At 38.8% G+C, this 509519-nt stretch overlaps 12 protein-coding genes, 1 long non-coding RNA gene and 1 other non-coding gene across 40 annotated transcripts in view; 8 read left to right on the top strand and 6 right to left on the bottom strand.

Moving 5' to 3' along the window:
• Positions 1-16310, top strand: part of clvs2 (clavesin 2) — a 19388-nt gene extending 3078 nt beyond the window's left edge. Inside the window, exons 2-5 of the mRNA XM_066707502.1 lie at positions 475-649; positions 7916-8026; positions 9651-9871; positions 13558-16310. Of these exons, the coding sequence (XP_066563599.1) occupies positions 475-649; positions 7916-8026; positions 9651-9871; positions 13558-13651 (601 nt within the window). The 3' untranslated portion in view covers positions 13652-16310. The remainder of the gene's footprint in view (positions 1-474; positions 650-7915; positions 8027-9650; positions 9872-13557) is intronic.
• A 7726-nt stretch (positions 16311-24036) lies between these two features.
• On the bottom strand, positions 24037-84291 carry LOC136751619 (triadin). Of its 18 annotated transcripts, none has more exons than XM_066707374.1 (32): positions 84187-84274; positions 83120-83281; positions 81975-82034; positions 67022-67057; positions 66193-66288; positions 64884-64919; positions 63465-63503; positions 63164-63205; positions 61932-61970; positions 61516-61551; positions 60186-60215; positions 59953-59982; positions 56269-56298; positions 55331-55363; positions 54257-54283; positions 53665-53691; positions 52671-52748; positions 50714-50740; positions 50146-50193; positions 49674-49721; positions 49036-49083; positions 43228-43254; positions 41788-41826; positions 40790-40816; positions 39681-39746; positions 37312-37374; positions 37090-37137; positions 36091-36117; positions 34646-34696; positions 34497-34526; positions 29979-30011; positions 24037-29433 (listed from the first exon to the last, which is right to left on the bottom strand). In XM_066707374.1, the coding sequence occupies exons 3-32, from the start codon at positions 82000-82002 to the stop codon at positions 29309-29311; spliced, it is 1314 nt and encodes a 437-aa protein (XP_066563471.1). In that variant the 5' UTR covers positions 82003-82034; positions 83120-83281; positions 84187-84274; the 3' UTR covers positions 24037-29308. The 18 variants fall into 18 exon arrangements, 17 of the variants coding, with proteins under 17 accessions (XP_066563471.1, XP_066563462.1, XP_066563588.1 ...); XR_010817052.1 differs by adding an exon at positions 33815-33898 and having other exon boundaries at positions 29378-29433; positions 81975-83281; positions 84187-84291; XM_066707476.1 differs by adding an exon at positions 33837-33898 and having other exon boundaries at positions 29378-29433; positions 81975-83281; positions 84187-84290.
• Positions 84292-90194: 5903 nt separating this feature from the next.
• On the bottom strand, positions 90195-105367 carry trdn (triadin). Of its 3 annotated transcripts, XM_066707342.1 has the most exons (7): positions 104889-105367; positions 100805-101017; positions 99049-99090; positions 97273-97326; positions 93023-93052; positions 90896-91075; positions 90195-90250 (listed from the first exon to the last, which is right to left on the bottom strand). In XM_066707342.1, the coding sequence occupies exons 1-7, from the start codon at positions 104908-104910 to the stop codon at positions 90219-90221; spliced, it is 573 nt and encodes a 190-aa protein (XP_066563439.1). In that variant the 5' UTR covers positions 104911-105367; the 3' UTR covers positions 90195-90218. The 3 variants fall into 3 exon arrangements, with proteins under 3 accessions (XP_066563439.1, XP_066563449.1, XP_066563430.1); XM_066707352.1 differs by lacking the exon at positions 99049-99090 and having other exon boundaries at positions 104889-105366; XM_066707333.1 differs by lacking the exons at positions 97273-97326; positions 99049-99090 and adding an exon at positions 95627-95767 and having other exon boundaries at positions 104889-105364.
• Positions 105368-120786: 15419 nt separating this feature from the next.
• Positions 120787-273575, top strand: nkain2 (sodium/potassium transporting ATPase interacting 2). Of its 2 annotated transcripts, XM_066707317.1 has the most exons (7): positions 120787-121982; positions 185386-185523; positions 189558-189638; positions 247067-247267; positions 266037-266097; positions 268864-268945; positions 270177-273575. In XM_066707317.1, the coding sequence occupies exons 1-7, from the start codon at positions 121929-121931 to the stop codon at positions 270184-270186; spliced, it is 627 nt and encodes a 208-aa protein (XP_066563414.1). In that variant the 5' UTR covers positions 120787-121928; the 3' UTR covers positions 270187-273575. The 2 variants fall into 2 exon arrangements, with proteins under 2 accessions (XP_066563414.1, XP_066563421.1); XM_066707324.1 differs by lacking the exon at positions 270177-273575 and having other exon boundaries at positions 268864-268949.
• A 9964-nt stretch (positions 273576-283539) lies between these two features.
• znhit3 (zinc finger, HIT-type containing 3) lies at positions 283540-285595 on the top strand. The gene is made up of 5 exons (XM_066707305.1): positions 283540-283721; positions 284138-284169; positions 284287-284376; positions 284703-284783; positions 285168-285595. The coding sequence occupies exons 1-5, from the start codon at positions 283654-283656 to the stop codon at positions 285374-285376; spliced, it is 480 nt and encodes a 159-aa protein (XP_066563402.1). The 5' UTR covers positions 283540-283653; the 3' UTR covers positions 285377-285595.
• A 1803-nt stretch (positions 285596-287398) lies between these two features.
• On the top strand, positions 287399-294070 carry LOC136751558 (T-complex protein 1 subunit alpha). The gene is made up of 12 exons (XM_066707271.1): positions 287399-287557; positions 288921-289006; positions 289407-289535; positions 289903-290000; positions 290218-290328; positions 290581-290762; positions 291116-291242; positions 291891-292066; positions 292484-292607; positions 292880-293072; positions 293308-293471; positions 293707-294070. The coding sequence occupies exons 1-12, from the start codon at positions 287485-287487 to the stop codon at positions 293918-293920; spliced, it is 1677 nt and encodes a 558-aa protein (XP_066563368.1). The 5' UTR covers positions 287399-287484; the 3' UTR covers positions 293921-294070.
• On the top strand, positions 289645-289781 carry LOC136760200 (small nucleolar RNA SNORA29). Its single transcript, XR_010820174.1, has one exon. It is a non-coding gene; the product is annotated as a small nucleolar RNA SNORA29 (small nucleolar RNA).
• acat2 (acetyl-CoA acetyltransferase 2) lies at positions 294071-299209 on the bottom strand. Of its 3 annotated transcripts, none has more exons than XM_066707281.1 (9): positions 299054-299209; positions 297598-297732; positions 296941-297122; positions 296428-296545; positions 296016-296159; positions 295720-295836; positions 295337-295491; positions 295005-295115; positions 294071-294625 (listed from the first exon to the last, which is right to left on the bottom strand). In XM_066707281.1, exons 1-9 carry the CDS (start codon positions 299103-299105, stop codon positions 294455-294457), a joined length of 1185 nt encoding a protein of 394 aa, XP_066563378.1. In that variant the 5' UTR covers positions 299106-299209; the 3' UTR covers positions 294071-294454. The 3 variants fall into 3 exon arrangements, with proteins under 3 accessions (XP_066563378.1, XP_066563386.1, XP_066563395.1); XM_066707289.1 differs by having other exon boundaries at positions 295720-295833; XM_066707298.1 differs by lacking the exon at positions 295720-295836.
• A 2545-nt stretch (positions 299210-301754) lies between these two features.
• Positions 301755-311052, bottom strand: wtap (WT1 associated protein). Of its 2 annotated transcripts, none has more exons than XM_066707258.1 (8): positions 310888-311052; positions 309808-309845; positions 309667-309722; positions 309515-309573; positions 309160-309287; positions 307261-307439; positions 303280-303434; positions 301755-303023 (listed from the first exon to the last, which is right to left on the bottom strand). In XM_066707258.1, exons 2-8 carry the CDS (start codon positions 309835-309837, stop codon positions 302449-302451), a joined length of 1182 nt encoding a protein of 393 aa, XP_066563355.1. In that variant the 5' UTR covers positions 309838-309845; positions 310888-311052; the 3' UTR covers positions 301755-302448. The 2 variants fall into 2 exon arrangements, with proteins under 2 accessions (XP_066563355.1, XP_066563347.1); XM_066707250.1 differs by lacking the exon at positions 310888-311052 and adding an exon at positions 310750-310881.
• Positions 311053-312787: 1735 nt separating this feature from the next.
• On the top strand, positions 312788-316008 carry sod2 (superoxide dismutase 2, mitochondrial). The gene is made up of 5 exons (XM_066707237.1): positions 312788-312928; positions 313814-314016; positions 314410-314526; positions 314960-315139; positions 315569-316008. Exons 1-5 carry the CDS (start codon positions 312900-312902, stop codon positions 315712-315714), a joined length of 675 nt encoding a protein of 224 aa, XP_066563334.1. The 5' UTR covers positions 312788-312899; the 3' UTR covers positions 315715-316008.
• A 40708-nt stretch (positions 316009-356716) lies between these two features.
• Positions 356717-415744, top strand: LOC136751535 (uncharacterized). The gene is made up of 4 exons (XR_010817023.1): positions 356717-356817; positions 357364-357418; positions 358830-358870; positions 415660-415744. It is a non-coding gene; the product is annotated as an uncharacterized LOC136751535 (long non-coding RNA).
• Positions 390974-429623, bottom strand: fndc1 (fibronectin type III domain containing 1). 2 transcript variants are annotated; one of them, XM_066707207.1, is made up of 21 exons: positions 429420-429623; positions 420816-421010; positions 419724-419810; positions 417463-417645; positions 416481-416579; positions 415617-415740; positions 415013-415200; positions 413134-413241; positions 411391-411579; positions 408621-410987; positions 408086-408201; positions 407575-407686; positions 406292-406693; positions 403037-403174; positions 398772-399002; positions 397288-397396; positions 394402-394481; positions 393912-393941; positions 393379-393540; positions 392800-392922; positions 390974-392562 (listed from the first exon to the last, which is right to left on the bottom strand). In XM_066707207.1, the coding sequence occupies exons 1-21, from the start codon at positions 429490-429492 to the stop codon at positions 392447-392449; spliced, it is 5232 nt and encodes a 1743-aa protein (XP_066563304.1). In that variant the 5' UTR covers positions 429493-429623; the 3' UTR covers positions 390974-392446. The 2 variants fall into 2 exon arrangements, with proteins under 2 accessions (XP_066563304.1, XP_066563313.1); XM_066707216.1 differs by lacking the exons at positions 390974-392562; positions 392800-392922; positions 393379-393540; ... (3 more) ...; positions 398772-399002; positions 403037-403174 and adding an exon at positions 403748-405400.
• A 4839-nt stretch (positions 429624-434462) lies between these two features.
• cimip2c (ciliary microtubule inner protein 2C) lies at positions 434463-440543 on the bottom strand. Its single transcript, XM_066707194.1, has 4 exons — positions 440235-440543; positions 438037-438310; positions 437123-437232; positions 434463-434606 (listed from the first exon to the last, which is right to left on the bottom strand). Exons 1-4 carry the CDS (start codon positions 440306-440308, stop codon positions 434465-434467), a joined length of 600 nt encoding a protein of 199 aa, XP_066563291.1. The 5' UTR covers positions 440309-440543; the 3' UTR covers positions 434463-434464.
• A 47352-nt stretch (positions 440544-487895) lies between these two features.
• otofa (otoferlin a) overlaps positions 487896-509519 on the top strand; it is a 70766-nt gene continuing 49142 nt past the window's right edge. For all 3 annotated transcript variants that reach the window (XM_066707168.1, XM_066707183.1, XM_066707174.1), the window contains exons 1-15: positions 487896-488086; positions 501359-501432; positions 501757-501883; positions 502251-502305; positions 503283-503414; positions 504087-504149; positions 504259-504343; positions 504451-504610; positions 505220-505406; positions 505931-506117; positions 506449-506672; positions 508120-508228; positions 508513-508696; positions 508995-509115; positions 509373-509473. In XM_066707168.1, the coding sequence (XP_066563265.1) occupies positions 487923-488086; positions 501359-501432; positions 501757-501883; positions 502251-502305; positions 503283-503414; positions 504087-504149; positions 504259-504343; positions 504451-504610; positions 505220-505406; positions 505931-506117; positions 506449-506672; positions 508120-508228; positions 508513-508696; positions 508995-509115; positions 509373-509473 (1973 nt within the window). In that variant the 5' untranslated portion in view covers positions 487896-487922. The remainder of the gene's footprint in view (positions 488087-501358; positions 501433-501756; positions 501884-502250; positions 502306-503282; positions 503415-504086; positions 504150-504258; positions 504344-504450; positions 504611-505219; positions 505407-505930; positions 506118-506448; positions 506673-508119; positions 508229-508512; positions 508697-508994; positions 509116-509372; positions 509474-509519) is intronic.

The raw sequence follows: 509519 nt of genomic DNA, 5'->3' as shown, positions 1-509519 counted from the left end.
AGCCGCAGAGATCCGATGGTATAACACTGTTTATTTGACCGCAGACTCCTTTAGTTTCTTGGATTCATCATCATACATGAGATATAAGACTAAGATTTTATTTTTATTTTTCCCCCCTTTGGATTCCATGCACTGTGTGGTATGCTAGTTGGATATGTGCCATTTGAATGAAATACGATATTATAAATCTCTGAGCTAAAATGAACTTATTGGGAGAAAACTGATATTTTTATGCTGTTACCAACAGGAAAGTGAATTGAGATGTTTGATTATTATTGCTTATTCTTGCTTTATACTGTTGGATTTTATGAATTGTAGTTTCTGGTCCCTAAATATTGGTACAATATGTTTAGCGGACTGACACTTGTCTTCATCTATGTTCTTTTTATGCTTGTCCTTTTTCTTTTCTGGATGTTAAGAGACAGCAGGTACAGATGCCTAAACTGTCATTGTTACTGTTTGATTTGTTTCCAGGTATACGTTTGTGGATATTTTGCGAGCTATTCTGTTGTCACTGGAAGCCATGATTGAAGATCCAGAGCTACAAGTGAATGGATTTGTGCTGATTATTGACTGGAGCAACTTCACCTTCAAGCAAGCCTCAAAACTAACGCCAAGCATGCTGAGACTTGCCATAGAAGGCCTCCAGGTAAAACATTTGGCTTATTTAAGGGTTTACATAGTAAAACTATGAGTATCCCAGTTCAGACCGAGACACCATATACAGGTTCTAGAATTTGGGTAGACAGATTTAAGTACACCACACTATGTTGACCATAATATCCTTGACCTCCTCCTTGAAATAAGCATATTGAGGCCAGACAACTTTTTTTATTTCATTTTATAATCTGGGATCATAAAGACTAAATGCTGTGATAATATCCTTTGGTACAGGGAAGGCAAGTGTTTCCTAGAATCGTGTTCAATGAAAATACAGCCTTTATGTTGAATTTGCTTATGATATTATCCTACGCCAAGCAGCAAAAACATGCATCTGAGGAATTCACTGAAGTATGTGTCTCCTATGTTTAGAGCTATCTAAGTATTAGTAACTGAACGATAGCATAGACATTACCTTAGATTAATATAGAATACATATTCTCCTGCCTTAATTTCTGAATGGCAATATTTACTATTCTCCAAAGAACATGTTAAGAGACATATCTGCTGCCCCAGTACATGTATGACTCAGGGAAATGTCTGTGGCACTCGAATATCCTGACCTGACCTGACCTCTTTTGGCCTGAATAATGGGAAACTCCTCAGAACCCATGTGGATGGGGCACAGCTGGGTTAATATCTGTTGAGATCAGTAACTGGAGGAGCTGCAGACGGTTTTGTTATCCAGCTTGTTGAAATTTCAAAGCTGAGGTGTTTTGGAGCTGATATGCAGCCAGGATCAGCAGCCTAAGGCACCTGAAATTCAGCTCAGTATCCTCCATGGTTGCTTGGGTCTAAGTGAATGTCGCTGCTGGTTTGCATGCTGGTAAATGTATACAAACAATTGTTGTGCAGCTGCGTGTCTAGGAGACTCTCTGGGAGAGTCGGGTCTATGGCCAAAAAACAGCCACCGAATTAGGCAGGGCAAAGATGCTGTGACATGTCATGCTGTGGCATCTTGGTCAGTATGCACAATCAGAAAACTTTCCATGAACTGTGTTGTGCAAGTGTCTTATGGACCTTGCACTGGATAAAGTGGTTATTGAAAATGAATGGACGGATGGATTTTTACATGTTTGTGTTAAACATTTAAACAGTTGAATAAAACAACACATGGAAACCCTCTTAAATTGCATGTCTACAGTGGGGTTTCCTTAAGATAAACACACTGCATACCATATTCTCTACCTGAACTGCCTGTTGGACACTAGAATATGATTCCAGTTTCCTCAATAGAAATCTTTAAAAAAATGAACAGATTTCAAAAGCAGTTTCCCCTTTTGAATGTGTTCGTTAAATATTACAGTTCAGAGCCAGCAGTCACATTTTTAAAATTATTCTGCTGGATATTGTGTGCTTTATTAACAATGTGTATTGAAGGGTGTAATGTTGCATTTGGCTTCATTTTGTAATGCTTGTCATGTGAAATTCATCTTGATAACTCCTGTCTGGTAATTGCAGTAATCGCATTGTTTCTCCCACATAGTGTTCTGCTATTAGCTGGTCTTTTATACAGAATATTTTTACATTAAGTGTGGGCAGCTATCAGAGAACAGTTAGTTTTAAGGCTTCGTTTGAATATAGATCATCGATAATAGAGCCCTTTCATCATGCTGTTGGTCTCTGGAAAAATATAATGCAAAAATCTTTCAATTTCTGATGTGGTAGGGCTCCAAGTTCTCAAATTTACCTAATGTTGTCTTTTGTGATGTGAAACATTCATATTACTAGATACATTTAAATTGGTGAGATGAGTTCTTTATCATTGCCTAAACCAGTAGCACATAGTGCTGCTGATAAAACTATAGAAGTAAAACAAGAACAAAAATAAAAAAGGGGTTTCTAAGCAATAATAAAAACAAAAAGTGGTGATGGTTGCTTCATTCAAAGGAGGTCTCCAGGTGAGCTGAAGGAAATTGAAAAACAGATTTAGAATCATTGCTTTTGGGGATTCAGAAGTCTTGCACCTCACTTACAATCAGGATTCCAGTAGTAGTCCACCGAGAGTGTCCTGTTGGACTGTTTGTAAAAGAAACTGAACACATCCTGGACCTTTCTCACCTCCACAACCTTCCCACTGCCACCCAGCCATCATCACAAGACATCCATTGTGATGAACCGAGCACAGGAAAGCTGTGGTCATTAGGAGTGAAGCTGTGCGCCCGGCCTCTGACTCCTCTTTAATCCCAAGATAACTGTGAACACATTAGTGTATCTCCAAGTTCTGCCCTCAATCAGTCTACCATCACTTAATATCACTTGCATTGGAAAAGCTATAGATATAAGATTGCAATTTGCAATCAGTCATTTGTCAATCTCACTGCTATGCCTATGTTGTACATTTGTTGTTGTTTTTCTACTGTAAACCTTTTCAGTAATTGCTAAGGACAGTTATATTCCTGTGCTAATTTTACTCCATTCTTCTGTTGATTATTTATCTATATGTAATTAAAAATAAACATGTGCGATGACATATAGATTTCATACGTAGGTCTTGGTAACAATTAACTATACACTTACAAGAGTGTTAGAGTTGCTGCAAATGGGAAAACACAACATAAATCCTTTATTACAATTCATAAAGGAGATTGCATAATTACCATCCTTTTATCACAAACCTTTTTTGTGTTATCTGCTTTTTGTACAAACCTTTGATGTATATTGTAGCCCTCAGTAATAGCTGACACACTGTACAACTGCAAAGACTGTCTTACCCCACCCAGCACTGAGTTCCCATGGCAACTTGTCAAGCCTACATTTCAGACAGGCTCCAAGAAGCATCACTCACATTCCCGATCCAGGTCACAGAAATCTCCCTGCCTCCTGTAACTAGTTGTGTTACAAAGATTTTATGTATTTATTTTATGTATTTATTTGCATAACCTCTGCTTGTTTAATAGTAGCAATCTAAAATAGTGATTGGATTAAAATTTCCCTACAGTGTGTGTGTGTGTGTGTGTGTGTGTGTGTGTGTGTGTGTGTGTGTGTGCCAGGTTGTTAGGCTCCAGTTCACTGTGACTCTGTACTCGATGCTGTGGGTTATTGAAAATGAATGTATAAGTTAGTGATCTCGGGCAGAGACTCACAGCAAGGTCTACAACAAGTCATTGGTTAGGATGAGAACACCAGCTGGAAACAATTAGCCTTGTTGCACCTTTTGACCTTTGTGTCCTCAGTGAAACCCGACAAGAGTGCTAGGTTTATTCATTTTTCTCCTGAGCTGCAGCTGACTGCTATGAGCCCGCGTGGAGAAAGATGCTTGTAGTCTTGGAGGGGATTTACTATTGAGCATTTTATATCACTGATAAAAAACAAACAAACAAACAAAAAATCACATAATCTAACAAATATTACAGTATGTGGGAAATATATTGAAGCTACTCCCTTTAAAATGGCACAACAAGTAGTTAAGAGAATGTGTCCAAAACAATTGTGTGCTGGGGGGCTGGGTGCATGTGAGCTGTAGTAATGTGTCCCCTTTCTCTCAATCCCCACTCATGCACCTAACCTCTGTGCCAAAAGGTGCAGAGCCCTCCAGTGCTGCACTGCAGTTAGAGTGGGAAGGAGCCCGGGGTGGCTGGGCTGCCTGTGTGCTGCAGTGTAGGGCTGTGCTGCGGCTGAGAGGGGGCGGTGGGCTTCGCACGGCCCTGGAGGGGGTCCAAAGAACATGTAGCCCCCAAATACCTAGGCCTTGCCAGGGACTTTGGACCTTGTCGAGTAGCGGCAGCATGTGTGCCTGGAGGCATAGGAGACCAGAGTCCGTGGTTCCGTATCCACGGCAGCCCCCTCCAGTGCTGGGGTGCATTTGTCGGCTTCAGCGTTGAGAAATCAGTCCTTCCTCGTCAGAATGCTGTGGAGGTTAGACAAAGAAGGATTGTATTTATTCACTGAAAACGCTGAATACCAATTGTGTACTTTTGTTGGAGGTCTTTCAAGCAATTTTTCTCTCATCCTGCGCATTGAGTTGTTAACGAGGGTAATTTAATCATCAAACAACTTCCTCTTATCTAATTTGACAACAAACAATGAGTTTTGTCATGGTTTCCATCTCCTAGTTAATCTGAAGGTATGGCTGCGAATTGTCTTGCCCTTTCTTGCCCAGATAACAGATACGTACCCCAGAGTGGCAACTGCAGATGTGTCATATCACAAAATTAATCCCTAAATCAAGGGTTATGTGTGTCTTAAATTTTTAAATCAATGTATCGATAAGAGAAATAAAGTTTGGGGCTTAAGCTTACTCAAACTGTCCACCTTATTAAACAACCACAAAATCCATTTAAAAAGATACAAGTTTTGAAACTGATTTGTTAAAAATATTCTGCTATTACAACTGTCTGTTCTCATTAAACCTCTAAATAGAGGTCTTTAAATAGAGACCTTTAGCTACATTACTTTTAGACAAAAATGTTTAAAACAAATACCAGACAAATAAATAAATAATAAGCATTATACTTTTATTTCCAGTGGTTTGAAACCAGCCTTTTTGTGGTGTAAAGCACAGGGTTAAAATATTTTCTCTCACATTGTTCCAAATCTAAATAGGCAGGTTAGTAAAACACAGAGGAACAACACATAATTGCCCTTGTGGTAATTAACCTGGCAGGAGCCGTCAGATGGATGTGGAGAGCACACAAAATGTCAGCTGAACTGAAGACTGTGGTTAGTGTTTGCAGCATTCTGCACATACACATACCTGACATGGCATGAATGAAGATACCTATTGTGTGTGTGTGTATGGATGGATTTGGAACTGAGTTTATTTAAGGCAAAATACAAGACGCGTCTCAGCTGTTAAATTCTGATGCCCAAGAACATCACCTTTGAACTTGCGCTGTCTTTGTCTCAGCTCTGCTCTGAAGATCTTATGAATGGATTATATTGCTGTTTTATAATGGGAAATGGAAACCTGCATGGGGCGATATAAAGTTAAAGCACAGCAACGATTCTCCAGGCTGTATCTTAACTAAAGGCCATAGGCTAATGGGTCCCTTTTTAATTAGCAGTTATATTCAGCACCGTTCAGTGTCTATTGATGGAAGGTGAAGGCAGTTCAGAAACCTCTTGCCATGCTTTTATAATCTCTGCTTCTTTTTCTTGGCTCAGCCACCCCCTCCCATCCTCTATGTGTAAAAAAATAGCCTTCTGAAGTTTTTGTGTTTCCATCACTGTGTTTGCTTTTACATTCACTGAAAGATTTTCTGACTGCAACTGCCTTCACAGATCCTGATTGGCAGCACTCACTAATTCACCAGCTGTGCGCCTTCTGAATCATGAATATATGAAATCTTCCAAGGACACCAACATGTGACGAGAATAATTAGAGAACGGAAAGTATGAGCATACAAATCTAAATCAGAGCTGTTAATGACGGCACAAGACCGTGTTCAGTGCATTTGGTTAGAAAATCATAACAATACGAATAGCAGGAGCAATAATCTGTTGTGATCCAAACTCCTAAATGTGCACAGATAACATAACATACTATTTGGCCTGATACCATGAACCCAAAGCAAACTGAATTACATTCAAATTTTCTCTGTCATATGCTTTGCTGTTCTCCTTTCTTTCAAGGCGGGCATACTAAACACAAAACTGTCTAAACGTCTCTCTGAGCACTCTGCTCCTGGAAGTGTCACGATTTGACCTGGCGGAGATTTTCTGACCTCTCAGTCACTAACACAGACTGTGACTGCAGTAACCCAATCCTCTGCCTTGCTCCTTGGTCTGAGTCAGGTGCTCTTTCCAATCTTTAATTTAGCACGAGGTTCAGCTGAATGAAATCTATTGGTCTTGCGTATCACTATGCATTCATTCTTAAGTATCGTACATTTGTACCGGCTGTATAAATGGGTAAAATGTAAAAATAATGTGATATATTGTGCCAATTGTAAGTCACCCTGGATAAGGGTGTCTGCTAAGAAATCGAGTAATAATAATAATAATAATTTGAATTTACGTAATTGCAATTTAATAAGGAGGAAGTGAGGAAGATCTTTTTTTTTATTTTTTAGCAGAAAGAAAGCACAACGTGGAGGGCTTCAGCTGTTGTTTACTACCAGTGGTATGATCACAAGCTTACAGAGGCCTCTGTCCAGCACATTTTATAGAAACTTAATTATCCTTAAATTAAGTTAAGAGTTCAATTAAGTTATTGAGAGCTTGGTTGGAACATAAGCCAGCAGGGTATGGTGTCCTCCAGGACCAATGTTGGGAACCCTGGCTTATTTCCTTCTGGAAAAAATAAATACATAAAATGAGTAAAATACCATTTAAGATATAATGAACAGTGCTGTATCACCAATAAAACCTCCATATGTATAAACCTCAGTCCTTTTTGTGTTCAGTCTTATACTGCACATTAGCCACCTGACAAGATGACGAACAATCACAGCTGGGGTTCATTGATATTTGAAAAGACAGCCTACCTCTTGGGATGTGAAAACAAGATTTTTTTGCAGACAGTGGATGTCAACTATTGGCAAATCCGTTGCATAATCTGTAAAATGGTTTTTATTATTTATAAGAAAACATCAGTTCGGGAAAGATCAAGAGTGGTCGTCGAGGCTTCAGGATCGAGGTTCAGGAACTTTACAAGTTTTCCAGATAATAGTCAGGATGTTGGGATCTCAAGGTTCTGGGAAGTAGCCAGCAAACTTGATACCACTTCATAAAAGGGTCAGACCTGCTTGTAAGATGAGTATTCATACTCTTCATCACTGATAAGAAAGTGCACCCTGTAACTTTCCAGCAGAGGGCACTCCAACCACACACTCTTTCCTGCCTGACATTACATCATGTCTGAGGAAGTCCCTCAAGAAATACAAATACATTGATTACTCTTCAGAAGCATATGTCTGGGCTGGCAGAAATGAAATATTATGTAGCGTTGAGGTTTTTATGGCTAAAGGGTGTAGCCCCTCCTTGAATGCCGCTTGGCATGCATGGAAGATGTGCTGAATATTGCAAAATGTATTTGGAGTTTCACAGCGAGGTGATGGGCTCTCATGTGCAACAAAATAAGTGAATTAGTCAATATGTCAAGTACTTCTGTTAGACTGTAAGTGTAACAGGTAAGCCTGAGGGTGGCAGTCAGCAACACAGCACACTGCAGCTGTTACTGAAGACAGCTGCCGTCAAATCAGAGCAAGCCTAGCAAAAACCGTAACCTGAGCCACTTGCTCAGACGGGGGGCAATTTTTTGGTGGGGCTACGCAGCTCTCAGGACCTTCCTCTCTCCTTCCCTTCATCACAGGACAGCTTCCCGGCTCGGTTTGGAGGAATCCACTTTGTCAATCAGCCCTGGTACATCCACGCTCTATACACCGTCATTCGGCCCTTTCTGAAGGACAAGACGAGAAAGCGGGTAAGAGGATACACAATCTTCAGGGAAAGTAAGGGAAAATAGTAGGTTCTGCAAAACCATACATGTTCATGCAAAAACACTTAATTTTCCCACTGCTAAAACTTTGCACATCCAGATTACATAAAAAGGATGTAGTTTGACTGTGTGACATTTATTTATCAGAGCAATTGCCCAATCGTTTTTTATACATAAGGACACTAATGAATTGTAGCATATCCAGCTGGACACTAGATTTGAGTAAACATCACTTCAGAGTGCCAGAGTTGCTGGGCCCAGGAGAGTGACAAACCTGCTTTGTACACCATAAGGAACCGTGATGGTGACATCAGCCAAACGGACTAATGCACACAAACCCAGTTACACCCCCCCGCTTTCAATTCTGCAGTAACCTTAGAGACTTAGTGGCATTAATCTACATGATCCAGGATGCTGCTTCACCAGTGAATTCAAACACATTAAGAATGTAGAGTCATGGAAATATATAAATGGAAATCAAGATCATGTAGAAGGATTTTTTTATGTTCCTGTTTCTGTGGTAATAGTGTACTATTTCCATCCAAATCCGCCCTCAAAAATGAACTAATGGATTAAGATTTCTGTGTCTGAGATCTGGAACATCAAGGGTTTTGCTTGCCTGGCCTAAGCAGACCCAGAGGAAAAATAATTCACATATTAAGCAGGCCTTCTTCTTTAAATGTCTGTACAGGAAACAAATAGCAGAAAGACTCTTAAAAGCAAATCGCTCAATGTTATGAGTAGGAACATGCTCAACAGCTTGTCAGCTTCTAATGTTTACCCCCCCGTCCCGTCCCGTCCCGTCCCCCCTAGAGCTACTGTACTGACTTTAGCACCAGCCTGGTATGATGACAACATATTCTGTAAGAATTACAGGCTCATCTGAATTGACAACAAAGATCAATGTTGTTCACAAGACCCATACGGGTTAGTGAGTAGGCCTGTACTTCTTCCTAACGAGCAATCCTCTTGTACCACTTAGGGTGTGTTCACACTTGGCAGGTTTGGTTAGATTACGTTTGTAATCTTGTTTGTTCTCAGCTCGTTTGTTCTCAGCTGGTGTGAATACCACCATATAAACACAAAGCCAACAAGTGCATTTAGCCCAGGAGACAGCATGTTGTTGTTTTTTTTTTAAATGTACGGCAAGTTCCGTCACATAATATACGTCATAAAAGCTGTCCAATCAGGTTGTGACCTTATCCTTATGACTTTTGTTTAGGTTCGGTGTAAAAATGCCAGTGTGAACGCTAAGCGAACCAGGACTAAATGTATCAGTTTTTGGTCCGGACCAAGAGAACCAAGAGAACTGAACTACAAGTGTGAACACACCCTAGAGACCATTTCTGCTGATAGCGTCACCAGGCTGTCAGGTTACTAGGAGAGGATCTGAGCTGCAATCCCTTCCTGTAAAAACAAGAGTCATTTGAATTATCAGCCCTGCATGTGTCAATGGCTTACTGTGGATGTGATGTGATATTATAAGTGTGAACAATGACGTGTGCTTTTAAAATGACCAAATAATGTATTTGACTGATTGCTTGATCATTTCACAACACAATTGTATTTTTCACATTTGTTAATGTATTTGTGCTGTTTTTTATTACAGATATTCATGCATGGCAACAATTTAAACAGCTTACACCAGCTTATTCATCCTGAGATCCTGCCCTCAGAGTTTGGGGGAATGCTTCCCCCATATGACATGGGCACCTGGGCCAGAACATTGCTGGACCACGAGTATGATGAAGAGACTGAATTCAGCCCAGAGTCCTACAACCTGTCAGTCACAGACCTAGAAAAAGACTTGTCTCCAAAAGCCATGAAGAGGTCAGTGTTCAAATGTTGTTTTTTATATGGATTTTATAGAGATTGGAGCTATACTAAATCAAGGTCTTCATATATTGTACCAGTGTTGTTCTCCTGCTGCTGTTTCAGCTGGAGAGTGGCTACAGGTTGCTTTTCATCCTTGAGCCCTGGGACCAAATCAGCCCTTGAATTTATTTTTGTCTTAGCTCTTGGATCCTTAAGGGGTATATAGATGTAGTCTAAAAATAATACCAACAACATGTACAACTTTTTAGTGTTACACAAATCTGGTGTTTTTCTTTTGTGGATGAAGGTACAGTTGCTATTCGTTGCCAGTATTCCAGTCACACCTGCGAGCATCTAATGATAGTCTTCAGTTGTGCTAAGATGGAAAGATAACCTTGGTGTAATCAAGATTTAAAGTATAGAAAATGAACAGGAAACTCATCCCAGCAGTGACCCTTGATTCCTGTGTCTGTTTCTTGAAAACTAAGCAGAATAAGTCCTTGATTCCTCACATTATGGTCGATTAAGGCCATAATAGGAGATCATTTGAAACAGACACAATAAACAGCTGCTCAAATATGAGCCAGTTTCCAGGATGCACCTAAACTGTAATTGGTAGTGGCACTGGAGATTTTATATCATGGATGGGCATAACTGTTTTCTTGCATGCTTGAATGCACCCATCTCACCCACCCCCTGGGGCTTACTGATGCTTTTCAAGATGAGAATAATACAAATGTATAATTCCTTACTATAACTGCATTGTAAAATGTGCACTTCATTGTCCACAACATGATAACATTCAATACATGGCAAGTTACATGTTTTTATTTTGTTAGACGCTACAAAGAACATGCTTTTTGAGGGATTTTCACAGGTCAGACTTTACTGTTGTTTTACATTTAAACACAGCAGCCACAGTTTCCATTCAAAGGGTTTTGAATTACTTTGTGGATTCTAATCACATGCAACACAGTGTGCTGGGATTGAGAAGGGCTCCTTTATTATTTTAATAATCCATAGCAACAGTTTAAAACCTCTAGGTCTAATTGGCAAATAAACTCAATTTGTTATAAAGCAAGGCTCTTCTGTTCGGTGTGTTTCCAACAGACGCATTATAGCGTGTCATTGTGGGATCTACACTTTCACTTCACTGGCACAGAGATGACAGAAGGAAGGCCCCCAGTGTGCAGTACCGTCACACCATTCTCACTGAAATGCTCTGAGCATCTCCCTTTTTCATCCTTATCAGAGCACTTAAATCAAATGCCAAACCTTATACGTGGAAAGTCTGTACCGGAAAAAAATCTCTGCCACAGATAACAGATGGTGTTGCAGAATTGTTCCATCACTGGACATCGTTATCTCAAGCAAATGAATACATTGCTACAGTTAAATAATTTCAATTTAAAAGAAATGCAGAGTAACCTGTATTATGTACATTTTAAACAGAAGATAAATATGTTCTTTTCATCTGTATTAATCAACTTTACTTGTACTAAACCTACATTTTAGTAAATCTAAAACTTAGCTTGAATTTACATAGACAGCTGATGTGCTGTTCTTCCTTTAAGGCTTGGACAAGTTCAGTACTTTTTGTTTGTTTGTTGTTGTTTTGGTTTTTTTTTGTGGAGGGGGGTCTTTCGGCAGTCAGGGAATACCCCACAGGGATTATATTAATGTGAATGTTTTGGTTTGAGTTTAGTGTTCACGGGTTATGTAATTAGAATGAGATTTGCTTCAAGGCTGAAAAAGATGTTATGAACTCAATATTTAAAATGTTAACTTTAATCAAGCTGAAATAATTTAATTCTTAAGTCTTAATGTTTTCCCCTGCTGTTATTTATCTGGTACCTTGTACGTTTTTGTTTTTGTTTATTTTATTTTCTGTTTAAAAATAACCTTGTTTTGGAATAAATTAGTGAATGCTATGATGCCTGGGGTGACCTGGTCATGCGACTTTTTGAAGTATGTTAATCAAACCAGTTTTTACCCTAGGCTGTGAACCTCCTGGGCAATTCCGTTGCCCATTCATTCACTGAAGTCCCCGATGGTTTCTACTGCAGACATCAAATAATCAGAATTTCAGTCAAGTGCTAAAGTAATTGCAGGGCTGAACTGTTTATTGCATCGCTCTGAATAAAGTCAGATATCTTTTGGAAAATTAACTTGGTCATGTCCACCAATCAGCTGGTTCCTGTATATGAGATTTTATCGGGAAATAAGAATATAGCTTTTAGCATTTTATTGAAGGTCTGATACTAATATACAACCATAGACTGCGATTTGGAGACAAAAATGTCCCAGTTTTATACATAGTGGATTCTCCTCCATTCCCAAGGCTGCTAATGTGTCTGATAAGGAAAGGAACAGAAAGTAGGTTAGCTGCCCAGTGAGAGTTCAGAACTCCATGAAATATGAAATCCATATTTGCATTGGTAATCAGGAAGCATTAAGGTTCCGTGTTTATCCTTCAGATAGCTGTGAGGGGGACTTGGCATTAAATGAAGGAATATCTGATTAATTTGTACCTTTGTTGTTCAACTGTCTCTTTCTTTTTTGTCTTCGACTACAACCAGGGCTGTTGAATAATATCATAAGAGTTGCTGAATACAGGCTGAGCAGTAAATGATTACTAATTTCAGTAGATCTTTTAAACACTTATCTTTCTTTGGTTTTTAATCAGATATATATATATATATATATATATATATATATATATATATATATATATATATATATATATATATATACCGATCAGCCATAACATTATGACCACCTGCCTAATATTGTGTAGGTTCCCCTTTTTGCTGCCAAAACAGCCCTGACCCGTCGAGGCATGGACTTCACTAGACCCCTGAAGGTGTGCTGTGGTATCTGGCACCAGAACGTTAGCAGCAGATAAATAAGTCCTGTAAGTTGTGAGGTGGGGTCTCCTTGGATCGGACTTGTTTGTCCAGAACATCCCACAGATGCTCGATTGGATTGAGATCTGCGGAACTTGGAGGCCAAGTCAACACCTTGAACTCGTGATTCATCAGACCAGGCCACCTTCTTCCATTGCTCCGTGTTCCAGTTCTGATGCTCACGTGCCCATTGTAGGTGTTTTCGGCAGTGGACAGGGGTCAGCATGGGTACCCTGACTGGTCTGCGGCTACGCAGCCCCATACGCAACAAACTGCGATGCACTGTGTGTTCTGAGACCTTTCTATCAGAACCAGCATTAACTTTTTCAGCAATTTGAGCTACAGAAGCTCGTCTGTTGGATCGGACCACACGGGCCAGCCTTCGCTCCCCACGTAAATCAATGAGCCTTGGCCGCCCATGACCCTGTCGCCGGTTCACCGCTTTTCCTTCCTTGGACCACTTTTGATAGGTACTGACCACTGCAGACAGGGAACACCCCACAAGAGCTGCAGTTTTGGAGATGCTCTGACCCAGTCGTCTAGCCATCACAATTTGGCCCTTGTCAAAGTTGCTCAGATCCTTACACTTGCCTATTTTTCCTTTGAGGACAAAATATTCACTTGCTGCCTAATATATCCCACCCACTGACAGGTGCCATGATAATGAGATTATCAGTGTTATTCACTTCACCTGTCAGTGGTCATAATGTTATGGTTGTTCGGTGTATTTAGTTTTTATCTGTTTTAGTTTTAATAATGTCTTTCTTAATCATGATAATTTATTTTTAATTTTAGATCCCAGTCAGTAGTGGAGCCTGGAGTCCTAAAACGGCCCGAGAAAGAGAAAAGTGACGAAGAAAACATGCAACCATTGCTTTCACTAGACTAAAGGATTGCAACCCCTGCTGCTGAGAGAATACTGTCCCGCAATAGGGCTGGTACCTGTGACCTTCCCAGAAATAAAATAATAATAAGGAGAAGCAAGAATGGAAGAAAATAAATGGACAATAATGAGACAGCTTTCTCACTCAAACAGCAGTTACAAAATATATATTGAACAAAAGCAGTATTAAATCTAAAACCGTGGACTTGTGGGTTGAAGATGAATGAATAAATCAATATTTTATTGTTAAGTGCCAATTTAAAATTGTAAATACACTTGGGTTCTACACTTTGAATTTCCAGTTCATTGTAGAAAGAACACCTGTACAGACCGAATTGAGTATTCTTGTATGTATTTGTTGTGAAATATTTTGTGACAAACTGTTGGCTGAAGGAAAGCATTCACAATAGAGTAAGATATTTGCTCACACAGGACTTAAACTGATCTAAAACAAAGACACCTGCAGCTCAGGATTTCACAAATCATGAAACGTATAGTACGCAATTTGCACTTAATGTGGCTGCATTGCGAGAATGATGTGGATCTTATAAATTTCTCACACTGGAATCCAATGAATCGCTAATTTTTCAATTTACTACCAATCGGCAGTCAACACAGGATGTGTTTTCCACTGGAACCTCTGTGATACAAAATACATAAATTCAGGTATCCACATCTTGAAGCAAACATCCCTTTAAGCTTAAAGCCATAACATATTTCAGACAGAGAGTGGTTCACTCTTCTTTCGACAAGATAAGAAACTAAAACATCTCTTAGAAACTCTCAAACTGAGAGAGGAAAAACATACGCTCCTGTTCTGCTATTGAAAGTGTCAAAGGAGACGTTTAAGTATCACTCTTTCTTTAATTTGGGCTATTTGAAAGTTCATATTTGACATCCCAACTGATCCTGTTTAGATTAAAGCAATATTTAATATCTATTTCAAAATTACAGAGTACATTTTAAAATAGATTTCTTTTTAGGAAAAAATTATGTGCCAACAGAAGCAGTGTGAATTATTTTGTGTATTTAGATTGGCAGATTACTGTCAGCCTCCTTAATCAAAAACTTTTTCACTATTTAAACACAGGCTGTACTGGCCTTATTGTATTGCATTTCATAATCTAACTATGTGACATTTTGCAGGGTTCTGTGCCTAAGCTGTGTGAGTCAAATAGCAGAAGTAAGCAGAAAAGAAAGTGAGCTTAAAGGATAATGAAACTGGGTGACAAAAAAAAACTGTCTTCTGCTTCCAGAAATATGATCCAGGAAACAGTGTTGGATAGTACATTAAGAAGTAGGTGAAGTGTTACTTGAAAACTGATCTAAATATAATTATTTTTCTCATGTCTTATAATACGGTATTCAAATTATACATTAATCTCTTGTATAAAAGGTAAACTCAAATGAGGGGCAGGGAGGTTGGCTTAGAGAAACGAACATCACCCTTTATCCCCTGACCAGTGAACAACCGCTCTGCTTACCTGTTGTTTTTGTGCTGCTTCAGACACAGATCACTCTGTCTGGCCTTTTAGTATTCACTCTTCAGTGCTGGTTATGTCACTTATAACTGTCCTGAACTATGGCAGATAGTACTTCTTCTGAAGGAAACACAAATCCGAGATGGAAATGTCATCTCTAACTTGGTGACAGTTCAAGTTCAAGATCACAAGGCTTTGGGTGGAAAGGGTGCTATACTATACTATCAGTGTTACATTGTATTTTTGGAAAAGTCTTTCTGTATTATTTAAAGGTAGATGGTGACAGATCAGAAACACGTGGGTGTTTGCAAACAGTGAATTGATGATTCTGTATCAAGAACAGCAACTGTCATGTGTGATAAGGATCGTGGCAGGTCTTTCTGTGGACGTCCTGCGAGAGATGTGTGTTATCAGTGACACATGTTCAAAGCATTTCTCGTCCTGGTTTAATATTTATTTGAGGAGTCTGTGCACTGTTTCCCATCACAATGACAGTTTTTTGCTGTATCATGTTTTTTGTAAATGTAATCATGTAAATTATTATATTTCTTAAAACAAGCTGATTTGTAGAGAATACAAAAAACAACTGTCTTGTTTAAAAAAAATGCCTTTCTGTTTGTCATTCTGTTGAACATGGTCTATAAGTTGAAGGTTTAAGCAGTGTATGTGTGTATTAAATACCTGCAGCATTTACTTAACAGGGATTTGTGCCATATACATCATATGAGAGGGTTTCTAACCTAAGAAAAATCTCAATTGTTACCAAAGCCATCTGATTTTTTTTTCCAAACAAGCATTCTCCAACACATTTTAATTAAGACAGTGCTCTGACCGATTGTAATCGCATTTGCAAGTCATCACTACTTATTTTGGGATAATTCTGTGTACTGGAACTTTAATTGAAATCTGTAATTAAGACATTTTTTGTGTTTGAATTTCAAGGTTCGTATGCAGAGAAAAAAAGGGTAAAGACTGCTTGTAATGTGCATACAGGAAAGAGCATTATCTAGGCATGGCATCTGTATAGAAGTCCACTGAGTAAAGAATAATGTATCTTACAATGAATGTGTGCAAAGAGGATATTCTATGTATTAAGGTCAATGTAGAGGGCTTACTGCTTTAAATGACTGCGTTAAACAAACAAGCAAACAAGAACAACAATAAACATTGACACGCTCTTTTGACATCGCTCCATTTCCTGTTCTGTTCCTCTTCAAATGTTACCTTATGCTGCAGGAAACAAATAATCAGTATTTACTTTCATTTGTATTTTTAATTAAATGCGATAAAATGGATATTGAAAACGTCAGCGAAGGAGGCTACCTGAACAAGGTCTGTACCTGAGCAAGGTTTCCACCTGGGACTGGGATTTATCTGCAATTTAACTGTTCATTTATGTAATATACTATAAACAAAGGATACTTCTGTGTGATAGATGCTGGAAAACACAAATTAGTCACCATGTTTTTTGTTTGGAATTTGAAAGCTTATTTGTGGAAACTTCAAACAGTAGTAGGTTACATCCTGAAATCTGATTCGTGTTTAAAATGGCAATACTGCTTTCCTTAAACTAATTGAAATGTTTTATGGACATACGCTATATAGACTGTATAAAGCTAGGTTAAAAGAGTGGTAATTTGTTTATTGTTCTAACATTAACCTCAAACAATGTACATATTGTTAGAATATTTTAGCACTACTACATTTGCTTTTATTGTGGGAGTGGATATGTACTCCCACACACTTGGACTTTGCACTCCCAGAGAGATTACATATTTGCAATGAGACTGCTAAGTATATTGGATATATATAGACATTGGAAACAATTGGAAAATGAGGGTCTTCTGAATTCAGTTGCCATCATTTTGCAGATCAGACTGCACTGAGTGTGGCCTTCAGATACGCAGAAGAGCCACCCTCCATGTGAACAGCTTGTTTATGGCAACATCCATTATTCATTTCTACCTCATCCCCTCTCTGCAGTTTGACATTGTGACATGCTTCATTTAACAAATTCAACATTTATGATTTATGCTGCCTCTGATCAAGTCCTTTTGCGCTGGTTTAAGGATTCATCACATACAATTAAATACACATTTCTACAATGCTTTCTTCACCAAATGATTTGTATTCCATAAGATGCAAAATAAACTGGGCTGCTGCCATTATAAAAATGAGAAAAATATATAATTTGCATATAAACTTTTATTGGTTCAATTTTCCATTATAAAATGCATGGAAATGGAGTAGGATTATCACTTCAATTATACTGATGTTGTTATACTGATTTCTGTAATGGTCTGGCATTGCAGAAAAACTCTATTTTTGTGCATTACACTCTTCTCTTAAAGGTGTTTGGATTGATGCAGAAGTTTAGATACTAGAGAAACAAATGAAGATTGTATCACCTAATGTATAGTTAACCATATGTGGTATTTTTGTCTATATACCTTAAGCCTGGGGTATATTAGTCCCAAGTGTCCCTTATTTATTTACATGTAGGGAGAGACTGACATTCAGTTTACATGTTATGAGGCATTGATTCTCAGCCAAATGGGACTCTTTGCAGTTTGAGGATGATAGCCAACCCCACAAGACTTTCTCCACCAAAGCCACAGAGATCCAAAGCATTTGCAATGTCTTTTCAATCATACTTTCTATTTTGCTCAGATCCTTACGCTTTGCCCATTTTTCCTGCTTCTAACACATCAACTTTGAGGACAAAATATTCACTTGCTGCCTAATATATCCCACCCACTGACAGGTGCCATGATAACGAGATTATCAGTGTTATTCACTTCACCTGTCAGTGGTCATAATGTTATGGCTGATTGGTAAAAACGCATTTCAAAAACGTTATAAATTGATTTGCATGTTAATGAGGGAAATAAGTATTTGATCCCCTATCAATCAGCAAGATTTCTGGCTCCCAGGTGTCTTTTATACAGGTAACGAGGTGAGATTAGGAGCACTCTCTTAAAGGGAGTGCTCCTAATCTCAGCTCGTTACCTGTACAAAAGACACCTGTCCACAGAAGAAATAAATCAATCAGATTCCAAACTCTCCACCATGGCCAAGACCAAAGAGCTGTCCAAGGATGTCAGGGACAAGATTGTAGACCTACACAAGGCTGGAATGGGCTACAAGACCATCGCCAAGCAGCTTGGTGAGAAGGTGACAACAGCTGTTGCGATTATTCACAAATGGAAGAAACACAAAATAACTGTCAGTCTCCCTCAGTCTGGGGCTCCATGCAAGATCTCACCTCGTGGAGTTTCAATGATCATGAGAACGGTGAGGAATCAGCCCAGAACTACACGGGAGGATCTTGTTAATGATCTCAAGGCAGCTGGGACCATAGTCACCAAGAAAACAATTGGTAACGCACTATGCCGTGAAGGACTGAAATCCTGCAGCGCCCGCAAGGTCCCCCTGCTCAAGAAAGCACATGTACAGGCCCGTCTGAAGTTTGCCAATGAACATCTGAATGATTCAGAGGAGAACTGGGTGAAAGTGTTGTGGTCAGATTAGACCAAAATCAAGCTCTTTGGCATCAACTCAACTCGCCGTGTTTGGAGGAGGAGAAATGACCCCAAGAACACCATCCCCACCATCAAACATGGAGGTGGAAACATTATGCTTTGGGGGTGTTTTTCTGCTAAGGGGACAGGACAACTGCACCGCATCAAAGGGACGATGTACCGTCAAATCTTGGGTGAGAACCTCCTTCCCTCAGCCAGGGCATTGAAAATGGGTTGTGGATGGATATTCCAGCATGACAATGACCCAAAACACACAGCCAAGGCAACAAAGAAGTGGCTCAAGAAGAAGCACATTAAGGTCCTGGAGTGGCCTAGCCAGTCTCCAGACCTTAATCCCATAGAAAATCTGTGGAGGGAGCTGAAGATTCGAGTTGCCAAACGTCAGCCTTGAAACCTTAATGACTTGGAGAGGATCTGCAAAGAGGAGTGGGACAAAATCCCTCCTGAGATGTGTGCAAACCTGATGGCCAACTACAAGAAACGTCTGACCTCTGTGATTGCCAACAAGGGTTTTGCCACCAAGTACTAAGTCAAAGGGGTCAAATACGTATTTCCCTCATTAACATGCAAATGAATTTATAACTTTTTTGAAATGCGTTTTTCTGGATTTATTTGTTGTTATTCTGTCTCTCACTGTTAAAATACACCTACCATTAAAATTATAGACTGATCATTTCTTTGTCAGTGGGCAAACATACAAAATCAGCAGGGGATCAAATACTTTTTTCCCTCACTGTATGTATATATATATGTATATATATGTATATGTATATGTATATGTATATATATATATATATATATATATATATATATATATATATATATATATATATGTATATGTACATGTGTATATATATATATGTATATATATATGTATATATATATGTATATATATATATATGTATATATATATGTATATATATACACTCACCTAAAGGATTATTAGGAACACCATACTCATACTGTGTTTGACCCCCTTTCGCCTTCAGAACTGCCTTAATTCTACGTGGCATTGATTCAACAAGGTGCTGAAAGCATTCTTTAGAAATGTTGGCCCATATTGATAGGATAGCATCTTGCAGTTGATGGAGATTTGTGGGATGCACATCCAGGGCACGAAGCTCCCGTTCCACCACATCCCAAAGATTCTCTATTGGGTTGAGATCTGGTGACTGTGGGGGCCAGTTTAGTACAGTGAACTCATTGTCATGTTCAAGAAACCAATTTGAAATGATTGGACCTTTGTGACATGGTGCATTATCCTGCTGGAAGTCACCATCAGAGGATGGGTACATGGTGGTCATAAAGGGATGGACATGGTCAGAAACAATGCTCAGGTAGGCCGTGGCATTTAAACGATGCCCAATTGGCACTAAGGGGCCTAAAGTGTGCCAAGAAAACATCCCCCACACCATAACACCACCACCACCAGCCTGCACAGTGGTAACAAGGCATGATGGATCCATGTTCTCATTCTGTTTACGCCAAATTCTGACTCTACCATCTGAATGTCTCAACAGAAATCGAGACTCATCAGACCAGACAACATTTTTCCAGTCTTCAACTGTCCAATTTTGGTGAGCTTGTGCAAATTGTAGCCTCTTTTTCCTATTTGTAGTGGAGATGAGTGGTACCCGGTGGGCTCTTCTGCTGTTGTAGCCCATCCGCCTCAAGGTTGTACGTGTTGTGGCTTCACAAATGCTTTGCTGCATACCTCGGTTGTAACGAGTGGTTATTTCAGTCAAAGTTGCTCTTCTATCAGCTTGAATCAGTCGGCCCATTCTCCTCTGACCTCTAGCATCAACAAGGCATTTTCGCCCACAGGACTGCCGCATACTGGATGTTTTTCCCTTTTCACACCATTCTTTGTAAACCCTAGAAATGGTTGTGCGTGAAAATCCCAGTAACTGAGCAGATTGTGAAATACTCAGACAGGCCCGTCTGGCACCAACAACCATGCCACGCTCAAAATTGCTTAAATCACCTTTCTTTCCCATTCAGACGTTCAGTTTGGAGTTCAGGAGATTGTCTTGACCAGGACCACACCCCTAAATGCATTGAAGCAACTGCCATGTGATTGATTGGTTAGATCATTGCATTAATGAGAAATTGAACAGGTGTTCCTAATAATCCTTTAGGTGAGTGTATATATATATATATGTATATATATATATATGTATATATATATATATATATATATATATATACACCTGTACACATTTGGAAAAAATGATTAGACAGAAAATCAACGAGCATCTTAATGAAAACCATATTCTTGGTGATAGTCAACATGGGTTTAGACCAGTCTTACTAATTTATTAGAGTTTTTTGAGCATGCAACTGCAGCTGTAGATCATATGAAAGCTTATGATATGATATAGTTTTGACAAGGATCCACACCAAAGACTGATCCTCAGCTTGGAAGCTGTAGGCATTCAGGGTAACATAAGTAGATGATTATGAACTGGTTGATGTATAGGAAACAGAGGGTGTCGATAAGAGGAGTTGCTTCTAACTGGAGTGAGGTTGTTAGTGGAGATCCACAGGGATCAGTACTAGGGCTATCACTTTTTCTAATCTATATTAATGATCTGGACTCTGGGATAGTTAACAAACTTGTCAAATTTGCAGATTATACTAAATTAGGTGGCTCATTAGATACAATCTCAGCAGCACAGGCTATTCAAAAGGACTTAGATAATGTTGAGTTGTGGGCCGACACCTGGCAGATGAAATTCAATATGGACAAGTGCAAGGTAATACATGCAGGTAACAAAAATGTCCACTATAATTACACTATGGGAGGAATAGAACTAGATGAAGTAACGCATGAGAAAGACCTAGGAGTCTACGTGGACTCCTCACTTTCTCCATCCAAACAATGTGACGAAGCAATACAAAAGATGTTAGGGTATATTGTCAAAAGTGTAGAATTGAGAACAAGGGCAGTAATGTTCAGACTGTACAATGCGCTAGTTAGAGCTCATCTGGATACTGTGTGCAGTTCTGGGCTCCACACTTCAAGAAAGATATCGCTGCTCTAGAGGCAGTTCAGAGGAGAGCAACCAGACTTATTCCAGGTCTGAAGGGAATGTCCTACTGAGAGACTGAGGGAACTGAACCTTTTCACCCTGGAACAGAGGAGACTACGTGGGGACTTGATCCAAGTCTTCAAAATCATGAAAGGCATCGACCACATCAAACCAGAGGATCTTTTCCTGATCAGCAGTGACACACACACCCGGGGACACAAATGGAAACAGGAGACACTTCTTCACACAGAGAGTCGTCACAATCTGGAACAAACTCCCCAGTGATGTGTTTGAAACGACAATTTGGGAACATTTAAAAATAGACTAGATAGAATCCTTGGATCACTTAGGTAATAATGGACACCAAACGAGCACGATGGGTCAAATGGCCTCTCATTTGTAAACTTTCTTATGTTTTTATGTTCTTATATATAGCTTAATAGTATTCATAGATATCTCAAGTAGAACAACAAAAAGTAAATAACTCAAATGACATTCTCAAGGTTTTTAGTCAATCCAAACAGGACTGTATGAAATAAGAGCACCTGGAATTCTTTGCTCTGTCCTTGCACATGGTACCAATGTGAATTGGTATGCTGGGAGTTTGGGAGTCTGGTTGCTCTCCTCTGAACTGCCTCTAGAGCAACGATATCTTTCTTGAAGTATGCTGGGAGTTTGGGAGTTCATATGTGTCAGAGACAGATCATTTAGGGTGAGGGCTGAATTAATACAACCTAGTACAAGAGCAAGTGTCTGTCTGGCCACATGTGCCTGCTGGATCACATTCAAAACACACAGTTCTCAGTAGATGATAAAACATTTCCATCTCAGAAGACTGTGAAAGCACAGCTCCTGTAAAATGTGTATGTGTTAAAAATAGCAATGGAGAAATCTGTTTAGATGAGACAATCCCCGATGGCAATCCACAAAGTAATCTTTCAGTGTGTCCTTGTTACTGAAGTTACTGAAACTTAAAAAACAATAAAAAAAAACCTGGTGTGTTATTACACGAAATGCATTAAACCCAAACCAAAAACTACATTCAATTGAATACATATAAATAAATTAAATTGTCTTTAAATTACTCATAACAACAAAGAAAAAACAACCCTTGCATAAAATTATATTTATATATATATTTTTAATTGCAAAAATATGAGAACTCTGAAATGTGATGCTGAGCTGAAGAAGAAATCACCTCTGCTGGAAATATTTTGATTCTGTTCATGTAATGCTTCCTTTGTGTTGTGCTGAATAAGATATGAAGAATTGTGTGGGATTTATAGCCTATGCAAATGTTACAACGACGGCTCCTCTATCAAATAACACAATACAGTAATTAAGGTGCAAGCTATTGCCTTGGCCTTTTAAATTGTTGGATTTTATTTTGAAATGTGCAATGAATGTTTAATCTTGATTTATAAATCAGATTGATGTCATCCAACTAAATAACACAGTGTTCATTGGCAGTTCCAACAGCGCACAAGGTTGTGAGTCTCAAATGTGGGGGAACAACAGCAATAAAAATGTCAAGTGTGATTATCCTTTGGAACCCGTGGCATTCATTTTATTGGTATTTAAACTCTACAACAGATTTGTTTTTTGCAATGTGGCCTTTATTGCTGCAGCTATAGACAAGTTTTACTGTTGCCATCTTCCACTGGGCTTAACATGTCAGTGTATCCAGCACACTTCAAACATTTCACTCTTTTAAAAGACACCTGGGGACAATTTTAAATATACTGCCAATAGCAATCTGTCCCATTAACAGATATCCAGTCTCATAGTCAAAGATTACTGGGATCCCAATGTTATTGTTGTCTAAGCAACAATTGATTTTATATGGATTCAGTGAGAAGTCAAAAGCAATCTCAAAATATATCATTTGAAAGACTTTGCTATGAGTGCCTCTGCTGCTGTCTGACGTGACATCCAAAGTAAAGCAATGAATGTTTTCAAATTAATTGTCATCTCCGTTTTCTGCCAATATCACAAAGCAGCTCAGTGCTAAGGTCTAAATATCATCATATATATATATATATATATATATATATATATATATATATATATATATACTGTGGTTGACATGATGAAATTGAAATACAAATTTAAAAAGAAATCACATCAAATACAAATTTAAAAAAAATCACATCAAATGTTGCCAAATTTCTGAGATAATTACACAACAGCTGGGAAACTGTAGATACTATAAATATACTGTCTTTGTTAAATCAATGCTTCTTTTAATCCACCAAATCTGAGGGGGAGGAAGAGGAGAAATGCCGATTTGACGACAGATTCAAATCATTATGGAAAGAAGGCAGATGTATGCAGAGTGAGAGATCAAACTGTTTATTTTAAGGGCTCCCTTCTTGCAATATCAACAACAAAAATAATCACATTTTTGAACAACAGAAAGATATGGTACTGCATCAGCTTTTTATTTATTTTTAAAATATTGATTTCTATTAAAATATCAATGACATTAAATACTTGCTTTTTATACTATTAAAGGATTAACCAGAAGTTGATATTTCAATGCATTAATTACTTTTTTAATGTGTTTCTTTGGAGACTATCATTTCAGAATAAAGTGTGATAGATCTATAATCCCTACTTGTAACAGGCAAATACAACACATTACAATCAAATCTCTTTCAACACATTTCCTTCCAGTGTTCACAGTCATTTTGTAAAAGTGTTAACTGGAAAACTAAACCATGCCACAAGGCATTACAGCATCTACACTTTGGTATGTGACGCAGAGCAAGACATCTACAGATCTTTAACATTCAGCCTACAAGTGAGCACTATGGAAGCACCATTGAATCTGGTTACTGCACAAAATATAATATGTAAATTTCCTCTAAAAGCACAGGAAAAATGCAGTCTAACAATAGTCCTTATTTATTTGTTTTACACAAGGATGCCTGTGCTTTCTGATGACAATGACACATTCCTACCTAGTTCTCTAACAGTAAAACCTCCATGCATGTCTAAAGCAAAGTACTATAAACCAAACAAACAGATCAATAAGTCTTTTAGGAATAACTCTCCATCGTTTCTCATATTAGACAAGTTTTCAGCATTATCCCATTTCCATTTAATACAACTCACTTACCAAACACCATTTTTACACATTCACTGTTTTATAGCTCTGTCAGCTGGTCACTTAATTTAATGAATACATTGTTAAAGGAGCCAAGGATTGAGCTATAGATGAACATGATAAAGTGTTTGCCTGTTTCCCCTCTCCGCCCCACCACTTTCCTTACAGAAGCACCTTAGGAATCTCCCATTCGTCAACCCAAGTGCCATTTTGTTCAGTAGCTGGGAAGAGTGTTTAAAACTGGTCTCAACAGGCAGATCTCATTAATCACGCCAATGCAACCAGACAATACTATTCTGAAGAACCAGCCCCTCAGTTGTAGGCATGGTGTTCTGTTCTTTTAAAGTCCAAAATCATTACCCTGTCAAGGCATGCGTATATGTATTCATTTCCAAATTCTTCAGTTATGTCAGAATTCAGTCCGAATTTTTCCTGAGATAAATGACACAGCCATTTTCTCTTGTGTGCAGAATAATGAACTTGAGCAGTGAAGAGAAACAAGGTTCAGAGCACTCTCCCCATTCCCAGCATGCATTGTTTTCTATAATTTAGCTGAACACTAGCACTTTGGGCCAGATTAAATCAAAACTTTGACACACCCACTTATAGAAAACTACAGAACTATACTCAGTTGTGGCTTCATTTTTAGTAACATGCCACTTTCTTCTAATCATAAATGTAACCGCTATGATGTACAGGTTTATAGTTTTCTATTAGCGGGTGGGTCAAAGTTTTGATTTAATCTGGCCCTAAATCAAGACATGCAGATCATATAAATTAGCTATGCTTGTATGTTGGCATTAGAAGACATCTGAAGGTAAGATACACTGCCCTGCTTTCTTCTGTGTCTTCAGTTTGTCCCTCAGTGTATCTGAACTGCTGTCCACCCTTCAAATAGTACCTATTAATGATATACTGATGTTTATTTGATTTAAATTTGACATGATTTAACTTGTTATATTTCCTTTGATAGATAAATTAATTAATTAATTAATTAAAATTCTCCATCAGCCTGTATCGATCCACTGCTGGATAAAGGCCTCTGCAAGATTTTCCTACTTGTTTAGATCTACAGGCTGTTTTCCATGTCAAGGCTGCAGAGTTTATCATTCCATCTTTCCATCTTTTATGTGGTCATCTTTTAGGTCTGTTTTCATCTCTTGGGATCCATTCAATATCTTCCTTTGCTATTTTAACATTCTTACTTTCAGTGATTTCACATATTGTTGTTTGTTCTTCGATCCATTAATTTATTTCTCTATCTCTTCTTGTTATTCCAAGCATACTGGATCATTGACCAGTTTTCACAGCCATAAGTGAGCACTGGTAGTATGCATTGATCAAAATAATTTTTCTCTTCATGCAAATGGATAGATTTCCTTTCTTCCAAATGCACGCCATCCCATTTTTACTCTTCTTTTGATTTCTTCCACAATATATGTATATATGTAGTTTTTACACTGATCTCATTTCCAAATAGCTGCTACAGTCTGTCCCATCAGTTGTATCATAACGGTATAAAGGTTCCCACAGTCTGATTTTACAGTTGAAATCAACAATAAATTACATGCCTGTTGAACATATTCAAAACACAAACCATATATTTATAGAATATATAATATATACTGGTAACAAATTAAATTATGTAATTAATTCTGATATATAATTAAATGTAATTTAACATACCACGTCCTTTTGGGATTTTATTGAATGCCTATGAAGTTAGAATGTATTTATGGACATTTTCCAGATTATATTTTGTCCTTGTTCAGTATTATCGTTAATCATGATCAGACACTTAAAACAGTGATGCCAATGTAATGATTCCTCCCTTGGACATTTTTTTTTTTTTTGGTACTTATTCTGGATTTAAATTAATTGTATAAATAATAGATCCTGTAAAGCACGCAGAAAACAGCAGTGATGACAATCGAGAAGCTTATGTCTACTTGCATTTACATTCACACCTATGTCTACCTTATGTTTACAAGAGTTATTAAATGTTTTCACTTGCTAGCTGTACATCTCTTTTCTGACTTCTTGTTGTTGTCGTGCACAGACATGCTAAAAGAGGATGTGTACTTACTATCTACAGTACTCTGTGGATGAACAGCATTGCACACAACTCTTACCTCATTCCTTTACAGACAAATGCAAAGCAGCAAAAAGACTCACTTACTTTAGAGAGTAAACAGTGGGGTTCTAGACAATATGCTTCATCTGTTACAATAACATGCTCATACTTTCTCATGTCATTTTGCAATTATGCAGGGAGAAGTGTCCTGAAAGATAATGTCTATAACCTGATGTCTCTCACAGCTGCCTGAGATATGACAACTTCAGGTGCGTGCTTTTGTAGATGATTTTGCTGCAGGCGTGAGTGACGTCAGACACTGCAGCCTTGGAGACAGGCTGAGCTCGGGTATTGAATTCAAATGATTTATTAAGACTTATAACCTAAACGTTTGAGAACTGCTCACGATGGGAACAGAAAAGCCAAAGGCACGCTATCTGAATCAGCCGCGCACCACCTGCTCATCCTAGAGGACAATATGCAGATCGTCTGTTCATCCAAAAAACGTCCTTTGTCTTCTGCTCTACAAACGATGAAAACATGAACTCAACTGGGCTAAAAATGAAACAGGTATGCATCTGTGTGTGTCACATTATACACAAGTGCAGGTCACTCATTATGTTACATTGTGCCATAACCTGACATAGCCATTTGACATGAACACACGGTGAAGTATAACAATGTATTTTGAGGAACCCCCGGTTTTGCTCTCAAAAGTAAATGAAGAAGCAAAACTACACAGAACACTTGTTTCCCTCCAAAGCCATGCAGATAGTTTGGGATACATTTCTTCAGAATTGCCAATCAGCACCTTTAACCAGATTAAATTAGAATTATCACTGAAACATATTACATATTTTGAGACTAAAATTATATAACTGGATATTTTACAGAATGACAAACCAAATGAAAGGCAAATTCTGAGACAGTTATATGTTAGTTTTCCCTGTAATTCACTGGTGTCAGCTTTGAACAGTTAAATATGACTGCTGTGTATCTCATTCCCATCAAACAATCCTTGATGTTTAGTTAGATAACTCCTTAACATCAGTGAAATAATTAAGGTGTGTTGAATAAAAATAAGTACATTAATAAATAATATTTTTTTTTTTACTGCCAAACATGGTGTGCAAATTATATGTGAAACTCTGGAAACCTGGAAACCAATACTATTTTAAGGAGCAATAATGGCAAATTGTGTGTGTGTGTGTGTGTGTGTGTGTGTGTGTATATATATATAATTCCAGAAATGTATTTTTCAGTAAAGACAAAGCAGACAAAGCAACAAGGCAGTGCACTGAAACATATTCACAAAGGCATACAAAACACAGGAAAGACGGACTTCTCAGAGTGAAGTCACAACAGAGAAACAGCTTTGACAACATTAGGCAACAGAGTCACAATGACATCTCAGTTTCTTCACTGGCCTGTTTAAGCTAGCTAAAACTACAAGGCTCTTCTTGTTTCTTAGTTTAAAAATTATATAGCGTATGATTCTGTAATATTATGTAGCTCTACTTTTTATGATTAATACATAAACTGTCATTTGACTGCCTGAACTCTATCCCTGTGCATAGTATGGGAATGTGAAGGTGTGTGATGTAGTTAATGAAAACAAATTATTGATTGATAGAAATTGTATCATGCACTTCTGCATAACCATACTGTGCACAGTGACAGAGAAATAGAATTTGAATGCCAATGTAAATGGCCAATTATCACAGTGAGAACATGAAATGCATGAAAAATAAATAGGTATTTAAAAAAACTATAAGGATAATGACAAATACTGATGCTATCATGTTACAATTAATCATATTTTCAGTATATACATCTTTATACAGAAAATTAGACCTCTTCAATACAAATGTTACTTTTAGTTTTTCTTGTTTAGTTTTTTTGTATTTTATAATACTCTTTGCATATACTGATTTAACTTTAGAGAAATTATGAACGAGAACTTTGTGGTCAAAATAATGAGCCTGTAACAAAGAAAAGTTAAGAATTATGGTCAAGATGACATCACAGATATTACATCATTATTTAGTTTTTGAATGTTGGTTAAAAAAACAAACATACTTTTTCATATTACATGTTCTTAATCAGAGTAGATTCTTACATGCAAAAATAACTGACACTTTCTTTTTAATTCAACGCAATCATTGACTTGAAAACATGGATTGACATCAAACATACGCCTAGCTGTTAACAAAGGAATGGGGTATAGACATGCTCCATCACCAAAAAAGCTCTACCCTTTTCTAGAAAAAAACCCCACTGCTCATCCTGCCAGTCCGATTTCAGTCTCTGCTAACAGTGAAAACCCCTTAAGATGCTGACGATCCACGTGGATCACTGCACTGGTTATGCAAACCTTGGGGCAAGGTCTGTAGTGCAAAATTAACTCCATAGTGCTGTCCATGTCCTAATGTCCCGGGGCCCTGGACTTCCTCTCTGCGGGCTGGGGGCTCTGCACAGGTGTGAAGGGATAGGCAGGGTAGTGGTTGTTGTTTCCGTCGACAAAAACGCACTGAAAGTAACGCATGCTACCTGTAAAGCATAGAAAAAAGAAAGTGGTTTATTTTCAAGTTCCAAAACACCTTCGCTTATAATATTACACGTCGACCTGACAGTAATCTTCTGATTTATTATGATCGCTTATCTAGGATTGACAAACTGTTCATAAAAAACATAAATATTAGCAAAGAAACAGTGAGGTTTTATGGTCTCTCATCTTATTGTCTAATGATGGTTAACTAAAGGAACCCATATGGGCATTTGTGCTGCACACTGAATGCTGTATAGCAGCATCCCAATATCTCTAATTTCCAAATCTGTGCTTGAACTGTTTTATCACTGGGTTTTCATTCACACAGAACAGGTTGGTAGCAAATGTACTTTTGTGATTTTTGCGTTGTCACATTTATCCCCTAATATGTTAAAAATAACCCCAAAAAACAGAATCTATATTAAACACAACACATTTTTAAACTAAAGCACATGTGTGTCCTGATTGATGTTAGTTGGAAGGTAAACTATTAGGTTGTGAAACAATCTCCTAGCATTAGAAGTAAATACAATATACTATGGCTTACTTTTGCCTTGCTTCGAATCTTTGGCTGCAGCCTCTTGTTTTGTAGAGAGGAAAATGAACAGAAATCAGTTTGGCATACTTCTGACAAATTTTGCAACAGTTGTATTGAAATGATTCTGGTAAATGTTTAAGAAAACTGAGTTATCTGTTTGAAAAGTTTAATAACATCAGCATCAGCAAACCCTCTTTTTCTCATTACACTACGGATACACTTCGATCACTAATACACTGTAGTTTCAAGCCTACTGAACTGCTTGACGACAGCGGAACCCAGGAATTTCAATGTCTTTCTCAAGAAATACACTGAAGCACTGTTCCTCCTCACTGAGGAGAAACTAACAAGAGACACAAAATAATATTTACAGTGCATAGGAAATGGCAGGTTGTGCATTTTTTTATGATGGGAAGAAGGCTGAGAGATAGGGAAGGGAGAAGGAGAGATAGTGAATCATTATTTTCTATTTTTAAGTTCTATACATAAAACAATCTTTCTGTGTCAGTTTTTCCCATAGTTCAAGAAGTTAAAGGCACATGCAGGCACCTTATTAATGGACGAACAATTTAAATGTGAGCATTGCAGTCTGGCTGCTTTGTAAAAAGGCTTAACAGCTCTCTTTCAAATGTTATGCATTTTAGCTTCTACATCTTTTTATACCTTCTGTTCCTTCACAAAATGACTAGTTTAATGCTACAGTAGTCCAAAGAAAGCCACACAAGGTTCTCAAACATGAATGGATTAAATTAATAGAGATTTAACTCATGTAAAATAAATAAAATGTATTTGTGTATTAATTGATTTATTTTACTTACATTATTTTATTTTTAACAAAAAGGCATTACATACCAGTTCCTCCAGGGAAGCCTCATTTTAAGAAAAATGTACTGTATCTATTTATGTATGTCTTTTACTAATAAAATGTGCTTTCCTCCAAGCAGACCAGAATCTATAGGCTGTATTATGTAGAGTACTGTGCAAAAGTTTTAGGCAGGTGGGAAAAAATGCTGTAAAGTAAGAATGCTTTCAAAAATAGACATGTTAAGATATTATATTAATTAACTAAATGCAAAGTGAGTGAAAAGAAGAAAAATCTAAATCAAATCCATATTTGTTGTGACCACCCATTGCCTTCAAAACAGCATCAATTCTTCTAGGTACACTTGCACACAGTCAGGGATTTTGTAGGCATATAGTCAGGTGTATGATTAAACAATTATACCAAACAGGTGCTAATGATCATCAATTCAATATGTAGGTTGAAGCACAATCATTAACTGAAACAGAAACAGCTGTGTAGGAGGAATAAAACTGGGGGAGGAACAGCCAAACTCAGCTAACAAGGTGAGGTTGCGGAAGACAGTTTACTGTCAAAAGTCATACACCGTGGCAAGACTAAGCACAGCAACAAGACACAAGGTAGTTATACTGCATCAGCAAGGTCTCCCCCAGGCAGACATTTCAAGGCAGATAGGGGTTCCAAATGTGCTGTCCAAGCTCTTTTGAAAAATCGCTAAGAAATGGGCAACGTTGAGGACCGTAGACGCAGTGGTCGACCAAGGAAACTTACTGCAGCAGATGAAAGACACATCATGCTTACTTCCCTTCACAATCAGAAGATGTCCAGCATCATCTCAGAATTGGCAGAAAACAGTGGGACCCTGATACACCCATATACTTTCCGTAGAAGTCTGGTCAGAAGTGGCATTCATGGAAGCCACACCTCCGACGTGGCAACAAGGCCAAGCGACTCAACTATGCATGAAAACACAGGAACTGGGGTGCAGAAAAATGGCAGCAGGTATTTCAAAATTTGAAATAGTTGGCTGTAGCGGAAGGCAGTTTGTTTGATGAATGAGTGCAGGCAACAGTGAAGCATGGTGGAGGTTCCTTGCAAGTCTGGGGCTGCATTTCTGCAAATGGAGTTGGGGATTTGGTCAGAAGGAATGGTCTCCTCAATGCTGAGAAGTACAGGCAGATACTTATCCATCATGCAATACCATCAGGGAGGCATCTGATTGGCCCCACATTTATTCTGCAGCATGACAATGACCCCAAACATACAGCGAAAGTCATTAAGAACAAACTTCAGCGTAAAGAAGAGCAAGGTGTCCTGGAAGTGATGGTATGGCCCCCACAGAGCCCTGATCTCAACACCGAGTCTGTCTGGGATTACATGAAGAGAGAGAAGCAACTGAGGCTGCCTAAATCCACAGAAGAACTGTGCTTAGTTCTCCAAGATGTTTGGGCCAACCTACCTGCCGAGTTCCTTCAAAAACTATGTGCAAGTGAACCTAGAAGAATTGATGCTGTTTTGAAGGCAAAGGGTGGTCACACCAAATATGGACTTGATGTGATTTTTCTTCTGTTCACTCACTCGCATTTAGTTAATTGATAAATATAATCTATTAACATGTCTATTTTTGAAAGCATTCTTCCTTTACAGCATTTTTTCACACTGGCCTAAAACTTTTGCACAGTACTGTATGTCATCTGTGCTATTAAGGCATTTATTGCAGATTCATAAATAATTGGGAAGAATCTCATTTAACATTCTCCGAGCCCCTTATTCTTAACTAATGAGACCAATGCATTCCAATGCCAATTATCACAGCACGGAACAGAAGTCCTCTGAAAGACAAATGACAGTAAAATTATTATTCTCTGGATTGCAAGAGAAATAAGATGAAGCCCAGGACAGAACATCAAAATAAGCAATACACAGAACCAGGAACACACTGTGAACAGAATCACATCATTAGAGGCTTCTTAAGATCATAAGTGTTATCAGAAAACATTATTAATTAGGTAAGATGAGAAGGGAAGAAAAGAGCTGCTAACTTAAAAATGTGCTTTACATTTCTGTGCTTTTTTGAAGGTCAAAGTAATTATAATTACTAAGAAGACTTGAAGCCAAGAACATACTCCAAAATCATAATCGCTTGTTAGGAGGAAATATGATTAAAACTCTAGGGAAAGTTACAAAAATGAACAAGTAGCAAACAACATCGAATGGTATATAATTATTTGAGTCTCTCATTATCATTGCTGTGGTACCACCCACTTACTTCACCTACAACACACAAGCTTTACACCATTATGGAGCTATCACCATACAGCTGTACCCAACACAGTGATAAGACTGGATCTCCTGATGTTGGAGGTTTATCACTGTAAAATGGGATTTTCATGCACATGACTCCTTAAGGTCAAAAGTGAAAAAGTGTCTACAAGTGGACGTGGTTTTAATACAGTGGTAATGTGCAAAATGTGCTAGTAGAGAAACAAGAGGAAGAGAAACCAAACTCCTAATCAGTATAGCCCATAATTAGGATGGACAATGGACAACTATATCATCATTGATGTATTTCGTTTTTGGTGAAAACATTCAAAACTGATTTGTACTTCATTCATTTTGTTTATATTTGGGCATCACCACATATATTTATATTTGGCTGTCGACTGCAAATTGCCATCCCAATAGTTGTTTCATTCATCATGTTTCTGCAGTGATAAGAGAGCTTTGAAGGCTGTGAGGAGAGTGGGGGTGAAAGGCAGAGCTGGAGAACTGGACTGAACTGAACTGGACTGAACTGGACTGAACTGAACTGAACTGGACTGAACTGGACTGACCGGCACGTGGAAGGGTTGTACATTAATTAATCTTTTCCAGTTATTGTTTCACTCTATTCAGACTGGAATTTTTGTAATATCATTAGCAAGTTTTGTAATGATTATTTTATTTTAATATGAATTCATTGTATTTTTTATTTTTTTTACAACATAGTCTCAGCTTTTTTTAATCCGTTCAGTGGAGTTTACCAGTGGACGTGACTGAATACCTGCGAAAGGCTTGATTCATACTTAGGCTGCTTGGGTCTCATTTCGAGTGACAACCTTTTCAATTTCATTAATAGCAGGAGAGTCTACACATGAAACACATGAAAACAAATCATATAACTCTGAGGAAACAGACATATTTATATTGGCTGTTTAACATAGATGGAAATTACACAAATCAGACAAGAGAACACACTGATCACCGATTGTTTTACATAGAAATGTGTTTCCTATCATAGTAAATTATATAACGCCGAGCAGCTACTACAGCTTACTTAAGAGTCTGATGGCCAGGTTAGTGCCACTGATGAGGCTGGAATTTTTAATTAGTAAATTGATCACATTTTCAATTTGATCTAGGAAATATTTTATGAAACAATGTGACATGTAAAAGAGTATTTCATTTGTTAAACCTTTTAAATCGAGAATATTTTAACTTGCGTATAGGTTAATCCTGAGAATAGGGATGTATGTATCTATTCACCATTATGAAGTATATCAACTATATTTAGAGAAAGGATCAGATGGGAGTGTGATGAGATCAGTCATGAGTCATAATATGTCTGAAAGTGTCTTAGAAAAAGAAAGAAGAATCACATTCAAAAAAGCATCGAAGCTGTGTTTTTAAAGCAGTGATGTAATCAACACATTTGGCACAGCGGAGACTTCACTATCAATACTCACTTGGTGGTTTTGAAATTTTCAAGTCCTTTTCTGGAAAGAAAAATAATGATTTCACACTTTTGATCAGACAAGTATATATTAAAAAAAAGTCCATATTTCAGATTACAAACAGGCATATCTGACACACAGAGCACAGATTAGCTCTTTACCTTTCCCTCTCTCCTCTTTAGCTGCCTTCTTCTCAGGCTCAGCCGGTTTGCCTATACGTCAGGAAGAGGTTGTGTAATACAGAAAGGCCTAATTACCATAATGCAACAGTTGACATCACATTTCCTCCAAGAAGTAGAAGCAACAGGGGAGTGAAATCAAGTGTCATGAGATGAATCACCCGAGGCAGGTGTTTTTTTAAGTTTATTTTTAATATGTAAAAAGTATATATGCTTCAATATACAGAAGACAATCTGATCTGAATGCGGGTTGAAAGAAATCGTGTACAGTTAGCTATTACTTAGATTGGGGCTTTGTTAACAGCTATGCAGGATGACAGCTCTAATGTATTATAAGTCTCTTGGTATTTTGTATTGCAAGAGATGAAAAATAAAATCCTGGGAGGGTCCTAATATAACATGTTAATGACAGAAATAATTACATGTACCTCAGCTTGGAGTATTTCAACAGGCTCACTGAAACTGAGTGCAAATGATAAGAGTGCTGCCAAAACTGTCACATTCCACATTACAAATCATAAAGGACACGTTTTTTGTTCTGGTGTTTTACTGCAAAGATTTATCATCCGAATCTAGGAATTAATGCTCTGGTCTTGTGAGGTCTTATTACATCATCACCATCCCAGTCTTCTTCATCACCATAATAGTAATGTATTTGTCATACTGAACATAAAGAGCAAGTAACTGAAACAGATGGCTAAATGTTTAAATGCATGTTAAATATTGTAAATGTAATGTAAAACACACTTCTTAAACTACTTGTTAACATCATAATGTCATACACCATTTGTACAGATTTAAACCTATTTCAGGAACGACCGCTTCGTGTACCATATTAGATCCTCATGTATAATGAGCTCAGTGAAATGTGCAGTTTGTCATATTCACTGATCTATAGGACCTGCAGTTGCTCAGGAACCTCTTATGCAACATCAACCATAATAATTGAATACATTTTAAAAAGCTTGCTTTAAGCAACATCATTTACAAAATAAGCACGAAATAAGCTGCATGCAGAGCATCAAATAATGTATTGTATTTTCTCATTCTAATTAAACCAACAGTCTTTTTAATACATGGACTATTCAAAATCAGAGTTTACAGTTTGCTTTCTTTCTGAATATCTTTATTTCTTTCGCCATATTGTTTATCCAGCAAACACTCTGAGTGTCTCTCTTTCACTACCTTTTGAAAGATCCGTAAGGTTATGAGACGGGCTTGTTTCAAAGAATACTGTAATATTATGATTCATATGCAACTCGTGAAATATATTGATGATGCAGCTTTTTTATGTTTTACCAGATTGGATTTGTTGGTTGGTATTTAGGTTTTTAAATGTCAGTTACAAAGAACTATACAAAGGTCGATATTTAGACAGTTTCATTTTACTCCAATGACAGCACTGATAAATATCAGTTAAACAATACCTGTTTCTGGTGCTTCAGTTATAGGCTCTTGAAGTAAGCAGGGAATGAGGAGAAGTTATTAATTACACATTTAGCATACTTTATAATAGCATATCCTGACCAATTACTATTTCTATAACAATATAAATGTCTAGGATGTGATCAGTAAGGATTTGTTGTAAAATACTATTATTTAAAATGTAATATCTGAAGATTATTGCTATATAACATTAAAGGCTAATCATGCTCTTCGAGTTTATCTTTTTATCCTGTGGAATTCCATTTATAACTATATCTTAGCTGATGGATTCTCCCTACCTCAGATCAATACAAATAGAAGGTAAACTTTATGGAAGTTCAGTTTTTCCTTGGGTTACATCACTACAACCATCATTTGAAGTTAGTTGCATAACAGCGAACATAGATTGCAGAGCAAACTTAAGTACATTTAGCATCATGCAACACGGATTTGTCAAAGAAACTCACAAATGCAACAGATGAGCTACTGCACGTGCCATGCTTTCAGGAATCAGTATACACAGGCTAGGCTTTTTCTATTGTTGCTATTTTCTTTCCCAATTACCCCACATATTGTTATTGTAGATTTATTTACGCAACTGTATTGTAAGAAAGTACTGTTTAAGAGTTTATTTAATTGTTATAGTTTGTGTGGGTATTGTGGAAGAAGGAACATTACAGCCAGACAGATGGTATTTCAACCATGGCTGACAAATGGGTAAGAGACTAATTGGGCCAGCAAACATGGAAGTATATGTAATTTAAAATAAAATATTACAAACATAAAATTAATAACAATAATAGACAGGACTGATTTTGACCATGCTGCTACACTGTGCAACATGCATACATATATAAGGGGTAATTTTCATGAAGATGGTATGATGTATTTGCATTCAAGGTTGGTGCCCCACTAGTATGTGCATCACTGTTGTTCAGGACAGTTAATAATAATGAAATGGGAGTGGTCAGTAAATCAAGAATGTAAGCAACCACAAATACCTGACTTAGCCAGGGGTTCTGCTGTCTCCTGCTTTACCGCTTCATGTGCTATACAACATTAAGTATAATTTATCGTCAAGACATTGAAAATATTTTTTTCAGTTGCACTGTATCTCCATTGAACATTTATGATTTTCTTAAATCTTCGTGTACTTTCTGTTTTTCACTGAATGATGTGAGCAATATGAAACATTAGCTCGGGATGTAATGGGCGATACTCACGAGGTGGGTGTGCTTTTGTCACTGGTAGCAGATGTAGAGGATGATGGCTTTTCCCAGCCTTGGCTATAAAAACAGAAGTCGGTTAATGCTGTGCAGCCCCTTCAGACCGTATCCTACACTGCTCATCTATGTGAGATATAAATATCCCATTTACATTGAAAGCCACGTCAGGCAATAGGTTTGTTGGAATGCAACAACTGGGCAGAGCACTCAGATCCAAATGGTGCTCAAAATATATACAGTAAGAGTTTACCTTTTGCTCATATTATGTTGCAACTTAAATACATTCCTTTAACATAGAGGTTTAGCTACAGCATTCCTTCGTGTGTATATGTTATTCTTTTAAGTTATTCACTTTAAGGAGCATAAAATGAGACATCGAAGGAGCCTCGTTTTCTGAGACACATCATATTTATTTACCTGTACTACAGTCTTTGTTAGTTTTTTCCAATATAATGTTCAACAGACATGCAATGAAACAGTAGGCATTTAAGCGACAAGCGAAATTAAGTCAGTGCCGCAACCTGTGAAGTCAATTAGTTTGGTACAATTCATTCAGAGAATTTATTTTCTCCCTGCAGCTGCAGTGAAGGTGGTGACAATAAGTCAAATTGTCAGAGTTTTTTTTCCGCCTGCACATTTTAAAAGGGGTTTTGTATTCGGAGAAAGCTCTCTTCCAAGATAAATTCACATATTTATGGGATTCCCACTGGGGCCCTGACTGCTATCTCAGTAAAAAGGACAGAGTCATTGAAGTTTATTTCATAATGTATGACTGTGACATTAAATGAGCTGGGGACACCCAAGACACAGGCAATCTTTTAAAGATTCATTGTAATACTATTCCTGCCACTTAGGTTTTATTTACCCTGTCCTAAAGGGTGTGAGCTATGATTCATACTATAGTATGGGATTATACTTTCGAGTCACTTTAACCCTCCATTAACCTTCTCAAGTAAAAATAAAAACCATGTAAAACATAGCAAAACATAACTGGAATCAGTGAGAAGCAAACTCATAAGTCAGCTTTGTAAACGGCAGGCATTGTTTGAATCTTTCCCTTCTCAGTTGCCACCAAAAAATGTAAAAATATGTGTGCTTGAGGTACAGTGAGGGAAAAAAGTATTTGATCCCCTGCTGATTTTGTACGTTTGCCCACTGACAAAGAAATGATCAGTCTATCATTTTAATGGTAGGTGTATTTTAGCAGTGAGAGACAGAATAACAACATCAAAATCCAGAAAAACGCATTAATTTGCATGTTAATGAGGGAAATAAGTATTTGACCCCTTCGACTTAGTACTTGGTGGCAAAACCCTTGTTGGCAATCACAAACTGAGATTAGGAGCACTCCCTTTAAGAGAGTGCTCCTAATCTCAGCTCGTTACCTGTATAAAAGACACCTAGGAGCCAGAAATCTTGCTGATTGATAGGGGATCAAATACTTATTTCCCTCATTAACTTGCAAATCAATGTATAACTTTTTTGAAATGCGTTTTTCTGGATTTTGTTGTTGTTATTCTGTCTCTCACTGTTAAAATACACCTACCATTAAAATTATAGACTGATCATGTCTTTGTCAGTGGGCTAATGTACAAAATCAGCAGGGGATCAAATACTTTTTTCCCTCACTGTAAAAATGAGGTAACAGGTGTAACCAGCCCAATTTCAGGTATTAGATTTGATCATTAATTTGATCAACTGCAGTGACTGCTGGCAGTCATCATCACATATAGGTTTAGTGTGCTAGGAATCATGGGAGTTTGTCTATCTACACTTGCTTTACTCTAGTACATTGGCAGCATCATGACTGGGAAACTGCAAGAAACAGAAATGCAAAAGCAATAACAATGTCCGTAACCTATTTAGTTTCTTCTTCAATAACAATATACATTAAAACACAATGTCACCCGAGATTTTGGTGAGATTCTCTTGTTGAAATGTTTTTTTTTTTTGTCTGTTGTGTTTTGTTGTTACACATGAAAAACACATCTTTGAGGTCTCTTCATGACGCATGATAAATCAGTGTATGAATCAGTGTATGGGTGTACCTGCCTTTTCCCTTGTGCTGTAAGAAAACCGTCCAAAAGTACAGGGGGAAGGCCGGTGTCCACAGCACTTATGTCTGTCAGCTTTAGCCTTATGCACAACTATGGTTTAAGCTGAAAAGTTCCCAACCTTTCTGTGACAATTTTATTTGATAGTTTATTCATCTTACCCCCTCCAAAAAGTATAGTGTCCAGCCAGCTCTGATCTCCATATCTTTAAAAGATGTTACACAAGAACATATAACTCATGGGAACTTAGCCTTTGATATGCTTTTCCTACCTTGCACTCCTGGTACAGTAACATGCAGTTTCATCACATACCTTCAGCAGCATGAGAAAGTTTTCCTTTCCTTCCTTCCTCCTGTTTGTTTTCCTTCCCTTTGTCTTCTGCACATGTAATACAAGTGAAGAGCTTAATTAACATTGTTTAAAGTACATTCTATAAAGTAACTAATGAAGAAGCAATTAATAATAATTATCCAATATAAATATTATCTCTGACTCAATATGCTACTTTACAAAAATCTTTAAATCGTAATGAAGGTGCAGATACTGTTTGTTCAATAAATGAGTCATTCAATTACTTCCTATGAGATGCAATGGTTTTGGAAAGCACTATGTATTATGCAACCGTAACAAATGCAAAGCAGACCAGAATGTGGTTCATTGACTCATGAATACAGCTGAATGTAATGACAAACCTATGTCTTCAAGATTAATTATGAGGGCCAAAATCTGAGGGAAAATGGCTAGGTAGCTGTAAATCAAGTAAGATGCACAGGCCTGTCTTGAAAGGCATATTGACTGAAATAACTAAAAAGGAAGATGGGATTCTCAGTAGATTTGAGTGTAAGTGAGCCTTTGAGCTAGTCTTCTGAGCAGGGCCGTGTCATCTGCAGGAAACTCAGAAATGCTCAGAGGCATAGCTTGTTCTCCTGTATATAATGATGTGCATATCTGCTTTCATTTATTTAGACACTGCTTGTCACAGCCGTGCATTTGTCAATAGACTGATGCTTCGGTTTTACAGCCAGCGGTGACATCTAGAAACGGAGGGCCAGAAGAGCGCACTATGAGCCATTTCGCAGGAAAGCAACTCCCAGTGTGGACGTCACAGAGGTGAAAGCTCAAACAAGCTTTTTCAAAATATTTATTTATCCTGACCCACCATGTTTATTTCTCTACCCATTATGGTTGTTGTTGTTACACATTTTCAAAAGCTGAAGGTATGGAAAGCTATTGCTACAGCACCAAAATGTTTTCAGTTTCAGTATAACCTACAAAGCGAGCAGTGAAGAATGTATTTAAACCACACAAATATTTAATTTATTATTTTCTGAACAAAAATAAATAATATAAGCCATTATGTATTTAATTGCTCTAAATCTGCACACAGCCAAAAGCAGCACATTCCCAGTCAGCGTACATACTTGTTGTTTTGCCTTTGGCTTTCTTCACTGGAAACACAAGAGATGAATAGGAAAAATCCAACCTTAATGAATCACATTTCTATACATTGACCCAAACGAGTGAATTTGTTTATTGCAAACTGAACATATTAGCAAAAGACAAAATGATATGGGAGTCACATTAGTGGATCACTCCATATCCATAGCAACCACAATAGTATTGCAAATGTAACTGTACTATCTGTTAGTATGTAACAGTCTGTAGACTGATGGGGGGTTGTCAATCTGAGTATACTTATATTTTCATTAATTTAATACAGAAATGTTGTGAATGTACACCTGCACTTTTTACTTTGGTGTTTTAACTGCATAAATTGTAAGTAACTGCATTCAAGTACATTTATTTATGACAGAAAATAAAAGCATGAAAAAATGGTTATAGTCCATATTATCTCTACCACAAACACATTACCAAACATGGAACTTAGCTTCGCAATTTGGACTACATTCAGTATAAAATTCAGTATTTCACCACAAATATCACAACTGTGTCTTTGCCTGCAAATGTATAAATGCAGCAGTCTGTGGAGAAATTCTAAATGACATTTGACCCTGATATGAATAATGTTTTTATTTAATTTTTGGAATAACTAAACATTGGATTGAATTAGACATCTCCCCATCATTACTGCTTCAGAACAATGGGCAATGGACATTTCTTTGTGACCCAGAGGCTCATAACTGTTGTGTTGATTAGAAAACAAGTTAGATTTGAAAGAAAAGAAAAGAAAATAAACAAATCATAATTAGGTCATATGACCCAATTATATCTAGGCAAATGTAAAAAGTCTGACAATTAAATAATCAAGAGAACATACATGTACAACCTGCATGTAATTGAAATAAAGTGCTTTGAAAAATAACATGTGGTAGTGGTCATGTTTCAGTGAAGTAACGTTTTAACTTACAAAACACAATTTGAAGAAAATGACAAAAAGTTAATTGGTAATTTGTCTTACCTGTTTTAGCTGGCTTTTCACCTGGTGGAGCCTCTGTCTCTGTTAGGGAGGACAGTAATATTATTTTTAAACTGATCACACGACTAAGTACTGCAAACTACAAACATAACCTTGTTAGGGAATATATGCACAGCGACATACTAAAGTTATGAATTATTTATTTGACACAGATCAAATAAATATGAATTTTAAAAAGCAGTAATTAATACAAAGCAATTAACAAATTGTGAACGAGGATAAAGTTTAGTTTGTTTCCTCGACTACGTTTTTTTAGAAAACCATTTTAAATAAGATATTTATGTTAATCGCAACTTGTTCATTGTAACAAATTAATAAGCTTGAAATAACACGATAATTGATTTCCTTATGTAAATAGTGTCTGTATAAAAAGTGTATTATTTTGTGTGTTGCAATAATCCCGTTTTGAACAAACTTTTAAACTACGAATGACATGTATTATTTAAATTATATATATAGACATATATCCTGTAATACAATAGGCCTTGATCTTCACTGTTCAATTCAAAATAGAAACGTAAATAACGATTATAAGAAACCACAAATGTGTCTGTATTTCAACTGTAACCTTCTAACTATTCATTGACACTAACCTGCATAATACTATAAAGATATAACATAATATTCACATTATGCAAAAAGTACAGTTACATGCAAGCTTTACAAACAGTACAAAATCAAAAATGAGTCTTAAATTCTATAGGCTACATCCGGGTCGTTTACTAGTTTACATATCATCGACCAATCTTGTTGTAACAGGGGCTGCAATTTCATGGAAACGGGGTATCATTCCACCGAATCTGTGATCGATTAATTAGACTGAACTATGTCCAATTAAGTCCCAATCTGCGACCTCTAGTGGCCATTGTGCGTATCGTCAATTATATCTTGTTAATCTATCGACAGCGCAGAGCGGTGACGCAGTAATGGCAATTTAGGAGCAAATATGTGTTCCTCCAGCAACACTTTTAATTTATTTTAGATAAACACATGTGCAAAAATACATGTATAAACACGAAATGAGTAAAACTGACAGCGAGGGTATAAAGGAGGGCTGGAAGGACAGAATAAGTTGTACATGTATTTACACATTTTGGATGGCTGTTGTCGGGGCGTGGATGGATGTGTACTAACAGTAAATATATTGTTGTTTTGAAGATTGAAAGGTCTCACACGCCTGGAATAATTCTTAAGGAGCAGAAGTAGTAGGCGAAACACTGCAAATTATGTGTCCTAACTCGAAAGACACTCGCTTGTTTAAACGGTTGTTTAAACTAAAGCCACCACATAGGCCTATAGGCATTTAAAGCAAAATATACCATTTAGCCATGCAACATGCCAGATAACAATATAAAAAAACCTTTCAACAGCAAAGCAGAAAATAAATGTATATATTGCAACTCCGTGCCACAATATACATACTTTTTGCTTTAACTTTTTGTGGTTTCTCTATAAACAAACAAACAAACAAACACGTAAATATACTTGGTGAAAATAATATATATACACAATGTATGGTGTATATTCGCTAACTTCTTCAGACAGAAGCTGCAGAAAGAAGACATTGGGAAACGACATAAAGAGCGCGGCATTCATTGAGTACATTGCAAAGCCTTTAAACTCAATAACAAAAACTGGGATCATAAAGAACTGTCAGTCTGTGATAGGGACACTTTGGATAGCTGGAAATTTTGCCATTGCCTTTGCCAGTGTTTTTCGTATCTCCCATACAAAATGCCACTCAACACATTGAACACCAGTCTTCCTATAGAATAGTGCAAACATAATGAAGACATCGAGTATATTTGGAATATCTGTGACTAGGCGTTTTAGGCGATATTTTTTCTTCTTTGTTTGAAATATTTGTTACTTAAAACAAGAATGTTGTATAACTTGCTGATCTGCCTATGGTCCAATCAGTTTATTGGTGGATCAGATTAATAAATTGTTCCTGGTATGGCAGAATAATTAGAACAAGATGTGTAATTTGACCATTGAAATACTTGAATTACCATTGAAAACAAAGTGATTCCAAAAATACCATTTGAGGATTTTGCTTTATTTACTTTTTTTGTACTGTTCCTTACAGGTGACAGTAAGCAAATGCCATGGAAAACCGACAGAAAACATTGGACCATCAGAGAGAATGGGACAGGACTTCAGCCAGCTGGCCAGCCCAGGGAGTCTGTCCGGCACTGAATCAACATCCCCCATGGGCAGCAGGGTTGGAGTAGCTTCCAGATTTTCCATTCCAGTTCTGTTTGTAATTCCTTTTTCTATTCAATTCTAATTCCAGTAGAGCCTATGATGTCAATGGCAAAAATAACTGGAATTGTAATTGGAAGGGGTCTGAAAAAGGGAACTGGAATTTAAAAAGTGGAATTGACCCCAACCCCAGTATGTGCAACGCAGGGCCCGGATTCTGAGGTAAGCTGCTATGATGCCACATACCAGCATGTACAAGAGTGTTTACGTAAAGTTAGTTTGTCCAACATGTGACCTGATTCTGCCTGCTCTCCCTGCCCCCGACCCCCGCTGCGGTGGTCAGATTTGTCTCCTCACCAGCCGTCAAAGACGTCAAAAATCTGTGTGTTTCCATAAAGCACAAGAAGCGTGAGCTATCCAGTGTGTGGTTCCCATATCTAGTCACATAAACCCTTTTTTTTGGAGAGGGTGGGGGGAGTGTATAGGTTATGGGAATATTGTTTAAAAGTCAATTTGATGAAAACCATACCTAGAATTTGTCCTCCATTTCTGCTCTGAAGAGTAGCTCATTTTGACATTTTAATTTCCTGCTGGTTATTTACTTTTCCTTTGATGTACTGGTGTGGATCAATCTGGATTTCACACATGCCTTACAAGAGAGTATCATAAGCCTTTATATTAGATTTGAACAAGGAGTGCTAAAACCCTTAAACCATGCATTACCATGCTGAAAACCAGAAACTAAACAAAAATATCAATGTATGTGGTATATTCAGAAGGTCATGCTTGTGGGGTCATTCCATAAGAAAGGCAATTTCAGTTCTCTTATCCACTGAGAATCATCTGAAGCCGAGCCAAAGATAATGTGTCTAGTAGAGCAGAGAACACACGCTGAATTTAAAAGGCAAATGAGTCTGTATTTGCCATCTGAACTCTATGCCTCACTGGTTGTTTGAGTACTGTGTTGATGCAAATTGTACGCAAGGACACAGACGAAAAGCTTGCATTTTTCCACACTTCTGTACGACTAAACATCTTAGCAACCTAACTGCAATGCCAAACTCAGTCTGACAGGCTTGCAGTCTCTGCCATATAATCTAATAAAGAAGTGTTGTATATAAAGGCTGAATGTTATTTGGTTGCAATTTATTTATATATGTATATTATAGACACACAAATAATTGGATATTGAACTTGTATATTACATTATGTATAGAATATTACATGGTAGTTGAGAATAATCAAGTACAGACAGTCTTATTGTGTAATCCTCTGATCACGCTGAGCACTGTGGGTTGCTAGTGAGTTGCCATAGTAACACTTTTTTCTATTTTATAAGACCATGCATGTCCGCTAAGATCTCAAACGGATTTACATCTTAAAAAAAAAAGAATGTGACATTTTATATAATGATCATAATTTTAATTGTTTCATTATCCTGTAGGTTGATAAATTACTCCATCGGGTATTCCAGTTAAAATCTCTGACCCACCCCCCAGTTGCCCAAAAACTTGAGGCTTTATTCTGTACTCCATCGTTCATTGTGTTTGTAATTTGCCTTTGATTTGGTTAGCACCCTATAAAAGGAGAATAAGCAGAATCATCTATGGATCTGTATTGTATACATTCTCAAAAGAAAGCGCCACTGATCAATGAATGTACTCCAGCCATTCTGTCGCATAGGTTTGGCACTGTATTATAATAATTGTTTGCTCAGTATATCCGACCCACATACCAGAGCATATTTATATCACTTTTTTTTATCCTCTTGTGAAGTGCCTTGTAAAGCTTCAGGTGATTTCCGTAGCTTTGATTTAATCCAGCTGTGTGCAAAGGTCCTAATCGTGTCGAAACATAATCCATCACTTACAACAGTCCTTCCTGAGTGAACTGCATGATGCTGAAGAGTGGACTGAAATTAAACATCCCAGCCTATATGATAAACCCTCAATATTTGACACACTATATTGGCAACCTCACACCTTGGAAAGGAAGCGGAGTGTGATCAGTCTGTAATCCTTCACTGCATCATCTCTTGTGAAAGCACATTGTTTATGCTATGCTTGTGTGCTTGTGTATGCACGGTTGCAGATTAAAGGTCTTCCTCGTTTATACATAGAAGATGTTTCTCATGAACGGAACATTCATGTGTGATGTGTCTATTTCTGGGCATCCATTTTTTTTTAACAAATCTTGACATCTCCATTATGATTTCGGGATGAGGCTGAGCAGTGCTGTAACATGCTACAGGCTGTAATCTGTAAGGTACACTCTTAAGAGACGCTCAGTGCTTGATTGCTAGAGCTGTCGGCTTGCTTTCATGCCATTGCACTGTAGTTATAATGATGTGTCAAATGTCTGAAACATTTGTAGTGCTACTGAGAACAGGTTTTCACACTTTGTTAACACTTGTTTGAAAAAATGTCAACATGCTCCTAAAATATATATTTTATAAGGAGTTTCTATTTCTGTGTGAGCGAGGCAATTATTCAGTATAAACAGATTTCTAGGTCAGTTATGTGTTTGAAATCTTTCTTATGCTATGTTCATTCCACACACAGCAAGTCATACAAGTGAGAATGTGTTTTTAAGGTGCATGTCAATTATAAAAGTGCTCTTTGTGTCACCTGTGCTTTCCTGTTCTGAATGTGTTAATTGCTGTTTATCCTCTCAGATATATTCTGTCAGATTATTGGTATCGAATTACTGAATTAAAAATATTCTGAAATAACTGCTTTAGATTATTGCCAAAAGGTGAGAAGTGGATGCATTTAATTAGCATTGCACAACCCTCAATACATCTACCTTTTAAAACAAAGGACTTTTAATGAGAGTAAGGACATTGATGTAGTGTGTGTGTGTCTGTATATATACAGTACTGTGCAAAAGTTTTAGGCAGGTGTGAAAAAATGCTGGAAAGTAAGAATGCTTTCAAAAATAGACATGTTAAGAGACTATATTGATTAATTAACTAAATGCAAAGTGAGTGAACAGAAGAAAAATCTACATCAAATCCATATTTGGTGTGACCACCCTTTGCCTGCAAAACATCATCAATTCTTCTAGGTACACTAGAAGTTTACAGTTTTACATTTTGCAAGTTTACACTTGGAGTTTACAGTTTTTGAAGGAACTCGGCAGGTAGGTTGGCCCAAACATCTTGGAGAACTAACCACAGTTCTTCTGTGGATTTAGGCAGCCTCAGTTGCTTCTCTCTCTTCATGTAATCCCAGACAGACTTGATGATGTTGAGATCAGGGCTCTTTGGGGGCCATACCATCACTTCCAGGACTCCTTGTTCTTCACGCTGAAGATAGTTCTTAATGACTGTCGCTGTATGTTTAGGGTCGTTGTCATGCTGCAGAATAAAATTGAGGCCAATCAGATGCCTCCCTGATGGTATTGCATGATGGACAAGTATCTGCCTGTACTTCTCGGCATTGAGGAGACCATTCATTCTGACCAAATCCCCAACTCCATTTGCAGAAATGCAGCCCCAAACATGCAAGGAACCTCCACCATGCTTCACTGTTGCCTGCAGACACTCATTCGTGTACCGCTCTCCAGCCCTTCAGCGAACAAACTGCCTTCTGCTATAGCCAGATATTTCAAATCTTGACTCATCAGTCCAGCGCACCTGCTGTCATTTTTCTGCACCCCAGTTCCTGTGTTTTTGTGCATAGTTGAGTCGCTTGGCCTTGTTGCCACATCGGAGGTATGGCTTTTTGGCTGCAAGTCTTCCATGAAGGCCACTCCTGAGCAGACTTCTCCTGACAGTAGATGGGTGTACCAGGGTCCCACTGTTTTCTGCCAATTCTGAGCTGATGGCACTGCTGGACATCTTCTGATTGTGAAGGGAAGTAAGCATGATGCGTCTTTCATCTGCTGCAGTAAGTTTCCTTGGCCGACCACTGCGTCTTCATTCCTCAATGTTGCCCGTTTCTTTGTGCTTCTTAAAAAGAGCTTGGACAGCACATCTGGAAACCCCGGTCTGCCTTGAAATGTCTGCCTGGGAGAGACCTTGCTGATGCAGTATAACTACCTTGTGTCTTGTTGCTGTGCTCAGTCTTGCCATGGTGTTTGACTTTTGACAGTAAACTGTCTTCAGCAACCTCACCTTGTTAGCTGAGTTTGGCTGTTCCTCACCCAGTTTTATTCCTCCTACACAGCTGTTTCTGTTTCAGTTAATGATTGTGCTTCAACCTACATATTGAATTGATGATCATTAGCACCTGTTTGGTATAATTGTTTAATCATACACCTGACTATATGCCTACAAAATCCCTGACTTTGTGCAAGTGTACCTAGAAGAACTGATGCTGTTTTGAAGGTCAAAGGGTGGTCACACCAAATATGGATTTGATTTGGATTTTTCTTCTGTTCACTCATTTTGCATTTAGTTAATTAATCAATATAGTCTCTTAACATGTCTATTGTTGAAAGCATTCTTACTTTCCATCATTTGTTCACACCTGCCTAAAACTTTTGCACAGTACTGTATATATATATATATATATATATATATATATATATATATAGTATATGGCATATATCAGATATTGATATTGATATTACACTAATTAGATTCCACTGTAAACTTCCTGGCAATCGAGTCCATATTTTCTCACTGATGTAGCTGTTGCAACTGCAGCCATTTGTTTCCTTCACAAGAGGGATTTTAAGCCAAAGCAACCAAACAGAATCATATAATCAGGCCCTCTTCCTCCGAAAGCATCAGCACTTGAGATCTTCTGTATCCTCTTATAAAATGGATCTGCTGCTGATTACTCATGTATTTTTAGCACGTATTTAGATCATTTTACTTTAACGTCTGCTGTCCCTATGCCTACCCCACCGCTTAGCACATAGCAGGGGAAGAACTCTACTGTGATTGTATTTGTATTTATATTTGTACCAGAATGTGCTGCTAATAAATACATTATACATGTTATTATTTGTATTATTAGCTATTCTTTTAAAGTTCAGTTTCCTGGTAAGTGATAACACTCAATACATTTTTCTCACCCTTTCTCACGGGGGCAGCTGTGGCTTTGCCTTTCTCTCTTTCATGTTCTGTTAAAACAAAACCATTGCACTGCTCAGCGTTTTATCCACATAGCATTGAAAGCCACATGATATTACGGTTACGTGTCGAGAGAAGCTATACTGATGAGGGTAAATGTCCAAGGTAAGACCAATTTTATGCAGCTGTTAAGTGTAATGGGTTTCAGCTAAGTACAAGACAGCACTTTGTTTACATCATCAATTTAGTAAGGATAAGAAAATAATGATTAATTCCAGTCAGGGACTTTGTAATATAGGTGCATCTATACCACTCAAAAGTGGTTTTCATAAAACAGACTATATTATGAAATAGTGTTAGTAAGTCAGTGTAACTCTTATGTGAGTATTTGTGCTCTTTTGCTTTGTGTGCTGTTTTCATGGAGATTTCCCCTCTGAATATTGTCAGTACTTTTCCATGGTGTAAATGCGTAGAGGTGGTTTGATTAAGACATGCAGGCTTCAACAAATAGGTTTCCTTGCAGTTTCTAACTTTTAAATTAGTTAAAAATTGATACTGTTATTTTGTATGCTTTGTTTGCACTGTGTGCTTTGAAGCATCAGAAAGCATTAGCAAATAATGTCCATGCCCCTGCCTGTACCTGGCTCTGCTGCTTTTGAAGGCTTGTCTTCCTTCTTCACCTGAGGCTCTGAAAGATGGAAAAGGTTTATTTTTAAGGTTGGGAAGTACAGCTGCAATATAATAAACATATCATCACCTATTGCAGAATTAGATGGAACAGGCAGAATCCAGTTTCCCTGGCAGCATTCAAACTACCAGTTAAACCATTTATTATTCTGACTTAATTTTCTCCCGCCTTGCCAATGTAGTTTACGACCAAAGAACATTAAGCTAATTAAATAAATGCATTAAATATCACCACTTTTTAATTATTTTCACTTAGATTTAAGACTCTTACTCAAGGTTCATGATCACATCTAGTTGATCTGAATGAATTGTGTTTTCCCCCTGTGCCCATAATGCAGTAAAAATGCACTTGGCTCTACTGGACTTACTAGGCTCAGCTGGCTACATGCAGGAGAGCAGTTTCTCAACAATCACACAATCCGTACCTTTCTTCAGAGGGGGTGGCCTAGTCTCTTTCTTGGTAACATCTGGCTCTGTGAGACACATTCAATACGTGTATTAATATTTGTTGTACTCTTTGATTTTCATTCAGTTACATTTCTGTTACAATAATATTAACACATCAGTACGGTAGGAATTAATCAATCCCAGCACTGCAAAAATAGTCATTTGTAAATACAAGCATAATGAGGAAATGCTAGGCTGCTCAAATATGTAGATATTGACTGAAGCATTTGCCTGACACTGGAAGCACTGTTTAAAAATGCCCAACACACAGTTCAATCTAAACCTTGTTAATCCATTACGACCTGTATTATTTGAAGTTTGAAATGCTTTGCCAGCCTCATTATAACTTTGCAGGTCATTAATCCAGCTGTAATATAATTTAAATGCTTTATTTAAACTTCATACACTTGTTTAGTACAGTACATCTAACGACATGCCTTACAATTAGAAGGAAATTAATATGTGGACAAGTGGGATTATTTTGCACACTGTCAAGGCTCATGCAGCAAAAAATATATATATATTTAAAAATTTCACACAGCGTACTTGCTGATTTAGTTTTTTCTTTTAGAGCTGCAGAAGAAAAGAGTTTTAAAATATACACAATTTTGCTAAAACCATATTTAACAGCTGAAGAACACTTACGTAAAGACATGCATGCTTATAATACTTAAATTGAACTGGTAAAGTACATTCATTACAAATTGTCATTTCTCTAAAGCATTTCAGTCCTTTAAAGAATTGACAAAACATACTTGGGGTTTTATTAATGTTATTTGGGATTTTGTTTTAAATAAATGAGGCATGCTTATTGCACACGTACAGTTAAGTCCATAAATATTTGACCAGTGACACAATTGTCATCTGTTTGGCTCTGTATGCCACCACAATGGATTTGAAAGGAAACAATCAAGATGTTCTTTAAGTTTAGACTTTCATCTTTAATTTGAGGGTAGTTACATCCAAATTGGGTGAACGGTGTAGGAATTACACACATTTTTAAATGTGGTCCGCCCAATATTAGGGTCTCACAAGTATTTGGACAAACTAACATAATCATGAATTAAATTGGGAGTTTCAGTACTTGGTTGCAAATCCTTTGCAGTCAATGACTGCCTGAAGAACCCCCCAAGAACAAGCAGGAACTAAAGACAGCTGCAGTGCAGGCCTGGCAGAGCATCACCAGGGAAGAAACCCAGCATCTGGTGATGTCTATGGGTTCCAGACTTCAGGCAGTCATTGACTGCAAAGGATTTGCAACCAAGTATTGAAACTCACAATTTAATTCATAATTATGTTAGTTTGTCCAATTACTTTTGAGCCCCTAAAATTGGGGGGACCACATATAAAAATGGGTGTAATTCCTACACCGTTCACCCAATTTGGATGTAACTACCCTCAAATTAAAGATGGCAGTCTACATTTAAAGAACATCTTGATTGTTTCCTTTCAAATCCATTGTGGTGGCGTACAGAGCCAAAATTATGACAATTGTGTCACTGTCCAAATATTTATGGACCTAACTGTATTTTAGATTGTTTCTTAGATTGTATATTGTGCTTTGTTTATGCCCTGCTCTTAATTAGGTACAGAGCTGCAGTGCAGTCTCCCAGGGGATTGTCAATGATTGGTTTGATTGACTGGCGTAAGAATGCTGTTGCTTGGTCAGGCAGCCAATCACAATCCTGAGGGACACATTCAGATTCATGAGAGGACTAGGGAAGGCCTGCTTTTTGCTTGAGTTTAATTTGTGTTCAAGTTTTGTGGTAGCTAGTTTGTGTCAAGTGATGTTATTTTATTTTACTTATTTTAAAGCAATTTAAAAGCAATCATTTTGTTTTGAATGTTGATTCCTTTTGGAGAATATTTTTCTCCCTTAGTAGGGAACCCTTAACTTTTCTGACCTTCTCATGGTCAAGCCCAACACAGTTTATCAATTTTTTCATGTTTTTATATTTCCATCTGTAAACCAGGCTTGTATCAGTATAAGGGCCTTCTTTCTGAGAGGTAAGAGCAGAAGAAACACATTTTGTTCAAAGCACTTCAGAATCACTTTTGCATTGAAACAGATCCACACTGAACTGGTAATGTGATAACATTTCTGATTGTGGATGTGTTAATGGGATTTATAAAAAAAATGAAAGCCTGTGTTTGGAGCAGATTGTACCTGTCTGCCAATCCCAGACTGTAGAAAGAAAACATTTATCTGAATTCTATAGTATAATATATAGTTTGCATATTGTTCGGCGTTAAGATTTGTTTTAGTAATGTGGAACATACACTTTTAGCCTGGTTGGGGTTGTTATGATGAAGAATAAAATTTATCTGAACATAATATAAGTTTTATCATTTCTGTTCAGTCCTTGTAAAAGCAAATAAAAAAGTGACATATTTGAACAAATGCTTTCACTAAAATAATTAATCATCCATCTTCTTGCCCAATCTGCTGTGTGACAAAATTTGATTCTGTTCAATATAAACTCTGAGCTACAAATATATTTACCTCTTTTAGTGGGGATCAACTCAGGTGTTTTCTTTTTTGCAGGTGTTGATACAGGTGTGTGCTTGGGATGTTCAGGTTCTTTTAAAAAAAAGAGATTTCCCAGGAAGAGAGAAGAATGAATAAAGAGTCTAGTTAATGGTTATATCATTATTCAAATGGTCAGTGATTACAGATTAAATTAAATTTCTTAAGTAGCAAGATTAAAATGAAGTGGTATGATTTCCATGAGTCCTCATTTGTTTTAGAATGATAGGGTTCTGTTCTGGAGCACCCATTTGTTCAAAACGTTTAAATATGTGTAGTGTATTCTAAATATATTACAATGATTATAAAACATAATCTACCGATATTTTAAATATGAGGGTCTTCCATATGGGTTTATATTGATTACCCAAGATTTTCATGTTTCTGCCAAAGCTGCCCATAATCATATCCAAGAGAGTCCGATCCTGCAGCTAATAATAGGTCTCTATATGAGGACAGTTGGTTATTGTGACTAGTTAAGTAAAAACCTAGTTAACCCAAATCACAGCATTTCAGCTCACAATGACAGATCCTTGGGCACCTCTGTTGCTATGCCACTGATTACTAGCAATGTCAGCCAAGGCACTGCGATGTGTTTAATCACATTTAGGTCCTGCCCAAATCAAAGTGTTGTCCTACATGCTCTTCGCTAATTGCAATCTCATATTCAGTTGCATTTGGCTATCAGTGGAAAGTGGGCTCTGATAATCAAACGAACCTCAATTGGGTACAAGTTTGTAATTTGCAATTCATGGGTAGGTGTAACAAGTTCTGATTTGGTCAAGGCCTAAGATCTATATTAATAAAGAGCGTTTTTTTAAATTGGAGAAATAATGTATTGTTGATTTTAATGCATTATATTTTTATGCAAGAACGTAGCTTCTAGCAAAACAGTTGAGCTCATAAAGCAGGAAGCATGTCTACTCCAACATAGAAGGTCAACCCATCATCTGGTTTGAAAAAAACATACTTTGTCTTTTAGCTTTCTCCTTCTTAGCTGCAGAATAAGGCAACAAGAGTGATTAGTATTGTCCCACTTCAGTTCCGTTCAGTATACCTAAGGTTTGCTTATGCAGGAAATAAATGTGATCACATTCAGAAATCTAGGCCTATTTATCTGTAAACATACGTATGCTAAACCGTAAAACATCTGTGACCATTGTTCCTGGACTGTTGCAGACTGTTATGTTTAAGATTAACTAGTCGTTGAAATGAAAACAAATTAGTTTCTGAACACTGTGCTGACCTGAGTGGGGAAGAAGTTGAGGCATTTATTTTAATACAGGAAGTGTATCGTGTCCACCCATTTGTCAGACTCAGACTCCATGTAACTCGGTGTAACAGAAACAAAACCAACAGATGGGCATCTTTTGTGACACGGTGAAATGTGTTACTTCATGTAAAACCAAGGAAACAAAATGAAACTGCTTTCCTAAAATTTGCTCACTGGTTTGTTTAAAATGTTAATCCTAATCACGGGATGAGCAAGATATATTTAATTTGCTTGTAACAAACAATTGAAATTTAAATGTTTTTTGGAGTGGATGAATAAATAGATGTACCTTTTGCTTTTTCCTTTTCAACATGTCCTGCAACAAGATAATTGGACAGATTATTAGGAAGCATTAATGAAGGCTAGGGGAAAAATAGCTAAACTGTTCAGTAGTCCTTAATGAAACTGTAAGAAGTGGGTTTAGATTAATCTCAGAATTGCAAAGTAAATGCAACTAATTTCACGCCATAGTTGATGCTTCTACTAACATCTCTTGCGAACAGGCAACAGAGTGTGTACATTGTAATTATATGGAAATGGATCGTGGGACATATTGCTGAGCAGACGTCTGGTTTCACGGACCTGTGGTCTTTCTGTAATGCTGTTGACTAAAGGCAACTTTGTATGTGTACATCTAATACATACAGTGCACATTAGGGCTGATTAACAGCCATCCACTTTGCCTCATCACATGCACTTTCAGCAGACTCAGTTTCATTTGAAAGGTAATGTTTGCATCACACCATTGTCTTATCTGTCAACAGTATTGCATTGAAAACCACATCATGGTCAAGGCTCGTCACCCTAATTAGTGAAGACTTGCTGACTCACCCATATATCAGAGATACGTCAGCCTAGCACACTTTAGAGTTCGGCTCTCCTCGTATCTTAAATCTGTCAACGAGTACTATGCTGAAGATCTGTGAGTGGCAGGTGTGTTGCCGTTTTAATGAATTCTGGGCCCTTATCGGCTCAGCTAGTTCAAGACCTCCAGGCCACACTTGAACAAGACTGGATCTGACACTAATTTCACTGTAGATGCACAGAACCATGGGCACCGTTTTTCATAAAACACTGTCCTCATTGGACATCCTAATCTGGCATGGGGTTGTAACATTTTGAAAATGTAGGAACCTCTTTGGAAGTTTCAGGCTGAAATCAGCTAGTAGTACCTGTCTAGTTACCATCGCAGCTGGTAGTCTTTTTTGTCAAGAGAGAGATATTTCAGAATAAATGAGGCCTACAATGTAATTTCACATGATTAGTTTTACGACACATTCATGTGTATATAAGCTTTCCGTGATATATTATTAAATTAGACTTGTAAAATAAAGTGTAAAATAGGTAAACCATGTGTATTTACCTTTTTGTACAGGGACAGCTTTTTCTTTCTTTTCTGGTGGTAGAAATAATTGTTTATGTTTTTACATTTTCATTTTTTAATGCAAAACTTTGCAGGACAGAATGTATGGGGATCAGTTATTATATATTTCCAGTATACAAGGTTAATAAATATTTAGTTCAATATAAAGGTAGAGGTCGATGTCTTAGTCTAAGAACAAAGTAGCCTATACAATTTGATTTAACATATCACCAGTTTTTCACACGTTCATGCACAAATTGTATTGATGAAATGAATGGCCCTGATTCAGTCAGTTGTATTGCTTATTAGATAACTGCTGATACTATCTGATTCAATTACCATTTTTAAGTAAATATTGATTATTATGTTATGCAAGTGATTGGTTGAGACTGAGATTTTAATTAATTCCTGTAAATGGCAGTTGGAAATGAAGTACATTAGCAGTATGTGACAGTGTTAACAAACAAGATGATGCTCAGATCTTCATGTTACTGAAAGGGTTAACACTGCTGTAAATGAGAAGAGCTCAAAGGAAATGAAAAAGAGGAGTTTAATACATAAATAAAATAAAATAATACACTTTCCTCTTCCTTAAGATCATGATTCTGACACTCAGGTATGTACTGCTATCATAGCATCCACATGAAGGAAAACACAAACGTGGTCAGCATAAGACACACTTCAGTTTAATTAATGCAAGCTCCTTTGCAAATAGTACCTAGACTTTATGGGTTTTATCTAAGATCATACTTTATTAATTGTATAATTGGTTTGCCTGTGTGTAGTGCTTAACTTTAAGAAGCTGCAATGTAAAATAGATCCTCTATCACTGCTTTTACCAAGAGTTGCTAAAATTGAGACCAGCTTGCAACATTCTGGATGGGGGAAATAAATGGGAGAAATCGTGGTCAGAACACCAGTAAGGAATAATTTCATACCTTGAGTTGCTCTGACAGCAGGTGGTTTGGCTGCAAAATCAGAAAAAAGCACTTTGAGTATGGACCAGCACCCTAATGCACCGGAAGATTTAAGATGGGAACAGCAATCAATACACAACACCGTGTTTGCCAGTTTATCACGGAGAGGCCCTGCACCCGAGATGGTGTCATTAAGAAGCTATTTTTCATTTACTCGGCGTAAGCCTTTCTCATTCCTGCAGCTTCAGGGAGCTATCAACAGAGCCCACTTATCTTGTGTGCTACATTACCTGCCTAGGATGTTGCAATATATTCAATGTTTGTTGATTACAAGAATTATAATACACAGAAAAATATACACAAACCCTCACACATACTACATCCATATGAGTTAGCAACAGTGCGGTGCAATGCTCCCCATTTTTATAGAAGTCAAGCAGACAGTTTTGTTACCAGTTTTCCCCAAAAACATCGTATTTTTTCCCAGTGATTTTCAGTAATTTGTAATCTTCATTGCTTTCTTATAAGTAAAACAATAAATACAAATACAAAGCCTCTGACGGCTTAAAAGTTTGTAGATGGCAATTAAATTTACACTTTTGTCATAAAATCTCATAAAACACTTGTCAGCCTTTTCAGCCTTTGGTGCAATTTAGAGATCCTAGACTTGAATACCTGATTGTGACACATTACCAGACCGATTCCATGTTTTGAAAACAGATGAAGCCTCATGCTTTCTAAAAATATAGTTTTAACCACCAGATGGTAGTGTTGTGCATGTATTGTACACACAGTCTGCTATCCATGTGAAAGCGAAGGACAAAGAGGCTGAACGACTAGTAGTAATTCAGTTGGTTTCTCCTCAGGGTGATTTTTTAGTGCAGACTAAAGTGTGTTACAGCCTTTCACACAGCTGGCACACACAAACTCCAGACCAAAGGGTAATACACAGGTACAGTGAGGGAAAAAAGTATTTGATCCACTGCTGATTTTGTATGTTTGCCCACTGACAAAGAAATGATCAGTCTATAATTTTAATGGTAGGTGTATTTTAACAGTGAGAGACAGAATAACAACAACAAAATCCAGAAAAACGCATTTCAAAAAAGTTATAAATTGATTTGCATGTTAATGAAGGAAATAAGTATTTGACCCCTTCGACTTAGTACTTGGTGGCAAAACCCTTGTTGGCAATCACAGAGGTCAGACGTTTCTTGTAGTTGGCCACCAGGTTTGCACACATCTTAGGAGGAATTTTGTCCCAGTCCTCTTTGCAGATCTTCTCCAAGTCATTTACGTTTCGAGGTTGACGTTTGGCAACTCGAACCTTCAGCTCCCTCCACAGATTTTCTATGGGATTAAGGTCTGGAGACTGGCTAGGCCACTCCAGGACCTTAATGTGCTTCTTCTTGAGCCACTCCTTTGTTGCATTGGCTGTGTGTTTTGGGTCATTGTCATGCTGGAATACCCATCCACGACCCATTTTCAATGCCCTGGCTGAGGGAAGGAGGTTCTCACCCAAGATTTGACGGTACATGGCTCCGTCCATCATCCCTTTGATGCGGTGCAGTTGTCCTGTCCCCTTAGCAGAAAAACACCCCTAAAGCATAATGTTTCCACCTCCATGTTTGACGGTGGGGATGGTGTTCTTGGGGTCATTCCTCCTCCTCCAAACACGGCGAGTTGAGTTGATGCCAAAGAGCTCAATTTTGGTCTCATCTGACCACAACACTTTCACCCAGTTCTCCTCTGAATCATTCAGATGTTCATTGGCAAACTTCAGACGGGCCTGTACATGTGCTTTCTTGAGCAGGGGGACCTTGCGGGCGCTGCAGGATTTCAGTCCTTCATGGCGTAGTGTGTTACCAATTGTTTTCTTTGTGACTGTGGTCCCTGCTGCCTTGAGATCATTAACAAGATCCTCCCGTGTAGTTCTGGTCTGATTCCTCACTGTTCTCATGATCATTGAAACTCCACGAGGTGAGATTTTGCATGGAGCCCCAGACTGAGGGAGACTGACAGTTATTTTGTGTTTCTTCCATTTGCGAATAATCTCACCAACTGTTGTCACCTTCTCACCAAGCTGCTTGGCGATGGTCTTGTAGCCCATTCCAGCCTTGTGTAGGTCTACAATCTTGTCCCTGACATCCTTGGACAGCTCTTTGGTCTTGGCCATGGTGGAGAGTTTGGAATCTGATTGATTGATTGCTTCTGTGGACAGGTGTCTTTTATACAGGTAACGAGCTGAGATTAGGAGCACTCCCTTTAAGAGAGTGCTCCTAATCTCAGCTCGTTACCTGTATAAAAGACACCTGGGAGCCAGAAATCTTGCTGATTGATAGGGGATCAATTACTTATTTCCCTCATTTACATGCAAATCAATTTATAACTTTTTTTAAATGTGTTTTTCTGGATTTTTTTGTTGTTATTCTGTCTCTCACTGTTAAAATACACCTACCATTAAAATTATAGACTGATCATTTCTTTGTCAGTGGGCAAACGTACAAAATCAGCAGGGGATCAAATACTTTTTTCCCTCACTGTATCTCCAAATACCCAATATACAGTGTACAGATGATCAAAAATAAGCATGGGATATTAAACAGTGCTTTTAAAAGCAAGCATTGGTATCTTTGACATGAACGATCTCGGTTTTGATCCAAAATGTAATTCATACAGTTTTCTGCAATCTGTGTACTGATCCAGTATTTACCCCCTGCTGCAAGCTGAAGATGTATTCTTTGGTGGCGCTCATCACTTGGTTGTTGCTTTTCACATTGCTTTTTTTTCCACTTAGTGAGATAAACAGAGAAACACTTTACGGGGAATTTGGCTGCCTCTCATTTATGCAACCAAGTGCATGTCTTGTAAACATGTTAATGGAAATCCATTAGTCTTGGTTTTAATTGACATTTGCTGGTATTATTCTACCTGTTAACTGACAATGAATACAAAAGACAAAAAGCCATCGTCGTTCTTTTTCCGCCTTTTTAAATCCGGATAGTAAATGCAGAGGCATGATCTACATGGTTAAGACTATCAAAGATATTGGTGGTTTATCTTAGCTATTCACAAGCCAGAGGTGGGTCTGCTTTTGGAAGATGTTGAGTTCATGTACTCTCCATTACTGCTCTCACTGATAACACATTGTTGTGAGTGTTGTGGCCACTTCCCCTCCCCATACAGAACTACCATGCGGAGACCTGAGGGATTTGCTTTGATTGATTTGAACAATCTGATTTCTATATCAGACCCATCAAAATCCCATAAAAAAAACCAACTCAGATTGGGCATTGAAATGATTCTGCAGATACTTTCACTGAAGAGTCAGCTGTACTGCACAAGCAAAGCACATGTCTGCATATGTATTTTAATAAACATCCCCTGTTAACACAGCATTCCCAGAATCAAACATCTGTTAATTGAGAATTTATGTTGCTTACATTTTTAATGTATCAATGTTTTTCTGCTGTAATCATGTCAAAGACATTTTTGCATGGATATGATAATGAAACATATCAAGCTGTACAAATCCTGTTCTAATTCTTCAGTGTATCTTTTATTATTCTGAATTTATTCTTTGTTTTCATTGTGAATCATTTGGGATGTGTTAAGCATGTGTTTAATTTGGACTTGAATATTATACCACAGGGAACAACATTAACATGAAAATTTAAACATATAGGAACACGAAGGATCACTTACCTTCTTTCTGCACAACTTTTTCTGGTTTAGCTGAAATGAACAGACACACCATCACAATAATGTCATTAATAATTTAGACATTTGTTTTTTAGAAAGTATTGTTTTAACTAGAGGCATGTTAAGAAATGAGAAGTTGATGTTTCATGCAGTTGTGTTTTTTCATCTCAGTTTTATTTATTTATAATCTTATCTACCAGTAATGTTTAGCTGTTAGTAAAGATAATGACAAATACCTTCTTTCTTTATAACTTTCTCCATTTTACCTGCAATGAAAACAAGTCTTAACACAATCTGCAGAATAATTGATATTTTAAATATTTATTATAACTGCATTTCATACAGTTGAGTCACCAAATAAATATGATAACTTTAATAGAAATGACCATCTAGATTAAGGCTTATTCCAGTTTGTCATGATGTTAACACCCATTCCAAAAACCAGGCTCTTCAATGCAAATCCATCTGTATAAGTTCCTAGCACTAATTTTTTGGAAATGTTTTTTAGATAATATTTCTGTACTGTTGGGAGTAGCATTTGGATATGGTTTACAATAAGGACAGTACTTGCCTTCCTGAGTTTTTAGTTAACGTAAAACATGGTATCAAGTATGAACAAAACATGCAATTATATAGATTCATAATTCACTTTTAGAATAAAGAATAAACAATTGTGTGATATGGGCCATGGATATTCTTCTGCTGTTAGTAACTCTTGCAACAGCTTGACAAACTACAATGACCCTCTTCAGTAATGTGCCACATGTTTTTTGGCTAGTAAATCTATGCTAATTGGTGTTAAATGACTGCAATTGCTTTTAAGTTTGGCCCATCTGGGATATTAATGACACAACAAATGTCTGTTATGATGTCGCCGTCTGCACTGGGAATCCTTGCAAAAGTCCAAGTCAAGCAGTAGTTCCTCGGGGCAGGACGCCGCACTGTGTGACGCACCTGCTACTGTGATATGGGCCTCATTAGTCAGTGTGTCTAAGTGTTTGTGGCTACACTCCTGGCTAGGAAAACTTTCGAGGTGCCCAACAGATTCCTGTCTGTAGCCGCCGCAGTTCAAGCCTGTACCCCTTCTGTTCAGTTGCTGCCAGTGAGCTCACTTTGATCACACGGGCACTTGCATTATTAAAGAAAAATTCCACTTTGCTCTGGTAACTGTCCGGTGTTGTCAATGTGATCTCCTTATGTCCCACAGGCAATTCGCTAGGTCATTATTAGTCTTTTTTTTGTATTCATTCTCAATCTGTGACGTGCTCTGTGACAGCCATGCAAAGGGATTCTTCAGAGCTTGGCATGCATGTAAAAATATCTGCTTGCGTACTCGTCAAAATGGATGTGCCAGTGTTAGCAAACCCACATGCATGTATGTGTCTATGTATATGTATGTAAACAACATCATGGTGAAGATTATATGAATATAACTTGTGTGTAAAGTTGTCCAATACAGTGTACAGTGTGAGGCAGGGTTTCTCCAGCAGATGGTGTTATTGGGGATGAAAATGAATTATATATGTTGACAAAATTGAGATGGGAGAAACTCTCTATGGAGACTACCTGGAAGTAATTTTGGTGCAGCAGCCTCCTCTGTGTCTAAAAAAAATACAGTTTTGTTGAAAGTCACACTAAGCATCTGTCATTCAAAAATAGTAAAATAAATACATATATCATTAATTTAATTCAAGGTGTTATAATATCAAACGATTTTTATCCTAACTTCTCTACTGCATCCTTTCATTCTGGTTTTGAAACTCATTTTGAACGAAAATCGCTATGCTATACTTCATTCCAGCATTATAGTGAATGTATTTAGCCAGCAGAGTGGTCCTGTGAGAAGAGCCATGGTCTCAGCACTGTCTCTGGTTCATTGTGTGGTGGAAATCTCATTCCCCCGAGTCATCGCAGGTTTGCCAGGCACAGCACAGTCCTCGCTTGCCAAAAATCCATTAATGCAGAATAAAATAAACACTTACGTTTTGTTTCTTTTGGCTTTGCCTCCGGTTTCTTCTCAGCTAAAAATAAAAAAATAAGAACAGAACATCCTCACAGGAAGAAACTAAATCCATGGAACGAATGAATACAAAAATGTATTTGCAAGTTACTGTGACCTGACACTACATCACTATTATCTGTGTAATATCTTTACCATGGCCTTCATATATACCGTACATTAACATATTTTTTGAACATCTTGATCAACTAAAAAACAAAGTTGCATGGATCGCTTGTATCTTTGATGATATTGTACAACATGGACACTAAGGTATAGACTTTGGACTTTAGGATCTGGGTAAACCACCCACCTGATGATTTGTCCATTGTATGAGCCAAATTGTAGTTTCTATAACAGTGTATTTGATAACTGAAATCACATCCTCCCGCAGTGGGAATGCCAACGGTCATGTTTATGTCATTTGTCTCCACTTTCTAAACATTAGTCACCACCACGCAATCACTGATCTTATGTTGTCTGCTTTGCCCATTTTTACATTATAAAATGTTCCTCGCCTTGCTGTAGATACTAAATTACTTTAAGGGTAAATGTAATAATACAATAATCACCATACTGTTGATATCATTGATTTACAAATGGCAACTTATTAATCCAGCATTAACCACAGGGTATTGCCCTGCTTTTGGACAGTGTTTTCTTGTGAATTGAACACCTATTTTTCATTGAGACATCAGATGTGTTTCTCAATAATTCAGTTCGCTGTATGCATGTAGGTGAGGCATACACAAATGCTGTATGGGGAAGCAAAGAAAAAAATAAGCAAACAAAAATAATATTTTTTGTTTTCTACATAATAGACCAATAGTTCCAAAGCTCTGGATGAAGCATAATTGGAATAGTAACCCTACATGAGCAAAAAGGAAAAACAGACACTTGTTTCCATGTTACGCCACACCTTGCTGCCACGCTTATTCTTTTCTTATGCAAATAAAAAAGGTACAAATTCATATTATAGCCAGCACTCATCATGCAGCGCTCCCTCATGACTAGTTCCTTTTTGCCTTGGGTCAGGAAATAAGTAACACTAAAGTAATTATGCAAAGCCATTACTTTCAGCCTTAAGATACATATACAGACATCATGGTCTTACACCATGTACTTAGCTAGATACTGTCAATATGGGCATTCAAAGCAGTTAGTCTATTGTAGTGATCATCAGTACACACAGCAAACAGCCTTTCTTTCAAATACCTTTTCTTTCTCTCGGTTTAGTAGGGGGTACTTTTTTTTTGGCTGAATGTAAAAACAAACATATGTATAAAATATAGAACCAAGATGTGATAAATGATCCATACAAATAACACAATTATTTGTATTGTTAACAAAACACATTTATTTTTGTGAACTGCTATTTACATTAAAAATGACTGCAGATAAATGCCTTTGTGTCACACACATGATGACATCACACTTCAATAGGCAAGGAAAGGGAACCTTGAAATGGGTCAATATTAAATCATTTTAAAACCAAAAGAAAATGGTATAGGCCTACCTTTTTCTTTTGGTGGAACAGCCTTCTCAGGTCTGGGTTCTGAAAATGAGCAGTATTCTGTTAGTTTTAGAAATACAGCAAAGGTATTCCTTTACACACACCTTTATCCTTTTACATTAGAGGTAAATAAGTACTTGAATTGTTTACTGTTGTTTACACCTCATGGTCTAACAACTAACAGCTCTGACCCGTCGAGGCATGGACTCCACTAGACCTCTGAAGGTGTGCTGTGGTATCTGGCACCAAGACGTTAGCACGAAGCTCCCGTTCCACCACATCCCAAAGATGCTCTATTGGGTTGAGATCTGGTGACTGTGGGGGCCAGTTTAGTACAGTGAACTCATTGTCATGTTCAAGAAACCAATTTGAAATGATTCGACCTTTGTGACATGGTGCATTATCCTGCTGGAAGTAGCCATCAGAGGATGGGTACATGGTGGTCATAAAGGGATGGACATGGTTAGAAACAATGCTCAGGTAGGCCGTGGCATTTAAACGATGCCCAATTGGCACTAAGGGGCCTAAAGTGTGCCAAGAAAACATCCCCCACACCATTACACCACCACCACCAGCCTGCACAGTGGTAACAAGGCATGATGGATCCATGTTCTCATTCTGTTTACGCCAAATTCTGACTCTACCATCTGAATGTCTCAACAGAAATCGAGACTCATCAGACCAGGCAACATTTTTCCAGTCTTCAACTGTCCAATTTTGGTGAGCTTGTGCAAATTGTAGCCTCTTTTTCCTATTTGTAGTGGAGATGAGTGGTACCCGGTGGGGTCTTCTGCTGCTGTAGCCCATCCGCCTCAAGGTTGTAGGTGTTGTGGCTTCACAAATGCTTTGCTGCATACCTCGGTTGTAACGAGTGGTTATTTCAGTCAAAGTTGCTCTTCTATCAGCTTGAATCAGTCGGCCCATTCTCCTCTGACCTCTAGCATCAACAAGGCATTTTCGCCCACAGGACTGCCGCATACTGGATGTTTTTCCCTTTTCACACCATTCTTTGTAAACCCTAGAAATGGTTGTGTGTGAAAATCCCAGTAACTGAGCAGATTGTGAAATACTCAGACCGGCCCGTCTGGCACCAACAACCATGCCACGCTCAAAATTGCTTAAATCACCTTTCTTTCCCATTCAGACATTCAGTTTGGAGTTCAGGAGATTGTCTTGACCAGGACCACACCCATAAATGCATTGATTGGTTGGTTAGATAATTGCATTAATGAGAAATTGAACAGGTGTTCCTAATAATCCTTTAGGTGAGTGTATATATATATATATATATATATATATATATATATATATATATATATATATTTAATTGTTACATTATTGACAGCTTAGTACATTAATGTTTGTTACAAACATTCTATATAAGCAGCAAGAGCAAAGAAAAGTATTGAGCTGGTAATTTACTTGTTAGAATAATGGATGCCTTCGGTTCCCGTTTCTCTGTAGAAGGAAAACATGAAACATGAAAAATATCAAGAGTATAAACTGCAATATTTTGAATTTATGTACATTTTTTCATTTTCTTTGATGAATAATATATTTAACTGCTGAAAGGCTTGTGGGATAACTTTGAGCATTTTCATTCTTCCCCAGTGTGCAAAAAATATAAATCAGTTTATTGTTTAACCCTCTAGCCTACCACCTGCCAAAATCATAATCTGTTATTTAAGTAGCAACAAGCCACACTCTTAATCTGTTTTACTATCAAAGCTAACTACACTCGCTGCAATGTACCAAAAAAAAGGATTGAAAAGCAGCTTCAGCACATCATAATGCATTCACATGTATCCTGTATAAAGAAAACAGGGACCCATGTTTCCATTTGGGTGTCTGTGCTGCATCTCCTCTGTGATGTGACAAATCTGCTGAGAATTCAGTCCGATTAAAATGCATTTTACTCTTTACATCTTGTGTAGAAACTGAAGTAATACAATAAAGAAATACAACTCTGAAACTACTGAACTACTAAATCTGAGCTGAAACTACTTTTCATTTCACTACCGGCCCATAGGTGCCACTAAAGATTCCTTCACCCTTCTTTGCATGAAACACAGAATTGTTTGACTGACACCTCCAATGCTTTCCATCCAATCTGATCAGTTAGGTAAAAAGGAATCTCATGAATTACAAAGATGAGTTATACAGGGACACTTTTTAAATTAAATGATTGACATTGCATGGAATAATAATATTGCTACAATGTGTGTTCTTTTCAGATCCACAATACAATATCCTGTATGATTATTAAAGAATACTTGTGTGTGTCTATACATATATATATAATTTTAACTGTAAACATACAGGCGACTTGACATTTCTGTGCAGACTGCTACATCTTGATCATAGTAGTTCCAGGCAAATTATTTTATGTTAATAATATCTGGAGACCTAAATCTGTATTAAGCAAGAAGCGAATTGTACAAATGAGAAAAGGCCCTCATAATACTGAATTACCCCTGAATACGCATCTAATTTTTAATGCCAATGCCAATGATCCCAGCAAATGGTAAAATCACAAACAAGGGATTAAAGTATCTGTTTAATCGTGCAGGTTGGGGCGATCTGTTTCAGGTTTTTAAAGGTCTGTTATTGGGAAAGGCACGTGACCCTGCTCTCCAGCAGGATAATCTAATTTGCTGTGACTATGATTGAGTGTTATTGTTGACCTAAAGCGAGTTCACTGCCTGAACTATCACTTTGTTACATTGCATACCTGCTTTTTTCATATCTTGTGTTGACTTCTTTCTTGTTACTTCAGCTGGCTTTTTCAGTTCCTTACCCTTGCTAGACTTTTTGAGGGGTTCTTCTCCTGTTGAGAAGGATGATTCAAGTTTAGATAGCATATGTTTAATCACAGACTACACTTAAATTCAGCCATGCCTAATAATAAATACATGCAAATATTATTTGCTATGAATTAGCCTTTATGGAGGCTTGCAGTTTGCATTCTACATTTGCAAAACAAGTACACTATAAGACACTTTGCTGAACATGCTTGTGCAGTTTTTGCAAACATGAGAGTTTACAATTATAGAGGTTTCTCCCTCTAATAGTTACAGTGTCACAGTGTCTGTTAACTAAAAAGGTAGTTCAATAACATTTTCTCATACGTTTTTAAAATGTAGATATCTTAAATCAGATGTAGCCAAGCAACAAGACAGAAGTGATTCTAAATATTAATAAAAGAGAACATTTTCTAGGTTGTTTGAGCAAAGGGGCGCATGGGGATTTTTGAAGTCTTCAAACCACAAATTTAATTTAAATATTCTTAATGTGATCAACTTTTATAAACAGTGATGTTTTTATTAACATCCTTAGGAATATTACATGTAAATACATCCTGTTCATTTCAGTGCATGTTGAAAACTAATAAACCATGCTATTACATGGAATGCCCTCGCTATTGTCAACCATGAGAGAATATTAAAGTGTAATAAATTGCAGTTGTTGACTTCATTTTAATTAAAACTTGAGAGTGTCACTGCAGACTATACAAAACTAATTACAATCATATTCCCATATGGTCTGCATAAATCACATACTTTTGACTTCCTTGGGCTTGGCAACAGGCTTTTTCTCTGAAAGGAAAGAAAAAGGAAATAAATGGGAAATCATCAATGGCAGAACAGCCAGAGAATGCAGGATGCTAATGCATTTCAAGTGTCTTGTGTCGTTACTTTCTGATTGTCACGCTAATGGCATCAGCTTCTGACACAAGAGGCACTTCTGACAGTATAGACAACACTCCATACCAAGTCTGACAAACATCATCGAAGCACTGAGGACAGGTGCTTCATTAAAACCCTTGAACCTGGCATTCTTGAAAAGTTTCAACAACTAGATACTCTGCAACACAGAAAGTAATGTATGATATGATATATATATACAGTACGTGTGTAGAGATATTTCATGTTATTAAGAAAGGGATGAGATGCTCTAACGGAGTGATCAATAAGTCTGTGTGTAAGAAAACTTACACTGTAGGATGGATAGTAGTTTACTAACTTTTGTTTGATTTTAACTTTATTGACACTTGAATTACTTTGGCAACTTTCAGTCTACTCTTTGGCTCCTGAGTGAAATTTAACACCTGTATAGTCATTGCATAGAAGATAATTTTTTACCATTAATAAATAATAATAGTCTGTATAGCATTCACTTTATTAAAGAAAAAAGCCTTCAAGTTATACATAAAAGCACATACATTTAGATTTACAAAAATATTTTGTTTTTATAGTGTTTTCCATGCGAAAGAAGGAAATGTTTGGAGTCTCCTATCAAGTCTTTTAGCTGCTCCGAGTGAATTATTCCCCTTAGTGGGAAATCGGTGCCATGCTACATTAATGGTGTTCTGTTTTATCTGTCCATGACATTGCAAATAGCTTGAACTTTCTGTGCTGGAGTCAGTGAGAAAAAGCTGGTGAATTTCATCAGACAGCCTCTTATCTAAAAATAGAGGCAATCACTTATTTGATAGAGGAATAAAAGTGAATCCATTGACCCCTCTTACAGGATAGAGCCTTTTCACACCAATCCGTAATGTCTCACACTCTCCATACAGCTGCATCTCAGACGGCGGGGAAACAAAGTGGCTAAAGCTACAAGGTAAAATCTCTGAATTGTATAAATACAAGTTTTCCGCTTAACTGAAGTAAAAGGATCCCCAGTGCCAAAACACTGTGCTAAATAAGGACATCTTTTATTCTGCCATTGAAAACAGAAATTAGTGTGTGAGACAAAATAATACAGTCTAGACTTTATTTCCATGGTTCGGCTAAAATCTAGGATACTAGATAATTAATAAGTAATACTAATAATAACACAATAATATCAATCATCATCATTTACATAAGAAAATACAGGACATCCATAAAGCTATCATATTATAAAGGAGTTAAATTGTTATCAGTACCTTTTAAATAATGCTTGCATCTTATGTTGCCACTGTTTAAGAAACAGTTTAATTCTAGGACTCTAGACTCAATGGATCAACCATTAGAATGATGTGAATTTCACGATGGTCATACTGATTATCCCACAGTGACTACTATTCCCTTTCAGTCTCTATGACCTACAGCATTTATCACTTGCTCAGAAGCTAGAAAAGCACACCTGACGTAGTTATAAAAGTGAGAACAAATGTGGAAATGTCAATTTTAGATGTTGGCCAAAGTAGAAATGTATATATTTAAAAGACAGATACAATTTCTGCTGAACTTTCTGACACATTTTTAATAATTGGAAAATAATAAAAAACGTAAAAAAATATATTTAAAAATTAGGAGGGGTTCTTTTAAAAAATGAATGTCTGAACAAGATCCCAACTGTGACTTGCCTGGCAATTACAAACAAGTAAAAGTAGTATTTTGACGGAGGATTCTTCCTTCTTCCTAATGGAAACTTACTATGAAGTACTGTGTGTTGATGTGCTGAAAAAATCAATAGATTTGCTTTCTAGTTCCACTAAAATATATTCAAGTGGCCATTTGTGGAGAGGAAGTACAGAGGAATACAGGCAGGTGCCGTCATTGACTATAGTAAAGAATTTTGGATGCACTATATATAGAACATATTAAGAGAATTGGCTAGGCAGAGGCAGTGAAACTACATTGAAGGGAGTTCAGGGAATCTTGTGTTTCTTTCTTATGCCTTGGAGGACAGTGATACACAGGCCAGTCTGGATGAGCTCATGTGCAGACAGATTTTACAAGACAGTTTGGTTCTTTTTAAAATATACTGTTAGCCTTAAGAACCTCTGGACACCCTCTTTTGTTTAGTAAATGATGTCAGTGCACCATGTAACACAGGCATTCATTACATTATTTGTCATTTAGCAGACACTCTTATCCAGGCCAACTTACATTTGTACCCATTTATACAGCTGGGCATTTTACTGGAGCAATCTAAGTTAAGTACCTTGCTCAAGGGTACAACAGCACTGCCCCAACCAGGATTTGAACCCACAACCTTCCAGTTATGAGTCCAGACTACTCTACAGTGCTGCATTCAGTGAGGATAGGCATGCAGCAACAATTTACACTCCTGCTCCTTGAAGCTCTCTCAAAGACTCAGTAGCAGTAAATGCTAAGCTTCGTATGTACATCTGAAAAGAAAATGAATTTGGAATAAAGTTGTGTAGCCTAACAAGGGCCAAGTGTGAGACAGAAGAAATGAAAATACAGTAACTGTGGCATTCTGTGGAACTGAGTCACATATTTTTAGTGGAGAGCTTGTGTAGCGTGCTGTCAAATCGGCTAACGCAGCCAACTCCCCCGTGGAGCTGCTTCATATGCTGCTTGTCACACTCGGTTATCTAACTACCAGTGATTTCTTTGTTAAAGCAAAATATGATGCATAGGGTTACAATCCCTGAGCATTTACAGCAATGAATGTGGCTTCACTTTGGAAAGTGCACAAATGACTGCTCTGTCACCTAGTGCTGTGTCACATACCAGGCATGGGAATGAAAGAGGACTGGAAAGTAATAATTTCCTACTAGCTCAATATTACTAATCTGAAAATATACATCAGAAACTGCAGTTAATCCCAGTTGTTTCCTGCTCACTAAAGGAGTATTTAAATGCACATGCATGTTCCCAGCTCTTAGTTTGTGGTCTGTTGGTTTCTGATTCATTGTTAACAATCCTAACTAAAACCTGGTAAAGAAAAATAGTTGTTAAAAAAAAAAAAGTGCAAATTCGAATCACATTCTTATATTACAAATTATTATTTTCTAGTACCAGTATTGAAAAGCAATCATAAAATGAATGATGTATTTTATTTTATTTTATTTAAACTACTTTTCAAACATGCATGAATCGAAGTATTCAAACAACTAAACTGTACTAAATTACAGCAAGGTCCTTGCCCGGTGTGCCAAAAACATGATGCAGAATAACATCTAATACGGTATGTATCTACCTAATATCAAAATCCACCAGCTGTCTGTGTTGAAGGCTTTTAATGTGCTTGTTTTTGCTGATGTTTATGTAAGATGATATTGTGCATTATTGGCTTTTATACTTAAACACCAGAAGCTGGGGTTCACTAAATACATTGTAAACACACAGGAATTTGTAATCGTCTATCATTATCTTAATTGCTCTTTTTAATTTTAAAGATCTGTTCTATCTTAAAATGATATTTTTTAGTTTAGTAATTTATGTATTTATTTATTTGTTATTTTTATCATTTGTTTGCTTTTACTCTCCACAGCAAAGTCTCAACAGAATGCATTAATTACTTTTAAAGTAGATATAGCATACAAATTCACCTACTTATAAAAATTAGATTCAGATTTTAGACCTTAAACTGAGTATTAATTGTTAACAAACTACTACTAATTACTAACAAGTTGGGGTGTATAAGATCTCAAGATAATTCCGCTCTGTATGTTTGTATTTCAGACCAGTCTTCTCCAGATCACAAGATAACTCGTCTAAGAGGTTTGGCTGTTTAGAAACTCCCATCTCAAGATAACATCATGACGGTTTGTGGCATCAAGGCCCGGAGTTATTGGATGGCAATATCAAGACCCTGACACAAATTATCTTGTGATCATGAGATCTCAAACACATTTTATTCACTTTTTAAATTTTTTTTTTATTTGGTCATGTCTTCAATGAATCACCATCCCTAGTATTTTACAAGAGAACAACAGTAATTAACAAAAAACTGAAATGTAGTTTTTTGTCTGAACTCTATCAACAGTTTGTAGACCCTTAAAGAACAGTATGATCCCACTGGCAAAAGAAGAAATACAATATTAGATTAACTGATAGCTCAAAGAGTACTTTTGTCTCCCACCTGCCAATTGTGAAGCAATTGAAAGGGATCTTCAACAGTGAACTATAGGACTCAGTGAACTATATTTAGATGCGTGTTAAGAAAACTGAACAGAATCTCGCCTTTGTAAACCGTTTCAGAATTACTTTTCAGTCAGGTCATAATAATACAAAAAGATTTACAGGGTGCTTATAATCTGGTACTTTCTGAAAACTACATATATAATCAATCAGTTTTAGAAGTTTTGAGTTACCACGTATTTGTAAAAGAAAAATTTAAAAAGGTAGAAAACACATGTCCATAAATACAGTTGCACAGCTCTTTCCTTCTCCTAAATCCTGCCTCTTATCAAACATCCCTATATCCCTCTATCGTAAAGTATTGCAGCACTCACAGTGAAAACATACCTTCCTCTTAAAAAATAAAATAATAATACAGGCTTGTGCAACAAAACAATAATTAATTAAGGATTGATCAAACATATACACAAACCATTCTTCAACTCTCTTAATGGACATAATTGGGAGAAAAAACTAACAAAATCCTTGAGGTTAATTACATTTTTGCACACCCTTCATCTTCATCACAATTTGGCCATGACTAGGAATCACTACAATTCAAAATGAATGCTCATAGTTTACTGAACCCTGGTCACAGACTGAGGTAGGTGGCCTAATTATAACACCCCCACATTAGTAACCCATGGGCATGAATACACCTCAGGATTTATTTCAACTACATCACCTCCAAAGCTCTACTCTGTCGTGTATGACCCCAGAATGACCTTGCCTTTGACAAGAGGTGTGAAAGTTTTCTTTGTCGTTGAGTTCCCGTTATTTGGAGCTGGGTTTACTGTAGTCTTTGATTCTGCATACAGAAAAATAAAAATTGATGAGATCATGTTGTTACTTGAATTTGGATTTGATAGCATATCTCAGTATATACACTCACCTAAAGGATTATTAGGAACACCATACTAATACTGTGTTTGACCCCCTTTCGCCTTCAGAACTGCCTTAATTCTACGTGGCATTGATTCAACAAGGTGCTGAAAGCATTCTTTAGAAATGTTGGCCCATATTGATAGGATAGTATCTTGCAGTTGATGGAGATTTGTGGGATGCACATCCAGGGCACGAAGCTCCCGTTCCACCACATCCCAAAGATGCTCTATTGGGTTGAGATCTGGTGACTGTGGGGGCCAGTTTAGTACAGTGAACTCATTGTCATGTTCAAGAAACCAATTTGAAATGATTCGACCTTTGTGACATGGTGCATTATCCTGCTGGAAGTAGCCATCAGAGGATGGGTACATGGTGGTCATAAAGGGATGGACATGGTCAGAAACAATGCTCAGGTAGGCCGTGGCATTTAAACGATGCCCAATTGGCACTAAGGGGCCTAAAGTGTGCCAAGAAAACATCCCCCACACCATTACACCACCACCACCAGCCTGCACAGTGGTAACAAGGCATGATGGATCCATGTTCTCATTCTGTTTACGCCAAATTCTGACTCTACCACCTGAATGTCTCAACAGAAATCGAGACTCATCAGACCAGGCAACATTTTTCCAGTCTTCAACTGTCCAATTTTGGTGAGCTTGTGCAAATTGTAGCCTCTTTTTCCTGTTTGTAGTGGAGATGAGTGCGCCTCAAGGTTGTACGTTGTACACGTACAACCTTGAGGCGGATGGGCTACAACAGCAGAAGACCCCACCGGGTACCACTCTCCATCAACTGCAAGATGCTATCCTATCAATATGGGCCAACATTTCTAAAGAATGCTTTCAGCACCTTGTTGAATCAATGCCACGTAGAATTAAGGCAGTTCTGAAGGCGAAAGTGGGTCCAACACAGTATTAGTATGGTGTTCCTAATAATCCTTTAGGTGAGTGTATATATATATATAATTGTATTAAAATAATTAAAAACAATAGTAATTAAAACTGGGCGTTCATAAGTTCATAAGCATGTTTATTGATATTACTGGTATGTCTGATGGTATTATCGATGTGTATGACATCAGTGAAAGAGGACCTTGCCTTTAACAGAAGGTGTTAAAGTTTTCTTTGTCGTTGAGTTCCCTTTATTTGGAGCTGGGTTTACTGTAGCCTTTGATTCTGCATACAGAAAAATAAAAATAGATGAGATAATGTATAAATTACTTGAATTTGGATTTGATGGCATATCTTGGTATATATATACATACAGATGGGTGACAAATTAAAGGAAAAACCAACATGAAGTGTCTCAGTAAGGTGTTGGGCCACCACGAGCTGCCAGAACAGCTTCAATGCTCTTGGCACAGATTCTACGAGTCTCTGGACTCTACTGGAGGGATGAACGCCATTCTTCCAAAAGATATTCCCTCATTTGGGGTTTTGATGATGGTGGTGGAGAGCGCTGTCTAACACGTCGGTCCAAAATCTCCCATAGGTGTTCAACTGGGTTGAGATCTGGTGACTGTGAAGGCCATAGCATATGATTCAGATCATTTTCATACTCATCAGACCGTACAGTGAGCCCTTGTGCCCTGTGGATGGGGGCATTGTCATCCTGGAAGAGACCACTCCCATCAGGATAGAAATGTTTCACCATAGGATAAAGGTGATCACTCAGAATAACTTTGTAATGGATTGCAGTGACCCTTCCCTCTAAGGGGACAAGTGGACCCAACCCATGCCAGGAAAATGCCCCCCACAGCATAACAGAGACTCCGGACCCCCTTTCTGTAGGGGTCAAGCAGTCAGGCCTGTACCGTTCTCTTGGTGTCGCCACACATGCACTTGCCCATGATATTTTTGGGGATATGGAAGGATGACTCATCTGACCATATCACTTTTTCCCACATCTCTGTAGGCCAGTACCCATGGTTTTAGCACCACTGAACTCTCAAATGTGCATTTGTCTTTGTAATGAGGGGTTTATGCACTGCCATGTTGATTCAAAATCGAGGTGAACTGGACCTGCTCAGCATTTTCATACATGCCACATAGCATGATATGATCTTAATTGCTTAATTGCATCATGCAGTACACCTGTTTGTAGGCATCTGCATTCATTATGTTCCTCCACTCTTTAATTCAGGTTTTTCCTTTAGTTTGTCACCCATCTGTATACATTTTATCATTGTATTCAAATAATTCAAAAATAATACTTAAAACTGGGCGTTGTGAGTACAGTTCATGAGCATGTTTATTGATATTACTGGTGTGTCTTATGGTATTATCTATGTGTATGACATCAGTGAAAGAGGACCTTGCCTTTGACAAAAGGTGTGAAAGTTTTCTTTGTCGTTGGGTTCCCTTTATTTGGAGCTGGGTTTACTGTAGCCTTTGATTCTGCATACAGAAAAATAAAAATGTATACATTTTAATTTAATCTGTTACTTGAATTTGGATTAATAGCAAATATCGGTATATATATATATATATATATAAATATATACATTTTATCATTGTATTCAAACAATTAAAAAATAATACTAATTCAAATTGGGCATTGTGAGTACTGTTTATTAGCATTTGACATTACTGGTGTGTATGATGTGTATGACCGCAGTGGAAGAGGACCTTGCCTTTGACAAGAGTTGTTAAGGTTTTCTTTGTTGTTGGGTTCCCTTTTTTTGGATCTGGATTTACTGTAGGCTTTGACTCTGCATACAGAAATATTTATGACATAACAAAGTGTAAGTTACTTGAATTTGGAATTAATAACAAACATACAGTCAGGTCCACAAATATTTGGACAGTGACACAATTGACATCATTTTGGCTCTGCACCACCACAATGGATTTCAAAGGAAACAATCAAGATGTGCTTTAAGTGTAGACTGTCATCTTTAATTTGAGGGTAGTTACATCCAAATTGGCTGAACAGTGTAGGAATTAGACCCATTTTTATATGTGGTCCCTCCAATTTTAGGGGTTCAAAAGTTTTTGGACAAACTAACATAATCATGAATTAAATTGTGAGTTTCAATACTTGGTTGCAAATCCTAAAGATGACAGTCTACACTTAAAGCACATCTTGATTGTTTCCTTTCAAATCCATTGTGGTGGCGTACAGAGCCAGAATGATGACAATTGAGTCACTGTCCAAATATTTATGGGCCTAACTGTATCTGTTTTTTTTAAAATTCATTATTAACTTTTCTTAGCAGACACCCTTATCCAAGGAGACTTACATTGGTTGAAATTTATCGCATTCTTTTTAAAAACAATTAGGCTACATATTTATACAGCTGGGTTTGCACTGGAGCCATCTAGGTACAGTGCCTTGCTCAAGGGTACAGCAGCAGTGTCCCCCACCTGGGATTAAACCCATGACCCTCGACACTGCCAGATTATATTTAAACAATTACAAAATCATACAAATTCAAACTGCGTGTTGTGAGTCCTGTTGATAGGCATGTTTATTGATATTAATGGTATTATCTATGTGTATGACATCAGTGACATCTTTTTCATTGGATTTCCTTTATTTGGAGCTGGGTTTACTGTAGGCTGTGACTCTGCATACAGCAAAATAAAAATAGATAATGTATGTGTTATTTTAATTTGGAATTAATAGCATGTCTCTAAATTTGTATTATTGTTCAATTACAAAAGCATATAGATGGAAACTGGGTGTTGGGAGTTCTGTTCCTTAGCATAACCCCCATGTTTTTCATTACACTTCTCAAGTTAGTATTCAAATGCAAAGGCAACAAGCTATTGAGCGTGTAGGGTTTCCTCAAATTTATTTGCAGAAAATCTAGATAATTTATTCTTATTCTAGGAGTAATTTAACAATTTTTTCAGAGTGGTGAAAATTATATTAAGTTTGTGTGTACTTTGTCAGTTACGTGTTATATTTGTTCTGGTTCATACTGCTCTATGAAAGTACTGAAGCATGTCAGTTTACTGTCAGTATCAAAATGAATGGGAAAACACTGATATCAATTCCGAGCAGACAAAGATTTGTTATTACGGCCAGGAGCGGAGACGGCTTGCCTTTCACAGCAGAGGCTGCGGGCTTCTTGGGCAGCAGGTTCCCCTTAGTTGAATTGTGAGTTATTGCTGCTTTTACAGTCTCTCCTACAGTCAAAGAACGTAAATTAAGAAAACAAATGATGGAATTCAATGAAGGATTAATACTGTTTGCATTGTCACACTGTGTGGTGCAAAAACACTCCAAACAAGATGTGTTTCTCACATGAAAACCATAATTTCTGTTTCTGTTGTTTTTTGTCAGATTGTGCACAGACCGTCCATGTCCTTTCTTTGCTAAAGGAGTGTTTTACAATACATTCTCAGCAAATAATGATAATATAAATAGTAGTCTTAAAATGTTTGTTATATAATGAGTTAATAATCACCTTTACCTTAAGATAACTAACAGACATAAAAGTAATTTGATTCACAGGTTTCGGTGAATTTAAATGGGTTACTTCAAACAAGAGATATGACATGAAATATGACATGTGAAATGTGAAATGTGAAATATGAAACAAATCATTCAGCTTTGTTTTGAAAACTGCAATCCGATGGATAAATTTGGGGGCTCGACAATGCATTCCTTAATCTCATCCATGACTCTGGGTTGCCATTTTTCATTCGTTTTTAGTACAGCTATACCACAATGGGTGAGGGGAGACATGGGTTGTATGAGATGCACTGTGCATGAGTTATGTCATATTATGGAGGTGACGGACTGTTAGCCAGTTTCTCTTTGTATGCAGTTTGTGATATTATGTTCAGTAACACCAAGCGGATGCAATGACAGCTTGCCTTGGCCAGGAGGGCCTGCAGGAGTCTTTGTTGTTGAGTTTCCTTTTGGCGGATCTGGGAATATTGTTGACTTCAGCCCTGCGTTTGGGAATACAGTTACAGTTACAGTTCACGAGAATCTTCACAATGTCTAAACCGCTGACCACTTCACTGGGAGTTACAATGCACAACTTTTTTACAACCTTACCGGAGTTAGATTTGGTCTTTTTCATTAGCATATATACACAGATATGGGCTAAATATAGTGAGGACATGAGTGGACATATTTATCACTACACTATAAACGTTTTATTTCAATATCAATATTAGTCTTCAATAATCTTAATATAGCTATCCCCAGTACAGAACACACAGTAATTCTTAATGCTTTGTTGGATATTCTTCAAGTTATCATTACCTATCATTGTCAATCTTTATTCTTGTAGTAGCATACATAGATACAATAAAATATTTGGTATGGTTTTACTTGGTGTGCCTAATTACACTGAATATACAAAGTGATTATTTAGTAAATACATGTGTACTTAATCCAAATTGTAATGTAATTATAAATAGTCACAAGGACATGTAGGCTAATTATAGTGAGAGTGCTTTTAATGTTAAACATATCTACCCTCCACATAGGCCTAGATCACATGTGACTTGCCTTTCAAATCACAAAATTACAGACTAGTTCCCAGGGACTTTTTCTACTACTGATGCATAACAACAGGACTGGGGACAAGTCTGTAATTTTGTGATTTGAAAGACGTCCTTTTTTTTTTAATCCCATTTAAACTGATGTGTCTTGGGTGTTCCTTTCCTGAACAGCGGCTCACCTGGCACAGCTATTCTAATAGAGCACACCTCTCTTTGCAACAGTACCTCACTATTTGAGATTTATGTTATTTTTTAAAATTATTATTATTATTTTTACAGTTTGATGAAGTGTCAATAAACACAGAACAGGAAAAAATGTGTTCTGTATGTCACCACATTATTCATTGACCTTTTAAGCTTAGTGCTCAGTTTTAAGCTTATATCACATGCTTCTGCTCAAAAACAGCTTTTCTGTGTTGTGTCATGCTCTGGGCTCTTGCTATCAGGAAGAGGTGTCTCCTGCTCTGATTTCCCCTTTGACCATCTTCAGAACAATGATAATAACAAATAAATTAAGTTTTTTGGTTGATTATTATTATCTACATCCCTGGTGGTAAGCCTGAAATAACAGTAGGACACAGAAAAGCCAAAACATCTCTGTTTTTTTATTTTTCTTTCGTGAATGATGAAAGAGCACTGCAGAGATGCCACAATCCTGGTACTGAGCCACAGCACAGGAGACTGTGAAGACCAGGAGTGACACTGTACTGCAAAGTTATCAGTATCTTAAAAAACTAAAAGTGTGGCACAGGTATTTTAATTTCCCCCGACAATGGGCTAAATATAACTACTACGTACACTTATGCAATTCCATTACAGAGTTAGTCTGAGGTTAGGAAATAATCCTAGACTCCAGAGATCCTTTCTCCTACCTAAGGTTTAAATTAGTATCAACCATGTACTAATTTCTGCCTAATATGTTGGTTTATATCCCATTTAAGTTAAACAGGTGCTACAATTCCATATACTAAAGATTATTATTTCCCACATTTTTGTGTTATAATAAGATCGTTTGACTCTAGTGAGATTGTTTGGTTGAATAATACAGTATGTGTTTGTGTTTATTGTTTACATCCAAATACTGAAAATGGGGCAGTATGTGTTTTGCAGCATGCAGCATGAACATGATTTGAACAGTGTTAGAAAGTGTTAACAAAGTAATCAATTTTAAAGGGAAGGGAGGGAATAAAAACCCAAACAGCGTCAAATCATGTTCATGTCAAAGTTTTATTGATTGATTACAGGCAAACAAATGTAGTTTCTTACGACAATACAACATTACAAACCAAATTAAGATACATACATACACTAAGAACTCAGTGCAGGAGGTATTCACAAATCAACACAGTTAACAAAGTATCAGATAACATGTGCATCTCCAGTCCTGTCATTAGATAGACATGTTTGTTTTAGTACCGTGTCTTAATTTCCGAGGAACTTATGACTGGATTAATAACCTTTCTCAGCGAATTTACTTGAAAGACGTACATTTTTTCTTCAGGTTTTGCATTATCTGAAAGTTTATCTTAAAGTAAAGATCCTCGAGCTGTACAGACAAATCCTCTGTTATTACAGAGCCAGTTCACCCTCAACATCACAGTTTAATTGGACAATTGTCCTGCTGGAAATCAAGAGCAATCACAGCAGGTATTCAACAATGAAAAGACTAAACATGTAAATAAAAGTAAATCGAATGATGATAAGATCTGAAACTAAAATTGGCGCATGTGTTTCAGATCAACCCTGTACAGTCCTCTAGGTTTTCATTTGTTGTACTTCTACAGCTGCAACATGAACTATCGTAAACACGTTTGAATTATGCTACCCATGGAAAATAGTGACAGATTGCCTGGTTCAATGTGCCAGCACATGCAGAGGAACTCATCTTAATAAGGAGCTGAGACTTGCCAGAGGTTTGCAGCACCCCAGAATAACACTGCATATTAATGTGAACAACATAGCAAAGTAATTTCAAGTGGTAGTTTTAACTAGTAAGCATTCTTCTTTCTCAAAGTATCTAAGCATGACTGATCATGTTTAGTCATTTGTTAACCTTTCTGTGGGGGTTGATGTATGATGGGGTAAACACACATTAATACGACACCATGCCTTGGCAGCTGAGGCGATCTTACTTTTGCATGAAAACATCCCTAGTCAAATTTATTTGAATTTCAACCCCAAATCAATTACGACTAACTGGTCTACACCTTAGGATATATTCACACAGGTCTGTGTGAAACAGGCAGAGTTAGCGGCAGTTAGTTAGGAGAAAGGCAAACCTTCAAAGTCCTTTCATCCAAACTGATGGCCTGATTAAATCGATACTTTAACTGAAATACCAATCCCAAATCACAAGTCTGTTTTTCCAGATGTTTTTTCCCTCTGCTCAGTTGAAATGTATCTAGTACACAGGCTGTACTCTGGGATTGGCAGGGGGTTGAAGTTTTGTTTTGCTCTGGTGGGAACCCAACCATAAAGATTAGCTAGCCTCCTGTCATTAGATGATTCAATACATTATAATTTAGGTGTATAAGCATTGCCAGTTTGAGGAATTATACATTACATTGAATTCGTTGATATTTGCTGTGAAGTGTTTCATGCTCTGCATTCACAGTCCTGTATTTGGCTGGATAAGCCAAGGTCACTTTATGGATAATACTGATCTGTTTTTTTTACTTCATGAACACCTCAAAAATAATTTAGGAAGTTTGTGTGCTTTAGCTGTCCCTAACCCTTTTGATGTATTCACGTGAATACATTTTTCTACACACAAAGATCTGATTATGTGCTTCAGCAGTTACTATGAACCGGGGTGCTATCTCTGCCTGAACTGGCATTTGAAACCGATAAAAGCATAATTAATGGATTTTGTAAATGTAATTTGACACACATTCATATAGAAGAGAGATGAAGTGTATGCACTTTGTATTTTCATTATCTGATGCAGCGTTGTGACTGGAATATATTATCCTAACTAGGATATAAAGTCATTAATTATTATATCATGAGCTGCTTTTTTCCCCATGTCCTGTTTCACCACAGCATTTATCTGATGATAACAGTGTTCTTCATAAAAGCTGTGGAAATTTCATATGCTTAACAAAAGAACCATGGATTTATAAAGGTTGATTTCCCAAGCAAGATTTCCTCAAAACATAACTAGACCACGGAGAACGAAACCCTGAGAGAGATCCCAGTGTGAACGGTCTCATTCACAAGACACTGCACAATCCTATAAATAGTGACTTGCAGAAAGGTGTCACGTACACAGGAGGCTACTCGTTGAAAAGTGTAGTTCAATAGTGTGTGTCAGCACTGACTGTCTAAAGTGGAAGAACTGGTTAAACATATCCTCAGATCCTCCGGGAAGCAAACTGAGGAGGAGGCATGAAGGATGAAAAAACATGCAAGTAAGATCTTATTAATAAACGTGGGGGATTCAACAGGAAGATGTTATGATTTACATACGCAAGAAAAGTCAAACTGTCAGTTAAGGCCACACATTATAATAATTACTGTAATTTATGTACTTTTAGTTACTGACTTTACAGCCAAAGCTCAAATGATTAATTTGAAGTATTAAAGTGTATTATTCAAATTAAATAATTAAACATCCCTCATTCTATATACATTACTACAGATGCGTTTTCCGTTTATTCCCTCATACACTCGCCTCAGCTTTGTCAAATAACATTGCAAAACAGGCATTACAAACTAAGAGCATTTAACCGCTGTCTTTGGGTTTTTTATTATTTGGATTTCTATATCCCCTCAAATATAACTTTTCCAGCATAAATAAAATACTGTCTTATTTGGTGTAAATTTCCTTCTGTGTGTCTAAATAATTATGACACAAATTACAAGAAAGCCTTTTCTACAGTGATATCTGAAAACAACAGCTCAGGAACACGGTGCATTACATAAGATTGTACCTTTACATCAAGAGTAATCCATTTTGATGTCACTGCAGAGATTTTCTGCTGGTCCTGGGAGCTGTCTACTTTACGTCAATCGAGAGCTTTAAAGAAAACTGTTTCACTTGTGCTTTTTTGTTGCAAGGGCATTTGATCAAAGATATAATTAATCTTGAAATTCTTTCTTTTCTGTAAAATGATACTGCATTTTAAAGCATCCTGGCACTCATGCAACAGTAATAAAAATGTCATTACTTTCTCTTGGCTCTGATTCCTATGCTAGTTTATTCAGACTTGACATCAGCTTGAAGCATTGTTAAGCATATGAGGGAAGAAACTTCAAACAAGTACTATTAGACAGCAACACAAGGCTTTTCAAAGTACCTGCAGAAACATCCTCATGTGTATACATGTCAACCACATAGCGACAGAACTCAAACTGATCTAGTGGAGCAGAAAGGGAAAAGAGCAATGAAAAAAATGAACGGGAGATCAAATCCTTTGCCTCAGGCACTCAGGACTAGTGCACAGTGAGAGCATCCCAGCTCTCCCAACCATAGGCCGAGGAACCACATTTCCTGGTGTCTTCTCAAACCAAATGCCAAAAGTTTCAAACAAAATGTCAACCCCCAGTAGCTGTTTGTTGTCGTAAAAAAAAAAAAAATAATAATTCTCAAACCATTTTTTTTTTTTCATATGAACAAAAATGTATATTATAAGCAAGCTGTAACACTTTTAACACTTTGGCCTTACTCACACCCTATGAAATACAGCATACAGTTATGAATATGACCCATTGCCAGCCAGTTGTTTGGGTTGTGTAATAGCTGTAGATGAATGTCAGCAGTAGGAACAGGTCTGTTATAAGAACAGATATCCATGTGGTGCCCATTGTATGCACCTACATCAGGGAAACAAGTTAAACTACTTGCATCTCTTGACATACTTAATTTCATTAATTTAATTCAACCATGGTTGATGATCATTTTTTGATACTCAACTAAAGTGATCCCAGTGAAAGGCTTAGCGTTGGTCCATGGTTGCAGCGTTCCCCTATATTGTGTGCAGTTTCAAGAGTTCATATAAAGGGCTGAGAGATTGCAATTAAATATGTACATATTATAAGATTTTGTCACAGTGCCTTTGTATAGGATATACTGTAATCTTTGCAGCATACATACGCCCTGGATAAGGGCATCTGCCAATAAATAAATAATAATAATACATACATGTATTTTAAATAGGCTATATATGTCTATGTATGAATGTATGTATATGCTCTGTGTTAATCAAAAGACCATATTGCATATTGTATTAATCTCAGCACTCATATCAACATTTAAAAGGTAAAATTATGTCCCCCCACTTCCTTCCTCTTGGGTTATCCCAGTTATCTTTTTTCAGAAATATTTTTTCCCCATCTTTACAGGAAATGTATCATTGTCTTTGTGTTTTGCTTCATTGTCTCTGTTTCATTCTCACTACACTGACGGTTCTGGCATCTTCCCCATCTCTCTTGCTTTTTTTACCTTTCGACTCTGTCTTCGCAGGCTTCTCTTCCTTTGGCTTGGCCTTAGGCTGTGCTTTTTCCACTGCTTTCACTTCTTTCTTGGGTTTCTCTGCTTTCTTGAGCAGTTTCTCAGGCTTTTTTATCTTTTCTTCTACTTTGGCAACTTTAGCTTTCCGTGTCTCTGGAAATAGAAGGAAGCTCTTTTTAACTGATGTTAGAATCACACTTTATTGGATATTGGATTTTTTACAAGGCTCTATAGTAGTCAAACATTTCCACAAGCTTTATATGAAGTGGTTATTCAATGATTTATGTAGTTTAGAACTTATTGTTCATTACAATACAGCTGTTTATCAGTCATATCTTTTCAGATGTTTTTGAGCACTGACCCAGCCTAGAGAAAACTCTCAAGTTTCCAGTTGATTGAACTGACTAAAGACAAGTGCTGTGTAAACCTTTGACTGCCACTCCATATCAATCAGTTTAATTAATTATGGTAACATTTGTGTTAGTTTTAAAGTACTGTAAAGCAACAGAGTGAATATGATGTAATTTAATAAAACACACAGTAATCCACAGTTATATTAATTGGCTCATCAATAATTGCCCTGAACATACACACGGTGAAGTCCTGTATAGTCACGTTATCAAGTGTAAAACCAAAACCAACTGAAAAGAAGTGAGTTGACACACATTCGAGTACAAGTAACACTGCTACTCACAGAAGGAGGTCATTAGATTTTCCAAACACAATTTTAAAGAGACCCCCAATAGAGCAGGTGTGTGCTTATGACTAGAGAGTGTACTGTGACCTCCTTTCTCTTTTCTCTTTCATTACATATGACATTATTGCAGTAATTAATACCAATTGATTACTGGCAGTTGAAGAGAAGGCCATCTTCCATATTTCCATGATGGCAACATATTTCACCCCCTTTTTGTCTAATAGATTCACTGTCTTAACTGTCTCTAGTCCTTTAGAGAACCAGGACAATGTTCTGCCAGAAAGACATCAAGTTTTCAATAGGGGTTTTCTTGTCGTGGCAGAAAGCAGAAATAACTCGTCTCAAAGTTTATACTGTTTACCTTTGGGTGCTGCTTTCTTCTCTTCTCTTACTTTCCTTTCTTTAGTTTCTTTGACCTTTTTAATCACTGAAACACAAACAGCTCAGTCATGATTTTTTTTTACAAAGAACACATCATGTAACATTTCAGAAAATATGTAGGCTATATAAATAATGAATAAACAGCCTTGATTTTAAGTCTGAGAATGAAGGCAGAATACTTTGACTTGTTCAGGTCTCTGTTGTATTTGTATTATTACTGTATTTAAATTGATATGCTACACCAGAGACGGAGAGCTAAACAGCAAACTTATGCAGGTATTCTCCAGTCTTAAACATGCAAAATGCTGGATTAATATTAATAAAAATGAAAAGGGTATTGTTTCTTACCTGTATGTACTGTTAAAGGATACAAAAGAAAAATAAATTGTTAGATAAACTCTGTCATTGTGAACCGTTGAACAGCTTTAAAGAGTGACTCAGCAGTGAATAAAATTTTATTCAATATAAAATTGAAAACCGTTAAACCTGTAATACTATGTGTTGCTTGAAATTCCAAATGTAAATCAAATACATATCACTGCCTATGTTGCAGTACAGGATTGCAATAGGCGTATATAATAATGCAGTAGGACTATGATTGCTCACACTTCTGATAATGCATGGTGATATCTACAGTGTCAAAAGTACTAACGAAACTAAACTTATACAGAGGTACGTGTAAAGTAAAAATCTTTACAGACACGCTCCTCCAGTAGGTCTGTGAGCACTTATTTCAGACAGTGTAGATGACCTCCTCTCTGACACAAAGTGTCTGGACGCCACATACCTCAGCAGGCACCACAGCTGTTCTCTAATGACACCCCACAACGCTAATTAAGCATTTCTAAACATAGCCGTAAAGCCCTTTAGTAATGGGGGGTGGGGGGGGGGGGGGGTGCCTATCTACAGTATGTATGGGGATGCTAATTACTTGGCCTTTATTAGGAAGGCAAGTGCACAATGCTTTTTGTGTGTCCAAGCTGGTCTACTCCTGAAAACTAGTTCACATAAGTATCAATGACATGGAACTAGGAGGTTTGGACTGCTCTAAAAAGTGGAGAAGATTGCCAAGGGCAGACTTCTGGTAAATTATGACAGTGCATAATTGCTTAGCAATTGCATTTCCACTCATGCTCAACAACCTACTAGGTACATGTTACTTCTGCTTAGTTTAAATAAATTAAACAATTAAATAACATTTAAGAAATTACAGGCATATTATGAACCACATTCTACAACACAAGCCGTCAAGTGGAACTGGGATAAATGTATTAAGACGTCATGCATGCAGTTTTACATCAACTAAATTTAATGCCTATTGTGCAGATTAATACAGACTTTTCTCTGGTGATAAATAGCTTTAATTTTCCACTAATCACATCATATCGTATTGCCCAACTGAGATAGCAGGTGTAATTTAATTGAAAAACTAAAGTGACAAAATCACTTCAAAGATTATGATTTATCTTTAGCATTGTGACAGATTGTTAATACATTTTTTATATTAAGAAATATATGCTCAATAAACAAACCTTGGCAACAGAATGAAAGTCGATCCTGTCTCCTTAGCAACCATCATTTTCTTTTGTTTATATATAGCCAAACATTATTAGATCTCACTGAGGCACTTTACAGAAAGGTTTTCATTCATCCGTCTATATACCAATAACTTTAATTTACCTCACACCTACAGGTTTAAAATAATAGATTTTGAAATAATTTAATTTTTTGCAATTACTTCCTTATTCCAGCATGGCATGTTGCAGTGTGCAATGTGAGATTAAATTAATTATTCAAATATGGAGTATTTTTTCTATTAGGCAGCTCTCACCTGCTTTTCTAATTACTCTCAGGACACCTACGTTACATCTCTAGTGGATTAAAAACTGTGAATATTTTTGCTTGTGCAGAGGTCTCTGCAAATAAATCAGATTTGGATAACCTTCAGGGGACCATCATTCTAATTAAGAAGCTCAAACCAAACTTAAATACATTTGCTTTCTAACACAAAATGCATAACATCTAGGCTCTTATTACTGTGAGATTGAAGTGGAATGGTTAGTGCTCTCATCAAACAGTCATGTCCTGAAGATCGACTTTAATTGATTTTGGATTGATTTTACATGAACGATTTAGTACAAAGCTGGTATTTTTTTATATATAAATTTAGTTTTTATAATTTCTTACTAAATAGTGTATTTCTAGATGTTTTAGTTCAGTGAAGTTTTTGTTTTGTATTGTGACTGTAGTTGTTTGGATGGAATTTGGTCATCTAGTTGTTTAGGTAGTTAAAATAATTAAATGCTTTAATGCCACTGACATTACACCTCTTCCTGTCTATTTCCAGACTGCTTTGAAATGTCAATAGAGTTATGGCCTGGACCACATTAAAACTAATCATCAATTAGAAACAACTGATGGTGGGACGAAAGTTCTTTCAAACACAATTCAGATATTAAGAATTTGTGTTGTAATCTGTGGTGAACATAAAAATGGGCTCTTTACGATGCTGCCCCATTGAATCCACCTACGGACAGCTTAGACTACATGACTCACATTATATTTCTTAAAAGCTGAGCATTTTAGGTCACTTAAGCTGTGGTCCAATATCACTGCGTGCAATCTTGCCAAGCTCTTAATACTATTAAAAAATAACTTCATTCCACCATAAAGCGCTGCCATATGTAGATAATGACTCAATTGAATGGCCAAGACCTATTACTCTAAATAAAGTTAAATAAGTAAAAACACTGAAGCCTCTTCTCAATACCTTTCGTATGCCTGCAATGCTGTTTATCATATTCGCGTTGGTGTCTGTCAGCTTTGCCATCACCACCATCCTCTCCTTCTTTAGCTGCCTGTCTCGCTGTTTTCCTGACTGCAATCACAGTCCTTTTCTTTCCTTTAACACCCTCAGATTCTGTATCCCCTTCACCACTAATGCCCTTCTCCGTGCCATCTTTGTCCTCCTCCTCCTCCTCCTCCTCATTATTTCCATCTGCAGAGTCACTGGTAGCTTTGTCATTACCAACTCCTCCACTGTCAAGATCAACCTGGGTTTCATAATTTCCTTTTTAAGTGCAGTGAAGCTTTTCTTCAGTGCTGTCACCCTCCTCCTCCTCCATGTCACCATCCACACCACTGTCCTCTTCATCTATGTCCTGCAGATCTTGGCCTTGGTTCCATATTTGATCTTCATTGTCACTGCCCTCACTCTCGTGCTGTCCTCCATCGCCTCTTTCTTCTTTGACACTCTTGGCTTTCCCTATAGATTTTGTCCCCATGCCAGGGTGGTCCGCCTGGCCTCCCTCCTGTTCAGGCTTGCCATTGCCAGCTCTCCCTGGCCTCACTGAATCTGCAGTATTAAACTGATTTTCTTTATGTTGTCTACACACTCAGTGCAGTCCAACAGAGACGCAGGCTCAAGTTTGAGCATGAACCACCCATCCTCCCCCAGTAATGATGCAGTGTGGGTTCTCAGACTGTTTAAACCGTTTAATGGTTTGTGTAGTTCCTGGTGTTATGTCTGGTGTTGGTGTTGTTCCTGTTGTTGTGGATTGTGGTGTTGGTTTTGGTGTGGTTGGTGTAGTTCCGGGTGTTATGTCTGGTGGTGTGGCTGGTGGTGTTGGTTTTGGTGTATTGGTGTTTTTGGTGTAGTTCCTGGTGTTGTGCCTGGTGGTGTTGTTGGATTCTATGTTTCGGTGTTGTTGGTGTTGTTCCTTCAGTCTGGTTTTCACTGTTCCACAGGAAGAAAATGTTAGACACCGTTTAAATCACCTGCTGAATCCTGAAACACAGATGCCAGTAATTATTTTTTTAATACAAGTTTTCAAATTACCAACTGGAATTCATAAGACGTCTGATTTGTTCAGGCTTGCCAAAAGTAATGATACCTTAAATGACTTAAAATGCTTTATATATCTCTATATATACAAAGATCTATATTTTTATTTATTTCAGTTTATTGAGTAAAACCAACACCACCAGCCACAATACCAGAAACAACACCAACACCAGCAACAACAAAACAAACCTTCTGCTGCAGAATGTGCAGAAGTCAGTGAAGTTATCACTCTAACAGCATTGACAGTGAACCTACAGCTCACTTGCTTGCCAAATATAAAGTTACATTATCCACCACTGCATAACTGAGTGGGCTAGAACCACAAACACAGGAGGAAGATGGGCCAATTCTTCTGAAATGCTGCTACTGTCTTTTTCATGCTTCACACACATTTGGATAATAAATGCTAAATGCATGAGACAGCAACACATGGATGCCCGCAGCACTTTTGAATGACACAAGTACAGATCAAGTCAAATGATATTAAAAATAATAAAACATTCCTCACCACAAGGAAAGTATGTGTATAATCAACTATACAGTGTGTACAGCAAATACAGTAATAATCCTGCTTAAGAACTATCTTCATGACAGAGCAGGGGGGATGGGGGACACATGTCCATGAAGAAGCTTTTTTCATGTGCAAGTGTGAAGATGTTCAGGGATGTGCTAGTCACTGGATAAGGAAGTAGTGAAAATCATGTTACCTGCACATAATGTTGTTGGAAAATATCCAAAGGTATGGGATGCTAACCATTAGCGTTTAAAAAAGTGACTGAGCTCAGGCAGATATATCAGATTATACATTTTTATGACGCCATGTAGTGCATTTTAAGTGTGTTTAAGACACAGAGTGAGTCTTAATTTAATACACAGATTTAATCTTCATGAATCTTAATGTTTGGAAGTGTAGGGAATGTATGAGGAAAGTGCCGGCCTGATTCAGCTGCTTTAAATGATTGATGAGTTTCCTAACAGACATCCGTGTGGGGCTGCAATCTGTTCAGACAGTTTCATTCAGTTTTTAGCAGTTGCTCTCTGCTAGGTACTGTATTCCCTTCAGTTCAAAATTAGAGAAGCCCAAATTGTTAACTTACCACACACAGGCAAAGCCGACTACAATGCTTCTGTGCATTGAAAAATCACATCTGAACTAATAACCAACATTTATTGCAAGAAACCAGAGCTAATTTTTGTTTCAATTTCTTAATCTTTGTTGTACTTTTTACCTTTTATACATTGTGCTGTAATATATTTTAATAAGAAATATAATTAATATCCTTCTTTTTGAGATTCAAATCTCTTTGTATACTTTGAAATTCATTGCCAAAATCGTTTTAATCTATTTAATGATTTATATTGAACCTAATGAATATCATAATGAAAATGGAGAACAAAATCAACACAGAAATCACTCTCTACTAGATTCAAATATGGCCATAGTACTTATAGCTATTGTATTCTACTTAAGCTGTGTTGTAATGGTTATTGTATAATTTCTGTATAATTTGAGCCCATTAACATTAACACAATGTGTGGCCTTAGTTTAATAAATTTGTTTACATGTCATGCAATCACCATCAAGAATGTCTTATAATCGGGTTCTTTTCATGCAAGAATAGTGATGCTAGAATATGCAAGCAAATTAACAAATAGAAAATGATAGCATTTCAAGCCGACGTTAAAGCAATATGGCATGTAATTAAAGGAATTCATTATTCCTTCATTCTTAATGAACAGGACTCTGAGCATGACATAATGTCCTGACACAGACTGAACTGAATGTTTACAAGCCAAAAATGCCACATTAACAGGCAATGAAATAAAAGGAAATGATCATTCTTCATACGCCACTGCAACCTGCAGTAATTGTAATTGCATCATTATGCAGCGCAGTTATTACCCAATATCGTAATGTGAAATGTACAATCAAATTGCTCTGTAGTTGTTATTTTTTTGGTTGAGTAATCCTACTATGTAAGAAAAGTTGTTTAAAAAAAAAAAAGGTGATAAAAAAGAAAACCTGTGAGGTCATAACAACACAAACTGTGAGGGCACAACAACATACACTGTGAGGTCATAACAACACAAACTGTGAGGTCATAACAAACAATGTGTGGTCATAACAACAAAAAGGACTATGAGATCATAACAAAGTGAAAACTTAACTAACCTTTCCGCTTGGCTGGATGAGCTTCACCTATGATTGAAAAACAAGGAAATGAAGAAAAACTAAGTGTCACCTTCATCAATTGGAGGGAATATCCTTCAAAGCTTATAGTGTAAGCAAAGCATATAGCAAGTACCCATGGGCAGTTTCTGGGTTTCTGTATATTTATACAAATGTATCAAGGGTTGCTTAAACAATCCTTGGTTTAAGGGATACCCCTGTACTGTTTGTTAAGCTGCTTCCAGATGACTTGTGATTCAAATATAACATAAGCACTCACTATTATGATTCACTAGATAAGAAAAACGCCATAGCCCACGGAACCCTGGGAAACCCAGAAAATGTCTGTGAGCACAGCAACCATGTTCACTGGCATCAGATTAGCTATTCACTAATATTCCTATTGTTAATAAGAATCAGTGTTGTCATCATCATCATCAAACAACTATCACCCATTTCATTCTGTTATTTTAGAAACTGATAGCTATGCAGTTTGACGTAAAAGTAAAAGGAGGATACTTAACCTTATTGTGGTTAAAATATTAAGTGTTAAGCCAGAACCACTTTAAGACAGAGCAACATCCATGTGTCTACAAAAAACTTACCGTATTATGTCTATTTTGGGCATATAAATATCTATGAAGTTGAAAATGCATCAGTGAAAAAAGTGAATACCTTCCTCCATCTCCAGCTGAGCATCATCGCTGTCATCGTCACCATCTTCGACTTCTTCATCTTGTTCTTCTACATCTACGAAATCTTCAGACCTCCTCTGGGTTTCTTTGAGAACTGTTTTTCCTTCCTTGGCTTTAAATTTGCCATCATGTTCTGCTCTGATATGTTTGTTTTCTTCACCTTCATTAACAACAATTGTGGTTTTACAGCACTGTACTTTCAATGTGGTTTCATGTTAGTAAGCCTCACAAGTCATACCTAACAGTGCATGGCTTCCTGGGCTAGAACATATAAATAACCCTGTGGCTTCAGTTTAGAAAGATTCAGGAAAAAATACAGGAGAATGATTAATAATCCACAATAATATGGTGGTGAGAAGAGACAGGATGGAGGGCAAAACTAATAGAGACAGATGAGTTCAGCTAAGGATGCGCTACTCTGAAAGTGTGCAGGAGGATGATCCCAGCACTATTGCCCAATTTTAACTAACTGGCATAATTTTCCTCTCGGCCCTACAGCCCTCTTCTGCTGCAACAGATTGGGTACTAAAGAAAACACTGCAATTGGAATAAAAGGGAAGTAGATTACAGTAAACCACTGATGCATTTCTGACACATGGTTGGCTTTGTGTCCAAGCTTTGATGAAAAGGGCCTTCCAGTGCTACAGCAGCCGCAGAGTGGCAGACTTCTCTGTACAGCTGTGTTTGTTTAGTACAAGGATGGCTTCATGCAGAGAAAGTGAACTGTGTTCAGCTTTTGAGTAAGAAACTGCAATTACAGTGCTTTTAAATAAAAGAAAGCCTTGATTACACACAGCTTGATTAGTAATGCACATTGAACACACAGATACAGTGTGTCTATATATACATATATTCATATTCTAAGAAAAATAAATTAAGCATTACCATAAATGAAAAATGATTAAAACACGACTAAGTAAGATACCGGTCAAAGGTTTTAGAACACGCCCATTTTTCCAGTTTTTATTGAAATTTAAGCAGTTCAAGTCCAGTCCAAGTCCAGTGAATAACCTGAAATGTTACTAAGGTAAGCGGTAAATTGACAGAGGTTAAACAAAAGTTTAGGTTACAAAAAACTGATAAATAATGTGCATTTCAGAGTTATATACTGTGTTACTACACCCTCTTAAGCATTATTTGGCAGTGTGGCGTGCAACTCCTGTGCATAGAAGTTACACTGTGTTATTATTATTATTATTATTATTATTATTATTATTATTATTATTATTATTATTATTATTATTATTATTATTATTATGTTCTATCAAACACAGAGAAGTTCAGATCCAATAATGTAAAATCTGTAAACAGAGTTTTCCATCTTGACATTTTGAGCTCTCTACGGGTGTGTGTTGCTTCTACCAAAATGTGGATGGTCTTGTTTTGATCAGTAGACTGTCTGTCCAGAATATGTCATGATTGTCAATATTTTCTGAGAGTTTGTATTCCTACTCAGGCCAAGTATCCCCCCACCCCCACCCCCCCATTTCAGTATGCGGAGGAGGTGGGGGTATAATAACCAATTTTTTCACATCAGAGAATGCTTTACATCATTAGAAAGCTGAGCATATAAGCTTTCATGTGATACCAAACACTTGGCAAACAACACAACAGTGAAGAGTACACATGGGATTAAAGAGAAGCACATGGGTACCAGAGGGGTTTGTCAATTTAAGGGGTTACATTTTGTTAAACAAAATGATTAATTGATTTATGTTTTATCTCCAATTCTGTATTTGTACTACGCTTTAATTTTCCAGTACATTGAGACATTAAACTGCATAAATTTCAATAAAAACTTGAAAAATCGAGGTGTTCTAAAACTTTTGACTGGTAGTGTTTGTATGTCTATATTATTTATTTATTTTTCACCTGGATTATATGTTAATGTTTTGAATAAGTGGGAATCTATGAATGTCCTTACATTACAAACCTTCCATTTTCATAATATATTTTTTAATGATTTTCAGCAGTACATTTGCTGTGGACATTCTTTGTCCACGTGTCAAAGAAATGCCACTTTACATGACTGTTTTAATCTGAAACTACAGTGCAGTTCAAATTATTCTTAGTAATATGAATGAATTAATAAATGACAATGACAAACCTTTCCTCTTCAGTGGATGATTCATGTCACCTACATTGCAGAAAAAAACACATCAGTGCAAGTAAAGAAACGGAAAAATGCATGTGCTGAACTATTCATACAGAAGGAATAAATTATACATATGGATCAGAAAATAACAGGCTTGTCCTAGATATACTTTATTTTTACCTCTGAAGTAATTTAGCCCTGCTTTAAAGGGTTTATGCATGTCGAATCTGGATCTGTTGTCATAAGCATATGGCCAACTTTCACATGTGGAAACCTTGTTGCTGTCTTACTCTTACATAGACATTTGTTTTAGACATGATTGCATATCATTGCTGGTATGGTGTGAACACCACGTGATCTTTTTATTTTGGAAATGCAGATGAGTGTTGAACACCTGACAGACCGGATATTGGCTCTTCTCACCTTGATTGATATTCCCTGTTGTCAGTGTTACCAGGAGAAGGGATTGAAGACCTCTATATTATAAATGTTTATTCTCTACTGTTATTGGGTTCTACTAGCTCTGAGTACAGCAGATTTTAGAAAAAAAACTGCATACATTTTAGTAATCTTGGATGGTCTTATTTAAGGTAAATAAGTCAGATGCAAAGTTTAATTGTTGTAATAACTGAGCCAAATAGGGGTTATTGATTGAAATGCATTGCATGAAAGTAATGTTCATATAACAGGGAATTCTCTATGAAAAGCTGCAAACACACAAGCTCTTCACTGTGCAATGTTTTTCTAAATCATTTTCCAATATTTATACCAAAATAAACAATTTAATTTCCAATATATTCATTATTTTTTCTAACACTAACATATCATGCAAACATGGTTTCACACAAGCACCCTAATGTCTTTGAAAGCACAAGCATGTTAGTCTTCTGTTTGCACTACACATGCAAAGCCATTTGGTTCCATAACTCTGAGTAGCCTTCATTTCTGAACAGACGGCCAAAACAAGCTGAGAGAATGCCATCAGTTGATGGATGCATATCAACCTGCTACCCTTGCATATTTCAGGGAGCTTTTTTTTTTACACTCAGAAATGAAGGAATGCTAAAAGATGTTAAGTCTTTCCAATATTTAGTCTTATAGCTTTGGGGTTGTTGTATGCTTGGTGTAAGCCTTTGGGTTGATGTGTGGAGAAGGATTTTCAAAGGGGATCAGTCATATGAATATACGTATATGGATATAAAAATAACTGTGAGGGATTGAACAAATAATTAAAAAATCAAGGAGTATAAACATATCCTCTGGTAGATCTTTTTGTCCTGTCCGTGTGGTGTTTCTTGTTGTTTGTGCTCTTAGCTAGGTGTATTTGCCCTGATGGTGTGGAACCAAATTTCAGTGTTGCGCTGAGGTCACGTTCTGGGTGTCTGTTCCACATGCAGATCCTTGCTCTGCAAGGCTCGAACTCCAGCACCCTTGTTGTGGGGAAATTATCAGTGGACACAACACTAGTGGAGATTTAACTCCTGCCAGGTCCTACACACACATGTTGTTTTAAATGGTCCTCATTATTGAAATATTTATTCAAATGAATGGACAACAGTTCTGCATGTGGCCTTCTGTATTAATATCCGATTAAACTGAATTTAGTCCTTAAAAGACTTATGTAAAAGATCCTACATTCTTTGCAAATCCTAACACACGTCTGGACTAACCATACTAATGCTTTTATTAATGACTTGCATTGAAGTGTTTGATCTTAATTATTATAACTCAGAAGGCACAGCTTGCCTGGTTTGCGAAGCGATATAGCCATTTCCCTGTATGTGCTTTAGTGGGGTTCAGTGGGCTTCTCCCTTCACTGACTCAAATGCCTCTCTCTTTGTGGCACTAGGGATTGAGAAGATCACCCTGTTGTGAAGGCCTTCAGTTTGAAAACCGCAGACTGAATGATGAATCTCTTGAAAAGTGGCAGAAAGTTAGAGAGGTTAGTTTCCATTACTTAATGGGAAACATGTTTCAAGTCGCTGAAAATGGACAAGCAGGTGACAGGAGTAGTAAATATTTTGGGAAACATTACTTGGATAAAGAGTTTCCTCCATTTGTGTGGAGTAAATGTTGTTCATGTTCACACTGTATGTTTAGCACATGTAAAGACTACAGTTGGGCTTGCCTGCTGCTACCCTGTGTTTGTAGGTTGGGTACAGTGTTGTGGGAATTATGTAGCCTGTTTTCATCAAAAGAAAGCAGGAAAAACAAAATGGTATTTGTAGCAAAATGGGAAGCATTTGTAGCAGGTCTTTTCCATTCTGATAACTGGACTTACTGAATATACAGCATCTGATATCTGGACCTAATGAATACAGTATTCCCTACAGACTGTGTAACAAACAAAAAATGCAGACCTGTATATGGACTGCGATGGATTAGGTGTCTGAATTTGGCAAGCCATTTAAAGTTACTAAAAGCTGCACTCTCAGTGAAGCATCACTCCAGTTAATGTATGTCCTTTTGGGTTAAAGAGGCTGTGTGTGAGTGGCACTATTGATTTTACAGATGTGGGGGTCTTTTGAAAGCACTACTTATGAAGTGTGTTATTAAAAAACATGAAAGGATGATTTAAAGTAGCAATTAGGGGGAAACGATGCAGGTTTTTAATACCTTCGTCGTCATCATCATCGTCGTCGTCTGGCGATATCATGTCAGACAGTAAGGACATGACTCCATAAACCCAGTCAGTGGATTCCTCCACTGCCTCATCTATGAGTTTCATGGGATCAGAGCTGAGCATGTGCACACGGCCTGAGCGCATGGTTGGAAGAGAGCAGTGCAATGAGTAGGAGCATTTCATTGACATAAAGCGTCCTCAAAAAATAATTCAAATTTCAATGTAGTTTTCAATTACTGGTCAAACATTATAACCCAGTCTAAGATGAACTAGTGTTGTCTTTTTTGTCCAGGACCAGCCTTATTATCTTGTGTCTCGTGTTCAAAAAAGTCTCTCCCATAAAACGGCAAACCTTTGAAGCATCAGGTATAAATGTTAAAAGGTATTTATTTATCTTTTTTTGGTTTTTTTAAAGCTTTACAAATGCTGTGGCTGAAACTACAATCTTGACAAGTAAGCATACTCTGTTTTATTCAGTCAAGAGTAAATATGTATTTTATAAGCACACGAGACTGCACATGGTACATTCTTGTGTGCTTTTACCTGCTTCACACTAGCTGGGCCAACATAGGGGCAAAACCAGGGCAAGACTGATGTGGTTTTAATCAAAATGGTCTGAAAACATCTCTTACTATGACACAGGAGATTAGACCACATTCTGCAGATGGTCTGAAAATGTTGTCAGTTACTGAATCTGAATTTACCACCTTTCTGGCTGCAGTGCTTTGCAGGCAAATGCCATCAGCAAAACATACAAATAGTTTACATCACAAACAAGGCATTGTATACTTGCAAGTAACATGCAGGAAACTGTGCAACATCTATCTAGTATGTATAATTGACCACAGCATTCAGCATTCTCAAAAACCTAATTCATACACATTCTCAATCCACAAGAATCAAGCCAGTCTAAATGTATATTAACAATTTTGTAATTCATCATAGAAAACACAATACAAATTTTAAAAGGAATAGCTTTATCTTTATAAACATTTAAAGTATGTATTGAGTTGTATTTCTTAATTGAATTATGTATTTACTATTATAAAATGTCTTTATTTCTGTTCACAATGTTTTCTCACAATACCAAAATGTGAACTCCTAATCCTAAGCACTCAATAACCATCTTTATTAGTTTAGATAAAAAAACTGAAGCTGAAATAAACCATTCAAATAAATTACTAAATAACTAAAAACATATCAATATGTGTTTCCCATTTTTTGATCTCATTCCCGTACCATTTAGGGAGACAGGAGTTCCCCATTCTGATAACTGGAACTACTGAATATTCAGTATTTCCTCCAGACTGTGTAGCAAGCAAGCCAGCATGTGACTACAGCAGGGCTGGCATCTCTAGTCTACACGTGTGCTTACTATTGCTCCAAGGGGGGTTTATGTTGTTGTTTTCAATAAGGTATTTTTCCAAAGTTGTGACTTAAAATAGAGTATACAGTATGATCTAACTTGGTATCTATTCATTAAAGTCTATCTAGTCCTAAATGAGGTTCAATTTGAAATAAATAAATAAGCCAGAGAGCGATTGTTAGTTGATTACGCATCCCCAAACTCTAATTATGTTGTAAACTGTTAAGGGAGTCACCATCACTGCAAAATGAAATGCACCGTGGGATGTCTTGCCTCTAGGGCTGTCTGTTCCCTTTAATGCCTTGCTGAGGCCAGGCTGATGTGCTCCTGTTAGGATGAAAAATATACAAGGAATGGCATGGGAGAGGGGCCATCTTCAGGGCACCTCCTGCTCTATAATACACACAGCTGCAAAAAGAAGCTGTAAAGACATTAGTTTGCTTTATGATGAGTATTAGCATTAAACCAAACTTAAAAAAAGACAAACATCAGCAAAAGCACATAAAGTTCACAAAGTTTCCTTTGACTTTAAATGCACGACGGATGTAAATGATTTCGTCCATACGGCTTATTTACAGAGAGGACTCTGGTGCAAGAATCAGGCAGTGTTTCTGTTAAGAGCACAGACATGTCCGTGCCCGTGTTTGTGGTGGCTCCAATCATGAATGGTTGATCAAAAAAAAAAAAAAAACTTCTTGGTAAAAGTGCTAATTAGAAAGAAATTTGGAAAAGCATCATGTATGACCGAGAAAGCAACTCAATAAGTCTAAATGAGGCAATATTGAACCCAAGCTATAAAGCTTCTTCATGAAAGGAAAGAATAATAAAGCAACTGGAAACACGGATACACTGAGGTGCAAATTGACTTTTAACATGTCTGAAAGTTTTTTCATATATATATATTTTATATTTTATTTTTATTTTTTTCATTTGTGTTATTATTAGGTTACATACTTGAAAGAATTCAAAAAGGAATAAGATGGTACCCCGATACATTTCCATTCAGAAAGTCACCTCTTCTCACAGAAATATATTTTTGGTGAAAAGAGGGCAGGAGTAAAGAAAAAATCTTACTGTGTCAGCTACACTGCCTTCATAAAGAGGACATTTAGCTGAAAGCAATCATGTTACTCCAACTTTTTTAATTTATATGGAGTATAAATGGGAAAACCAATCATCTATGGTGTTGAATGTATTGCCATAGAACACTTCTACGTATATCTTGAATGAAACGTGTTTTTCTTAGATTTTTAAATTCAGGCATTTTTGTCATTGCTAAAGTTGATTGGGATTTTTTTAAGCATTCACAAGGTTAGTGTGAGAATAACGATTAATGTAAGAGCTAACAAACTTATATAAACATGCAGTTCTATAACAGAATTGGTCATTGTTTAGCACAAATCAATATTGGAGAGTTGCAGTTGCAGTGTTCTCTTCATTTGAACCAAGATTTTTTAGTTTAGTCAGCTATATGTTTTTAACAATGTGTGTTGAATGCTTTCATCGTGGAGAGAAGGCATACTAGTAAAAGGGTCCAGTTGACATTCATTAAGACAGCAGGGGGTGTCAATATTTACACCTGCAACTCTATAAAAACAGTTGAGTTGTTTGTCTTGATCACATTAGCAGTCAATACAAATAATACCTGCACTAAGAGCTTGCAAGTTTTATGACAACCCAGGAAGAAATCAGTTTGATTGCAACCAATTTAATATGAAGTATGAAGCGTCTTCAATGCTTAGTTTCCAGCAGTCTCTGATAAGAGCAAGCCATGCTCTAATGTGCCTGTGAATAATAGTCTAAAATTAAATGAATGCATATGTATGTCCCTGATTAAAGTATACACAAATTCGTGGATTATATATATGACTGATTAAAACATTTATTTACATGTAATCTTCAGCATCCAGCGGTCGCATTGCAGCCTTCCATAATAAACATCACCACAACCACAGCGGGACAGAAGCTCCCAGTGGCCGGCATGCACGTCGGCCTGGTTAGTGCAGGCACACAGACAGAAGCACTGCACTGCAGGCAGAGGGTCTTTACCAGGTGGCAAACAGGGGTCATCACAGAATTGTGTATAGGTGGCTTTTTATTGGATGGCAACAGGATGACACATGGTATGGATGGTGGAGAAAGGAGGGAAGAGGATTAGCAATGAAAGAGTGAGTTACCAGCGTAATGGAGATTAACAAGTGGACTGCTGATGCCAAGTCGCTCTCCAGCACACGACACACGCGGTGGCTCACACCCTTTGAACAAAGCTCAAGGTGGCAGGAAGGACGCTTTGTTGTTTGACATTCAACATTGGGATCAGGAATCATGTTACCATCAGATTCAGTCGGCACCTTTCAGGGAAGCTATGACTCGGGGTGTTGCCCCTGACGGAGGCACAAACCACAGAGTGCTTGAGCAGTTTCTGCTTAACTCGCTTGGAAGGGTTTGTCCTACATCAACTGGCTTGAAAGGGTTTGAATACCACCCACATGAAGGAAACCCAAATTAGGACTAACTGATACAAGCTAAATGTACAGATCCAATATTAAATTAGTGTTCTGCATTTTATTTATACCTGATGCTTTTTAGGATTTTGCTGTTGCAGTATTCAGACTATACATTTTAAATATAACAAACTATATATATATATATATATATATATATAGATACATATAAACATCTGTTTTATAATCAGATAAATAAAATAGTCCAGTTAAATGGTTTAGCAAGATCCATAAATACTACATTTTAATTACATGTATTTTTTCGTTAAGTTATACCACTATCTAGGTGTCTGCTAATACAAAAAAAATCTTCATGGAGGCATACAACTCTGTATCTAATTTATAATTAACATTAGCATAGTTTGCAATAATAGTACATATTAATAATAATAATAATAATAATAATAATAATAATAATAATAATAATAATAATATCATCATCATCATTGACATAATAAAACATATTTATTTTCAGTCTAACATCCCCAATTAAATAGGATGACAATGACATAGGACTGTGTGGTAGTTTAGTGGTATCTTGTCCCCAGCTATGTTATACTTTGCCTTGAATCTGGACAGAAGTGTTAATGGTTTATAGGGAGCACACCATCATGACAATTAACCGTATGTATCACGGTCGAAAAATGCTATACTATACATTCAAAATATTGTTATACTTTCAACACATACACCTAGAACGTACAGACGTTACAGAAGTAATTAATGTTCCCGCTTCTCGGTCCACACAGAGGACACAGTATACCTGGACTGCAGGGTCCACTGCTCTCTGCAAGTCTCATTTGGAAGGCAGATGTGGATTTGGCTCTATAGGTCTATAGCATGAAACAGTTTTACTGAGGAACATACTAAAGCTGGGACTTTGACCCACTGAATCACAAATCTAAAAAACATCAAACCACAATAATAGTAATTATAATATTAATAATTATAATAAATACCCAGAAGTACATCCAATTGAACAACTAGTTTTAATTTAAAAGGGATCAAACTGGATATTTTCACTAAGCTTATACTGCAGATACCTGAGTATTTTAAATAAAAATATAAACAATAAACAAATACATCTTGAAAACTGAGCAAATTTGAACTGGGCTCTTTATATCAGGCATATATAACTAACTATATAATCTCTCCTAGTGTTACAAATACCCAGCACACAAAACAAACAGGTCCTGTGTTTATATTTCTAGCATTCATAGGTGAAGTTTAACATTGGGTAATAAAAAACAAAAATAAATCAATAAACAACAGCAATAGCAAACAATGGCAAATCAACTTACCAACATATCCCCTGCAATCAATCAAGTCAAACATGATGACAGCCACGGCGGACCAGGTGACTATCAGAGCAATGACCAGAAGCCATGCAGTAGGGGAGCTGAACGTTGATGCTAAGTCTTCGGTCACTGATTTCTTTGGCGACTTGATAGATGATTGGAGGATGCTGCCATTCTTGCTGTCTATCACAGCGGTGGTGGTGGCCGATGGTCGCCCTGAATCCAAATGAAAAATGAGATTCAGTCAGGCATCATAAGGGTAGGATAGTGCTGAAAGACATCCGGGCACCCAGTACAAAACATGACCTGTCTGTTCAAAAGACACTACAAATGTATTCTAAGGAAGTAATTATATATAATACGTGTGTGAGTTTGTATGTGTAAATGACTGTTGTACACTTTATATCTGGAAATGTTTGAAGCAAGAGGATAATTTGAGCCACAAAGGGGGGCGAGGAGGTTTCACATGCACACTGCTGCTCAGTTCAGTGAACATTTGGTTGTTTAAGGATGTTTCCCTGCAAGGTTTTACACCTGGTTATGTTATTTGCTTAATTTTCACAGGAAGAGACAATAGTTTTTAAGTGATCATCAACAAGCAAAATAATTGATATTAAAATGACCTTAAAAGAGACAACCAAAAATAAGAGTGCATAGAGAAATACAGATTCCAGAAGTATACAGTGTACATAAGATTTCCTGTATGTATCCAGGCAAGTTCACTATGTTAGAGATTGACATTCTCTGTGCTTTCCCTGGCTGAAAAGCGAATAACGCTGATGGGATAACTAAATATTAATTGCCGGGGTGCTTGCAAAATGAAGCTGTTAGGATTGTTTTCTGATTGAAATGGGTTTGTGAAGCATAGCTGCACACACTCATGTACCTGCAAATAATTCAGTACCTGTCATATTTTGGGGGGGTGATATTGACTGACGTGACAGTCATATTGCTGGGAAAACACTATTTTAATATGAATAAGAAGGAGAAAAGTACAGACACTGTCAAGAGTGGAGAGAAATTCATACATTGCTTTCAGACAGTCAGCTGTCAGGAAACTGAGACTTATTTTGGAAAAAATATTGTATTTACTGACAAAGGCTTGGACCATGAAACCCCAGTGTTTCTTGCAAAAGCAGAAATTTGAGAAATTATTGCTTGTTCCCATAATAATTCACCCTACCAAATCATGAAAAAGGAGCAAAGCAACCTATCATGGACTTAGGCAGGAAAAGGGTATACTAACTCATAAGAAATGTACGTTATATTTGGAAGTAATGGACAGATTTTTTTTGTTTTGTTTAAATGTCGTCTTTATTTCAACTGAAATGTCTCGAGTATGATTTGAGCATGCATGTAAACTCCTTCACTGAGGTTCACGTGAAGTACAGAATGCTAGCATACCCTCCTTACAAAAACATAAGGAAATATGACTCGGAGGAAATATTTTTTCACTTACATAATAAAACAACTTGATACATCCGCGGCAAGAATGGAAGCGAATGTCACCTGATCTGACTTCATCAGACCAAAATTGTCCAGCTTTTCCAAACTCCCCCACAAGAGCTACTATATGAAGATCTGTTATGACATGTAGTCAATCACGGAGGTTAACCGAAACGGGCCTACAATTTATTCCTCATATAAGCTGATGAAAATGATACTATAATACAATATCGCCATAGAAAGATAAAATACCTATTATGAATGTTTGAGTGCCCCGATTACCAAAATTGTTACATCAAATCACTTGAAAAATACTTGCCCAAAGCTTATACCAGATGTGGAGAGTCTTATTGAATTCATACTTCAATGTCACAGACCTGCCATTTTTATCCATTTGAAGTGTTTGTATTTTTGAATGTATCCATCCACATAAGCCTGAACTTGAGCTTTGTATAAGGAAAATTACCACATTACACAATGCATGCAAAAAGCCCTTTTTAGGACTGATAAGAGATATATGAATAATGAATGTATGAATAAACAGAACAATGACTGAGGAAAAAAACAGCAAGGTTACGCATAGTATTCCAAGCTAAAATGTTTTATGCAAGTCTTTATATTGCATTGGTTTCTTGGCTATAATATGCTTCGCAGTGACGAAATCCATGTAGCAGATGAGAAAGATATCAGTTTTTCTTTGGTGGGAACAGACAGGAGGAAATGGATATCAGGTCACAAGAAAGATTATCCTGCACAGTTAGTAACCTGTCAGTCTTACGTTATTGATCCAATTAAGTAAACATGGTTGATACTGTAGGTCAGTTTTAACAGGAACATTTTTCTCTGTGTGTAACGATTCCTAGTTTATTAAACACTTTTTTGAAATACCAAAACATCATCTTATTTGAATCTGACAGTGTGCTAAACAAGTGTGATTCTAGATTACAAGCTAGAACTAGAAATGTATCTTTCGTTCTCATATGATCGCATGTATGAACACCACAAGACCAAAACCGACAGATGTGTTGGTTTTTTAACCTGTTTTTGTTGAAGGCAACTCAGCCCCTCAAAGAACAATACAGTTTTATGTTGCAGGCAAGAAAAGCAAAGCGTGGCTCATACAGCCCCAGTTGTATATAAAGTTCAAAACATGCAACACAAATCAATGTAAACAACAATCATAATAATATTGCCAAGCATAAAATAAGTGCTCAGGGTTAACTGTGACAATCAGTACTAGTCTAAATACCAATTTGAAACTAATGTCTGGCAGCACACCACCAACCCAGTGTGTCCACTGCTGTACCTTAGAAACTGTCAGCTCTGGCCACCTGTTACTGCTCTTTACTCTGCTCCCTGCTGTCAGACATCAGATTATAGATTGCATCCAACTGCTGACTAAAGGAACTCTGTGCACACACCATATGCTGCTTCCACTCAATTTATTTTGTCCCAAACGATATACATTTAACACTTAACCAACGTGTTTCTTGCTGAAGGAAAAATGAATTACATCCAGCCGCAGAACGTTTAAATTCTGTGGTGAAACAGAGTAGGAAATCCTATTGTGAAAGCAATGTGGAACAAATTAGGTGACTGACAGCTGACAGAAACCCAACACAGCTCACTCTTGGAGCTCTTTTCATACAGTAACTTAAGCATTCACTACACGTCCACAATTAACTGAAACACAAAATCTAGAATACATTTTCAGTTTAACCCCTGATAAATTACAAAAGGCCCACTTACATCCATTGAAAGACCGATATTTAAAATATGATTTGTGTATACTTCTCATTTTGGCTTATTATAGCACACCACAGTATTTGGTTCCTCATACAAATGAAACATCCACAAATGTACATCAAAATGTAACACATGACAGCAGATACACCACCTGTTCAAATCTATATGGTCAAATATTTACGTTATTAGGCTAAGAAGGTAATATACTGCTGATTGCATCACTCTCATTCTACATACAAGGACCCATTAGGTGCACACATCTTTACATTTACATGTTTCTAACAAGTATAAAATATGTGTTTGATTATTCCCAGCTGAAGTTTGTTAATTGTTCAATTATTTTGATATTTATCCTGAAGAAATTAAATCAAACTGGTGATTGGAAAGACTTAGTGGGTCCTATTAATTCCAACTGACCTGTGCTACATTAGACCCTAGAATATAGTGGGGGGGTATCTTTTTTCTTTCCTGATTTTATAAAGGGTCCTCATTTAGGATGTTTCCCTTGAAGTTTTAATAAAGGTTAGTTCATCCTCCCAAATGATAATGATGTCATATCATTAATTCGCAGTCTCAGTTCCTCCATGCATGTTTAAGTGGAAAAGGAAAGTACACTCATTTGGGCTAATTGAGTTTGTGTTCTATCTTGGCTTGCTTTAAAAGTTACCCTCCATGTGACCACATTACAAAGCAGGCTACCACACAGTTTCTCAAGATATATGATCTGCAGTATTTTTAGATTCTTGTGGTCATGAAATTCTCCCACAATGTTGCTGAAATGTAGCTCCCTCAATACACAAAGCATTTCAGAACCTGTTAAATGTACATTATTTATTTAATAGAGTTTAAGGTTAATGTTTGAAACATTCAGAAATATTTTTATTTGATACAGTACCTTCAGCAGTGAGCTCAGTCATGGTGTTTTTGATGCGTTTATTTCAAAGGTAATTCCTTTGGTTGTGAAATATCTCTAGGGTGGAATAATGTGGGCTCCTCTTATCTTTGCTAATCCTTTTTGGGACAACGCATAAGCAGTGTTGTGGCCCTGCAGGAATCCTTCGTCTGTGGAACAGCAGCCCTTTTCTTTTTTCTGTTTTGTTTGACACTTGTTGCCAATACTTGAGGTTGAGTTTCTCTGAAGTAAAAAAAAAGACTCACAGAGCACTTCTCTGCAGCTCTTTGTCTCTTTGCATCACATAGGGGGGTCTGAAGGCAGCAACTTAAATCCAAATGGGACGGTGAAAGCAGGACAGGAAGGCAGAGAGCCCAGGCAGTGGAAAAGACAGCTACAGCATGAAAGTTAGTCCAGTGTAATTGCGGCCTCTGAGGAGTAGAGGTCAGAACGCATGAAACTGGGGCTTCAAGGTAACCTTATCCATTCCTGCTCCAGTTTATTCTTAGAGCACTCAATACCAGTTGCATTCTGCCTTGCCTTTTTCGGCGGGGGGTGTGACCTGATGCTGGGCCGCTGCTGTCGGCCTCAGGGGAGGCTTCTGAACTTATTTCAATTCTACAGCACCATGCTTCTCGACCCTGGTCCTGCAGACCCACCGACCTGCTGCTTTTCGCTCCAGCTCCATTCTTGATTTAGTTGAATCCTTAACTGAGGTAATCATTTGGCCAATCAAACCTTTTGTACTTAATTTAAAACTGCTTTATAAATATGGAAATTATATATTCTGTAAGCTATATTATTTTGAAAGTCCAATTAATCAAAATAGTAGTTCAATTACGTACCGAGAGCCAGGCTGGAACTGAAACCAGCAGGGCAGTGGGGCCCCGGGACCAGGGTTGAGAACCAGGGCCCTAGCAACATGTGCCTCTCACAGAGCTCCAGCTCCTCTGGCTTGGGCCTGAGCCAACACCACGCAGCAGCCCTGAATGATTCCAGCTGACCCCTTTAATATCCACAGACACCGCTTCTCCTGGAGTACCTTCTTCTCTGCTGTTACGTATGCCTGGCCGTAATGAAGCATCGGCAGCACAGCCAAGTCATTACAGCTCCAGTCTTTTGTCACTTCAGGTCTCCAAGGGAAACGGGCTGAAATCACCCCATCATTCCGTTGTGCTGGTGGTGGAAGGTCACGTGTGAAATTCAATTAGGTCTTGTTAACCTCATTTCAAACCTTAGTTTACTGAAGTGTCACGAGAATGGAGTAATCACTTCAGCAACCAATTTTAGCTTCCTGATGAAATACAAAAAGGCAGAGATGTGGCTTTCATGGCAGGATATTGGCTTTGACCTCAGCTATGGGTACTAGCAGGTTTTTGCTTTTAATTTAATTAATCCAAATGAATGGATTTTCTTTAACTTGTTCTGCAATAAGTTTTTTTCCATTGACAGGCAGGGTTTTCTTAATAAATTAAATGAATGGACAATTTTCAGTGCTATTTTAATTATTATTAAGGAAATTAATAATCAGATATCACACATTGAAAAATTAATTGGACAGAAGATGATGGACATTGCTTTTTATTATTAAGCTTGTGAGCTTGGTATGAAAGACAGAATAACTGTATTTCGATAACACTGACAATGCGTTGATTTAATGGCTGTATTCCCAAGGGGCAATTTACTGATTGTTTGAGATACATTTAAACATATCAGTTAATGACAGTGTGACTGTTTGTATTAAAATGCATGTTTATATAATGTGTATTTCATTGTCTTTGTGAAATGCAGCTTCGGTAACATCAGCCATGAGAACAGGAAGGTTATACATTACAGGTGTAATTGCTCTGCTATGCAGACTGGCACTGAGCCTCTTAATAAGTGTTTGGAGCTGACAAAACAGGTGGGATGTTTCTAGATTTTTCGTATCACTGCTTTAAATGCTTCTTAAATTAATAAAGAGTAGACTTTGCTACCCATTTGAACTAGACCAATGTACGGTTCTGAAATCTGTGATATCTTTGCAGCCTTTGAACAAAATCATGCAAACATAAACCAGTGTGCATTTTTTATTTTAAGCACCCACCCTAGTCTCAAGCTACATACTTTAAATCTTCTATATTTGTTCCCAGTCAAATCCTTTAAAATAAGCATTTTATCTAAAACTTATTTTTTCTTCAAGCCATCATATGAGAAATAGTGTCAGATCCACTGCAGAATGTTGCCTGGCCTATTAATAGTGGTGAAGATACAATTTATTTATGTATCTACCTGATTCCTATTAACTCGCTAATTGAGCTTATTTATCTTTAGACCCACAAACAACACAGCTTTAAATTGTAATTCATAATTTTTGTGTTAAAAACAATAAAAAAAACACTTACGATGATGCCAAAGATGAATGAAGAGCTGTGTAAAATGTAAATACTTGAAATGTATACCAAATACCAAATCTGAAGTCCTGAAAGTTTATTTTTAAGTTTATCCCTTAAAGTGATGTTGTGGTGTAGTGATATGAAAACCGCTATCAATATCATTGTATTGTTAGCCTCAGATTTACAATCTTGGATATTTTAAAATAGATTCACCGACTTTGGCTCTGGCAGACTGAGAGATTTTTCCATTTCACGTCATATTTGGCATGATTATTTTTCTGCACCCTGGGCTGTATGCAAGAAAAAAGATACACCCCACCCCATTCCACATGCCCTACTTCCCCCACCATCAGGAAAAATATTCTCATTGCCAAGCAGAAAAATGGATGCCAAGTCTTTGGCTTGCCTTGTCAGATACTCATAAGCAAATGCCTATTCAAATGAGCAGCTGTTGTCTCATATAGGATAACACTGGTAAGTGTTTGACTGGAGCAAGCAAAGGTTTTGTGTGCTTTCTTTACCATGGATAAGTTAAAGATAGGAAATGAATGCATGTATTTATTATTATCTCTTAACACGTAAAGAAGGAAACAAAGGTACAAGTTTTTTTGGCAGTTGACTTTGTGTCATGTTTATAAGACAATATAAGACAGACAGAGTGTTTTCGAAAAATAATATAAAAAGGAGATTACTTACATTTCTCAAAAAGACACAAGAAGGTTAAATCATAAGAGTTAATGCAATTTTGTTTACAAAAAAGAGAACTATGCTGAGGTATCTCAAACGAAGATTCCCTATCATTAAGAGAATATAACAAATGAGACAACTTGATGTCATGTAACTGCAGGCTATTGTGCTTAAAAGTATTTTAAAAGGCCAGACAGTATCTGAATCCAAAATAGCATGCTAAATTATACATTTAGGACCATTTAAATGTGTACTGACATAAGATGAATATAATATATTTTAAGACTTGGTATATGCACTTAATTTGAGTTTAATTAGAAAATTGTTTGTATAGCACCTTGAACAATCCAGCATTTTAATATATTTTAATTGGGTTTGGGGATGGCTGGAGTGGCCCTCCTTAATTACAAACTAAGCTGGACTGCAGCTGTTCTCCCCAGAGCCTCGCAGGCTATCTCGGGCTCTTCTCTCTCGGTTGCCTCTCTTAGAAGTCAACTTCAGACAGCTCCTGTATTCCACTCAACCCAACCTGTACGCAGGATTCAACACACCGCATCATATACACAATAAGGTCTTTCATAATGGAAAAATTCTATGGCATAAAATATTCCCAACATATATGGATTTAAAATGAGAAGTAAATAGAGCAAAGCCATTTTCATCCTAGGGATAAAACCGTAAACGTCTACAAATTGTATCCTTCGTACTGTAGTCAACCTATGCTTTAGATGCTCACAGTATCAGCATTTTCCTGAATCAAACTCTCCTCAGTCTCAGCTGAATGTGCGAAAAGCCATATTAACCAACTCCAGTCAATTTGGAGTAGGGAAGATAAATGTGAAGCAGATCCGCTATTGAATTTTTACAAAGAAATGTGATGATTCAGTACAGTTAGTGCACAATACAGTAATTACTGGATATGAACACCCAAGGAATACTTTAAACATTTTGGAACTTCGCTAAACAAACTTTTAACTCCACTCTCAACAAAACCTCCACAAGACTCATATTTCTAATCTTTCAATTCATACTTTTATACACTGATAACACAGAAACCTTTTGAAGACTATGAACACTAGAATACTGACCTGGTATTTGATGAGGGTTCAGTGTGTATTTCAGTAAGTATTTCTTTCTTCGCTGTAATCTCATGACTTCCAATAACTTCCTCAGGAACATGTCTCCATGTCCTCAGCATGGCTGTCGGTGTTTGCTTTACTAGACCCATATGATATGGACCTTACAGAACTGGAGACACCTTTAACAGATACGATTGCGTTTGCAGTTTCCATTTCGAAGAACTGCCAATGAATTAATTAATATTTAAAGACACAAGGCACGTGGGACATTAACACCTTCAACTAAATCAGAAGAAAAAGTATCTGTAAGTCACATATATACTGTATATACATATGTATACACACAGTCATTATAGGCCACATTAACAATTATTAAAATGGCTTATTGTAATACCTTGTATAAGCTAATCATAATTTAGTCTTGTCATCATTAACTGCACATCTGGATATGGATCATACCAAGCACCAACAGAATGAGAGAGATTGTTTCATGATCTTACAGTTAATGGAGTGAGTGTGTGTGTGCGTGTGTGTGTGTGTGTGTGTGAGAGAGAGAGAGACAGAGACAGAGATGCTGTATGAATACATAAGAAGAAAAAGGTTAATAGTGCTTGGTCTCTTGAGCCACCTGTACATTATAATACCTTAGAGATGAATGGAGTGCAGTGGCAGCTGTTGGTTATCAACACTAGAGACTGCAGTCATGACTTTGCTTTAACTGAAACATCTATGTTACTGTTCCCGCAGGGCTGGTTTGTCTTTAATTATATTCCCTTCCCCCCTGAAATCAACTTCATATCATCACCCTACTATCTTGTGGGTTTTATTTTAATTTGTGGGAGCAGGTAGGTGCACAAGTCCCTCAAATGACATAAAAAGTAACAACATGGATCGTGTGCACATATGCCCTTAGCTGGATAGAAGGGGAGAGGAATTGTTGGAGTGCCAGGATTTACCCAGAAGCCTGTGTAGTTTAAGGAGCCCGTACTGTGTGCTGTCTCACACTATATTGCATCTAAAGACTAGAATTATAAATCACACTAACCCAATTCATCCAATTTTATTTGTCTTTCAGTAGGATACTGTTTTCTCTCTTAAGCAAGACACAGCAAAGTCTAATGCTGCAGGGCTTTGGTAGTGTGATAGCGGTTTTCTACAATGCTGTCAATGCTTTCATGGTTTTGAATGTGGATTTAGGCACTTTGAAGGTTTCTGTCCACTATGGGCAGGCATATACCTTACTGAATGAACAGATCCATCCACTCTTCAGATCAGATGTTGGACATCCAATCTTAAGACTGGTCTAAGGCTTGCTTGAGTTATGCTAAATTTGCTAAATCTGTATAGATTACACAGAATATAGAGAATATAGATTGTCTCAGAAGAAAGCTTTATAATAACTGATATGACAAAGGAAATCCATTCTTTTTACTGGCATGGAAATGAAGCTTTTTATTATTTTGTATGCTTTTTTTCCAGTACTTTTATCTATGTTCCCCATTCTATAAAAACTGAGTTTCAGCATCTTTACCACACTGCAAAAAATCAACCCCTCTACTGACTGCTTTGCAATTCAAGATCACCATTGTTGGCAGAACAGTTCTGAAGGTGGCCCTGCTTTTATGCATTTTATGGAGGAAATACCAGAACGCATGTCTGTATGATAGTTACTGTAGACTGTTACAAAACATTAACATATTGGGCAGCTGAAAAGCTGTGGTGCAGCTGTTCGCCTGAGCAAATCCCAGCTCTCTGTTGTGGTGAAAGGCTCTTTGGGGCGCCCTGTTCCTGGTCTGTCCTGAGAGTTCCCTGTGCTGTCATCACGTGACCACAGTCCTGCTTTCTGCAGTTGGGCATCCCAGTCCTGCTCCCAGGGGCTGCTTCTGACTGTTGTTCCAACTGAACTCTTGATCTTGAGGATCTCAGACCTTGTCCTTTATCTCTTTGCTTGCTGCTCCTGGCTTCATTAGTGGCACAAGATCTATGCTACATTTAGTTATTTTTATTTACATTTGGACCTGAAAAATGTGAAGCAAGAGCATTAGGGGGTTGGCCTATACGAGGGAGGGGGAATCAGTTTTCGAGAATAACATGCAATTTGGGTCCAATAGGTCTAAATGAAATGCAGTAGTTCTTCACATTCTTCTTAATTTGTATTGTAATTTTTAACATCTTAAAAAAACACCCGGTAATTTAACCCTAAAATCTGCACATATTGTTTTACTAATATTGTTTTATCACTATAAATGCCAATGAGTCTTGTATCAGCATGCAATCTTTCTCACTAAGGTAGCTGAACTATCCATAATGTATATAATATTACATTTTGGTGCATTTGACCCCAAAAGCATTGTAGCACTAGCAATGGGATACACAAAGGTTCAGAGCCACGGAAAACCAAAATTAGATATAATTATTCCCTAGAGTAACCTACATTAAGCTGCATAATACATTGCCCTCTGCTGTGCATCATGCAAGCATCTTGGTTGTGCTTTCATGCCATTAATTATATTTTTGCACCTTTGTAATAACAACCTGTTTTATAACATGTCCCCTTTCATTTATTTTCAAAGAAGATGGTTCAAAAGTCTCAATAGGGTACAGAAATGTACATGAAGCTGAATATGCTAATATCTCTCTGGCAGCTTTCAATGTGAAATATTAAGTCCCCCCAAAGGCAACAGATTCTAGAATCAAGGATGACGATTCCAGTTCCGAGATGTAAGGATGTTTGGTGGATTTGTGTAAAACACAGGTGCACAGGTCTGGTCTAGTCTAGCAATCACAATCTAATAGGTTTTATGGGTTTCTAAATCAATGATGGCTTAATATTGGGAGGTGGGATGGTGGGGGGATGTGTAATTATGTCATGATAGTAGAGCAGTAATTCCACAAGATAATGAAGAACAGATGGAGTGAAAGGCAAGGAATTTGTCTCTCAGGAACTGGAGGTGCACAACCTTAAGCTAAGTTTAGAACAGAAGAAGTAAATGCTGAGCAGTAGGGCCACTTGAAATTGTGAAATGGAGTGCAAGAAAATGTGTTTATTAATCTAAAAGCTTTCATGTTCACTTGTTTAGGGCTGGACCTGTAGTTAGAGCCCTCTGCTGTGTAGGGAGCGAGACCGGCAGCTGAGTCATGAGTGGGAAATCCAGCAGAAAGGGTTCAGTTCAGTTCAGGGAAACAAAGATAGGCTTTTTAGCAGACATTGCACTGGGATGCAGGATGGCCTTTGTGATCTTTGAATGCTCACCACTTGACAAATATTTTCATTCCACACACATTTATTGCCATACTCACAATTCTAACTTCACACGGGATGACATGTGTGTGTGTGTGTGTGTGTGTGTGTGTGTGTGTATATATATATATAGCCAATCAGTAAATCAATACATTTTTATTGGTATAGTGCCCTTTGCAGGGTAGCCACTGAGCACTTTACAGAATCATAAACATAAAACAATAAAATAAATAAAATAATCAAATAAACCTTAATTTATAATATAAAATAAACCAACACCAACATATATAAGAGAAACAGCAACTATTTGCTGCCTGCACCAGGGGGCAGATCCTGGAGTGCCCTCTGCACTGGGCACAGACCTTTTGGTAACTGGCCTGGATGTGGATGTGAGGTTTACTCTGTTTGTTTGATGGTTGTATTAGTATCTTTGTGTTTAAAGAGGGACCTTAAGAAGTGAATGCAGCCTCCAGATTTGGATTTATTTTCCTGTACCTTGCCCAGCCCTGTAGATAACAAATTGGCTTTATTACCATATCCCTGCTTGTGTGTGTTTGTTCCCCTAAGACCAGGCCTAATCAAAGATTGCCGAGCACTGTGGCAACCACCCATAGTGCCAATGACATGGGTGGAGGGATATATATATATATATATATATATATTATATAAAAAATGTATTATTTAATTGCAGTGTGGTAGTCAAGGTTTTGAAATGGACACAAAACAAAACACCTTATCAATGTGATGGTGTTGCATACTGAAAACTATTTAAATTAGACATCAGTTTATTCCATGTCCATGTAAAATATTGTGTATAGCTATGGCGTGCATACTATGCCCTGTGCTAGCACGTACATTGTGACCTCAGCATTCAGTCATCTAATGGGCATAAAGCCAGCCTCCAAACTTTGTCAAATGTGTGCTTTTATTTCAATGAGATGCTTTGACAGCTCCATGAAATGCTTACAAATGAAATCTGGTATATTTTTTCTCCCCTGCTATTTCTATTACAGTAATATCTTGACCCTTTCATTGCTAAAGTGTGAATTATTTAAAAGCAGCATTAGTAGTAACACAGATTTAAAGATGTACTTTTAATCCACTGAATTTCAAACCTGACCTGTATTTAAACTGGAGAGAAAAAATACAAGTAATGCTGCACAAATGTTTTAAAATTTTCAAATAATTTCTAGACCAATTGAACCACAGTTCAATGTTTATCTGCTTAGCTTGAGGATACATTCTAAACACAGAACTGAGAAGTGTTGATTGGACCTCGATCACATTATAATTTCACACTCTCAGCGATGTCACTTTTACATCTAAAGTTACAATTCTGTGCTCTGTTGGGGTGGGGTTATCTTGATATCTCACACTCAGGGCATAAGTGACCAGAACTATAGCCATTATTAATTTGAAAGTCAGTGCAGATGCTGCTCTGGCTATCCAGTATCCTCCTCATCATCTCAATAGTGGCCTTTATTGCTGGCAGTTGCCAATACGCATAGTAGCTAGGGTAACTACTGTTGTTTACATGTTACGATTGATGGCTATTCTGCAACCAGTATGTAATAATTGTGGGAGTAAAATGAAACCACATGATCGTTATTCACTTGATTTAGAGTCAGTTTAGCATTTTGTTTTAAATGGGATGGTTGCCCACTGTGGAAATTGACTGTCTGAATTGATCGTCCTTTGATGTGAAATGAAATTCCTCCCTAAAATGAAACATGATAAGTTCAACTGCACAGCTAAAAAAGGTTTCAAATATCATCATAGACAAGTGATCATTTCCCACTGCATAGTGCACATTTCACAATGCACAAGCATATTTTTAAACAATGGACTCCAGATAAGGTAAACAACAAAGAGGTTAAGAAATTATTCTAATCAAGTATATGGAAACTAATGTTCTGATTTCTAATCGTCAAATTTCTAATTGTCAAATTATTAACGATTTAGTGTTCCTATGATTTTAAATTACCATCTGAAACTAAATGGAAATAAATATTAAATTATAGGCTTACTGAGAGCAGCAGTCCCCCAGGTTTTCAAGGCTGCAGTTGTAGTGTATTGATGTGGGGTATATCAGAGCTTTGGGAAGAACTGAAGGGTGAGAAATACTGGGATCAATGGAAATGTGCCCATGTTTAAAATACAATCTAGAGAAATCGTGGTTGAAGTGTTATTAAAGTTATTAAAATGTGTCAATGCTGCCACAAGAGGGTGCTGAGACTCTCAGCTGCCTTACTCTTAATTAAATATTTATTATTATTCCTGGGCTTCTTAGATTGGATTGTTTCATTAGAGCGGCATGTTTTAGCAGCTTATGTTCAGGTGACTTTTTGCTGATGAATAGCCATCAGGAAATGCACATCAATCAAATATGTATGTATGCAATAGTCAGTTTTGCAAACAATATATTTCATATGAAATTGCCAACTGTATACAATTACAGTGTGTGCTAAATATTCAGCATCTAATTTAAATTGATAAAACTGCAAATGTGCGAGCATTGTACCTGCAATGATGGGAATGTATTGTCACCTGATGCTGTTATATACAGTATTTATGACCTTTGCAGATGGAGCATCCGTAGTGCATTTTGACTTGCTCTCTTAAAGCTCCTCTCCTGGAGATGGCTGTCAGACTGTTAGTGGTGCTTGCACACTGCCACATGCACACTGTCTGTCTTGACTTCATCAGGGCTTGGCTTGCACTGGGAACACCATATCCATGTGGCTGTGATTGACATCTAATTAAGACATCACTAATGAGATTGTTAAGACTTGGATCCCCAGAGGTATTTGATTACACTGACATTTACTGCTACACATAGATACAGGGGCATTATTTAATTTGAAATGAGAGGGAAAACAACTCAATAAACAAAATTGTTTGGGTCCAGTTCTTACTCTGTTTAAAGAATGATAATCACTCTTATGTTCCTGAACATTAAATACGAAAGCAAATTACACATTTAGTTAATATGGGAGCTGATATTGTCAGGTAAGTGTCCGTATTTTATTTTAAGTTTTAATATACGTTTAAATGAAAATAAAGGGAATTGTGAGCTGACTTGATTTATTATGTAAACATCAGTAAATAGCCTAGAAAGTATTTCTCAATGAACAACTCAATTTACAGATTTAATCATGTAAATCTCACAGCCTAAATGAGGTGGATTAATAAAAATTATTCTCCTCTTCATCACATTAAAACTGTATTTACTATACATGTTTTATAAATGTACATTAAATAAATTGGAATAGTTAAACTGAATTCTCTGTAATAACTTCAGCATATCAGATATGATAAAAGGCATCCATGATAAGCATTTATATGTTCTGTTATTAAAACAAGAACACATATAGGAGTCAAGTAACACTAGAAGCTGTGTAGAAATCACCAAGGTTTGAATCCAGATCAGTGTTGGTAATAGCTTTAACAATCTCAAATGGATATAATAGCTGCATACATTACACAAATGTAATCCCAGTCCAAATCTTTTTTCTTTTATTTTTTGGTTTCCTAAAAATAAAGTGATTTCCATGCAGAATACAAAGTCACTTTCCCATGGTCAGATAATCCAAATTATAATATTTTAGAAAGGCACAGACTACCCCTTTTCTAAACCATCAAAGAAGAGAGAGACATGCATTTGCCTTGTGTCCAATTTAAAGTGATAGAAGTCAAGAGCTGCACAGCAGTTCATGAATTTTTAAAGGATCGATATCTCCCTGAGCAGCAGCTACACATGCCTGTTCCTTTCTCATTTCTTATGCTTAAATGGTTTGCCCTAATTTACCAACCTAGAATTAAATTAAAGACAACCTCTCAGATATGTGTACCACTGTAGTCTTTTCAGGTAATTAAGTAAGCACTATATGCAATTGATGAGGAAATAAGCTTTTCACCCAGTCCCTTTGTGTTCAATTATGTATTTATTTTTTATTTTATTTTTCCCCCCTGAACAAGATTGTTTTAACACTAAACCTTTCCTTAACATTCTTTCAAATTGCCAGTTACGGTCATTCAAAAGTTATCTCTGGAGTCTCTGAAAGTTGCTTGGTTAACCATACTTGAGTAGTGTCATTTTCTGTGTCTGTGTTGTGTAGTATTATAAATTAATTGCTTCTCCAGCCTGCAATAAACATGTATAATATTCACATATTGCAGCAGTGTAAGAACACCTGGTAATATTGAAGATCTCTACCCATGTTGATAAATAGAAGGCTTCATCCGTGATTATTGAGTTGATGTAAACTGCAGTGACAGATTTGTAGTTTCTCATGGCTTTCTTTCAAGCAGTGGAAGTATCTTTGGTTTGGTTTTGCTTTCTTTGATTTATACTTTTCATGTCCTGTTAGATGGATGATGAGGTTAGCAGTTGTGTTGGGCTTTTGACTAGTTTTAAAACACCCATGTCTGCTGGTGTTAATGCCCTCTGACACACAAGCTGTCTATACTGTGACAATCTAATATTAGGAAGAAGCCTCATTGACTCCCATGCATGTTAAACTGAACAGTTCTTCCTCTGGTTTCTGTTTAGGATTTACATAGGACAAAGACCATGCTCATATCTAGTGGGATAGCAGAATAATTGAGATTCTTTGTTTGTACTGAGAATCGCACGGCAGACTGATGTGTGATAACTGCATGCGTGTCGTTGTCTGCATCTCTGTACATATTAGTTTCAAAGGTTATTAAAGATACAGACATCAGTCACATGAGTAAATCATGTTTAAGAATAACAACACAAGGAAAGAAATGCAGAGGAGGAGCTCTGATGGCAGACAAGGCAAAAATCCTGGAAACTGACGTCAATCCATCATGGACTGGATCCCACATGATTTCACTGGACAGTCAGACACTAAATACAGGGGAACAGTGACCCAAAGTGGCCAGTGCTATTACACACAATATGCACCAGGATAGTCTGATTAAATGCTATAATACCACAATCACTTAACTTTACTCACATCTCAAGATTGCATGGTGACATAATTTAAATAAAACTGTCAAAGCACATCATGGATGCATTGAATGCTGATGGAGAATAATCTGCTCCTTTCCCAGCTATGGAGACCAAAAGTTTGAGATTAAAAGCAGATTAAAAAGATGCATAATAACAGATAACAAATTAGGCAATGTTTTGGGGACAGCTACAAAAAAATTTATAGGCTATATATTTTCCCTCTTTTCCCTCAGTGTTCTAAGATAATAGTTTTCAGCTGGGGATATTGGCATGTTAAACATTGTTATGTTATAATTATGCAGTAGTTATTGTAATTTTAATAAAACACACACAATTAAAATCTGAAAATAGTTCTTAATGTGAATTTTTCATAAATGTATAATGAACCAGGGACCCAAACATAGTGACAGTTCTGTGTGTTTTTATCAGATCTGTATGAAGAGTTTTTTTATTGTCCTCTAGAAAAAATAAAATGTACATTGACAGATTATTTAATTTGTGAAGAACATCTAAACTTGGACCCTTAAGAGAATGTTTAATTTATATCAATTAAGGAGCAAAAGAAAACCCAAAAGTTGCAAATCCTACTAATAACCACAGATGGAGGCTTAAGTGTTAAGCAAAATGCCACATTGGATTTCAAAAGTTTCTACACTCAAAGTTGTATAACGGTGCATCAGCATTATGTATTTTTATCCAAAGGACTAATTAAGATGAATGTGAAGTCTTAAGAATATGTTATTCTTTCAGATGCCATGTCTTTCCTTTTTGTGCATAAGACAGCATGAAGTTCTTGTTACTTTCCAAGAAAACATGTTTCTCCTTACTTCTGTCTTACACAGGTTTGTATAAGCCCTCTGCATAATCACCTCCCTGGACAGAGGCAGCTATTTCCTGAAGACGTTTTTTAATTATTTATTCAGGCATTCTACGCTACATAAATAAAAGCTTCAAGTCATATTGACCTTAGGCTGTGTACTGCTATCCAATATTAAAAACTATTTGCAGTCCATAGCAGAGTACCATTAAATCTCAATGGAAACAAGTGATGGGACAAATAAACCTGAAACAAAGTTGGGGGGTTAAGATATTCCATCAGGAATGATGATTAGACAGAAAATAGAGGAGTATCTTAATGAAAAACATATTCTTTGAGATAGTCAACATGGGTTTAGACAAGGCAGATCATGTTTTACTCATTTATTAGACTGCATCTGTAGATCATGTGAAAGCATATTATATGATATACTTAGATTAAAAAAAAGCTTTTGATAAGGTTCCACACCAAAGACTGATCCTCAAATTGGAAGCTGTAGGCATTCAGGATAATGTAAGTAGATGGATTATGAACTGGTTGATGTATAGGAAACAGAGGGTGTCGATTAGAGGAGTCGCTTCTAACTGGAGTGAGGTTGTTAGTGGAGATCCACAGGGATCAGTACTAGTACTAGTACTGTCAAATTTGCAGATGATACTAAAATAGGTGGCTCAGCAGATATAATCTCGGCAGCACAGGCTATTCAAAAGGACTTAGATAATATTCAGTTGTGGGCCGACATTGCACTAGTTAGAGCTCATCTGGATACTGTGGACAGTTCTAGGCTCCACACTTCAAGAAAGATATCGCTGCTCTAGAGGCAGTTCAGAGGAGAGCAACCAGACTTATTCCAGGTCTGAAGGGAATGTCCTACTGAGAGACTGAGGAACCTGAACCTTCTCACCCTGGAACAGAGGAGACTACGTGGGGACTTGATTCAAGTCTTCAAAATCATGAAAGGCATCGACCACATCAAACCAGAGGAGCTTTTCCAGATCAGCAGGGACACACGCACCTGGGGACACAAATGGAAATTGGGCTTCAAAGCATTCAAGATGGAAAACAGGAGACACTTCTTCACACAGAGAGTTGTCACAATCTGGAAGAAACTCCCCAGTGATGTGGTTGAAGCTGAAAATTTGGGAACATTTAAAAATAGACTGGATAGGATCCTTGGATCACTTATTTATTAATGGACACCAAACAAGCACGGTGGGTCGAATGGCCTCCTCTCGTTTGTAAACTTTCTTATGTTCTTATGAAATTGTCATGGCAACACATACCAGGCCCCTTGTTCTAAAAAACCATCCTATTTTGTTTATTAAAAAAATGTGTCTGGACAGAACCTTGTTTGTTCGCTGCACATTTGCACTTTGAAGTAGTCTTGGGAAACTGCATTACATCCTATTTCATACTGAAATGAGGGAGCATACTTCTTCCTATCTTCGAATAAGGGTCTGAACTGATACAAAGTCTTATAGCTTGTCAAGCTTATGGCAGATTCTACTGGCTCTGGTAGCTTAGTCCAGTGCTCTAAAACCATGGTCTTGGAAAGCCACTACATTTCATTCAGTGTATTAAACAATGTTTGTATTGACTAAATAAACCAATAATTGATCATTTTAAAAACTGAGACCTTGACTGGAATAAGAACCAGAAGACCTTGCTGCTTCCTTTCTGGTGGTTAGAGTTTCACGGCTGTTGATTGTGACCTGTTTTGGAAATATAATGAAGAGATTTGTTTGTATCCTGAATTAATCTTTTATGAATGCTGACCTGTTTTTCTTTATAATTTGTACTACATCTATGTTAAAATAAGAACATAGAAATGAGAACTGGTTCACTTATACACTTCTATGGAAATGGAAAAGGTACCACAGTAAAAGATTTTTACTGTGGGAGAATTCAAAACTGGAATTCAAGCAACAGACATAAAAAAATAACTGATTCCTCCAAATGTGCTAGAGATGAAACACTGTGGGATTTGTGCCCGGCCTCTCAAACACACAGCACCACTGACATTGTCTCCATTTCCAGACATGAGGATTCAAGTGGTATACCAAAAATAAGGTTTGAGAAGACCATTATTTACACAGCCACCCAACATAGAGGAATATACTCTGTTGTAATGATACACATGTAGAGTTTTGGGGCTTTTCAGCAGGGTTGAGGAAAACAAAATACAAAAAAGCTGTATTTATTATTTTATTATCCAGTTTATATATATATATATATATATATATATATATATATCTTAATTTACAACCTGCACATAACTGCTCTTTTGCTTTGATATTGTTTTCTTTACATATTGATTTAATGTTCTGATGCATCACTCTTCTCATAACGCTATGAATGACACGTTTATAATACTTTAACATACCAAACAATGATTTGCATCTTAAGCATAATGCCACTATTTTGTGATCTTCTTTATCTTGGGAATGTGCTGCATCTTGCATTGTGTTCAAATCACTATGGTCTAAACTCAAATGTTATGCATTTCAAACACACGTGGATATAATATATATTATTTTGTTTAGCTGTTATACATTATTTTGAAGTGCAGCATTGCAAAACAATTATTAGATGCAAAGAGCCGCCTGTTGGCATACGACAAATGCCACCGGTACGGAGAAAAGTAACCAACCACTAACAATAAGAGAAAAAGAGAAGTGGAGCAAAATCCTATTCTCCTATTCACTCCCCCCGCCCACTGGGCACCAGAGCAAGGAGCTGATCCAGTGGATTTGGCTGGCCGGAGCCTCAGCTGTGCCCCGTCTCGCATCAGCCTGCAGCTCAGCCTCCCCACCGAGGGCGACTCTGCGTGCGGCTCAGCCCGTCTGTGGCATCAGATGGCCGGTCTGGTGCTGCGCGTCTCTCCGTGCTGCCGTGAATGTGCCGCTCAGCTGAGCCGGACTGCAGCTCCCCATGACCCGCAGACCCGCAGCGAGAGCGCAGCGCACACGGGCGACACACTGAGGCGATGACTCGGGCAGCCTCTCTCTTCGCACACACGCACGGTTGCGCTCTGCGGACCCCGGGCAGGACCGGGCATCCTCTCCCGCTCGCCTCTCCCTGCGCCCCGCTGCTGATCGCGCTGCCGGGCGGCTCGGCGCTGCTCCGCTATCCCCCCCCCTTTAAAACATAACAGCTGGCTTTCCCCCCAGTTATCCTCCTGTCAGGGGGGACATCTATTGTATCTGGCGACCCACAACCTATTGAGGGAGGGAGGAGCGATGAAAGCCACCACACAGTCGTGAACAGTAACGCAAACACAGCTTCGTCTCGTCAACAGACTGGGATGGAAAGATTGACAGCGTTCGTGCCTGAAGTGGATAAGGAGGAGGACATTTCGATGGAGTTTCCCCTTCACCGACTCCCTTGATAAACGAGCAGCAATTGTTGTATCTTTATAGAGATATGGAAACATAATGATGCTTTTGGATCAATCTGGCTCAGTAACAGAAGGGTGACGGAACAAACAGCCCGGTGTTTGGACTGACTTTCTTCTTCTTCTACTTCTTCTCCTCCTGAGCACTGGAGCGGGACAACGCTGGGCACGGTGGGCCGCTGGACCCCAAACCTTGTCGAGGAAGCCCCCAGCAGTGCCGGTGCCCCATCGCGGCGTGTGGCCGCCACACGTTTCCAGCCGGGCGCGTCGGCTAGTCCAGCCGGATGAAGTGCAGGTGCGCCGAGCAGGACAGAGCGGCTCGCATGTGTGAATAGCGGGACAGTCCGTCGGTCCTAGTGCCCGTCGTGTGCACTGCGTGGTCCAGGTGTGCTCTGTGATCCCAGAGGGAGTGGACCTGTGGAGGTACAGTGGTCCACCTGGGACAGGGAGCCTTATAGTGGAGCCTTTAACCATGGGCTGTTGCAGTGGGCGATGCACACTTGTCTTCATATGTGGTATGCAACTGGTAAGTACAATTGATTATTATGGATTCATTTATATTATTATTACCAACATTACATCTTTTGTTTGTTGTTACAGCCAAGTTTTTATAGTTTACCCCCACTTCCCCCTCACACACAGTCCACAGCACCTATGATCTTGGTAAAGCCTTCAAATGGGCAGACAGTTTACTGATTGAATATGAATGATGTGAGAGGCTGTGTGGACTACGTGTTTATCCCGAGTGAAAAGCCAAGCTTTTGCTTTCCTAGAAACTGCACCAGACAGCAAGGTTTGGTACCACACAAAGACCCCACACCCCCAGCTGTGCTGCAACTCCCCCAGGATCAGGTATAGCTTTACACCCAGCTATATTGTCAATGTTGCCAGCAGAGACTGCAATGGAGCCAAACATATATTTAGTAAAACAAAAAGAAAAGTCCCCATGTATTATTTTGCTATTATGATTAAGGTTATTGCCCTGTAAACATCTCTTCAGTCCCACCTTTAGGGTGTGCCTGCAATCACTGAAATGTGCAGGTGCCCTACCATAGGTTGTGTGCCATGTGCATTGCGTCTCAGGGCGATTTGATATATTTAGGATTAGCTTCCTTGCACAGTCAAAGCTCATTCAAGATTGACAGGGTTGACAGCAGGCTCAAATCCTGTCTATGGCATCTGTGTACAAAGAACTGTAACAGTGTGCATCTCACACTTCTTTGTGTTTTAGTTGTACAAAGGACATGGCTGACCGTTGTTTTTTTTTAAAGGATCACAGTTTTTTTTGGCTAACTATGAAGCTAGTATTAAAGTTGTCTGTTACAATATTAATAGCTGTTCCCTTGAGGGTACTCAAATTAAATTAGTCTTCTCTGGCAAATGCTTTGCCATAAAATATATTGTATCTCATTGTGGGTGAACACTATATAGTATCATTTCAAGGTTAAGACTATGTGGTTTATGCTCTTACTTTTTATATTGTTCCTGTTATTTGTTATATTTTGTCTTCTTCATGGTGGAATTGTATTGAGAAGCTTTGATGTGTTTTGCTTTGCCATGCTTAGAATTGCTGATGCTATTATCTTTCTGTCTGTTTCACCGTGACAGCATGAAGCTTAAACCTTATTTCACAGGGTTTACTTTAAGTATGACACACACGTTCATTAAATACTGGAAATATATGTAAACTTCCCTCTAACAAATATTGTGGAATTTATCAGGCAAGAGCCACCAGAACAACTGCCCTTGACTTGCATTGTTTTCTGAGAATGACATCTTTCCGATTATTCCTGAATGGAAAACAATTTAAGTGATGGTGACCTAGCCATAGTGTCATACTAGTAATCGGTCAGGATGTATCGTAACTGTATTTGAAGACCAAACAAAGAGGCTGTTCTTAAGGGGTGACCTATTATTGTATTGTTCGTTTCATTGCACTTTTTGTTCTCTCCTTGCTTGGCAAAACAAAAAACAAGTAGCACTACTCACCTGTTTGAATCCAACACAAAACCCTTTGGTAATGACAAGGTGCTTTCAGCTTTATCCCTCTGGAAATTGCGAACAACCAGGCCTTTTGACTCGTACTGCAGCGGAAAACATGATGAAGTCAGTCCAACGGGGCCCTTTTCTATTAGTGCTTAAACGTGCCATTCTGGAAGTGAAAAGACGACGTCCAAATTAAATCGATAAGGTCTCCGCCAACCACAAGTAGCATATGTTTTTTCTTTTGGCATAGATCCGGCTTTTGTGCTGAATATACTGACCGTGATGGTAGATATTTCAGGACATCAGCCTTTTCTCATCCATATGTGCACTCTAATAAATGAAAGATTTAGTACTGCACTGATTACTGGGGTTGTCCACCTTTCTTGTCAGGGAGGAGGTATAACTCCTGACTCAGATTGAAGGGGCTTAGCTTTTTTGTTATTGGTTAAAATTGTATTGTAGAAATGCTAGTGGCTCAGTCTGTCCACACACACTTGCTAGATCTGTAGCATTACTGTCTATAAGCAACTACCCTGTCTTATCACTAGCGCTCGTGTAACCAGTGTTGGCTTGCATATAAAACTGTTGTGACATTTTGAAAGCATCCCTGCCTGAATTCACCACATCTCAATACCTCTGTTTTAATCTTCAATACCCCCCATACTAAAAGTGATTTTGAAAAATGTCTTCCCACGTTCATATTACTGAGAGTTTTGTTGTTTTATGTGTTCAGTATTAGTATGCCTTTTAGTTAAGAAAGATAACGAATCGTGCTACTCTAAGAAACTGGAGAATGTGAAGGCTAGACATGATAGAGATCTATAGATAAATCAGTTAAATTGGTTGTGCCTGAGGTTCCCACAACTGAATTCCGAGATCCATGTCAGTCTGATGTTTTTTATCCTGGTCCTAATACACGTCAACTAAAGGTACTGTCAGGAATAAAACCACGGTGCTGTGTGATGGTAATACTGTGGTTGATCAAAGTAAAACAGACTTTGAAGACTTTTCCGACGCTCAGATTACACTTACTCATCAATACTCACAAAGGAATTTTTAAGGAGTAAGGAATTCCTTTTCCCACTAGATTAGGTAAGTCATATATGAATATATTTTGTTTTGTGCTGTGTTACAGGAATAAGACCAATGTATTTCACTTGAAAGTGGATCAGACTGGCAGAAGAGGTGCCATTTTTATAGTATGGGAATACTTTTTTCCAGTATTTTTTACCTGATGTAAGTTTTATCATTTTGAAAAGTCAGACTGGTAAAAAATACTACCACAGTTTATGGTGCCTAATATAATACTTACTAAATAAATAAATCTTCTTGGATACAGGTTTATTATTTTATATAATTGAAAAGACTGTGCAGAAGGACCACATAAACAAACCTCACATCCACATGAATCTGGTAAACCTCCTGAGAGATAAGTGAAAAGAAAGATGTTTTTTTTTTTCTGTATAAGATTATACAGTCTGGCTTGTATAAAAGTGTTTACTTTCTCCTGGCTAAGAGCTGGATCTCTGAGTTGTACACAGCAGGGAGTTTGTAAATCACAAGCAACAACCACAGAATATTTGTTATAAAACAAATGCAGAATCAAGCTCTGGGGCTGGCAAATGCCCATACCATAATAAATATCAGCATAGAGAAGGTAATTTTGCCTTAACAGTTTAATTTAAGCGTAAAACAAATTAAATGCATACATACAAACATACATAAAACATAAAAACTATTTGACAGTTTTTAAATGCATCTCCTAAATAAAATATTTTCACTCCTTATTGTGGAAAATAAATTCAGAGTAAAAATCACAACCCTTCTGTGTTTATCATTGTTAGAATCCAAGGTAAGTTTTATTACATATTAAAGACCTCCTTCAGTGCCCATAGTGAATGCCTTCCCTGAGTTCAGGGTATTTCACTGCGTTTGGTTTAGCCTGCGAAACACTCGGATTTCTTGTTGTGTTTTATTGTAAGTATGATCCAGTGTGCTTTGCTCCATCTGCTCGGTGGATAAACAGGGACATTTACTTTCCAGTTGTATTAATCTGGCATGGTTCAGCTTCTTAAAGGTTAATTGGTCCCTGCAGTGCCACTAAAAGTGGTGACAACGGGCATGTTGAATGATTCGGCTTCTGCAGTGCTCCAGTGGGGTGCTCCACGGGATAGAGCCAGAATTACAATGAAAGTGGTGTTTTGTTGAGCCCTTCTTTAATGTAGTGCTAGTTCTGTACTTTCAGGCCTGACAGACACTGCTTAACTTTGACATCAGGAGGAAGGTTCAAATGGTTGCCTTGTTAAGAGTTAGCATGTCCTACTCGAGTGTGCTATATCAATTTGATGATGCTTGATTAGACTACGATTTATGTTGGGTTTCTTTTGTGCGTATTTTCATTTTACGATGAGGTATTCATTTTGACTTGTTAGTGCTGAAACACTGAAGCTGTGGCATTTAGTTGCTTGTGCTGAGGTGCGCCATCCTGTATGGTGCATCGGCACAAAAGGGGGCTTTTCTTCACTGCCATACAGCCTGCACAGAAACATGATATATAATAATGATGAAGATTCGCTACTGCAGAGTAATACAAATAAAGTGTCCATCGTACTGAGGCAACATCCTTTAAGGGCTCACCGGGGGGTAGTGCAGGGTCTGCCTTTTTTACATGTACAGGTGCACCAGTCATTAAGAAAAATCTGTGGTCTGGTTTCATTCATCTGTGCAGCAATGATATCAATGCACACTAAAATCTTCGAGTGCAGAATCAGCAACACGCAGCACCACAGCTCCACACAATTCTATTGGGTAGTTTTTGTGCTGTGTACTTTGCAGTGATTTGGGCCAAACTGGGTTGACAAAACTGGGCCAAACTACTGAATTTATATAGGCTTGTGTATATGTTGTATACTACCTAGTCTGCTTCCCCTTCACAAAATAAGAGGTCAGGTGTAACCGCAGTAATCATACAATCATATTATAGTACAACCCGAAGCAACCAAATAAGCTAAATAAATAGTCTACAGTTCTCAAATTCTATAGTTAATGTAAGATATTGAGCCCAAAGAATGGGGAAAAAACACGAATCAAAGGCTGAATATGTTACATTCCCTGAACTTGACAACAAAATTAAAAACATTAAAATACACTTCCATTTGTTTATGTGCTAGGCTCATATGAGCTGCAGTAGGGAGAGCCTTTTGCTCCATTGTGTTTGTGATTAGTTTTTTCAAGGTCAAACACTTTCCTTTTAGTTGTACTGGGAGAATAAAAATTGCTTTCAATGGCATGGCTACTTCAGTATGTGAAAAAGGTATTGCATGACTTTTAGTTCAACAGGAAAATCTATCATGTGGCATGCCACTAGTTTATTGCAGAACTGGTTGCCTGTGGTACTATATGTGCCACACTTAACAGTCTATTCCCGAAGTACCGATTTTGTATTGTTAGATTTTTCTGTCCACGCATTAATAATATTCTGAATGGGAGAAAGTAAAATGCTAATTATGTTGGCATATCCATCTATTTATTACAATTAGAGGAATTATTCAACCCTTTGGAGAGAGAAAAATGTGACTTGCATCGAAAGCACATTGGTCTGTCTGCAGAGGCTGGAGTATTCTCAAAGGTGCATTTGGTCAGGAAGCTAAAGTTAAATTGTGTTTTCAGCCTCGAAGATGGCAGGTAATGCCACAAAGGTCTGTCAGTCAAATGGTCCAAGCCTTTGATCTTGAGAAGAGGTGTGTAGAATGCAAGGAACAGCAAAGAGTTTGCCTTCTGCAGCTTGTGTGCCCACTGATTTTAAGAGCTTGGAGGTTTTTATGACTCTTTCAACATTGTAATGCTGACAGAACTTTACAAGATTGGAAAATGCAAATTGATGTAGGCAGAATACCACTGGTAACCACAGTTTATTTTCATTCTGTTTAACATGCAGGATTAGCTTGTTCATTTTAATATCGATGATCGGATTTAAATGTAATGTTTTTATATTCAAAAAGGCGATAGGTGTGAAGTTTCAGGGAGGAGTGATTAGAAAACACAATAAAGTCAATCATTACAATTTTGAATTGTCTGTATTTTAACTTCCTTCATTCTGCTCCTGGTGTGGCTTTTTACTGTCAGCTGAGGTGGGAGAATAAATAGGCACACATTGGGGATGAATCTTTTTCAACCGTGTTTTCCTGACAGCAGATCTGATCAGGAAATGTCAGCAGACCTGGGTTCAGGTGAGAACATAACAGTGGGAATTCATCACCACGTCAGCCCCGACATGAAAGGTATTCAAGATACATTTTACAATGGCAGTGATGTATGAACACAAATATTGTCCAATAAACTATTTTTCCCAGGCACTTACAACCTGGATAGAATGCAATACACACTATCCATCTTGGTGTCAGGCTGTTATAGATTACCCATGGTTGATGTAAGATTATTTTTCAGTAAAAAATATGTTGGTATAATTAAAATATATCATAGTTATTTTATTTATTTATATATTAATTTGAAAATAAATATGAGGAACACATTACCTTCAAAGTAAGAAATATAAATAAATTATCATCATTATCTGCCATTGCTTTTATCAAATCATTCCTTAAAACAAACAAAAAAATGCAGGAAATAATAGTTACTAGGTTGACAATATTGAGGTAAACTGTGAAGGTGGCTGCTTCTCCCACATTTAAAAGCAAGTATTGAAACCAGATTAAATCGATAAGCCATTTAGTCACAAAACTGCATAAACAAAGGTTTAAAACTACTCTGCACATCAGACTAGTTGGCAAATGGGACATTCAAAACCAGCCCCACTGGGTATTGTGTTCATAACAAAACAGACATGGAAGCTTGAATGTAAAAAGTGTCAAATCCCATGCAGCCCAGTGTTTTTATTGTAAAAACAATTACCTGAAACTGTTCTTCCTGGGAGCTATTGACACACTTTAATTTTAAACCTAGTGCAAAGTGCACACACTTCCATCTCCCCCTTCCACCCCACAGTCAGCAGGTTTACAGATAATTAAAAAACATTGTGAAAACAATGACAAAGAAAAAAATATATGTAACTATTTGTATTAACAGAATCCTCAATTATCCAGCAGGTGACTTTGTGATGCGATATCTGGAAAGGCTGTTGATACTTGCATTGACTAGGTCAGTACAGGACAATATCTGTCACTTTTCAGAAAGGGACCGAGAGGCACAGATTCAGTTGGATGTGAGGGGCAGTGACAAGGCTAAAAATGTAATGGAAATGTCACAGGAAATTATCCTGCAGTCTTTGTGGAAATTAGGAATAATGTGTTGTTGCTGGGTGGTTGTTTTTTTCCCCCTAATCTGTAATACAAAGCAGTAATTCTGTCATTGTAGATTTAGGCAGCAAAGCAACCTAGCCAGTGGCACTCCTCCCTGTATTTCAGTGCCAGAAGTCGTTATTAATGGACCCAAAGTCGTAGCTGTCCAATGCTTTGCCTTTTTAATTAGTTTGTGGTTGCTGTTGTGTGTTAGCTGACATTTCAGAGTTGATGTTACAAAACCTTGAGAAGCACTCAAAATCTCATTGGTTTGATGAGCAATTGCATTTTGAATTTACAATTACAGCAAGAGAGAACCCAAATTGGTGAGAAATGTCAAATATATGATCCTACATATTGAACATCTTATGTACCTATTTTAATTAAATCTCTCTCTCTGTATGTGTATATATACGGTATATATGTATATATAGTCAAACCACCATTTCACTTTCTGTAGAATATAATTTCTGGCCACACAGACTGTTCTAACAAGTATTTGTCATTCATTACAGGTATTCAGCATTGCAGTGGACAAGCTGAGCGAACACAATCATTTACTGGGTTGTGGGCCCACTGCAGACAATTAGGACCCCAGTCTAAAAGGAATACAGTTTAAAATGGATGACTCATGAAGTTGTATGTGTTATTCACAGCTTTTTATAAAGATGCCAGTCAAATGTGATTGGAGAGAGATTTCACGTCTAGATGGATGACTACAAATATTTAAACATATTTCTGCTGATGTAGCTTTCCTTCAAAGCACCATAACGTTCCAGTGAGAGACATTTGACTCAAATTGAATGTGATTTTCATTGTTCCTAAGGTATATTTCTTCCCCAACTAACCTGAATATAAATTACATGCTAATGAATGGAGGTAATTTATGTATTTGACATTTGGACATTTAGACAGCTCTACGTCTTACCTGTTTAAAGACAGAAGATATTTACGTGTTGCAGTTCAAATCAGTGAAGTGTAGCACACCACTTGACATAATTTTGTGTTTCATGAATTAATGTATGTTTGTGTATCAAGTGAAATATGTTTACCAATACTCAAAGTTCATGACTGAACTTACAGAGCAGGATACATAGTGGTATTTAAAGTCATATAGCCTAGTAAATGAACAATTCTGAAAAGATTTTTGGAGTCACGATACACTGAAATGATAAAGCTGCTGTATGCATAAAGATCCTGTGCCTGCTGAAGGTACATGCAGGTATTTGAAATGTAGGGCAAAGTGCCAGGCTTCTGTGGTCCTAATGCACCCTCCTCAAACAATGTAGAAATCCCAGTTATTGACATTATTAAGATATAACTTTTCAACTTATTGCTCTTTCTTAATATTTTCAAAAACATAGTAAATACATAAGCTTGTTAATGCTCTAGAGCAGCCTGGTCCACAAGGGACATGTTTTTTCTGCTTTTCAGTCCATCAGAGCTCCTCATTATAAACTGCACTAATTTAAATGAGCCAGTTTAACTGCTTACCAGGTTATTAAACAGGTAATTGTTAATAACACATTCATTCAATCAATATTGTTTATTATAGTATGCTTATTTATCAGAGATATATTTTCAAAGTGCATTGAACTCATTCATCCTCAATGATCAGTTTTAAAGTGTTAGTTGCAGAGGAGGTTTGATAGAGTCCCCAATATGGGTTTAAATCTGCATGTGTTTATTAAATTTAGGCCACACAGTGTTATACTGGAGTTCCAGTATCACTGTAACTTCAGCACATGATACATGGAAGGGTAAAATTATGTTCTTGTCATTGCTGGAGTCATAGCAACAACATCTAATTTAAATTGCTTTATTTCATGTTAAATAACAGGTACGTTGTTTGACTTGAAAGTGCTTAGGTTCAGCGGTGCCATGGCCCTGGCAGGTGTCAGCTTTTCTGATTAGTATATGCACAGATGTATAATATGTAATGAGTTTAAACCATCTGTACCACAAAGTGTCAGCTATCTAGTAAAACAAACAAAAGAGTAACAAAATTAAGTTTGGTGTTACATCTGATTTGGTGTGTTACAGACGCACAGGGTTATACGCATTCTACTGTTACTTAGACAGAGTGTGAATCACTGAAAAGCATGTAAGCTTGACTAGCCATGACATTATCCAGGAATGTCTCATAAGCATGATTACTACTCACCCACTTCAGCTCATCCAGGACTCGGCTGCTCATATGGTGTTCTCTCTGCCCTGATTTGCACACTCTACCCCAAGTCGTATATTTTTTGTGCGGTACATTTTGCACTGAAATTGTGTGAAGTTTGAATATCCGGGCCCTTTGACTCTTACCTGCTGTTGTCTCAACCACCTGCAAACAGGAATACTGTTGGTATTTGGTGTGGTTATATGAGCATAAAGTGGCATTTTTTAATATATTTTTATATTTAATCTACAGTTAATATCTATCTACAGTTTAGATATTCATAGAATTTTAGAACACTATTGTATTCTTTATGGCAATCAATGCTGGAATAAATTGTCAGTAGTTTGGCCCACTTCTACATTTGAACAAATTATGAGGACAAACTGCAAGGAATAATTCAGGTCAGAAACACAGGCCATGACAATAACAACACTTTGCTCAGTCATACAATTCCAAAAATTCTTGCTTTGCAACAGCAAACCCCAGGCAACAAGCCGTGCTAAACTGAAGCCCAATGAATAGTGAGAACTGAGAAACCAGCAGATATAGGGCTTTAAGCAGCTGGTATGAAAAAAATATAGTCTGTAGAAAGCATGGCAGCTGTTGTTGTGCAGAAGAGTCACTTCAGGGATAAACAGCAACAGTGGGTCAAAGATGTGCTTATTAATTAACGGGTGATGATGTCTGAAACAATCGCCTTGCCTTGATGTGCTTAAGATCAGTGCCGCCTGAGCCAGTTAATTCAGCTGAACGGATGACAAAATCAGCCATTAACAACAGGCAGGGGTCACTGACTGACACCTGTCTAGTATTTCTGGGCCCTTTCTTGCTCTTGCACAAATTGATGAAAATAAACATCTGGCCTGGGATGCCTGCAGTGGGGGAACACACCGGGCCATAGTTATTCATTCGTAAATGTGTGAATGAACAGGATTTATTTTTCGTTGCTTTTGAGATTTTAGCTCCATTACTTGCATGGATGAAAATAAGTGGACGCATCAAAACACTAATTACGTTATTGTCACTACTAATGAAAGTGTTTATTCCCTGAACAACATGAGTATCATCATTTTACATCCAACACTATGGCTGATATATTTATTTTACTGTACAGTGCTTTAAAATCAATACCTATGTAACTAGTTAAATCTATTACAGTTAGTATGCCAGTTTCTGTGGTTGGAAGAATAATGCATTGGTGGTACTTATTACAGTCCCTGGCCACGTTCTGGCATCTGCTCAAGACAGTTCAGCACTGTTGCTCTTATGCACATTCTTCTTTAACTCTGCTCCCTCATGCTAATGATTCCTGATGTATTTTTAGCACTTCTATCTTTTCACTGTAAACGCCTATGCCTAACCCACCCGTTAGCACATAGGGACAGAACTCTATTACATTTGCACTTGTTTGTACTTGTTAGCTTATTGTACTAGCATCTATGCTGATTGTATTTTGTACTGATTGTATTTACTGCACTAATAATTTGAAAATGTTTCTTGTGGTTAAGGGCGTCTGCTAGAAAATAAAAACAGTCATACATATGTAAATAATTAAAATATGTTTCCCGTAATTATATGATAGTGATATAAGTTGTTCCATGGTCATTTTATTCAGTCAAGGTAAGGAATTGTAGAAGTCTAACCTTTGTGAGATCTTAGTGTGATTCTTTCCTGCATTTAAGCTTCATATAAAACACAGAATTACATCCAAGACTGTATAAGGTGCAAGGTAGAAAACAATCCTCTGAATGAAGAAAAATGTATATGGTATGCTCCAAAACAACATTCTTATTTAAGTCATGATCATCTTTTTTATTGAAACATCAGTCTTAAATTCAATAACTATTTGTTTGTAGCATTTTATACAGTGTAGGGGGTGCTGTATATCCATTCAGATGGTGCTATCAAAATGCGAAACTTACATTGGAGGCCCAATTTTCTTCATATTAACTCTGATAAGGTCACCTTGTAGTATCACAGTGTTGTGTTTTTTCTTAAGAAGAGGCTTGTTGTTTGTCCTACTTGTGTTGCTCTGGTTGTCCTGTTCTCTTGCAGTTTAACTGTGTTCAAATCATGTTCTGCTTCATTAGCCATAGGTCTGGGGTTTATGTTTCAGTTCTTCTTCGAGTTTTAACAAATATGTTGCTTGCTGTACTCTCACGGGTAGGGTCAATTTCCAGTAGAAGCAAACCATGTAATTGTGTGAATGGTTTTGTCCATGCGTGATATCATTCCTTTGGTGTACTCGCCTGATATTGTTTCCTCAGTTTTAAATGAATTACACTGCTTTCCTTTTCTGCATAGATCATGCAAAAGGATGGGATTCATTATTTGGCGTATGAATGTATGTATTTTCACATGACAGAAAGTAGAGTTTAATACATTAGTTAGAAGAATGATATGACGGTTACCAGAGTTCTGGCAATAACGCCAACTCACACCATCACAGAGTTTCCCCCTTGGTATGCCATCTCTCAAAGTATTTTTTTATTCAGTGTTGGTTCCATCTCATGATTGCCTGCTTCTAGTCTTGTGATGATAAATGCTTCTGCCAGTGTCTTGAAGCTAGGCTGCATGGTTTCTCTGCCGGTCACTGACAAAACTCACAATAGTAGATTCTTGTTTTAGATCATGCAGTAAAACATCAGAAACCACTGAAATGGAGGCAGAAATGGGAGCTGTACTTGTGAACATCTGTGAATCTTCTATATGTTCATCAGCAGCAGGCCCGCTGAGATGAGCACATCATTGTGTATATTATATTATTTTCCTACTTGATATGCCAATGTATTTATGCATGCATCTCCTCTTTACATGACTTATGTGTCCATAAAACCCTGCAAGAACTGTCGGAATTACCAGCACAGCACTTTAAACTCCCACACTCTTTCAGTCTTTCCGAGGATTGCACTGTGGGGCCCGGGGTGCGGCCTTTTGAGAACCCGGCCCGAATAAATAAAAATCTAAATTTGATATTGTAATGAGACATTTCATACTGACCTTTACACACAATGGACTTGGACAGCCAGAGGGAATGAGAGCTGCTTTTTCAAACACCTGGGTACTGGCTTGGAATATAAAGAAATTGAAATGAAATGCCTGCCTACGAGCGCTACGTGCCTGATCGAGGCTGCGGAATTCATACGGCTATCTCCAGGTTAAGTGTATTAATGCTCTAGTTCCAGCTTCTTTAAGCAGTGAGGAAGAGATGTGCCCTGGGGCTGCTTTACGTGAGCTCCATTCCAGTGCTTTGTCGTCTCTTGTATTGGGGTTCTATGGTTAATGTTTTTGCACCCTGTAGTGTGACAAGTGAAGTGCCTAACTCATCTCTGCAAAATGTTACTTGAGCTTACCATGCAAAGTATTCTGATGGAGTTTTCTGTGCCCCTGGCAAGTGTTTGGGTTTGCTGTTGCATCTGAACTGCGATTTACCTCTGAAAAGGCGAGCCTGGTGCATTTTGAATGCCTAATCAGAGGACTGTATATCAAAAGCTGAATCTGTACCCAGTATATCTCATCACTTTCATGTCGTTATATATACTTCACTCACTGACAGACACAATTAGCTATGTGAGGCTATGTGATACCAAAGCAAACAAGAAGTTCAGTTGTAGGAGAATGTCTTTTGCAGACCGAACCTTCATTTTTGCATAAAAAAGAAAACAGACACAACTGTAACTTCAAAAGGAAAATATTGATCATTTTACATTTCATAAGTGTTTGTTTGTTTTATGATTTTACGGCAGAGTTCACATTTCCAGCAACAATGTACCTTTTCATCAGTACCAGATAAAACTACAAAGCATGTAGCCAGATAAAACTACAGTATGTAGCTGGTAAAACCTGTTTGACATATTAAAAAGTATTGAAAAGTAAATTAAATTAAGTTATATGTGAAATACCAGAGCTTCTAAGTACTGAACAATTCAAACAGTGTTTTGTACATAAAAATATTCAAACAGTATTACTGTGTACTTATGTGCTTATCACAGTAATTGCAATTGGTTTGTATCCATATTATTAAAATGTCCTGTTTTGCAGTTTTGGAATCAGTAGTGTCTTACCTGAATTACACTAAAATACCCCACGGAGGTTATGAATGAATGAGGAATTCCATTCTGTTTCTAATTCAGGAAAAAATAATACAAAGCCATATCAAAGCCTCGATAGAAAATAACATTCTGTGATAATGAGCTTCATTGTGAGGTACTCTTTAATCAGTAATTTAAACTAAATCAATTGGCTAATGTATGTTAAGTAAAGCTGAAGTGGTCATAAATGGCCACAATGTCTTTAATGCTTCATTTGTTGGATGTAATTTCTTTTTAAGTTTCTGCTTGCTGTTGAGATTAGTAAATTAGATTAGACGCCAAAAAATATGTTCATTATTTATTTATTTATTATTTTAATTATTCATTTACTATAGGGAAAAATGCGTCACTGGTGCAGATTTTAGTTTCACAGTGTGATAGATCTAGGCTCTTTAAGAAATGGCTGAACCTAGGAAAACCTATGTTTACCAGAACCTACACTGCCCAATCAATGAGGGGTCGGGGACTCACAGAATAAAAGGGAGGCAGTCTGATAGCTTGAGGCAGTTGCTGTTTGTCTGTGCTTAGGGATGGTTCCTGGATGGGTGATTTTCTGTAGTTAATCAACATCGGGCAATTTCTGTTGAACTGCCTTGGGTAGGTCTGTAGTTGCTCTCTATCCTGTCTCGCTATCAAAATTGAGCTGTAATATTATCTTCCGTGGTGAGTAAAGTCACTGTCTTAAATGGGGTATTTGTGTTTATTAACACAAGAGACAGTTCACCATGATGGGCAACCAGCCAGTCTGGGGTTTCTATGGTACACAACCTGTCCTTGTTTGTAGTTTGGGGTGAACTAGTGAGTTAGACAAGCGAAAGAGTTTTATTTATTTTGTTGACTGACAAATGAAGTGTCCCCGCTTTGGAAAAGGAGCCTAATTGAAAAATCCTGGTCCACATCTGTCTGTCCAACAGCAAGTAAATATTCCCACCTAGTAAATATTTTAGTAAAGCACTAAGGATATGGTTACATTTCTCAAGGGTAGCAATGGAAGATCAAGAATTCGTTGTTCTTGAGTGGCAGCATGAAGCTGGGAGGTGTAATGGCCATGAATCCATGGGCAGTGTAATGTGAATCATAACCTAATATTGTATTTTCTTGCTTGTGAAAACTGGAAGTAAAATTGACAGCCAGAGCGGCCACAGACCTGCTGACCAAAGAACTACATACACAGCAAGGCAGCGAGAACAACTTGAGCACCATCAGCCGGGAACAGCAGCAGTGAGCTCCAGTCTACACAAGCTAGAGTGGAGCCACCGTCCTCCTGTTTACATGTTATATGTGCAACGCAATAATGAACGAACTATATACAGGGCAGCCTCATAAGGCAACGTACCTGTAGGCCGCATGACAGACCCTGGGAACACTTCGACAGGCTGACAGTAAGTCCAGGAGCAGCTTGCGTGGGTGCTCGAATGGAAGTCATAGTCCGGTGGAAGGGAAAGACGCGGTTTAAATAGCTCTATCAGGATGCGCTTAACAGGGGCAGACTGGGATAGGAAATCAGGAGCCAGAGCCCGTTGGCTAATGGAGCTCGACTGCAGCCAACACCGGATTCCCAATGGAAGGGACTAGTCCTGTCACATCCAACCTGTAGAACCGGGCAAATGTAAGTGGCGACGCCCAAGCTGCAGCCGCACAAATGTCTGCCAAGGGGGTGCCTTGACAAAGGGCCCATGATGTGGCAACGCCTTGATTCAAGTGGGCCACGAGGTGTTCAGGCATGGACTCATAAGCCATGGTAATGGTGTCTACAATCCAATGCAAGAGGTACTGCTTTGAAAGCACCTGGCCCTGTGTCTGTGTTCCATAAGACACAAACAGTTGGTCTGAGTGCCTAATGTCCTTAGTGCGTTCCAAATAGCACCTGAGGGCCCGCACAGGGCAGAGCAGGTGAAGCCGACTCTCTTGCTCAGAAGCGAAGGGAGGAGGATGAAAAGCAATCAACTCTGTAGGCCTGTTGACATGAAATTGGAGAAAGCACTTTTGGGAGGAACGTAGGGTTAGGCCATAGCGGGACCCTGGAACCATCTCCCGCAAAACGGACATGCGATGGGTATATGGACAGGGAATGTAACTCGCTCACGCGTTTTGCAGAGGTGATTGCCAGCAAAAACGCAGTCTTAAGTGACACTAGCTTCAGCTCAGCTGAGTTCAGAGGCTCAAATGGGGCTTGGAAAAGTGCGTCTAGCACTACATGCGGGCAGTGAAGGGGCGCAAGGAGGCCATAGCCTTCAAGCTCCCTTTAGAAACTGTGCAGCCAGGAAATGAGACCCAGGGGGCTCACCATCAATCCGGACATGACATGCGGAGAGGGCCACCAGAAACACTTTGAGCATGGATGGGGACTTACCCTGGTCCAATAGCTCTTGTAAAAATTGTAATATGACCCCAATGGCACAATTAATTGGGTCTTGATCGTCGTCTTGGCAGCAGTTGCTAAATGTTCACCAGCGGTAGGAATACTGTGACCTCGTAGAGTGCGCTCTCACCGACTGAATAGTGGCTACTACCATGTTGACAGACCCCAGGCAATCAAACGCTCCTGCTCAGGGGCCAGGCCCAAAGGAGGAGGAGGCCCGGATTGGGGTGTCAAAGCATGCCCTTCACCTGGGACAACAAGTCCACTCTCACTGGGAGCTGCCAAGGCTCTCCGTTGAGGAGGACAATCAGGTCTGCAAACCAGAATTTTCGAGGCCACCGTGGGGCTATCAGCAGAACTGTCACTCGTTTTATCCTGACCTTCTCCAGGACCACCGGGAGAAGGGGGTACGGTGTGAATGCATAAAGGAGACAGCGTGGCCATGCTTGGGATAGCGTGTCGATCCCTAGGGTTCTTGAGTAGTCTTGGACTGAGAACTATAGTGGGCAGTGGGTGGACTCTGTGGAGCTGGCTCCACAGTTGTTGTATCACAAGCGGGTGGAGGCGCCATTCCGAAACTGGGGGGCCTCCCCAAGAGGGGAGGTCCGCCGCCATGTTGGATAGGCTGGGGAGGTGAACTCCTCTGATGGAGGGGAGCTGTAGCTACCCCACAGAAGCAGACGGCGTGCTACACAGTACCATCTGCATGACCAGAGACCTCCTTGCCTGTTGATAAAAGCAACCACCGCTGTGTTGTCCATCCGAACCAGCACATGTCTGCTTGTAACTCCAGGACATTGATATGGAGGGCCCGTACTGGCTCCATCCACCTGCCTCGGACACCATGTCCTTCACAGGCTGCTCCCCTACCTTGTTTGGAGGCATCTGTCATCATCACCACTCGGTGGCAGACTGGTCCCAGTGGCACACCGAGGGTCAAATTGTAAGGGCTCTGCCATCAATGGAGCACCTTCCAGCACGCTGGAGTGACTGTGACTCTGCATACTTGATTGCAGCAAGGATGCATCTGTAAAGACCCAAACCACCACTGCAGCGTCCTCAATTGGCCGAGGTGGAGGGTCTGTGATGCTGCCGCTAGGAGGCCCAGCATCCCCTGGCAAGGGGACACCCTGACGCGAGCTCTCAGTCAGAAGAGGGAGAGGCATGCATGTATGGAGGTAACTCTCTCTGGCACCAGTTCATAATTGAAGATGTGGACCCCCTGGCAATGCAAGGGGGCAAACACGTCGTCCATGTACTTGGAAAAAGTGCATGGGGCTAGTGACAGGCCGAATGGGAGAACAGCAAACTCGAACGCTCGGCCCTTGTAGGCGAAGCGGAGGAACTTCCTGTGTACCTGTGCAATAGGGATATGAAAATAAGCAACTTTCAGATCCACCGTAATGAACCAGTCACCGGGCTTGATGTTGTGGGACATGATGCGCAGGTTGAGCGTACTGAAGCACAACACCCTAAGGTGGCGTTTCAGGCGTCTCCAATCCAAGATGGGGCGGAAACTGCCATTTCCCTTGGGTACTAGGAAGTGTGGGGATTAGAATCCTCCGTGCTGCCCCAGTGGGGGCACTTTGCAAATTGCTTGCTTCTCCAGGTGAGCGTTGATTTCGACGCAAAGTGCTACACACTGCAACGGGTCCCTCACTTGCGTCCACACCATGCCTCAGATGGGAGGTGGACAGGCCTGAAACTACAGGGTGTAGCCAACTCCAGTAGAGGAGAAGGGGCAGAGGTCCGCCAGCCGTCCTTCTGATGCAAGCCGTGCCGGACTGCCGGTGACCAGAATGTAAGGCCTGTCGCCGGGCTGCCTTTCGGGGCGCCTGCCTGCCGGTTCGAAGATCGGCAGGGGGTCGGGTCTGCTGCCTGGGCTGCTGCCTGGGAGCCGAGGTCGGGAGACGTCGAGCTCCTGAAGGCTGCCTGCGGGGCTGGGCTGAGGATGTAACAGGGTAGACCCTGGCTAGCTGCAGGGACTGTCCTCTCTCCTGTGGAGTGCGTGTCAGCATTTCCTCCATGGAGGGGCCGAAAGTAAAGCCCGGTGATATGGGTGCATCTATGAGGTGGGTCTTGCCTGTGACAGCCAGAGATGGCAGCGTGCCACCACAATGACTGCCAAGGAGCGTCCAGTTACCCTTGCTCCGTGACGCATCACATTGACCAGCAGGTCGGCTGCCTGTGATGCAGTGGCTGGGTCTGGGGCCTCAGCCAGCTGGGCCAGGTAAAGGGCCAGCATGGTTTTGGTGTTATGCAGGCGAGCCGCTTGGACTCCAGCCTCTTAGACCCTTGATCAGGACAGGCCAAGTCACGTGACTCTGGGGACAGCAAGGTTAAGGAGACCAGCACGGTGATGGTGGAGTTCACTTGGGGGAAGGCCACCAGCCCCACTTCAGCCACACCCTGAGTTCTGGCATAGGCCTCCGTTGCTCTCAGGTGGCTCTCAAGTCGTCCAGGAGATCCAGTAGCAGCGGGAGGGCCCTTGTGGGCTGCTGCGGCCGGTGCTCCCTCTCGAACCTAGAGCATTGGGGGGGTGGGGTCAGAGGGCCAGGGGATCTACAAGCAGTCCATGGCCCTCTGGATCACCACCCAAAACTCCCGGACCTGACTTACAGAAGCAGGGGGAGTGTTGTTGCTCAATGGAGTTGGGGGGGTGATGCCGGTGTGGGCGGGTTGAGTAATAGGCGGTCCTCTTCCCAGATTACCTGTCTTTTGCCCTTGTCCATAGACAGGTCAGAGAGGCTCCCCTCAGAGTCCAGCTGCACATGTGCCGGCAGTGCAGACTCGAGATCTAGGGGGGTCAGGGCCTGGGCTGCTGTTTGTGCTGCCTGTGCAGACAGGAGGGCGCAGATGCGGTCCATCCTGCTATTCAGCGTAAGGATGGCTTCATTTTGCTCTCTGTCCGTGGATCTGGACCTCCGTCACCAACGGCGTGGCTTGGAGGGGGCTAGCGATGGCTCAGAAGAGGGGTATGGGGAGGGAGACCGTGGGTGTCGCTCCACCACTCTTCCCTGTTGCTCACGTGATTGGCACGTACAGCCCTAGAGGCGCGCACCGCGGGAACGTCAGGCATGTGGGGCTTGCAGCTGCTGTGGACACAGGCGGAGAAGCAGGCGCGGGAGGCGCAGCTGTCTCCGAGGCTGCATGTCTGGAGGAGAGTGATTCCAGCAAGTGATGGTAGGGGTTCGGTGGATCTGGAGCTCCATCCCCCCCGAGCCCCTATCATCACTTGCTGGAGTGGGAGATCGCCAGGCGCAGCGGCAGTTGCAGCAGTTGTGGTTGCGCCATAGTGGACCCGGAAGTTGCGGTCAAATCGTGTCTGCTGTCGATGCCCAGACAAACGGGGCAGAGGACCTTCCCACTCCAGGAGGGTAAGGTGCATCAACCGCAAGCGGTGACACACAATAGAGACAGAGATGAAGCGAAAAGGTGGTGAACAACACTATTAGTGAAGCCAGCCAGCCGAAAGCTCACGTTATCCGGTCCAGCAAAATTGCAAAAGAGGATGAACCTGTGCTGACGTCACGTTTTATAGAACAGGAAGTGGGAAAGGACCTGTTTTGAGTGATGTGTGCAGGGGCCAATGGCAACTTTGATAGAGACGTTTTCGATCGGGTTCGTATGGAAGTGTGCAGAAACCCCTCCCCCTTGGGCAGTGCTTCCGACTTGAAAGATAAACTAATACACCAGAGCATAGCAAAGTACCACCCAAAGTACCATCAGAAGTTAATTTTATATTGGGCCGATCCTAAAATAAATATTCCCTTTTGAAGCCCAGTGCTTGAATGGTTGCCCACCTGGTCTTGTATTGATCTTGAGACATGGGGTTTACCCCAGGCTGTTCCGTAATTCCAGGGCATGTGGAATGGGCCTTGAAAAATCAGAAACAACTAGCAGAATGTGATCTGCATATAGCCAAATGTGATGTTTAAATCCAATAATGTTACTGGGAGCAAAATGTGTCATGGGTCTCTTTCTGGAAATACATGGTGGATACTTAAAAAAAACACATCCTCAGAGACTGCAGAAGTGTTATATAAAGTGCAAATAATTTAAATAAAGGACATATCGATGCCAATTCAGTTCTAAACTGGCCCTAGAAAATCCCATCCTGGGTAATGAAAAGCCTTTTCAGTGTCCAGGTAGAAGGCTCCATATGAGCCAGGTTGAATGTCGCCAGTGTAGACCATCTCATGTAAGAATTGATTAAGGTCTATTGCTGGAGAATTGAATTGGATCTTTTTCTCTCTGCGTGCTAAAAATAAATTAATTAATTAATCTTTTGAACTCTGTGAAAGGGACTATTTTCCATGGAATAGTTTGAATTGTATATTAGAGGGCAGAGTGGTGGGAAAACCATTTTTTTTTTACAAAGCATGAGTTGCAGATACCAGCAGTTAGTGAAGTATTCATCTGTGTATATCTGCTCTTGAACTTTGGATGAGATAGCAAGATATTTACTCTCATGTTCTGAAAATCTAAACCAGTTTAATATATAGTCCATAGTTAGTATTTTTTAGAAGTAATGATCTAAAATCAAATTACTTAAATGTGGAAGCTCTTTGACTGTTTAGAGTAAATATCAGGGACTAAATATTACAATACAAATATCAGTACATGTATTTTGAATTTTAGACAACTGATGATTAGTTGTTTCTGTCAAGCCAGTCAATTGATTATATATTTAGAATATATGGAAAATAACCTTTACCACTATGTAATTCAAACATCTCGATTTGATTACTTACACGGGTCTTTTTATTATAAATTGTGTGTGTGTGTGTGGGGGGGGGTGTTTGTTTAATTGCTCATGACATAGTACCATAGTATGTTGACTCTGCATGACATCAGAGCATTCATTGTTCTTGGTCAAATTATTTTTTCTGTGCCATCTTGCTTGATGTTTGCTGCTTTGTGATATCCAGCTGTGCAGAAGCCTCAGCCAGTAATTAATCGAGCAATCATGACTTTTTGCCTATATCTGCAATGCAGGTGAAAGTAGATAATTTTTAAGTGCCGTGAACAATGTGTTATTATTGGAATGTATTGGAGTTTCCTGTTATTGCAAAGCAGATGTTCCAAGTTTTTGTCTTCTGCACTCCTTCCTCTGCCTGAGTAGCTCTCTCCCTAAAACAAGCACTGCTCTCTTCCTGGTGACCTTGGGAGTGTTTTTCTCACATGATTGCACATTCAGTGCTGAGTATCCATTCACTCTTTTCAAGAGTCAGCTTAAGCTTCAGCTTTGCTCTTCTTGTACTACTGTGGCCTGTCTACTTCTTAAATCACTTATTTTGTTAGAGCTATTACAAGGTAAAATATAATGCTCATTCCAGGGGAAAAAAAAAAACACATGTTCTCATAGGATGTTTCAGGTGATTTACGGGACCTCTGGAAAATATATTGTCTGTTTTTTACAGTTGCATGTGAGGCATCCAGTTGATTTGATGTACCCTTTATACAGTATATTATTTTACAACTGTAAGTCATGTGGGGTAAGGGCATCAGATAAGAAACAAACAAACAAATAAATAATACAAGGTAAGGAGCTAAAAACACACTCTGCTGTCCGTCTCTGCATTACTTAATTTCTCTGGACCCGTGTTTCATCAAAGCAGGGACTTCCTAGGGGGTTGGTGTTTTGATTTGTTACAATAATTTCTGCAGTCCTACAAAATAAACACAGCAATGTCCAAAAGATAATGTGAAACCAGTGTAACTAGAAACCTTGAAGCAGATGAAAGTCAGTAGGGTGAAAAGCAGTGACCAAATGCAGAGAACTAAATGCACCTGAAGAGAATCTTAACGTGTTCGGGGGCATGACGGGCTCCACTAGCTTCCCCTTCACTATTATATTCTACGGCACCAGTAATCGTTCCACCGCTAGAGTGGCGTCCATACAGTGAATCTGTGCTCAACGCTATCATCACCCTTTATTTACTCTGTCAGGACAAATCCTTGTGGAAGGAATTTGACCAGCAGTGGTTTTACCTTCAGAAAGATCACTGTTTCCAAATTATTAATTTCCTGCCTGACCACCTTATTTACCTTCAGTTAAACAGACCATAGTGGGAACACAACAGTTCCTTCCTGAGCAATGTCAGTGACACAAATGAAGGGCGGCTCAGGGTCTTGTGCCGCTCCAGGGTGCTGGAACTGTGAAAGCAATTCTGAAAATGTGATTTATCGCAAAAGAAAAGCCCAGCATTCTGATTCCATGTCTGTGTGGGACTTGTTAGTGGAAGAGATGAGTGTTATCTTTTGTTCTGTAAGGTTAACTGTATATCTGGAGATCACACCATGCATTGCATTCACACCCTGGAAAGGTTTCGACTTCAGTTCTGCTCTCCTTTCAACACTGTCCGGGTCATTACCGTAGGAGTCTGTTTTGCTTGTTTGGAAGTTGGATTTAAAGTTTGGAACCTTGGATTTAAATACATGATTCTTTAGGCAAGGTTAACTTGGTAAATTTAGCCTAGGGGTTTTGCCCCTTTAACTGTAGTTTCACAGTGCTTAACTAGGGGTTCAACATGCCTTCACTGTGTTTTACCCTGGCCCATGAGCAAACAGTGTTGCACTGTGGTCAAAATTCAGAAACTTGTATCATGTATCCTGGTATTCTCAAGTTCCACTTTGTGCAGGTTAACAGTGTGATTGTATCTTGTGAGAAGTCTCCTTTCCACTATGGTTAGTATAGTGAGCTCCACTCTCTGATTGTTTTCAGTTTATGAAAGTCATCATTTTTGGATAGATTCATTTGACCTTCAGCTTTGGCGAGGCAGATTAGTCTTAGATGTTTCATTTGTTGACACATAGAAAATAATGCTAAATACTCCTCTTTTCCTTGCTCTTTTACAGCTGGCTGGTCTGTTCTGTTTTTCCAGTACCCTTTATGAAGTGTAGGATACCCACGCCTGAGCTCACATCAGCTTGCTTTAGAAGCTTTGCCAGGCTTTTCCAGTATGATACAATAGATGTTGCTGTTACATAGCATCCCAGTGTGCTCTGAAATAAAAACTCAGAGCTGCTGATGAGCCAGTCCCTCTAGAAATAGCCTTGCTCAAACAATTACATTTTCAGAATCACAACATTGTTCCTGAATTTGAATGGAGATTTAAGAACCAGAGTGATTTTGGCATTTTGGCCAGGCCCATCCCAAACAGGGCCAAGCCTGAGCAAGATGAAGTGAGGAAGACTGTGGAAGAAATCACTGCAGTAGTCTAGCAGCAATGTGATAAAGGAATGAGCAAATACCACACTGAGCATTGCCTTTTGCAGTGTCCCTCCGGAGACAAAAGAAAGGAGCTAATGTGGGAGGGCAAATTCCCAAATGCAAAACCGTTGGCTTCAGTGTAGATTCAGATATGGATGATTTGGTTAAACTGTGACTGCAACCTACCAGCAGGGTTTTTGATTTTAAACAATGTTCACCCTTCCATGACTTAATTTCTCTCAGGCACTGAGCGTGTTGCCTCTGCTTTGTTAGGAGAAAAAAAAACAGCAGCAGCAACAACAGGGGAATGTGTGTTTTTATCTATTCTTGATGACGGATTAAAGAATGAGCATACAGCAATATAAATCAATGGGCAAAGGGATGTGCTCTGTTGAACCCCAAACTACATATAATTTGTTTCAGAAATAAATATTATTTACCCTATGAGACAAACATGCCTTGATATAATACACAGCAAAAGGATCATCCTGTGGTGATTCCTGCGATGGAGTTTTTATTCTGTAGTCCTAGCAAAAACAAACCCCATGGTCCTCAGTGTTCACGCTACTTGTCTGTAGATACAAAAGCAGTGCAAGATGTCTTCCTTGTGGTGCGATACAGGTCACATGTGGTACACATGTGGTTCAAGAGCCATTGGGGGCATTTTATTAATTGTTTAAAGCCAAAGTGAAAAGCCACAGTCACAGAAAAGAGTAGAGCTTACCTATGTACAAAATACTGGAAACTAACCAATCAGCGCCATTATCTTGCCACATTGAATGGCTTTGAAATCCAATGCAGAAAAGGACACACACACAAGTTATAGTTGTATATCTATAGCTATAAACAAGGCAGTTACAAATGTGTGCATGGCAAAACAATTCCCAAATAGTTTGCTGGGTGTATTCTAAGGTATAATTGGGTAGTAATGTAATAGTAATAATATATTTTTTGTGTTCATCAAACCCGAGAAACACCTGTCTTTATAGGGTGATAACGTCTAGAGAATCATCATGGGGATTGAATGATTTTGTATACTATACAGAAGTGTGACTGATCATATGCTAAATATGATTTAGGGCATTGCCAGGAGAGCTTTTTATATTGGGGTGAAAATGTGATTATATTTTGGAGTAAATGCAAGAAATGCTTCACTGAATATATTAACTGCATTAGACACACTTATACTCAGTAACTGACATGGATTTCACTTTGACACAGTTTTGGGGTATTAAAAGAGTTGCAAATTACAATGAATTGTTTATATTTGTAATTATGATTAAGAGTTACAGTGGTTTAAAATATATTTGAATGTAAACTGCAGTTGGATGACCAATTGCCTTGAGTCTGGAAAATACAACTCACCCTTACTTAAAAGGTTTGACTCGATATATTGTAATTGTTTATGACTGGATTGAAGAGACTCGACTGGTTAGCAAAACAAAATAAAAACAGCTCTGATATTGCAATTCCGAGTAGAAGCTTCAGAAACCCAAGTGAAAGTATTCTTATGTAATGGCTTAAGGCCAGAACTGATGTGATTGCTGGGGGGTTATTGATCCTGCCTATGCTAATAAAGATCATTTATAAGAAGCATTTTGCCAACTGCCCAGTGACTTTGATTGTGTTAAATAAGTAGCATGGCCCTGCTTTCCTAGTCTACTGGTAAGAGCTTGTGAGTAAAGAAAGAGAACAGCTAATCATGAATGATGGATCCCCTCTGCTTCTCTGCTGTGTCTGCCCTCACTGTGGGGAAAAACACAGACCTCAACTTCTGGTAGCATGTTGAGGCCTAATCTTGGGACTGGCATGTCTTACACACACACACACACACACACACACACACACACACACATACACACACACACACGCACACACGTGTACACATGCACATACACACCCAGACACACACAGACTCTCACTCATGCACACAAACACAAAATTTATTTGACCTAATTTAAGTATACGCTCTAATTCACCATGACTTTCTTAAATTAGTTTTATGCAATTTCTTGTGACATGTTTTTTTTGCTTTGTTTGTTGGTTTGTTTTTCTTTTAAGCTTAAGAACATAAGAAAGTTTACAAACAAGAGGAGGCCATTCGACCCATTGTGCTCGTTTGGTGTTCATCTTCCTCTAGTTCTATTCCTCCCATAGTGTAATTATAGTGGACATTTTTGTTACCTGCATGTAATACCTTGCACTTGTCCACATTGAATTTCATCTTCCAGGTGTCGGCCCACAACTGAATATTATCCAAGTCCTTTGAATAGCCTGTGCTGCTGAGATGGTATCTGTTGAGCCACCTATTTTTGTATCATCTGCAAATTTGACAAGTTTGCTTAGAAAAAGCAAAGGCCCTAGTACTGATCCCTGTGGAACTCCACTAACAACCTCATTCCAGTTAGAAGCAACTCCTCTAATCGACACCCTCTGTTTCCTAGACATCAACCAGTTCATAATCCATCTACTTACATTACCCTGAATGCCTACAGCTTCCAAGTTGAGGATCAGTCTTTGGTGTGGAACCTTATCAAAAGCTTTTTGAAAATCTAAGTATATCATATCATATGCTTTCACATGATCTACAGCTGCAGTTGCATGTTCAAAAAATGACATGATCTGCCTTATCTAAACCCATGTTGACTATCTCCACGAATATGGTTTTCATTAAGATACTCCTCTATTTTCTATTTTTTTTACAACATTTTATAAGTACAAGTAATACAGGTGAGACTGATTGGTTTGTAGTTTCCTGGCTCAGTTTTGACCCCTTTCTTGTGGATTGGTATGACATTTGCTGTCTTCCAGTCAGTTGGCACATCCCCTGTTCTAAGTGTCATTTGGAATATTTGCGGCCTATAAATAATTTCCCTCATTTCTTTATGTACTGTTGGAAATATCCCATCTGACCCAGGTGATTTGATTGTTTTTAATTCTGCTAGTGCCTTTAGTACCTCCTCCTCATTTATCCTGATCTCTCTTAGGGTTTGACTGGACTGATTGTTAACCTGTGGCATGTTATCTGCTTTTTCTTTTGTAAAAACCTCTGTGAAATACTCATTTAGAACATTTGCCACATCTTGTTCATTTTCCAAGATACTTCCATTTTTGCCCTTTATCTGTTTCACTTCCTCTTTTATTGACCTCTTGCTGATGTAGTATTGAAAAAAGCTCTTTGCATTAGTTTTAGCTCCAAGAGCTATGTTTCTTTCTATTTCCCTCTTTGCTTTCCTGATCCTTTTCTTAAGATCTCTTTGCAGATCATATTATTTGTATTTTGTTTTGTCTCTATCCCTTTTGTATGCCATTTTCTTTCTTTTGATATTTTTGGCCAATGTTTTTTGGTCCTCAATTTGCTATTCTGAGGGATGTGGTATCTAAAAAGCACACTTTGTGACTATCAGTATGAAGATTACAGTGGTCATTAAAAAATAAAATGATTGCAATGCAGGACTCTAATAATTATATGACTGGACTATCGGCTAGATGTAAAACGCCACCTTTATTTCACTACTGTCAGAAGCCTTTGATGTGCAACTCAGGCAGAATGTTAAATACTCTAACGAGCGGCATTTCCTCCAGGATGTGTAAGCCGTCTGTAAATAATAGACATCTTTTGTACTACTAACAGGCTTGACTACTTAACAGTCCCCCCCCCCCAATAAGGCCCATAATGAATCCAGACTTAGTGTGCTGTGATTGCTATACTTCAGAATGGTTCTGGCAGTGCGATAAGACTCCTTTATCTGGCCCTAAGTCCAGCATATTGTCAGCATCAACCAAATCTGTGCCAGCAGCTTTCCTCAGTATATAGCCTGCTGCTGTGTTGGATTTACGAGTTTGCAGATGCCTGGTTTCACATTCTTTCACCATCTAAATTGTATATTAAACAGAAGCATAACAGAGTTAAATATCTTGTCCATGGTGAAGACATTCAGGGGGTGGAGGGGGGCCAGAGAACAGTGAACAGTGAAGTTATTGTGACTTGGTGGCTGACTGTTGTAAAAGAGACAAGTGGTTTTCACAGAGAAGGTCAGGTGTGTCAGGTGGCATAATTGTTTTGTGAGTTGGCTCAGCACTGTTGCCAGTCTCACAGAATAGATTTCAATGTGTTAGGAGTGCAGAGGTTTGGATGGATGTGTATAATCACACATTCATAGCCTCTCCATACTTAGCCTCTTTAAAGTTGCCTTATTGCTTATTGTAAAATACGAGTTATGATCGAGTGCGTAATGCAGATCAATATTTTGTACTAACCAAGCCAAGTGTCAGGATACAGTTTACCTCAGTTTGTACAGCTGTTTCCAAAATGTATTCGGTGTAACTTTGTACAAGTTAGTGTTTAGCTTCCCAAACATCTAAACACATATATAGTAATAATAACACACACAAACTCTCAGCAAACCAGTCAGTAAAAAGTCCGTAATCCAAAAGCCGTGATATGTCCATAAATGCAAGTCTAGTTGCCGTATTTTCTGTAATCAAGTTCTTCTCTCTCACACCCACAATTTCAGGCTGTCCTCCTGTCGCTACCTGTTTTATTGAGGGGGGAGCCAGTTGTTGGGCAAGAGCAGGTCAGGTGCTCCTCCTGTTAACGTGCTATATATATATATATATATATATATATATATATATATATACTACTGTTCAAAAGTTTGGGGTCACTTAGAAATGTGCTTGTTTTCCATGAAAACATACATGAAATGAGTTTGAATAGGATATATAGCAAAATGAATAGGAAATATAGTCATTGACAAGGTTAGAAATAATGTTTTTTTAATTGAAATAATAATTGTGTCCTTTGCTTTCATCAAAGAATCCTCCATTTGCAGCAATTACAGCCTTGCAGACCTTTGGCATTCTAGTTGTCAATTTGTTGAGGTAATCTGAAGAGATTTCACCCCATGCTTCCTGAAGCACCTCCCACAAGTTGGATTGGCTTGATGGTCACTTCTTATGTACCATATGGTCAAGCTGCTCCCACAACTGCTCAGTAGGGTTGAGATCTGGTGACTGTGCTTGCCACTACATTGTAGACAGAATACCAGCTGACTGCTTCTTGCCTAAATAGTTCTTGCATAATTTGGAGCTGTGCTTTGGGTTATTGTCCTGTTATAGGAGGAAATTGGCTCCAATCAAGTGCCGTTCACAGGGTATGGCATAGTGTTGCAAAATGGAGTGATAGCCTTCCTTCTTCAAGATCCCTTTTACCCTGTACAAATCTCTCACTTTACCAACACCAAAGCACCCCCAGACCATCACATTGCCTCCAACATGCTTGACAGATGGCATCAAGCTCTCCTCCAGCATCTTTTCATTTGGTCTTTGTCTCACGAGTGTTCTTCTTTGTGACCCGTACACCTCAAACTTAGATTTGCCTGTCCATAACACTTTTTTCCAATCTTCCTCTGTCCAGTGTCTGTGTTCTTTTGCCCATCTTAATCTTTTCTTTTTATTGGCCAGTTCGAGAGATGGCTTTTTCTGTGCAACTCTGCCTAGAAGGCCAGCATCCCGGAGTCGCCTCTTCACTGTTGACGTTGAGACTGGTGTTTTGCAGGTACTATTTAATGAAGCTGCCAGTTGAGGACCTGTGAGGCGTCTGTTTCCTAAACTAGACACTCTAATGTATTTGTCCTCTTGCTCAGTTGTGCACCGGGGCCTCCCACTCCTCTTTCTATTCTGGTTAGAGCCAGTTTGCACTGTTCTGTGAAGGGAGTAGTACACAGCGTTGTACGAGATCTTCAGTTTCTTAGCAATTTCTCACATTGAATAGCCTCCATTTCTCAGAACAAGAATAGACTGATGAGTTTCAGGAGAAAGTTATTTGTTTCTGGCCATTTTGAGCCTGTAATCGAACCCACAATTGCTGATGCTCTAGATACTTAACTAGTCTAAAGAAGGCCAGTTTTATTGCTTCTTTAATGAGCACAACAGTTTTCAGTTGTGCTAACATAATTGCAAAAGGGTTTTCTAATTATCAGTTAGCCTTTTAAAATGATAAACTTGGATTAGCAAACAACGTGCCATTGGAACACAGGACTGATGTGGGCCTCTGTACGCCTATGTAGATATTCCATTACAAATCAGCCGTTTCCAGCTACAATAGTCATTTACTACATTAACAATGTCTACACTGTATTTCTGATCAATTTGATGTTATATTAATGGACAAAAAATATTATTTTCTTTTGAAAACAAGGACATTTCTAAGTGACCCCAAACTTTTGAACGGTAGTGTATATATATGCAAAACAGTGAATAAATGTTGTAGAGCAGTCAGATTATCAAATGCAACCCCTACTGGCTTTGTATATCAGTTGTGGTGTCTCAAATATGCTTCTAACTGTCAGATTCATTTAATTGTATCAAGGAATTTTCTGAATAAAAGTGTGGATTTGCCTGAGTGTAACTGAAGTTATGTCAACACATTGTTTTACACAGCACTTGAAGGGTCTCTTTGTTCATTCCTGCAGATGAAGGATTATGACAATGCATTACATGGATTGGTGATTTTGGCAAACATATGATATTTTCATCTTTATTATTATAATTAATATTATTACAAAACGTGTTCCACCATCTGTGCTACATCCGCCGCCGACACACATACACTCCACTACAGGGCTGTACAAGGCGACTACAGCAATGCCTCATGCTCTTTCCTCATCTCACTTTTTTAAACATCACTAAGAAAATACATTCTGAAATGGATAAGAGAAGAACATGAAAGATTCATTGAAATGGTTACTAGAAGATACCTTTTAAAGGCTTAAGTTAAGGCTTGTGGATTTCCAGGACGGCAATTAAATGACAGCATAAGGAGAAAATGCAGTAATCCCCGAATGTTGAATAAAATATGATTTCCAATGTCTGCAAGGATGAATGGAAATCATTATGTAGATACGGTATATTTTTTATTCAGAAAATGTAAACTTCAGGAAATTATTTTAGTCTCTAAAATACATAGGCATATAGAACAGTACACAGCTATACAGAAGTGTAATAGTAAGCTACAAATACCATAATTGTGTCCTTGACTGATCTCAGTGAATCATAAGGTCCAATCTCCTTAGTAGAATTCTTTCAGAAAATACATAGATACATACATACATACATAAATAAACAATGTATCTTAATAAAGCCGTCTTCTATCCAGATTTTTTTCCCCAAGTGCTAGCCTATCCTCTGGAACTGTCTCTCACCAATTTCCCCTGCCTTGGTTATAGAAGTTCACTTTTATTAGCCTACCCACAGAGCTCGTGTTTCCCAGCCTGAGGATTCATAAGAGGCTGGAGAAGTATCAGTTTGTTTTACCAGTCAGGAGAGTGATTGGGCAATAAACCGTTCTTTATCCTGACCTTTGGGAAATCACCATTGAAATATTCCCCTCATTCAAATGCAATGGTGATAAATGTATTTTAGCTACAGATAATCTGCCGCACCTCACAGCTCCACCCAATAGACCTCTACGCCAAAATGTAGGTGACATTACCGCACCGAGCTCGTGAACTGTGAGCCCTGATGGAGATGGAGGACGTTAGTGGCCTGCCTAATTCAAGCAGGGACTCGTTATGATGTGATTTGTTTGTTTGTGGACTGAGAGGGGGCTTCTGTATCACAAATGGGTTACTGAAAAGTGTAACTCTGTGAAAGTGTAACAGACATTAAATCTAACTCCTTGATTGTTGAGTTTATTTGTTTGTTTACTTGCTGGTACCTTTACCCAGAAAGTTAGGTAAATAGACATTCATGTATGTTAGGAGTGAATGCATGTAATGCTTTGTCTTTTTCCACATTATTAAAGCTTTATTTTTCTGTTATGTAACTGGCTGTTGTTTACAAGCCTGGCTCACCTCTGCCCTTATAGTAAATTGTTGGAGATGAACACAACATATACTCAGACAGCCTATACTGCTATTTACTCTGCAGCCATTTGAGCAGTTTGGGAGAGACTATGGCAGCGCTCCCTGGCCACACTGCATGCCTACAGGCTGCTGGTTAGCCACAGAGGTGGAGGATCCTGGTCAGGGTCAGGAAGCCCAATTTTGAACCAGCAATTTCTGTGCTCTACGACCAGGTGTTTGCATTAAATAAAGGTTTGTACCTGGAGACCTTTTCCATTTTTTAACAAAATACCTAAAGTCGCACTGCTGGAAAAGCATGACCCAAATTGAATGACAAAAATGTTCTGCTTACATTGATCAGTGTGAGCACTTGTGTTTAGATAATAACCCAGGGCTTCACTTGTCAGTGTTCAAACACAAAGCAGATATATATTATTCATTTGTTTTAAAGATTGGCAAACAAAACATGTACAGAACATTGTAGTGATCTATTTTCTTTACCCATTTATGTATTTTGTAGTGTGACAATAAAAAAATAATTAAGGAGAATTGTGTGGGTGATATAACGAAGTATTGAATGAATGCAGGAATCATCGCGGCGGCCGATCCGGCCCCAGGTGACACATTACTTAACTGTAGGTAACAGTTTCCTGAGCAAGGTTTTCATGCCCCGGAGGTGCTTTGAGCGCACCGCAGTAATTCATTTTGTCTCTGCAATACCCCAGATGCCCTTGGGAACTAGAGTTACACATCATTTTAGCAGATACAGCTGTTGCACTTTATCTGAATTATGGACATATATCAACTTCAGGGATTTCCTGTAGGAAGATGGAACGTGTGATTTTGATGTGCAGTATGTCATATGTTTTTTGCTTCTCAGTACATTTGTTTTCACGTGGAAGGTGCGCTGCATACTGCCATGATTGTAACCAGAGGAATAATGAAGACCTGACCTAATGAGGATGTTAATTAGCTCTTGCAAGTGTCATAGACTTTGACGTACCATGTGGTTGTGATTGTTTTGCAGTGTTTGGGTGAACAGGTGGATTTGTATTTGAGGAAAATCAATGTGGTTTCTAATCATGCTCTTCTATTTCCCATCCCCAAGAGAGAGAAGTAAAGTTCTTGAGGCAGCTCCAATATCAGTTCTCCTGTTTTTACATCCTATATCTTCCCATAGCACTCCCACCCATGATTGTAGTTATCTAAAAAAGGTTTTCCTGGGTCCGGATATGTTCTGTCATGTTGTTGTTAATTCCTTATTTTCTGAAGATCTTTTTTAACAAGATGCACCTCAATGTGCACTGTTGCACATGTTCAACTAGAAAAATAGTTTTATGTGCTACAGACTTTGTTTTTTGTTTTCTTTCTGTAATACAAGCACAGTCAGTGCAAATAATTTACAAATTACAGTTCACTATGCACAACAGGGACCAGTTTTTAAAAGCACGAACACACCAGCTGAAAGCCATCATATATTGTCCTTCATTGTACTATTACAGGAACAAGTTGGAACAAGATTTATGTTGCTTTCATTTCTATGGACATAGTGATAACCATTAGCTTTTCATTGGGAACATTTAAATATTGGAATAATCAGATATTTGAGAGGATGGTAGGTAGTCAAGATTAAGGTCACAGTAATTCCCTGATTAATATGCACCCTGTTCAGTTTCTGTTCATTTGTTCTATTCAGTTAGAGGGCTTGAATTTAGTATTGTAGAGTATATGGGAATGATCTGGCAACAGCTGTATTTTATAACTAATAAATGTGTTTTTGAAGAACAAAGCCTTATCAACACTGAATTTCTTAAACTGGTATATGAGTGATGTGATTAGGATGCATCATATTTGATAGGGCATGAGATATTTTAAAATATAAAATAGGTTATACTTTTTTCATTTGTTGTTTCTGTAAGTTGTTTAGCTCTTGAAGAGGTAGAGCTTTGGTTTGGACCTGGACCAAATAAAACAATTTGACCTACCTGTGCATACCAGATAACAAATTCGAACCCAGACATGTTTTCATTTGAAGTGTGACAGTTAAACAAACCACAACTGATTACTCTATGAATGGTGGGTAGGGTACCAATTGGATTTACTTAGGCTTTATTTCTAGTAATGATAACTTGTAGTTCTTACTAAGGGAGAAAATATGATGAAATTAAGATGTAGAAACAGGATTCAATATCAGAGTTGCAGTGCTGTTATTTTTAAACTTAAAATAACAGCCCTCAGCCATCTTATTTCACACGTCCCTCTGTAATATAATGGGTCAAAGGGCAACGCAGACTTGTGGATTATAGTGATTTCAGTTTGTGTAACAGCAACTGGTTGTTTCACTGCGTTCCTGTGCAGGATTTGTCTACAGCCAAGGTGCTTATCGATCCTAATTTAACCAATCAATCAGAAAAAGAACCGGATTAGTTAAGGACCTATCTTGCACTGGTATTGTTTGAAATGCAATGATTCTGCACAGAATTCCTGCTTTACTACGTTCTGTTAGGATGACCCATGGTGTAAAAAGTGAGGATGGTGCTGATAAATTATGCGGCTCTCCCTGCTGCTGCTGCTGAGTGTGGATTTCATCTTCTTGTGAAAGCATCAATTAGGAAGATTCCAGTTTGCAGCATTTTTCTGTCCACTACCAGAGTTCTGTGTTGCCTTTTTTTATAACCACAGCATGTATAATCAAAGCGCAATACAATTCAAGTTTGTAGGCATTCGACAGGTTAGTCCTCTGTAACGTGTGCATAGGTCTGAAAGCAATGATGTATTCCTTATTAAAAGTAGCATTTTACCAGGCTGACACATTTTACAGGTCACAAGCGGAGTTGCACCGTGTGAAAGCTGTAGATGAGAGCATGGATCATTATTCTTCCTTTGCAGTGTGCTGCTGAATAACACACACAGTGACTCAACGGCTATGCATGGTGCTCTACAACATTACCTTGAAATGTCCTGAAATGTTAAAAAAGGTAAAATAACTGAAGGGGAAATAAGCTTCATCCTTTCAAAATTGTGATGATAAAATAAGTAATTACATACAAATGCAAAGCTATATTGTTTTCAATTCTGCTCCTCCAATCATTTGTACTTAGTCTGGAAATAAAAGGCTTCAGAACGGTTTATTTTATGTTCATATCATTGCAGCAACTAATTTATATTTAATGCGATAATATACTTTTCTGTTTAAGTACTGTATTACGTTAGTGCATCCCTTATGATACCAATGTGGACTAATTCAATTCTGCTTTGCAAATCAGAGAGGTGTTCTCAGTCTTTCTGTTTTGACAGGATATTTTCTGAACACACTTTCCTGTGAGCAGTATCTGTGTTCAGTTGTGATCTTTCCCTCCATCTTTAAGTTAATGATATGCCATCAACAGGCAGCATAAACAATGTTCAAAACCAGGACAGTAAGCCCAAGGCTCCTCATTTCATATTAAAGCGTTATTTTAGATTGCATTCATGATGCTTTTGAAGCAGTTGCAATTTGTAGGGGATTTAGATAGCTGGGGAGAACAGACCAGTTGATGGTAGATTTTTCTCAGTGTTAACAAATTCAAAATACTAATTTTCAAAGCAGGAATCTAAACTCACCACCTTCATTTGCTGCAGTGATCAGGAAAGGGGTTCGGGGGTCACAGTGGAAATGTCACTGCAGGTGTCAGCTCAGATTATGATGGGTAACACACACACAGCACCCTGTCAGGGCATGGGTAACCACTACGATAAAGAATCCTAGTAATGGTTAATCCATCATGAGAAGTAGGCTTGCCTCCTTTATTGTCGATCACATTATCATCTTATAGTACTGAGAATGTGGGAGCTCAGCACAGTGACCCCTTAAAAAATTTAAATAAAAATCATCAAATTAAGAAGAAAATATATATAGCGTGACTGGAATAATTGGACACCATGGTGATGTTGGGTAATTTGTGAACCTGGAGAAAACTTTAAATCTGTCATTGTCCTTTGGTTCTCTGGTCTTCCGCAACATAAATATCAAACCACCATGCTTATTTATTTATGTAATTGTGATTGTATTTATTGTAATGTCATGGTCTACCTGCAAAAAGCACAAAGAAGAATCAAAGCAGTCCTAATATTGTGAGGCTGTGTACACTCAACTTGGCCTTAAAGTAGATTTTCCTGGAGTTTTCTTCTATATTTAGCTCCGCATATTCGTTAACCTCCCTCATAAAAGATAATTACATGTCAGGTAATCGCTATGTGACAGAATATTTGTCATCTATTGTGTTCCAATAAGTACTCATCTGTCTTCTTGTGCTTCAAGCTCACTCTGATGAGCAATCATTTCATAGCTAAGAAAAAACATTTTTGTCTTCCAGTTTCTCAGAGTTTCAGTTAGTTAACTGCCTTACACATAACAAACAAACAAGCAAACTAAAGGAAATCAGAAACGCATCCGCCTGGCACCCCTTTATGAACACTTGTCACTCAGACCGGACCAAGAATCCTCGTCACCACCAGCCTCTGAAACTTCTGTTTGAGATGCTATTACAGATCCAATATTCTCTGAACAGTGCACTCAGAAATCAGGTGACAGTGTCAGGCAGTCTGAATATGCCAAACCTCTCCGTTGTTACTGGCATCAGAGGGGGCCGGGTGTTGGAGAGTGGGGAGAGGAGAGGGCCTGTTCCACATAGTCATACACGGCTCTAGTGTGGATGGCACTTGAGTGCTGGAGGGGGGCTGGAAGTAAGACAGACTGTCCTCAGCTGTCACGGCCTCAGCTGGTGATTGATCTGTTATCTCTTTTTGCAATTTATTTCTTGCTGGGTTTATTACACAGTGCAGGGGATGGGGTTTTTGTTTTTTTTATAAAGCTGCTCTGGGGAGATAGTGTATAGAGGATAAAACAGCATTTTATGTCTTCACTGAGTTACTGAGTTCCCTTTTCTTATTCAGGAATTTTATATAAATATAGGTATACATGTACACATACATAGCAATTTAGCCTCCAAATGTATTCATATACTTCACAAAGTTTAGCAAAAATGTCTAGCAAGAAAATGTGTTTTTAACCTTCAATCTGCAAACATATTAACCAAAATGTAACATATACAATTTAAATAAATGTAACATATATAGCATACCTGTGGACAACAGTAACATGCATTTCTAAAAACGTGTTGCTTGGTGTCAGGCCGAGGGATCTGTGACTGCAGTCTGAGCAGCAGCTGGGAGGGGGTGACAGGACCAGAGACTGGGATGCCAGTGGCATCAGGGCAGCCACAGTGTTGGACAGTGTTCAGTACAGATGGCAGCAGCAGACAGGCCCGCCAAGAATTGCAGCAGGCCTGTTTAGACAGAGCTAGGGCCTGGCTTAGGTGCTGAGGAGGAGAACCAGAGAGGAAAGGATTGGATTATGTACATGATGCTAGGAGCAAAGATTGAAAGAGCAAGGGTCTCCCAGTCAAGAGACTAGCAGTGTGTTAGGAGGGGGTGTGGAGTGGGAGTGGGGTGCTGGAAAAGATGTTGAGTAAAGGAGGGTTGTGGCAGCACAGTGGCTGCAGTTCGAGGAGCAGGTGGCAAGCAGAGTGCAGTTCAAGGAAGCTGCAAAGGGCTGACAGACAGGGAGGAGAATGCAAGAGAGACCTGGGGGATGGGGGAGGCAGGAAGAGAGAGATTGGATAGAGAGAAGAGCAGGCAGCTGGAGTGGCAGTGCTGTCTGGGGAGATCCGCATTTCCGCCGAGGGCAAGAAGAAAGTGGAGGTCGACATGGGATTCCTGCTGCTCGGCAGACATGAAGAAAGCCTTGTTGGTAGCAGGCTGGCAGGTCCAGAGGGCACCAGACAGAACACAGTGAGAGGGAGCAGATCTAGGCCGAGGGAGACTGATCAAAATAGAGCGGCTTGGTGTGAGACAACAACTGAGTGAAGAGAAGATAAGATTACAAGCAAAGAGAAGGTAGTCCTAGTAGGGGATAGAGAGGGAGGAGGTGTTCTGGCATAAGTCCAGTTCTTAGTTCTCAGTCACAGTTTGACTTAAAAAAAATCTTTTGAGAAGAGCAGCCTCAGTTGTATTCAAGTTTTGGTTCTTTCAAGAGTTGTTGGATGGACTTCCTTGTGCCTTGATTTTTCCAGGGATTCAAATCAAAGAAAGAAAAAGTCTGCTCATGCTAAATCATGGCCAATTAAATCAAATCAAATAAAACCCTCCTCACATGACATTTCCTCCCTAGAAGTACCTGGCCTGTTAAAGCCAAAGGAGGATCCACAAAATACTGACTGTACACCTTCATTTGCTTTGCCAAATCAAATCAACATAAACTGATTTTGTATGATACAAATATGAACTGAAATAAAAAACTACACTTTAAAGAAACCACAGACCAATGGCTCAGATGTATTACTAGGCCTTGGTTGATTTAAAAGTTATGAACATGTGTAGTTGGAAATACAAAATATTTATTTCCTTTTGCCATTTCCAAACTCGAACTCCATTTGTGGTTCTCTTGTTGCTTTAAGGGGTAATCAAGGGGTACCTTATGAGTTGTCTTACACTGGAATGAACATTACTTTAGTTTTTTTGGTGTGTTTGCGTTCTCTACATTAATACAATCGCATTGATGCTCTTGTGCTTTTACATCAAGCCACTGCATTATTGATACAGGCCAGCCAACCATTAAAATAATGAAACCCCTTAATTGAATTCTAACTTTAACCTCATGTATTTTTCTAAACCTTAAAGTCAGTTTGTTTAATTGGAGTACAGAAAGACAATGCCAAAGTTTTTTTCTTTTGTGTGAGAGTAATGTCTTAAGTACTGTGTGCTGTAGCTTAAAGTGCTGGACCTTTAGAAGATAGATGAAAGTGGCTTGTAAATCGCATTAGTGAAAAAGCTTTGAAGGTACTGTGCCAGGTGTAATCTGATAATAGCTTAAAGGGCTACATAGTCTTGTCCGTCTTTATTTATGCATATGGGGCTGCATAAAAATACTTTGACATGTATAACAGTAAATTAAATAAGGTGGTCAGGGCTGACAGTTTCTCAAAAACGAAACCCAAACACTGTACTCAATCACTCCGGATGACTAGTTTGGAAACCATACAATATGCAGAATGTTTTGGGAAGAAAATAAAAAGAAAGAAAATAGAAATGGCCAGACAGCAGTGCACCAAATATTTGCATCATATTTATTATTTGACAAATTTGCATATTTATAAAATCCTTTCACACTGTATCCTGGAATGCATTGTTTTGTAAAGGTGACAAGATATACAATAAGAAGGCTAAGTCTTTATAACACTGAACACTGTGTTGATGAGCTATAGTATGCAGCATTTGTTCAGTACTGTTATCTCTTTTAATGTGGCATTTTATATGCGGTATTAGGGTGCTTAAACCCATACTGTGCATTAAATATACTTGTATACAGAAAAAGCTGTTTAATTTTGAATCTTATAGTGTAGTTTTTAAGAGAAAGGCTAGATGCTGAAACAAAAAGCAAAATAAAATGTTTCTGATCAAATGAAGAAGGTAGGCTACACATTGTCTATTTTCACTCAGATCTGAGGACATTGTAATGACATGATAGAAAATTAAATTGAACTTAATTGCTTGGGCTGTTTAGTAAATTTGAATCACCATATTGAAATATTGGTTATTGCTGAACACCACAGCAGATATGCATGACATCATCTGGGATTGTTCATTTCTCATAACCCAAATTAGTTAGACATATCTGATATTTACATATCCTCAATCATTGCACACCTTAGAGCTGAACTGTCAGATTAGTAGTTTAATAGTTTTTCACGATAAACACTTAAGCATCTCTAATCCCAAACCTAATCAGTGTCTGTATCTCTCCAAACACATCCTCTTACAACTGTCAGCTCACTTGTCGATCATGATGTTTGTAGTTCCTTCATCATAAGGGGTACAAATTTGCGACGCACATGTTAAAAGTTCAGACATTTTGGCTGCCTTTTCACTGACCATTGATTTTATTAACGCTGTGTGATGTAAATGACTGATAGTTTCAGGTATCTTGGCATTTCACATAAGCCACATATAGATGCATGGAGCACTTAATTCTGCTGCCATAATAAGGTTTCAAAGCTAGGATAATCTGAGAGACGGCGATTCCCAAATCTTCCACGGAAAGAGTTTATTGATGTCCTGGACAAAACTAATGTTTTTAGCCTTCTGGGTGTCCATCTGTAAGAATTTTTCTAGTGCCATCACCTCTCTCCTTAAGTAGCCGCAATGACTTTTTCAGGCTGCAGAGACATAATACTTTCCATTTATCATGCTGGAATGAAATTTCAAACTCGTGGTGCTTCTGGGGGAAGAGTAACTAATCCATATATCAGACATTTAGTTTGTTTCCAAGAATGGGAATTAAACTAATATTTGTGATTGTTTAAAATATTTTCGTTTTTATGAATTACTGCATTAAGTGCTTAAAAAATTCCAGGGCATAACATGCAATGTGACTTTCAACGTTTATTCCTGTTGTTCCTACCTGCCTTTCAAGCTGAAAGCAGCACTGGTAATCCGTTTCGGTAATTAACAAGTGGGCTCTATAATTTTTACTTATTTACCCCCCAACATTTTCCTTTATCATGCTGACTGCTAAAATGTCTAGCTCATTTACAAATGAAAAATCTCAGCTAACAATGATTTGCTTTCAAAAAGACTTTCTACTCACTCAGAGAAACTGAGAATAACAACCTGCCCTAATGAGGCTTGTTGTAGAGGATTTAGCTTGCTATGTATAGAGGTTTTGTTTTAAAGAGCAACGGCATTGATTAAAAAATAAACCTGTGACTGAGCAATAAATAAGAGCAAGTATACCCCTCACTTAATATTGTGAGCCATCTACATGCTGCAGACACACTGGCTACATGTCTTTCTACCTATACATTTCTGCACTGCATTGTGCTCTTTCGATGGGTTAATGAAGTTTGGTAAGGTAATACAGACTCTGTGATACAACAGGGTATTTATCATTGCCTGTTTGTCCGGTTCCTTTGCCTTTTACAGCAGTGGTTCGTGCTTTTAATGAGTAGTTTTGTTGTGGTGGAAAGGTACTGAGATGGCTGACCCTTGGGCACCATTACTTTCAGCTGCATGATTAATAAGCTTATAACCCTGAGATCAGAGGCAGGTCAGCATTGTGATTCAAAACAAATCCCTGGATGAGGGGAAAGGACCAGGGATGCTAATAATCGAAGATCATTTAACACGTTTAAGCACCGAAAAATTCAGCATGTCATCTGAATTAACAATCAATCTTCATAGCTCTGTGTATTTCAGGAATGGGCCCACCAAAGTATGTTTCTCTTCACTGGGTACAGCTGGTAGTCACAGCATGACCCGTGGCCAGAGACATTCTTTAAAATCTGTTTTACACATGTCTGACAGTCATTTATTGTGCTTTGTTAAATTAAGTGTCCAGCTGCTGCTCAATATTGACCGAACTTGCATGACTCTCGTGAGCAAAGCCACATTTCTGAACATGCCAACCAAGTTAATAATGGCAGATCCAGAGCAAAATGAGACAGATCACATTTTTCCCCCTATTTGCTCTATAACAGAATGACAGGGAAGAGGTTATTGTGTTTCTTATTGGCCTATTTGTTTCTTGAACGATAGAGCTGCCGCGATGCTGTTGTAATACCCAACTCTTACAAAGCCTGATGTAAATCATTTTAATATTTGTGTGCTGTATTCACAATATGGTAGTTTTCAACCCACGCCCCCCACCACCACCATCTCAAAAAAAGAAATACTGAAACTAAACTCATTTTTGTTGTAGTGATGTTGGTAAGATTCTACACTGAACAAATAATGAATAACCACTGAGTGTATTTGATTGGCAGTCTTCAATAAGCCCACTGTAAATTATTTTGAGTTTATAGTCTTGATGTCTCTTAAACACCCACCACCCACAGAGTGTATACACACTTATGAGGTATGATAATAAAGAATATGAGACAATATTAGTAGCAAAGATACATAAATAAATAAAGACAAGAAAGAAGTCACTCACTGTGAAATGTCATGCTGTGATGAAGTCCAGGCCCCGAGTAACAATGTTCAAGAATGTTTATGCAATCTGCACAATTGGTAACAGCACGCCTTTATTTTGAATCGTGAGCCTTGTGTTGTTTCATCGGCTTAATAAGCCTTTAAAAAGCTGGTAAATGCAATCTGATTGGTGCATTAGAGCATTATGCATAAATCATTATGATTTCCATGTAAAAGGTGAGTAAATAGGCTAGAAATATCCCTTTTGAAAGCCTTGACATGATTTACCACAGACATGCCACATTTTGCTCTACTTAGTTATGTAATTATTTGACTTTGTCTGACATGGTGGACTGAGTATTGGCAATGGTTTGCAACAGTTCCTTGTGAATATGTGCGTGACTGGGCTTTGTTGACATCTGTAACCACTGTCCTTCCCCCCTCCCCACACACAGAAGTGTGTAGAGTTTCTGCTGTCACCTTGCCTGTCATTAAAGTCTTCCTTTCCTCAGGGTGACACCCATTGCTTCAACCAGCTTGTAAGATGTATTTGTCCATCCATCCATGTTCGAAACCACTTATCCTCGTGAGGGTCGTGGGGAAGCCAGAGCCAATCCCGGCAGCCATAGAGCGCAAGGCAAGAATACACCCAGGACAGGATGCCTGGCCATCACACACATGCACACACATACCTACAGGGCAATTTAGCATGGCCAATTAACCTAACTCACATGTCTTTGGACGGTGGGAGGAAACCGGAGTGCCCGGAGGAAACCCACGCGGACAAGGGGAGAACATGCAAACTCCACACAGACAGGCACCCTGAGCTGAGACTTGAACCTGGGACCGCTGGAGCTGTGAGGCAGCAGCGCTAACCACCGTGCCTCCATGCCAGCCCAAGATGTATTTGTTTTCTCTATAAAACCATGGAGGATATTCTGTTTTTTTATCCTAACAATATATTTGTATTACTCTTGTGCTTTCTTCTGTCTTTGCCTCCTCTATTTGAAAATGCAGATACAAATCTCCTTTTTTCCCCTTCATTGAGAATTATCTAGCTTAGTGTTGCCTTTAAACTCTGAATTCTGGATTCTGTCTTCAAAGTACTCAACAAAACTATCGATAATACGGCTAATACTCCAAATGTTGGCACCAATGAATTTAAATTATTAAGTGCCAAGCAGACATCAGATCCTGCCTTCCTCCGTATCTTGTAAATATTGTTCAAAGCTGTTATAGATATAAAGAAGGTGAGCGTACCAAACTTGCTTTCATCCTGCATTTACTATGCGTTCCTGGTCACAATCAGAGAGGTTTCAATCATGCACATTTTGTATTACCAGTCATTCTCTACCTGCTGTCAACACATACATTAGTAATGAAGAAGAATTTGAGTATTTAATCCCTCATCTGACTTGATTAGAATGAAGACATCTCTTTGAACCTCAGCCAGTTTGAAAACCTGTCCTTTTAATTATTAGACAGATTTGCATACAAAAATATGGCTGTGTTAAACAGCAGAGATCAGGAAAATGCCAGTCCTTTAGATGATTAGATTACATTTGTGACATTTAAATGCCAGGTTTTGAGAAGGCTTTTTTGAATATTAATCAGTGTATTCAAATAAGAGGCAGCATACAAGCAGTTTTAGCAGAAAAATATTGTATATTTTTAATTGTGCAATTAAGTTAATGGCTTCCAAGCACTGCACCTAGAGGCTTAATATTTGATTAGAGATTTAAAAAATCAATTAGTTTATGTAGTCATTTTTCCCCTTTTAAATATATCACTTATTGCATGACAAAAATGTATAATCCCTTTCATATAATTATCTTGCCTTGCACATACTACATCAACCCATGAGAACAAACAACATAGCCCACTTGTCCCTGTCCAAGATCAATATTTGTTTTCTCCATGGCTGAGGACACCATAATTTAAATATTGCTTGGGATGCTGTAACAATACTGCAAGGAAATATACACAATCTTCCATTGTTGCATAATTAAATTACCTGGACATGTATTTTCATATGTTTTTTGGATGCCCAAAACATTTAGTTAAGATTAAAGGATCTAAGAAACATCCTAATGTTGAAGCTGCAGAAAGTATTTTGAAAGGATGATTAATGCTAGGGTATTAAGACAAACAGAATGCAAAATAGATCACACTAGTTTAACTTCAGCTTTAGGATGTACAGTTAGAACAGTTTTCTAATATAATATAATTCAGTGACAGACTTTATATTATCTTACTACTAAGGTAGTTCAGACATAAAATATTTAAGAGCCCTGTTACAAAACTGTGAAAAGTTATCCATGCATATTCAGCAGACTTTAGAACCACAGTTTTCTAGTTGCTTTTGCATGCAGTACATTTCTATGTAATTGCATATCTGTTAGAAAGTGTTAGCCTTTTTGTAGTGTAATTGGTTCAACTACAGTTTGCTATTCCATATCTAGTGAAGGTCTTCCTAAGTGGAGAAGGTTACTGCTTTATGCCTATTAAATGACAAATCTGAGATAATTGCATATCACTATATATATATATATATATATATATATATATATATATATATCATATCAAGTTAGAGCTTTTTAATTTGTGTTTAAATGCAAGGAATGTGTTTGCATCCCAAATTACTTTCTTGAATTACATTATAATTAGCAGCTAATTATGCTTTTGCACATCTCAAATTCTGTTTAGATCTTAATTAAAATCTGATCCTGGTTGGATCTTTATGTTCATTCCATTCTTGGCAATTGAAAACACTTGGCCTCTGGTAACTGGAGCTATTTGCTATGATTCAGTAGTTTCTTGTTTAACCTTAGACTTCTGCATCAGGAGAAAAACACATTCTTATGTAAGAAAGCGATTTTTAAATAATAATAATAATAATAATAATAATAATAATAATAATAATAATGTATTATTAATTGTAGTAATAATTATTAAATTCTTCAGATTTCCTCAATTCTTTCAGATGCGACTTGTGCTATTCATACTTCCACTGGAAAATACCAAAAAACATGCCATTAATTATTCTCTTGAAATATGTGAATGAATTAACCTGGATACTGGATATTTGGCAAGCATTATTTTTGTTAAAAAACATAGAAAAATATGCATGCAAGCCTTACAAGCACCCTGGCTGTGTAATAACAATATAGTAACTGATACATGGCATAGATAAAAGTATGCCTTACAGGCCTCTAGTCAGTGCCATCACTGTCTGTTTCTTCTCAGTGTCCAAAGAGACAGAACTTGTCATCACTAAACCCTCTTTTGTGTCTTACAGAGTATCTACCATGCATGAATCTTGTTAACACAAAAGGCCAAAGTCCTATGATTGTTATAAACAAAATAAGCCCCAGTGTCATGTTATACCACCAGCACTGTGTAGGTTTCTGTGTGTAGGAATCAGGAGTCACAGTATGTGTTCTGCTCACTCAGATTCTCCATTGGTTTTTATTTTCTTACTTTCCAGGCTATTATGCCCTGTATGATCAATGTCCCACTCTGGTAATTGATTGATTGATTTTGATTGATTGATTGATTGATTGATAGACCAGTCAGTGGCCCTGTGCCTCAGATTCAGAAGGCAGATCAATCAGTCAGCTGTGCTCGTGTTCTGACAGATATCATCACAGGTTGGAAAGGTTTCAATAATTGTGCAGGCTGGCTCTTCTGTCATGGGAGACAATATTTGAACCGTGCACAGCCCACTAGGCCTCAACATACAGACACTTTATTTGATCAGAGCTCTAGGCCTGTACATTACATTTCGCTCCCCACTAGATCAGCAACACCACCCCCAGGACTTCTTAGGCACATTTGGTGCCAGCACTCTGCCACTTACTGAAACGACAAAAAATTAAAAAATGAATTATTCACGGCCAGAAATGATCAGTAGATTGTTAAAAAAAGAAATAAATGACACTGGATCTTTTAGGCTGTGTCTGTGATCACCCCTCTTCCTCCTCTGATTAGATATTAGATTCAGCATGGCCATTGTGCAATAATTGAGTTACCGTCAATTGCAGCCTAAGGTCAGGATGAGTTCATGAGCAGGCAGCACAGTGCAGTAATTTCTAGCAGAGAGTTAGGGTTGGGTTCAGGTCATCAGGTCATGCTGTTCCTCACCGCTGTTTGCTTTAGGAGACCTGATTCTGAAATGTCAGCTTGAGTTCAATTGCCTCACTCTTAATTCAGGCCTCTCTTGGAAAACATCTTTACTAAAACTCGGAATATATTTTTTCAAATCCGTATTTCTATATTTCTGTAATCTCTGTCTTAATACTAAGAAACCAAATCTCAATGGAAATCCTTGCAGCTTCCAGATTTCCAGATTGTAAATTAATCCAGTTTTTAAATTCTGTGCTATTTTCATTTAAATTTAATAAGACTGTGGAGCCAAATTCATTAAACTTTTACTGTCATAAGATAACATCTGTTTTTGCCAAATGAGGAATAGATAAAAAACACAAAGAAGTGCGGATGTATTTTCTTAATTTTCTTGTCTTGTTTTTTACTGTTGGATGTTTTTTTTTCATCTTTTATACAAGGATTGATAAACTTAACACAATGTAAAAGAAAAAACGTTCCTTTGTATATTACCATACCCTATTACATTTCTAACCACAATTATAATAACACTGCACAGTTAAGCTTTTTCACACATTCCTTTTTTAAATATAACAATTTGCAAATGTAACACCATTTGCAGACAATTTAACTGCACAGGGGAGAAAGAGGACAAAAAATTAGTACATCTGTTTTGCAGAAGCTGTACTGTTCCCAGTAGGAAAAAAAAAAACCTCTCAGACTTTAATTTATACTTCCCCTGTTTGTGTCTGCCATTCCACACAACCTGCATCAGTACTCTGACCTCAGCGCAGCAGCTTTGACCCAGATGACTCTTTCTATTGTTATGCTTGAGGATTGTAAAATTAAAAAAGGAAGGTGCATCTTCACTTGCTTCATTTGATAAACCAAGTCTTGCTGCAATATATCCTGCTTTACGTTACTGTTGTTGACCGGTCTGTATGTCCTTGAACGACAGCGAGGAGAAATACATTTTAGCTTGAGTGTAGCGTCCTTCCAGTGGGACTCTTTTGCATCAAATCACGCCTCCCAGAAAGGCAGAATTGAAAAGGTACACAGGGGCTCTTCCCTTCCCTTGATGTATAAAAATCACTGTCTCTTATTGCCTTAGTCTACAGCAGTCAGTCAAGGATGTTGACCTACATGCTGTTGGAGTGGTTCAATGCAGGATTGCCCAGTGGCCCATCCTATGGCCTGGTGTTTGAAGAAGGTCATTGCAATTCTTTGTGTATCTGCTGTGCTCTGCGTGTATGATGAGGTAGAGCAAATTTGCAGGCTAGTGTGACACGTGTTTCTCTGCAGTCACTCCAGCCCCTAGGGAACTATGAGTGATCAAGGATGTTTAACCTCACTGAGTCTGTTTAGGTCAACAAGCAAGGATTTGTGGAAGGGCTTTGCTTAGGAGGGAGTAGGATATAATAATTGTATCCTGTAGTTTGTGTCTGTAAAACTCATCAGTAACACAAGTCGGCTATTTTCAATACCTGGGGTGAATGTTGTCTGAACATCATATGGTCACTGCCTTCAAGGACAATTACAGTATCTTGATGTACATGAGATTAAGTTTTCCTCATAAAAAGGCATTAAAATGATGAGTAAAATATGCGGCAAAGAAGTGTGACAGAGGCGAAGTTCCAGCATTACATTCCTCACTGTGAAAAAACATAATGATACAGCATTGACATATAATGCATCAATCAAAACAGATTAGAGAGAGATTAGTAAAAAGTATATATATCTCAGGGTTTTTTTCTAAATTGATCTTGGCTCACTGTGTTTCTAGTGTTTTAAATATCTAAACTGCAAAATGAAGGGACGAAAGAAATGCACAGCAGTTTAACTAGGTTAATGCTTAATGGTGTGAGTTGTAATCCTCTTCAATTAAATTTAACAATGTATAGCTTGTCCTCCAAAACAGGTAAATTGATTAAGTGAAGAAGCATGACCAGGTTTACCCAGGTGAATTTGCCATGGGATTTTTGCAGTTATTCTAGTTTTACTGTGGTTTTACTATAGTTTTATAGTGGTTTCATAGGGGTTCAACATACCTTCACTGTGCTTTACTACACTTGACTGTGCTACACCTTGATAAATATTTATGTATTTATAAGACATGTTTATTATGGTTTTTTTCATGGTAGTGTGTAGTAAAGCTGAATGAAGGTCAAAAGCATAGGAAACCACAGGGAAAACATGGTAAAAGGGCCCCAATTTACCAGGGTTAAGCTGCATAACGGTACATCACAGCAAATTGTGATGGATTGTGGAAGGAAAAGTGATGCATTATTTACTGGGCACTGAAATTGTAATAAAATACAGGAAAAATGCAAGCGAAACCCTAAGCTCTTCTTTGAGCCTAACTTTACTTTCAGGTCGCCTCTCCCTCTCTATATTAAACTAAAAAAATTAATAGCTGTTATCTCTGGGAATTGTGCCAGCTGTTAATCTCATGAGTAAAAACTATGAGAAACAGAGCTGGAGCGGGCCTTGCCAATCTCACTGTGTTTCACTGTGTGCTGCTGATCGCTGACAGGTTGGTGCCAATAAAATGAGCAGCTCTCAAGGCTCTGTGTCTGTCCATGCCCTGTAATATTTCCTACTAACTATCTGACATGGAACAGATGTATATCCCAGAAAAATGAATTTCCTCTGGTTTCAAACTCTTAGTAACAAAATGTATTTGTTTTCAAATGGTAAGCTAAAGCTGCATTTTTCCATGGATTGTATCATAATTAACCGTATTCTTATTGTAATACAGATGCATAAGAAATACCATTAAAAACGTCTGTTGGTATCAATGTTTTTGATGTTGATGTCAAAGATGTCAAAATACTTTTATTTTATTTAGTACATAGTTTTTGGCATGGAAATGTGCTGTGTTGCAGGAGGCATTGTAATTTGAACTGGAGTCCTTTCCGAACACATTTACAGTTGTACAGTTGAGCAAAAACATGGGACAACCTGGTTGAATGACTATGAATTCTGCTAATGAAAATTATTCTGAGAGTGGCTGAAGCAGGAGTGAATGGTTAGGAAGGAAATGTACTGATCATCTATTCAATTTTAGGCTACCTTCATAAGGAACGGAATGATAAAAAAGACAATGGCAAATAACAGTCAGTCTCACAAGTCAGATGATAAAGAAAAACTGGTAGCTTTGCAATTATTATTTTTTAAATAGCTGTAGAACAAAGACAAAAACAGATCAAACAAAGCACAGGCTGAATGCGCCAAGGTCCAGTTCTAATCCTGCTTAGCCAGCACTCTCAGATCTCAGATATCAGATCTCTCCATATAAAACAGCAAAGACACATCTTTGGGAAGTAGGTATGTTTGGGTAAAGTTTTAGCTTTTAAACTTCTAGTCTGGTTTTGGTGTCAACAGTAGGCACCAAACCATAACGACTGGACAAATCAAAAATTCCGAAGAGTATTATGGGCAGACAAAATTATTGTTTTTCACTTTCCAACTCAACAAGATCAGAAGAAAAAGTTGGAAGAAAAACATCCAAGGGATGGTCTGATGATGAGCACATATATACTGTTTATAGATGTATATTTATATATTTACATATCATATTTGATATTTCATAATTTTGAAAAACTATAGAAAACTGAAATGAGTCCAATTGTAACTGGGTTTAGACATCAGTTGTGCAGGAATCAATGTCAAATGTGTACACACCCCACTGTCTTGCAGTTTTCTCTGGGTTAAATCAATGTGCAGAAAACATTGTGTGAATACTACCTTTCAGTTCTATCATTCCAGGAAAATTAGTTGCACTGGAGTGTTAAATGAGCTGAACAAGTTTAGGCCGTCTAACTCAAAGCTGGATCTGGCTATGTGATCACCAGTGAGCGGGCTGATAACCTTCACTTGAACTCTGCCAGTCGCTTGAATGTCAGTGAAGCTAATTCGTTCATTTGGAGTAGAAGGCGAAACATAACATTTGTTTGTCTATCCGGATCAATGTAATCAACCTGTAATCAGCCCTTTATTGCCGGCAGATCCTACAATCCTCTTGTATATTAGTTTGTCTGTTTCAGGCCGTCTTGGAAGTCCAGTAGCGCTCCACACGCAAGTCAAGAGTGGTTGAGACCTTGTTTGCCAGTGCAGCTCTTTTTAAAAGGACGTCACACAGAATGTTAATGTTGTTATTTTGTTGGGTAATTTAGTTCCAGGAACATAAAAGCAAGGCGTTTATCTGGACACAATGAGGTGCACATCCGAGGAAGTAGAACAGGAGCGTCGCTCTACATAAAAGCTGTGAAAACATTATAACTACATTGTATTTAGCCTTGGTAAATCGCAGCAAGCAGAGACTAGATAATTAAACTCTTAAGAGAATAAAAAATAAAAAAAAGAGGCTCTACAAGGTGTTTTTAAAACCCATTCATCTGGTGTGATACAGAGACGTGAATAGAAACCTGTTGTGTGGAATTAATAGTGATACTGAGAGAACATATTTTTACACACAGCGACTCAAAGCACTTCAAACAGTTGGCCAAGTCATATATTAGATGATAAATGGGATCCCTCAAGAACCTCACAGACTCTGTGATAAAGGTGTTAAGATTATAGGAAAAGAACACGCTCAGAGCAGACAAGGACCCTATGCCTTTCAGGGTACTAATAGCCATCTTAGGGCAGAGAAGATAGGTGTTTCTGCTTCTCCCAGGAAATATTTAGCAATGTATTTCTGCTGTTTCTGAGACTGAGAAAAGAACCAGGTGGGATTCCTTGAAATGTGTGACTCTGTAGCTCACTTTCTAGCTAAAGTCCACAAGTTAAGTTCCTTTGGGGGTAAAGAGATATTCTCCCATAAAGCAAGGAAGTTAAACTTTATTGAGAGTTCACAGTCATATTAAAAATACTCTCAAATAAAGAACTCTTAAATCAGTTAACTATTATTTTAGTTTTAAGGTAATTATTTGGTCATCCTGTGTTACCGCATGTGTCTCTATGAAAATGAAATATCTATCATTTCCTGATGCATCATTGTGTTAATTTTGTTGTTATTATGAGTATTGTTATTATCATATTTTGCCTGCTTATGAGTTATACATCAGTCACCATGCCCTGAATTTACCCTACACCACATTTTGATGTATGCAATGGCCTGACATCAGTTGAATTAAAATGCTAAGAAATTAAAAAATGAATTTTGTGCATAAAGACTTTAATAAATCTTCATGACTTTAATTCAGCCACATTCCATTTTCCTTTAGTAGTCCACAGTTCAGTTATTAATGACCTCTATCAGCCTACAGGAATTACAGAGTGGGAGCGAGAGCAGTCCTAGTCATTAGACTGGTCTAGCCAGGGAAGCCTTGGGGAAGCTTCAAGGGCTTTTATTAATGAAGTCCCCTTCTAGCATTAAAATAAAAGAGCAGGTTTTGTGTCAGCATGCATGCACAGAAACCATCACCATCAGTGTAACTCTGACAGTGTTATGTTATAAAGCGACAAGGTGAAAGTTCTTGAAAATTGCTGTTTGAATATAACAGTGTGCCCTGAGAATAATTAATTTAATCAGGGAATGCATAGTTTTTCTTGGTCTGAGAGCTCTTTTGCATGTTATTTTGTTGCTGTTTTCAATGTGAAACACTAGCTGGGCCTGGAGAACAGTGCACATCCTACTATATTCAAAAGCAACACCCTGCACCAATGTAGTTAACTCAGTTGATTAACCCAACCACAATGATATTCAAAGCATATATATATATATATATCTGGGACTGGGGGGTGGTGCATGATCGTGTGTATGTGTGCGTGTGTGTGTGTGTGTTTGGGGATGGGCGGTTCTTAGTGTGAGTGAATGCTTGGTGGGTCACATGTTCATGTGGTGCGCGTGATTGGGTTCGTGTAGCGGGGTAGTTCTGGGGTTAAAGGTAGGCCCTCTGCGGGAACACGGGAGGAGCCGTGATTTGGGGGAGACAGTCACGGGACCAGAGGACATAAATAGGGGTGCCCGGTTCCCGCTCGCTGTAGTCGGAGAGTAGAACTTAGGAGTGTGTGCAGAGCATGAGAGAGAGGGGAGTGAGACAGATGGTCACTCCAGCCTGAAGATCTTGTGCACAATAAAGTTCCTGTTGTGGTTAACCCTGCGTCCTCTCCATCATTCCTGCCTTTAGTGAAGTCCTGCAATGATATGGCAAACAAAAAGCCTGTATCGTTACTATATATATATATATATATATATATATATATATAGTAACGATACAGGCATATATATATATATATATATATATATATATATATATATATATATATATATATGTGATGTGGTGTGGGGTGAGAGATTGCTGCCCTGAGATCCTGAGGGAGGTGAATTAATGGGTGGAGCATCTGAGAACTGGAGAACCGATTGATTTATAGACTTTGATTTTGGCTTGCTGTTTATTGTGTGTGTTGTTTGTTTAATTCTATGTGTAGTTTAGACTCAAAAAATAGTTAAGTGTTTATTTAGAATCTGTAGGTCTATTTTGTGTAACACACTGAGCACTGTAAATAGTAAAACGCTCACATATATATTTATGTGTGTGTGTGTGCGTGTGTATCTGCAACAAGGACACAAAAGCAATCCGACTTCACCAAGATACTAGCAAGATTAAGATCTGCAAATTAGTACGTCAAGGAGACACAATCTCTACAAAACTCTTCACAGCCACCCTTGAAGAAGTGTTCAAGAGTTTAGAAGAAAGGGATGAAAAATACATAAAAATAAATGGAGCTTACTTAAACAACCTACAATTTTCTGATGACATCTTTTCAAAAATACCTGCAGCTTCAAATTCATGTCATGTTCAACAACTTTGTTAAAACTAAGAGAATTGAAATAGATCAAAGGTTACGTGAAGAAGTTGAAAGTTATGTCTACTTTGGACAGCAAATCAATGCAGAAAGAAATCAAAAGAAGAGTGAAAATTGGGATGGAGTATGTTTGGAAGAAATCTACCCATCTGCATGAAGAGAAAACTGTTTGATCATTGCATACTACCAGTGCTCACTTATGACTCTATATACCTATAAAGTTACATTCCTTCATTTTCTGATTTGTATGGATGATGTATCGATGCAATCCCTTTCAGTTTGGTGCAGTTGATAAAGCACACCATATAAATATATACAGATACATACAAATATGTGTGATCTTGGTGAATGGAAGCCAAGTGTTAACCACTCACTTTACCATACCAGGAAATACAGAATCACCATATTGAATCTGTGACAAGCAGTTACTACTGTGTCACCCTATGCTGTGGCATTATTAATGATTCTTTATCTTTTCCCCCTCGTGTCTCTCTAATAATTTGAATGCTGTCTTGTTGCTGAGCTTGCTCTCTCCAGCAGACACCCGGCAGACCCTCTGCGGTGGCAGTCGGAGACATTTAGGCGTAAAATGACATTGAAAAACAGGTTTATGATAATAAGCTGAAAAAAAGGCTGTTTAGCAGTCCCACGGGCTCATGGGTAGTTACTGTTTGTTATAAAATTGCAGGCCTTTGCCAAACCTCTGCCCTGTCTGCCAAGGGATGATAAATTGTACAAAGGGTGCACTGTGGAACTCATACCTGCTTGAGATTGCCCCTCTAAGTGCATGAAATAATAATAATAAAGAGTGAAATCCTCTGGGAGACTGGGACCACTGCCGTGCGATAGCTTTTCATGTGCAGGATTAGAGGCAGAGTCAAGAGACTGTCCTGGTGACGCATGCGGAATTGTAAATCCCACGTGAGAATGCACCGGTCTTCTCTTCATAACATGTGGCTGTTTAACTGGAAGGTAAAATAAAAAGTAGAACTACAAAATAACTAAAAAGCAATTCACAAATCCTATTTTTCTGTGATACAAGCATTAATCTCCTGGACAGCTCAGCACTGTTGCTTTTGTGCACTTTCATATTAAACTGGTACCTCGTGCTTTTGATTATGTATCTATTTTTAGCACTTCTATAATTTTACTCTAACTTGTCCTGTGCCTACCCCACCCCTTAGCACATACATAGGACTTACCTGTATTACGTACAAGTATTCACTTGTCAGATCATTGTTCCAGGATGTGTGCTTATCGTATTTTGTACTGATTTACTGATTGTATTTCCTGTGCTTAATTTGAAAATGTTTCTTGTGTAAACTGTAAGTCACACCCGGGAAGGGCGTCTGCTATAAATAAATAAATAAATAACTACTGATATTGCCATTAAACAGTAACCCTCCTCCAATCTATTTTGCGATCAACTTTCTATTGAAGTTTAGCTAGAGAGATTATCACCCACTGATACCACCACCACCTGTTATCAGATTTAGCTTTCCGAGTGATCGGAGTCCATGTGCCTGTTGATTTCCAATGATTGGTGTGTCATATGCAAACTATGGACAAACAGTGCAACAACAGCATATGTTCAAATCAATATATATTTTGTAATATAAATATATTGAACCATCATCACATTCGTGTACAAAGGAAGCACAACAGAAGTTGTCTGTTCCAATGTGTTTTTATTTTTTAATTTTTTTATTGGTAGGTATTTCAGTGTAAATTTCTAAACAGGTGTGCCAGACATCACCAACCAGATGTATTATTTTGCTAATGGGAAACTCTTTTAACAGGCTGATTCAGTCCAAGACTATGATCGAGTGAGGACTGTCTCTTTCAACTCTTTCAAAGCGGTGTACTATCCAGTTACTTCACTTTTTAATATATATTTTTTTTATTCAGATCTTTTGCTTTTGTAGCTTTTGCTCCAGTGAAGAATTTTTTTTTTGTAGAATGATATATATATATATATATATATATATATATATATACACTCACCTAAAGGATTATTAGGAACACCTGTTCAAGTTCTCATTAATGCAATTATCTAACCAACCAATCACATGGCAGTTGCTTCAATGCATTTAGGGGTGTGGTCCTGGTCAAGACAATCTCCTGAACTCCAAACTGAATGTCTGAATGGGAAAGAAAGGCGATTTAAGCAATTTTGAGCGTGGCATGGTTGTTGGTGCCAGATGGGCCGGTCTGAGTATTTCACAATCTGCTCAGTTACTGGGATTTTCACGCACAACCATTTCTAGGGTTTACAAAGAATGGTGTGAAAAGGGAAAAACATCCAGTATGCGGCAGTCCTGTGGGCGAAAATGCCTTGTTGATGCTAGAGGTCAGAGGAGAATGGGCCGACTGATTCAAGCTGATAGAAGAGCAACTTTGACTGAAATAACCGCTCGTTACAACCGAGGTATGCAGCAAAGCATTTGTGAAGCCACAACACGTACAACCTTGAGGCGGATGGGCTACAACAGCAGAAGACCCCACCGGGTACCACTCATCTCCACTACAAATAGGAAAAAGAGGCTACAATTTGCACAAGCTCACCAAAATTGGACAGTTGAAGACTGGAAAAATGTTGCCTGGTCTGATGAGTCTCGATTTCTGTTGAGACATTCAGATGGTAGAGTCAGAATTTGGCGTAAACAGAATGAGAACATGGATCCATCATGCCTTGTTACCACTGTGCAGGCTGGTGGTGGTGGTGTAATGGTGTGGGGGATGTTTTCTTGGCACACTTTAGGCCCCTTAGTGCCAATTGGGCATCGTTTAAATGCCACGGCCTACCTGAGCATTGTTTCTGACCATGTCCATCCCTTTATGACCACCATGTACCCATCCTCTGATGGCTACTTCCAGCAGGATAATGCACCATGTCACAAAGGTCGAATCATTTCACTGAGTGATTTCGAATCACTGTACTAAACTGGCCCCCACAGTCACCAGATCTCAACCCAATAGAGCATCTTTGGGATGTGGTGGAACGGGAGCTTCGTGCCCTGGATGTGCATCCCACAAATCTCCATCAACTGCAAGATGCTATCCTATCAATATGGACCAACATTTCTAAAGAATGCTTTCAGCACCTTGTTGAATCAATGCCACGTAGAATTAAGGCAGTTCTGAAGGCGAAAGGGGGTCAAACACAGTATTAGTATTACATTTATTTATCTTATCAGTGTCTATTTGTTCTCTGGACAGATTTAATGTTTACATTTAAAACATTTATACTCCTGATTTCTGACAGTCAAGATTTATATTTCCTCTATAACCCACATGAAGTAACTATATTATATTAACTTTGCTAATGTATAACATTGCAATATCAGTAGTATAATAGCCTAAATAAACAACATACATGTGTAGGTACACTTGTCCATTGATGAAAGTCAAGGTAAAATAATGCTATGCACAGTGAGGGTTTGCATATTTTATTTAGCTTGCTATTGGTCCCACTGTGTCAATCTGTCAAAGCCAACAGGGAATAGTTGTAAAAACTGCACTTTACAGTAGTGTAATCTAAATGGCTTTATAGCAAATTCTGTATTCCTTTAGACATATATTATCAATCATTTTTAAAGATGATGCTATAAGTTTAATGGTGTGTAAACATAAAGGAATTCAATATTATGTTTCAGGTTAATCAGCACGAGGAATGTTGTTTCTCATGGAAATCATCCCTCTGATAGGAGTCACTTCATGTTCAGATCTGTATTGTGTTCCTGTCTTTCAATGATTATGTAATCTCAGGCTGCCGAGCTGCTATGACTTTTGCTAAACTGTTATGTTGGAATATCTTTTTTTATAGCTTTGCTTTGACAGAACAAATTGTTTGAATGGTTGAATAAGCAAAGTACTAAAAAAAATATATAACCAGTGACTCACAAGTGCTGGGTCACTTGGTAAATGTTTAGCCTTTCTCCCTTTAAAACACAGAGTAGGCATGGACAAGAGTACCATGTGCAACATGAATTATTAATCTGTGGTGAACAAATCAACAACAAAATGACTCATAAAAGTATTTATACACTTCTGTATTATTACACTGGCCAGGTTATCATAACTTCTGTCCATTTGGTACTTTTTTTATATATTTATAGAATAACAAAGGAAGTGTAATCTTGCATGCTTTTTCAGCCCAGCATTTCAATTCAGCATTGTTCTTCACTAGTAGTTCTACCTTAAGCCCTACATTCATCCCTTGGAACACGTTCTGTTTGGTTTACATCTGGTTACAGGGATAACACTTTACATTTCCTGTCTGAAGAAGCTCCTTTATGGCTTTCAAAGTGAAATATACACAGAAGACCACTGAGCTGCTTATCGCATAGGATAGTTTTCTGCTCTACTGTACTTCACTACATCCATAATGTGAACTATATGAGAACTGATACTCAAAACTAGACTTAGCTACTATATGCAACTTAGCATAGCGAACTGGTGGTGTGTCTACTTCACTGACTGGGGTAGCTCAAGTAGTATAAGATTTTACAATCAAGCAGACGTTGAAGCTTGTGTCTCATTAGCAAACCAAACTTCAGTTTAATAAATAGATCATATTAGCTACAACCATGAGAAACTCTTAACACCTTTTGTTTCCTCAAGTTGTTCCATCTGCTGTTGCTCAACTTGCAGATTCTTAATGCTCACATTTTTGTTGCCTCTGTTCTTCTGTGTTTTCCTGAATTGTTAATAATTTGCAAATTCCTGTGCCTGTAGACTGACTCCTTTTTCTCCTATTATTTGTTATATAAGTCAAAGTTAGAATTTGTAACTGTGTGCGTGTGTGTGCATGTGTTTGTGTGTGTGTGTGTGTGTGTGTGTATGTGTGTATTTCTCAATATAATAAATTGCATCCATTCTGTAAATCCAGATTGAGGATTTACGAATATGATCTCAACACATTCTGCAAAGGTCAGCATCTTTCAAAGGCTAGGCTTAACTTACTGTACAGCTGCAGTGGCATGTTTTACAAATATTTAGATAGTATCACAATAATATAAGTGTAGGCTTGTGTATGTCACAAAAATAAGTGTTCACATTCTTACATTCTACTCTGCTATAAACCATTTCATTTTTTCCCACACCAAAACTTTGATTCCTGTTGTATTGTTCACTGCAGAAAGCTGTGAATGGCAGAACTGTCTGACATTTATAATGGCATTCAAGACTGAGCTTTTATTTTCTGTTCTCTTCTTGAAAGCAGTGTTGAAAACTTAGACTATGTCATGAAACACATCTGGGCTTAATTAATGTTGAATGGCTTCAGCCTTGAGTTGGTACACAGATTGTTGTTCCCAGAAGAGAAATGTTCAAAACAAACCACACTTGTCTCAACACCACTGATGGGAGCTCTCTCATTTACTGTAATTAAATGAATACTTTTAGATTTGTGTTTGGTCTTGTACATGTATAATATACATAGTAACTGACATGTGTAATGTCTCTTATCTTAAGCCTCTTATACTTCAGTCTTGGGACAAGACTGCTTGTGTTCATAAACCTGAAGTTAATATTTTCTGAGAGAAGAAGTATTAAAATGTGCTGATGCTTTAAAAAAGCATTTTTGTCTTTGAAGCACTTGATTATTCTTGGATTCTTGTGTTTTATTATTTATTAAATATTCAGCCGATGATTAGCTCATGAATGCCTTCAGATTGTTTATGCACAAAGTAGAATTACTCACAGAAATCTACATATTCATTCTTGCGATGAATTTTGCATGAGTGCTTTTCTTTTACCCTCTGGAGGCGTTTTAAAAAGAAGACAGTATAACATGCACTGCAATTACAAGCACCTCTTTGGAGCCTTATTTGGATGTATTTGAAATTAGGCTATTCTCTTGTTTTGTGCTGACAAAAACCTTTTTAAAACTTAAACTTTTTAATTTATTTTTGTATTCCTTGTTCCACTAGTGCAGACCTGTTCAGAATGTTTTACCAAGCAAGACAACAATCTGAAACAGACCTGGTTTCATCCATTAGGTTTTTGCATAACATACTGTATTTGAAATTATGCAAGTTCAGTAAAGTGCATACAGTACATTGAACTAAATATTCACATACCAGGTTGATAACAAGGGGAAACTAGTTTGGGGCCCAAACTGTGTTTTGTTTTTTTTCCGCACTGATTGTGGTTTGTCTGTGATTGTTTCTGGGTGGGGAATCTCGTGTAGTTAATTTTGTTGTATGATAAGTGAGTGTCCTTTCATAGATATTTGATGGGGCATGGGAGTATGCTAATCCAGTCTACATGTGTTTTGTGGACTTGGAGAAGGCATACGACCGTGTTCCCTAGGATGTCTTATGGGAGGTGTTGTGGGAGTATGGGTGCCGGGGCCGCTTATGCTTACCATCCAGTCCTTTTATTCTCAGAGGGAGAGCTGTTCTCGGTGTTAAATCAAAAACGTTCAAGGTGGGTGTTGGACTCCGCCAAGGGTGCGTCTTGTCCCCACTCCTGTTTGTGATTTTCATGGACAGGATATCAAGGCGCAGCTGAGGTAGGGAGAGTATCCAGTTTGGGGGCTTGGAGGTGGCATCGCTGCTGTTTGCAGATTATGTTGTGCTTCTTGCTCCATCTGACTGTGATCTCCGACATGCACCCAAGCATTTCGCTGCCAAGTATGAAGCGGTTGGATGAGAATTAGCACCTCCAAGTCTGTGGCTATGGTTCTCTCTCAGAAAAGAGTGGATTGCCTGCTCCAGGTTAGGGGGAGCAGCTGCCCTTTGTGGAGGAGTTTAAGTACCTCTGGGTTTTGTTCACGAGTGATGGAAAGGGGGAGCGTGAGATTGACAGGCGGATTGCTGCAGCGTCTGCAGTATTGTGGGCACTGTATCGGTCCGTGGTGGTGAAGCGGGAACTGAGTGCTCGGACAAGGCTCGCGGTTTACACGTCAGTCAACCTCCCCATCCTCACCTATGGTCATGAACATTGGGTAATGACCGAAAGGACGAGATCATGGGTACAAGCGGCGGAAATTAGGTTTCTCCGCAGGGTTGCTGGACTCAGAGCCTCGGAGTAGAGTCGCTACTTCTCCAGATCGAGAGGAACCAGTTGAGGTGGTTCGGGCATCTGGTAAGGATGCCCCCTGGGAGGCAGACCTGGGCACGCTGGAGGGATTATACAGTATCTACCGGCTGGCCTGGGAACGCCTGGGAATCCCCCAGGAGGAGCTGGAATCTATCGCTGGTGAAAAGGGGGTCTGGTCTGCCCTGCTTAGTATGCTGCCACCGCGACCCTCACCAGGATAAGTGGTGTAGAAAATGGATGGATGGATGGATGGAATAAATGAGTGGGTTTTGTTTTGGGGTCGTGAGGGAAGGCTCAGTCGGAGGTATGGTGGGGAAAGTCAGTGGTGTTTGTCTACAGGTGCTGCTATAGTATGTACAATAAGGCAGTAATGGTGACCAAAATATTTGGCAAATCAACTCATAAAACCACTATGACTCACCTAGCATCTTGATGATCTGTAATATTTAATACACTTTCTAGAAGTTCTGGGTTTCTCCAAGAACACTATTGCTGAGAGTGTGAAAATGATTTTGTTTTCATTTGTGGAATGTGGCAAAGCGTTATGCAAATGATTAATCTTAGTACTAACATACGATTTAAACTGGAGTGGTTAATAAAAATAAATAAAAAACATGAAGTCAGTAAGTGTATCTCATTCATGCACTCCTCTATGAAAGAACATTCCATCTTTGTGTTACAGTAAGATGTCTGCTTAATGCATGTATTTGTATGCTGCAGAATATGTGCTTTCTATTGACTGAGGCCTGGCTGATTGATTGCCTTTTGTCTCTTTGATTAAAACCCGTTCAGGACAACAATAGAAAATATTCCAGTTGAAACTGTTCCCCATTGTTGTGCTTCACTGAATTAACCTTGGACTTAATTACAGACATTATAAACTGCTATTTCAATCAGCTTTTAGAACTGGAGCATATAATTCCTCATGCTAATCAGCTAATATTTCATATTTTTGACTTTAATAAGGAGATGCGTCATTCATTTTCATACCGCAGCCTTGGTCTTGAGGTGACTCGTATGCATTCTTATGAAGTATGTTGATAAGAAAGTTTGTTGACTTGTGTGATCTGTGTTAGGGTGTAGGCCAAGGGAAATCTAAAAATACCCACGATTATGTTTCATTGTATTCAGACTCACACTTTTTCGGTAAGTAAATGGATACTCAAAAGGAGGTATATGGAATGGATCTATATTAATGGGCAAAAAGATTGCAAATGAAAGATAACCCTCTGTATATTAACACATTAATGAGGACCCTGAGAATTGTGAAAATTGATATTTGTCACACCCATACATACACAACAGAGGCTGAAGAAATTAAACTGAACAGAAATATCTGGCATATTCTTCTCACATTCCCGATCAGGCAGAAGACCCCCCTACAGCTCTGATATCTGTTAGCACTGACAGACTATTTTTCCATAACACTGTGTAGATTAGAAAGGTTACTGAATGGGAGGTAGACAACATTCATATTTCCATACAATTGTATTGACTTGAATCCACCCAACATTTGTAATTGAGCCTGCTGCAGAAAATTTAGTTATTTCAGGTGGCACCCAACTATGCAGCTATCTGCACAGGAAGATGGATTCTGTTGGTTGAAGTGGGCTGTGTTCCTTCAGTGTGAAGGTTAAAGTCTGTCCCCTTGACACTACAGAATTGTACTTTTGTTGTTGTTGATTGTTGTTCATTAAGTTGGTTTATTTGTATACTTGCACTTGCTCTGATGTAAAGTGCAGCTTGACATCTCTGTATATCTGTGCTGATGAAAGAGGCCCAGGGGCCACGTGATTAGCTCAGGAAACCCTGCCGACCCTATTAATGGCAACAGGTCTCCACCAATAGCACACGGACCCTGCAGACCTTGACAATAACACTCAGGATCTTTCAATACAAAGGAAAAGAACTCAAGGTTTTGGCCCCTGGGGATTTTGGCCAATAAAAAGGGAGCCAAAGGAAAGCAAGTGATAATTTAGATTTAACTACTTGCTATCTCATTGCCATGAACTGCTTTCCAAATAAAAAAATGGTCAGCATTTCGTTATGCTGTGTTTGGTCAAAGTGCAGTAAACTATTGAACATTAACGACGGGTTACGTTCTCATGAGTTGCACATAAAGGATGAACATGTTTTTGCCAGAAAAATAAAAAACAATACTGCTTTGACGTTAAGTAACCCAGGTGTGTGTGAGAATGTGGAAGAGGATCCTGAAATGTGTAGAAATATATCTTTTGTCTTAATCCACCGGGGCTATGTAGCTATCTTTAATTGCTTGAAATATTTTGTTTGCTTTGCTTTCCTTAATCCAGAAGCTACGCCGTTGGTTCGTGCTGCCATATGGCCCCCTTTAGGAATTTGTTTAGTTCTTTATTAACAAATATCGGAGCAAAAACATGTTTAACAGAGGTCACAATGAAGCATGCAGAAAATCCTGAGCTTTGCAAATTGCATACAGTTTATTTCTTTTTTATCTTTCTGAAACACAGAAACAAAAATATTAAGGATACCTTTGAGACACAGTGATTTTTGTCACAGTATCCAGGAAATCCTTATCACAATAAACCCTTGGCACATTTACAGTATGTGGTGTTTATATTGATAACTGACTCCCACTTTCCTGCATGTTCACTGTTTCTTTGTAATGGAAAGATTCTATTAAGGAAACAGATGGTAAAACATCAGTTATCTTTTACACCTTCTGTTACTTGTAAAGACCATAAAAACATGGGACGTATCCAAAATAAATTCGAGGGAGCAGAATTACTCAGGTGTGTCAAGAGAAATCAGATTTGCTTGGAAAGATTTGCAATTACTCTCGTAAACATGTGAGTTGGCTTCCTTTTTATAGACATTTGCAGTGTATTCAACAAATATCAAGTCTGGATGGCCAACCATGTAGTACTAAATTACACAATACACACATTTATAGACCTTTTCCAGTGTACGTTACTGTAAACACATTGACGAAACAAGCATGTTTTGTGTCTTTCTTCTTGAACCAACATGAGAGAACATGTGTAGTAATTGTTCTCTTAATAAAATTAGTTTTCTGTTAATATAGTTAATATAATATCAGTTAATATATCAAACACATAGCTGCCACCGTAAGGAGTGAGATGGTGTGACGACATCTCAAGAAAAACTAAAAACTGCTTCAACAACCTATTGCTGAAAGATGTTTATTTTTATGCCAGATGTTCAGTTTAATACCAGAAAATCAGTGATGTCATCACAGCAGTGCATAGTCATAGTCAATAGGGGAAACTCTTATCTATTAACCTAAAGATTTTTAAAGATGCAACAAGGTGCAGATAACTTAATACTTTTTTCTGAAAAAAATTGTATGGGGTTATTGAAGCAGAAACAGGGAGCAGGATAACCAGTATTGCTTACATATTTTATGGGGTATCCTGTATGATTGGTTTCCCAGTATTTGTAACTGATATGAATCACATTTTTCCCCCCCTTCCGTTTTATGAGCAAAACTATGTCATAGTCTCCCAATTATTGTTTCTTAGTCCGCTGTCAGCCTGGATTTGTCAGTCTTGGGGCAAAGGCTCAGAGATCTTTCCCTTGCTAAGCCTGGAATAAATTGTCAGAGGTAGCAGGAGGCAGATTCAATCAGATTCTCAGCTCAAGTGATGTCTAAAGTCAGTCCACTCTCCAAAGAGACATTCTTAAATGTGTCTGCTGCTGGTGTTCGTCCATTGTTTATTTGTCAAGGGAAAGAAAGAGTGGGATTTACAGGGAATTTTTTTTTTTTTTTTTTTACAAAATAAGATAGGCTAACAACAAGTAGGACAAAGAAAGGAGCACCACAATGATGTTCAGTATGGTGCGAGTGATGGTACTAATTTAAATACAGATGTTGACAGAATTAACCATTTGCTTTCATAGCAGCACTTGATGTAAGAAAAACAAAACAATGTATTTTCCATCTTTGTGTTAACTGCTTCTGACAAAACAGAATTGAATGTTATATCTATTACATATTAGGGCTGCTGGAGTACAGTGGCCTATAGGCAGCTATGCTAGACAACGTCCGTTCACAGATTCCATGGTAATAACATAGGCCCCTCCACCTTTGGGTATTATCCTCGACACTACTCGACCCTAGATAAATAAGGGTTTCAGCAGTTTCTATTACAAATAGTAGCCTCCACATGCGTCTGCCCCTGGATGGAGTGTAGCTCAATGCTAATTTTTCAAGAAAGTTTAGGTTTCTTCCCCTTGTGTCTACTGTAATGAATTATGTGCATCACTTTTGTAAGAACAATACTGTGATTATACAAAGCAGTCACAAATGGTAGGAAGATGATACATTTGTTTTTGTACAGGTCATGCTTTGGTTTGAAAACAAAATCTTTATTTTGTCGTACAGTATTCCTAATTATGTGATACTGTTGTTGTGACGTAAACAGAGTGATTGCCTCTAAGTCGCTAGAGGACAGTTACAGATATTGTCATTACATATCATTCTAGATGTACAGATTTTTGAAGTAGAGAACTGAGGGGAAAAGGCCTAAAATCAGAATCCTTTCTCATACTTGACACAATACAGCTTTAAATCAGATTTATGCTTTTAGTCTTAATGACTCATTCAGCCATAGACAGTAATTTACTTTATGATGCAGGTGGGATAGTGGGAACCGTGATATTAGCTCAATGAAGCAGTGTCAATGGGGGCGGGGGGAGGGATCTCAGGGGTAATGACAGTGTCCTCTTCCTTTTCTGGCTGCCTATTAAACTGCTACCTGACACAAGACGGTGGGACTTGCTATTTTTGTTTTTGTTTTGCATCGTTCTGGAAATCCCCTTGATTGGTTCCCTGGGATCACTAAGTGGCAGCTGCCAGCACTATGGACTCAATAGCCATTTCATCAGCTGTTTTTTGTTTTTGACCCTCTGTACAAGTCAGAAACTTTTGTCTGTCACCAATTACATTTTTGAGATTTTAATATCTGATTTTTCTTTTCTTTTTCTTTCAGATCTGCATATTGCAACGGCAAATATTTGACTTCCTTGGTTACCAGTGGGCTCCAATCCTTACCAACTTTGTACATATAATTACAGTGATTCTTGGCCTCTTTGGAACAGTTCAGTTCAGACCAAGATATGTAACAGGGGTAAGTGAAGAACAACATACTGACGCATGTTTTTTCCCCAGTGATGTGGTTGAAGCTGACAAATTGTGAACATTAAAAAATAGACTGGATAGGATCCTTGGATCACTTAGTTATTAATGGACACCAAACGAGCACGATGGGTCGAATGGCCTCCTCTCGTTTGTAAACTTTCTTATGTACTTTTAGTAAAGGAGCACAAAATATGATTTGTGCAACTAGAGTAATCTTCAGCTAAAATAGTACAAACTCAAAAGCCATACATTTCCCTTTGAAACATATTCCAAGAGAAACAGTCTTGGTAATTTATGGTTGGGCTGTTAGACATTTATACTCCAATATGTTCCTTAATTTGCCTCTCAGGAGTCTATGAAGTGTTCTATAATAAAAGGCACCAATTCTGACATGAATTGATGTATGAATACCACAGGAACAACACATGAATACCCACACACTTCATCTGAGTTCTGCTGTTAAGTACATGTATATCAAGGTGGGGGTCAAGGTTGGGGAGAGGGTGACAGGCATGTTTGGGGCCAGGGCTTACACAAGTGATCAACAGCAGAACTCAGTGGAAGTGCAGGAGGCATTCATATGTTATTCCTGTGGGATTCAGACATGCATTAATTAAGAATCGGTGCCCATTATTGTAAAGTGTGACCCTATGAAGAAATGTGGAATTGTTGCAATAACAAGCACTGAGAGTATACCTGTGGGATTGCTGCTGTTAAAGTTTACAGTGACTTATTATACAGCACTCACCTCATACAACCTCATTGAGTTCTCAATCTTAATTTTCTTCCGTTCATAAAAATCTGATTTTGCAGCTGCATTAGAGACACATCGTGAGTGAGTGTCCTTGTTTATGCACTCATTATGTTAGTGCTGTCTGGGCTCTATCCCGGCCATGAGTTTATGAAGAGTGTCTCTTTTGTATTCAACCTTTTCAGAGTCAAACACATGTAAATAGCATGAGGCTTAATACTTTCTATACTTTCACAGGACTTTTGAAATATGTTCCTCTTCTAGAAATTAGGATGGATATATTCTTAGTAAAAGGAGCAAATGACTCTGTGTATCTTTTTTTTTTCGAAACATTATCAGACACATAACCTCCAGCTTCTCATGTCCTCCAGTAGAAAGTGTATTACTCTGCATTAACAAGTGCCTTTCAGTGTACGGGTTTGTCAAAATAAAGACCATGTATTGTGAAACATCAAGGGGTGGGGGATCTGTCTCCACAGTTTTTCCATAGTTTCTACATCATGTTTCTAATGCTTTTGAGTTGTAATTATTGTGTTGCTGAATTTCTCACTCTCATATCCGTACCCCAGAGGAAAAATGCAAAAAGGTGATTGCTTTATTGATGCCTTGCAGTTTATCAATATGTAGTTATACTAACATCCCTCTCTGGAGCGAGCGTGAGTCTGCCTCACAGGCCGACAAATGCATACATCCAGGACCAAAAGACAATGTAATGCCTTAGGAATATATTAATTGAGTCAATACACAAACATACACATATATGTACACATACACACATATGCAAATCTCAAAAACTTGAAATAGTATATTTCTCACTATGTGCTCAGTTGCGTGGCATTGGCCACCGTGTGTGCTGAATACATCAGGGCTGAAGATATCTTACTGAACTTCAGTCCTTATCTGATGACTGTAAATAAAAGTCCAGGTTGTGGAACTCTGAGGTTGGTTTGCAGAATCAACAACAGCCTGACAGAGTTTCCTCTGACTGTCAAAGTTTATCTGTATACAGACAGAATCAGTTAGCTTACATAGGCAGTATCTTTCATGAACAAAATTCAGATACATTCCTTATATGGTGAGCATATAGAAGTTTCCTTAAAGCAACAGCAAAGCAACAATAGTAGAAGTACATAAAGGTCAAAGATTTGGCAAATTTGGCAGTTACTAAAATAGTTCAACTGTCTCACCCATTTCCAAATAACCCCTACACCCGTCCACACGCACACAGAGTGCACCAACAAGGTCATAACATCAGACATGCCCCCAAAGTGGACCTGAACCTAGCATTTGAATCACTAGCACTCAAATTCTATATTCTCATCATACATTTGTTGTTCATACTTTTTCTCTGTTCTTGTTGTTGTTGTTGTTGTTCTTCTTCTTCTTCTTCTTCTTCTTCTTCTTCTTATAATAACACATCACAAAGCAATATATTTAGAGATGTTAATAAATAATCTTCAGATATGTGTTGCTATGATAGCTCTATCCTGTCTTTACACTCAACAGCAGCCGCATACTAGATATAGCATTAATAAGGGAGAGATTCCTTATAATAAAAATAAAAAATAAATAGAAATTGCCTATATACTTTTTATGTAAATGTTAGTATGTGTAAGCAGTGGTGACTAATTTGACTTAATTGAAAGGACACAGTCTGGATTTAAGACTCAGGATCTTAAATAAATCTAAGAAATTTAACAACCCGCCCTGTCAATAGCCCATTTTATTAGGGCTATTGAAACCGTTTTACCTGTGTGGCTTGGTAGTAAAGGTACTGGTCATATGATTGACTTAATCAGGATTTCGGAAGCCTCTTGTCATTCCAGACAGCTAGAATGTATCTGTCTTTACATGTCTTACTGAGTGCCTGTATTGTGGGTTTGCACAGACATGCAAAAAGAGAAAAACCTTCCAAAAAAGATAAATGGGTTTCTGTCTAACATTACTCTTGCTTATATCACTTTTAGAGATGCTGTCAGTGCAGATGAATTTTTATTCTAATTTAATGTGGCACTCTCTGGTAGCTGGAGAAGAGCCAAATGAGGTTCCGCTACATGCTCCCGTCTTCTGTATCTAATGCCCTGACAAGATGTCAAATTTGGTGACAGTAAAAACCCCTCTGTTCCCTGCCCTTTCTGAATGGGCGGTTGAATTCAATGGACCACTTTAAAGAAGGAAAAAAAAGGATATGAATTGAGACATAAAAGGGAATTCATATCCATAGAATAACTTAGTAAAAATATTTTAGACAGACATATATATGTTTATGTATATGCAAAGTGAGTGCCACAGACTATTGCTCTTTGCTCCATGGGGTGTTAGGTAAGTCCTATATTACCTCAGCACAATTGCAGTGGAGAAAAAACAAATCATGAAAGACTGACACTAACCTCCCACTCTATGGCTGCCATGGATCAACACAATTACATCCACTACATTTGCTGGGGAAAAAAAATACTTTGAACATATGTGCGAAAAAGAAAGAAGGATTTCAATCCCCTGTGGCAGCTTTGGATGCTGGTCCTGAACAGCAGTCGTCTCTAAAGAACTGCAGCCAGCCAAGACGCCACGGAGACCACCCAGAACGCAGAGCTGAAGTCTCTGTCGCTGTTTTCTGCTGTGTTCATCGCCGTTAACTGATAGAATCTCAAGAAAAAAAAAAGATGGACAGGACATACGTAACACAAGATCAGATCTGCCTGTTTGATTTCTTTTTTCCTCCCCTCCCCTCCACCCCACCCCTCTCCACTAATTCAGCTCCATCTCTTCAAATGATGAATTCTGTCATTCACATTTCAGGATTACATGCTTATTAACATGTTAACATCTCTTGCCCAATGGGAACGTGTCATTCTCTGTGCAGGGGGAACACACGTTAGGCAACTCTATTCTCAGTTCCAGGACACTCCCTGGTTTCTATGTGAACTAAGCAATAGTAAAAGAAAAGTGACTCTTTCTTTGCAGGTTTTCCATACCTATGCAAGTGCAGTATGAGTGTTGGTGCATTTTTTCCCTCTGTAGACTGATAATCCTTTTCTCTTTTCCAAACAAGATTTTTTATTTTCATCTAAAGTTGACATTTTATTGAATATATTTAGTCTCAACTGACTCCCCAAAAAAATAAAAAGGAAAACAATCAGTTGAAGGCCTTATATTAGTTTTCGCAAATCCTGCAATGAATAGTGCCCCCTCTGACACAGTCAAGTTTAATCCATTTAAGATTTGTTTTTATTTTCCATAAACTTTCTGCCTTGTGCTTTCTGCCCCCACAGTATGCAGTCTGGCTGGTCCTCTGGCTCGCATGGAATGTGTTTGTAATCTGCTTCTACTTGGAGGTTGGGGACCTTTCTAAGGTAATTTGCTCTCTAACGCTTCAAAGCTGTTAACTCACTTTAATAAGGATGTTTTTTTGTTTTTTTCGTTCTCCTCGTTTTATTTTAATTTTTTTTAAGAATTCACTCCCTTGATATTTACACTGTTGCTTGTATCCTTTAATATCAGGGCAGCATCCTCACAAAAGTGAGCATGCATTTCATCTCGGCAAATACTCACTGACAGGGAACGCCAAGACAAAAGTTAAAGAGTTCATAGTGTTGTTGGAAATATGCATAAAATATGCATAAATCTTGCTTTAAATGTTATTTTACAACAGGTCTATTGTCCAACTAAAATGTATTTTTTAATCATATTTTCCTTCACCTTCCTAAATTCCTTCTTGATTTTCTGCTGAAACTGTTAGAATGGTCTCATAATAAGGTGGCAGTTACTTTTTCCTTCATGAGCTGAACCATTTCTTAAGGTGTCTGTCACACAAAGTGCTGTGAAGGCAGCCATTGGTGCTCTTGCAGATTCAATAACGGAGGTCTCTGCATCTGTGGAATGTGGGTTTAGGAGTCTTCCTTGATTTCGCTGAACTTGAAGACACATACATTGATACACATACTGATATATAGATAGATATACATACATAAATATTTATAAAATGTTGTACAGTGCGTTTCCTGTAATAGTACTTTATGTGTGATTATCATCATTACATAAATGAATATATAAATAAATAAATATACATTTAGCTGTAGCTTGCCATATCATGTGATTGATGCATTAATGAACAGACAACATATGGGCTCTTGTCATCTGCTGACATGCATACCTGACAAACAAGTGGAAATGTGGATGTGTATGTCTAACAAAAGCATGAGCTGGTTTGACAGTTATCAGTAAAGAGAATCACTCAGATGCTGGAGGTATATTCATTGTAAACAGTTGTTTGAGATGCTAGTAATTCACATTAGAAATGTGCCTTAAAATCTCTGTCTAAATAACAAGGTATTATGGTGTCTGACATGTGCCCAGAGTAATAATAGTCTGTCTCACTGTCTACTGTTGGAGGGGGGTTTATCCAGGTTAAAATGGATGATAATACAGAAAATAGTAGATTGTGAAGTACATGTTTAGTGGGCGACTTGTTAAAGAAGAATCACCCTATAAGGAGAATTCTTTATAAAAGATAAATAAATTACTCAATTTATTTCTAGTCACTATCCTCCCCCTGGCTGATATGACTCGAGCTGAGGACTCGAGTTGGCGTTATTGCACCGCTGCCTGCTCAACATATTTAAAAGTACAATTGGGAAGCTGGCATATGCTGGCGGGGGCTGCAGTCTGCCCTCATCATTTCACAGCAGTCTTGGGTTGCTTGTTTTGTATAGCTCGTGGAAGTCACAAATGATGACCCTCATTGAGAAAAATGGAAATCGGCAGCTCATTAATTTAAATCATGAAATGTTTCCTTTTAATTTGTTTAAAACAAAAAAATACAATTTGGAAAATTGTGTTTTGAATTACATGGTTATTTGTTTTTTCTTTAATGTTTTGATAAATAACTAACTAACTGAGGAGAAAAAACTCCAGAGCACAGTGCCCTGCAGATTAACTACAGGTATGAAAGTTAGTTAATATATGCATTATTTTATTTTATTTGGCTTGACTCTGTTTGTACCCAAGGAGCAGGAAGTACAGTAGGTAGGTGACTTGAGTTGTCATCTCTCCTGAGCTTTAGTTTCTAAACTCCATGTAAAGAAACTTGACTACATTGTGAGATTTGGTGCGTCTAATACATTTTCTTTGCAGTTCTTCACTGACTCTCTTGTGGTGATGGGTGCAAGATCAAATCACTGTGCCAAACCAAATGGTCCTCCACAATTTACATAGCTTTAAGTTATTTTGTTTTGTTTTAGTTTTTTCTGGTGGACAATAGCGCACACGAAAGCAAATTAATTCAGTAAGTTACAATGTTTCAGACATTTATGTGTGTGTCTGTGTGCATGTTTTCGAGAATTTAAATGTTTGTCTTTTTTAGTTAAGCCCTGGTCTTTAGAACACATAATGACCAACAGTCATTTTATAAATGGCTAGGAGATGATTCCTTTACTGCCAAATTCTTCGTTAAATCAGTTTTTCTGGAGTGGCTCAACTCATATTGCAAGGGTCTGAAATTAATTGCAGGTTTGGCAGGTCATTCTAATTCACCTGTGATTTTTGCTGGGCATCATGAGCAGATGGCACCAAAGAATAATCATTTGGGAAACTGTTTTGACAAAAATAGCATTACAGTTGGTTTATTGTTTTAATGAAATGCTTAATAACATATAATGGAAATTGTCATTGAAACTGTACAAACACCTGGCGCATTTTAAAATAATTAAGCCTTCGGATATTAGATGTCAGGAAAGGAACATGCTAATCCCGCTCCATGGGATAGTTTCTCTGTGATGTTGAATCAAATGTGCAGCACCACAAGAAGCGCTGTACCCTCTGTCCACTCTCCTTCCTCCAGAGCTGTGCTTCGTCCCTGTGGAACAACCTGCCCCCCAAGGTCAGGACCGCCCAGTCCCTGACCACCTTCCAGCATCTGCCCAACACACACCTGTTCACACCGCCCTGTGAAACCTCTATAGCACTATTTCTTCAATGCACTTCTGCTTTGCATGAGTATGCGTCCCTCTATCACTCTCTGTTATTATTTAAGTGTTTATTCCTCCAGTTTCATCTCGTTACTATAACTACTGCTCTAATACCAGTCACTGTGCACAGTATTGATACAACTTTTATATTGTATTTTGTACTGATTATGGATCACTGGCGCTGTATATAATTGCACTGTAATATGTCACGTTCTGGTGATTCTGTTTGTGACTTCTGTAAGTCAGGGCAATGGCATCTAAGAAAGAAAGAAAAATAATATTACTAGCTATCTATATAATATTATCATGCACATATATATATATATATATATATATATATATATATATATATATATATATACACTCACCTAAAGGATTATTAGGAACACCATACTAATACTGTGTTTGACCCCCTTTCGCCTTCAGAACTGCCTTAATTCTACGTGGCATTGATTCAACAAGGTGCTGAAAGCATTCTTAAAAAATGTTGGCGCATATTGATAGGATAGCATCTTGCAGTTGATGGAGATTTGTGGGATGCTCATCCAGGGCACGAAGCTCCCGTTCCACCACATCCCAAAGATGCTCTATTGGGTTGAGATCTGGTGACTGTGGGGGCCAGTTTAGTACAGTGAACTCATTGTCATGTTCAAGAAACCAATTTGAAATGATTCGACCTTCGTGACATGGTGCATTATCCTGCTGGAAGTAGCCATCAGAGGATGGGTACATGGTGGTCATAAAGGGATGGACATGGTCAGAAACAATGCTCAGGTAGGCCGTGGCATTTAAACGATGCCCAATTGGCACTAAGGGGCCTAAAGTGTGCCAAGAAAACATCCCCCACACCATTACACCACCACCACCAGCCTGCACAGTGGTAACAAGGCATGATGGATCCATGTTCTCATTCTGTTTACGCCAAATTCTGACTCTACCATCTGAATGTCTCAACAGAAATCGAGACTCATCAGACCAGGCAACATTTTTCCAGTCTTCAACTGTCCAATTTTGGTGAGCTTGTGCAAATTGTAGCCTCTTTTTCCTATTTGTAGTGGAGATGAGTGGTACCCGGTGGGGTCTTCTGCTGTTGTAGCCCATCCGCCTCAAGGTTGTACGTGTTGTGGCTTCACAAATGCTTTGCTGCATACCTCGGTTGTAACGAGTGGTTATTTCAGTCAAAGTTGCTCTTCTATCAGCTTGAATCAGTCGGCCCATTCTCCTCTGACCTCTAGCATCAACAAGGCATTTTCGCCCACAGGACTGCCGCATACTGGATGTTTTTCCCTTTTCACACCATTCTTTGTAAACCCTAGAAATGGTTGTGCGTGAAAATCCCAGTAACTGAGCAGATTGTGAAATACTCAGACCGGCCCGTCTGGCACCAACAACCATGCCACGCTCAAAATTGCTTAAATCACCTTTCTTTCCCATTCAGACATTCAGTTTGGAGTTCAGGAGATTGTCTTGACCAGGAACACACCCCTAAATGCATTGAAGCAACTGCCATGTGATTGGTTTGTTAGATAATTGCATTAATGAGAAATTGAACAGGTGTTCCTAATAATCCTTTAGGTGAGTGTATATATATATATGTGCAACATGCTCCAATTACTTAATACTACTGACAGTTCTAAATTGTACATTCATAAAATGAAATGCAGACAGGAGTTTAGGAGTTTAAACCAATCAATGAAGGGACAATATCTGGTAAAGAAAAGTACATTTATGCTAATATTTATTCACTAAACCATAGTCTGTTTAGTTTCCATCATCTTAGTGTTGTGTTTTAAATGTAGGAACCTGTTTTATTGTGCTAGAAAAAGTATAGTATGCTAAAGAATACAATTATATTTATATTCCTTCAAAAGCATACACAAGTATCCAGCTTACTGGTTGAGCTGGTCTTAAAACATGTATGCAAAAAAATAAGTATTATTTAACTCAAAATTAATAATATCAATAATTCTCATTAATGCTAGTCACAGACATTATGCTGGGCAGCAGCACCAGCCTATGGTAACAGCTTTTCCTAATGTTTGTTTTTTTAGCTCTCCAAGAACCTTCACTAAAGTAATGTAACCTCTTTCAATAAATTGCCTTGTACATGACTTTGACTGAAGGACATTGCACTAAAATAGACATTAAATAAATCAATCTGTTTTTAAGCAACCTTGTGTCATCAAACAGGAAATTATACTCACAGGGCTCATTGTCCTGTGTCACGAGGAACTGCATAGAATGTAAGTCATTATTATAATTATCTAAAGCCACTCGTTTTGCAACTGATGTCCATTTTGTACGCTTCCACAGGCAGCACAAGCAGTTTTTTGGGAAAGGCTTGTAACCTTACACATGCTCAAAATATTAAATGGAAGTATGATAGATGATAGAAAGCTATACAGATGGGTGGATTTAGCTTTCAACTGACCTATGACCTTTCACCAATTTGGCCCACTGTCTTGAGACCACCAGCACCAACCAAGACGTCTGTTGAAACTGTTCGCTTGATCAGCCAAGTGATATGAACTCCTTCACCGCAATACGTGGAATCGAAAACAAAACAACTGCACCCTTGATCAACTTTCTAACAGTGTGTAGGAGAAACATTTAAATCAAAGATGACAAAAACATTGCACACTGTGCTTTGCAGACCTCAAAAAGGAAGAAAGTATATCCTGAGCTCGCCAGAAGGGTCTTCAGCATGCAGTTCAAGTTTATTTGATGATGTAAAAAGGCTTGTAGTACAAATTTGAACAAATAAGGGAGGCATTTTCACAGTTTCTACCAGTAAACTACATGAAGACATTGTTTGTGCTAAAAATATAGCAAATAAACCATTCTCACTGCCGGTGTTGCACTGTCATGCAGTTCTGAACAATATTCTATAAATGAATGGGCTAGATATTAGCTACATTTTTTTTTACATTATAAATATGTTAACATTAATGTGATCTGAGTAATTTAAATTTGACTGAGAATAAATTAGTATCTCTTCAATTTTCTTCTTCTGGTAAATCAGTCCTTTTTCCAGTAAATATTCTCAATGCTTATTACATGCCGACAGCAAATCATCCACATATCAGCTGAAAACTAGCACATTTTTCTTCAGACCTCTTCACGTTGGCGATTTTAAATGCTGTTATCAATTTATTTTGAATTACTCTATAAATCAGCATGTAAATGTTTAACTGGGTTTAAAATGGATGTAGTACAGTGCGCCCTTCTTCATTATTTCTAATTGAGAAGATTCGGTAGTTGTTGAGACTGACGTGCTTTAATAAATGCCACAGAGCTGCAGCTATCCCTCTACACAATATACCTATCTGTGTTTTTGGTATATCTCAAGACTTTTTTAAATTAATATTTTTATCAGGGGGCATTCAATGAAGAAAAAACTAAATGAATATGAATGTTACTAATACAGATATTTCATATGAAAGTATTATTAATATGGAAGGCCAAATAAAATTAACAGTGATCAAAGAAGTGCTAGAGATTTGTGGTCACGATGTTCACTTTTTGATTATCAATATCGCCACACTACACTGTACATGATCTCATGTGTGCAACAATTGAAAACCTAATCACTTTTTCTACAAATATCTGCAGAATGGATGTGTGAATAAGGCACCTGGGATTTTATTATTCAGTGTTTAGCTGCAGGAACATTCTCCAGATAGGCTTGTCAATTTTTAAAGAGTTTTTGTTTTGTCTTTCTCTTATTATATAATCTTATCAGGATGTGCTGATAACAGATGCTTCCTTCAGTCTGTATATCGCAGTGCTTTTGATTATACAATAATCTGCCAGCCCAGCCAGCTGGCAGAGTACCTGGGGAGGATGGGTATTACTTTCTATGAGAGACCTGAACACCAAGGAAAGTCTGCAGAAACCTGACTTTCATGATAGTATGGAGGTCTGTTGTCCAACAGTTTTAATCATGTGCTGCTTCTTCTCCTCCTCTTCCTCCTTTTCCTCCATAGTAAATGCTCCAGATACTATATGTTTGAGCAGTACCCCCCTCCTTCAATGTGGACAATTGGATGAGTAGTTTTTCTCTTAGATTTAAAGTAACACACAAACCCCTACCAAGGTCCTAGTCTCCAAAATGAATGTAAATCTTTTTTTTTTTCTACAGCGATATTATTCTGCTTCTGTGTTGCTACACAAGAGTAACAACGGAGAGAAAGTGGGTCACTGCCGCCCTTTCACCTGTTCACTTTGATGAGTACCAATTAAATGACTTGCTGTCAACATTTGCTCAGTTAGGCTTTGTAAAATCTGTTGGCTTGTTCTGAAGACTTGACAGAGTTTATTCATATGTATTAGGGGGAATTAGCTTTGTAACTGTATTCTTTGTCTCCAGGCTCCAGGTTATGATTGACACAGCGAATTGGTGTGATTCAGTGCGGGTACATTTGAAGCCAGGCAGACACTTGAGACGCACAGCCTATCATTACTGCAGCACTATCAGAGTTAAACCACACTAAATGAGATTCAACAGTACTTTTCCAGCAGGACTGTTTTAAGCTTTATTTTTAGGCTACAATCTATAGGCAGTTTGCGACTGGATTAAAAAAAAAAAAAAAATCTGCTTTGATGTGTTCTTTCCTATTCTTCTTCTCCACCCCCCAGAAATTAAATGTTATTAGTAGTTTTACATTGTTTAACTTGAATATTTATGCACAGATGTATTGTTTTATTGTTTATTGATTTACAGATTTACGTAGAATTAATTGAGGTCAAGCACGACAGCAGGGTAAACGCCTGTAAAAGATGGTTAATTTTTTTGCTGTTGCAATATGGAAGTGATTAAATGATGCTTATTTAATAAAAAGGCCTTACTCTGGTTTCTTAGGGTTTTGTGGCCGTTTATTTTGCTTATTGCAAACTCCAAAAGCAAAAACATCCTGGAATCCCTTGCCACTTTCACTTTCCATTCTTAATGTATATCTTTATCCAGCTAAAAGCAGATTATATTTTTCTTGGGATTGTTGTTGTTCTGAGATTAGTTTTCTGCTCCACTGTGTCTGTTGAGACCAGCACATATAGAGGAAAAAATATTTGGAGGGTCAAGAGAGGCCCCAACATATGTGACAGCTGTTTCTGGCATGAGGACTTAGGGCTGCTTTGTGTGTCCCTCTGCGACCCAGATGCTGTAAGCTGCGTCGTTTCTTAAGAGTTTATTTTATGTCTGAAATACAAGACTGCTCAAGGTCAGATAGTGGTGGAAGATTTCAACCATTCGTGGCATGGTCACCTGCCAATGAGATGTGACTGAGCCAATCTTATAGGTGTCTGTGTCTGACATACAGTGACTGTCTGCAAGAGGAGTATGAATCGTCCACAGGCCTTCATCCCAATCTGTGTGGGGCAATAATCATCATCATCATTATAATCATAATTTCCAATTTCCAAAATAACCAAATCATTAGCAAATTAAGATGGATAATCACACAGTTAATATGTTTGTGTTGTTTCAGTTAGGATGAGGGTTCATCGGTTTTTAATCATACTGTGTTGAGTCCATATCATTAGTAAAATTATCTCTCAGAGGCACAGCAATAGTAATATATAAAAAGACAGCATCAATTAGAGCTTTTCCACACAAAAGAGCAAATTCAGTTGAATCATCAGTTTACATGTCAAATGGCTAGCAATACAGACAGCATTATACTAGGCCAAGACAGAGGTATGTTGGGTTATGAAGAATTATTGCGTTGTGCTTCATTGTAACTAATGCCAACATCCCTTCCTTGCCTGTAGACACTGCATGTATAATAGCCAATATCAACAAGCACCTGATTTGTCTTGCAAGTACCTATGCAGATGCTAAATAAAAACAATGAACCGTATGACCTTCGTTGTACAGATACCATCTGTCTTTTTTCGTTGTTCAGTGCTGTTCTGTGAAAAAGCTCTCTAAGAAAGAAAGGTCAGGGTCTTGATGGCATATTCTTGCATGCACACTATCATTTCAGCCATTCAAACATCAGCTTCATATATGTGTTGTTTTTTCTTCAAGTATATTGTGACATACACCGATCAGCCATAACATTATGACCACTGACAGGTGAAGTGAATAACACTGATAATCTCGTTATCATGGCACCTGTCAGTGGGTGGGATATATTAGGCAGCAAGTGAACATTTTGTCCTCAAAGTTGATGTGTTAGAAGCAGGAAAAATGGGCAAGCGTAAGGATCTGAGTGACTTTGACAAGGGCCAAATTGTGATGGCTAGACAACTGGGTCAGAGCATCTCCAAAACTGCAACTCTTGTGGGGTGTTCCCGGTCTGCAGTGGTCAGTACCTATCAAAAGTGGTCCAAGGAAGGAAAAGCGGTGAACTGGTGACAAGGTCATGGGCGGTCAAGGCTCACTGATGCACATGGGGAGCGAAGGCTGGCCCGTGTGGTCCGATCCAACAGATGAGCTACTGTAGCTCAAATTGCTGAAAAAGTGAATGCTGGTTCTGATAGAAAGGTGTCAGAACACACAGTGCATCGCAGTTTGTTGCGTATGGGGCTGCGTAGCCACAGACCAGTCAGGGTGCCCATGCTGACCCCTGTCCACTGCCGAAAGCACCTACAATGGGCACGTGAGCATCAGAACTGGACCACGGAGCAATGGAGGAAGGCGGCCTGGTCTGATGAATCATGAGTTCAAGGTGTTGACTTGGCCTCCAAATTCCCCAGATCTCAATCCAATCGAGCATCTGTGGGATGTCCTGGACAAACAAGTTTGATCCATGGAGGCCCCACCTCGCAACTTACAGGACTTAGAGGATCTGCTGCTAACGTCTTGGTGCCAGATACCACAGCACACCTTCAGAGGTCTAGTGGAGTCCATGCCTCGACGGGTCAGGGCTGTTTTGGGACCTACACAATATTAGGCAGGTGGTCATAATGTTATGGCTGATTGGTGTATGTCATATTATCTCTTAGTACATACAACAATATATATACTTTAAAAAATCTCATATAATGAAATTTAGAGGCTTCAGGTAGCTAACATACTAGTTCAGACCAGGTTTAAAATATATAATTTACCAAAATGTTTTCTGTTTGCAGGTTTGCAGATTCTGTTTCAGCAGCAGTGTTTTTCACTGTTTTTTGCATACTGCTCTGTTTCTATGGGCAGGAATCACGGGTGATTTTAATAGGAAGTATCACCTGCGTGTCCATGAATTGTGAAATATTTTATCTTCATTAATTTATATATGTGAAAAATAAAAAAGCTGAACATTGGGCACTGGCAATCTGTGCTTCCAAAGCAATAGACACAGTTAGTGTTGCCATTAGACATTTCTCCTAATGAATAGGTAATTTAATGTGTGAAACAGTTAACAGTTTCCACAAGCATGTTTTTTTCACAGCATGGCCCAAGGTAGCAATCATGCACACAAAGGTCATGCACTTTAACAGTTGCAGATTGAGAAAAGGTTTCAGAGTGGAGGATAAGACCACACCCTCTTCATCCAAAGTTGACCAACCGAAACACGCAAACATATTTGACATCTACACTATTTATCAATCAACTACCGTAATGTATATAATAAGACATAAAATAACTTCTTACGGTTTACCATGAGGATATACAATGATGACATGCCTTCCCCTCCCTGTCTGAAATGGAGCCACAGGCGGCTCGCAGTGGGTATATCTCAGGGCCTCTGTAATTGCCATTGATCTAAATGACAGGTGTTCTAATGTTGGGAAAGGCCAATACGCCAGCTTGCGGAAGGAAAACTGAAGTGGACACAAAATAATACAACACAGGTCTGCAAAAGAAAGCTTTCAATTAAACTGCATTACACCTATTCAAACACATACATTAACACGGCTATTTGCTATTAGTGGCTATTCGCAGTCATTATAAAACACTCCCAAATGATACAAAGCAAGTTACTCAGCAGAAGTGGGATGAGCTTCACTACCTTCACATTATTAATAGATATGGCCATTTGTTTAGTACAATGGGAACAGTCTGTGGGCATGAATAACACAGATTTTTGGATATTTGGAGCTTTTAGTCAACATCTTCGCACAATTACTGAGGGTCAGATCAGTGTGGGTCACATCCCATCTTTCTGATATAGATCTGAACATAGTAGAGCCGAGTCTCACATTTGTATGATGTTACATCTGTCCAATTGTGCCATCACATTGCATGAAAGGGTTTTGTCTGGATAGGTTCATGTTCAAAAGTCAACAAACTAATTGAGCATAGAATGGTTCCTGGAAAGTTGGTGGAGCCTTCTCTGTGATTGATATCCAGCAACTGTGGTCATGGTCACATCTTTAGATACCATTCATAATATTTTCTTTATAAACCTGTTGCGTAACGTGTGGTAGTTATGCCTATTTAAATATACTGTTTTTGTTATTGGTGAGCACAATTATTATTTCAGGTTCTCTGTAAATGGAAAATGTGCCAGGAAAGCCTCTGAATGTTTGTCTTGGCAAGAAATGAAAAGTCACCTGGGGTCAAGACAAAACTGTTAACAGTAATCTACCAAAGTGTGCAAAATGTAACCAAATATAGAGGGGGGGGGGAATAATGTCACCCAGATGAAATTTCAACCTGTATATGCGCTTTAAATACCTGTGATGGTAGCCTATTGGTGCCCTGTGCAGAAACAGGATTAAATAAAGTACTCCTGTTCTGTCACCAGCACCGGAGTCCTCACATAAAATTCCAGAATTCTGATAAACTGTCAGGGATAAAAATGATAAAGTGATTTATAGTCAATTTCACTGGAAGGCAGAAAAAAGTAGGGGCTGTCAGCATTAGGCCTTCAGAACAAATGAGTTACAGTTCATGAGGCAGCCCAATAAGGCTATCATTTCCCATCTACTCCCCTCACTGACAGCTCTGGATTTAGTGCTTTGGAGACAATGAGAAAGAAGTGGGGTGGACTGATTCTAGGTGATTCAGAGTCAAATTTGTGAAGCACCTAGGTGGGTCTCCTCCTCACAGCATGCTCTGTGAAACGTCATTTACTGACTTGTTTCTGGTAATGATCTGTCTTCGCTCTTACTATGTCTGTTTCTACTGTGTATGTCAGGGCTAATACATGACTTAGACTGGTCTAATTCCCCACAGTTGGTAGAAGATTGTCTCCTGAGTGAGACCAGCAGCTTTAATACAAGTCTTTGCTTTTCCATTTTTCAGTTGTTCAACTTAAGATAATTGATGGGGCTTTTGGCAGCCATTTTGTGTGTTTCAATTAGTGTATGTTACATGAACTCTAATAAACATATATAACTGCCCCTTAATCCTATGCCAACTTTGGAAAATCAGGCCCAGTATTAGAGTCCCAGTAATTGAAAATGACACATTATTTTGTGAGGAGATCTCGTGGTCTCATGGAATATGTCTGTTCAGATACCTACAGCATAAAAGCTTATTTGATATATGTTCATGAACTGAAGAATTTCCATACTTTATATGTATCGCCTGTTGAGATAAAAAAAACAAAAGCTATTCCATCTTCGGGGAATCAAAGTACACTAGGTCTGTCATCTCCTGGCATCGCCTCCAGTCACCAAGTCATCCCTGCTCCCCAAAGACACAGACATTAGTTTCTGTTGGGCTTAAGACATGTAAATGTCACGGCGTGAGCCAGGTAGATGTGAGTCTGAGGTTTAAAGTATGGATCGCCTCTGTATTTGTATGTTGCCTCATTTGTATGCTGTATGGTTTGTCGTGCCTCAATCAAACTAACCTTTTCTATGGGACTGAATTAAAACAGATTTAAAAACCTGGTATTATTCTCCTCTTTCATCACAAAAGGTGGGTACATAGAGTAAGAACATAGTAATATTGGCCTGTATTTAAATTTCAAACAACTTCAATACATTTTCAACCAGAAGAAAGCGTTTCATCCATTTAACTCTGCCACTAACTATACTGTCTCAAAGCCTTTTACTATTGGGGAAGCAATAAAAAAGGCAAACAGAATGCTAGGGTATATTGTCAAAAGTGTAGAATTGAGAACAAGGGCAGTAATGTTCAGACTGTACAATGCGCTAGTTAGAGCTCATCTGGATACTGTGGACAGTTCTGGGCTCCACACTTCAAGAAAGACATCACTGCTCTAGAGGCAGTTCAGAGGAGAGCAACCAGACTTATTCCAGGTCTGAAGGGAATGTCCTACTGAGAGACTGAGGAACTGAACCTTTTCACCCTGGAACAGAGGAGACTACATGGGGACTTGATCCAAGTCTTCAAAATCATGAAAGGCATTGACCACATCAAACCAGAGGAGCTTTTCCAGATCTGCAGGGACACACGCACCCGGGGACACAAATGGAAATTGGGCTTCAAGGCATTCAAGACAGAAAACAGGAGACACTTCTTCACACAGAGAGTCGTCACAATCTGGAACAAACTCCCCAGCGATGTGGTTGAAGCTGAAAATTTGGGAACATTTAAAAATAGACTGGATAGGATCCTTGGATCACTTAGTTATTAATGGACACCAAACGAGCACGATGGGTCGAATGGCCTCCTCTCGATTGTAAACTTTCTCATGTTCTTATTTCTCATATGGCATCACCTTGTCCTCACTGTTCAACCCTAAGATTAGTCCTGTGACTCTTCTCTGATCACAGCTGATCCCATTAATTGTGTCGTTCCTGTAGATTGTGTGCGACACCATGCATGTAGATTTGTTGTTATTAGTTGTGGACAGGTTTGCACATCTTTTAGACAAACAATTATGACAATTGCACTATACACCAAAAAAAAAAAGAAAAACCCAATTCTTATTAGACACAAATGTGTGTATCATCATGTCACAATTCCCATGGAAATGAGCAAAGCCCTGTATCAAAAGCTTTCCCTTTTTTCATCATAGTGACAGATGGGAAGTAGGTGTGGAACTGAGCTAAAACTGATATGCAGACTTGGGCCTTTTCATTTTCTGTGCTCACTATCAAATCCACTGACACACAAGCTGAAAAGAAAAACAAAGCTATTTTGGGACAGCATTTTACTATATATTCTTTATTCTTCATCCAAGCAACCGCTCCCAAGAGAGAGACATTTTATTTTTCGTTTTTCACAGTAACCTGAATAAAAATGCAATCTGTAAATGAGATAATTATGTAACGTAGATGACTGATCTTGCACAGTGAAATACAGTTATTCAATCTTCAGGAAAGCCTTTGTCTTTTAGTATGAGCTCTGTTCCTAGCAAACTGCTGGGATTTTCTACTGACTGGCAGTGCTAATCAATATATCTGCCTTTACATTAAAATAGATTTCCCCCTTTGCTTAGTGAGTCAGGGAACCTCACCTGAAGATTCATTCTTGCTGAATTTATTAAGGTCTGACTGCAGTGCTGTTGTCATGGTTACAGATACAGTATACGTTTGTTGTTTGTTTGTTCTTTTTTGCAATGAATGCTCTTTAAAATAAATACAATAGCTAGAGAACCAATCTGCTCTGTCATAGCATTGGAATTATCTGTAGCCAATGAAAGACGTATTGTTTTATTGTAACTGAAAATGGAAAAGTACTTAAATTATTTAATTTAAATTATACATAATGGATTAGACCTTATTTATGTAAGCAGGACAAAAGAGTCAACTTAAATAATAATTACACTTAATGGATCTTTGGATGTTTTTAACTTTATTGGTTCACTTTAAAGAGCAACTACATCACAAATTAATTTTTGCACTTTGAGTTTCCCTGCTGTCGAAAAGGCGGACAGCAGCATCTCAGGTACCTGTGGAGGTCAGGTGGCTTTGCACATTTACCAGGTTCCACAGGAACTGATAAATCACAGATTGGACAGGCATAGTTGTGTTTGTGCCACTTTCTAAAAATAACTAAAACTAGAACAAACTGTCATATAGTGTCCATCACCAGCTATTTGCTTGACACCTACTCATATCACACGCACAGCTTACCAAAGCATCTGGGTCAGCGCTGGTAAACATTACACACAGCTGGAGATGCCATCAGGGATGGGCTGGCCAGTGCCCTTGGAGATGTTCAGTGTTCTGGTCTTTCAATGGCTCACTTGGGAGAGTAACATTATTATTATGTATGAATGTATGTCTTTGGCTGGAGTTTATATCCAGGATATATATATATATATATATATATATATATATATATATATATATATATATATATATATACAGCTCTGGAAAAAATTAAGAGACCACTTAACATTGATTTCTGCACTTTCTGCAGAAATCATATATATATATATATATATATATATATATATATATATATATATATATATATATGCTTTTGTTTGTTACTGCACATTTGTTACGCGTTGCTAACTCACAGCTGCAATCTGCCTGTGCTTTGTATAGATTACAAAAACTGTAGAATGTGTTCTGGATAATACTCTACATTAATTGAAAAGTGTACTCTGCTGAGTATTATATAATGTGACTAAAGAACTTGGATTACTGGCTAAATGTATGATATGTATTGGTATTAGTATAGGCTAGTATATTGCTGCAATATTCCCTCTCTAGACCAGGGCTTGCTAATGTATTTCTGCTCAAGCTTTAATTCTCTTGTCATAAGTAATTGACTCTTTGAAGGCTGCTTGATAAAAATAATCTTATCAGGTACAAAATTGTTGCGTTCCCGTGTTTTAAAATGTGTGTGTGTATGTGTGTGTATGACCTTTTTAAGTTAAAAATTTAAGTTCTTTATGAAGTAGAAGCACCATACAAAGCTTGGTATGTCTCGCACAAAAGCTAGGAATGAGTGATTATCAGAATGGAATAATACTAATAATAATGATAACAATAATCATATTTTTTCTAGTAAAGATCCTGCAGGAGAACAGTACTCTGCAAGTGTCCACCTGCAGACTAACAATTATGTCTATGGTCTTTAATACACAGGACATATTCATTTTTTGTGTCTTTATTTAGACAGATCATAGTAGTCTGTCAGACAGACACGAATGGAGGAATAAATATGCAGAGCAAAATGCTGTGTTGTTTGGTAGGGAAGTCTAATTTGTCCAGAGCTGTTTGATTGGCAGGCCTTGGCCAGAGGGGCAGAAATGTAAAACTTGTCATTCTGACTGCCTCGGCTGTGGCTCCTTTTATGGCAAGAGATTGACATACAGTGAAACAAATACATAACATGAAACTTGGCTCGGTCCCCACTGGAAAGGCAAAGAGCTAGGTAGGCTGTCACTCTGAATTCCGTGCCTGACCTTCGAGGCAGAGAGAGAAATATGTTAAATAGGCGCGCTATTTGATTGCAAGAGGATTGATGTGGTGATGAGAGAACTCTTGTCTGCAGCACAGTACAAGTCTGAATGAAGATCCAAGTAGTGCACAATGAATACTCAAAGCTGTGTTTAGAAAGGTTGAATTCCTCAGTCGTGTAGTAGACGCTATAGAATTTAATGTCAAGCATTTAATGGCATTTGACAATATTTGACACTACACTATATTGGCATACCACTTCCATCAATGTTACAACTTTATTATCCCGAAAATGTTATAAACATCAAAAAGTTTTAAATGTAAATATATTTTGTATTTGATGTAATTTATGCCCCTTATGTTTTATAAAGGGAATACTTACTCAAGTATTGTTAGTATAAAAGGGTCTTCTGACAATTGCAAAAATAAATCTGCTCTGAACCAGACGGACACCTATTGTGTTGTAAGACATAATTCTGCTTTTGTTGGTCTGCTGATATGGGAATGTGAATATTAAATGAACTGATAAAATCATTTAAATCCATTATTTTTCAATGGCTACTTTTAGGTTGTGAACACTTTATTCCTGGACTTCAATCAACAAATTATGCTTGGCCGACCTATCTACTAAGTTATATATACACACACACACACTTAAATTCTGTTCATACTAGGGCAATGTGCAAATATACTATTGTTTACTCTCTAGTTGTTTGCTTATCCTTGATAGATGATTCTTAATTCTTACTCTCCAAATTAAAAATAAAGTGCTAGATTCTGCAACCAGCTGTGAGGAGGTGATTGTAGATTCGTAAATATTAAAGAAACAATCTGTTGCCTCCATTGCTCAGTTCAGCAAGCTGTGAAATATTAATCAAAGAGCTGTGGAGCACAAATGAGCACAGTTACCTCTTTAGGTCACCGACACAGAGCAGAGCGAGCAGACCATAACTGTGCGCTTTGCCACTTAAGAAATCCGGTAATTTACACTAGTAAAACATCCTGCAAGGAATGAGTCACATGAGAAAATTACTCTCTTATATCTAAAGCTGGCTACAACTGAGTTTAAGTTTGTTAAATCTGTGTCTTAATCAGATACACAATGCCAGCTCAAACACCTGAGATCAATGTGTATGTGTGGGGGGGGGGGCAGAATGACGCTGCTTGGTGTCAGCTTTCAGCAGCTCTCATAATCTGCTTACAGGCTTAGAAGAGGCGAGATTTAGACACAAATGAATTGGACCTGAGGGGCGCGGGCCAAAACGGATCACGTTGGCTTGGAAAATGTCAAGTATTACATTGGCCTTTCTGATATTTTAAACGTGTACATGGATACCTGAGGTGCAACTTCACAATCGTGCTTCCCAGACTGTTTCACACTGCGGCCCACCAATCTGTGGTTTTATGGACTGGCTCAATATGGACTGCACAGCCCACACACATTTTAATAGTATATGAAACACACATACAAACACACGCACACATGAGCACTGGTACAAATAGAAACTGCAATACCAAAACACAACAGCTGAAGCATTTTGAATTATTTCTGAATATTTTTATGAATTTCTTCAACGTGGGTTTGAGATTAATGTGAGGGTGCAGGATAAGAGGGCTGTGGTCCAACACCGGCCTGCTGACCAGTGTTTGGGAACCACTGTGTTTTTGTTTTGTCTGAACTACAAACACGGGCAGGAGCGCAACACACTTGGCTTTGGCATCGGAAAGTATTGTGTTTTTTTCCTCAGAGGATTAAGTTACTTCATGTTTAACAATGCAGTTCTTACTTGTACACCCATTAGTGGGTTCCAAACACAACAGAATTGTACATAACATTTTGTTCATACTTGTTAAAGCAATATGACCATCTCTTTCATCTAATTGTTCACATTGTGATAATGTATGCACACATCACAGGATGATGGTAAACACAACATGTTATGTAACCCTGTGGCTTGCTCTGCAGGTGTTGAATGTGTTTCCTTACACAAACAGAAGACATAGTTTAAAATGTTTCAAATGGAAATGCTATCATTATTTAGAAGTATACATTTAGTATTATTTTTCCTGGCAATTTATCTTTGTTATCAGCTTAATACAAGAAAAGCGGTGAAATCCAGCAGGAATGCCTTCTGCTTCGTTGTTAGCAGACAACCCAAGACAACTTGCTATTGATGTCTTAGCTGATGTACCAAGACGTAGTTGGGCTAGTATTGTATTTTCAAAGTGAATCTCTTTAATTGCATTCTTTGGTGAGGGTGTTTTCATAGTGAGCCCCAATGTGTCATCTTATCCATCTTCATGATCATTATGTTCTGTAATTCTGTCAACAGGGAACAGAAACCCTAAGAGTAGCAGATGCTGTGCTGAGCTACATGTGGTCTGTCCTGTACGTTTAACAGCCCCTGATCACTCACGAGCTGCAGCTTTGCCACAGTCATGTGCTCAGTCCTGTAGAGACTCAATTCCACTCCTTACTGTCTCTTACTCGGCAGAAAATGTATCAAAAGTCACATGATCATCACTGATATTTTCACTTATATGTTTAATCAATACTATTTATTTCAATAGACCTACCAATAAAAGGTATTTATTTAAAATTGGGGACAGCAGATTCACACATTCACTACCTGTACTCCATGTGAGGCTATCGGTACTAATTGAGTCCTAATGTGGCCTTGTTTGTTAATGACTGACTGATTTATATGTTTTTAGAGTAATATCAGCATTGTGAATATAAACAGCACACCTTCTACAGGTATTGGACTTCTGTACAATTACCTCATTGTGGGGAATATTTGCTGCAACTCTGATGTTTTCAAAACTTTTCAGATTTCAGATGAATCTAATAGAATGTAAATGCCTGGCATGGCTTACTTCTTTAAATATTAATGTATGAAATTTGTATAGTGTAGGCTATTGCTCCCAGAATACCTTTTAGTAGACAAATAAGCAAAGAAAAACTAAGGCAAGTAAATGTATAAATGCACTGAACCTGTTGTGTACGTAGGAAAAGCCTGTGGCTCGATATGCAAATCTATTTTGGAACAAATGGTCTGATTAGCTTTGCTTTCTGGTGTTTGTTCTTCAGTGGAGGGCTAAAGGAGACTGATTGTGTTGTGTTCTCTCACCACAATTTAATATGTAGTAATTAGTTTGCTGCCTGTTCTGTTGAAACTCCAGGGTACTTTTTAAAGGTCAGTCTTTACTGCTAACAAGTTTGGCGGAGTGGGGGTGGTGGGGGCTGGGTATTCTTATAAGACACCATAAAAACATAAAATTACTCTTCCCATTAATTCCCATTGTCAAGTCAGGATTATCATGCGTTTTTAAACCAAAGCCTTCCTGAATGGAATGTATGCATTTCGTAACCTTTGTTAAAATATCAACTTCACACAGTTCTGTCTTTAAAATAAATATATATTTTGTTTGCAACCATGAATATTACTTACATGGTTGCCATTACGGTTTGTGATCACACACTATAAATTTCAATTGAAATTGCTATTTCACACCTATGGTTGAAGGTAAGATTGCTCCTCCCGATGTTGTCTGAGGGAGAACTGTTGCTCGTTCTCGCCTGATCTTCTCCAGGACCACCTCTATATGGGAGAATGCATAGAGGAGACAGCGCGACCACATGTGAGCTAGCACGTTGATCGCCAGGGTTCCTGAGCGGTCTCCAACGGAGAACCATAGTGGGCAGTGGGTGGACTCTGCAGAGGTGAAGAGATCCTCTTCTGTTCTGCCGTAACGAAACCGGGGGGACTTCCCATGAGAGGAGGTCTGCCGCCACGTTGGACAGGCCGGGGAGGTGAATTGCTCTGATGGAGCCAGGGCTGTGCCCATAGAAACAGACGGTGCACTAGACAGTACAGTCTGCGTGACTGGAGACCTCCTTGCATGTTGTCTTGCAACCACCGATGTGTTGTAGGTCCAGACCAGCACGTGTCTGTCCACGTCCATTGCAGACCGCTCCCCGCTCCCCAACCTTGCTTGGAAGCATCTGTTGTCATGACCACTCGGTGGCAAACTGACCCCAGGGGCACACTGAGGGTTAAATTGTGAGGGCTCCGCCACCACCCAAGCAACTTCCAGCACGCTGGAGTGATTGTCACTCTGCATTCGCGGTCGCGGCAAGGATGCATCCGGAGAGACCTGAACCACCACTGCAGCGGCCTCAATTGGAGGGTCTGTGAAGCAGCCGCTAGGAAGCCCAGCAGCCTCTGGCAAAGGGACACCCTGATGTGGCCCTCTCCAAGATAGGGGGTGGTATTGGTGATGCTTCAGGTGCTTCCGGAGGCTCGGCCAGCTGGGCTCCAGCCTTGTAAGCCCTCCGGAGCAGGGGCTCCCTAACGTGGCACTGCCTGTTTGGATAGGTCAGGTCGCGAGGCTCTGCCGAGAATGGAGTGACGGAGACCAGCGTGGCTATGGTGGAGTTCACCCTAGAGAGTTCACCCTAGAGAGCTCATGTTCTCAGGTCCAGCAAAATGGCAAAAGAGTCCAAACCTGCCCTGATGTCACGTTTTATAGAACAGGAAGTGGAAGGGACCTGTTTTGAGTGACGTGCGCAGGGGCCAATGGCAGCTTTGATAGAATGACGTTTTGATTGGGTTCCTACAGAAGTGCACATAAACTCCTCCCCCTTGGGCAGTGCTTCCGACTGGAAAGATAACCTTTTTGATCATTTGATGACTAAACAGGGTGGGTTGTAGTGCACACAGCATAGTCAATTTGAGAATGTGATTCACCTTTAATACACTGTCACAGTATTAAAAGGACAGTAACGCAGTGCTTGGAATCACTTCGCACATCTTGATGTTAAGGAAGTGTATTCCTACTCTGGAAAAGAAAGGTCACCCAAAGAAGAGAAAGTCCTTGAGGCAAGAATATGTTAGCTTCTGTTACAACACTTCATGAAAAAAAATACAAAATATAAAACAAGTTAATTCAATGTCAGAAGTAATCAAGACAAAGCTTTCTCCTAAAGTAAACTATTTATATTATGGACAAGCTGAATTTAATGTATTGACTCATGTGTGCGTATGTGTGTGTTTTGTTTTCTTACAGTAAACAAATAAGAAAATATGTTTGCCTTCAGGGCAGAAATTGCATTATTTGATGCAAAATAAATGTCATTTGGGGCATTTTTTTAAGACCTGGATAAAAATAAAAAAATCTTCAGAACATTCATTCACTCTATGATTACTCTTTTTCATAGAACGCCTCACAGTAGCACATATGAAAATAATAAAAATAATAAATCAAGAACGCAATATTTTGCTTTGCATGACTAGTTCTTGTCATGTGTCACTTATCACAGTGGAGATTCTAACTTCAGTTTATTTGTTTTTATTTTCATCAAATTTTTCATGAAAGCAGACAAACCTAGCACAGCTGCATGAGACAAAACAATATCTGTTTTACTCAGCCAGGCCTCCACTGAGCCTATTACTTCTGATTATGTTTGTCCCGGCTGGAAACCGAGGCTTCTTTTGTTTTTGAAGAAGGATATTGTGTTGGGATGACAGCAATGTTTTACATGAGATTTAAAGAGACTAATGCTAAGGTCATGGTCTGAGCTTACTGCTTTCTTTGCAATTTAGACCTGAAAGCCCTGGCGCAGAGTGTCCATAATGGTAAGTCCTGTTATTTAGGTGAATGACAGGGAGCTGGCTGCAAAGTATATTTCACTCTGTGGTTTTGGCAATCCGCAATATCGTCATTGAAGATGTCTTCAGATAGTGTTAGGATGTGTATACAGCTGGGTGTATGAGAAGACTGATCAGATGTATTATGAAACATGACCAAAACTCTTTTGGAAGAACTTCTTTTATGTTATTGTTGTTTTCAAACTTTATTATCTAAGCATTGTCTCCAAATACTGATCCATAGTCTTTCTGTTCTCCCCGAGTGTACAGTATACACTCTATTCAACAACATCATTCAAGTGCCGTTTTTTCTTATGTCTTAAGTCGAGTGAAGCTGAATTGGCAGACTTTCTAACGAGGCCTTGCCGAAAGGAGACTGACAGCATTTTGAAGTCACAGTTATAACAAGTTGTTATTGTAAAATTCTTTGTCACAGACCAACACACCGTGCTGTTGGTTTGTTGATCTTTGGTTGCACTTTCAGACATCAAAGGTATACTTGTATCCCAGCTTGTGCGCAGCCCTAGGCAGAGTTATATATTTGATTATTCTTGTTAGTGTTTATTGATTTTTCTGCTGGTAAGGAAATAGGTCACTCAGAAATGCCATTGATGTTTCTCACTGGTTGCAGCTAATGAACGGTTTTCCTTGCTTGCCACAGGAGGAAGAGCTGCAACCAACATTTTATTCTCTCCAAACCTGCCATAAAAAGCCTGCAGCTGCTGTAGCAGTGCAGTGCTGAGAGGGCTGCTCTAATGACATTGACACAGGACAGGGCTCCTGTGCTCCTTATCATTCAGTGCACAGAGCCGGAGTCATTGAATCTATGTGCGTGTGCTAGACAATTTACCCTAAGGCGCTATTTTGTTAATGGTGATAGAAAATAAAAAATACAAATCGCAAATGAATGATGGCGAGACCAGTGTCTTCCGTGGAATGGCACAGCAGCTGGACCAGAGAGGACAGAGCTCCCTGAACATGGTCCGTGTGGACATCCCTCCTCCCCTCCTTCACGGTCCTGAAATTGAAATTATTAAGCCAAATAAATTGTTACATATTGTGAGTCCAGTCCAGTAACCTTGAATAACTATATGTTTGCTGATTCAAAGTATGGATCATTTCAATTGTTTGCAAACTGATCTTATTGTTTGTATTTTTCTTTTGTTTAAAGGTCCATTGTTTATTTTACATATTATATTGTCCTCTATTTTTCCTGCATTTTCCCCCATTGATTTAATGGCAGCATAAGGACATTATGACATTTAACAGTCCCCAGTGGAAAAACGAGTCTTAAAAAATACCTGATCTTCAGCTCATAGCAGCATATGTTTATAATTAGGTAACTGATAAGGATATTAAATTGAAGAATGTTTTTTATTCCTCCATGCCAGCTGTCAAGCATTGTTATCTTAATGAAGGTCAAGAATTTAAATTTAGCATTTTCAAGATGTCTATGGTGTCTCAGTTTAATAAGCAAAAGAAAAAGGTGGGGGGGACCAGAGACTCTAATAGAACAGCAGGAAATGCAATGTGACGCTGTTTCAGGTCGACTGTGTATTAAAGTACTGTCTGTGAGTGGCTGAGAGCTGTGAGGAGATGTTAAAGGCCTGGCCGACCGGTGTGGTCCTCCAGTGACTCCAGGGATTCCTCATAACTGCTACCTTGTAATTGTCCATATCAAAGTTCCCAAGGACAGGGTGCATACCATCATTGAGGCGACCTCAGCAAAGTGTCTGCCGACCTCTGCTGTGAAATGAATGAGCTCGACCACCTGTTGACAGTAGATAACTTGCCATGTGGAAGTCAGGCGACCCTGCAGGATTCACAGTGTGAGTTGATTAGCACAGTTCAAAGCACTGCTGTAGAAACAAGCATCAGATTCATATATTTTATATCCAGCAGGTAGGTGGTGACATTAGTATATGTACAGTATTACCTGAGATGTTATGAATGGTATTAATTAAAATTCTGTTGCCTAGATATACTAAACATTTTAACCGTCTTTAAGCAGGATTTCACTTTTTTAATTATGTTATATTGTACAAATTAATGTTACTATAACAATATTTACATTAATAGATGATTGATTGATTTGATTGATTAGCAGAAGCCTTACAGTTTTCACAAGGAAACATTTTTAAATCATCACATGGTGCTGTAAATACAATCAGTACAAAATACAATAAGCACACATACAAATTCAAATGTGATTAATGAATAAGTTACTTTGCCCAAACTTTGTAGTTAAGTTAAATCACACACACATATCGGAAAGATTCCAATAGCGACAATTTTAAAATAAATCAATATTTAAACCATTAAACATTCGCTGTTTTAAAAACAATTCTCAAATAGGACATTTATTTGTTATTATGAATCTTTGCCTCTAAAATGTCCCCAAAATGCCCCCCTTTAAGAAAATCTATTTTAATCTGTATTTAAATGTTTTCTCTCAAATATTGAACACAGTATTTATTTGTATCACTCATATGAACTTAATCACACATATGTAGGTCTGTGTTATATTGGTTGCCTGCAATATAAATTCAACCCGGGTTAAGTATATATTTTTAATGGTATTTATTTATCAGCTGTGCATTCAATTATTGTTGTTATTAAGTCAGTTATTCAGTTAGTTTTTAGTTAAAGTAGTGTTTCTTGCGGGGCAAGCATGCAGTCTCCCTTGAAATCAGGGGATGAAGTGTGGAGTATGGAGACATGCTATTTCTCATTAAATATCTCTTAAATTCCAAGGGTTGCCCTCTAGACATCTGTAGAGTAGCTGAAGGTTATAGCTTTGTTACATTTGAGAATAACATTTAAGAAATCAATCAGTTTTGGGGGGTTTTAACACCACATAAGACCATGTTATTCTTACAATGCCCCTTCTGTAAAAACTTTGGTGGGTTAAAGTTACTTCATTTCTGCCTGCTGAGTAGGAAGTATTTAATGATGTTTTCAGGCAGGAGAAATACTTTTTTGTCAGATGAATGAGGAATTATACTGTCAGTCTCATATTGATCCAGCTGCACTTACATCAATGCTTATTATGTCTACTCAGTGTGCTCGTTTTTGGAAAATAAAGAAACACAACAGTTCCCGACTGAAAAATAATCTTGTAAAGATTTAAAAAATGATTCATCTATCAGAGTTGTTTTTGACATGGTTTCCATTCGTGAGCCAAGTCACTGTGTGCTACCAAGACATTTGGAAAAAAACAGTATTAATTGCATAGTGCCTGCATACATGCTACTGTATATTACTTTATAAATGCAGTACTGTGCAAAAGTTTTAGGCAGGTGTGAAAAAATCCTGTAAAGTAAGAATGCTTTCAAAAATAGACATGTTAATAGATTATATTTATCAATTAACTAAATGCAAAGTGAGTGAACAGAAGAAAAATCTAAATCAGATCCATATTTGTTGTGACCACCCTTTGCCTTCAAAACAGCATCAATTCTTCTAGGTACACTTGCACACAGTCAGGGATTTTGTAGGCATATAGTCAGGTGTATGATTAAACAATTATACCAAACAGGTGCTAATGATCATCAATTCAATATGTAGGTTGAAACACAATCATTAACTGAAACAGAAACAGCTGTGTAGGAGTTATATAACTGGGTGAGGAACAGCCAAACTCGGCTAACAAGGTGAGGTTGCGGAAGACAGTTTACGGTCAAAAGTCATACACCATGGCAAGACTGAGCACAGCAACAAGACACAAGGTAGTTATACTGCATCAGCAAGGTCCCTTCCAAGCAGACATTTCAAGGCAGACAGGGGTTTCCAGATGTGCTGTCCAAGCTCTTTTGAAGAATCACAAAGAAACGGGCAACGTTGAGGACCGTAGACACAGTTGTCGGCCAAGGAAACTTACTGCAGCAGATGAAAGACACATCATGCTTACTTCCCTTCACAATTGGAAGATGTCCAGCAGTGCCATCAGCTCAGAATTGGCAAAAAACAGTGGGACCCTGATACACCCATCTACTGTCTGGAGAAGTCTGCTCAGAAGTGGCCTTCATGGAAGACTTGCGGCCAAAAAGCCATACCTCCGACGTGGCAACAAGGCCAAACAACTCAACTATGCACGAAAACACAGGAACTGGGGTGCAGAAAAATGGCAGCAGGTGCTCAGGACTAATGAGTCAAAATGTGAAATATTTGGCTGTAGCGGAAGGCAGTTTGTTCACCGAAGGGCTGGAGAGCGATACATGAATGAGTGTCTGCAGGCAACAGTGAAGCATGGTGGAGGTTCCTTGCATGTTTGGGGCTGCATTTCTGCAAATGGAGTTGGGGATTAGGTCAGAATGAATGGTCTCCTCAATGCCGAGAAGTACAGACAGATACTTGTCCATCATGCAATACCATCAGGGAGGCATCTGATTGGCCCCAAATTTATTCTGCAGCATGACAACGACCCCAAACATACAGCGAAAGTCATTAAGAACTATCTTCAGCGTGAAGAACAAGGAGTCCTGGAAGTGATGGTATGGCTCCCACAGAGCCCTGATCTCAACATCATCGAGTCTGTCTGGGATTACATGGAGAGAGAAGCGACTGAGGCTGCCTAAATCCACAGAAGAACTAGTTCTCCAAGATGTTTGGGCCAACCTACCTGCCGAGTTCCTTCAAAAACTGTGTGCAAGTGAACCTAGAAGAATTGATGCTGTTTTGAAGGCAAAGGGTGGTCACACCAAATATGGATTTGATGTAGATTTTTCTTCTGTTCACTCACTTTGCATTTAATTGATAAATATAATCTATTACATGTCTATTTTTGAAAGCATTCTTACTTTACAGCATTTTCTCACACCTGCCTAAACTTTTGCACAGTAGCCTACTGTATATGAATTTATAAAATAACTTTTCTGTTTATCGAATTTATAGCTGCAGTTTGTGCTTATATATCAAAAGGCTTTTCTGTCATATATATTTGGCACAGGTAGGCAGAGCTTCAAAGAGCTCACAGTGTCGCAGATAACCCATCACCACTGTGTGTTTAATGGCATGCTGCAAGCTACACTTTGATATAAATAATCCAGAGATACGGCGCCACATCTGTCTGTCCCTTGCCTTGCACTACAAAACCAACTCGCATGAGCAACTACTTGTGTTGTGAATGTGTAAAGGTCCTTTTACACGCAAGGTTTGAATGCTATACATAGGCACACATCAGTCAATTGTCATTGTGGTTGAATCATTGAAACTGAAGTCATCAGCTGGTCTTTTTCATGCTTGTTTTCTATCTTAGTTAAACAGGCGTGCATTGTATGTCAAATATATAAAAAGGTGGAAGTTAATCTACACTGCAGATGAGATTGCAATCTATTGTTTAAATTCACAAATTATATTTTCCTAATTTGCGAGCATAATGTATGCTTTTGCTGTTGTCAACAGAACCACTGTGTGTTTCCAAGCCGGCCTTTTGTTTTCCATTGCCTGGTTTCCAACATTTAATGTGAAAGGAGGAATTCTTCTGACAGCTCGTTTTCAGGACACATCCTCTCTCACTCTGAACAACAGTTAACTTCCTGCAGAGCGCCAGTGTGTAATGGAACACTTCTCTCTTCATTTCCTCTCCCTCAAGCTCTTTAACAGAGGGAAGCTATCAGTATGCATGTTACATTAGCATGCTGTGCTGGGTTTGTACTTGCAGGAACCCTAGGAGGCAGTTTCTCCTACCTCCCATAAGGTTTCTGCTCTCGCATGTCGGGAACATTGGGATCTGTTAAGTCATATATTAAAGTTTTCTACATGCAGTCACGTTCAGAAAGTACTGTGCGTATAAATTAACAGTGAGACTACAAGTGTATTTAAGGCAAAGGTTCAAGTGTAATTTGAACCAAATATAACAAAGTCTACATTAATGCGGATGGTTAGAAAAGACACATTTCACATTTTTTCACATTCACACAAAAATGGTATACGCTCACTGTGAAGTAGTCAGATATCACCTGGGGCACCTCTGCCTGACTGTAACTCCTCAGCCAATGAGGAAGTGTAGATCTGTCATAGCAGACCATTAACACTGTGATAAAGACACGGTGGTCAGGAGCGAGTGGACTACAGCACCTCTATATAAAAGCAAAGGCACAATGGTCATTTTGACAATGAATCCATTCAAAAGGTGTCCCTCAGTCTCTCACAGAGAAATGCTAATCCCCCTTCAGCTGGGTTGCTTTTAATTGCGATACCCTTATCAATGTCCAGCCTGTTTTTGTGTTAGTTCTTGTCAATTCATCTTTATCGTTTCTGGTGTATTCTTTTGTACTAGATTTCAAAGCAGGTTCATTTTTCCTTTCTGGTGTTTCACCTATCATTGTCACCTATGAGTCCCAAACCAAAACGATTTAATCTTTAGCTAGGTTACATCATTCTATGCATAGATACACATACAAACGACACATTTATTTACTGTTGTTTGTATTTATCCCAGAATTATTTAGTAACAGAAGTATTTACAAGTTGCCACAGACGCAGGAGAGTACAGGTGAGAGGCACCCATCTTGTTGTTTTAGCATTCCTCGTTTTGTTTTAACTTTGTCTTAATTGCAGTTAATCTTGTCTGTAGTTTGCCTTAATTGTAGTCAATTCAGTTCAGCTGCTGAGTTGGTGAAAGTAAATAGGTTGTAGAAAGGTGATTTAGTCAAGGACTAGCAGGAATTCTGTTTCAGGTGGAGCCAGTTAGGTGTGAATTGGTGGCAGGTAGACAAAAGCTACTTAATGCAGCTGTTGAGAAAGAGCTGCGCTGTTTCTCAGTGACAAAAAGTTAAGCAGTTGACTAGGGAACAGGAACCAAGAGACTGAAAAACTGTAACATTTAGAAGCATGTGGCCACTACAGTGTCAAGTTTGCAGAATGATTGCCTTCCTGGATGAACTCATCCAAAAAGATTTAATTTGTGAATGCTGTCAGCATGTTGAAATACTAGAGATCAAGGTCTGTGATCTTGAGGCTCAGCTTGTTGATCTGCGCTATATTAGTGATATAGAAGAATTAGTCAGTGAGAGTGATGGTGTGCATGCCAAAACCTAGGAGAGTTGAGCAGGACAGCATAGAGAACTGCTGGGTTACAGTAGGTCGTAACTGCAGAAAAGGGTGCGCCCAACCCTTTGAGACATCCCAAGAGCTAGAAATGCCCAACAGGTTCCAACTGCTGGACACCGAGTTGGACAGTGACAGCTCAGAGGCTGATGGGAGGGCATTTGAGCACCAGAGCACCAAGGTGCCCACTCCCCCCAGAAGAGGGAGGTGGTTATAGTAGGAGACTTAATTCTTAGAGGTATAGATCACACAGTGTGTTCTGGTGATAAGGAGACCTGCATGGTATCATGCCTGCCTGTTGCATAGGTAGCAGATCTCCCTAAACTAGTAGATGGGCTACTGGCCAAAGCCGGGGGGAATCCACTGGTTATGGTCTACATTGGAACCAGTGACATAGGAAAAGGTACTGCAAGACAACTTTAAAGAGTTAGGAAAGAAACTAAAGAGCAGAACCTCTATGGTAGTTTTCTCAGAAATACGTCCGGTACCACGTGCATGGCCAGGGAGACAGGAAGAGATTAGAAAGCTTAACATGTGGTTGAAATCTTGGTGTAGGGAAGAGGGTTTTTTATGGAGCATTGGTCTTTCTTCTGGGATAGATGGGACCTGTACAAACCGGATGGTCTACATCTAAACAGAAGGGGGGCTAATACATTGGGAGAGCGTATGTTCAGAATAATTGAGAATATTTTAAACTAGGGACCAGCGGGGCAGGGAGCTCTGACAATGGGATATGTTCCACTAAGGAAAGAAAACCAAGGAAACTACTAACTGGAAAGTCCTGAAATGTTTGTGCCTCAATGCCACAGTGCTGGTGTGTGACTATGATGTTGTAGGAGTGACAGAAACATGGCTTATAGAAAATGATGTGGATGAATACAAGTTGAAAGGCTACACGCAGTGTAGGAGGGACACGCAAAATTGAAGAGGTGGTGGGGCAGCATTCAAAATGACATTGAGGCAGAAGAACTCAAATTAGATCCTAGTAATGAAACAGAATCTTTGTGGGTTAAACTTTTGGATAAGAGATCTGGAGGATTAGTGGTAGGAGTGTGTTACAGACCACCAAACTCAGATATTCAGAAAGATGTTGCATCGTACAGTGTAGTCAGGACTGGATGTAGCAAGGATGTGGCTGTTATAATGGGGGATATCAATTTCCCAAACATAGACTGGGAAAGCCCAGTGGGGACTACAGAAGCAGAAATAGAAATGGTTGAGATCGTAAATGACTGCTTTCTAACTCAATTTGTCAGGGAACCAACCAGAGAGAGAGCATGCATTGACTTGATCTTTTCTAATGGCCGAGACAGAGTTAGAGGTACACTAGTTAGAGAACCAAACTGTGATCACAATATGGTTAGCTTTGAGGCATTCTTTCACAAAACAAGGACCAAGTCTAAAACAATGGTCTACAATTTTAGAAAAGCAACCCTTGAATATCTGGTGAGGCGGCACTTCAAAGAGCTCTTAGAGCTAAAACTAATGCTAAGAGCTTTTTTCAATACTACAACAGCAAAAGGTCAATAAAGGAGGGAGTGAAACAGCTAAAGGGCAAAAATGTAAGTATCTTGAAAATGAACACGATGTGGCAAATGTTCTAAATGAGTATTTCACAGAGGTTTTTACAAAAGAAAAGACAGATAACATGCTACAGGTTAACAATCAGTCCAGTCAAACCCTAAGAGAGATCAGGATAAATAAGGAGGAGGTACTAAAGGGACTTGCAGAATTAAAAACAAACTAATCACCTGGGCCAGATGGTATATTTCCAACAGTACTTAAAGAAATTATTCATAGGCCGCTAACTAAAATATTCCAAATGACACTTAGAACAGGGGATGTGCCAACTGACTGGAAGACAGAAAATGTCATACCAATCCACAAGAAAGGGGACAAAACTGAGCCAGGAAATTACAGAGCAATCAGTCTCACCTGCATTACTTGCAAAATGTTGGAAAAAATTATCTTATTGAAAAAAGCATCTTATTGAAAACCAGGGACGTCGCTAGACCCTATTTAGGGGGGCTTCACCCCCTAAAAATAATACGATTACAAAGTAATGGCGCGGTCAAACACCATCAGCATCCCCCCCTCCGATCCTAGACACCATTTCGAAGCCTAGAAACATCCCTGATGAAAATCATATTCTTGGAGATAGTCAACATGGGTTTAGACGAGGCAGAAAGCATATGAGATGATATACTTTTCAAAAAGCTTTTGATAAGGTTCCACACCAACTGATCCTCAAATTGGAAGCTGTAGGCATTCAGGGTAATGTAAGTAGATGGATTATGAACTGGTTGATGTCTAGGAAACAGAGGGTGTCGATTAGAGGAGTCACTTCTAACTGGAGTTAGGTTGTTAGTGGAGTTCCACAGGGATCAGTACTAGGGCCTTTGCTTTTTCTAATCTATATTAATGATCTGGACTCTGGGATAGTTATCAAACTGTCAAACTTGCCGCTTGTTGCGGCTCAGCAGATACAATCTCGGCAGCACAGGTTATTCAAAGGGACTATGGGATAATATTCAGTTGTGGGCCGACACCTGGCAGATGAAATTCAATGTGGACAAGAGCAAGGTATTACATGCAGGTAACAAAAATGTCCACTATAATTACAATATGGGAGGAATAGAACTAGATGAAGAAACACATGAGAAATACCTAGGTGCCTATGTGGACTCCTCACTTTCTCCAACCAAACAATGTGGGGAAGCAATAAAAAAGGCAAACACAATGTTAGGGTATATTGTCAAAAGTGTAGAATTTTAAAAAGGCAAGTAATGTTAAAACTGTACAATGCACTAGTTAGAGCTCATCTGGATACTGTGGACAGTTCTGGGCTCCACACTTCAAGAAAGACATCGCTGCTCTAGAGGCAGTTCAGAGGAGAGCAACCAGACTTATTCCAGGTCTGAAGGGAATGTCCTACTGAGAGACTGAGGGAACTGAACCTTTTCACCCTGGAACAGAGGAGACTACGTGGGGACTTGATTCAAGTCTTTAAAATCATGAAAGGCATCGACCACATCAAACCAGAGGAGCTTTTCCAGATTAGCAGGGACACACGCACCCGGGGACACAAATGGAAATTGACCTTCAAGGCATTCAGGATGGAAATGCTCCTCTCACCCTCAACCAGTTCATAATCCATCTACTTACATTACCCTGAATGCCTACAGCTTCCAATTTGAGGATCAGTGTTTAGTGTGAAACCTTATCAAAAACTTTTTGAAAATCTAAGTATATCATATCATATGCTTTCACATGATCTACAGACGCAGTTGCATGTTAATCATGAAGGGCATCGACCACATCAAACCAGAGGAGCTTTTCCAGATCAGCAGGGACACACGGACCCGGGGAAACAAATGGAAATTGGGCTTCAAGGCATTCAAAACGGAAAACAGGAGACGCTTCTTTACACAGAGAGTTGTCACAATCTGAACAAACTCCCCAACAATGTGGTAGATGCTGAAAATTTGGGAACATTTAAAAATAGACTGGATAGGATCCTTGGATCACTTAGTTATTAATGGACACCAAACGAGCACGATGGGTTGAATGGCCCCCTCTCGTTTGTAAACTTTCTTATGTTCTTAAAAAATTCTAATAAAGTAGTAAAACATGATCTGCCTTGTCTAATCCCATGTTGACTATCTCCAAGAATATGGTTTTCATTAAGATGCTCCTCTATTTTCTGTCTAATCATTTTCACCAACATTTTACAGGTGATGCAGGTGAGACTATACATTAAATATACAGTGAGGGAAAAAAGTATTTGATCCCCTGCTGATTTTGTACGTTTGCCCACTGACAAATAAATGATCAGTCTATAATTTTAATGGTAGGTGTATTTTAACAGTGAGAGACAGAATAACAACAAAGAAAATCCAGAAAAACGCATTTCAAAAAAGTTATACATTGATTTGCATGTTAAGGAGGGAAAAAAGTATTTGACCCCTTCGATTTAGTACTTGGTGGCAAAACCCTTGTTGGCAATCACAGAGGTCAGACGTTTCTTGTAGTTGGCCACCAGGTTTGCACACATCTCAGGAGGGATTTTGTCCCACTCCTCTTTGCAGATCCTCTCCAAGTCATTAAGGTTTCGAGGCTGACGTTTGGCAACTCGAACCTTCAGCTCCCTCCACAGATTTTCTATGGGATTAAGGTCTGGAGACTGGCTAGGCCACTCCAGGACCTTAATGTGCTTCTTCTTGAGCCACTCCTTTGTTGCCTTGGCTGTGTGTTTTGGGTCATTGTCATGCTGGAATACCCATCCACGACCCATTTTCAATGCCCTGGCTGAGGGAAGGAGGTTCTCACCCAAGATTTGATGGTACATGGCCCCGTCCATCATCCCTTTGATGTGGTGCAGTTGTCCTGTCCCCTTAGCAGAAAAACACCCCAAAAGCATAATGTTTCCACCTCCATGTTTGACGGTGGGGATGGTGTTCTTGGGGTCATAGGCAGCATTCCTCCTCCTCCAAACACGGCGAATTGAGTTGATGCCAAAGAGCTCGATTTTGGTCTCATCTGACCACAACACTTTCACCCAGTTCTCCTCTGAATCATTCAGATGTTGGCAAACTTCAGACGGGCCTGTACATGTGCTTTCTTGAGCAGGGGAACCTTGCGGGCGCTGCAGGATTTCAGTCCTTCATGGCGTAGTGTGTTACCAATTGTTTTCTTGGTGACTATGGTCCCAGCTACCAGATCCTCTTGTGCAGTTCTGGGCTGATTCCTCACCGTTCTCATCATCATTGAAACTCCACGAGGTGAGATCTTGCATGGAGCCCCAGACCGAGGGAGACTGACAGTTATTTTGTGTTTCTTCCATTTGCGAATAATCGCACCAACTGTTGTCACCTTCTCACCAAGCTGCTTGGCGATGGTTTTGTAGCCCATTCCAGCCTTGTGTAGGTCTACAATCTTGTCCCTGACATTCTTGGACAGCTCTTTGGTCTTGGCCATGGTGGAGAGTTTGGAATCTGATTGATTGATTGCTTCTGTGGACAGGTGTCTTTTATACAGGTAACGAGCTGAGATTAGGAGCACTCCCTTTAAGAGAGTGCTCCTAATCTCAGCTCATTACCTGTATAAAAGACACCTGGGAGCCAGAAATCTTGCTGATTGATAGTGGATCAAATACTTATTTCACTCATTAACTTGCAAATCAATTTATAACTTTTTTGAAATGCATTTTTTGGATTTTGTTGTTGTTATTCTGTCTCTCACTGTTAAAATACACCTACCATTAAAATTATAGATTGATCATTTCTTTGTCAGTGGGCAAACGTACAAAATCAGCAGGGGATCAAATACTTTTTTCCCTCACTATACATGCCCTCTGGAGCTTATGTTTACATTTTTTGTACCCATCCATCCATCCATCCATTTTCGAAACTGGTTATATTTTGTGTACCTCAGCAACACAAATGTAGAACCTGTTTTAACTTAAATTGCCCTCTCTCAGCTGCAGGCGTGCCCCAATGTTGTGTCCAACTCAACATGACTACATATGTGCTTAAGAGATTGCCCATCTAGAGATGCTGCGGTAAAAATTAGCTTTTCCCTTTTCGTCCAATTGAGTGTGAGCCACTCCGTGTCCTCGTGGAGTTTGCCGGGTCTATTAGTGAGTGGCATTTTATCACTGTACAGCTACACAGAACATCTTGCATACTTACCATAAAACCCTCACCAAGGAAGCAGATATTTAACCTAGTAAATGCTGGTGTACGCAAACCTGCAGAAAATAATGATCAATGTAAATGGAAAGCCTTCTTTGGTCTTTGCATAAACTCTACATAAACTCTTGATGCCTGTATAATGAAGCCACATATATAATTCTCCCTTTCTTAGCCAGTTGAGTTTCATTCAGACACCTCAGGAGGATTCAGATGGATTTGGAATTCCAATTAAATGTAAATAAGCCTATGCTTGAACATCTGCATGCTTCAGACCGGTCATGTGACTTCTTTTAAGTTCTTCTCAGGTTTTATATGTAGTCTTTCATGCAGTGGTCAGAAAGGCTCATGTCCACAATCACTTTCTATACTCTATTCTTAATATAATCGTCGTCTTTATATTAGAACTGAAACTCCTTTTAGCAATGCAAAATACAGGCCAAAGGACACTAGGGAAATTAAAAATGAACAGCAAAGCGAGAAGTCCTAGAAGTGGTGATTAATTTTTCTGGCTGAGCAAACCCCTAGCAAAATGTGTAAAGACAGATACAGAGATTTTGGATTAGCTTTGGAAAATCATTTGTTGCCAGATGTTTTTTGTTTTTGTTTTTTTTCCTGTTAAAAATTCATGAAGCCATTAATTCATGTAAATCATATGCCTATTTAAATGTCTGTAAATAAACCTTGAGTTAATTTTCCTGTAAGCTTCTATTTGGTTTCAGAACTACTTATTCGAGAGTAATGTCTGTGCATGTGTGTCTGTTTACATCTTGTGTTTCTCTTGCATTCAATTGCAGATTTCTGTTGATGGTATTAAAAGGACAGAAATCCAAGCCTATTCAAAAATGTGCTGTTTTAAATATTTATCATAATTTGTTGGTATCTGATATGTCTAGCACAGTTAATGCACACCATTACGGTGTTGTTCAACTGAAAAATGTTCTTCCATTCTTAACTGAATCGCTAAAATGTTTTATTACACTTTCAGTAGAGTTACTGAACAGTACTCTAAGGTACAAGGAGGGGCATATGACCATATGAGGAGCATATGATATGGTAGGGAAAATGGTAGGGAAAATCTTGCTTTTTTGTCATTTGTTTACTGTGCATTTAACTTAATAACATTTCCCTGTATGCATATTGTTAAATCTTTAAAATCTAATTTGTATCTAAATTATTAAATTTATGCAAAATCAAATCTCAAATTAAATCCCGAACAAATGTAATTAATTTGAGGACAGAGGGAAATCATTTTGGCTGAAATATGGAATTGCACAAAACCCAAAACAGCATCATACCAGGTGCATACAGGCACAGTTATATAATGATTAATAAGGCAGTTATTTAATGGTGAAATAAGATTGAGTCTTGATTTCTTAGAGCTCCCTACCCATTTTGTTTTCTGCAGGTTTGCGCTGAACTGTAACAAACACAGCAGATAAATTGTTTGCCATTGAGTAATTTCCAGCTCAGTACATTTGTTACATGTGGAGGCCCAGCACTTTGTCTTGGGTAAGAGTGGTCCATCACAGTCCTAGCCCTCCCAATGCACTGGCCTTGACCTGACATCATCAGCACCCAGCTGTACTGTAACAGGCTTGCAGAGACACCAGGGCCTGTTCTGCTTTCCACACCACTCTGCACCCTCAATGATTAATTTCTCTTTTTCATTTGATCTTGCTCATTCATGCCTTTGGGGTGGGGGCGGGGGTGGGGGGGTGCTCCCAGCTTAGTGCTCCTGCACCTGCTCCTCAAGAAAAGCAATTGGAAAGCTGCTAGACAATACTTGCTGCAGGCAACTGTGACAACTGAGCCTGCCCCTCGGCCCTGACAAACTCATTTTCCAATTATTCTTAGGTCACCAATGTTATTATTGTGATTATGGACCCGTTTCACATTTTTTTCTGAAGGCCTTTTTTTCTCTACTTGCTTTTGTTAAGTTTATATGGCAAGGGGGTTATAAGGGCCATTGCTAATAGTGTCCTATGTACTTTTTGAGGTTGAACTCAAATGTCTTTTCATTCATCTGCTAGCTATGGATTTCAAAGTGGGTCAGGCCTGAATGAGTAATTCACAAATACAGAACTCTGTATGTTAACACCGTCCGTCTTGGCCTCAGCTCTGTATTTCCTTGTCTCATGTACTCAATTAATTAATAATTAATCACAAGGTTGTTTCCTTTAATTTTAGCTACCAACATTGCCCTAGCCACCATTTGACTACTTCTTCCTGTACACATCAGTTAAACATTTTACAGCCTCTCCTTTATTACTACTTTAAATGATATCCAATTTGTTAATACACCCCATTGGTGTGTACTTGTATTGCATTGTAAATTAGTATATATATATATATATATATATATATATATATATATATATATATATATATATATATATATTCATTATTTATATTCATTTTGATTTCATAACAGGTGGCTCAGAAATGGCTCTGTGTGTGTCACTGGCACTAGACAGATAAATACAAGAACCATGGTTTCCAACAATCCATCATTTCTCACAAAATGTACACTAGCACTGGGCAAAGAACCAAAAAGCTTACAAAAGTAAAAGCTTTTACCTTAATTGACTAAGACTTATTGTGATGAATATAGTTCAACAAATTATGTCACCCGACTTTCAGCGCTGTTCTATTTTTTTTTCCTGGCGAGAGAACGTCCACACACATTACTTAGATTAAAGTACATCCAAAGTCACATTATAAAAGCAGATCGATGATGGGTCATTTTAAACAGCAATGTGGGTAATGAGTGTGCCCTTTTCAAAACTTTTAAGATTTAAAAACGTATAAAGAATTAGCATATTCTCTATGAGCTCACTGAATGTCCGTGCAACCCTTCCCACACTATGCACTCCTAATTAAAACATTCTGCTTATTAAGAAGAGAGTCCTCAATTCTTAGAAAAAAATGTAATACCTCTATGTCTAGGGGCCGAATTAAATCAAAGCTTTGACCCACCCGCTAATAGCAAACTACAAACCTGTACATCATAGTGGTTACATTTATTAGTAGAAGAAAGTGGCATCTAACTGAATATGAAGCCGCAACTGAGTACAGTTCTGTAGTTTGCTATTAGCGGGTGGGTCAAAGTTTTGATTTAATCCAGCCCTAGATTTAATTTTTTTTTTCATTGTTTTAAGGAGCACATATTTTGTTGGTGTATTGGCATGGACAATATTGATGGATATTCAGATGGGAATTTCCAGTATTTCTCTTCTGCCTTCAGGGGGACTGCTATTTCTTTTGAAGTTTGTATTTTCATTTCTGATATGCTGTTACTATCCTGTACCATGCATTTTGGGTTACACTTGGGAGGAGGATATTATCAGTGCTATGATGATTATTATTATTATTATTATTATTATTATTATTATTATTATTATTATTATTATTATAAAACCTAACATACATCTGAGTCAGACATGGAGGTGCTGGTCGAAGCAAGAGGAAAACACCTTCAACACCATGGGACTAGTCAGTTCAGCTATTTAAGTTCCTATTATCATTATACAAGAGAGGAACTAGATTATTTTATTCAGTTTTATTGTTTTTTCCCCATGCTGTGGTTTATATATTTTTTTCAATAATTTCTGTTCAGCAACCATTTTAAATCAGTCATGAATCTGACAGAGGTTTATAAATGGAGTGTTTTAAAACATTGACACAGGTTAGGGCTGCACTACTACTGGGTTAACTAACATGGATTGAAAAGTGAATTTGCTGTAGCTTCAGATTTTGCTGGTGGCTTGGGTCTGGGTCTGTGCTGTTGCTGGGCTTATACTGGGGGGTATTTAATTCCTCATCTCAACTCAGCTCTCACAACAAAGACAGATCAGTAGGCCTGCTCACATTACTTTACCACCTTAAAGTCCACTAAATCAGATATCTAATACACTTGTATATGATGTAAATGATAAATATCTTGTGAATGTGAATGTGAATGAAGATCTTGATAGGGTGATCTCAGGAGTATAAGGGGAGTGGTTAAGGCTTTTGTCCTGGAGTCTGACCCTGGATCTGGACAGGTGTCGTGCTGTGTGTCTTCAGGAGGTGACATGAAACAGCATTGACTCTTCAGTGGTTGCAGCTTACAGTGGCATTACAGTACACCAGTTAAGTGAGGACAAGTGCAAGTCAACTGTACATTTAAAAAATCTGTATGACACACCAAACAGAGTGTTAATCAAACCAATCTTAACCACTGGTCAGGAGTCACTTAGATTCCTGCTCACTCCCAATGATCTTCACCTCAGCTGTGTCCTGGATGTTCCCCTCTAATTCCAGGACAACCTTAGACACTGAGCATACAGGAATATGATCATATTTGTCAGGAGATAAAATAATAATAAAAATAAAAAAGGTTACATTTAGAAACTAATATTTTTTAGTTGTCCACTTAAGCAGTAAAAACGTATTGCTACTGCTGTTTTCTTTTATAAAAAAAAAAACAAAAAAAACCTTTTCCCCAAAAATCTTCTAAGGGGTTTATTAATAGTGCTGCGAATTGTGTTTTGAGAACTCTGGTCATCAGTGTTTGCAGTGAACAATGACTGCTTTGTCCATTCAGTCTGAGCTCGGATTTTGTTTGGCATTATGAGTGTGATGGAAAAATCCATGAACTCAACAATAAACCGGTGCTACAGAGCAGGAATCAATATCTTTTTGTTTGTGATATAATTCAAGTACAATTGTGTGTGTTGGCTCTATCCTCTTCCTATGGAAACTGTAGGTTTGATAAGGTGCAATGGAAGGCAATTGCCATACATTTACACTTATAAGAAATAAATAAAACTATTACATCAATACTAAAAGCAAAACACTAGAGCACTTTTTTAGTCCCACGGTCCACAATTGCAAATTATCGGAATCATGGCATTTATTTATTTTTCATTACAATATACAACATAATTTCATGATATCTTATTGACTGATTAATTTTGCTGTCAGTTGATCCCAGGTTCATTATTATTATTATTATTATTATTATTATTATTATTATTATTATTATTATTATTATTATTATTATTATAGTCCTATACTCCTCTTGTCTACATATATGTATGTATGTATGTAGGATTATTTTTTTCTGGAGCCAGTGTGTAAGATGTAGCAGTTTACAGAGTGCTTGTCATCTTCATGGCCAAAGTGTATTGAAGGTTAAAGCCACTGTAATCATGGCAGCAATTAGCTTAACTATTTTTTTTTTTTAATTCATTAAGACTTTCTACAGCTGAAGAAATATTTTCTTAGACTCAATCTCATTTCCAGATCCTGAGAACGTTGTGCTTTAGGGTGTGAATTAATTAGTGGGCTCTACTAATGATTCATTTAAGAAGAAAATGCTCTGTTAGCTGAATTACTTATTTCCTGAGGCCTAAACAACTGCAAATGCTGTGAGTAGGAGGTCCAATGTGTAAGAAAGAGGGTCTTAATGAGACATCTGATAGTGTCTAACTGTCTGATTTACTAACTGTTGGTACCAACCACTAAAGAATAAGTGGTTAAGAGCCACCTGCCTTTTAAAACATTGTCATCATCAGTTTCCCCCCAAAGAAACCTCATCTTCAGTATCAGCATCCATTGAGCACTCAGGATAAAATTACACCACAACAATTAACAATGAGATATTACTTTTAGAACTGACACAAGGTCTTTGTTCTCTTGAATATAAAAAAGTTAAACTCATCTCATTATGAGCAATCTTCATTCCAGTTCAGAGTTTTAATAACATAAATACAACTGCAAAAAAACAATCTATTGTGGTGTGTGGGTGGGACCTTGGTAAAGCAGGTCCTGGGCTTTTCTCCGCATTGGCTCAAGCCTGTAAAAAATAGAGAAGCGTGACAGAATAAGGGAAGGGTCAGAAAATTCTGCAGTTATTGCAACTAATTGAATTTATCTTTAATTTGTTTCATTTTGTGAGCTATTAAGGTTTAGAACAAATAATACAAACTCTGGCCTACCTCTGAATTGCAAATTACAATCCTGTACCTGATCAGGTTTTCATTGAAAGGCAGTCGAATGTGACCCCTGGTAATAAATGGACCACGACAGGGTACAGGTTTGTAATTTGTGGTTCACAGGGAGGTAAAAAGTTTTGATTTGCTCTGGGTCCAGGCCACCTTTCATTTATTTTTAAAATTATAGTCAACAATGTTTCCGGTTTATCACAAGCATTCCTTTGCCTCATCTGCCAGCTCCCTCTCGAGACAGATATGTTTCCATGGATGATCAGTCCAGGTCTGAATTGTACCTTTTTACCATCATCAATGCACACCTCAATATAATTTTAAAATCTGGGGCCCTTCAGTGTTCGTGGACGGGTGACACTGAAGTATGAAACTGTCATTAAAACAGCTGTCAGCCTATATTTATTTGTTTTTCTATTCAACTATGATACAAAGAAAAACTTTTTTCATTTATACTTTGAAGAAGCAGTATTGAGAATATGCCTTCCTTTTCATTGCATAAAGAAATACAAAAAGAAATCCCCAAAACTTGAAGTAAATATGGTAATATCCACCCTCCTCTTATATAAATGTTACGCTCCTGCATTCCTACAGCTTTAAAGATTTTCTCAAACCACTCACCCCACCAGGTTTATGAAATATTGTACGAGTGTGGCTCTTTTCATTCCTCAGTATCCTTTCAATGTATCACTAAATGGATTGCACCGTCACTATGACCACTGGTATCTTACTTTGTAATTTTGTCCATATTAAAGGCATTGTGGGAGCATTTACAGCAAGGTGTGAATATTTTCCCCTCCAGATGAGAGAGCCTTGGCCATTGCATGTTATGATGGGGGTCACACGAAGTTGCACCAAAAGGTGACAATATTGTCTTTGACCAATTATTTGAAAATGTAACCAAAGCACAATGAGTTCTGTGTAGAGAGAATTTGCCCATGCAGAAAAACTTTTTTTTTTTACAGTTAACTGTTTGATATATATGTTGTATCTATCTAATTATTACCCCTCCTGAGATGGACTTATATGTCTGTGATCTACAAAAAAGCAACAATGTAAGAAAGTAAGAAACAGCTAAAAGCCAACCTTTAAATATTTCTTTCCATCTTGCATATTAGCTTTTGAACAATGAACTTGACTACATAGCACCAACAGTTTGGATTTGTTTAGATGTTAGATGTAAAATATAGATAGATAGATAGATAGATAGATAGATAGATAGATGGATAGATATATTCTGTATGTTCATTTAATCATCATAATCTCATCTCCTGTGTATGAAAAGTAAATGTGTAGCAACAGGAATGAAATATACTGCAATGAAACTGCTGGATGTATAGCAGTTATCATATGACAGATGTCTTGGCATCTGAAATGGCCCACATCTTATTGGATTTAAGGTTTCCTACTTATTCTCCTACATGTTCCTTCACAGCAGAGGACTGCAATTATATCTCATATCTATCTGGAGTTCCCAGTAATTTTAGCAGAGAACATAAATTGGACGTGCTTTTTTTCCCCAATGCAGTTGCACAGTGTACTAGAGACCCTGAACAAGCATCTCAGAAGAGTATCTTCATAACGTTATCCAGCTACTTCACGAAAATTACGCTTCACAGAGATCCTGAAAGCTGTTGACACAATGACATGGCTGTTAATATATTTCACTGAACATTGTTTTTTTTGTTGTTTTTTTATGCTGTGTTAAATGACAGAAATTAGTAATTAAGGCCATCTGTACATGGAGATTAATTCTTAGTCTATAAGGACTACTTATGAAGGAGATTTGACCCAGAATATATTACACTTCAATTTTCTCTTCTATTCCCTGATGTGGAGCTAGTGGTGTACATGCATTAAAGTGTTATAATGGAGGATCTGAGATTAGAAAAAAAGAAAAAGCTACTCTCATCTGAGCTTGGCTGTTGCTAATTTCAACAGCAGGCTGCCAAAAGCTTTGTGAAAACCCCAATTTGAATCTGTGTCTGCGATTCTGCTCCTGCACAACAGCTTTTATGAAATGGGCCGCCTTGAGAAATGGGCTGTGTTAGTCCTGAGTCAATGTCGATTATGGTCTTTGCTAATGCTAACCAGGTCTGATGTATCATTTTTTACTTAACGATGGTTAAACAGAAATGCAGGCCCTCATTAAGTAATTATAATACTCTCACATCTTCGCTTTTTAACATTTTCAAGCCTGTTATAGATGTATAGATATATATAGATAGGTTGATAGATGCAGCTGTGTTTATTAAACAATGTTTTCAAATCCCATTGCATGATCACACCATCTCAGTTTTTTATCACTGAATAAGAGAGTGCTGGATACATAACTGTCAGCTGTTTGAGTCTCTGCCAAACAAAGGAGCATGCCGTTGACCTTGTGATCCTTTTTGATGCATTTTGGCTGATCTTGACATCCGCTGACACCCCAGTCAGTCAAGATCTTAAGCAGATTGTTTGTGACCATAACACATGGCACCAGTCGTTGTCTTTTTCTTTTGTGTTCTGACCATTCTCATGATTAACAGTAATTGTTTCCAATGAATATAAAGAGCTTTGTCTAGAGAAGGTCTTACAAAAACGCTACACAAAACGGACGCTTTGGCCTGTTAAACTGGCACATTAGCACAATTCACTCTAGGTTAAACAAGCCTAGTGAGACCTTCAATCCACGGATTTGATCAAAGCTATTCAAATCAACCATGTCCCCTGTGCAAGATGAACATAATGATTAAACTGCGTAGTTGTATTCTTTAATATATATGCAGGCTGTGGTGTAAATAACCTATGACTTGGTTAAGTAATTGGCACTGTTTTTCACTATGTTACTGGTGGGATGGCTAGGAGTTTACTGTAGGTATAGCTGTATTCCTATTAATACATAATAATACCTAATGGAGATGTACATAAAGACTGCACAACCCAGGTGTGGCTGCAAACAGACTTAGGACCTGTGACGCCTCCCACGCTGCAGCCACAGCTGTCTGGACTGCCGGCAGCGGATCTTCTGACTTTGTTTTGGAAGAAAGCACCTTCAAACAATGAAGCTGCAAATTTTACAAAATAACTTTCTTTTTTTTTTAAGAGTGTGGGATTGAATGAGTGTGTTTCTCACATGTTTAAAATGTTCCTCTGTAAATGAGATGTTATCTGTGGGTGTGTTGTTTTTTGTTTTTTTGGCCACAAAACTGATTCTTCCTCACTCTTCTCCCAAACTCCTACTTGTACCCTCGCTTCACATGTAAATTAGCACAAAAGCAAACTGCCTTTCTCATAGATTCATTTATTTCCCTTTCACATCACCAAAAACAGCTTGTTGAACTGATACTACAGGAGAGGCAGGTTTGTCAGCAGCATAGAGAGGTAATCACATTTTAGGTGCTTAAGATTTTTTATTACAAATTAATAAAGAAGCTGTGTGCATATGTGATATAATCATTTAATAATGTGCTTTCCTGCTGCCTGTGAATGATTAATGTAATGTTTCAAGATGCCTCCTTGTCCAAAATCTTTAGTTTTTTAGGCTCACCTCATCTTGTAGGTATTTCATTGAATAAAAGCGTGTATTTTACAGCATTTTTTATTGATGTTGTATAATTGCATTAATGTGAGTTTAATCCTCAAGAGCCTAGTATGAACAGAATGAGTACATTTATAAATCGCTGCTGTCAGTAGGGCACAGCTTTGAAGAAGCTACACCAGGAATGACAGTGAAAAGCAGAAGACATCCCCTTGTGGTGAGATTAAACCTGCTGCAGAAATAGGAAATATATGTCTATGTACACTGAGTGTACAAACCATTAGGAACACCTTCCTAATATTGAGTTGCACTCCATATTGCCACAAGAACAGCCTCAATTTGTCTGGGCATGGACTCTATAAGGTGTCGAAAGTGTTCCACGGGGATGCTGGCCCATGTTGTGTCAAGTTGGCTGGTAATGGATCTCTACCTCAAATAGCTTGTCCCATCCCATCTCATCCTAGCCTTGTGGCATGGTGCATTATAATGCTAAAAACATGCATTAGCTGATGGATACACTGCTGACATGAAGGGATACACCTGATTGGCAATGATGTTCAGATATCCTATGGCATTCAAACGTTCCTCCACTTGTATATCAAGAGGCTCAATGTGTGCCATGAAAACACACCCCACAGCATCACAACACCAGCCTGCAGTGTTGACACACAGCATGATGGATGCATGTACTCATGATACACATGGCAAACTGTATAGTGTGAAAAACCCAGCAGCATTGCTGTTCTTGACACAGTCAAACCGGCATGCCTGGCACCTACTACCATACCCTGTTTGAGGGCACTTAAATCTTTTGTCTCGCCCATTTACCCTCTGAATGGCACACATCTCAATTGTGTCACAGCTTAAAAATCCTTCTTTAAAATGTCTCCTCCCCTTCATCTACGCTGATTTAACAGGTTACATCAAGAAGGGATCATATCTTTCACCTGGATTCTCCTCGTCAGCCTATTTCATGGAAAGAGCAGGTGTTCTTAATGTTTTGTACACTCAGTGTGTATGTGTGTGTGTATATATATATATATTTGGCTTTCTTCCTTTCTTCTTTGCTTGAACGCACAGCCTTCTGTCAGAAGCAATTCACTTATTCTCTCTGTGGATTCCTTCCATGCGTTTTAATGGTTCATTTGTTCAACTTTTCCCTAAATGCTTGAATTAGCTGATTCCTGCGAGGGGTGGATTTTACACTTGAAAAATAACAAAGGACATTCTTAAGTGAAGAATTCTAATGAGTTTCTTCTCTCCTTGCTTTGTGTCTTGTTCGACTAGTACAATCATTATAGAAGCTTTTTTGTTTTTGTTTTTATATATATGCATGTGTTTCAGACCTCAAGGAGTTGTCTGTCTACTGCTGCAGCTCTTATGAATCCCAGTCACAGTCAGCCCAGATTCACAGTAGCCTTCTCTGGAGCATAGGGCTCAGCCTGCTCTGTGGGAGCTGGCACCCAGCTGGAGCAGTCGCAAACCCCATTCATTGTCATCTTTCTAATACCCTACAGGTGTTGGGATGAAATACAGTAGTTATATATTCATAGATGTTTAGCAGTCTGTTTTACAAGCTGAAAAAGCCTTAGTAAATACTGTCCTGTACTTCCAAACAGGACCTTCCCCTTTTCTCCCTCACTCATGATGAGGGCCGCTTCTTCAACCTGATTCTGTGAATCCAGCTTTAGAGCTGCACCGTCTGTGGATGAGAGAGGCAGCACTGAGAACAGGATTACATGCAATTGACACGTTGTTTGCCACTGGTCTGCCTGCCCTCCACAACACAGGAAGGCTGCCCACATCTGCATTGGTTTAGTTTAGTTGTTTTTTTTTTCTTCAAAAGAGTACTGTTAGTCATTTTTGTAAACTCATCCAAACACTTTGTTTTGCCTTTCCTCTTTGTGCCAGGGAGGAGGCGTTCTGTGTTCATGTTCATCTCTGCTTCAATCTCTGTGCTCTTTCCTTCTTCCTGAATTGATCCTGCTTGTCAAAAGTTAAAAGGTTATATTGGGATGTAGATGTTATATATATATATATATATATATATATATATATATATATATATATATATATATATATATATATATATGTGTGTGTGTGTGTGTGTGTGTGTGTGTGTGTGTGTAAAAAGTGATGAGTGATTTTAGTAATCTGCCAATTATTAGACATGTGGGTAAGTTATTAATGTCCAATTACGTTTTATCAGATTCCATTTTGAATTATGTTTTGGGAAATTATACCTTTTGTCAGTTTCAAATGAAATACTTTTCTCCTGGGGTTTTGTGGCAGCAGCTAAATAAGTGATACAGGGTATTGAGTCCTTATTCCTTGTGACAGAAATATTGGAAAATGGTATTCATTTGCACCTGGCAATTGTCTTAGGTCAGTTTGAGTGTATGCTAGCAGAAAATGTTTTGTATCCATCAAATGGACTAGCTCTCTGCTTCTCTGGAACTTTTTTGGTAACCAACAAGGTAGTTCGTAGTAACCAACCATGTACAGTGAGGGAAAAAAGTATTTGATCCCCTATCAATCAGCAAGATTTGTGTCTCCCAAGTGTCTTTTATACAGGTAACGAGCTGAGATTAGGAGCACTCTCTTAAATATCTGCTTCCTTGCTGAGGGTTTTATGGAAAGTATGCAAGATGTTCTGTGTAGCTGTACAGTGATAAAATGCCACTCACTAATAGACCCGGCAAACTCCACGAGGACACGGAGTGGCTCACACTCAATTGGACGAAAAGGGAAAAGCTTTTTTTTTACCGCAGCATCTCTAGATGGGCAATCTCTTAAGCACATATGTAGTCATGTTGAGTTGGACACAACATTGGGGCACGCCTGCAGCTGAGAGAGGGCAATTTAAGTTAAAACAGGTTCTACATTTGTGTTGCTGAGGTACACAAAATATAACTGGATGGATGGATGGATGGATGGATGGATGGATGGATGGATGGGTACAAAAAATTTAAACATCAGCTCCAGAGGGCACATATAGTGAGGGAAAAAAGTATTTGATCCCTTGCTGATTTTGTACATTTGCCCACTGACAAAGAATGATCAGTCTATAATTTTAATGGTAGGTGTATTTTAACAGTGAGAGACAGAATAACAACAACAAAATCCAGAAAAATGCATTTCAAAAAAGTTATAAATTGATTTGCAAGTTAATGAGGGAAATAAGTATTTGATCCCCTATCAATCAGCAAGATTTCTGGCTCCCAGGTGTCTTTTATACAGGTAACGAGCTGAGATTAGGAGCACTCTCTTAAAGGGAGTGCTCCTAATCTCAGCTCGTTACCTGTATAAAAGACACCTGTCCACAGAAGCAATCAATCAATCAGATTCCAAACTCTCCACCATGGCCAAGACCAAAGAGCTGTCCAAGAATGTCAGGGGTGTTTTTCTGCTAAGGGGACAGGACAACTGCACCGCATCAAAGGGACGTGGATGGGTATTCCAGCATGACAATGACCCAAAACACACAGCCAAGGCAACAAAGGAGTGGCTCAAGAAGAAGCACATTAAGGTCCTGGAGTGGCCTAGCCAGTCTCCAGACCTTAATCCCATAGAAAATCTGTGGAGGGAGCTGAAGGTTCGAGTTGCCAAATGTCAGCCTCGAAACCTTAATGACTTGGAGAGGATCTGCAAAGAGGAGTGGGACAAAATCCCTCCTGAGATGTGTGCAAACCTGGTGGCCAACTACAAGAAACGTCTGACCTCTGTGATTGCCAACAAGGGTTTTGCCACCAAGTACTAAGTCTTAGGGGTCAAATACTTATTTCCCTCCTTAACATGCAAATCAATGTATAACTTTTTTGAAATGCGTTTTTCTGGATTTTTTTGTTGTTATTCTGTGTCTCACTTTTAAAATACACCTACCATTAAAATTATAGACTGATCATTTCTTTGTCAGTGGGCAAAAATACAAAATCAGCAGGGGATCAAATACTTTTTTCCCTCACTGTAGTAACCAACATGGAATACCATGTTTAAAGTGTGTTCTCTTTCTTAGACGTTGTAAAACATGACGATGCTAGTTGGTATACCATGCATACCATGCATACATTTTAAAAACAAACAAATCACCTGGGCCAGATGATATATTTCCAACAGAAATGAGGGAAATTATTTATAGGTCACTAACTCAAATATTCCAAATGACACTTAGAACAGGGGATGTGCCAACTGACTGGAAGACAGAAAATGTCATACCAATCCACAAGAAAGGGGACAAAACCAAGCCAGGAAATTACAGACCAATCAGTCTCACCTGCATCACCTGTAAACTGTTGGAAAAAATGATTAGACAGAAAATAAAGGAGCATCTTAATGAAAACCATATTTGTGGAGATAGTCAACATGGGTTTAGACGAGGCAGATCATGTCTTACTAATTCATTAGAATTGTTTAACATGCAACTGTGGCTGTAGATCATGTGAAAGCATATGATATGATATACTTAGATTTTCAAAAAGTTTTTGATAAGGTTTCACACCAAACACTGATCCTCAAATTGGAAGCTGTAGGCATTCAGGGTAATGTAAGTAGATGGATTATGAACTGGTTGATGTCTAGGAAACAGAGGGTGTTGATTAGAGGAGTTGCTTCTAACTGGAGTGAGGCTGTTAGTGGAGTTCCACAGGGATCAGTACTAGGGCCTTTGCTTTTTCTAATCTATATTAATGATCTGGACTCTGGGATAGTTAGCAATCTTGTTAAATTTGCAGATGATACTAAAATAGGTGGCTCAGCAGAGAAAATCTCGGCAGCACAGGTTATTCAAAGGAACTTAGATAATATTCAGTTGTGGGCCGACACCTGGCAGATGAAATTCAATGTGGACAAGTGCAAGGTAATACATGCAGGAAACAAAAATATCCACTATAATTACACTATGGGAGGAATAGAACTGGATGAAGTAACACATGAGAAAGACCTAGGAGTCTATGTGGACTCCTCACTTTCTCCATCTAAACAATGTGGGGAAGCAATAGAAAAGGCGTAGAGGAGACTACGTGGGGACTTGATTCAAGTCTTCAAAATCATGAATGCCATCGACCACATCAAACCAGAGGAGCTTTTCCAGACACACGCACCCAGGGACACAAATGGAAATTGGGCTTCAAGGCATTCGAGACAGAAAACAGGAGACACTTCTTCACACAGAGGCGTCACAATCTGGAACAAACTCCCCAGCGATGTGGTTGAAGCTGAAAATTTGGAAACATTTAAAAATAGACTGGATAGGATCCTTGGATCACTCAGTTATTAATGGACACCAAACAAGCACGATGGGTCGAATGGCCTCCTCTCGTTTGTAAACTTTCTTATGTTCTTATATGTTCTTAAGGAATACAGAATGTTAGGGTATATTGTCAAAAGTGTAGAATTGAGAACAAGGGCAGTGATGTTCAGACTGTACAATGCACTAGTTAGAGCTCATCTGGATACTGTGTACAGTTCTGGGCTCCACACTTCAAGAAAGATATCGCTGCTCTAGAGGCAGTTCAGAGGAGAGCAACCAGACTTATTCCAGGTCTGAAGGGAATGTCCTACTGAGAGACTGAGGGAACTGTACCTTCTCACCCTGGAACAGAGGAGACTACATGGGGACTTGATTCAAGTCTTCAAAGTCATGAAAGGCATCGACCACATCAAACCAGAGGAGCTTTTCCAGATCAGCAGGGACACACGCACCCAGGGACACAAATGGAAATTGGGCTTCAAGGCATTCGAGACAGAAAACAGGAGACACTTCTTCACACAGAGAGTTGTCACAATCTGGAACAAACTTTGAATTTTGCATTTTGCCCTTCATTCTCAAATATATATTGGATTCTTCTCTGCCCGTCTCTAGGGACATTTATTTTTTTCACCAACAGCTTTTCCTCAAACATTCGCGGACATCCTTCAGGTCACGATAACCTTTGATGGAAACTAGCCCATTGACATTCTGAGTCTTGAATATGTATTCTAATCGACCCTGTCAGCCATGAAACCAGTGACAGTACTAGACTAGAAACTAGAAATGATCATCAAAATGATAAGTATTAGAATTCTGTACAGTACTCTACTCAGGTTATTTACTGAAGCAATTAACTACAATTTACCGTTTACTTCCTCCTAATTGTCTTCTTTTGTTTATTGAGGATGCTGGTGTATTGAAGTTAAACTCTGTCAACAGATCAATTAGAGAATTACAATAATCGTCTCTATTCATGAAATGTAATTTCTAGGCTATTAATGATTGTCTTTCAAATTGAATCCTTGCAATTTTATATTCAGTCACTGAAAGCAGAATGCATTAACTCCCATAAATAAACTATTGGGTTTAGTTGTATTTACAATATTCCAATGTTTTGTGCACAGTACAGTGGTGTCTGATAATATTTTAATCACACCAAATTAATGCAGTTTGACTAAATTAGCTAATTTCATGGTCTTCTGAGCAGACAAAATCCTTAAATAGGCAGGATTTGCCTCTTCCAGAGCAGTTGGAAAAATGAACAAATAATTCCCCAGATATAGACATGTTTACAAGAGTAAGAATTAATGACCAGTTTGATAAGAGAAGCTCTAAAACAGAAATGTGAAAATTGTACATCCTAAATAATAAAAAGGTGATTACATTTACAAAGTAGTTTATGATCAAAGGTGGTCAGAATTTAAGGAAACTAAATCTAAGAAAATATACAACCTCTACTGGACTGGAAAATCACCAGAGAAATGGCTACACTGTGTCCCTCGCCATGCACTGTAGCAAATACATGTCACATGCTTAAGTTTGAAGCAAATTCTGTGTGAACAAGGATGTGATCTAATGTCAGCTGGAAAAAAAAATCTTATATTAGACATGTTATGTGTGGTACCTGTCTGTTGATGTACAACAACACAGTTTGATAGTACAGTCAGTTCTGGAAAGTCATAAATAGGGCTAGACCAAATCAAAACATTGACCTACCCCCGAATCTGTACCCTAAAACAGTTTAATGTATTGCTAGAAGTCAGTTTCTGCTACTTATAAATCAAAACACTTAAGCATGGTAGAGGATGTCAGCAGATAATGGAGAAGTTGGTACTCTTGCCCATTGCTCACAGCTGATATTCATTGAAAATGCTAGGAACATGTAACATAATTTGCAAAATAAAATAAAGAAAATTCAAGACCCAAACAAATTCTGCTTTATGGGGAAACAAAAATCTTCCAAAAAAACGAACAAACCGTGTTGATAAAGCAAGTAAGTCAGTTAGCTCTCTGCCCAGAAAACTGAAAACATATGAAAGATGAAAAGTTACACTGATAGTAAGCTCCATTACACACTTCTCTGAAATGTTTCTGTATAGAAATAAAAATATGGGTTTTGATACTGACTTCATAGAAACAGGAAAATATAAAAGCAGGATGACAAAGTTTTATTGTTATTTGTTTGCCATACCAAGATTATTACATATTCTGAGTAATATTTTTTCTTATGGAGTTCTGTTTAAATGGTTTCAGCGATTGTATCCTTATGAAAAGAATAAACTGCACACATTGCTACAATTTCAGCACCGTTGTTTGTGATAAATGATACACATATTGCTTTGCTAAGATATAAACTCTTAGATAATTGTTTATGTATGTTTGGGAGATGTGTTACTCTGTTTACTACTAACTCTTCAATTAGCATACTATGCTGCAGGAGAATGGGCTGTGAAACACAACATGATGTGATGTTTAACTAGAAGCACAATGTGATGGCTTGTAGTGGGTCCCCTTTCTAAACTGAAATTAAATGTATTTTATTGGCCGATTGTGATCAAAAGGCGCATAAATGAATTATCTTTATTCAAAAATAAAAAAGTCTCCCCTTCTCACAGTTAATATTATTAATGTTCATGAAAGACTTTCTCGTCACATCACATTCTGTGTGGAAATTTAAAGTGACATCAGAGGCAATTTCTAATAAGACCAGTGGCTTGAAATGGTCCAGTGATCTTGACGGGGGCTAAGAGCGTGTAGCCGGGCCTCTTTGGAGTAGAAGCGACACTGTGCAGACACTAATGAACCGGACTGGCACAAATGTAAATTGTGCAACTAACTTAACAGAGAGATGGGGAGAGAAAACATTCAATAAACACTCCAAAACATTTTTCATTTTCACCCTTTTTGATTTGAGTATATTTATGTATTTATGTATGTATTTATGTATTTATGTATTTATTTATTTATATTTGTATATATCTGCAGAATATTATGGTTTGTTTGAAGCTTATTTGTTAATTCTTGCAGAAGTACTTAAAGAAAGCATTAACAAAAAGATAAAAAGTGCTTGTGTTACACTCAGATTTGCAGTCTTTTGTGTAAATGAAGTGTATAATTTATTAATATGTCAAATATAGTCTGTTTAATATCGAAGAAACAAACATCTTTACCACTTTTCTGGCTTGCCTTCCTGAAAGCACTTTTGTTAAAAAAATAAATTAGTTATCAATATTATCACTGTATAGAAGTGACACATTCACTCTCAGTTTCAACACTTGATTGCACTATTCATTTACTGCTGTGACTTCCTTTTGCCAAGATGTGTCAGAGCAGTAATCTTCTGTCAAAGGCCAGACTAGTCTACACTGACCACAGTGGCTTCCATATAGAAATGACACTTGGGCCTTTTTTGCATTAATGGATGTGAAACACTTTGGTACTGTTTTCACCAGCACAGTTCACAGATGTTCAGCTTATTTGTATAGCACTGATAGAATTATATTAAATTTCTTAATTCAAAGAATGCCAAAAAAAACCATCACTGCTCTCCTCACTTCTACTGCCCAATTCTCACCGCATCAAAACAGCACAGCACTTTGCTCATCGGCTGGACTCTATAGAGCATTCTCAGCCTTCCCTGTCTTTTCTACCTCCAGTTCATTTTCACATCTTTTTTCTTTGTCTGTGCCAAGTTTTGTGCAGTGACCAGGGGGCAATGGAGTAGTGATTCAGTGTGAGCACATAATTTAAGGCTAAAGTTGCATGTTTTGCACAGGGTAGTGTAAGTGAGTGAATGGGATCAAAGCAATCTTCAGAGATACCCTGCGGTTTCAGCTGTATTATATTGCATGACCTTTTTAGTTTCCTGTTCTGTTCATCCTCACATTTGATAAAGCTCTGAGACCCATGGGAGCCCTTTGACATGTTTTCCTATACGTCTCTTGTTCCTCCCATGTACTTTCACAACGCTAAAAAGTTTGGGATAGTCGTCTTGCAACCAGTTATTTGTCAAAACAGAATTTTACCAAGACTTCCTTTCAATTGTTTTATTATGACCTGGTTTATGAAATATCGGGAGATATTCCAGTACAGCCTTCCACGGCTGACTCTCTGGTGCACAGTGGCGGTGTAACTGGGAGCCTTACTTATCCAAGATTGCTTTAAAAGCCAAAGAAAAAAGTCCTTTGACAGGGCAGTTTGTTATTAGCTCCAGGCCCTGGCAGGGCCCCACTATGCTGCGTGGCTTCACCTGAGGATTTTGAGACACTGATGAGATGTAACTAAGTCTGTGGTGTGTGCTGTGCCACACAAGCCTGGAGATCTTAAGAAGAAACTACAGTGTATAGTGCATGTCAAGGCACTCTTCTCATTCATTTTTAATCATCTTCTCCTTTTTGTTTCACTCAAAAGTATTATTATAAAATAATATTATGTAGATACCTATTAGGATTCAGTGATGATCTGATACTTTGCCTGAATACTGGTGTGTATGGTGTTACTGTAAAGTGTAGAAATAACACAAAACGAAACAAAGCACCAGTTTTATGTCTGCCCTGCAAGAAGGATTGTCTACTGAGGCATTACCAGACTTTATTTCAGCTTAATTAGTTTCAAGCTCGGTTGTTTTATGTACAGTGTAGTACAGCCAAGCCGTCTCATCTGATCAGGTCAAACAAGGTCCAGATCTTTCTGTCTTATGTTCCCTTCTTTCTTTCACTCTTTCATTCTGTAGCACAGGTAGATTATTAAAAAATATAATAGCTATGACAGATCAAGTCCTTCCTTCAGAATCAGGCTTGATCTGAATGTGCGCTGGATAATTACTTGTATTTCATCTTCTGTAAAGCATAGATGAGGCTTCCTGACAAATACTCATTTTATCATTTCCCTTATTAACTGAGTTGTTGTTTTTTTTGTTCTTTTACTTTTTTATTTTCTTTATTTTAGTATAATTGCTAGATTCCAGGTGTAATTATCTCTACCAATGTATACAACAGTACACTGGCTGTACAGTGACACATCTTCCCAATGGCATAGAAACTCCATTGAATATACAAGGACATCATCCCTCCTGACATGAAAACCAGTGCACCATGGGAAAGTATATTCCATGATATTGTGTAGTCTTCCTTGACTTGATCTTAAGCTCCTCTGTAGGGTTTCAGTGGAATGTTAAAAGTCACAAAAGCTCATCTTGATCACTTTCTAGTCTACTGGGAATGTGCTGTTCTGTGCTAAGAATCCGAAATATGTATTCCTTTTCGTGGCTTCGTTATAAGACCCTATAGCATTGATTCAATTGGAAATGACTTATCTTCTGTTCTACCTGCGGCATCATTCTCGGTCAGCTTGTTCGAGTAACTAACTCGTCACATTTCAGACACGTTTTAGTAGTGTGCAGCTCTCCTGTCAGCATGTAGCTGGGTTTGCAGTTATTGATTCAGCCTTCAAATCAGTTTTGATCGTCTCCAGTGTTCTGTGCACATCTTAGTGTGTATTGCAATCCGAAATCTGAGTTGAACTTCTAAATTCTGTTCATCTTTCAACACATATATCAAAGACTTGCAGTGCTACACATTAAAAGACACCTGTTATATATACAGACATTCAGCAAGGCTACGCTCATGTCTTCTGGTGAAAGAAATGCCTCTGCCCCTCTGAGCCAGGTCAGCTGTGTGTATGTGCAATTCTGAAGGAGATTATTGTGGACAAACGCTTCACTCACCTGAAATTGAGGGATCCTCCCTAGAGCACCTTATAAATGTTTTTTTTTTTTCATAAACCGGAAGATGATATACCTTGTACAACTTAAAAGAAAGGAATTAAATGTAACCTACTTAAACTAATAAGTGTCCATAGTACAATGGAGCACAACACATTTTTACATTTGACCTTGTTGGATGCTTACTGGCCATTTGTGAATGTCCTATAGAAACGCCATAGAGATCCTATAAGATTATATATTCCTCCAATGACTCCTATGGGATTCCCCTACCACGTGCTCTGTCCAATATAAAGTCCTGTAGTAATCCTGTACTCAAATATTACTCTGTCCCTGATTTTGAATGAATGTACTTTTAATGTATTAGTCATTTGTTTTAATGTTGTTGGCTTATGCCAGTAGGGAGTAATATGTATGGTCTGTTGTCTGGAGGGTGTCTCCACTGCTTTCCAGATGACATTGAAATCAGGTGGGCCTCCGGTTTTATGATTTAACATTTGATGGATTGTTTTTTTCTAAACAACTGGTTTTCATTACCTTCCTGTAATAACAGTGAGCTGAGTGACACAGAGGAGAATGCTGGTAGCAAGCACTGCATTTTGTTACATATTATTTTATCACCTTGTCTCTCAGTAAACGTCCCATCCCTGCTATACGGTGCGTTGATGCATGCCATTAGTAATTAAAGTACTGTTGGATTTCCGTGCCTGCGTCTCTGGAATTCTTCCAAACTGACACCTCGGTGTGATTCACTAATACTCACAGTGTTTTTGTCTCTGGGCCAGTGAAGACTTAGCTCTCTGCTTATGGGAAGTTTACTGGGTACGCTATTCTAAAAGTAGAATAATACCTAGGAAGCATCACAATACCCTGAGGTGAGTCACCCTTGTCTTTGGGATGGTCGTTACGAGCGAGTGAGTCCTGTGTAACTGCCAAAGAAACATACTAGGGGTTTCAAACTGCAGTCAAAGTGACATGGTAAGAAGCAGTGACTCAGTTTACAGCTTCACAGTGAATGCACTTTACACTGGAATATATGGGTTTCTGTTCTGGTTTGTGAATGGTAGTTGAGCTTAATTAAATTATATCTTATGAATTATACATATATTAGAAGATTAAAAAAAATAAAGGAACAGTTTGTTGTGAATTTATTTTTTAAAACAAACAAACAAAAACAAACACAAGTCTCTGTCCCAAAAGGTTTCATTTTAATTTTCCCTACATACAATGCACTGTAATAAATTATATGAAGCTGAAATATTGTAAATATGGGAAGTTATGCAGAATAATTGGGGAATCAAGCATGTTGAAATATAAAAGGATTGTATGGGCTGATTGCTGCGCCCCCCAGTTGCCTGGCAAGCAGGGACCTTCGCAGTGGACACTAGGCAGGCTGAGTAATACTCCTCTCGTCTACAACAAACATAATCACAGGAGCCATCTGAGCCACCAAGGTTAAATCTTGACCATCAGAGATAATCACAGACTTGCACTGCCCTCTTATCCAGCTGGTGTTTTTTGTAATGCCCACTGCAAACAAGCAGAATGCATTTTGACACTAAGGAAGGGTTGGGCATTAATTGTTTGACCCATGTTGTCTGATGTGTTGTTATTATTATTTTTATAAAACTGTGGAAATGTGTTTTTGAGTGGATCACAGGCCCAGGTACAACCAGAATGTTTACACAACCAGCAGCCACTGATTTCAAAACCTGGAGCTCAACGGTATCTTCGCGTTTGCAAGAAGCTTCTCACCTCTGCATTGTAGAAGTCTGCCATCACATAATGGGTTTCTCCCTGCCCCTGCCCCTGCCCATTATTTATTTGTTAATACATTGTGTACTTCTTTTGGGAGGATATTTAGCCAATAGTTAATGTACTGTAAAGCTGAATTCTTGAAAGTTCTTTAGATGCATTTTATTGGAGAGCCTTCATTGGCAACTTTAGGCTAATTGACAGCTATGTTTCAAAGTCATTTACATTCCTCTGTGAGTGTTGCAGGCCATTATTCAGCAGGTTTGTGTTTGGGGAGACAGGAGTATTGAGCTTTAATATTTTATGTTTCTGTATATTTTTTTGGTTTGCTTCAGAGTGTGCAGAGTCTCTTTGTTACTGCAGTGGAATAATCCATTTCAGCTTGTGAAACTGGCTTTTCTACAGATGACCCAGTGTGTCACATAAACAGTGTCTGAAGTGGCAAAGCTGGGAAGCACACAGAGCTAGAGAGCTGGGGTTTGATAAATGGAATCCTGTATTCGTTTGCTTTGTAAAATTAATGGCACTCACTAACCTAATTCAATTTGGCATATTGCATTTACTTGTACAGAATTAAAAGCAACACAGACCGTGGTATAATGCAAGTCACACAAATAATAGAGATGCAGCAGGCAAAACAAAGCTTTTTGAAAATTAAGTAAATTATTTTAAAATGTTGATTAAAACACATTTTAAAATGACAACAGAAGGAATTAATGTAAATAGAATAAGTCAAACAATGCCACAGGGATGAAGAAATGCACATATGGGGTGTTTTAAATTTGTGTAGAAAGAGTATAATTTCCAGAGGTTTAGAACTACAGTACTTTGATCTTTTATTTGAATGCACTGAAATGAGTATATGTATGAATTGTAACTCTTTGCTTTATTTTGGATGGTTGAGGGTTTTTTTTCCTTCCTTTTTTTGGCAGCATTATTTAGTGTCTACTAACTCACATGCTTCTCTTTCCCCCTTCTAGGACACAGACCTCATAATGACATTTAACATATCCATGCACCGCTCCTGGTGGATGGAGAATGGGCCTGGGTGCAAGGTGACCCCGGTGACCCCCCCACCCCCCTGGGCTCCAGAGGATCACCGATACATCAGCATCTCCGGCTGCTTGTTGGAGTATCAGTACATAGAGGTGGCTCACAGTTCTCTGCAGATTGTCCTAGCAGTGAGTAAACCTATTTTCATGATACAGCATTGTTCAGAATGGCTGGGTTCATCAGGGGATCTAGATTTATGTTTCTCTTACTTGTATTCAGTCTTGATCAGTTTGCAGTATGAGGAAAGACACCAACATTGTGTTTTGGAAGAAGTACCACTATTGAAAGGGGGGGTCTTATTTATCTTCATGAATGAACTGCTTTTAAACCTCTGTGAAAGTATACGAAAGTACATCCGGGCCCACATTAAACACTCCGAGTGAAGAGCACTGTTAAAAGAGTAAATCCCCTTCATCCATGCCATTTGCTTTTTGATGCTGATACACATCTGTACACGTGTATTATGTTAGAGCAGCAAGGAACAATTCGGCATCGATCACAGCACAACAGAAGCATCCTGGAAATTGACAAGGGCCACGATAAAGTCTCCATGGCTGTGTTGATGTTTATCTTCCTTGAAAGCTTTTGCTGTTTAGGAGTCTATGTTGAAATCTTCCCTATTAAATATGGACCGGTATCCACATTATTCAGCATACATCCATCATCATTCTGTGTTGCTCACTAATGGACCATCACAGATGAATGGACTTTAATCACTTACTAGTTTTCCAGTTTTTGCATTTTTCTACACATTTGCATTGACAGGGATTTTGAAAATGTAAAACCATTTGTTACAATGATCTGAATGTAAGAATGTAATGTGAAGGGGGTAGACCTTTCGTTCTTCCTGTAGAAGATTGATCTTCCAGAATGTTCTGTCTGAGTGACAGGGTGTTGGAGTAACCTGTATTTAAATAAATGGATAATGGAGGTGAAAATGCAGTGCTGAGATAAATTCACAGTGTTGGTGTCAGCAATGATTTGTGTATCAATTTATGTGAACAGCGATTCCGAAGAAAGCACTGAATGCCACTGTGGAAAAGGGTTTCCTCGATTTTGGGAGACAGATAATGATAAATGTCAGTATAAAACCTAATGGATGATTTGCTCAAGTGTGGCAACTTTCACTCCCTGGTGTGAGACTGTGCAGTTAGTTAAATGTGAAATACCTGCCATTCTGTTTTTGCTGCTCACTAACAAGCGTTGCTTTGTATATCCTTATAATCCATTGTGTTTGTGCCCAGAAGGAGGGCAGCTCAAGTGCTGAGAAGAGCACAACTGTAAGAGTCAGTGATATATAATTGTGAAGGTAAACCAGTGGCATCGAACATCTGCCAACATTGTGTTCGGTCAGTGACATGTGCAAGGTTTCGGGTGATCTTTCCGGGATGTCATCTGGCTGTTTAAGAGTTCCAGTCTTGAGTATGTGCATGAGTTGACATTTGGCCGCTGTATTTATTTGCCTTTCAAAATTTTAACACTGTTACCTGTAGCCAATATATGATGTTGGAATATTACATAATTATAAATACCTTATTTGGTATGGTAGAAATGTATGGTGGGTATGGTGCTATGATTAAACAGCAGTCAGGGGAGCCTATTTAGAGCAACATTTCAAACCCTCAGATGCATTTACTCCAGTTGAAAATATATCGCTCCAATTACAGGATTAAATGTATTCTGTATCAGGCAGACATGTCTTACAGACTTTTATAATGAGGTAATTCACTGTTATGTATGCTTTTCCTTAATAAGATTGTCCCTTCAGTTCCAAAAATAAATAGCTCACTTTATTCGTGTTTCAGACTTTTCTCAAGCAACACAAAGAAGTAAATGCAGACCTATTTCATTGCCATGTGACACATTCAGTTCTATTCACATAAACACATGACAGAATGTCTCCTGAGAAACCCTTCATTGATGGTTTCCTTTTACTATCCTGTGATGTATAAATACAGAGTGACAGTGCAGTACAGGGAAAGAGATAATGTGGAAGGAAGGAGCTGAGTTAATGGTCTGCCAACAAATTATGTTGTTATAGAATTAAAAGCATTATATTGTATAAATGTTAACTGCCATTTTCAATTAGATTTGTAATGCCAGAGACTAATAAAATAGTCAATGCCAGATGCATGTATTATCCATTTAATCTATGTAATGCATTATCATCTGTCAAAATACTGGCACAGCTATGTAAATAATATTTGACATGTATTGACAAGTAGTTCAATATGTCCTGATTAAGATGATAAATTATTTAGATGATTGGAAATACAGTAGTAAAAACAAGCTTTGAAAAAGTGGCTTTGTGAGTTTCACATATTGTTAGTTACTAAACCTTTTCTCTACTAAAAGTTCTTACAGGTAGTCCATATGATATACATGCACAAATACACATGTTTAATGTAAAATATACACACATATATCATCTTTATTCTGTATTTAGATGTAATGATATTTTGCTGAGGTGGGAAGCAGAGGGGCAGCTGTGGAACATCAGAGACGGACCATTCCAATTAGAGTTGCTTCATAACTAACAATTACAGGACACACCATGTTGAATCATTTGTTAATTACAAAATTTGGTTTAATAATCACTTCATGGGTACAGCTGTCAGAAGAGTGTGTAACCAGGTCAAGCATATCAGTCCTGCTATTTGCTGTTTTATATTGAAATAGTTAAAAACTGTGATGGGGTGTCTGGGCAGTTTAGATGTGTTAAGTTACTAATCTCATGCTTAAGTGTTACTCTATTGTAATGGCTGGTCTTGGGGTTTTCATTCTGATGTACGCCTAGGGACATGTGTGTTTCACATGGCACAGACAGTGATTCTGCCTTTGTGGAAATAAACATTTTCCTTTTGTTTTCCACAGAGCGTTTTGTTGTATTATTGTTATTAGGTCTGTTTATGTGCGATGAGTCTGGCGAGAGAGAGTAGCTTCATTTTGCTGGAAGGTGGTCAGGGACTGTGTGGTCCTGACCTCAGTGGGATGGGCTTCCACCATTTAGGGTCCAGGTTTGAATAGGAGCAGGCTCAGGAAGAAAGGGAGCAGAGAGAGGGAACAGAGGGTCCTCTGGAGCAGCAGGACTGGAGAGGTCTGCAGGAAGTGTAAGGAGAGATGAGGGTCTGAAGGTAGCTAGGTGCAGTCTGGTCTAGACAACGGTAGGTTAGAGTCAAAGCCTTCAACTGAACGCGAGCTGAGATTGACAGCTAGTGAAGGGAGCGCAGTAGTGCAGCAGCGTGTGTGAATCAAGGCAGAGAGTATGTCACAGTCGAGCAGCCGAGTCCTGGATGAGCTCGTGGCAGATGCAGGCAGGCCAGCCAGGAGGGAGCTGCATTAATCCAGGCGGGAGAGAACCAGGGTCTGGACGAACAGCTGAGTGAAGTAGTTGGTGAGGAAGGGATAGAATCTACATATGTTGCTCAGGAATCGGCAGGTGCATGTCAGTGTGGTGATGTGCTGGGAGCAGGACAGAGTAGGTCAAGGGCAACTCCGTGATTCTTAGCGGAAAAAGAGGGGGAGAGTGCTGTAGATTCCAGAGGAATTGAGATGGAGAGATCAGTAGAAGGTGAAGAGGAGGAGGGAAAGAAGAGGAGTTCAGATTTGGAAAGGTTACACTTGAGATAGTATTCTTCTGCATTAGCACATCTGACCAGTCTCCACTAGTAAATAAACCCTGTGTTAAAATTCAATTAAAAAACTATATGCAAATTTAAATTTTCATTATCTTTAAAGAAATTATTACTTATGGCTTTAATAAGTTAACCATGGAAATGCATGTTTTCTTTTCTCCTATCAAATGAGTTCAGTTGATCCAGGGATCTCACATTTTAATTTTAAACACTTTTATTAAAGGTGGTTCTTTTGACTGAATACAGAGAGATGAGCAACCATTTCTAATCACATTTTTATTAATAAAAATAACCTTTGTGGTTAATTTAGTTCTGTAAAGTCTTGGCAAATTGACAGTGTCAAACACAAGCAATGTGAGCCAGAGTGCTGGCTGCTGAGGCTGACATTTCGCTGCTTTCCCAGTGTGGGATCATTACAGGGATTGCATGGTGTGCATCTCAGTATAAAAATAATCATTTCAATGTCAGCCTCTAACATAAAGTAGTTCCAGTGATAGACTACTCTTTTCTTCCTTCTTTATTCATTTATTCATTTTACATTTGCATGTAAGTCTCATTTTAAGTATTTCAGTAACAGTGAATATCACAGGAAACATTCTTAAAGTTGTGTTTTTAAACGAGCACAAAGAGAACATCTTCAGTAAGCATGGAAATTAGGACAGGGAAAATTCACACGCCTGTGACTAAATAACACAACTAGTATTCTTATATTCAAATAAACCCCTAAAAGTCACAAAAAACTTAACATGATGCAAAGCTGTATCATAAAGAAACCTTACACCCTCTAAGGCTTTTACATTTTTCATTACAGTACATTTTGTTCTCAAAGTAATACTTTTCTTTAGACTTTTTCCTGTTTTGGCTTGCAGAGTAGTGTGATGACAGGTTCAGTCCAGCGTCATCCATGAGGCAGGGAATTGCACAGCTCAGATTCGGGCCCCTGCGTCTGCTGCAATGTGCACATCATGACATAATTACTGCAAAGCTCTGGGGCGGCAGCGCGCAGTTGATGAAGCATACGCTGTGCCAAGTGCCAGGGGGCGTAACCTGCATTCAGTTTGTTGTGATCTCACACTGGTAATTCTATTATCCTGGCTGCAATTACAGTAACTGTGCCCAGTGATGAGTTTTGTAATTTACTCGGAAAGCATTAATGTACGTTGACATAACCAAGGAGTTAAAAGCACAAGACGAGCACAAATCACACGATTTTCTTGTGAAGAATTACGTCACGGAATCACCCGTGGAATTTTCCGGAAAGCGTTCTGAATGATAACCGGCTGTGACAGCAGTACCTCTGATCATACTGTTTCACACCATTGATCTCTGAATAATACTCATATTCCTCTTGCCTGCAAAGCACAGGTGACATCATGGATACAGACCAGGCTCTCATTATGACTGTGTGGCATCAACATGCCTTGTATATGCATCACACCTGTTGTTGGGGTCAAGTGCTTATGGACAATCGCCTCCTTCTCTTTTCAATTGGGTTAACAATTAGAAAAGAAAACAAACATATGTAAGTTGTCTAATTGAGCTCCTAGAGGGTTGTAAAGGAGGAAAGCTCTCTCCGGGATACTTTAGGAAGATGCTAAGCTGTTAGTAAGATAAATCTACTACCTGTAGGCATTGCAGCAGAAGATAAAACGTTCCTATTTGTGAGTCCATGGTGTATTGTGTGGGGGAAATTGTGCACAAGACAGCATGTATCGCAAACAACAAACCTGTACCCTGTCACACTTTAAATCATTGTTAGAGGCCAAATAAAGATACGATCACTTACAATTCTGTAATTTGCGATTCACAGGGTGGGTCAAAGTATGGATTTGGTTTAAGCCACAGCTGCAGGTATTGTTCATCTCAATTTGAAACCCCACCCTGCTCTGTGACAGAGGCAGAGACAGTTATACGTGGACCCTGCATCTGTAGTTCACCCACTGTGCTTCTCCCAATGCCACTCTGGACTCGGCTCCCACTCAGTCCCGCTGCCACTGAGCAGAAGGGGCCGGTGCGCCAGGTATACCATTGCCCAGCTGATTCGAGCCAGCTGTGTGTCAGCTGAGCACAGCATGCTCACACCATCACTGGCAACTCCTGTCTGCCCTCAGTCAGTGACACAGCCTGGACCTGAACACACGACTCTCCAGACTGTAGAATTGATCCTTCGCTTTGGGCTGAGGTTTTGGCCGGATGAGCAAGTCAGCAGCCTGCAGCTCCCTCTGTTCAGTCGCAGGGTCCTACTGCTAAAGGATGGAAACAGAACAGGCCGATTATAGGTGCTACACGAAGACCTGTTATAAATGAGCACATTGAGCATTATTATAATAACATGCATAAAGAAATATTTTAAAAGACACTTGTAATAAATCAGATCAAGTTTAATTACACATGGGTGTCTCTTTTCTAATGCTCCCTTTTGTTATGCGGGGTTGTCTGATTCACAGTGTATATTTCTGTAATTGTTTTGAAAAGAGCTTAGTCTAGGGTCATTAACTGCAGTATTAAACCAATGACCTATTCAGTTTACAATTTACAGCCATCAGTCATGTCAACTAAAATAAATTTTGTTGAACATGAAGGCAGCTTTTGTTTCATATTTACAGTTGCCGATGATGAGCATGGCTGTACATTCAGAAGGAAAAAAGTTTATTTATTTACAGGCCTCTTGGCAACAGCAGTCCAAAAGCTTTAACAAATGTAAATTCTGAAAGTCATTAAGTTTGGCTGGCTAGACTACCGTCCCTCTTAACATTATCTTTCTGATATATAACTTTACAAAGAAATCAGTAAAGGAAGGCAAGTTTGTTCTGGCGACATAAATTAGTTTGTGAGGATAAACGGTATACTAAGCATAATATTAGGGGAAATCTAACTCATAATAACTGCAATACTAAATTAACATCAATACATAGTGTGGTAAATACAGGAGAAAAAATGTTTTTACAACAGCTTCCAAAAAGTCAATGATTTTTTTATTTATTTTGTATCATTTTTTGTAAATAGAGAAACCTGGTAGAGGCTAGTAGATGTGCAAAGGAACATTTGCATTTTTAAATTAAGCACAAAATATTTAAAGGTGATTTGAGTAGTGTGGTAATTAATTCATTCATTCATTAATTACTGATCAGATCTCTACTTCCAGTCTATAAACCGTGCACATCACTGGAGTGGAATTCTGCTGTCCCCATATATATCAATTATAATGAAAATAATACATGGAAAAACTCCCTTTAACGCCACTATAATGTGGACAGAATGGAAAATCAATTAGCACACATTATAACCACATGGACACATAGAAAAACTCACACCCATTTGTAACAGTGCTGTAGTTCAAGGGTATGTTTTCAAAGTTAGCTGAAGTCTGATTTGGCCTGTGGTAGACTCTAGTAGAAAAAAGTAAACACATGCACCATCTCATGCAATATAGTAAGCATTCTTGCTTAATGTACTGCTAAGTGAGCAGTCTGTGATAAGAGCAATTTGATGCTATATACTCTTATTTACTGATCAACATTATAAACTTGCAAAAGGGAAAGTAACACCATATTCCAATGCATACATTATTCTTAATTATTAACATTTTAAGTGCTCTGTTAGGATGTGTGAAAAAAGTCTGTTGGTCTACATATAGAAAGCTGCTTTTCTAGATTAAGAAACTATTACACTTCATCTCATGCTTGTCAAACTGGAAAAAAAAAAATGAAGCTCATTCTTATTGCTCGATCACTTCACAGATCTTCAGTTTGATGGGTATTAGTTGTGATCTGGACAGGAGTTAAAAGCTATTGAAGGGCTTGTTTCTGATACTGTAGAGACCTCTAACATGCTTCTTAATCGCCTCACCAGATAAGGCTTTGAAGGGATGTGTGGGGAACTGAACGGATTTCTCAAATGTCAAAAATGACACGCAAGTGTATCTGATGCAATTGTACAAAAGCGGATGTTTCATTATATTTCTCATTAGAAAAAGCTTTTCAGATAGCACCTTTGATAAGGCCGTGCACAAAATGAAAATCCAGGGTTTCGATTGAGCTGATTGTCAGAGCTGCACGCAGAGAACAACTCCAATTGAAAAAAGTGTGAAGAACTGATTCTAATGACTGGTGGGTGGGTTCACCCTTCGCAAAACTTTAATCACGTTTCTCATAAATAAAACATGGAAGTCATTGATTTTACATTGAAAAGGTTAATATATAAATATATACTATTCAGGTCTTCAAATATTCACACCTCTATATAATTTTCCACAGCGACAAACTGACCATAATGCAACACATGTTTTCAGATTCTGTAAGTCATTTTTTTTAAATATGCAAATGTATTTGACTGCATTTGTACTATAGTGCAGCATTAAGACGTTCAATATGGCGCATGATTACAGTTCTGCTGATGCAGAACCAGTTGACAGTATCTTACCTAATTTGTTTTTCTACTCCTGTAAATTTGGATTATTTTTTTTGCAGTAATCTATTTTTTAATCAATATTCTCCTTGATTTTATTGATACAATATTTTGTCAATAAAAATGCAGAAAACTTTGTATTCTGCTTTAAAATAAGCATTGAAAACATGTGTCCATTGAAAGTGTAGCCTCAAAAATAATGGATATATCAGGCAGTAGTTTCAGTTCATATCATATGCGAACCTTAAGTACTTTAATCTAGTACAGTTAATTAATTGATTTATTGATGAAAACATTTTACAAACATGAAACAACATTTCTTCTTAACAATACACCCGGTATTGTCAAACTTTGTCCAGTCTGACAAGTTGTCCTGCACTGAGTTCATGTGGAAACCAGGAAACACAAACATACAGGTCTAATGCTATCTAAAGGATGCTCAAATCTTCTGTAATCTCTTTGTTGGGGAAAGCTTACTGTGCTGGCCTTTAAGATATATACCCTGCTGAAGACATCTTACCTCTAGGCCATAGTCAGTGCTTAACTATTGCTTTAGTGTAACATTAGGGAGAGCAGTCATTTCTTACCACAAGGAAATAAAACATCCTGCTTATGTACAATCTTAAGCTGCTGCTCACTGACGTCCGCCTATAGTTAAAACTCTGTAGAAAGCCGCAAATACTGAGATTAACTTTTCACGCCCTCCCTCTGGGAATCGTGAGCAGACACGTTGAGCAGAGTCTCTGGACGTCATTTCCAATCAAAACAACACTGTCCCACATAACCTTGCAGAAAAAAGCCTCAACGATGATATATGCTGGTGGTGTACATGGTGGTCCCATGTGTACTTTCCAAGTTAGGCCTATATTAATAAGCTGTCAATCTGTGGCTGATTATGTGATGTCATCTTGTCTGAGGTTACGATCTTATAAAGAAAGCCCAGTCCTGCAGTGAGCTGATTTAAATTGAAATGAGCTAATTCATGCTAATGCCACTTAATGGTGGGTTTTATAGAGGGGTTACTCAATTTTTTATTTTCAAAACGCTTTTGTGTAACTGCCATTGGTTCGCATCCTTCCATTTAAGCCTGTTTACTGCAGGGATAATTGCATTTAGCAGAATTACAAACAGGGGTATAAATCCTGGACCAGGAGGGCATTAGCTTGCACGTTATTATTACACAAATATCACTAGATAATACAGCTGAAGAAGCACTTTACCTCTGTGGCGGATTATGTTCCATTAAGACTGGTAGCATTTCTTTCTTGATCATTTTCAGTTTCGTGTTTACAGTTGTACGCCTCATAAAAAGCTCAGTATAACTCAGCCCGCCCAGGATAACAAACCCTGCGATGGTGTGCTATTTTCACAGTACAAGACTTTATTCATTTTCCAGTGGAATAAATTAGATTGCTAAATTGTATTATGTTTTCATCTCTTTAGGTATATAATTATTTGCATGTGCTATGTGCTGCGCACGCTGTTAGAAAATCCACTTGACAGTAGGATACTAACTCCCTTATAATTAAGTTGTTTCAGGTAAGCCTCCTCAAAACAGTGTCTGCCTTGGTCTTACAGACTCAACGAGCATTAACAACAATGTGTAAAGGCTTTGTATTCAGACTGTATTATTTTTAGATCAATGGTAATATGTCTGAATGTATTACTGTAAACATGGAGCTATTATACTCTTAGCTCTGAGCACAGCCTCTTATGGCAAGTGATCAATAAGCCCTACAATGAGTCAGGAGATAAACCCCCCTGATTAATTATTTTCCAGTGCAGGAAGAATATTTAATTCAGTCTCATAAAAACTTTACTTAGAAACTCAAATTCAATTTCAGGACATGAGCTAAGAAGTGAGTTCAGACTTTCAAATCCTAATTGGGTTTTTGTTTTGTTTTGTTGAAATCTAGCTGTCTATCAAATCGTGATTTAGATTTATTGTTGTTAATCTATCTATCTATCTTTCCATCTGTTCATCCCTCCATACACTCACTTGAATTATGATAATGGTTTTGTCATCTGTGAGCTCCCCCTCACTGCCTTTGTCCTTTCAGACCATCAGTCTGCTTTATCTTTCAGTTTTTTCCTGTTGCTGTCTGGGCCATTTTGCTTTGCTACAAGTTTTTCTGTAGATATTTTCTTTCTCTTTTTTATTGTGGTCTGTAATCCATTATGCTGAATATTGACTTTGCTTGCAGTTTCCCTAACAAAACAAGGGCAGGCTATCGACACACAATCATTAGAATTTCGCACCTTTCTTAGACGACCTATAACTCATCCGTGTCTCTCTGCCACACTCTCCTTTTGTAAGAAGCAGCGTCTGATTGTCTTGTCAGTGAACTGCTGGTTTCTTTCAGATTCAAACCCGTCTCTTTCAATAAGATTTTGAAAGCTGACTTCTGACCGAGGAAAATATATATTCCTTCTCAAGTGATCATTGTTTCATTGGTGTAAATTAATCCACAGTTCATTTTCTTTAGAAATATATAATTCATTTTCCTATAGACCATGTGCTATGTATAATTTTCCTTTCTCTGTACAGTTCTAAGCAATTGGCTGAGGGCACCCCTGATGTTCTGACCAGCAATGTGTATTTAGCCTCTGGGAACACTTTATAAATAATTTAACAGAAGAAAGCAACTTGGCAAATTTCATCTAGCACTAAAGATTCATGTTAAATAATCTCTAATATTTATTCATATAGCCCCAACCTAGAGGCTTCATTTAGATTGACTATTTCAAAATGATCTATTTTGAATTAAACAATTGCTGCTCTCTACACCACTGGAGATACAAAAATATATATCAGACCACTGGGTTATTCGTGGAGTTTTTAAATCACCAAGAGTAGATTTTAAGTCAGTAAGCATTGTTTTCATAAGTCTTGGACTTCACAACAGTAAAAACAGTAACAGTTGAATCATGTAAATGGAAACTGTGGAGGCTAGAAGATGGTTTGGGATGAGAGGAACACAGGCAATCATGTTTAGTGACAGTTCAGGTCAGATTCCTTTCGGTTCTGTTGAGACATCGTATTGACTTGATTGTATTTTTGTACTTGTAGCTGTAGGTGTTTTCTTCTTTCTGTGATTTATTTATCCTTTCTTTTTCTCCTTGCTTTTGAACTGTATTTAAGGTAGTATACACAGTACTTACCAGTTTATCCTTTATATATGTAGATCAAATGCAAGACACAGCTCACTAACCTCCCTACATGTATGTTCTCAGCTTTTATTTAAAAAAAAAAATTGCTTGGGAACAAAAATACTCTCCTCATTTTTGCAGAACTATAGTGACGACACATAAATGTATAAAAAAAGCTATAATTTTTTTCTGCGAGACTGGTATACACTGCACTGAGCACACGTGCCTTTCATACATGTTTAATTTAGGATCCTAGAGGTAGGCCTATGTCTCGGCTGCATGACACTGAATAGTGCTGTAATAAGACATATGACAATATCGAATAGACCTGTAATAAGACACATATCTATATTTAATTGTACTATAATTAAACAAACCGAACCATTGAATTTTGGACTGTATTCAACTGTATTGAGTAGTGTTGTAATAAAACCCCTGACTATATTGAATGTCTCAGCTGCGTGACATTGAACAGTGCTGTAATAAGACACATGACTATATTGGATAGTGCTGTAATAAGACAAATTACTAAATTGAACAGTGATTTAGAAAGATAGTGCTGTAATAACACATGACTATAGCTACATTGTTTTGCTATTGGGTGGTTTGCTGTTTTTATATTGTGTTCCTTTAATTCCTATAGACCTAGGACAAGATAAGTAAGCTTAAGGAGTGGACTGTTGTTTGTTTGATCGACTGATTCATTAAAGTTGCTTGTGTTTCTGTCTTAAATTATATCATGGTTTTCATTAAATATTAATTTAATAATTTATGTCTGAACACATAGTATTTAAATTCAGTGTCCCTCCACTGGCTCTTTATGTCCTTTGTGATTGTGAGTTATTTCCTTGAGTCAGTTACTCAGTGAAGCAACAGCAGGCTTTGTAAATGATTACTTTACAAACAACAGGCCATTTTAATATGTTGACAAAACATTACAATCTACTGCTTCCATGTTGTTGTTGTTTTTGTTTTATTTTTAAATGACATAAAATAAAAGACATCAGCCCCAAACTGAGTGAAAGTCCATCGCTAGCTTTCATCCTCAGGCCAACACCACCCTTGCACACTGACTCGAGAGAGTCCATTATAAAGCTTTTCCTGTTACAGCCATGAATTTTACCTTTATTTGAATACAAGGTGGTCAGCAGGTGAGGATTTTGAGTCAATAAATCTGCCTCTCATCCACGTTAGTACAGTGAAAGGCTCATTTAGCAACCTAATGAGACCACAACCAATTTGTGACATCACACCCCAGCTTTAAAATGTAGCTGCTGGACCCTTACACACTAATGTAGTGAAACTAATTCAGATAAAGAGTTTTGTATAGGTAGCCAAGGTAGAGTGAGGAAACAATTTATTACTAAACTGAAAGAATGGTCTCCACTTTACCCCTTGGCAGACAGCCATAACTATAGTAATTTATTTTGATTAGGATAAAGAATGACCCTTCACACCCATTAGTAAGCTGGCATTTTCTGAAATCTGTAAGACTTTTAAAATAGAATATTGAAATTACAGTGTAATATTCTGATAAATTATATTAGCTTATAGACTTTTTTATCACCTGACTCAGGGTTTGTTAAGTGCTTAAGAACATGTGACATATATACACACACACTCAAGCATATACAATCACACACACATACAGACAGGTAATAAATTAATGGAAAAAACAACATAAAGTGTCTCAGTAAGGTGTTGGGCACCACGAGCCACCAGAACAGCTTGTTGGCACACAGTTCTTGGCACAGATTCTACGAGTCTCTGGACTCTACTGGAGGGATGAACACCATTCTTCCAAAAGATATTCCCTCATTTGGTGTTTTGATGATGGTGGTGGAGAGCGCTGTCTAACACATCGGTCCAAAATCTCCCATAGGTGTTCAATTGGGTTGAGATCTGTTGTCTGCGAAGGCCATAGCATATGATTAAGATTATTTTCATACTCATCAAACCATTCAGTGACCCCTCATGCCCTGTGGATGGGCCATTGTTATCCTGGAAGAGACCACTTATCAGGATAGAAATGTTTCACCATAGGATAAAGGTGATCACTCAAAATAACTTTGTAATGGATTGTAGTGGCCCTTCCCTCTAAGGGGACAAGTGGACCCAACCATGCCAGGAAAATGCCCCCCACAGCATAACAGAGCCTCCGGACCCCCTCAGTGTAGGGGTCAAGCAGTCAGTCCTGTACCGTTCTCTTGGTGTCGCCAAACATGCACTCGCCCACTTGTCGAGAACACTAACCAGTTGAGCGTCTGTGACTAAAGCTCCTGCCATTCGTGCCCCAATAATGACCCCTCTTTCAAAGTCACATAGATCCTTTCCTCTTGCCACCTTGATCCAAAATCAAGGTCAGCTGGGACTGCTCAGAATTGCTCAGGATGTTAATTGCTTAATTGTATCATGCAGTAATACCTCTTTGGAGGCATCTGCATTGGTTATGTTCCTCCACTCATTTATTGATGTTTTTCCTTTAATTTTCACCCGTCTGTATGTATATATAGGTATGGAACAAAACCAAGAACATCTTTAATTTTTTTGATTGATTCCACAGCAATCAAAATGAAAAACATCAGAAGGTATAAATTAGGAGTTGCTGGTGTGAAATATATAGACGTATTCGTAATTCCATTAACACAGATCATTTCTTAGGACATTTCTGTGCAAAGGAGAATAAAAATAACACCGTTCTATGTAGAACAGTAGACACTTAGAACAGGGGATGTGCCAACTGACTGGAAGACAGCAAATGTCATACCAATCCACAAGAAAGGGGACAAAACTGAGCCAGGAAATTACAGACCAATCAGTCTCACCTGCATTACTTGTAAAATGTTGGAAAAAATGATTAGACAGAAAATAGAGGAGCATCTTAATGAAAACCATATTCTTGGAGATAGTCAACATGGGTTTAGACGAGGCAGATCATGTCATGTCAATTTTTTGAACATGCAACTGCAGCTGTAGATCATGTGAAAGCATATGATATGATATACTTAGATTTTCAAAAAGCTTTTGATAAGGTTCCACACCAAAGACTGATCCTCAACTTGGAAGCTGTAGGCATTCAGGGTAATGTAAGTAGATGGATTATGAACTGGTTGATGTCTAGGAAACAGAGGGTGTCGATTAGAGGAGTTGCTTCTAACTGGAGTGAGGTTGTTAGTGGAGTTCCACAGGGATCAGTACTAGGGCCTTTGCTTTTTCTAATCTATATTAACGATCTGGACTCTGGAATAGTTAGCAATCTTGTCAAATTCGCAGATGATACTAAAATAGGTGGCTCAGCAGATACAATCTCAGCAGCACAGGCTATTCAAAGGGACTTAGATAATATTCAGTTGTGGGTTGACACCTGGCAGTGAAATTCAATGTGGACAAGTGCAAGGTATTACATGCAGGTAACAAAAATATCCACTATAATTACACTATGAGAGGAATAGAACTAGATGACGTAATGCATGAGAAGACCTAGGAGACTATTAGGACTCCTCACTTTCACCATCCAATCATTGTGGGGAAGCAATAAAAAAGGCGTAGAGGAGACTACGTGGGGACTTGATTCAAGTCTTCAAAATCATGAAAGGCATCGACCACATCAAACCAGAGGAGCTTTTCCAGATCAGCAGGGACACACGCACCCGGGGACACAAATGGAAATTGGACTTCAAGGCATTCAAGACGGAAAACAGGAGACACTTCTTCACACAGAGAATCATCACAATCTGGAAGAAACTCCCCAGCGATGTGGTTGAAGCTGAAAATTTGGGAACATTTAAAAATAGACTGGATAGGATCCTTGGATCACTTTGTTATTAATGGACACCAAACGAGCACGATAGGTCGAATGGCCTCCTCTCGTTTGTAAATGTTCTTATGTATTTTTTTCAAAATGCCTACATTAGGAAAGAAAAACAATGTGTCTGTACAAAACTGTAGCTGTGTGCAACACCAGGCAGTCAGGATCACTCTAGAGAGACATGTGTGTACATGTTCCCTCCAAGAGGATTACCACCACACACTAGCATTGCCCCCCTTTTTAAAGGAACATACTGAAAGGAAAATATCATTCTCCCACTGGTTCAAAACAGCTCTGTGAAGTTGCCCCCCCTTCTCACAAACGATTAATTATATATCTTTAATTTGGGTTACGTTTGTGCCGTTAATGGGGGGGCAACTTCACGGAGCTGTTTAAAATGGTTGCTCTGGAAAACAGCTGCTCATTGTCCCTGAAAATAAGATTGGTAGTCAAATTTAAAGTATGACTTATTTATTTATATATTTGTTATTGATTATAGAGAAACCAATATGACATTTCAATGTCAAGAGTCTTAACCCTCTCAGCACTCCTAAACATGAATTCAGTTATTTGTGTGCTTTTATGTGTGCATTTTGTAGCATCTCTTGTCAAGACCCCAGCCATACTGTAACAAAACTGTTTTCTGAGGAAGCCAGTGACGACAAGGAATCGATTTGTATTTTTAATTCTCTTAGGATTTTTTTGTACTTCTTTGCCTACCAAATAAATGCTCAAAATGTTTCAGGTTCCTCGGTTTTTGAAGTAAGATCATAGTTACAGTCATAGGATTGTGTTTAAAAATAACATTAGTATAAAGGGATGGTGACTTGAATTAGGTGTTACAAACTATGAAGGAAAAAAAAACTGCAGGTGTAGTAACTGCAGATAACAGCGGTGGAAACGGAAAATGAAGCCTAGCAGTATTTCAAAGCCGCCTCGCAATATAAAAGCAAGTACTTTATATTCAGAGGCATTAAGTATAACCTTGTTGGCGGGCTTTGTAAATTACTTTAAGAATCTTTTTACAACTTCATTAATCTGCCGTGGGACGTATTTAATAAGTTAATTTTCTGGCAGAAGTGGCAGCTGATTCTGTGATGTAAGACTACGCTTCATAATATTAGACAAACCCAAACAAGCACACTAACGTACGATGTTAGAATATACACAAGAGACTTCAGCTCAGCAGTGCAGGAGCAAAAGAGATTTTAATGTCTTCTGTTTGAGTGTGTACTGGATTATATTAGCAACGTTCTGCAACAAGCTCCATTTGCTCTGGATAAATCAGTGTGAGAACACAGTGCTCATTGGATAAACCCAAAGAGGGTAATTTGTAAGCAGTGTCCTTCACATTGGGTCATAATATTATGTAAATACCCTCAGTCTTGAGACGTATCACATCTGTGTCTGATGGCTCGTGATTTCACCAGCATGGGTTAGTGGGGGAGTTGCACATTATTCACGTTAAATGAGGGCAGGACCTTGAGGTATTCCCAGAATCTTAAAACCATTACTCTTCAGATTTACAACTGCTGTTTATACAGCACAAGTGCCCTGAACAGAATATAAATGCTTTTGTCGTGTTAAGCGTTTTGTTAAAAACTATCATCTTTGACTAAAGGTATAGATAAACTTCATTACTCACTTAACGCACTGATTTACAACGTAGTTTTTGTATGTTTGTTTATTTATTTTTTAGTTTATTTTCATTTTTATTTTAACGATCCGTTCAGCAGTGACCTCTAATATCCCTAACTGACAAACCTGAACATCGACTGTTAGCTCCAGACTGTCACCGCTTCCTGAGGAGAATCTTAACATACATGCCCGGTTCTGTTGCCTTGTGTGTTGTTTCCTACCTGAGGTGTTTATTAACAATTTGATGGTTAAGTAAGACCTGTAATCTCAGTCACCTCATGCCGGGAGATAAAGAATTGAAAGTCGCATTGTTCCTGTCTCAAGGTCTTTTTTGGGCCTTTATCAGAGCCTTGTGTAACATGGAGAGGGCTGCCCTGAGTTTTTTTTTTTTTTATCTTTCTTTCTTTCCTTTTTTTTAACACTGAGCAACAGTGTGACAGCAGTCAGACTTGAAAGGCCTTGGCAAGTTTTTTTTTTTTTTTTTGGTCTGCCGCGGAGACCTCATCTGCTGCGGTCCTCTTGGTTTCCCTGTTGCTGATAAACTGTGATGGCTCATCTCTTCACTTCCTGCTGCAGTACCTGTCCCTGTAACAATCACTGTCCTGGCGGCTGGGTGGCTTTTTTTTTTCTCCTTCTCTAGGTTTGTTTTTTGCAGTGAACAAGTAACAAGAAATACATCTCTAGGTCAGTGTGACTGACTATGTTAACCTAGCATAGAGTGTACATATAGCAGGCATATATAAGGCAGAAGGGGATGGCAAGTTTGTCTATTGCTCACCCAAATTAAATACTGGAACAGTTGATCTTATTATTATTTATACTAGTAGTATTTCCTAATTTATGTATGTATGTATGTACAGTGGGGGGAAAAAGTATTTGATCCCCTGCTGATTTTGTACGTGAGAAGGTGACAACAGTGACAACAGTTGGTGCGATTATTCGCAAATGGAAGAAACACAAAATAACTGTCAGTCTCCCTCGGTCTGGGGCTCCATGCAAGATCTCACCTCGTGGAGTTTCAATGATCATGAGAACGGTGAGGAATCAGCCCAGAACTACACGGGAGGATCTTGTTAATGATCTCAAGGCAGCTGGGACCACAGTCACCAAGAAAACAATTGGTAACACACTATGCCGTGAAAGACTGAAATCCTGCAGCGCCCGCAAGGTCCCCCTGCTCAAGAAAGCACATGTACAGGCCCGTCTGAAGTTTGCCAACATCTGAATGATTCAGAGGAGAACTGGGTGAAAGTGTTGTGGTCAGATGAGACCAAAATTGAGCTCTTTGGCATCAACTCAACTCGCCGTGTTTGGAGGAGGAGGAATGACCCCAAGAACACTATCCCCACCGTCAAACATGGAGGTGGAAACATTATGCTTTGGGGGTGTTTTTCTGCTAAGGGGACAGGACAACTGCACCGCATCAAAGGGACGATGGACGGGGCCATGTACCGTCAAATCTTGGGTGAGAACCTCCTTCCCTCAGCCAGGGCATTGAAAATGGGTCGTGGATGGGTATTCCAGCATGACAATGACCCAAAACACATAGCCAAGGCAACAAAGGAGTGGCTCAAGAAGAAGCACATTAAGGTCCTGGAGTGGCCTAGCCAGTCTCCAGACCTTAATCCCATAGAAAATCTGTGGAGGGAGCTGAAGGTTCGAGTTGCCAAACGTCAGCCTCGAAACCTTAATGACTTGGAGAGGATCTGCAAAGAGGAGTGGGACAAAATCCCTCCTGAGATGTGTGCAAACCTGGTGGCCAACTACAAGAAACGTCTGACCTCTGTAATTGCCAACAAGGGTTTTGCCACCAAGTACTAAGTCTGGATTTTTTTGTTGTTATTCTGTCTCTCACTGTTAAAATACACCTACCATTAAAATTATAGACTGATCATTTCTTTGTCAGTGGGCAAACGTACAAAATCAGCAGGGGATCAAATACTTTTTTCCCTCACTGTATGTATTTATTGTTTAGACGAGACAATGAATAATACCACTGTAAACTAACAAAGACACACAGTACAAAATGTGCATGGCACCGAGGGAGGAGTTTACACAGTGAAGGAAAATGCAGTACATGAACCAGGAACTGAAGTGTTCTCTGCAGCAGCCAAGTCTGAAGGATTACAATGCAATATATAATAATTAAATAATAAAAGATTGTGAAATTATGCTGTTTCTCCCTGTTCAATTGTATTGATTAACTAAGTTTGTCAGCCTTGTAGGCCTAACACCTTCTCACCATTCTCTCTTTTTCAGCTGGCTGGCTTTATCTACGCCTGCTACGTTGTGAAAGTCATTACGGAGGAAGAAGACAGCTGTAAGTAGCGTGTCTCCTTTCATGTACATCACATACGTGTTGTAATCCGATAATGAATTGGACGTTTTTAAGAAAATGCTACATCTTGTGTGTGGTAGCCTCTGTTACTTTCCTAGATTAACATTTCTAGGGTTCATTAGGCTTGGTAGGTATTCCTCAAGGAAGATGCAGAGGAACTTCAAAGTGAACTAAAATATAATCACTTAACTTAGTAAAGGGTTTTATATGCACAAGACGAAACAGAAACCAAAATTAAAAAAACAAAAAAACAAAAACAACAACAGTGTTTTAAGGGCAGTTAGGTGAATACTACAATAAGAAATGACAGGGTATGGGCTCACTGAAAGAGGGCCCACTCTTGATGGTTTTGGGTGTTTGATGATTAAAGTTATAGAAATTCTACAGGGGGGTGCTGGCTAAGAGTATTTAATAGTAACAAAATCAATATTTCAGTATTCAAGTGTGGGGTATTTGTTCATTTAATTTAGCAAATAAAGGATAGCTTGTTACAAATCTAATTTGTTTACAATCTCTTTTTTTTATATATATAATTTGGTTTGTATGTTTGCCTTCGAGAAACAAATTGTATTGTGTCAATCCTTGTATTTCCAAATAAAATACGTGTTTTATTATTAAAAATGTTTTAATATTAGCAGGATTCAGACAACAAATAGTTTCAAAGCCCCTGACACACTCTATTTAAATAAAGACCACTGGGACCAGTAAACCCTATGGTCCAGAGCCTTAATTGCTGTGTAGTGCATTTGGAAATTCTCTTGGGGAAATCTTGTTTGTTTATCTTTGCTGAATCTAATGTCGCAAGCTGTTTTTACCCTCCCCTGGAAAATGGAATCCATTTTGCTCCAAGGAAAACAGGCAATTTCTGGTCCCAGTTCAAGTTCATTAGTATCAGTCCTCTCAATGACATCAGTGCTGGTGGATGATCCCATTAGTTCTTCTAGAATAGGACACAACTCCACAGACATCAGATCAGTTACTCTCAAATAGTCCATAGGTATATGTACATGTACAGGTACCAACAAACTACTGAAACTGAATACCATTTCAATAAGAAATAACAAATAAAGGCAGAAAACACATTTGTTTCACTCTTCATCTTTTGTAGGCTCCTTATATTGTGTTGCTTGCCATTTCAAAAAATGGCAAAGTCACTGTTTATATTATGTAGATGAATTGATTATGTTTTGTTGTGCTATACCTTTTTATCGGGTATAGGCTACAGAAACTGGCTTGCCACAATCACACGTGGAAATGCTAATAAGGTTTCATTTCCCTTTAATTGCAGTAATTAATCATCCAATTTAGACTCTTTGCCCGCTGTCAAATTGGAAAAGGCCCTTTGCATTTCCTCAACTCGGGTCTGAGGAAATACAGAAATAGACAGATTTCCACATGGACAATAATAGTGGGCCCACAACTCTACTATGGGGCTGTGTCAGTACTAGTCCATAGCTGACATCAGTACACTGCGTCAGTACCTGCCAGACAGGCTGTGCTCTGTTTCAGACTGCACTACTGCACTGACAGGTCAGAAGGGCACTGTGGTGTTATAAAGATGTGGAGGTCAGACTGTTACTCTATGATGATATAAGATGTTGGGGTCAGACTATTACTATATGACAGAGGTGTCAGACTCCTCTCAGGTGGGCTTATCTGAAACTTGTTTTTATTCCCAATATATTGAAATTTGTTGATGACTCAAAACATTGAACCCACGGAACATTTCAGAGTCTGGAGAGAAGTGTTCAATTAATCCAGTAAATTGTTTACCAATTAAAGAGCCAAGAGATGGGCTGGAAGGAAACCCAGCAGCAGACCCTGTGTAGTCTAACACCCCTGCTCTATGATAATATAAGATGTTGGGGTTAGACTGCTAGTATATGATGAATAAATACAGCCAGAGCAGCCAGGCATGGGCTATTTTGTTTTATTCATCATGTTGTCTTCATTTTACATTTCAAATTACATAAATATAATATGCAGCTGTAACCAAAAGTACTACACGCCTTATTTTGAAACAATGTTATTCAGTGAGTTTTAAAGTTATTTATTTATGTTAATGTTTTTTACAGTGCAATCAGAGGCAAACCTGAATTTGACTAGAGGCTTAGGCAAGACTGGGCTTTTCAGACACGGCTCATGTTTTGCTTGTGGCTGCTCCAGATTTGTGACAGACTACTGTGACTCACCTGATAAGAAATAGGAGCCTGTGCAGTGAATGCAAGAAAGATTACGTGTTTGTGACAAAAGGGAACTGAAAGGCTCTGGGAGAGTCAGTGTGATGCAGTCTTTAAACATCTTGCCTTTCATTTGCTGCCTTGGATGCTCGTCAACCAATTGATACTTTAATCTCATTATTCGTTTGTTTTAAACAAGATTCTCATCCTGGGCAACATTCCAATCTTTTATCAGAAGCTTTATTTCCTCTGGTGTCTGCTAACCAGGGGCCCAGGCTAGCACGGCAATTAAAATGCAAACGTGAAGCAGCCGGGCCCGAACGGCACACAGCACTGGGATAATCCTGTGAGTCTTAAATAGCCTTGTTATTTGATGTGATCTGCTAATCCACAAGCCCATTTTTCATAATGTATCGCCTTGTAGATATCACCCATTCCCAGCCTCAAGATTGCCAAACAGCTGATATTAGATGTTATATGGATTTTTATGCATTGATATATACTGTGAAGACCTGGACCCATGTTCAGTGGCCACACTAATCAATATTTATATTTTTCTTTCTTCCAGTTGATTTTATAGGAGGGTTTGATTCTTACGGTTATCAGGGCCCACAGAAGACATCGCATTTGCAACTACAGCCTATGTATATGTGAGTCTGCCTTTTTTCCACAATCTTTCAGGGACTCTTCAATGTCTGACTATCACCTATTTTGCCCCACTAGATATGTGTCAGTGAAAAGTCCTGGATATGGCTTTGTGTTAATTATCGGATTTGTCTTTATGCTCTGCCTTAAATATGTATGTTCCTGAGACCCAATCAGAAGTGGGGGCTTCTTGACTTGTTCACACTAAGGATAACAGAGATTTAATATCACTGTCATTTCCTGCCACACAGTCGCTTCAGTGAACATGTGTAAAAGCTGTGTTTGTTCTCATTATTGTGGAAGCTTAAAACGTGAGGACTCATGTGAATGACTTTCATTCAGTCCTGGAGTTTCACAAGTCTTCACTATAGGTATATTCTTGGTTTGGGAAATTTGCTTTTTTTGTGTGTGGGATTATATTAATTTATACTGTATGTCCCATTTTCAGGGAGTACTTTTCCCATTAATTAAAGAATAGAAAGAATTGTAAGGACTCTGTGGTCGAGTGTTCCAGCATAATGATAATAAATTATTCTGCAATCCATGGATGCTGCACAAATAATGTTTTTTTGATTGTTTGTAGTTAGCAAGGTCAGAACATCAAGTGGCATCATGGAAATTGTTGATATTTCAGTGTGCCGTATGTTGGCTGCTTGCTTTGGGCTTTGTGGCTAAGGTGCTCAGAGTTCTGCCAGTGGAGATGGTTCAGATCCAAAAGGACATGTTACACTTTTATGTTTTTTTGTTGTTGTTGTTTGCTTGTTTGTTTTGTGCGTTGAGGACACATTATGATGCAGCTTGTCATGGATTTCGATTTCGTGTTCGTTGGGGGTTTCTGATATCACCCCACAGGACACTGACGTGTCACATGAAGCACGTGTTCAAGACGTCAGTGGTATGAGCTCTGGTCTCATGAGTAGCCAGTGTTGGCTGTGACCCCGTGATGACAGTATAATTGGATTGCACATTCTCTGCAGTTGAGAGAAACCCAGCGGGAGTCGACTTCACACTGATATGTGGGCAAGAGCTGTAATGATGTTGTTCTGATATCTCCAGGGTTGAAGATGGCAGGACATCTTCCCAAAGGCCATCACTTATTCCAGATAGTCGTTTACCCCTTCAATCTGTTATTTTCAAAGACCAGACACCCTCATGTAGAGAGATTCTACAGAATGTTGTAAATGCTTTTAGTGAATATTGACATTTGATAAACTGTTTATTTCTTCTCTTTTTTAGGTCAAAGTAACCAAGATGGCTGCCTTATGAACAAAATCAAAGAATAGCGAACTTTTGTTTTTTTTCTTCTTCTTTTTCTTCTTCTTTCTTAGATGTCTTAAAATAATACAGTGTCTTATAAACTGATTTAAAGAAGAAAAAAAACAGATCCTATGGTTTAACCTCAAAGACTAAAATGAATGCACTGGACTTTGCTTTGTCTCCGGTAAGCTACTGAATTGACTGGAGAAGACCTGAAGTAAGACGCAAGACTGCCCTCGTCTGGCACATTCCTCCTGTTCTTTTATCTCCAAGCTGGCGTTTGCTTTGATACGAGTGTAAAGTAACCAGGCTTATAAGGCTGATAATGGCATTGTTACGATTCAACATCTGCTAGGGATCAAGATTTTTCGATATTAAAAAAAAAGACAGAAGGATCTTTTCGCTTTGTAGCCCAAGCATCGCAACCATGACTCGGCAGGAGCTCAGCAACCTCTGCTGCATCTGATTAGTGGGCTGTGCAGAAGAAAGTGCCGCTGTCATCAATAGCCATTCGAGATAATGATCATGCGAGTCTGTGCATGGTCTGGCCTTCTGAAAAGACAGTGAGTTACAGGGTCAGGGTGGGGGGGGAGTATCAGTCTGTTCAGTAGACATTGACTTGATGGCCATTCTGCTGTTATGAATGACTGTCCACATGGTCAAGCAGAGTATTAACCCCACCAACCATTCCATAGTTGGCACAGTGTGAAATCCTTTCCATCAAACTCAAATATATATTATGTATATTCATTGTTTTCCTCTTTTCTGAAGCTGAATTTATACTAAGTGCCAGGACTACTTTTAAAAAGAGATAATTAAAGCAAGTATCTTTCATTCCCTATTTTTTCTCAACAGCAAACAAGTACACATGGTGAGTTTCCCTACACACAACACAATGCACTAGTGCACACTGTTCATTTCAGTTCTTAAAAACCCTTTACAAGAAAATTAGTGTGAAAGAAAATGCATTTCCACCTATTTGTATCTCCTTAAATCAAATGTTTTGAATATATCTGCAGCAAGTCTGAATAAAAGAGAGAGGACCAGAACAGGTGTACTAAAGTATTGTGCATTGTGTTCTGTGACAAGTGAGCTTCACTAGGACATCTTGTGTAATGACAAATGGAAAACAAATGTAGATTTCTATGACCATTAGGCCATTTTTACCATGTGTAAAAGTGTTTACTCTTTTATAGTTAATTCATGATTTAATATGTTGTGTAAGTGGGCCTTTTTCTTACAGCTATACAAAGGATCATCTTTGTAATGCTCATTATTAATAGTACATGTTCAGAGGGAATGTGATGTGTGATAGAGTTTGGGTTGTATTTTATATGTGATGTGGCTGAAGTATTGTGCTTTGTGTAGTGGGTGGCACGATCCCATAAAGAACTATAGAGCAGCGTTTGTAGAGATTTCTTGCTTCTCTTCTCCTCAAGGGACTTTCCACAAAAGGTTTGTAAATCAAAGACTTGCATTCTCTCTGATTCAGAGCTGGGTTAGTCCATATTTGTGCTTTGTTTTGTTTGTTTGTTTTTTTATCTGAACACTTGCAGGTATTATCCAGTGATTTGGAATCCATTAGCTTTTCCTTAAATTGCTGAGGAAGTAAAAAGTGTCCTCCAATTTGTGGAGGGAAACATTTTACTGTAATTGTCAATATTCTGTTTTTTTTTTTGTTTTTTTTTTACATATTGTTACATTTCCCTTTTCTGTTCTTATGTAATGTATTTGTTAAGTATCAGATTGTAATTATGTCTTCAAGACCCAAAGACAGATGTGTGGTGTGATCAAAGCGATATGTTCCACTTGGAGTGGGTCTTAGGCATATATAGATAGTCACACGGTTATCTGAATTTTTCAATCTATTATTCCAAAATTCATTAAAGATATAGGTGGTCAGTGAGTAGATATATAACACACTTTTGATGTTAATATGCTAGGCCTGGTGACTTAAAAAAAAAATAGAACAAAAAACATACTAATACAAGTGTCGCTGTACATATGTGTGTCTGTGAATGTGTAAACGTGTGGACACACCCTTGAGAACATTCACAGAAACACAGCGCAGGATTGATACTGTGAGTCTGACGAGCCAGAAGACAATGCTGTTCTCAACATTCCAGATTTCAGTTCTTGTGTTTTCTTGTTTGTATTTCTGTTGTTGTTTTGTGTTGCAGAACGGGTGCTCAGTGTCATCATCAGTGACTGACCCACCCAGTGAGCTCCAGCTACAGGACAGATACTGTGTGTTGGGGGGGTTGGCGTGGGGGGAGTTCCCAGCACAGCCCAAAACCTGCATGCTGGCTCTGAGCCTCTACAATGAGGTGTGCACTCTAGGGAGAGCAAAAACAGGCTCCCCAGCAAACTGGACCATTCAAACCACTGCTGAAGCCAAGACCCACTGTTCTAGCTCCGTCCTTGTTAAGTGAATTTATGATATATCATGTTCTTAGTTACCAGTTAAGGCAAATTAATATGTTCCTATGCTTTTTAAATGAAGTATTATTATTTCTTTGTATGTTTTCTGCCTTTATGTGTCTGTCTTCATAATCCATATAGCGCGGCATTGTGGCAGCCAGTGGGTAGAGTCCCAGAATGCACTCTTATGGGCTGCAGACATGCACTATTGATTTGAGAATGTCCTCTGGTGCCAGCTGGAAGTGAAACTGCCGAATTACCACTTTCCAAATGGACCCCAAAGTCAGTCATAGAGAGAGCTTATTTTCTAGTGCAGTACACTGGAAAGAGAACAGAAAAGAGTCCTATACAAAAAAAAAAAATCAATGAAATACTTCAAAATCACCACTTAATTCTACTGTGTTTAGGCTGTTTTTTGCCCGGTTTCATTTCTTGTCAATTTATATAATACAATGTGTGTACTGTTCCAGATGAAAACAAAAATAATTGAAAAGAACATTGTTGCATGAACTGATTCCCCTCTGTATTAACGAACACGGCTCACCTGGAACACAGACGTCAGGGTGGCGGTTCTCTGCCCCCTGTATATTTGGTGGTGCTATCAGCCTGTAAATAAGATACTATGAATTCTGAATCAGTTCTTATATATATACAGGATATAGTATAGGTCTGAATCCCGAACAGGCCTTTTTTTTTTTTTTTTTTTTTTTTTTTTTTTTTTTTAAGCGTATGGCAAACCATATTTATTGACATGTATTTGGACCGTTAAAGAAAGCCTTTGTCTTACACCGCTGCAGGCAATACTCTTTGTACAAGCTTCCTTGAAAAGAGCGCCAGTGGTTTTGCTTGGGTTCAGCGTTATCTATCTATTTTTAATTAGTTTTAGCTATTTTTCTATTTCTGTTACTTTTTCAAACTCCTGTAAATACAAATAAACTCCGATTGTGAAAAGGCAAACGTCTCTTTCTCTGCCAGTGAACAAGCTTGTCTCTCTTGGGCTCATCACAGATAAAATGGCGATTGCTTGCTTTGATTGCAAAGTAAACAAATGTTTCAAAAAATGTTTCAAACCAGCATTCCAGCCAGCATGGAGAGTGCAAATGAAAACGACTGCTGTATGAGCAGCACTGAACATATTGTACAAGTTGTTCCTTTTACATTACATAAATGGGGCCTGCCTTCATCTGAACATGGCACGGGAGGCTGAGTTCTCCATGCGAGTGAAGTGTGTGATTGCCTGATCAAGCTGAAATGGTCATTTGAGCTTGTGAGGCAGACAGGAGGTACCACAGGCCAAGAAAGGTAGCCCAACTGTCTTGACTGACTAGGGGTCAGTACAGGTTGTCTTTAGTGAAGTTATGTTAACCATTTTCCATTGCCAAGGACATTGGAGGTGAGTGTATGTTAATGTACAATACATTCACCCCACTTTGCAAAGAAGAGAAAAATGCCACGCAAGTACAGTGATGCCAATTCAGATCACAGCAGGATTGTATATAGATTATATAGCTACATGTCATAAAACTGGCGATGGGACTTTATTGTGCATTCAGCAGGTTTGTTTTGCATATTTCAGCTGGTTTTATGTGCGACTAGATATTTGTGTGTCCAGATTTCTCAGAGGTACTCCTATTATGTAAGATAAGGGAAGCATGGCTTTGCTAAGGAGACTGTTTTAACACAATAGATCAAAAAGTAAGGATGCAATATACTGTGGTCTGCTCAGAAACAACACACCAATTCCCTAGTTTCTCACTGTTCATTCTGTTAACTAGAGCTACATCATAATGAGCAACACTGTGCGGAGTGTGCATGTGAGCGTGACAATAAGGGAATACACAATAGAAAACAAGAATGAGAAAATTATTATTACACTTACTGGTGACCTTGAACTTCTTCATGGACTCTGTCTTTTATCTTACCTGTGGATCGTGGCCATTTTTAATGAACAACAGCATATCTAGAAATTATTACTATGGGAAATAGATCAATTATCTCTTGGAATCAACTGTTACATAAGATTTTTTGTTTGTTTTTGACCCCTTTTATCTTTCACTGAGTGAGTGTGTGTGTGTGTGTGTGTGAGAGTGTGAGTGTAAATGAGTGAGTGCGTGTGCACGAGTGAGCGAGTGTGAGCCTCCCACTGATAAAAGCAACACACATCCTCTGAGAACTGCATCACAATGCCATCTGCCCTTTCTGTGCACTGAGATCCTGGAACACAAACAGTAGTTCCGTCATTGCCAGCTGGAGAGAAGACATGGCTAATCGCAGGTTCACAGTAAGCCAAGGAGCCCTGCACGACTCCACCTCACTGGTCCACAGTAGCAGACAAATATCCCACACGCCATGGCAATCTCAGAGTCACAGCTGCTGAGCAGGACAGCCTAGATCTGAGTCCTCAGCATAGTCCTGGCTTTTACCAAATTAGTAGCCAAGAGAACTGTGTAGTAAAATATATTAAAAACAGAAAAGGTACTCAAAACTTCCACATGCAGGAAGACGTTCATTTGAAGAAATCTCATTCCCTGGCCAGCAGTACATTTCAACCAGTTCACATTAAAAAAAAAACATCCATCGACAATCTGAATGTTTGTATTTATTTACTTTCAATGCAGTATCTGGCAGTGATGTGCAGCTAAAGCATTACACCAGTGCTGTATCTTATATACTGAGAAGGTTAATCACAGGGGGGATTTTATACAACAGGCAGGATTCAGTGAAGCGGTCAGCCTGCGAGTCTCGGTCCCCCCCCGCCAACAGTCCTGCCTTTCCACGCTATGTTTGCTCAGACAGGTAAGACATGAGCCAGTTCACAGAGCCCTCAATTTCCTGTGGAGCTCTCCACAGAGAATTGGATGGGGAACATTGACTGTTTTATTAAATATTAGCCAAGAAAGGAAACGAAAACTAAGATGACATTTTAAAATCAAGTGTGTTCCTGTATGAAAATGAAAATGCAAGAAGGTGTCGAGTTTTCAGCAGTACCAGCCTGTCTTCCTGGTGCTGTCTGCATGATTCTCTACCCGGAGAAGGACGAGGATTGGCTCCTTCTTACTACCCAGAGAAGAGTCACTCAGCCACATGGTGCAGACCCCCCAACCCATATAAAGTGGCTCTAAAAGTATTCACCCCCCTTGGTCTTTTCCAAATTTCATTGTGTAACAACATGAAAACAGAATGGATTTAATCAGGAGTTTTGCCACTGATCAACACAGAAAATGTCCATAATGTCGAAGTGAAATATATGATCTGCAAATTGTTCTAAATTAATTACACATACAAAACAGATACACATACAAAAAATTGAATGCATAAGTTATCACCCCCTTTGTTATGACACACCTAATTGAGCTGTGGTGAAACCAATTGCCTTTAGAAGTCACGTAATTAGTTGACTTGAGTCCACCTCTATGCAATGAAGGTGTGTTACATGATTTCAGGTTAAAAACACCTGTCTATGGGAAGTTCCACAATTGATTAGTACAATTCCTAACAAAAACTACATCATGAAGATGAAGGAACATTCAAATCAAATCTGGAATAAGGTTCTTCAAAAGCACCAATGAGGGGTAGGATATAATAGCATTTCCAATGCATTGAATATCCCCCAGATTACAGTAAAGAGAATACACTCACCTAAAGGATTATTAGGAACACCATACTAATACTGTGTTTGACCCCCTTTTGCCTTCAGAACTGCCTTAATTCTACATGGCATTGATTCAACAAGGTGCTGAAAGCATTCTTTAGAAATGTTGGCCCATATTGATAGGATAGCATCTTGCAGTTGATGGAGATTTGTGGGATGCACATCCAGGGCACGAAGCTCCCGTTCCACCACATCCCAAAGATGCTCTATTGGGTTGAGATCTGGTGACTGTGGGGGCCAGTTTAGTACAGTGAACTCATTGTCATGTTCAAGAAACCAATTTGAAATGATTTGACCTTTGTGACATGGTGCATTATCCTGCTGGAAGTAGCCATCAGAGGATGGGTACATAGTGGTCATAAAGGGATGGACATGGTCAGAAACAATGCTCAGGTAGGCCGTGGCATTTAAACAATGCCCAATTGGCACTAAGGGGCCTAAAGTATGCCAAGAAAACATCCCCCACACCATTACACCACCACCACCAGCCTGCACAGTGGTAACAAGGCATGATGGATCCATGTTCTCATTCTGTTTACGCCAAATTCTGACTCTACCATCTGAATGTCTCAACAGAAATCGAGACTCATCAGACCAGGCAACATTTTTCCAGTCTTCAACTGTCCAATTTTGGTGAGCTTGTGCAAATTGTAGCCTCTTTTTCCTATTTGTAGTGGAGATGAGTGGTACCCGGTGGGGTCTTCTGCTGTTGTAGCCCATCCGCCTTTAGGTTGTATGTGTTGTGGCTTCACAAATGCTTTGCTGCATACCTCGGTTGTAACGAGTGGTTATTTCAGTCAACGTTGCTCTTCTATCAGCTTGAACCAGTCGGCCCATTCTCCTCTGACCTCTAGCATCAACAAGGCATTTTCGCCCACAGGACTGCCGCATACTGGATGTTTTTCCCTTTTCACACCATTCTTTGTAAACCCTAGAAATGGTTGTGCGTGAAAATCCCAGTAACTGAGCAGATTGTGAAATACTCAGACCGGCCCATCTGGCACCAACAACCATGCCACGCTCAAAATTGCTTAAATCACCTTTCTTTCCCATTCAGACATTCAATTTGGAGTTCAGGAGATTGTCTTGACCAGGACCACACCCCTAAATGCATTGAAGCAACTGCCATGTGATTGGTTGGTTAGATAATTGCATTCATGAGAAATTGAACAGGTGTTCCTAATAATCCTTTAGGTGAGTGTATATATGGCACATCTGTGAATCTGCCTAGTTCACGCCGTCCTCAAAAATTGAGTATCAAGCAGGGCACTAATCAGGGAAACCACCAAGAGGCCTATGGCAACTCTAAAGGAGTTAGTCTTCCATGGCTGAGCTTGGAGACACTGTGCATACTGGAACAATAACCCGGGTGCTTTACAATAGTGACCTTTATGGGAGAGTGGCAAAATAGAAGCCATTGTTGAAAAATACTCACATCAAATCTTGGCTAGAGTTTGCCAAAATACATGTGGGAGACTCTGGGGAAGATTCTATGGTCTGATGAGACCAAAATAGAGCTTTTTGGCCTCAACACTAAGCGGTATGTTTGGCACAAGCCTAACGCTGCACATCATCCTGAGAACACCATCCCTACCGTGAAGCATGGTGGTGGCAGCATCAAGCTATGGGGATGCTTCTCTGCATCAGGGCCTGGAAACCTTGTAAAGATACAGGGCAAAATGTATGTAGCAAAGTACAGAGAAATCCTGGGCTAAAACCTGCTGAAGCCTACAAGAGACCTGGGACTTGGGAGAAGATTTATCTTCCAGCAGGAAAATGACCCCAAACATACAACCAAAGCCACACTGGAGTGGCTTAAAAACAAAAAGGACAATGTCCTGAAGTGGCCCAGTCAAAGCCCAGACCTCAATCCCATTGAGAATATGCTGCAAAGAGTTGATAATTGCTGTTCACCAAAGGTCCCCATCCCACTTGATGGAGCTTGAGCAATTTTGCAAAGAAGAATGGGCACAAATTGCTGTGTCCAGATGTGCAACGCTGGTACAGAGACTTATCCACAGAGACTCATGGCTGTAATTGCTGCCAAAGGTGCCTCCACCAAATATTTACTGAAGGGGGTAATTACTTATGCATTCAAGTATGTTCTGTTTTGTATTTGTAATTAATTTAAAATAAAACGTTTCACTTTGACATTGATCAGTGGCAAAAACTCCTGATTAAATGCATTCTGATTTCATCGTGTAACACATGAAATGTGGAAAAGTCCAAGGGGGGTGAATACTTTTGAGAGCCACTGTACAGCCCAGCTCAAGCACTTTCAGTTCAGGTCAGCTCTGTGCTTGGCAAAGGATCGATTAGTACAGAAACACCAGCCTTGAGCCTGCGTCTCCTTGTTTCTCAGTTGTGTTGACTTTTGTGATTGTTGATTGTTTGAAGCTCTTAAAGAGCTGGAGTATATTTATTTTATTTATAATAAATAATATAAACTGTCATTCTTCTTTCATGAGATGAGACTCCAGTGCCTTGATCCTGCCAGATAACCAACACAGAAAACCTCCGCTGGTTTTTAAATAACACAGCACAGATTATTCTCTTTTCAGCCTAATTCTGTAGTTGACTCAACTGTGGTAAAAGCAAAAACATCACATTAATCTCAGACCTTATCTAAGACTGAGGACTACCTGAGATTTTTCTAAATGTCCTGTCTGAGGTGGATGTCCGAAGCTCTGATGGGAGTAGGCCAACGCACTCGGCAGGCACACGCTTCTTGGACAGCAGCAGTATTTCTGAGCCTGCAGTTTAGGCGCTGCACTTATAAATCATGTCAGAATTAAGTCCATGGTCCTCTATTGAAAAAAGATTGATAAATTGAAAGCTGGGCTTGTTATGGTTTTGTAGTGTATAGTGGGGGTGGGGGTAATGTCGGGGCTACCATTTGCTGAGGAAAGCATACTTATCTATTAGTGTCTCTTTTTCTGTTATATCCAATATTCTTTCTGGGCTGGATGCCACTAAAAGTGTATGTAGGCCACACAAAATACATCGTAACTTGATGACTCAACACATTACAAACAATGCTACTGAAATCTTTATTTCAGGTAAGTAAGTGCTGAATTTTAGCAGTTACATTGAAAAGTGACTTTAATAGATCCATCACATTTTCCTGCATACTAAATAAAAAGAAAAAATCTAATTGTAAGTGTGATTCTCATTATATTTTTATGCAGAATTCTCATAGAACTGCACCCGATAAAAACAACTTTATTGCTCTGTCTGCAAATAGAAATTAAGCATTTTAATTATTTCCGTTAATGTTAGATTAATGAAACACTTTTGTAACTTTTAGTTTAGTTTTGTTTTGCACTGCTAAAGAGGACTGTGTTCTATGGAGTAAATCCACAGTGTGGAATTAATTATTGGTCTGTTTATTCTCCATTAAATATTCAGAGACTGCTACAAAGGTTCCCAATGTACCTTACTGGATAGTAAACTGGGAATATTATGTTGCCATGTGTATCTGAAACACCAGCAAGTTCGATTTGATATGCTCATTTGTTCTCTGTGCTTGTGAAGTATGATGGAATGAAACATGCATCATTTTTGTTTTCTTTAGATAGCATGAAGGTGTAAGAGCCCCAGGAGTCTGCTTAGCCTTTTCCAAACTCTGAATTTAGCAAAAGCCTTTTGAGTCAGCATGTATAAACTATCCCACAGTGGCCCCTTCAAAATAGTCAGATTTAGCTTAAACTACTGTAAGAAATGTATACCTCAAAGGAAGTATGCTTTATCTTATTTTCACATTGCAATTCAGATTACAGTTTTGGCAGAACTCAGTGTTGTGTAGTAGTGAATTACAAGCCAAGGTGTGAACACTCACTTTAAAGCAGAAGAGAAAAATGCCTCTGTGAAGTAGGAAATAAAAGGCAATCCCTTGTACCCAGTTAAACAATCCCATATTTGCAATGTGAGTTTCATCATTTTTTGTATAAAATAAAATCAGTGTATTACATTTTCCAATATTGAAAGCACATTTTAAATACATGACAAATACCCATTGAGAATAAGGTGTATTACATCACCATTTTAAAAAGCCATTAAATTAAGATCAATTTAATATGGATTAAATATGGTAATCTGAATTACAGAATAAACCCATGCAAGCAAGACTACTGTATGAAATAGTGTTTCAATTACAACATGTGTCGTTTACATAGCAGTATTGTGGTGTGTGTGTGTGGAGAATTATATTCACTTTTTTGTTTTCTATAACAGATCTTTTGGGATCTTATTTCATATCCAGAATGTGGCTTTGTCACAATGGGGAAAGAGACAGAACTTGTCGTATTTGGACATGTGGATGGAAGGGACCTAAAAAAATATCCACTATAAATGGAAGAGAAAAGGTATTTTATTGTAGAGCTGGACAGGACACTAACGGATGCATTAATCGCAAGTTATATAATTTATCTTAGTTTTGTTTAATTTGTGCCTACTAAGCCTACTTTGGTTTATTTTAATTAATACTCATTGAAGGGTTTTGTTTAATTTTACTAAAGTGCCTTTGCCTCATCTCTGAGCTGCCCTTATCGAACCCACAAGCCCCTACTAAACAATTATTTCGATAATTGAATCTTCCTGATGAGCATCTTTAAAATCAAACAATCCTTTTTCATGATTGAAAATGCCAGGCTTCAATCTGAGGAGGAATTCTTGGGAAATGTCTTGAGATTGCAAAATATGAATAGATGTGTTCTGCACAAAGTGTCACATAGTCCACCTGCACAAGTTCTGTCAATATATCCTACATGTAGTTAATGTATTCCGGTGGCTTCACAGTATGACATGAAGAATACGAGAAAAAACAACGCCTGCTTGTTTGCTTTGTTCTTGTCTAATTTCACAGTACAGTGGCATTTCTGAATCTACTACTTGATATGAAATTATTCTCTAGCGCCCTCAGGTGTTGAATATGTTCTTATTATTCACTGGTTATTATTGGACCTCTGTCAGGAATTAATTTATTTAGCCATTGGTTTGAATGGTAATAGAGAGGTCAACAGAAATAAACGTCTGACACATTGAAACAAAATAGTTTGGGCAGCATTTCTGCTTGCTACCAGCTCTTGTTTGACACATCTGCTACTGTGTTGTGTACCATGCTTTTAGTAGTTTTACTATGTACACTGTACTACACTTTACCATACTTAACCCTATTTCTTCCCCTGGTGAACTATAATTTACCACATGGTAACCATGGACACCACACCTTACTGTATCTTTACCACAGTACACCACACTGCAGTTTTGGGGACAAAAGTGTCCTAGCCTCATATTTTCCCCATGGTATCGTATGATATTTCTTCTCCCCTTATAAAAGTATATCACACTTCTTTCCTTATGTTGCTTGTTTTTGCATATTATAAATATACTCAACAAAAAAAGAAACATCCCTTTTTCTGGACACTCTATTTTAAAGACAATTTTGTAAAAATCTAAATAACTTTACAGATCTTTATTGTAAAGGGTTTAAACAATGTTTCCCATGCTTGTTCAATGAACCATAAACAATTAATGAACACGCACCTGTGGAACAGTCGTTAAGACACTAACAGCGTACAGACGGAAGGCAATTAAGGTCACAGTTATAAAAACGTAGGACACTAAAGAGACCTTTCTACTCACTCTGAAAAGAAAGATGCCCAGGGTCCCTGCTCACCTGTGTGAACGTGCCTTAGGCATGCTGCAGGGAGGCATGAGGACTGCAGATGTGGCCAGGGCAATAAATTGCAATGTCCGTACTGTGAGACGCCAGAGACAGCGCTACAGGGAGACAGGAAGGACAGCTGATCGTCCTCGCAGTGGCAGACCACGTGTTACATAACCTGCACAGGATCAGTACATCCGAACATCACACCTGCAGGACAGGTACAGGATGGCAACAACAACTGCCCGAGTTACACCAGGAACACACAATCCCTGCATCAGTGCTCAGACTGTCCGCAATAGGCTGAGAGAGGCTGGACTGAGGGCTCGTAGGCCTGTTGTAAGGCAGGTCCTCACCAGACATCACTGGCAACAACGTCGCCTACAGGCACAAACCCACCTTCGCTGGATGTGATTTCCTGCAAGACAGGAATGTCAGTGTTGTGCCATGGCCAGCGAAGAGCCCGGATCTCAATCCCATTGAGCACGTCTGGGACCTGTTGTATCGGAGGGTGAGGGTTAGGGTCATTCCCCCCAGAAATGTCTTGGTGGAAGAGTGGGGTAACATCTCACAGCAAGAACTGGCAGATCTGGGTCAGTCCATGAGGAGGAGATGCACTGCAGCACTAATGCAGCTGGTGGCCACACAGATACTGACTGTGACTTTTGATTTCGACCCCCCCTTTGTTCAGGGACACATTTCATTTCTGTTAGTCACATGTCTGTGAAACTTGTTCAGTTTATGTCTTAGTTGTACAATCTTTTTATGTTCATACAAATATTTACACATATTAAGTTTACTGAAAATAAAAGCAGTTGAAAGTGAGAGGACGTTTCTTTTTTTGCAGAGTATATGTTATGATGTAAAAACAACTTAATTTATCCTGGGGCAATATCCATTTATAATCACATAATACTACTAATATTAATAATAATACCAACGTACATATCAATATGTATACATTATTTAATAGGACAGCTACAAACCTACATACATTTACATACCTTTGTGATCCTAAATTACTATTTTCAACGATAAGTAACCTCCATACAACCATTCTCACATGCAAACAAATATATTTGCATATATGTTTAAATTCCAATTTAAGTGTTTGTTCACCATTCAATAAAACGTTTTTAAAAAGAAACACCCTCTTGATAGTCATTTTTCTTTTGTGGAATGGCCAGAATCCTTAAAGATTACATACACAAACCCACAGATTATTTTATTTTTTTATTTCAGTCATGTTTCTGTTTTCGATGTGTAAATAAATTGAAGTCTGTAGGGCAAACCAGTTTTCACAGATAATCCGTTTAATCTGTTGCGTTTATTATTACTTGACAATGCAACCGAACACAACGTATGCATTTAATCATTATAATAGACCTAATGTAGCATATTCTCTGTGCTACGACCACGTTTGAGCCTAAAATGAATCCATAACACTAACACATTATTTATTTATAATTTAATAATATTGTATTGTATTTGTGAACTAATAGAAAATCCATTGTGTAAAAGCAATGTGTATACAAGATCCACACCGAAAAGAAGGGCACTGAGAAGATATGTGGTGCGCATGTGCAGTGAGATCACTCTGCACATGCGCACCACATGCCAGGGAAGCTATCTTTGCGGAACTGGATGCTCTGGGACGCAGTGTTTGTGTTACCCACGTGTTTTTGTCTTTGGACGGGTATTCGTGTTGTTTCTCAGTCATGCAGAACTGCATTGTGTGTAACGAGGAGAAATCTAAATATCGCTGCCCGGTTTGCAAAATAAGATAGTGAGTACAAGAACTGAACAACTAAATGTGTGTTAAGCGTGTCGCACTTGAAATGTAGGCAGGCCTCGGACTACAGTGACTGTGGTATCCCGCCTGAGAAGCGCTGATGTCGGGGTGTTAGACTGTTCTCGAGTGCAGTTATAATTGTGCTTTGTTGTACATGTTGATCCTCGTTTACCTAATGTAACTTTAGAATAAAATCTGAACATTGTTATTTTAATCATTGATAATTAATTTGAATAAACCTACATCTGTTATTGCTGCTTAAATCTGGGTCACAACAGACTCCCGACCACCTAGGCAGTGTTTGAAAGATTTATTTGAAGTTTTTTAAATGATCATGGCAATTTTTTTTTTTTTTTTAATTTTGGTAGGATTGTTTATAACGACATTATTTTGTTTCTCTTTTAATTCAGCTGTTCTCTCGGTTGCTACAAGAAACACAAAGGTATGCGATTTAAATCATGCTTATTTAACGTCTGTTGAACTTGGTGTTTTTCAATAGGAATGAGTAAATGATGTGAATGCAGAGTAAACTCCCATAAATATCTGCTCGTTTATGCAGATGACTGTGTGTCGTCGACTTCAAAAGAACCGGCGGAGGCGACGGTTTCCACAGCGCTTCCAGAATCCAGGAATGGAAGCCAGGACAGCGGTAGGATCAGACACTGGCAATCCATGCATACAGCTCTGGAAGAAATGAACAGACCACTGCAAATGTTTCTTAAATCAGCATCTCTACATGTATGGCAGTCATTCCATTCCATTCATATTTGTATTTGGAATTTGGGAGAAATGTCAGTAGTTTATAGAATAAAACAAAAATGTTCATTTTACCCAAACACATACCTATAAATAGTAAAACCAGAGAAACTGATAATTTTGCAGTGGTCTCTTAATCTTTTCCAGAGCTATATATATATATTTAAAATCTGTGGCTTATTGGGTGTTATTGAAATAATAATACTTGTGTTTTTGTAGGAAATCATTGGTCTGTTGACGATCTCTTGAATGAGGATGAGCAGTCCGACAGAGTTCCCTTGCAGCAGCTGAAACTATTGGGTAAGAATTTCTGCACACTTTCCTAGTACTATATTATCATGCTACAATGTTTTAGTTACAGAATAAAACATTTTAATAGATTACTTTTATTACCTAATTTGGTTTGTGGAGCTTTCCAATGGGGAAATGTACATTTCATTGAGCTCACTACCTCCGCCACTGTATGTATGTCAATAATAATCGTAATTTAAAAAATGCATTAGATTCTCAGATGTGACTATTGGAAAAGTAAGTGTCGTCAATGAGAATTAATGAATGAATGGAAGGATTCATCAATTTTAGATGGATCAATTTCCCCTAATAATATATGCTTTGACCCTTAAGGTATCTCTCAAGGGTGAATATTGTTTTTAATTTGTTGTCTTTCCCCCCATTTCCCCTCAGGTGACTCTGAAGAGCTGAAGGCCCTGCTATGTAACCCTCACCTCCGACAGCTGCTGCTATCTGTAGACAAAGCTGGGAACAAAGATGACATCATGAAAGCCGCCATGCAAGAGCCCCTCTTTGTGGAGTTTGCAGACCACTGCCTGAAAATCACAGAGCCCGAAGAGAAGGAAAACGTCAGCCCCCCCAGTTTGGCCAGTGCAGAATGAGAGCTCAACTCATGGAGCTACCAGTACAAACGGGCTCATTGTGGGTCTGAATGACCGTGATAAAGACAGAGAGAGACTGTGCAACCCTATCTGTGGATTGTATTCTCACAAGACATGCCTTGGGTACCTTGTGTGTTTGTACAATGGGTGTACTGTAAATTGTGAATATTGTAATTGTTCAAGATGTATATATTAAAATACATTTGTTTTAATCAAAAACATACTGGAGATTTTCATATATAAGTCCTATTCAGAGTATAGGGTTTGTAAAGCATTGTATCATTTACCATATGACTGTACCATGTGGGGGCCTGTGTCTAACACAGTGGTGGGCAACCTAAATTAATCAGTGGGCCGCAAGTCCAGGTGTCAAATAACTGCTTGGGTCTCGCGTCCCCTTTCCCAATTACCAGGCACAAATGGTACATTGTAATTGAACATAGCAATATAATGCAATAAATACATATCAACAATGTATTAAAGGAGTAACACATTGATACAAAATAAGCAGTTGTCATAAATATAGTACTTTATTCTTAATTCTTTCTTGGGTGGGGAGGGTGGTCATGGGCTGCAAGTGGATGCATTTTGCCCACCACTGGCATAACAATAGGAACTGACAGAGAACACTTCAAAACCAGGGATTCATAAAAAAAACATGTATTGGCAGGTGGTGTGTCACTTTAACATGAAGATGAGGCATATTCAGTGGATTGTCATTCAATCAATCATAAATAATTCCAGTTACAGTAAGTTTTATACAATACAGTGTCAAATGCAAAGACTGAGCTGTTGGATTGTAGTTAGAACAGGAATCGTGAGACTTGCAAGACCCATTCAATGTGTGCTAGAAGCAGAAGTGAGGTACTTGATCTAGTTTAACCCTCAATAATATAGTTGTCATCACACAGGAATATTCAGGAATGATACCAGAGGTATGGAGTTAAATATTTCACAGCAAGAGGAAGCTTTTCTACTGCCTTCCAGTTTTGTTACAAACAATTAGTAACAGACAGACTTCAGGAAACAAGATGGCAGTTTTATCCAAACTGGAATAAAAAAGTTGGAACAGACATCTAGCAGCATGTGCTGACAGGGCTTTAGCATACTGTGAAACATCAGCCTTGCAAAGAATGTAGAGGAGCAACAAAGCCATACATGTTCTTAGTGGATGTGTTTATAGTAGAGCTGACAAGTTGCAATTTACAGCTGTGTTTAAAGAAGTTGGAGAAAAAAAAGCTTTCTAAGATGGCCCCCACATCTACTGAATAAGAGGCATGTGGCAGGTGTGCTGTTTTTTTTAGTGTGTATACTGTTTAACAGATCCTTGTAAATCCATGCACCCAAATGCTAAGGTTAAATCATGATAGAAAAGCATAGAGAATAAAATAGGTCGAACACAAATAATGCACACCATTACTCAATTAGGATAAATATGTTCTTTCTTCAGCTCTTACCAAGTGTTTCTTGATACATACTGAGATGCAGTACTTTCCCCAACAGAGACAACACATCAACATCGGTATACATTGTATTAAAATAGAAAAAACATTTTTTTGTACCATATAATATAAATAAAGAGCTTTTTGTTTATTAAGGTCCCATGCATGAAGGCACTTTTTTGTCACAAAGGTCACATTTGACCTGAGATCAGCAGAGTGATTACTGATCATAAATAGTGCTCTGGATTTCAAAGGCAGCTAGTCTCTCCCGTATACATACGCACTCCTGCACACACCTCCCAAACTGTGTAATAAACTCCCGCCAGTAGGTGCCGCCGAACTCCCTTACCAACAGAGGAAGTGATGTCATGAAATACGGCTGGGAAATGTAGTTCTTGAATGGAAGGGAAAAGCCATGCGGTTTTCGACTAGTTTACAGTTATTTTTTTAAGTTAATTTGACTTATAATATCATATCCCACATTAAGGAGTATTTATGTAGCAGATACTCGAATGGAAGCTTTATATTTAGTTCTGTATGCGTGTCATTTAAATCGATGCATCTGGAAGATTCTACAACGTGCTCGTTCCTCCCAGAAGGCTGTGCGCCGCGGCGGTTTGCTCTCGGGCCGGAAGTCTTCCTTCTGTCTTTGGCTGAGGAGGAAAGATGTCGCTAATGGAGGGTCCTCTCAATGTGCTCGGCCAGAGGACGTCTGGCGAGTCCGTTCGCACTCAAAATGGTGAGATCCTTTATCTGTCATTGGTGACGCATCTAGTGTTGATTGTGCACGGCTTTGTGAGGATTAGACCGGAATCCGGTATGGCAGGGATCTGGTGTTGGGTGGATGTGGCTACCGGGTCTGTTTGACACGTGTGGCCGATATTCGCTCTGTTAATCCCGCCGGCCGGTTGTACTCCCTCCCGACTGTAAAGACGGCGGATTTTGTGTTAAGTGATGCAGGCTTTTATCTGACCTCGGGTGAGGCTTGAAAATTCAGGACTCGCTGAGGCGATGGGCTTCAATAATTTGCCAGTCATTCATTGACCCAACCCTACTCCTCCGTTACTCCTTTGTTTCTCTTGGCTACCGAAGCCGCACGCTGGCTGCTGAAGAGTTGCATCTACATTTAGAGGAAATGGGAAGTATCGCTTCAAAGGTTCATTTTTAATATGAATTGTTTTTTTCGACATGTATTTTTATTATCAGCTACCGTAGCTATAGTGTTATCCTTATTATAATTGAAGCACAGGTGGAATCGGGCCTGTTTTCAGATGTGATATTTTGTTATTTGAATGTAGGCCTAATGCATGGCCGGATTGCAGAGCCCCGGGCTGCTTCAGCTCAATGCATGATCCCAGGCTGCCTGCTCGTCATATCTCCTTTTAAGGGTAGTTCTGGAAGTCGGTATTTTTCATCTTCTGCTTAACGCTTCCTGACAGCTAAAGTACCTCATAGTTTACTCACGTCATGTGATTGAAATACGCAATTGACTTGTAATCGTCAGATATCTATGCATTAACCTGTTAGAGCTACACTCAATTTGGAAGGCCAATTACCCATATATATATATAATATATATTTTAGGAATATTCCAGTGCAGCATTAGCTTACTTTTGAAACGGTCAATCATCCTGTATAAATGATGGGTGCAGGTTAGAGCTGGGAGTCTGCAGCCCTGGTGTAGGAAGCAGGGGGTTGTGATTTTCTTTCATGAATTCATATCAGAGAAGATTTCTGCCATATAGTTCAGGGGCTCCTAATCCTGGTCCTGGAGGACCCCCTACCCTGCTGGGTTTTGTTCCAATCAAACTGTCAATTACTTAATTGAACCTTAATTGAATAAAAAAACATTTTATTTTTTAAATTGTGTAATAAGAGTTGATTCTTTAAACATTTCTAAATTGAGTTATAACCCATGCTGTTTAAAAATAATTAGATTTAGGTAACTTTTAATTGAGAGCTCGGTTGTAACAAAAACCAAGCTGTAATTAGTTATTTAGTCTGGAATGGATTTGGGTTGGTAAGACCCTGGGTGTACACACTGACTGCTTCCTGGTCTGTGAAAGTCACTCTGAAAAACTGACCGCTTTTTCTCCTTCCAGTTATGGCAGCATCCTCCATTGCCAACATCGTGAAGAGCTCTCTTGGCCCAGTGGGTCTGGATAAAATGCTGGTGGATGACATTGGTGTAAGTACTGACTGGTTTGCTTTTAAATTTCATTTTCCTGCTCACTGAGTCCTAGTAAACCCGTTTCTCACTCTTCTGCTTTTCTCTGTCCTGCACGCTCTTCCGTATTTATTTATTCATATGGACACAGCCTGTACCCGGTGTTAAAGAGCACCTGGGCTGAATTTGGTGACTTACCTTTTATACACATCAAATTCACTTTTTAATTTATTTTAATGGCAATGTGATGTATATGGTGGGGAAGTGGGTAGGGATGGGGGTTGCTGTCAGTTCAAAATATAAATTAGGGGCTTCGTTTTTACTTTTTTAGAGGGGTAGGAGGGATTTTGTAACTATTAATGCAGACAGTATTCTGTACTGTTCATGGTCTACAAAGACTACAACTTTCCTGTCTGTGTAGGATGTGACCATCACTAATGACGGGGCCACCATCCTGAAGCTCCTGGAGGTGGAGCACCCGGCTGCCAAGGTGCTCTGTGAGCTGGCTGACTTGCAGGACAAGGAAGTGGGCGATGGCACGACTTCAGTGGTGAGTTTAGTCTTGTCTCTTATATGGTTTCCTTGGTGCCATTTCCTTCTATCATATGTGAGTGCACTCGGTGCTTTTTCACCCCAGGTGTAATAATGTAGAACTGTGTATTCCCGTTCTAGTACCATTCATTCTGTTTACCAAGAATGAGTGGCTATGCTAATGGGAGAGAGTAACCCTGTCACAGTCTGAAGGGGAGCTCGGCCTTCTCCAGCTCTCCTATATGAAGTGACTGTACATTGATCTTGTGAGCTGCTTCTCCTCCTGACCTGGGCAGGAAACTGTGCTTCTTTGCTTCTACTTTCAACACAATGGATGTACCAAGGATTGAATGTTAAAGCCAAATCCAATTGCTGTTTCCCTCCAGGTGATCGTTGCTGCCGAGTTGTTGAAGAGTGCAGATGAACTTGTGAAACAAAAAATCCACCCCACCTCTATCATTAGTGGATACCGCCTGGCTTGCAAGTAAGTGTTCCAAATACAATTTGAAATGTTCTAATTGGGGGAGATCTTAAGCATTATTCAATATTTTCAATTTCTTTCAGGTAAACCTTTTTTATTATTATTTTCCCCATCGCTGCCCATACTTGAAAAATAAATCTGTTTTTATTTGTTGTGAGTCATGGATGCTCGGATTACAGTTTGTAGTTCTGACCTCGCTTTCCTGTCCGTGTCCCTACAGAGAAGCAGTTCGATACATCAATGAAAACCTGACCATCAGCACAGATGATCTTGGGAGAGAATGTCTCATCAATGCAGCTAAAACCTCAATGTCCTCCAAGATCATTGGCTGGTATCCTTTGTGCTTTCCTGTCATGTAACTTAGGGATATCACTCACTCCTGTCACTGAGTACGTTGGCACGCTTGTCATACCGTGACTTGTGAGAAGATTTGTAGTAAACCCATTTTAAAAGAGAACAAGGAAGTGCATGAAACAGTGTATACACATTGAGCATTATCTGTTACAAGTGGCAGGATGTTATTAAGTGCCATGGTGTTTGCATGTTGTCCTGGGTATTTACAACCTTAACGGACCCTGCTCAGTGATGCAGACTTCTTTGCCAACATGGTGGTTGATGCAGCTCTGGCAGTCAAGTTTGTCGATGGGAAGGGTCAGACTCGATACCCTATTAACTCTGTCAACGTGCTGAAGGCCCACGGACGCAGCCAGAAGGAGAGCTTCCTCGTCAACGGTTATGCACTGAACTGTACAGTCGGATCACAAGGTGTGTTGCGCCGTGCGTTTCTTCCCGGTATCCCAGATATCCCATTTATATTTGCTGCTACGCTTGTGAAGTGGTGTAAGCAGTTATACGCGTGGGATACAGTATTCTGTTAGTGTGGTTAATGGTGCAGCACTTCCATCTTGTTCCACCAGTACTGCTCAAGCAGGACACATTTTGTTCAGGCTGAAGTTAAATGGTCTGATGATAAATCATGAGGCAGAGGTTGTGCAGCTCAGCCACCTTTGTGGATCAATCCTGTCCAGTCTGAGATTGCAAGTTCCTGAGTCGAGTAAAGAAGGCTTATTAAATTCTTTAACAAAACAATGTTCTGTGTGTTTTATGTCTGCCCTCAGGAATGGTCAAAAAGGTGACCAATGCAAAGATCGCTTGCCTGGATTTCAGCCTCCAGAAGACTAAAATGAAGATGGGTGTCCAGGTGGTCATCAGCGACCCCGAGAAACTTGACCAGATCAGACAAAGGTACGCTATACCGGCTTCTCCTTGATCCTGGGGAAGGTTTCCTTATGAGGCGGGAAGGAGGGACCTGCATTGGAATGGCCTCTTGTTTGTACCCATTGTTTCTCTCCATTGTAGAAATGCTTTCAAGAGTGTAGAGTTGAGATTAACTGAGAGATGCGTTTGTTTGCATTAGGTTCCCATTTTCTATTGCTGCCACACTGAATGTAGTGTGAGTAGTTATACGCGTGGGATACAGCAAGCGCGGCCTGATGTCCTTCTGATTGAGTCACTTGTGTGTTTTTGAATGCACTTCAGGCTGCATACATCTAACCTTTTTAACCTTTGCTTTTCCTGTTTTGGCTGTAGTGGAATGGGGATGTGTGTCTTTCCTTGTACCAACATTTTCATAAACTAGTAACTAGTTCAAAGGTGGGGTATTAAAGGGAATATCATTCCCCTGGGTAGCTCTGAACACTGTTCACACCTAATGCTTTCATCTGTTCGTCACAATGATCCAGTTGCTTAATTTTATTTGTATTTTCCCTTGGTAGAATTATGTGTATAAAGGACTTTTATTGAGGTTACTAGGACTTCAGAACATCCAGAGCAGGTTTTCTTCTGTGTGAAATCTGTGCTGCCGGAGTCCTGATGAGGATCTGTTGTTTGCAGAGAGAGTGACATCACAAAAGAGAGGATCCAGAAGATCCTGGCAGCAGGCGCCAATGTCATCCTGACGACCGGGGGCATTGATGACATGTGCTTGAAGTACTTTGTGGACAATGGGGCCATGGCTGTGCGCAGAGTCCTGAAGCGGGACTTGAAGCGCATTGCCAAGTCAACCGGCGGTGAGCAATGGGCCTGACCTACTTAAGGAAAGGAAGGGTGGGGGGGGACTTCTCCTGTTTGTGTTGTGAGATTGAACTTTTTATTAGGGTAATGCAGTGATTTTATTAAATGCAAAATAAGTTCCTTCATCCGTGGCCTAACATGCGATCAGTCGTTTATAAAGGGTTTTGTTCTTCAGGGCAACATTCTTTTTTTGCCTTTAATGTAAAATGTTTGAAGTTAATATAAAACATTAAACAGACTACATGGGTGCAGAAGAGATTAATGTATAAATTTTTGTTGCATCGGAATTCTTGTATTAATATACACCAATGATTTGAGCTGTATTTATTACCCATTATTGTCATCTAAGACTTCATCACTGTTCCTTGCATTAACGTGTGGAAATGGCTTTTGTGCCTGTGATTGTTCCGCAGCCACGCTTTGCTCCACACTGTGTAACCTTGAGGGTGAGGAGTCGTTTGAGGCCGCTATGCTGGGCCAAGCTGAGGAGGTGGTTCAGGAGCGCGTGTGTGATGATGAGCTCATCCTTATTAAGAAGTAAGTCCTACACAGCTTCAGTTCTGTGCTCAGTAGCTTCTGTAGAGAAATGCCTGGCTGTAGGACCTTCATCCTGAGCTTTTTATAGAAATGAGTGCACTGTTCTGAAAAGCTGAACTATTTTTTGTTTGCTTGGGTCTTGAATGAGCCGTCTTAGATTTAAATCCATGCTGCATTTGAATAATTTAGGCTTCTTGTTGAGTTGTTTTTGTCAACTCCTCCAAATGCCACCCTTCCCTGTGTCTCATTTCCCCCTCTCTCTCTCTGCCCAGCACCAAGTCTTGCACTTCTGCCTCCATCGTGCTACGTGGGGCCAATGACTTCATGTGCGACGAGATGGAGCGCTCTCTGCACGACGCGCTGTGTGTGGTGAAAAGGGTGCTGGAGTCCAAGTCCCTGGTCCCCGGCGGTGGTGCTGTGGAGGCTGCGCTCTCCATCTATCTGGAGAACTACGCTACCAGCATGGTAAGGAGAACTGATCCTGGTGTGCTTTTGTGCTCCTTTGAGGGAAAGAAAAGAATTGCTAGTAGTAATTGTGTGTGTGTGTGTGTGTGTGTGTGTATATATATATATGTGTATGTGTGTGTATATATATATATATATATATAATTTCCCCTTTCTCTCTCAAATGAAAACTTGACAGCTTGTTGTGAAGCTTGCTCTGCCATATTGACATTGATTGTGTTTGGTTGTGTCGCAGGGGTCCCGTGAGCAGCTGGCCATAGCGGAGTTTGCCAGGTCTCTGCTGATTATTCCCAAGACCCTGGCTGTCAACGCTGCTCAGGACTCCACAGATCTCGTTGCTAAGCTGCGTGCATTTCACAATGAGGCCCAGGTCAACCCAGAGCGTAAAAACCTCAAATGGTAAGGATGCCAGATGTTCTGGGAGCTGATTTTTGAGGCAAATCATACCAATGGCAAACCCATTTTTAGGACATGGGGGGGGTGTTTTGGTGCAGAGGGTCGGGCGTAACTAAAGATCTCTTTAGTTTGTTCTCAGTAAATGTCTATTTTCTGCTCAGGTTTGGGATTCTGGAGAAAGACTGTAAGGGAACCAGTCATCTACATTAGCTCATCAAACACTATTTTTTTTCAACAGGATCGGTCTGGATCTGGTTAATGGAAAACCCAGAGACAACAAGCAGGCTGGTGTGTATGAGCCCACCATGGTCAAAACCAAGAGCCTGAAGTTCGCTACAGAGGCGGCCATCACCATCCTGCGAATCGATGACCTCATCAAGCTCTTCCCAGAGCCAAAGGAAGGAGGACAGTCTTACCAGGATGCCGTTCAGTGTGGTTCTCTGGACGGCTGAGGACCTTGTGGATTCTTACCATTATTTATACAAGTGTTAAATGTCAAGAGGCTGTTTCTCACAGGATTAAACCATGCACTTCCTTTTCTGTCCTGTGAGCCCTGGTCAATGTAACATATTGGACTTTCAATAAAAAATACATCACGTGAATTTGTTTTCATGTTTTTATTCAGTTTTACAAGGAAGGTTCCCACTAACTTTATATTTAATAGCAAAGTGCATCTACTATTTGCAAGATGGTTGTAGTTCTTAATTGAGCTGCTTTTTGCCTCTTAATATGAAGCACATTCTGAAAATCATAAAATCAGATCAGTTGGCCATTACCTGTAAACAAATGACTTGGCATAGATGTTTGGCACAGACATCTTTTCAAGAATAACTGATGTTCACTCTACAATTATCCACTTAAATGCAACAATTGGTATTTCACAAACCACTTTTTTTACTATACAGTAGTTATGTTGTGCCTATAGATGGCAGAATAATTTAAAGTGTCTATTCTCCCCTTGACATCCCGAGTTGTGCAGCCCAGTTTCAAAGCCTCTGCACACACATTGCTATTCCCATGCCTCCTCCTATACACAGCGCTGCCACCCCTCGTCTGCCCCCAGTGCGTTCGAGCGCATACAGCAGAGTGACCAACACCCGGCAGCCTGACATGCCAAGGGGATGGCCGAGGGAAATGGCACCACCATGGATATTGACCTATGGAAAAAAGAATAACATGTTTCAGGTGCTGGGAACAAGGTCAGATGCTACTGCTGGCTTACCACTGCACTACAATTATTCATTTCACAATACATTTTGTGATTGAGACTATTGTTTTTATTCATTTGGAAAGTACACCTGTTAATTCAATTTAAGATGTTCTCAGTTTTGCACTTGATCAATCCAATATTATAATGCTATTCAAATGCACTAATCAAACTTGCCCATCAAAGACGAAGTATTAATCAAGCAATAGTATGTGCATCAGAAAAGGATTTCTTGTCACAGTTAAAAGTTTGTAATTATCTAAGAGCTGAATGATTCTTTTCAAGTAATCTCATTATACCCAATTTAAAAAAAAACAGTAGATTATGACCTTCTCTTGGTTTAACCCGAGTTCCTTCATAACAGCAATCGACTGGGCAGCAAAAGCTTCATTGATTTCAAACAGATCCACCTGGTCCAGCTGCCAGCCAGCTTTCTCCACCTGGTAAACAATGTATAAAAGGGTCAAGCATTTTGCTGAACTTGAAAAAACTAAATACAATAACATGGAAGAATTCTTGTTATTGCCAAATTTATATTTTGTTACTTTTTTAATGTATTCTTATCAGTCCTGTTCAGTAATGCAAAGCTCATATTGTATTACAGGGTTACAGGTCTGTGAGGTAATTTTGTAGTCTCTTGAAAACACAGAATGGGACTCACCGCTCTCCGGATGGCTGGAATAGGCCCCGTGCCCATTACTGAAGGATCCAAACCAGCCTGAGCCCAAGAAACTATGTGCGCCAGGGGAGTCAGGCATCTTCTGTCCGCCTCAGATTTAGTCATTAGCACTGTAGCGGCAGCCCCATCGTTTATACCTGCGCAAGACAGTTTGTGGAACAAGACTATCTCCGTTACACACAGCACTCACTGTCCCAGGAAAATAACCTGCACTGCTCTGCTCAAAAATGACTCTCAAACCTTGTTTTTAAAGCACTACACTTGCATAATAACTCAGTCAGTATTCTCTGGGGACTTCAGAAGAAATGCATTGTGCTTCTCTATAGTAGAAGCCTACTGCTTATTCACAGTGAGGTCCCACTGACCTGAGGCGTTAGCAGCAGTCACTGTTCCCGAGCCATCTTTCAGAAAACAGGGCTTCAGTTTGGACATGGCCTCCAAATTGCTTCCATGACGGGGAAACTCATCCACTTTCACTTCTACTGGTCCAGCAAACAAGAAGATCAAGGTTTAAAGAGCGAACTGTATCCCTTGGTAACTTGCATTGCCATTTGTATGCATGAAAATCAATATATCCTTATGAGTGCACTTAAGCATTTATTTCAAAAGCTACATGCAGCTTTCCTACTGTGGCATGGTCACTCCAACAGGGGAACATTACCCTTTCTCGATGGTACGCTGACCGGCACAATCTCCTTCTCAAAGAAGCCCGCCTTCTGTGCAGCTTCCGTTCTGTTCTGAGAGGAGACGGCAAACTGGTCCTGAGCTTCACGGCTCACACTCCACTGCTTGGCAACATTTTCAGCTTTTCACAAGAGTGGACAAAGTTGGGCAGATGTTACTTCAGTGGACGGGATACAGAATTATTATTTTTTTGCTTTTCATTTTTATTTAGAATAAAACATTGCATGCGTTCCACCGAACAGGAATAAAATTACAGATTAAGCAAAAACTCTGTCCAAGAGATGCAATGAGAAGACATACAAACAGGAGAGTTTTGTTTGGTTCTACAAAACAATCAAATGTGTCTGGATACAGGTGCATTTAATACATCAAACTGAAGACGTGCTTACCCGTTATCCCCATGTGGTAGTTATGGAAAGCATCAGTCAGGCCATCAGAAAGTATACAGTCCTGCAGGGTAGCATCCCCCATCTTAGTGCCAACTCTAAGGTGCACTGAGTGAGGAGTCTGCAGACACAGGATAAAGCATAAAACATGTGGCGTATCTCTGCTGATCTTAATAAGAAAACATAACATTTATGAACATCTGATGAGTCAGAAAGCAATAAAAAATAAAGGGAAGGCAAACATTCCCCTGGTCCTGTTTGCACCTAATTTTATTATGACATTTAGCTAAATATTGTGAATGAGAGAATTACCATCACTTCAGGCAGTACACAGAAGACCTGTCTGAGCACAAGCGATTTGCTAATCTGTCACACCAAACCTGCTTGTCTCCAGATTGACTTCCCCCTCTATGGGGGGCCAAACAGGCCATAATACATCGGTTTGTGTACTATGGCCTGTTTGGCCCCCCATACCCTTCCTCATTAACACACACGCAGTCAGGCCCAGTTGCTCACCCTACTCATGCTCTCCATTCCTCCGGCTACCACAATAGTGGACTCCCCGGTCTGGATGGACTGGGCCCCCAGGCACACAGCTTTCAGGCCAGAGCCACAGACCATCTGGCAGCTCCAGGCAGGCACAGGGTAGGGTATCCCAGCTCCCACACTGGCCTGCCGCGCGGGGTTCTGCCCATGACCTGCACAAACACACAGCCGTTACATCACCAGCTCACAGGTGCACAGAGTCCTGCGAATTGCAACCTCAGGTGTCCGATCCGCTACATACATGACACAATATCAATGATTACACACGACTGACTAATAAAGGCAGAATAGAGGCTGTGCTCTCATTCACTACTGGAATCAATAATGGAACGATTTACAGATTTTCACTGTCTGACATTTCAAAATCATTACAGAAAACAGGTTTTTAACTGTAAAGGAATTGATATATTTTAAGGTGAGACTAAGAAGTCAATATTTATTATTTCAAATTACAGATCCCGATTTGTTTTTTGAATGAGACTAATGGCTACCGAGATGTCTAGCGTTTCTTCAATTTATATAGATGGAGGGAATTCAAGATTATCATTGGTGTCAAATATTCCATAGTCCATCCAACTACCCAGACACTGCCTATAGTGCCTGTGACATCCCACGCTGTGACTGTACCTGCTGTCAGCACATGGCCCAGAATGACCTCAGACACCTCCTCTGGTTTAACACCGGCCCTCCTCAGGACCTCTTTGATCACAGTGGAGCCGAGCTCAGGGAGGGGCATGGAGGACAGAGCTCCATTGAAGGACCCTGTTGATGCATCACAACACAAACCGCTTTACACAGGACAGCATAGGGGAACAACATCAATGTTCATAAAGGGCTTCTATACAGCATAGAATTAAAACTAACATATATGATTCTGCTTTCACCAGTACATTTTCTGAAATGTGTAAGCAAAATGCGATTTACCTCATAGAATCCGCTTTATATTAAAATCTGAATTCAATATATTAATAAGTAAAATACAGTTACTGATGTTCCTTTTGGTCACATGGGGCAAACATTGCAATGTAATTGTATGAAGATGTCATTCACTGTAGCAGTTCCATCTGAGGCGTTAGTAATCAGCTTTTTTGTGGATTCAACTGTTATAGCAGAGAGAACTAAACATTTTTAATATGCTTGTGTAATAAAGCACATCCACTTCAAATTACATTTAACTTCTACATAGTTCCTTGGTTATCTTGTTGCATGCTGCGTTTTGCATTCATAATACAGCACTGTAATGCCTCCAGGTCATTTTAAGATAACGCCTGCTGCTTTTCTTCCGAATAATGACCAAGAAAACAAAGATTATTTCTAATATTCAACACAACTTCAGACCGTGTCAATTGATTCACCCTAAACGAAGAGGCTGCTCAAACAACTGCATGAACATGAACCCGTTATGTATTGTAATCGAGCACCAGAACAGCCAAAGCAAACAGGCCGTTTGTGACTTTATGTGGCAATCTACCTGTTCATGCAATCGGCCATTTGGGTTCACAACACTGACACTGGAGGCCAAGCACGGCGGCTTCCTGATAACACACCGCTGTCGCGTCACCCCGCCTCAGCCAATCACGGCTCCCCGTTGCGTCATGGTTCTATACCGTTCAGCCAATCGTCGTGTCCAGAGACTGGGCAGAACAAGCAGTAACCAATCAGCTGCTCCGCCACAGCAATTTAGCATATTTCAGTACGTCAGGATGCCTTGCGAACTGGTCCGGTTAATCTTAATGCAAATTAATATTAAACTGTATCCACGTAGGTCACTGTGTGTACAATGACATAAACTGCATCACTTCCAATCAGGCATACAAATATGACAACAGTCTCTGAAGGGGACATACTCATTTAAATGTACAATATCAAATTTCTTTCAAGTCTTGATTTTTCTAATGAGAAACGCAATAAGATCATAATTAACATTATGAGTATCTAGATCATTAATCATATTCTAATATCACCCGAGTCTGATTGTTCTTTTTCACTTTTTACAGAGATAGCTTCAACATGCAATGCGAGTAGTGCACACAACAACATACAGAACAATTAACATTGGTTAAAGTAAGTATTTGTGACATACCGATTGGACTCCTTGCCGCAGACACGATAACAACACAGTCGGTGCTGGTCATACTGGTCGCTTCCGTGTTCAACACGACCTCTCTGCCTGTGGATGAACAGCACAGTCCCGGGCCGTGTTCACTCCCGCCTGCTGGGATTTGTGTCCGAGTCGAGGGGCAGGTCCTACAGCCCAACTCCGCCCTACTGCGTCACGGCATGTGCAAAGGATCAGGTGTTTCTACGGTCAGAGCTCCGGCACAATGATCCACTACAAGTTATTATACTTTCTGCGACATTTTGCAATGTAATATCTTTAAAGTACACTGGCACAGTGCGTTTTCGTAAGAAATCAAAGCTAACGTTTGCAAATTGTTGCAGGTCATCTTTTTAATAAGCACTGTACTTTAGATGGCGCATATCTATGGCATGTGCGACAGCGCCCTCTGCCGGCACGGAGTACTGGACTAAATCGGGGCTAGTGAATCTCGTCCATTATATCAGTGAACTGATCCAATACATATCATACGACTTGTGTTCCCAAGTAATATATTTTTTAATCATAATGCACATTCATAAACTTCATGCAGATGTAAAATATCAGGATGGGCTTGTTGGTTGTTATACGGCAATGGTTCTCAAACCTGTCCTGGAGAACCACCTACCCGGCTGTTTTTTGTTCCAACTGTTTGAACCACGATTTCCCTATGAAATCTGCAGCAGCCTCTCGATGACCATGGCTACAGATCACTAGTTTGGTCTAAAGCAGTGGATTTCAAACCTGTCCTGCTGGTTTTTGTTCCAACCGAGCTCTCAATTACTTAATTGAACCCTTAATTGAACTAATAATTTCCTAAATCAGAGACTTTTAATAAGTTTTAATAGTAGGAGTTTTAAGTTAAGTATATAATTGTATAAGGAAATTATTAAGGAGCCAGTTTTTTATCAGTTGCACAATTTAAAGAGTCAAATGTAATCAAATTACTTAAATTAAGGGTTCAATTAAGTAATTGAGAGCTCAGTTGGAACAAAAACCAGCAGGACAGGTGGTACTCCAGGACAGGTTTGAGAACCACTGGTCTAAAGGACATTTGTTAGGGTACAGATGCAATACAAACCCCTGATGTGAGGTCAATGTTGGGTGGTGAAAATGTATTGATCTAGCTCTAGTTTAATAGCCTGTGTGAGGAGAGAGGGGCAGAGGGGCAGTAGAACCAGACTAGACATGAAATCAGCCTGTAGGATGTTTCTAGAATTAACCAAGTTACCAGAGACAGATTAATTTGTTTAATTAATTTGTGCAAATGTGCATAACATTCAAATCTGCAGCTGGCAAAGGACAGTTCCAATTAAGGAGGGAAATCAAAATAAATTAACTAAAATACTTCACAGATAATTACTCATACAGAGCAATGCAGGTTTATTTGTTAACAAAGCCACACCACCAAGAATTAACATGGATATTTTGTCAATGTACACAACAGGTGACACAATCAGATCTGTACATTTCCTGACAAGTCTCACTGCAGCAAAATCTTTTTTCTTAAATCAACTTTGATCAAAAGAGGACTTGGTTATAAAACACCTTGTTTGTCTTGGGTCACGGGGCAAAGGTCAAGGCCATGTTCCACATCCCAAATCTGGGCTTGCATTGTTAGAGATCTCCCATCACGTAGCCCGAAAGATACAGATGAAGCAATGTCTCCGACTCTCCATCTGGTCCTCCGTGTGTGTGTGGAGCTTCCCATTTAATTACTTTTTGTTACAATGAAAAGCCACACACACTGGCACTGTGCATTGAGATTTCTTCCACACTTCATGATACAGCTACCAATTAGCAACAATTCATCATCACAAGCCATCCTTCTTACAAATGGACATGACGTTACCAAACATACAACTCTTAGACTTTGGTTAGTGCTGAAAGGCTAGATTAAGTTTTCCAAATGGTTGTAAATAAAAGATGGGTGTCATTGATAGACACTTTCAAAAACAAATCACAAGTTTGAATGCAAATGCAATTTGTTGAAAAGGAAGATGTTAAATATCAATGATGGAGAAACAGAACTCAATTCTCCTTTCATCTAAAAATTCTTTCCTCAACACCCACACTCCCTGAATTGGAGCAAAAACAGTCTTTATACAAATAACAGGACTGCCAAAAAGCACCATTTAAATGATCCGTGTTCTACAGTAACAAAATACCAAAAAAAAATCCTGGTCGCAAACTAGTATCAGAGTATTTTTTTTTTTTTTTAATGAATATAAACAAACAAAAATGAACGAATGCAATATAAACATCACATTCAGGAAAAAATACACAAATGTACATTTATGACTTCCTAAAAAAGAAAATTCCCAATTTCTAAACTGGTCAACTTTTTAAATTTGACAGAGGGGGACCACTAACGAGTTCCATTATAACATGCTTACATTTACATGCTAACAACTGGCTTGTCAACATACTGCTTAACATGGATAAATGTTGAAAATGGGGAGAAATTGTAAAAGTACAGAACAACTTGTAAAATGAATACAAATTATGAATGTCACTACTTTTCTTGGCTTAGCTCTATGGTGTATATTTGCAGTAATTAGATGTAAAACTATTGACCACATGGGTATTACTATGAAGATGTCATTCACAGTGGTTAAAAGGTAAGCATTTTTGTTTCCTGCAACAATTCCCAAATATGGTAATGGGAAGGGAATAATTTAGACGATTATAATATTAAAAGTCTTTATTGATGTTTGGTCAGTACAGGAAAGGGATTCATGGAGTCAGAGTAATATGCATTTAACAGGGTACAACATACTGTAGAAACTGTAAAACTACACACACAACTCAAACAGCATTTCACCTAGAAGGAGAACAAAATAAAACAAAAGATGGGGAAAAAAAACAAACACCAAAAACTAGACGTCCTTAATGTGGCAATGCTATTTGTAAAACATAACTGGGGCGTCATTACTGTACTGGGCATTTACAGTAGCACACCAGAAGCAAAACAAGTTTTTCTTCATCAGCACTGTAGATGTCATTTAGAAGTAAAATTAAGTAGGCCCACACAGGACCAGATCTGGTTATACAGACTTCGACACTTATTGCAGAAACAAACGCAGTTTCTTACTACATTAAATCATAAAAAAATAACTCAAATCTACACGCATCAACTTTATTGGTTTTGTTCAGCAACGTAAGTGTTAATTTTAAATTGTGGCAGAGGTATCAAATGAAGAAACAAAACAAAAATTAGTCCCAATATTTCTGGACAGTATCCTCAGCCAAAATGTTAACGACACTGTGTGTGTGTGTGTGTATTATATATATATATATATATATATATATATATATATATATATATATATATAAATGCACACATTACACTTTATGTATAAGCTGATGTGTTCAGAATGTTACAAAACGGAGCCGTGTGCGCTTACAGTCGAGTCCAAACCATTCTGTGCATGGCGTGAACCCACAGTTCTGTTACCTTTCCCAATTACTGCCTTCTCCTCCTGAGGGTCATGGTTGGAGTCTGTGTCATTGGAGTGGTGAGTGAGGGACGTTTCGCTACCGGTAGGGGAGTCCACGCTCTCGTAGCCTGCACTTAACTGGTTCATGTACGTGCTGCTGCCAGCCCTGCTCCCGCGCTCCTCCGAGTGGTTGGGGAGTTTCGTCTCTGTGCCGGGAGAAGAGGGGAAATCCTCCTCGGTGCTGCTGACCTCCCTGTAGAGGCTGGCACTCGCCGTCCGTGGGGAGGGGTTCCCGTTGCTTGGTCCATTGGCCACTCTGCTGCAGTCCTTGCTGGTCTCTGCTGCACCAGGGGGCTCAGTGGAGGAAGTCCTGCTGGTGCCAGGGGCGGCACCCTGTTGCTGTCCTTGCTGAGACAACTGCTGGCGAGTCTCTTTCAGCTGCTGCTGGAGGACCAAGATGGTGCTCTGCATCCCCTCCACCTCCTCATCCAGCTGGATGATGAAGTCATTCAGTTCTGGGAAAGGACAACAAAGGGGGAGACCGCTCAATCAGACGGAAGGGTCCTCCAAGACAGCAGACCACTAGTCAGATTAATCATTAAATCACAGGTACTCAAAAGAAAAACCGTAAGGTATGGATTTAATCATGGATTTCCTACAACACAACACAACAATACCAGGGGGCTTGAACCAGTCTGGACGAATTTCTCAGTTAAGGTTATTTTTAACATCTAGAGAAGCTCAAAGAGTCAATAAAGTAAATAACCTTACCATCCTGACTGCTTTTAAGCTCCTCGCTATATTTCTTCTGCAAAGCCAGCTCAGCCTCTAACTGGGCAATGCGACCCTGTGACAGCTGCCTCCCCAGCTCCTGATTCTCCTGAATGAGCATCCGACATTTCGCCATCAACTTTTTGCCTGTTTGGCTGCAAAGGAAAGGAACCTAACATCACAGAATGAACTTTGGTTGTGTCTGAAAGAAGCTGGGCTTAACAAACCACACACACACAAACACAAATGTGACACTTAAAAAGCGGAGATCCACATTTCTATACCTGGATCTGTCAGCTACAGGAGAGAGAAACGTGCAGTACCTGTACCCGAACAACAGCACCTGTGCACAAAGCGCCTCCTAATTTAAATGATTGGTTAAAAACATTAGGAAAAAGTCATGCAAAGGTAGCTTTCCGATCCCAAATAATGAATATACCACCCTGCTGTAGTGTGATAAAACCAACCCTAGAACCTGTTGCTTCCCATCTACACATTATAACATACCCCACTTTCAGGAAAGTCTTCTATTCACATTTAATAGCATAATTGCCTTACAGGTGGAAGATGGAACACTGATCTGCAGCTGGATCAATAGAAAGATCTGCAAGAATCCAAAGAGGAGACTAACCACGTTCCTACTACGGGGCAAAGCAATTCAATCCATGTTACAGAAATACTGACGTGGTCCTTCTTGAAAAGTATGTTAAATTCAGCAGAAAGAGGAAATATAAAAAATAAAATAATCAAACCTTTGCTGCCTTGACAGAGCAACAGAACAGGGGGTAAATTAAACCCACATGCATTAGATTGTGTCCAGAAATCCCTAGGGTAGAATATAGATCTTTAAATAATCAACACAACATTATATCTTTGGTATAACAGAGGAAAATATACAGGGATTAACTAGAAAAAATAAAATAAAGACTTACAGCATTTGCATTTTAAGTTTTAAAATTCAAAAATGAAGTCTTTATATGAAGCATTACATCAGAACAAAGTTTATAGATGAGGAGTCCATTTGACTCCGTATGGTATCCACTACATCAGTGATCCGAGAATCACATCCATTTCATTCGCATTTCCTTAAGGGAAAAAAGTATAAGGCCCCAGATGTAAGTGTGAAAAAATATAGCGTTTGACGTGGAAGATAACTCTGGTCATAGGGTAGAGCAGGAACTTATGAAAGTCTTGCACAAATGGCGTTATTAAACGCATCAAGGCTTCATAAAAGTGCAACTGACAAAAAGTGCAGCATGCACCAGCTATACACAGAAAATTGTCAGTCAGCAGCAACTTCACATTGTTTTGAGTAACAGAAAAAGAGCACTTTAATTTAAATGCCGATAACCCTTAACCGATAATGTTTTGAGGGTAGCTGGGCTTTTAATGTACTTTATATGAAGTCAAAACAAAACAGCCAAGATACATGTCGAGGTAGAGGAAAAACATTACACTTATTAATGGTGAGCACATTTCATTCTTGATGCATCTCCTGTCTGCTCACACTTGTTAATATCTAACACGTAGTAATAATAGGTCCATAAATAGCATTTCCATATACTTTACATGTCAGATGTGATGACTTTAAATTATATCCACTGAAATGCCTTGAAAGAATATTAAAATGTATATATATATAAAACAAAATCAAAAAGCACAATGCTACCATGTATGGATCTTTAAAGGAGTACCCAAAGTAACATTTGCGACAATGAACCACACACAAATATGTAAAAGGTTTACCTTATCAGCAGGTAAAGATTATTAAAACCAGGTATTCAGAAATATTACCTTAAACTCTCATGCCCACCCACCCCATTTCCATACCCAAGCATAAAAACCTTTTTGATTCTGCATAATCAGAATTCTTCAATTCTCAACATCACAAGAGAAAGGTGTACACTCATCTCTTACATACATGAAGACGTTGCTGGAGAAGTATGCTTGTAACACAAAAATATCAAATTAAATGGGTCTAGCAGAGTTTACTTTTTCTCCTGGAAAGCTAATGCTCTACAGAATAAGGCTGGGCTGTGAAATCTAAACATGGTTTTAAAGTAAAAACACAAATTCCCTTTGTAAACATGCATGGAAGTACTGCCTCAGCATGGTTAAATGGACCACCTATATGAATCCAAGATATTCTGAATATCAATCAAAACTGGTTGCCAGGACTCCGGCATGACCCGCTCAGTAAACCCCTGCGATGGGAGTGCAGGCAGAGCCTGCGTTTCAGACATTTACTGGTGCAAAGCTGGGCTACGCTAAACAAGACATTGACTGGGTTCCGCTACACAGCACACCCCGTCTGGGCTAGCCTGAACACAGGACAGGGGATCCTAGGCCGGCCTACAGCAGGGTCGGCAGGGTAAACCACATTACCCTTCATGCAATGCCCAGCTGTACGCACTTTAGTCCTGTAGCGTGCAACCAAACATGACAGCGCATATGTTTCCCAAAATGCATTTCTGCCTGTGTGATCACAAGGGCAGGAAACCAAGACTTAATTGGCAATTGTGCACTGCGTGGGCACTAAAGGGTAGAAAAGTAATTTCCATATTGGACAAGAGGGGGCAGACTGCTTAAATTACCACTAGTAATTATGGTGCAAATGTTTAGAGCACAAGGCACTGTGATGGATCCTAAATCAGGGCCAGCCCTGACAGTAGACCCTTATGCAGCCTATAGTCTATGTTAATACTTCCCCAGTTAAGCTCAGGCTTAAGAGAGATGGCCACAAAGCCTGAAACAAGCTTATCCATGTCAGAGTCAAACATGAAACAACATTTCAGCAGGACTGCATTTCAAACTCTTTTGTATTGACAAATCAACATCAGTGACAGAATCCCTTCAAAACACTAAAAATGTAAACAGAATATAGAAAATCAGACTAGCAAAATTAAGAGGGATGGAAAAGGGGTTTCTTAGCAAGCAAACCATTAATAGATGGATGCACCATTTAAGCAGCATAAATTCAAATCACAACTCTCACCACCTGGACTGGAGTAAACAGTTAGAGACTGGTCAGTTGACAGTGCTCATTTTACACATTTTGCATGTACAACACCTTGATACACCAACAGCAGTATGCATTTTAAAGAGCCCAATTTAAGAAATTTAAGAAAACATTTTTGTTTTGGAATCAAAGAGCTTTTTCAAAAGCTCATTATCAAGAAAATCACAACTATCACTATCAAGATGAAAATGTATCTTTTCTTTTTTCTTTCCTCAGCCAGACTGGACAATGACAATATCCCATTGTGCACATTGCTGTAGATGTAACTTGTTAAAAAAAAAAAAAAAGAGAAAACAAATTCAAAAAGAAAACAATAAATAAAATGAATAGAAATCTAACCATATCTGGATGACGAAGTCTTTATATAAAAAAAAAAAAAAAAAAAAAAAAAGTATAGTCACTTCTTAGGTATCGACTCTCGTCAGTTCGCAAAGAACGTGAAGGAAGCCCAGAGTCTTATTACGTAAGCGACTTCCAGTGTCTTACAGGTCACTAGCAGCGCTGAGATTAGAGCGCGTTGTGTTCCACCGTTACTTTTTACTGGAATTTTATATGTTCAACTCATGCTTAAACTAGGTTCTGCAATCCATTACTCAGTCTGTAGACAGCAAGCCACAGACCTCCGACTGGCTCTTCCCTCAATTTTCCCCACACACCACGAGTACGGAAACTCTCTAGGAAGGGGGGAGACATTTTGAAGTCGGATGTGACCACTGCCGCTTCAGAACAGTCCCGAGTCCAGCAGGCCTCTGAACCGAGGGGAGAGAAAGCTGAAACAGAAGGTTCACCTGACAAAAGTTTATGTTAAGTATAACAAGCTGGACAGTACAGAAATCTGGCTTTTTGGGCTTAAAAAGTCTGAGTCTTGTTGTGAATAGAGCATTTTTGCCTTCCCACCATAGCATTCTTGCAGTGGGAGTGTCAGGAAAAGTCTTGACTGGGGAGTATTTGGTTTTGTTTACCTATCAGGTGTAAATTTCCAGGCACTCAGTTCATTTTGGGCTTGCTCCAGTTTGTCTTTAGTCTGTTCCAGTTCACCCTTCATTTTAAGGAAAAACAAGTTGATGGCCGGGTCCACCATGGATGATCTTAGTTGGGCCGCACTGGGTTGCTGAACTTGCTTGAGGTACTGGATCTGGGTCTGCGCAACACAAAAGAGGGAGTATTACCAACAATTTAATGGAGTACAAAATTGTTATTTTCCTAAGGATTCGAATAGTCTGAATATACTGGGGAAATGTGCACAGGCATGGATAAATATTTGATTTATTAAAGGATTTTAAAAAACATGCACAATATTTGTACGTTTAAGAAAAGGGAGGGCACAATTCAATACCTAATTCTGTGATTGGCTAATAGAGTACCTATGTATGCATGCATGATGCTTACAATTTCATGACCGTGTGGATCATCTACTCCTGTCCCAAGGTTTTTCATTGTAACAAATTAATAACTGGGAAACATAGAGATCAAGTGTGGCATCATGATGATGCTTGTAAAGCCCGCACGTCACGTTGGATAAAGTTGTCAAAGAAATTAGTGAAATGTATTATATATAAGGTAACATGTGAAATGACATCTGCAAAAAAAAAAGCATCGCATGCAAACGTCTAGAGAAATGACAGTACTGTAACATTGTAACCACTGCAGAATAAGTACTCTGTGTTACAGTTCATCAGCTTCAATTCTGATTCCCCCAAAACCTCACCTGCCACAACAAAAGAGTAACAATATACTGCAAGTCACTAGAAGTGCAATGTGTGGAGGAACTGTCCCTTTTATTGGGTCAAATATTCTAACCCTGGATGCTTTTGGACAGAGAACACTCACATATCAATCTATTCAACACTCCAGCCCCTACAACAGGGTGTATGATGCACAGATGACAGCTTGGTCTGCAGAAACATGCTTCCAGCAGCACTAAATCTTGGAGTCTTGCACTATTGTGCACATTGTTACTGCCATAAGACAGGAAAGGAATCCCAGTGGAAGTGTCCAGTTTCACTAGGACACACAGGCTCCAGCGAGCTCTTTTACATGAAGATCTATAGAACCCACTACATTGCCAAAGGCAAGCACTGACTGTCGAGCCCACTGTGTGTTCTTTATTGCATGTGTACTCTCTCCAAAACAAGTTTTTGCATAACATGACCATGTTAGATAATTTAGCCATTGACTGATGAGTGCCCATCTCCTTTGGTGGGAATGTGTGAGGGAGAAGTTATTTTTAAGAAGATTTGGATGCATTTGGCTTTTCTGTATTTGTGATGGGGTAAGACTACTATATGACGTGTAACTGAGAATGATGATCTAACACAGGGGTCTCCAACCCAGTTAATCTTGTAAGTCACCATAAATCACCAATTTCTAAATACTGGGAACACATGTGAGTTATTAATCAATTAAGCAAATCAACCAAGGGAGCTCCAATGGTTTCTATGAAATACTTCCAGGTATTTATAAATAGGTGATAGAAGGTTGACCTACAAAACCTGTTGGATAGGGGCTCTACAGGACCAGGGTTGGATTACCCTTATCTAACAGAAAGAACAGGAAAAAACCCAGGCTGTGACTGTTTCTCTGTTCTACTTACAGGACAAAAACAAATTCACAACAAGATCCCAGGAGACTGCATAAGACAGGTGTTTACCTATCCAAAACAGATCCCCCCCCTCCTACACTCCAATGCATTTATTCACGGGAACAAAACCTAGAAGGCTAAATTTAATTCCTTCACGTCGCAATGCAAAAGCCTGTGAAGTGATGCTTCATCATTTGTGGGGTGTGCGCAGGGCAGACTGAGCCTGTCCTCTGTCCCCCTTGCCTCAAACAAAGAGAATGGAGAGAATGGCAATACTCACTGTACACTCTTGCATTTCCTGCTCCTTTGTGGCAAGCCTCATGACCAGGATGTTCTCTCTCCTCGCAGATTCTTGCTGTTGCTGTTTAAGTTTCTCTTCAGACTCCTTCAATCCAGTCAAATCATTTGCTAAACCACCATGGAGGACAGAGAATAAAATAAATAAAAATAATTAACCTCAGACTTCAAAGTTGCAGTGCAATGTTCAAATGAGGTTCTGCAAATACAGATTAATAAAGTCTACGTAACTAACTTTTTACTAATTCCACTCAATGACTTGGCTCCTAAGGACTGACTAAGCATTTTCAAACCGATTTGTCCTGTGAGAATAAAACAAAGAAAATCTAAAAACTTACAGTTCAACTCCGCATATTTTGACTCCAGAACCTGGACATAAGCTTCATGTTGCTTCCACCTAAAATGAAGAGAAAGACAGACCATCATTAAATGTATCTGGAAGTACATGAGCAAATGTCCCCACACCTCCCTCTGCAGATGGGATATTTACCTCACACAAAGTTCTTCTCTAGTGAGGGTCTTCAAGTCAGATTCACTAAGGCGAACCTAATGAAGCAAAGGATTTTAGTTTTAGTCCCAACACATCTCCACACTTCACAGCAAGATCTCGGGTGCTTTGTTTGATACTCACCTTCTTTGGAAGAGGTTCCTCATTAGTCATTCTGGACTCTGAGAGGGAAACAAAACAAACATACATCAAAAACACGAACTAGTCACTTAAAAACATGTGTATTACAGCAAATGTAATACACGAAATCAGTTAATGTTTTTAAAAATGAGCTCTGACAGCACACAAGCTACATGATAAAACTCAAAAATAAGTGATGCTGATCAAACAGCCAGGCCTATAAATTCAAAGTATGCTTATTTATTTCAAAATAAAATACAACGACTCGTTACGTAAGAACATGTCAAGTATAACTGTAATAAAGGCCTATTTACAGTATAAATTAGAAACCTTGCATAAGAGATCATCGATAGTGACTGGTCGTTACAGCCGCTTGGTACTTCTGCTTTGCAATAACTACACAATCGTGGGATTACAATCAATAATAATGTATTGCACCTGAAAAGTCACGGTCACATGCGCCTTGATTTACATCAATGTCTGTTTAAAAACATTTTAAACGTCTGCTTAAGCATCTAGACGAATTGAACTGCTCTTCTTGAATGGCACATTGAACAGGCGATCGTCTTCCGGAGTGATGCTCCACCAGCCTGATTTCGTGTGAAGTAAAGTGCAGGCAACTCGCCAGTCCCATTTAATCACCCAGACTGAGCAACACCATCCAGGTGCCCGGTTCTGGTGGGATTGATCGGGGGGTTTTCCTCCCATAATAGTTTACAATTTAAAATAATGGTCTCCGCCCTCCATTCCCCTGCTTAAGCAGAACCATCATTTGTAGAAGACAAATCGCGCCGTTTCCGTGCCTTCAGATGAGATAAGAAAATGAAATAGAAACGGATAAAAGCAACACCTGTAGTAAGCTGCGAGCAGTGCTTCATATACACGTTTCTGCACATACTTTAAGCTGCACACACATTGATTGAATATCGTGTTTTATGTTGTTACCTGCCGGTTTCTTGTGTTTGCAGCTTCTTGTCGCTACAAAATGGCGCTGAAGGAAGAGCCCGGACTCTCCCCGCAACGGCCGAGGCACACATAATCTTTTCCCTATTTTACAAGGGTTATTCATTGGCGAATACTTACCAGACCCGACTTTCTATTGAATAGAAATCCTCCTGGACTGATACAAATAAAACGTCTAACAAAAATGACATAAAGAATTAAAATCCTGAAATATAAGCTCGTCGTGTTTTTCCCAATGCTTGTGTTATTTGTCTGAATCCGTCACCGACGCCATGCGTGAGAGAGGAGGGACGTCGGCGTAAGCGTCATAAGAGACGCACGCGTAGGGCGCGCTGTTGTAGCGCAGATTCACGCAGTTCTGGACAGACCTGCGCTTTTCTTTGTACTGTAATTGGTTCGGGGGTGACTGTCTGCGCAGATATGCAGAATCTCCCCGATTCCATTGGTGGAGACTCGCAGAAATGCGGAGATCTGCGCTACACGAACGCGACCATCTTGCTTGTTTTAAACGCAGGGGTGGAGCGGGGTCTCTTTTGAAGCGGCCGGTGATGTCCCGCTGTAGTTCAAGTGTTTTACTGTCTGTGAAATTAACGTTAAATCACTGTTATTTTAATGAAGGTACACATAAATGCCGACTGTCAGTATTGGGTCAGCTGGTAAAATATATTTCAATACGGTTAAAAAATAAAATTATGCCACCAATTATATTTTTTAACAGACAACATAATTCAGTGGGGTTAGGGCCAGGGGCCTGTGTAGAAGCACTTCAATCTCGACCTGTTCTTTCTCCATTCTTCCACATCAATACATTCAAGAGGGATATGACAGTGAAGGCCTAATAGTGTGCCTTAACATTAGACTTGCATTAAAAAAAACATTTGCATGTTTTGCTGTGAAAACTACAGACCAGCTTTCTTCTCACACACTGTCGCTTCAAGAAGCTGCTTCTCTAACACTGACATACTCTTATTAGAAGTGCATCAACTTAAGTGTGGCCATGCTAACTCAATATAATGGTGATACTGTTACAGAGGAGAAACCTATGGTGTATGTAGTGGATGAAGTGGAAACGTGAGGCTGACTGGATGTGACTTGGGTGGCAATGTCACTCTTTTGGAGCTGTGTGTGTAAGGCTCTGGGGAATTCCTTGTGCACAACTCATTCATATAGTGTCACCTCCTGTTGACTTTAATTTACACAGAAATGCAGGTACTTTGCTTGCAAATTTTACTTTACTTCCACTATTCATTTAGACTTTGTTTATGTGATGTCCAGGGTCACCTATACTATCACACCGTATCACACAGTAAAAACTACTGAAGGTAAGATACACACGTTTCAAACCATGGTTAATATTGTGTCAGCACAACAACACAAAATACCAGAATTATATAACACAAGCTCTCCATAATTTGTATGTTAGAAATTGACCATGTTAAACATTGACCATAAATGCTTTTGTTGTTGTTGTTTTTACCAATGTTTCTTCTCTGTTCAAATATGCCAATTCAAACTAAATTTACATTGCTTTGGCCTGTTTAACCTTGTTAATGTCGCTCCCTATGAATATGATTCTGTGTGGCATCCATACAGGTGGGAATTTGCTCTCACACAATCCCATATTAAACACGACTCGTATAACGTGCATTACAATCCGATACATCTGGATCAATAACTTGTAATTGTACTGTGTTATAACAAGTGGACAACAAACAGTACAATAACTGCAGGAAACAGCTCCGCGCTGCAGCGGGAATGAGAAGCGTGACTTGAGTGCTGGGACAAAATGGAGTGGGTGAAACCATTATTGCACAGATGCAGGGGGTCAGTTTGGATTTGCTAAAATGCGATTACGAGTATATTAAACTCTATTTAAAAAAAAGAATGTATCATATTTCCTCAATAATTTCGTAAAGGCGTACAAACGCCGGGTCCTCTAAAATGTCACTCTTTTAAGATGGTGACAAAATGAAGTGAAATGGGCTGTTCCCAGACGAGTTGAAAGGTCAAGGGCAGGCAGTGTGCGTCACAGATCATAAACTTCAACAGAGCCATACTGTGTAGGACGCTGCTGGTGCTTAGTGAGGGCTACTGAAATACCGACACTATTGATTAAGTGTTAATAAGCGAGCATGTTGTGTAGAGCCAGTAACATACGCAGGTAAGATCTCGAAATCACCATAGATATCAAAAGAGCTCAATCTTTTTAGTTACTTTATTTAACAATATCCATGGTGAGAACGAGCAGGGTTTGGTAAGATACAGTATGCTATAATAATAATAATAACAACAACTCACGTCAGAGTATCTACTTCTTATTTTATTATAAACATGTAATGTGTGTTTAGTACTTTGCGTGTTCACTTTGTTTTTAGGAAGACTGAAATAAGCACGACATATTGCAAGACGGTTATATAACTATCGTTAGAATTACTGTAGCCAGTTTGCAGTTTTTAGGCTCTTTTTCATACTGATTATGCACCACCCCTTAAGACCTGGATGGACACATTGACATGAACGTGAACATGGCGTTTCTGCGTCTTCTCTCTTCTGACAAAGTGAACATGATCTGTACTGTTAAAGATACGCAGTTTCTGTGTTGTGCAAAGCCGATTACAAGCAACCCTGTATTGTGATAGTGCTGGGCATTTCATCTAATTGTAAACGTGTACACTGTTCCTAAACAGGCCTTATTTTGTGTGGTTATTTTATTTACTCCGTTAAAACATCATGTGACAAAAACCTAGGCCTATTTAAAGCAGTGCTGTCTGAATCAAATGAACATTAGTACCATTAGTAAATGTAATTACAAGCTTTGTCTTTGTTTGTTTGTCTCAAATTAAGATAAACATCTTAGTATGAATTTTACATCTGCTAAATCAAAGCTTTATCTCAAGAGAAGCAAGTTGTTAACTGCTTCAGTATTCATGAATTGTGTATCTTGACTTTTTTTGAGTTTCTTTTGTAACAGTTTCTGTATACAGGCTGGCTGAAGTGGATCAATCGATTTCAAATCCATGGTGTGAGTTTGTGTGTTTGGCCCTAGATGCGCAGCCTCCCTGAGTCCAGCTGTGAGCTGCATGGCCTCCAGGCAGAAGCACAGCCTGCCCGACCTGCCCTATGACTATGGGGCGCTGGAGCCACACATCAGCGCAGAGATCATGCAGCTGCATCACAGCAAGCACCACGCCACCTATGTCAACAACCTCAATGTGGCCGAGGAGAAATACCAGGAGGCGCTGGCAAAAGGTAAGGACCAGCACCAATGCACGGACTGCGTCAAAGGTCCTTTGTGTACTAAATAAATCCAGACTGTTCTGGAAACAACCCAGGTACTGACATGGATAGATTTCTTAGTGTAATGCTCCCAGTATTCAGCCAAAAGTACTTATTTTGTGTGATTATTTAACTTCCCCTTTTTTGTTGTTGTGGAGCCCTGCAGTCTTCTAAATGTTTTCTTGATATACATATGTATTTAAATTTCAATAATACAATCACATTTAAATAATTAAACATTTGTAAATACTGTAATACTTTATCATAATAAGTTAAATTAATTACAACTGCTCAGAGTGACCACTGTTTAAGGTCACTTTCCAAACAATGAACTTCTTCTAACTGGTTAATTTAAATATCTTGCAGGTGATGTTACAGCACAAGTTGCTTTACAGCCTGCTCTGAAATTTAATGGTGGTGGCCACATCAATCATTCAATTTTTTGGACTAACCTTTCCTCTAGTGCTGGAGGAGACCCACAAGGTATGTTCATAAAATAATATTGACCTTAGATGAATGTGATAAAATATTTAGCAATTTTTTTTCCACACTATTTGATTGGCATATGCCTACCTGCTGTAAAAGTTGTAACAGTTAATGTTGAACAAGTTGAATTCTCATTTTGCTACTCTTCAGTTGCAGATTGATACTGTTAATTATTTCTCTGAGTGAAATGGTTCTGGGTCCTTTGGCTTTAATAGTATTTATAATAGTATCAGATCCCAACAGGTTAATTGTCACTGGCCAGCGTCTGATTCCAAAGGTTTAATCATACTACAAGTGTTTAACATTTTTAGCTTATCGGCTATAAAAATGCAGGAAAGCTTAAGAGGTATAGAACAAATTACAGCCTGTTCGGTTTGAAATTTTCAGTGGAACCAGTACAATTGGAAATCATGCTTTCCCTGTCCTCTAGGGGAGCTGCTGGAAGCCATCAAATGTGACTTTGGCTCCTTTGAGAAAATGAAGGAGAAAATGTCGGCGGCGACGGTGGCGGTGCAGGGCTCCGGCTGGGGCTGGCTGGGGTTTGAGAAGGAGAGCGGACGGTTACGAATTGCAGCCTGCGCCAACCAGGATCCTCTCCAGGCCACCACAGGTCAGTCCACAAGGTCAACGTGTCTGTGACTGTGACCATCTGTGACAGTACTTGATGACTTTAAATGCTTGTATTTAGTTATGTTGATTATTAACATTCTTTTTAAATTATTAGACAAATTGAAGAATGCATGTATTAGCTTTTGCTTTAAAACTCATTTGTAAATACTATAAGGAAAGAAATTAAATTTCTTTACAAGTCTGTTGTCAGTGTGATGTGGTATATTTGTGGCATCTTGATTTTTCTCTCCTACAAAGGATTTTAGTAAGTTTGGCTCTTAAGTAAAGTGATCCTTCCTGATTGATAAGCCTCCAGTATAGGTCCAGTGTTTTGTAAGCTCAGACCTGTATCTTGTGCTCATAGAAACTCACAGCTTTTCAGCTCTTCCCTTTTGTCATAGACCTTTTCTTTTTGCTTTCTTCTTTTAAGGTCTTGTTCCTCTGCTGGGAATTGATGTGTGGGAGCACGCCTATTACCTGCAGTACAAAAATGTTAGGCCTGATTATGTCAAGGCTATCTGGAACGTGGTGAACTGGGAGAATGTGGCAGAGAGGCTGAAAGCTGCAAAGAAGTAGTTGGACTTACTGTCAGACCCTATGAGATCTAAAAGAGGATGCTTTCATCTGTGAAGCACCCCTTACCACATGCTTTACCAAGAGGCAGATTCAATTAAATAAAAACAACACTTAGTGGGCTCTGTTAAAGAAGGCAAGGCTGGTGAAATGAATGCTCTTCTAGATCCTGTGTTCAGAGCGGAGTGTTTTCTACCTGAATGTATCGAGGCAGCTTGAAACATGGAAAGAGATGCTTTGTTTTTTGTTTTTTTTTGGTAATGTGATATCTGATTAAAAGTCATTTAAAAAAAGTGACCCAATTTAATGTGCTGGTTTTAATATGTTTTTTGTTGTGGGATTGGATGAGAGGCTGATTGTGTTCAAAGACGAGGGGATCTCAAAATCAGCTCGTCGCTCACCCCCCTGTTACTGAATCGGTTTAATTAATTCAGTAAGTGTACATAGACTGCAAAACTTTTTCAATTAAACTACAATTGACTGATTTCCTGACCCATTCAGACACATTTGTAGCATTATGCTTGCTACAGTGGTGTACAGTATTGTGCATACAGTGACCAAAGGGGCTAATATGCTGAGATGAAACTAACAAAAACATGCAGAGAAATACCAAATCTATGAAGTTTGGTATGCGTAGAGCAAGAACAGAAGGAGATGTTTAGTCTTCATTGGACCGTAATAAAAATAATAAAAATCTTGCAAGAGAACAAGAACTTGCATGTTCTCGCATGCACACTAGTAAAATGTGGCATACATTTCGTGCCCAACAGTTTATCCAGAATGATCTGTGTAAACTGCCTCTGTAAGCAGCATACTTTACAAATATTCCATACATCTGACTGAACAAGGAAACTTTACACGTGTTTCGTCCCCAGCTTCCATGTCTGTCTACTGCAGAAAAGACTCCAGGTCGCAGCAATTAGTGTTTGGTTTAGTAGTGTTTATATGTGGCATTAATAGCCAGGATTTTTGGAAATCTCTAATAAGTCAGCAGGGAAATGGTACTGTATGAATAACAATAAATCTTTGGGTAAAATTAAAGAAAAGTACTGAATAAACTTGAAAACAGTACCTGGTGTTAAATGTGTGGAGCAGAGGGAATCTCATTAGGTCATGACTTTTGTTGTAGTTTGAATGTAATGGCAGTACCTGTTATCTCCAGCTGATGATGCTATAGTCAAATATGCTAATATTTCAAAGGGATAGTTGCCTATGACCATAGAAACCATTCATTTGAATTTGAAAGTTTAAGAAAAAAAACATGACTTATGTGAACTTGCTGAATGTATAGATTTATATTATATGATATACATACAGCTCTGGAAAAAATTAAGAGACCACTCCAAGTTCAGAAATCAATGTTAAGTGGTCTTTAATTTTTTTCCAGAGCTGTATATGTAGAGAGAGATAATACTGTTATTTAAAATATCTTTCAATTAATTTTGTGATCACAGGTTTCTAGGCTAGTGATTTAAGTAACTATCTGAATAAAGATAGTTACTACCAATTTATATTATATTGTTTTCCATTCTTGGAAGCCTTTGGTTTAATATATAAAACTTCCACAGGTTCAACATGACCAGTTTCTACACATGATGATCATTCCATAGGTAAGTCAGTTCACAAGTAGGCAACCTGCTGGTTCATATGTCTGACACAGTGAACTGAAAACCACCTCCTGTAGAGAGCAATGCTATTGCTTAAGTTGTGAGTGTAAAACTGCAATGCTGTTAATGGTGGGTGAATATCACCATGCTGTAAGCATGTTCCCAGAGAAATCAACACATTAGAATCTAGTGATGCCTTTTTGTTCAGGCAGGTACAGATGTAGTATTCAAACGCAATTACTTGATTTGATCACTAGCAGATACTGTTGTGGTCTGTCTGTATTTAAAAGACAAGCTTGTGTTTAAGATGAACTCAAACTTGGTTTGAGAAACGCACATTTTGACCACTGGGTGACTCTGTTCACCTACAGATGATGTTATTTCTTAGAATTCCCTTTTCATCTCAAAGGTGTTTGTAATATGAATATCTTGTGTGTGTCTTTAAAATAATGGGCAGGATATCAGTAGATTATTTAAATGAAACAATGTTTTATTATTTAATAAGTAATTGTTTTGTATGATTCTTTCCCACTGCTGCTTCTGTCACCCTTTGTAGGCACTACTTAGGTCTCTGCACCAAGATAATTTTTGGCATCTCTCCTTCACACAGTCCTGTGGAATAGAAATCCATAGGCACACCTGTATGTAAAAGCATGCTATCTAATGGAATGTGCTTATTTACTGAGAGGTGTGAGTGTATGGAACAGATTGCCAGAAGCCACCCTCTGGATATGAAACTACACCTTCCTTCCGGAACATGCTTGCACAGAAAGGTAATGGCAGTCAGCTAATATATCACTTTTTGTCTTCCAAGACCTCTTCTTTTAATGATTTATGTAGAGTTTAAAAGTATATCTCTGACACAGTACTAATTTACTTTTTTTATAAAGGGAAAAGATTTGCAGAAGTTTATCTACACAATTTGGTTCCCTCCAGCTCCTTTCAAAGATTCTTTCCCCAGCTACTCATTGATCCACACTAGTCACGCTTGCTTTAGCAACAGTTACAATTCCTCGAAAATAGTTTTTGAGAAAAACACGTCTGGTTTGTTTTTGACACAAAATGGGATGCCGACAGTTATGCTGAGTGGGACCTCGGCAGTCTTATATAACCCACACTGAACTTGACTTGAGTAATGACATTAAATCATTACCAGGAATGGCAATATATATATATATATATATTGCTATTGGTTCATGTGTGTTTCATTCCAGCTGTCTGCCTGCCTCACTGTCTCCCTGTCAAAATCACAACCTCCCTTGAGCCTCCCCTCTGACACACATCTAACCCCAGCAAAACTTCCCTTTGTCTGATCCCCTTTCATACTTTCACCTCAACTGTCTGTTACCAGTTGCTATTCCTGTGCTATTTCCATATAAAATAAAACTCTCCCCCTTTTCTCAAATCTTTGCAAGAAAGTCATAAATCATGCACTCAAGATGGGGCAGATTTCACTGAATTGAAAGGAGACTTTGATCTAGTGTTCAATCTTTGCTTTTAAAACAAAGCTTTCTCTTTTATCAAGGGCAACTTTTTAGAGCCACTGACCAAATCATTCACAGCTGTTTTCAGTTAGATGTGCCAAGACCTCTCACTCAGTGATTAAAGTACACTGTAGTCCTGTGAGGTTGTGTGCCTGTGGTATGCCTCTTTTTTTTTTTTAATGAAAGAAGGCACAATTTCCAAGGGAAATTATAAAACTACAGCAAGGTTGAGCCATCCAGCAGGAGAACAGAGAAAGACAAATTTGAGAACAAAAGATGCCCATTTAAAACACACCTGTGCTAAAGTTTTAGGCAGGTGTGAAAAAATGCTGTAATGTAAGAATGCTTTCAAAAAGACATGTTAATAGATTATATTTATCAATTAAATGCAAAGTGAGTGAACAGAAGAAAAATCTAAATCAAATCCATATTTGGTGTGACCACCCTTTGCCTTCAAAACAGCATCAATTCTTCTAGGTTCACTTGCACACAGTTTTTGAAGGAACTCGGCAGGTAGGTTGGCCCAAACATCTTGGAGAACTAAGCACAGTTCTTCTGTGGATTTAGGCAGCCTCAGTTGCTTCTCTCTCTTTATGTAATCCCAGACAGACTCGATGATGTTGAGATCAGGGCTCTGTGGGGGCCATACCATCACTTCCAGGACTCCTTGTTCTTCTTCATGCTGAAGATAGTTCTTAATGACTGTCGCTGTATGTTTGGGGTCGTTGTCATGCTGCAGAATAAATTTGGGGCCAATCAGATGCCTCCCTGATGGTATTGCATGATGGATAAGTATCTACCTGTACATCTCAGCATTGAGGAGACCATTCATTCTGAACAAATCCCCAACTCCATTTGCAGAAATGCAGCCCCAGACTTTCAAGGAACCTCCACCATGGTTCACGGTTGCCTGCAGACACTCATTCATGTACCACTCTCCAGCCCAAACTGCCTTCTGCTAGAGCCAAATATTTCAAATTTTGAATCATCAGTCCAGAGCACCTGCTGCCATTTTTTTGCATCCCAGTTCCTGTGTTTTCGTACATAGTTGAGTCGCTTGGCCTTGTTGCCACGTCGGAGGTATGGCTTTTTGGCCGCAAGTCTTCCATGAAGGCCACTTCTGAGCAAACTTCTCCGGACAGTAGTTGGGTGTACCAGGGTCCCACTGTTTTCTGTCAATTCTGAGCTGATGGCTCTGCTGGACATCTTCCGATTGCGAAGGGAAGTAAGCATGATGCGTCTTTCATCTGCTGCAGTAAGTTTCCTTGGCCGACCACTGCGTCTACGGTCCTCAATGTTGCCCATTTATTAGTGATTCTTCAAAAGAGCTTCGACAGCACATCTGGAAACCCCTGTCTGCCTTGAAATGTCTGCCAGGGAGAAACCTTGCTGATACAGTATAACTACCTTGTGTCTTGTTGCTGTGCTCCGTCTTGCCATGGTGTATGACTTTTGACAGTAAACTGTCTTCAGCAGCCTCACCTCGTTAGCTGGGTTTGACTCTTCCTCACCCAGTTTTATTTATCCTACACAGCTGTTTCTGTTTCAGTTAATGATTGTGTTTCAACCTACATATTGAATTGATGATCATTAGCACCTGTTTGGTATAATTGTTTAATCATACACCTGACTATATGCCTACAAAATCCCTGACAAGTGTACGTAGAAGAATTGATGCTGCTTTGAAGGCAAAGGGTGGTCACACCAAATATGGATTTGATTTAGTTCACTCACTTTGCATTTAGTTAATTGATAAATATAATCTATTAACATGTCTATATTTGAAAGCATTCTTACTTTATAGCATTTTTTCACACCTGCCTAAAACTTTTGCACAGTACTGTATATATATATATATATATACACACTCACCTAAAGGATTATTAGGAACACCTGTTCAATTTCTCATTAATGCAATTATCTAACCAACCAATCACATGGCAGTTGCTTCAATGCATTTAGGGGTGTGGTCCTGGTCAAGACAATCTCCTGAACTCCAAACTGAATGTCTGAATGGGAAAGAAAGGTGATTTAAGCAATTTTGAGCGTGGCATGGTTGTTGGTGCCAGACGGGCCGGTCTGAGTATTTCACAATCTGCTCAGTTACTGGGATTTTCACGCACAACCATTTCTAGGGTTTACAAAGAATGGTGTGAAAAGGGAAAAACATCCAGTATGCGGCAGTCCTGTGGGCGAAAATGCCTTGTTGATGCTAGAGGTCAGAGGAGAATGGGCCGACTGATTCAAGCTGATAGAAGAGCAACTTTGTAAACAGAATAAGAACATGGATCCATCATGCCTTGTTACCACTGTGCAGGCTGGTGGTGGTGGTGTAATGGTGTGGGGGATGTTTTCTTGGCACACTTTAGGCCCCTTAGTGCCAATTGGGCCTCGTTTAAATGCCACGGCCTACCTGAGCATTGTTTCTGACCATGTCCATCCCTTTATGACCATCATGTACCCATCCTCTGATGGCTACTTCCAGCAGGATAATGCACCATGTCACAAAGGTCGAATCATTTCAAATTGGTTTCTTGAACATGACAATGAGTTCACTGTACTAAACTGGCCCCCACAGTCATCAGATCTCAACCCAATAGAGCATCTTTGGGATGTGGTGGAACGGGAGCTTCGTGCCCTGGATGTGCATCCCACAAATCTCCATCAACTTCAAGATGCTATCCTATCAATATGGGCCAACATTTCTAAAGAATGCTTTCAGCACCTTGTTGAATCAATGCCACGTAGAATTAAGGCAGTTCTGAAGGCGAAAGGGGGTCAAACACAGTATTAGTATGGTGTTCCTAATAATCCTTTAGGTGAGTGTATATATATCTATATATATATATATCTATATCTATATATATATATATATATATATAGATGATAAATTAGGAAGCTAATGCTGACAAAATAAAACTTCACACTCTGTTGCTTCTACTGTCTTGACCCAAATTGCATAGATAATTGGACAGCAATTATCATGTATTTAAACACCTTGCCGTAAGGGACATTAGCATTCAAAGAAAGAATTCACGTGAAGTTGCTTCCACAGAAACACATGATTTGGGTTAAAGGTGTGCAGAGTATACAGGGATATGTACACCTTAAAATCAACATCATTCCATGACCTTAAATATTTTGTTTTGCTTTGTGCTTTTGTATCTTATAGTGCATAAGCATCTGGAATCGAAACCAATAATAATGCAGTATGATTCGTACTGATTAAATACACAGAGAATATCCCATTGGGTGCTGGAATAAAGCAAAAATTCTGAGCTAAAAATGGAGCTTGTGAATTTCCACAGCCTTGGAACAGGCCAAGCCTCAGTCAGTGCCATCCCAGCCTCTGAATGCTGCCCCCACTGCTGCTTCTCAGGGGTTTCTCCTTCCATTATGTCTTAATTTGCATAACAAAGTTTCATGACGAAGAAAATCCTTTACTTGATACTGTCCAGACTCCAGTGTCCCTTTCCCTAATGCTTTCGAAAATGAGTTTTTCCATAGGGTCACACATGGGTTATTCCAACAAACAAAGGCATGCTCACATGAAACATGTGAGACTGAATAAGCTTTATTTGATCGTGCCCGAGTTTGGTGCAGACTCATGGTAGGAATGGATCCCCCGCACGCAGGCTGTTAATGATTGCCTGGGGTCCATGAATCTAACCACAGTTGCTTGTGTGTGCTCGAAGTGTGCCAGTTTTTTACTGATGCTCATATCGTGTCAGTCTTTGACAGCCCAGCGCGGTGCTGAAACAGGTTGGCAATGACTGGAAATGTCATTGGGTGTTGTAGGTCAGTGCTTACAATGCAAAGGGCAAACTGCCCATTTTTAGGCTCCCCACCAAGTGTGATTTTCAGATAGTCAGGAGAGAAGGATGGCTGCAAATCTTTTGCACTGTGCATGAGGAGATTCCAAAAAGTTAAATATTTTCCAGAAATGCTAACTTTTATCTTTCATAATAAAAAACAGTTGCCGTCTTCAGATATATATATATTTTTTGCATGGTGTAATTTATCTTTCAATTGAAGTCTGTTGCATTCAAAATCAGTCCCATATTGTCCTTATAATTAATATTTTACTGTATATGTATTTTTCCCCAGTAGAAAGAAAAAACAAAACTTTTACCCAAATCCCTGCCAGCTGCTTGGTTGTGTCCTAAAGAAATTATTTCCTCCTAACCAACAGGCAAAGGGGCTTGAAAATTACTATATTATTTCTCTGGCAAAACCAAAGGAAAATCAGCCATAAGCTGCCTGGTTACGGCCTGTGGTTATTGCCTTCACCTCACGCAGACAGAATGCTGGCTTTGGGGAAGAAGAAACGCAACATCTGTCCCGAATTTCAAAGTTCTTAACTATTTCTGGTTTGTCTGATGACACGAGTGGAATACAAATTACGTTTACATGCAACAACCCAATACTATACCTTTGAACTGCCATTTTCCACACTCTGTGTACTTTGCAAACAACACACAAACAAACCAATAAACAAACAGACATGAAAGCAATTCAATCTTCCTTGCAATGTTTAACAACTTAAAGCTAGGTGAAACATTACATAATGAAGAGAAAATAAAAGAAAGTAGTTATTAAAAAAAATAGTTCAAGTCTACTTAAGCAGTTTGCCTCAGTTTCAGAAAGCAACAAAGAACGAAAACACTTTCCTTATTTTTTTAATTGACAAACCCTGTGTAAGTTTCTGTGTATTCACTGTAAATTGAGGTACATTTTTTAAAATCCTCTTCTTGGAGCTTATTAAATGGCAAAACATTTCCAATAACACTGAAGGCATGTATCAAAACACAGCAGAAATATTTTTGTATTTTCGTATTTTTAAATATAACAATAATTCTTTAGGTCTTTATATATTTGTTTACTATGTAGGTCTGTGCATATGCTGAAAATAGTAATTCTAAATAGGACATCCAAATGATTTACAAAAGCATTTCAAATTCAGTTTCTTCATCCAGAACCCACAAGATGGTTGTAATTTTTTGCTTTTCGAGATATTTATAACATAAAAGTGTTATGATTATTTTTTAATGGAAAGTCATATGGTGGCCTCATGATTGTAACACCACACTGAAAATAATAGCTGCCTGTTACATTTGGAGATATTCACCATTCACCACATTGTCCCTCAGGAAGAACATGCCATCCCTGCAAACCCCAATTGCTGTTACAGCTACTGTACAGATATCAACAATTAATCTCTCCTGTTTTCCATCATGGTGTTCAGGATAAGCCAATCTGTTATGCATAATGAGCAGCGAAGGAGCTCCGCTGTGTCCCGTGAGTGTGTGTGTACGTCTGCAGGTTTGTGTCTGCTGAGATTATTAGATTACATCATGGAAAGTTTGTCGTTCTTTCCCTGCTCAGATGAAAAACTACCTTGGGAAGGAATTAGGATTGCCGATTCTATCTCTTTGTATTTTCTCTTCAGAGTGCGCCAAGTGTAACACATGTCGAACCTCAAGGCCTCAGCAACACTCTTCTGCTAAGAAATAGGAAACTGCTAGGCTGGCCTCAAACATACTTCAGTCTGTACCTGGGCAAATGCAAACATGAGATTTCAGGTGTCACCTTAGTTTGTGACTCTTAAAATTAAACAGGCTGGAGAGAAAAAAACATCACTGATTTAGTTTAGTTAATCAGCCTGTATCAATCCACTGTTGGGTGAAGGCCTCCCCAAGAAATGTGTTAATATAATGTAATATATCTTAGATTTATGTCACAGATGATAATTATTTGCTCTGCGATAGTCTGGCGTTGCATCCAAGGTATACCCTGCCCTGTGTCCGCTAGGAGTGAAATGGTTATTGTCAGTTGGAGGGATGGATAATTGATGAATATTCAATTAATTAAATACAATATTTAATTTATGAACCATAGAGCTACTACCTGAAACAAAAGCCAGCCTTCCATCCTCCATCCAATATGTTGTGTCTTCTGTTCAATCGTATTCTATTATTCTGCTACAGTATTCCATTCTATTCTAGCATTCTCTTGATGAGTTATATATTCCATCTGATAGGTGGCAGTATAACTTCTTCTGTATTATTATTTATTTCTTAGCAGACGCCCTTGTCCAGTTAATATGATTACATGACTAGATACGGTACTCTCTTGTTTCAGATATAGAATACAGTAAAGTACAGTGCTGCCAAATTGAGTTACTTTGTACATTAAAGATAAATTGATCGCTATCCACTCGATCTCGTGTTTTCTTTACACCATCAGTCACTATACAGTATAGTCAGCCTGGAGGGTCGGCAAGTCTCAAGACATATGATATTTTGGACGGCAGCATTTTGCCAGTATTGATGGATTTGTACACAAAATTGTCGGGTAACCATGCTGTGGAGTGTAACTCGATCACTCGATCACAAGACAATTGACAGCACTGCACGGCCTATTCACACAAATACAGTACCATGGGCATGAGCTGGAATGGCAAATCAAGGAGAGAAATCAGAGACCATTGCTGCCCCACAAACTGCACTTTGGGAATGTTGGGAGAGCCTTCATCTTACCACCTTTCCTGCAAGAAAGTTACTGAATGTGGCACCCACATTGCTTGTGGGAAACAGATGCTCAATATTTACAAAATTAATCTCAAACATTTCTAGACAGATACCACAAGCAGACAAACACTGATAGGTGAAATATTGGCACAGTGAATGAATGCAGACTAAGTCTAAAATGGTTTTAATTAACTTCACTAACTACTGTTATTGTTAATTTGGCATTTTGTGTCAGTACACATAATTTGGGATTATTCCCATTTACTCTGTCTTCTCAGGGGTGTCACTTGTCTCCCAGGCATTACTCAGACATTGTCAAGAGCTGCTTCTGAGCTGTCTGCACATCTGTGCTGTGTATGTCTGTGTGTTCTCCTCATGGTGTCTGAACATGTTGTTCACATCCCACAAGTACCCAAGACCCTCCGTCAGCACACACGCCTGGAGACACGCAGAAGGACAGAAGACTATTGGGCCTGCAAGCCTCTTTAATGGGCTCTTTGATGCACCTGGGGCAGAGCGGAGAATCAAGTGAATTATAGCCTAGTGTGAATATAAATCAAGACCTAATCATGTTCTTTTGGTTAAGTTACTTAAGAATAGTGGATGTATATTACTGTAGTTGTTAAGAACATTGATCAAAATAAGTCCAAATGTATTTGCAAAATAACAGGACAGTCACAGAAAGTCTATCTCGTGAACTGTGCTGCCAAGAAAAATAAAATAATATTAAATTCTCAATATCTTTCTAATGTGGTAAAGTCAGCAGTCAATATGATAGAAAGCACTGGTCTATGCTTGTGGGATCTGATACAAGCAGAACTTTGGGTAGTGCATCAGCCTCACATTCCCAGGGTTTAACTTTTAGCACTAAAATGATAATTGCACCAAATTACCTTATTTTCTTAAAAGGGTTTGCCCTGTCTTGTTTGAACACATTGGTACCCATAGCAATGTTAATTTGTTTTAAAAAAATGCATTCATTCAGTTTTCCCATTCCCTACACCCCTTTATTCTTCTCCTGACCATAACTTACACATAATGGAGTCTCCCCAGCTGCACAAGAGAAACTGAAAAATCTGTTTTATTATGTAACTTTTACATATTTGTGCTAAATCAACATAAAGAATCTGAATATCTGAATTTCTCCCTTGTGTATGATACCAACAGCTTCAATGCAAATGCTTTCAATCATAATAGAAGAGCAGATTTCATGTGACTGTCAACACAACCAGAAGATTAAACTGGACCAGATAGTTCCTTCTGCATTTTGAAGTGTATTGTGCTCAATATCTTAGCAGATCATTTTCAGATAGAACTGAACAGCAGAGTTCATGCAAGGTTAAGATTGCACAAACTAGTTTTGAGGTTTGTAATAACTATTTATGCATGGAACTTCTGCTGAAACGATACTGAATGACTTGGAACACAAAAAAAACACAGACACAGTTACTGAACCCTAACAAGTAATACCGAACATGTTACAGCTATCCCTGTTTCACAGCAGAGCAAGTCAGTTTGTCTGCAGACACTCTGTCTCGTGACATGGTCTCCTGAGCCTCCTCTCCGCAGCCCTTCTGTTTGGTATTTAACCCCTGTATAGCTCCAGAACACACTGAGGGGGGTCCATGCCCTACCAGTCCACTGATCAGAGGTCCACCGCAGGTCAGTCACAGACTCCTTCATGCAAAGATTATATACACACAGACTCACAACCATCCCATACAGACAAAACGAGCACACATTTAGTTGCAATCATTTTCCTCTCCCGATGCAACAACAACAATGGACTGAATAAACAATGGTTCCCACATTTGCAGCTCAAATCCCTGTAAAACCTTTGCTCATGGCATGTTTTTCTTTGAGATTCAATCCAGAAATAGGCATTCAAAAGCAATTTATTATGGGTTGTTTTCTTCGTTACTTAAAAAAAAAAAAAAAAAGCATGAGAATTTGTTGATTTAATTTGATATAATTAAAGTAGAAAACGCCGAACATGTCAACTTTTGTGAATATGAGGCTCCAAGAAGACCTCATTATTGTCTATTGAGACCAGACACAACAAATAGCAACAACAAATAGCAACCCTCCCTGAGCAGCCAACTCTTTTTCTTTCTTTCCATGTAACCTTATATGTGAAATGTCTGTTATATAATCTGGCCTGATAAACCAAGGGGGTGCTGGTGCCAAATTTGCAGCAACAGAGTTCCAAATAATAACCATCATGCTTTGCACATGGGATGTTATTACTTATCACTCCTTTTTCAGATGATGTATCTGTGGAAAAATCCAATTGGCATAGGCTGATTATTTAGTCAAAGGAAGTACACAATGTCAGTACCAATTAGACACTGAATCTAACATGATATACAATTGACATCTATTAAGTTCTTGTATCTTTGATATTTACAGTATATCAAAAGTGAGCTTGATTTATTTATGTCTTGAAAATAATAATCCTATACCAAATAAAAATAGATTGACTGATTGATGTGTTCATTCCACCAGCTTAGCTCATCCTCATGCAACACACAAAGCGTTCACAGTCTGTAAGGCAATATTAATATGGTGGCACGCAACACTGTGATGATCAGATGCCCATTTTCCAGTTTGGAGCTTTATCAGGCCAGATGAAACATGTCCGCTCTGTCGCTGACCCAGATGCACAGCACTGTGGAGCTGTACTTGCCAGACTAGACTGGAAGTCAGTTGCCTCATCTGCTATACAGATCCACAGTAGTCTAGAAAAAAGGAGATTTATTATGTCTATCTGTAACTGTAAGCCTTTCATCTGTATGACTAACTTCGGGCTATCGGTTTCCAAGAAGTAAACGTGAGCTGATAATGAATCAACTTGAAGGTGTTTATTGCAGTAACCAGTAAGCAGAATTAGTTGCTAAATGGTGAAGACATGGGCGGCTCATTCAATCACTGTGGGGCAGTTATATTGCCTGGTACTGCCTTTTTGTCCCCAGTAAGGTCTTTACTGCTGAAGTCATATACTGGCACATACAGCACAGCTCTTTAAGTTGTTGTCATTCCCCAAACCACAGGTTCTTAGTCGATTTGTTGGTTTTCTTAGCATAAGTGGAGGAAGGGCTTTCCCCCTCCATTTTAGTAGTATCATATTTGAGCTGCACATTTTGTTCAGCTTCTGAACTGCCTGTACTGCCAGCTGAAGTGTGTAGATTTACTGTTGTTCAAAGAAGGTTTTCGGCTCAAGGAAGAAGGTTTTTGTCGTTTGGTTTTTGTCTTAAAAAATGTGAGCTTTGCTGAATATTTCCTCATTCAAAATAATGCCAATAAACAAACTATATATATATTTATTCATTCTTTGCCTAAGACACAGCCACAGCCCATTATCTTTGCCATGAATTTATAATAATCCCTTATAAACTATAATCCCTCCAATTATGTGTGATTACCATAATCAGCACTGGTAGAAGGGCTTCAGAATTATAACAGCCACAGAGCACTCTGTCTTCTTTTCTGTTTTGTTTCTTATTCATTTAGCAATTAAGTCTTATTGTCTTGAGAAATAATCCTGCTGGATTTCATCGAGGGGATGAGAATTTCTGAGGGATTTGGCTTGGCTTTAAAGTAATTTATTAAGAGTCAGCAAATCTACGTTGGCTTAACTTACAGGATGTATAAAAAAATGGAAGACTAGCTGAAATATAATCTTTAAAAGTTCACAGAATGCCATATGGTACTGGCATGTGCAGCAGACAGTTGGAATTGCTTTGTGAGAATACTCACAGAGAAGATAAAAAATAATGATCCGAACTTTTAGACTGATGAGAATGAAACAAATTCAAAAATATTTGTTGAATTGCCTGAATGGGGGGTTTATGATTAAGACTAAAAGCTGAGACTTGATTCTCTTTTTTAATCTTGTGTTCAAAGCTCAGTGAATACCACAGTGTCAAGAACTTGGCAACCTCTCAGTAGGTCAAAGGTGTAAAATACTCATCTTGAAGGATAGCAGCATGTGTCCTCTGTTGTACTACTGTATGTTATTGTAACACGCACAAGGCCAATGATATTCCCTCAAAAAAGTTGAAAATGTGAAGAATGTGGAGTTTCCTGTCAGTCAGTAGCACATCTCTATGTAGCGGTACAAGTTTTTAGTCAGTGCAACACTTATTTAAAACACTCTTCTACTCCCACCGACAGCCTGCTGTGGCATCAATGTAGTTTGACAATCACATTTACAACGGATATACTTGGACAGAACCCCCTCCCTATACAAATTAGCACCCTGAAATAGTAGATTGAGTAATTTTCCCACAGTAATTCCCTGCTTGTGATACACATATTGGCAGTCTACATTGACATCTGCCTGAGGTCCTCACTCTCAAAGATTGAAGCCAAGTTAATTGATACACCATTCAGACTCTAATGGAGGAGTGTCCCGTTCGGCGGCTCTGTGGCGACAAGTTCAGACAGTGTAAAAAGAAGCTGCAAAGCCACAAATGAGGCACTGTGGTGGGAGAATATATGTATATAAATAAATATATGTCTGGATTTAATTGATTTAATGAAGTATTGAAAAAAAACATCAAAACATACAAAGTCTGAATAAAAACATTAATATTATGAGGGCAAGGAGACATCCTTGGCTTCTTTTCTGTTTTAATGCCAGTTACTATCACTCTCTGGGGAGTAAGTTTCAGATCTGAGTTAAAACTTTAAAACTGAGAGGTTTTCTTACAATCTGACACAAATGCTGTCCCCCAACCAAGGCCAATTTACTGGCACCTGCTCTCAGTTGTCAGACACATTGGTTTTAATGATGATACAAAGCTGTCATTTCTCCGCAGGTCCAGAGCAGCTCCAAAGACTGGAATACCTGTGCACCTGGACACATGTGTTTGCAGCTTTCAGTTCCAATAACCATAATCATCAGGAAGTTGTCTGTTCTTTATATTTGGCATTAGTCTTCAGGGAAAATTGTCTGCTAAGGCCATCTGCTTGAACTGTTGCACTGTCAGATCGTCATCACAGGCGGCAGACAGCACACAAACGCAACTTTATATTACACTTTCGGCCAGTTAAATGAGCTTCTCTGTCATAAAAAGCAGATGTTTTGAGGTTTTATAAAAATTAAATACAAACAGAAACAAAACAAGAGAAGACAAAACAAAAACAGAGTCAACAGGGGGAAGGAAAATGGATGCTACATGGCAGCCTTTGCGCACAAGATGAAAGAGTAGGATGTGATTATTCTACATAAAGGAAATTGGAAAGGAAAACTCAGTAATGGGAAACATAATTGCAGGTAAAGCAGCTCCCAAGTTCACAGGCATCAAAGCAAAAATGAATTCACCCAAAGACCTTTATGTAGAGGACAGAAGTACTCTACTAGTGTTACAGATTAACTCAAACATTATTGTTCACTCATGGATGCATTCTCCATCAAGTGTTTTTTTTTAATTTGTTTTTCACTTCTACATCTGAAAACTGCACCTAGAACCTATACCTACAGCTGCTTTCACAGCCCTTGATTAGCACTAGTCTTGGACTACCCTACCTAAGATAGTAGTAGTCCGAGACTAGTGACAATCACAGTCTGTGAAACAACCCCATAGTGTTGTAGGACACATGGTATGTGTGAGCTTGTCAGGGTGACATCACTCCCCTGACACATCATCAGAGGACAGCCCCCACTGAGAACAGTCTTAAAGCAGTGGTTTGATGTTCATGTAGCCAGGGCAGCTTGGGTGGCAGTTTGAGCCCGAGGTCTGGCTGTGTGCACTACACAGGTATCATGCATCTCGTGTGAACATCCTAATCAGCGCAGTTCTCAAGGCTGGAGCCATAGACAACACTGATCCCTTCAGAAGTAACAAACAAGTTCACAGTGAGGTTCAGAGTCAGCTGCCTTTGCTGTTATTCTCCAGCATCTGTTTTAGATAAGTCTATTTTTATTCTGCAGCTGAAATTGTTGCCCCGAGATAAACCAGCCCCAGACCACTAATCGAGTATTAAATGATCATAAATTCAACATATAAGTATAATGGGTTTTCATAACAGTGGGCAATATTCCGGATGTTATAAATTATAAATGTTCAGGACAAATGCATTGCCAGTGTCTGTGCGTATGATTCTGTGGAAAAACAACACTTCTGAGCAGCTCGGGAGATCAGCTCCTTATTGTTGTAAATCAAGGAACAGCCTCCTTTCAAGGAAGATCCCATGAAATTTGTAATGAAACCACTAAACCAGTGGTGTGCAACCTAAATGAATCAATAGGCCGTAAGTCCAGCTGTCAAATAACTGCCTGGACTGCAAGACCCCTTTTACCACAATTACAAGCCACAAATGCTACATTTTAATTTTAAAAAGCAATATAATGCTGTAAATACATATCACAATGTTTATTAAGGGATTAAAACATTGATACAAAATACGGAGCAGTTGTCATAAATATACTACTACTTTATTTTATTTTATTGTATTTTTTGAGAGGGTGGGGGGGTGGTGGTCATGGGCCACAAGTGGATGCACGCGGGCCGTGGACTGCCTACCACTGCACTAAACCGATTAACAAATCTGGGGAGTATGGGGACAACATATCTGTTTCAATAATAATAATAATAATAATAATAATAATAATAATAATAATAATAATAATAATAATAATAAAAACCTGTGGACATTAACTGCTACAAGCACACCTTGTTCGTAGTGTACTATGTACAGTGCAGTGCAGTCACCAACAATCCCCCGATTCTTCAGTTGGATTACAAAATACTTTCTATATGGAAAATGTAATATAGAAATGCAAATATTACTTTTTAGTTAGTAATTAATTAAAGCTGGTCAACTTATTTAACATTTATCAAAAGTGTTTTTGTTGTTGTATTCTGTGAAATTAATGACAACAAACAAACACAATAATAGGTATGATGTCATACTTGAATATCTGACATTTTATTAAGGGAGTTGGTTTGGCACATCTCTTTTGACCAATGGGTAACATGTGGAAAGCTTCACTGCGAATTCACTGAAAATGTATCTTAATCGTGCTTACAAAGTGACTAGTTCAGCCTTTCCACATCACAGGATCCAACCACAAGAGCAGTATAGCTAAAAGCCAAAATGCATTACTAAAAAATAAGCTCAATGTCAGACATATGCTTTTGAGAGATATAAATTATATATCTGTAGTTTATACATTTTTTTCTTTTTTGTTGTTTTCTACTAACCCATAGCCTGGGAAATGATCTGGTGTATTAACTTTCTACATTCAGATCTCTACAACACTTCTGACCAAAATAATAAATCTGTCAACTGTAAGAGAAAGTGGAAAAATACAGCAAAGCAGGGGAAGGAAGACAGATCCCAGTGCAGAACAGCTGAGGTCATTTTCATTTGCAATTGGCTGAAATTCTGGATATTTTACATTAGTTCATAGCAAAACACATTATTTTCAATGAAAGCTTAACATTAGAAAACATTTCTCTGGGGCTTTTAGGAAAACCACTTTTCTTTCATTAAATTAACTATAATATGCAGCCGACAATGTACGGGAACTTGCTTGGGTGGATTACCAAACAATGACCAAGCTCATCAAACAACAGGAAAAACAAAACAAAAAAGAAACAACTGAACAAAAGAAACAAAAAATAAATAAACAATCAGGACACAGAGGGGATACCCAGTTAAACAACGAGTCTTAGTCAAATCACAATACTTAAATCTCAGTCATCCCCTAATAACCATAAAAATCTATCAAAAGCCATAACAGAGCTGAAGATGGCTGGGTGCTGCCAAAAACGACAGTGAAAAGCACGAGAGGCTTGGGGAACGGTATCGCAGCAGCTGTGCGGTTTTGTGAGGAAGTTTCTACAGCTGCCAGGGGATTTTCCATGACCAACTCTTTAGCCAGAAACAGATGCTTCGGTGGCATCGCAGCCAGCAGGCTAATGTAAAAAGCATTAAAAATAAACCTTCAAAGCATTCCTGCCTCTTCCTTCAGAGTGCCTATGGATTCTTCTGCTTTTAGGTAGAGAAACAAGCTCAGGGGGAGATTTCCACTAGATTAAAAGTCGAAAGGTACAAGGACGGATGGCACTTCCACTGACCAGCACAGAACTTTGCAGCAATCAGATTTGTTTCGTTTGTTTTAATCACTGTTTCCCTTGTTAGGTAAGCACAGCAGGACACAATGAGTGAAAGTAATTTGCTGTGTTTCAGAATGAGTCACTGTGTCTTCTCTGGGGTCCGAGTGTGATCCACTGCTTTAACATATCTCAGGTACTTCCACTCACTTCCTATGTTTCTCTCTGACAAATGTTTTCCATTGAGGAAATTCATGATAAATGCATATCCTAAATCCTCAGCAACAGCAGGTATTTTTGGAATAACCAGGCTTTTGACCTATGTACGTACTATATAAATAACTCTTACTATACAGGTAAGTCTTTCTATATGAGTATCTAACTATACCAGTCCCAATGGGTACAGTACTGAAAATGATTCTTCAGTGCTTTTTCATACACAGAGTTTTCCTGGTAACCCAGATAACAAATACTGTCTGAAGATGTACTTTGCACAGAGAGATTATCAATTCTAGAAAAGAAAACTCATAATAGCAAAGATGGCAAATACAACAAAAAACAAACAGGCACCTTGCTCCAGTTAGCTAAAGGTAGAAGCCTGGTGGGATATATTTATTTAAATGTACCATGATTTACTCATCATGAGATCGTAATTGTTTGAGCTCTCAGACATTAGTTTTCGTAGTTATGGTGGTATTAATCAAGAAAGGTTCTGCAGAGAAGAAGTATGCACCTGACAATGGTGGATGCCAAAATAATAAGAAGGAAAGAATCCAACTGGAAAACTATTGGCAACAAGTGCACCCCCAGCAGACTGGGCTGCACAGGATACCTCCAGCTGTAAATCAGCCATAACAGATTAACTGCTTTAATTTTCAGGAATTAAACATGTATTTAGCAGATGCTTTACTAGACATGGCTGTGGACGTTAAAAAAAACTGACAAATGAATTAAACAGGATGATGCCAAGACACAAAGGATCCATGATCCTGGTGAAGATACTCAAGCAATATGTTAAAGAAGATACAGTCGTGGTTTTATTGATATTCACAGCTATATCAAAGCTACAGCAGGCCGTTATGTCTATTTCACCTTTGATTCTGAGTTTGTCCTGCCTGTGTCTTTTATAAGGATGTCCACTGCAATCCCTTATCCTTCCGCTTACATGGGCAAGGGCTCATGGTGAATTATCTGAGCAACCCATTGACCCCACTGGACAAAATTGTAAAAGTCCACTTTCCCAACTTTCACCCCTTCAGGGCAGCAGTCTTGTGGTTCTATACACGTTTTTAAAACAACATCAGCTATTGAACAGCTGTAAAAAGAAAATAATTGTCTAATTAGAAAAGTTCAAAGTTCTATGAGGTTCAGAGCTATGTGGAGGCATAAAAACAAAAAGGCCCTGAGGACCCAAGGAGGACTGGAGATTGACCCCCCACCTCCCCTGTCCCTGCCCTGCTCTTTTGTACAATTCTTTCCTCAGCTGATTGAGTGGTTGACTGATTATAAAAAATAATTTTCATACATTCCAGTGTGGTGAAGAGATAGGTTCAAGCAAGGTAACAGCACTGTGTCATCCAACCAAAGCTGTTTCCGTAGAACAGCTTAGCGTGCATTAGCAGCGGCTGATAAACATTTACAGGTGGATTTTCAATGTTTTTGGTTTGTGTTTTGTTTCCTCCTCTACATTGGCCATTTTGATCTCGAATTTCTGAGAAGCAATTCTAAAAGTTGAAAGGTGCAAATCCGACGGGAGGAAATACATTTAGAAAAAGAGGGTGTGTAAATTGGCTGGTGAAGCAGAAAGCTTTTGAAAGTCAGCCTGGTAGGAGTTCATACATTCCTATTCCTTAGCTCTTCATCATCTGTCAGTCAGGTTGAACCTTTTTATTGGTGTATTGATTTATTTGCAGAGATAGCAGCATTGAGACTAAGCTGTAGAGGCAGCTGAAATCAATTGATCTTTAAAGGATATGCTCTGTTCTACACTGTCTGCTCACTGTGAAAACTGTCACAGACAACAATATCATCTGGACTTTCACTTCACGGGTTCAGCAACAGTTCGGTCACTGGAAATACAAAGTTCTGACACGTGTGACACACCGAAGAAAAGAAAAGAAACCCCTCTCTTTTTTATTCCTCTGTTGCCTCAAGTTCAGTGTGAGTGTGAATGGAAAAAAGCACATCCCATACTGAAGTAAAATCAGTCTGATCTGTACATGCGAAATAAAACACGTACAATAGCTTCTGTGGACAGATGGGTCACTGAGGTGTCAGAGGTCTAATGAATGCAGTTATTTCACAGGAAGACCAGATCTATGAAGGATTCTGAAACATTTGCGGTGAAAGCCAAGCAGCTGTGAATTCTGGGGCTCAGGGTTCAGGGGCCACTGAGGCACAAATACATTCGCACTGGGAAGAGTAATGATAATTTGTCAATTTAGAATTCTCATGCGAAATGTTATAGTTAAAACAATCAAGTGTCCCGTAATGATGTTTATCCTAATATACAACAATACGTCATTATGGTCTGGCTGTTGCAAGTGTTTTTATTCATTTCGTTGAATTTAAATCTCTGCCAAAATGATCGGTGTTTGCCTAAGGTCATTTCTCAGCTTTTTAGCATCCCCATTGTTCATACAGAGTCCTGCCAGCTGGCTAAGCAACATTAAAACACTGCACCGCAGGTAATTTCTGTAATTTCATGCAGAGGTTGTTCAGCTACAAAGCAGATGCTATATAATTCAAATTAAATTTTGTGTGTATGCCAAAGAAGATTGAGCACTGATGAGTACAAAGTATTTTGAAGTTCTGAAAAAGCAGCGTGTCTGCACGTGTGTATCGTGTGACATGTCGATCTGTTTGTTTGTTTTTTAACCTTAAATGTTACAGTACGAATGGGATTCAGAATACATAGGAGCCTTGGTGCAGAGGAATGCCCCTTCGCAACAATATTCAGCAGGTTAGTATCCCAGTGCTGATCCAAATTATATTCTAAACAAAATACAAGTTTTAACTCTGTGACCATAAGTGTCACTCAGCCTCCCCTGTAAACATACGTATTACCTGTGAAACTAGAGAATCAATATACAAAGATAAACAGCAGACGTTCAACACTCCTTACATGGAGTAGAGATTTCACTGGTCACATTTTAAAATAAGGTGGTGTGATTCCTCATCAATTAATATATGAATACCACATGATTTACACATTAATATGTCATGCACTTCATCTGAGTTCTAATGATAATCACATGTACAGTGAGGGAAAAAAGTATTTGATCCCCTGCTGATTTTGACAAAGAAATTATCAGTCTATAATTTTAATGGTAGGTGTATTATAACAGTGAGAGACAGAATAACAACACAAAAATCCAGAAAAACTCATTTCAAAAAAGTTATACATTGATTTGCATGTTAATGAGGGAAATAAGTATTTGACCCCTTCGACTTAGTACTTGGTGGCAAAACCCTTGTTGGCAATCACAGAAGTCAGACGTTTCTTGTAGTTGGCCACCAGGTTTGCACACATCTCAGGAGGGATTTTGTCCCACTCCTCTTTGCAGATCCTCTCCAAGTCATTAAGGTTTTGAGGCTGACGTTTGGCAACTCGAACCTTCAGCTCCCTCCACAGATTTTCTATGGGATTAAGGTCTGGAGACTGGCTAGGCCACTCCAGGACCTTAATATGCTTCTTCTTGAGCCACTCCTTTGTTGCCTTGGCTGTGTGTTTTGGGTCATTGTCATGCTGGAATACCCATCCACAACCCATTTTCAATGCCCTGGCTGAGGGAAGGAGGTTCTCACCCAAGATTTGACGGTACATGGCCCCGTCCATCGTCCCTTTGATGCGGTGCAGTTGTCCTGTCCCCTTAGCAGAAAAACACCCCCAAAGCATAATGTTTCCACCTCCATGTTTGACGGTGGGGATGGTGTTCTTGGGGTCATTCCTCCTCCTCCAAACACGGCGAGTTGAGTTGATGCCAAAGAGCTCGATTTTGGTCTCATCTGACCACAACACTTTCACCCAGTTCTCCTCTGAATCATTCAGATGTTCATTGGCAAACTTCAGACGGGCCTGTACATGTGCTTTCTTGAGCAGGGGGGCCTTGCGGGGGGTTCAGGATTTCAGTCCTTCAAGGCGTAGTGTGTTACCAATTGTTTTCTTGGTGACTATGGTCCCAGCTGCCTTGAGATCATTAACAAGATCCTCCCATGTAGTTCTGGGCTGATTCCTCACCGTTCTCATGATCATTGAAACTCCAGAAGGTGAGATCTTGCATGGAGCCCCAGACCGAGGGAGTCTGACAGTTATTTTGTGTTTCTTCCATTTGCTTTTAATCTCACCAACTGTTGTCACCTTCTCACCAAGCTGCTTGGCGATGGTCTTGTAGCTCATTCCAGCCTTGTGTAGGTCTACAATCTTGTCACTGACATCCTTGGACAGCTCTTTGGTCTTGGCCATGGTGGAGAGTTTGGAATCTGATTGATTGATTGCTTCTGTGGACAGGTGTCTTTTATACAGTTAACGAGCTGAGATTAGGAGCACACCCTTTAAGAGTATAAAAGACACCTGGGAGCCAGAAATCTTGCTGATTGATAGGGGATCAAATACTTATTTCCCTCATTATCATGCAAATCAATTTATAACTTTTTTGAAATGCGTTTTTCTGGATTTTTTTGTTGTTATTCTGTCTCTCACTGTTAAAATACACCTACCATTAAAATTATAGACTGATCATTTCTTTGTCAGTGGGCAAATGTACAAAATCAGCAGGGGATCAAATACGTTTTTCCCTCACTGTATATCAGGGTTAGGGCTAAGGTTCATGTTCTCAACATCAGAACTCAGATGATGTTCATGGGGTACTGATTTTCTTAATTCTGTGGTATTCATATATTAATTCATGAGGAATCACACCACCTTATTATAAAGTGTTTCCATTTCACCTGATGCCTGACTGCTAGAAATCTTTCTGGTGTTGTCAGGCAACTATATTGCCTCTGATTTTCAGCCTTTATGAACACCATTACTTTACTCCTCCAAATACATCCTTTGATTTATAGCCAATGTAGCAGATGATTCAACTTTAATTAAAACGAGGTCAGTCAATTGTCCTCATTAAGATTATACTCCAATTACATTTTGGTTTTAGATTAGAATGTATATTGTGTGTTCTGTGTTGTAAATGTTGTGTCGGACTTGTTTATAAAAATCAGAATTACATCATGTTCTGCTTAATTACAAACAGCTTCGCCTATCAATAGAACACAAGCTTTTTCCTCCTGCAGTAACTAAAGCAGGCCGCGTTTGACAGTTGTAGCTACTCTCCACTGTCACATCTTCATTGGCAAGACATGGTGATATAATCCATAACAGTGATATTTCCCCAACATACAACAAAGGTTCTCTGTGTCTATTTTGGCTTTTTGCTCTAACATGTAGAACAGTCTTAGAGTGTCCATTCACATGATTTTATTTTTCCATTAGCAGCTGTAACAACCTGTTGGCCAAAGTATAATTAAACCTGTTTTGTTTATAAGATTATCTGCTTATTGGCCATTAGGTTTAGAATAACAAAAAAGTGCGTTATTAATGACATTTCAGAAATCACATTATTTATTTATTATTCCTGAAATAATACACACAGTATTTTTCCATCAATGCTTTGCATGAGTTATTACTGATTTCAAGATGTGTTATTTTTAGATTTAATGATCTCACTTGATGGCGGAGGCTAGACAGAAAAAGAAAAACAACTCAAAACCTTTTCAGATGTATGCATCAGGTTGCTCCTTTGTTTTCTTTACTAACTTATACCTGAATAAACAAATCAGTAAAGTTGCATATATGTGAAAAAAATATATATATTTTACTTAGTTCATTCTTCACATTGAGGCCCCAGGAAAAGGTTAGTACAGAAAAAATACAGGCAGTGAAAAACATGTCAAAAACTCTCTTCTGCTGACTTCTGTTTTTCTTGAGTTTCTGAAAGCCAGGCATGAGTAAATGACACCACACCCAATGCAGAGCTCGAGGTCTGCCAGAAAGGATCACTTCATCAGAGCCTTCACTGCTGAACACTCAGAGCACTATTTCCACTGATTACTGTCTGTTTGTCACTATAATGCAATACATTATCAGGACTGATGTGGCACATATATTATTATTATTATTATTATTATTATTATTATTATTATTATTATTATTAATTTCGTAATATTGTAGAAACTCTGGTATTATACTGATACAGAATAACTGACGCCACTCTTGGAGTAACACTGAAGAGATATTTTTAAAGGCTGTGTCTTGAAGTCCCTTGGGTTCATTGTGCAGGAAGCATTGATTACTTGTCATGATTTGGGCAGCCGATTTGTTTTGGGTTTCTTCTCATATATTCTTTTCATATTTTTGTGGTTTTAGGTTCCTCCACGTTTGATCTATGTCAATGTACAAGTAGCAATTGGTTAGCAATAACATTTTAAATGACACAAGATTTAATAAGCTGGGTTCTTAGGACTGCCAGGTCAGGCTGGAAAGAATGTGTACCATGCTGGAAAAAAACCCAAATGAAATATATGAATTGCTATCCCTTTACACCCTTCTATTTTGGTCTCAAGCAGTTAATTATGTTTTATTAAGAATATTTTACTTTTTGGAGACAACCAAGAAAGTCTATATCATCCTATGTCTAGCTTGTGTGGTTAGAGTCCCCCACTGGGAATCAAACCATGGTCTTGGGCTGCTCTGATCCACACAGCTCCAACAGCAGAGCAACAAATTGAACCGCTGTCTCAGCCACACCGCTGAGTGCCGGTCTGACCTGTCTGACCTGCACAGCTCCACCAGTGGAGCGACAAACCCTTTGTACCAGTGTCCTGACACTGGGGGGAGGTTGTACTCTCTGCAGTTTTCAGAGAGGGATAACGACACCATAACGTGCTCCTACGCTATGGATCAGGGCTTCAGACTCAGATGTGCAGTCTGTAGAAACAAACACAGGGGTGATGTATGCCATCAGACCTCCCTCTGATGTGAACTGTCATCGCAGGCACAGCTCAGAGCACCTGATCTAAACATGCCAAAATGAGCAACACACCGGCCATGAAGGTAAGACCTCTGTTGTGGAGGATTTACGGTTCCTTGTAAACTTGTTCAAAATTAGACCCGTTACACTCTCCCACCCTAAACTCTGTAGCAACATCATTCTAAAGATAACTGTTACTCCAATATTGTATATCCATATTGGTGTCTTAAAATCTGTATTGGAAAATAAAATCTGCAATTGATGAGAATGAGAACGTATTAAGCTTTAAATGATTATTTATAACTTCATTTATAACATTTATTCCTGCATCAGTTCTGTATGTATATTATCTATTTAGGCATTCATTCAAAACTTAGTTTAACTATCCTCTATGTTATAAAAGTGCAGTTTTCATACCAAAAAACAGGTACATAGAAAAGAACATAAGTGGAACTCTGAACTCCGCATTTAAATGGCTGAAGTTTCTGTGTTTTCAAGTGAATGTGGCTTGGCACCAGAGCTTTACATGTATAGCACGGGGATCTGGTTCACTGTGGAACGGCGTGATAGTTTCACTATCCTATAGGATGACGAACTGTTATGAGCAAATAAATCTCTGGGGGTCTACGGCTTATGGCCTAGGCCTCATGCTTGCCTCCCCTCTAGGCGTTGTAACTAATCAAACAAGCAGCATGAAGATCAACATCTCATCATATGGATCCTGAAAGCCATGTGGTACCATGATTTCTCTCTCTGTGACTGACAGACATGGCTACCTACACGTCACCAAGGAGACCAGTGTAGTGCGTTACAATTGAAAGATAGCTGAAACACTCCAGCCGCAGAATCCCCATCCACAGGCAGTGTTCAGAAGGTTATTTATACAGCCGTGTGCTGCAGTCTCCCTACTGGCCGTGCTGCTTCCTGGCTGACACATGAATGGCTCAAGTCCATGTCTGTGTGATGAAGAGTGTCCCAGGTGTTTTCTGTAGTGCTCAGGCTGTGGGAAAGCACTGAGGTCGGTCACACATCATTTCAGCACCTCCTCCTGAGAATCTGAGTATCCTGTCCAGTGTTCAACCGCTAGCACTCAGGTCAGTAAATCCTGAAGGGGCCCTTTTGGTATTGCAGAACGCTATCTGTCAGTCACCTTATGTCATGATCTGCTCTCTTTACATCTCCTAGGAAACATTTTTGAAAAAAGATTAAATCTTCTCCAATACTAAATTTGTTTCATAGTCTCACATCATTATCTCTACTCCTACTTTTATACCTCCAACATGCAATGTCTTTTGAACTAGGGAGATAAGTCTTCATCCTGTTGCCTGTAGAGGACAATAGGTCTGGGTTTGCACAGGCCTCCAGCCTGGTATTGATAAGGACTTTATTCCATTGCTAGTTTTACTACAAGTATTTTGTACTTTACTTCACCCCAGTGATTGAGACATTGCATCATACCATGTAATCCTGTTAACATATCAGAAAGGTGGAATAAAAGGGTAATGTCCTGATTTAATACAGTACACAGTATACACAGTATGGTTTTATACTGAAATGCTAGAGCCAAGTTCCCTTCTTTATGCCAACCCTTGCTGTAAATTCTGTACAAAAAACTAAATGATAGGTGTTTTTTAGAGTGGAAAAGCATGGTTTTATGTTTTATAAAGAGTATAACTAGTTCACAGTGCCTACATATTTTAGAGATTATAAACAGTCATGCAACCAAAAGTGTAATTCAAAAGTCATAATCAGAGGCTGTCAGGGGATTTTAGCTTTACAGTTTTCCAAACTGAAAATTACATCTGTCATTTAAATTCTGCCTTCATATGTCTAATTATCTTGCCAATGAGAATCAGGACCAGACTGAACTGCATTATCTTAATGATAAAAACACTTTGCCTTACATAATGTTTACTCATGTTGAGGAATGTTAGTAATTAAACCCATTTTGCTTAGCATCCCCTGTATGGGACATTTACTTGTCTTTAGCTTTAGTACAACATGCCAACATGTGGACAGCTTGGTTATAATGGTCGCCTTCCTCTACCTCACGGCACATTCCGGTAACACAACAGCCTCCTCTCGTGGTCAGCTGGCCGCCATTTGTTAAGGAAAGTTGAATAATCTGTTAAATATTTTTTCAGGCATGTAATTGTGAGACACAAATAAGCTTTGGGCTAATTAGGACACAAACAATTGAATTAATCAAAAGCAAACCATTTGTAATCAAGTGGTGGTGTTTCTTCCTGAGGCCAACACAGGGCTCGGTGCACTAGATCCTTGGACGTTTTTATGAATCAGTGGGATAGGATGTCTCATGGAAACACCCTAGCTATTGGCATTCATTATGAAGATAGTCCATATCCATAAGTAAAAAAGCACCTAAAGTTTACAATTTGACCTGAAAAATAAGAAATGCTTCTGTAAAACATAATCCAGCACAGTGTTATTGATTAGAAACGGGTGACAATGAGAAATCTGTCTTATTTGCGCAAGTGGAGATTTTACAGAAACAAAGAAAGCCATGCACACATGGGTTCATTTTTAGTACAATGTTGTTTCTGACTTTTTCCTTTGCAACTCACGGACACTCCACACGTGAGGGGAGATTAATCCGCAGGCTCTCCTTTACTCTGAGCTGAGAACGAATGTCTGTGTTGTGCAGAAACCTGACTCCAAAGGATCTCTGAGATGCTGCTTTTTTTGGGTGGGGTGGTGGAATTCAACAATAAAGCAGAACAAAGTGTTTATCACAGTATGCAGCAGCAAATACTCCGAGCTCAGACAGCAAAAACACAGCTCTTGATTTCATATGTAATGATTGTGTGAAAAAAATATTATAAACATAACTTCCAAATTTTTACCAACCCTGAAACAATGAATTCCCCCCCACTCACTGTTAATCGTATTTGGTCTTAATTATTCATATTTGTGCATTGGCTTTCAAATATTTTAAATAGACCTGGACATTATGCCCAACTCACTGGAGACACAATAAATTTATTAAAATACCCAATCCAGAGAGTTCCAAGGTATGACTCTCATGTTTTGAGTTTCATCAGTGAGTAATAAAATAAATAAAATAATAGTTATAAACAGAGTGGGGATATGTAACCCAGAAATCTGACTTTAGTTTGACTTGGCAAAACTTCATTCCTTTAAATGTATTTAATTTAATGAGTGTTTCCTGTAGATTTCAACACAAACCTGAGGGACTCATGACATGCACGGTCTTTGAGTGACAAACAACTACAAACAATATGTAATTAAACAAGATATAAATTTATTGAAAAGAAGATATATATATATATATATATATATATATATATATATATATATATATATATATAGTTGAGTAATATGTTCTAACCCCAAAAGAATGTTTCTAGAAACGATCTGCACAAAAGCAAAACATAAGGCAACAGGTTATTCAAGGAGACAAAAACATATTTGTCAAACTTTTTGAAAAGGAAAAGTCAGTCTGTTATATTAGGTTCAATAATTGGTTTGGTTTTGCAATATTGCCTTCTGGAAGAGAAACCATATAATTCACATTTATAATATCTATATATTTACTGAAAGTGACCACAGTGTTTGGGCTATTGGATGATGTACTGCATATTCTCCTGTGAATGCAGTATCCATATCCAATGGAAATAACATAATGTTCCTGAAAAAGGACACAAACATTGAAGCTTTTCCGTGAATTAGTACAGGATAAACTCCAGGACAAAAGATTTGAGAATCATGAATACGATTTAATGAGAATATGCCTGGCTGTGACAGGTATCCTTAACTGACTGTAGGAGTGAAATAATCTGTCCTGGGGATCTCTCTGTGGTCTGATTGACTAATTGACCAGCATGAGAATGTGGTTGCATGGCACGCTCTCTTGGCCAATGCACTATTCAGACACCTGGGGGACCCCCCGCTCCAGCACCATTAAACTGTCAGGCCAGGGGCTGGCAGGGGAGCTCTCATTGCTGGTCCTGTTTGTGTTGAGTAATTGTTCTATGTTGTTTTTCAACCCTTCCATCTTTACTTTGCTTCTGTTCCTTACTTTTTCTTTCTTTCTTTTAATTTTTTTAAAATCGTAAGCTCCTGTAGTTTTCAGATTGTTGTGGGATAATGTCCCATAAATACAACACATAAAACCAAAATTAAAGTGAGCTAATTTAGCATGAATATGTTTCTAGCAATATTCCCCATCCTGAAAACACACAAACCAATAGGAATGTGAAACACGCAGCCCTAATAATAAACTGAGCTGCAGTGAACTGATATCCTGAGAGACACTAAACAGAGTTCATTATAACAAACTGGCAATTTTACATTTTAAGATTAGTTTAAGAAGAGACTGATCACAAAATATTTGTTTCAAATATATACTGTAATGAGTTGGTTAATGAGGCTGTATTTCACATAATTGTTCAGATATAATTGATGGAGTGTGTGAGATAAGTCATAATTACTGTCACACAACATTTGGACACTCACTTATTGTTTTCATAGTGTGCAGTGCCCCTGAGGGCTGAGGTCATGATTCTGAGTGAAATTTAATTGTGAGAGTGTGAGGTGTACACAAACCAGGTGATTCAAAATATTAAACTATATATTTGGGTATTTGTTCCAAAAACAAATGGCTAAATCATGAAAGCACATAAAACAAAATAACTGGGAAGAGCACTGTTAGGGATGAAGATATGTACATTACAGGTGGAAAGAACATAGTTACAATTGCTCAGTTAAAAAGAAATAGAAGTTAAAAACAAATTGAATTAAACACAGCTTATAATAATTATTCAGTGCTTTTCAATGTAGGGTGTAATCTAACAAAGTTACAGTACAATGACCTCGTCTGAGCTGTCAGCTTCAACCCTTTCAAGTGAAATAATCATTGTTTTAAGTAAAATTAATGAGAGGAGGCATTAGTTTAATAGAGGAGAAAATGTTCTCTCAACTAATTAGAGAATCTGGATGGAAAGGTTAAATCCTGTTAAACATGTCTTGTTGTATTAAGTTGTCCTAAAACATTGATATTTTCTGATAAGCCTTTGTTCATTTAAGGGTATTTTTTAGATACTAATTCTTTGTTTCCTCACAACTACATATCAAGCACAATATTTAATGGTTCCAATAAAGCAATTCAAACTTGTGATATGATGCAATTTTGTTTGTGTTTCTGGCATTTCAATACACAACAGCCTGATTTTAAATTCACACTAAGACAGACTGATATCATTGAAACCTTTACATTTCTGCCTAGGTGCAAATTTCAAATATTGGACAATAATTGCAAATAGTAAGACAATGCAATGAAAATACACTTGTGAACAAAACACACATTTAAAGAACACATTTCCAAAAAGACAGCACATGCCTTATGTTGAAGTCATCCTGAGCTTATGATCTGACACAGTGCTGAGTTGTTAGAATGGTATTACACACCCATGCTGAAGATAAACATAGACAGACAAAGCTTAATATCTCTAAAAATAGCAAAATAAATATGAACTTGATGCACATTTTACCAAAAAGCATACATTTATGTAATCAGATGATTCACACATGAACTTAAGCACACCCTAGTAAACAAAACACAAATATTTCAGGCAGTAGTGGCTCTCCTGTTGTTGTCCTTGCAGGTCTGGCCACCTGTGCAAAAGTGAGCTACAGGCATTCCCAGCACCCCAGAGATCCCAGTATGTAGCTCAGGATCAGTGTTATGACAGAGTAATTGTGTTGCTGGAGCACAGCTGCCTCAGCCTTCATACTGAAGCCCTTAAACTGAATTCAGTTTAGGGGTTTAAAAAATGCTAATGTGCTTCAGCTGCTTGCTGGCACAAATGCATTTATTTTTCATCTCGTTATTGAAGTCGACGTGATCAGAGGGACAACATGAAGTAAAGATCATACACGATGACACACATACATACATGCACACACAAAGGTTGAGGCTAAAACTGGATGATGGCCAGTAAAACGAGATATGAGGCTGGAAACAAACTTGTTTAATAATACAAATGTAAATAATTAGACATGGAGGGCCCACACTCAGCCAACTGCAGCACTATGTACATAATCTTTAGCTTTTCTAATTATCGTAGATCCCTGAGTTATTATATCAACACATAAAAGGCTTTTTGGAACACAATGATGCAATTGCAAAAGCTCTTAACTCTCTGTGTTTCTGGATAGATTCACAGATCCACCTTACCACAGGGACCAGAAGGCTGTATTTAACTTTCCATTTCAAGAGGTTACTGTTAATCACATCACTCATCTGAATCAGAACTCACAAAGACAAGTTGGCACCAAATAACTTTGTTCCCTGGTGTTTTGCTAATGTATTTTCAAAACAATTTTCCTGTACAATCATTAATTCCAAAAATGACCATGACCCTGCATAATGGTCTTGGTTAGGTTGTTATTTAATGGAATATTTACCAATGAATCTGGTGCAAAGCATGTGATTTATCTTTTTTTTTTGCTGAATTCCTCTCAGATTCTCTGTATATAACACAACCAAAATACAGACTAATTTAGTGAGTTAGACCTATAACACAACCAACATTCAATACATAATAGAATGTCTCTTCCAACCAAAGAGGTTTGCAGATGCATATCATTTTCACATTGCTATATTAAAAACCCTGACAAATGTTGTAAGGAACAGGCAAAGTGTGATGTGTCTATTACACTTAACATAAGGAGTGTGTGCATGTCTTCAGCCTATATGTGTATCTGTATCCTTCTCTCTCTCTCTCTGTATGTCTGTGTGTGTGTGTGAACTGTACTATATCTCTCCAGGAGCAGGGTTATACTTTTAACTCTGAAAGTGCATAAGATATTTGTATGTTATTCATAAAACACAATAAAGTGTAGTGTGGTGTGGCATTTTAAAATGTGGTATAGTTAACCAATGTAAAATCATGGTAAAGTGTATAACCTAGTGTATACCTGAAACAAACATTTTGTTCCATGTAAACGCAGAAAGATGGATACAAATATTGCAGTAAAGCAAGAAGCAATATGAATACATTGAAGCAGGGGTATGAAAGTTATGTACCCTGCTGACAGCAGGTTCAACAGTTTGAATAATTCCCATTGCTTTATATGTGCTAGTGATTAGTTCAGTAGAAAAGGGAAACTTGGGTTATTTTACTTTACTGACACACACTCCTCTAGAACTTTAAAGTGGATGACTGAATTTCTATTAAACCCTTCAAACGATCCCAACAGTATTTTGATTAGTCGCACACATCATAAATTTGACAACTTCAATGGTCCCAAACTAAATGAAATAAGGGAATGGGCCAATGATAAGCCACCACATGTTTTAAAACTTTATTTGTAATGGTTTTAATCTGGTTTGTGCAAGCTGGTATATAATGTCGTTACAGTCCTGAATTATGTTATGGAGAAAATATCCAAGACCCACAGTTTCCATGGGCACTTTCTGTGCCTGGAAATTAAGGAGAAAATTTTGTGCGAGGGCTGTTTGTGGCCAGAATAAACAGCCCCAGTAATAGCACAGGTTAAATCTCACACATACAAGAGTAGGAAACACATTACATGACATCCGCACTCTCCTTCACAAGGTAGACTTCATTACTGCCTCATTTCTAACTCTCACAGCACTTTGACACAGGCAACACATGCTAAATCAGCTGCCTGTCTCCCTATATGCTTCCTCCCTCTCCCCTCCCTTCAGGCTGAGGTGATGGAATCTGTCTCTTTCTCATTTCTGTGCTCTGGGTTTAATGCTTTACAAACTATTTGTCCCTGAAATGCGTCCCATGTCGTTGTTGATGGTCCCTTGGTGTCCGGCTACACCCTTTGTAGAAGAGCTGTGCTACTTCCTTTCCTCTCCTCCTCCTCTATTCCTGCCATTGATTTAGCTGATTTGAGCACCTGTTGGTTTCCCGTTTTCTGCGACTTCTGTTTGAACATCTCTGCCAACATCTCACTCACAACGCTGCACAGCAACTAAACCAAACCTTGTGCAGAGGCTGCTTTCTGGTCCTTCCTCACTATTACTCGCCTCACCTATCAATCAATCAATCAATCTTTGTTTGATATATTGCCCTGTGTAGAGTTGCCACAGCACGCTTTACAAATTGAAATCAGCAAAGCATGTGTTATGAATACAAAATGTAAAGTAAAATAAACCATTAGGCACAGAGGAGGGAATAAAATGTCCTTTTTATTCCCGTTCTTCCTGCTCAGAACCGCCTACCCCCCTTGTCCCACACATCCTCAGTTCCTTTTCTTTATCTAGCCTAATCTCTTTGGCATCTGCAAAAATAAAGGTGTCCATCATATGAATAAATAATAATAATGCTAATTATCTCCTCTCCTCTCTCCCTTCTCCCCCACATGTGATTAATTATCCCTTTTGTCAGTTGAGTCTGGTACCTCTTTTTGTAACTAAACTCTCCGCTCTCAAACTCCACTCCTCAGTAAACCTGTTTCCCCTCTCCTGCCCGCCTGGCCCAAATATCACAGTGTTTTGTTGAGAGGAAATGGAACAAATTTAAGATGCCCTCTGATCTCAGCCTCAGCTGAACATTCCTCTGTCTCATCTGATGTAGCCTCTGCTAAGCAGTCCTCCTGTCAGAAACCTTGCCCCTTATTTCTCTAGCTTCTTTCCTCCATTAGTCCCCCAGCACCTACCTCCAAATTTCCAACATCTGTAAGATTTTAACCACTTTGCCCTCCCACATCCAGTCCCTGCTACTTTATTCTGTGAATCCCACCACAAATCTGTCTTCAACCAATTGCTCTGTCCCCCACCCATACATAACTGCTTCCTGCTCACCCTCCTCCTCCTCTTTCTGACTCCAACCTCTGGTCTCTCACTTCTAGATCTGAAGCCACTATAACATGTGTCTTGGATCCCATTGCCCCTGATTCCTCCCAGGCCATTGCACCTGCCTCTCTTCCATTAAACAGCTCCATTTGACCCTCTAGCTCCATTCCTTCTGGATTTGAACAGATTCCCACAACCGCTATTTGACAGAACCCTCCTTTTTGGCCCCTTCCATCCCCAGCACTTGTCTTAAATGCTCCCATTACTCGCAAAAGCTCCCAAGTTAGTGGGTTATCATGAAGAAAGTACCATGCTCATTCATGGCTTGAGCTTTTCCAGTCTGGTTTCTATCCGGCACATTCAGAAAGAAACTGCTTTTATAATGACAGTTATATTGCCAGCAGTTCTGCTTCTCTCTGCTTTATTCTAGCTGGCCTTTCAGCAGCCCCCGATACAGTCAAACACACCATCCTTCTCTCCTGTCTCTCTTTCTTACCTTGAAATGTCATATGTTGCTCTTGCATGGTTCCCTCCCACCTCACCAGCCACTCCTTCAAAGGCTGAATTTTGTTGTAGCTCGGTTTCCCTCAGCTTTTCTTTCCAATTTCTCAACCAGGAATGAAAGTTAGAATCCCTTCCATCTCCCTTTACAACCATTCTCTGGCCTTTTTAAATTCCTCCAACTGTTTCCCCACCATTTCAGTACTGACAAGACTCATATATTCTCTACTGTACTATATATCTGGTTGGTAATTAAGGCACCACCACTGAAGTGATCAATTATATATTCTCACTATGTCCTGTTTTGTTCTGAGATCTGTGTATCTACCAACATGATGCAAACCTATTTCTCAATTATTTATGTATCTATGTATTTTTTTAGTTAGTTTTATTTATAAACTTGGTTGTCATGCTGGAATAGCAGATAAATCATTAGATATGAGCTGTAGTTTCTCCATTGCCAGTAAGAGTTATTTAGTCATCTTCTGGTAACTTGTCTGCATGTGATATTCTCATGGCACATAAGATTTCAAAGACATCCAATAGCAGCTGGACATTTGTGTGCCGCCCAAAGATGGTTTATGATGCCTAACAGAAGGAATCGGCTGTGTTTTTATGATCAAATGATTACAGTCGAGGCACCAGGAATGAGGATTGCACTGGGCAAGCAAACTTTCAAGTGCTGACACAATATTTGCCTTTTCTTCCCTTTTACTTCAGTCAATGCCAATTTAAATGAAATGCATTGGACTAGATTACACATCTAAGAATTAGTATTTATTCATATTTATTTATTTACTGGTGGATTTTCTGCTCTCAATTTGGAAGCCTTACAGGAGAGGATTTCCATAAAGGACATGGAAATGAAATGTGACTGAAGAGAGTTTATGATTTTCCCTCCTGGTTCCTCTGTCACCTTGTCCCTCTGCTCCATAATGCTCTTTTCCAGGAATTATATCAGCAGATTTGCAGTCTGACTATACTGACATTAATCTCCACTAATACCACATGTTCAAGAAGCTAATCCTCTTTATTCCTTGGTTTATGCACCACATATACTATAATGATATTTGACTCAGGAGCACCTGCAATAGTCAAATCTACAGTCTCACACTTGACTAATTTATTTTCCTACCTGACCCTGAAGAGAAATGGGCTGGTGATAAAATGCATTCTGCTTTCTGAAGAGAGAAAAAAAGTGCCACTGAGAACTGAAAGCTATTTTATTTTTCTGTTCTTATGTCATGTAGTACATATGCATTTACTTATTTTTTCCATTCTGGAGAGGTTACAGCAGGATGACTCTATCTGAAACAATATACAAGTAACTAAGGCCAAAACAGACTATAACAAAAAACAGAGAGTAACTTTAAGAATTTAATTACACACACACACACATAAATATCACAGAAGTAATAAAGCTATACATGTAGTTAAAATGTAACAGAGTGAGAATGCGACATCACCTTTATCACACACTGTAAGAATATCTAAAGTTATATATATATATATATGTTTGTATGTTAATTGTTTTCTTTTTTAATGTAGCCGACCTTTTGGATTGGTTTCTCCGGTGGAAGGTCTTGCAAAGGCTTCTATAAAGAGCTGGATGTAAGGCTGTCGCTCCATCAATGGCTGTTAATAACCTGTCCAGCTAATGGAGCTGTGGGGACTAATATCTACATCCATCATTATGTCTTTGTTTTTATCTTGGATATTTGAAGGGAAATATATATATATATATATATATATATACACTCACCTAAAGGATTATTAGGAACACCATACTAATACTGTGTTTGACCCCCTTTCGCCTTCAGAACTGCCTTAATTCTACGTGGCATTGATTCAACAAGGTGCTGAAAGCATTCTTTAGAAATGTTGGCCCATATTGATAGGATAGCATCTTGCAGTTGATGGAGATTTGTGGGATGCACATCCAGGGCACGAAGCTCCCGTTCCACCACATCCCAAAGATGCTCTATTGGGTTGAGATCTGGTGATTGTGGGGGCCAGTTTAGTACAGTGAACTCATTGTCATGTTCAAGAAACCAATTTGAAATGATTCGACCTTTGTGACATGGTGCATTATTCTGCTGGAAGTAACCATCAGAGGATGGGTACATGGTGGTCATAAAGGGATGGACATGGTCAGAAACAATGCTCAGGTAGGCCGTGGCATTTAAACAATTGGCACTAAGGGGCCTAAAGTGTGCCAAGAAAACATCCCCCACACCATTACACCACCACCACCAGCCTGCACAGTGGTAACAAGGCATGATGGATCCATGTTCTCATTCTGTTTACGCCAAATTCTGACTCTACCATCTGAATGTCTCAACAGAAATCGAGACTCATCAGACCAGGCAACATTTTTCCAGTCTTCAACTGTCCAATTTTGGTGAGCTTGTGCAAATTGTAGCCTTTTTTTCCTATTTGTAGTGGAGATGAGTGGTACCCGGTGGGGTCTTCTGTTGTTGTAGCCCATCCGCCTCAAGGTTGTACTTGTTGTGGCTTCACAAATGCTTTGCTGCATACCTCAGTTGTAACGAGTGGTTATTTCAGTCAAAGTTGCTCTTCTATCAGCTTGAATCAGTCGGCCCATTCTCCTCTGACCTCTAGCATCAACAAGGCATTTTCGCCCACAGGACTGCCGCATACTGGATGTTTTTCCCTTTTCACACCATTCTGTGTAAACCCTAGAAATGGTTGTGCGTGAAAATCCCAGTAACTGAGCAGATTGTGAAATACTCAGACCGGCCCGTCTGGCACCAACAACCATGCCACGCTCAAAATTGCTTAAATCACCTTTCTTTCCCATTCAGACATTCAGTTTGGAGTTCAGGAGATTGTCTTGACCAGGACCACACCCCTAAATGCATTGAAGCAACTGCCATGTGATTGGTTGGTTAGATAATTGCATTAATGAGAAATTGAACAGGTGTTCCTAATAATCTTTTAGGTGAGTGTATATTGTTTTATATTGTTTAGTAGCAGTATCTTATTTAATTAGTTTTTTCTTGTTAAAAGGAGCCGCTGTAGTGTGTTTGTGCCTGGGTCACCTTTTCCATTTAGTCAGTGGATATGAGGCACTACAGGTGTCCTCCCCTCAACGACAACAAGGCACACATTTACACTGTTTCTGATATATATTTGTATTGTCTGTATTGTCACATTCATCAGACTTTAATAGATTTAAAATTATAGCATACAGTGTCTCACACGCGTTACAGCCTGACTGGAACTGTGACTGCATTTTTGGTGCCATTCAGATTCAGATTCCTGATTGTAATTATTAATTTGCTTGCTATTATGTTGTGTTGTATTTAAACTGTTTGTAACTATGGTTACACCCATATGGTGCTTGTACTGAACTGTGTATTCTGTCTTTTTCTTTTATTATTATATGCAGGAAAGAGGCAACATCTTCTTCATCTCTTCCTATGTCAGGTGTGTAATTACTACCAAGCAAATCCAATTTCTCAGCTGCTGTGTCACCCAGCACATCATAACAATGATTTTTCAGGGCTATGTATACACTGCAGCACAACATAAAACAACTGGATATTGAAACTGATTTGCTGTGAAAATGCTGCAGTGCTCTGCTACCCTTAAAATAAATAAATACATACATTTCTGAATCATCATCGTCAATTAAAATATGTTGTACCCAGTTTAGTTTTCTGCGTTCATGTCTATCAGAGTTTCCGTTTGTGTTTCAGCCAAAAATATCAAATAAAAACCTCAGCGATATTCTAGCTGACTATCAGTATTCCTCTTGTTCCGCAGTTAAAATCATTCTAGCGATTGCACTGTGCTCTCATCAGATTTTGCTTGGAAATCCTGCCAAGCATTTGACCAAGGTCACTTTGAAGCTGATTTCTCACTGCATTAAATGTCTCATTCAGCAGAGAATGGGGTGTGCATGGAGTGCTAGAGTTACCTGATAAACAAATATTTAGTATTGCATCTAAATGACTAGGTTTAATTGTTTCCACATTTAGGAGCCAATTTAAATGCTATCATCTACTGAAGAAAGTATCATAAGCTGGAAGTGCAAAGCAAAATCGTTCTTCAATTATCCCTATTATGTTATGGACAGCAAAAAAGGCATCATTACATTTTTCAGTTGTATGAACCCTACAGATTTTCTTTACATACACTCTTGGGGCGGGTGGGGGGGGCATGAGTGAGTTAAATTAGCATTAAACTCACATCCATCTTCTCCTGAGAGTGGTGTAATGGCACTTTTGGAAACCACACCTAACAGGAAGTCTCTGCCACAGGTAAAGTTATTTGCTCTTATGTTATGATTCATGAAAATGTGAGCTTGTGGTGTCAATGTAGCCAAGTTTCTTGGTTTAGCTGTGCAGATTAAAGAGGGTTAACTGAGAATGGATGGATTGATATAAGAGTTATGATAATGATTATTATAAAAAAATCAAGCTTATAATGGTTTATTATACCCTTTGAATCCTTAAACAACTAGGAAACTTGTGTCAAATAATGCACAGGAATTACATTAACTGTGGCAACTTTATTTCAGTGTAAGGTTGTTTTTACATATATACCTGACATCTAGGCCTACTGTACATGGTGTTAATATAATAACAGATTCCAGTCAAAAAGATATAATAGATAAAAAGATAAACCAATAAATAAACCCACATTTTACACTTCAGCGGGTCTCCATCCTTTCCACCATTGAAATTCTAATCATTCTTAAGACCCAGATGCGTCACGGCTGTGTTTCCAGTGAATGCGGTATTCGTATAATTACCCTGAAGACTGATTTAAGGCTCCAAGATTTAAAGATCTGACCTGTACCAAAACTGCATGTGACATACTGACCTAGTCAATAGTACATAAATTAAACTGGGAATACCATCCATTTACAAGGCCTGCCTGGATGTTCCGTTTGAATTTAAACACACGTTGGTTTTGGTGTTCATGGATCCTGTCTGACGTCAATATAAGGAACATCACTGGGTCACTGAATAATTTACCCACCAGAATTGTATTTTTGTTTTTATCTGTTCAATGTACTTACTCAAACTGCAACTTAAACCGTTATTAACATACCTTCTTAGATAATATATGAATGGCACCTCAAAATAATGTATACAGCAAGAAAGAGACAAAAACGAACAGATTTCATTACTTAATTCAGTCCCCTACTCACAGAGCCCCAGACTGCCTAGCTTAATCCTGGCTGAACCACGTCAGACAAAAATCGTCTAACGGTTAATTGAGTTATTTATTGTGTAAATTAGTTACAGTACCTTAGTAAACTAATGCCCCGTTCCGGCCCCGGGTGTTTCCTCTGGCTGAGCGTCCGGACGCGCCGTGTTTTGTGCCGGTTAACTTGCTGCTGCTGGACGCGTCCGTAAGCGTCCGTCCACTGAGGACACGAGTCACTATCAGAGGGAGTGTGTTTGACTGGAGACACAGGAGGACATCAGAGACATTGTATCGGAAGATATAATCTCAAGTGCCTGTGCGATCACGAAGAAATTACAAGTTTATTAGCAGCATGGAGTGAAATCCACGTACAGAGACAATGACGGCTTACAGTTAATATCAGTGCATTAAACACTGTGATTCACAGGACCGGTGCAGTGTTGTGACTAGTTCAAATAAACTGAAGGATAATAATCGGATCGTAGCAGCCGATGGTATTAATATTGTATGACAGCTGGTGTTCAGGCTGTGTGAATGTGTTCAGGACAATCCAGAGACAGTCAGTGTGAAGGAACACGATTCAGTTAACGTGTCCATTTACAATTTAAATTAATGAATACATTAATACAGCAGATCTGGGTTCCCTCTAAAAAATAAGGACTGGTTTAATAAATGCGCCCATAAACGCCATGACTGAGACGCGCACACTTTAGTTCAATATAACCGGCTATATTGTATCTGGATGATTAATCGTGAAACCTGTGTATTTTGTTTCAACTGTAACTTGCCCTGGTTAAGGACGTCTGATAAGTACATTATAAATAATACGGCAAATAGTATCGTTTGCAGCTACAAATCTGTAGTAAGAGTAATAAGTTAAGGGAGTCGCGCTGTGATGCGTTACAGGAATTCGGGTTATAGAACGAAAATGTAATTAAATACTAACACAATGTCTCAAATGTGTGTGAAAACATGGCGTAGATGCTGCAACCAAGACTTCATTATAACCACTGAGAGAACGACCTAATTCCTTCGGACCTTACGAGTCCAGAGAGATGGGCTTTAGTACAGCGCATTATGCCCAGCGAGGCCGCTACCATTACATGGTCGTTTGGATGACAATATTGAGGTATTTAAATTAACGTACCACTACCATAAACACAACATGATTGTCCCATGACGAGGATGTTAGGCAATGACAAAGGGAAAGGAAAACTGGCGAGGAACAGCGCAGATTGGACCAGAAGAGGGAGTCTCAAGAACATCTTCGTTGATTGGACCAGAAGAGGGAGACTCACTAACCTCTTCGCTGATTGGACCAGAACAGGGAGACTCATGAACATCTTCGCTGATTGGACCAGAAGAGGGAGACTCACTAACCTCTTCGCTGATTGGACCAGAACAGGGAGACTCATGAACATCTTCGCTGATTGGACCAGAAGAGGGAGACTCACTAACCTCTTCGCTGATTGGACCAGAACAGGGAGACTCATGAACATCTTCGCTGATTGGACCAGAAGAGGGAGACTTACGTACAAGTACAGTGCATCTGTTTATTTTTTTCATTGCTTTTAATTGTTTTTCTAGTTTTGTTTTAGAAAAACGAAACAAAATACAAATGTCCGCGTTATACTTCGTGAGCTTTTTTACCAGAGGATTCATTAACTGAGGTATTAATTTATAATAACCTATATACATTCTGTTGCTTTTTTGTAAACTCATCGAGTCAGAGAAAGGCTTTAATGAAACCCTACCTGCCTTCACTGGCTCACCATTACAGGTTTCGGTTCAACAAAAAATGCCCACTGTAATATATTTTGCAGTATTTTACAGTTGCATCTTTTCATAGCATTTAACGCAATTTTCTTCGTAGATCGGCCAATATGCAGTGTTCTGTATGGTAAGTCGGAATAATTATATCATCTTAAAAACAATATTTTTGTATGCCCTAAATTTACTTCAGATCTTCTTGGACGCAACCAGCAAGGGAGGATTATTTTTCTGTCTGCTGCTCAAATTCCATACAATTAACACTAATAAAATGGCATTAAAATGAATCTGATTTTATACAAATACTTTATTTTATAGAGCATAATCTCCAAAGTACTTCACACACAACAACAAAATCACAGAAGACCTTAGTCAAAGTTAATTTTCTGACTAACAAAACTGGAAATTATGCATATAAAAAAGCTGTCTCACCAAGTACAGAACCCAGCGGTCCCCCAAAAGGCAGATATGCAAGAACAAATATCACAACATGTTAAGGGTTTCAATTTAGGGGAAGAAAGAGAGAACAAATGTGTCTTCAGTTTAGGTTTAAAAATAACCCAGGGTAGGGGCCTCTTGGAGGAACTGTCAGAGAGTTCATGGGTAAGGAGGTTCCTATGACTGGAGTGCTGTCCCTTTGTCAGTGACACTAAAATATTTGTTTTTGTTTTTCAAGGATGGCACAAGCCCTTTGGAGCAGATGGAAAACAATCCAAGGCAGTGTATTCACGGTGAGCACCCAGTTGCTTTCCCCACATCTAGAAATCCTCATACTGTAGCTTTAGGAGCAACACTCCTTCTCCCAGTTGAGCTGTTGTAGGAGGCTGGGATGAGGCTGTGTCCTACGATCAAAGGGGTGAAATAGGGCACTGACTACACAACGCAGTGGGGATTAACTGTGTGAGGATTAAAGCATTCATAGCACACACTCTGAGTCATTGGTTTGTGCATGTGCTCTTGCTTTTTACTTCCTCGTCCTTTAAATCTATATAGTACAAATTATATATGAACCATTATATTGTTTTTTTTAAATAACTAATAATATCTTGCTAGAATAAAAAAAGAAGTGACCAAAACACAAAATGTCCAGAAATGATTTATCACTTACTTTATATCTTTAAAATGTCTCTCAGAGGGTTTCTGAATACATTAATCAACGCCTGTGACATATACACCCATTCCCTCCACCCTCCCTTACACACAGGAAATCAGTGACTAATACGAAAAACAAATTATGGAAAGCTGTTTACAGCAATTTATCGTGTCTCGCCAGTATAGATTAAAGTAGTCCCACTCCCAATCTAAGAAGGGCTTGGTTAAAGCCTCCCAAGTTGTTGTTTTCCTGTAAATAAAACTGGAAGAGTGCCAGCAACGAACATGATAAACCATTGCTGCACTATATAGAGGTGACACGGTGAGTTCCCCCTCCACTGCACACACATGATATTTAAAGTGTTGTTTCCCACCCCAAATACTTTGTCTGATTGGTCAGGTATTGGATGCAGCTTGTTCTGTGTCCTCATTTGTTGGCTAATCAGCCAATTATCCTCCTGGGGCAGTCACCCTTTAAAAGCAAAAGTCATAGGCTTTGTAGAGAGCACACTATGATATGATATGGATTATGAAAAGGTGTCATTGTTTGTTTCAGGCCTGTATGCTGGTGCTTTTGTTGTGTGTTTGTTAGTAAAAAGTATTTAATACACAATTTCTAGTACAATGTAACATCAATGAACAGGCAACAGACTAAAAAAATAAAAAAATCTGTATACCAGAATAATTTACAAGACCATAAAAGTACAGAATTAGTTGCTAGCTTTGACTCAAGTTTGTTTTATTAAGTTTGGGTGGGTCTCCCATGACCTCAGCTGTGCTTGTGACCTATAAATCTTAATTTATTGATATTTATTTGGAGCTATGTTGTGGTGGTGGGGGGGTCACACCAACATAATCCTATTGGCACTAAAGAATACAGATTGAAGTAAATGACAACCAAAGACTGCTACTGGAGTAGTGCCAGTGTTAGCATAGTTTTTCTTTGATTTCTGAATGTTATTTGAAGAGACAAATAAGAAAAGGAAATGTCAAAGCATGTACTTCCTGGCATACAAGCAGCTCAATATCATTGTTTTATTTGTTACACAGGTTGTTGATTTGTCTGCAGTGCCGCCTTGAACTTGGCTACGGTAAGACTGTGTGTGCCTTCTCATGCAGTGTCCCAACACAGGAGTACACATTGGTGTGACTGTACGTTGGTTTAATTTTATGCAGGTGCTAGTCTGCATCAGTGATACTTCAAAATACTGCACTGATCACTAGCCCTTTGCTTAACAGTGTCATGTTCTGGCCACATACATCATGCAGACTTAACTGAGATATGTTTTTAACTTTGGGAGTTGTAGAGAACTCAGTTGGGAATACACATGTATCTAATTATTTTCCTTGATTCATATAAGAGGACTTGTGCATTCATGTTTTTATTTCAGTCGTTATGTTAATAAGAAGAATAAGAATAAAAATAATGTGTAAAATATGTATTCTTTTGCAATAATTTTATCTACACTAAGATAAACCAAGAAACTGTAAAAACTAGTTTGAGTTATTTATTTTAAGTGATTAAGCCGAAGTGGAAGAATTTGGATTGCCATCTGGCTTCAGCTTCTACAGTCCTCTGAAAGGTCTGCCTTTTCCCCAAAACGATTCATTAATCAAGGCTAATCAACACTGGAAAATGTGCGTTAATTGTGAGTGCTGTCTTATAGCAGTTGTTTTGTTTCACTATTAACTAATGGCAGCCCATTGGCCCAGTGTTTTGAAAGAAGTGAGTGGTGGGTATGAAAAGGTCAAGTCGTTTGATGAGGCTTATCCTGGACAAGTTCTGCACCGATGGAGGCTGGAACACTGACATTGTAACATTGTAACAGTGTTACAATGGATGACGTGACCACATGAGTGCTGAAAGCCAAAACTGTAAGATAAAAACTGTATACAAAAACACTGCTGTGATTCTTCTTCGCCTCCTGCTGAGGAATCTGAGAGCAGAATGACACATGGGGGGAAGAATGCCTCATCAGGTTAGTGCTGTTGAAACTGAGCCCCTCTTACCTCTTGTCACAATAACAAAGCAAAATGCCATCACCTCCCAACATAGCATTATGAAAGAAAAGCAGGTGAATCCTGATCTTTTGTCATGTGATTGTCAAACAATATTTTACTGGTGTTAGGAGAGCTCTGAGAATTAAATGCAGTAAAGTGAGGCTGGCCTGTATGACCCCACACAACGCACTTCAACATCTGTGAATGTCAAGAAACCTCTTACAGAGGCCTTTTTTGACTGATGGATATGGAATCCCTCCTTGATGGGGGGTAGTGACATGTATAAAAGTCATGCCATGTATGAAATCATTGGCAAACTGGCCTGATATTGCATTTTTATTCCTTGACCCGCAGGCCCTATTTTGGCACTGTGCCACAGACTCATCTCATAGCTTCAAATGGTAAGGTTTCCACTGAGTGCTCAATCTGCCTTGACAGTCTGAATGACACAGGGGCTCTCAGCTTTCACCAAGTCTGAACTCAAGGGTCAGAATGTATGCGTTTTCAGGCGAAGCATAATGTGAAGCAGTGTACTGTAGTGCAGTAAGGACTGTTCGCAGTGTATGGTTGTGCTGTATGGACCATTGATAGCAATTCAGAGTTTTGTCTGCAGTATTGGACATAAAAGAATGAGTGCTGCATGTTGAGTTTTGATTCTTCTTTGACATATTTTAACTAGGCTTCTGTGCCTATGCAAGTGAACTTGCTACTGATCCTCTATAACAAGTTGTTTTAAGTCTAGATGAATGACTGTAAGATGCTAATTTGTTAGGAATGAATACATTGCAGTTTTAACTAACTTAATAATGGGATTCATATTATGTGCTGGACACTTCTACTGTTATTTGATGCTTGTACACTGCTGTTATTAGATATTATAATGATTGCAGTTTTAAAATTAACAAAATAAGCCACCTAGGAATTGACACTTAACATTTCACAAGAATGCAAATTGATTTAAATGAAAATGGAAAATATCAAAGATTGTAAATGACAGTGTGCATTTCCTTCAATTACATTATTTTATTGATATATAAAAAACATTTAATACAGCACCGCCTAGCTGTTTTTTGCTAAGTCTGTCCTTTGGAATTTGCCTTTAATCCTACATTTGTATTAACACCAGCATACCATGTGTAAACAATTATATTATACATACATATGGAAAAACATAATTTAAGATGTACCACAGCTGCGTTCATTTCTGGAATAAGTTACAACTCCCATTCTGAGGCTGTGAAACACACCTGGATGTGGTTTATTTTTCCCAAGTAATCGGTATTTTAACATAGGAGAAATTAACATTACAGAACATATGGAAACAAACTAACCGAAAACAAAAAAGCCGTTATTTACTCTTCAATTTTAATTTTGACTTCTTCAGCTTTTTTAAAATTAATTTGGGGTGCATTCATACTTATAAACAAACATCAGAAAGACTGTTTCCGAGTAGTTCACTAATTTCCTTCAACCCCAGTGGATTTACTCTCAGTATACAAATGGTTACTCTTAACTCGGTATTTAATATTCCTTTGATTTGATGTTCCTTTAGGCTGCACACTGAGCTGGTCCAATAGCCTGAACTGATGTAAGTTCAGCTCTGTGGTATAACTGGCACAAACTGCAGTACTGTATTCTCATTACCGCAGTTTTACATCTCTCTCCGGGACTGTTGGGTTCTGAGGGTCACTTATTGAATTGCTGTATTTTGCTTTATTGGGGGTTTTAAGTTTGAAGCAGCAGGAAGCTGAAAATCGTCTCAGGTCTCGGGGTTCCTCCTGCAGAGCAGCCTAACTTAGTTCAGCTGTCTTAGCATCAGTAAATAGTAATAAGTTGTGTTTTTATTATCTTGTTACTTTTCTTGTACTTTATCAGAAGTATTGGTTCCAAGTCTTACAGAATTCTTATAACTGCAATCCAGTAGACAGAAGGGTGGACTCTATCATGTGTGTCCAGTGTGGTAGCTCACACAAACCCCTGTGCATTATTTGAATTATATAATTTATGGCACACATCAAGCTTCAGCACATTATGTAATATTTAATTCAACCCCTTAATTAATATTTGATTATTAATGAGGTAGTTTGCTTCTGAAGATCAGTTTGTCACCTCACACAAACAGGGGTGTGGAGCAGTTGTAATGAAAAATTTGCTTTTCACTGTTTGCATATAATAGCTGCCAGTGACGTCTTTCACTGGAAAGGCACCTGCAGGAGCAGAGGTTGCTGAGGGCTCTTCTAGTCAGCCTGTGATTTGGTTCTAGAATGTTCCTGTTTATGTTCTGGAATCACAGTCTGAAAAGATGTGGGAGAATGTCTAGGAGGATGCCTGCAAGTGTGTGAATGGGAAGAGCCTTCTGACCTGCCAATCATTGAAAACATGTACCAAAGCTGCCCAATAGGGGCCCTGCTGGCAGGAGGAAGACCTGCCCCTGGTTTCTATGAAAAGTCTCCTCCTGGCTGCAGCTCCCTGCCATTTCTTCTTTCACCTGCCCGTGAATGTGCTTATGCTTTCGCTCATGATTGCTTAATGCTTGAGAAGTGTGCTCACCTACTCTTAGGAGTGCGGTTACATTTTTACCTTTTCTCATTGGAGTATCCTTGCAATCTTTGTCTCGACAAATTGTCGATCCCTCGACTCTCTTGTTGATATCGACCTACCCTCGACCCTTCTGCACCCCGTGTCGACTTCGTCCGACCTCGTCGACCTTCATGTTCCCTCGACCTCTCGACAATACGGCCTGCTCTCGACCTCTAGATGCCCTTGTCAACCTCTCGGATGTCGACGTCGACAACCTCAACTTAATCATCGAGGGGGACAGTATCAGTGCTGAGGAGTTTGGCGAGATCCATCTGCCACAAGAATTGTCACTATACCTAGAGAGCCTGAATGAGCGAGACATAAACACAGATCTGCTGATCGGGATGAAGCCGAAGGGGGCTTTCCATCGTGATCCTGAGCTGAGCTGCCCTCAGATGATGGACACGACTTGTGTGCGGAGGAGCATGCCCAGAGTGCACTGACGGGAGAAGGGGGCTGCGTGCACTGTGTGGCATTTAAGGAGACCACATGCCATAAGAGGGCCAGGAACTCCCCATCGGCCAGCCGCCGCAACGGAAGCTCTGCCCGCCACTCTTCTGTGGGCTTGGCTCCCCGTGGACCTCCGGCGAGTGTCTCTCCAAGGAGGCGGTGCTCGTCTTCCTCCCGACCTTCACCAGCGAGGGCGCAGTCTGTCTCCCCCTCTCAGTCTCCTCGCAGGCGCTCCCCCGGGAGGAGAGTGCAATCCCCCAGACGAAGGTGCGAGGCGCTCCTGCTCCAGATCCGCCAGGCACAGGAAGTGGACGACATCACGTCTCTAATCGGAACAGTGGGGGAACGGTCACACAGGCTGGACTCCCAGCAACAAATGCTGCACTCCATGGCGGCGCGACATCCGGCGAGAGAGAGGATGTTCAGTGCCTCCCTCAGCTGCCACTGCCCCCACCGCAAGAAGCGTGAGGCCACGTGGGACAGCGCTTCGGATCCTCCATCCTTTACAGCGAGTTCAGTGTCGAAGCATTTCCAGGCACCGAGTATGGAGTTTAAATCCCTGATGCGATGTGGCTCTGGCGGTGGACATTCCCTGGTGCCCCCAGGAAGAAATTCAGATCAATCGATTGGTAAGAGAGAGGACCGCTTCGCCTGCGAAGACCCTCCCTTTCCTTGAGGATTACGTGGACATTGTACAATCCACGTGGAGCCAGCCGGCATCTGCTCCTACGACTTCTAGGCAGGCGGATGCCATGTATGCAACGGTGGGGGTGGAGGCGAATGGACTGGGATCTTTTCCTCCGATAGGAGACTCAGTGTCCAGGCTGGTTCAGGCGAATGCTATATTGGGTAAAGAACGGCTCTGCCAAAATAAGCAGTGCAGAACAATGGACGCTATGCTGAAAAATACCTATTCGGCAGAGACTTCAGCGATCCGGGCTAATAATGCACAGGCCATCTTAATCCTGTATATGGGTTACCTGATGGGACGTTTGAGGGAGCGCCTGTCAATGGCGCATGTAGAGGAGATGGAGCTAGTCAATGCCTACATGACTGACTTACTGCGAGAAGGGGCGCAGGCCATGGGGAGATCTCTCGCAGCTATGGTTGCAGCCACCTGTGGTTGATGCAGGCGAAGCTCCAGGACAAGGAGAAGTCCGTCCTCTTCGATGCTCCCATCACCCCGGGCCAGACATTCAGTGAGACAGTGGACCTCTCTATTGAACGATCAGTAAAGGCAAAGGAGACAGCATAAAAATATGCTGATCTCCAGCAGGTTAGGCGGCCGCCGCAGCAGCGCCTATAGGGATCCCAGCAATCCAACAGGCTGTGGCAGAGTGACTCGCAGCCTGAACAACGCTGCAGAAGCCAGCCGTAGGCGAGAGGGAAAGGTAGGCTCTCCAGCTGGAAGCCGAAGGGCAAGACAGAAGCCCGACAGCTTCCCCCACAGACGGGAAGTCATCACCACAGACGCCTCCGGAACAGGCTGGGGTGCTGTCTGGAATGAAAGGGGGGTCCAAGGAGTGTGGAGCGGCCTCTGGTCAGCTGCACACATCAATATACAGGAACTACAACTGCGATACACCTGCCGGGCGTGTCCAATACAGCGGCGGACATTCTCTCCAGGGGAGGTCCGAACAGCTCAGAGTTGAGAGTGAATCCTCAGGTGCTGGAGCAGATCTAGAAGAGGCTTGGGTGAGTCACTCTCAGGACGAATACGGCCTTCCTGCCCAAGGTTGTGTCGGCGTTCCACATGAATCAGCCTGTTGTCCTGGAGTCTTTCCATCCCCCTCCACACGAATCGGATGAGGACCGCAGACTACACGCACTCTGCCCTGTCCGTGCTTTGAGGTGCACATGCAGAGGACTGCACAGAGCCGCAAATCCGACCAGCTGTTTGTCTGCTACGGTTCCACCACCAGAGGCAGGCACAAAACGGCCACTGGTGCACTGGGTGGTGAACGCGATCCGGTTCACCTATGAGACTGCTAATGTTCCCATGCCTGAACACATTTCGGCTCACTCAATGAGGGGACAAGCCACGTCGTGGGCTCTTTTTCACGGTGCCACACTGCAAGAACTGTGCAATGCTGCAACCTGGTCTGGTCAACCTTCACAAGGTTCTATTGCCTCAACGTGGCGGACCGGCTGTGCCCAAGCTGGGCTCCCAGTTACTTAAAACTGCTAGCCCTCAGGCGCCATGAGGCTCTGCTATCCTTGTCATTATGGGTTTAGGCTTGGTCAGATGTCAGGACTCACGACAGCTGTGGTATAGTCTTTCCATTCGGTAATGGCTGTCGAATGATTTGAAAGGGAACGATAGATTATTATCATAACCCCAGTTCCCTGAAAAAGAAAGCCAGTCATTACCCTTCAGAGGTCGCTCAGCCAGACGTCCTGATGAAGAAATGGCAGGTAGCTGCAGTCAGGAGGAGACTTTTCACAGACACCGGGGGTGGGTCTTCCTCCTGCCAGCAGGGCCCCTATTGGGCAGCTTTGGTACATGTTTTCAATGATTGGCAGGTCAGAAGGCTCTTCCCATTCGGTAATGGCTGCCTTTCTTTTTCAGGGAACCGGGGTTAGGCTACAGTCACTACCTGGCAGTCTCCTAATGCAGTCGGTTCATATATGACCCAGCCTCACAAGGGGTTGATTAAATGGAAACATACAGAGGCAGCAGAGTCTAAAGTTAATAACTGAAACTTGGCCTGATTTCAAGACTTTCTGCAACTTCAACATAAAAGCTGCTGCCAAAAATCTATAAAAATATTATAGTGAGAAATAGCCTTTAACCCCACACACTTTCTCACCAAGTTTCAGTAAAGTGTTCATCTAAACGAAGGTACGCCCCTGCTTCTCTGTTTGATCTGGACCTACCATAATTTCCTTAAAGATTCATTAGGTGCCCCTTACAGTACTGTGAGAATGCCCCCATGTGATGACTTGCTGAAATGAAATGTTGATCACCAAATCTTTTGGTGTGGCTGCAAAGTCTTGAAATATGTCAGGTTTAAAAGGAATTCAATGTGAATGCATTTTCTATTTATAGTGAGTCTGTGGCATGTGAAACAATATTTTCTTCGCTTTTTCTTATATGCCAGCGTCGGCAAAGTGATGGACCATAAAGAAACAAACAAGCAAAACCCTTTTGTGTGCATCCTATTCTTTCAGGGAGGATGATGCTGAATTTACAGGTTAATACAAATATTAGCCACTATAACTGGATGCCAGTTTAAACCACAGCTGTGGTTATTCAGACATTAATCTCTTGCAAGTAATCCCAGTGTCCCATTAGGTACCCTGGTTTTTATTTGAAGGATACAGGGAATGTAAAACACATTATCACTAAGCCGAATTTATTTATTCTCTAAATAAATCTTCCACATTCTTATTTTACGTCCTTTTTATTGTTTAAAAAATGGCTTAATGTTACCTGCTGGTTTCATATTTGTGTTAGTAACTAGTCAAACTTAAACTTTATCATCAGTAGGACAGCCAGAAGTCAACCCACTATTCCATAATAGTTAGTTATTTAAAAGCATTCGTTTTGGTTATGAAGCCCTATTCACACTGAAATTCCGGCAACGTTTGCCTGCTTTTTTCCTGTTGCACCCCATTGACACTGGGTTTGAATGCCGTAAAATTGTCGGCAAGGACCCACACTGAAAACAGAGTACCGGCAAGAGCACTGTAGCCATGGCAATGAGACGAGCCTCTGGATTCAGGAGAGCAGACACGGAACGATATTCAGAACGTCTTTGTACAAGTTTGATCATTTCCCGTTTAAAGATATGGCAGTAGCAGTAAAATACTCCTAGATGGATATTTAGGAGACGTCGCACTGCTGTGTTATTGTGTATACAATCACAATTCGCCAGCGCAACGCTGTTCATAATATTCACAAATATAGTAGCCTATTGTGTTCAATAACTGCATATAGTGTGTTTAAATAGACAGTTGGATGCAGTCACTATTCAAACTGTTGTCATAGATTCTGAAAATGAATTGCTCTGCTGGTCAGATCTGTGCACATTCTGCACAACGTGAACACACCCATGTATTTGGTTTTATCAGAAATTGTCAAATGTGTTAGGCTACTGCATGTAGTAACTTTACAAAGTGCAAAAATGCAGTACTGTTCAAAGCATAATGCAATTTACAAATTCCAACACGTGTATAGGAAATGTACAGAAAACAATACAATGTAGTCATATGTATTTGTTATTGTACGCGTTATGCTGCCATTTTCTTACATGCACTAATCATGTAAAATGTAAATATCCAGTGTTTTATTAATACAAAAGGAACCAAGCTCACTTGATTATTGCAATATGATCGGAGTCGTGAGAAAACACGGAAGTGAATTACGAAAACGAACTAACCCGAATTTGTTTCCAAACGAACTGAGCATATTTGTACACAAGACAAGTGTGAATGGTGAGCACATACTGATGCATTGTTTCACAGCAAACAAACCCAGTGTGAGGTGGTAACATGTTTTCCTCTATAGAGAGATTATATTTTGCATGATTTATTGGTATATAATGTGTACTGTGTACAGTTCTGGGCTCCACACTTCATGAATGATATCGCTGCTCTAGAGGCAGTTCACAGGAGAGCAACCAGTCTCATTCCAGGTCTGAAGGGAATGTCCTACTGAGAGACTGAGGGAACTGAACCTTTTCACCCTGGAACAGAAGAGACTACATGGGGACTTGATTCAAGTCTTTAAAATCATGAAGGGCATTGACCACATCAAACCAGAGGAGCTTTCCCAGATCAGCAGGGAAACAGGAACCCGGGGACACAAATGGAAATTGGGCTTCAAGGCATACAAGACTGAAAACAGGAGACACTTCTTCACATAGAGTTGTCACAATTTGGAACAAACTCCCCAGCGATGTGGTTGAAGCTGAACATTTGGGAACATTTAAAAATAGACTGGATAGGATCCTTGGATCACTTAGATATTAATGGACACCAAATGAGCACAATGGGTCAGATGGCCTCCTCTTGTTTGTAGACTTTCTTATGTTCTTATCTGATGTATGGCATTAGTTAGCATTACACACGCCAACCTGTTGGTTCATCAATAACACTCAGAATTGCTGCGACTATATTATTTCCAACCTCTGCCATTTCTAACAGCCCGGTCCGTTTCTTGTTATGGTCTCAAGTTCTTGTTCAAAGGTGGCTTAACCTTGTCATGTTGTGGTCGCAAAAATGCACCCCTATTCCGATTTGTTACGGCAGTTAGCTGACACACTGCATTGACGCGCAAGGACTTGACGCTGAATTTGCCTGCTCCATTCACACAGACACATTGCCAGCAAATTTCTGGCAATTAGATTAGGACCCTTGACGGAAAATTGCTGGCAAATCGCAAGTTAAATGTGCATATCAGATTGCCTTGATGTGAAGTGATACTGATTTTGGGATGACTGATCATGATTTTACACACACTGCATTGTAAGCTGCACTGTTCAGCTGTACTGATTTGTGCCGAGAAGGATACAAAGCAAAAAATGCCAGCGAGCCCAATGCTAGGGAGACCGCTTCTAATGCAAGACAAGGGGGGACTTTATTGGCTGCATTGGCAGTCAGAAATGTGTTTTTGTTATGGTGTGCAACAGTTTGTATGTAACTGTCATTCTGTTTTTCTTTGTCAGTTAATGCCTGATTAAAAAAAAAAAAAAAAAAGTGCAATTCCTTTCCAAAGCACAGCATTCTCAGTACCGAGTACAGCAACCTGTCCCCCAATTGGAATCGCCTTCAATTCAATAGCATTAGATAAGATTATATTTGTCCTTCAGTGAAGAAGTGCCTGTGGATATATTTTATTTCATGCAAAAGGTTCTAATCATCAGTTAAACATGTTGTATTTATAATCAGCACAATATGCTGTCTACGGAATCCTCTCCTTTTAAGGCACAATATTTCTTCTCTATCAGGGTCTATATATATCGGGGGAAATATTCTTTGTTTAGAGCCAGTTGCCAAGGCAACTCCTTTAAACATTACAGTACGTGTCGTAAAATGTTTAGGCCAACCCAAGATTGTGTTTGAAGTTGTTGCTTTGTTTTATTGTTAAAATGATTTATTTATTTATAACGAGTTAAAAACAATTATAATATATCTGAATGAGTGAAGGAACAACTCCATCAGGCATATGGGCTTTGACTCGGTGACAAGCTAATACATGTAATGTTTAAACTATGGGCAACCTCTAATGCGAGTATGCATTCCAGATGGAGACTGGTTATGAGAGCCGCTATTGGTTGTGCTATTCTGCAATGTGGATTGCCGAAGCCCTGGAAGGAGGTATCGCTCCTAGTGGAGTAATGTCAGTCTCTGGGCAATGCTGTTGTATTTGCAATACATCTGTTGTATCATTCTCTTCAACAATTTCCCACTAAGTGTCCTTTTCCCGTATTTGTGCTGACAGGCTGCAGAATTCTAGGAAGTGGAACACATGTGATTCTGAACCCCCCTGTTCACTCATTTCCATGTGTCCCCCACCCCCTAAGATATTAGTGCCACTCTTTTTATCACTGTTGGTGGGATGTCTTGAGCTGCTTTTGTAAAAGCTTAGTTGCCTGAACATTTTATAATGTGTGGAGAATCAAATGGAAATTAGATTCTGAACAGCTACATTTTTTTTTTTCTTTTCTCCTCTTGGTCTTCCACTAGTCCCCCCCCCCCCCCCATTTGAATTCAATATATCCTGTACCTCACATCACCAATTGGGCGGGGTCATAATATTGCCTCTTATAATAATGAGTTATAAGACAAAATGTATATGACAGAACAGAATGGATGGACTTCTAAATGTTATGAATTGTCTTTTAAACCTTTAAGAAGTAAATACTAGACACTCACATACTAATAACTTCCATAACTTGATCTTGCACTGATGTAAGGAGATGGAGACCGAGACAGAGAGGCGGGAGGGAGGAAGCATGAGAGATATCGGCGGTGCTCTTCGAGGCACATATGTTAAACACATTGGGATTTCCTGAGATGATGTGGATCCTGCCAGGTTTCCTAACTGGACAATAACAACCGTTATTCATTTGTATTTAAATCCCTGATACAGGAAAACATTGTTTTTACTGCACAAGAAGAGTTTTATTATTTAACTAATTGTTTATTAATTGTGAATGTACATTAGTCCTACCCTGTTTTGCACAATTTGAACCACAGAGTCATGAGGCACTGTTCCTGGAACCTCCTTGGCCGCCAGCTAATTTATTCCTGTATGAAATATGAAAGATCTCTCTTGACAGAGATGGGAAAAGTTCCCTTGTACTTCCTGCTTCCTCCATCAACTCCCCCCTACAGGCCAGTCCTGGTTGATTATGTACTACAGTTACACCTAATACTGCAGCCACATGTATTCACTTGCACATACATACACACACACACGCACAAACAAAATAAAGGCACAGTGGTTCCCTCAGACGTCGTTTAACAGGAATAACTTATTTTTCACTTCTCTTTAATTTTTTCCAGGAATGTTATAATGAGCCTATGGGATCAATGAACTTACAACAATGTAGTTAGACAGAGGAGTCTTCTCATTTGGTAATAAGTCTAATATTCTTGTTTCCATGAACTGTATCACAGCCGCTTTCAAGAACGCTCTCAGGAAAACGTGTCTTGGCGAATGCACCCTGTGCCCTTGTTGCATCATGGGTAAAGGGGAAAAAAAAGTCAGCCACAGTAATCTTCTCAAATAAATCTTATCATGTCTGCTATGCTCATTTCGCATTTCACAGGCAACAGCATTGTTTATTGTGGGTTCCGACAAAAGCGTCAGAAAAAGGAAATTAATAATCCAACAGGCTCGCACGTGGCAAGCATGGTCACAGGGACAGCGATCACCTGGAATAGTAGTCAGACGCCTGTTTCCGGAGTCATCTGCAAATCCCATCCAGTTGCCAATAATTAAAACATCCTTGTGTACATATGTGACCCAATGCAGCTAGCGATTAAGTATCAAAAGCACGATATAGGGGCATATCTAGGGAGCTTGAGAACACACTTTTCTGTATATAAACATCAACAGTATATTTTTAAACCTGAAAATAGGACTGCCTGACTGAATGTCCTTTTAAGCAATTGCCGTAGGCTTTGATTCAGGTGAGCAGAAACAACTGTTTCCTGATGAACTCTTAAAGATTATGGACACGCATGAAACACACATATATTTTCACACCTGGACCACATCTACAGTCTTTGCAACTGTGGTTGTTAAAGAAAGGAGAGAGCAAGCAACAGGACAATAAAGGAGAGAAATGTTATTTTTTTCCTATCAGTCCTATAACCCAATCACACTTGTTGCAGGCAAGGTCTGTGTGAATGGGTTATTGTCGGCATTTTCATACCAGCAATTTTCTGGCAAGGGTCCTAGTCTAATTGCCAGCAATTTTCCTGTAATGTGTCTTTTTAAAAGCAGCAGGAAAACGAATGCCAGCAAATGTCAGCATTTTTGTGACCACAACACAACCAGGTTGTTCATGCTACCCCACTGCTCCGCTCTCTCCACTGGCTCCCAATACCAGCACACATACAGTTCAACACATTGACCCTCACCTACTGCTGTCTCAACCACACTGCACCAAGTTACCTTCAGACACTCGTCTCTCCATACATCCCCTCCAGACTACTGCGGTCTTCCAGTGCCAGAAGACTAACTCTACCTCCTCTCCACTCCCCCTTCTCCAGAGCCCGCTCCTTCTCATCCCTGGCCCCTAAATGGTGTAACGACCTTCCCACCGAAGTCAAAACGGCAGAGTCCTTGACCTCCTTCCGGCGCTTACTCAAGACGCATCTTTTCAGACTGTCCTTTTTAATCCCTGTTAGATAGCACTTCACAGAGTTTTATTATGCTTCTTGCGTTTTTGATTGTTTTCCTCCTTGCTCCCTTTCCCGTAGCCCTTGACTGTGACCTAACATCTTGATGGCACTTAGCTTTTACCGTCCAGGATGTATGACCTCACTTACTGTACTTGCCTGTGTAAACTGGAAGTTGTAAAATGTATTATTTTGAATTGCTATGTTTTATGTAAATTGAATTTGTAATTATTTGATGCCTTTACTGTATTTTTGCACTTTGTTTTGCACTTTGTTTTGCACTTATGTTGTAAGTCGCCCTGGATAAGGGCATCTGCCAAGAAATAATAATAATAATAATAATAATAATAGAGTGTCTGAATAAAGACTTTGACCCCTAATAGAATGAGAATTGAGAATTAGCCCATTTCTATTTAGCATTATGTTTACATGCTCTTACTCACTGTACATTTCAATATGTATTGGCAAAATTTTCCTTGATTTCTTTCAGGCAGGTTTTCAAATTGTCCTTATATAGCAGATATCTTTAAACAGTTGCATTATCTTGCATTTGAATTACAATTATGTTTGATAAAAGACTTGCTCAGTGTATTGTTTGGCCTAGTTTTACAGATTCCATTCACTCAGAGTCATGATTAAGTCAATGCCAAAGTAGTTGTGTTTGGTAACTTTTATATTTGTCAGTCATGCTTACTTTATATACTACAACAATCTAATTACAGCTAAGGCCCCCGATTATGTCAAAACATTGACTTGTATTCAAATCACCAATATCAATCCCTGTCCTTTGAGGATAAGCTTCCATTGGGTTAAAATAAATAAATACATACATAAGCCAAAAGCAAAAAAATACAAAAAATCATGTCATGACCTGGTTCGGTAATTTGTCATATTGATTGGTGGGTGGGATGTAATAAAGAGGATATTTCTTTCAGACATACTAATAGGGGTATTGCCTTCATTCAGCAGGATATTACTTAAGCACTTTTCCCTTAAAAATTGGCTCTGAATGTGTTATCACAGACAAAGCTCAAGAAATCATTTGAACTGATTGTAATCTCGGGGGACTTCTTCACAGAGAATATTCAGCGATCTTGGATTCTTAACAACAAGTTAAAAAAGGAACATTCCAGCTGATGTTGTTCTAAATTCTTGAATATGCAGTTTACACAATAATGACATGCTAGATTTGAGCTTCCCACTTGGTTACACTGTTTAATTTGTTGCAGATTGCAATCGATGTAATAGTAATTACATGTTAATAATAGTAATTAATAGTAATTTTTCCTAAACATCAGTCTCCAGAAAGCAAGCTTTTGGCAATAATAATCAGACCGAAGGGTATGGGTAATAGAAAGCACTCAGGACATGAACTGATGCTATGGTTTGTTTGTATGACTCAACATCTCCACGTTAAATATCACCTGCAAGGTCACACTCTCCTCTGCAATGGGGTAGTGACCTTACTGTTTAGTAAAAACAAAGCAAAACAATTACCAAGTGCTTTTTCCCCCCCATCAGCTTTGAGCAGAATCAGGGTAATAATAGTTTGATATCAGCAAATTAAATAAATAAAGTGTACAATCTTGTTTTTATAATGTAGACATAAACAATTTCTGTTTTGTTTTTTGTTTTTGTTTATGGTAATGGGTGACCCAGACTGTCTTATTGCAGGGGAGTCAATTCACATCTGATTAGAACAACACTTTCATTTGATAAAAGAGCTTAACATGTGTAGAAGCAGCTTTTCAGTGCAGACACGTGACTTGTGCCAGTTCAGCTCGTGAATATTCAACACGGTCAGTTTGGCAGATTCATTTTCTTTTACCTTATATGTTGTTGGCATCTTATAATAGTTTTTTGTTCTCTTTCTTGTGATGAAACCGCCACCTTACTTTACTGCCTTGGAATTCTTATAAACAACGGGTTCAGTGTTTCTGTAGCTGGCATGAGCCAGTCCCTCCCTCTCCTTAGAGGGCTGTTCTCTGAACAACAGCCACATGGACACTGCAGTCACCTAAAGCAGAAGCTGCCCCCTCTGCCAATATGGTTCTGCTTTCCATTACTTAATTGTGGGCTCTGGGGCTGCAGGAAATAATACTCTATCAAAATGTTTACGACAGATTTTATTTTTTATTTTTTTATTACAATTAGAGTTTCTTTTCAAACGGATCATAAAAAGTCCTGCTGGTACACTTATAGCCAGCAACCATTTTAAGTTAGTTGTTTTCCTGTGTGGGACATTACTGGAGAGTAGTGAAGGAAATAATTAATGATTCTGTATTTCATGTATCCTCCTTCCTAGTTGCACAGATATTTTCAGTGTTTATTGATGTAAAGGTTTGCTTTTTTTTTTTTTTCTTTAATATTACATAATATTTTTAATTCCCTTTTTCTTTTCACATATAGGCCTTTTTCCGATCCAGTTTGATGGATTCAGTATTGTTTTTCTGGCTATCCAAATGCTACTTTAAATAACTCTTGATCTTTCTTACTTTTCCAGTGTCCGTCTGAGTGTCACTTTCAGAGTTAAAAATGACTTTAAGACTGATTTATGTATGTTTTTAATTTTTTTTCCTCCCCTCGTTGCTGACTCTTATTCCAGATGTGGTTATTTGTGTGTGCCTCTGGACTTCTCTTCCTCTCTCCAGTCAGTCAGTCCAAGTCAAAGACAAACCTCCGTACAGCAAATGTGCTGGCTAAAGGATCACACTTGGTGTTTTAGAAATCTCTCCTTGATTGTGCATGCATATAACATGTGTTTTGTACTAATAGTTAATAGTCTACTGAGCCCAGAAATGTACACATGGTAACCGATAATCATTTAATGCAAACCACAAGCTACAAAGAATGTCCTGCTGTATCATTATTAGTAGTAGAAGCAGTAGAAGTTGTAGTTGTACAAACAAAAATAAAACAATCCTTTAGGAATGTAACTGTTACGAACCACAATAAATAAATATATTGCGTGGATGGTGCAGTGTGGGGATCCTGAGAGTACTCAATTTTTTTTTCCCACCCCCTATCCACTGCAGTGCATTCATTCAACATGTAATAACTGCAATAACCTCCATTTTGCTAATAGAATAATTCCTCATTGATTAATTTGCATTATATTATTTTCCTTATAGTAGATCTGCAACAGGAGTGAGACGAGTGTTTGAGTTGCCATTCTGTGGTGGCTTTGATGAGAGTGGCACTATGATTGTTCCTGCAGAATCAAGCAATAGGCCACCAGTAGCGGTGTGTGCGGCCAGTAGTCTGCACTGGGCCCACTTGTCCTATGTAGATGTAGAATGGCATTTCCTTCTGCTGGGAATAGACGTTATGGTGTTATACCATTAGTGTTACACCAAAGTATACTCTTTGTGTGCTGTGGGGTACATTTTAATCCCATGCATCTCAAGCAGTGAAAGGTAGTCTCCTCTGTGCTTTAGGATCAGGTCTATGGAATATAAGAGTGGCACGATTTATGTACTCAACACACTTGGAAGTTTATAAATCATGTTTGTTGAGAAGGAACAAATAGAGAAATATATAAGAGTTTGTGGGCCAGAAGCTAAATTCTTAAGCAGTGAAGTAAATCATTAGCTGTTGATCCAAATAATATAAAGAGTCAATGGCCTCTTGAATCCTCAGACAGTTTTCAGGAGCCTGGGAAATCTGTGCAGTTTCACAGACGTGGTGCCAAGCTAGCCTACCCTTAATCCAAAAACCAGTGTTATCTACAAATACCATTGGAGCAAAATAGCAAGCCTAATTATAACGTCCCTATTTTTCAAAACGTATGTAGCAGCATAAAAAATATTGACAGCAACCCAAGCAAAACAAATTGTCTATTTGTGTAGATATTGTAGCTTTATTTTTATATTCAGACTTTGATTAATCTAGCCAGTGATTTATTTTACTTTACAAGTGACACTCCACTGTGAGAAGTAGACAGAGATGCAAAACTGCTACCCACATTGACTACTTCCTGGTGTTTCAGATTTTTTTGATATTCGTCTTTTGGGGATACTTTATTTGTAAGGAAGGGCAATCCGTAATTGCAGGCAAATCAATGTCTATTTGTTTCAAACACTTGTATTCTAAAAAAGGTTGTACTGTTCCTGTTCTCATAATATGTAACTTCTAGCTTGTTTAATATACTACTGTGTTTCCTCAGTGATTCACTATTACTTGCCCCCCCTCCCTTAAAATATCTTCCTTGACAAGTGATAAAAAGAGAAACTCCAGTGCCACATTGAACTCAGTTACCAATCTGACTTTGTATTTACAGTCAGTCCCCAAAATTCAATGGGAATAATTTGTTTTGAATTAAACAATCTGCATGGTTATGATTTTTATTCTTATAACTACAATAATTAGGAAAAACTACAGTGCATCCGGAAAATATTCACAGCGCTTCACTTTTTCCACATTTTGTTATGTTACAGCCTTATTCCAAAATGGATTAAATTCATTATTTTCCTCAAAATTCTACAAACAATACCCCATAATGACAACGTGAAAGAAGTTTGTTTGAAATCTTTGCAAATGTATTAAAAATAAAAAACAAAAAAAGCACATATACATAAGTACTCACAGCCCTTGGCATGACACTCAAAATTGAGCTCAGGTGGATCCTGTTTCCACTGATCATCCTTGAGATGTTTCTACAACTTGATTGGAGTCAAACCTGTGGGAAATTCAATTGATTGGACATGATTTGGAAAGGCACACACCTGTCTATATAAGGTCCCACAGTTAACAGTGCATGCAGTGCACAAACCAAGCCATTAAGTCTGAGACAGGATTGTATTGAGGCACAGATCTGGGGAAGGGTACAGAAAAATTTCAGCAGCATTGAAGGTCCCAATAAGCACAGTGGCCTCCATCATCCGTAAATGGAAGAAGTTTTGAACCACCAGGACTCTTCCTAGAGCTGGCCGCCCAGCCAAACTGAGCGATCGGGGGAGAAGGGCCTTAGTCAGGGAGGTGACCAAGAACCCGATGGTCACTCTGACAGAGCTCCAGTGTGTCTCTGTGGAGAGAGGAGAACCTTCCAGAAGAACAACCATCTCTGCAGCACTCCACCAATCAGGCCTGTATGGTAGAGTGGCCAAACAGAAGCCACTCCTCAGTAAAAGGCACATGACAGCCCGCCTGGAGTTTGCCAAAAGGCACCTGAAGGATTCTCTCGTCTGATGAAACAAAGATTGAACTCTTCGAGTCCTTCGAGAGGAAGGAGAGCAGGACTGGAATCGGAGAGATTGTCATGGCTTCTTGCTGTTGCTGTGCGGCATCTCCTCACTGGAGTCCTGCAGCTAGAGTCCCTGCCCTTTGGAAGGGGGGCACTGAGACTGCTGGCACAGAGGTCCAGGGGGCTGTTAAATATAGCTTGCAGCAATAGTAAATAATAATAGCCTACAATGTAACCTCTTCTGAATTACAGAAACATAGGCTCAAAGAGACAATGAATATTGACCTCAAATACATTTGAACCTTCACCCTGAAGCAGATGCTGTATGAACAGTGTTATTTGAGATCTCTTCACATTATTGGGTGCATTTACAGAACATGTCCTGGATGCTCAAGTTTCAGATCCAGTGATGTCAGGGCTCAGCGCATGAAGTTAATATCCCAGCATGAAACTGAAAATGTGGAGTGATTATTTCCATGTGGGGACAAGTGCTATCATGTGGAAAGGAAAATGGGTTTCTGCTGTTTCAGTAATAACAGGAGATAACACGGGTGTCAAAATGAGGTCAACACAGCACACAGCCGTGCACCGAGATCCCCTTCAACAATTAGTTTTTGGTGTCAGTAGTAGTGGAAATTAATGGTAATGTTAATCAGGGGTGGAAAGTAACGAATTACAACTACTCTCATTCCTGTAATTGAGTAGCTTTTACATGTATTTGTGGGTTACAGACAGACAAATAGACCAATAAATGAAGGAACAATACACTCAAATTTCAAGCATTCCACCCACAACACTCAACAGGCCAATCAAATTTTGTGTCGTGATGGTTGCGGTTGGTCAGTCAATTAATCAAAGACTGATTTGAAGTCAGTCATCCAGTCCAGCAGCAGCAGCTAAGGTAAGTTAACTGGCTAGCTAGCTAGCCGTGAGTATTAGTGATTAGGGGTGCACATTTTTTAATCCAAATCGAAGATCGATCGATACAAGCTTTTGATTTCAACCATTGAATTTAAAGACAGGTCGCAAATTATTTATTTATTTGGCTTCGCCAAACCAACATTTATTCAAGTATCAGCAGAAACAAAACGGCATATGTGCATTTCTCCGGCTTATCCATTCTTATGTTACTAAACATTTTAATTAAATACCTATACTGCGTTTCAGCTGTAAACTCCTCAAAATGAATAAGTTATAAACACTTGCTTCTCCAGCCACTGGACCTGCAGTTCATGCGAATATGATATAGCCGACAATCTGGACTTTGTAATAACATTAGTCATTGTGAACAAGTTATAATCGTGTAGATTGCTGAGACGTGATCTGATCTGCTTTCCATTGGAATTCAATCTTGATAACTTTCTAAACCCAGGACTCTGGATCAATGTCTTGATGTGTTTGATGCAAACTATTTTGCACTATAGGGCACTGTAGTGTTGAAAAACTTGTTTTCTGTATTGATATATTGATATCTGTAAAACCGAGCCGAAAATTGAACTGAATCAAAAATTTGTGGAATTGTTACACCTTATTTGTGAGCAAACATTTGAAGAGCTTCCTGGCAAAACATGATACAAGCCAATTCCACACACAATTCAAGTTATTGCAATGGATATACTCCTAGAGGGTACAGTTTAATCTAAAACTGTGTTATATGTCTTGTAATCACAATACTAAAAACTTTTTTTTTTCCCAAAACACAACATTTGACATACCTGATTTATATCAAAAGGCAATATATCAATTTTAGCCAATCAGCATTGCGCTCGTTTTCAAAATAAGTGATCTCTGAAACGGGGAACGTTCACACGATACATCATTCAGCAAAGGTTGACAAAATATCAGACAAAATCAAAAATTAGCAAATTGCTTTTTGGAAAGAGATGTTTCTGTAAAATATACAGGCTCCTGTCCTGACCAGTTATGTCCCCCACAATAAACTAACGAAGTTACATCAACATTTGTTTGTGTTCTAGGTATGTTAGCATTGGGATGGTATTTGTATTTATTTAAATATCAACAAAAGCCATAAATAGGACCGTTACTTTATTGTTACACATCTGTGCACTCTGGCCATCATTGAAAATTCATTTACTTATTCCTTTTTTTTTTATATATTCTCAATTATGGCCAGAGTGCAGATACGTAACAAAGTAACGGTTCTATCGATTTAAGAGTTTGTATTATTATTATTATTATTATTATTATTATTATTATTATTTCTAAATGGCTGTTGCTGATATTTAAATAAATAAATACATATTCAGATGGGTGACAAATTAAAGGAAAAATCTGAATTAAAGAGTGGAGGAACATAACAAATGCAGATGCCTCCAGACAGGTGTACTGCATGATACAATTAAGCAATTAACATGGTATCATTCTCTGTGGCATGTATAAAAATCCTGAGAAGGCCCAGTTGACCTCGATTTTGGAACAAGATGGCAAGAGGAAAGGATCTAAGTGACTTTGAAATAGGTGTCAGTATTGGGGCACGAATGGCAGGAGCTTCAGTCACAAAGACGCTCAACTGGACAGTGTTCTCGACAAGTGAGTGAGTGTTGCGAAGCAAAGAACGGTACAGGCCTGACTGCTTGACCCATACAATGAGGGGGTCCGGAGGCTCTGTTATGCTGTGCGGGGCATTTTCTTGGCATGGTTTGGGTCCATTTGTCCCCTTAGAGGTAAGGGTCACTGCAAATCATTACAAAGTTATTCTGAGTGATCACCTTTATCCTATGGTGAAACATTTCTATCCTGATGGGAGTGGTCTCTTCCAGGATGACAATGCCCCCATCCACAGGGCGCGAGGGTGGTTTGATGAGTATAAAAATGATGTGAATCATATGCTATGGCCTTCACAGTCACCAGATCTCAACCCAGTTGAACACCTATGTGTTATACAGCGCTCATCAAAATACCAAATGAGGGATATCTTTTGGAAGAATGGTGTTCATCCCTCCAGTAGAGTTCAGAGACTCATAGAATCTGTGCCAAGAGCATTGAAGCTGTTTTGGGGGCTCGTGGCCCAATACCTTACTGAGACACTTTTTTTGTTGGTTTTTCTTTTAATTTGTCCCCCATCTGTATGTGTGTGTATGTATGCAAGCAAACACTAACTCTAAATAAATATATAATATTTATTTATTTATTTAGAGTTAGTGTTTGCTTGGAGATCATGTGACAATGCTTTGATAAAAGTAACTAAGTAACTTGTATTCCGAGTACTATTTAAATGAGCTACTTTTTATATTTACTTGTAGTTTTTATACCAGTACTTTTACTTCTACTTGAGTAAAATTTCAACAAAGTTAACAGTACTTCTACTTGAGTAGGATTTTTCAATACTCTTTCCACCTCTGATGACAGACTTCAGTGTAAACCTTGTGGTTTCACCTGTATATGGGCTCTCTCTGCCATTACACGACAGACACAGAGCCAGGACTCATTATGAAAAACAAAACCTTCACGAGGCTGACATCCTTGCAGATGTGCCACCTGCAGCCATGCTGTGAAAGTAACACTTTATTTGAACACCCCTCTATGTAGCCTACATAAAGCCTACATAACACAGCCATAATGCAATCATAACCAGCCATAACCGTTTTTCAAACTGACATAAAAGGCCCTGATTATAGCACTCACTATGAAATATGTGACTTAACCATACATGCCACATGTCATAGAATGATTCCTCCAGATTTTGGCAGTAAAGTGTCATAATGCAGGTATAAATACATATAAGATATAATGTTATAACACTCTGCTATGAAACATGGGAAATAACATCTTGTCATAGGACACCAAGAAAAGTGTGGATTTCAATTGAAGAAAATGTATGCACAGCTTGGTACATATTGTTCTCATCATTATTAATATTGTGTTCTGTTTATTGTGGACCTACATGGAGTATTGATGTACATCTGTATCGTATTGTTTGAGTATGTCATTCTTTCTTATTTTATAATAAATATATACCTTTGTAGCTAAAATGAAGGACCATGTCAATCTTTTACTTGCTGCTCTTTTTTTGTGCTGCTTAAATGGAAGCTACCCATTTCAATATGTAGATAATGTATATTCAATAAAGCAGGACATTAACATGTATTATAACAGTGGTATAAAGTGCTGCAATAGTTACAACACTTGCATTACATTGCTATGAAGGATTTTGTGCAATTAAAATAAAGTGACATACATATATTATAGGTTGTATCACTTCCATGAAGTCTTATTCCAGTGTTATTTGCTTGAATACAGAGTAATAACATAACACACTCCACACCAATGAAAGTAATCAGCTTTATTACAAACAAATATATATTTTATATACAGTGAGGGAAAAAAGTATTTGATCCCCTGCTGATTTTGTACGTTTGACCACTGACAAAGAAATGATCAGTCTATAATTTTAATGGTAGTTGTATTTTAACAGTGAGAGACAGAATAACAACAAAAACATCCAAAAAAACACATTTCAAAAAAGTTATACATTGATTTGCATGTTAATGAGGGAAATAAGTATTTGATCCCCTATCAATCAGCAAGATTTCTGGCTCCCAGGTGTCTTTTATACAGGTAACGAGCTGAGCGTGCTCCTAATCTCAGCTCGTTACCTGTATAAAAGACACCTGTCCACAGAAGCAATCAATCAATCAGATTCCAAACTCTCCACCATGGCCAAGACCAAAGAGCTGTCCAAGGATGTCAGGGACAAGATTGTAGACCTACACAAGGCTGGAATGGGCTACAAGACCATCACCAAGCAGCTTGGTGAGAAGGTGACAACAGTTTGTGCGATTATTCGCAAATAGAAGAAACACAAAATAACTGTCAGTCTCCCTCGGTCTGGGGCTCCATGCAAGATCTCACCTCGTGGAGTTTCAATGATCATGAGAACGGTGAGGAATCAGCCCAGAACTACACGGGAGGATCTTGTTAATGATCTCAAGGCAGCTGGGACCATAGTCACCAAGAAAACAATTGGTAACACACTACGCCGTGAAGGACTGAAATCCTGCAGCGCCCGCAAGGTCCCCCTGCTCAAGAAAGCACATGTACAGGCCCGTCTGAAGTTTGCCAACATCTGAATGATTCAGAGGAGAACTGGGTGAAAGTGTTGTGGTCAGATGAGACCAAAATCGAGCTCTTTGGCATCAACTCAACTCGCCGTGTTTGGAGGAGGAAGAATGACCCCAAGAACACCATCCCCACCGTCAAACATGGAGGTGGAAACATTATGCTTTGGGAGTGTTTTTCTGCTAAGGGGACAGGACAACTGCACCGCATCAAAGGGACGATGAACGGGGCCATGTACCATCAAATCTTGGGTGAGAACCTCCTTCCCTCAGCCAGGGCATTGAAAATGGGTTGTGGATGGGTATTCCAGCATGACAATGATCCAAAACACACAGCCAAGGCAACAAAGGAGTGGCTCAAGAAGAAGCACATTAAGGTCCTGGAGTGGCCTAGCCAGTCTCCAGACCTTAATCCCATAGAAAATCTGTGGAGGGAGCTGAAGGTTCGAGTTGCCAAACGTCAGCCTCGAAACTTTAATGACTTGGAGAAGATCTGCAAAGAGGAGTGGGACAAAATCCCTCCTGAGATGTGTGCAAACCTGGTGGCCAACTACAAGAAACGTCTGACCTCTGTGATTGCCAACAAGGGTTTTGCGAAAGTCGAAGGGGTCAAATACTTATTTCCCTCATTAACATGCAAATCAATTTATAACTTTTTTGAAATGCGTTTTTCTGGATTTTTTTGTTGTTATTCTGTCTCTCACTGTTAAAATACACCTACCATTAAAATTATAGACTGATCATTTCTTTGTCAGTGGGCAAACGTACAAAATCAGCAGGGGATCAAATACTTTTTTCCCTCACTGTATGTCTAGAAGGGTATTTATACACATTCAATATTCTAATACCCAGGGTGGTATAGGCGGCAATCAAATTGCTTGTTCAGTGCTTCATAGCCACAGTTGAGATTATGAATATAAATACATGTATTGTATATGCTTACTTCTTATTCTGTTCTCCCTTTGTGGTTTTCTATGCTTTGACTTGGTCTTCTTTGCCTTATGTTTCCTTTTCATTTTGACCTCATTTGATGAGTAAGAAGATGTGACTGAAGAGTGTTCACTTTTCTCTGACTCATCAGAAGAAATCTTGACACTTATAGTTTCAGCCGGAGAACCTGTAAAATCGATTAAAACAAATGTAATGTATTTCTGTTATTTATTTAACATCATACATAGATAATAGTATAAGATATATAGTACTTTTTGATTGTAATTTCAGATTAGCTTAATAGACACTAAATTAGACTTTCACAATATATCAATTCATGATTAATTTAAGTCAAATTAATCAAATAAAAATTGCTATATGCTCAAAATATTACATGATGGTTCAGTTAAGCCAGAAGGCACACTACTCTCAATTATAGTTTATCAAACAATATAAACAATATCCCATAAATTAAACAACATTTTTGCAGATGACAATACTGTGTGTATGTATTTATGTGTGTATATATAAACCATATGCCAAATTTTACATATACATACCTGAGAGACTCTTATTAAGTTGCAGCTGCAGAAATTTGTTATCAGCCCTAAGGTCCTTTATTGTGTCTTCCATCATTTTATTTTTAATTATTTCGTCCTTTAGTCCTGCTCTTATTTTTTGTGTCTCCATTGCAGCAGTAGGAGACATAATAGTGACCTTTGCAAAAACATATCCAGAACATTTATTTTACTGGTGAATAATTGTATTGTTACAGGAAATGGTTAACTTGATCAATTTTAACTATTATGTTACTGTTAATAAATGTAATTTATGAAAATAGAGCATGCATTTAAGAACTTTTTGAATATTAATGTATTGATACAACTTTAATAACTTAAAATATGTATCACATTTAAGAAAGGAGAGAAAACAGAATTTAATTAAGGAAGAAAACTATTAATGTACCTCTTCTTTTTCTTGGAGATTGTTCATTCAATATTGACTCTGGTTTCATTCCTGAAACATTTACTTTTTCTTGAGGTTGTTCTGTGTCTTCAAGCAGATGTCTGGGTTTCTTTATATTTCGATTAGTCGTCCTTCTAACGTAAATTTTCCCTGTACTATTTACAGTTCATCATATATATATATATATATATATATATATATATATATATATAGGGGGAGAGAAAGAGCTTGGGGCCTAATGGAGATCCTTATTGCTAAAGTTATTCAAATGTAACATTAAACAGTTAGTTGGGAATAAGTAAACATAGTCGTTTTATAATCGAAATCGAATCAATTATTTGGAGAATCGTTACACCCCTAATATATAAATATTAATTTAATGTTAAATTACAGATTTCTAGAATTCTTAAAAACTAATGAATTCACAAAAAATCTGTCCACTAAACACATATCATGATTAACGAGAGGCATATTTTAAAATTATCATTTGCATGTATCTTTTGTTATGGCAAGACATGTTTAAATTGTCAAAATGCTGCACTTGCGAAAGTGCTTCAGCTCCACTCCTCACACTTGCTAGACGCTCTGTGCTCAAGTACACTTGTAGCTATTTTGGGTTTGAAATGCTTTGATTCATCATGAAGTAAATCATGTAACATTGTTGATTACTTGGCAAAGCAAATTAAAGTAAATTATACGGAGGCCCTGAAGTGCAAAACACAAATGCAAAAAGAAACACGCAAAAACAAAAAGAGAAACAATTGCAAAAAGCAGAACGCAATTGCAAAAAGAGAAACACAAAAACAAAAAGAAGAACACAAATGCAAAAAGAAAACACAAAAACAACAAGCAGAACGCAAATGCAAAAAGAAAAACACAAAAACAAAAAGAACACAAATGCAAAAAGAGAAACACAAAAACAACAAGCAGAACGCAAATGCAAAAAGAAAAACACAAAAACAAAAAGAAGAACACAAATGCAAAAAGAAAAACACAAAAACAACAAGCAGAACGCAAATGCAAAAAGAAAAACACAAAAACAAGAACACAAATGCAAAAAGAAAAACACAAAAACAACACGCAGAACGCAAATGCAAAAAGAAAAACACAAAAGCAAAAAGAAGAACACAAATGCAAAAAGAAAAACACAAAAACAACAAGCAGAACGCAAATGCAAAAAGAAAAACACAAAAACAAAAAGAACACAAATGCAAAAAGAGAAACACAAAAACAACAAGCAGAACGCAAATGCAAAAAGAAAAACACAAAAACAAAAAGAACACAAATGCAAAAAGAGAAACACAAAAACAACAAGCAGAACGCAAATGCAAAAAGAAAAACACAAAAACAAAAAGAAGAACACAAATGCAAAAAGAAAAACACAAAAACAACAAGCAGAACGCAAATGCAAAAAGAAAAACACAAAAACAACAAGCAGAACGCAAATGCAAAAAGAGAAACACAAAAACAAGAACACAAATGCAAAAAGAAAAACACAAAAACAACAAGCAGAACGCAAATGCAAAAAGAAAAACACAAAAACAAAAAGAACACAAATGCAAAAAGAGAAACACAAAAACAACAAGCAGAACGCAAATGCAAAAAGAAAAACACAAAAACAAAAAGAAGAACACAAATGCAAAAAGAAAAACACAAAAACAAAAAGAAGAACACAAATGCAAAAAGAGAAACACAAAAACAAAAAGAAGAACGCAAATGCAAAAAGAAAAACACAAAAACAAAAAGAAGAACACAAATGCAAAAAGAAAAACACAAAAACAACAAGCAGAACGCAAATGCAAAAAGAAAAACACAAAAACAAAAAGAACACAAATGCAAAAAGAGAAACACAAAAACAACAAGCAGAACTCAAATGCAAAAAGAAAAACACAAAAACAAGAACACAAATGCAAAAAGAAAAACACAAAAACAATATTTTTTTCGTATTACCGAATTGCATCATCTAGAGTCTACCAGTAGAAAACGTGTCGCCTCTTCCTCCCCGCCACTGTTATGGCCAGCTGCACGCCCACACAGGCCTGAAGGCTGGTTTATATTGTGCGTCTGCGTCTCTGCGGACATGTCGTACACAGACGGTCTCAGCTGTCTGCCAACACACCTACACGTAAGAGTGACGCGTCCATAGGGGGCAGTGTCGCATAAACACATCGCAATCAACTGATAACGAAAACGGATTTCTATGGTGCACCTACGATTGTATGGATGTAAATCGACACGTACTGTTAATGACGTGTTATTTTATTATTATTACCGAAACTACACGCGCACACACATACAAATTGCATCGATCTCTATTGTCTTGCTATAGTCCTCATTGCGGCGCTTACTCAAGACGCATCTTTTCCGACAGTACTTGTAATATTAGTCCTCTATCCCTGCTAGATAGCACTTCACAGTAGAGGTCTTCACGGGTCCACCCGAACCCGAGGACCATTTTGTACTTCAGGTCCCGGGTCTGTTTAACGTGTGTAATACCCGAGTGACGCGACGACTTTACCAATTGACGATTGGCTCTTTTAATGTAGAAGGCGGGACTTATTCCGCCATATCGGTGATTGACATGAGACATATATCGGTGAGTGCGTTATTGGCGTCGGCGCGATTTTTGAGATATCGTAGTTGGAGTTCGTTCACTTTGTATCTAAATCTGTGACAGACGCGGCCCAGAGCACAATGACAGCACATTAGTAATGCTAACGTCAGCGCCGTGGCACTGAACCGGCATCTTATTATAGTTCAAGTTATGTATTATACAGATACAAAAAAACTCCAAAGCACGGTCCGGTACAGGAGAGAAGCTACTAACGTTACTAAAGTTTTATTTTCACAACTTGTAAATTAACTTGTTAATAGCGATTAGCTGTGGTATCTGTGCTGATCGGGTTCAATCGGGTCTGCGTGTCCCGGCCGGGTCCGGGTCCAGATTTCAAATAATAGACGGGTCCGAGTCGGGTCCGGGTAGCACACTGGACCCTTGAAGACCTCTAATTCAGATTTATTATGCTTCTTGATTGTTTCCTCCTTGCTCCCTGTCTGTGACCCAACATCTTGACAGCACTTAGCTTTCACCGTCAGGATGTAGGACCTCACTTACTGTACTTGTGTAAATTATAAATTGGAATTTGTAAAATGTATTTTGAATTGCTGTTTTAGCCAAATTGAATTTGTAATGATTGATGCCTTGTACTTCTCTGTATTTTTGCACTTTGTTTGCACTTATGTTGTAAGTCGCCCTGGATAAGGGCGTCTGCCAAGAAATAATAATAATCATCATCATCATCATCATCATAATCATAATAATAATAGTTGGCTAGACACTTAACACTAGAACATACATACACACATCTCTGCGTATGTGCATTTATCCTGCATATCCGTTCTTATGTTACTATATATTTGAATTAGATACATATATGGCGTTTGTGCTGTTAAACTCCTCAAAATGTATGAGATGTAAATACGTTATTCTCCAACCGCCAGACCCACAGTTCATTTGATCTGCTATAGCCCACTGAATAATATAATAAATATAGCCGACAATATGGGCTTTGTAATCAAATTAGTAATTGTGAAAGATTTACAATCATGTTGATTGGTGAAACACGCTATTTGCTACATCATATATTAATTATTATCATTATGTATTGTATTAGATTTGCACTTGATATAGCTCTCAAGTTTCTAACTTTCCTTTGGAATTAAATCCTGATCATGTTGTAAATCCGGGTCTCTGGATCAATGCCTTGATCAGTCACTGTTTGATCATGATGCTAACTGTTCATTCCGTCCATGAAAAGCAAAGTACATGTTACCTTATGTCCAAATTTGCCAAGCACGAAATACGTGGCTATTTCGTGGGATAAATTGTGAATTATGTTCACGAAATGTGAATTATATTAACGAAATGTGCAGTTCGAGGGACAAAATACTAATTATGTGGACAAATGCATTTTGTGGATGCATTTTAAATATTTTCGTATGTCAGCACATGGTTTCTCTGTAGCGGCGCTACACACTAGTGATGTGCAGTTCGTGAACGATTCATTCTTTTGATTCACTGTGAGCAGCAGCAGCACTCAGAGCCAGAGGTCTGTGCTATGAGGTCTGTTTTTGTAATGTTTTATACACTTAAAACATTTTGCACAAATTATTATTAATACTTGTAAGTCATCTTGAGGTAAATCAACAAAATGACCTATAATAGTTATTAATATTAATAATAATTGAGATACACCTATGTGTAAGACATTTATGTAACGATATATAATAATATTTCTTTGCAGACGCCCATGTCCAATCAATATATTAAATTTAATTAGATTAATCGTGTTGGCTAAATAATGTTAATGCTTCAAACTGTTGTTATCTTAAATATATATTTGTCACAACTGTATTGAACTTAATCCAGTCAAATATAGACATCGCACTCCGGCCCCCGGCACTGCGCGCCCAGCCGCGGCTCTCACAATATCCTGCTCAGCCAATCAGCGCAGAGGCTGAGACGCGCTGTAGATCTCGGAGGAGTGACGTCGGCGCGTCTGCGGGCTGCGCTTACCCACAACCCCCTGCGCTGCGTCGCTAGGCAGAGATGCATACGCGGACCGACGCAGAACAATAAATCGGCCTTGAAGTATGGCAAGCCAAATGATCATTTAGAGATATCTTAAAATATTTAAAGATATCTCTAAATCAATTAAAGATATCTATAAATGATTTAGAGATATCTGCAAACGGTTTATAGATATCTCTAAATGTACTTTTAAATGAGATATCTTTAAATGATTTGCAGATATCTCTAATAGATTTAAAGATATCTTTAAATGATTTAGATATATCTTTAAATATTTGAAGATATCTTGAAATATTTGCAGATATCTTTAAATGATTTAGAGATATCTTTAAATATTTGAAGATATCTCTAAATTATAATTTGGCTTGCCATATTGAAGCGCTGCTAGGTCAGCGACCTCTGTTCACTTCTCTGCTCTGTGCTCTCTGCACCAGAGAAACGCTCAATTTAAAGTATACGTATTGATACAGACCCGGAAATCAGACAGCTCCTGGAATTACGATTTTGAAGGTCACTCTCGCTTCATTTATTAAAAACACAAAATACAAAAAATGACTATTGACTGTAAACTCTTTACAGGGAAGTATAATTAGAAGTGGAGGTGCACTGTACAGAGCGACAACTGTAGGTCCTGTAGGCTAATTTCATATCTCGATCAAGACATATATTTGTTAATATAGAATGTAAAAATACCAGCTCTGGGACCAAATCACTTTTAAAATCAGAAATAAACACTGTGTAAACAGAGAGCTTAGCTCACATTCATTGCACCAATTGTGTATGTGTTCCCTGTAGTGTTTACAGTGAACACTGTCCTCATGTTTTAAATGTGCACACGCACAGTATTGTGTGAACAGAGCAGAGATCAGAGACACTGACCAATGACAGCGCTTCAGTCCTGTGTGGGCATGTAGCCTGTTCATAACTACGGTGGGCTTCGAAATAATGCGGCTGGCAGATGAAGAAACTAAAAAAATTATAATTTGTTTTTGTTTCTGTTTTTGCATTTGTGTTCTACCTTTTGCATTTCCATTCTGCTTTTTGTTTCTGTGTTCTTCTTTTGCATTTGTTTTCTGCTTTTTGTTTTTGTGTTTTTCTTTTTGCAATTCTTTTTTTTTTTTTTTTTTGCAATTGTGTTTTGCAATTCAGGGCCACTGTAAAATTTGATAAACATTTCTAAAAATTATGTTTTTGTAAATTATAAATTATATATTTTGTGGTAATAATTACAATCTATAAGAAAATGTGTGGAATGTGCAGTTATTAAAGTGTGTGTATGTGTGTGTGTGAGAGAGAGAGAGAGAGAGAGAGAGAGAGAGAGGGAATGCAAAAGTAAGCATGAATAAGCTACAATAATACTGTACTGTACTGTACTACTACTGCTACTTCTAATAATAATAATAATAATAATAATAATAATAATAATTAGTAGGCACCACAGTGTAGGTCCACAGTGAACAGAACACTATTAATAATGATGAGAGCAATATGTTCAATTTAAATCCACACTTTTCTTGGTGTCCTATGACAAGATGTTGTGTCCCATGTTTCATAGCAGAGTGTTATAACATTGTCTTATATTTATTTATACCTGCATTATGACACTTTACCGCCAAAATCTGGAGGAATCATTCTATGACATGTGGCATGTATGGTTGTGGCACATATTTCATAGTGAGTGCTATAATCAGGGCACTTATGTGCCTTTTATGTCAATTGGAAAAATGGTTATGGCAGGTTATGAATGCATTATGGCTGTGTTATGTAGGCTTTATGCAGGCTACATAGAGGGTTGTTCAAATAAAGCGTTACCGTGTCGATCAGGCTTCTGAAAAGACTCCATAAATACTCACTGGGGAAAAGGAACGGCTGTGGTTTCACTGTTGAGCGATTTAAAGAACACCCAAATGCAATATTTCAATTTCTTGGCTATTCTTTTTTCATTCCTCTATTTTCTCAATAGTAAGCAAATACTTTTGGCTGGTTTTGTGTGAGTGTGTGCATTTCTTTTGCCCGGGCTCCTCTGTTATTGTAGCCTACAGATATGTTTCAGGAATTTCCTCCATATTATTGGAGGGCAAAACCTTTGGAAAACATCATGAATCTTATCCAAACAGCATTTTCCACCAAACCAAATTTGCCACACTATGTCTTTCAAAAGCAAAAAAGCAAAAACAAATTGCTAATGTTACAAAATGAAAAGGAAACATTTACACTGGTTTTAGGGACTCTTAAGTTAGCATCTTGAAAGACTTATGTCACAATTTACAACTTAACCCTGATATTTTTCTGCATTTGCCGAGCCCACTCTTTATTCCAGCAAAAGGTCATTCTGGGCAGACTATTAACAGCTTTAAGTTAATGCAATTTGAAAGGAAATTGACATTGCCAGGGACTGTAAATAAACTTGGTGGCAAATTGTGCTTGTATTCCCGTACCACACTGATACCCCTCCTGGCACCTTCACAAATAACCTTGAGAAATGGTGTGCTGTAGTTGGTTACAGTTTCCCTTTAATCCCATTACTCCATGCAAACAAAACATTAAACAAATGTCAGTCTTGTGTTTCAAAACCATTTATTTTTTCAGAAATATGAAAAGACCTTTTTAAAAAGTCAACCTGTCAAACATTATTTCTGAACTAAAGAGAGAATAAAGAGTATAAGGACTCTGGCTGTTCTGTTACCTCTGAAAGCATCTTAAAATACATCCAAGAGGAAAACAGGCATTTAAATGAAAAAACGAACAAACAATTTATACACTAATCAAGCTACATATCTCATATACAGTCTTGCCAGTCTTTTATACAAATGTGTCTGGAGTTTGTGAATTGCACGGACATTGTCAGGTCCTCAGCTTTCATTGCAGTGCCTTTCAGCTCATGCATTTTAGTGCAAAATACAACACCATGGAACATGTTCAAGGATTCAATTTCAGCACCAATATATTGTCACCACTGAAAAACATCCACAGGTTGTGTGATAGATGGATGGATCGGTAGATATATAGCTATAGAAGATATAAAGTCCAGTGGCAATTATGTTGTTATAAGCTGTTGAATGCAGTAAGAATAAATAACATGTTAATATTAACACTAACATAGAAGCCATGACTATTTTTTCTGAAAGCTAGTGCACTTCTGTAGAGACTGGAAAGTACTTATTGATATGATCAATGCTAGAGGTCTACTAGAGCTGTTGTCTGCTAAAAATGTACTTTTTTTTTTAAGCACAACAAATCCCTTCTTAAGAACATCTTAAAAGGGTATTGGTCTCATTTTAGTGGTTTCCATAGCACCTTTTTCAATTTTCTTCCATACCTGAGCTGATGTGACTCTTGTTGGTTCCCTGACCTGGACCCTGACCTCATACTGACAATTAAATAATTTCCAGCCCAATGATGTGATAGGACTAAAATAATTTATTTAAAAAATATATTTGAACAGAAAATAGTTATATTTAAAGTAACAGTCCCCAATAATTCGTTCTCAGATTTGTTTTTATTATCATACATTGTCAAAATGTATGCCAACTATATTTCTGTTAAAGGTATAAAAGTGTCAAGGTGATATTTTACAATACTACAAAGTCCTCTCAGTGGACCTGTGTTATCCAACACAAGAACTCTTTCGTTAATAAGTTAGTACTTTGTAACAAAATTATTAATACTTTGCTTTACTTTGCCAACAATAAGCATGTGTTTTCATCAAATGTTACCTTCGAAAAACAAACATTGCATGAAGTAGTTATTTTTTGGTGTGTGCAGTCCAGCTATGGTGGGATTGAAGATGGCAGCAAAATAAAATACAATTAAGTAAATTGACCCCAGCAGGCATGCTTTTGTTTATCATATATACAGACTGCTTTAAAAAAGTGCATGATAGTGATAATATACAATGTTTTTTTAATATTTGGAACTCTTCATTTGAAAGCAGTATGTGTGTCTCTTTTGCCCAGGATAGCCTTAATTAAATTGGAACAGTTTTTTCTTTTTTTCTTTTTCTTTTGTAGACTCTTCTGGGTTTGATGGGCCGTTACCACTTTCCAGGAATAGGAACTCCACACTCATACCAGCCCACGAAGGGGTGAGGGGTGCGGCGGCCGATGGACCCAAAACTCATTGGCTCCTGGCGAAACGCGCGGAAGTATCCTGCAACAGAATTCAGAATAAGATTAATAATTTCAGACAAGTTGGTATCTGACCATACAGGGGATGGTCTGTTGAGTTCAGAAGGGATCTGATACAGTACATTTCAAATCACAAGGTTACATTATTACAAATTGCACGGTGCTTCAGCTGTTTAGCTATAGTGTTGGTAATTAAAATAAGGCTCCTTTTGAAGAAGGGACTGATTAAAAGTCAGTAGCAGGTGCATCCTGTATTCACCTTGGACGGATGGCAGGTAGTTGGAGAGGTTGTGGGCACCAGTCCTCCCATCCATGTGCGAGTCTACAAACTGACAGTGGTCCTCACCATGTCCGTATGTGTCTCCAATGCTGTAGAAGGTATCTAGAAAGTATCAAATATCATATATGACCCCTTAAGAATCATGATAAGTGGACAGCAACATTTAATACCATTTCAACATCCGTGACTGACATTACATTTTCAGACGATGAAACAACTCATGAAAAAATAAGTAGTGATCCAAATCCACTTGGAAAGTTGCAGATAGTTGAATACAAACCAGTTTTCCACATGTTTCTCTATAACAAATCTGTGGAAGTCCAGCATTCCTTAGGCAAAGTCCTGAACTGCCCAATCGCTGCCCTATCGCAGCAGTGATGGCAGCTTTTCACTACCTTGCTGCAGGTGTAGGTGAAGTCAGTGGGGAAGTGCATGCAGTGTGAATGAGCCAGAGACTCTCATAGTGTCACGTGTCAAACAGCGTCAGAAGAAATTAAAATAAAAGACCATTAGACTTTGAGAAGTGCGCATGAGAAAAACACTCCGTTTTGCATATACCTTTCAGTCCTTCAGACATGAAGATTTTGTACCGCAGCGAGTTGCAAAGGACTACACCAACAAATTTCCGGTACCAGGTACGCTTCACGTATTGACTTCCCTTGCAGGTGCTCTGTGATGGGTTGTACTTGAAGGTGAAAGGAATCCAGATAGGCTCTCCCCCTGCAATAAAACAGGCATCCCTCATCAGATCTACATGTCCCACCATCTTATCTTCTATTAAGACTTTGCAGTGGTAGCTAGGACACAGAGCTGCTGAAGGGAGTGATTTGATTTGGCATGCCACTGTCACTGGCACTTTATGCACTACAAGTAGCATCATTAGATGGTAACAAGTAATGTGATACCCTATCTTAGCCTATGAACAAATAAACATACAATTTATTTTTAAAACCTTTCAGTTACTTTAAATCTAGTTAGTTTTGTTAAACTGTAAATATTGAATGCTTCCTGTACAGAAAGAAAGAAAACAAATGGCATACAGTGATACAGTGTCCGATGCTCATGAGAGAGTAAATATTAGGGTTACGTACCAGGAGGTCTCACTATAAGCAATGGGTCATCTGTAAGAAAGAAACGAACACCAGTCAATTTCAGTTTACTTTCAGAGATCCAGCACCACATAGCAGCTCCCACCGCTGCCAAAGCGTGCGTCCCGAGTCTGACTGAAGAGTCCCTGAGGAAACATTTGCCTCCTGACTGAAGAGTGGAGTCACTTTTATGGACGTTCACTTTAATTGGAAAATGGTATTACATTAAATCATCTTTTTAATTAAATGAAACCACACTACCACATAAAAACCTTGGTTTCATGTAGGTTAATACAAATCTACTTAATAAAACCACTACTGTATTCTGTATATATATTTGGGTGGAGTATCAACCTAAACAATGAAAAAATCAATGTCCATATAACTTATATTATTTTGAAAGCATTCATTTTTTTAGCTCTAACTGTACAGTCCAGTGATGTATTTGTTACAATCATATTTTAAATAAAAAAATATAAATAAATCACCATACCTGATTCAGTTACATATGTAATGGTTTCACTGATGGGACCAAGGCCAAATATATTCTTTGCCTGGACTCGGAAGTAATACCTAAAAAAATATTTAAGTGTTAGCTTTATTTAGTGTTAGCTGTATTTCATCCATTTGATATCACAATCATGGAAAAAGCTTACAGTGCAAATTGTAATGCTGGCTTGAAGGATTCATCTATGAACTCCCCATTTATATTTGAGTTTTATTTTCAAGTGTTAACAGTCTTTTCCACTGTGGCACTTTACATTGCCTCATGCTGTGGTGGGAAGAATCAAGCTATATAAATTCTCAGTTCACTACATTTTATTACCTGCTCAAACAATATAAAATCAACAATTCTGTGTTGAATTAGATGGCAAACGTTGGACCTGTAGGAATCCCAAGTATAATAAAAGAATAAAAATACTCCAAATTGACAATAAAAACAATAAAGCCTAAATAAGTAATAGCTGGGGTGAGGTCACCCTTTTTAATTGATAGTAAAAAATGAAATGCCTCTGTTTTCTCCATTAGCAGAAAGAAAGGAAATGGCTGACAGAACCAGGCCGCTGTGGCCTTGTCAACTGTTTCCCTTTCATCCTGAGGAAAGCTTCCAGGCTGTTGAGCATGGGACAGCAGTTCCTTTATGAGGAAAGGAAAACTAATTTAAGTCTAGGTTTTGACTGGCTGCAGTATGTTTTTTAGGGTGCTGGGAATGTGTTGTCTGTATTTGCGCATCACTGTGGAAAGTGTGAAGAGCGGCACACTGTGGTGTTTCTTAAGCAAACGAACATGAGGCAACAATGCGCACAGCACTGACAGCATATACAAGTAATACAAGCCTTGTTTTTAATTGCATTTCTGATTTATTGTCCAGCAAAAAGTGATTGTAATACGGCAAAGCAAGCCTTGCCGGGTATGGCTATTAGTCAGTGAAGAATGATGACAAATACCGGCATTGGAGCTCAGACTGTTCATATGCATCTGGGGCTAGTATGAATCTAAAACTGAATCTTGTACTAAAATAGGTGATCATTTGCTATTTATACCCCATTCATACTGAAACAACTGCCGACTTTATGGTGTCATATTGTTGCCGGCAAGGTCTGTGTAAATGGGTTATTGCTGGCATTCTCCATTTTCTGTGTTAATGGGTACATCCTGCAATTTGCCGGCATTCAAAGCCAGTGTGAATGGGATGTAACAGGGAAAAAGCAGGCAAATGTTTCTGAGCCACTGATGGGACCAAGGCCACACAGACGGAGTGGCAGACTGCAGTGGGCTCTTGGCCTCATATCAATAGAAGAAGAAAATACCCAGAGGCGCCCTGGGCAGTGTGAAGTTTGTCATGACAGACAGGTGGTGTGACTGGATAATGGGGACAGGGCCTAAAAATTACGTAGGGTAAACATTATGTAAACTTTCATTTATTTTGGCTGGTAGCTCTTTTCCAAATATCTTTTAATGAAAATGGTCTTTTGAAATCAAGTTTTTATGACTGATCACACCCTTCCACTCAATATGACGTACAGCGCTGTGGTATTTGTTCTATAGGGCCTGTATGCTGCTCTGGAATGATGTTAAAAAAATCACTGGACAGCAGCCAACACAAGTTTTTTTTTTTTTTTTTGCTGCATTCCCATAACCTGCACTGTGTACAGAAAGGCATAGATTGGTCTTTCTGATCATTCCACAAACAAGTCAGGAAAAATTACAATTGCAAAATAAAAAATGAACTTGCAAAAGCTGACATTGTCTCAGCGTGGTTACAAATATTGTAATACTGATGACAGGAGGGTTAAAAGGAAAGACATCTGAAGCACACTGAATGTTTGATACAGATAAACAAGAGTAATTTCAAATCTAATCAAGTACAAATTAGGGAACAAGTTAATTAGGGGCAGAACGATCAAATTGGCAAAGCAGGGGTTATTATTGCACATCATCTTACACTGAAATAATAGAGAAATCTCAATAAATACTCATTGTACAGATCACTGTAAGATAAGCTCATCATATTTCTTCTCCCAATTGGCAGCACATGAGTTTTCAGTTTAACGTTTTCCCTTTGTGTGACCTCTTTGAAAAGTGAGATTTCTTTTGCAGTGATGGGAGAAAAAGGGAAATAAATCACATGTATTGTGTGTGGGAATGGATTGAGTGTGGATTTTACTGGCAGCAACATTGAATTGAAAATCTGATTCCTGTCACTAAGCTGATATAAACTAAATATGTTGTACGAATAGAACGATTACTCGATTACAAAGTTCATGAAACAGAGTGGGGTCAGGCTGCCGAAATAGCATTGAGCCAGCAGTCTAAGGTAGTGACCACGAACAAACCCTGTGCTGCAGGGCTAGCCTACACTTAGTTAAGGCATGTGATACTTTTACAGACACAGATATCAGTCTGAACAGCAACCAGTTAATCCCATTGACAATAAATACACAGCTTCACCAGGTTGCTTATCTGAAATATTGGCTTCGTAGCTTAAAAAATAGTATGTGACATTTTAGATTATAGCTGCTACCTGCTGTCATTCCTGCATTTTCAAGGCATCTTTATTTTCAGTTGCTACCTTTCCCCATAGGTAAGGAAGGGACGAAAAAGTTTAAACGTTATTGATCTTTTCCTTCTTAACTCCCCATTCTGATTTTCCCTCGTCACCTGACCGATAAAGCCACTGCTGATCGAATAGGTTTTTGTCATTCTGCAACTTAAAAACACAGCCAGACAAACCAGGAAGCCCATCTCTGTCGCAGGCAAACCTGGAGCCCTATTTCTATACGAGGCAAACAGGCCTTTTCTTTACACAGGTCTTAATGAGGATGTTTTAGCATAAAAAAACACTAAATCTATTTTGAGAAATCTGAGAATAACTCACCTTGAGTTTGGCTTCAGGTTCTCCATGGGCAAAAATGTGCTGTTGGCTGAGCTGGACGACCACCTGTTGTTCAAGACATCATCGTAGGAAGCACTGTGTACCATATACCCTGCGGTTGAGAAAGAGAACATTGTGGTTATTCATTTTTATTCCACTGTGGATCTACCCTATTTAGTATTATTAGGTTTCCCAACAGTGTAACCCTCACTTTCAGTTGATCAGTAAAGGTTTTATGGAACCCCACATTTTATATTAGGCACTCTAAGAAACAGAGAAAGTTACAGCTGAATATTACATAGAAGCAGTTTCTGTGTTTTACATTGATTATTTATTCAAAGCTAACTTTTTTGGCACTTCTCCTGCTTTACTGTGCTGCACTGCTTATATTAAAGGATCATTAAACATCATTTGAAACAGGTATAAGACATTATGACTTTCTGCAGGAACAAATACAGTAAATGGTAAAATGATTATGTAACTGAAGAAAATAGCCCACCTCAAAGAGGAATGCTTACATCATACAGTGCTTTGAGTGGAAACTATTTGCAGTTACACTTTCCCACTCATCAAGATCAAATATATTTCTGTCAAATATTTCAGGGTAAAATTTTACTGCTGGCTGATTTCCAACACACCTGGCTCTAAAGGTGCAAAGTGATCTACTGCTGGATATGTCAAGGAATAATAAAGAAAACATACTGAAAAAAGCAAAACAAAATGCTGGTGGCTTGGGTCAATTGACATTCTTACAATGCATCTAATATTAAATAAATCATTACATTATGTTAATCAGGAGGAAGTATATCATCTTGAAAATCCTTCCAACTAAGTAAATAATAAATAAAATGAATTGTCTCTTCTAAGGATTAAAATCCTATAGTCTTACTACAGATCTCATTTCAACTGTCAAAGAAAACATAGTTTCTTTCTTACTGAGGACTCTGGGCTGTCTGAACAAGCATTTGCTTTATTTTACACTGAACTATCATCCGAAATTAAACTTGATTCTATTATTCCAATATTGGTTATTATTGCAAATTTTTAATTGTATTATAATTTGTGGGGGAATAACTAGATGAAAGAATAAATGTTCTGTATTTAAGACATTTTTGTTAAATGTGTTTGTGGAGTCACCAAGAGACACAGTAGGATGTGGGACATGAATTTTCGAATGGTGAATTGCTTCAGGAAGTAACATTTCAACACTAACACGCATGTCCATTTTAGTGTCCCAAGGTGCACACTCAATGTATCGCCAAACCACACAGAATATAGTTTGAGGCCCTGTTTGCAAAACTCATACTGATAAAAATGTTGGCTATGGCTCCTCAGAAACTCTTTCCATGCCTGTCAGAAGGATACAAAAGTTATTCTTGGAAATTAAGCTCCAAAAAGTAAGAAAGGGTTTTGAGTGAGATGAGTCACATTAATGCACTAAATAGATGCACAGATGTGTAAAACAAGGACTGTTTGGTTCACCGTACCTGACACCATGTCATCTTTCCTCGGCTGTTCCCAGTCCAGGATAATGAAAGAGTGGCAGCCCTCCATTGCCACCACAGTGATGTTGTGCGGCTTGTTCTTGGGGGCCTGACTGACGGTCTTCCTGTCCTTCTGAATGAGGTTTTCAAGGATGTCTACCTGGAGGTATTCCAGAGCCTCTGTCAGTGAGCAGGGAGCCCCAGGGTCTTTACTGATGTAATTGACATATGGAGCTGAGAAGGAGGACAAATAAAAGATCAGTGGAAACTTTTTTTTTTGGGGGGGGGGGCGGGGGGTGGTGGAAGAAATGTAAATGTGGGGAGAAGAAAAAAAAAGATTTTCCAATTTAGTCAAACTTGGTTTGTCAGGCTCCAATACAGCTGATTTTGCTGAGCCTGGCAGCATCTGCTATTGTTGGTAAATGTGCAGAAACCAGAAGTATTCCCTGGGGATTTGTATGACAAAAATAAAAATATCCTAAGCTTTACGCATACAAACAGCACACTGTCAGGTCGTGTTGGCATTGATTTGCGCTGTGTCCCGCAGCACATCCTGACATCTGAGCAGCAGCGTGCGGTTATTTCAATCAGCTGCTGGCACCAGAACCAGCCTGCCTCTTCCTATGCATTTCCTCCATATTCTTTTAATGAAAAAAAGGTATTCATCTAGCCAGCACGAAATCCATACTGTTTTAAAGAAGACTCTAACAGCAAGCAGCTTTCCACCAGGAAGTTACATTACGATACAGTATTGGATTCGTTCCTGTGGTTCTGTAAAATTAAAAGTTTTTAACCAAACATTCACTCTCACTCACTCACACTCTCTCTCACGCACTTACATTCACACACTCTCTGCCACACTCACACTTACACACTCACACACACAAACGCTCAGTAAAACACACTCACACTCTTGCTTAGATAAATAAATAGGAGCCAATCCTTTTTGATCAATAATGTGGCACGTCAGCTGTTTTCCTTACCAAACAGACCAAAATGAGCTCACGACAGCAATTCCAACAATATAGGCTAAAGTCTGACCTGCCCATGTCACAGCATGCTTCCCTTTTACATAGTTCAAAATACTTTCTGTTATTAAACAAAATGTTAATAATGAAGTATCTGAAAATGCCATATTTGTCAAATTAATTTGGGATAAGGAAAATGTGGGAAGGATATTCAGGGGTTAACCTTGAGTCACTGAATGAGGCTCTTATTGTCCAGTGTTCCTGGGTGGAGACCTAAGGTACAAGCCTTCATAATAGCCAGGCACACAATGCCCTCAGTGTCGGCTTGAGGCATCGAGAAAGGTGGAGGTCAGTTGGAGTTACTATTTTTAAATTAAATTATTAAAAGTATAAATGATAATACAAATCAATGGCGCGTGCTTGACTGCTGCTGTTGCCAGATGTTGACTGGAGTCCAGCCCACCGTCTTGCAGTTCGTTGACTCAGATGTCACTGATGAGGAGTAGCCGCCCTGTTTCTGTGTGTGATTAATGTACTGTCTGGAAGCTATATTTCTATAGCATTTTTGAGATCTATTGCCTGAAGTAATGAGCTCAAGAGCTGAACTTACATCACTTTGATGAAAAGAAAGTGAATTAAGCCCTGGTCTACTGACTCCATGCCAAGTAGAGAGAACCCCTTCTTGGAAGTAACAAACACACTGGTTAGACAAACAGGGAGACGTGGAAACCTGGATGCCTGGAGAATCTTAAATGTTAAACTCATAAATTAGATGGTATCCATCATGTTGGCCAAAGGGAAAGTTTGCTGCCGTCTGATTTTTAAGCAAAATATTTTAATGAGTTTCAGATGTGTGCAGCATAGTAGCCACAGCTCTGTGAATCACAGGGACAATCTATCACCTCTGTGAATCTTTGCCAGGTAGTTCTGTGCCCTGGTGCTGCTGGCTCCTGCTATCCTCATCCTCGACATATGTGCGAGTAGACAAACTTGATGACTGCTGGGTCGATCTGTCTCTGGAAGTTGTCTGCTGCTGATGGACCATTAATTAAGGCATGAAAATGGATATTCCTATCAAAGTTTTAAGGTCCTTTCTTTTGCCAAAAGCAGCCCATTTCATGGACAAGCCAAAATAAGCACATTAATTTTAAAGTGAAAGTTTGCGCAACTCTTTATAAAGCTAACTGTCTTATTGAGAGCTGTGTGATTTTTCCCTCTCCTATGATTCAATTATAATGTGTAGCCATTTTATTACTGCAATACACACTGAAAGAAGGGCAGATGTGTACATGGCAGCGTTAACATGCACAAAGTGTTTTGCATCTTTGTTCACATGTTGCAATTTTATTTTAGGGACAGAAACTGACCTTCCAAATGCAAAGGACTACATTCATGATAAAATATGAGAGAGTTTACTTTAATATCACAGAACGACTTTAAACTAATAATTAGTATAATTAAAATCTAGTAGTTTGAATGAGCTGTTACGTTGGACACCTGTGAAAGAATCCCCCTTCTGTCTACCGGACGCAGAGGGATTGCAGTTAAAAATATTTCATAAGAGCTATTGAAGGTGATGTTGATACTGATAAATCTCAGGAGTGGTCATTTTATTTGGTCGCTGTCAACTCCTATGGCCTGTCCACATTTGTCCCTATTTTTATTGAAGCCAAATTTTAATTGAAGCTGCAGTTAATTTGAAGCATTGTTTTCTGTTAATGGAATTTTAAAAAACAACCAAAAAGTATAGTCATCTCATCAGTGGAACAGCTAGATTTTTCTACGTAAGTCTGGCCTGAAAATCCACCTGAAAGGGTTCTTTAAAACACTAGCTACAGAAGAAAAGCTACAACCATTAAGTGGATTATGACATAACATTACTTATCATTTAGCCATTGTCTTTCACTAATTCATCTTGATTTCTCTGGGAGGAAACATTGAAACATTTATAGCCTGCTGGTAGCTTGTCAAATAGTACAGCTATGGCAGGCAGCCATTCTGTTCGCTTTTTTAGTGCTAGTTGTAATAATGTATATATACACCGATCAGCCATAACATTATGACCACCTGCCTAATATTGTGTAGGTCCCAAAACAGCCCTGACCCGTCGTGGCATGGACTCAATTAGACCTCTGAAGGTGTGCTGTGGTATCTGGCACCAAGACGTTAGCAGCAGATCCTCTAAGTCCTGTAAGTTGCGAGGTGGGGCCTCCATGGATCAGACTTGTTTGTCCAGCACATCCCACAGATGCTCAATTGGATTGAGATCTGGGGAATTTGGAGGCCAAGTCAACACCTTGAACTTGTGATTCATCAGACCAGGCCACCTTCTTCCATTGCTCTGTGGTCCAGTTCTGATGCTCACGTGCCCATTGTAGGCGCTTTCGGCAGTGGACAGGGGTCAGCATGGGCACCCTGACTGGTCTGCGGCTACGCAGCCCCATACGCAACAAACTGCGATGCACTGTGTGTTCTGAGACCTTTCTATCATAACCAGCATTAACTTTTTCAGCAATTTGAGCTACAGTAGCTCGTCTGTTGGATCGGACCACACAGGCCTGCCTTCGCTCCCCACGTGCATCAATTAGCCTTGGCCGCCCATGACCCTGTCACCGGTTCACCGCTTTTTCTTCCTTGGACAACTTTTGATAGGTACTGACCACTGCACTATTCACTTCACCTGTCAGTGGTCATAATGTTATGGATGATCGGTGTATGTGTGTGTGTCATGTTATTTTCTTATGGTGAAGGATAACTCCAGGATGGAAAACAATACTTCATTGATCTCATGGGGACAGGAGGTTGCAACCACTGATTTGTTAAACAGCAGAGAGCCTGTGCTTGACTCATTACACAACAATCAGAGACTTCCCAAGTCATGTATGTTGTAGGAACAGAAACCTAATCACATCACAACTTATTAACAATTCCTGATTTACGGTTTACAATATGGAATTTAAACATTGTTGGTCATACTAGCTGATAACAGGGTTAAGCTGTCTTCAATTATTTCTCCACCAGCAGTACAAACGATTATTTCTATGAATATTTATTTTGGCAGTGACATCACCAAAGCTCTTTATTCTATTCCAGGTAATTTAATTCCTGTTCTCTCCATCAGATTATTTGTTTATTATGTAGTCTATTTATAACATTTATTGCATTGGCTGATATTTACCTCAAACTCATTACAGTGTGGTGAGAACATGGTAAACTGTAAACTGCAGTTCCTATTTGAAACATTTGAAGGTTCAGCTGATGTAATTGTGGTAATATTGTAGATTGCCATCCCACAAATACCTGTAAATCGACGATTTCCTGCTACGTCAAACTCCGAAGAAGGGGTGTTGTTGAAAGGCCTGGTGATTGCAGGCTCCACTGTGGGAGGTTCAGTTGTTGGAAGTAGAGTCGTCTGGACAAACTGGAAACCTTGTAAATCTTCAGAAAAGGGAAGGAAACAACAATAAAATGTATTTGTACAAACAGAAATATATAAAATGAAGAAGCCCCAGGAAATAAACAAGGGAATTATTTGATACGGAAGGGGGTGGGTTTAGGGTTTTGTCTTTTCTGAGATTGTTTCTCAGTGCTTACAACACTTTAGATCATATCTTAATCTACTACAGGTGTATCCTCAGTTCTCAAAATCCACTTTTTACACAAGTCAAACACATTTTAGTTTTTTTTGTAATGAATTACATTTGTATCACAACACCTCATGCCAAATGCAAATGACTGCTGAATTAAATATCTGAGTTTATGAAGCATCACACTGCCCAGTACAAAATATAGCCTAACTGGCCACAAGCATGGAGGAGGAAATGTCTGTAGTAAATTTATGTTTCATATGGTTAAGTGTCGCTGATTATTATGGTATTGTTGATATCATAGGTGTAAGTTTAGGTGGGGATGTGAAATTATCCCCCCCAATAATGTGTGCCAGGCTCCTTAGGAATTGTTGAAGCCCCCCCAGATATTAGTAGCTTCCCCCTCTGCTCGATATGAATGATGACGGATCCCCCCACCCGCTCGGCAACTCTACATGTTCCCAATCATGGACTCGAAATCCATGTCCCCCCAATTCTGAAACCAATTAGACCACCTCCCAAACTGAGCAAACAAGCAAACATGCATGCACACTAATTCTGTGAGATGCCTGTGCACACAGAAAACTGCACTGACACATGGAGAGTCCGCATCTGATCACTGCATTTCTCACACACCAGCTGAGAGAACCTCTGACAAAATGAAATGTTGTTTGCTTTGGTTATGTGAATAAACCGAAGTTTGAAGTGGTAAAATAAATCATGAATGTAGTATAAACATCCACTACAAACCAGTGTTACAAGTTAATAATTATAAATGATGTTTATTGTAAACGCATGTGCTTACTAAAACCACACTGCAAACGTGTTTCTCCAATTAGCTACTTTGTTTCAAGAAACAAATTGCTGCTAGCGATTGATTGGTTTTGAACAGGAGCAAACTGGAATTATATGAAGTGTATTTATGTTGCTGTTCTGAATATGCTATTATCTTCCTCCTGCACCCAACTGAATGTAGAAGACTTGTTTATTTAATGTGGGAAAGACTTCAGAACAATATTAAGAAATGTTACAGTGTTGGCCTAATAAAATCTATGAGGAAGACAATTGCTGGCCTAGGTGTTCTCTCCAAGTCGTTAAAGTGTGCCAAATGTAAGTTACATTTATCACTGTGCCAAGCCCTGCTGGAGGGTGTTAGTAGACTATCATCTCCTGTGTTGGCACTGATAACTAGTTGGAAGAGGGGGTGGAGTAAAAGAGCAGGATGTGTACCATGATTTGTTGGGTAGCAGACCATGCAGTGATTGGATGAGCTTCAGTAGGGGGTTGTGCTCCATGCAGTAGACCTTTTGTTGATCACTCATTAGTACTATGTATGATTCCTATCATATCCTTGTATTTAAAACAGCTAAACATGATGGTAATCTTTTCAGTATTGGATAAGTTACACCAGGAATGAGTTATATTCAAGAATTGAGAATACAGTTTCGTTCTTGGCCTTTTCCTAACCAAATATGACAACATCCTGTCAAAATCAAAGCCAGCTGAAGCAAAACCATATTATCCATGCACATTTACTGCAAAACATGTAAAGGCATCTTTCTAAAACTCCTTCCACCTAGTCTTCTATATGCTAAATCGATTAAAAAGCCAATAAAGAAATATCAATTACAAAGCTGCCAAATGCCAATGCATTTCATCTTTCCAAAAACATGCAAATGTTGAAAAATGATGCTGAGCTAGGGTCATCTCCACCTGCGATATCTGTCTTGCTTTTTGTTTCTGACAGACTGACATTTTAAAATTTAGCTCCATTAATGCATAAAACTGCCATCTCTGAATTAAAGTTTGGCTACATGAAGGTTAGTCCCACGTGTAGTTTTTAGTAAGCAGGGCATCGTATAAAGGTGAAGCACTCAAAGTTATTCAGCATGAAAACACATTATGAAATAAATAAACAAACAAACAAAATGCTATGAACATGATCATTCAAAAGAGAATATCGAAGCAGCCCATGAAGCACCATGCAGCCATACTCAGCCAGTACCTTCTTCAATAGCTAAAGCATCAACCCAGCTAACTGCTGTGGGGACTATTACCATAACATCTGATGATCTTTCTGTTGAAGAAGCAGGAGAGCCAGAGTACATTGTGACAGCATAGTACAGCAGTATGGATGTTTTGTTCAGCAGTAGTATTATTGTTGTTTGCACAGTATCAGCAAGCTCGTTGTCATTAACTGAACAGGAAGGAAACTCGGTACAGGGTCTGCAGTTTAGAATAACAACTGGGACCTTTGACGCACTGCAAAACTGCCACTGTAAGCATTAACATTGACATCTTAAACAACGTTCTGTCTTGGGATAAAACTAATTAACTCCAGGAGAGGCAGCAATAAGAGTGAAGAAAAATATTTCAGTATCCACATGTAAAATAACAGTAATATATGTTAACGTTCTTCATTAAATATTCTAAAGAATTACCTTACTTTTAGTTCAGTAATTGGCCATTATTATGATTTTTCCTTCATCTGCCAAAGGCAAGAACTTGTTGAACTTATTGCTAAGGGGTCATCCAGACTAGGTGAAGTATTTTGCCAGGAATATGTGTGGTCCTTATGTGTGAGGCTGCTGGGTTTGCAAACAAAGCTAAGAAACACATGTTTTTAGGAGCTTATTCTTTTCTCTGCAGACCAAGTTAACACGCAAGCCTCTTTATGGATCAAATGTCTGCTCCATAGCTAACAAAATGTCTCTTTTCAGTTTGGCTATAGAGGCTTCAGCTGCATAATCAAACCTACAATAAATGCACGAGGGCATCCGAACAGTAGATAGATATTGATGAAATGCCCCAGATTATTTTTTTTTAATATATATATGTATTATTTTTTTGTACTCTGGAGGACTCTGAGAATTTATTTAGGAGTATCTGTAGCTCATTCTTAAGAGGGCAAATTCAAAATTTCAAACCCCAGAAATACAATGGTTAACAGCATTCCTGGCATTTCTACCTTCAGGATAGCAGTCAAGTATTCCATCCTCTCCCAGCAATGGGTTTCCTCTTTCATCAACCTCTGAATATGTCCCGGGAGGGCAGGTAGGGAATATCTGGGGAGTTGTGGGCTCTTCTGTTGTGATTTCAGTAGTAGTGGGAATGGTCGTGGGTTCAGGAGTGGTTGTAGCAGCTGTAGTTGGAGCAGCTGTAGTTGTAGTTGTAGTAGTAGTAGTTGTTGTTGTTGTGGTTGTTGTGGTTGTAGTGGGGGGGTTTGTTGGTTTTGGACGGTCCAAACCAACCACCAGCTTCCCACCTACTGTCAACACTTTATCCTTCGGGTTGACCACTGGCCTGCTGTCCCTCCCATGTCCAAATAAAGCAAGTCCATCCGGGTTCACCAATGGACTTCCTTCATCATCTTAGGAGCAGAAAGAACATGGTGAGCAGATGCCTTGGCACAATGTTTGGCTCGCTGGCATTTATTTTCCTGAAAAATATTGTCTTCCAGGACTACGGCTAAAATTTAGTAGAGGCTGGAAATATTATTTTAACCCTGTAACATTAATATAGAGATGTCTGTTGAGTGACTTGTAGTTTATTACAATTAATTTAAGGGAAGGTCTATAAAGCAATATGATTCTAAATTGCGCAAAAGTTGGAATGTATAAATGTATGTGTGGAAATGTATAAAGGCAGAATTATCATTATGGGAACATGTCATATATTCTGTGCAGTTTATATAATTCACTGCAGATCTCCTCTTGCTATAACAAATCCCATTCCATCAAGTTAATAGGTTGAAAAATATATATAAATAATATAGAAGGTACAGGCAGCCTAACAATACAGATCCCACAGAAAATATTTTTAATGCACACATACAAGTGCATAATACTAATTGGGCCACAATCTTTAGACGTCACCATTGAATACTTCTGCTTCTATCAGAATAAAGGCTTGTTCTCTGTAATTATTCACTAGTTACTATGTGACTGAAAACAAGAGGTAATTGTACCGTTGTACATAGGAATATATGGGTAAACCTTCTCTAGATTCTACATGGGCAGCTCCAGCTCTTGAGGGCAGGATCCCTAAAAGTTTTAAAAGGGCCTTACAATTGGCAACTGAGAAACACACCTGGAAGTGACAGTTGATTTGACTTGTTAACAAGAGAATTATTCCAATTCAGTGATTAAGATCTGGGCTGGAACGAAAGCCAGAGGACAATGCAGCCCTTGAGCACTGGAGTTGCCTGGCCCTGTTCTTCACAGGCAGAACATTTTTTGTTTTTAAACCAACCAAAAATAGTTCGTCCATCTTCTCCAATCGTCACTCTGCGGGGCCTGCCCTGTGAATCTTGTAGAATCTGTCCTTCTTTGTTCATTAGAAATCCTTTATCCAGGTCCACTATCTATCAAACACATAAATTGAAGCTGAATGTTTGCCAAGAGCACTCGCAAATTACTTTTTACATCTCAGATGCTTCACGGTGTAGTGTCCCGCTACTTTAAAGAGCAATCCACTCTAATGTTATATCGTCTTAATTCTAAGAAGGACACAGGGTGCTTTCTTTTTCTTTTGCTCTTCAAGAAGTACTGTTTCATTTACATTTTGTATTGAATGTTTAATATGCTTCAGCCATAAAGAACATGCTCTTGGTAGGATGCAGTTATCTTCTGCTGATTTGCTACAAGATGCTCTCTCATCAGCATAGCAATAGGGATACACGGACATCAGATCTTTACTGTGAACTGCAAAGTACACAATTAAGTTACTTTCTTTTGTTGTGAAATTGAATGTCACCGCCTACCCATGTGACACCTTCTGGGCCTGTAATTAACCTTCGCCCTGTGGGTTTGGCTTTCCCTTCTGAGGTGGAGGCAACTTTTCCATTGGTGTTTGTGAGATTTGGTCGGCCGTTTTTCCCTGAAAATTGAATAAAATAACAATAGGTCACTGTCAGCAGAAGCTTTCTGGTTATGTTGAGTGTCACTAAATCAAAGTATAGAAAAATAATTGGAGACATTGGAAAATATGTTTTCAATGGATCATAGTGCTTTACAACAGTTTCAGTAACATTGGATGTATATTTCTTTCAAACACATTTTAAAATAAGAAGACATCAGTTTAAATTGATTGTTTCAGATGTGTTCATGTGCATAAATGTTTCATAGATGTACATATTTAAACACCCTTCAGTCAGAATGTTATTTTTCTGATAATAGTAGCTTCTGCATGTGTGCATTACAGTCTCTTGAAAGTAAATAAAATGCCAATCAAGAAAAAAGGGTAGAACTATCCTTTAATGGCAAGGGGAGGCAAACATAGACAGTCAAATATATTACCTTGTTCATAACTAGGTTTCAAAACCCTTCCAGTTGTTTTTGCTCGTGCAGCACTATCCATGTGACTAGAAATGCGTTTCTTTGATCCATTATTCCGAGTTGAGGGCAGAGCGGGTTGAGAGGCAGATGAGGTCTGGGATGGAGAAGAGTTTGGTACTAAGGAAGAAGCAGTGTGTAGTCTCTCACTAGAGGTAAGCCTGGAAGATGAGCGAGGCAACTGAGATGATGCAACATGGGGAGATCCTCCATTTGAGATCCTGCCTCGAGCTGGAGCAACAGCTGGCTGTGCAAAACTCGAAGATGATGGCAAACCTGACGATGCGACGACAGGATTGGAGGAGCCTACCTTTGCATGTTCTGAGGGAAGTGACCTGTCAGAATATCTAGGACCAATATGTCTATTTGTTGGTACAAGAGTCCGAGGTCGTCCATTAGAACCTCCAGCGGCCCGATGGTTGACTGATGGGACAGAAGATGAACCGGTTCTGCCATGACTGATGTCTCTCTCAGTGTTGTGAGTACTGCCTGGCAATGGCTTCTGAGGTTTGCTTAAAGATGAGGTAGGAACCCGTGGCACCTCTGCTTCTGGAACTTGTTTTCCATCTTTACCATATAGCTCCGTGCTTTCATGATAATCATAATTATAATCATCATCTTCATCACCTGGGGAGGCAGGCTTCTCAAGGTCAGGTTTATTGAGTGAGTCAGAGTGTCCCTTGGATGGAAGTACAGAACTGGTATGAGAGGAGGACACCGGATTTGTAGAGCCACTTGAAACTGAATGTTGGATTGGCACCAGAGACTCTGAAGAACCAGAGGACGCAGGCTTCGCAGGGAATGCAGACATGGGGATTTTCACATGTTCGTCCGTCTCTTGGCTCATGGAAGCTGCAGAATGTTGTACTGTTTTTGGGGCTGCTGTGCGAGATGCTATTGAATGTGTTGGAGTGTTATGCTGACCAGATGACAAGCTTGCCTTTGTTTTCTGTCTGTTTTGCACGTTCAGCCTATGATTGCGATTTAAAAAAGGTAAACGGGCACTCCCAGAAGTAAGAGATTTTGATGGCATTAGTGTACGCTTATTCTCTGGAATAATTGATTTACTACCAAGATGAGAGTTTTGGGTGCCATCGTGGTGAACAGGTGTAGAAGCAGCGGGTGACAAGGAGGAGGTTGTTTTTGTTGACGGCTTTGGCTTCTCCTCCTGAGCTTTAGTCTCAGTATCTTCATAATCATCATCACTCTCCACTGATTGCGACAAGTGCTCACTGTGTGATGATTGGGCCCTTCCTCTAGGGTTCTGGGCACTTATTGGCAATGTCGACTGAGCTACAGTTGCAGAAGAACTAGGTTTTAGTTGACTGGTTAAAACCCTGCTAGATCCACTTTCATTTGGAACAGTTTGTGACTGGACTAAGCCTGTTATTTCAGTGGAACTACCTCTGGAGTGACCACCAGAACTAGCATGACGAGTTGCTGGAACAGACGCTCGTGCACTTCCTGAAGATGGCACAGAAGACCTATCTGGTTTAGAAAATGAAGAGTGCCTGGATGAAGGGGATGAATGTATTTTTTCTGTCTTGTGCTCAACTGGTTCCTTTCTACTGAGATGCGAGCTATCAGTGTGGCTGTTAGACAAAGTGGAAGAGGGGTCTACCTTAGGTGTAGGAGACTGAGATATTCTAATGGGCAAGGAACTAGGTCTTCGAATTTGTTTAGTCTCCGTGTTAGCAGATGTGTGTGGGTTTTGAACAGGGGAGAAAGACCTGCTTGCTGGGTTTCTTGGCAGTGATCCAGAGGATGTTTTGGATGATGAGGAATCGAGACTAGAATCATAAGGGCTGAGATCTATAACGGGAATGGAATGCTTGTTGTGTGCACCTTCATGAGAGTCACTATCCACAGTTTTTGAAGGCACAACAAGTTTCACCTCTATATCTTCTTTCTGCTCTTCCTCCAAATCCTCATATGAATCAGGAGCTTTTGAAATTTCTGCGTTCGGTTTTTGTCCATTTAAATCTTTTGTTTCGTTGTCTTTATCTTGAAGTGAAGGTGAACTCGTGCCTGTTGTTTTAGTGTTAGCGCTGTTCCTAACAGGAGATCGTACAGAAGATAATATGCTGTGGTATGATCTAGATGGGAAAAGGGGAAGGACTTTTCTAGACGGGGAGGAATGTGTTGGCGTTAGTGGATCAGCTTCTTTGTCTTCTTCTGCCGACTGAGGATCAGAGCCTCCCCGAGCTGCAGAATCAGTTTGTAATTGTGAAGAAGATACTGAAGATGAAGATGTCCTAGAAGAACTTTGACCCCTCTTGTGACTGTTAGGGACCTTGGAGTCTTGAGATGATGCTGAAGCAACAGTGCTAGCTAGCAAGAAAAAGAAACATATTGTTTAGTAAAGAGATTCATGAGAAAAGAGTCTCAGAACTTTTTTGTATGTGGTTATGTTATAGTTGGTTATGTATATTAAGAAACATTTTTTTCTATGACATTCAAAGTAGCTTAATAACAATACATTCAGACAATAATCAGACTTGTCCATTAGAGCATTCTAAAACACTTCCCAATAATCAGATAATAATCAATAATCTGTAAGTGTTCAGTCCAGGGTTGGGTTCCCCTGAAACATGCACTCAATTTGAGATGCAAAATACATGATTGGCATCAATTGGGTTACAAATATAGACAGATAAGCAGCCTCATGTAGTGAAGAGATTAAGCAAAGATGTTGTATGAAGAGATGACATCAGCACATGGGAGTGATGCTTACTTCCTGGCATAACCACGCTGAAAGCCTTAGACTGAGGGCCTTGTCCTCTCCTGTTTGCTGCACGAATTTTGAAAATGTAGCGGTCCCCAGGCTGCAGGCCCTCCACTATGGCAGAGGTCTTCGTCCCCGGATAGGTCATAGACTTTGAGCCGAAGGGTTTGAGGGCGGGGGCGTACGAAAGGATGTATTCTGAAATGATTTGGCAGACGGTTAGAAGGTGGGCACTTTATACGTAGAATGAATCAGACAACAACAATCAGACGTCAACAAATTAATTCCAGTTCACAACACGTTGCATTTTGACAGAGCATGAACCCAGCCCAACCTCTGAGAAATTTATTTCAAGAGTTGGAGCACTAATGCATCTTATAACCTGAAACACAAAGCTGGAGAGTGTCCATGAATGTTTGTGCTACTGCTACTTATAACAAATATATTATTATTCAGACCAGGTGTAGCTATTAACTTGTAAATATGATTAATAAAACCACCAGAAATGTAGACTGGGGGAAAAAAACACACAAAATCATTATCTTTATAGATTTTCCAAAGGTCTTTCTGGGTTCTGGTTCTCTCTTGCTGCGCTGTTCTGGCACTGCTTGTCAGTAGCCTGTGCAGCTGCATCACAAAAAGACCAGCTCTGGGACTACTGAATTCGTTACAGTCTGTTTTTATAATATTCAAAAGGACACAAAAATAGTAAAGCCAAACTCATAAATGTGGTATTTATGGTTTCCTCTCATGTACACATCTTTTAAAGAGAGACAAAAATGCTTAAATAAATAAAAACTGAAATCACCAAGAAATGTAGCTATGACTTACAGCCCCCTCATTTGGCCTTTTATTATCTTTCTTGGCACTTGTCTTTGTCAGTATATAATATTTGAGGGGGGTTGTTACTCCCCTACACTTGAGATTCAGGACTACTGAAATATTTATCCAACATGGGCATGATAAAAGCAGCTTTCCTGTGCATAGCTTCCTGGCCTGTCATGGTTGCAGACAGAGAACTTCACAGAACTATTTCTACTCTAATTTAGGTTTCAAAATAACATACAATCATATTTGCAGCCTAATTTAATTCCCAGATAAGAGTGAAAAATGGTACACACTTCTAATTGAGAGTTGGAATTAACTTCATGATTGTGAAGAAGCAGTTCTTACAATATGTACCTACTATTGGCTCAGTTTGACAAGCACTACCATTCCATTTCTTCAAACATTTAAATATATCTGAAGACATTGTATTGGGTTTCCTGTAGTGTCTGTCATTTGTATTGCATGTTTGTGCCCCTAAGACTCCCTGCAACCCTCATGGGCTTTCTTTATGGCCTCTTTTGAGGGCATATGGTTTTAATATGTAAAACAATGTCCATTGCATCACATACAAGCTATACAGTTTGAAAAATGATTAAATTGTTGTATGCAAGTTTTGCTTACATTTTCCCAAAGTTGTAAGTAAACAGTAAGATTATAACCTTCGCTTCAACATCTGGATACCAGTCCATCATAGCCTAAAGTTGACAGGATGTTTTTATCATTCCTGACCCCTCTGTAATTACTATTAAGAATGACATTACAGTATTTAATTCATTAGACCTAGTTATTCTGCCCTCAGTCGTAAAGCAATTGAGGTATTAAAGAAAGCTGTAAATGCTGCAGGACCATGATCCTCAAGCACAGACATGGTGTATGTATGTATGTGTGTGTGTGCATTGCTTTCCTCTGTGATGTGATACTTACCTCTTATTCTACCATTGGTCTCCTGTGGAAGGTCCCAGGTCGCGGTGACAGCGGTACCTTTACCTCGCAATGGCTTGACTAGAAAGTTCTCTGGTGGACCAGAAGGGGCTGAAAGTGACACAAAGCAAAATTAAACTATTTACTGTACTTGTTATTCAGAGTTGTGACCCCCATGAAGCATCTTCCCTGGCTTTTTGCTTTCCCTATTTATCTTCACATGCTTAAATGTTTTTTTGTAATTAATTTTCCCAAAGCCATGCGAGTTGAAAGCCAGTGATTTCTGTGTTATTTTTTAAAACATTTGTGTAAGTCGCTTTTAATAGGGATCAAATCTGCTGTCTCTCCAGCTAAGACCACAACATATTTAATGATTCCAAGTCTGCAATACATAAAAGCCTTTACAAGATATTATATTGTACTGTACTGAAAAGAAGTCTGAATTCCATTACTTTAATTGCGTCCTTGCGAAACATTAAAAAAAAAAATCATAAAGCTCAACATCATATAGATCAGTGGTTCCCAACCTTTTTAATGCCACGACACACTTTGGTAATACCAAAAACCTTGTGGCACACCAACATGAAAAAAAAACAGAATTTACTAGGTATTGTCTGATCTGAATGGCAATGGGTTATTAAAACTACTATCACACACACATGGCGTGTTAAAATATGTCAATAGAAGAGTAATTAAAAGGACAAATGTGTGAAGTGCAAGGAGTGGCCTTTAGTGGTATGGGAAAAAAGTAGACAGACTAAATAATTACTTAATACAAATAATGTATTTAGTGCAGGCAGACCAAGACCAGACTCTAAAAACTATTTGCAGTGAATATAAATTAACAGCAAAATATGTTCAGTTCACAATATCTTATAACAAGTTAATTCAACTAAGTGGTTAAACATAACCCCCGTGTCCACGTGGGTTTTCTCCGGGCACTCTGATTTCCTCCCACCGTCCAAAGACATGCGGGTTAGGTTGATTGGTCTCTCTAAATTGCTGTGTGTGTGTGTGTGTGTGTGTGATACTTCCATTGCATCACATACATTCATTCATTAGACCTAGTTATTCTGCCCTATTCTGAAGATACTTCACTTAAATTGCTCCAGTAAAATGCCCAGCTGTATAAATGGGTACAAATGTAAGTTACCCTGGATAAGAGTGTCTGCTAAATGACAAATAATGTAATGTAATGTAATGTCTGTGTCTGTCTGTGTGTGTGTTGCCCAGTGATGGACTGGCATGTTCCTGCCTTGCGCCCTATGCCTGCCGGGATCAGCTCCGGCTTCCCCGCAACCCTCGCCAGGATAAGCGGTTCCAAAGATGGATGCATGGATGGATGGATGGGTTAAATGTAACAAAGGGCATTACAATTGTTGAAAAACAATAGCACACGGATCAAACATGCTGTCCTCTCTGTTTTATTCTATTTGATGAAACGTTTTGCAACTGAATGCACACCTGAGCTGAGCACGATAAAAATATATCCACAGTTAATTTAAGAAGTTTCATATCAAATAAATAAGCCTACCAAAAGGGCAAGGACATACATACACATTAACTATTTCGTCCAAAAGTCCAACCTAGAAAAAGGACAAGCAGAGTTCAAGATAAAAACGAATTCCACATTTTTTAATCAATTTAATCAATTGCGTTTCAGTACCACTGATAGCACTGCAACTCATCACAGGTGCACATTCAGTCTGGCAAACAAAAAATGTCAGTTATGAAGTTGACAAAAACAATTACATAATATTTTTGACAATCTCACGGCACACTGGTTGAAAACCACTGATATAGATCATCATCCAGCAATGATATGAACTGTCTTGACTGTTTGATTCGATAGATCTGGAAAACCTTTACGATGGAAACTTACCAGATTCAGGAGTCCTCTGAAAAACCGACACACTCCATTTGCCATCAGTCTCTCCCTGTGAAATCCTCACCGAAAACTCGTACATGTTGTCGGCAGAGAGGGAGTCTATCAGCACTCTTCGCTGAGTGGTCTCTCTGTAGTCCCACCTCGCTGACTCTCCCTTCTCTCGGTAGCGGACAGAATAGTGCCTGCAAAGACAAAAGCAGGACAAGGGTTTCCAAAGCAGATGAGAACAGGCCCAACAAGGCCCAGCAGCTCTTAATTACCCATTCTTCTTGACATTATTTTGTGTAGATCAGTCACCCTCCTTTGTTCGTTTATTTTTGGAGCTGTTTAGTTGCTAGAAGCATGATGTTTTTGGAACGCGTTGATCTTGCTTCTTCCTTGAACAATGAATCGGATTCCACAGCTTATATATATTTTCACTGTTTCCTGTCGGCCAACTACGCCTCCATCTAACTTCTGCTTTGCATCTCCTCTGGCCAACAATGCAGGGCTTTAAAAAGACGCTTGACGTTTCTTGCCTTTTGCTGCTGCTTGTGACAGAAATGCTCATTAAGAAAAAGTGCCTTTCAGAGCAGTCTTTAGCCCCCATCAGTCTTACCTTGATGAGGATCCGCTCACATCCTTCTCTTTCTCAATGGCAGGATCCATCCAGGAAACAAAGACTGACTGAGGAGACATGACTCGAACAGTGATATCCTTTGCCTCGTACACTTCTTCAGGATCTGCAGGCCACAGATAAATGTTTCTGTGATCAATGTTTTATCATCTGCAATGTAATATGGTGAATAGTGCAACAGGTTTCTTCTTTATCATTGATTAGACCTATGTAAGGGGGTGTGTCATTGAACCAAGCTCTTATTACATAACCAAAAAAGTATGTTGTGATTTTCTAATTTCTATTTTCTAAAGCACATAATGCCATTCAATTAAACATTTGAAACTGTCAGAACTGTATGAAGTATTTTTATAGTGTCTGTTTTCCCATTGTCAATGTTCGGTGGCAGCAGTCCGGTGCCTAGGCCTATAAGCAGAGCAGCAACACAGCACAAAGGAATTAAATGGCTAAAATTAGATATTTTTGATATTTCATTGAAAAAAACATTCAGTTGAGCATTGTATCCTATCAAACCTCAGGCAGTAGAGCACATTGAAAGAGCACCATTTAACTTTTTTTGAGAGAGAACAAAATATATAAATTTGAAATAATCTGAATGGGAATTGGGGGGGCAAGAATAGAAATGAAAGCCTGCCCAGCCCCGGCCTTTAGCCAGCCAGCAATGAACAAAGCGAGATAGAAGCCCATCTCATCTCCAGCTGCAACAACATGACCATAGCCGGACATCTAGATGCATGTAGTCCCAAGAGCTGAACTTTATGGACCGCATTAAAATGCCAAACCCATGTAGCATTTTCACTGACCTGCAGCTGATCAAGATTAGCAGCTAATCAAGTTTCCACATACCTGATATCTTTTTTTTGGTCACAAGCGGCCTGTGTACAGGTGAGCTCTGCCCGAGTGCTTTCTGTGCCTGCAGTGATACCACATACACCGACTCAGATGCTATGAACAGAAAGGAATACTAAATGCATCCACTACTTACACATTCACATCAAGAAACTACAGGAGACAAGAAAACCAGTATTAAAACATATTCTGAAATGTGCTGTTATACACATTATAGAGATACACAAGTTATATACTGATCATTATATACACCACTTGTATCAAAACAAAGTGGAGTGAAAAATGCTAATGTAGTCGTATGTAACAGTAGTTCTCAATCCTGGTCCTGGCTGAACACCGACCCTGCGAGTTTTTGTTCCAACTGAGCTCTCAATTACTTAATTGAACCCTTTATTGAAGTAATTTGATTACATTAGACTCTTTAAATTGTGATTAAACTGATAAAAAAACGAATTCCCCAATAACCCCTACTGTTAAAAATAATTAAAAGGCTCTGATTTAGGATATTATTACTTAAATTAATGGGTTCAATTAAGTCATTGAGAGCTCAGTTGGAACAAAAACCAGCAGGGTCGGTGTTCCGCCAGGACCAGGACTGAGAACCACTGCTATAAAACATAAAGGCTCTTGAAAGATCTCATGGGAAGTTTGTCCCTGGTTTACATTGTTTCAGTATTTTTCACTTGTGTCTGTTAGTTACATTGGCCAGTTCTAGTGACCTGTTAGCATGATTCAACAGAAGCATGACCTTGGTCTGAGCAAAAGTCGAAACCTGAGTTGAAAACCAATTATTTTATTAAATGAAAGGCAGGAAATTGTATTTTTCTATTTCAAAATTTTGATCTGAAAAATAATAAAAATGACCTATACATTCTCATTACAGCATAATGGAAAGGAAGGACTATGTTTTCCAATATACCATAGCAGGCATGCAAAGTTCTGATCATATTTTGTGACCCTTTAAGTAACTGTCTCTTACCAAGTTTTCGAGTTTCGTGAGATCTTCGATTCTCTCGTAAAGACATATAATCCATTCTCCTGTCATTTTGAGGGACTCTCAGAATGCTTCCTCTCACTCTGTCTGGCTGCCGTGGTCCTGATGAAGCTGGGGGTCTTGGTCGCAAGGACGCACTGTCCTCAGCAGGGGCTGCCTTGATCGTTTCTGAAAACAGCACATAATCAGACACAGCCTGGGTCTCATCTGACATTACTCAAACTGTTGCATTGGGCATTGCTTAAACATAATTCAGCCTAGAGAAAATTGTGCAGATTAAATTCAGTTAAGACAGGGGGTTGTTTAAACTTGTAACTGTGTGTCTGTAGTGTAATATATTGTTCTGGTTTGCATTGCAAGGAAGTGAGTGCCAGTGTGTAACGATTAACTGGAAACTCACTGAGACAACACAGCAACATGGTAACACAGGATGTGAATGCATCTGGAAATTGCTGTGTACATTCATGTTTAAATGTTTTCTATCTGGAAGCCATTTAATAGTTGTCTCAAACACGATATCTCCATATCCTTTTGAATGTTTCTAATTATTGTATTCAACTAGTTAAGAAAACTTCAAGCACATTTTCTGTGTGCAAGCGGTTGTATTTTAATTCCATGCACATAATATTTTAGAACTCAATTTCAGCCAACACACAGAGGAAACATCATAACAGGACAGTGTTTATTTTCCTAATAATAAATAGACATATAGTTATACACCAATCAGCCATAACATTATGTCCACCTGCCTAATATTGTGTAGGTCCCCCTTTTGCCGCCAAAACAGCCCTGACCTGTTGTGGCATGGACTCCACTAGACCTCTGAAGGTGTGCTGTGGTATCTGGCACCAAGACGTTAGCAGCAGATCCTTTAAGTCCTGTAAGTGGATCAGACTTGTTTATCCAGCACATCCCACAGATGCTCGATTGGATTGAGATCCAACACCTTGAACTCGTGATTCATCAGACCAGGCCACTTTCTTCCATTGCTCCGTGGTCCAGTTCTGATGCTCACATGACCATTGTAGGTGCGTTCGGCAGTGGACAGGGGTCAGCATGGGCACCCTGACTGGTCTGCAGCTACGCAGCCCCATACGCAACAAACTGTGATGCACTGTGTGTTCTGACACCTTTCTATCAGAACCAGCATTCACTTTTTCAGCAATTTGAGCTACAGTAGCTCGTCTGTTGGATCGGACCACACGGGCCAGCCTTTGCTCCCCACATGCATCAATGAGTCTTGGCCACCCATGACCCTGTCGCCTGTTCTCCGCTTTTCCTTCCTTGGACCACTTTAATAGGTACTGACCACTGCAGACCGGGAACACCCCACAAGAGCTGCAGTTTTGGAGATGCTCTGACCCAGTCGTCTAGCCATCACAATTTGGCCCTTGTCAAAGTCGCTCAGATCCTTACGCTTGCCCATTTTTCCTGCTTCTAACACATCAACTTTGAGGACAAAATGTTCACTTGCTGCCTAATATATCCCACCCACTGACAGGTGCCATGATAACGAGATTAACGGTGTTATTCACTTCACCTGTCAGTGGTCATAATGTTATGGCTGATCAGTGTATATATATTTTACATATAGAAATAGGAATTTATTCTCTTACTTTGCAGTACTTTATGCTCTGTGTGTTAAGTACTGCAAGGCTTCAAATGTTTTTCATAAAATCTTTCTGTGTTAACAAAACGTTTTCCAAACAAATGTCTTATCTCTAAGAATATGTACACATACATGTTAAAAGTATTTGCCCCCTTAATTTGAAACAAGTTATTCATTTACTTAGATAAATACTGTTCATTAAGCTGTACTTATTTATCAATTAAATGTTTTCAGAGTTGGATAAACGGTTATTCAGCCGAGAGGAAACCTTTGAGTGAAATGAGTACAGACGGGGTGTAGAGAAATCAGCTTATTTAAAATTAGGTGCTCTACTGACTCTCAGCAGCAACATAATTAATTGAAGTTCTCAAGAAAGAAACTTAGAATTCACAATTTGGCTCCAGTTGGTTTGCTATTTGATGAAGGCGAAGACCAGGGCTGTTAATCCTTAAGTGGTTGGTAGTTTAAGACACACTGTGTGATTCCTGTTTATAAGACTGTCTAACATAGTTTGTTAAAAGACAATCCCATTTATGAGCAGAAATACATTATTTAGAAGTATTGAGAAATTGTATAAATTCACCACTTTCCATTTCTGCTTGTGTGGCTATGACTTCTGCTGATGTTTGATCCCTACCTTGAGGTGTCTCCGCTCTGTACACTGGCTGGCTCAGTCCATCGTCATTCTCAGCTGTCATCTTCAAAAAGTGCAAAACACCAGCCTCTGAAACACACTGCTAATTTCAGAACCTGCAAAATAGCACCTACATCGGCAAGCACACTTCAGACAGCAAGAGACAGCCCAAGCTGTTTTCCTGCTTGTTCAGAGTGTATACAGAACAATATGGAAACACGAGAACATTGTATATTGCTAAGCCCCGAGGCCTTTCAAATAGCCACCCAGGTGGCAATAAAAGCAACCTAAAAAGCCAATGAATGTAAATGAGTCATGCAGCTGGTACAGGCAGAACCACTGAGACAGATGTGGTATTAAAAGTAGAAGTTCACAAAAAGGTAAGAGTAGATGAAAGAAGTCTAAAAGGAATTACACGGGAATATAAAAGGTAGACTAAGAGAATGATTGTAGACAGACATTTTGTAATATTTGAAACATATTGTGTGAGCAAAAAAAAAAAAAAAAGCTAACCAAACCAAATAGCTTTTGGCTGTTAAGTCAAACTCGCACATGATCTGTGGGTCAATTGCTTGTCAGAGAGCGCAGCCCAGTGTGCAGCTCGCTGGTTCACATGCAAGCCTGGAAATGTGCGTCTCCTCATGTTCAACACATTGTGGGGTTGCAGCACTGTGATGACACTTTCCAGGTGCTACACAAACCAGTTCTGGAGTACCCCCTGCCCTGCTGGTTTTTGTTCCAACCTAGGTCTTAATTACTTAATTGAATGGTATATTGCTTTGTTAGGTCAATTAAGGATTCAATTTAGCAATTAAGACCTTGGTTGGAACTAAAACCAGCAGGACAGGGGGTACTCCAGGACCGGTTTGAAAACCACTGGCATAAGGTATTCATGTGTTATTCCTGTTGTATTCATACAACAATTAATTATGAATTGGTACTCATTATCTTAAAGTGTGACTCATTAAAATCAAGTGTTAAAAGCAATGCATGAGCACAGCAAAATATGAAAATATGTATATATTAATTATATATAGTCATTATAGTAAGTAATTTACACATAATTTAAATAGGTAATCATATTATCTCTCTTACCTACATCCTCCAGTATTTGGGATTGACTATTTTTATCCACTTTAATGTAGCGCAGAGTCTTCATTGATGTCCCATAGCCGATATTGTAGTGCCCAACGGGCCTTGTGTCAGAGTCTGTTGGAGGGTCCCATGTCACCTTCAGGCCCTTATCAGTGGGCAGCAGCTTCACATTCCTCGGCCTCTGGGGGCGGTTGGCTATAAAACACATGAAAGACTTTTCAAGACGTACATTATCTGCAGGGCGGCTCATTCTGGCCTTGTGTGGAAACCGCAGGGAATAAGTTCAAACCCATTATACAAAAGGGGAGGAGTATTTTCCTTTCATTTTGTTTTTGTTCTAGGCTCTCCTGTCTGAAAACTTTTCTAACAGTGTTGCCGCAGGGACGCTCTTCAAATTGTCCCTTTTTCTTGCTTTGCTGTTGGTTCAGTTTGCATATTGCCTCCAAATGATCTCCACTATGGACCGCAAGTAATTAGCTTTACACAGTTCAGTGGGACACAAATTAAACAGCGTATGCAGCGTTTTCATGAAGAGGACGGTAGGCTGCCTGATTTTACTTGCCGCTAGCGGCCCACAAAGTCCAGCTGTGCAAAGCAGAGCTGAAATACACAGTTCTTGGGAATATGTGAAACTACAAGAAGAAAATCCAGATGTTGTTTAGCAATTCAGGGACACCCGTTACACATTCACACACAGATTCATGCCATTGAAATTTCATAATTATTTTAATCATTATAATCATGTTTTATATGCATCAGTGAAAGTATGGGTGTAATGGTGCTTTGTTGTCAGCAAGTAGGCAAAGCATCGACTAATATTCTTTACATCATTCCCACTGCAGGAGCTTGATTCACTCAAATCAGTCAAATGAACCCTTTGAATTTTGCAGGGCGTTACCCAAAACAAGAGGCCAAGAATTGCTGAAATGTTAAATGCTATTAAAACGGCAGTCTAAGCTTTTACTGAGCTTATTAAGCTTTTTTTGTACCATCTGACTTCTAGACCAATCAAGACACAACCGCATCATGGGAAAGAAATAGCTGCACACACACCAGAGGTTTGGAAAAAATTCAGTCAACCAAACTAAACAATCTCTGCTCCAGAATAATCACACACAATCTACAAGGAATTCAAAGCAAGATGTCATTTTAGTGGGAGGAAAGTGACACAACTAAAAGAGACCCAAGAAAAGGAAACAATAGGATACGGTATCTTCTTTGTTGATTCAATTCAGAACAGTGACATATAGTCCTACAGTTATTGTATATAGAAACCATTATGCAAGCATTGCTCAGTTCTTAAAAACATCTAATGACCAACAGCAAGTCAAAAGTGCAATTGTGCCATCTGCTCAAAATGTTCAGTTTCTGCCTTCTTTAACTTTCCATGGGAGACATCCAAAACCTGACAACCCCTCTGCTTTTCCAGCGTCCTTTTCATTGCACTGCAATAGTTTTCAGCAGTTTTCATAGTGACCTGTGCATTCATTTTCTTGTCACTAGATGTGATGCACACCTTGAGCAGCTATTATAGGTGAGGTGCTTTGAATTGTGGTAGGAAAGAGCCATCTCGGAAAGCAGTCCTGTGAGCAACAAAAATAAAAGTAAGATGGAAACATGCACCCCTAATCATAAATATATGTGTTTTCTAACTACCTTTTCCCTGCTAAGTATATATCAACAATCCAGGGCCCTCTCGGACGATATGGCCTCTGCACAGAGAGCAGTAATGGACAGGGTGTTCTCACTGCTCCACCATCTCCACAGAGTTTCATTCACCAACGGAGGAACATGTGTTCATTGAGCAGACAGGCCTGGGCTTTCCCCGTTTTCAAACAATGGCTTCCAAACAGCAGTAAGTGAAAACACAGAGAATGTAATTATGGTCCAATATGAGCCCAGAAAATACTTAATGTGTCACTAAATCGAATATCTATTTAACTTTTAATCATTAGAATTAAAGTTAACTGTGTGACCTTAAACCCCTGTTTCCAGTGTGGACCAAGGCGTGGTCCCTCAAATCTGCCTGACTTTTCACTAGACTCTAAGGTCCAGATTAGATTGAGAAATTATCAATGCACTTCTGTGCATTATATGGGTCAGAAAACATCTAAAATCTAAAATTTAAAGCTTGGGCAACTGAAGCTCGGTTCTGCTGCTTAAAGTGCAGCATAGAAGGCATAGCCTTTACAAGTAAACATTGTGATTGTTTAATATATTGAAATCAGTTAACATAATCAAAAGCAGTTGAGAGAAGGGAGTCTGATGTAAAAAAATATCAATCAGAATGTGTCAGCACACACAATGTTACGCCTGTTGCATTTGTCTTGATTACTCATGCAATATCGATAATATTCTCATCTATGCATTGGCTGCCATGAAAACAAATTTGTAGACCAGCATCAAAGGAGGCCATGAGTGTGATTTTCCACTAGATGAAGCCATGCTGTTTAAGAAATATCGATGGGGGTCAACTAACTAAATAGTGACTGATTGTCACAGTTTGAAAATGAACAGCAGAAACTGGCACCAAACTAGCACCCACTGTAGGCAGTTAGCAGGAGCTGTGCCATTAACACCTTGAAGACAGGGTTGTTACAACAGTATCCTCCACAGAACCGAGCCGCCCAGCTGTAATCTGACACAGCCAATGTCAATAAACCTATGATGCGTTATGTCATTTTCTTGAGCAGAGGACTTGTTATCAACAACTGAAAAGTGGTTAGAAACCATGCCTTTAAAAAGAAAGCGTGTGGGTCTACTTTCATTGCCAGCAGCTGTTACAGTTTACTATGTAATATTCTTTGCACCATTTGGCCTTGTAAAACAACAGTGTGGATAGCCAGTACAGTATGTTTCATTGCTGTGGAGGCCAGCAGAGGCAGGGAACATTATAGCATGTTAGGTATCATGCTGGGATTACTAGTCATTCCATCTGATAAATCATTCAGAATTTGCAAATGTAAAGTCCCCCTCGAGTTTGAGCCTGTGTGTATGTATGTCAGCGTGCGTGAGTGTGTGAGCATGTGTGGGTGTGTGCGTGTGTGAGCATGTTTGTGTGCAAGTGTGGGCATTTGTGTGTGTAGTGAACATGTGTGTGTTCTCATCTACCTATAGAAGAGAGGACCTAGACTTGTGACTGTATAAGTTACAGACACAATCTCCTGCCCTGTTGCAAGCCTGCAGTGTAGTCTGTTTACTGTGTTACTGTGTAACAACCTAGCCTTTCCTGTCACCCCTTTAAGTCTGCCACTGTTTCTTCACCTCTGCTCCATTTTGTTTTGTCCCCCTAATTAGTATTCTCCTCATAACTCTATTTTTTACACAGACGTTTCCTATTTCAACTGATGAATTTAGTTTTTCACATTGCCTTTGTTTCTCATCGTTGACGTGCACATAAACAAGTAAAATCACTCAATTCACTCCTCTGTTTGTTTAAATGCTTAAATTGAACTCATATGAAAGAAGCGACCTGTTAGAGGAGCCAATTAAACTTGGGATCCATGTCATAACAAGGAAAGGCTACTTAATAAATATTCCCTAACATGCAAGCTTGTAGATATAAGAGTGTTGATCTGTTCATGTGAAATAACCTTTGCTGCATCTAGGACTTGATTGTTAAAATCCTAATGTGTTGTTTCACTCCAAAACTAAAAAATCAGTAGGACTAAAAGATTTCTTACTTGCAAAATTGGCCTGAACTTGTACAAATAAATGTTTCTCAGGGGAGAGTAGGGCTTTGGCTGTAGATACTCTATCTATCGACCTATCACATAATATATCTGCACTGTGGCTGACTGTGGCTGAAAGATGTGATATAACTGAAGTTATTTTTCCACACTCAAGCAACAGTGTGAGGAGGAGTGGAGGCTGGTGTTTCCTGTTAGAAAGCGCAAATTGGAGGGCCACAACTCTGTCCCCCAGAACAGGAGGGACGGTAGATCCAACCACCTGGTTAGGAGGGTATCAGTGCAGCTAAAATGAAATCTTTCAGAAGAACCTCTCCAATTTAAATAGGTGGCATCAAACGTTCTTAACTGAAATGTGAAAATATATTTCCAATACCTCTAAACGAGTAAGATGATCAAGTCATCAAGCAACTGCAAATATCTTAATGATAATTGTTCTTGTATTTTTTGTCTTTTTCGGTCAGACTTGAAAACACATCAAAAGTCATCCTAGTTTCATGGTAAACAATTTGTTTTGTTCTCAGTAAAATAAACAGTGGAAAGAGGCTATTCTCACATTTCGATCATTCATAGTGACCAAACTATTTCGGTTCTAAAGTGAAGCACGTGCCTTTAAAAAACTAACAGGGCTTGGTCTGTATTACAGTCACTTTCCAATCACGACTGTCTTGTGTAGACCGTTACAAGAAGCCCATATTGAAGCAGGAGATGGATTGTAGGATAAACATTACTTTACGGAGAATAGACAGAGGTGCTGTGTTTGCAATTATATAATAGAGGCATGTGCGATCATCAAATTGCAGTTAATGGAACTTAAACAAAGGAACAGAATCTGAAGTTCACCACACTACACTTTACTGTGTTTTTACCACAGTACACCACACTACACTTGACTGTGTTTTTACCACAGTACACCACACTACACTTTACTGTCATATTTAGCTGTATCTAAATCACTATTACAGACACAGACAACATCACATAGTTTCTTTTAACTTGGCTAATGGGTCTGATATCTCCCTGATGGCAAAGTTTGCCCCAGTAGTTTCTGGTTACATGGCCTAGTAAAGTAAATCATGACCCCTGTGAGACTGATCAGTTGTGAGGTTGTACCAAATCATTCAGAGATGTGAACCTAAATTCACTGCAGGATACACTTTGAGCTGGACTAAAGCCAGCCTGTGACCTACCCGCTGCCTTACAAGCTAATCTGACAACATATTAAACTGCCAGTAATTACAGGTTTGAGGTTTTCTGTAGCCGCTGGTTTAAAGTTTTCTTTGAATCTTGCCCTCAGACCAATTGAACTACTACTTCTCATATTCCAAAGTTAATATTTGAGAAACAGGGGATTTACCTCTTATAATACATATTTCCCCTGATGTAGTTTGTTCTACTTTTCTGAACCCTGATTATGTTTAAGTTTTTCCTGCTTGTCAATTCATATTGCTTCTGAGGGAAATGTCAGCCAAAGAAAACAATCGTCCTGGTTACAACTGTATGGGGGGCCAAACAGGCCATAATACATTGGTTTGTGTGTGTACTATATTGTTTTGTGTGTATACTGTATTGGGTTATGTGTGTACTATATTGGTTTGTGTGCCTGTTTGCCTCCCCATACAACTGTGACCCCTGGTGTTACACAAGAGAAGAGATCTCCACCCTCAGCATGTCAGGATATCTGAAGGTTGTTAAAAAAAAAAACATGTTGCCTGGTTCAGATCAAGTGCAACATATCACATCTGTTGCCATGTCTGCACTTTCAGCTCAACTGGAGCTACAAAGTCAGCAATGAAAACCTTTTTATTTTTTCAACAGTTTACTTTCCTAGCGGTGAAAGATAAAACACTTTTACAAATCTTGCTAAAAAAGCACCAAAAAACAGAAACTGGTGCCTGTACACTTAAACACCTCTAGCCAAATCTAGCTTCATCAGGCCAATGTCCTAGTTGTGTGAGTGAAGGACATTTAGACAACAGTCCTCCAGCTGCCCGTTCAGTCCAGGCTGCTTTGCCAGTCCACTTGGCTTTGGATGATGTTGAGGTTTTCAGCTCCACAGTCTGAGAGAAAACCAAGAGGTTTCTGTCTTGCTGAATCTAAAATCCTGTGCGTTCCCCTCTCAGCATTAAAGCAGCTTGACCTGAGTTTATATTTGTGTCATCATTGTCATGGTCTTGGTGTTCAGTTTAAAGCTGTGGTTTGAGTTTGATTTCGTTCATCTCTTATAAGAATTTGAATATGGTTACCTCCCAGAAGTCCATATTGTTCTGCATTAGACAGATTGAATTCTTTGAACCTGTTGGAACACGACGTAACTTTCCCTCCCCAACCTCAGAGAGACAGGATACCAGCTTCAGTGTCCATGTGGCTGCTACTGAGTCTAGTTATATTCTACATATCGAATGACTGTGGCTTTTTAATGGAGGTACAGTATATTGATGCAGCTTCAGCATCTCCAAAACTGAAATAACAACAAAGAAATCTGGTAACATGTATGCTGACTCTTCATATTTTTAACAATGACTGGAAACCACATAATTACATTCACATATTATTTAAAGTGCTTTACTGCCGTGTCTCTGCTGTGGGAAGACCGTCCTCCCGCTATCCTGCTTATAATTAAATGGAAACAAGTGTTTCAGTGGTAAGAAGCTAAACTCAGCAGCTGCTAACTCTAGTCCTGTGTTATATGTGATCTCACTCAAAAAATATTCCAAAAGCAGGAGTTCTGAAGTCAGACATCAAGATATTTGTAACGTGGCAGACATTAACACTCAATAGGTTTGTGCTTTCCCTGCCATCTCTATTAGCTCACTTTGGGAGTGAAGGAGTCTGCAGCTGCAAATCATGCTTATTCAGAAGAGTAAGGCGACTCTCCACAAGGCTTACCCCTTGAGCTCTGCTCTTACGATACACAATGTCACACAGATGGAATAAAACTTCAATATTAATTACACAAAGGAGATGTACGTATAATATTTACTTTACGTTACAGATCCTGTTCCACATGCTCTAAACACAATCTCAGCTGCTATTTCTCCTTGGAAGATAATTTTACTTGCTTGTTAACGTTAAAAAATATATATCTATATGAAAATGCTTCTGGGTGGACTTTTCAGGGAGGAAACGAAAATGAAATTAACCCACTGAAGAAATAAACTTCAGAAATGGCTTTTCAGATCTTATAGAAATGTCTAACCAGTTGACTTCACATTTGTATAAAAACATTTGTATGAACTACCTAGAGCCAGACTGCTAGAAGGCTTTTATAGTAGTTTATCTTGATTGCATGGGGAGTATCTCATTTACTAACCACCTATAGCAACATGTATCCTCAACTCTCACACTCATTAATCCAGGGTTTAAAATCGCCTACCACTTCCAGTCTTTGTACAGCAGGTACTGAAGAGCACTTTTATCTAAAGCCTGTACAACACAACACACTCCCATCAGGGAAGTATTTGCAATTTTGCCAGCAAATGCTGGTGTCAAAGGTGAGAAGCCAGTGAGAAGGTACATCACCCTCTCTGAAGGCTCACCGTTAAAGATCAATCTTTCCGTGCATATTTGGTGGGTGGGTGCGCAATCGTCCAGAAATGCATTCTCTTAACCATGCAGCGTATTCTGTTTTATATGAGTCCTGTCAGCTGGAGAGTTTCTCACAGCACACTCATCTTCTCTTAACGGGTAGTGAAAACAAAACAGAAAAGCATTAAAAATCCTCTGCATCACTTGAAGCTAAACAGGACTGTTAATTGCACAGTGAGGTTCACTATAAAACGTAATTATTTATGTTTTCCTTGTAAACCAGGTTAGCTAGTGCCCAAAGCAGAGGCACAAGTCAGAGAAATAACACTTAAGAGTCATCTGAATCAGAAGACAGCCAAAATGCTCCCAGTATATGTAAAGGGTGAGTGGTGTACATTTGGTACAACATTATTTAAACCTGCAAAATTCTAATTTGAATGTATTTCTAAATGTATTGTCAAAACAGCAAACCATGCGAGGTTGAACGCTATTTTTAATTAATACGAAAAAAAAAAGAAGATTAAAGTGTTTGTTCATTGTTCTGGTCCAACTCCCAAGGTATTTTGAGCTGGCAAATGTGAAGTAGGCATTAGCAAAACTTCTGGAAAAGGCGTCATTTTATTCCTTTAAAGGCAATTCAGCATTTTATCTTTTTTTGCTTGTCCCACAGAGAATGGCTTTTTATTATTTTACACTTACACAATCCACACAGTTCAATAAACTGAAGTCAGTGCAATGCTATTCACAAACAGGGTGATTCATGTGCTGATAAGGTCAGAATATGGATAAAGTACAGAATAATGCTCATTCTCTAAGTACACAAAAGTCACCAAATGACACAAAATATACATTTAAATTGATTCAGGGACTAGAAAAGATCCCTGTTGTTTATGATCATTTTCACAAACATTTTTGATTATCATAGGGAAGCATTGCCAATAGACTTAAATAAATGAAGATTTAATCAGTCTGACTGCATTCCAACCCACGCTTCAACCGTTCCTCTAGAGCTAATCACTTTAAAAGTAAGAGATTATTATTTATTTATCCAAACCCCTTAAGTACAATTAATTAATGTTACATAATTGTATAAATCAATTGTACATACTATTACCAATAAAATAAATCAGTCAACTACATTAATTGTTAATAATAATAATATTAAGAACAACAACAATGAAAAACACAAAAAGCTAGAAATATTGCAGAACAGTTTTCAATAAAGGTAAATTTAAAATGTTTAAAGAAAAATACCTTACCAGAAAATTTCTCCCAAATTTCCCTGCCAAAAAAGTATTCCTCCTTGTGTCATGCACATATAAAAGTTATACAGTCCCTTTCAAGTGGAGTCTGTGAAGCTGCAGAAGATGTTATTTTGCTTGCCTACCTTTCACTGTGGAGCTGAGAGCAAGAAGTGGGATGAAAAGGGCGCAGAGAGTCCTTACTGTCGTTGGAGCCATTGTAGATAGCTTGAGAATCTGTTAGTTCAGTGCTACAGTAAAGGAGACCCAGGCAGTCTCAGCAGAGTGCATTAGCTGCTGCGAGGAGAGCCACATCTTTCATCCCTGCCATTCCTCTCCTTCTGTCTCCCTCTTCTGGGAGCCGGTGGGACTGTGGCTCAGCATGTTGGTCTGGAAGGCATCACGGCAGCAGGATCAGCGGGTGTCAGATCTGTCTGCAAGTACACTTTAGAGGGCAGGCTGGCATTCACAGGCTCTATTTGCGGCACGAAACCAGATAACCGAAACAATGAGGGGCAGGGGTAATGGCCTCAGATCTGCAGTATGGGCCACAGAGTTGCGGTCGCTGCTGATACAGACTGGCCTTTCTGTTTCCTGAGGTGGAAGTGGATAAGCTGCTCTGTGTGTTACCCACAGACAAAACCACGAGGAATGCTGCCCTGGCCTCACAACCATGGAAACGGACCAACATAACGCAGACCAGCTCCTGGCAAAAACCACAGTGTGGGCCACTAAGGGTACTTATTCCAGATATGTCATTCTGTTAATGCATAGAAAAAGCTGTCCCACCTCATTTCAGGTCTATTACTGTAGCTCATATGTATATATATATCTGACAGTGTCCGTTTATATTGACTGTCCACTGGTTTTGCCAATGCAAACAGTCCTAACAGTTAATGGGGGTATATTTCCTGCTCAACAGTGTTTCCCCCAGGACTGCATGTATGCAAAGATTAGTGTTCCAGTTGATTTAACGTACCCAAACCATGTGGTTTAAATCATCATTATTAAACACAGTGGCAATAATATAAGCTTCTGCTCTTGGGAAAGTCAGGGACAAGGAAAAAGATTGTCTCCTTGAATCACTGAATCAAGTGAAGTGATCAGAAGTATCTGCGTCTCACAGAAGACTAAATGCAACATGTGAAACCACATGTATGCTGTTTAAGTCATGTTATATTAGACTGAGGGAACTGATAGTGCCATATTAATTTCTGAGCCACTTTATATATTTTTTTTCCTGGTATTCAATATATTTAGTAAATAATTACATATACAGTGGGGGAAAAAAGTATTTGATCCCCTGACAACCTTGGACAGCTCTTTGGTCTTGGCCATGGTGGAGAGTTTGGAATCTGATTGATTGTTTGCTTCTGTGGACAGGTGTCTTTTATACAGGTTTCGAGCTGAGATTAGGAGCACTCCCTTTAAGAGAGTGCTCCTAATCTCAGCTCGTTACCTGTATAAAAGACACCTGGGAGCCAGAAATCTTGCTGATTGATAGGGGATCAAATACTTATTTCCCTCATTAACATGCAAATCAATTTATAACTTTTTTGAAATTAAATTAAAATTATAGACGGATCATTTCTTTGTCACTGGGCAAACGTACAAAATCAGCAGGGGATCAAATACTTTTTTCCCTCACTGTATATGTGTGTGTGTGTGTGTGTGTGTGTGTGTGTAATAATGGTGTTTGACATGCATATCAGCAAAATGTGCAAAAATAACCATAACGTCATGTGGATATGTTTTATTTTAAAATAATCCTGCTTGCTAAATTAATACCTTGTGTGTTGGGAGTTCTGTGGTTCCACCTATCTCCAGTCTCTGCTGTAACTGAATGCACTGTGGCAGACATTTACTGGAGTGAAAATCCTGTGCTAAGAGTGAGATATTGTGAGACGGAACCACTATGGCAAGCCAAATTATTCAGTTACATAGAAATGAATGAACAAGTTAACAGGAAGTGATAATCTTGGGCTACATACAGGAAGTCATTTGCAGATATCTCTAAATGATTTAGAGATATCTTGAAATATTTGAAGATATCTCTAAATGATAATTTGGCTTGCCATAGAACCACTTGGGGGCACTAGTGTGTCAGGAAACTTCAAACTGCTACCTAATGTGTCAATGATTCTATAGCAAATTCTCACACCATTATGAAAAAGTTGAATCTATTGAAGCATTGATTACTGGACATTTGGTACTGATGTTGATTTTAATTGCATGTATGTATTAGTTTTAAATGTGAAAAATAAATGTGAGCCATTAATGTCACTCAGGTTTCCATGTTTTCTTTATTCTATTGTAATCATTTGATTCTACCAGTTCTGTTGCAGCTTTGGCATTATGAAACTTTGTTAGAAACATTAGCTACATACTTTTGTGCATTCCCAATAAGTATCCTTATCCTATATTCTGTAAATATCTCTTTTTAATTTAAGGTTGTAATTAATATGAATTACTACTAATACTACTACTACTACTAATTAACATTTGTTTTACACAAAATCATTATTTTTTACTACTATTAGGCTACTACTACTACTACTACTACTACTACTACTACTAATAATAATAATAATAATAATAATAATAATAAATGCTCTTTAAGCTTATATTATTATTATTATTAATTATCTTACAGTAAGTAACACACCATCATGAACATACTCTCTGTTATTTACCTTAATACTACCACAAAAATAATATATCCAGTAAAATATCATGCAAAATGTACTAATACATGCACACGGCAGTATCTTAGCATACTTTAAATTCTAATAATAATGATTATTATTAACCATACTTACTTGAAATACTTGATTGTTATTGATGGTATTTAGTGAATTGGAGAAACATTTCCAGTTTAAATATTAAACAGCTTAAAGGTCTCTCTGACAGAAGACAAATACATCTCTGTCAGCCTCTTTTATTCCACTGGTCTTTTGTTTCTTTAAAAATTGAAGGGCTGCTTAGTGTGTGCTTTTATACAGCCTGTCTGGACTTTTATATCATACAAATAACAGTTGGTTTTCTGTTCCAGCCCATATGAAGGATATCTATATTTACAATATATATATATATATATATATATATACACTCACCTAAAGGATTATTAGGAACACCATACTAATACTGTGTTTGACCCCCTTTCGCCTTCAGAACTGCCTTAATTCTACGTGGCATTGATTCAACAAGGTGCTGAAAGCATTCTTTAGAAATGTTGGCCCATATTGATAGGATAGCATCTTGCAGTTGATGGAGATTTGTGGGATGCACATCCAGGGCACGAAGCTCCCGTTCCACCTCATCCCAAAGATGCTATATAGGGTTGAGATCTGGTGACTGTGGGGGCCAGTTTAGTGCAGTGAACTCATTGTCATGTTCAAGAAACCAATTTGAAATGATTCGACCTTTGTGACATGGTGCATTATCCTGCTGGAAGTAGCCATCAGAGGATGGGTACATGGTGGTCATAAAGGGATGGACATGGTCAGAAACAATGCTCAGGTAGGCCGTGGCATTTAAACGATGCCCAATTGGCACTAAGGGGCCTAAAGTGTGCCAAGAAAACATCCCCCACACCATTACACCACCACCACCAGCCTGCACAGTGGTAACAAGGCATGATGGATCCATATTCTCATTCTGTTTACGCCAAATTCTGACTCTACCATCTGAATGTCTGAACAGAAATCGAGACTCATCAAACCAGGCAACATTTTTCCAGTCTTCAACGGTCCAATTTTGGTGAGCTTGTGCAAATTGTAGCCTCTTTTTCCTATTTGTAGTGGAGATGAGTGGTACCCGGGGGGGTCTTCTGCTGTTGTAGCCCATCCGCCTCAAGGTTGTACGTGTTGTGGCTTCACAAATGCTTTGCTGCATACCTCGGTTGTAACGAGTGGTTATTTCAGTCAAAGTTGCTCTTCTATCAGCTTGAATCAGTCGGCCCATTCTCCTCTGACCTCTAGCATCAACAAGGCATTTTCGCCCACAGGACTGCCGCATACTGGATGTTTTTCCCTTTTCACACCATTCTTTGTAAACCCTAGAAACGGTTGTGCGTGAAAATCCCAGTAACTGAGCAGATTTTGAAATACTCAGACCGGCCCGTCTGGCACCAACAACCATGCCACGCTCAAAATTGCTTAAATCACCTTTCTTTCCCATTCAGACATTCAGTTTGGAGTTCAGGAGATTGTCTTGACCAGGACCACACCCCTAAATGCATTGAAGCAACTGCCATGTGATTGGTTGGTTAGATAATTGCATTAATGAGAAATTGAACAGGTGTTCCTAATAATCCTTTAGGTGAGTGTATATATATATATATATATATATATATATATATATATATATATATAATACAACATATTTATTTAAACATGTATTATAAATATATGCATATTCCAAATGGGAGAATGTGTACCGACTCCCACTTCCATAAATACTTTGTTCAAGACACAAATTATTCATGTAGAACATGGGAATCCCATTTCTTAAAATAGATTGTCAGGATGGTAATTGTATTGAAGAGATGTATAATGGATCTGAAGACACTGTAATCACCATGCAAATAATACTGATCTTTATAGTCATTGTTGCTCTATATGCATCTTTCATTGTTGTGATGTCTCTATGGAATTAATACCTCCACAAACCCACCAGCCTGTTTATTAATCTAACTCGTACAAACAATTCAATGCATTACCTATGGATCCTGTTTTGTGTCCCTGTGATTTATGATTTATGAGCAGCAAATACTTACAAGTCATCTGCCTCTGTTAAGGCATTATGCCATCATGTATTGAAACAAGGTCATCACCACAGGTAGTGAAACATGGTAGGCTTTAAAGCCAATGCATCACACATCCCTTTTAAAGGCCAGATCAATCTTATAAAGGACACAAACTACATTGGCACTTAAAATCTAAAATTTGCTTTTCTAATATTAATTCAATAAGAAAATATAGTCTGAATGTATTTCTGTCCTCTCCAGACAAATAAACAAATATCAGTATGTAAATGAGAGCTGAATGCTCAGTAATGAGGATGAATTTGTTCTGCAGCGAAGACTGATGGGAATTTTCAACTGGTCTTTAAACGCAGCCCCGATTATGCTCACAGTGAAACAGTTGCACGCAGTCAGAACATCATGTTTTTATTCATACAAAGGAGCAGATTATCGTCTCTCAAAGAACATGTCCCTCGTTTTCCGGTCACTTTGGGACGTCCTCAGGCCCGACGTGAAGGTCTGGTACCTCCGTGCTCCCAGTAACAGAGCTGGGCAGGAGGTCATGCACTTCTTCTCAGAGGGTTGATCTCTAACAGAGACAGCAGTGTTAGCTCCCTCCAATCAGACACTACTCCCCCAGTGTTTATGTCACCCCCACAGACAAACACACACGACAGGCCCAGGATACCTGTAACTTTTCAGCAAACTGATTCAACAGCAGAAAAGCCTTTTATCCATCTGTGTAAGTGCATGTATCAATAAATCCACCCGTCAACCTGTGGTGTGCTTTTTCAATGCAAGGTTCTTAATAAACACATTTCTCTGGATCAGGATGTGTTGCCTTGCCTAGCCTAGCTATTGAACCATTTTACTACAATCGAAACATGCTGCTATACAAGCTCATGCTTCAAGATATCCTTCGCTTCACCCACACCACGAGAGAGCCATAATATTATTACTTTACATAGAATGATTGTATCGCTCCCACTGACATACTCAAAATTCAAAATCCTCAAGCAAAAGACAGTGTCTCTCGGATTATTAAAGCAAGTAAACATGGAGAAGGGGTGTATGTGTGTGTGTAACGTGGTGCCCTTGCCATTTAATTAAAAACAAATATTTAGCAACTTCTGTTAAAATTATGTTGGAACGGAGCCTGTGCAAAACAGCAGGAATTAAATGTTCATTCAGGTATTCTAGTTTTCAGTTAGATACAATGTGAGATGTTTGTTTGTTGGGTGAGCATATTGAACTAATGCAGGGTGTTGTGATCAGCAGAATGTCTTTGTTTAATTAGCACAGTGTTCGTTAGAAAGCAGGAGAGAGAGATCCAATTTTCAATGTTGATGTTACTGTTTCTCTGCCAGCAAACATCAGATCATAGTTGTTAATTGGAAGACTATGAAATGGAAAATAAATCTTAATTTTTGATTGATAAATGACAATACATATTTCAATGATTTCTTTTTGAATTTACATAAATACAAAATCACCATTATGGATACAATTTTTCATTCAAAAATATCCGTCATCAGTTTCCAGATTGCACACAACACTGCGTCACATTTTATTTCTCTTCCAGCAGCTTTAGCTTTATTTTATTCATTTTTTACAAAATAAATACAAGTAAAATTTGTGAAAATGTATAATTTATTTTGTTTCCCATTTGATGATTTTTTAAATACAAATATTAGATATATCCTAGTATTTTGTAAACCATTGTATGATCTTTCGTTTTGTGATCCCAAACTATAAAACTGCAGAGGGAAATAAACTGCAAACCCATGTGTACACAGATTACACAATAACATCCAGCCATGCAGGGTTGACAGGTATTGATAACAGAAATCATATGACCCTAATCACTTTCATACATTTACCTTTAAGCTAGTACAAGACAACAGAAGACAATTCTTTACTGACATGTAAATAATATATACAGCATGCATAGTCACAGCCAGTCCATTCGACATTTGAACTTGCAGAGGAAGTGTTTTATAACTTAATTTAATTTAAAAGTTAATTTCATATTTAGTCAAAGAACCTAGTCACACATTTCAAGAACCTGTATGAAACTGGCTGCATTTTGAGATCTATAAATATATATATATATATATTGAGCCAAGGACTACATTTTAAAATGGTCCTTCTTCTTACACTGACATGTTCGCCACTAGCAAATTAAAAGACAGGAAAGCTTTTTGAGGAATGTGAGCAGGCCACTACAATGCAGAAGGGCAAAGCAGGAAGAAAACACTTTGTTGGAGCAAACGGCTACTTCTGTTGACATGAAAGGAAGCGAATGTCACACCAAGAACCCATTTATAGCACAAATATTCAGAAGAAGTCGTTTTTGACTGGAGGGTAATTTTACAGTAAAAATAATAATCTTGTCTTGCACTTGTACTCATCTTTGTTCATGAGTGTGATTGCATTCATGTCAGTGTCAACACAACTAATTTGTAATTGACCACGGGCCTACAGGCTAATTTACAAACCTGAAGACCAAACGCCATTATCACAAGAAAGCGAAAAAGGGAACATTTATTAAACACAAAAAATAAAAAAATAAAAAGCTTTTCCCAAAGTCAGTAAGTAATACTGTGAAAAAAGCTGTGATCCTTGTGGCATGTCATCCAACAAGAGCCACAGGCACAATATATATTTAAATACATTTTATTATTATATTTCTTAGCCCTTATCTAGAGTGACTTTGTTGTTGAGCAATTGTTAAAATAGATCAAATTATTTTTTACATACAATTACCCTTTTATACAGCTGGGTTTGTACTGGAGCAATCTAGGTACAGTGCCTTGCTCAAGGGTACAACAGCAGAGTCAGTCACCTGGGATTGAACCCACAACCCTCTGCTCAGAACTCCAGAGCCCTGACCACAACTCCACAATAGCATTTTGACTTAAATAATATATAATGATTAACCATTTAAATGTAACTAATCAAGCTTCATATTAGACTTTGTTGCAACTCAACAGCCACTGATGGACACATTTTGAGGAAGACACAATTTAGCTGCATGTTTTTGGTCTTTGTAATTTTCTTTCTTGTTTGTTTGTGCTGACTTTTAATGAAGACTGGCATTCTTACATAATCTTCTGTGGGAATCTTTCGCTTTCCTTAACTGGTTGAATGAAGTATTTCACTGGCTGCAGGGTTCCTGTCGTGTCCTTGTAAGCATCCCTGTGATTCTGGGCAAGCTGTATGAAAAGTACAAGGTAACAAAATGTCTTAGCAATCACTGTGACTCAGATCAAATCAAAATGTATTTGAGATATTGTTTATACTTTTTATCCAATATGGTTTGCCATTTTAGTTTGAAATGTTTAACATAGCAAAGTTACGGCAGATATTGGAAACTCAGCAATCACTGCACGTTTAGAAAATTGACCACATTGCGTAAAGTACAGAGAAGTTGTTAAAATGAATGCAGGCAATTTATAATGATATTCACTAATGTGAGCATACATTGAAATGCTGAAAAATATATTCAGTGTGATAATAACCAATAAAATCGCCTTTCTTAGTCTATGAATATTTTCTACATGAGACATTAAATTAAAAGATGAGACCAACCAGTATATCATGTCAATGAATGATGTATGCCACAACCATAGTGCCCTCTGTGGTGATGACCCAGGGACACACACCAGTTTTAATATTTATAACTTTTGGTTTAGATGGGTTAGCAATTGCAGTTTTCAATTATGAGTTTTTCAGTGTTTTTCAACCTCTGGTCAAGTTGTAGCTCAAGAATATATATATATATATATATATATATATATATATATATATATATATATATATATATATATATATATTTGATTAAATATGATTCACTGCAACACATTCATAATTTTGACTTCAGTTTCTATTTTCATAGTGATGTATTTATATTTATATACTTTATATTAAGATGGATGGTATGTATTCAAATACATTATTTGACAGCAAACCATTGTAATCCCTGCTTACAATCTTGAAGGCTTTGCTTCTTACTTCACCTTTTCAAACTTTTTGAGTTCCTCCTGGCGGCTGAGATCCACATTGTGCCTGGACCAGTACGGGGTGAGCAGGGCTCTGTCTCGACTGCGAGACCTGCAGGCTGTCACTAGTGAGGGATTGTGGGAGTAGACTGTGGGGAACTGGCCTCCGGAGCTGTAAGGGCTCTTGCTGGACTCCAGGACAGCACTACGGAAATCCTGGAAGTGTCTCATGGTAGCATTCCCAAACGTGTCGCCAAAGGAAAACTTAACGGTGGGTACATGGCCACAGTACCTGTGAAGAGGAAGGGACGAGAAGCAACCAAAATAATTGAATAACCTGATCATAAATGGTACAGACCATATCACACTATTTATAGAATACTACCTTTAACTATGAAAACTGTGATATAAATGCTGTTTAATAGCCCACTTATGGGTGGGTTGTGGCCTTCTAACTGGGCAAATATAACTATAGTATTGATTAAAAAAAGGGGAGAATGGGTGGAAAGTGATTAGAGGAATACATATGGAAGAAGAGAGCACTCTTCATGCAGGTCTATTCCACTGCACAGCAGCTCCACAAAAAGCTTTTCCCCACACCAACAGACCTATTCAATATATGTAACAACTGCTGAATAAACCATTTTTTCTGTTGCCTTTACCCTGTGCTCCCATGAGGACCTCATTCATAATTCCTCAGATTTAAAACAAGATAGTTATTTACTTATTAAAACAGAATTCCAGATGAGAATTACTTCATACCTTCAAACCCCTGTCTTCCAGGACAAGCATCCAAACCATTTCAATACATATTGATGTATATCTGCATATTGATTGATTTAAATGTATGCATGAGTATGTGCATTTATATGCAAAATAAAATCAAGCATTATTGCACTTCCAAACCATGACACAAAGAAGGTATTCTGTGTAAATGTAATGTAGCTCATTGTGTATGAGCGATGCCCGGTAATCCTGCTATGAGTGTAGTTACGTAGGTCTTTCAGTGCAGCCAGTGTGTCGCCCTGCAGGTGGAGCCGAGTGCAGGAGGTGTTTGGAGGTGTGCTGGAGAGATGGCGGGTCAATCCCAAGTGAGGGCTCTGACCATACTGCTGCGTAAGGTTGTGAGTAACGTATTAACATAGGTGTCCCGTATAATCTTCAAGCCTCACAATGACATATGAGGAAGTAGTAGAGTGCTATGTTACATCCTGAACTCTGAACAGTGAAAGGGAGCAGAGATGGGAATCTCTGGCTTATGTAACAATCATATAGATGATTAATTGTGAAGACTTAGTTTGAATAAAGTGAGTGGCACCAATGATCATTGTGCACCAAGCCAAGAACCAGTCATAGTGAATCATTGCTGTTGCCGTGTTGTGTTCTGGAATACCTCCCTGTGCTGGAATACCTAGGCTTTTCGGCAGGAGACTGATGTGTGCTGAAACAGCTCCCCATGCTCAAATTATTATGATTATATTGCTTAGCAGACTTGTTACAATATATCACATTCTTTCTTTTTTTTAAATACAATTACCCATTTATACAGCTGGTTTGTTGTTGTTGTTTTTTCAACTGGAGCAATCTAGGTAAAGTACCTTGCTCGAGGATAAAACAGCAGTGTCCCCTACCAGGGATTCAACCCACGACCTTCATTTTTTTAAATTGATTGGTTCCAATTCAATTAAAAAAAGACCATGCACGAAAGCCTTGCCACTGCCATATTGAATATTACATGCCATCAAATGTGACCGTAGTCTTTCCTGAATGGCTGATTCAGGCCTTATACTTGTCCACGTCACAATTGCCCTCCCCTCCAGGCACATTCTCTGACCCCCAGCTAGGAGGAGGAGGAGGAGGAGGAGGAGGGCATCGGCACAACACCCAACTTCCTCAAAATGTGTTGCTACAGATACTCAAACAAACCAAAACACAAAGCAAAATGCCATGTCACATCTGACGCGAAATAAATACCAATTTGAATCATAAGGTCAGCTTCCATTCAGATCAGCACAAATTAACCTCCACACACCAGGATCAATACAAAATAAAAATAGTAAATCACTACATGACCCCACTGAAAAAGGAATAGGCAGATCTGAAAATGACCATTACTACTACTAGGCTATGTATACATTAAAAAATACACAATAACAATAAAGTACTAACTATAAAACGAAGCTAAGAGACGTACAGCACAGCTCTGAGGCTCTTACCCGGGCATCAGGGCAGGGGGGGTGTAGGTGGCACTGCTGTGGCTGACCAGAGTGCCGACGCCTCTGTGAGACATACCTGAAAGGGCAAACAACACGATTCAAAGTAACTCAACCGCTGCCCTGTGGAGGTGGAGTTGTCCGTGTCGGGGGTCCGGGTCCGGGTCCGGGGTCCGTGTCGGGGGTCCGGGTCCGGGGTCCGTGTCGGGGGTCCGTGTCGGGGGTCCGGGTCCGGGTCCGGGGTCCGTGTCGGGGGTCCGGGTCCGGGTCCGGGGTCCGTGTCGGGGGTCCGGGTCCGGGGCGAGTCGGCCGAGCAGCAGCGGCGGCACTGATGACGACACAGCGATATTTAAGACATGTTGCCGGGCAACCGCGTCTTACGTGCTGGACGTAAGGTCCCTCGTGGCAGCGCATTAACTTCTCCCGCAGTTGTTATTACAATTGGAGTCTGTTGTGTGTTATTACAGTGTCTTTTTAATTGCAGCTTTATCATTATTATTATTATTATTATTATTATTATTATTATTATTATTATTATTATGCTATACTCGTTGAGGTTTGTGATTGTTATATATGTATAGAGCAGGGCTGTCAGACTCCAGTCCCCGGGACCCTCAGTGTCTTATTACTTAATTAATGTCATTATTTACTCAAGTGGGCTTGTCTAAAACTTACATTTTTGCAGCCGATACCTTACAAATTGTTGATGACTCAAAACATTGAACACACAATCATTTCAGAGGATGGATGAGAAGTGTTAAATTAACCCAGTTTGATTAGACCAATTAAGGAGCCAAGCGCTGGTCTGGAAGGAAACCCAGCAGCAGACACTGCGGCCGCCCAGGACTGGATCTGATACCCCTGGTACAGACATGATTAATTAATTAATCCATTCATTGATAATTAATAAATTAAAGTGTCCCAGCGTCATGAGGTGAAAGTGCACTTACATTTAGTATTGTTTAAATTTGTACATTTACTGAAAGGTGTACGACAAATTAGGTTTGGTTGTTTTAAAAATAACATTTTTTTAAATATCAAGAAAAGGATTTTTATTTTCTGTATCGCCGAATGGTAAGATATATGTTAATAAAAAAATTAGAATATAGCTAATTGGTTAATTATGTAGATAATGTATTTAATTGAAACTAATTTGTCTAAAGTGAAGTGTTTACATTTTCTTTCACACCATATTTACCTTTAATTATGTTTCTTACAAAAAAAACACGAATAGGCCGTGCAGTGCTATGTGGACGTGTGTGTAGTTGTTTGAGGCAGTCCCTTTGGGGCTCGGTGTTGTGTTATTAAGCCGAATTGTTGTTGTAGTTTCCGGGGTCGAGGTTAACCCCGCGCGGGGACATATACTCATGTTTTATGGTTGCATTTATATTGCATGTATAGGCTTCAATAATTTATTCATTAATAATTAGTTAATTCTCTTTTTAATTAATTTATTTTTTTCAATTGTTTTTTGGCCAAACATGTGTTGAGGTAAGACATCAACGGGTAGAATATGACACCAATAGAGCGGTTGTGTTTCGCCCACAGAAGTGTACCTGGACAGGACCCCAATACAGCGCATAATGGAGATGAACGGCTCCAGCATCAGGACGCATTCAGACACATGTTTTAAGTGGGCAGTTGTGCGCGTCTGACGCCCCCTATGGCACCCACCCCGGCGTCTCCAGCACTGGCACAGAGCTCAGCGTCTCCCAGCACTTCAGTCAGCCCGAAACCGGCGCTGGACAAGGAAAGCAAGCAGCGCCACATCCAGCGGGATAAGATGAAAGCTGTGTAATAATTCAGATCCTCTCTGTCAGCAGGACGCAGCGGCGCTGGTATTGGTACAGCACGGGAGGAGAATCCTTTCCATGACTATAAGAAGCTCTGTGTATAGGCAGTCTCTGAGTGAAGGGGAACCCTTTATTTCTTTTTTATTTATAAACCCGCAGCTCTCTCTTTCCCCCCGAAGTCTCGGACCTGATCTGCCTGCCCATGGCGCTGCTTGTGCACCTGAGAGCGGTCACAGATCTGCGAGGGAAGGGGGACAGGATCGCCAAGGTGGCGTTCAGAGGTACCCACGCTGCGCATCTTTTGCTGTTAGCTAGAATTCATTCTGGACAAGTTTTTAACTGTTTACCAGCCGTTTATAACATGTGTATCGTCCTTGTGTTTTCACCATTGCTACTGATACCGAACCTGTGTAAGAAAATCAGGTGTATAAGGAATGGCAAGTGTTGATAATGTGAAAATGAAGGTGCATTGCTGGATACGGCGGTGCGGGGAAGTTGGGACGAGTTTCTTTGATCTGACTTTGATGTGACTCGAAGTAGAAAATGTGGTTGTAGTGGGTTTCAGTTGTGGGTGTGTAATAATAAAGCATCATCTTCAATATAATCGTATTCGCCCAATAGAGCAACTTAAAATGCTTTTCGCTGTATTTTTAATATATATTTTTTCCAATTCTCTAATTTATAACATTGAATGTATTTTCCTCAATAACTCAGTATCATTGCGATCCATTATTAATAAGACATTAATTACGGCCACTATAACAGCCGTAGGTGTAAAAAAAAAAAAACAACAACAACAAAAACATATTTTTGACCATGTTAAGCCTGCTGGAGGGGGTCAACCCATTTATTTGCATTGTATATAATATCAAGTGGACGAAATTATTCCGTTTTACATATGAAGTTCTACATCTTTATTCCAGCATTTACCATCGAGCTCATACAAACTATTTTATCTTTTTGGAGATGAGAGAGATTGGTTAGGTTGGTTGGTTAGTTGCACAGGTGTTGCATAATAGGCACTGCTGAAAACTGGAGGCAGCAATCATTAAGGGAAACAGGCGTAATATTAATAATAATGATGATGATAATGCTAACAATGATACAAACTATAATTATAATAATTATAATCATCATCACCATCATCATCATCATAAAACGTTGAAGAACTAGACGCTCAAATTGGCTTCATACGCACGACCTGGGCACCTTTAGACTGATCGAGTAATGTAGCTGTAGCTGCTAATATTTGCCTATTGATTAGAATGGGATATTGGGCATTAATTAGATTCACATCATACAAGAAAATTATTAAACGTAGTCTTGTTTCACTGACCAGCACACAGTTTTTTTCTCTCTCTTTGTTGTCGTCTTTAGAATGGGCGAAAGTAAAGCATTTCTTCTCACAATCTCAACTTAAGCATCACTTTAACTCTTTCATACTGGGAAGAGTGTCTACTAACACATACATAAATAAGTAAATCAATGCATAGTCATACTCATGTTGTTGTACTAATATTTGATTGGTGTCTACAGCGGTACTATTTGAATTGATTTAAAACATCATTTTCAATCCCCCCGCGACCCTCGCTAGGATAAGCGGTTTCGAAAATGGATGGATGGATGGATGTTCAATCCTTTCTCACCCTACTCTTGTCTTCCTTAACAGGGTTAATTGCTAATCTGGTAGAAACAGACCATGTATAGTGTCAATCTGTATTGATCCCTTTATACATATCATGACACATGGCTAAAAATATTGTGAGTTGGCACACATTATTCCTGTGCATAAACTGTAAAAATATAATATTTAAAAGAAATGTTGCTTACACTTAACATGCATGTATTTAAATATATGGAGGGATGGATAGATGGATAGATATGAAATAAGAATCAAATCTTAGAGGTTTAACAACACTGGTGCTGTGTTGAATCACAAATGACTAAACTCTTAAAGGCAGGAAAATTAGCCCAGCTAGCCAGAGGATATCCTGACTGTTAAGACACAGGAAGTCTGGCTCCATCCATTAAATGCTATTGACTGAGTAGCAGACTCACAGTCTCAGGTTTGGAATTATGCAGCATCCTGGGCATGATAGACAAGCCAGAGAAGATGTAGGAAAACTGATACTTGGCATGTTATGTCTCTTAACACCTGCAGTGTAATGTCCAGACAGCAGAAAAGAGAAAACATAATTATCCCGCCTACGATACTGGTATTCAACAAGGCCATGTGTCCTCCAAGTATAACCATTCTCTAATTTATGTTTTAGCTCAGCACATTGAAATGTAGATGCTTTCATATCAACATCTTTGGTTTATGGGCATGTACATATCTAACAGAATCTAAAATACTTTTTGTGATGACCTTTGGTAGTATTGTGGCCTTATGGTGACATAAGCACTGTCAATGGCAATATCTGACAAAATAGCATGAGTCAGCGTGTGGTTATCACCTCCCTGGCTGTCTGTGGAAGTGAGAGGTTGTACAGGAGTGACTATCATGACACCCACGCCTCGCAGCACGGCTCCATAGCACTGGCACACCTTGGACAGATGAGCTTTCTCAGGCTGCCACTGAAGTCCAAGAATAATTATAGGAATGAGCAGATTAAATAAATTGCTCAAATTGACATAATTTCTTTCTTAGAGTACTCTGTGATGAAATTTCAGCTTCTTTGGACTGTTGAAATGTTTTTATATCCTTAGATATACATTGCCTGCGTAAGTAATGCACTGTGGCTGTGGATTTAACTCTGTAATTTGGATTGCTTAATGTCCTTCAAAAGCTGTATGCAGAAATATAATTAAAGACGTTGTTGACTGTAGCAATGCATAATATAATGGTAGATGGTAGAATCATTAATGCTTAGATAAGTTTTACAGCAGGGTCTCAACATTTAATATTTCTTACTATTTTAATTAAAATGAAAGAAACAGTTTTAGAACCCAGACTGCAGTTTTCATCTTCATCTTCTGTTTATTGTAGCTCCACTAAGAGCATGGCTTGCATTGTTCTGTATTTAGTGTAACCTCTCCACCATGCTATTTGAAATGCAAGCTACACAATGCATTACAGTAATCCAGTCTGGTGGTGATAAATGCATGAACCAGTTTTCAGCATCAGTTAAAGATAGGGTTGTAAACAAGTAACTGTGTAGAGACCCAGGAAGGCAGTCTTGGTGACACTACAAATATTTGCCATACATGGAATCATAATTACACCTAGGATTCATATCTGAATGTATTACATGTTTGGTCTCATCAGGATCCATACATGAATATATTAATACAGTGGCTCAGTGGCTCTAACAGTATTCCACATCAATCACAGCACACTAGGACAGGAAGATTTGAGTTTGATTCCAGATCACAATAAATACAATTGTTATCAGCATGAAGCTGGAAGTTTACACCACACATGTGTTTGTACCAAAGAAAAAACATCAGAAAACAGGCGTTACAATTTGTCGCTGCCCTCCTTAATTTGACCTGTGTAAAATGTGTGTCTGGCAAATTAAAGTTCTTTCTTATAAGCAAGATGTCACAATTTCCAAGCCTGATCAAGAACTGACGGAGTACATCACAAATGGTCAATATGCTGCAGGGGCAGCTTCACAGACCCAGACATCTCAATAAAATCAGATGCTGTGGAATTTATAGTGGTAGCCATGTCCTCCAGCTGTTATGTAACAATCTGAATGGTAAAGAAGAAATCATCACTTTTTTTTTACTTTTAAAATCTTAATAATGAGATTCTGTATGGTTGCAGTATAATGTGATGAAATTTAAGACATGCATCTCAGTTTTGAATAAAACAGCCTTGTCTTCAGGAGTTTGCCTGTTCAGCAGCACTTAAAGGAGACTCACCTCTCAGTGAGCCTGCTAGCCTGAGGTGCAGGTTCTGCATATACAGCTGTGACAATGAAAACAGGCATAGCTGTAAAAACAGAACAAATTATTGAAAAATTTGAGCAGGAAAAAAACAAAAATTGAGTAGCAATGAACACATTTGTGTTTTATTAAAAAAAACGTGGAAATAAGGGACTTAATTAACTCTGTAAAGAGGTATCAACTTAGAGCCACTGAAGAGGTACTTGTGCTATTGGTTTACAAGATACAGTTTTTCTAACTGATGGGTTATATACAGTGTTGTTAAAAAACAATGAGTAAAAGGATTTCTTTACAATTGGAATTTAATCGTTCCAGTTCCAAAAATTGAATATACATAATTCATGTGTTGCCCTGAAAAAAGGGACTTGGACTTCCTGTCAAAACCAAATGTAAATTTAAAAACATCATTAAACACGTTTCTAGATATACAGTTACTATCAATACATATTTTATTATTATTATTATTATAATTATTATTATTACTATTATTATGTGTGTTGTTGTTTGTTAAGAAACCTGCCACCAGAAATGTGTTCAACTTTGTTATGACATACCATGAGTTTTTCTATCACCCAGTTTGATTTGGAGTTCAGATTAATCCATGTGGTTCATCCCAATGATAGACTTACATTACATTAAATTACATTACAATTACGTACATATATATACATTATGCTTACCTAAACTTTCCTTAAGGTTGTCCAATAGTAAAATACTTAACACAGGTAAAAAACATACCGTTAGATAAACTAATAGTTTTCATTTCCACTTTTCCACTTCTTGTTGTTACTATTCTTTCAATGTAATTACTTACCGCTGTTTTTATGAAAACATATTTCTCCTCACTACTTTACAGACGCCTTGACACTTGCAATACAGATCCTATGAGAGAAATAACTCACAGCCTTCCTGCCCCTCAGGACAAATACATAAAACAAATATACAGTTTAGTCTTCATTCACCATAACCATCTTCACTGTTATCAAAGAGAGAAGGTTAGCAGGGAAGTATATGATGCATATCAATAAGGGTATGGAAAGTGGACCAAACTGTTCCCAGTTGGATTTACAACAGATACAGTACTGGCTGATGGATCAAACCCAGAACATTATTATTTTCCAAGTTTTTATTTTTATTCTGTATTTATTCTTATATGTTATTAGTTTGGATGTATGTATAAGACTATTGGAAAAATACACCTCAGCATTTATAAAAATAATAATCTTTACAAATATTTTTGAATTATTGTTAGTAATTTTTTAGTTTGAATAAATGCCAGAGAATAAATTATCTTCAGTAAACCTGGGAAATTTGTTTCCCTTATTTGGTCACATACAAAACTGCTAGGAATTACAGTCACTACCAACACCCGTGCAGCAAAAATACAGTTAAAATAACAGAGAGGGTGATTTGGTGTTGGGAAGCTTTTGTCAGTTTAAGTGTAAATCCCCAGAGAAATCTCAAAGCATAATGTGTGATAGTGTACATCCCTTGAGACAATATTATGTAGCTCAGTACAGTCAGATACATGATATAGCTGCACTGCATAATTGTCTGCTTTGGTCAGAATATCTCCTCTGGTATTTATTATTATTATTATTAGCTGGCCCAAGAATGGATTGTTTTTGATACTTTTAGATAGATGTAATTCCAAAATTCCAACAAACCTTGTGGGGAACTAACATGTCCAAGCAGGGATGAGTGTATATTTCGGTTCTGTTTAAAAAAAAAATGTAAATAATACATACTACAAGGCAACATGAAAGGAAGAAAATATGTATGGCAAACAAACAAGGCAAGTGATTATTGACCCTACTTACAATTTGGTTTCTTGGGGAAAAAACAACAACAAGGTTACCATGGGAACAAGCGGTCTTCATTGATATGTCAGATAAGAGTGTAGTGAGCTATACAACCTTGCCAGTGAGTTCCTCGCCTCTTTACTGCTGGTATTCATGTGCTGTACATTGTTATAAACAGAGGAGTTCATTTAGTCATCTGCATTGTGTCAGTAATTGAAATTGTGTGCGCTTAATCTGTAGCTTCATGTCCTTCGATCAGAGACAACCGCACTCTCAGTGGGAATTAGAAGAGGAACAGTTTCATGACTGAAAAGAGTTTTACTATTCAAACCCTGGTGCTGGAATTCATAATTACGTCAAGGTGTATGCTAAATATATTAAATATATTATTCTAAAATTTGAACAATATAGCAATAGCAAATACTTTATATAAGTCATGTTAAACCAAGCTTAACAGCAGTATGTGTTAATTTGAAAAACAATAGACAAACGCACACGGTAAGATAAAAGGAGGTTTCTGTCAGTATTGCCCTGTGTAAGAGACTCACACCATTGTTTTTTTCTCTGCTCCATTAGCATTGTTATGTTACAAATTAAAGTGTTTCGGTTTTGCAGATACGCTGTGCTGTGGACAACATTGTCCCATGGCTAATGCCACGGCAAATATGGATTGGTGTAGGGTTATGCCACAGACAAGGTTCAATTAGAAAAGCTACGCACAGTGCTTCTAATCATATTGATATTATGCCTGCTAAGCCACTGAACAAATAATGACACTGTTCTGGTCGCTGGAAAACACTTGAGTGTTGTTCCCCCAATTACAAAAAAGCACACTGAGCTTCTGTGTTTGACAGGGATGTCTGTTTTTGTTTTTATTGTACCAGGATTATCTTTCCAAATGGTTTTTGCCCCCCTGATGTTTTCAACTGGGGTATACGCAATTGCATAATTTCAGACTCTTCTGCATTATCTCCTCTAATAGGCTTGATTCAGCCACAGAGTTTATGCATCTGTGAGGAAGCATTAATGTATCCACTGCTCTTTCTGTAGTCACTTAAAATGCCTGTTTTCATGAAATGCTGTATTCATACTTTTGCTGAATACTGAATACTGAATCATTTTTAATGGTTCTTTAACTAATGAGGGAAATACTTATCATGTGAGGTGTATTAGGGAAAAAGCTCTTCTGACTGGCACATAAGTAGACACAAAAAGCATCTGATAAACAGAAGGCTTCAGCCAAGTTTTGATTGAATCCAGTCACTGGTCAACTGTAAGCCTGTGGCCTCAGTTACTCCCCCCCTTCTTAACTATGGCAGGAAATATACTAATGTCAGTGTCAGTAATTACTGATTAATTTTTGAATACCAAATGGACATAATCAGACAGCTATAGAGAGTTGACCTTTAGCGGCATTAATGGTGTGCGCTGGACGAAGAGGTGCGCTTTTGTATTCAAGAGGTTAATTCCCCAGGCTGCTCCCAGTCATGTGACAATGCAGGTGAGACTGCGGTCCTGATTGGAATGTCAATTCCCAGCCGTCACCTCACCTAACAGCACTGAGAAGTGTATCTGAACAACTTTGAGATAGGTGTGAGAAGGAACAATGAAAATAAGGAAATGGTCATGGATTGAATCAGAACTCGTCTGGCACCAGTTCTATTAGCGATCTGGAGTAGATGTTTTTGGTGTGACTGGACATTGGCTAATCCTTATGGATGGATTTTATTTTACAGCAGTCCAATTAATTTATCTTTGTGTCAGAGACTGCCAGTGTAGGATTCTTTACCCTTCATCATTCTTCATGTTGTGGAAAACCACACTGAACATTAACAGGAAGGCAAATTGAGAATGCCAAACAATACACTTCAAACACCATAATATCTAACATTATATCAACATATGTATACAGTTAGGTCCATAAATATTTGGACAGTGACACAATTGTCATAATTTTGGCTCTGTACACCACCACAATGGATTTGAAAGGAAACAATCAAGATGTGCTTTAAGTGTAGACTTTCATCTTTAATTTGAGGGTAGTTACATCCAAATTGGGTGAACGGTGTAGGAGTTACTCACAATTTAATGATTATGTTAGTTTGTCCAATTACTTTTGAGCCCTTAAAACTGGGGGGACAACATATAAAAATGGGTGTAATTCTTACACCGTTCACCCAATTTGGATGTAACTACCCTCAAATTAAAGATGAAAGTCTACACTTAAAGCATATCTTGATGATTGTTTCCTTTCAAATCCATTGTGGTGGTGTAAAGAGATAAAATGATGACAATTGTGTCACTTTCCAAATATTTATGGACCTAACTGTATATACATGCCTTTTTAAGCTATTTTTTTCTGAGATTTTTTACTACGTTGTTAGACACTTCTCTCCATGTTTTCTCTTGCGTTAAGCTTTTATCGTGCAGCACTGTGATGTAATTATCTATGGTATATTTCCTTATGAAAGGAACTAAATTGAACTAGAGTTTATTATGGCTGTTTTTACTGTCAGAATTTGTATTTTGTGTACACTGCCCTAATACAGAGTAGCAGCACATGTGACAGCTGCTTGTCATTGAAGTGGCTTTATTTACTTCTTTTAAGTCAAGATTAGAGCTCACAAATACCTTATGGCAAGATACTTTTAGGCAGCTACTCTACTAACTGGGAAAGATGTACTGCATGGGCATTACACCATGGATAGTCTCATGATGGATGGAGTGCCACAATGGCTCTCTAAATTACTGTATCTGACCCCCATTCAGGACTACTGCCCTTTGCTGTCCCTCACAGCGCCCTGTAATGGCCTCTCTATGCACAGCAGGCTCTCTGTACTTCACCCCTGAATGGAGACGGCAGCTCCTCTCCCTGTGAAGTGGTTCACTTATGCAAACGACCAAGAGTCAAAGGAAGCCAATCATAAAGAGACGATACTTCACGCAGTTCGTGACAGTCGCTCTGTTTTCAACATGTGGTTATTTCTTTTAAATTATTTATTTATTTAATAATTTCCCCTGGCTTCATTGCAATTTTTCTCCTCCAGTGTGCTGTTGAGGTGTTAGTTATTATATTCTTTTGAGGATCACAGGGGATATTAATCGTATAGTTCTGCAGATTAGTTTCTCCAACTTCACTACCTCACCAGCCCATTGAAAGGTGTAAATTGAATACTTATCTACTCCCACACATGGGACAAGTGAAATAAATTAATCCAATGGATACATATTTGTTTTGCTTGTGTTTTTTTTTTGTTTGGTTGTTTTTTTACTGTGATTGTCTCTATTTGTTAACACTTCTGAATGTTGTGTTATGGAAGTAATTAAATGTGATGCTCTGTAGCATGGTGTGCTAACCGTTCTCCAGCTGGCAAAATGTGCTGTGTCCTGTAGATAGGCTTATGTTACTATGTTGTTGTTGATTTTTTGGTCTTTCATGAAAAATTCAGTCTCCGTTTAGCTTTCTTTCTACACAATCACCAAGTAAGCAGCTCTTGCAGACTGCCTGCCTCTTCTTACCCAGCACCAATAACCCATTAGACTAGTTACAGTTTCACTGCTGGTCTTTGCTCTGTGGTTGACACTGCTTTCCTTAGGTTCATTTACTGTAAACGGGAGTATCTGAAGAAATACCATACACTTTTCAGAGACACTAAAAGCATTAGAGGCAGGCTCAGCCGGTGCTAATGAAATTAATACTCACTGGTGATATTCTTCATATTCATAAAAAAAACATTTTTAGTTGTCTTTTTTACTTTTACAGTAAACTGTTAATCATCCAGGATTAAATTTAAAAAGGACACATCATAAATGCAGAATTAAAGCTTACATTTGACTATGACACATACATGCTTATACAAAAGATAAAATTGTGTTATTGTAGACCATGTTTTTAAGTGCACATCATGCAGATGGCCTACTACAATTATTATGCTATTAATACTTATGGTTTATTTGTAAGTGTTTAATGGAAAGTTAAGGTGGTTAACAATATTTAACTGACTTTTTCCCCCTCTTTCTCCCACAGGACTTTCTTTTTACACACGGGTTTTAGAGAACTGTGAAGATGAAGCCAGATTTGATGAGGTCAGTGAGTTATTTCAGTTTTTTTTTTAAACATTCAGTAATGTGTTGAATAATTTGCAGCCTTCTCCTTCACTCAGTAGAGATATTTGATCAGATTTTCTGGATTCAGGATTTATCCTGAGTTTTTGCCTTTACACGGGAGAATAGCTGAAAAGGAGTGTGAATGCAATCATTTCTTGACTGAAGATAGTGAATGCCATTGTTGAACACAAATGCTGCTTGTATACTGCTTATTTGCTTTATTGTCATGGCATTACGTAGGAAGAAATGGCTGAATATAGCAGTTTCAGTTCTAGATCACAGCAAGAACCCACTGGGAATTATTAATTATTGCTGCTACCAGATGTAAGGCAACTTCTGTCTAGGTGCTTCATCACACACAAAAAATGCTGCTTACAATTTTCTCTGTACACCAGAACAAAGACCAAAGAGTCCTCAATTAACCCTGAATGTAAAGTGTTGTTTTATTACTTATGTAAATCTATTTTAAGTTGCCGGTGAATTCTTGAAATGTTGCGAACCATCAACACCTGCAAAACTAAGTTCTGAGGGACTGCTGCCTCCAGTAAGGTGCTGAAAAAGAAACTCCCCTCTGGCAACGATAGATTGCCACACATCGTCCACTTCAAATAACACACTTGCAATCCTGCTGCAGTTGCTTTCTCAGTAAAAAATTGCATAGAGCTAGATGGAGACTCAAAATAATCAGTTTACTTTCCAGTTATTAGTGTTACAGTCCTGTGTGACAGATAACAACACAGGACCTAATGAAAGGGTTGTACAGTACTGTGCAAAAGCTTTAGGCAGGTGTGAAAAAATGCTGTAAAGTAAGAATGCTTTCAAAAATAGACATGTTAATAGATTATATTTATTAATTAACTAAATGCAAAGTGAGTGAACTAAATCAAATCCATATTTGTTGTGACCACCCTTTGCCTTCAAAACAGCATCAGTTCTTCTAGGTACACTTGCACAAAGTCAGGGAATTTGTAGCCATATAGTCAGGTGTATGATTAAACAATTGTACCAAACATGTGCTAATGATTATCAATTCAATATGTAGGTTGAAACACAATCATTAACTGAAACAGAACCAGCTGTGTTGGAGGAATAAAACTGGGTGAGGAACAGCCAACTCAGCTAATAAGGTGAGGCTGCTGAAGACAGTTTACAGTCAAAAGTCACACCATGGCAAGACTGAGCACAGCAACAAGACAAGCAACAAGGTAGTTATACTGCATCAGCAAGGTCTCTCCCAGGCAGAAATTTAAAGGCAGACAGGAGTTTCCAGATGTGCTGTCCAAGCTCTTTTGAAGAATCACAAAGAAACGGGCAACGTTGAGGACCATAGACGCAGTGGTCGGCCAAGGAAACTTACTGCAGCAGATGAAAGACACATCATGCTTACTTCCCTTCACAATCAGAAGATGTCCAGCAGTGCCATCAGCTCAGAATTGGCAGAAAACAGTGGGACCCTGGTACACCCGTCTACTGTCAGGAGAAGTCTGGTCAGAAGTGGCCTTCATGGAAGACTTGCAGCCATAAAGCCATACCTTCGAAGTAGCAACAAGGCCAAGCGACTCAACTATGCACGAAAACACTGGAACTGGGATGCAGAAAAATGGCAGCAGGTGCTCTGGACTGATGATTCAAAATGTGAAATATTTGGCTGTAGCAGAAGGCAGTTTGTTCACCGAAGGGCTGGAGAGCAGTACATGATTGAGTGTCTGCAGGCAACAGCGATGCATGGCGGAGGTTCCTTGTGTAGCCGATGCAGGTTGGAGCTCCCTGCCCGGGATTCGAACCTCGCACCACCGGCGCTTCTCCGAGCGCTCCACACCGCAGCACCTCCAGTGCAGTACAGTATTAAGCCTTCTACGCTAAAAGGCTGGGCCTCCTACCATGGGAGGCTCAACACTGTACTACTTTTACTGAGGGGTTATGTCACTTTGTAACGGGCTCATTATGCTTGAATGAGCCCCGTTACACTTGCAAATTTGGGGCTGCATTTCTGCAAATGGAGTTGGAGATTTGGTCAGAATTAATGGTCTCCTCAATGCTGAGAAGTACAGGCAGATACTTATCCATCATGCATTACCATCAGGCAGGCATCTGATTGGCCCCAGATTTATTCTGCAGCATGACAATGACCCCAAACATACAGAGGAAGTCATTAAGAACTATCTTCAGCGTAAAGAAGAACAAGGAGTCCTGGAAGTGATGGTATGGCCCCCACAGAGCCCTGATCTCAACATCATCGAGTCTGTCTGGGATTACATGAAGAGAGAGAAGCAACTGAGGCTGCCTAAATCCACAGAAGAACTGTGGTTAGTTCTCCAAGATGTTTGGGCCAACCTACCTGCCGAGTTCCTTCAAAAACTGTGTGCAAGTGTACCTAGAAGAATTGATGCTGTTTTGAAGGCAAAGGGTGGTCACACCAAATATTGATTTGATGTAGATTTTTCTTCTGTTAACTCACTTTGCATTTTGTTAACTGATAAATATAATCTATTAACGTACAGTGAGGGAAAAAAGTATTTGATCCCCTGCTGATTTTGTACGTTTGCCCACTGACAAAGAAATGATCAGTCTATAATTTTAATGGTAGGTGTATTTTAACAGTGAGAGACAGAATAACAACAAAACAATCCAGAAAATCCATTTCAAAAAAGTTATACATTGATTTGCATGTTAATGAGGGAAATAAGTATTTGACCCCTTCGACTTAGTACTTGGTGGCAAAACCCTTGTTGGCAATCACAGAGGTCAGACGTTTCTTGTAGTTGGCCACCAGGTTTGCACACATCTCAGGAGGGATTTTGTCCCACTCCTCTTTGCAGATCCTCTCCAAGTCATTAAGGTTTCAAGGCGGATGTTTGGCAACTCGAACCTTCAGCTCCCTCCACAGATTTTCTATGGGATTAAGGTCTGGAGACCTTAATGTGCTTCTTCTTGAGCCACTCCTTTGTTGCCTTGGCTGTGTGTTTTGGGTCATTGTCATGCTGGAATACCCATCCATGACCCATTTTCAATGCCCTGGCTGAGGGAAGGAGGTTCTCACCCAAGATTTGACGGTACATGGCCCCGTCCATCGTCCCTTTGATGCGGTGCAGTTGTCCTGTCCCCTTAGCAGAAAAACACCCCCAAAGCATAATGTTTCCACCTCCATGTTTGACGGTGGGGATGGTGTTCTTGGGGTCATTCCTCCTCCTCCAAACACGGCGAGTTGAGTTGATGCCAAAGAGCTCGATTTTGGTCTCATCTGACCACAACACTTTCACCCAGTTCTCCTCTGAGTCATTCAGATGTTCATTGGCAAACTTCAGACGGGCCTGTACATGTGCTTTCTTGAGCAGGGGGGCCTTGCGGGCGCTGCGGGATTTCAGTCCTTCACGGCGTAGTGTGTTACCAATTGTTTTCTTGGTGACTATGGTCCCAGCTGCCTTGAGATCATTAACAAGATCCTCCTGTGTAGTTCTGGGCTGATTCCTCACCGTTCTCATGATCATTGAAACTTCAAGAGGTGAGATCTTGCATGGAACCCCAGACTGAGGGAGACTGACAGTTATTTTGTGTTTCTTCCATTTGCGAATAATCGCACCAACTTTTGTCACCTTCTCACCAAGCTGCTTGGCGATGGTCTTGTAGCCCATTCCAGCCTTGTGTAGGTCTACAATCTTGTCCCTGACATCCTTGGACAGCTCTTTGGTCTTGGCCATGGTGGAGAGTTTGGAATCTGATTGATTGATTGTTCTGTAGACAGGTGTCTTTTATACAGGTAACGAGCTGAGATTAGGAGCACTCCCTTTAAGAGAGTGCTCCTAATCTCAGCTTGTTACCTGTATAAAAGACACCTGGGAGCCAGAAATCTTGCTGATTGATAAGGGATCAAATACTTATTTCCCTCATTTACATGCATATCAATTTATAACTTTTTTGAAATGCGTTTTTCCGGATTTTTTTGTTGTTATTCTGTCTCTCACTGTTAAAATACACCTACCATTAAAATTATAGACTGATCATTTATTTGTCAGTGGGCAAACAAACAAAATCAGCAGGGGATCAAATACTTTTTTCCCTCACTGTGTCTATTTTTGAAAGCATTCTTACTTTACAGCATTTTTTCACACCTGCCTAAAACTTTTGCACAGTACTGTATATTCATTATATTTAATTATCATAATGAAAAAAAGAACTGGAACACAAAATAGGATTCTGCATGGAATGCTGGGAGTTCTCTGCCATCAAAAGCATTTGGACATTTGCCGCTTAACTGGACTGAGCAGAGAAGGTCCTTGTGCCGGTCATTGCAATCTCTCATCTGGCTTCTCATAATGGCACTCTTAATGGACAAGACATTTACTCCACAGTTTAAATGTGTTATATTGGTTAAAGGACACCCTCTATGGATGTAATTTTCATAAGGTATTTATCTATTGAATAATCAATATAGGTTGATAGTGGCCTGTCAATTTAAAACATGGGAACTGTTGCATTTATTATATTTACACACCTATATGGCTTTTCTACTATGATTAATCCCAGAAGGTAGAAGTGAAGAAGTGTATGTGCTTATGAGTATTGGCAGCTCCAGTCTAAATGTTATTTTGGTAATCAATATTTAAGAAACAGAATTAATGAGTAGCAGTCTTCAAAGGATATGTAAACTCTAATGCATGGCTGTTCTCCTGTTCTCCGTTTAATGGCACTGATAGGGAGCTTTTGCTTTCCTTGATTCCCTTGAAATATATGAAATGAATAAATCATGAGAATTATATAATAAATACATATTAGTGATGTAATTTCAGTTTGATTTCTAAATAGCATTGCACTTGAAGTAATCGGAATCAGTTGCATAACATAAAGTGACTTCCACCATTCACTTCAATTGCTTTATTTGTAATTATTCACAATTCTGTTTATAATATCTTGTGTTTAAATAGAGTGATCATATTATAGGGTATTGCAGCTAAAGGTAGTGAGTCATGATTTGTTTTACTTGTAATGGACCTGTTCAGTCTTTTGTGGGGGTAGTGTGCTGTTCAGTTGATTCACAGGTCCCTTTTAACGAAGGAACGATTACCTTCATATTCTTATAATGCCCTATCCACATTTTAGTAATATCACCTCCACAGAGAAGACTTACAAGATGTGTGCTCGTGTATACTGTATCCCTTCATCATCAATTTCTCTCTGTTACGATGTCTAACACAAAGAAGAAATAATTAGAAAGCAAAATATGCACACAAACAAATAACGTTATTAGACTTTAAAGAAAATACATCATCTGTTATTAGTATGTTCTCAGCTAGGAAATTGCATGCACATAATAAATGTGATTTTCTGTCTTGGCACAATGGCAATAACAAAGAGAAGATGCTGTATTCCAGTAATTACTAAACCAACGCAAAGTTTGCTTTGTCAGCATTATTTTAGTATTATTCACATAACCACGCCATTAAATATGAATGAGTTATTTTTCTTTTTATTTCATGTGTAACAGATGTGCAGGATGGTTCACTTTCAGGATGGAAATCCTACTTTCATTTCCTTTCATATCCTTAGAACCATGTGCTGTAGATGAGTCCCAGCACTGCGAGACAAACATCACTACAACATCAGAGTCATACAAATAAACAAACACACGCATAACAGCAGAGGATCTGAAATCAAAGCAAATCCACAATACCCACTATCTTTAAAAGACTCAGTTGTCTAAACTAATGTGGAACTCTGACTGATACGTCGTCTTTATCTGACTGCCTTGATTTAGATGATCTGAACGAGTTCATAGAGTCCTGATTTATTTCGGTTGCCACTGCTCATTTTACACACCCCTGATTTTCCTCTAGGGAATGGGGATTGTTTGTCATTGCCTTTCTTTGGCTAGACTTTTGCTGAGTCTTGTTAAGACTATTTTAAAGTGCAGCCATGCAGGAATTTCCCTGGGGAATTGGTGGAAGATTTCGGCATAGTTTCCCTAGGTATTTTAAAACCAGGATGTCATAGAGGTCATGCTGAATGCTTAATAACAGTACTTCATATATAGACACACATCTATCTATCTATCTCAGTATCACCATTTGTTGTTCAGTTTCATACATATACATCACAAACTTTTAGTCAACCTAACCAAAGTAATAATGTGTATAACATGGTGAAGCACTTATCTCATTTATGTATGCTGCACTTCTGGTATTTATATAATCAGTACTAAATTATATTATTTGTCACAGCAGGTTAGGTTGTGTTCTGCATTGTGGGACACATTGTCTATACTGGCAATTCTATGCTGTTTTAAAACCAATATGTTGATTAAAAACATCCTTCTACTTTATGACTGCATCAGCAATTGAGAAGATATTACAGTGCAGGATAATATCCATACTCTGCAACCTTCTGGGAATCCCTGTGTGTTTGTTTGCCTGTAGCTAGGTAGGTTCAAAAGGACGAGATTTCCTTGGTTCTGACAATTAATGCTCTGCACTTTCATTAATGCACAAATTAAGTTATTGATGCAGCGTCATTGTAACACCGCATCGTGCCGATTGCAATATTTCAAGGAAGTCTGTAAAAGTTTTCATAGAAATTATTTTTTTCCTCCAAATTAATTCACACATCACTCATCGAACTATGCAGCCTTTTCATTATTTCCCAGCTTTTATCAATGTAATTTGCAATCTGGGCATTTGTTGGAACCATACTGTGTGTTTGAATGCACACATGCAGATTTTGAGTATGATTTTGGGTTCCTCCAGTGTCTTGGAGGTTTTTGTATAATCATAAAGACCATGCATGTAATATTTATTAATGGAATGTAACAACTTCTTGCAGAATCCATTTACATTATTACATTATTATTAAAGTCTGCACTCTTCACTTATGTTCTTCACTCACTCTTCACTTAGACACAGGGTGAGCTAAGCACAATAATTACTGGTGTCAGGTGGCATGATGTTACCCTTTAATGCACCTTTTTGTTATTCAATATGATCTATTCTATGAGCTGAAAGGCCAGTGTTGATTCAGTATTAAGTTTAATTACCTAATTTATTTTCTAACTTACGGAAGCCCTGTGTTTTGCATTTGTGTCATTGCCAGGTAATGCATGCTTGGAAAAAACGTCTGCATAACAACTGATTCTCAAATGTGTTTTGTTGTATGTTATGCAACTTCAGATAAAACACTTTACAGAACCTAAAAAAAACACTAATTAAAGGGGTTCTTGATTTGAATCAATGCATATAATAAACCCAATTGTATGTTGTTGGTCTAAAGTGAGCAAGCTATCTATACCAGTTGAGTCTTTTCTACCTTTTTTGTCCTGTTTGCCGGACTGGAGTTTCATTAAATCCAAAGTCGATAGACTTTTAGAGAGATGCTTTCAGGGAGGTGAGCTGATCTTAACCAAGAGTCAAGAAGACAAGAGAAGCTGAGAAAATTTCTGTCAAAACCTAATGCTCTTAGAATCCAGTTAACTACACAAAATATGCAACTAAAACTCCCACCTTTTTACCCACAGATATTTTAATTATGCCAGACAGCCCAAGATCACATGTTTGCCACTGTTGAATTTAATCAAAGTAGGTTAAAACAATCATTTCAGGAGTTTGGACAACCCCAACAGATCTCCATAGCTGAAGGCAAATAGAGTTTATTTTGGTCTCGACTCACTGGTCTGTGGCGGCAATCACCTGACCATGAGGACTAGGCCATCAGAACCACCCCACTAGAATGAGCCAGTATCAATAAAGGAGGAATTGAAACAGCTAAAGGGCAAAATGGAAGTATCTTGGAAAATGAACAAGATCTGGCAAATGTTCTAAATGAGTATTTCACAGAGGTTTTTACAAAAAAAGCAGATAACATGCCACAGGTTAACAATCAGTCCAGTCAAACCCTAAGAGAGATCAGGATACATGAGGAGGAGGTACTAAAGGCACTAGCAGAATTAAAAACAAACAAATCACCTGGGCCAGATGGTATATTTCCAACAGTACTTAAAGAAATGAGGGAAATTATTTATAGGCTGCTAACTCAAATATTCCAAATGACACTTAGAACAGGGGATGTGCCAACTGACTGGAAGACAGCAAATGTCATACCAATCCACAAGAAAGGGGTCAAAACTGAGCCAGGAAATTACAGAGCAATCAGTCTCACCTGCATTACTTGTAAAATGTTGGAAAAAAATATTAGACAGAAAATAGAGGAGCATTTTAATGAAAACCATATTCTTGGAGATAGTCAACATGGGTTTAGATGAGGCAGATCATATCTTACTAATTTATTAGAATTTTTTGAACATGCAACTGCAGCTGTAGATCACGTGAAAGCATATGATATGATATACTTAGATTTTCAAAAAGCTTTTGATAAGGTTCCACACCAAAGACTGATCCTCAGATTGGAAGCTGTAGGCATTCAGGGTAATGTAAGTAGATGGATTATGAACTGGTTGATGTCTAGGAAACAGAGGGTGTCGATTAGAGGAGTCACTTCTAACTGGAGTGAGGCTGTTAGTGGAGTTCCACAGGGATCAGTACTAGGGCCTTGGCTTTTTCTAATCTATATTATTGATCTGGACTCTGGGATAGTTATCAAACTTGTCAAATTTGCAGATTATACTAATATAGGTGGCTCAGCAGATACCATCTCGGCAGCAGAGGCTATTCAAAGGGACTTAGATAATATTCAATTGTGGGCTGATACCTGACAGATGAAATCCAATGTGGACAAGTGCAAGGTAATACATGCAGGTAACAAAAATGTCCACTATAATTACACTATGGGAGGAATAGAACTGGATGAAGTAACAAATGAGAAAGACCTAGGAGTCTATGTGGACTCCTCACTTTCTCCATCCAAACAATGTGAGGAAGCAATAAAAAAGGCAAACACAATGTTAGGGTATATTGTCAAAAGTGTAGAATTTAAAACAAGGGCAGTAATGTTCAGACTGTACAATGCACTAGTTAGAGCTCATCTGGATACTGTGGACAGTTCTGGGCTCCACACTTCAAGAAAGATATCGCTGCTCTAGAGGCAGTTCAGAGGAGAGCAACCAGACTTATTCCAGGTCTGAAGGGAATGTCCTACTGAGAGACTGAGGAACTTGAACCTTTTCACCCTGGAACAGAGGAGACTACGTGGGGACTTGATTCAAGTCTTCAAAATCATGAAAGGCATCGACCACATCAAACCAGAGGAGCTTTTCCAGATCAGCAGTGACACATGGAACAGGGGACACAAATGGAAATTGGCATTCAAAACGGAAAACAGGAGACGCTTCTTCACACAGAGAGTTGTCACAATCTGGAACAAACTCCCCAGCGATGTGGTTGAAACTGAAAATTTGGGAACATTTGAAAATAGACTGGTTAGGATCCTTGGATCACTTAGTTATTAATGGACACCAAACGAGCACGATGGGTCGAATGGCCTCCTCTCGTTTGTAAACTTTCTTATGTTCTTATGTTCTTAAGGAGCTGCTGCAGGGGGTGGAGGAGGGATGCAAAGCAGAGGATGCTGGGAAACTGTGTTTGTTTGCCGGATACTTACACTTGGGAAGGCAGAAGGCAGGCATGAGATTGGGGTCATCCTCCTCCTGAACTTGAGTCTAAAAAAATAATTTTGTCTCCATCTGTAAGATCATGTACAGTCTGTGAAAATGGAAATGAACATTCGGTGGGGGGGTTACACCAATAAGCTGTGAAAAAAACCTTAAACTCAATTACATAGACATCGATCCTGTACTTTAAAAACTCAGTTGAAAAGGACTAGTAAATTTAATTTATTTTTTTCTAAACCCTAGCTGCTGCACTACTGGTGATTATAGCAATAACCATAAAGGTATTGCAGGAAGGCTTGCTTCTAATGAGAAGCTAGACTATCTTCTCCTTAAAGCGAGGTTACAAATACACTATTTTCTATTTTTATTTTCTTCAGTCATCTGGATGAATGGATTTAAATCCTGTCTCTGCTCTGCTGACACATTTAAGGATAATGAGACTGAAGACTAAACCATCACTGTTTTTTGTTGTTTTGTTTTCCATAAATCAAAAGGCATTTTGGTATTGAAGTCATGAAGTCTGTTTATGATGCAATCTTGGATGATCTGTGTATTTTGTGTGCATAGTGCAACGTTTTATTAAAAGAAAACAGAAACTGCAGAAATTATTTTTTAACAAACGCTTCATGTCAGATGCCATTAGTGAAAAAGTGCCTTAGACTTTTGTTCTTGTGTGTTTCGTGATTCCTACAGCAGTTTAACCCTTTCTGTCTAAAACACTGCTGCCAAGGTTACACATTTACATTTGCACATTAACACAGCTCAATTATTTGGTTTCAATTGCACATTTAAGGAGTAATGCAAAATACTCCAGCATTACATTATTCCCCCTGTGCTGTGAGCCTTCCCGTGACCTAGTTATACAGCTTGTGTTTTTTCAGTATCTGTCCTGTCCCTTATTAAAAATCTTCTACTTCAGTTAGTGAAAAACAATTAGTGGGGTCTGAATGTGGCTTGTGTGGCCTTTTTTTCAAGGGTTCGGGTTTCACTTCCCCCATGATAAATTATTGAATTGTTTGAAAGGTATGCATCCGTGTTGAGTTGACCAAAAAGCAGAAAGCAGTTCATGTGCTTTGGAAGAAAGATGTATAATGACCAACTGTGAAAAATAATATACCAGCTGTGAATAAAGAATAAACATCTTCTGTCAACAGAGATCAAACTTATGACATGAGGTGAGTCACTATAATTAAAAAACAACAATGAAAACGAATTATATAATACATACAGTAAAAAGGTAATTTAGGAATTTTCTAGGGGGGAATAGCTTTGTGTGCATTCAGTGGTGATTACAGATCTAACCAGAGCAGTTTCTATTTTTAGAGTAAGACACCTGTAAAGTGAGCGTGCGGATGCTCAGCTGCAATTGCCACCCTCCCACTTGTTCTGATCTCACGGCTCCAGTGTTGAATTTTCCCTGCATTCTCTGCTCCATTTAGGAGAAGCTGGACTACTGATACTTAAGAAAATCGAGCTGTCATACTTGATGGGTGATTAGGATAATTTTATGTCCTCACACACACACATTTATCTGCATAATCAAATTCCCGGCACAGGGGCGGTGATGTGTGGAGAGTGCCCTGACAGGTCTGGCAGTTTTGCCAACTGTGTCAACTCTGCTTTATTTTAGTTTCCTTTGGAGAGGCTTGTTTTTATCTGGGGATAATCATGGAGATTGAAGGAGTCTCTTGTATGCTTTTGTTTGTCTAGAAAGCTACCTAGTGTATACATATTTCAAATAATGTAGATTCATAACAGAGTCCAAGCAAAGCAGCCTTTAATGTTCTGACTCCCACGGAACACAAATTCTTTGTGGAAACATACTGACAATGGATGAGTCCTTGTTAGCAAACTGTCTATGGGTGTCATTTGATTTGGTATGGATGTTTTAAATTTGGCTAGATGGTGCACGTAGGCAAATTATTCCTGGGGGGATTTAGAATTATCAACTAAATAAACATCCTTTTGTTTTTAAATTTTTCAGAAAAGTAATATGCCCAGGCACATTCAAAATCTTTAAGCATTTTAAGTTGATTACATGAACAAAATCATTACCTCATTAACAATTACTTTGAAAAAGCTTATTAACATTGATTGACTGAATTAAAAAATCTTAATCTGGGCTGAATTTGGAGCATTTTAATGTAAGTAAAATACTTGAAAGCTATTATTTATTTATCAGAAATTATACTCAAATGAAAGACTTAATGTGAAAATAATTATTAAATATTATCTCATCAGAGTTCCTGGCGTGTGTGAAATGTCACTGCAGTGTGTCAGTTTGATTTTGTTAATAAACTAGAACACGCCTTTTATTGCTTTTTTTCTTTCTTGGTAGATATAATACTCGCAGAGTAAAGCCAGATAAATGTTGTGTGATATCTCATCTTGACCCAGAGAAAATTGAAATTATTGAAAAACTAATGAGACTGCTTTGGCCGTTGGCTGCATTGTACTGAGTTGGATTATCTTTCTGTTCCTAATCCTTTAGAATCTAAATTGCTGCTGTAGTACAGCACACAATCAAATGAAGTGACATCATTACAAGTTATTTATCAAAAGAATGACTACATGCACACACGTGATAACTGTGGAATTAGTAAAATGGTGACTTGTTAACAAAGACTAGGAAGTAGATAATACACTGGGGCTTACAAAGGTAAATATATGGTTTGAAATTCTAGTTCATCACCATTGGAACAGTGCATATCCTTACCACAGAAAAGTGCTATTTAAGATTTAATTATGGGTAATAAAAAGGATCATTACTCTGACCTTCTTCTTTAATATGAGATTTGATATCATGCTCTATGATGACAGATGCTCACCTCTAGCAGTTATTGCCAGAGATTGCATTCAGAGTCTGCAGAAAATAGATTTTTCATTGACAGCTGCTCATTTTTATGAAGAGCGCATATGGCCTCGATTGTTTCACGATGGCAAAATTATTTTATCAAAATATGTGTGGGCAATAGCTGAAAGTTACAATCTGTCATAACAAACAATGATTAGCAGCTAATGCTAACATGTGAGGCAGAGCATTACAGAGAACAGGATAAGTAATACAAGTATTTTCATTATTTCAATTTCAGAAGCCGTTCAGCTTGCACCAGTAACACACCAGGAATACTGTGGCTACTGTAACCACCTGAGTTCATAAAGCGTTACCTTATCTCAGGTCATGAATGAGAGACACTGTGAAGTGATTATACAATTACTACTAATGCTACTACTACTACTACTACTACTAATAATAATAATAATAATAATAATAATAATAATAATACTAGTATGTAGTTATATGTAAGAAATACAATTGTTTTAAAATATTTTCACAGGTTCAAAGGAATTCTAAGGATATATATACACTCACCTAAAGGATTATTAGGAACACCTGTTCAATTTCTCATGAATGCAATTATCTAACCAACCAATCACATGGCAGTTGCTTCAATGCATTTAGGGGTGTGGTCCTGGTCAAGACAATCTCCTGAACTCCAAACTGAATGTCTGAATGGGAAAGAAAGGTGATTTAAGCAATTTTGAGCGTGGCATGGTTGTTGGTGCCAGACGGGCCGGTCTGAGTATTTCACAATCTGCTCAGTTACTGGGATTTTCACGCACAACCATTTCTAGGGTTTACAAAGAATGGTGTGAAAAGGGAAAAACATCCAGTATGCAGCAGTCCTGTGGGCGAAAATGCCTTGTTGATGCTAGAGGTCAGAGGAGAATGGGCCGACTGATTCAAGCTGATAGAAGAGTTACAACCGAGGTATGCAGCAAAGCATTTGTGAAGCCACAACACGTACAACCTTGAGGCGGATGGGCTACAACAGCAGAAGACCCCACCGGGTACCACTCATCTCCACTACAAATAGGAAAAAGAGGCTACAATTTGCACAAGCTCACCAAAATTGGACAGTTGAAGACTGGAAAAATGTTGCCTGGTCTGATGAGTCTCAATTTCTGTTGAGACATTCAGATGGTAGAGTCAGAATTTGGCGTAAACAGAATGAGAACATGGATCCATCATGCCTTGTTACCACTGTGCAGGCTGGTGGTGGTGGTGTAATGGTGTGGGGGATGTTTTTTTGGCACACTTTAGGCCCCTTAGTGCCAATTGGGCATCGTTTAAATGCCTCGGCCTACCTGAGCATTGTTTCTGACCATGTCCATCCCTTTATGACCACCATGTACCCATCCTCTGATGGCTACTTCCAGCAGGATAATGCACCATGTCACAAAGGTCGAATCATTTCAAATTGGTTTCTTGAACATGACAATGAGTTCACTGTACTAAACTGGCCCCCACAGTCACCAGATCTCAACCCAATAGAGCATCTTTGGGATGTGGTGGAACGGGAGCTTCGTGCCCTGGATGTGCATCCCACAAATCTCCATCAACTGCAAGATGCTATCCTGTCAATATGGGCCAACATTTCTAAAGAATGCTTTCAGCACCTTGTTGAATCAATGCCACGTAGAATTAAGGCAGTTCTGAAGGCGAAAGGGGGTCAAACACAGTATTAGTATGGTGTTCCTAATAATCCTTTAGGTGAGTGTATATATATATCCACTGTATATGTCTGGCATACAGGGAATGTGGCTTTGCTGTCCAAGGTGCTGAAAAGGAGATTGTTGAAAGGCAGATTCTGCCTCCTCGGTTCCAGCCACATGAATCACTGAGCAGACACAACATTTTCTAGTTTATATGAACATAAACCAGTTCCTGTGGAGCTGCAATCTGCCTGCTGTATGGAGCTCAATGTAAAGACACAGTACTGCTAGATGCAGCATCATGTTGCTATGAATATTTGTAAGCTCTTTTCTGCACAGAGGGAGCTACATGCAATATATAATTCATATAAATGGTTTTATATAGTCTTTAGTGCCAGAGGCAACTGCTAGGGCAGGAGAATAAAAATTAAAATGAGTGTTGGAAAGCTATGTGCAGCATGCAGAGAATATACCCAACATACAGTGTCCTCCCTGTCCTACATGGGCTATTCTGTTCTTGTACATTTGATGTGAACACCACATTAACCACACATTGTGTTTTGTAGACTGCTTTAATATCCACCTGTCACATTTATTGAACCCTCAATCTTTTTTACAACTGTTTCACAGGATAAATAAGGTTTGCCCCACTTAACAAAGATAACGAAGTAAATGATACACTGTATTTATTTAACATATATATTTAATACAGACCCAGTGGAAGGATTTTATTTTATGTCTAAATACGTTGAGCTGCGTAAGATTATGCATGATACAAATTTAACAACACTTAACAATTGTTGGAATAATGCAATTTTATGTTTGTATTGTACATTATATAATTATTCAGACTATATTGTAATGAAAGCATATATGGACTACAGTACATTGTTTTAGTGATGATGGATATAACTTTAATTAAAATAGTACTTGAGGACCATATGGTGCATATGATGCAAGTATTAAAATACCTATTTCTCTTCCCCAGTTTTTCAGATGTTTAGTTTAGTTGATATGAATACTAAGAATACCAGTTACATTACAATTAATGTTTGATGCTTAAACCTCTATTCATATTTATACATTTTTGTTTTGTTTTTGTTTTATGGAATGAACTGAAATGTTCCCACAGAACAAGTGAATTGTTTAAAAAAAATATTGAATAGTGTATTTACATTACTGAAGGATATCTTTGCATTTGCAGCTGGATTATTTGGATTGGATTCATTCAAGCGAATATAACTAACTATTACTATAAGAACAATGTGCATTGTAAAGGATTCCCCAGTGAAATTTAAGTGGATGAAAATAATGCAGCATTGTGAGACGTATTAGATTGCTTTATTGCAAGAAGCAAGATTATTTGAAATTTGAGAAGCCCTTTGAGTTCCATGGCACAGTGTGTGTTTCTTAGAATTTTTTCCTTTCTATTTAAGTCAGTATGTCATCCCCATGCAATATAGCACTTGATTTTTAATTAATCAAAAAAGGCCGCTATTCTTAAGCATGTACCCGAGGTCAGTTATTAGTCACTGTTTCTGAGAGAATGCTCATTAAATATAAATTACTTTTGACTGAGAGGGAAACATACATTTGCATAATTAAAATCAAAACATGTTGCAATATCACTGTATTGTATATATTTATGTATTTATATATTCTTGTTATGTTATATAACTGTGTGTGTATGTTTCCTTGTTTTTTTGTTTTTACTTTTTAACATTCTTTTAATGTTACTGTATTTCTTGCGTGTTTTTTCAAAACAGATCTATCACCATTTATTCTATTTATAGTCTGAACCAGTGTGAGAAATTAAATATGAGAAATGTCTGCTGGGAACATTTCCAAAGGAAGACTCCCATTTCAAGCTGTCTGTTGCACTGCCCTCAGTTTCTCTTGAGCAGTGGCCTACAGCAGTAGAGTCCTTGCAAAACATCTTCCAATCCTCCAATTACCATTCTGGGCCTTGAGGCGAGACAGGGTTCAAGAGCTAATTTACAGGTTACTGATAGACATCTTACATTAAACAGTATTTTTATCACCATTTTCTTACTTCATCTTCTGCACAGAAGCCCCTTAGTGAGACCCTGTGTGATGTCTCAAGCTGTGTTTTCCAATATAGAGATCACTAAAGAAGCTGTGCAGGCAAGGGTTTTAATGTAGTGGGGAATGCTATGCTGTTTCATAAGTCATTATAACCATAGCATTCAGCCCAGAATACAGAGACTCGTAATGAACAATACTAAGTCATGCATCTTCAACTCAAAGTTAGCAAATATTTGCTTATTGAGCTGGTAGGTATAATGCTTTGACACTCATTGGTATATGTGGTGTGGTATATGAGGTGTTCAAAGGAGTGAACCCTTTTGACTAAGGACCAATCATGTCTGTTTTATACAGCTAACTGTCCAGGATCTTGCCATTTTTGCCATACAAACCTCTATCTTGAGTAATTTTTGAGAACTTGGAGCCGATAGTAAAATCTGATGACACTCTTTCCCCTCAGACACCAATAAAAACAGTTACATTTGTTACTTTTACATGCTTATTCATTTCACATTTTGAAACATTTTTTCACATTTTTCTCTTTCAAAAACAAGGTAACTGAGTGCAGCGCAGTGATAAATATATAGCCTCCCTTATCCTTATTTCTTCTGAGATTGATTTACCAGCAGCAACAGAGTGAGAGTCAATAGGATAAATAGTCTCCTCTCATTTGTATCTTTATGTTGTGATGGGATCACATTGCAAACTCTGATGGACTGAAGGCCCTTCTCATCAATATGTGCATCTTTTCTGGGATTCTGCACAGTCATAAATTGCCCCTTGGAGAAGTGAGCTCTTTGTGCACCAGCTTTGCTTGCATGTACCTCGACAGGGTCCAGTATTTAATTTTGAAAAAAAAAAAAAAAAAATGTCAGGAATACGCTGCTGTTGGGCTGCAGGCCGAGTCCTAATGTCTGGAGCTCATTGTTTTCAGTGACTGGCGATGCCTTGGTGGACTGTGACTTTGCGCTCCTGTTGCAAGGGAAGCAAGTGATGGGGCAGTTGGGCCCAAATCAGGGATCCCCAGTGTAAGGAGTTACAGTAGCCTCTGTGTAATTAATGGGCACTGTGCCCCCAGCCCGGCTGGCTTTTCATTCCAGGGTCTCAAGAGAGGCTTGTGTCTGGCTGTTACTGTGGGTCTGGAGACCATTGCCTACTTTGATTTAGGGGTACATACACTAGCATATGCATAAACTAGTTTTGGGCTCCCTCCCATAGGACAATACAGTATGACAAAGACACAGAAATTAAAAACGCCAGTAGGCTGATTACAGAGAGAGATCCTGCCTGCAGTACGTTGCTGTTGGCAACTTGCTTTGTAATTAAATTTCCTGTGTATGTGAGATGAAGGTACAGCATGCAGTGCAGTGAGATTTAATGTTCTGCGTTAATCTGAAAACACTCTGCAGGTGATCTTCTCCAGTCCCTGTCAAGGCTATCATCACAGCAGATTTCCAGCAGTGGACTGTTCCTCAAGGCCTTGCCACAAGATAAAAAATGTGCAGACTATTAGCATGTCTTCAGTAACTCCAGTCTCAATGCCTGGGGAGCATTTTAAATTCTCATTAGCTACTAAGCACTGTGCTTTTGTAGTCCGTAAATGGCTAATGTGCTGCTGTTGTACCCTTTGCTAATGAAGCGATTCACACCACAGGTCTGTCTTTCTGTTGTGAAAGCTGCTAGAAGTGTGTTTGGAAAGAGCTGCAGAATGTGTACAAACCTTTCTGGGTGTCCGATCCACCAAGCTGGCGATGCCCATGGCCTATGCCAGTTTTGGGTTCAGAACTTTTGTAGCTACTTGATAGCTCAGAAGGCTATATGAGTTTTTGCTCATTACATTGGAGTTTTAAGTGTTCATCAGATCATCTTTGTTCCTCTAGAAACATGACTTCCTAGCAGATAGCTTTAAAATGGAATCACAGTGTTGGTTCGTCTGGCAGCTGCCCAGATGGGTTACATGGTTACCTCAGTGGATCCTCCTCAGTAGGTAATATCTTATTTAAATGCTGGATGTGGCCCGAGCTCTGGAAGGCATATCTGAAAGACAGGATGTGAGAAGCATTCGTCAGGTGGGATACCCAGCGCAGTGAAGCAGAGGTAAACACAAAGACTGGGATGTTTAGTCACAATAAGAGAGTGGGTGGTGTAGGGAAAAGAGTAATGTGATTTCACGACACTGTTATATTTTTATATTTGTTATTTTAACATGAACCCCACGGTGGGCTTGGCGGCCTCATCTTCTCTTTCTGATTACGTTTTTAAGGCAGTGACAGTAATCCTCTGAACATACAGAAAATAAATATTGCTGCCAAAGTCCTTGTTTGTCTGGTGACTTCCTGCCCAAGGTGATCTTAACTTCCTTAATCACTCAACCTGTAGTACCAAGGGACATCAAAGGACTGCCAGTGGATTAAAAGATGCATTATGCAGGGCCCTTCTTCTTTTTTTTCCTTCCTTCCTTACTTTCTTTCTTTCTTTCTTTGTGTGTGGGGGTGTCTGCTCAGTGTTTAAAATTGTATAGTAAAAGGTTTCAACGGGAAAACAACCAAGCTAGTCTTTTAATACCTCTGTTCCTATCGGAGCTCAAATCTCATTGCATTTTAAGCCTCACTATGAGCTGTGTTGATTAGGGTTTGCAAGGGATCTAGTGTATTTTGCTGGTTTAAATTCATTCATGCCTCCCTATGCCCAGATAAAAACAGGCAATCAAGCATCCGCAGAGAATCCAAAGCTTTACTGTGTTTCTATCCACACCTTCTGTATTTTCTAAACTCATATTACAGCAATCTCCCACTGCATAGAAAGGCTTCCCTGGGTCAAGTGCATTACAGTTAACCTTGAACTAGACCTCAGGAGCTGGCTTGAGAAAGCAAATGGAACAGGCACATCTAATGCAAAGACTAATCACGATCTGCCAGTCTCTGGACACCATGTATAGCACCCTAAAATTCACAAGTGAACTTTAAAAAAAAAAGCACAGGACAATAAAACAAATTGAAGCAGTGAGAATAGCAGATGATGTGTCTGCGCTGTCCACTGTAGATGTAAACAAAATGCTTGGCAGCAGTCTCTTCAGTATGAAGTCACCCCAAATAGTTTTGGTGTGTGCAATTAGAGTAGCTGCAGAATCAATTACATTGATGGTGAATTGGAGTATAATGCTGTTTTGCTTCTGCCCAGATTATCTTTCCAATCAGCAATTAAAATAGTCTCTGGTGGTTTGGCTTGTGGGACAAAATGAAACTGGCTCCCTAAGCACTTCTATTAGCACGGCAAGTCATTATAAAAAGGTTAAATAGTGATACAATAAAAGTAATTAGAAAATGCACATGTAGTTGTCTTACTTGGTTGGTTGGTGTTATAATGGAAGGGTTATTAAAAACTGGATGTTGGGGGAAAGCAATCAAGCAAATAAAAATTGTTTGTCTCTTTTTGTTAATTTCTATTTCTCAGTTTCTTCCTGATAGTGAGGTCACACACGAAAACTGCACATACAAATAAATGACTTATTTCTTCAATATTTCTCTGTAAAAGGGAGCAAAAAGTAGCACAACGATTTCTCTCACTGGACCACAGGAGAAGTTTGATTTTAAAAATGTATCTTCGGTGTCTGTCTAAACATATGTATTTTTAAATTGTATCTTTCATTTTTTTTCTTTACCAGACTTTCAGATGGCCCATTGCCAGTAACATCGATGGAAATGAAATGCTGGAGATCCAAGTGTTCAACTACAGCAAAGTCTTCACAAACAGGTCAGCTGTCCCTCCGGGGATGACTTCTTCCTGTATCTTATCCATGGTGGAAAATAATGTCCTGGAAAGCGTAGCACTTTTTTGCTTCCTCATTATCTATGGCAGTAGTGTGGATAAATGGGTAAATACACAAAATAATATGATATAACAATTGTAAGTCACTCTGGATAAGTGGCTCTGCTAAGAAATCGAGTAGTCTAGAAACATACCAACATCTGGACTCGTTTTCCACCGAGAATCTCTCCACTCCAGCTGTTTTCCTACATGGGCTGCTCGCCTACAGTTGGCTGGGCCTAAACTCAACCCATCTTGTTTGTTAATATTTTTTGTAGTCTCTCATGTTTGTCCTCATTAACAGCTCCCAAAAAACTGATGAAGAAACTAAAATATATATTTGAAGGAAAATCATAGCTCTTTGATGTAACAAATCCTTATAGATTGCAGAGGTTTAGCGTTTTTCATGTGGAAGACCGTCTCTGATATGGAGACACACTACAGGCATCTATGCAAAATATAACAAATACAGCTCATTGCTCAAGACCTCGTATACCTCAAAAGGTTTATGCAATAAAAAGTGGGGAAAAGCTGACTGCATAATTCAGATTCAAATGCACTGTTTTGTATAAGAAGCTGTAAACAACAGCAAAGAATATGAGCAGCATCTATCACTGGCCTGGTCTATCGAGAGGAAGGATTGGAGCAGGAAGCATGGTTTCATCTGAAGGGACACATTTCTCTTGTAGGCATAGAGAAATTATGGCAAATCTGCTTAGCGGTAGGCTTAGTGGCCGGGTATGTTGCAATTTGTTCTATTTTTTCATTTGAATGCCTCCACTATGCCTAAATCTTTAATTATGTATTTATTCAGGGATTAATTCTCAGAGTTTCAGCTTCGATTGTATAGCTAGCTGTACATGACAGGTAGCTTTATACTATGGTAACATTATTAAAAACAACAACATTCTTCTTGATTATTTATTTGTGTAATTGCAGTAGAAGAATATGTAAATCCAGCTGTGTCGGTAATATCTCACATAGAGAAATCTGTTTTGTTCATATTAAAAGAGGTTTTCACCACACTCTTCTTCAGTGGTTTAAATCAGTATTACAGTGATTTAATGTCTGATCAACTCATATAATCTATTCCTTTTTTTAGCTGACTAGCTGATATCACTGACATTTTATTTTAGTAACATGATAAATGTTATGTTAAATAATAATTTAAAATAAATGGCAGAAGTAAAACATACTGCATTGGCAACAAAATCAACCCTTGTCTGACTTCAGATTAGTTTGATTCTTTCTTGTGTTATTGTATACTCACAATGAAGTGTAGATTAGAGCATAGAAAAGTCAATTATAGTTACAGCAAAGGCAGGGCAGTGATTTTAAACCAGTCCAAACCCTTTATTTGACCACTAATTTAATTTGATCATGTCTCCAAAATACACATTCAACAACAGTTGTGTTGCTAATCCAGATGCTGAACGGCAGCATCCTTGGCAAACAGGTGTCGTGGATTCCTCAAGACAAAGTAATAATATAAAAAGGGAGGAACTCCTCAATAAAACATATGGCTTGTAAACTATACAGGGACGTTTGAAGCAGCTGGTATCAGATTAAACCAGGTGTTTAATAATTGAAGTATATCTGTGGCAGCATTGCATGTGTCATCTTTATGTTCAGGTATCTTGTGCTAGAACATTAATTAGTTTGGTAACTGATCTCTTTGGTGTTTTGGCAACAGGGTGCAATAGGCGCCACAGACAGGAGAGGTGGTCAGTGTTGTTCAGGGCTGTTCTATTCACACAATGATGGCGCATGTGCGGTTTACTGCTCAGCAAAGGGGCTCTTCGCGGTGATACAGTGTGGACGCCTGGCCCCGTGTTGAACTGTTGTATACTTTATACAAGTTCATAATCACAGTATATCCCTAATTTGAAACACTCACTTAATATATTCACAATAGCTAAATAAACGGAAACGCAGAGTCTAACTGGACAGTTCATAATGAGACAGAGTTTTAATCCGCAGTTTGGAGGTTCTGCAAGACTTTTCCTTAGATGGAAGTCCCTTCTGGTTCCTGTTGCAGAGGCTATGGTGCTTGTTTCAAAACTCGTTCCATTGGGGGGAGCAATTTCGTCAAGAGACAGCACCAAGTAACCCCAGGAAGCATTTCAATATAAACCCATTCTATCTATTACATGTTTAACCATCCTTCAATAGTAGTAACTTGATGTTAAATAATAATATATGCTTTGCCCTACAGACTATGCATGCTTTGTTTTACTTTTTATTAAAGGTCTGTCATTGAGTAGAAGGCATTGCGAGAGGTCTGGGCCCCGGTCTTGTAGTTCCCGTCAATGAGAAATTAGATTGCTTTGACCCAGCAGAAGTGGTCCCTTGTTTAAATCTTATAGTGCTAAAAAACTTTAGCTATAAAGGACTATGAATACTCTCACTTTAGAAAAAGCCACAGAACTAATTGGGCAATTCAGTCAACAAACTATAATGCACGTAGGACACAAGATATAGTGGGTTTCCAAGTGCTCTGTTAATGCATCAAGATATTTGTAAGTTCTGTAATGGTGTATAACTTATTACAGGAGATCAAACCATTTAATAGGCCTAATAATTTATGAGAATTAACTAAAGCCATTCTATGAGTATTCTAAAATATTCTATGAGCAGCTTTCACTAATCTAAATTAGCAGTAGTCTTGGACTACCCAATTTTATTTCAGGTAGGGTAGTCCAATCTGAATCCATCTGTGAATGTATAATGTTGTAGTTGTTCCTATAGCAAGACTCCTAACTCCGGATGGTTAGAGATGATAATTTAATTCCTGGGTCTGAACAGCACTGTGCTAAAATTGAATGAATGAAAACTCCCCCATACATACAATACAGACGTGGCCAAAAGTATTGGTACCCTTCCACTTTAAAAAAAAAACTCTCAATTTTCTCTGAATTAAGTAAAAATTGACAAGAGTATTTGGTATCCACCATTGTTTCTTTCACATTCAATAGAACAGAAACTTTGCTTTTGATTTATGACATAACATATTACTTTAAATAGTAAAACAAATTAAAATGGCACAGACAAAAATATTGGGACCCTTAAACTAATATTTTGTTGCACAGCCTTAGACACAATAACTGCAATCAAGTGCTGTCTGTAGCTATGAATGAGTTTTCTACACTTCTCGACTGGTATGGTAGTTTGGCCCACTCGTCTTGAGCAAACCGCTCCAGTCCTCTCAGGTTTGATGGGTGCCTTTTCCCAACTGCGAGTTACAGCTGTTTCCACAGATGTTCGATGGGATTTAGATCAGGACTCATAGAAGACCACTTTGGAACGGTGCAATGTTTTCTTCTCATTCATTCTTGGGTGCTTTTTGAGGTATGTTTTGGGTCTTTATCCTGCTGGAGGACCCATGACCTGTGACTGAGACACAGCTTTCTGACACTGGGCTGTACGTTTCGCTCCAAAATGCCTTGATATTCTTTTGATTTCATTGTGCCCTGCACAGATTCAAGGCACCCAGTGCCAGAAGTAGCAAAGCAACCCCAAAAGCCTCCTCCGTGTTTCACAGATGGTGTTCTGTTCTTTGAAAGCTTAATTTTTTTCCTATAAACATGGAGTTGTTGTGATTTACCAAAAAGCTGTACTTTTTTTTGTCTGTCCAAAGGACATTCTCTCAGAAGGACTGTGGCTTGTCCACATGCATTTTGGCAAACTCCAGACGGACATTTTTGTGTTTCTCTCTTAGATATAGATCTTCTACCATGGAGCCCATTTTCATTCAGACAACGACAAATGAAACTGTTGCACCTTGAGCTTGAACGTCAGTTTGGATCTGTTTTGAGGTTTTCCTTGTTTCATTCTCCACCATTCGAAGAATCCTTATCTTCATTCTTGGGTCAATGTTGGCTACAGTCCCATGGGCCTTAAACTTCTTAATAATATTGGCAACAGTGCTCACAGGAACATCAAGCCCTTTAGAGATGGTCTTGTATTACCATACTTGGCTATTACCTTCTTTCTAACCTCCTCAGACAACTCTCTGGTTTTCCTTCTCTTGTTCATGTTCAGTGTGATACACAAAGTGAAACAAAACAGCAGAGTGAGTACTTTTCTCCATTTAAATCTGAATGATAGTTTAAAGTGATAAATGTGTGATAATGTGATTGATGACACCTGTAATACTAATTAAAAGAGAATGGTCTGCTTGAGGTATCACTACAATACAATTATTTCATATAACTTCTCAAGGGTATCAATAATATTGTCCAGGCCATTTTAGAATGTCTTTATAGAATAAGCAAGAATTCAGTTATTTTCAAAAAAAAATTGCATTGTTCCAATGCAAACCAATCCATGTCATCCATGTATGTATCTGAATAAAATGCAAGGGTACCAATACGTTCGGCCATGTGTGTAATTAAATATTCATACCTTAGGAAAAACATCAATGCAGAAAGAAAAATATGCATTAGCACTTGGTAAAAACTATATGAGCAGCATGAAGGGCCTAAATTCGATTATCATGGAATCAGAACGGTTTTGTGTTACAACCTATTCTAGCAACGGATACAAGGCCAGATTCAAAGGTACTTGACATCTTATGTGTGTGGCTACTTCAGACCCAGATATAACACAGGTGGAATGTAGTTTTTAGTCTTGTCCTTAACCTTGATAACGTCACAGAGTTTTGAGAGATCCTCAAGATCTGTCATTTATTTCCATTTCTACACTTTGTTAAATGTACTGTGATTGCTTTATTTTCTATCAGAGCAACTGTAAAATAATTTTAAATAGCTTTAAACACTGGAAAAAAACAATTCCAGTTGATTGAAAGTTGCCACTATCTGAGGTTTACAAGTGGTGGAGACACAGACCAGTAGGTCTGTAACTAATGAGACTTTGTAAATTTGAGGATGGGGCTATAAAATGTGGGGAGTGTGTCATGTTCAACATCCGTGTGTGTCTGTTTCTCTGCTCAGGCAGCTTTGGTGCTTTAGGCTGTGATGACAGTGTTCCTGCTGTGGGAGTCCTGAGTCCCATATCAGTTACCGCTCACTGTCAAAACACCTGAGCTGAGGACTCCGGGTTACAGGCCAGAGCACAGAGCTGAGTATGACGGGCTCATTCCACGTGTTAGTCTCTTAATGATCCAAGAATCCCATGACTTTGAATTGTCCCCAGTGACTCAGCATCCATAAAATGACAGTGGTGTCTTCAAAACATCTGAGACTCCTTTCTGTAAAGAAGTGTTCTTTGTTATCCAAATTCAGGATTCTTCTGGATCAAGCTGTTTCTTTCATTAGTATCATGTCCAGTTGTACTTTTTTTGTCTTTAATTCTACAATGAATTATCAAAATTGCATGTAAGTTCTTGTGATTCTTGTTTTTTACAGTAAAGCTTTTTAATAAACATGTAATCAGATCCTGACTTCACCTTTATCAAATAACTTTCCTTTATCTAACACAGCATCGTAACAGCCTCTCCAAGTACTCTCTCAGTGACCTTTAAATTGTTTATAATCATTAATGTTTCCTGAGCACAAATCCAGCATGGAAAACATTTTCAGAGGCAACTTAAATTGACTCAACAACAAATATACAAATAAAAAAGTGATAGTCCTGTTCAGTGGGGAACGGTTTTCCAGGAAGTTTTTTGAGAATTTATTAAGAAGGAAAAGCTCCTGGCTGCAATTAACTGCTCATATATAAACCCATTAGAACTGATCAGCTGGATAAATCTTTCCTCTGAAATTCATTAGACATGTTTACCCCCCCCACCACGGGGCTATATGACTATGAATCGCCTACCAGGAGACATAATGTTGAATTTTTCGCAGGCAACAGCCAATGTATAACTGGACAATAGAGAAGAGCACATTTTTGGGGAATACTTAAATACTTCTACTCTTAGTGCTTTGGATTGTCATGCATTGCTTCATATTTACTCACCTGTCTCTGTATCAACACTGGCTGCTGTTTGAGCCCAGACACAGCACGCTCCATTAACATTGTGGTAATTACAGATGACAAACCGTTCTGTATAAATAGGCTTAAAGCTTGATTTAATGGAAATAAAACTCATAACCCAAGAGAGAATTGCATGCCACACTCATAACAGAGGTCATGTGACTTGTGTAGTAGTGAAAGGAAATATGGCAGTGGAACCTCCCCTCCTCTTTCACACTATGAGAAAGGGCTCACTTAGCATACTGTGTATCTGAAGGCCACAGTGTTTGGTGTGCAGTTGTAACAGAATGGCCCACATTCAAAAGCCTATGAAAACCATCCCTGTGCTGCCTCACATGAAAGAGATGCAGTGCTTTTAAATCTCTGAATTAAAAAAATGAATAAAACAACCACTAACTGTGATCTGAAATTCATATTTCCTCCATGTTTTTCCTGTGGATAATAGCAACATCAAATTAATTCCTGGTTTTTATGTATCAGGTTTTATTGTACACTGAGGAAAAACATCACATTTCAAAACTTAGTTTAACTCCTGTCTGTACACAGTGATAAACAGATACTGTATTTCAATTCAATAGATTCAATTCAACAAAACCATGCTGAAGCCTTTGTGCCTTAATGTATATATAATTTCACCATGGCCATGCCAAACTGCCAAATATGGCTTTTGACATTTGGCTGCACCTGTATTACACACTTTAAATTTACACTGACTGCATAAGACAAAATAGAAGTGTAAAATATTTGTCTGATTTATACATTGCCATAATAGAAAAAAAAACCAGAAGTGGTATTTATCCTAGATGATATGTAACAGGAATCCTTGTTTCCTGAGTTATTTTCAAAACATGAAGTCACCTAATGAAAATACAATGATCGAATGCTCCTGATGAGTGGTAGCAGTATCCACACAAACTGGAGCTCAAAACAATTTGTTATTTTTCTCTCCATACTTTTGTTGTAGGACAGAACATACCAGGGGACGCAAAGCAACTCCCACCCTCACATTTATCAATGTATAACCGCCAGTGCAGGACAGGCAGTCGGGTTTGCAGGCCGCCCACAGGCGATTACAGAGCTGCATAAAGAGGTCTCTAGTCAGAAGGGGAGGGGAAACTGAGCTTTATTCTGTAAAAACTAAAAAAGGAACAGCATAAAGAATGAAACCTATTTGAAAAATGCAGAAAGTAAACCAAAGTTTAACAAAGGGCAATACAGGGATGTTACGAACATTCATCCAAGTTAAAGGAGGTATCAACTGCATTCTCCATAGAGACACACGAATCAGGTAACAGCGGCGGTAGCACAAGCACCTGTCTTTTCGCTTATCCGGCCAATACTGCCTTTTTAAGCTCTGTCTTAACAATGTGCTTTGACGCAGAGATACAACCTTGTGATGCTGGTCTAACAACTCTAGCGATGGTGCATCTAAAAACGATTGCACCACAGAGGTAGCCATTTCTGTAAAACACAACCAAAACCTACAAAATACAAACCTGTGGACCAACCACAATCTAAACTAACCAACTCAATAACGTCACACTTCCAAGTCACTGTAATACCACACAGAAACACAACAAACCCAACCACATATGCAGACACAGATAAACACAGGAAAAATAATCTCCCGGACGAGCCCCCATTTATAAGAGATTACAGAGACGATCTTTGTATTTTGATATTTGACTATATATGCTGGAAATTAGGATTGTTACCTTTTGAGAAACTCAGTGTAGATTCTCTTAGACAAATTCCCTGTTGTTTTGTTTACATTATTAAAACTTTTGTAAAGATGCCCAATGTAAAAATGGGCCTTTTCAAATTTTATATTTTCTTATATAGAGCTAATGAATGTTCAGTGTCTTCAAAAGGTTTTATAAAAACATATATACATTTATGTAAAAATAAAATAAGCAGGATTGAATGCTATAGACTGTGCAGTAGAACTACAGCTGTTTCTTCTGTTAAAAAAGGGTCCAATTAAAATGTTCTGCATACAGAATGTAATTTAAAACCCTTTAAAGTTAACAAACTGCAACCCACATTCTGAGCTGGCAGGAATTTCTCTCTGATGTTGTATTACCCAGAGGCTGAAGCTTTCTCAGAGATGAGCTCAGTGCAGGATCTTCCTACAAGAGACTGTGTGAACCAGTCGGTTTTCTTTTGTCTGTAGAGGTAGAAGCCCCTGAAATTGGGAGAATATGACAGATGTCCTCCAATAGTTACATTTCAAAGCATACAACAACAGACATCACCCTTTGTTAATAGTGAGAATGTCATCAAATAATCATAAGGTTCACCAAAGAGATCTAACAAAATATAAGTGAATTGTTACTGTTATTTCACTTATAAATTGAGCTATACTGCATGGATACACTGGTTCCATAGAACTCAAGAAGATGTATATAACATATCTAGCCTAGCAACACCTTTAAATCAATAATACAACATAATTGTCAATGAGTCAATCAGACAGCCTTGCATCCTAAGAGTCACCAATGCTGTTTGTTTGCATGTGTCATAATCTTAAAATGCAGTAATCAAAATGAGATAATTTGATGCTTCAGTTATTTGTTTTAGGGAGCATTAGAATAACCTTCATAAAAAGGTTTCAGTGAATTGCTGTCCATTAATCTCTGTGTGTATCTGGGTCCCAAACCTGCGTAGCCAGGCTGCGATTGAAGACCGAGCAGTTGAGTAGACCCTTTTAGTCAGCCTCTATAATAACCATTTAATTGCAGTAGTTCACAGCTACAAAATAAATGGCTTCCTGAACAACCTAAGACAAGGTTTGCGTTTCCTGCTCTCATGATAAAACACTTGCTATGTTGATGGAAACAACCGAATTCTCAACCTAAACGTCCCCCCCGGGTTTTACAGACTTGATTACACTGGTCAGTTTGCTCTCTGTTAAACCCTATACAGTATAGATTTTAAATAAATTACTAATATGGAAGTGTACATTCATCAGTGACCCAGAAAGATGAACTTTGTTTTGTTTGAAATGGGGAGATCTTGTAAATTATGAAACGCTTCAAGGTATATTGGTTGGCAGACAGTGCATGAATAATGCATGTCCTCCTTTCAGAACCTGATTACAAGCCTGAACCCGATACATAGTCCTTTAATTATTCAGGTGCGCAGGCAGTGCGGGTCGCAATAAACAGGTATAAAGGAATGACAGGCTTGCATTGTGGACGGAGCACACCACGGACGGCACGCACCGGTCACATGATCCAGAAGGCATATTTTTTCTGAGAGTTTTTATTATTCACAAACGCAAGCCAGCTGTTCAATTAGTGCATATTTATCTCATGCATTGCAGTTTTAATGGAATCCATTTCTATCTCTCTGTCTATCCATCTATTTGTCTGTCTATAGATCATACATCTATGGTATACCTGTGTATCCCACTCAATCCTCTTTTGTCTGTCTTAACAACAAGCTAGCCTAGAACAGTTGCTTCTCAAGGTTGGCAGAGAGCTCTAGTTGTAAGGATGTTTTAAGCTCTGAATCCTAAGTTTATAACAGAGGTTCCCTAGTTACAGAAAGACCAGAGTGATATTCTATCTATGCTTAGGAATAATTCAAGGTGCACGACTTGAAGGAAATGAGACACTAAATTAAATCTGCTTTTAGGCTGTTTTTCCCTGTGGTTTATGCACAGAAAGTGATTTCTGTTTATCTTAGTGCTTCTTAACTTTTGTGTGATAAACATTAAACAGTTTGAAATGGCCTGCAGCCTGCAACTGCGCAGCACTTCTCATTGCTGGTGTGATTATACATAATATTGAAATTCATGTTTCTTTGTTCAATTTCTCAGACACTCTTAAAATTATTTAATGCCTTGAACTGTCAGTTTCAATAGCCATGTTGTCTTTGTGTCTTTGTACAGACTCATTACTTGAAAATAGAACTGATACAAGTCAAATAAACCTTCAAAATATGTTTAAAGTAATACTGTAAAGGCCTAAAACAAATTTTAGGGGAAGATGATCTTGGTACTTTATTAGTTTAATACTCTTAATTATTTTGTCATTCGAAAGCTCTCTTTTGCAAGCAAACATTTTCATTTATTTTTGCTTGGCCAAGTGCATATGAACCTGATGACAGGTGAAGGTGTGTGAAGAACACATTGGTCTTAAAGGATGTGCAGCGTTAGTTAGGCTCCAGGGCTTAATTCATGTCATGATATGACCCAGACAAATCTCCGTTTAACAGAGCCATATTCCTCCTCACGCTGTCTCGGACGATGTGGGAATTGTCTGTAAGACAGCTGGGAAATGATAGCTTCCAGCCCACAGCAATCACACAGTATTTTACTTGATATGTACTTGGTATTACTACACTGAGCAGTTTTTTTCCTTTTACGAAGTGCTTTGCTAAACAAAGCCTTCCTGATTCTGAGCCGAGTCCCATTGCACTGGGCAGTAACATATCATGCCGCTGAACCAAGCTGAAAATGTACAGGCAGCTGCTGTCAATACTCAGCACATAATGTATTGCTTTTGTCTATGTTTAGATGAATGAATGAATGAATAAAATGAATAAAAATTCCTTATTGGAAGATGGGTACTTGTTTTTGAAATACATAAACATGTATCTTGTATCAGTTCTCATAGATTTTTTAGCCAGACTTTGCCAGTGTTGTTGTTATTATTATTATTATTATTATTATTATTATTATTATTATTATTATTATTATTATTATTATTATTATTGCTTATTTCTTGGCAAATGGTGTTATGTTCTTCCTAATTGTTTTCTTTAACACAACAAAGTGTATTAGAAGTCAACAGATTTTTCCTGAAACTTTTTTTCCCATCTGAAACACAGATAAATAATATAATGGTCACAACAGTGTCAGTGAAAGTTATAATTAACTTGCATGTCCAATCAAGTCTGAAATCTGTCTGCACACTATGCTTAAACCAAAGGCCATAGAATACATACTTACTGTCTTTATTTATATATTAATATAATGAGAAAAAGGTTATAGGTAATTGACTGACAACAGAAAGAATCTGATTTGATATGACCCATTCCAGAAGCCCATTATCAGAAATGTTTTCAGCCTCTTTTCAAAGCTGAAAGCTCTTTCTCAGTAAGCAATAACAACTCATACTGTCTGAATCTCACTTGAAATGTTCATATGCCTCTGGGATTCATGGAAACGGAAAGGGATGATTTCTTAAATGGTTTTCGAGTGGTAAGCAGTGACATGTCAGAACAATTGACTTGCTTAGTTTCAGAACAGCAGAAGATTTTATATTAGGGTGTTTCTATTTTATTTATTGTATGTATTGTAGCGATCTGGGACCCTCTGGGACTGCAGTGCTCTTCCTGTGTGTGTGTCTGTCCGTGTCTGTCAGGGTTGTGAGGCAGGCCTCGCCATTTAGATAAAACTGTAAGTTGTGTGAGAGGGGGGAGGGCAGATCGTTAGAGGATATGAGTTATGTGTGAGTGTGTGTGTGCTTACTGGGAGGGTTATGAATACAGATGTGGGGAGTTATTGGGGGGGGTAGGTAGAGTAGCCAGTGCCTCCCCCACCCCCATTAATGAGGGATATGTAGGCGCCCCCACATGGGGGAGCAGTGACTGGAAGTGGGGGATCATCAGGGCTAAAGTTATATGTAGGGGTGCCCCAGACCCTTATTATATATTTTATACACACACACACACGTAACTGGTTTTAGTACATTGAGCCCACTGTGTGTAGAAAAATGATAACTGAGTGTTGAAGTTGATCTCGGCATATGATCCTGGGATTACTAACCGTGCTCAATTGCATTTGCTTATACTTGTCTGAGTGCAACATCGCCCTTTCGATTACTTGAAATTAAGTTGTTCCCATAGAAACTGATAAACGCACACAGGTACAAAGAAAAAGCTAAAAGGTGTCAGCAGCTGAACTCCAGCCCATGATAAGCTTGTCAGAGGCTCAGAGGAGCTGACAGAAACCTCTTCTGCAAGGGCATATCTCACACAGTATTGCTGGAGCCTATAAATGTTTATAAATTGGTTATGTTTTCTAAACATTGCCCACTTCTTCAAAACTTCACTCTTATTTTGAAATGCCATCTGGGCTTCTTTCAAGGATCAACGTGGTTACCCTGTTGTACTTTTTTCATTATTTTTTTCATAGGCATAAACTAACTGAAGTGACTGAATGATATGTTGTGGACAGTGAGATAAAATGATGTAGGCCATATGGCTGTCATAAATAAGCAGCAGGTGAATACACATAACATACCCATAAGACTTTGATTTGCCTCTTTAAAATATCATTCATTATTAAAATATTCTTTAATTTCATAGAACCAAGTATGTCTATAGAGAAATCAACTGGAAAAAAAAATCGAATTGGTTTCTGTGGAATTTCACTATCCTGCCTTTCTTTCTATCTTCTGTCCTACCCAGACATGTCAAATACCTTGTTGGACTTCATATATGAATGAAATCCATTCCCTCTCACTCAAAGAGACTCTGCCTGTGGACAATCTTAGCTTTAAACTCCTTGCTTTGGGTCTGCTAGAGAGGAATCTTTTATTAATTTACTTCACTCTTACATAATGTCCTATATTCCTGCAATAATGGTTGCAGTGATCTAGAAATGTATCTGCTGGAACGCTCACATTAAAGAACTAGTTTGACTGTTGCGATGGAAAACACTTTAAGCAAACCGGTTAAAGCTGTGATGTGGGCTGCAGTGTTCAGTTTAATTCAAGGGCAAAGGAAATGTTTCTCTAAACAAAAAGCAGCCCCAGGAAGATCAGTTGATTTCTGGTAACAAATGCATTGTTGTTTTCTTAGAATGGCATGTCAAAAGTTTCACAGAGAAATATCATAGGTCAGGTTGGCGCATAGGAATAGGTCACAGCGGGGACCGAAACACAGAAATAATGCGGTTGTCATTTTTATCTTTAGCATCTGTCTTTTTGCAGAGAACCCATAGACAAATTACATTTTCATTCATATGCTTTCATAAAATTAATAAACACAAGAGTGGAAAAGTATGATGACTATAGAAACACCAAAGAAGATAATACAGCTGGAGTAAAAAAGCAAAGAATAACATAGCAGAGAACAGAACAGGTATAGTAAAGCATAGAAAACCGTATCGGAAAATGTTAAATATTGTATAGCGTAGCACCATGAAGAAAATGTGTGACTGTGTAGATCCACGAGAAAACCTTCTGTTAATTGTGCTTATTTCTTTGTTTAAATACTGATTAAACTGATTAAGTACATTAATAAAATCAGATATGTATGAATTAAAATAGCACTGCTTCCCATCATAGTGTGTTCACTTATTGGCTTTTGAGCTGAGTTCTATCCATAGAAACAGTTCCAAGATAGTAAAAATCATAAATGGAATATTAATAGGTTCTCAATTTCTCTTTTGCTTTAATTAACTATATGCATCCCTTTTTAGAAACACATTTCTTGGAAGGTTGTGTTCCAGAGACAAATTATTCACAACCTTGCAGGTTATTTAGTTATTTATTATGCATGTAGAAGTTTGTTTTCATGGTTACAAAATAGACATGACGGACACATTCCATCTTTCCAAACAAATCGAATCCAGAATATGACAATATGTATATTTCAAATTATACCCCTGATACTTGATGACAATCTTCCAGTAGGTAGAAGTAAAAGGACTCTCTCAGGTACTGTTTTTAGTGCATTAGAGTGGAATAAAAATAGTTTAAATAAAAATAGTATCATCTAAATTTAAATATATTACCATGGGTACATTATTACATTATTTTAGGTTTAATCCACATAACGTTTACGATGTATTTGGATGTCGATTCTTGTTTTAACAACCATTTTATGACATGTTTAAGCCCTGAAAAGGTCACAGAAAAAGTGACCACAGGACAGATGAAACTGTGAAGTAGACATGTAGTTCTGTACCGGCATCTTGTCACAGGGCAAGAATCAGAGAGAATCCTCTCTAAACAACTGCTGATATCCTGTCATTGGCAACTGGCCTCCATGGATGTGGTGGTGAGAGCTCTGGCTATAAACACAATGTCCACATGCACTATGCTGACAATTATACAGTGGGGCGGGGAAAATACACTTCAAAAAGGTAGTTAAAGTACCTGTGTAATCCTGTGTCTTTTGTAGATATGTGTAATTTGAACATATTCTGGCAAGAACTGTGTACAACATGTGTGAATTATAAAAGGTCTGATCATCAAGGGCCTACACAAAGAGTTAGAGGCTATTGATTTTTAAGTATTTATTTATTTATTTGTTTCTTCCTGTGTGTGACCGTATGCTGTGACGACAGGGCAGGAAAATGTTGTGCATTTACAGTTCATGCTGTGCCTGGCATGCCTGCTTATGTCTCTCATTTCCCACACACCATTGCTCATTAGGTTTTCAGTAGGAATTGGACTCATATTTCTCAGTTCAGTAAAAGCACAGGGGTATGGTCCAGATATACATTTTAATTGTTCCCCAAAGGCATCCTATCTAAGAAGTCTTCCTAAAATGTCCTTCTTCCCCTTCTGCCCAGGCTCATCGGGACCTTTCGGATGGTGCTGCAGAAAGTGGTGGAGGAAGCCCATCTGGAAGTGTCAGATACCCTCATAGATGACAACAACACGGCCATTCGGGTGAGAGATCCTCTTCTGGCACACCAGAGACGAGAGAGACTGTTGGTATTAAATTAGACACAGAGAAAGCAGAAACAGCTACCCTGCTCTGCTGTAACGAGAACAGCAGGACAGCACTGTGAGATCCCCTGTGCGCTGACCTCGCTCTGATATGTGTGCTTAATACAGAAACTCCCAGGTGTCTGTTGTGTTCTGTACTCAGCAGCCACTAGCAGTGCCTGGTAAGCGGGGGGGTGTGCTTCACATAAAGAGCCTTTACTCTGTAGTTGCCTTTGAAGACAATATTTGGAAATACTACAGTATTATCAGTGTGGCTCAGTCTGGAAAAGCGCAGACTGAGCCATATGAGCTGGGGTTCGCCAGTTCATTCCCAGCACATCTCATTAGCCGATTGTGACTGGGAGAGGTCAGCGGCAGCGCAAAATTGGCTCAGTGCCGCCTGGTTCAGATGGGGTAAATTGGCGGGGCTTCTCTTAGCTCATCGCTTTCGAGCTTTTTGAGGCGGATGGGCTACAACAGCAGAAGACCCCACCGGGTACCACTCATCTCCACTACAAATAAGAAAAAGAGGCTACAATTTGCACAAGCTCACCAAAATTGGACAGTTGAAGACTGGAAAAATGTTGCCTGGTCTGATGAGTCTCGATTTCTGTTGAGACATTCAGATGGTAGAGTCAGAATTTGGCTTAAACAGAATGAGAACATGGATCCATCATGCCTTGTTACCACTGTGCAGGCTGGTGGTGGTGGTGTAATGGTGTGGGGGATGTTTTCTTGGCACACTTTAGGCCCCTTAGTGCCAATTGGGCATCGTTTAAATGCCACGGCCTACCTGAGCATTGTTTCTGACCATGTCCATCCCTTTATGACCACCATGTACCCATCCTCTGATGGCTACTTCCAGCAGGATAATGCACCATGTCACAAAGGTCGAATCATTTCAAGTTGGTTTCTTGAACATGACAATGAGTTCACTGTACTAAACTGGCCCCCACAGTCACCAGATCTCAACCCAATAGAGCATCTTTGGGTTGTGGTGGAACGGGAGCTTCGGGCCCTGGATGTGCCTGAAACGTCCCGTAAAGAGGGATAATTTAATTGAAACAATTGAAGAAAACTGCTGACCAAACTGCTGATTAAATCATCAATGTATTAAAGACATAACCAGTCAATTGGATTTGGGTGTGCATGGTAAAACAGCCACAGCCACACGGAGCGCTGACCCCTCTAAGTCTTCACTCTGGTTTGAAGCACTCGTATGGATGCAGACTGAACCTGGGGTCCAGAGGAGCCCATCCAGGGAGCTCCTAGTGAATGATGTGCTGTAGAGGGAGTTTTATGTTGTCAAGAGCATATATAAAGAGGTTGCCGTGGTAACCGCAGAGGATCTGCAGAAGTTACCTTATACCCCCGAGTCTCCCATTCTCGGGACCCCAGCGCTGGCTGTGAGTGGATTTATGAGAAAGGTTATAAAATAATGACCGGTCACTCAAAGCACCTCCCTGACTTCCCCCGGCTTGGGTTTAAAAAACAGACAAACCTTTCATGTGTCCCCTTTTCTGTTTTTCTTCTATGAATATGCATTTCAGACAAGCGTGAGTATAGAGATCAAGTACCAGGCTATGGACGGGACCGTAGGGGCCTGGAATGACGGCGAGTTCCTGGACGGTCCCAATGAGAATGACGGCGCGTTTCGGTTCGAGACAGACAGCCTGCTCTCAGGACACAGTCAGGGATCCGGCGTGTCTCCAGGACGGTCCCACCACAGCATCCCGTCCTTCAGAAAGTGAGTGCCTCCCAACAAGTGTGTGTTTCACCTCACATTCTGACACAGTAGTGGAAGGTTCGCCCTGGACAAGGGCGTCTGCTAAGAAATAAATAATAATAATAATAATAATAATAATAATAAGGTTCTGCCTGTTATGGAGTTCATAGTGTGCATGAGTTCATTACAAGTGACGTAGCCCCTGTGTAAAATCAGTACAGTGATAAGCCCTCCCACCGATAGGTGAGGTTAACGTGGCAAATCAGGTGCATTGCGATCAGATCAGGAGATGTGTGGAGGAAGCAGCAGCACACAGGCCTTCAGCAGAATCACTGCACCACTCCACCACCACTCGGGTCAAGCTGATGGTGTGGCAGCAGTTAAACTGATGGTCATTGTCACAGGATGTCAAAGTTATATTGACTCCCTGTTGGAGAGAGGGCCATTCTGTGTACAGAGTCATGTAACTGTGGGGTATGTTTGTTTGTTTGCTTTCCCAACGTGCTGTTGACATTTGTAGAAAACATTTTGGGAATATTTTTGTTTATAATGTAAAGTGGAAATCGTAGACCATTTCTGAAAGTGTTAAATAAACAGTTGGCATTAAATGTAGCTCTCCTCTGGATTTTCCGTTTTACAGTGAGGTGGCATTCAAGGTAACTCACGGGAACAGCTTTCACCTGTCATGTCATGCAACTTTATAATGTCTGTGACACAAGCATTGAGCGGGGATTCAACACCTCTTCCTGTTAGGGAGTTTCCCTATAAGCAAACAGAATCACAACGTCATGTTCTTGAGCATTGTATACCTTGCCTTTCTGTCCAGTTGTGTCTTGTTGGATTATGGTTTGTATCTGATTCTACTGCAGTATGCTACAATTCCCTTAACCTTGTTTTGATTTTAAGCCCCTGTAATGCGAAAGTATCCTTGAGGTTGTGTGAACAGCATTATAATCTATAGAAGTACTTACTGTCTTTGCTGTCAGAAGAGTAACAGTGGAATTTAATAGTGTTTGCTCCTAAGACTTAATTTTATTTTTTTCTTACCAATCCATACGTGCATCCACATTTCGTTGAACTTGCATTTCTCTGCAAGCTTGGGTGATATTCATATTATCGAAAGCCCTGGGTATCAGTGCCTGCTGTGAAAATTACAGAAAGCCCTGAGGGAAACTCTGACGGTGAATTCAGTGAATTGGCCATTACCACTGAGCGTCCACTTCCACACAGCAGTGATAAACACACTAGTGCCTTGCAAAGTCTATTTATGTATGTATGTATGTATTTATTTATTTATTTATCACTAACCTGTACTATTCCCAGTTGACAACTCTACCTGTATTAATTAGGTTATTTTGACATTTGAGCCGCCTCCAATTCAAGGTAAACAGAAGAGCTAGTATGTACATTAATAGCCAATTTAAGAGCCAACTACATTAAGAGCCAACTACAATCTGCTGTTGTAGTGCGCAAAGCTTTTCACTTTCACGCAGCATCTATAATACGGTGGCATCACACTGATGGTAACCTCCAATTCTGTGAGGTGTGTGATGTTTGCAATGAAAAGCAAAATCAGTGGTCTCTTGCTTCCCTGCATAAACATTTATTCTTCTCACCGTATAATAGCCTCTATGAAGGTTGCTGTGTATCGGTATCTGTTAAGGACCACACTTGTCTGTATGTCTGTGTGAGTGTGTGTGTGTGCGCATGTGTGTGTGTGTGTGTGCGTGTGCGTGCGTGTGTGTGTGTGTATGTGTGTGTGTGCATGTGTGCGTGTGTGTGCATGTGTGTGCGTGTGCGTGCGTGTGCGTGTGTGTGTGTGTACGTGTGTGTGTATGTGTGTGTGTGCATGTGTGCGTGTGTGTGCATGTGTGTGTGTGTGTGCGTGCTTCCACAGCACTAACATTCTCTGTTTGAATTCCCCGAGGAATGAGGAAGGGGTGGAGGAGTCTTATAACAGCGAGGAGGAAGGTGACAATAACAGTCTGAACTCAAGGTAGACATCCTGGCCTGTGAGTGTGGCTTGTGATATCTCCTTGTGTGAGGTTCTGTGTGGGTGTGATTTCTAAATTGCTTGCAAGAAACCCCTAAATAATAATAATAAATTAATTAAAAGTGTGTGTGTGTGTGTGTGTATAAATATACACACACTTTTATTTTAATTCATTTATTATTTTTATTTAGGGTTTTTTTCAGATTATTTTCCTTCCTATATGTTTTTTTTTTTTTTTTTATAAAATCTTGCATATTCATTCAGTGGTTTTTAAACTAAATTTTGGTGAAACCTGGGCATCCTGCGAGATGACTCAGAAAAGCCTAGAAAGATGTCAGCTAGTGGATAGCATCAATTTTTTAAGCCCTGGGGCTGCCTATTGACAGTATTTTCCTCTGGAAGAAAAGTTTAATAACTGCTGTGTATCAGGATACGGAGGCGTGACAGGTTTTTGCTTTGCTCGTGACTGAGTGGGGAGTAAAAATAGAGAAATCTAATATAAATGTAAAGTTTTTTTTGCAGTATGTGAGTGTTCATGAATATTCTTATGGATACATTAAACTGTGGAATTACTCCAAAATATGACATGACATCTATTTGTCTAATTTGTCTAGCTGTATATCTATCTGTCTATCTGTCTATATATGTATGTTTGTAAGACAAATGTGATTTGTTACTTTTTTGATACGTAATTGAAGACTTTCGTCTGGAAAAAAAGCATTGTAATCTATCCATGTAAGTGTCAGTTATAGATACAAGAAAACCACTGCTGGCCTCATTACTATTCTGAGCTGCGAAAGGACAGCTGCATGCATCTCCATTGTGGACTGGCATTTCCTATAAAACATGGCAATAGTGAGGGATTCTCTGGGTTGTGCTTAAGAGCTTTCAGATAATGCGTTTGAAATGTGTTCCCAAAAGCCTATTAACCCTGGAGGTTGTCAGTATTCAAATAAATCAAGTTCTATTGTTATTGCAAATTAAACTGCAGAGACAACAGCCATGCCAGAGCCGGCAATAACACTCCAGAAAGTGATTCTGCTAAAATCATGCAGGGTTCTGTATCGTGATGAAAGGCTTAATCTTCATAGATAACTTCAGAAACTCTTAACTGAGTGAGGCATTGAGCAGTCTGTTGCCCTAATGATTGTGAAACAAATCTTAATATATTATGTTCATTTTCATTCGAATTACTGTGCCCTTGCCATAATGCAAACACGCAGCTATTCTTAATGAAAACTTAATGATTTAATATGTGTAGGCTTTTTAAAGAGCATTTGTTTTGTCCCTTGTCATGTTATGTCAGGGATGTTAGTTTAACCCACTGCTTTCTAAGTAACACATTTTCGATTTTCTAAAGCTGTAGACCTGTGAGTCTTTCTTGCAGTACAATCAATTTGCTGGTGTAACCAGGCTTCATGAAGCAACAGGTTTCTGTCACTCAGCTGTTGCACACAGATCTGTTCAAAAATATGTGCAAACTAAGCTAAACAGTAATGAAAAATGAAATGCATTGGCCTACACATATAAAAAGCACATTATAGGTTTTGTCCTTCGAGTCAACTTTGTCATCCCATAATCATGCAAAGAAAACAATGAAGAAAGCAAATAGCCAATCAAAACTGATGTGGAGTATCCTTAGGGGAGTCTTAAATGGACTTCTACTCCTTTTATGGATGGGTTACTTGTGATTTGCAGTAATTCACCAGTTACCAATCAATTTTAGATGTGACAATTGTTACTGTGGAGTCAGTTTTCTCTCTCTCTCATTATTTCCTTATGAGCAGTGCCGAAGCTCATGGACAGATTCGTGAAGGTACAGGCACATGAAGACAGACAGTTTAAAATTGTTTTTAGTGCAAGATACTAAACTCAAAAACAGGACAACACCTCTTTGCTCTTTTAAGAAAATAATCTCTTGCCCGTTCGAAGGGAAGCTTTGATTGAAATATAAAACAAAATGTTAGTGTGTGTTGCCCCTGAGTTGCAACCACCACCACCACCCCCTCCCTCTTAGCACCACAGATAAAACCCTGTCAGCACCCCTCCACACTTAGCACTGCGGACAAAACCCCATCAGGTGGGGTGGGTTTAACTGATGGCTAGATAGAGGCCAGGATTATACACTGTGACACTGATTAATGTGCCCCATTTTCACCACACAGCCTGCGAGCCAAGTGGCGTGATTGAGTGGCCTATCTGTCGACTTAATGCCAGAGCAGAGGAGGAACACAGAGAAATCTGAGCACTGCACTTTTCAGCTGACAGCTTAAATGATACATCAGAATACACAGAGAATTCACAAGGGGGCAATTATTTTGGGTGAATGCAAAATTCTTATTCCTTCAGAAATCCTTCCTGATTCTAAGTCAATTAAGATGAGATTTTAGTTTTTTTAATTAAATATACACTCACTCATTCACACAACAAGAACCTAGTGTGCTTCCTACCAAACGAAATCCTGCACCATATACGAAGAAATCCTGCAGGGTTTTGTGGCCGAAAACTACAAGGAGAACATTACAAGTATCAAATTATGATGGAATAAAGGCAATAATTAGTTTGCCTTGGCGGATGATTCAAGGCAGGACTTACCTTTGTTCATATAATGTAAGTGAAGCAAAGATACCATAGTTAGACTGCGGATGTGACACTTGAAAGAAAAATGTGAATCTATGATAAACTCAGGTTTAGTTCATATGGTTTCAAATTCAAAGGTTGTACAGCCATTGTAGATGTGCTTTGATCCACATTTGCTGTCTGGAGTCTTTGTTAGTGGCAATATGATATATTTTTTTCTCATCATAGCTTGTCATTGAGAAACAAGAAAAATACATTTTGTTTAGTTTTGTAACAGAGAAGCTGTTGTTGTCAAGGCAATCACAGGCGTTTAACCTGGGCAGCGGATCAGAGCCTGTGATCTGGCAAATTTTTTTACCAACCAGCTGTAATAAGACTTAAGCTCTGCAAATGTAGGACTGACTTGGCCCACATGCAGTCGTGGTGTTTGTGTGAGGGATTTTCATTTCAGAAAGGTACCAAAATTGAAGACGTGGAATAAGGGATTCCAGCGGATCTCTTGTCAATTATTAATTAAATCATTAATAAAAATGTGTTGGAAAGACAATAGTAAATATTAATGTAGAAATGTATGAAGCAGGAAGATTTTTGTATTATGTATTAGTAACTAAAGGATACAATCCCCCCATTTGTAGTGCAGCAGGTTTTTCATCCATGGAAATAATGGCTTCCTGCTGAAAGAATTCCCTTTCAATTACAGCTGGCTGTGTTGATGGAATTCCTTGTTACTCTCTTTGGGTGATGTTACCTCTGTCAGCTTTAACATCTGTCATTTTATATGAACACAGTTTTGATAAGCACTTGTGATGCATCTGAAATAAATGCATTAAGTGTGTGGGATGTAACAAGTAGATAGAATTTATCTAGTAGAATCCAGAAAGTGCTGTGTGTGCCTGGCAATTGTATTAATACATACCAAGGTGATTGGGATATTGGATATATGCAAAATATAAAATTGTGTATCATTCTGGAACAGAATTCCTGGTTAATTACTGTAAAAGGCATCTTTCATTTTGTTTCCTTCAGACACTCCAGCATGTCTTTGATGCATGTGTTTTTCGAGTGCCTCACCCTGGAGTGCAGTGACTGTACTGTTTTGTGGATTTATTTTATCCATGCAAGTATTTTATTTCTGTTGATAGCTACAGCCTTGAGGAAGGGCAGGACGAGGAGGATAAGGGTGCTCCAGGGTAAATATAGTGTGAACTCTGTTGTCCTTTCACTTGTCTTTATCTCTGGTCTTTGCTTTTACAGAATGATTTCCCATTTTCCTAAAATGTATTTAACAGTGGAGGTAGAAAAATGTGTTGTGACCTTAAGGATCAATGTGATTGACTGTACTGTCTTAAAATACCCACTGGGAAGACCTTTCAGAGTGCTAATTTAAGCTACCAAACACAAATGTTTTTTGTTGATGTTGTTTTGTACATTTCGGTGCTTGTTTTTAAAAGCGATGGTGAAACTAACATGGCATGTATGAGTATATGGCCCATAGTGTTACTCTATTTTAATTGAGTTTAATTAATTATTATTTTTATATATTTTCTCACTAGATTTGGTGATTGATGTGTGTGTGTGTGTGTGTGAGTCCACCTGACTCTGGTGATTCCGTTAATGGAGGCAATAACACCAGCCAAGAGGCCTATCCCTATTCCACCTAATGTCAGTGATAGAGCAGCTCTGAATGGAGCTGGAATGCTTGATGAAGCAACAGACCCAGGAGTCCCCAGCCAACACATGGCATTCTGGGTGATTTTAAAAATACAGCAAGAAGTTGTTTTTCTTTCATTTGTTGTACTGTGACAAGAAACTGGAGGATGCATTAAACTGGCTCCAGGGCAACCATGCTGTGAGCAGGTGTGCAGGTTCATTTGGTGGAAAATAAGCACACTGTGTCCACATCCCAAGCCCTCTTTCAGCTTAATGAGGAAGATTACAGACCACACCATGGAAGGCTGCACCCCCAGAATTGCTCTTTTGAGAGGGGGAGTAGAGGTGGGGGGTACAATAGAGAAAAACCTACATTAAGAATTAAAGAAAGTGAGGAACTCATCTATAGAATTGTGCAGCTTGTTGTTGGCTGGCTTCATCTGTCTACCACAGCCCAGCTGGTAATTTATTTATTAGCTCTCCCTGCCCCCGTATCTCTCTATCTCCCTCTTCTCTTTGCTTTATGCTTCATTGAATAGACGTTCATAATTCTGCATCACAGTGCTCACCTTTCACAGCTGGGCACTAGGAGCTTTACACCCATTCCATCCCAGTGAGATGTAACTCAGCAGGACTCCACAAACATGAAGCAACTCCACAATCCATAACAGGAGAAGGGGGCAGGCTGACTTAACAACCAGCTTAAACACAGAACAACAATACATTTATTCATGCAGAACATTGACACATGTTATTATGGGTTTTCAGGAGACTAATCGAATATTTAATCATTGGAACTTCAAGAACACATAATGCTGTAGGCAGATATAGAGACAATAGCATCAACATTATTAAGTCTGTGACCTTAAAATTAGCTTAATACATTCAGCTAATCATTTATAAAAAAATAGCTTATTACATTAAAAGCTTCCATTGCAGAATACATAGAGATTGCATTCAGATGTCACAATAACATAAGTTTTCAAACACATACCATATAGACTAATACAGTTATAGGGATTTAAATTACTAAATGTTTTTAATAAGTCTTCACACAGTTGAAATGCCCAGCAAAACTACACTGTAATGATATATATTTTTTTTGCAATGAGAGCAAATATATATATATATATATAAACACACTAGATTGAAAATGATTGGCACCCAAAAGCACCACTTTAGGTCATTCATTTCCACTGCAGTAATAAACAAAAAAATACAATACAGAAGGACAGGATTACACTTATTATCACCCCCATTGTCAAATAGGCAAAGATAGCACTCTTATCACAGGCTGACAATACAGGATAAGTGTTTCCCAGGTGTTGCCATTTGATAGTGTATTCCAGTGAAACTTTAGCTCCATTCACCGTAGCCCCCAGCAGAATGCATTCTGATCCGTTGAATTATTGATCCCGTCTTTCTTTACTTCAAATTGACCTTTTCTTCTTAACTGCTCTTAAATTATCACCGTTATTCCGAAATGTCACGTCACCCTCTCGAAAGACGTTGACATTGATTACGGATGTCTCACAACTGTACATGTTGACTTTTCCTAATGGATTGTAATAGTGCCATTTTCCTTTGTGTTATTTTGTTTGTTTATTGGTTAGTTTATTTTACAAGTGTTTAATCACAGCCTAGATTATGGAATGTGATAATTTAGGGTCAGCATAACCTCATTGTGTATTTGGTATAAGAGGTGAAACAATATAATGATCTGGGTTTTCCCTTAGGGTTAGTAAGGAATGGGATTTTCAGCTCATTGTACAGATTTGAATAAGTCTCTTGCTGTAACTTTGTCTTCATGCAGCATCTGCTCCACTGTGGATTCCTTTTCAACTTCTCTGTTCATTTTAGCTTGAATCTAAATTAAAGCCACAATCCCACTGAAAGAAACTGAAATTACATTTTGGAGAAGCTATTGCTGAAGGCAGTTGCGGTATCTTTAGTGCTCAGTTTCTTACTTTTTTATTTTATGAAAACTGGGATCATCCAGTGAATCTAGGCAGCAAAACACAATCAGTGAAAGATATTCAACTTTGCCATTTTACAAAATGTATGTTCTCCCTAATAGACACACCAAAGATAGTGCTTCCCTAATTCAATCATTGACAAGTGAGTTAAAGAGTTCCTTAAGTTAGGATTTTCATAATTTTCTTGTATATATTTTTCCTTTCTTTTCCCTCTTTTGAATTGTTTTGTTGTTGTACAGATTAATTTGTTGTATTGTGATTTGTCACAACATGTCCAGCTTAAGCTGCAGATAACTATTTGCAATTTATTTTTTATCATTAAACCCATCCATAAACAATGTTAAGACTAACTGTTTTCTTCTTTATTAACAACCTTAATCAATAAATAATATTGACACTTCTGTCCACATTGACCACCATTTCAAGAAAGATACATACTTTCTGTTTGTTTTAATTCACTCCCAGGACACTTTCTGAACTCAAGAACAAATTGAATGATGGATACCAGACAGTGGCGAGGTACTCAACAAAATGTGTTTGTGTGCGAGAGGGTGTGGTTTGTTTGGTAACTTTATATTATTGCTAAGAATGACTTTTGAACCTTCAGTTAATTCTTGGGGAGAGTTCTGTGGGATTTATTCCATACTGTTGCATAAATGAAAGTGTAGATCAGTCGTAATCAGGCCTAATTCACAAACATATATCATATGTTTTCATTGGTCTCTAAGTGTTTAAAAAAATGCTAACATTGGATTAAGAAAGTAAATTATTACAACTGTATAATTTTGTAATTTTTCTGATATTCCTGTCTGCAGTGAAGAGGTGGACCCAAGGTATGTTGATGCATTAGATACTCATGTATAGTGCAATTGTTGTATACATTGCTAAGAAGCAGGGGCATCACTAGACCCTATTTAGTGGGCTTCAGCCCCCCTGTATTTTCTCTCAGCCCCCCTAAAATAATATGATTATGAAGTAACAGTGCGGTCAAACAGTCCGACAAAACACCGTCAGCCGCCCGTTGTATTTTCTCTCCCCCCAAAAATAATACAACAAAGGAATCCAAGAATGAAGAAGTAACTCCGCAAAACACTGTCAGCACCCCCCTCTGACACAGGAAAAAACACCGTCAGCACCATACACCCCCCCTCCCCACGCTCTTACACCAGAAAAAAACACCTCAGCACCTCCCCCCCCAAAACGTGAAGTCTAGAAACGCCCCTGCTAAGAAGCATAGATTTTGAAAATGTTGACTTTCAGTTCACAAATATTGATTGGGCACCAGATTTGCATTTGCTAAATCAATTGATTTATCAAAGGGATGAATGATCTGGAAGGAAACTGGATTTATCTGGGTAGCTGTCCCACAAAAATTGCACGTTGATGAAAACAATATAATTTTTAAATCATGAAATTACAGATTACTGAATAAATGTGCTTCCCTGCCATGTTTCTTCCTTCTTAGGAAATTGTGTCTCTTGTGAATCAATTTGGTTTAACTTTGAGGTGCTGTTTCTTTGTTTTGATTAATGTGGTTTCCATTTTGGAGTATCAGAATTTTAGAATTTTACTGAACTCCAAGCAATGGCTGAGTGGGTTTTTCATTTATTTGTCGAGTTTGACTTGCAGCATAATTCGGTCCTCTCTTTGTTTAGGATATTCCAGCTGTATTGATTTGTGTGGGCTTGATGTGAGTGCTCTTGCTGTGTTAACACGCCTGCTCTGTTAATAATTGAGTCTACCGTCTAATCCAATAGATTTTTGTAATTTCAGACCAAAGGATAAGGACAAAAGGCATAGCATTATATCATTCAGGTACTTTATCTTCATAACCATTTAAATTGCTTTCATAGTTGGAATCAATGTAAGCTGTGTTCATTGTTTTACTTGTGTTATTTGTTTGACTTTGACCAGGGTGTTATGGCATTATTAAGATGTCCCTGTTTCTTCTGAAATGCACAGTTATGGACAGATGTTTTTTTTCTGCACAGGATTTGCTTTTGGCCTGAAATGCAGAAACTGAAATGCTAACTTGACCCTTTGTGTGTCTGTATCGCAAAGAGAGCTGGTGGGTGTAGAGTTTTATGGTTTAACAGTAGTGAGGGTTGATGCATGTCAGCCTGCTTTAATTCATTTTGAATCAAGTCAATCAACAGCATTCATTTCATTTTCTCCAGGTCATTGGGATTTCTTGGGCAACCTTTAAATGTATTAACCTCAAAAGTTCAGTAGCATTTATGCTCACATGGGTTTACTCGGGCATTTTCAGATGTAGGGTATATATCTATATATTGTGCTTATATTGGGGTGAACTCTGGCTGGCCTCAGCACAACACACAATAAAAACACAAATAAATAACCAAAACATGAATGCTGCATAACATGTCAGGGTGTTTGCCGTGACTCTAATCATGCTGCTTACCTCTGTTTCTGCTGCTCAGCAAAGGGAAGGACAAACACGGGAAGGAAGGCAAAGACAGCAAGGGAAATAAGGACAGCAAAGACAAGTATGTATCGACTACGAATGACTCGTGTCGAGTGAGCCAAGGGGGACACACACTGTCCCGTGGTCCCCCTTGTGGTAGAAGCACTATGGTTTCTTTCTTGGAGACGAATCTCCAACGTGTTTGTCTTTGATATATATTTTCTGGTCTCAGTCAAGGATCTGTGTGCTGAGTGTCTTTACGTCACGCATGCTGAAGCTTTTTCTACCAGGGGAAAGCGTAACACTGGCTGTACAAATTATGCCTTTGGTTCACAACCAATCCTTTTGGATTCCACCCCTTTCAGAGGGAACATAAATAACAATTGTTTGTGTTCATCTTCCTGTACTGGTGGATTGTGGAGGCTTTCATGTCATTCAGTGGTGTGTCCATTACTGTGCTCAGAGCTCCATAGTAATATATTCCTTCTGTGTTGTTGATATTCTACCTAAGGTACCATATGTACAAGGCAGGTCCAGAATAAAATGTATAAACTTTAGTGTGCATAAATGACCAACTGCTTTAAAAAGCAGTATTTATTCTGCAAATGTGATTTTTTTTTTAAAAGGAAAAAGGGAAAACTTTTTTTTATACGGTGCTACAAACTAATAATTACAACAAATCTGTTCATTCAGTACCTGTAGGCATTTTCTTGATTTAAGCTGGTGTTTCAATTGACCTGTTATTTCTTATGAACCTAAATTAAATAACTTTATGTATACATGGTGAGGGGAGGGCGGGTTAGTCGACTTGGCACATTCTACCCTTTGGACCATTTCAAACAGGAGCAATATCACTAGGATCTGTTCATGGTTGCCATTGGCTCAGGTTCTCTTTACTCAATGCATTATTCATAAGAGTGTATCAGATCTCTTCAGACCAATTGCAGTCTCAGACCAAACCAACTCTTTTTTTGCAACTTTACTTTTGTGGACTTTGTGTTTCTATGATATTAACTGAAAATATGGGAATGTAGAAGGACTGTTTGGGGAAGATTTCAGTTTCTGTTCTTGTGGATAGTTTCCTTGTTGGTGGGACAGCCCTCAAGTGCCTCTTGGAGAAAGGGGAGCTGTTTTGCTTTTTATATGGTACGTAAATGGCACATCAATTGGTGCTTTGGTTTATAGCATGTATTGGTTTAAAGTTTCATAATTTTTCGTCAATTGTCTAGACAGATTGCTATCTTTTGCAACATATAACATGTTCTTATACTAAAATAAAGAAGAAGTAGACAAAAAGTATTTTTTAACATTGTATAATGTCAGCTGGAGCTGGTCTGTTTTATTACAGCCTTATAGCTGCATGTCCATAGATATGTGCATTTGATACATATATTTATGCATGTGAGTCTGCAATTAAGATATGACACTGATGTTATTTTATTTAATGTTCTGTGGCAGTGTGCTAATTAACTCCAGGATGTGGAACGATAAATGTTGGTGATTGTTATAAGAACATAGGAAAGTTTACAAATGAGAGGAGGCTATGAGATACTCTGGTGTGTGGGATTAGTATGTCCAGATATAATACTACAAAAATAGTTTTCTATTTAAGAAACAGTTGAGTTTCTTATTTTCAGATTCTTGAGAAACTCAGTTTTCAGTACTGCGCCAGACAACTGTTTGCTACAAATTGGATTGTTTTATGTGCATCTTGACTTTAGCAAAATAGAGCAAAGGAAAATAAATTGTAGTTATTATTATTTTACATTTCTAATTGTTAAATGTATTCTCTTAAGTACCAGGAGACATCCAGATGGTATAGGACTATTCACCTTTTAACAAATTGATCTACTGTTATTCAGTATTAGCTTAGTATGAAGTTCATCACCAGACATAAAGACATTGTGTTCTTTATTTGTGTTTTACTCAGTGAGACCATGATGCTTTCAAATTGCATGTTTGACTGTCCTAAACTTAAAATACATTGAAACCAGAAAGCATTTTAAATGTTGTATGGAATGCCATAGGTTTTGAAATGCATCTCTATTAAATGAATGTATTAAACATCAAATAGACTAATGAGTCTATTTAAATATTAAGGTCCCTTATTTGTAGGCCATGCAGTGACATCATCTGTCTGTACAGGTACACTGGTAACTGATACACTGTATACCTTTCTATTGTGTCACACGACACTATGGGGCCTATAAAATTTCCACTGTTATTGTCTTCTACATTTTGACAGATTTCTTATAGGAATATCTGCATACTTCTTCTACAAGTCCCAAGTCATTCAATAACCTGCTATGTTGGAGGTTAGCAATAAAAAACACAGTTGCATTTTATCTGCACAGAAATGTTACTTCAGGAAGAGGATTGAATATGATACGATGATATTAACTAGGTGTATCTATAAAACTAGATGATTTAATCCCAGTACACATAAAAGCATTGTTGATTTCTAGTGGTATATCTTCTTACAGTGAACGCAAGGGAGGGTGCATCCTGGGTTTGGGACTAGTAAGATGTATGGCACACATTTATGCAGTGTATTGTAGCTGACAGGAACACCCAGCTACAAGAGGTAACAAACCTATCACAGTCTTGATTCAGATCAGAAATGTGTGGATGAAAATCCTAATCAGACTTCTGTGTCTCATCTCCCACAGAGCAGGAAAAGGAGTGTTTTCAGTCATGAAGCTCAGCAAGACGCGCACCTCGAAGGACGACCACAAGAAAGGAGGTAACAGTATGCTTTGTAAACCTACCTGTGTTTACACTGGGAACTGGGTTTAGAAGCTGTGTTCATAGCACTGTTGGGACATGTTCATACTGTGAATGCACTGTCTGTTTTATTAACAACAGTTTAGACTTTGTTCCCATGTTCAACAAAAGCCATGATGAACCCATATTGTTTGGAGTTCACTGCAGAGGGCCTTCTCAGCTCTTCATTGAGGAGAATCAGATATAGATCACAGTGTGATGCAGCACCAAAGAGTCCTCAAAGATGGTGACCTGCACTGTATCACCAAATTGCTTAGCTTGGCCTTTCTTCTCTGACTTCCAGATGAGCCAGCGATTCTTGAGGCGGAGGACCTGGACAGGAAGGCCATGCGTCTGGGAGGGGGTTTGGACCCAGACACGATTTCCCTGGCCTCTGTCACCGCTGTCACCACAAACGTCTCCAATAAGAGGTGACTGCCTTCCCAGGATGCTCTGCAGACAGCTGCACCCATCTTTCCTCTTGTCATATAGTCGTATAAAACATGTTGCAGCTGGCAACTTTCTACCACAATGCTATATATATATATATATATATATATATATACATACACACACACACGATATTTCATTAAAAATATTTTTCATTTTATTGCTTATGTCAATACCTGTAAGTTCTGTTTCCTTTAATAGCATTTATTTTCCCTGGGGAGTTATGCTTTTATTTGCATGTACTGTATTGTATTCTGCCACACCACACAGAAACAGAATGACAAACAGCCCATGTTGGTCAAGTGTCTGTAAGATTTGTTTGAAACCTTCATTACTTTCCAATTCCAGATCAAAGCCAGATATCAAAATGGAACCCAGTGCAGGAAGACCAATGGATTACCAAGTAGGTGGAATAAGGCTCGCCTGCCAGTAACAAAGGATCATTGTAGTATGAATCAAAAAGTATCTTTAAAATGCTCTTTACCTTCTTACACCTTTAACACCTTGGCGTGAAGCCTACTTAATAAAGTGCTCAAGAGCACCCTCCTAGTTCAGAGTAGTACTAATCATCCTAATTATTCCTCTTAAAAATAATATTGTGTTCTCCTCTGGTGACCCCTCACCAAGCCCTCATCTAGTTGAATAACACTGAAGCTTCCAGGGAGTTAGTGGTTAAGGCAGCAGGGTGAATTATTCATCAGCAAAACGAAACCCATGAAGCAATTTCAGGCTGATTACAAGGCCACATCCCTCAATAGACTCTGCCTTTCAATGCCCCTTCTGTTGCATCTGCCTTCCAAATTACTGCGAGGTTTATCCGCCTCCAGTGCTGCATGGGCTCTCAATTGCGTGCCTGGCACTGTGTTGTTTGCTGGTTCACTTTGCACCTGGAAACATGAGTAAATATTCCCTCACAAAATGGTGTTCCATATTAACAATGGCCTTTTAGCTGAAACACCTTGTTGCCTAACTAGACTGCCTGTCTTTTTTGGAAGATAAATGTCTCATATGTGCATGTTGTGCATTGTAGGAAGCTATTTCCAATTGTTGTTGTTTTATTTTATTGGTATTGTTAATTATGTATTATTTCAAAAGGAGTGGGTTGCAAACAGAGATTATATATATGATATTTTTAACATTGCAAATTAATAAATCCTTCAGCTCATGTGCTGGGTCCCACATGTGTATCAACCTGTTTGGGCTGTAACGCCCTTTCCCAGTTTGTCAAAAGCTGAGTGGATACACAGTAGAGCAGTTTCTGTATAAAACGTCAACACCTTTCATTTGGCTTACATTGGACAGCGAAGAGTACACATGGACTAATAGCAGCAGAGAGAAAAATAGTCTGTTTCAATGTGTCCCCAATTAATTTCTCCCTAGGTTAGTATTACTATTATTGAGGCTCGGCAGCTGGTGGGACTGAACATGGACCCAGTGGTTTGTGTGGAGATCGGAGAGGAGAAAAAGTACACATCTATGAAAGAGTCAACAAACTGCCCATACTACAATGAGGTAACCATTTATGATTGTCTTATCCTGCAGCATTTAATAAAAGCAATGGGTGGTGGGTAGCAAATAACAAACTAAACTTAAAGAAAAAATACATAAAAACATCCTCTGTGAGTGTCGCACATTGTTAAAAACAGTCGATCTGAATCCATTCAGATCCCTACTTCAGGCATGCACACAGTTAAGGTTTAAATCTGCAGGATCAGTACTGAAGGGCATTCTCAGAATTCAAGCTGTGGGTCATGTTCTGGAGCGTCCTGAGGTGGAAAATCACAGATCCCTTGTAATGACATAACACCAGCAACCCTGGGTGATTGTCTCACCTGAGACTTGGTGCCATTGCACTGCAGCACTGTAATGCGCTGCAGTGCAATGGCACAAGAGACAGCTCCTGGGCCCGCAGGCTTTAATAGATTTAATCTGAGAGAAATTTCCTGCCACAGAAAAAGAAAAAGAAGTGTCAGTTAGATAATTTCAAGGCACATTAATTCCACTGAAGTCAATTTATTAGCAATGTAATGCTTTAAATTCAACAGAAGCCTTTTGCTTCTGTGCTGTGTGCAATGACATTATGAAAATTAAGAAATGCTTCCCACATTTATATCCATGAAACTATTGTGAACAAGGTGGAAGGTAGCAAGGTCGAGACATTAACATTGTCTCCTTCTTCCACAGTACTTTGTTTTTGACTTCCACGTGTCTCCGGATGTCATGTTTGACAAAATCCTAAAGCTATCAGTAAGTAAACGCTTTGAACACATACAGTAACCCAGACTGCAATATTATGGGAATGATATCATTCTTCTTCAGCAGAACTTAAAATCGTCCTTGTCTTGCTTCTCTTGAGGTTATACATTCCAAAAACCTCTTGCGCAGTGGAACCCTCGTTGGGACATTCAAGCTGGATGTGGGCACCGTGTATTCACAGCCTGGTAGGATATATTCAAACCCTAGTGGCTTGAAGTTGAGCTTTTTTGAACGTATTATTATTGGAACACGGGGTCCTAACAGGCACATCCTGACCCAACTCTTTCCACAGAGCATCAGTTCTATCACAAGTGGGCCATCCTCTCTGATCCTGATGATATTACGGCAGGGGTGAAAGGTTATCTGAAATGTGACATTGCAGTGGTCGGGAAGGGGGACAACATTAAAACTCCACACAAAGCCAATGAGACTGATGAGGATGACATTGAAGGGTAAAAAGCAGAATTGTTTAATTTCTTTTTTTTTTCGTTATTTATAAAAAAAGGCTCCCAAAAGTAAAAAGTAACATTCAGGAATTGGAAAATATGTGTATATAACTCCTGGAGGTACTCTATAGCATTCAATATACTTAACAGAAACTGTTGTTTTCCTGCATTTGTTTCCCTGGTGTCCCAGTGGTATTTTCTCAAAATAGCTTTTTCTGCATTAGCAGTTTCTGGGCAAAGACACCAATGTATTTTCTTTTTCTTCTGAGGAAAGAAAATGTTGGCGAATTAAATAAACTGTCAAGTGGTATTTCACATACTAACTCATTAGGATCCTTCACAAGTAGATGGCTCGATTTGAGCAATCTTTTATGGCACAATTAAACTGAATTTGTTTTATCCAAAAAGTCTAATTTAATTTGTAGTATTGTTTCATTACACCAAACCTTAAAGATTTGGTGTAATATATCTTATATATCTTACAAAGTAAAGAATATCCGTGGGGAATGCTTAAAAAAATGTTGTTCTGAATCAATCATATATTTATAATGCACACCTCTCGGCCTATGTGGTGCTCCAGTCTGTCTCAATGAGGCTAACTTCCTCTCCATGCAGAAACCTGCTGCTACCGGAGGGAGTCCCCTCGGAGAGGCAGTGGGCCCGATTCTATGTGAAGATCTACAGGGCTGAGGGCCTTCCCAAGATGAACACCAGCATCATGGCCAATGTGAAGAAAGCTTTCATTGGAGAAAACAAAGACTTAGTGGACCCATATGTGCAAGTTCTCTTCGCAGGGCAAAGGGTAAGGCTTTCTGATGATGTCACAGGCCATCTCTCTCTCTGTGGTAAGGACTAGCAATGGAAAGCTGATTTATTCCCCCAACAGACTAATATTAGCACCTTATTTACACTACAAATATGTCATAATAGATGTAATCCATAGTATTAATTTACAAATAAATTATAATATATGCATAAGAAAGGCTTACATTTGGGCTGTCGCATTGATTTACTGTTGATTACTTGCTGTAAAAAACTAATTTGATGACTTCAAACACCACGAAAGTCAAGTTACTTGATGTATTGAAAATGTCAACAGACAGATTAATACCAAGTTTTGTTTTGTTCTGTTCTATTTTTGTTTGAAATGCCAGGAAGACCGGCAAAATTATATTATTAGGATTTACATTAAATATATTTCCATACAACATGTATTCTGACCTTTAGAGACATGATGACTTCAATAAAATATTTTATTGTTTGGTTGGTTTTATTTTTTCATAGAAATTCTTCAACTTTAATTAAAAATATTTTTTCCTCCAACAGGGAAAGACCTCGGTGCAGAAGAGCAGCTATGAGCCGATTTGGAACGAACAAATCATATTCACAGAAATGTTTCCGCCCCTTTGTAAGCGAATGAAAATACAAATAAGAGATTCAGACAAAGTTAACGATGTGGCTATTGGGACACATTTCATCGATCTGCGGAAGATTGCCAACGATGGAGACAAAGGTGAAGCTGACTGTGTTGAGCTTTATACTTTACATTTCCTCTAGTTTTAATGATGTAAAGTAGCCTATAAAGCCAGCAATGTACCACAAATTTCAGGATGAAAACATATTATGGGGCATTAGATAGATAAATTGCTAGAATTGCTGGTGTGCTTGCATTTGATATCTTATATTATATGACACACTTGCTTGAAAAAGTGGAATAATGTGTATGACAATATTAAATCAAACACCTCCAAATAAAAAAAGGAGAAAAAGGAGAATTCAATGGACAAAGGAGACCCGGGGGCTTGACTTCACTAGGCCTTTCTTTTCCTGTTGTGCGATGGCAGGTTTTCTTCCAACGCTGGGCCCTGCCTGGGTGAACATGTACGGCTCAACACGCAACTACACTCTGATGGACGAGCACCAGGACCTGAATGAGGGGCAGGGGGAAGGGGTGTCCTTCAGGGCTCGGCTGCTCATCAGCATCGCTGTGGAGATCCTGGACACCACCTCCACGGAGATCATGAGCTCCACAGATGTGCAGGTGGAAGGAGTCCAGAACATTTCCGAGGTGGGTGGCAGTCAGGGTCGCCTCCATATCCCTGAGTCATGTGTTTCTGCTCCGCATGTTAGAGTGGTCACGACACTCAGATGCTCTTTTATAATTAAGGCCCGAAGCATTCATGAATGTTGAGAGCAGGTTTTTATCTTTGACCAAAGCAAGATTTTCTTCATCATGATTTCTAAGGAAAAAAAATAACTTTACCCTTGCTTGATTTGTTAACATCAATTGTGAATTGAAAATACACACTTCCATGTTTTAAAGGAAAATTATCTGAATGTGGAAGGGAGATTCAAACACTACTTGAGCCAAATAATAATTTACAACAAGCACATAAGATACATAAATAAAAGTGTAACTGTACAAATGTATTTTTTTTTCTGCTTGAGATAGAGAGAGATAATTTCCTTATCACATTTTGTGCACTCCTCCATCCCATCACTTCAGGCTGACTGTGATCACTACATTTTCCACCCTCTCATTTTGTATTTGATTCTCTTAATTATCTTCTGTCAGTATCTGTCCTCTGACAGGAACAAACAGCGTAACAGTTCCTACGGTCTGTAAGTTCGCTGATGTCTTCACAAAGCTCGTCTGTCAGTGGGGATGTGTTAGGAGCAGTATCGTCGACAGCATGAAATTCTGGTGAAGGAAAATAGTCAACTGCCTTACAAATCCCGAACGTATACTCAGGGTTATTTGCAAACAAACAATACTTACTATACCTACAACACCACTGTCAATGCAACTCAGGGTGTGGGTTCACCTGCTGAGAGAGAGAGAGACAGAGAGAGAGCGTATAATTAATATAAAATAAATATAAACACAAGCAATGATGTTTTCCCCTAGTCCAAGGACCCAATTATAAAACAATTGCACCAAACACATACTTGCTTTTAGGTAGGGAAAGTGCAGTGGAAGTAGTGTACTGAATTAATCATTACAAATTTAAATGATAGATTTTCTGTGTTTAGTTCTGTCCCTGCATTATTAATATCGCCATAAACAGTGCTCCCTTGTGTTCAGCCAATAATGTATGTATACACACCTCCACAGAGCAAAATCTCTGTGTTTCCTGTCAGTGCTCTATTCCCAGATTTCTCCAGGCTTATTTCATCATTCCCAGCTCATAAAAGTCTGAGCTGCTCAACTTCACTCTAATGTTTGAGCATTCTTACACTAAAGAGAATGTAATTGCTTGTCTGACATGTCACAGGCTATATCATCATCTCTGTAGTGAGACCAAGGCCAAGACCAAATCAAAACATCTACCTGCGATTCGCAACTTACCAACATGTACCCTTGTGCTTTTCTTGATTGATAAGTAATAGAAAGTGGCAACTGACAATAAATTAAACCTCAAATTGGCTCAGAATCGTGGGTAGTTCAGTTTGATTTGGTCAGGGCCTAAATCAAACGTATATAAATATGTGTAAAATGTGTCTGTCTCTCTCAGAATGTCACTGGGAAGATAGAAGAGTTTTTCCTGTTTGGAGCCTTCCTTGAAGCAACTATGGTGGACAGAAAGATTGGAGATAAACCCATTAGCTTTGAAGTGACAATAGGTAAGCGGTAAGGGGTTACATATCATATTTACCATGTTTCCTCTTTCATCTTAGACTGGTCAGGTTTATTTCCAATGGAAGCTGCTTACAAGAAAGTTGGGGCATTCTCAAAAGCTCAAATATGTTTTGAGTCATACAGAAAGTGGTACTGAAGGAATAGAAAACTCTCCCAACAAGCTGTCATATATGCAGCTCATGGGTACAGTGTGTGTCGTATGAACGGCATCAAAATATAGAACCGGGCCCTGACTCGTTCCATAAGTGTTTCTCGCACCAATTTTTAGGTAATTACGGAAACCAGATTGACGGTGTGAACAAGCCGATCAGACGGAGGAAGAAGGAGGGGGGCGAGAGCGATGAGGAGGAGTCGGAGCTGATCCAGAACTCCAGCGAGGACGAGGCGGATGACGACGGGGACCTGGTGTCTGTCTCCTCTACTCCACCAATGAAGCCTGTCATTACGGACAGGTCAGCCCACAGCCCCTGCTCTGTACCGCATTTCCTCCACTTCCCTTGTCAGAAATGTATGCTGGTAATTGGCGTGGCTCAGGAACCTACTGAGCCTTACAGGTTTTACAAACGGTTTGATTTCCTTTTTCTGTCGCTCTCTGCTGCAGTCCAGTTAAAGAGTCTACTACTATTAAGCGGTTGAAACTACATCTGACCTGTCTTCTGATGATTATGATTATGGTGATTATGCTCTAAATCACATGTACTTTTCACTAAAAACTGTTTTGATTAATTTGTAATATTGGTTTGATTTCAGGAATTACTTCCATTTACCCTATTTTGAGAAGAAGCCTTGTATCTATATTAAGAGTTGGTGGCAGGACCAAAGAAGAAGACTCTACAACGCCAACATTATGGATAAAATTGCAGATAAGCTGGTTAGTCTTGTTCCTCAGGTTGAACATTTTCAAATGCATTATGTACTATGGAGAAATCCACGTAAATCATGTTAGTACATAAATACTAAAATGCACTTCAGTGATAAAGCATAAGAGAAATTGCCCCGTTTGGAGCATATACATTAGAAGCTGTGATGAGTAATTTAAAAGCAATTGTATGATGTTTTATTGTTCTATTGCTTTACTCAAAGCTATCAATTTTTCTAAATGCTGTGTTTTCCTTTTTGTCATCACAGGAGGAAGGCTTGAACGATGTGCACGAGATAATTAAAACTGAGAAAACCTACCCTGAGCGGCGACTGCGCGGCGTGTTGGAGGAACTAACCTGTGGCTGCAAGTTAGTAGAGTCTGTTGTTTTTACAGTAATTTAAGTCAAACGTAAA

The sequence above is a fragment of the Amia ocellicauda genome, chromosome 1 (assembly GCF_036373705.1).
Source record: "Amia ocellicauda isolate fAmiCal2 chromosome 1, fAmiCal2.hap1, whole genome shotgun sequence".
Lineage (NCBI taxonomy): Eukaryota > Metazoa > Chordata > Actinopteri > Amiiformes > Amiidae > Amia > Amia ocellicauda.
The sequence above is the reverse complement of the archived record's forward strand: the minus strand, read 5'-3'. Positions and strand labels throughout refer to the sequence as shown.

Coding starts and splice junctions, on each gene's coding strand:
- LOC136751619 (XM_066707365.1), bottom strand. CDS start 82,002: ATGTATACACATGAGGATGTTTCTGCAG. Junction 40,817..41,787: donor TGAAAAGCCAGCTAAAACAG/GTAAGACAAATT, acceptor TTGTGTTTCCAG/TGAAGAAAGCCAAAGGCAAA. Junction 30,012..34,496: donor GAAAATTTCAAAACCACCAA/GTGAGTATTGAT, acceptor CTACAAAACAAG/AGGCTGCAGCCAAAGATTCG.
- trdn (XM_066707333.1), bottom strand. CDS start 104,910: ATGACTGAGCTCACTGCTGAAG. Junction 95,768..100,804: donor TGATTGCAGGGGATATGTTG/GTAAGTTGATTT, acceptor CCATGCGCTCAG/GCCGTGTGCACATGCTCAGC. Junction 93,053..95,626: donor CGATGATGATGACGACGAAG/GTATTAAAAACC, acceptor TCTGCAATGTAG/GTGACATGAATCATCCACTG.
- nkain2 (XM_066707317.1), top strand. CDS start 121,929: ATGGGCTGTTGCAGTGGGCGATGCACACTTGTCTTCATATGTGGTATG. Junction 185,524..189,557: donor GACCAAGATATGTAACAGGG/GTAAGTGAAGAA, acceptor CTGCCCCCACAG/TATGCAGTCTGGCTGGTCCT. Junction 189,639..247,066: donor AGGTTGGGGACCTTTCTAAG/GTAATTTGCTCT, acceptor TCCCCCTTCTAG/GACACAGACCTCATAATGAC.
- znhit3 (XM_066707305.1), top strand. CDS start 283,654: ATGCAGAACTGCATTGTGTGTAACGAGGAGAAATCTAAATATCGCTGC. Junction 283,722..284,137: donor CCGGTTTGCAAAATAAGATA/GTGAGTACAAGA, acceptor CTTTTAATTCAG/CTGTTCTCTCGGTTGCTACA. Junction 284,377..284,702: donor GAATGGAAGCCAGGACAGCG/GTAGGATCAGAC, acceptor GTGTTTTTGTAG/GAAATCATTGGTCTGTTGAC.
- LOC136751558 (XM_066707271.1), top strand. CDS start 287,485: ATGTCGCTAATGGAGGGTCCTCTCAATGTGCTCGGCCAGAGGACGTCT. Junction 290,001..290,217: donor GGATACCGCCTGGCTTGCAA/GTAAGTGTTCCA, acceptor GTGTCCCTACAG/AGAAGCAGTTCGATACATCA. Junction 291,243..291,890: donor CTTGACCAGATCAGACAAAG/GTACGCTATACC, acceptor TGTTGTTTGCAG/AGAGAGTGACATCACAAAAG.
- acat2 (XM_066707281.1), bottom strand. CDS start 299,105: ATGACCAGCACCGACTGTGTTGTTATCGTGTCTGCGGCAAGGAGTCCA. Junction 296,160..296,427: donor CTACCACATGGGGATAACGG/GTAAGCACGTCT, acceptor TCTTGTGAAAAG/CTGAAAATGTTGCCAAGCAG. Junction 295,837..296,015: donor CAGCGTACCATCGAGAAAGG/GTAATGTTCCCC, acceptor TTGCTGGACCAG/TAGAAGTGAAAGTGGATGAG.
- wtap (XM_066707250.1), bottom strand. CDS start 310,873: ATGAATAACCCTTGTAAAATAGGGAAAAGATTATGTGTGCCTCGGCCG. Junction 309,846..310,749: donor CAAACACAAGAAACCGGCAG/GTAACAACATAA, acceptor TTTCCCTCTCAG/AGTCCAGAATGACTAATGAG. Junction 309,723..309,807: donor AGGAACCTCTTCCAAAGAAG/GTGAGTATCAAA, acceptor TTGCTTCATTAG/GTTCGCCTTAGTGAATCTGA.
- sod2 (XM_066707237.1), top strand. CDS start 312,900: ATGTTGTGTAGAGCCAGTAACATACGCAG. Junction 314,017..314,409: donor CCAGGAGGCGCTGGCAAAAG/GTAAGGACCAGC, acceptor AATATCTTGCAG/GTGATGTTACAGCACAAGTT. Junction 314,527..314,959: donor TGCTGGAGGAGACCCACAAG/GTATGTTCATAA, acceptor CCTGTCCTCTAG/GGGAGCTGCTGGAAGCCATC.
- fndc1 (XM_066707207.1), bottom strand. CDS start 429,492: ATGGCTCCAACGACAGTAAGGACTCTCTGCGCCCTTTTCATCCCACTT. Junction 408,202..408,620: donor GAAACCTAGTTATGAACAAG/GTAATATATTTG, acceptor TTCAATTTTCAG/GGAAAAACGGCCGACCAAAT. Junction 394,482..397,287: donor AACCTGAAGCCAAACTCAAG/GTGAGTTATTCT, acceptor ATATTTTTTTAG/GTATTACTTCCGAGTCCAGG.
- cimip2c (XM_066707194.1), bottom strand. CDS start 440,308: ATGTCTCACAGAGGCGTCGGCACTCTGGTCAGCCACAGCAGTGCCACC. Junction 438,311..440,234: donor CCCCCTGCCCTGATGCCCGG/GTAAGAGCCTCA, acceptor TCCTCTTCACAG/GTACTGTGGCCATGTACCCA. Junction 437,233..438,036: donor AACTCAAAAAGTTTGAAAAG/GTGAAGTAAGAA, acceptor CTTTTCATACAG/CTTGCCCAGAATCACAGGGA.